We start from the raw sequence: 576716 nt of genomic DNA on the forward strand, positions 1-576716 counted from the left end.
ATTTGTAGTAATATTTATTGAATGTAGCACTATGCTATTCAGCGGTTGTTGATGACACTTATCCCGATATCGGGATTAAAGACATAACAAGTTTTAAATGCACAGAGATACATGGGGTTGAGATCCTGAGGCCCAATGCTGTGCTATTCATCCGCCACCATCACCTTGTGTTTCAGCATAATAATGCACGATCCCATGTCGCAAGGATCTATACATAATTCCTGGAAACTGAAAATGTCCCAGTTCTTCCAATACCTGCATAGTTACCAGACATGTCACCACCTATTGAGCATGCGTGTTCCAGTTCCCGCCAATATCCAGCAACTTCGCACAGCTGTTGAAGAGGAGTGGGACAACATTCCACAGGCCACTATCATCAGCCTGATCTACTCTACGTGAAGGAGATGTGTCGCGCTGCATGAGGCAAATGGTGGTCACACCAGATACTGACTGGTTTTCCGATCCACACCCCTGCCTTTTTAAAGATATCTGTGACCAACAGATATTGGTCTGTATTCTCATTCTTGTGAAATCCATAGATTAGGGCCTAAGGAATTTATTTAAATTGACTAACTCAATAAAATCTTTGAAATTGTTGCATGTTGCGTTCAAATTTTTATTGTGTGTAGAAGGTTGATGTGTTTTAGGGTACCGTGTACGACCAGGGATCTCTGGTCTGATGGATAGTATGTGTTTCATGGATTTTGGTGTTTCAGTTTCATGGATGGTGTGTGTGTGTGTCACTATGTGTGTAGTCTGTATCATGGATGGTGTGTGTGTGTCACTGTGTGTGTAGTCTGTATCATGGATGGTGTGTGTGTGTGTCACTGTGTGTGGAGTCTGTCTCATGGATGGGGTGTGTGTGTATGAGGCAGTCAGCCTCATGCATGGTGTGTGTAACCTATGTGTACCCCCCGGGGCTGAGCCGACTCCCTCCATTCCCTGCCCAGCAGAGATGTCAGTTAGCAGCAGGACATCCTTTCCAGGCAGGGGGAAGGACGGAGGGGAAGTGATCCTTTCATCCCCTCTCACCTCCCTCCTCACAGCTACAGTGCCTTGCGAAAGTATTCGGCCCCCTTGAACTTTGCGACCTTTTGCCACATTTCAGGCTTCAAACATAAAGATATAAAACTGTATTTTTTTGTGAAGAATCAACAACAAGTGGGACACAATCATGAAGTGGAACGACATTTATTGGATATTTCAAACTTTTTTAACAAATCAAAAACTGAAAAATTGGGCGTGCAAAATTATTCAGCCCCCTTAAGTTAATACTTTGTAGCGCCACCTTTTGCTGCGATTACAGCTGTAAGTCGCTTGGGGTATGTCTCTATCCGTTTTGCACATCGAGAGACTGACATTTTTTCCCATTCCTCCTTGCAAAACAGCTCGAGCTCAGTGAGGTTGGATGGAGAGCATTTGGGAACAGCAGTTTTCAGTTCTTTCCACAGATTCTCGATTGGATTCAGGTCTGGACTTTGACTTGGCCATTCTAACACCTGGATATGTTTATTTTTGAACCATTCCATTGTAGATTTTGCTTTATGTTCTGGATCATTGTCTTGTTGGAAGACAAATCTCCGTCCCAGTCTTAGGTCTTTTGCAGACTCCATCAGGTTTTCTTCCAGAATGGTCCTGTATTTGGCTCCATCCATCTTCCCATCAATTTAAACCATCTTCCCTGTCCCTGCTGAAGAAAAGCAGGCCCAAACCATGATGCTGCCACCACCATGTTTGACAGTGGGGATGGTGTGAACACACTGTGTTGCTTTTACGCCAAACATAACGTTTTGCATTGTTGCCAAAAAGTTCAATTTTGGTTTCATCTGACCAGAGCACCTTCTTCCACATGTTTGGTGTGTCTCCCAGGTGGCTTGTGGCAAACTTTAAACTACACTTTTTATGGATATCTTTAAGAAATGGCTTTCTTCTTGCCACTCTTCCATAAAGGCCAGATTTGTGCAATATACGACTGATTGTTGTCCTATGGACAGAGTCTCCCACCTCAGCTGTAGATCTCTGCAGTTCATCCAGAGTGATCATGGGCCTCTTGGCTGCATCTCTGATCAGTCTTCTCCTTGTATGAGCTGAAAGTTTAGAGGGACGGCCAGGTCTTGGTAGATTTGCAGTGGTCTGATACTCCTTCCATTTCAATATTTTCGCTTGCACAGTGCTCCTTGGGATGTTTAAAGCTTGGGAAATCTTTTTGTATCCAAATCCGGCTTTAAACTTCTTCACAACAGTATCTCGGACCTGCCTGGTGTGTTCCTTGTTCTTCATGATGCTCTCTGCGCTTTTGACGGACCTCTGAGACTATCACAGTGCAGGTGCATTTATACGGAGACTTGATTACACACAGGTGGATTGTATTTATCATCATTAGTCATTTAGGTCAACATTGGATCATTCAGAGATCCTCACTGAACTTCTGGAGAGAGTTTGCTGCACTGAAAGTAAAGGGGCTGAATAATTTTGCACGGCCAATTTTTCAGTTTTTGATTTGTTAAAAAAGTTTGAAATATCCAATAAATGTCGTTCCACTTCATGATTGTGTCCCACTTGTTGTTGATTCTTCACAAAAAAATACAGTTTTATATCTTTATGTTTGAAGCCTGAAATGTGGCAAAAGGTCGCAAAGTTCAAGGGGGCCGAATTCTTTCGCAAGGCACTGTATGTATAAATATATAAACCCAACATGGTTTCATGAGCTGAAATAAAAGATCAGAGAAATCTTCCATACACTCAATAATCTTATTTCTCTCAGATTTTGTTCACAAATTAGTTTACATCCCTGTTACTGAACATTTGTCCTGTTGCCAGAGAATGTAATGTAATGTTCATTTCTCTACCATAAGCCACCTCCAACATAGTTTTAGAGAATTTGGTAGTACGTCCAACCGGCCTCACAACCGCAGACCATGTGTAACCATGCCAGCCCAGGACCTCCAAATCCAGCTTCTTGAGTTTATTTTAATTTTTACAGGGACAGTGCACATTAATCAACATTTCAGTTAAAGTGCCGGTTTTAGCCAGCCGGCTAATTGATGACCGCAGTCCCTGGGCAGGTAATTAAAAACAATTACAACATAGACAATCATTGAGCAGTGAGCACACGCAGAGCAACATAGGACAAGCAAGATGTAGCATACATACAGAAAAAGCTACAAGACAAAATCCATAAAAGCAACAAAGTGTTTCCACACCTCACAAGCTATAGACAACAGACAACATGTAAAGCGACAATACACAGCTAGGGATTATGTTCACAAATCTGATTGACCCTTAGCCATGTCTTCAAGTTTTTTGTGAAGGTGCGATAGGTGGTGCAGTTGTGTGTCTGATGGAAGTGTGTTCCCGACATGGGAAGCTCTCACAGAGAAAGTGGATTTACTAAAGGTGCTTTTCCATACAGTCACCTCTCATGGCAGACCTTGTGGATCTGCTGCCATATGTTTGGGTTTTCTGTTTAACAAAAATACTGAGTGGAGGGGAGCCAGGCCATTTAGGATCTTGAATACAAGATATGCGTCAGTGTATTGCACAAGATTTTCCCAACTCAGGAGCTCAGTTTTGCTACTTCTGTAGTCAAACAATTTCCTATTAATCGGAAACTACCTAGGTTGAATTTGGTTATTTGAATTACCTTTTTCACATGCTTTTTAAAAGAGAGGTTGGAATCAAGTATGATGCCAAGGTACTTAAAATTAGATACCACCTGGAGATTCTCCCCTGACACATAGACATCTGGCTCAGTAGCATCTGTTGCCCTCTTTGTGAAAAACATGCAGACAGTTTTTTTCACATTGAGATGCAAACACGAGTCACTGAGCTACTTTGTAACCTGGACCATTACAGTAGTGAGTTCTTGTGCAGCTTGTTGTTTGCTCTTTGCATGCACATATATCACTGTATCATCTGCATACATTTGAACTTCAGACCCAGTAGAGACAAAAGGCAGATCATTAATGTACAGGCAGAACAGGAGGGGCCCCAGTATTGACCCTTGGGGCACACCCACATCATAGCTAAGAGTGGGCGACAGCTCATTGCTCACTCTGACACACTGAGTTCTGCCTTCAAGGTATGATTTCATCTATCTCAAGGCATCGGAGGAAAAGTTGAACTTGGACAATCTTCACGTGCGAGATCATCTGAGACCAGTTACCCGGACAGCTGATTAAACTGTGGGTTTGCACAACCAAACAATTTCTTCACAAACTGTCAAAAACCATCTCAGGGAAGCTCATCTGCCTACTTGTCGTCCTCACCAGAGTCTTAACCTGACTGCAGATTGGCGTCGTAACCGACTTCAGTGGGCAAATGTTCACCTTCGATGGCCACTGGCATGCTGGAGAAGTGTGCTCTTCCCGGATTAATCCAGGTTTCAACAATACTGGGCAGATGGTGTCGTGTGGGCGAGCGGTTTGCTGATATCAATGTTGTGAACAGAGTGCCCCATGGTGGCGTTGGGATTATGGTATGGGCAAGCATAAACCACGGACAGCAACCAATATTGCATTTTATCGATGGCAATTTAACTTTTTATGGCTGCAGGGGCAGTATTGAGTAGCTTGGATGAAAAGGTGCCCATTGTAAACGGCCAGCTCCTCAGTCTCAGTTGCTAATATATGCATATTATTATTAGTATTGGATAGAAAACACTCTAAAGTTTCCAAAACTGTCAAAATATTGTCTGTGAGTATAACAGAACTGATATTGTAGGCGAAACCCTGAGGAAAATCAAAACAGGAAGTGGCTTCTATTTTGAAAACTCCATGTTCCATAGCTTCCCTTTGCTGGATTTAAAGGGATATGAACCAGATTCCTTTTCCTATCGCTTCCTCAAGGTGTCAACAGTCTTCAGACATAGTTTCAGGCTTTTATTTTGAAAAATGAGCCAGAACGATAACATCGCGTCAAGTGGTCACATGAGTTTTGCTCGCGCAACAGAATTTGGACAGCCATTGTTTTCCCCTTTCCTACTGTGAAATACATTTGCGGTTGATATATTATCGATTATATATTTTAAAAACAATGTCCCCAGAAACATAATGACATGTTTCTGTGGACATTATGGAAACTATTTGGAATTTTCGTCTGCGCTGTCGTGACCGCTCTTTCCTGTGGATCTCTGAACATAACACGACAAACAAACGGAGGTATTTTGGATCTAAAAATAATCTTTATGGAACAAAAGGAACATTTGTTGTGTAACTGGGAGTCTCGTGAGTAAAAATATCCGAGATCATCAAAGGTAAATTATTAATTTGATTGCTTTTCTGATTTTCGTGACCGAGCTAACTGATGCTAAGTGTGACCCCTCCTGTCTCAGCCTCCAGTATTTATGCTGCAGTAGTTTATGTGTCGGGGGGCTAGGGTCAGTTTGTTATATCTGGAGTACTTCTCCTGTCTTATTCGGTGTCCTGTGTGAATTTAAGTGTGCTCTCTCTAATTCTCTCTTTCTCGGAGGACCTGAGCCCTAGGACCATGCCTCAGGACTACCTGACATGATGACTCCTTGCTGTCCCCAGTCCACCTGAACGTGCTGCTGCTCCAGTTTCAACTGTTCTGCCTTATTAGTATTGGACCATGCTGGTCATTTATGAACATTTGAACATCTTGGCCATGTTCTGTTATAATCTCCACCCGGCACAGCCAGAAGAGGACTGGCCACCCCACATAGCCTGGTTCCTCTCTAGGTTTCTTCCTAGGTTTTGGCCTTTCTAGGGAGTTTTTCCTAGCCACCGTGCTTCTACACCTGCATTGCTTGCTGTTTGGGGTTTTAGGCTGGGTTTCTGTACAGCACTTTTGAGATATCAGCTGATGTACGAAGGGCTATATAAATAAATTTGATTTGATTTACTTAATGTTTTATCGTGTGATTGATAAACTTACACAAATGCTTGGATTGCTTTTGCTGTAAAGCATAATTTCTAAATCTGACATGACAGGTGGATTAACAAAAGGCTAAACTGTGTTTTCCGATATTGCACTTGTGATTTCATTAATAAAAATATTTGTAGTAATATTTATTGAATGTAGCACTATGCTATTCAGCGGTTGTTGATGACACTTATCCCGATATCGGGATTAAAGACGTAACAAGTTTTAAATGCACAGAGATACATGGGGTTGAGATCCTGAGGCCCAATGTTGTGCTATTCATCCGCCACCATCACCTTGTGTTTCAGCATAATAATGCACGATCCCATGTCGCAAGGATCTATACATAATTCCTGGAAACTGAAAATGTCCCAGTTCTTCCAATACCTGCATAGTTACCAGACATGTCACCACCTATTGAGCATGCGTGTTCCAGTTCCCGCCAATATCCAGCAACTTCGCACAGCTGTTGAAGAGGAGTGGGACAACATTCCACAGGCCACTATCATCAGCCTGATCTACTCTACGTGAAGGAGATGTGTCGCGCTGCATGAGGCAAATGGTGGTCACACCAGATACTGACTGGTTTTCCGATCCACACCCCTGCCTTTTTAAAGATATCTGTGACCAACAGATATTGGTCTGTATTCTCATTCTTGTGAAATCCATAGATTAGGGCCTAAGGAATTTATTTAAATTGACTAACTCAATAAAATCTTTGAAATTGTTGCATGTTGCGTTCAAATTTTTATTGTGTGTAGAAGGTTGATGTGTTTTAGGGTACCGTGTACGACCAGGGATCTCTGGTCTGATGGATAGTATGTGTTTCATGGATTTTGGTGTTTCAGTTTCATGGATGGTGTGTGTGTGTGTCACTATGTGTGTAGTCTGTATCATGGATGGTGTGTGTGTGTCACTGTGTGTGTAGTCTGTATCATGGATGGTGTGTGTGTGTCACTGTGTGTGGAGTCTGGCTCATGGATGGGGTGTGTGTGTATGAGGCAGTCAGCCTCATGCATGGTGTGTGTAACCTATGTGTACCCCCCGGGGCTGAGCTGACTCCCTCCATCCCCTGCCCAGCAGAGATGTCAGTTAGCAGCAGGACATCCTTTCCAGGCAGGGGGAAGGACGGAGGGGAAGTGATCCTTTCATCCCCTCTCACCTCCCTCCTCACAACTATTTCACTGAATATGGGTCTCCATCACACACTCACCACAGGAGATTAGTGGCACCTTAATTAGGGAGGATGGGCTGGTGGTAATGGCTGGAGCGGAATGCCTGGAATGGTATCAAATACATGGTTTCTTTATGTTTGATTCCATTCCATTTACTCCATTCCAGACATTATTATGAGCCTTCCTCCCCTCAGCAGCCTCCACTGATACTCACACACTCAATCTATCAGATGAGTCACAACCCAAAAGTCTTATCCAACCTAGCTTAAGCTTGTGGAATGATTGGTAGTTATGTTTAGAGCTGTTATGGTGACCATATTACCTCCATATCGGCGGTCACGAGTCATGACTGCAGTCTAATTCCAAGTGACCGTTTAGTCACACTAACTAGGTTTTCCAAGCTCTGTTGCTGCTGATGGTCATTAGTAGCCTACCGAACTTGCTAACTGCCTGGTACTCAGCACTCTATTGTCCCTCTAATCACTCTGACATCAATGCAAATGTGATAAAAAATCTAATGAAACATGAGTCGAATCATGAGTTCATATTACGCAACATTTCTATAGGCTATGCAATTGCGCGAAACAACAGCATTTTGATGGCCTCTATTAAAAGAGGAGGATCCCATCGGCTTTCTATAGGCTAGACCTAGTATATTTATTTCTCAACTTTCCTAATATTAAGCACATTGCTTCGCTTTACAACAGGAGTATAGCCTACTTGGCTGGCATGAAATCGAACCACATGGAAAAGCGTCCTCCAATCATATTCAACTACATGATGACATGTATTTTTTCCCCCTGCCCCTGTTTCAAGACAGGTGCATGATAATGGTCCGTTCTAAATCAAAACTCATTTTACACATATATTATTTAGCATATGTAAAGACAAGATTCAATTAAGAATAGACTGATGGGTGACAATATTAGCCTTGTGAATGATGCCCATTCACTTGTGAATGATGCCCAGCATGTGCAATATAAGGCAAGAAACAGCTCGTGCCTTTTTGCAACTTTTTCAAATCATAGTCGCACACCTCATGTAGCCTAGCCCATAGGCCTCAAAGTTTTAATAAGGTCAGTATCACACCTCATGTAGCCTAGCCCATAGGCCTCTATGTTTTAATAAGGTCAGTATCACACCTCATGTAGCCTAGCCCATAGGCCTGCCTCTATGTTTTAATAAGGTCAGTATCACACCTCATGTAGCCTAGCCCATAGGCCTCTATGTTTTAATAAGGTCAGTATCACACCTCATGTAGCCTAGCCCATAGGCCTGCCTCTATGTTTTAATAAGGTCAGTATCACACCTCATGTAGCCTAGCCCATAGGCCTCTATGTTTTAATAAGGTCAGTATCACACCTCATGTAGCCTAGCCCATAGGCCTCTATGTTTTAATAAGGTCAGTATCACACCTCATGTAGCCTAGCCCATAGGCCTGCCTCTATGTTTTAATAAGTTTTGTATCACAGCTGAAGTGGCCAAATAACTTCTTAAATGTAAGCACATTAATTTGCTTTACATCATGTGTAGTGCTTAACTTAGCTGGCATACAGAGTTGGTGTGTGATTTTCAAGTTTGGGGAAGATCATTTTCACCATAAAAATGCACCTTCATAATAAAGCACATTTGTGGTCACTTTTGAGAGTGGTGTTTTCCCCCTATGATTGCATTTTGGTACATTTGCGTGTATAGCCTTCTGCTGTGTGCGCATTGCTGCGCTTATAATGTGAAGAAATAGCCTAATAGTTTATAAAAATTTGAAGCTAAACATTCTGATTTGTTGCATAAGCCTCATTGCTTTTAAATGTTTTTTGATGCAAGTGGTTGTATTCATTTGGGATCTATTGCATCCCACAACTGTCCCAGACTATGTTTGGAATCTTTATTTATTGCACAGGACAAATTGACCAATAGAATAGGTCAGCTTTTGTACTATGGGGGATAGGATATTGACATACTGTAGGCTAGTGCTTTAGCTGTTCGTTAGCTGCTTTAGCTGTTCGTTAGCTGCTTTAGCTGTTCGTTAGCTGCTTTAGCTGTTCGTTAGCTGCTTTAGCTGTTCGTTAGCTGCTTTAGCGGCTGTTTGAAAAGTCAACGTGGACAGTTCTTCTAACACGTTCAATATGTGCCTCGGAATTCAATAAGGACTTACACAGTTACATCCCTGGTGTGTCTGTCTTCATTTGCAGCCCACTTCGGAGCTGTGATGCCCGTGAGAAGGACCAGATCATGTCATGGTCATTAGTTAATAAGAATTGAGTTATGTGAGTGAGGTGCTTTGGAGCATGGTGATTGGCAGCCTGGAGAAGGGAGATATAATTATTATATTCAGCCCAAGGGCACAATGGCCACTTGGGCTGCAAAAGGCATGGATTTTTTTTAGGGGGCTTAACGGCCACACAAGGGGGATGCCGCCAGGAAATTCTAGGCCTGGTGAGAATATTATCAAGTGCTTGTCAAATTGTGAATGACAGATTGATGAAGTGTGTGCAAACTGCACAAGAAACAAAGCAGAGCTCATGCCTTTCATGCAACTTTTTTCAAATCATCATTAGAGTCGCATTATGCAGCCTTAGAATGTATTAAAAATCTAAACATATAGCGTCTGTAACACAACTAAAGTCGTATAAATAAAACACTAAATGAAGCATATCGGAGGACCCATTTCTTTAACCGCTCAACCCAGAATAGCCGCATGTGCACACGCCCTCGGAAATCGTTTGGAGAAAATATCCTTTCATATTTTATTCAGCTATGTTCAATTGTATTCTTCAGACTATAAAATTATATAAAATAATGCCACGGAATTCTAAGCAAATCTTGTCTGCTAAATGAACTAGAGTAGCACACAGCCATTTGGCATAGCCAGATCAGGACCTAGCATAAGAATCAATTTTCTTCATATCGTGTTTCTTTAAATCTGTCTAAAATAAATAATGAATTTATTGTGAAGGTTTAGGCTATATTACATGGATTTATTAGACTTTTTAAAATGTAGATGTTCCAAAGGTCTGCATCATTGGCTTGTAGGTTGTGTGGACGCCAGGGGATGCTAAATGTGTTTATGTTCATTAACGATCACTTACCGTGAGACCAGCAGTTATTTGCTTGACAGTCATGGCTGACTAAATGTAATGATCGCCACAGCACTGGTTATGTTGTTTCGTGCATTCTTACTTAGTTTCACGGTGTTGTTTATCTTATTAGCAGTTTGTCAAGTGCCGGAAGGTTTCAAGTGCTAGAAGGTGTCAGGTGCCAGAGGACAGTGTAATAGATAGAAGGTGTCAGAGGACAGTGTAATAGATAGAAAGTGTCAGGTGCCAGAGGACAGTGTAATAGATAGGTGTCAGGTGCCAGAGGACAGTGTAATAGATAGAAGGTGCCAGAGGACAGTGTAATAGATAGAAGGTGTCAGGTGCCAGAGGACAGTGTAATAGATAGAAGGTGTCAGGTGCCAGGTGCCAGAGGACAGTGTAATAGATAGAAGGTGTCAGGTGCCAGGTGCCAGAGGACAGTGTAATAGATAGAAGGTGTCAGGTGCCAGAGGACAGTGTAATAGATAGAAGGTGTCAGGTGCCAGAGGACAGTGTAATAGATAGAAGGTGTCAGGTGCCAGAGGACAGTGTAATAGATAGAAGGTGTCAGGTGCCAGGTGCCAGAGGACAGTGTAATAGATAGAAGGTGTCAGGTGCCAGAGGACAGTGTAATAGATAGAAGGTGTCAGGTGCCAGAGGACAGTGTAATAGATAGAAGGTGTCAGGTGCCAGAGGACAGTGTAATAGATAGAAGGTGTCAGGTGCCAGAGGACAGTGTAATAGATAGAAGGTGTCAGGTGCCAGAGGACAGTGTAATAGATAGAAGGTTAATTATGAGTGACAATAAGAATCAGAAGGCCCCAAGTTGTAGTCATGAAAACTGTGGCTTTTAATGTAAACACTACATTCGATTGGTATTCCAGCACAAACATCCCACATGAAAGAACAACCATTCCCCAAAGAGGAGGGAGAAAAAGCAGCACGGAAAAGCATTTACTGGGATAAAAAATGGAGGAAAAAGGAGGGGATCAAAAGAAAAAGAATGCCAAACTGGTATATGTAATAATACACAGTATTCTTTAAAAACATTTAAATCAAGAAGGCAGATAGGGAGGAGAGATACATCTTTCCAAATCTATGTGTGAAGTGAGAGCTGTGCTTTTCTATGCAGACCTGGAAGGTGTTTGAGTACAATTCCCCCAAATTAAAAGAAAGCGCATGAATCTGTACAGCCGCGTACACACCCTGCCCTTAACAGCAACGGGGCAGGATGTGCTCCAAAGTGGTTCTTCCAAAATAAAAAAAATAGATATTATATATATATATATATATATATATATATATAAGTCAGGCTAAGTAAAGACACTGTAATGCAGGGAGAACAGGCAGAAAGAATCAGTACAGTTCATAAACATCAGTAAGTCAGTAAAAACGGTTCAAGTGTGGATCACGGGAACCCTTGTCAAACATTTTCTTTAAAAGGGGGAAAGAAAAAAATGTTCTGTAGCTACAAAGCACAAGAAATATACTTCAATAATATTACAGAATCATCATTATCATTGATATTGTAATTATAATCATCATCATTTGCTGCATTGTTATTATTGTCATAATCATACTTTTTTGTTAATTTTTTCTTCATTAGTTCCACATTGTAAAGATTTTAGAACCCAAGGATCTACAGCTTTCTACCAAGACACAGTCCAATGACCCTTGACCTCAAATCTCCACATTACTGGTTACACCCAGTCCATACACCCAGTCCATATGATGGTTGTTTCTATGTCGCTGTTGTCTTTTTTCTTTCGTTTTTTTTCTTTCGTTTTTCCATTTCTTTTACCTTTTTTGTGGATTTTGTAGGATTTTTTTCTCAACGTTTTCTATGTGACGCGTTTAACTCCCTCTTTTTATTTGTATTATTATTTTTATACAAAGGCTGAAGGGTTGCTCATGCTATTTGTGTCAGGAGGCGTGACGGGAGACACCACTACCCAGCTAATGGCCAACCCAAAACAATTAAACGAGAGGTGAGAGAGGTGGGTGCTAGAAAAATAAAAAGATGAGTGGAGGAATAAAGTACAAGGTGTGTGGTGAGTGCAGAGGTGGTGTGTGGGACAGACGATAAATAAATAAATTAATTAATAAATGATCATAAAAAAGTATAAGTTCCTTACATGATCATGTTAATAGGTATTCATTACAGTAACAAAGTGTTCCTAGGACTATCTCCAAACCTGTCATTCTCCTGGGGTTGGCACTGATATGACACTTTTCAGATATCTGGTTCAGAGGCTTTGGGTCACACGCTGTGACTCCCCGCTCCAAAATCCACACAGCCAATGGCAAAGGCCCACCGGAGTGACAGGAAGGGATGGGTGGAAAAAGGGTGCATCAATCCTGGGTGTTTCCTTTTAACTAAATGATCAAATAGCTGAACAGAACTTCCAGGATTACCATGAAAACCCAGTCTGGTACAAAAGAAAGAAACTGATATTGACTGTCGTACTCATGACCATCATACCTATCATAGCCATTGTTAGAGCTAGAACAGTTTTCAGCATAATTACAACAGTAATATACTCAGGCAAATGTGTACAGGTCACCCATGGACTGATATTCATGTAATAAATATAGACATGATAAACATAAAAAAATACAAAAACATTATGAAAAACAAGGTTGTTTTGTTAAAAACAAAAAGACAGTCGGGAAGGGGAAAAAAACAAACATTAAACGAGTTCTCAACTTTGTTCTAAAATTTTAAAGGCTGGGTTTCTATAAGAAATCAGTTCTGTTGGCAGCTCTTCGAAGACAAACTAAAAACAATGGGGCCATACTTGCGAACATTAAAACATGTACATTTAAATCCACACCAGTCAAATAAAATCATTGATGTAGTTGCACGTGATAGAACGCTACTTGTTAGCTTTTCCCATTAGATAACCTGGCATATTTAGCCATATGCTAACATCACCAGCTGGACATGATTATTTTCTGTAACAAATTCTGTATCAGCCAATTACCAATGTTGACATAGTTGGACGTGACCAAACACTTTTTCATGAGAGCATCCTTAACAGAAGTCACACGTTGATCTGCTAATCAAAGTTACTAAAACACACACAAAAGTTCAATTGGACAGATAGCTCACTGTTGTGATCTTGTGAGCTTCTGGTAATTTTCGTTGTTTGCAGCAAGTTCGAATTCCAGGTGAGGTATAGTTTTTTTCCTTTGAAATGTAGAATTATATTTATTGTGATGTAAGGGTGCAGCCAAAACCTTGTAAATGACAAATATATTTAATGAGAAGCTTCTTGGAGTCCCTTTTGCAGACTGACACACTGTTATACAGGAGTGTAGATCTGCTGGAGCACACCTGAGCCACGCTTCGCCACTTCTTAGAATGGTGCATGTTTAATAAAGTTTAGGTCAAAGCTGAATCAATGTCTAGCAATTTGTCGCCAGACCCACTGGCTCCAAGTCATCTATAAGTCTTTGCTAGGTAAAGCTCTGCCTTATCTCAGCTCACTAGTCACCATAACAACACCCACCCGTAGCACACGCTTCAGCAGGTACATCTCACTGGTCATGTCCAAAGCCAACACCTAATTTGGCCGCCTTTTCTTCCAGTTCACTACTGCCAATGACTGGAACGAATTGCAAAAATCGCCGAAGTTGGAGACCTATATCTCCCTCACTAACTTTAAACATCAGCTATCTGAGCAGCTTACCGATCGCTCATCCCCATATTGTTTTTATTTACTTTTTTTGCTCTTTTGCACACCTGTATTTCTACTTGCACATCATCATCAGCACATCTATCACTCCAGTGTTTATTTGCTAAATTGTAATTACTTTGCTACTATTGGCCTATTTATTGCCTTACCTCCTTACTCCATTTGCACACACTGTATATAGATTTTGTTTTATTGTTATTGACTGTACGTTTGTTTATGTGTAACTCTGTGATGTTGTTTTTGTCGCACTGCTTTGCTTCATCTTGGCCAGGTCGCAGTTGTAAATGAGAACTTGTCACTGGCCTACCTGGTTAAATGAAGGTGAAATTAAATGTGAAAAAATAAACAACTTAATGATTAATTAGTGTTGTACATAGGCCTAACATACCATACCAAATAGGTTTAAAATATCCCTCTGCTGGCCAGGGTTAACCTATTTCAAGAAATGCCGTGGTGGATAAAAAGTCTTTGTGGAGTTTGTTATACAGAATAATCCCCGACAGCTGGTGAGGTTAGGATAGGGCTAAAATGTGCCAGGCTATTTGATGGGACAATGATACTAATCAATGATATTAATTGGCTGATGCACATTTTGAGACAGAGAAACAGTTTAAAGGCAAACTGTTTCTAATGTTTGCAAGTATGGCCCCATTATACACAGTACCAGTCAAACGTTTGGACACACCTACTCATTCAAGGGTTTTTCTTTTTTTGTACTAGTTGAGAGAAGGCCAAGAGTGTGCAAAGCTGTCATCAAGGCAAAGGGTGGCTACTTTGAATAATCTAAAATCTATTTTGATTTGTTTAACACTTTTTTGGTTTCTACATGATTCCATATGTGTTATTTCATAGTTTGATTTCTTCAATATTATTCTACAATTCTAGAAAATAGTAAAAATAAAGAAAAACCCTTGAATGAGTAGGTGTGTCCAAACGTTTGACTGGTACTGTATATATATTTATATATACGTATGCCTATTTTTAAAATGTCATTATTTACCAAGTTGCATTTTCAATTAGAATAATTTCCAGAGGTGAGAGGATCAGGGCTTAGTACAAACCACACCCTCGCAGGTTGTTGGCGATGATGATGTCAGTAACAGCGTCAAACACCACCTGGATGTTCCCTGTATCCGTGGCACATGTCAGGTGACAGTAGATCTCCTTATTAGGCGAGCGGTTCTTGCTCTCAAATTGTGCTTGGATGTAGGCAGCTGCATCGTCATAGGTGTTAGAACCTGTAATGGAGGTAATGGAGAGAGTAAAAGAGAGGAAAGGAAGAGGGAGAAAGGAGGAAAGACAGAACAGAGAGAAAGGTAACAGTGAAAGAGTAAGAACTAAGCTGAAGAGAGCTTTTAGGGTCTGAATTCATTCCATTCAATATGTTTTTACATTCTGCTACATACATATATTAACATAACAAGCACAACTATGCAGATAGGTTATTAGTTTGAGCCAGTTTGCTACAGAAGGAAAATAATCCTGCAGCAACAGGAAATGTGAATTATGTGGATTATAATTAATGGACGTCCAAGTCTGAAATTTCGTACTTCAGAAGCCTTTTTAAACCTCGTTTTTATTTATTTCCTGCAACAGGGTGATCAAATTAAGATCTTACATCTGTAGTTAGCTCTATTGCAAAAATCACAATACTCTATTGAGAGAACCCATGTGACTTTAGTTACCATGAGAATACAACGGTCCCATTGGCTTAGCTTTGTGTCAGATGTGGAAGGCTGCAGAATAACGGTCACTTCTGCAGTGTTTATTTATTTATTATTTATTGCACTGCATTTCCCAGTCGTCACTGGCCAGGCCGTCATTGTAAATAAGAATTTGTTCCTTAAATTGACTCTCCTGGATAAATAAGGGCCAAATAAAATATATAAATGTGTCCCCTGCGGCTCTCTAAGCAGGGAAAGGAAAGGGTATGGTGTCTGTCTGTCTGTGCCTGAGCAGACAGGGACGGAGACAGCCCTCACTGGCCATCCCTTCTCCATGACTGCTCAAGCGTGGCTCTGCTTTTATTCTCTCTTAGGCTATGGTTGACCATCTCACCTTGTCAGACAGGGGAGAGAGAGGGGGCAAGGGGGGGTTAGAGAAACTACATATTTGTATTCCCCTCTGGTTGAATATACCACAATGTCAACTCCTTTTAAGATCACATAGTCAAGACCTAGGTGGATTTTTGCTGACTCAACTGCAGGGTTTCAGCTAGCAGATACGATTTGGCAATTCTTACATTTACAAAATATACAAAAAAGTGTCCATTAAGTTACAAATCTTACCGGTATACTCAGGGAAACAGATACTCAAGGCAGATTTCTTGATCTTTTCGGCAAACAGATCTTTCTTGTTGAGGAAGAGAATGATGGAAGTGTCAATGAAGAATTTGTTGTTACAGATGGAATCGAACAGCATAAGAGACTCGTGCATGCGATTCTGCAGTGGAGAGAAAAGGAGGAAGAGAGAAAGGAGGACAGAAGCAGAGGGAGGAAGAGAGAAAGAGGAGGAAGAGAGGTAGGGAGGGAGAGAGAAAGGAGGACAGAAGCAGAGGGAGGAAGAAAGAGAGAGGAGGAAGAGAGGTAGGGAGGGAGAGAGAAACAGATCACGTGGAAAGGTTAGCATCAGAGCAATAAAAACCAAGCTGCACTAGTTGAACCAAGCTTCATGACTTGAGGACAGTAGAGAGAGAGAGAGCCTCCCAAAGCACTCGGACAGGACAGACTGCTAAGTAGGAGAAGAAAGGGTTGCGAATGAAACTTTGTTGAACCAATCCGAACAATTGAGCTCTGCGATAAAGACCATTGAATGGCTAGAATCAGACATAATGAGATGTTTCTAGGAGACAGCTAGCAGCTGCTGTGCTCAGTGTCCATGTGTCTGACAATGACTCAGGTGATAAACAGGGGGCAGAGGAGAGAGAGAGACAGGACCAGTCCAATCATCCCTTCACAGTTCTCATCAACATGCAGAGAGATCGAGAAAGAGGATGGAGACATAGTGAAATATTGTGTGTCTGTAAGAGTGTGTGTTGTGGTACTGAGAGAGGTGTTGTGTGTTAGTGTAAAGTTTGTGTGAGTGTGCTGTGCAACGGGCAGTAGTTTGTTTCTCATAGTCCCCTGGGCTCTGTACTGCAGGCGACACGCTCATAATTAGTTCAGTAGCATCCCATTGGGCAAGGGAGGAGTAGAGAGTAGAGAGAGAGTAGAGAGTAGAGAGTAGAGAGTAGAGAGTAGAGAGTAGAGAGTAGAGAGTAGAGAGAGAGAGAGAGAGAGAGAGAGAGAGAGAGAGAGAGAGAGAGAGAGAGAGAGAGAGAGCAAAGCACAGCACTCACTGCACGGCGGATACACAAACTTGATCATCATCCAACTTGAATCAAGCCCATGACCTCTATTTAAATAATTCCCTTTTCCAGGGTAAACATGACGCAGAGAGAGTGCCATGAGTCATAAAGAAGCAGGCACTTGGCCTGGGAGAGAGCGACAGAGGGAGAGAGAGAGGAAGGGTCAGACAGAGTTTCATGTGGTCCTTTATTATTTCCTTCATATAAATACACCCTTCAATAAATAATCATAACAGTGAAAGAGACGAATGAGCAAACAATAATTACATCAGTGAGACACAAACAACACCTACTAGAGAACAGGCACTAAATCATACCATGACGTACTGTACTGTCAGCATCCTAGTGCTGCTTGTGGGTTGGTACGGTGTGGTATGGTTTGGACGGACACTGCATTTTCAAATGAACAACAATTTCATTTCCTCATAGGGGTTGTGGTAAGCTCCAGAGAATAGCCTCCAATGTATTCCTCCCATGCAGATGCAGAGGCAGTCTTGGTGTCACATAGGGTAAAATGCATTCAGGGAGGGAAAGAATTCTCCTTTTCAAAAGTTATATTGTTGTGCCGATTGTTTTATTATTTATGGCTGCAGTTGAAATATTGGTATGTTGCCTGCTGTGATTGGAAGTACCTTGGTGTGTGTATGTGTTTTGTATGTGTGTGCTTGACAGGGACTGACACACTGGGTGCTGGGAGAGCCTGACAGCTAATCAACTGTATTATAGCTCCAGACAGCTTCTGTATATCATGTGAACCATCTCCACCTTCACCAAGGCAAAGTGCAGACGTGGTAAACTAATCTCTATTACATCAGAGGACCACACTACTGTATTTTCTCTCTCTCTCTCTCTCTCTCTCTCTCTCTCTCTCTCTCTCTCTCTCTCTCTCTCTCTCTCTCTCTCTCTCTCTCTCTCTCTCTCTCTCTCTCTCTCTCTCTCTCTCTCTCTCTCTCTCTCTCTCTCTCTCTCTCTCTCTCTCTCTCTCTCTCTCTCTCTCTCTCTCTCTCTCTCTCTCTCTCTCTCTCTCTCTCTCTCTCTCTCTCTCTCTCTCTCTCTCTCTCTCTCTCTCTCTCTCTCTCTCTCTCTCTCTCTCTCTCTCTCTCTCTCTCTCTCTCTCTCTAGTTTACTCAGGGCCACATATTGTACCTCCCATAGTTTCTCTCCAGCAGATACACTTACCAATCTGTCTCTTTACCTTAGCCCTAAGACTCCATTATCCATCAGCCTCACTGCTGTGCACATAAACTCTATTACCAGCGTTCTCTCTGCCTGCCGTTCCCTGATCTTATTACCCTTCATTCCCTGGACCAAGGACACAGGCTTTATAGGCCATCAGTCAGATGTAAGGCCAAGCTATACAATGAGCAGAGAGACCATCTGGTTGGGTGCTCTGGGACACACACACATGCCCTGCTAGACTTCTGAAGGCTTCCATCTTAGTTTAGCCTCTGGTATAGAAAACTCCAGCTGTGACTCTGCCTCCCGACACCGCAGCACGGACAAGCTTTTTATTCATCATAAAATGTGGCACACCAACACCGTCTCAACAGATTTGGCACAGAATGAGATTTCTTCTGCCCATGAGAACTCAGAGACCATGTCCTGTTGTGGAGCTGGCACAGCCTTTGCTTCCTGCAGCGCACCTACCCGAAGCAACACAGTAAATTACTGCAATGGTGTTGTAGTGTACTGCAGTACAGTCAACAAATCTTTCACAGAGCCCAGAGAATCAACGCAGTGGCTGTCAGAGTCACCTGACACACAAGAGGCTGCACCTGCCAGCTAAGGCAGGCGTGGTGCTGAGAACGATCGTCATGGAAACATCTGCCCTACCCCCACTCACCCGGCACCTGCATGGGTGTGACAAATTAGTGATTTCGAAGAGAGCTTCCTACAGCCATGACAAGAGCACAGCTAAAAGAGGAGGACGGAATCAAACCTCAGGGAGCAGGGTTTTATTTGGCAAGAAACCAACAGGTTTTTCCTCTTCTTAGAGTGGTTTGGCATTATCTGGCAAATGACAGGGAGGGTGTTGTGACATTTGGTGTCCTTCCTGAGGTTCTGTGTAATGAGGAACGGAACAGCTGTTTCCTGGATAACCTCATCCTACACACGCTCTCTCTTACAGTATACTACAAACAGATACTAACTTATTTGACCTCACACACACACACATTAAACACCCCCTGCTTATCCGATTGGCGCTCCCATTAAGAATATAGCATTGGCACCGGTAAGGCAAATTAGTTACTGACATAGCCAGGCCAATCACCATCAATGTAAGTCAAACAACTCCCAGTGCTTGATTGAGACTGCTGAGGCACCTAAACCTCAACAAGAAAATCTGGACTAAATATGACGGGTGAATATTTCTACAGCTCTAACTCAACAGGCAGTGACTTTTATGAAGATTACCACTGCTACCAATTTCCATTATAAATGGGTTACAATTAGTTACGCAAATACACTGTTTGGGTAAATGTACCCTTCAGTGAGACCAGTGCAGTGTAAAGGGCTCAAAACATCTTTGGCTGTACTTTCAAATCTTACACATTTCACACCGAATCATTGAATCGTACAAATATTAGACAATAGCCCAAAAAAGCCATCCAATACAAAAATCTTAGAACACACACGACATATAAGCGGAACAAATAATATTTCAACAAAAGAATCCTGAAATTCACATTATTTACACGGTAACATCTTCCACTAGCCACAAACACATCTCCAACTCTTCAACTCCAATTCCCACTTCAAAGTGTTTCACAAAACTGTCCAGGCACAAATTCCTCTCATATCAGATGACTACTACTCAATAAGCAAAAGAGATACTTTGTTGGTAAAGATGAGCAGTTTTCCTTGTAAACTGTATATTATTGTTTATGGTGGTGACCCAATTCCAGTTAGGCAATTATTACTGTTGTGTAACATTGTTTTACTAAAACACTTGCACAATGCAGCATATTGCCAAACATACAGAAATAATCTACCACTAAAATGACTTTTGTATCAAATTGTCAAAATGTATATTCTTTATCAAACTAAAACGAATTGTTCCATTCAAGAGTCCTCTCTTTTTCCTGACTTCATCTCTCCTTGTGATTTGCAAAGTCTGAGGCCTAAAATACAGCTGTCTCTTTCTACAACTGATTTAAAATGTTTTATTATATAAACAAATCTAAAACCATAAAAGACTGAGGGAAAAATGGAGGAGAAGGGTCTATCCAGGGACACACTGGGTCTATCCTCTGGGTTAATACAGGCCACAACCACGCAGGTTTTTGGCGATGATGACATCGGTGACAGCGTCAAACACAAACTGGATGTTGTTGGTGTCGGTGGCACAGGTGATGTGGGCATACACTTCCTTCTGGAGGGACTTGTTCCTGCTCTCGTACTGAGACTGTATGTGGCCCACCGCCTCCATGAAGGTGTCCGTGCCTGCAGAAAGGTGTGAAAAAGCAGGAGAAAAAGGAAATGGAGAAAATATATGGTCCAAGACAGGATGTGGAAAGGTCGGTTAATAAAAGAAAGAAGAAGTAGAAACATGAAAATAAAAGGGGAAGATAAGCAGACAAAAAAGAAAAAGATATAAGGACAAGAACGGACGCAAAACTATGTTTTTCTATATTACACACCCAATGTAAAACCTAGTGTTTGTCTAAGTGGCTTGATTATCCTGTAACTGCGTAGGGAGGCCTTGGTTTACACAGCGAGTACAGCAGGCTAGCCAGACTCCTGGGCTGCTCTGCACTATAAGCCCTACGATGATAACATGGAGTCATGCCAGGTAAGGGGTGAGTAAATGAGAAGAGAATAATAAGACCGAATCCTCTTCTCCAGTTCTGATTCCGAAAGCTAATCATCCCTCTTCAAGCCTTTCTACACATGATCCCTCATTGCCACACTATCCCTTCTTCTAGTTGTCCTTCCTGTTGCTACTCCATCCCTCTGTTCTCCTAGCCCAATAGCCTCCACTCTTCATCAATTACCTGTGTACTCCGGGAAGCAGATACTAAGGGGAGATTTCTTAATTTTCTGCTCGAATATGTCCTTCTTGTTGAGAAATAGAATGATGGAGGTGTCTGTGAACCATTTGTTGTTACAGATGCTGTCGAACAGCTTCATAGACTCATGCATGCGGTTCTGTGGGTATAGAGAAAACAACGTCAGTCAGTCTGCTGTGTGGCTCTCTTTCTAACTATGTCACACAAAATAAGAGAAACAAGTGAAGAAAGGAAACTACAAAGCAGAACAGAAACAAAACTTGAAATGCCCCTTCCAGGAGTTAAAGCGTTAACTGTATATGAGCCACTTCCCCCGAGATCCAAGAACATTCTAAAATAAAGTGTCTACAGTGTTTCATTATCATGATCCTGTTTGCCACAGTGTCATGGTAATATGTTAAGTATGACAAGTATGCAGCATCCTGGGAGGGTAGCCGTGTTCATGCACAATGTTATTAGGTACGTAGCCTTGGTCTAGGACAAACCCTGTGTGCTTCTCTCTAGAACAGGGATGGGAGGGCATGCAAATACATTTCTAGACAATTGATACGTCATTTCACCAGGGTGTTTGTAGAGTTGGAAGCAGACACTCGATCTGGTGTGAGTGAATTGTTGCCTTGTTCTCAATAACAGTGGAAAAGACACAAAGAAGAAAGTCACGACTGCTCCTTTACAGCCAATCACATTCCACTTAGAGCAGCAGAGAGGGCTCGCACAACCCAATCAGATTAAATAGAGCAGAGAAAAAAGCCAATCATAATCTGTTGATAGAACAAGATGAGTCACAGAGACTGTTCTTGTAGTGTTAGTAATTCTTAGAAAATGTAAGAGAGAGAAAGAGAAGAGATAGGAAAACTAATGACCATAGTTTAGCATTTCTCTCATCAGTTGATTGAGCCTCTGACAAGTAACTCTGAGAACAAGGCAACGCATACTACAGTACAGACAGTGTCATATCATCCTCACAGTGCAAGTCACAGGCACTCACAGGTAAATACACACAGTTACATAGAGTACATACATACTATGTACACATAGAATCACATCACAGCCAGAAGGAGTGCTGCTTTTAACTCTTTCCAGATGATTTTGGACTCTTTGTCCTTGTTTAAGGTTTCATACCTGTACACATGTTTGTTGGGAGGGCCCTCTGTGGAACCAGGTGGGTTTTTAGCATTTGGCGATTGGTTAGAGAGGACAGCCGGTGGCGAGAGATGACAGGAGAGGAGCTGAGACGAGAAGACGTTGAAGGAGAGACGAGAGCTGCTGGGGGGGCTCAGTGGAGCAGAGATGGACATGCACAAGGGCCCAACTCATCTCCCCTCTTAAACACACACACGTGCACGCTCGCAGAAGCAGAAACGCACCCACAGTCATGTGCTAGTACGCACACACACACTCCCCCCAACAATAAAAGGAGAAAACTGTAGAGCAGGCAGGAAGGACCAAAACCAAACCTTGCAGTTACATTTATTGAACAGGATTGCTGTAGAAACATTTTTTCGATGCCCTGCTGTGCACGTCTTTGAGTGGGTGCTAATACTTGCATGAAGGGGAAAAACAGGGAAAGGAAGCCAGATAGAGAGAGCAAGAAATTAATGCGTTTGTGTGTGTGTGTGTGTATGTGCTGATACACACGTGCGGGCATGTGTATAGGAGTCCAGGAGTAAACAAATATGACTTTGATTTAGGAGCCCGTCAACCTGTTAGAAGAATAGTTCAATAGAGCCATTGTTCCTTCCTTGTTTGGTTTATCATGTCTGTTAATCAGTCTGTACTGAATTAAGGGAATTGCCTTCTATTCTCAAACATGTTGTTGTATTTTCAAGTAGGATTATCCTGAACTATAGAAATAGTTCTAAAATAAACCCAGCTGCTTTTGGAAATGGCAGCAGAATAAATGTAATGAGGCTTTTAAACAGGCCTGGGAGAGATTATACTGGATGTTAGAGTTGTATATCGCACATATAGGCCTCAAAAACACTGTTCACGCACTGCCATTGGTCATGGGGGTGCTCAGGGATGCTCACTAACTAAGCAACTGTATGGAAATCAACTAATTTGCCTGGGCATTAACACCAGCTGATACAACCAGAGGTTATGGTAGAGAACTGGGTGGAACCAGATGGGAAGTGTGACTGCTGTGTTTGCATAGAGAGAAATACAGTAACTACGTGGTCTAATCTAATGCTGTGTTATGTAAAGCTCCTCACATATTTTTGCTTATCAAAAAACGAATCCAAAATGAATCTGCACTTGCATGTGAACGGTCATATCAATGTAAGCTACTGTACATTAGCAATGTGTTTCAGAGCAGAGATAAACCTGAAGATCCATAGATAAAAGGGTTGGTAATGGTAATTGTGAACCCTTCATTTCAACATGAGTAGCAGGAAACCAGGGATGTGGTACACTGGCGTACCACACCTCCCCGCAGCCCTGGCAATGCCCTTTTAGTGTAACAGCTGTTTAAAAAAATTGACTGAAATTTCAGCCTGTTTTAGTGGGATGGAGTGATGACGTCACCAGGCAGTAAATTAGTAGACCAATAAGAAAGAGAGTTCCAAACCTCTATGCTAATAACAGCTAGTTTTCAGTTTTCCCCTTCCCACTCAGACCAGTCCCTGCTAAATGTGTAGAATAGCAAGAAGTTAGCCGTTTTCATTACTCGGACCTCGCGAAACGGCGTTACGCCATTGGATGTGTACTGTACGCACAGCGCCTTGCAAAAGTATTCATCCCCCTTGGCGTTTTCCTATTTTGTTGCATTACAACCTGTAATTTAAATGGATTTTTATTTCTTGTAATGGACATACAGAAAGTAGTCCAAATTGGTGAAGTGAAATGAAAACAATTACCTAAAAAAAAAAAAAAAGAAAAGTGGTGTGTACATATGTATTCACCCCCTCTGCCATGAAGCCCCTAAATAAGATCTGGTGCAACCAATTACCTTCAGAAGTCACATAATTAGCTAAATTAAGTCCACCTGTGTGCAATCTAAGTGTCACATGATCTGTCAAATTATCTGAGTATATATACACCTGTTCTGAAAGGCCTCAGAGTCTGTAACACCACTAAGCAAACGGCACTATGAAGACCAAGGAGTTCTCCAAACAGATCAGGGACAAAGTTGTGGAGAAGTACAGATCAGGGTTGGGTTATAAAAAAAGAAAGAAACTTTGAACATCCCACGGAGCAACATTAAATCCATTATTCAAAAATGGAAAGAATATTGCACCACAACAAACCTGCCAAGAGAGGGCTGCCCACCAAAACTCACAGACCAGGCAAGGAGGGCATTAATCAGAGAGGCAACAAAGAGACCAAAGATAACCCTGAACGAGATGCAAAGCTCCACAGCGGAGATTGGAGTATCTGTCCATAGGACCACTTTAAGCCGTACACTCCACAGAGCTGGGTTTTACGGAAGAGTGGCCAGAAAAAAAGCCATTGCTTAAAGAAAAAAATAAGCAAACAAGTTTGGTGTTCGCCAGAAGGCTTGTGGGTGACTCCCCAAACATATGGAAGAAGGTACTCTGGTTAGATGAGACTAAAATTGAGTTTTATGGCCATCAAGGAAAATGCTATGTCTGGCGCTAACCCAACACCTCATCAACCAGAGAACACCATCCCTACAGTGAAGCATGGTGGTGGCAGCATCATGCTGTGGAGATGTTTTTCATCGGCAGGGACTGGGAAACTGGTCCAAATTGAGGGAATGATGGATGGCGCTAAATACAGGGACATTTTTGAGGGAAACCTGTTTCAGTCTTCCAGAGACTTGAGACTGGAAAGGAGGTTCACCTTTCAGCAGGACAATGACCCTAAGCATACTGCTAAAACAACACTTGAGTGGTTTAAGGGAAAACATTTAAATGTCTTGGAATTGCATAGTCAAAGCCCAGACCTCAATCCAGTTGAGAATCTGTGGTATGACTTAAAGATTGCTGTACACCAGCGGAACCCATCCTACTTGAAGGAGCTGGACCAGTTTTGCCTTGAAGAATGGGCAAAAATCCCAGTGGCTAGATGTGCCAAGCGTATAGAGACATGCCCCAAGAGACTTGCAGCTGTAATTGCGGCAAAAGGTGGCTCTACAAAGTATTGACTTTGGGGTGAATAGTTCTGCACAAGTGTTTTGTCTTATTTCTTGTTTGTTTCACTAGAAAAAAAAAATAAAATAGGAAAAATGCCAAGGGGGCGAATACTTTCGCAAGGCACTGTAGCCCCGGTGTAGGAAACTGTTGTTCATTATGTTGATGTATTCAACTAAGGAAACGTACATGACACATATTAAAAGGAAATTACTGTGCTGCATTGTAGAGTGTTTTATGGAGATATTGACACAATTAATTAAGTGTGTGTGTGTGTGAGTGAAACTCACCGTGGTTTCGTCTTCATGCAGCACCTGGTCGTACCCACTCAGTGCCACACAGAAGATAATGGCTGTCACGTCCTCAAAGCAGTGTATCCATTTCTTCCTCTCCGACCTCTGACCTCCCACATCAAACAGCCTATGGAACACACACCATCCATTACACGTGCACAGAAAAACCAAAAGCAACCATTCAGAGGATCACATACTGTAGTATAAAGTATACAGTGTCAGTACAATATCTACCACATACAGTCAGTCTGACAAAGCAAAAACACATTGGTATGGCATATCTCTATTCATTTTGAAATTGTTTATAGTTTGAGTAACATAGCTACTGTAATTTTCCCATTGAGGTTAGGCTCATGCACAGATTTCCAACCCCTCCCTACATCTGAAGAACAATGGATTTCAAAGGGTTTGCTGCCACAGGCCAGCAAACAGAAGGCTGTAGAGGTCTCTGTACTGTAGATACAGCATTTCAGGTCAGGGGCAGGGCACACCCACAACTGCTGGGGTTACTGGAACTGGTCTGGGAAAGGACAACAGTCCAGTACCACGAGACTAGAACATTCTTCAGTACCGGAACACTATATTAGCCCTCGCAAAAAGCCTGTCAGAGAGCAAGTTTTAGGATCAGGAATTAATGGAACATCAAAGCCTGACAGTCCTGCACTGTTTTATACACATTATATTAAAGGCCCAGTGCAGTCAAAAACGTGATTTCCCTGTGTTTTCTATATATTTACACACTGAGGTTGGAAAAATACTGTGAAATTGTGAAAATTATTATAATGCCGTTTTAGTGTAAGAGCTGTTTGAAAAGACGGCCTGAAATTTCAGCCTATTTTGGCATGATAGATATTTTGCCCTGCCTGTTGACATCACCACGCAGTAAATTAGTTAATAGACCAATAAGAGAGCTCCAAACCTCTCTGCCAATAACAGCTAGTTTTCAGTTTTCAGTTTAGACCACTCCTAGAAATCCAATCAAAATTATTGCTTGAGAAATTTAAAACAATCACAGTAAGGTACTTAATTGTTACCCAGAAATGATTTAATAGAGATAAAAATGGCTGAATTGGACCTTTAACACATTATTTTCATAATGTATTTTTTGTTCTCAATCAGCTGACTGAGTCAGAGAAGGAGATGAACAAAGAGCTGCTTTGTGCTAGCAGGCCCTTCAGGCAGGCAGGCAGGCAGGCAGGAAGGCCGCTGTGTGAGGAGCAGAGGAAAAATACAAGCCCTCTGTTTTGTGATAGAAAAACAACTGACATGATCATGTTAAACCAAGCTAAATGGAAAGGAAAGGGGAATACCTAGTTAGTTGTGCAACTGATTGCATTCAACTGAAAGGTGTCTTCTGCATTTAACCCAACACCTCTGAATCAGAGAGCTGCGAGGGGCTGCCTTAATAGACAATCACGTCTTCGGCGCCCGGGAAAGGGTGGGTTAACTGCCTTGCTCAGGGGCAGAACAACAGATTTTTACCTTGTCAAAAAACAAGCTGAATTGGGGATTTTAATTGCACATCCCGCTTTTTCAATGTACATCCCACGTTAAAAAAGAATGAGTAATATAATGAATTGGTAGCACTAGATTTTACAGTGCATTTTAAATACCACAAAATATCCAGGTAATACTTAATGATTTAAACTTAAATAGTATGTCTTCAGGTTTGGCAGTTCTAGAATAATTAACTAGAGATTATAATTGAAATGTAGATTCAGTCACAGCTCCTTTTTTTCCCAGCGCTCTGTGCTGATCCCAGTGCTCATTCATTTTAAAAAAGAAAATGTTAATTGCCATGGTACAATAATGAAAAAAAAAATGAATCTAGGGTACAATCCATGTATGACACATCATAATCACCATTTAACCACACATACTTTAGCTACAGAAGAATACCGTTTACACAACCAGGTCTCAGAGCATTTCGTATGATTCTGTATGTAAATCCGAGACACTAAGTATGATATGTTATGTTTCGTATGGTATGTATTCATTTGGGGATGTCCATCACCCATTTTGTATGATATATTGTGAATTACAATTCATATTATTTGTTTCCGAATTTGCAAAATATGTTTCCGAATTTGCAAAATGTACAATGTTATGAATTTGCAAAACATATGATATGTTGTGAATTCTAGCTAAGTGGCTAATGTTTGCAAGCTGGCTAACGTTAGGCTAGGTTTAAGGTTAAATTTAGGAGTTATGTTAAAGGGTTAAGGTCAGGGTTAAGGGAAGGGTTAGCTAACATGCTAAGTAGTTGCAAAGTAGCTAAAAAGTAGTAAGTAGTTGAAAAGTTGCTAATTAGCTTACAAAAGTTTCCCGTGATGAGATTCAAGTTGCTAGACATTCGTGTTATACGCCCACCCAACCACCCTACTTTTGTCTTTGCCTTAAGTGACCATCTGTCTTGTGCAACCATACCAAACGTAACCTATCATACTAATTAGTGTCCCAGATGTACATTTACTATGTTACGTCTAGTCTTTGAGACTATGGTTCATAGACTTTCATGGTTCCATGAAAAGGTCAACGTAAATGCAGCATAACCAGTTGGAATATATATTAAAAAATAATCATTAAGTAGTTAGAGTAGAGAGATATTTGAGGAGGAAGAGGAGCACTGAGCCAATGTCTTACCTGAAGTGCAGGTTCTTGAAGACGAAGTGAGTTTCTACAATGCCAGTGGTCTTGACTCGGGTTCTGAGGATGTCCTGCTCTGTGGGCTGGTAGTCAGGTGCACCGATCCGGTCTAAACTGTCTAGGTAGCTGAGGAAAGACAGAGGCCAGTTAGGATCAATCCATTGGACTAAACTGTAAGGACTGAAACAGGGCCTCTGTGTAATTCTGGGTCAAGTACACACTGGTTTTCATTGCACCACAGAACTAAATTAAGTGATTCAAAACAGTGATTGGAGAGATAGTAGTCTGGCCTAAAACCCAGAGGACTAGACAACATTGGAATTTGAAGGGCTGGAACAGTGCACTCCAGTTACGAGGCCAATAATGGACATTTTAGACAGGAAATATCAAAGACTGGTCTATTGCTCAAAATATAGCACAACATCAGCTAGAGCAGCTGGGATTGCTTAGGACTGGGTGCAAATCTACTGCTCCACATGCAGGAGTGGTGACGATCAATATAAGGGGAAATAGACAAGGATGACAACCAGGAAAAACAAGCTGTAACTCTCTCCGTGTGGAGAGGATCATTCATCACACCCAAGACTAACCAACAGTCAGCACCCAGTAATGTGGTAGAGATTCATCACACCCAAGACTAACCAACAGTCAGCACCCAGTAATGTGGTAGAGAGGATCATCACACCCAAGACTAACCAACAGTCAGCACCCAGTAATGTGGTAGAGGATCATCACACCCAAGACTAACCAACAGTCAGCACCCAGTAATGTGGTAGAGAGGTTCATCACACCCAAGACTAACCAACAGTCAGCACCCAGTAATGTGGTAGAGGATCATCACACCCAAGACTAACCAACAGTCAGCACCCAGTAATGTGGTAGAGGATCATCACACCCAAGACTAACCAACAGTCAGCACCCAGTAATGTGGTAGAGGATCATCACACCCAAGACTAACCAACAGTCAGCACCCAGTAATGTGGTAGAGAGGATCATCACACCCAAGACTAACCAACCGTCAGCACCCAGTAATGTGGTAGAGAGGATCATCACACCCAAGACTAACCAACAGTCAGCACCCAGTAATGTGATAGAGGTTCATCACACCCAAGACTAACCAACAGTCAGCACCCAGTAATGTGGTAGAGAGGTTCATCACACCCAAGACTAACCAACAGTCAGCACCCAGTAATGTGGTAGAGGTTCATCACACCCAAGACTAACCCACAGTCAGCACCCAGTAATGTGGTAGAGGATCATCACACCCAAGACTAACCAACAGTCAGCACCCAGTAATGTGGTAGAGGTTCATCACACCCAAGACTAACCAACAGTCAGCACCCAGTAATGTGGTAGAGGATCATCACACCCAACACTAACCAACAGTCAGCACCCAGTAATGTGGTAGAGGATCATCACACCCAACACTAACCAACAGTCAGCACCCAGTAATGTGGTAGAGGATCATCACACCCAAGACTAACCAACAGTCAGCACCCAGTAATGTGGTAGAGGTTCATCACACCCAAGACTAACCAACAGTCAGCACCCAGTAATGTGGTAGAGAGGATCATCACACCCAAGACTAACCAACAGTCAGCACCCAGTAATATGGTAGAGGTTCATCACACCCAAGACTAACCAACAGTCAGCACCCAGTAATGTGGTAGAGAGGACACTTAAACTGACACACACATATATTACATCCAAACATCTTCTCTCCCTTCATCTGTGTTTTATGTGTAATGGTGTCATTCACTGATCTGTGTCCAGTTGATCTTCATCTGTGAGACTTCGCTTGGAAGCTGCAATATTTGGCAGCAGTGTGTTAACATTCCACCCTGGCCACTGGCCTGGTGACACGACCCAATGAGGGGGGCACTTCCACTGCACAACACAACCCTACACTGCATGGAGCCGCAGTACGGTATGTTGCTGAATGCTTTTAAATGTGTGTACACGTGAAATGTTTGATAAATGACTAACACAAGCCGATGTTCAGTGGTAAATGTGCTGCATCCGTTGCCAAGCTCTCTGTTTGAGTGGCAGGCTGCCCAGCACTAATGCAGCTCATTAACAGTAGTGCCTATGGCTGTGTCCATAGTACTGCTTCCCTGTTCATAATATAAGGAGAGGGGCAGAGAAAATAACACAGGGAGAAAGAAAGAAAGAGAGGATGGAGGCAGGCCAGGGAGATAGAGGAAGAGCAGTGGGGGAGACCTATTATGCAACTGCTGGAAGTGGAATGAGATGTCATATCTCTACAAAGTGTGTCCAAAGCTAACACTGACATGGCCATTTAAATTCAGATGAAACTTCTCCATAGAGCGGATTCACCCTGCCCTGCCATAACAGGCCAGCCCACCTGCACAGAGAGATGAAGTAAACCTCACTGCATCCAGGGGGCGACATCAACACAACAGGGAACACAGTCATTACTGTCAATTAATGTTTGATTCATGCACATCTTATTCATACCACAATATCAGTTCTTACAACATATCAACCAGCCCTAACAAAAAGCACATTTCCCCTCTATAAGTTATTCTTCTAAACCAAAAGAGCATAAACAAGATATAATGAGAATATAGGTTACAGCTCCTCCTTACTGTTTAAATATTACAAGGTAGCACACTCTCCTCTGCCACCCTCTCTGTCTCTCCCCTCTTTGTCCATCACTGATTTGTTCTCTCTCTCTCTCCTTTCTACCTTCCATTCCTCCTATCTGTGTTTGCCTCTCTCCCCATTATGATGTATTGTTTATCCTCAAATAAAAACTGCCAATGCAAATTTCAGCTGGCTATATAAGAGGGATTTCCATGAAGGACTGTGAGTGGTAACTTGTACAGTCTAGTCTCATACAATAGTGTCATAGTTTCATTGCCGTCTACTTTGGAACAGAAAGAGCACAGTCAAATGAGGAGTAAACAGCAGAACGTGTCTACGTGTGTTTACTCCTCTGCCATAACACAATTAAAATTTCTATCCAACTGGATATCATCGTGGTCTGAATTAAATATGATTTCTGACTTATCTTCCAGCCAAACCTCACTTGAAATATTTACTGGAGTTCATTAAACTAACATCCATATTGTCCACCAATAACTAACACGATGAATACAATCCCAAGGGATTTGAGGTCTGGTATCTGATGTAATATAGCAGTTCTGTGGCTCTGAGACCCAGTGGTGCTGTAAGCGTCATGCTTTCCCTACCAATATGAATAGTGATGAGGTTCTATCTATGCTGGGAGGATAAGACTGGGTCATCTGGGGTCTGTTGAAATGGTGTAGAGGTGGGGTGCGTAGGAGGGGGCTCTCTTTTGTATGGGGGACTCATCTGTCCCTTACTACTGGCTCCCTGCCAGTAACTCCCCCCCAAACACACCCTCCACCCTTCTCTCTCTCCCCCTTTCCCCTCCTCCTCATTGTCCAGCTTGAGTGCTCTGCATGGCAAAACCTCTCAGCACCATGCCTGCTGTCGGCTGCTTCCAATCACTCCACAGGCTGGTGTTGGAGAGGGAGGAGAGAAGGAGGAAAGGAGAGAGGGAGGGGAGCAGGGATGGTTGATGTGGCGGGAAAGAAAGGAGTTGGTGAGATCAATGGGAGGGAAATAGCAAGGAAAGAGGTGGCGCTAAAGAGAGCGATTCACAGAAAAAAAGAGAGTTCAGAAAGTAGAGGGCCGAAAGAGGAGAACAGAGAAAACAGAGAAAACTAAGTGTCCTGTGGTATACCTGGGGTTGTAAAATTATGGAAGCTTTCAATAAATTCTCTGGTTTCCCCAAAATTCCAGTTGGAAGATTCTTGGCATAGGCGAAATTGCCACGAGGGATGGGGGGGGGACATGTCAGAACAGGTTGATTCGTCTCCCCAAGTAATTTCTTTAAAATAAATGAGTAACTCTTCATATTAGAATTAATGACAATATGAGTGAAATATTATTAATACATTTTTTGGTTTGAGGCCCCCCAGATAGCATATGAACACGTGATAAGGAATGGTAAAATGTGTAGAATTGCAGGAGATCGGTAAGAAATGTGGAGATCGGTAAGAAATGACACTACTGTAGCCAAATATCTTATTCAGAATTTTTTTTAAGCATGAAATGATCTGGCATGATGATGCGTTGATCAGTTATACATTTTTAAAGCCTTTATTTTGCGTTTTTTGCCCAAAGTCGACCTTTAAAGTAACTGTCCCGTTTATCCAGATTCCTATGAAATATGATCTATAACTAATTACAATATGAGTGAAATAATTTTCCTTCTAAAAAATTATAATGAAGTATGTTATAAAGCAGCTTTTCTGTGTTGGAATGGTGTGGGCATACCCCAACAACAGAATGGTGTGGGCATACCCCAACAACAGAATGGTGTGGGCATACCCCAACAACAGAATGGTGTGGGCATACCCCAACAACAGAATGGTGTGGGCATACCCCAACAACAGAATGGTGTGGGCATACCCCAACAACAGAATGGTGTGGGCATACCCCAACAATAGAATGGTGTGGGCATACCCCAACAACAGAATGGTGTGGGCATACCCCAACAACAGAATAGTGTGGGCATACCCCAATAACAGAATGGTGTGGGCATACCCCAATAGCAGAATGGTGTGGGCATACCCCAATAACAGAAAGGTGTGGGCATACCCCAATAACAGAAAGGTGTGGGCATACCCCAATAACAGAAAGGTGTGGGCATACCCCAACAACAGAATGGTGTGGGCACACCCCAATAACAGAATGGTGTGGGCATACCCCAATAACAGAATGGTGTGGGCATACCCCAATAACAGAAAGGTGTGGGCATACCCCAACAACAGAATGGTGTGGGCACACCCCAATAACAGAATGGTGTGGGCATACCCCAATAGCAGAATGGTGTGGGCATACCCCAATAACAGAAAGGTGTGGGCATACCCCAATAACAGAAAGGTGTGGGCATACCCCAACAACAGAATGGTGTGGGCATACCCCAATAACAGAAAGGTGTGGGCATACCCCAACAACAGAATGGTGTGGGCACACCCCAATAACAGAATGGTGTGGGCATACCCCAATAACAGAATGGTGTGGGCATACCCCAATAACAGAATGGTGTGGGCATACCCCAACGACAGAATGGTGTGGGCATACCCCAACAACAGAATGGTGTGGGCATACCCCAACAACAGAATGGTGTGGGCATATAACGATGATTAAAAAGATGAATACAAGTAGACCGATCATTAAAAAGATTAATGCGAGTAAACCGATCATTAAAAAGATTCATGCGAGTAGAAAGATGATTAAAAAGATTAATGCGAGTAGACCGATCATTAAAAAGATTAATACGAGTAGACCCATGATTGCTCAGCTCATCCTCCTCAGCATTTTTTTAACGGTCTGTTTGAGATTCAAGTTTGAGGTGGGGGTTTTTGAAGTGTTTTCCCATTTATAGTTTGGCCACAAATACGAGTGGAGGATGAGTCAACAACATTATTTAGGTATGAGTTAACAGAATTAACTTTTAAAAGTACGATTTTCACTGGACAGTTACTTTAAAACTAACAGTTTCTCTTAGCCTCAAAGCAAAATGTTTAGAGTAGCAGGAAATTCTCATGGCAAAAAAACAAAAAATTGCATAACAATCTATAAAACAACACGTTTCTCTCTGCCACATGGAACATTGTGCATAATTGCAGGAAGTCTGTTTTCCCCTCCTACCCCTCATGTTTGTTGGGGTTGGGGGGCCTTCCACATAGGGAGGGAGTGGGGATGAGCCACACATGGTAACAACTTATCTGATGGGCCTCTGGCAAAGTTTGTGGTAAATCACAGCACTGCTTCTGCGATGCTGATGGGTGGTGAGCTCTGTAGCACAAAATGGCTGAAATGTATGATCCAGTTGGGAGCTATGATATACGCTTTTTAAATTGTATTTTTTATTCTTTATATAGCAACATATTATTTCAATTGATGAGAAGAACAATGTGTACTTTGACTACAAATCTTAAAATGGTGCTTTTGGTAAACATACTCCTCACAAGAGCACTGTCTGAGAACACACTTTACCAGTGTCATAAATGTGCACATTGAAACTAAATGGGTCACAAATGAAGAGCACCCACACACTGATAATATATCACTGAGGTCATATCCAGGGCCACTGAGAGAGAGAGGGGAGAGAGAGAGAGAGAGACTGCTCTGAGTACCATGACTCTTAACTCTACATATCATGTGGGCTGCTTTCATATGTCAAAAGACATTGATAGACATATCCATCCTTATCACCTCAAAGTGTTATGCAACGTTTCTATAACGCTGATCCGGACAAAACTGAATTCGTCTTGAATGAAATCCTGGACTACCAGTAATCAAACATCATTCCTAAATGCTATGACATTTACAACACAATTAATTGTGTTCTATGTAAATGTGAAATAAATGTGTTTCGTGACCTTTCGCAGGACACACTAATATAAATGAATTTTCTCAGGAATGCAATACTATGGGCTTAAGCCACCTCAGAGAAGCTGAGCAACTCGCTACTGGCTATGTCCTTTAATCATTCTCTCTCTATCCTGCTCCAGTCTACAGTGTCACAGTGTATCACTGCTGCTCTACACTCTGTTGTTCTCCACACTAGTCCTCAGGGTTGGGTAGGTTACTTTCTAAAAGTATTCGTTTACAGTTCTGTCCAAAATTGTAATCAATAACATAACTTTTGGATTACCCAAACTCAGTAATGTAATCGGATTACTTTCAGTTACTTTCAGATTACTTTCCAGCAACTTAGATTTTTTAACCAGCCCAATTGTTTTGCGATTGTTGCTAAAATCACACCAACAAAACACAAAATAACAGATGAGCATGCTTTGTAATGTTTCTAAAAACAATACATCTATTACTAGTAAGAAGTAATGTGGTACATTGTTTAATTTAATATTTTTTTAATATTATTTAATTTGAATTATTTAATATAATTTAATATTTTTTTAACCAAAATATCACAGATGAGACAAAAATGTTCACCTACTCTTTTAATGGTTACCGTGGTAATGTGACTCAAGTCATGTTTGTGCCTGTGAGATTGAGAGCATGACTGCATTCCAAACATGTTATTTTTATCCCCTCAGCCCTCACAATAGCCACTTTTCCTCTGGGGAATCCCCATCGAAACCGGATGCAATTTGTTTGCCATCTTAAGTGGAGGTCCAATTCACAAACCTTGCCCCCTCGGCCCTCAATTTAGCTTGACGGAGCGAGTGAAAAACTTTGATCACTTGTGGGGTTGATATGACCAACAATTCATGATGCTAGCTTGCTAAAAAAATATATATAAAAATGACATCGATTTTAGCATTGGCAAATTGGTTTAGTCTCGTAGTGAGACTATAAAACGTAGTTAGCTTCATAAACATGTTTTTGGGAATTCTGAAATGTATTGGAATAAATGACCAAACTATAAAACTAGCTTGCCAGCTATGGGTAGCTAACTGACAGAATTGTTAGCTAGCTAGGTACATTAATAGCTATAGGTTGATTGTCTTTAAGCACAACTTCAAGATTTCCACCAAGGACGTTGCCTCTCCAAACATCTCTCCCTCTCCAAACACTCAGATGTAAAACGTCATTCAAAGGATGAGGGTTTAGGGCCAAGGGCTGTCTACTTTGAGTTTGGACTGCAGCCCCTGACTAGTAGCCGCATTGTCTTCTCTTCCCTAGCGGTTGAAACTCAAACTTAGAAAAAATCTAGCTTGTGAACAAAACAATGTAAATAGCCAAGAAACACAAGGACAAAGTCTCACTTCAGTAGACATTCATTTCAAGCCAAATAGACTGACTTTTATGCCTGTGCGCAGCACTCTTAAAAATGAATCCTTCACTTAGTTGTTCATGTGCGCACAGTCCCCAGCCAGGCAGTGTTGAAGCTCGAGGTGGGATAGGCTATAGGAACAAAATGGCAGAAATACTTTGAAAACAGCTGCTGCAGCATTTATTTAGCTATAACTGTAATCATACTTGACCATTTTTCTTCACAAATGCGAGGGAAATGCTCACACTGTAGAGCCCTGTCCAACAGCCAAAATGGCTGGTGAAATAGACATCTTACCCACCAATGCCAAAATCTACCCGCATTGTCATTTGGTGAGGGCCGGTTATTAATTTTAGGCCCTGATCATACATACACTACAGGTCAAAAGTTTTAGAACACCTACTCATTCAAGGGTTTCTCTTTATTTTTTTTAAAACTATTTTCTAAATACTAGAATGATAGTGAAGACATCACAACTATGAAATAACACATATGGAATAATGTAGTAACCAAAAATGTGTTAAACAATTCAAAATATACTTTATATTTGAGACTCTTAAAATAGCCATCCTTTGCATTGATGACAGCTTTGTACACTCTTGGCATTCTCTCAACCAGCTTCACCTGGTTGAGAGAATGCTTTTCCAACAGCCTTGAATGAGTTCAAACATATGCTGAGCACTTGTTGGCTGCTTTTCCTTCACTCGGAGGTCCGACTCATCCCAAACCCTCTCAATTTGGTGGAGGCCAGGTCATCTGATGCAGCACTCCATCACTTTCCTTCTTGGTAAAATAGCCCTTACACAACCTGGAGGTGTGTTGGGTCATTGTCCTGTTGAAAAATAAATGATAGTGGGACTAAGTCCAAACCAGATGGGATGGTGTATCGCTGCAAAATGCTGTGGTAGCCATGCTGGTTAAGTGTGCCGATTAATTCTAAATATTTCAGAGTGACACCAGCAAAGCACCCCCACACCATAACACCTCCTCCTCCATGCTTGACGGTGGGAAATACACATGCAGAGATCATCTTTTCTCCCACACCGTGTCTCACAAAGACAGCGGTTGGAATAAGAAATCACAAATTTGGACTCCAAATTTCCACCAGTCTAATGTCCATTGCTCGCAAGTCTCTTCTTATTATTGGTGTCCTTTAGTAGTGGTTTCTTTGCAGCAATTCAAAAAGGCACTCGCACATCAGAGTAATAGTTTTTGCAGGTGCAGCAATTCGACCATGAAGGCCTGATTCACATAATCTCCTCTGAACAGTTGATGTTGAGATGTGTCTGCTAATTGAACTCTGTGGGATGCAATTTTGGAGGCTGGTAACTCTAAAGAACTTCTGAACATTCCTGTGGCTGTCCTCATGAGAGCCAGTTTCATCATAGCGCTTGATGGTTTTTGCGACTGCACTTGAAGAAACTTTCAATGTTCTTGACATTTTTCCTATTGACTGACCTTCATGTCTTAAAGTAATGATGGACTGTCATTTCTCTTTGCTTATTTGAGCTGTTCTTGCCATAATATGGACTCTGTCTTTTACCAAATAGGGCTATCTTCTGTATAGCCCCCTACCTTGTCACAACACAACTGATTGGCTCAAACACATTAAGGAGGAAATACATTCCACAAATGAACTTTTAAGAAAGTACACCTGTTCATTGAAATGCATTCCAGGTGACGACCTCATGATTCTGGTTGAGAGAATGCCAAGAGTGTGCAAAGCTTGTGCAAAGCTGTCATCAAGGCAAAAGGTGGCTATTTGAAGAATCTCAAATATAAAATGTATTTTTATTTGTTTAACACTTTTTTGGTAACTACATGATTCCATGTGTTATTTCATAGTTTTGATATATTCACTATGATTCTACAATGTAGAAATTAGTAAAAAATAAAGAAAAACCCTAAAATGAGTAAGTGTTCTAAAACTTTTGATCGGTAGTGTGTGTTTGATACCAATTGATTTACAACCTAGCACAGGAATTTACCAATTCACTTTGGGCCTCAAACTACTTTGTCTACAAAACACAAAATAGTTGCTTCATATTTGTTGTATATGACTAATGTCACATGGACATCAATTAATGTAGTAAGTGGATGACATTTATGTATGTGTGATCCATAAACACTTTCATCGATTGGAGCAGAGTAATGAGAGTTGTATTGATCCTGCAGCACTAGGTCCTCCTTTGGGGGGGCAGTAGAGGTAAAGTAGTACTCACTATTGGGCAGAGTCATTGAGCTGGTATTCTCGGGCGCGGCTGAAGCACTCCTGGATGCCGGAGTCAGACCACAGGCGGATCATAGCCCCCAGTAGCTCAGGAGAGTAGGGCTCAGTGTCCTCCATACGACTCACCACGTCACACACCATCTTAGCATCAGCCTGAGGAGGGAGAGGAACAACAGGTACATTATACATAGCATCTTTAATACAGTACATTTCCCAACACTCTTAACCACTAGGCTACCTGCCACCCAATACACACAAGCCTGTAGAGAGGAAAACATCAGCCTGTAGAAAGGAACAGATATAGCACTCACATTAAGTATCCATATCACAATACAATCAGAGAGGTATTTATTGTGCAAAGATAATACTTCTAAAATTATAGCGTAATTAGAAAATACCCGTACGAAAAACAATTGCAGTTAGAGTGCAGTATAACTGTAGAACACTGCAAATATTGCGTCCAAAATATTTTTTTTTTACTGCAGTAATTGTGCAGTGTAACTGCAGTTACAGTGCACTAAAATTGCAGTTTCACTGCAGTACACTGCAGTTATTCTGCAATTACTGAGTCCAAAACACCACAGCCGACTGCAGTTACTGCAGTTACAAAACTGCAATATTTTTTTGTAAGGGTAGAGATATCTAAATCTAAATAACTGTTTTTCATTCCACTAGTGTCTACAAATGCAAAGGTTACAGGAGAGGCGCATCCTGGAAGGAGTGATCCTGCCTTCCCCGCATAACCCCAAAAACTAGTCACGAATCACAATGTCCCGAACTGAGCACTGGGTCTGGGAAAGTGTTTCATCCCTTATTACCGACTCCCCACTGCCTGGCCAGAAAGTTATGCAACAGTGACTCAATTACAGGCTGGGCGTCCTGTGTGTGTGTGTGTGTTTATGGACCACTACTCTGCCTCTCATCTCTGCAGCTGCTAATCCCACCCACATCCTGTGGGCTCCGCTCCTAGTCCATATTGAAATGGAACAACCACCCACCAACCCACCCTGAGTATTGGAGCGTGATAACATAGTAGTGTAGGGAGTCATTGACCCATGTGCCCTCTCTGAATGACCATGTGCAGTTGACACCCACCAGAGTTTGATTGACAGGCTCTAGTATGTGCTGGGACATGCTACAGCTTTGACACAGCAGCTGCTGCCTGTTTGTCACTCACAGCACCAATCAGGTCCCTAGTTACCAACAGAGTAAAGGTCATGGGCGTCACTAAGAAGGGGAAAAAAAACTCCTCAGCCTCTATGTTTCACCAGCTGCTGCTGCTGCTCTGAAGCTGATCAATACCCAGAATCATTGATAATGATCTACACACCGGATACACATTGGTCTGCTCACACACACACCTACAGTGGGGCAAAAAAAAGTATTTAGTCAGCCACCAATTGTGCAAGTTCTCCCACTTAAAAAGATGAGAGGCCTGTAATTTTCATCATAGGTACACTTCAACTATGACAGATAAAATGAGAAGAAAAAAAATCCAGAAAAGCACATTGGAGGATTTTTAATTAATTTATTTGTAAATTATGGTGGAAAATAAGTATTTGGTCACCTACAAACAAGCAAGATTTCTGGCTCTCACAGACCTGTAACTTCTTCTTTAAGAGGCTCCTCTGTCCTCCACTCGTTACCTGTATTAATGGCACCTGTTTGAACTTGTTATCAGTATAAAAGACACCTGTCCACAACCTCAAACAGTCACACTCCAAACTCCACTATGGCCAAGACCAAAGAGCTGTCAAAGGACACCAGAAACCAAATTGTAGACCTGCACCAGGCTGGGAAGACTGAATCTGCAATAGGTAAGCAGCTTGGTTTGAAGAAATCAACTGTGGGAGAAATTATTAGGATATGTAAGACATACAAGACCATTGATAATCTCCCTCGATCTGGGGCTCCACGCAAGATCTCACCCCGTGGGGTCAAAATGATCACAAGTACGGTGAGCAAAAATCCCAGAACCATACGAGGGGAGGGTATGGGCCAAAATACCAGCAACAGTGTGTGAAAACCTTGTGAAGACTTACAGAAAACGTTTGACCTCTGTCATTGCCAACAAAGGGTATATAACAAAGTATTGAGATAAACTTTTGTTATTGACCAAATACTTATTTTCCACCATAATTTGCAAATAAATTCATTAAAAATCCTACAATGTGATTTTCTGGATTTTTTTTCTCTAATTTTGTCTGTCATAGTTGAAGTGTACCTATGATGAAAATTACAGGACTCTCTCATATTTTTAAGTGGGAGAACTTGCACAATTGGTGACTGACTAAATACTTTTTTGCCCCACTGTACCTGCAATCTCCTCTATAATGGTGGACAGGATGAGGCATGCAAAAAAATAAAACAGTGCTTTCTCCCTTCCTCTAATCTCCTCACTTGCTCAACACTTCCCTTCCTTACATAATTGCCCTGATGTCATTCTCACTTCTTTATGTAGCATTGGTCCAAAGTTACACTAACACAAAGCCATGCAGTGTCTGCAGCCAAGGTCCTGAAAAGAGCGTTTTGTTCCTTTTAGCAGGAGAGCTGGGCAGCTTAGCTGTGACAAAGCCCAGCATTTTAGGTCAGACTCACTCTGCAGTCCTAACCTGGGGAAAGAGGCTAGACCAGCCAACTGAGCAAGGAGAGGGAGGAACACTTCAACCCAAATCAGCACAAAAACAAGCGTGAGAAATAGAGAATAGCTTTGATAAGGGGAGAGAGAGAAAATGAGAATCAGGTTGGAATTGCCAATTTGGTATCTCAGGAGATTCTCTCCAGCCATACAGTATTTTCCCTGGTGGGAGAGAGAGAGACTGCTGTGTTCACATCAACACGAAAAGCCTGGGGACATCTGGAACCCAGCACAGGAGAAGTGACAGAAACTGCTATCACCATTAAGGTCTGACACACTAAAATACATCTCAGTGGGAGATAAACTGAGATAAGGAAACCAAGAAGCTCCAGCTGTAATATTACCACCTGTATTTCCATACTAGGGAAGAGTGTGGTAAGTTGAGTCAAATGGTTAGTTGAGCCACCCCATGTTTCTAGGAAACCATATACAAAAGTAACCATGTGACCAATTATTTATGAAGATGTCATATTTTCATGGAGTCTGTGAAGAAACCACATGGAAAAAGTGGTAAGCAAGTTAGGTCCAAAACACTGATTTTTACCAAGTCAAATGAATGTATTGTGTTACAGGTTTCATGATGCTCGTATCTAAACCAAAGTAGATACATCATTTGGGGTCTCTATAAGCGCCAAAGAGGTCCTAAATCTTAGAAAAAAGGGCTCCAAAAGGAGAACCCTTTCTGTGGGTTATATGGGTTCTTTTGCGGTGCCCATAGGAAAACCCTTTCTGGTTCCAGGTAGAACTCGTTTATGTTTCATGTAGAACTCTTTGTGTAAAGGGTTCCACATGGAACTCAAAATGGTTCTACCTGGAACCAAAAGGGTTCTACCTGGAACCAAACAAGGTTCTTCAAAGGGTTCTACCTGGAACCAAAAAGGTTCTTCAAAGGGTTATCCTATAGGAAAGACGAAAAACTTTTTAAAGTTCTAGATAGTACCTTTTTTTCTAAGAGTGTAGCAGGAAAGTGCATCCTTGTAGCTGTGTGGACAAAAGTAGTCAACATGTTTGCCATGCGGTAAGTTGAGCCAATGTCTACCATGCCTCATACAAATGACTACATTTAGTCAGTTCTATGCATAATACACATCGTAGTGCATTTGTATTGTTACAGGCAGACATCATGTCCAGTGTATACAGACGTAAAACAAGCCGGGGCTAACCCCCCTTCAGGTTACCCCCCTTCAGGTTCTTGCGAGAACAGCCAAGGAAGTAAGAAAAGAGAGATGTCCATTTGAGCAGCAGCAAGGGCTAAATAAAATAGACTGAATGACACTGAAGAGGTACATTGACAAAAAAGAAAAACATGTAGCTGTGTGAAACGAGGCTATGACAGAGCAGGAACATAAGGTCTTATCTGATGACATGGAGTCTGAGCTTGATAAACATATCAAGAATCACAGGACCATTTTCAACCCCCTAGGTTGCCTCAAATGTAGAGAAATTGGCACATCGAAACAACATCCCTTACCCATACAACTGGTCAAGAAATGGAAGGGTAAGTGATATTGAACAGCAAGATCTATATTTGAATGTAGGCATACATTTAAGATATACAATATACCACACCCCCATTCCATGAATTAAACTTTGACCTACCAGCACCATCACCCACTGTCACAGGACACTATCACCCGCTTATCCCAATGCAGCTCAACTGACCTTGTCCCGATGCTCAAATTACCCCATTCCCGGGTTAAGTTGTACCAAGAGACAACTTTTTTCGACAAGCTATGTTTTCAAAACAGTTATGTTTACAAGAAATCTGATTGTTTCCAGGAATACACAACATCTTAAAACATATACGTCTTTGTTAGAAAGAATACTATATTTCCCTTGACGTAGTGACGCTGAATGTAAAAAAGGCTCTCTGTCTCCTAGTAAGCCTAACCTTTAAGTACAGGCCCTGTGAACTCAGTTGGATGGAGCCCTGTAGGCCACACCTCCTCCACTATAGACGGTTTCAACAGTCAAAACAAAAACAAATCCACGCACGGCCTGATAGGAACGATCTCCACTGACCCCTGACTGATATAAACTCAAAAGGGCATTTATCTCCAACTGACACCCACTGCCTCTGACTCAGATTGCCTCCACACTCCACATCCATTCAACTGTTCAAAAGGCAGCTTAGGGCCACATCCCTGTGTCATCTCTCACTACTGGCCCTTAGAGAAGGCCACACATTTTATCAGGCCTTTATTGTCCAGCAGTCAAGCATAATATGGCGGTTGAACACTAGAAAACTGTTTTGTGCGACTCAAATGTTCTCATGATATTGGACGGCTAACCATCTTACAATAAAAATGGACACATACTGTTTATGTGCTGTAGGCCCACAGGCAGTAACTTGTCCAGAACATTTTGAATGGAATGGCCAATGCAAGGTGGAAGTTTTCAATATAGTGAAGACATCAACACTATGAAATAACACATTTTGAATCATGTAGTAATCAAAAAAGTGTTATATTTTAGATTATTCAAAGTAGCCTCCCTTTGCCTTGATGACAGCTTTGCAAACTCTTGGCATTCTCTCAACCAGCTTCAAGGGGAATGCTTTTCCAACAGTCTTGAAGGAGTTCCTACATATGCTGAACACTTGTTGGCTGCTTTTCCTTCATTCTACGGTCCAACTCATCCCAAACCATCTCAATTGGGTTGAGGTCAGGTGATTGCTGAGGCCAGGTCGTCTGATGCACCACTCCAGCACCCTCCTTCTTTGTCAAATAGCCCTTACACAGCCTGGAGGTGTGATTTGGGTCATTGTCCTGTTGAAAAACAAATTATAAATGGGACTAAGCGCAAACCAGATGGGATGGCGTATCGCTGCAGAATGATGTGGTAGTCATACTGGTCAATTGTGCCTTGAATTCTAAATGAATCCATGATAGTGTCACGAGCAAAGCACCCCCACAGCATCACACCTCCTCCTCCATGCTTCACGGTGGAAACCACACATGCAGAGATCATTTGTTCACCTACTCCTTTTCTCACAAAGACACAGCATTTGGAACCAAAAATCTCAAATTTGGACTCATCAGACCAAAGGATAGATTTCCACCGGTCTAATGTCCATTGCTCGTGTTTCTTGGCCCAAGCAAGTCTCTTCTTCTTATTGGTGTCCTTTAGTAGTGGTTTCTTTGCAGCAATTCGACCATGAATGCTTGATTTACGTCGTCTCCTCTGAACAGGGGGGGGGGGGGGGGTCCTGAGTGGCGCAGCGGTCTAAGGCACTGCATCTCAGTGCTAGAGGCATCACTACAGACCCTGCCTCGATTCCAGGCTGTATCGGCCGAGACTGGGAGTCCCATAGGGCAGTGCACAATTGTCCCAGTGTCATCAGGGTTAGGGTTTGGCTGGGGTAGGCTGTCAATGTAAATATGAATTTGTTCTTAACTGGCTTGCCTAGTTAAATAAAGGTTCAATAAAAAAAATACTAATAAAAACAGTTGAACTCTGTGCAGCATTTATTTGGGCTGCAATTTCTGAGTCTGGTAACTCTAATGACCTTATCCTCTGCAACAGAGATACAGTTGAAGTCAGAAGTTTACATACAAAGGTTGGAGTCATTAAAACTTGTTTTACAACCACTCCACAAATTCCTTGTTAACAAACTATAGTTTTGGCAAGTCGGTTAGGACATCTGCTCCAACAATTGTTTACAGACAGATTATTTAACTTATAATTCACTGTATCACAATTTCATTGGGTCAGAAGTTTACATACACTAAGTTGACTGTGCCTTTAATGTGTTTAAGCCAATCAGTTGTGTTGTGACAAGGTAGGGGGTGGTATACAGAAGATAGCCCTATTTGGTCCATATTATGACAAGAACAGCTCAAATAAGCAAAGAGAAATTACAGTCCATCATTACTTTAAGTCATGAAGGTCAGTCAATCTGGAACATTTCACGAGATTTGAAAGTTTCTTCAAGTGCAGTCGCAAAAACCATCAAGCGCTATGATGAAACTGTCTCTCATGAGGACAGCCACAGGAAAGGATGACCCAGAGTTACAGTTGAAGTCATAAGTTTACATACACCTTAGCCAATACATTTAAACTCAGTTTTTTACAATTCCTGACTTTTAATCAGAGCAAAAATTAGAATCACCAGTTAGCATCACCACTTTATTTTAAGAATGTTAAATGTCAGAATAATAGTAGAGAGAATTATTTCTTTCAGCCTTTATTTCTTTCATCACATTCCCAGTGGGTCAGAAGTTTACATACAGTCAATTAGTATTTGGTAGCGTTGCCTTAAAATTGTTTAACTTTGGTCAAATGTTTTGGGTAACCTTCCACAAGCTTCCCACAATAAGTTGGGTGAATTTTGCCCCATTCCTCCTGACAGAGCTTGTGTAACTGAGTCGGGTTTGTAGGCCTCCTTGCTCACACACGCTTTATCAGTTTTGCCCACACATTTTCTGTGGGATTGAGGTCAGGGCTTTGTGATGGCCACTCCAATACCTTGACTTTGTTGTCCTCAAGACATTTTGCCACAACTTTGGAAGTATGCTTGGGGTCATTGTCCATTTGGAAGACCCATTTGCGAACAAGCTTTACCTTCCTGACTGATGTCTTGAGATGTTGCTTCAATATATCCACATAATTTCCCCCCTCATGATGCCATCTGTTTTGTGAAGTGCACCAGCCCCTCCTGCAGCAAAGCAACCCCACAACATGATGCAGCCACCCTCGTGCTTCACGGTTGGGATGGTGTTCTTCAGCTTGCAAGCCTCCCCCCTTTTCCTCTAAACATAACAATGGTCAAACAGTTTTATTTTTGTTTCATCAGACAAGAGGACATTTCTCCAAAAAATACGATATTTGTCCCCATGTGCAGTTGCAAACCGTAGTCTGGCTTTTTTTTATGGCTGTTTTGGAGCAGTGGCTTCTTCCTTGCTGAGTGGCCTTTCAGGTTATGTCGATATAGGACTCGTTTTACTGTGCATATAGAAACTTTTGTACCTGTTTCCTCCAGCATCTTCACAAGGTCCTTTGCTGTTGTTCTGGGATTGATTTGCACTTTTTGCACCAAAGTACGTTTATCTCTAGGAGACAGAACGCATCTCCTTCCTCAGCGGTATGACTGCTGCATCGTTCCATGGTGTTTATACTTGTGTACTATTGTTTGTACAGATGAACGTGGTACCTTCAGGCGTTTGGAAATTGCTCCCAAGGATGAACCAGACTTGTGGTCTACAATTTTTTTTCTGAGTTCTTGGCTGATTTCTTTCGATTTTCCCATGATGTCAAGCAAAGAGGCACTGAGTTTGAAGGTAGGCCTTGAAATACATCCACAGGTACAACTCCAATTGACTCAAATGATGTCAATTAGCCTGTCAGAAACTTCTAAAGCCATGACATCATTTTCTGAAATTGTCTAAGCTGTTTAATAACCTCTTGGAACTCTGGGGGCGGTATTTCATTTTTGGATAAAAAACGTTCCCGTTTTAAACGGGATATTTTGTCACGACAAGATGCTCGACTATGCATATAATTGACAGCTTTGGATAGAAAACACTCTAACGTTTCCAAAACTGCAAAGATATTGTCTGTGAGTGCAACAGAACTGATGTTATAGGCGAAACCCAGATAAAAATCCAATCAGGAAGTGCCCCATATTTTGAAAGCGCTGTATGCCAATGACTCCTTATACAGTGCCTTGCGAAAGTATTCGGCCCCCTTGAACTTTGCAACCTTTTGCCACATTTCAGGCTTCAAACATAAAGATATAAAACTGTATTTTTTTGTGAAGAATCAACAACAAGTGGGACACAATCATGAAGTGGAACGACATTTATTGGATATTTCAAACTTTTTTAACAAATCAAAAACTGAAAAATTGGGCGTGCAAAATTATTCAGCCCCTTTACTTTCAGTGCAGCAAACTCTCTCCAGAAGTTCAGTGAGGATCTCTGAATGATCCAATGTTGACCTAAATGACTAATGATGATAAATACAATCCACCTGTGTGTAACCAAGTCTCCGTATAAATGCACCTGCACTGTGATAGTCTCAGAGGTCCGTTAAAAGCTCAGAGAGCATCATGAAGAACAAGGAACACACCAGGCAGGTCTGAGATACTGTTGTGAAGAAGTTTAAAGCCGGATTTGGATACAAAAAGATTTCCCAAGCTTTAGACATCCCAAGGAGCACTGTGCAAGCGATAATATTGAAATGGAAGGAGTATCAGACCACTGCAAATCTACCAAGACCTGGCCGTCCCTCTAAACTTTCAGCTCATACAAGGAGAAGACTGATCAGAGATGCAGCCAAGAGGCCCATGATCACTCTGGATGAACTGCAGAGATCTACAGCTGAGGTGGGAGACTCTGTCCATAGGACAACAATCAGTCGTATATTGCACAAATCTGGCCTTTATGGAAGAGTGGCAAGAAAAAAGCAATTTCTTAAAGATATCCATAAAAAGTGTCGTTTAAAGTTTGCCACAAGCCACCTGGGAGACACACCAAACATGTGGAAGAAGGTGCTCTGGTTAGATGAAACTTTTTGGCAACAATGCAAAATGTTATGTTTGGCGTAAAAGCAACACAGCCCTTCACCCTGAACACACCATCCCCACTGTCAAACATGGTGGTGGCAGCATCATGGTTTGGGCCTGCTTTTCTTCAGCAGGGACAGGGAAGATGGTTCAAATTGATGGGAAGATGGATGGAGCCAAATACAGGACCATTCTGGAAGAAAACCTGATGGAGTCTGCAAAAGACCTGAGACTGGCACAGAGATTTGTCTTCCAACAAGACAATGATCCAATACATAAAGCAAAATCTACAATGGAATGGTTAAAAAATAAACATATCCAGGTGTTAGAATGGCCAAGTCAAAGTCCAGACCTGAATCCAATCGAGAATCTGTGGAAAGAACTGAAAACTGCTGTTCACAAATGCTCTCCATCCAACCTCACTGAGCTCGAGCTGTTTTGCAAGGAGGAATGGGAAAAAATGTCAGTCTCTCGATGTGCAAAACTGATAGAGACATACCCCAAGCGACTTACAGCTGTAATCGCAGCAAAAGGTGGCGCTACAAAGTATTAACTTAAGGGGGCTGAATAATTTTGCACACCCAATTTTTCAGTTTTTGATTTGTTAAAAAAGTTTGAAATATCCAATAAATGTCGTTCCACTTCATGATTGTGTCCCACTTGTTGTTGATTCTTCACAAAAAAATACAGTTTTATATCTTTATGTTTGAAGCCTGAAATCTGGCAAAAGGTCGCAAAGTTCAAGGGGGCCGAATACTTTCGCAAGGCACTGTATGGTTGTGAAGGGGCTACGAATGAGCTTATGCTTTCTACGTATTCCCCAAGGTGTCTACAGCATTGTGACGTCTTTTTACGCATTTATGTTGAAGAATAGCCGTAAGGGACCACATTGAGCAAGTGGTCACATGATGGCTCCCGCAGAAAATCTTGCGTAAAGTACCAATTGTCCCGGTGGATATATTATCGAATAGATATGTGAAACACACCTTGAGGATTGATTCTAAACCACGTTTGCCATGTTTCTGTCGATATTATGGAGCTAATTTGGAAAAAAAGTTTCAACGTTGTAGTGACCGCATTTTCCGGTCGATTTCTCAGCCAAACGTGAAGAACAAACGGAGCTATTTCGCCTACAAAAATAATATTTTTGGAAAAAAGGAACATTTGCTATCTAACTGGGAGTCTCCTGAGTGAAAACATCTGAAGTTCTTCAAAGGTAAATGATTTTATTTGATTGCTTTTCTGATTTCCGTGACAAGGTTGCCTGCTGCTAGCAGGGCATAATGCTATGCTAGGCTATGATAAACTTACACAAATGCTTGTCTAGCATTGGCTGTAAAGCATATTTTGAAAATCTGAGATGACAGTGTGATTAACAAATGGCTAAGCTGTGTCTCAATATATTTCATTTGTGATTTTCATGAATAGGAAGATTTTCTAGGAAGATTTACGTCCGTTGCGTTATGCTAATTAGTGTCAGATGATGATAACGGGCCCGTTCACGGGCTGGGAGTCACTACAGGTTAAGAAGGAAAGAAATTCCACAAATGAACTTTTAACAAGGCACACCCGTTAATTGAAATGCATTCCAAGAAAACCCTGGAATGAGTAGGTGTGTCCAAACTTTTGACTGGTACTGTATACACTATGGTTCAAAAGTTTGGGGTCACTTAGAAATGTCCTTGTTTTTTAAATAAAAGCACATTTTTGTCCCTTAAAACAATATCAAATTGATCAGAAATGCAGCATAGACATTGATCAGAAATACAGTGTAGACATTGTTAATGTTGTAAATTACATTTGTAGCTAGAAAAGGCAGATTTTTATGGAATATCTACATAGGCGTACATAAGCCCATTCATTACCTGCAACCATCACTCCTCTGTCCAATGGCACGTTGTGTTAGCTAATCCAAGTTTATCATTTTAAAAGGCTAATTGATCATTAGAAAACCCCTTTCAAATATGCTAGCACAGCTGAAAACTGTTATCCTGATTAAATAAGCAATACAACTGGCCTTCTTTAGACTACTTAAGTATCTGGAGCATCAGCATTTGTGGGTTCGATTACAGGCTCAAAATGGCCAGAAACAAAGAACTTTCTTCTGAAACTTGTCAGTCTATTCTTGTTCTGAGAAATGAAGGCTATTCCATGCAAGAAATTGCCAATAAACTGAAGATCTTGTACAACGCTGTGTACTACTCCCTTCACAGAACAAAGCAAACTGTCTCTAACCAGAATAGAAAGAGGAGTGGGAGGCCCCAGTGCACAACTGAGCAAGAGGACAAGTACATTAGATTGTCTAGTTTGAGAAATAGATGCCTCAAGTTCTCAACTGGCAGATTCATTAACTTCTTGGTGACAGGGGGTAGTATTTTCACATCCGGATGAAATGCATGCCCAAATTCAACTGCCTCCTACTCATCCCCAGAAGATAAGATATGCATATTATTAGTAGATTTGAATAGAAAACACTCTGAAGTTTCTAAAACTGTCTTTGAGTATAACAGAACTTATGTAGCATGCGATACCCCAAGGACAAACCATTCAGATTTTTTTTTTTTGAGGTCACTCTTTTCAATGGGATTTCATTGGGTATCCTGATTTCTAAGGGACCGTCTTGCAGTTCCTACCGCTTCCACTGGATGTCACCAGTCGTTAGAAATTGGTTGAGGTTTTTCCTTTGTGTAATGAAGAAGTAACCGTGTTCAAAACGAGGGTCACTTCAAGTGTACTGTTAGATAGATGTGCGTGACCAGAAAGGTAGAGTCAGTTTGTTTTCTTCCTGTATTGAACACAGATCATCCCGTCTTCAATTTTATCGATTATTTACTAAAAAAAAATACCTAAAGTTGTATTACAAAAGTAGTTTGAAATGTTTTGGCAAAGTTTACAGGTAACTTTTGAGATATTTTGTAATCACATTGCGCAAGTTGGAACCTGTGTTTTTCTGGATCAAACCCGTCAAATAAATGGACATTTTAGATATATATCGACGGAATTAATCGAACAAAAGGACAATTTGTATGAATTTATGAATTTATGGGACATATTGGAGTGCCAACAAAAGAAGCTCGTCAAAGGTAAGGCATGATTTATATTTTTATTTCTGCGTTTTATGTTGCGCCTGCAGGGTTGAAATATGTTTTCTCTTTTTGTTTACGGAGGTGCTACCCTCAGATAATAGCATTGTTTGCTTTTGCCGAAAACCCTTTTTGAAATCTGACATGTTGGCTGGATTCACAACGTGTAGCTTTAATTGTATCTTACATGTGTGATTTCATGAAAGTTAGATTTTTATAGTAATTTATTTGAATTTGGCGCTCTGCATTTTCACTGGCTTTTGGACAGGTGGGACGCTAGCGTCACATATCCCAGAGAGGTTAAATAGTACCCACAAAACACCAGTCTTAACATCAACAGTGAAGAAGGGACTCCGGGATGCTGGCCTTCTAGGCAGAGTTGCAAAGAAAAAGCCATATCTCAGACTGGCCAATAAAAATAAAAGATTAAGATGGGCAAAAGAATACAGACACTGGACAGAGGAACTAGCCTAGAAGACCAGCATCCCAGAGTTGCCTCTTCACTGTTGTGTTGCGGGTACTATTTAATGAAGCTGCCAGTTGAGGACTTGTGAGGCGTCTGTTTCTCAAACTAGACAATCTAATGTACTTGTTCTCTTGCTCAGTTGTGCACCGGTGCCTCCCACTGCTCTTTCTATTCTGGTTAGAGCCAGTTTGCGCTGTTCTGTGAAGGGAGTACTTTGAGTCAAAGTATCAAGATAATACCGTCCCAAATAATATTACGATATGTAACTGTACTGATTTTTTCCCCCATCACTCTCTCATTTTTATTTTGCTTCATAGAATGACGCACACATGGATAATGGGGACTGTGATTGCCTATTGAATTTAAATCAGTTTCAAACAAACACATCATAGCGATTCATTATCACCCCTGTGCCAGGCTGGGGAGAATAGAGCAATCTTCATCAGCATTCATTCATTAGAGTAAGCAGGCTCCCTTTAAATGGATGCTGAGGGATTTGAATAATGTATATCTCCCTCTCTCGCTCCATGAAAAAGAGACGGTACACATTCCTTACTCCCCCTGAATCCCAAATTGACATTTTCCAAAGTGAAAAGAAGAAAAGCCGTTCGGCCAATACAGGGAAAGCCTGATAGCACCTTAATGCATAAACCTCATCCCACCTTTGTAGTGAGGAAACCTACGAACCATGAAATGTAAAATTATTAGTGTGAACTATGGTGCATTTTAAACTCCATGGGCCAGTCTAGTCAAGGTGGCCTCCATTTGTTTAGTGCCAACGCAGCGACAGAGGTGACCTTTCCTTCCTAATTAGAGCAGGGCCATCAGAGGCGATCTACTTCCTGCTGAGATATAAGGTCCCTGGTCCCTCCCTGAGCCTGGCTGCACCCTGCCTGCTCCCTGCTCCTGTGTGGGTCCACATCAAACAGGTAACTTCCTGCCTGCCCTTCTCACCCAGCCCTGTGAGATCCAGTACCAGCACCACTACTCCCCAGCACCAGCACAGATTAGGATTAAAAGCCCACAAAGTGCCTGTTTATTGGTATTATAATATACCCTTCTCATACTGCATCACCACAACACCCCATGTTCTAATCTACTCCCATTCTTAGCCACTGTTATCTTATCTTCAAAAATACACATTTTGATCACAGCTCAAAATGGAGGATTAGGATAGTGATGGGGATAAAGGGGTGCAGGTTAAATGTAATGTAGGACATTTTTAGGTTTCATGCAGTACTATACTATTCTGGTCCCAGATCTGTTATGTTTGGCATAACCAATGACCATACAGTAGGACTTGGCTATACAGCACAAACAGATCTGGGACTAGGCTAATAGGCTTGCACTTTTCCCCCGGGTTACACAACTTCCTGTTCCACTGTAACCGTCTGTGTGGTGGGTGAGCTGAACAGCACTCCACTCCACTGATGATCCTGAGAGACTGCACAGTAATTATGAACAGTCAGGTGCTGGACATTATGCACAGATGGCTATCCATCACTGAGGGTTAATTATCCCAATGTGTGTGTGTGTGTGTGTGTGGTCATGATCACTTGGCTGGCTCTGTCAGCAGCTGCTGCTCAGGCCTCATGGTCCACTACTCAAGGTACTGTACAGGGAGCCTCTGTGGCAGACGCCTGCTCTGAGTTCTTCAGATGGAGAGATGCTACTCTGATTACAGCAGAACCACAGCAGAGGCTGTTTAACCACCCCCGGAGCCTCCACTACGGGTCTAGAACAGATAAGGATACAGAAAATATTGATCACTTCCGTTTATGGCTCTCCCTTTACTGCATGTTGTGTACTGTACAGTAACTATACAGAGGGATGAGGGCTCTGTGGACAAACCGTCATGTCACATTACAATTAAACAGTGGGCTGCTTCCTCTTCCTCTCCCAGGAGAGACCGGTGGTCTGATCCAATTTCCTGAGACCAAGCGCTGATATTACATGAACAGTTATTTTCATAAACAATTACTGTATAGGGCCCTATAAAATATGTTTTTCTCTCCCAACATGCATTTTTTCCCCATTTAGTTTTTCCAGGTTTCAGTTTTTTCAGAGTTTTGCTCTATAAACACTTTTTTAATAAAACAAAAAACAAAATTGGATGTTCTAAGTTTACAACAATCCTTAAACGACATCAGGAGACCACAAAATCTAAATAAACTAAATGTAGATTTTTGGGTGTAGTTACTCTGTAATTCAAGTGTGCACCAGCCAGACACCGTTGTTTGGTTAGCAATGCTTCTGTAGTGCTAATGTGACTGCAAAGTTTGCAAAACAAATGGCCACTGGATTGATGCAAACAATCATGATATCATTCTGCCAGGTAGGCACTAGCTACTTTGTAGTTACCATTTAATTGAGAAGTTTTTTGGGAAAGTTTTTCCACCTACCAGAAGACGGTTGTCATGACATTAGCATCATCGCTAAGTGGTAGACAAACGTGCACACACATACAGGGGCATTCTTGTGCCATTGAACCTCTCAGAAAGTTGAAGGAAAATACGAATCACCGATGCATTTTGTTCATGTCCTATGATAATCTTGGGCAAATTAATTACTTTTCTAATAAATTCAATACATTTAGTTGATTCCCTACAAAGTTAAACCCATTGTTTAATGTATGGTTTCTGTGATACCGTCCGCGTTCTCTGCAATGCCGATTTTACAGAGCCCTATATACTGCCGTTGTCTCTCTTCTATTCTCTGTGTTTGTGAATAGGGCCTCCAGATGAAGAAAGAGACCAGTGAGTGGATGTCTTTCTGTGAGCAGCACCCCCAGTTGAATTAGCAATGAAGGGAAAGGTCAAAGATCAATGTTCAGCAGCATTAGCTGTCCTGGGGCACAACATGGACGTTCTTCAGGAAGGTCACTGCAGCCGTCACCGCGGAGCTCCATGTGAAAACCAAATGGCCTCCGGTATCGACATCTATGATAATCCCCTGGCCACACCTGTAGAGCATAATCCAGCAGAGAAGAATGTAGCTGAAGGTAAACCCAGAACGCAGCTAGAAAAAGTCCACTGTGATCAATAGCTCTGCGTGGGAATTCTATAGCCATCATCATGACAGCATTGCCTCTTATTTAATATATTCAATAGAAAAGAACATAGTACATTAGAATACAGTATCTACAGTTCTACTCAAAGCACAAGTTATGCCATCCATGTCAAAGGGGAGGTGTGTCCTTCTCTGTATGTATGCATGTATGGTGTCCTTGACATCATCATAGTACTGTCCACAAACATGGTTTCCTTCACCTTTCTCCCTCTATCTCAACCCCTCATGTCCTTCGCTACCTCTCCCTCTATCTCAACCACTCATGTCCTTCACTACCCCTCCCTCAACTCCTCATGTCCTTCGCTACCCCTCCCTCAACTCCTCATGTCCTTCGCTACCTCTCCCTTCTCCTTTCTCAACTCCTCATGTCCTTCGCTACATCTCTATCTCAACTCATGTCCTTCGCTACCTCTCCCTCCATTGCAACTCCTCATGTCCTTCTCTACCTCTCCCTCAACTCCTCATGTCCTTCACTACCTCTCCCTTCTCCTTTCTCAACTCCCTTGTCCTTTCTCAACTCCTCATGTCCTTCGCTACCTCTCCCTTCTCCTTCTCTCAACCCCTCATGTCCTTCGCTACCTCTCCCTCAACTCCTCATGTCCTTCGCTACCTCTCCCTTCTCCTTTCTCAACTCCTCATGTCCTTCGCTACATCTCTATCTCAACTCATGTCCTTCGCTACCTCTCCCTCTATCGCAACTCCTCATGTCCTTCTCTACCTCTCCCTCAACTCCTCATGTCCTTCACTACCTCTCCCTTCTCCTTTCTCAACTCCTCATGTCCTTCGCTACCTCTCCCTTCTCCTTCTCTCAACCCCTCATGTCCTTCGCTACCTCTCCCTTCTCCTTCAATCTCAACCCCTCATGTCCTTCGCTACCTCTCCCTTCTCCTTTCTCCCTCAATCTCAACTCCTCATGTCCTTCTCTACCTCTACCTTCTCCCTCTATGTCCTTCGCTACATCTCTATCTCAACTCATGTCCTTCGCTACCTCTCCCTTCTCCTTCAATCTCAACCCCTCATGTCCTTCGCTACCTCTCCCTTCTCCTTCAATCTCAACCCCTCATGTCCTTTGCTACCTCTCCCTTCTCCCTCTATGTCCTTCGCTACAGCTCTATCTCAACTCCTCATGTCCTTCGCTACCTCTCCCTTCATCTCAACTTCTCATGTCCTTCACTACCTCTCCCTCTATCTCAACTCCTCATGTCCTTCTCTACCTCTCCCTCTACCTCAACTCCTCATGTCCTTCACTACCTCTCCCTTCTCCTTTCTCAACTCCTCATGTCCTTCGCTACCTCTCCCTTCTCCTTTCTCCCTCTCTCAACTTCTCATGTCCTTCGCTACCTCTCCCTTCTCCTTCTCTCAACCCCTCATGTCCTTCGCTACCTCTCCCTTCTCCTTCTCTCAACCCCTCATGTCCTTCGCTACCTCTCCCTTCTCCTTCCATATCAACCCCTCATGTCCTTCGCTACCTCTCCCTTCTCCTTTCTCCCTCAATCTCAACTGCTCATGTCCTTCGCTACCTCTCCCTTTTCCTTTCTCCCTCTCTCAACTCTCTCTCAACTCCTCATGTCCTTCGCTACCTCTCCTTTCTCCCTCTCTCAACTCCTCATGTCATTTGCTACCTCTCCCTTCTTCTTTCTCACTCTCTCAACTCCTCATGTCCTTTGCTACCTCTCCCTTCTCCCTCTCTCAACTCCTCATGTCCTTCGCTACCTCTCCCTCTATCTCAACCCCTCATGTCCTTCGCTACCTCTCCCTTCTCCTTCTCTCAACCCCTCATGTCCTTCGCTACCTCTCCCTTCTCCTTCTCTCAAATCCTCATGACCTTTGCTACCTCTCCCTTCTATCTCAACCCATCATGTCCTTCACTACCTCTCCCTTCTCCTTCTCTCAACCCCTCATGTGCTTCCTACTTCTCCCATCTCAACCCCTAATGTCCTTCGCTACCTGTCCCTTCTTCACCACTCCCTTTCCATGTGTGTTTTTTTTCAATCCACTCTTAAACCTCTCCCACCCTCTCTCACCACTTCTGAACATACTAGATTGTTATGTCATTACTCTCCACGGGACGCTTCTGATTTACAGATAGACATAGTGCCTTTTCTAGATGGACACTGAATTGAAACAACACACAACTCAGATACAGTGGGGAGAACAAGTATTTGATACACTGACGATTTTGCAGGTTTTCCTACTTACAAAGCATGTAGAGGTCAAAAATCCAGAAAATCACATTGTATGATTTTTATGTAATTAAATTGCATTTTATTGCATGACATAAGTATTTGATCACCTACCAACCAGTAAGAATTCCGGCTCTCACAGACCTGTTCGTTTTTCTTTAAAGAAGCCCTCCTGTTCTCCACTCATTACCTGTATTAACTGCACCTGTTTGAACTCGTTACCTGCATAAAAGACACCTGTCCACACACTCAATCAAACAGACTCCAACCTCTCCACAAAGGCCAAGACTAGAAGGCTGTGTAAGGACATCAGGGATACAATTGTAGACCTGCACAAGGCTGGGATGGGCTACAGGACAATAGGCAAGCAGCTTGGTGAGAAGGTAACGACTGTTGGCGCAATTCAAGAAGTTCAAGATGACGGTCAATCACCCTCCGTCTGGGTCTCCATGCAAGATCTCACCTCGTGGGGCATCAATGATCACGAGGAAGGTGAATGATCAGCCCAGAACTACACGGCAGGACCTGGTCAATGACCTGAAGAGAGCTGGGACCACAGTCTCAAAGAAAACCATCAGTAACACACTACGCCGTCATGGATTAAAATCCTGCAGTGCACGCAAGGTCCCCTGCTCAAGCCAGCGCATGTCCAGGCCCGTCTGAAGTTTGCCAATGACCATCTGGATGATCCAGAGGAGGAATGGGAGAAGGTCATGTGGTCTGATAAGACAAAAATAGAGCCTTTTGGTCTAAACTCCACTCGCCGTGTTTAGAGGAAGAAGAAGGATGAGTACAACCCCAAGAACACCATCCCAACCGTGAAGCATGGAGGTGGAAACATCATTCTTTGGGGATGCTTTTCTGCAAAGGGGACAGGACGACTGCACCGTATTGAGGGAAGGATGGATGGGGCCATGTATCGCGGGATCTTGGCCAACAACCTCCTTCCCTCAGTAAGAGCATTGAAGATGGGTCGTGGCTGGGTCTTCCAGCATGACAACGACCAAACACACACAGCCAGGGCAACTAAGGAGTGGCTCCGTAAGAAGCATCTCAAGGTCCTGGAGTGGTCTAGCCAGTCTCCAGACCTGAACCCAATAGAAAATCTTTGGAGGGAGCTGAAAGTCCGTATTGCCCAGCGACAGCCCCGAAACCTGAAGGATCTGGAGGTCTGTATGGAGGAGTGGGCCAAAATCCCTGCTGCAGTGTTGTGCAAACCTGGTCAAGAACTACAGGAAACGTATGATCTCTGTAATTGCAAACAAAGGTTTCTTAACCAAATATTAAGTTTTGCTTTTCTAATGTATCAAATACTTATGTCATGCAATAAAATGCAAATTAATTACTTAAAAATCATACAATGTGATTTTCTGGATTTTTGTTTTAAATTCCGTCTCTTGCAGTTGAAGTATACCTATGATAAAAATTACAGATATTACAAATATGCTTTGTAAGTAGGAAAACCTGCAAAATTGGCAGTGTATCAAAAACTTGTTCTCCTCACTGTATGTACTACACCCCTCACTGCTGCCAGCCCTCCACTTCATTATAGTCTAACTTTCTCTGTCGCTTGCTCACTAGTCCCCCCCCCCCTTCACTACTCTGCATCATGACATTCAGCTCCAGTTACCATGGTTATCAGGCCCTTCCTGGGGAATGTCATCTTGGGTCTGATGCTCACTCTACCTCTCTCCCTTGCTCCCGCTACCTCTCTCCCTTCCTCCCTCACTACTTTGCTCTCACCTTTCTCCTATCTCTGTGCCTCCCACGGCAGCAGCTGAATTATTGACCTGATAAAATATTTAACTGTTATTCTGCTTTCCTGCAGTTGTGGCCTAATGGTTGTCAGCCTTAAAGGCCATACAGTAGGCTACTATGCGTTGTGGCAGTGTATCTATTGCCACGCTGAGTGGAGAGGAGACCAGGGGCCACGCCCTACCTGCCCCAAGCCACAACATTAACCTCCTGCCTGCCCTGAGCCACACCATTAACCTCCTGCCCGCCCCGAGCCACACCATTAACCTCCTGCCCGCCCCGAACCACACCATTAACCTCCTGCCCGCCCCGAGCCACACCATTAACTTCCTGCCCAGCCTGAGCCACAACATTAACCTCCTGCCCACCCCGAGCCACAACATTAACCTCCTGCCCGCCCCGAGCCACACAATTAATCTCCTGCCTGCCCCGAGCCACACCATTAACCTCCTGCCTGCCACGAGCCACACCATTAACCTCCTGCCTGCCACGAGCCACACAATTAATCTCCTGCCTGCCCCGAGCCACACCATTAACCTCCTGCCTGCCTCGAGCCACACCATTAACCTCCTGCCTGCCCCGAGCCACACCATTAACCTCCTGCCTGCCCCGAGCCACACCATTAAACTCCTGCCTCCCGCTGCTATGTCATCAGGGCCTAAAATTAATGTAAAAATAATGATCTTATCTGTGATCTTTTGGTTAAAAGAGTCCCTCCTGCAGCAAAGCTTTGGCTTCTTCCTTCTTCCTTGCTGAGCGGCCTTTCAAGTTATGTCGATATAGGACTTGTTTTACTGTTGATATAGATACTTTTGTACCTGTTTCCTCCAGCATCTTCACAAGGTCCTTTGCTGTTGTTCTGGGATTAATTTACACTTTTCGCACCAAAGTACGTTCATCTCTAGGAGACAGAACGCGTATCCTTCCTGAGTGGTATGACGGCTGCGTGGTCCCATTGTGTTTATGCTTGCGTACTATTGTTTGTACAGATGAACGTGGTACCTTCAAGCGTTTGGAAATTGCTCCCAAGGATGAACCAGACTTGTGGAGGTCTACAATTATTTTTTTGTATAATTATTTGGCTGATTTCTTATGCTTTTCCCATGATGTCAAGCAAAGAGGCACTGAGTTTGAAGGTAGGCCTTGAAATACATCCACAGGTACACCTCCAATTGACTCAAATTAAGTCAATTAGCCTATCAGAAACTTCTAAAGCCATTACATTTTCTGGAATTTTCCAAGCTTTATAAAGGCACAGTCAACTTAGTGTATGTAAACTTCTGACCCACTGGAATTGTGATACAGTGAATTATAAGTGACATAATCTGTCTGTAAACAATTGTTGGAAAAATGCCTTGTGTCATGCACAAAGTAGATGTCCTAACCAACTTGCTAAAACTATAGTTTGTTAACAAGACATTTGTGGAGTGGTTGAAAAACGAGTTTCAATGACTCCAACCTAAGTGTATGTAAACTTCCAACTTCAACTGTATTTAGTACGTAGCTATCTCTCTCTCAATCTAGTAGCTAACTATCTATCTAGTAGCTATCTATTTCGTAGCTATCTATCTATCTCGTAGCTATCTTTTTAGCATCTATCTCGTAGCTATCTAGTCTCTCTCCCCTCTCATAGCTATTAGCTACAGCAAGGTGTGAGTTTGTGTGAGTGTGGTGTACAGACTGACGATGGATTTGGCAGTGGGTGTGGTGCTGTCTGTCTGTAGGCCTGCGGGTTGCTGCTGTGTCAGCTGAGGCCTGGCATTTATTAAAGAGCAATCTACTCTCCACTGTCAGCTCCAACAGCAGCAGAATTAACCTTGGCCTGCTCCTCTCCTCTCTGCTCCTCTCTGCCTCAACAGACTTAACAGACTTAACAGACACTTATTTTTCAGAAGCAGCACAAAGCTGCCACCCCCACCCCTGCTGGATGCACTATGAATGTTACCAGAGAATCTCAGCAATCTCACTCCTCAGCCTCTGTCTGGGCGCAGGTCCACAGAAGTTACAGCATGCAGTAAAAACACTCCATCCTTTCTGTCAACACATTATTGTTTAGGAGTGCACCCCCATATGGGACTATCCCCAACCCTTAACCCCACCCCTCTCAGGCGTCCCAGAGTAGTTCGCAGGGCACTCAGGGGAGCCAGTGAGAGGAGGAAATCAAATTAAGTGGCAGCCTGCGAATAACAAACAACATGGGCGTCAGGGCGTTGTCTCTGTGCTGTGGCAGGCTGGCAGGCCAGTAATTACGCTGGCCTGTGTGCCCAGCCAGGTGGAAATGACATGCCCACAGGTGGAGGTTGCACACAGTGGCACCCGTCTGGCAAGACCCCTGGGACACCACACAGGGAGGAGGAGTAATTAGACAGTGTGCAACAGGATCCATATCTTCTCCTGTCTTAATGTCACTGCTTTGTCATCATCCTGAACTATACTTTTTCATTTCATACTCAGGTTGTAGTAGTAGTAGTAGTGGTCCATTAGTGCAGTAGTGGGTGAGAGGTGAGTGCAATGATGGAAAATGGATCTGGTACCATATTCTCTGTATCTAATGTATCGTAGTATTGACAACTCATAAAAATGTAATTCCACCCCTTAAACCACTCCTAATAACATCGATAGGAAGTCATAGTATCATCCCACCAAAGACAGAGATAATGTGTTATATAGGGAGGGTGGGAAAATGTAAAAGAAAGAAAGCCTGGGCCCTATTCAGAGCCATCCCAACCAATGAAATGCTGAGATCACTTAGATGCAGTGTTCCTATTCTTCTTTAAGTCTCCGATGAGCTATGTCTCTGTGGCAACCGCCTGTTTCCAAGCAGCACAGCTCCGATTATGGAAAAATTAATGAAAATCCACCCTGAGAGAGCGGGAAAGAAAGAGAGCAGACTGGACGGAAAACCAGATGTCCACAGAGTTACCGACAACCCAGGAAAAACAAGCTGGAACTCCCTCCGTGTGGAGAGAGGATCATACATCACACCCAAGACTAACCAACAGTCAGCACCCAGTAATGTGGTAGAGAGGTTCATCACACCCAAGACTAACCAACAGTCAGCACCCAGTAATGTGGTAGAGGTTCATCACACCCAAGACTAACCAACAGTCAGCACACAGTAATGTGATAGAGAGGTTCATCACACCCAAGACTAACCAACAGTCAGCACCCAGTAATATGGTAGAGGTTCATCACACCCAAGACTAACCAACAGTCAGCACCCAGTAATGTGGTAGAGAGGATCATCACACCCAAGACTAACCAACAGTCAGCACACAGTAATGTGGGAGAGGTTCATCACACCCAAGACGAACCAACAGTTAGCACACAGTAATGTGGTAGAGAGGTTCATCACACCCAAGACTAACCAACAGTCAGCACCCAGTAATGTGGTAGAGAGGATCATCACACCCAAGACTAACCAACAGTCAACACACAGTAGTGTGGTAGAGAGGTTCATCACACCCAAGACTAACCAACAGTCAGCACCCAGTAATGTGGTAGAGAGGATCATCACACCCAAGACTAACCAACAGTCAGCACCCAGTAATGTGGTAGAGGATCATCACACCCAAGACTAACCAACAGTCAGCACCCAGTAATGTGGTAGAGAGGTTCATCACACCCAAGACTAACCAACAGTCAGCACACAGTAATGTGGTAGAGAGGTTCATCACACCCAAGACGAACCAACAGTCAGCACACAGTAATGTGGTAGAGAGGATACTGGACACACACTACATTTAAACTGGGACACACACTACATTTAAACTGGGACACACACACACACACACACACACACACATGAGTGCTGCTTATCAGCTGAAGAGGAGCACCTTGTTTCATGGACGTAAATATATATGTAGCCCCTGAATGCATTAGTTTGATAGTGATAACTGTAATGAAGAGCTATTGAATTAGATTATCTTATTTTCTCAGTTTGTCAGATGAAAAAATACACACAGTACCCTTCTAAATTAGCTATAAATAACATTGATGAATACGCTGATTCGGTGAGCGAGTTTATTAGCAAGTGCATCGGTGATGTCGCACCCCCAGCAACTATTAAAACATTCCCAAACCAGAAACCGTGGATTGATGGCATCATTCGCGCGAAACTGAAAGCGCAAACCACTGCTTTTAACCAGGGCAAGGTGACCGGAAACATGACCGAATACAAACAGTGTAGCTATTCCCTCCGCAAGGCAAACAAACAAGCTAAGCGTCAGTATAGAGACAGAGTCGTAGAGTCGCAATTCAACAGCTCAGACACAAGAGGTATGTGGCAGGATTTACAGTCAATCACAGACTACAAAAAGAAAACTAGCCCCGTCGCAGACCAGGATGACTTGCTCCCAGACAGACTAAACAACTTCTTTGCTCGCTTTGAGGACAATACAGTGCCACTGACATGGACCGCTACCAAAACCTGCAGACTCTCCTTCACTGCAGCCGACGTGAGTAAAACATTTAAACGTGTTAACCCTCGCAAGGCTGCAGGCCCAGACGGCATCCCCAGGCGCGTCACTCAGCATGCGCAGACCAGCTGGCTGGTGTGCTTACGGACATATTCAATCAATCCTTATCCCAGTCTGCTGTTCCCACATTCAAGAGGGCCACCATTGTTCCTGTTCCCAAGAAAGCTAAGGTAACTGAGCTAAACGACTACCACCCCGTAGCATTCACTTACGTCATCATGAAGTGCTTTGAGAGAATAGTCAAGGACCATATCACCTCCACCCTACCTGACACCCTAGACCCACTCCAATTTGCTTACCGCCCCAATAGGTCCACAGACGACGCAATCGCAACCACACTGCACTAACCCATCTGGACAAGAAGAATACCTATGTGAGAATGCTGTTCATCGACTACAGCTCAGCATTTAACACCATAGTACCCTCCAAACTCGTCATCAAGCTCGAGACCCTGGGTCTCTTCCCCGCCCTGTGCAACTGGGTACTGGACTTCCTGACAGGCCGCCCCCGGGTGGTGATCCTCAATACTGGGGCCGCACAAGGGTGCCCTCTCCTGTACTCCCTGTTCACCCACGACTGCCTCCAACTCAATCATCAAGTTTGCAGACGACACTACAGTGGTAGGCTTGATTACCAACAAAGACGAGACGGCCGACAGGGAGGAGGTGAGGACCCTCGGAGTGTGGTGTCAGGAAAATAACCTCACACTCAACGTCAACAAAACAAAGGAGATTTTTGTGGACTTCAGGAAACAGCAGAGGGAGCACCCGCCTATCCACATCGACGGGACAGTAGTGGAGAGGGTAGTAAGTTTTAAGTTCCTCGGCGTACACATCACGGACAAACTGAATTGGTCCACCCACACAGACAGCATCGTGAAGAAGGCACAGCAGCGCCTCTTCAACCTCAGGAGGCTGAAGAAATTTGGCTTGTCACCAAAAGCACTCAAACTTTTCATATGCACAATCGAGAGCATCCTGTCGGGCTGTATCACCACCTGGTACGGCAACTGCTCCGCCCACAACCGTAAGGATCTCCAGAGGGTAGTGAGGTCTGCAGGACACCTACACCGCCCGATGTCACAGGAAGGCCATAAAGATCATCAAGGACAACCACCTGAGCCACTGCCTGTTCACCCCGCTATCATCCAGAAGGCGAGGTCAGTACAGGCGCATCAAAGCTGAGACCGAGTGACTGAAAAACAGCTTCTATCTCAAGGCCATCAGACTATTAAACAGCCAGCACTAACATTGAGTGGCTGCTGCCAACATACTGACTCAACTCCAGCCACTTTAATATTGGAAAAATGTATGTAAAAAATGTATCACTAGACACTTTAAACAATGCCACTTAATATAATGTTTACATACCCTACATTACTCATCTCATATGTATATACTGTACTCTATATAATCTACTGCATTTTGCCATCTTTATGTAATACATGTATCACTAGACACTTTAAACAATGCCACTTAATATAATGTTTACATACCCTACATTACTCATCTCATATGTATATACTGTACTCGATACCATCTACTGCATCTTGCCTATGCCGTTCTGTACCATCACTCATTCATATATCTTTATGTACATATTCTTCATCCCTTTACACTTGTGTGTCACGCCCTGGCCATAGGCTTTTATTCTCTATTTTGGTTAGGCCAGGGTGTGACTAGGGTGGGAATTCTATGTTCCTTTTTCTATGTTTTTGTATTTCTTTGTTTTTGGCCGGGTATGGTTTTCAATCAGGGACAGCTGTCTATCGTTGTCTCTGATTGAGAACCATACTTAGGTAGCTCTTGCCCACATGGGTTTTGTTTTCTGTGTTTTACCATACAGAACTGTATCGGTTTTATTTTATTTCTCTTGGTCTTTTGTTTTCAGTGTTCAGGTTAATAAATATATTATGGACACTTACCACGCTGCGCATTGGTCTGATATTTCATACTCATCAGAAGAGGAGAAGAACCGCTACATTGTGTGTATAAGGTAGTTGTTGTGAAATTGTTAGGTTAGATTTCTCGTTGGTTATTACGGCATTGTCGGAACTAGAAGCACAATCATTTTGCTACACTCGCATTAACATCTGCTAACCATGTGTATGTGACAAATAAAATTCGATTTAGTGCACTGAAACTTCGGTACTTTTTCGATACTAGAAAATGAAAAACGATTCGGTACAATAATTTGTTACTTTCGGTACTTCTGTCAAATGTGTCTAACGTCATATGGATTGAGAGGATCGAGTCTGTCTAGTAATTTGTCTGAATCTTCTCATGGGGCAGTAGCTAGTCAGGCAACTTGTGCTTGGGCATGCAGGTGACACAGGTGCTTAGTCCCAGGGTCCTTAGCTTAGTGATGAGCTTTGAGGGCACTATGATGTTGAACGCTGAGCTGTAGTCAATGAATAGCATTCTCACATAGGTGTTCCTTTTGTTCAGGTGTGGAAGGGCAGTGTGGAGTACATCTGTGGATCTGTTGGGAGCGGTATGCAAATTGGAGTTGGTCTAGGGTTTCTGGAATAATGGTGTTGATGTGAGCCATGACCAGCCTTTCAAAGCATTTCATGGCTACAGACGTGAGTGCTACGGGTCGGTAGTAATTTAGGCAGGTTACCTTAGTGTTCTTGGGCACCACGACTATGGTGGTCTGCTTGAAACATGGTGGTATTACAGACTCAGACAGGGAGAGGTTGAAAATATCAGTGAAGACTTTTGCCAGTTGGTTAGCGCAATGCTCGGAGGACATGTCCTTGTAATCCGTCTGGCCCTTCGGCTTGTGAATGTTGATCTGTTTAAAGGTCTTACTCACATTGGCTGCTGAGTGTGTGATCACACAGTCATCTGGAACAGCTGATGCTCTCACCCATTTTTCAGTGTTACTTTCCTCAAAGCGAGCATAGAAGTTATTTAGCTCGTCTGGTAGGCACGTGTCACTGAGCAGCTCTCGGCTGTGCTTCCCTTTGTAGTCTGTAATAGTTTGCAAGCCCTGCCACATCCGACGAGCGTCGTAGCCGATCTTAGTCCTATATTAACGCTTTGCCTGTTTGATGGTTCGTCGGAGGGCATAGCTGGATTTCTAATAGGCTTCCGGTTTAGAGTTCCGCTCCTTGAAAGCGGCAGCTCTAACCTTTAACTCAGTGTGAATGTTGCCTGTAATCCATGGCTTCAGGTTGGGGTATGTACGTACAGTCACTGTGGGGACGATGTCATTGATGCACTTATTGATGAAGCCAGTGACTGATGTGGTGTACCCCTCAATGCCATCGGAAGAATCCCGGCACATATTCCAGTCTGTGCTAACAAAACAGTCCTGTAGTTTAGCATCTGCTTCATCTGACTTTTTTATAGACCGAGTCACTGGTGCTTCCTGCTTTCATTTTTGCTTGTAAGCAGGAATCAGGAGGATAGAATTATGGTCAGATTGCTTTGTATGCCTACCTGTGTGTGGAGTAAAGGTGTTCTAGAGTTTTTTTCCCTCTTGTTGCACATTTAACATGCTGATAGAAATGAGGTCAAACTGATTTAAGTTTCCCTGCATTAAAGTCCTCGGCCACTAGGAGTGCCGCCTCTGAATTAGCATTTTCCTGTTTGTTTATGGCGGTATACGTCTCATTGAGTGCGGTTTTAGTGCCAGCATTGGTCTGTGGTGGTATGTAGATAGCTATGAAAAATACAGATGAAAACTCACTAGATAGATAGTGTGGTCTACAGCTTATCATGAGATGCTCTACCTCAGGCGAGCAAAACCTTGAGACTTCCTTAGATATCGTGCACCAGCTGTTGTTAACAAATATGCATAGGTCCCCGCCCTCGTGTCTTACCAGAGGCTGCTGTTCTATCCTGCCGATAAGTGTATAACCCTCCAGCTGTATGTTATTAATGTCGTTGGTGAAACGACTCTGTGAAACATAAGATATTACAGTTTTTAATGTCCCGTTGGTAGAATATACGTGCTTTCAGTTTGTCCCATTTATTTTCCATTGAACGTTAGCTAACAGTACTGATGGCAAAGGCAGATTAGCCACTCGTCGCCTGATCCTCAAGTCACCCCGATCTCTTTCCGCGAAATCTCAGCTTCTTTCTCCAGCGAATGACGGGGATGAGGGCCTGTTTGGAGTATATCCTTGCCGTCTGACTCATTAAAGAATAATTATTTTTCCGGTAGCAGCAACATTATGTACAAAATAAGTTACAAACAATGCAAAAAAACATAATAGCACAGTTGGTTAAGAGCCAATAAAACAGCAGCCATCCGTTCCGGTGCCATCTTGCATTACAAATTAACCCTGATATTTATGAAATTACATTTTAAAACAGTTTAGATATATTTGTAAAATTATTTAGTATTCTCTGAGTCTCATATGGTTCTGCATGAGGAAACTTAAGATATTCTTCTGATATTTAAAATTGTTTTATTTTTTGTAAGAAATTTAATATAGAATATAATTTGTTATTTTAGTTCTACCAGTTCTACATATTGTTCAATGTAAAAATAAATAAAGCCCAGTGGTTATTCTGTGTAATACGCTTTCTTTTTTTTATTGCCGTGGTATCATTCCGGTTTCGAGTATCATTCCGGTATTGAGTGTCATGATACCATGATACTAAACCTGGTATTGAAGTCAAATCTGGTATTGTGACAACACTACTGCCCCCACCAATACTACAACTACTACCACCACCACTACTACTACTGTCTAATTGAAAGCCTACTGAATCTGACACCTGTCCTTTCATCGTGGGCATTCCCATCCATATGTCAATCAAATCAAAATGATTTTTAGCTAAGAATTGTGTTCTTATGCTTATTAATCTGCAAACTATTTCAATTACACAAAGGCCAGATTATTTGGGATGTCAAATTCAATTCAAGCTGTATGAGCGCAGGGTTCGGGTATGATATTAAGCTATTTAGACTTAGCCAGTGCATTTCATTTGAGTGATTTGTATTAATTGCCGATGATGGCTTCTTTCCTCATCTGCCCATTGAGAAGTAGGGTGCAGTAGAGCTGACCTGGTGATGCCTTAGATATTCTATCTAATGCTTCCATTTCATTTTGCATATAGAACATTACTCAAAATGACATTATTTGGAATGCTGACAGAAAACGACTTACGCTAAAGAATTAAAGTCATATTGTGGGTAGAATAACATCTACTGTGGCTGCCAACACATATAATTCATTATTCAACGGGTTGGTCAAAACAAGCAGTGATTGGTTGAGATGTGTTCTAAGCCATTCTAAAAAACCCGTTTAGCATGGTTAAGCCTATGACGCAAAAATGGGCATCTTGTTTTCCGTTCCATCTGAGAAATCCCTGCACATCCACTGTCCCATCAGCCCAGCCAGCCAATCCATTAACTTCATCTCCACTGTAAAAAAAGCATCGAGACATTATTTATCCTTGCTTCTAGCCTAACATATGGTATGCAACAACGGGAGTTTGCAAAAATGTCTGTCCCGATATTTGCAACATTGTTTCAATATTGAAATTCGATCTCCACTGTTTTAATTAATAAATAAACAACACAATAAACATGAAACACAAACAACCCACCAACATGAAACAGAGTCAATAACACCTGAGGAAAGAACCAAGGGGAGTGACAGATATAGGGGAGGTAATCAAGGAGGTGATGGAGTCCAGGTGAGTGTCATGAGGAGCAGGTGCGCTTGACGATGGTGACAGGTGTGAGGGGTAATCAGCAGCCTGATAACCTAGAGGCCGGAGAGGGAGTACACGTGACAAATTGAGAAGTAACGTGTCAGGACGAGACAGACATCTTTTTTCAGCCAGTCGAAATCATGAATCAGTATAATTTTGATGGATATATACAAAGAAATGTCAATTAAAAAACAGGTCAAACTAAATTAACGGCAGCTACTTTGCTGTTGTTCTGGGATTGATTTACACTTTTCACACCAAAGTACGTTCATCTCTAGGAGAGAGAATGTGTCTTCTTCCTGAGTGGTATGACGGCTGCATGGTCCCATGGTGTTTATACTTGCGTACTATTGTTTGTACAGATAAACGTGATACCTTCAGGCGTTTGGAAATTGCATGAAAGGATGAACCAGACTTGTGGAGGTCTACAATCTTGTTTCTGAGGTCCTGGCTGATTTATTTTGATTTTCCCATAATGTCAAGCAAAGAGACACTGAGTTTGAAGATAGGTCTTGAAATACATCCATAGGTACACCTCCAATTGACTCAGGCTAATTGACATCATTTATCAGAAGCTTCTAAAGCCATAACATCATTTTCTGGAATTGTCCAAGCTGTTTAAAGGCACAGTCAACATAGTGTATGTAAACTTCTGACCCATTGGAATTGTGATAGTGAATTTTAAAGTGAGTTAATCTGTCTGTAAACAATTGTTGGAAAAATTCCTTGTGTCATGCACAAAGTAGATGTCCTAACTGACTTGCCAAAACTATAGTTTGTTAACAAGAAATTTGTGGAGTGGTTGAAAAACAAGTTTTAATGACTCCATCCGTAGTGTATGTAAACTTCTGACTTCAACTGTATGTGTGTGGTTTGTGATCATGCATGTGGTTGTGTTGAACTCCGGAAGACAGCACATGGCCTCAGCTCTCTGCAACAGACCGTTAGAAAGCAGCAGCTCTGCACCAGCTGACCAGAAGACTGGGCTCTTTGAGATGACATCTACCACCCCCTAACACATTTCACATCTTCCATGCTTTTCTGTCCTTTCTCTTCCTCTCCTCTCCACCCCACTCTCCAATCCATTACCGGCATTCAATCTGGCTCTATTAAGCCTTCACACTAGCTACCCACTCTGCTTGCCAGTCTGCTCTCAGCTGGGCCTTGCATGGATGGAGCACCGCTGTCAGGGGCTAAATTGAGAAGAGAAAAGTGTTCTACATTAACCCACATCAACCGGCAGGCACTGTTCACACACATACACGAGCTACACACGGCAGAGCCATAAAAACGTATGCATGGCAAACAGGAGCATGCCTGCCAATAAGGAATCCAATGCTGTTGTTCTATTTACGGGATGTGAGCCCAAATAAAGGCCAAAGATAATATTCAAATATCAGTTGAATAATAGAAAGAGATGATACTGTAAAGTTCCTGAGGTTTTCACCAGTGGTTGAAGAGTAATGGGTATTTTAAAAATGTATTTCACTTTTATTTAACTAGGCAAGTCAGTTAAGAACAAATTCTTATTTACAATGACGGCCTACCCTAGCCAAACCCTAACCCGGATGATGCTGGGACAATTGTGCGCCACCCTATAGGACTCCCAATCACGGCTGGAATCGAACCAGGGTCTGTAGTGACGCCTCTACCACTTAGATGCAGTACCTTTGGCCGCTGTGATGGCTGAGGTGATGTTAAGTCTGCTCTGCTCTTCTAGCAGTTTTAAGTACAGCTTGTACAATGCACTTATCCTGATGTCTAGTCAAAGAGATGGCAGAACAGATACATACTTACATAAATATTGTTGCTCTTTGGCTTGCAGTGAAACATTAAACCAAGGCTGACAGTATTGATGGCCCACTGAACGACGACTAGATATGTTCAGTGCATTCGCAAAGTATTCAGATTTTTTTTCTCATCAATCTACACACAATAACTCATAACAACAAAGCAAAAACATGTTTAAAAGATAAATAAATTAAAAATCACATTTACATAATTATTCAGCACCTTTACTCAGTACTTTGTTGAAGCACCTTTGACAATGATTACAGCCTTGAGTCTCTTGGGTATGGCGCTACAAGCTTGGCACACCTGTATTTGGGGAGTTTCACCCATTCTTCTCTGCAGATCCTCTCAAGCTATGTCAGGTTGGATGGAAAACATCGATGCACAGATATTTTCAGGTCTCTCCTGAAATATTTGATCGGGTTCTGGCTGGGCCACTCAAGGACATTCTGAGACTTGTCCCAAAGTCAGTCCTGCATTGTCTTGGCTGTGTGCTTAGGGTCGTTGAACCTTCGCCCCAGGTCCCAGGCGCTCTGGAGCAGGTTTTCATCAAGGATCTCTGTACTTTGCTCCGTTCTTCTTCCCCTCGATCCTGACTAGTCTCCCAGTCCCTGCCGCTGAAAAACATTCCCACAGCATGATGCTGCCACCACCATGCTTCTCCGTAGGGTACCAGGTTTCCTCCAGACATGACACCTGGCATTCAATCTTGTTTTCATCAGACCAGAGAATCTTGTTTCTCATGGTCTGAGAGTCCTTTAGATGCCTTTTGGCAAACTCCAAACGGGCTGTCATGTACCTGTTACTGAGGAGTGGCTTCTGTCTGGCCACTCTACCATAAAGACCTGATTGGTGGAGTGCTGCAGAGATGGGAGAACCTTACAGAAGGACAACCATCTTCACAGAGGAACTCTGGAGCTCTGTCAGAATGACCAAGGCCGTTCTCCTCCGATTACTCTGCTTGCCAGTCATGGAAGCTAGCTCTAGGAAGAGTCTTGGTGGTTCCAAACTTCTTCCATTTAAGAATGATGGAGGCCACTGTGTTCTTCTGGAGCTTCAAGGCAGAAGACATTTTTTGGAACCCTTCTCCAGATCTGTGCCACGACACAATCCTGCTTTGGAGCTCTACGGACAATTCCTTTAATCCCATGGCTTTGTTTTTGCTCTGACGTGCACTGTCAACTGTGGGGCCTAATATAGACAGGTGTGTGCCTTTTCAATTGATTGGACATGATTAGGATTTACCACATCCTCTAGTCAAGGATGATCAATGGAAACAGGATGCACCTGAGCTCAATTTTGAGTCTCATAGCAAAGGGTCTGAATACTTATATAAATACGGTATGTTTTTTTTATTTTGAATACATTTGCAAACATTTCTAAAAACCTGTTTTTGCTTTGTCATTATGGGGTATTGTGTGTAGCTTGATGATTTTTTTAAATGTAATACATTTTAGAATAAGGCTGTAGTGTATCAAAATGTGGAAAAGGTCAGGGGTCTGAATACTTTTCAGATGCACTGTCACTGTACTGATGGATGGCTCGTAGGGTTTACCAAGATCTTTCCATGAGTTTCAAATGGTGCCCATGGGTGGCAACACCACTATAGAGTTGGATTATTTTCAGATGCATATTTTTCTCGATCCATTTCAGATTGGGCAGACGTTGTAAACCGTTTCAGGGAGACTGCTATTTGACTGTTTGATCTTCAATAATTCAAACAACATCTAAATAAGTAAACAAGTGGGATTGTCTAGCATCTGAAATTCGTGAAAGGCATTTCCACTAGGAGGGCTAGGAGCAGGTCCAGCTGCCTGGCATCAAGTGTCCAGAAGGCTCTGTCTAACATCAGGGAGAGAGGGGGAGGGAGAGAGAGAAACAGAGAGAGAGAGAAACAAAGAGCGACAGAGAGAGAGAAACAGAGAGAGAGAGAAGCAGAGAGAGAAAACAAGAATGAGAAACAGAAAGAGCAACAGACAGAGAGAGAGAGAAGCAGAGAAAGACAGAGGGAGAGGAGAAGAGAGAGAGAGGACGGGTGGAGAGAGAAAGAGGGAGAGGAGAAGAGTGAGAGAGGACGGGTGGAGAGAGAAAGAGGGAGAGGAGAAGAGTGAGAGAGAGGACGGGTGGGGAGAGGAGAAGAGTGAGAGAGAGGACGGGTGGAGAGAGAAAGAGGGAGAGGAGAAGAGTGAGAGAGGACGGGTGGAGAGAGAAAGAGGGAGAGGAGAAGAGAGAGAGGACGGGTGGAGAGAGAAAGAGGGAGAGGAGAAGAGTGAGAGAGAGGATGGGTAGAGAGAAAGAGGGAGAGGAGAAGAGTGAGAGAGAGGACAGGTGGAGAGAGAAAGAGGGAGAGAACGGGAACGGGAAGCAAGAGTGAAAGAAAGAGACTTGTGGAAGTGCACTCCACGAGTCCAGACACATTGGGGCCGTCTTTTTCTCATGTCATCTCACACTCCCCTTCACCCCCTCTTCAGTTTCTTCTCTTCCTCCAGCAGCCCAACACAACACTCCCATTTAATCAATCGTGGAGCACTTTAAACTGCAACACAAAGAGCATTAAAACCAGGGAGAGACCTAGTTGCTCATTGCACTCATAATGGAGGGGTTTGGTAGGGAGGGATAGCTGTAGAGACGTAGTATAGTCCACAATGAATACTGAATGACGCTCCCACAGCTATTAACGCTTATCCCTAAGTGAAAGGTCCATGATGATCCAGACAGATACCAACATTGCCTATGATAGTGTAAGGGCTGCAGATGCATCATGGTTATACTGGATCCTGTTTGTGTTATTGTGTTCTGTCGGTTACTGTCTAGACTGTGAAATTATACTGACTACATACAGAGGTAGTGTGTGAATCAGCAGTGAATCAGTAGAACCTGCAGGTTTCCAATGATGAACCGCTCCACAGTTACACAGCAATGATATGATCTCAAACCACAACATTCAATAGCCTACTATTTATCATTCTGCTCTATGGCAATGTCAGATAATAGGTTATCTACTTAGTTCACTGGTTTAGATAAGGTCATTTATCTCAAACAGTAGGTTCCTTATATTAGCTTCAACGTCATTTATGTTTGTCAGTCAGTTGGCTGATCACACGGTAATGGGAATTATCGGTCTTTGAATTATTCTTGAAAATGAGTCAGACATTGAGCACAGATCTCTCTTGGTGTGGAGCTGTGGACTGGTGGTGAGAGCAGAGCACCTCTTTGAGAAGAACATTACCAGGACGCTCTAGCAATCTCACTGGGCTCAGGTATTGAGCGTGGAAGGCTGTAACATCCAGCCCTGTCTGCTCTGATCGTACCACTACCACTAGATCTCCCTGCCTGGCTGGTAGTACGGATGGGGATCCAGTATATGGGCTGGCTGATACACCTGCTAGTCCCTGCTCTCCTCTCCCTGACCCTCCCTACTTCCTCTCCAGTGGAACACCCATTTCAACAGTCAATAATTCATCTACAGACAGATGCAGCTTTTTATTGAGTTCATAATTTAAAGCTATTTCCCCCAATGTAGATCTGTGCAGCATCCCTCTATCCAGCCTCTTACTGGTGGGCCCTGCTCAGTGCAGCATCCCTTTATCCTATCCTCTTCCTGGTGGGCCATGTTCAGTGCAGCATCCCTTCATCCTATCCTCTTCCTGGTGGGCCCTGTTCAGTGCAGAATCCCTTTATCCTATCCTCTTCCTGGTGGGCCCTGTTCAGTGCAGCATCCCTCTATCCTATCCTCTTCCTGGTGGGGCCCTGCTCAGTGCAGCATCCCTCTATCCTATCCTCTTCCTGGTGGGCCCTGCTCAGTGCAGCATCCCTCTATCCTATCCTCTTCCTGGTGGGCCCTGCTCAGTGCAGCATCCCTCTATCCTATCCTCTTCCTGGTGGGCCCTGCTCAGTGCAGCATCCCTCTATCCTATCCTCTTCCTGGTGGGCCCTGCTCAGTGCAGCATCCCTCTATCCAGCCTCTTCCTGGTGGGCCCTGCTCAGTGCAGCATCCCTCTATCCAGCCTCTTCCTGGTGGGCCCTGCTCAGTGCAGCATCCCTCTATCCAGCCTCTTCCTGGTGGGCCCTGCTCAGTGCAGCATCCCTCTATCCAGCCTCTTCCTGGTGGGCCCTGCTCAGTGCAGCATCCCTCTATCCTCTTCCTGGTGGGCCCTGCTCAGTGCAGCATCCCTCTATCCAACCTCTTCCTGGTGGGCCCTGCTCAGTGCAGCATCCCTCTATCCAGCCTCTTCCTGGTGGGCCCTGCTCAGTGCAGCATCCCTCTATCCTATCCTCTTCCTGGTGGGCCCTGCTCAGTGCAGCATCCCTCTATCCAGCCTCTTCCTGGTGGGCCATGCTCAGTGCAGAATCCCTCTATCCTATCCTCTTCCTGGTGGGTCCTGCTCAGTGCATCATCCCTCTATCCTATCCTCTTCCTGGTGGGCCCTGCTCAGTGCAGCATCCCTCTATCCTATCCTCTTCATGGTGGGCCCTGCTCAGTGCAGCATCCCTCTATCCAGCCTCTTCCTGGGAGGCCCTGCTCAGTGCAGCATCCCTCTATCCAGCCTCTTCCTGGGGGGCCCTGCTCAGTGCAGCATCCCTCTATCCTATTCCTGGTGGGCCCTGCTCAGTGCAGCATCCCTCTATCCAGCCTCTTCCTGGTGGGCCCTGCTCAGTGCAGCATCCCTCTATCCAGCCTCTTCCTGGTGGGCCCTGCTCAGTGCAGTATCCCTCTATCCTATCCTCTTCCTGGTGGGTCCTGCTCAGTGCATCATCCCTCTATCCTATCCTCTTCCTGGTGGGCCCTGCTCAGTGCAGCATCCCTCTATCCTATTCCTGGTGGGCCCTGCTCAGTGCAGCATCCCTCTATCCAGCCTCTTCCTGGTGGGCCCTGCTCAGTGCAGCATCCCTCTATCCAGCCTCTTCCTGGTGGGCCCTGCTCAGTGCAGTATCCCTCTATCCTATCCTCTTCCTGGTGGGTCCTGCTCAGTGCATCATCCCTCTATCCTATCCTCTTCCTGGTGGGCCCTGCTCAGTGCAGCATCCCTCTATCCAGCCTCTTCCTGGTGGGCCCTGCTCAGTGCAGCATCCCTCTATCCAGCCTCTTCCTGGTGGGCCCTGCTCAGTGCAGCATCCCTCTATCCAGCCTCTTCCTGGTGGGCCCTGCTCAGTGCAGCATCCCTCTATCCAGCCTCTTCCTGGTGGGCCCTGCTCAGTGCAGCATCCCTCTATCCTATCCTCTTCCTGGTGGGCCCTGCTCAGTGCAGCATCCCTCTATCCAGCCTCTTCCTGGTGGGCCATGCTCAGTGCAGAATCCCTCTATCCTATCCTCTTCCTGGTGGGTCCTGCTCAGTGCATCATCCCTCTATCCTATCCTCTTCCTGGTGGGCCCTGCTCAGTGCAGCATCCTTCTATCCTATCCTCTTCCTGGTGGGCTCTGCTCAGTGCAGCATCCCTCTATCCAACCTCTTCCTGGTGGGCCCTGCTCAGTGCAGCATCCCTCTATCCAGCCTCTTCCTGGTGGGCCCTGCTCAGTGCAGCATCCCTCTATCCTATCCTCTTCCTGGTGGGCCCTGCTCAGTGCAGCATCCCTCTATCCAGCCTCTTCCTGGTGGGCCCTGCTCAGTGCAGCATCCCTCTATCCAGCCTCTTCCTGGTGGGCCCTGCTCAGTGCAGCATCCCTCTATCCAGCCTCTTCCTGGTGGGCCATGCTCAGTGCAGAATCCCTCTATCCTATCCTCTTCCTGGTGGGTCCTGCTCAGTGCATCATCCCTCTATCCTATCCTCTTCCTGGTGGGCCCTGCTCAGTGCAGCATCCCTCTATCCTATCCTCTTCCTGGTGGGCCCAACTGCTCAGTGCAGCATCCCTCTATCCTATCCTCTTCCTGGTGGGCCCTGCTCAATGCAGCATCCCTCTATCCTATCCTCTTCCTGGTGGGCCCTGCTCAGTGCAGCATCCCTCTATCCAGCCTCTTCCTGGTGGGCCCTGCTCAGTGCAGCATCCCTCTATCCTATCCTCTTCCATGTGGGCCCTGCTCAGTGCAGCATCTATCTATCCAGCCTCTTCCTGGTGGGCCCTGCTCAGTGCAGCATCCCTCTATCCTATCCTCTTCCTGGTGGGCCCTGCTCAGTGCAGCATCCCTCTATCCAGCCTCTTCCTGGTGGGCACTGCTCAGTGCAGCATCCCTCTATCCAGCCTCTTCCTGGTGGGCCCTGCTCAGTGCAGCATCCCTCTATCCAGCCTCTTCCTGGTGGGCCCTGCTCAGTGCAGCATCCCTCTATCCAGCCTCTTCCTGGTGGGCCCTGCTCAGTGCAGCATCCCTTTATCCTATCCTCTTCCTGGTGGGCCCTGCTCAGTGCAGCATCCCTCTATCCTATCCTCTTCCTGGTGGGCCCTGCTCAGTGCAGCATCCTTCTATCCTATCCTCTTCCTGGTGGGCTCTGCTCAGTGCAGCATCCCTCTATCCAACCTCTTCCTGGTGGGCCCTGCTCAGTGCAGCATCCCTCTATCCAGCCTCTTCCTGGTGGGCCCTGCTCAGTGCAGCATCCCTCTATCCTATCCTCTTCCTGGTGGGCCCTGCTCAGTGCAGCATCCCTCTATCCAGCCTCTTCCTGGTGGGCCCTGCTCAGTGCAGCATCCCTCTATCCAGCCTCTTCCTGGTGGGCCCTGCTCAGTGCATCATCCCTCTATCCTATCCTCTTCCTGGTGGGCCCTGCTCAGTGCAGCATCCCTCTATCCTATCCTCTTCCTGGTGGGCCCAACTGCTCAGTGCAGCATCCCTCTATCCTATCCTCTTCCTGGTGGGCCCTGCTCAATGCAGCATCCCTCTATCCTATCCTCTTCCTGGTGGGCCCTGCTCAGTGCAGCATCCCTCTATCCAGCCTCTTCCTGGTGGGCCCTGCTCAGTGCAGCATCCCTCTATCCTATCCTCTTCCATGTGGGCCCTGCTCAGTGCAGCATCTATCTATCCAGCCTCTTCCTGGTGGGCCCTGCTCAGTGCAGCATCCCTCTATCCTATCCTCTTCCTGGTGGGCCCTGCTCAGTGCAGCATCCCTCTATCCAGCCTCTTCCTGGTGGGCACTGCTCAGTGCAGCATCCCTCTATCCAGCCTCTTCCTGGTGGGCCCTGCTCAGTGCAGCATCCCTCTATCCAGCCTCTTCCTGGTGGGCCCTGCTCAGTGCAGCATCCCTCTATCCAGCCTCTTCCTGGTGGGCCCTGCTCAGTGCAGCATCCCTTTATCCTATCCTCTTCCTGGTGGGCCCTGCTCAGTGCAGCATCCCTCTATCCTATCCTCTTCCTGGTGGGCCCTGCTCAGTGCAGCATCCTTCTATCCTATCCTCTTCCTGGTGGGCTCTGCTCAGTGCAGCATCCCTCTATCCAACCTCTTCCTGGTGGGCCCTGCTCAGTGCAGCATCCCTCTATCCAGCCTCTTCCTGGTGGGCCCTGCTCAGTGCAGCATCCCTCTATCCTATCCTCTTCCTGGTGGGCCCTGCTCAGTGCAGCATCCCTCTATCCAGCCTCTTCCTGGTGGGCCCTGCTCAGTGCAGCATCCCTCTATCCAGCCTCTTCCTGGTGGGCCCTGCTCAGTGCAGCATCCCTCTATCCAGCCTCTTCCTGGTGGGCCATGCTCAGTGCAGAATCCCTCTATCCTATCCTCTTCCTGGTGGGTCCTGCTCAGTGCATCATCCCTCTATCCTATCCTCTTCCTGGTGGGCCCTGCTCAGTGCAGCATCCCTCTATCCTATCCTCTTCCTGGTGGGCCCAACTGCTCAGTGCAGCATCCCTCTATCCTATCCTCTTCCTGGTGGGCCCTGCTCAATGCAGCATCCCTCTATCCTATCCTCTTCCTGGTGGGCCCTGCTCAGTGCAGCATCCCTCTATCCAGCCTCTTCCTGGTGGGCCCTGCTCAGTGCAGCATCCCTCTATCCTATCCTCTTCCATGTGGGCCCTGCTCAGTGCAGCATCTATCTATCCAGCCTCTTCCTGGTGGGCCCTGCTCAGTGCAGCATCCCTCTATCCTATCCTCTTCCTGGTGGGCCCTGCTCAGTGCAGCATCCCTCTATCCAGCCTCTTCCTGGTGGGCACTGCTCAGTGCAGCATCCCTCTATCCAGCCTCTTCCTGGTGGGCCCTGCTCAGTGCAGCATCCCTCTATCCAGCCTCTTCCTGGTGGGCCCTGCTCAGTGCAGCATCCCTCTATCCAGTCTCTTCCTGGTGGGCCCTGCTCAGTGCAGCATCCCTTTATCCTATCCTCTTCCTGGTGGGCCCTGCTCAGTGCAGCATCCCTCTATCCTATCCTCTTCCTGGTGGGCCCTGCTCAGTGCAGCATCCCTCTATCCAGCCTCTTCCTGGTGGGCCATGCTCAGTGCAGCATCCCTCTATCCAGCCTCTTCCTGGTGGGCCCTGCTCAGTGCAGCTTCCCTCTATCCAGCCTCTTCCTGGTGGGCCCTGCTCAGTGCAGCATCCCTCTATCCTCTTCCTGGTGGGCCCTGCTCAGTGCAGCATCCCTCTATCCTATCCTCTTCCTGGTGGGTCCTGCTCAGTGCAGCATCCCTCTATCCTATCCTCTTCCTGGTGGGCCCTGCTCAGTGCAGCATCCCTCTATCCAGCCTCTTCCTGGTGGGCCCTGCTCAGTGCAGCATCCCTCTATCCTATCCTCTTCCTGGTGGGCACTGCTCAGTGCAGCATCCCTCTATCCTATCCTCTTCCTGGTGGGCCCTGGTCAGTGCAGCATCCCTCTATCCAGCCTCTTCCTGGTGGGCCCTGCTCAGTGCAGCATCCCTCTATCCTATCCTCTTCCTGGTGGGCCCTGCTCAGTGCAGCATCCTTCTATCCTATCCTCTTCCTGGTGGGCCCTGCTCAGTGCAGCATCCTTCTATCCTATCCTCTTCCTGGTGGGCCATGCTCAGTGCAGCATCCCTCTATCCAGCCTCTTCCTGGTGGGCCCTGCTCAGTGCAGCATCCCTCTATCCAGCCTCTTCCTGGTGGGCCCTGCTCAGTGCAGCATCCATCTATCCTATCCTCTTCCTGGTGGGTCCTGCTCAGTGCAGCATCCCTCTATCCTATCCTCTTCCTGGTGGGCCCTGCTCAGTGCAGCATCCCTCTATCCAGCCTCTTCCTGGTGGGCCCTGCTCAGTGCAGCATCCCTCTATCCTATCCTCTTCCTGGTGGGCCCTGCTCAGTGCAGCATCCCTCTATCCAGCCTCTTCCTGGTGGGCCCTGCTCAGTGCAGCATCCCTCTATCCAGCCTCTTCCTGGTGGGCCCTGCTCAGTGCAGCATCCCTCTATCCAGCCTCTTCCTGGTGGGCCCTGCTCAGTGCAGCATCCCTCTATCCAGCCTCTTCCTGGTGGGCCCTGCTCAGTGCAGCATCCCTCTATCCAGCCTCTTCCTGGTGGGCCCTGCTCAGTGCAGCATCCCTCTATCCAGCCTCTTCCTGGTGGGCCCTGCTCAGTGCAGCATCCCTCTATCCAGCCTCTTCCTGGTGGGCCCTGCTCAGTGCAGCATCCCTCTATCCAGCCTCTTCCTGGTGGGCCCTGCTCAGTGCAGCATCCCTCTATCCTATCCTCTTCCTGGTGGGCCCTGCTCAGTGCAGAATCCCTCTATCCAGCCTCTTCCTGGTGGGCCCTGCTCAGTGCAGCATCCCTCTATCCAGCCTCTTCCTGGTGGGCCCTGCTCAGTGCAGCATCCCTCTATCCAGCCTCTTCCTGGTGGGCCCTGCTCAGTGCAGCATCCCTCTATCCAGCCTCTTCCTGGTGGGCCCTGCTCAGTGCAGCATCCCTCTATCCAGCCTCTTCCTGGTGGGCCCTGCTCAGTGCAGCATCCCTCTATCCAGCCTCTTCCTGGTGGGCCCTGCTCAGTGCAGCATCCCTCTATCCATCCTCTTCCTGGTGGGCCCTGCTCAGTGCAGCATCCCTCTATCCAGCCTCTTCCTGGTGGGCCCTGCTCAGTGCAGCTTCCCTCTATCCAGCCTCTTCCTGGTGGGCCCTGCTCAGTGCAGCATCCCTCTATCCAGCCTCTTCCTGGTGGGCCCTGCTCAGTGCAGCATCCCTCTATCCTATCCTCTTCCTGGTGGGCCCTGCTCAGTGCAGCATCCCTCTATCCAGCCTCTTCCTGGTGGGCCCTGCTCAGTGCAGCATCCCTCTATCCAGCCTCTTCCTGGTGGGCCCTGCTCAGTGCAGCATCCCTCTATCCAGCCTCTTCCTGGTGGGCCCTGCTCAGTGCAGCATCCCTCTATCCAGCCTCTTCCTGGTGGGCCCTGCTCAGTGCAGCATCCCTCTATCCAGCCTCTTCCTGGTGGGCCCTGCTCAGTGCAGCATCCCTCTATCCAGCCTCTTCCTGGTGGGCCCTGCTCAGTGCAGCATCCCTCTATCCATCCTCTTCCTGGTGGGCCCTGCTCAGTGCAGCATCCCTCTATCCAGCCTCTTCCTGGTGGGCCCTGCTCAGTGCAGCTTCCCTCTATCCAGCCTCTTCCTGGTGGGCCCTGCTCAGTGCAGCATCCCTCTATCCAGCCTCTTCCTGGTGGGCCCTGCTCAGTGCAGCATCCCTCTATCCAATCCTCTTCCTGGTGGGCCCTGCTCAGTGCAGCATCCCTCTATCCTCTTCCTGGTGGGCCCTGCTCAGTGCAGCATCCCTCTATCCTATCCTCTTCCTGGTGGGCCCTGCTCAGTGCAGCATCCCTCTATCCAGCCTCTTCCTGGTGGGCCCTGCTCAGTGCAGCATCCCTCTATCCAGCCTCTTCCTGGTGGGCCCTGCTCAGTGCAGCATCCCTCTATCCAGCCTCTTCCTGGTGGGCCCTGCTCAGTGCAGCATCCCTCTATCCTATCCTCTTCCTGGTGGGTCCTTCTCAGTGCAGCATCCCTCTATCCTATCCTCTTCCTGGTGGGCCCTGCTCAGTGCAGCATCCCTCTATCCTATCCTCTTCCTGGTGGGCCCTGCTCAGTGCAGCATCCCTCTATCCAGCCTCTTCCTGGTGGGCCCTGCTTAGTGCAGCATCCCTCTATCCTATCCTCTTCCTGGTGGGCCCTGCTCAGTGCAGCATCTCGCTATCCAGCCTCTTCCTGGTGGGCCCTGCTCAGTGCAGCATCCCTCTATCCTATCCTCTTCCTGGTGGGCCCTGCTCAGTGCAGCATCCCTCTATCCAGCCTCTTCCTGGTGGGCCCTGCTCAGTGCAGCATCCCTCTATCCAGCCTCTTCCTGGTGGGCCCTGCTCAGTGCAGCATCCCTCTATCCTATCCTCTTCCTGGTGGGCCCTGCTCAGTGCAGCATCCCTCTATCCTATCCTCTTCCTGGTGGGTCCTGCTCAGTGCAGCATCCCTCTATCCTATCCTCTTCCTGGTGGGCCCTGCTCAGTGCAGCATCCCTCTATCCAACCTCTTCCTGGTGGGCCCTGGTCAGTGCAGCATCCCTCTATCCAGCCTCTTCCTGGTGGGCCCTGCTCAGTGCAGCATCCCTCTATCCAGCCTCTTCCTGGTGGGCCCTGCTCAGTGCAGCATCCCTCTATCCTATCCTCTTCCTGGTGGGCCCTGCTCAGTGCAGCATCCCTCTATCCTATCCTCTTCCTGGTGGGCCCAACTGCTCAGTGCAGCATCCCTCTATCCAGCCTCTTCCTGGTGGGCCCTGCTCAGTGCAGCATCCCTCTATCCTATCCTCTTCCTGGTGGGCCCTGCTCAGTGCAGCATCCCTCTATCCTATCCTCTTCCTGGTGGGCCCTGCTCAGTGCAGCATCCCTCTATCCTATCCTCTTCCTGGTGGGCCCTGCTCAGTGCAGCATCCCTCTATCCAGCCTCTTCCTGGTGGGCCCTGCTCAGTGCAGCATCCCTCTATCCTATCCTCTTCCTGGTGGGCCCTGCTCAGTGCAGCATCCCTCTATCCTATCCTCTTCCTGGTGGGCCCTGCTCAGTGCAGCATCCCTCCATCCTATCCTCTTCCTGGTGGGTCCTGCTCAGTGCATCATCCCTCTATCCTATCCTCTTCCTGGTGGGCCCTGCTCAGTGCAGCATCCCTCTATCCTATCCTCTTCCTGGTGGGCCCTGCTCAGTGCAGCATCCCTCTATCCTATCCTCTTCCTGGTGGGCCCTGCTCAGTGCAGCATCCCTCTATCCAGCCTCTTCCTGGTGGGCCCTGCTCAGTGCAGCATCCCTCTATCCAGCCTCTTCCTGGTGGGCCCTGCTCAGTGCAGCATCCCTCTATCCTATCCTCTTCCTGGTGGGCCCTGCTCAGTGCAGCATCCCTCTATCCAGCCTCTTCCTGGTGGGCCCTGCACAGTGCAGCATCCCTCTATCCTATCCTCTTCCTGGTGGGCCCTGCTCAGTGCAGCATCTCTCTATCCAGCCTCTTCCTGGTGGGCCCTGCTCAGTGCAGCATCCCTCTATCCTATCCTCTTCCTGGTGGGTCCTGCTCAGTGCATCATCCCTCTATCCTATCCTCTTCCTGGTGGGCCCTGCTCAGTGCAGCATCCCTCTATCCTATCCTCTTCCTGGTGGGCCCTCCTCAGTGCAGCATCCCTCTATCCAACCTCTTCCTGGTGGGCCCTGCTCAGTGCAGCATCCCTCTATCCAGCCTCTTCCTGGTGGGCCCTGCTCAGTGCAGCATCCCTCTATCCAGCCTCTTCCTGGTGGGCCCTGCTCAGTGCAGCATCCCTCTATCCTATCCTCTTCCTGGTGGGCCCTGCTCAGTGCAGCATCCCTCTATCCTATCCTCTTCCTGGTGGGCCCTGCTCAGTGCAGCATCCCTCTATCCAGCCTCTTCCTGGTGGGCCCTGCTCAGTGCAGCATCCCTCTATCCTATCCTCTTCCTGGTGGGCCCTGCTCAGTGCAGCATCTCTCTATCCAGCCTCTTCCTGGTGGGCCCTGCTCAGTGCAGCATCCCTCTATCCTATCCTCTTCCTGGTGGGCCCTGCTCAGTGCAGCATCCCTCTATCCAGCCTCTTCCTGGTGGGCCCTGCTCAGTGCAGCATCCCTCTATCCAGCCTCTTCCTGGTGGGCCCTGCTCAGTGCAGCATCCCTCTATCCTATCCTCTTCCTGGTGGGCCCTGCTCAGTGCAGCATCCCTCTATCCTATCCTCTTCCTGGTGGGCCCTGCTCAGTGCAGCATCCCTCTATCCTATCCTCTTCCTGGTGGGCCCTGCTCAGTGCAGCAATCCCCCTATCCAGCCTCTTCCTGGTGGGCCCTGCTCAGTGCAGCATCCCTCTATCCAGCCTCTTCCTGGTGGGCCCTGCTCAGTGCAGCATCCCTCTATCCTATCCTCTTCCTGGTGGGCCCTGCTCAGTGCAGCATCCCTCTATCCAGCCTCTTCCTGGTGGGCCCTGCTCAGTGCAGCATCCCTCTATCCTATCCTCTTCCTGGTGGGCCCTGCTCAGTGCAGCATCTCTCTATCCAGCCTCTTCCTGGTGGGCCCTGCTCAGTGCAGCATCCCTCTATCCTATCCTCTTCCTGGTGGGCCCTGCTCAGTGCAGCATCCCTCTATCCTATCCTCTTCCTGGTGGGCCCTCCTCAGTGCAGCATCCCTCTATCCAACCTCTTCCTGGTGGGCCCTGCTCAGTGCAGCATCCCTCTATCCAGCCTCTTCCTGGTGGGCCCTGCTCAGTGCAGCATCCCTCTATCCTATCCTCTTCCTGGTGGGCCCTGCTCAGTGCAGCATCCCTCTATCCTATCCTCTTCCTGGTGGGCCCTGCTCAGTGCAGCATCCCTCTATCCAGCCTCTTCCTGGTGGGCCCTGCTCAGTGCAGCATCCCTCTATCCTATCCTCTTCCTGGTGGGCCCTGCTCAGTGCAGCATCTCTCTATCCAGCCTCTTCCTGGTGGGCCCTGCTCAGTGCAGCATCCCTCTATCCTATCCTCTTCCTGGTGGGCCCTGCTCAGTGCAGCATCCCTCTATCCAGCCTCTTCCAGGTGGGCCCTGCTCAGTGCAGCATCCCTCTATCCAGCCTCTTCCTGGTGGGCCCTGCTCAGTGCAGCATCCCTCTATCCAGCCTCTTCCTGGTGGGCCCTGCTCAGTGCAGCATCCCTCTATCCTATCCTCTTCCTGGTGGGCCCTGCTCAGTGCAGCATCCCTCTATCCTATCCTCTTCCTGGTGGGCCCTGCTCAGTGCAGCATCCCTCTATCCTATCCTCTTCCTGGTGGGCCCTAGTCAGTGCAGCATCCCTCTATCCAGCCTCTTCCTGGTGGGCCCTGCTCAGTGCAGCATCCCTCTATCCAGCCTCTTCCTGGTGGGCCCTGCTCAGTGCAGCATCCCTCTATCCTATCCTCTTCCTGGTGGGCCCTGCTCAGTGCAGCATCCCTCTATCCAGCCTCTTCCTGGTGGGCCCTGCTCAGTGCAGCATCCCTCTATCCAGCCTCTTCCTGGTGGGCCCTGCTCAGTGCAGCATCCCTCTATCCTATCCTCTTCCTGGTGGGCCCTGCTCAGTGCAGCATCCCTCTATCCTATCCTCTTCCTGGTGGGCCCTCCTCAGTGCAGCATCCCTCTATCCAACCTCTTCCTGGTGGGCCCTGCTCAGTGCAGCATCCCTCTATCCAGCCTCTTCCTGGTGGGCCCTGCTCAGTGCAGCATCCCTCTATCCAGCCTCTTCCTGGTGGGCCCTGCTCAGTGCAGCATCCCTCTATCCTATCCTCTTCCTGGTGGGCCCTGCTCAGTGCAGCATCCCTCTATCCAGCCTCTTCCTGGTGGGCCCTGCTCAGTGCAGCATCCCTCTATCCAGCCTCTTCCTGGTGGGCCCTGCTCAGTGCAGCATCCCTCTATCCAGCCTCTTCCTGGTGGGCCCTGCTCAGTGCAGCATCCCTCTATCCTATCCTCTTCCTGGTGGGCCCTGCTCAGTGCAGCATCCCTCTATCCTATCCTCTTCCTGGTGGGCCCTGCTCAGTGCAGCATCCCTCCATCCTATCCTCTTCCTGGTGGGTCCTGCTCAGTGCATCATCCCTCTATCCTATCCTCTTCCTGGTGGGCCCTGCTCAGTGCAGCATCCCTCTATCCTATCCTCTTCCTGGTGGGCCCTGCTCAGTGCAGCATCCCTCTATCCTATCCTCTTCCTGGTGGGCCCTGCTCAGTGCAGCATCCCTCTATCCAGCCTCTTCCTGGTGGGCCCTGCTCAGTGCAGCATCCCTCTATCCAGCCTCTTCCTGGTGGGCCCTGCTCAGTGCAGCATCCCTCTATCCTATCCTCTTCCTGGTGGGCCCTGCTCAGTGCAGCATCCCTCTATCCAGCCTCTTCCTGGTGGGCCCTGCTCAGTGCAGCATCCCTCTATCCTATCCTCTTCCTGGTGGGCCCTGCTCAGTGCAGCATCTCTCTATCCAGCCTCTTCCTGGTGGGCCCTGCTCAGTGCAGCATCCCTCTATCCTATCCTCTTCCTGGTGGGTCCTGCTCAGTGCATCATCCCTCTATCCTATCCTCTTCCTGGTGGGCCCTGCTCAGTGCAGCATCCCTCTATCCTATCCTCTTCCTGGTGGGCCCTGCTCAGTGCAGCATCCCTCTATCCAGCCTCTTCCTGGTGGGCCCTGCTCAGTGCAGCATCCCTCTATCCTATCCTCTTCCTGGTGGGCCCTGCTCAGTGCAGCATCTCTCTATCCAGCCTCTTCCTGGTGGGCCCTGCTCAGTGCAGCATCCCTCTATCCTATCCTCTTCCTGGTGGGCCCTGCTCAGTGCAGCATCCCTCTATCCAGCCTCTTCCTGGTGGGCCCTGCTCAGTGCAGCATCCCTCTATCCAGCCTCTTCCTGGTGGGCCCTGCTCAGTGCAGCATCCCTCTATCCAGCCTCTTCCTGGTGGGCCCTGCTCAGTGCAGCATCCCTCTATCCAGCCTCTTCCTGGTGGGCCCTGCTCAGTGCAGCATCCCTCTATCCTATCCTCTTCCTGGTGGGCCCTGCTCAGTGCAGCATCCCTCTATCCTATCCTCTTCCTGGTGGGCCCTGCTCAGTGCAGCATCCCTCTATCCTATCCTCTTCCTGGTGGGTCCTGCTCAGTGCAGCATCCCTCTATCCTATCCTCTTCCTGGTGGGTCCTGCTCAGTGCAGCATCCCTCTATCCTATCCTCTTCCTGGTGGGTCCTGCTCAGTACGAGAGGGAATGGAGGCCTATTGTACCTCACAACTCATAACTCAAAATGGTGCCCCTCCCTGGATCCCGTTTCTATTCCCCTTTTCATTTCACTGGCTGCACATAATGAACTAGAGGCTCCTCCGTCTTTATTGCACTGTGTTTCCCCTCATTTACTTGCTTATGCAAAGACGTCTAACTGTGGCTCGTTATTAGACCAGAAAACACACACACACACACACACACACACACACACACACACACACACACACAAATACAGAAACAAGCATAACACACAACACAGCTACGATTCTGGGGTGTGTCTGTTGAGTTGACCAGCTAGTCAGATGGATGGGGGTGTCGCACACTGAAAGCTATGCATGAACCCAAATCTCAAGAGCAACCGCAGTCATTAACCAAACCCAATAATACAACACTTTAAAAGGTGTTATTTGCAACGGCCAATTCCATTCCATGATAATGCACTCTTGTTCAATGTGTGAGTGGGAGAGTGAGAGAGTGTTGACTCTGGTAGGGAGAGAGGAGTGTGTGGGAGGGAAAGGGATGGATGGTAAAGACAACACAAATAAACAACAAATGATGATCACCAACAACATGGATAAAAGAAACACGATTTATCCCTGGACACACACATACCATGAAACTTCAATTAAAAGCAGTCTCTCAAATAGCCGCCTGTCCCTTTTAATAGCCGTTACGGGGTTGTTTACGAGGTTACAATGGGCAAGGCTCTGATATTCCCATGGTCATGTGCATTAAAAACATTGTATTTGTATTCTGTCATTGTTGCTAGCCGTGTCATCGTTGCTAGCCGTGTCATCGTTGCTAGCCATGGCGTCACCAAAAAACATCAAATTCAAGCTAGAAGTGGTACCACTCCCCACGGTGCTGAAGCGTCAAATCGTGGGTGTATGATAGGCAGCCTATTCTTTGCGAGTCTGATCTGCGATGGATGTGTTATTATGATGTTTATACTGGTCACAATAAACATTGTGGTAGTCTTTTCAACATTTTATTGCGCAAAAGCTGTGTGCATTAAGGAAATGGACACCTGGCTTAAAAAGAAGCCTGTCTCTAATAAGCACCGGTTGTGTTCAGGGATTGAAGCAAATAAACAACGGGTGGTTCATTCATTGAAGTTCTACGGTACTGTGCTCTGTCTCTTCAAAGAGGAACCGCTTGATCCACTTCAACACCAGTGATTTATTCTGCCTTCAGCACCACATACCTGGAATCATGTTAACAGTAGGTTTACAGATTAGCCACACATTGTTCTAAGTTTTGTGCCCTAACTCTTAGTCACACAAAGGCAAGGCCATCACATTGTTCTAAGTTTTGTGCCCTAACGCTTAGTCACACAAAGGCAAGGCCAGACAGGTCCTTTCAACTGCACTCTCTCTTTTCCTCTATTTGTGTGTGTTAACATTTCACCCTCTGTCTCCCCTGTCTATTTCTCTTCCTCTCCCCTCCCATTCCTCTAATCTGAGTCCCCCTCCAGAAGTGGAGGGCGAGAGAATACCACCAGACATCAGAATGAATCACCAATCACCTGCAGCAGGGTTTCCCCCCGTTCCTCTGCTGCTGCTGACACCGTGCAGCATCACGGTCCTATCACAGCCAGCAATCATCATTCTCTGTGTTCTGCCCATTCAGCAGAGAATTGACAGCTCAAATTCATTTGTAAACCTCTGGCTCATGTGCCCAGAGGTGCTGAAGATCCCCAGAAATAAATGGCTAGGTAGCCTTTGTATTGATTTCAAACAGGACGTAAAAGGGCAGAGAGATGAGTAAGAGCGTGAGGTAGGGAGAGGCTGTGGCTGGTGATGTTCTGCTCTATTCCACAGTGAGCACCGGCTCATGCTGCTGTTCTCTCTTAACCTTCAATTAGCAGCACCAGGCAGCGCAGGGGATTGATTAGGTGCTAAATGCCAGCGGGCGCCCGCACACCAGCTCTATACTCAGCCACACAGTCAGGGTATTCCTTAGACCCTACATTATTGAAGACTAGCCACTAATTGCATTGCCAGCGTGGACAGAGATACGCGTGCACAAGCACACACACACACACACAAATACAAACAACAATACCAATACTAACATGCTCAAACATGCTCCTCCGCACATCATACATTGAAAAGAACACATAAAATCACATCCAATCACAATACATCAACAAGCTGTCTACTAGACTAGTAGATTCTAGTTTCTTTCCTGTGTACTTTATGCCCAGTTCAATCAGGAGAAAGGACCGGGATTATCCAGTCGCTGTACATTTTAATGAGCTGAAACATGACATCTCTACCTTTTAGATTTTGTGGCATAGAGAAAGTCAAGATATCAGACTGGGGAGGTGATATAAATAATACTGAGCAAGAGAGAATGTTTTGGGATGTTCACCCTCCAGACATTATTTCCTAAGGGTCTAAATTATGAAATGCCTATGTTTGTTATGTTGTGAATGTGAACATGAATTAATGCCACCACTTCAGATGACTGACGTTTTTCTTGCGCTATACCCAATGATTTATGAAAACGTACTTGATGGGTGGATGTCTTTATTGTGGTTTTACAGATGTGTTTAATACACACTTTATCATTAAGCTGCCGGTGCTGAATCAACTATACACACGCGCACGGTTGCATGCACAATCGCACACACACACAGAAGAGAATCAATGACAAGTAACAATATCTTCGGGAAAAAAAACTCTTGCAAAATACACCTTGATAACAACCGGTACATCAGAGTCTGTCTCATAAGACAGGCCCAACGACTACAGAACCTGTGTTTTTACATTCACTGAAGGCATCCGAGAGATGAATTATTCTGACAATGGAAAAAGCCAGCTGAAGTCAAGGTCACATTAATAAAGCTGAATCGGGAGTCAGGGTAGGCTGTTCTGCTCAGAGGAAGTGCTCTCACCTCTGCCCTGTGGAAAGCTGGGAACATGAATGTTTTCTTATCAGGACGGGGGTTTAACAAACGGTCACATGTTTAGTTCTCTTTTCCCCCACAGAAGATGCTAAAGATAATCCCTCTTATAGTCCCAAACCAGATGTAGATGTTTCCATCGGTCCAATCTACAAAGAGAGGAATGTGCCTTACTTCACCTACCTCCTACCCAGTGCAGTCAGACTGTTGAATATGCAGAACACTGTGTGTGGTTACTATGTGTCAGGATAATAAGGCACACAGCTTGGAGATGATCTCCATTGATGTAGAGTATCTGACACCCAAAGAGCTGGGAACTGTCGTTGCACCCCTGCTGAGGTGGTATAGTCCACTGAGCTAGATAGCAAGCTGATTGACAAGATGAAACAGGGGACTACACCAACTCCATGTAACAGGGTAGTTCTCAGGAGACTGGGAATGGCTTTGAATCCAAATAAAATACTAAAGAAAGAGCTATAAGCAAAGAAATCAGTAATGTCAGAACAGTTGAGTGACATGTTGTGGAAAGGGGTGCAAAGTGACATATCACCGGTACTGAGGTTCAATAACACTGTCTGGGGCTGAAAGTCATCCTGCAAGATGGATCGGTTTGTCTTTGTCAAGGACACAGATCTGTCAATCAATCTGGGAGTGGGACAACGTTCCTTAACACAGAGGAACATACACATACTCACTGGTCCATACACTACCTCACATACTGTACTGTTGAGGGAAAATGTAGGGTACGGCAACTCATCTTTCATCCTGTGAGTAACCCCCATCCAGCAGTCACCCCCTCTACACACACACATTATTCTACAGGCCTGTCATGGCACGGGAGGCGGCAGCCAATTGTAATTTGCGAAGGACATGTCATAGCACCGTTTGTTGTCTCGTAGACAATCCAAGGTTCTCTGGGATAGGCTGGAGTGGAGAGCTACACTACCTCACATACAGTACAAATACACTGTACTCAATTGTTCATACATGCACAAAACCACATGGCCCAAAGTCCCTTCTGTGTAGTGCATATTGCGCCCAAAACAATCTTAGCCGACATAAGCACTCAGTCTGTCACCGGGACAGGGAGCCAACCTCCGGGACAGGGAGCCAACCTCCGGGACAGGGAGCCAACCTCCGGGACAGGGAGCCAACCTCCGGGACAGGGAGCCAACCTCCGGGACAGAAACTGACTGGGCACAGACCCACATGGCTTTAACATTTTTACCTCTTAGTCTCCTATTCTGGTCCAAACAACACCTCTAATCCTGCTTCCAAGCTGCCAAATGTATCAGCCAGTTATAAATAAGATTAAATAATTAAATAGAAATTCATAGACTGTATTATTGAGTGCTACAAGCAAAATCATTGTTCATAAGCAGCTCAGAGTCGGGACATGAACTGAAGACAGGGAGAAAGGAGGGATGGAGGTGGGATGGGGGGGATAGAAAAGTCACAAAGTCAAAAACTAGGGAAACAGAGCAAGCATGGCCAAAAAGGCCCTCCGCTCAGCGTGCTCACTCCCGGTCCCCGTTTCCACCAGCTCCGACTTGGGGTTTATTAGGCCCAGTCAGTGGACCAGGGGAGGGAGGAGAGAGAGATTACCCCCCTCTCTAAACCCCTCCACCCCCCAGTCCTAGCCCCAGTCTGTGGACCAGGGGAGGGAGGAGAGAGAGATTACCCCCCTCTCTAAACCCCTCCACCCCCCAGTCCTAGCCCCAGTCTGTGGACCAGGGGAGGGAGGAGAGAGAGATTACCCCCCTCTCTAAACCCCCCCACCCCCCAGTCCTAGCCCCAGTCTGTGGACCAGGGGAGGGAGGAGAGAGAGATTACCCCCCCTCTCTAAACCCCCCCACCCCCCAGTCCTAGCCCCAGTCTGTGGACCAGGGGAGGGAGGAGAGAGAGATTACCCCCCTCTCTAAACCCCCCCACCCCCCAGTCCTAGCCCCAGTCTGTGGACCAGGGGAGGGAGGAGAGAGAGATTACCCCCCCTCTCTAAACCCCCCCACCCCCCAGTCCTAGCCCCAGTCTGTGGACCAGGGGAGGGAGGAGAGAGATTACCCCCCTCTCTAAACCCCTCCACCCCCCAGTCCTAGCCCCAGTCTGTGACGGGGAATGGCTCTCTCCACTCCTCTTTTATATGACGGGCCCAGCGGCCTTTCTCATTCCTCCCCACCTGCTCCTCTCTGATGTCTCAGCCTTCTCAGACTCCTCAGAGCTCTGGCCAACACCCCCTTCCTGCCTCGCCCCGCTACCCCTCTCCTCAGCTTCCACAACACCATGATGTTTACAATCCTAACAGTTAGCAGGAATCCAGTTAGAGAGGATTTATATCTTAATTATATTCCTTAATTAACGGCAGGCATTCAGATTCATTACCGACACACTGGCCTTACATTCAGACCGTGCTGCTGGCTGAGGGCTGATGCATTATTAAAGACAGATGTTTCTGCTGCTGAATTGAGCTCACAGAAATACAGAAATATACAGAGAACATACAACTCACATACTGTAAACAGCAGCACACATCACAGAACACGCACACGCACAACAAACAAATCAACAGACAACCAAAAACGCACTGAAGCACATAGTAAAAGAACACTGGGTTCTCTACTTGATCACAATGTTCCATCTCTTTTTCACTCCTGCATTGTATTTATAGACGGCCTTTTCCTCTGTCCTCTCCCCGTCTCTCCCATCCCCCATCTTTCCCTTCACTGTCTTACTCTTCTCTCTCTCATTTCAATTTCTTGGCATGGCAAACATATGTTAACATTGACAAAGCAAGTGAAGTAGATAATAAACAAAAGTGAAATAAACAGTACAAATTAACAGTAAACATTACACTCACAAAAGTTCCAAAAGAATAAAGACACAAAAGGGAAAATAAATCAACACAAATATGGGTTGTATTTACAATGGTGTTTGTTCTTCACTAGTTGCCCTTTTCTTGTGGCAACAGGTCACAAATCTTGATGCTGTGATGGCACACTGTGGTATTTAACCCAAAAGATATGGGAGTTATTCAAAATTGCTTGAGAGCTAGGTCTGCCTACGGCGGCCTTTCTCAATAACATGGCTATGATCACCGAGTCTGTACATAATCAAAGCTTTCCTTAAGTTTGGGTCAGTCACAGTGGTCAGATGTTCTGCCACTGTGTACTCTCTGTTTATGGCCAAATAGCATTCTATTTTGCTCTGGGTTTTTTTGTTAATTCTTTCCAATGTGTCAAGTAATTATCTTTTTGGTTTCTCATGATTTGATTGGGTCTAATTGTGTTGCTGTCCTGGGGCTCTGTGAGGTCTGTTTGTGTTTGTGAACAGAGCCCCAGGACCAGCTTGCTTAGGGGACTCTTCTCCAGGATAATCTCTCTGTAGGTGATGGCTTTGTTATGGAAGGTTTGGGAATCGCTTCCTTTTAGGTGGTTGTAGAATTTAACGGCTCTTTTCTAGATTTTGATAATTAGCGGGTATCGGCCTAATTCTGCTTTGCTTCCATTATTTGGGGATATTTTTGCAGAATTCTGCATGCAGAGTCTCAATTTGGTGTTTGTCCCATTTTGTGAATTCTGGGTTGGTGAGTAGACCCCAGACCTCACAACCATGAAGGGCAAAGGGTTCTATAACTAATTAAAGTATTTTTAGCCATATCCTAATTGGTATGTTGAATGTTAGGTTCCTTTTGATGGCATAGAAGGCCCTTCTCAGCTCGTTCACAGCTTTGTGGAAGTTACCTGTGGCGCTCATGTTTAGGCCGAGGTATGTATCGTTTTTTGTGTGCTCTAGGGCAACGTTGTCTAGGTGGAATTTTCTATTTGTGGTCCTGGCAACTGGACCTTTTTTGGAACACCATAATTTTGGTCTTACTGAGATTTACTGTCAGGTTCCAGGTCTGACAGAATCTGTGCAGAAGATCTAGGTGCTGCTGTCGGCCCTCCTTGGTTGGTGACAGAAGCACCAGATCATCAGCAAACAGTAGACATTTGACTTCAGATTCTAGTAGGGTGAGGCCGGGTGCTGCAGACTCTTCTAGTGCCCTCGCAAATTAGTTGATAAATATGTTGAAGAGGGTGGGGCTTAAGCTGCCTCTCTGTCTTACGGCCCTGTGGAAAGAAATTAGTTTTTTTGCCAATTTTAACCGCACCCTTGTTGTTTGTGTACATGGATTTTATAATGTTGTATGTTTATCCCCCATTTCTTTCACCCCCCCTCCTCTGTCCCTCTCTTTAATAACTCTCCTCTCTGTGTGTCTCATGACTTCTTATGGCTGGGGCTGAGGGAAACAGAAGCAGGGCCTTGTGGTCGCCAGTGTGTGGCGCCGAGCATGTAGATCCATTGAGAGAACACTGTGGCCCTCTTGTCCTTTCAGCTCTGGTTAACAGTGGGAGCCATGGAGGTTCAGCTGTTTTCTAGAGAGATTAATCCAGTTCAGCAGACAGCTCTGTTTCCCCCTGACCTCCTTGATATGACAGAGCCAGTCGGCAGCATGGGGCGGAGCAGAGTTGTGGGATGAGAAACTGTTCCTTGAAGCACACTTAATGCTGGGATGCATGTCGGAGCCCATCTCTGCAGAGGAATGAACTGGGTTCTGGGCTTGAGGTCTCATGGGAAAGAGCGATGTTCATTTCTCTGACTGTCGGCATCTGTGACCATCCCCGATGGCATGTTATTCCCCATCGGTATCTGACCTGACATACACTGGCGTCAAGCCCCCACCATCATCTGAAACACACACCAGATACACTGTGTGTATAAGCCTTCTATGAATGACCACAATACTAGACTTGACCACATCTGATTTGTTACATTGACTGTTCAGAGCCAGAGACAATTAATAAATACTAAGGGTATCATGTTCTGTATAGATCTGGACAAACCTCAAAGCGAGGCCACTACAATAAAACTCCTTACTACCTAGTGGGTGGGCACCAGCAGTACTTTCATAACTCAATACAATGTGGATCATTTGGAAAATCCTTCGAGTTTCCAGTCTCATGACTGGTGATGGAATGAGTGCCAGGCAGTGTCTCGTCCTCCTCATCAACCAGGACCAGAGATGTGGTGATGTGCTGACATAAAGACCCCACCATGCTGACGGTAGAGCGGAAGACATCTCAGCTATCTGCCTGGCTGCAGGGGAGCTGAGGTGTACAGCCTCAGAGCCAACCCTCTCTGACTGGGTCCTCTAATGGTGATGATAAATCTTGCCTAATGGTTTGACTGAGCTGTGAGCCTGCCGAGCCATAGGAAAGTTCCCCAGACAGAGTCGCAGCACTGCCTCAAACAAACCCACAGCTACTGAGTAAACAAGGAAATAAAAAACAGCCAACACTGGGACAACAGACGGTGTCTGACAGTCAGCCCACTCCCCCGCTCTGCTCTGCCAACCCCTCACCTCCCCTCTCTCATCCCCTTGGCTTGCAGTGCATTAGAATGCAGCGCTCCAGCTCACTGAGGGCCTGTCAACATGACTGATAGATGGCACGCAATAAACACAAAGGGGCTCAGACACCATGAACACAGGGAACTGATCACTGAGGCAGGAAGGCAAAGGTGACCAATGAATGGAACCCATCACCTGGGGGAGGGGCATGTCATCCTCAGGAGTGTCACAAAAAGATATGGAGAAATCTGAGATAAGGGAAAAGGACCCAGATGAACTGAATACTAACACAGTCACAACAAACATCTGTGAGATACTAAACAAGATTAAGCCTGATTCAGCAGTGGCATTTCTCTAGCTGCTTCTCATCGGTGAATGGACCTCTAAATCACAAATGGCACATTTCCAAACTCTCTGCTGAGATACATTGAGAATACACACTCGCCAAAATGAGGAGCTTTCTTGGCAGCCAATTTCAGATGTGAATTTTTGTACGACATTTCCAGCACCATGCAACTGTAGCCGATATGAGCCGGTCATGGTCATGTGATGAGTAGCCCCGCCTGCGAACTTCAAAACCATTGTCAGCCCTGAGGCCCACTCTTGGTCCGAAGGTCTAAGACGTTAGTTTCTCACGTGGGAGACCCCGGTTCATAATCCGACGAGCATCATAGTACTACCCAAATAGAGCATCTACTGCAAGTACAATACTGTGCCTCACCTTGCTGAAAGCAGTGGTGGAAAAAGTCTTGATTTACAGTGGGCTCATAGTTACTGTACTGAGGGGGGTTTGGAGCTTTGCAGACCCCTCCTTATAAGGACAACTTCGTGGACCATCACTTCCTCTGTGGAGAGTGGCTTTGGCTCACATAAACATGAAGAGTGATGCAGAGCATCCACCATCTGTTGAGCTAACCCACCTCCAGAGCCTCATCTCCCTAACGGCACCACACTCCAACAGAGAGAGCAACCAAGAGCAGCCTGATATCCGGCTATATAACATTGTTATGACATAGAAAAACAATGACAAATAGAAGCACCCGCCAATTTTGTATTATTATTTTTTAAAGACAACCCACACAATCCGGTACATGGCCGAATGTTAACGTGAACGTAAAAAGACCAGAGAAACTGAAAACCATATAATTACATATGGGACAATTGAAGGATCTCTATGCTCTCTAAGCACAATTGTGGACACCCCCCCAAAAAATAAAAAGCAATGATGTTGAATTATTACAATAACTGTCTTAAATGTGAAGTTCAACCTAGCAGTGGCTAGGAGTCAACAGTAATTCTAGGGAGGGAGTAAGTGACCTTTATCATAATGGACTGATGATGTGTTTTTGGGGCTATTTTCAATCTTCCATAGAATCGTCAATGCCATCTCTACCCAGAGGAAATCAAGTCCAATCTCAACCTGGCCATTATTACAATGGAGAATAAAAAATCCTCTTGTGACGATGTGGATTTATACCCACTCGTCAGGAACACTGTCTAATCTGCCATTAGGCCCTGTTTTATGTCTCTTGTGAATTTTGCCATTTATTTCTAGAAGCATTATACTCCACACGGCTAGATTATTCTTTAGCTCATTTGTTAGCAGTAAGTTACTGTTTATAGTTCATGCTCAGTTCGGTTGGGAAATGTTTATAGAAAGGTATTTCCGTAGAATCGGTTCCACACATAAACGCTGTTATTTTCCTGTCTCTAACCTACCAGAGTGAAGGGATGTTTCGGTGCACAGAATCCTCGTAACACTCACCAGCTAGAAACTGGTTTCATTTTGTTCATACTTCGGAACAACTGAATGTTAACATCTTAGAAGTAGTTTTCACATACAAATGTTATATGTCCGTACTTTATATGTAGGGTTATTTTGATTGGTGATTTTCTGCATTTATCAGAGTGGCATCAGGTAGCCTGATTTCAAACGTGTCCATGTAAACAGGATTATTAGGGAAATCGTTCTTCTTGCTAAGCATGTAAATGGTTTAATCAAACTATTATATTAATTGCATTATTGTGTGCATGTAACGGCACTCACTGTGACAGCTCTGTTTTAAATGCCAGCGCCGAACCATGGAAGTGCAGTCTGCTTTGTGTGATACCCAAATAGAACAATACACTAATTTTACCACCTTGTGATGGTGTCTGACAAACAAGGGGAGACAAACAAAGCATCATGGGCCCATTTTTAGCAGGAATGCCCACCTTGAATGGGCTGTGCTTTTTGAGCAGATCATATGATGTGAGGGATCGGTCCTGGCAACAAAGACAAAGATGTCTCTCAGGCAGCTCCAAATAATAATCCTAAATAACAAGTCAGAGTAAATTCTACTCAAGCTGGTGTCCAGTAGGAGAGGGGGCTGTACTTACAGGATGAGTGCCCAGCAATTGTGGCGGCTGAACCCACCACAATCCAACACTTCAAACCAGTCATGACGCAGACACACAGCAGCAGCATTATGCCTCAGACTATCCATGGACCTCAGCTACACCCGAGTTAATAACACCACAACCATTGCCAAGGTGCTGCTGTCTGATAAAGGTAACAAATCACTGTTCGTTTCTGCCTTGCATGGTATCTGTGGATACAAGGTGCTGAATCCTGCGATCCGTGAAAAGGCAGTATATAAACTACCCTCTCTTGTCCAAGGAGCTTCCACCCTATTCTGTCTGCCTTCCCACTCCCTCATCAGTGAATGACAGAACAGTGGGTGTTCACACGACCGGTGAAGAAGGTCTTGGTGAAGAGAAATTCTCTCCTGTCATTAAAGCACTAAAAGGGTAATAAGTTCACGCCTACAACTATCGACTTCCTATTACCAGCAATTTTTTCTAATTTGTGTCATTCTGCTATTGAAGCTGGGCCAGCTCTTGCCCACGCTCAAGGGCCCTTTAAATGAATGCAGATAGTTTGTTAGCCTGGGGGAGTAGTGAAGAGAGACCCTGTAGGGCTGGGAATTGCCAGGGGCCTTACGATACGACATTATCATGATACTTACGTGCCGAAACTATATGTATTTAGATTAGATCCTGTGATTTTATTGCGATTTGATGTTCTCCTGCAGAGAGACAAAGAGCATGAGAATTGTTTTTTTGATCAGTCATGGAAATAAAAGTGAAAAGAAGACTGAGAACTATAGCTATAGGATGAAAAGGACTGTAGTTCTGGCGCAGGTACAGCCGACTACCGCTAGCTAATGCTACCTAGTAAAAAAAATATATATATATATATATATATATATATATATATATATATATATATACACCATTCAAAAGTTTGGGGTCACTTAGAAATGTCCTTGTTTTTGAAAGAAAAGCACATTTGTTGTCCATTAAAATAACATCAAATTGATCAGAAATACAGTGTAGGCATTGTTAATGTTGTAAATGACTGTTGTAGCTGGAAAATATCTACATAGGCGTACAGAGGCCCATTATCAGCAACCATCACTCCTGTGTTCCAATGGCACGTTGTGTTAGCTAAATCCAAGTTTATCCTTTTAAAAGGCTAATTGATCATTAGAAAACCCTTTTGCAATTATATTAGCATAGCTGAAAACTGTTGTTCTGATTAAAGAAGCAATTAAACTGGCCTTAGACTAGTTGAGTATCTGGAGCATCAGCATTTGTGGGTTCGATTACAGGCTCAAAATGGCCAGAAACAAAGAACTTTCTTCTGAAACTCATCAGTCTATTCTTGTTCTGAGAAATTTAAGGCTATTCCATGCGAGAAATTACCAAGAAATGAAAGATCTCGTACAATGCTGTGCACTACTCCCTTCACAGAACAAAGCAAACTGGCTCTAACCAGAATAGAAAGAGCAGTGGGAGGCCCCGGTGCACTACTGAGCAAGAGGACAAGTACATTAGTGTCTAGTTTGAGAAACAAACAAGTCCTCAACTGGCAGCTTCATTAAATAGTGCCCGCAAAACACCAGTCTCAATATCAACAGTGAAGAGGCGACTCCAGGATGCTGGCCTTCTAGGCAGAGTTCTTCTGTCCAGTGTCTGTGTTCTTTTGCCCATCTTAATCTTTTATTTTTTATTGGCCAGTCTGAGATATGGCTTTTTCTTTGCAACTCTGCATAGAAGGCCAGCATCCCGGAGTCGTTGTTACAGCCTTATTCTAAAATGGATTAAATAGATTTTTTCCCCCTATTCAATCTACACACAATACCCATAATGACAAATCAAAAACTGCACTGTAACAGCACTGCAAATAGCCGTATTAGACTAAAATATATAAGGTAATTTGGTCAAACTTGTGAGTCTCTCCATGCTCATTAGTTGCTCATTCAACATATTTTCTGCTACTTCACTCAATCCCGTTAAACAAATCTCCCTACCTAACGGTTTTACATTCCCCGAGACAAACTAGAAATGTTTACTTGGTCAAATATTTCCAGATTTTCATAAAACAGCCACATGTGGTCTCTCATTTCTGCATTATTTGTGAACAAAAGAGTAGGCTGGGTGTTTGGGGCAGCGGACTGCAGGGGTGTAGTGCTGCCTGCTGGAGCGCACCAGAGCATTGCTCCGCCACTTCTCACAATGGAGTTGATTTAGTAAAGTTAGATCAAAGCTGAATCTTGGAAGATCATATAATAATTCATTACTATTCTACATAACAGAACCAAATATAATTGCGTAGTATAACTTTACTGTTACACCAAAAACACCACCTCATTTCATTTTAGGATGGGTAACTAAATAGTAAATCAAATGTATCATGTGGCCACTAAGCAGAATGTGCTTTGATTGAAACAGCATACAGCAAGGCTATATAGTTTAACACAGTCTGCTCTAATTCACTCACCAAACAGTCATTGTAGAAGATCTAATGCATGTTCCCATGAAACTGATTGAGATCGATTGGCATGAAGACGCAGTTTGGACATTTCACCGGTAAAATGTGAAGAATGATCATTCACGATTGACAGTGATGATGGCCTATTTTGAAATTAGGTATGCCTAACTTGGTGTTTGAGGGTGTTAAAAATATAAAATATTATTGAGACAAATTGTGGGGGGGGGGGGGTATTCATGTGGTCACGCTAGAAGATAACCTGGGATGGTGGTTGCCTGATGAAGCTATAGTCTTTGTGAAGATGAGGGGAGGCCAACAGGGAATATTTGAACAGCTGCAGAAGTAAGTTATGTAGGTTCTTTCTTTAAAGCCACCTGTGTGCTGCTCTCTTTCTCTCTCTCTCTCTCTCTGTCGGGATAAGAGAGAAAACTCTTCCTAAACAAAGCAAAACCACACCCGCCATTTCTTAGACTGGTTTCTACAGTGGTACCATGACAAATGCACACACACACACACACACAGTATTTGTGCTCTAATGAGAGGTGTCTGATGGGTGTGAGTGGGGGCTAGCTCGTCACCACTCCAAAGATCATCTGGATGAGGTACCGCTTGTTGTTCAAACCGTATAATGTGTTCAACTCCATTGCAGGGGCATCATCACTGGCAGAGAAGCCATGAAAAGGAACATGACACCATGACATAAAGCTTAGACTACTGGAATGTGTGAAGTCTATGATTGGTAGGCACAGAGCAAATCATTGTGATTGGTTAAGCCCGAGCTAAAATGAGTGCAGTGTCAATATATTGATTGAGTGACAGAACATTTATCGTGAAGGCTATTGACAGGGTGGAACCAGACGACCCAACACCAGTCATCCTCCAGAGGAATATCACTAGTCTCAGTCAGAAGGTCTGTGCAGCAATGGCTTAGCTAGCTGAGCTTCATTCATTTACAGACTGAAATGAATTAGTCTTATCCAAATTGGATGAGATCATTCTGAATATTAAAGGATCTGTGGATTTCCCTCCCAACCCTCAGCCCTGTAATGAGGTTCAATGATTTGTATCAATTCAATTGTATAAATGAACACAGACATAATCCTCTCAGTGAGACATTCTCTCCCTACTCTGATCTGCCAGGGGAAGAAGTCTGCTAATACTTCTCGGGGGGATTCATTCTCAGAATCTATAAATGACCACATTACTCCTAGTATGAAGCCCATGGAACTGACCATATAGCCATCAGAGCTGCTCATTACCGAAGATTACTGAAGTTCAGTAAAGAAATAGCTGATATCAGTGGAAATCTTAGAGAGGTTTGCATTGATACGGAGTATGGGTTTAGATTGTTTAGTGTGATAATGATGCTACTGCATTGGAACTGTTATCCCTTTCTGACACAGGAAAATACACAAGTGCTTTATCAATAACCTAAAGTAATTGATTTATGTCTAAATACAAACCTTGGCTAAGCCAAAAGCAGCTCATAGATCATGTGAAAGTAGCCACTCATGCCCAGCACATCTGAAATGATGTCCCATTAATGGGAGTTGCATGTGTAGTGTAATCATCACTAATACGCTATGTCTACAGTGTGTTAGGGGTTATTCAGCAAACACATTTAGAATATTAAACATATACAACTCCCACATATATTTTCCTGGGCTATCAATATGAATCACATCGACCAAACAGTATGATAATATTGTTTACTTGAGGTAACAAAATTGGACAAAAATGCAACAATGATGCAGGAATATATTTTTCAGGTATTCCTCAAAGTTATAGTTGCTAAGATACTGTTAATTTTTCTGCTAAGATACATTTAGTTTCTCAGCTAATAAGCCAACAGCCAGGTAACCCAGAGTTTTAATGACATCTTCTGGGATGTGCAGTATTAATGATATAACTTCGGCAGGGTAGCCTAGTGGTTAGACTAGTAACCGGAAGGTTGTGAGTTCAAACCCCCGAGCTGACAAGGTACAAATCTGTCGTTCTGCCCCTGAACAGGCAGTTAACCCACTGTTCCCAGGCCGTCATTGAAAATAAGAATTTGTTCTTAACTGACTTGCCTGGTTAAATAAAGGTAAAATAAAATAAATAAAATTAAACTGGCTGTCTAGCAATGTCACCAACATGGAGATCACCAGTGGGAGGCAGGAACCTGCTCTAAACATCAGAGGTGATTGATTGATTATCAACTGATTGTTTAAAAGTCTAATGAATCAATCCTTTCGGGACTGTTTGTGTGCTACTGTGGATATTTGGAACCTTCTCTGGCAGAGAGCTGGGGGATCAGAGGAGGGAACAGGGGATCAGAGGACGGTAGGGTGGAGGGGAAGGAGAGGACAGATGAAAGGTGCCCACCTCTGCTGGACTACAGCCAGCTGCTCAGATGAGAGAAGAGAGAGACCATACACTTCAAAAAAATGTTGATCTGTTCTCCCCAGCTCTGAGTCGATGAGCTCCCTCTAAATGTGGAAGGCTTTTTCTTTAAAAAAAACTACCTTCATAACCTGGTTAGAGTTCATACTGCTTTCACCCCCACAGGGGGACCTTCAAAGCACCACACACACTCATCAAACGCCTCTCATGTCTGTCACTTGCACAGGCACACCAGAAGTGCATTTTTACAGAGAACATTTGGCTGATAATTCAACGCATACAGAGCAAATGGCATGAAGCATGGGTTTCCAGTCGGAGGCAGGATATCAACAGAACAGTGATGTATTAACCCCATAAACACATTACAGATCATAGCACAGGAAACAAATATGTTCGCAAAACAGAAGGATACGGAGGCTATTCTTCAGGTTGAGAAGCCAGTTGCTCTCAATATGATGACTGGGTTGCGTCACTCTGACAGAGGGGTGAATTGTGTGTGTGTGCATGTGTTTTTACCTGACCCTTTGTCTCTTTGTCTCTGTGGATGTTTCCTCTAATGAGGAGTGGGAGTTTAATCAGCGCCATGGCGTCACTGTGACATTGAGGAATAGACAGGCGCCCGCCCTCCTCTCAGCCTCAGAACAAGAGGGCAAAGCGGGAGCCAGGTGGACTTTACCATCACAACACTTCCCCTTCCAGACCTCCACCCCAGGGCTTAAGACCCACACCAGACTCCCTCAACAGACCCCAGACTTCCAGGCTGGCTGAGGCACTGTGGACATCTGCCACCTTCTCTCCTCACTGTAGGCCCTCCCTCCTCCCACAAGGAGCCCTTGCCCCTCCTTTCCTCCGCCTGTTGTTCTGTTGTGTTCTCTCACTAACCCAGCACTGACAGCACTACCTCTTTAAGGGGGCAATCAGCAGTTGCTAAATCCAATTTTGGACTTAAATTAATGATATGTACCTATTGATTCTTGAAGAATATAAACTTATAAATGACTTTTGAGCTTAGTTCAACTGTCATACCCCATCACAACCAAGAATATAAACATGTTTTACTCCAATGTTTGTCAACAAAGGAAATGCAAACAAACGCTATATCCGCTCAAAACATGTTTAAAACTACAATGTTGATATCATAGATGGTCAGTCCTTGCATCCATAGCACTGTCTATGAATTTGAGGGGAGGCCACATGGGTGCCTTTGGATGGCCAGCAGTCGTGTTCAGTGCCAGGCCAGAGACTGGCTTTTTGAGTGGGTTATCATGGCACGACACGAGGCCTCTACCACCAACCATGCAAACCACACCCATATGATCCAGGAACACAGAGATCACAGTGAAAGTAGAGTGGTTTTCCTTACCTTAACCTTGCCGTATTGGATCAGTCCAATGCTCCACTATGGCTGCTTTAGTGAGCATAGCCGTAGCAGAGATGAAATGAATGTCAGAGAGTCACTGGGCTGGACAGAGGGAGGGAGCCAGGGAGGAAATGGATGCTGGCTCATTGGGGTTTTATCATGTGTGGTGAGCACAGGGAAATGGATCATAAAGAGTGAAAAGCTTCGGAAGCTGAAACAATGGAAATAGTTCTGCCAGCTATGGGACTGGAGTCATCCACACTCTCCAATGAGCAGGGAGATGATAACACTGGCAGGGCTCAGAGTCAGAACATCATTAAACCATATTGATAGAAACACATCAAGTAGGCCTATATATGGCTGCATACAGAGTGGGTGTGGCATAAATGCTAGAGTAGATTGATGCTTGGTCACAGAGCAGCGAGTGGACTGCATGGACTGCCTCTCCAAAGTTGTAGGGCTGATGTGTTTTCTCCCTTCATGTAAGTGACATTGCCCTTGGACACAGACTTGTGGAATGTGTTGAGAGAAAGGAAAAACACAGGGTAGCAATGGCAACAGGATTGTACTGAGAGAAAGAAAAGGTTGAGAGACACCGAGAGAAGGAAGTAGAGGAGGGAGACAATCAGATGACTAGTGAGAGGAAAGGAGAGAGAGAAGGGATCAGGACGAGGACACGTTTGAAAGATGGCAAGAGCGAGAAGAAGGAGAGGAGAGAGAGGAAAAGGGAGAGAGTTAGAGAGAAAGACAGAAGGAGTGAGTGCGGTTGCTTGACTGTTGAGAGAGCAGCTCCAATAAAAGCTTCACACTTCAGATTAAAGAGGTGTGAGCCAGCTGGCCAGCCCAGCAGGGGGGAGGGGAGGGGGGGGGAGAACTCCGTTCCATGCTGCCACACCCCTGTCTGCACATTAGAGGTTGACACAGGAAAAGGTATGAAGTTAGAGTCAAGTTCGGGACAGGACAGGATCGACAGTCCACAGGAATGGGCAGTACAGGAATAGTTAGAAACAGAGTTGTTTGGGGGGAGGGGGATTAGAAATACAGTGCCTTGCGAAAGTATTCGGCCCCCTTGAACTTTGCGACCTTTTGCCACATTTCAGGCTTCAAACATAAAGATATAAAACTGTATTTTTTTGTGAAGAATTAACAACAAGTGGGACACAATCATGAAGTGGAACGACATTTATTGGATATTTCAAACTTTTTTAACAAATCAAAAACTGAAAAATTGGGCGTGCAAAATTATTCAGCCCCCTTAAGTTAATACTTTGTAGCGCCACCTTTTGCTGCGATTACAGCTGTAAGTCGCTTGGGGTATGTCTCTATCAGTTTTGCACATCGAGAGACTGCATTTTTTTCCCCATTCCTCCTTGCAAAACAGCTCGAGCTCAGTGAGGTTGGATGGAGAGCATTTGTGAACAGCAGTTTTCAGTTCTTTCCACAGATTCTCGATTGGATTCAGGTCTGGACTTTGACTTGGCCATTCTAACACCTGGATATGTTTATTTTTGAACCATTCCATTGTAGATTTTGCTTTATGTTTTGGATCATTGTCTTGTTGGAAGACAAATCTCCGTCCCAGTCTCAGGTCTTTTGCAGACTCCATCAGGTTTTCTTCCAGAATGGTCCTGTATTTGGCTCCATCCATCTTCCCATCAATTTTAACCATCTTCCCTGTCCCTGCTGAAGAAAAGCAGGCCTAAACCATGATGCTGCCACCACCATGTTTGACAGTGGGGATGGTGTGTTCAGCTGTGTTGCTTTTACGCCAAACATAACGTTTTGCATTGTTGCCAAAAAGTTCAATTTTGGTTTCATCTGACCAGAGCACCTTCTTCCACATGTTTGGTGTGTCTCCCAGGTGGCTTGTGGCAAACTTTAAACAACCCTTTTTATGGATATCTTTAAGAAATGGCTTTCTTCTTGCCACTCTTCCATAAAGGCCAGATTTGTGCAATATACGACTGATTGTTGTCCTATGGACAGAGTCTCCCACCTCAGCTGTAGATCTCTGCAGTTCATCCAGAGTGATCATGGGCCTCTTGGCTGCATCTCTGATCAGTCTTCTCCTTGTATGAGCTGAAAGTTTAGAGGGACGGCCAGGTCTTGGTAGATTTGCAGTGGTCTGATACTCCTTCCATTTCAATATTATCGCTTGCACAGTGCTCCTTGGGATGTTTAAAGCTTGGGAAATATTTTTGTATCCAAATCCGGCTTTAAACTTCTTCACAACAGTATCTCGGACCTGCCTGGTGTCTTCCTTGTTCTTCATGATGCTCTCTGCGCTTTTAACAGACCTCTGAGACTATCACAGTGCAGGTGCATTTATACGGAGACTTGATTACACACAGGTGGATTGTATTTATCATCATTAGTCATTTAGGTCAACATTGGATCATTCAGAGATCCTCACTGAACTTCTGGAGAGAGTTTGCTGCACTGAAAGTAAAGGGGCTGAATAATTTTGCACGCCCAATTTTTCCGTTTTTGATTTGTTAAAAAAGTTTGAAATATCCAATAAATGTCATTCCACTTCATGATTGTGTCCCACTTGTTGTTGATTCTTCACAAAAAAATACAGTTTTATATCTTTATGAAATTTGGCAAAAGGTCGCAAAGTTCAAGGGGGCAGAATACTTTCGCAAGGCACTGTATGTGATCGACCGCCTCGATTCGGTCTTGATGTAGCAGAATTTTAAATGGTGTTTTTTTTTTACATTGGATACAAGTAGAGACTCCGTGCTAGAAAATGGTGTATCATACACTACAGTTGAGGAACAAGGGAAAGTAATTCTGGTTTGAAAGTTGATTAACTTGTAACCTCACTTTTGATAAAAAATGACCCTTGAATGTTTTGGTACACCTACTGGAGGGCTCTCTGCCTACACCCATTCAGTATCGTTCACACCCTCTTAAGCTTTAGCCCCACCCATCTCTTTAAGGATTCACATATGAGGCTATGTACTAAACAGCCAACGATTTCAAAACTAAAGGCTGGTTTATACTACAGGTGTGTTTGTAAATTTAATCTGGAGTGCCAGAGTGTGCTCTGGGCGTTCATAAACTCAGAGCGTTGCCAGATTGTTCGTACGTAAATTCAGAGCGTTTCGCTCAATGATCATTCAGAGTGCACACTGGACGCTCTGGCCGAGGAGTAGGGTTGATCCGATCGTTCTGACCAAACAATAGCAGTCAAGCACGCAAGCTAACTGGTTAATGTTAAATTAAATGCTTGCTAGCTACTTCCAGACACAAATGAGAGAACAGTTCACTCTGACCATTTTACTGGTCCTAGCAGAGCTGGTTAGGCTGTTTTTATGTTATCCAGAGCGTTGATGACAGCAAATGTGCTGCTGGCAACAATTTAATTACGCTTTTTTGCCAACGTTTACTGACACAGGCAATATTCAATGGGTGTTGAGCGTTCATAAATTCATCAGTTATTCTGCTCTCTGGCACACTCAGAAGAGAGAGCTCTGAAATCGGAGTAGAGAGCGAATTTACCAACCATGTCTATCGACATTTGTCGCAGTGACATCATGAACATTCTATTGAAATGGTTACTTGCATAGTGGAGTCTTTTGTTCAGACATGTAGCTAGCTAGCTAAACAATGAACCATAATCCCAACTCATAATGGGACTACCCTGCATGAATCTGCAGGTTGCTAACATACCAGGTTCAATGTTAGCAAGCTAACATTAGGCTATAACTAGAAATGCAAATGTCTCTGAGATACAAATAATATTACTACACAGGTCACGTGACAAGTGACGTTAGCCTACGAGCCAGCCAGCTAAAGTTAGCTAGCTAACAGTACATTTTAACTTTAACAAAATTAGAAATGTGTGATATCTGAAAATGTAGCTAGGTAGACTCTCTCACCCGTATACATGGATGGACACTTCTCCCTCCCTTGCATATTTGCAATCAAATGCCTGAATTTTCTCCATTTCCTTGGCTACCATACTCCAATTCTACCGGGCATTCCACTGATTTCAAAACCCGGTCCTCCAGAAAGTAGAGAGCAACACCTTTGCAGTTCTACTACGCGATATATCTTTTAAAAAGCAGCGTTAGAAAGGGTTACCGACACATACTGACCAGCTCATGTCATAGACTGAAGTGTGGCTAAACCAACTAGGCTCGTAATTTAACAATTGTATTTGCTTTTACAGATGGCATACAAGTTTGTTATTAAGGCACATGAAAGTTCACATGATCCAGAAGGCATTTCTGACAAAAACAATGCATGTAAACATTGCAACATTACAACCAAATATGTTTGATGCCTTTTCGAAATAATTTGCTCATTCAACATATTAAAGATTAAATGGCTATGATAGGCTACACAACTTTTTATTCACCTATGGTCATATTTAGCTACCTTAGAAGTGTTTACTTTGCAGGCTGACTAGCATCATTGAGTTACAATACTCCATACATTGGATCCCCAAATCAACTGGAAGTATCCACAAAACAAGTTTTGTATAATCATAATCCAAAAGTAATCAAAAGTATATTTTGTTTTCCTTAAATGAATATTCACGATTTGCAAATTATTAATTTGATTCACATGATTCGATGCGATTGAACCGATTCAAATAATACAATGATGAAGTGAATCATTAGTTTCATCAAAAATATCTGTTTTAATGAATCATATGAATCGTTCAAAAAAGTAAATCATCGTTGTATGGCATTATTCGCGAGTGTCGGTGGAACGTTTTTTGGGACATTGATGACATGACAAAAACATTTATAGCTTAACAGGGGGTACAAGATATGATTTTAATTGTCTACCTACCTAGTTAGTCTCTTCTCTATCATACTGTATTTTATAGGCTAGGCCTACCTGATGCTGCATTGTCCGACTGCCTCACTCTCCTTGACCAACGGCCCACACTTCTCGCACACAAGCAGGTGATGCGTGCAAACACAGACGAGCTAAAGTGTGGAACGAGCCTGGCTGATTTTTATTTGATTGTTAAAATATTTTAAAACTGTGCCTGAATAAATTAAATACATTTCCATAACTTTTTCAAAACTTTTCAGATTTGAACATTTTCCAAAACTTTTCCAGGCCTGGAAGACACCATTTTAAAATTCCACAACTTTTCCACGATTTTCAAGACTAACCCTGTCCATTCAAGTATAGAGAAACTACTCAAAACAGTCAAAACAGGTCAAATGACCATCGCGGTGAGCAGCTATGGAAGGAAGTTATTTCTGATTTCTGCCGTGTAAAAATGAACATGGGAGGGGACAGAAGTTTTTGGGACCGGACCACTGGAAAGGACAGGAAAGTTCCGGGGTTATATAGGGATCAGGACAGTACGGGGAAAAAGATAGGACAGGAATTAATTTTCACTCCTGTGTCAACCTCTACTGCACATATAGGCTATATGGAGAAACACTCACACATTAACACAACCATACAAGTCTAAACAGGGGTCCTCAACAGGACACACCTTTCAGGGACTCACCTACCCTTCATTCCCTATTCTCCCTCTCACATTCATTCTCTCCTCTAATTCTCCCCGCCCGTCTCTCTGAGGCAGCCAATCATCTCTCTTTCTGTGGCAGTACCTCGTTCTCTCTCTCCATTAGGGAGAGAAAGAGATTCTCCACCTGGGGACAGTGAACTCCGACCGATTTCACAAATTGCTTTTGGGGAGTTTACTTTTGGGTCATACACACACACACACACACACGAACACAAACTCACGCAGGACGCACACACACACTCACACTCACGCTCACACACACTCGAAATTACTTAACTGAGAATGGCAAAAGCACAGAGAATAGTATTTCTAAGGACACAACCCCTGTGGCCTGTCATCTCCTGGCTCAGGTTCTAGCAGCAGAAAGAGATAATATCACAATCAATAGCAGCTGGGTATTTCAGAGGCCTTGTCCCAAGGTATGGATAGCATTGGTTTGATTAAAATATAAAGGACTTCCTGGAAAGGTCAGAGTCAGTGGTGTCCCTCCTGTTTTAGAGAGGGAACAGAGCACGGCAGGGGAATGGATACAACACAACACATGAGAGGAGGCATTAGGAGTGCAGCTCAGATATCCTACTGTACACCTTCCTTCACCCTGTCTTGTCCTCTTAATAAGGCCATTCTGAGGTCATGTACTGACACAGCTATGGACCCTTGACCCCATTACCCTCCAGCTCACACTGCAATCCTGCTATCAGCAGTTTAACATTGTGAATAGAACCAATACCCAATCCAAAACCATTCCCACCATCTTCGTCATTCATCATCGTCATTGTTGGCATCACCGTAATTTAACAATGCTGCTATAAACGAATCATGGCACAGTACAAGTGACATATCATTTTATCTCATGTTCTTCCTGACTGTTTATTCATCATGGTCTGAATACAGTATTACAATTTGAAATGTCTGCTTACCTCCTTGGTGCTGGGTAATAATAGTAGTAATATTAAAGACAGATAGTGTGTTGTGTGAATCTACATTTTCTCCTGCACTCCTCCTCTCAGTAAGAGATTTATAGAAGCAGAGACCAATGTGCTCTGTTCCATATCCTGTCAGAGCCTTGTGGCCAATTATCTGCTACAACATTGAGGTTATGGATTTTCACAGATGGATAAGGATGAATGGGTGTTTTGACTGGTTTCAGTTGTTAAAATCCTGTGGGTGAATATATTGGTGTCCGTCAGTGTTTGACACTTTGTGTATTTGTTGATATAAATGTGTTTGGGAGGCCTTCACTACAGTATATAGTGGTAACAGCACACAATACTCTGCTTACTAATGTGCATGACAGTGGGTATGCGTGTGTGTGTGTGTGTGTGTCTGCGTGTCTCTCTGTCTAGTTGTAGTCCATTCCCTCAGTGCTACAGTGTACAGATAGAGCAGTAGAGACACTCACTTTTCTCTCCTTGTCTCCGTACTCCAGGCCAAGGGTGTCCATGGCACGGACGATGGCAGCCAGAGACTGGATTGTGTTGCTGTAGACCACAGGCTTGTACTGCTTCACATCATCTCCAGAGAAGCCATCCTCGTGGATAATCCTGCAAACATGAATGTGATTCATACAGGTCAGGTGGGCATTTACCTAAACAGGGACGTCATGTCCACGGCACACATACTGGTGGCAGACACGCAGAGGCACACATACTGGTGGCAGACACGCAGAGGCACACATACTGGTGGCAGTCACGCAGAGGCACACATACTGGTGGCAGTCACGCAGAGGCACACATACTGGTGGCAGACACGCAGAGGCACACATACTGGTGGTGGCAGACACGCAGAGGCACACATACTGGTGGTGGCAGACACGCAGAGGCACACATACTGGTGGTGGCAGACACGCAGAGGCACACATACTGGTGGTGGCAGACACGCAGGGGCACACATAATGGTGGTGGCAGACACGCAGAGGCACACATACTGGTGGTGGCAGACACGCAGAGGCACACATACTGGTGGTGGCAGACACGCAGAGGCACACATACTGGTGGCAGACACGCAGAGGCACACATACTGGTGGTGGCAGACACGCAGAGGCACACATACTGGTGGCAGACACGCAGAGGCACACATACTGGTGGCAGACACGCAGAGGCACACATACTGGTGGTGGCAGACACGCAGAGGCACACATACTGGTGGTGGCAGACACGCAGAGGCACACATACTGGTGGTGGCAGACACGCAGAGGCACACATACTGGTGGCAGACACGCAGAGGCACACATACTGGTGGTGGCAGACACGCAGAGGCACACATACTGGTGGTGGCAGACACGCAGGGGCACACATAATGGTGGTGGCAGACACGCAGAGGCACACATACTGGTGGTGGCAGACACGCAGAGGCACACATACTGGTGGTGGCAGACACGCAGAGGCACACATACTGGTGGCAGACACGCAGAGGCACACATACTGGTGGTGGCAGACACGCAGAGGCACACATACTGGTGGCAGACACGCAGAGGCACACATACTGGTGGCAGACACGCAGAGGCACACATACTGGTGGTGGCAGACACGCAGAGGCACACATACTGGTGGTGGCAGACACGCAGAGGCACACATACTGGTGGTGGCAGACACGCAGAGGCACACATACTGGTGGCAGACACGCAGAGGCACACATACTGGTGGTGGCAGACACGCAGAGGCACACATACTGGTGGTGGCAGACACGCAGAGGCACACATACTGGTGGCAGTCACGCAGAGGCACACATACTGGTGGCAGACACGCAGAGGCACACATACTGGTGGTGGCAGACACGCAGAGGCACACATACTGGTGGTGGCAGACACGCAGAGGCACACATACTGGTGGTGGCAGACACGCAGAGGCACACATACTGGTGGTGGCAGACACGCAGAGGCACACATACTGGTGGTGGCAGACACGCAGAGGCACACATACTGGTGGCAGTCACGCAGAGGCACACATACTGGTGGTGGCAGACACGCAGAGGCACACATACTGGTGGTGGCAGACACGCAGAGGCACACATACTGGTGGTGGCAGACACGCAGAGGCACACATACTGGTGGTGGCAGACACGCAGAGGCACACATACTGGTGGTGGCAGACACGCAGAGGCACACATACTGGTGGTGGCAGACACGCAGAGGCACACATACTGGTGGTGGCAGACACGCAGAGGCACACATACTGGTGGTGGCAGACACGCAGAGGCACACATACTGGTGGTGGCAGACACGCAGAGGCACACATACTGGTGGCAGACACGCAGAGGCACACATACTGGTGGCAGTCACGCAGAGGCACACATACTGGTGGTGGCAGACACGCAGAGGCACACATACTGGTGGTGGCAGACACGCAGAGGCACACATACTGGTGGTGGCAGACACGCAGAGGCACACATACTGGTGGTGGCAGACACGCAGAGGCACACATACTGGTGGTGGCAGACACGCAGAGGCACACATACTGGTGGCAGACACGCAGAGGCACACATACTGGTGGCAGACACGCAGAGGCACACATACTTTATCACACACACACAGTCACGCGCACACAGAAACACAGAGGCTTGGGAAGCCCTGAGCTCCTCTCTCTTCCTCAGCCTGGCTCCATCTTAATTCTATTTTCCTTTCATTTGCTCCGTTGCCGCTGTAGATGGCCGTTGAAGAAAGGGGAAGAGGGGGAGATCTGAGAGTTTCTCAGAGCCAGAGCTAGTCTAGGACCAGATGTGGAGAGTGTGCCCCATTAGGCAGATACACATGGAGACACATTGACCCCAGGTCTGAGATCTCCTCTTCACGACACAAACACCACAGCAGAGAGAGGCTCAGACTATTTACCCCCTACAGGCACCATTAACACCTCACCGCCCAGCCCCACACCCTCACTGGTCATGATATCCAGTCCCCAGTCCTTTTAATGGACCAGATGGAGCATGAGCTCCTACCAACAAAGAGTACAGGCTGAGCTTTGTGTTTGTGAAAGTGAGTGTGTGTGTGCCCTTTGAAGTAGGCCAAGCATATAAAAAGAAAGGCAGAGATGTCAGTGCCCTAAGCCCTGACTTACTGCGCAAGAGAGAGGCAGAGTGTCCCAGCCCAAGAAGCCTGCGGCTGTAACACACAGATACAGTTTGTGATCCTCCAACAGCAATATGCCTCCTCTCCAGTAGCATGCCTTTCATAAGACTCTGTCTGTCTCGACTCATATCACAACTCTCTCAATACACTGACAAGCCTGAACTTGCCCTGATGTGTGTGTGCGTGTGTGTGTGTGTGTGTGTGTGTGTGTGTGTGTGTGTGTGTGTGTACTTGCTTTCCTACATTAACAGCAGTGGTGTAAAGTACATAAGTAAAAATACTTTAAAGGTACTACCTAAGTAGTTTTTTGGGGTATCTGTATTTTACTATACTATTTATACTTTGACTATTTTTACTTCACTACATTCCTTAAGAAAATATTATACTTTTTACTCCATACATTTTCCTTGACACCCAAAAGTACTCGATACATTTTGAATGCTTAGAAAGACAGGAAAATGGTCGATTTCACACACTTATCAACCGAACATCTCTGGTCATCCCTACTGCCTCTGATCTGGAGGACTCTCTAAACACACATGCTTCGTTTGTAAATTATGTCTGAATGTTGGAGTGTGACCCTGGCTTTCAGTAAATAAAGAAAAGAAATGGAGCCGTCTGGTTGGTTTATTATAAGGAATTAGAAATTATTCATACTTTGACTTTTGATACTTAAGTATATTTTAAACCAAATACTTTTATACTTTTACTCAAGTAGAATTTTACTGGGTGACTTTTAATTCAGTCATTTTCTATTAAGGTATCTTTACCTTTACCCAAGTATGATAGTTGGGTACTTTTTCCACCACTGATTATCAGGAGCCCAATGTCCTAACATTTCACCCGAATGTCCTGAAAAGGTAGGAAAATAACTTTTTAGAGGTCCTGAATTTGTTCAAATGCTATTTTAAGCTTAATAGTTAGGGTTAGGTTCTGGGGTTAAGGTTAGGGTTAGGTTTTGGGGTTAAGGTTAGGGTTAGGTTTAAGGTTAGGGTTAGGTTTTTGGGGGTTAAGGTTATATTTGGGGGTAGGGGTGTTGTTAGGGTTAGGGAAAATATAATTTTTAATGATCAATATTTTTATACTCCAAAAAGTCCTGAAATTTCACAAAAACAAAGCTGTGTGTGTGTGGCAGGCTGACGTTTATTGTCATGAGTCTTGTCCTGGAGGCAGAACTGAGAGTTTTCCCCTTAAACAGCTGCAAAGTCTAAATTGGCTATATTGTAAACATTCATGAAAACAAAAATTCACTTTTTGGTCTTTTATTTAAGGTTAGGGTTAGGCATTAGGGTTAGCAGTGTGGTTAAGGTAAGGTTTGATGATTTTATGACTTTGTGGCTGTGACAGCTAGTGACCACTGCGGAGCTGCCTCCAGAACAAGATTTATGATGAAATAGCTCATTTACATGTGTGTGTGTGTGTGTGTGTGTGTGTGTGTGTGTGTGTGTGTGTGTGTGTGTGTGTGTGTGTGACAGTGACTTACCTACAGCTCAGCAGTAATGCTGCTGTGACACAGACATGTGCGTGTCAACGACAAGGGAATATTGCCTCTTTATCTCCCCTTTGCTCTCCCTGTCTTCTCTCTCTCTCTCCCTCCCTCTTTCAACAATAATCTTCCTATGACGAATGCTTTATCTGTGGGTGTAATAAACAGCACGGGGGACACACTGGTTCTGCACTACTGATACCTGGGCTGGTGGGCGGAGGGTTCCAGAGGAGAGGGGGGAAGGTTCCTACTCTCCCCAGCACAGAGCATATGTGGAAGGGTTGAGGAATATACAGAAGGGAGGGGAGCTTTGCATTATATAGCCTACTGTAAACTGTGTGTAGTTGTGTGAGTCACCTTACTTTGAGGAGTCCCATAATCCTGTGGTCAATGACTCTGGTATCGATTGTCCGAGCTTAGCTCCTCTCTAGGGAAATGAAAGCTCTTTCAGACACTGTTTTCCTTCCTCTTTAACAGACTTGTTTTAACAGCTGGCATTGTGACTGGCAGACCAGGTGTGCCTTGGCAGAGATAGGCATGTGCCAGCCAGGACCCATGAGTTAGACCCGAGGAATCCAAAGGAATGGTCAAAAGACACCCATGGATCCCCTACACCAATCTCACCCTAACAAAAAATATTATACAGTATCAGTTCTCTATGTCTGGCAAGTAGTATGGTGCTGAGGCTTGGAGTATTGTCATGATGGTGATGCCCCCCCCCACCCCTGATCAGATAAATGAGTCCATGCCGTCCCTAGGAGGGGTGCATCACTTGAGTGGGTTGAGTCACTGATGTGGTCTTCCTGTCAACCCCCTTGGGTTGTGCCGTGGCGGAGATTTTTGTGGGCTATATTCGGCCTGGTCTCTGGATGGTAAGTTGGTGGTTGAAAATATCCCTCTAGTGGTGTGGGTGCCGTGCTTTGACAAAGTGGGTGGGGTTATACCCTGTCCGGGGGAGTCATCGGATGGGGCCACAGTGTCTCCTGACCCCTCCCGTCTCAGCCTCCAGTATTTATGCTGCAGTATTTTATGTGTCGGGGGGCTAGGGTCAGTCTGTTATATCTGGAGTATTTCTCCTGTCTTGTCCAGTGTCTTGTGTGAATTTAAGTATGCTCTCTCTAATTCTCTCTTTCTTTCGGAGGACCTGAGCTCTAGGACCATGCCTCAAGACTACCTGGCATGATGACTCCTTGCTGTCCCCAGTCCACCTGGCCGTGCTGCTGCTCCAGTTTCAACTGTTCTGCCTGTTCACCGGACGTGCTGCCTGTCCCAGACCTGCTGTTTTCAACTCTGAGACAGCAGGAGCGGTAGAGATACTCTCAATGATCGGCTATGAAAAGCCAACTGACATTTACTCCTGAGGTGCTGACCTGTTGCACCCTCGACAACTACTGTGATTATTATTATTATTTGACCATGCTGGTCATTTATGAAAATGTGAATATCTTGGTCACGTTCTGTTATAATCTCCACCCGGCATAGCCAGAAGAGGACTGGCACCCCTTGTAGCCTGGCTCCTCTCTAGGTTTCTTCCTAGGTTTTGGCCTTTCTAGGGAGTTTTTCCTAGCCACCATGCTTCTACACCTGCATTGCTTGCTGTTTGGGGTTTTAGGCTGGGTTTCTGTACAGCACTTTGAGATATCAGCTGATGTAAGAAGGGCTATATAAATACATTTGATTTGATTGAAGTTGTTAGGTTTATGTCCTATCCTACATCCCAATTTGACCAGGTTCTGACCACTAGCTGGTGCTGTCCCTGCTAGTAGGTGATTTCTTTTAAAGGCATAGTTCACCCAAATGATAAAATTACGTATATGTTTCCCTGTAGGCAGTGTATGGACAAGGGATAAAAGAAACCCATGCTTAGTTTTGTTTAGCTGGCCACTGTTTCAAATGCTAACTTTTTAAAACCAAAGCATTGAATTCTATCTTGTCCATAGACTGCTTACATGGTAGGGAAGGGCCTCATCCACCTGAGCCACGGTCTGTTTACCCCGCTCCCATCTAAAAGAAGGAGACAGTAAAAAGCTGAGACCGAGAGACTGATAAACAGCTTCTATCTCCAGGCCATCAGACTGTTAAACAGTCACCGCTAGCTGGCCTCCGCCCAGTACCCTTCCCTGAAACTTAGTCACTGTTACTAGCCGGCTACCACCCGGTACTCTACCCAGCACCTTAAGAGACTTCTTTGGCCTATGTACATAAAGTCGTTGAACAATGGTCACCTTGATCATTTTTACATACTCCTTTACCAACTTCATATGTATATACTGTATTCTAGTCATGGCACATCCTATAGAACTACTGCTGTACACACCATTATATAGAGTTCCTTCAGAACGTAGTCACACCACTTGACTTTTTCCACATTTTGTTGTTTTACAGCCTGAATTTAAAATTGATTAAATTTGGATTTTGTGTCACATACCCCATAATGTCCAAGTGGAATTATGTTTGCCTTTTTTATTTTATTATTTATTTATTTTTACAAATGAATTATAATATGAAAAGCTGAAATGTCTTGAGTCAATATGTTTTAAACCCCTTTGTTATGGCAAGTCTAAATAAGTTCAGGAGTAAACATTTGCTTAACATGTCACATTTTTGAATGACTACCTCATCTCTATACCCCACAGATACAATTATCTATAAGGTCAAGCAATAAAACCAGGGAGGTTTTCCAATGCCTCACAAAGAAGGGAACTTATTGGTAAATAAAAAATCAGAAGTTGAATATCCTTTTGAGAATGGTGAAGTAATTCATTACACTCAGGATGGTGTATCAATATACCCAGTCACTACTAAGATACAGGTGTCCTTACTAACTCAGTTGCCAGAGAGGAAGGAAAAAGCTCAAGGAGTTCACCACGAGGCCAATGGTGACTTTAAAACAGTTAGAGTTGATAGCTGTGACCGGAGAACACTGCGGATGGATCAACAACATTTTAGTTACTCCACAATACTAACCTAAATGACAGAGTGAAAAAAAGGAATCATGTACAGAATGGAAATATTCCAAAACATACATCCTGTTTGCAATAAGGCAGTAAATTAATGCGTTATGTTTGGGGCAAATCCAACACGTCACTGAGTACCACTCTTCATATTGTCAAGCATCTGAGGCAGGATTGTGTCGAGGCACAGATCTGGGGAAGGGTACCAAAACATTTCTGAAAATGGCCTGCATACTCACCAGTCATGTCACCCATTGAGCATGTTTGGGATGCTCTGCATCGACATGTACAACAGTGTGTTCCAGTTCCCGCCAATATCCATCAACTTGGCACAGCCATTGAAGAGGAGAGGAACAACATTCCACAGGCCACAGTCAACAGCCTGATCAACTTTATGTGAAGGAGATGTGTCACATATCTGTATTCCCAGTCATGTGAAATCCATAGATTAGGGCCTAATTTATTTATTTAAATTGACTGATTTCCTTATATGAACTGTAAAACTGTAAAATGAACTCAGGAAATCTTGGAAATTGTTTCCTAATTCCATTATTTTACATTTAGATGTGTGTGTATTGTTGTGAATTGTTTTTAGATACTACTGCACTGTTGGAGCTAGGAACACAAGCATTTTGAATATGCTAAATATGTATGTGACCAATAAAATTTGATTTGATATACTGTATATACACTGAACAAAAATTAATGCAACCAGTCAGTATCCATTTGCCTCATGTAGCACAACACATCTCCTTCGCATGCAGGCAAAGGAAGAACAGGGACATTTGCAGCTTCCAGGAATTGTGTACAGATCCTTGCGACATGGGGCAGTGCATGATCATGCGGAAACATGAGATGATGGCGGTGGATGAATGGCACGACAATGGGCCTCAGGACAATATTTCGAGCCGCAGCTCCATACTGAACTGATACTATATACTCATTGTTGTGTTGGGATTGGAGTGGGACCTGGGGTGTCTGTGGGTGTCTTTTGACCAGTTCTTTGGATTCCTCATGTCTAACTCATTGTTTGGTCCAAATCAGATGTTGGGTACCATAGTTATTGAATATTATATGAATCCTATAAATTAAAATGGCCAATTTGGGTGCAATCAATTCTTAAATTCTCAGAGATAAAATTATATTTCAACAAAATAATGATGCAGGAATGCAAATCCAGAAACAACAAACAATTTTGGAACAATCTGAGATGGAGGGTGTTTGAAATCCTTTTTCTTTTGTGCTTTTTTATGTGGAACGACCCACCTGGCAAAGACCTGCCAACATGCCCTGCACTGCTCTGTACTAGAGGTCGACCGATTAATCGGAATGGCCGATTAATTAGGGCCGATTTCAAGTTTTCATAACAATCAGAAATCTGTATTTTCGGGTTCCGATTTTGCAGATTTTTTTATTTATTTATATATTTTATACCTTTATTTAACTAAGCAAGTCAGATAATTAAGAACATTCTTATTTTCAATGATGACCTAAGAACGGTGGGTTAACTGCCTTGTTCAGGGGCAGAACGACAGATTTTCACCTTGTCAGCTCGGGGGATCCAATCTTGCAACCTTACAGTTAACTTGTCCAACGCTCTAACCACCTCTCATTGCACTCCACGAGGAGCCTGCTTGTTACGCGAATGCAGTAGAAGCCAAAGTAAGTTACTAGCTAGCATTAAACTTATCTTATAAAAAACAATCAATCAATCATAATCACTAGTTATGGTTGATGATATTACTAGTTTATCTAGCGTGTCCTGCGTTGCATATAATCGATGCAACGCAGGGGAATGATTTAAAAAAGCGGAAAAAGCACAATCGTTGGACAACTGCACCTAACCATAAACACCAATGCCTTTCTTAAAATCAATACACAGAAGTATATATTTTTAAACCTGCATATTTAGCTAAAATAAATCCAGGTTAGCAGGCAATATTAACCAGGTGAAATTCTGTCATTTCTCTTGTGTTCATTGCACGCAGAGTCAGGGTATATGCAACAGTTTGGGCAGCCTGGCTCATTGCGAACTAATTTGCCAGAATTTTACGTAATTATGACATAACATTGAAGGTTGTGCAATGTAACAAGAATATTTAGACTAAGGGATGCCACTCGTTAGATAAAATACAGAACGGTTCCGTATTTCACTGAAATAATAAACGTTTTGTTTTCGAAATGATAGATGACCATATTAATGTATTTCTGTGTGTTATGTTATAATTAAGTATATGATTTGATAGAGCAGTCTGACTGAGCGATGGTAAGCAGCAGCAGGCTCGTAAGCATTCATTCAAACAGCACTTTCGTGCATTTTGCCAGCAGCTCTTCGCAAGCACAGCGCTGTTTATGACTTCAAACCTATCAGCCTAATGGCTGGTGTAACCGATGTGAAATGGCTAGCTAGTTAGCTGGGTGTGCGCTAATAGCGTTTCAAACGTCACTCGCTCTGAGACTTGGAGTAGTTATTCCCCTTCCTCTGCAAGGGCCGGGGCTTTTGTGGAGCGATGGGTAACGCTGCTTCGAGTGTGGCTGTTGTTGATGTGTTCCTGGTTCGAGCCCAGGTAGGGGCAAGGAGAGGGACGGAAGCTATACTGTTACACTGGCAAAACTATAGTGCCTTTAAGAACATCCAATAGTCAAAAGGTATACGAAATAGAAATGGTATAGAGAGAAATAGTCCTATAAATACTACATTAACTACAACCTAAAACCTCTTACCTTGGAATATTGAAGACTCATGTTAAAAGGAGCCACCAACTTTCATACAGTGCCTTGCGAAAGTATTCGGCCCCCTTGAACTTTGCGACCTTTTGCCACATTTCAGGCTTCAAACATAAAGATATAAAACTCTATTTTTTTGTGAAGAATCAACAACAAGTGGGACACAATCATGAAGTAGAACGACATTTATTGGATATTTCAAACTTTTTTAACAAATCAAAAACTGAAAAATTGGGCGTGCAAAATTATTCAGCCCCCTTAAGTTAATACTTTGTAGTGCCACCTTTTGCTGCGATTACAGCTGTAAGTCGCTTGGGGTATGTCTATCAGTTTTGCACATCGAGAGACTGACATTTTTTCCCATTCCTCCTTGCAAAACAGCTCAAGCTCAGTGAGGTTGGATGGAGAGCATTTGTGAACAGCAGTTTTCAGTTCTTTCCACAGATTCTCGATTGGATTCAGGTCTGGACTTTGACTTGGCCATTCTAACACCTGGATATGTTTATTTTTGAACCATTCCATTGTAGATTTTGCTTTATGTTTTGGATCATTGTCTTGTTGGAAGACAAATCTCCGTCCCAGTCTCAGGTCTTTTGCAGACTCCATCAGGTTTTCTTCCAGAATGGTCCTGTATTTGGCTCCATCCATCTTCCCATCAATTTTAACCATTTTCCCTGTCCCTGCTGAAGAAAAGCAGGCCCAAACCATGATGCTGCCACCACCATGTTTGACAGTGGGGATGGTGTGTTCAGGGTGATGAGCTGTGTTGCTTTTACGCCAAACATAACGTTTTGCATTGTTGCCAAAAAGCTCAATTTTGGTTTCATCTGACCAGAGCACCTTCTTCCACATGTTTGGTGTGTCTCCCAGGTGGCTTGTGGCAAACTTTAAACTACACTTTTTATGGATACCTTTAAGAAATGGCTTTCTTCTTGCCACTCTTCCATAAAGGCCAGATTTGTGCAATATACGACTGATTGTTGTCCTATGGACAGAGTCTCCCACCTCAGCTGTAGATTCATCCAGAGTGATCATGGGCCTCTTGGCTGCATCTCTGATCAGTCTTCTCCTTGTATGAGCTGAAAGTTTAGAGGGACGGCCAGGTCTTGGTAGATTTGCAGTGGTCTGATACTCCTTCCATTTCAATATTATCGCTTGCACAGTGCTTAGGAAATCTTTTTGTATCCAAATCCGGCTTTAAACTTCTTCACAACAGTATCTCGGACCTGCCTGGTGTGTTCCTTGTTCTTCATGATGCTCTCTGCGCTTTTAACGGACCTCTGAGACTATCACAGTGCAGGTGCAATTATACGGAGACTTGATTACACACAGGTGGATTGTATTTATCATCATTAGTCATTTAGGTCAACATTGGATCATTCAGAGATCCTCACTGAACTTCTGGAGAGAGTTTGCTGCACTGAAAGTAAAGGGGCTGAATAATTTTGCACGCCCAATTTTTCAGTTTTTGATTTGTTAAAAAAGTTTGAAATATCCAATAAATGTCATCCCACTTGTTGTTGATTCTTCACAAAAAAATACAGTTTTATATCTTTATGTTTGAAGCCTGAAATGTGGCAAAAGGTCGCAAAGTTCAAGGGGGCCGAATACTTTCGCAAGGCACTGTATGTTCTGAGCAAGGAACTCAAACGTTAGCTTTTTTACATGGCACATATTGCACTTTTACTTCCAACACTTTGTTTTTGTATTATTTAAACCAAATTGAACATGTTTCATTATTTATTTGAGGCTAAATAGATTTTTATTGATGTATTATATTAAGTTAAAATAAGTGTTCATTCAGTATTGTCGTTATATAAAAATGTAATTTAATCGGCATTGGCTTTTTTGGTCCTCCAATATCGGCGTTAAAAAAATCATAATCTGTCGACCTCTCCTCTGTACATGTTCCACGGGACCAACACCACACTAGACATTACATTTACTAAACAAACACTGCTGCTCAATGTCTTAACCACAGACCCAACAGAAAGCAGAACATCCGTCTCCACATCTCTCCACACTGACCACTGCCCCATTGGGATGACCCATAGTGACCACAGCTCTACTCTGACACAACCACAGATCTCTAAATCGCCATTAAAACAACACTCTACACCTGCAACCTTGCAAAAGTTTTGTAAATATGTCGAGCCAATATCACCCAGCACCGCTGCCAGCTGTGCCTCTGTTTTCCTCTGTGCTGAAACGCCAGTGAGCGCACCGTCTCAGGTGACTGATTAATAATCCAGGGGTTAAAAACAACACGTCTATAGGCAATTTCTAAATCACAATAAAGCTAAGGGCATGTCCCTGGTGTTTTCTTATGTCCCTGGGGTTTCTGATGTCCCTGGGGTTTCTGATGTCCCTGGGGTTTCTGATGTCCCAGGGGTTTCTGATGTCCCAGGGGTCGAATGATTCATTGTTCTGTTTCTAATAGGAGACACTGAAAGTACAGCAAGTCCTTATACCAGGCCACCTGTCAGAAAGAGCAGGTCCAGGCCCACACCACTGGTCAGCTAGCTACAACACACAGTACAGTCTGCAGAGTGCAAGTCAGGAGCTGATACAAGAGTGATTACAAGTCACTCTACAAGGGTGATTAAAGTCTTGTCTTTCCCCCTGTGTCCCATTGCAGAGCAGTGGAGGGAGAGAGCTCTGATAAGAGACTGCAGGATTTACCATACCACACTGGGCAGTGTAACCTGCTGTCTGCTACAGCATATGGTAAAACCAGCCTTCCCAGTAAGAAGGGTCAAAAGGCTTCTGCTTTACCCTTGAGTGTAAGGACATGAAAAGTACAGTTTTTTTTTAATCGTTATGGCTTTCATTAGTGTGTTGCATTTTCCAAGTCATCTTCCCTTGGTTTCCATTCCTCTCTGCAAAGCCTCATCAGGCAGTGTGTGTGGGTGGAACACCACAGGAGAGCTCAGATCATTATTACTGCCTTCCCTTCCCACCAAGTTTATAAAGGGACCCTCATTAAGTAACAGATAGAGAGAGGGGGGAGAGAGAGAGGGGGGGGGGGAGAAATAAAGAAAATAGGTACAGAGTAACGGAGCAGCACAATTGGAGGATCATTTTAATGTTCGAAGGGTCTGTGCTTTTCACGCTTGAGGACTTTTCTCATTTGGGTCTCTCCAGGCCGTCTGTCAGCTGGGAGGAGAGGAGAGGAGGGAGGGGAGGGCGACAGGTAGCCGCTGGGGAGGGCAGAACAGAGAGCACATTAGGCCCTCCTTGGTGTCTGACACGTGGAGATCTGTGAACTGGAACCTCTACCACCACTGCCTCTCACACAGAGGGGCTTCTAAGAAGTGATGGAGTGGTAATTTTGCATTCTAGCCATGTACTGTACTGACTGACTAAATGCAACGTACTTGTTTTGTTGAGAGAAGTACGAGGGGATGAATGGGATTTTTAAGCCAGTAATTTTGAGTTTGCAAATCGTCATGCCACACAAATGATCCTTTGTGCTCCCGGCACGCTCCAGTGCTGTTGCTGTCATCGGCCCCGGGACACAGCTACTTTGATTCCCTACCAGCGTTGGGGGCACTATTTATAACCTCTGCAATCAGAGGAGCGCTGCCTCCCAAGCATCAGATGCTCCAGCCTTTAGCACCAATCTGTCCCCCACACCCCGAGGTTGACTCACAGACACACACAGACTGCTACCTAAATGGCACCCCCTTTCCTTTTTAGTGCCCATAGACCCCATTGGACTCTGATAAAAAAAAGTGCACTATATTGGGAATAGGATGTAATTTGGCATGCACGGACACCGCCAGGGTTACGGCAGCACCACACCTCAGCTAGTCCTAGATTGGAACAGGCACACAATCACTCCCTCACCACTCCCTCACTGCATTCAACTTCCATCTCACATTAGCTTTATGATATCAAACCGCAATGTCTATATTCATACAAAAACACAATCACACAACAGTAATTATAGGGTGTATCTAAGGACCCACTGTATTTTACCCTCCCCCTCTCTTTCCACCTCTCTCTTGCTAAAACACTGCATCTTCCTGACTCTTATCTGCTGATCCCTCCTCTCACCCTCCCAGACCCCGCTCAGAGCTAAATTCTGCCAGAGATTATGAAGTGTCCTCTATCAATTGGGACTTGCCAGCTGGTTGCTGGGAGAGGGTGACAGTAATTTTGGGTTTGCTTCACACACAGCCTTGATCAGTCACAAACGCTGAATAATTACAGCGATAGATCTGCATAACTACAGCTGTCATTAAATCCCAGCCTGATCCCTCCCTAAACAGCAGCCATTGTCCCCTCATTCACACAGTCCTCTGCTTCCACCCCTCTTCCTCCCCTCCCCCTCCTGGTCGTTTGTCACCCTGTAATTATATCTGCCATTGTCATCTCCCCTGGAACCCAAGGAGGAGAAGGAGCAGGGGATGAATATAAGAGGTGTATTGCTGAGGCAGCAGAATATCACCTTTGAGCACTGCAGGGTTTTGGGCTCTAGCCTGTTCTGATCACAGCTATATTTAACCAGTTTGGAGGATACAGGGTGGCATGGTAGCCTAGTGGTTAGAGCGTTGGACTAGTAACCGAAAGGTTGCAAGTTCGAATCCCTGAGCTGACAAGGTACAAATCTGTCGTTCTGCCCCTGAACAGCCACTAGGCCGTCATTGAAAATAACAATTTGTTCTTAACTGACTTGCCTAGTAAAAAAAATAAAAAATCTCAGCCATGCATAAACTAGTGGTATACCGAAACATCTGTACTTTTCAGTACTAAAACATGAAAAACGGTTCCGTACTTTTTGTTACTAGCTCTAGCCTGTCCCAGGAGTCTGGGCTAAATCATGTTTGCTCCCCTCTCATGCTGCACAGAAGTTAATACACTTAAATAATGGAACACGGCATGTAGAAATGTTTCAACTTAATTCATGTTCACAAAACAATGTCCATACAGGCTAGCCTAGAACACACTAGCTACAATGTGAGATGATACCATCAGCTTCCGGCTTTGTAGGCTTACAGTACTTTCCTTGCACGTTTACAGCTAAAGATAACATCAATTCACTACCCTAGTAATTTGTTTGTGATAATATGCAAACCATAATGCAAAATATGCTGATTTCAAAGCTGATTTCACTTAATCGTCTCTCCTTCACGTCTCCCCCTTGAACTGACTGTGGGCTCTATTTAACAAACCTAACGTAATGGTACATCTTAGTGCTAGCGGTAGCGACATAGGTCCAGGGGTGTGTCAGAAATATGTTTGCTATTTTCACTGCGGGAATTATGAGCACAAGAGCTGGAGGTAGCCAGTCGTAAATAAATTCGTTTTAGGTGTGTCGAGGCTTGACTCCTCACTGGCTTATCAGAATGTGCTCCATAGATAGATATTTGTTTGCTTCAAGTTGTGTATTTACGTTTATTTACGCATTGCGTTGTCCGTCACCAATTCGAATGTTAAATAGCCTACAGAAACAAAATAACTAAATGTAGGCCTATCCCATCCTTGTTAAATATGTTGAATGTTTGCAGTCCACATTGTTCTAAGTAATTGCATGGCTTCAGTATGGAAATGTAACATGGCATTTGCACTGATATCGGGGCAAGATCTGCTGTAAATTGCATTATGCATATGTCTCAGCCATGGGCACGCCAAACTTTGTCAATTTACTATTGATAAGGCCCTAAAAAGATTGTGAATAATTGTAATGAAATTCGAATGAATACTCAACTTGTTTTAAATAAACAGGCACCGCAATTACTCCCAATGGGCATTTAATATTAAGACGTTTTCACAGAACCTGGACAAAGATCCAATATGAAGAGAAAGGGGGAATGTCGACTCACCGTTATACAGCTCCCAAATGTTTAATAAACATAATGGAACCACCTTACAGATCGCACTCACACATCTCCAGAAATAGCAGAAGGCTCCTAAATTGCATTGCATGCGAGCAATGGACATTCTCACCATAAAGTCAGGATGGTGAATCATTCTATTAACTTTGGGTTTTAATCAAATTAAAACAAAAAACAAACAATCCATTTTTTTTCTCAAACAACATTATTTCTAAATAGGTTGGGGTCGGAAGCACGATATCATAAAATCGGCAGGATGAAAAAGACATGAACCTTTGTTATAGTAGCCCAGCGGTAAGGGTAGCCTATGGAGGCCGTTGTTATAGTAGCCCAGCGGTAAGGGTAGCCTATGGAGGCCGTTGTTATAGTAGCCCAGCGGTAAGGGTAGCCTATGGAGGCCGTTGTTATAGTAGCCCAGCGGTAAGGGTAGCCTATGGAGGCCGTTGTTATAGTAGCCCAGCGGTAAGGGTAGCCTATGGAGGCCGTTGTTATAGTAGCCCAGCGGTAAGGGTAGCCTATGGAGGCCGTTGTTATAGTAGCCCAGCGGTAAGGTAGCCTATGGAGGCCGTTGTTATAGTAGCCCAGCGGTAAGGGTAGCCTATGGAGGCCGTTGTTATAGTAGCCCAGCGGTAAGGGTAGCCTATGAAGGCCGTTGTTATAGTAGCCCAGCGGTAAGGGTAGCCTATGGAGGCCGTTGTTATAGTAGCCCAGCGGTAAGGGTAGCCTATGAGGCCGTTGTTATAGTAGCCCAGCGGTAAGGGTAGCCTATGGAGGCCGTTTTTTAACCATATGAAATGGAAAACAGGCAATTGTTACAGGAAAATAACTTCTAAATACGTGGGTCACTAGCATCATGCCATCTCTCATTCCATTATGGGAATACAGTGGGGCAAAAAAGTATTTAGTCAGCCACCAATTGTGCAAGTTCTCCCACTTAAAAAGATGAGAGAGGCCTGTAATTTTCATCATAGGTACACTTCAACTATGACAGACAAAATGAGAAAAAAATCCAGAAAATTACATTGTAGGATTTTTAATGAATTTATTTGCAAATTATGGTGGAAAATAAGTATTTGGTCACCTACAAACAAGCAAGATTTCTGGCTCTCACAGACTTGTAACTTCCTCTTTAAGAGGCTCCTCTGTCCTCCACTCGTTACCTGTATTAATGGCACCTGTTTGAACTTGTTATCAGTATAAAAGACACCTGTCCACAACCTCAAAAAGTCACACTCCAAACTACACTATGGCCAAGACCAAAGAGCTGTCAAAGGACACCAGGATCAAAATTGTAGACCTGCACCAGGCTGGGAAGACTGAATCTGCAATAGGTAAGCAGCTTGGTTTGAAGAAATCAACTTATTTTCCACCATAATTTGCAAATCAATTCATTAAAAAGTCCTACAATGTGATTTTCTGGATTTTTTTCTCTCATTTTGTCTGTCATAGTTGAAGTGTACCTATGATAAAATTACAGGCCTCTCTCATCTTTTTAAGTGGGAAAACTTGCACAATTGATGGCTGGCTAAATACTTTTTTGCCTCACTGTATGTACAGGATGTAGGGGTACAGGGTAACTCCGGTAGATAGATATGTATAGTATGTAAGGGGTACAGGGTAACTCCGGTAGATAGATATGTACAGTATGTAGGGGTACAGGGTAACTCCGGTAGATAGATATGTACAGTATGTAGGGGTACAGGGTAACTCCGGTAGATAGATGTGTACAGTATGTAGGGGTACGGGGTAACTCCGGTAGATATATATGTACAGTATGTAGGGGTACGGGGTAACTCCGGTAGATAGATATGTACAGTATGTAGGGGTACAGGGAAACTCCGGTAGATAGATATGTACAGTATGTAGGGGTACAGGGTAACTCCGGTAGATAGATATGTACAGTATGTAGGGGTACGGGGTAACTCCGGTAGATAGATATGTACAGTATGTAGGGGTACGGGGTAACTCCGGTAGATAGATATGTACAGTATGTAGGGGTACAGGGTAACTCCGGTAGATAGATATGTACAGTATGTAGGGGTACAGGGTAACTCCGGTAGATAGATATGTACAGTATGTAGGGGTACGGGGTAACTCCGGTAGATAGATATGTACAGTATGTAGGGGTACGGGGTAACTCCGGTAGATAGATATGTACAGTATGTAGGGGTACAGGGTAACTCCGGTAGATAGATATGTACAGTATGTAGGGGTACAGGGTAACTCCGGTAGATAGATATGTACAGTATGTAGGGGTACAGGGTAACTCCGGTAGATATATATGTACAGTATGTAGGGGTACGGGGTAACTCCGGTAGATATATATGTACAGTATGTAGGGATACAGGGTAACTCCGGTAGATAGATATGTACAGTATGTAGGGGTACGGGGAAACTCCGGTAGATAGATATGTACAGTATGTAGGGGTACGGGGTAACTCCGGTAGATAGATATGTACAGTATGTAGGGGTACGGGGTAACTCCGGTAGATATATATGTACAGTATGTAGGGGTACGGGGTAACTCCGGTAGATAGATATGTACAGTATGTAGGGGTACGGGGTAACTCCGGTAGATAGATATGTACAGTATGTAGGGGTACGGGGTAACTCCGGTAGATAGATATGTACAGTATGTAGGGGTACGGGGTAACTCCGGTAGATAGATATGTACAGTATGTAGGGGTACAGGGTAACTCCGGTAGATATATATGTACAGTATGTAGGGGTACAGGGTAACTCCGGTAGATATATATGTACAGTATGTAGGGGTACAGGGTAACTCCGGTAGATATATATGTACAGTATGTAGGGGTACGGGGTAACTCCGGTAGATAGATATGTAAAGTATGTAGGGGTACGGGGTAACTCCGGTAGATAGATATGTACAGTATGTAGGGGTACAGGGTAACTCCGGTAGATAGATATGTACAGTATGTAGGGGTACGGGGTAACTCCGGTAGATAGATATGTACAGTATGTAGGGGTACGGGGTAACTCCGGTAGATATATATGTACAGTATGTAGGGGTACGGGGTAACTCCGGTAGATAGATATGTACAGTATGTAGGGGTACAGGGTAACTCCGGTAGATAGATATGTACAGTATGTAGGGGTACAGGGTAACTCCAGTAGATATATGTACAGGATGTAGGGGTACGGGGTAACTCCGGTAGATAGATATGTACAGTATGTAGGGGTACGGGGTAACTCCGGTAGATAGATATGTACAGTATGTAGGGGTACAGGGTAACTCCGGTAGATAGATATGTACAGTATGTAGGGGTACGGGGTAACTCCGGTAGATAGATATGTACAGTATGTAGGGGTACGGGGTAACTCCGGTAGATAGATATGTACAGTATGTAGGGGTACAGGGTAACTCCGGTAGATATATATGTACAGTATGTAGGGGTACGGGGTAACTCCGGTAGATAGATATGTACAGTATGTAGGGGTACAGGGTAACTCCGGTAGATAGATATGTACAGTATGTAGGGGTACGGGGTAACTCCGGTAGATCGATATGTACAGTATGTAGGGGTACAGGGTAACTCCGGTAGATAGATATGTACAGTATGTAGGGGTACGGGGTAACTCCGGTAGATAGATATGTACAGTATGTAGGGGTACGGGGTAACTCCGGTAGATAGATATGTACAGTATGTAGGGGTACAGGGTAACTCCGGTAGATATATGTACAGTATGTAGAGGTACAGCGTAACTCCGGTAGATATATATGTACAGTATGTAGGGGTACGGGGTAACTCCGGTAGATAGATATGTACAGTATGTAGGGGTACGGGGTAACTCCGGTAGATATATATGTACAGTATGTAGGGGTACGGGGTAACTCCGGTAGATAGATATGTACAGTATGTAGGGGTAGAGGGTAACTCCGGTAGATAGATATGTACAGTATGTAGGGGTACAGGGTAACTCCAGTAGATATATATGTACAGGATGTAGGGGTACGGGGTAACTCCGGTAGATAGATATGTACAGTATGTAGGGGTACGGGGTAACTCCGGTAGATAGATATGTACAGTATGTAGGGGTACAGGGTAACTCCGGTAGATAGATATGTACAGTATGTAGGGGTACGGGGTAACTCCGGTAGATAGATATGTACAGTATGTAGGGGTACAGGGTAACTCCGGTAGATAGATATGTACAGTATGTAGGGGTACAGGGTAACTCCGGTAGATATATATGTACAGTATGTAGGGGTACGGGGTAACTCCGGTAGATAGATATGTACAGTATGTAGGGGTACAGGGTAACTCCGGTAGATAGATATGTACAGTATGTAGGGGTACGGGGTAACTCCGGTAGATAGATATGTACAGTATGTAGGGATACAGGGTAACTCCGGTAGATAGATATGTACAGTATGTAGGGGTACGGGGTAACTCCGGTAGATAGATATGTACAGTATGTAGGGGTACGGGGTAACTCCGGTAGATAGATATGTACAGTATGTAGGGGTACGGGGTAACTCCGGTAGATAGATATGTACAGTATGTAGGGGTACAGGGTAACTCCGGTAGATATATATGTACAGTATGTAGGGGTACGGGGTAACTCCGGTAGATATATATGTACAGTATGTAGGGATACAGGGTAACTCCGGTAGATAGATATGTACAGTATGTAGGGGTACGGGGTAACTCCGGTAGATAGATATGTACAGTATGTAGGGGTACAGGGTAACTCCGGTAGATAGATATGTACAGTATGTAGGGGTACGGGGTAACTCCGGTAGATAGATATGTACAGTATGTAGGGGTACGGGGTAACTCCGGTAGATAGATATGTACAGTATGTAGGGGTACAGGGTAACTCCGGTAGATAGATATGTACAGTATGTAGGGGTACAGGGTAACTCCGGTAGATAGATATGTACAGTATGTAGGGGTACGGGGTAACTCCGGTAGATAGATATGTACAGTATGTAGGGGTACGGGGTAACTCCGGTAGATAGATATGTACAGTATGTAGGGGTACAGGGTAACTCCGGTAGATAGATATGTACAGTATGTAGGGGTACAGGGTAACTCCGGTAGATAGATATGTACAGTATGTAGGGGTACAGGGTAACTCCGGTAGATATATATGTACAGTATGTAGGGGTACAGGGTAACTCCGGTAGATATATATGTACAGTATGTAGGGGTACAGGGTAACTCCGGTAGATATATATGTACAGTATGTAGGGGTACGGGGTAACTCCGGTAGATAGATATGTAAAGTATGTAGGGGTACGGGGTAACTCCGGTAGATAGATATGTACAGTATGTAGGGGTACAGGGTAACTCCGGTAGATAGATATGTACAGTATGTAGGGGTACAGGGTAACTCCGGTAGATATATGTACAGTATGTAGGGGTACAGCGTAACTCCGGTAGATATATATGTACAGTATGTAGGGGTACGGGGTAACTCCGGTAGATAGATATGTACAGTATGTAGGGGTACGGGGTAACTCCGGTAGATATATATGTACAGTATGTAGGGGTACGGGGTAACTCCGGTAGATAGATATGTACAGTATGTAGGGGTACAGGGTAACTCCGGTAGATAGATATGTACAGTATGTAGGGGTACAGGGTAACTCCAGTAGATATATATGTACAGGATGTAGGGGTACGGGGTAACTCCGGTAGATAGATATGTAAAGTATGTAGGGGTACGGGGTAACTCCGGTAGATAGATATGTACAGTATGTAGGGGTACAGGGTAACTCCGGTAGATAGATATGTACAGTATGTAGGGGTACAGGGTAACTCCGGTAGATATATGTACAGTATGTAGGGGTACAGCGTAACTCCGGTAGATATATATGTACAGCATGTAGGGGTACGGGGTAACTCCGGTAGATAGATATGTACAGTATGTAGGGGTACGGGGTCACTCCGGTAGATATATATGTACAGTATGTAGGGGTACGGGGTAACTCCGGTAGATAGATATGTACAGTATGTAGGGGTACAGGGTAACTCCGGTAGATAGATATGTACAGTATGTAGGGGTACAGGGTAACTCCAGTAGATATATATGTACAGGATGTAGGGGTACGGGGTAACTCCGGTAGATAGATATGTACAGTATGTAGGGGTACGGGGTAACTCCGGTAGATAGATATGTAAAGTATGTAGGGGTACGGGGTAACTCCGGTAGATAGATATGTACAGTATGTAGGGGTACAGGGTAACTCCGGTAGATAGATATGTACAGTATGTAGGGGTACAGGGTAACTCCGGTAGATATATGTACAGTATGTAGGGGTACAGCGTAACTCCGGTAGATATATATGTACAGCATGTAGGGGTACGGGGTAACTCCGGTAGATAGATATGTACAGTATGTAGGGGTACGGGGTAACTCCGGTAGATATATATGTACAGTATGTAGGGGTACGGGGTAACTCCGGTAGATAGATATGTACAGTATGTAGGGGTACAGGGTAACTCCGGTAGATAGATATGTACAGTATGTAGGGGTACAGGGTAACTCCAGTAGATATATATGTACAGGATGTAGGGGTACGGGGTAACTCCGGTAGATAGATATGTACAGTATGTAGGGGTACGGGGTAACTCCGGTAGATAGATATGTACAGTATGTAGGGGTACAGGGTAACTCCGGTAGATAGATATGTACAGTATGTAGGGGTACGGGGTAACTCCGGTAGATAGATATGTACAGTATGTAGGGGTACAGGGTAACTCCGGTAGATAGATATGTACAGTATGTAGGGGTACAGGGTAACTCCGGTAGATATACATGTACAGTATGTAGGGGTACGGGGTAACTCCGGTAGATAGATATGTACAGTATGTAGGGGTACAGGGTAACTCCGGTAGATAGATATGTACAGTATGTAGGGGTACGGGGTAACTCCGGTAGATAGATATGTACAGTATGTAGGGGTACAGGGTAACTCCGGTAGATAGATATGTACAGTATGTAGGGGTACGGGGTAACTCCGGTAGATAGATATGTACAGTATGTAGGGGTACGGGGTAACTCCGGTAGATAGATATGTACAGTATGTAGGGGTACAGGGTAACTCCGGTAGATAGATATGTACAGTATGTAGGGGTACAGGGTAACTCCGGTAGATATATGTACAGTATGTAGGGGTACAGCGTAACTCCGGTAGATATATATGTACAGTATGTAGGGGTACGGGGTAACTCCGGTAGATAGATATGTACAGTATGTAGGGGTACGGGGTAACTCCGGTAGATATATATGTACAGTATGTAGGGGTACAGGGTAACTCCGGTAGATAGATATGTACAGTATGTAGGGGTACAGGGTAACTCCGGTAGATATATATGTACAGGATGTAGGGGTACGGGGTAACTCCGGTAGATAGATATGTACAGTATGTAGGGGTACGGGGTAACTCCGGTAGATAGATATGTACAGTATGTAGGGGTACAGGGTAACTCCGGTAGATAGATATGTACAGTATGTAGGGGTACGGGGTAACTCCGGTAGATAGATATGTACAGTATGTAGGGGTACAGGGTAACTCCGGTAGATAGATATGTACAGTATGTAGGGGTACAGGGTAACTCCGGTAGATATATATGTACAGTATGTAGGGGTACGGGGTAACTCCGGTAGATAGATATGTACAGTATGTAGGGGTACAGGGTAACTCCGGTAGATAGATATGTACAGTATGTAGGGGTACGGGGTAACTCCGGTAGATAGATATGTACAGTATGTAGGGGTACGGGGTAACTCCGGTAGATAGATATGTACAGTATGTAGGGGTACGGGGTAACTCCGGTAGATAGATATGTACAGTATGTAGGGGTAAAGTGACTAGGAAACAGGATAGATAATAAGCAGCAGCGTATGTGATGAGTCAAAAGAGTTGGTGCTAATGGGGGGTCAAATCAGATAGTCCAGGTAGCAATTTGGTTAACTATTTAGCAGTCTTATGGCTTTGCGGTAGAAGCTATTCCGGGTCCTGTTAGTTCCACACTTGCTGCATCGGTACCACTTTCCGTGCAGTAGCAGAGAGAACAGTCTATGACTTGGGTGACATAGGTCCTGGATGGCAGGGAGTTTGACCCCAGTGATGTACTGGGCCTCACTACCCTGTGTAGCGCCTTGCAGTCAGATGCCAAGCTGTTGCCATACCAAGCGGCGATGCAGCCAGTCAAGATGCTCTCAATGGTGCAGCTGTAGAACGTTTTGAGGCTCTGAGGAACCATGCTAAATCTTTTCAGCCTCCTGGTGTGGAAGAGGCACTGTCATGCCTTCTTCACAACTGTGTTGGTGTGTGTAGACCATGCTAATTTCTTAAGAGATGTGAACAGAGAGGAACTTAAAGTTCTCGACCCTCTCCACTACAGCCATGTCAATGTGGATGGGGATGTGCTCGGGAAGGGTTTATCACCTGTAGCTCCATGAAATCAGCCAAAACCAGCTCAATAACTGAATGCAAGCACACACTTCTATCAAATATGCATTTCCCTGTATTGTGGATAGGCCTAAGCTGGGTCTTGAGATCAATAGATTTACCATTCATATAAATGATTACCATTATGTTGTTATGTAGTTAGATTGGTAAAAACAAAGTCAAATTGATTGTATGATTCTATAATTGATTCATTAATGCATTCATGGCTGTCTGAAAAATGGACATACAAATATTCTAATGCAATGACATTGAATTCAAAAGATGCCCAATGATTGAACAGAGCAGTAGCAGAGTGTATCTGTCTGGATCAAGTGCCATTTTGGGACTAGCTATTACACCTTCTTCTTTGCTGTGGAGAGCTGTTCCTACTTGTCTGATGACAATGAACAGTGACACACCAGGCCTGAGGTGTAGATGTGCTGGTAGAGGGCAAAGCACTGTGACTTCACGTAGAATTGACTGCCTCTGCATTTACTGCTTCTGCCACCCACCCCGCCCCGCACTGTCCTCCTCTCCACGCTGTTCCACCTGCATCTGTAATTAACATTAAAAGCAGCTAGAGCTAATTTACAGCCTCCTCCTCCTCGTCCCCCTGGAGGCTATCCGCCGGTGGGAAGGCATTGCTTGCCACACAGGCCAATTTAGCTACCCCACACCTATCTGTCAAAGGTTATTCTGACACAACCCAGTAAAACACTGTCACAACCTCCTCCAATTAACACTGCTCACAGCAACACAAACCAGAACAACTACGTCACTGACTATTACTCAGAGTAGCTAAAGAAGCCGGTCAACACATGGTTACACCATTCTGATTAGACCACACCTGGACTGTCATTTTATCCATGGCAAAGTATGCAATTAGATTTTTCAATTCACACAATGATATAAGAGCTCCGTGTTGTAATGTACGTGCATACCATATAATTAGACTGTGCATGGTCACAGTAGTTAGGTATTGGCTAAATTCAGACATACAGTATCTCAGATGTGCTCTGGATCACCTGACCTCAGATCAGCTGAGGGGCCCAACACAAACAGCCTTTCCAACAAGGCCCCTTTGTCTGGTCTGTACAGGACCTGACCGGGGATCTGCTGCCCGACACAAACACCTCCCAGACCACAGACAAAGACCCTTTGTTCCACTTTATGGACCTGACCAGCACATGTACTCACTGACTGGCTGGTTGGTCAGCTCTGGCTCTGCAATCGACGAGTGCATCTGGACCACAGTGAAAAAGGGAGGGAGGGTGGTAGAGAGGGAGAGAGAGTCATAAAGAAAGCAAGGGAGGGTCCAGATGGGAGAGCGAAAGAATCTGAGAAATAGAGAAAGGTTAGAGGCAGAAAGAGCATAAGTGAAGTAGCAGGCTGTCCCAGTGCATTAGCAGTACTGCCATCATTCCCCTCACATTCCCCTCAGTGCACAGACAGAGAGGAGGAGATATGGGGAATTTGCCACATTCTTCTTTTCCAGAAACTAATCATGTCCTCCAGGCAGCCCTCCCGGCAGTAGCAACAGCAGAGCCAACCAGAGCTTAGTCCCTCTGCCCAGCCCAGCCTTCATCAACCTGTCCTACTCCATCCTGGTACAAGGGCCTTGATTCACACACTGACACATTAACTGTGATACACTAGTGTAGTTGAGTACAGTGGAGAGAAAAAGAGGACCTCACATTAGCAAAACCCTCACAAGTAGTGCATCTCCTCATTCCATTTATTCTGTAGATGAGTGAGAGCATATAAAGAAATTGCGTATGTATACAGTGCATTCGGAAAGTATTCAAACCCGTTAACTTTATCAATCCTTATCAATCTACACACAATACCCCATTATGACCAAGCAAAAACAGGTTCTTAGACATTTTAGCAAATAAAAAAAAACTGAAATATCACATTTACATAAGTATTCAGACCCTTTACTCAGTACTTTGTTGAAGCACCTTTGCCAGAGATTACAGCCTCGAGTCTTCTTGGGTATGACGCTTTCTCCCATTCCTCTGCAGATCCTCTCAGGCTTTGTCAGGTTGGATGGGGAACGTCGCTGCACAGCTATTTTCAGGTCTCTCCAGAAATTCGATCAGGTTCAAGTCCGGGCTCTGGCTGGGCCACTCAGGGACATTCAGAGACTTATCCCAAAGCCACTCCTGTGTTGTCTTGGACGTGTGCTTTGGGTCATTGTCCTGTTGGAAGGTGAAACTTCGCCCCAATCTGAAGTCCTGAGCGCTCTGGAGCATATTTTCAACAAGGATCTCTGTACTTCTCTCCGTTCATCTTTGCCTCGATCCTGACTATTCTCCCAGTCCATTCCGGCAAAACAAATCCCCACAGCATGATGCTGCCACCACCACGCTTCACCGTAGGGATGATGCCAGGTTTCCTCCAGACGTGATGCTTGGCATTCAGGCCAAAGAGTTCGATCTTGGTTTCATCAGACCAGAGAATCTTGCTTCTCAGTCAGTCTTTAGGTGTCTTTTGGCAAACTCCAAGCGGGCTGTCATGAGTCATTTACTGAGGAGTGACTTCCATGTGGCCACTCTATCATAAAGGCCTGATTGGGGGAGTACTGCAGAGATGATTGGCCATCTGGAAGTTTCTGCCATCTCCACAGAGGAACTACAGAGCTCTGTCAGAGAGACCATCGGGTTCTTGGTCAACTCACTGACCAAGGCCCTTCTCCCCGATTGCTCAGTTTGGCCAGCTCTAAGATGAGTCTTGGTGGTTCCAAACTTCTTCCATTTAAGAATGATGGAGGCCCTTCCCCAGATCTGTGCCTCGACACAATCTTGTCTCGGAGCTCTACGGACAGTTCATTCAACCTCATTGCTTGGTTTTTGCTCTGACATGCACTGTCAACTGTGCGACCTTATATAGACAGGTATGTGCCTTACCAAATCATGTCCAATCAATTGAATTTACAACAGGTGGACTCCAATCAAGTTGTAGAAACATCTCAAGGATGATTAATGGAAACAGGATTCACCAGGGCTCAATTTCGAGTCTCGTAGTAAAGGGTCTGAATACTTATTTATATAAGCATTACTGTTTTTATTTTTTTTAATGTGCAAAACATTTCTACAAACCTGTTTTCGCTTTGTCATTATGGGGTGTAGTGTAGATTAATTTAATCAATTTTAGAATAAGGCTGTAATGTAACAAAATGTGGAAAACGTCAAGGGGTCTGAATACTTTCCGAATACACTGTATGCCTAAGTTGTACTAGAGCTCCTGGCTACACATCTCACGTGACCTGCAGTTACTCAGGCAAGCACAAGAAAAACATTTCCACATAATGAATGCTGATGATTATCATGCGTTATAATGCAGTGCAGATAGACGCAAGGGAACACTCTTCAAGTGAACACAGATTAATATCTCGCTGAAATCCAGTGAGACCATGAATGGCTCAACAGTTTAAGATTCCTTTGAAGCAGGGCTTCTCCACCTTCTTCCATCTCAGACCTAATGACATTCCACCAAAAGCCAGGGACCCCACGACAGACCAAATTTTAACAGCAGCGCTAATTTGATAAATGCTGTAAACTGCTAGAGCTAGCTGAATTCATTGTTGGCCTGAAATGTGAACAAAGACTGTAACTGTGATCTTCCCTGACCCATTGAAAACCCACCTCTTAGGCCTCTTAGGGAAAAGGTTAAGAGGACGCAGGTGGCTGGAAAAATCCCATCCTGAACTCTCTCTAGGTCTGGACGTCTGATGTGATGATGTGCGGTCCGATGTGATGTCAAATGTGTGTCTACACTGTGCTTAAGCAGTTCAAGCATGGCTAAAATTAGACCACACGGTCTTTGCCCTGTGTTTTGCATGTCTCTCTCTATGCCGGTAGCTAATGCAAAGTGGATGCAAACCGGGCATGATATGGCAACACAAGGACAGCTATCTAGAGATAGTGTATGTTACCATGAGCTTCAGTGTTCTGCAGCGCTCGGTGTCTGTCATTGAACCAGTAAACAAACCCATAAGAGAGCTCAGCCAATGTATGGCAGAGCATGGGACTGTTAGATGGCGACTGCGGGTGTGAGACAAACACGTAGGCTACATTCAATTTGACTTTACGTTATTTGTAATTTGTTCTGGAGGAAAGACAGACCTACGTGCCAGAGCAGATCAGCATCCTCCAACCCCCTACCCCCATCACGCCGAGCCTCACGGTGGGAAAATTACAGTAAGGGTCTGGGAATGGTGCAGCCGGGCTGGCTGGCCCTGGTTTGTTCTTGCTCAGGTCAGTCAACTCCAATCACGTCATCAGAGGTGGCTAGACTGGCCCTCTTAACGTGATTAGCATCCCCACGCCAAGTGTGGAAGCAGCACCGAATGAGGAACAGAGAGACTACAGAGATACAGGGCCCAGAGAGCAGCCATAGAGAAAGAGAGAAACAGGAGAAAACAGAGAGAGGGAACAGAGAGCGAGAGAGCAGCCATAGAGAAGGAGAGAAACAGGAGAAAACAGAGAGAGAGGGAATAATGAGTGTAATGAGTGTCTAGGAGAAAAGAGAGATTTTCAAGAGATGAGAAAGGACATAGTTCAGTATAGACCAGACTGAGCGTACAGAACAGTGCTTCACAACCCAGCAGTGTGCCACGCTGCACCTTTTCTTTTCTATGTCAGCTCAGCTTAGCCAGAGATACCATATATAATGACAAGATGGTCTCGTCTCTGCTCTAACAATGGGAGTCATTGTCCCAAAGGCGGGAAGGCAGGCGGTCTGCGTATTAAGCAGAATCGGTGTGTTCACGCGTGGACAGATTATGACGGGAGTGGACCCTCTCGTTTAGCCTCTTCCTCTCTGGCTTAGCTCAGTGAGTCAGTTTCCTCTGAAGGCAGATACAGGGAGTGTCCCTTTCCTAGGCCATCAGGATGAGAACACACACAATACAATTTTATGGTCTTCATTTGTATTGTCCCTCACACATTTCCCTATAGAAATAAGTCATTGAAGCAAATCAGCTCCTACTAAAGCATGCTGGTTGCACACTCCCACGTCTTCACACACAGTCTGCTCTCGACACTGTTCCAAAGCTTGTCATTTTGGCACTACATTGTAGCTCGATTTCAATTCACATTTGGGACTGTCCTGGGGACATTCTATAGAACATTCCACAGTTACATTATTTATACCCAAGAAAAGGGAACCATCTCCATTGTGTTCAATAAACTGATTATTTAGCTAGACTTTCTATTAGGAAATAGGCAAACTAAGGTTCATATTATTACGTGACCAAAGTACAGATATGAATGTAGCTGTTATTCAGGCTCACAAATAGATGTAAAACACAACGACGGCTGTAGAACAAAACCTTAAAAGTCTGCATATTCAATGAGATCTACAGTGAGTGTTTGTGTCAATACAGCCCAGTTCTATTGATTATTCTGACAGCAGTAATTCAGTGGAGGCTCTGTGTCTTTGTTGTTCTCCTTTTATCACTGCCTCTGCATCAGAAAGCGCTAACAACAAAACACTGGCCTCTTCAGGTTACACCGGGAGGGAAGCTAGGGGTTGTTTAACCTACAACATGAACACAATCGCTTTTTCTGCTATGAAGAGGAGACAGCTGGTTTAGAGGAAGAAGGTTTAAGTTATGATGCGTGTTCTATACTAAGATGATGGGCACTATGGTATACCACTGTTCATTTTGGCACTCTGTTTTAGATTTAGTCTTAGTCATTTTGACTAAAATATCACTGTCTTAGTCCCATTTTTGTCATTTTAGTAGTTATTTAGTCTAGTTATTGTCAAATGATGAAAACAGTGGGCCATTTCAGTCAACTAAATAAAATGGTATTTTTAGTCATATTTTTGTTACATCACATTTGCATTGCCTCATTAACCTATAGTAAACATAAATCACTGACTTCCATGTGCACCAACATACATTGGCTGGTTCTATCAACATATTTTCCTGCATAACATCTGATCGCATAATTTATCTCCCAACAACCAACTACAGATTAAAAATCACACCCCTTAGCAGGGCTTCAGCTTAACATTTCACCAGTGCCACCAACTTTTTCAGTGGCACCAGACCATGACTTGGTAGCACCCCCAAAAAAGATTTGCGGCGTCACGCAATAGAAAAACTGCTTTCTCATTCACCTTTTAAAGTATTTCACAGTGCTTTAGACTGTAATAGACTGAGATATTTTGGGGAGCAACCTAATCCAGTGATTGTCATGAATTGTGAGTTAACAATAGGGTATTGTTGTTATATTTTACTGTTAAAAATAGGACTCCCGAAATGTCAGATCCTTTTTTGTTCAAAAGAGATGAATTTGCCTACATCTTTAAATAGATCGATATCATAGGCTAATTTTGGGGCTTATTCAACATGAGGAAGTGAAACCTCAAAACACATTAGCTAGCTCACTGACACAAAATATAATACCCACTGCTAGTAGCCATGTATTAATCCAACAGCAAATATAATGTCCCTTTTTATTTTGAAGTTGTAGCCCTATGCACACGCAATGGCCGATGTGCAATTGCGCATTTTGCGCGCTTCAGATCTGAAAGCTATATAAAATATCTCGGTTGTAAAAAATAGTTGCTATTGAGCTCAAATGAACAGTATACCCACAGAAAGCTGAGAACAACAGTAGCTGTTTCCAAAGCTAGGTACAGTGCCTTCGGAAAGTATTTAGAACCCTTGACTTTCTCCACATCTTTATGTTACAGCCTTATTCTAAAATTGATTAAATATTATTTTTTCCTCAGCAATCTACACACAATACCCCATAAGGAAAGTCAAAACAGGTTTTTGGAAATCTTTGCAAATCTATTAAAAACCTAAAACCAAAATACCTTATTTACATAAGTATTCATACCCTTTGCTATGAGACTCGAAATTGAGCGCAAGTGGATAATGTTTCCATTCATCATCCTTGAGATGTTTCTGCAACTGGATTAGAATCCACTTGTGGTAAATTCAATAGATTGGACATGATTTGGAAAGGCACAGACTTGTCTATATGAGGTCTAAGAAATTGTCCGTAGAGCTCCGATTGTGTCAAGGCACAGATCTGGGGAAGGGTACCAAAAAATATCTGCAGCATTGAAAGTCCTCAAGAACACAGTGGCCTCCATCACTCTTAAATATAAGAAGTTTGGAACCACCAAGACTCTTCCTATAGCTGGCCGCCCAGCCAAACTGAGCAATCGGGGGAGAAGGGCCTTGGTCTTGGTAGGTGACCAAGAAGAACTTTAGTGCTCTGTCAGTGACCATCGGGTTCTTCTGTGGAGAGGGGGGAACCTTCCAGAAGGACAACCATCTCTGCAGCACTCCACCAATCAGGCCTTTATGGTAGAGAGGCCGGATGGAAGCCACTCCTCAGTAAAAAACACATGACAGCCCGTTTGGAGTTTGCCAAAAGACACCTAAAGACTCTCCGACCTGAATGCCAAGCATCACGTCTGGAGAAAACCTGGCACCATCCCTACAGTGAAGCATGGTGGTGGCAGCATCAAGCTGTGGGGATTCTTTCAGCGGCAGGGACTGGGAGACTAGCCAGGATCGAGGAAAAGATGAATGGAGCAAAGTACAGAGAGATCCTTGATGAAAACCTGCTCCAGAGTCCTCAGGCAGAAATCGCTGCCAACGGTGTTTCAGCAAAGTACTAAGTAAAAGGTCTGAATACTTATGTAAATGTCGTATTTAAGTTTTTTTATTTTTCAAAATGTGCAAAAATGTATAAAAAAACTGTTTTTGCTTTGTTATTATGGGGTACTGTGTGTAGATTGACGAGGGGAAAAAAACAATTGAATCCATTTTAGAATAAGGCTGTAATGTAACAAAATTTTGAAAAAGTCCAGGGGTCTGAATACTTTCCGAATGCACTGTATTTCCCGCAATTTGACTTTTTTCAATTGTATACAATCAGAAGCCTTTTTTCTCTCTCCCGGAGGGCACATACAGTGGCTCGCTCATCACAGCAGCAGGTCCCAGCAGAACAGACCCCAGCAAACAGGCCCAGGGGGTGGGCAGACTTTAATTACAGGAATCATGAGGTTTTTATAATGCACTTTACTGTTTGACCAAATCATGGTTGTAGCCGACCAAAAAATAGGACATTTTAAAACTTTTGAGTGAGGTGACCTTGTAATGAATGTTCAGCTCGCACACAATCAATTACAAATTTAACTCACACAGCCAAGTCAAAGGGTCACAAAATGCCAGAAAATGGTTGCAGTCTGGAGCTCTGCTCCTTTGCATGCTGTAACTATATTGTAATCAAAGTAGTGGAATGATAGGTTGCAGAAAACAACTAACTAGCAGTAACTAGCAACTAACTAGCAGTAACTAGCAATCTGTTAGCCTACCAACACTTATATTTTGGGATGATGCTCTTTCAGATGTCTCGAGGTAGGTAGTATTTTTCTCCGTCAACTAGTGGGTGCCAACACTGTCTTCTCTTGTGCTAATGTTGCATTCGGTCTTTGTTGAATCTACACGATAAGTAAAATGTCTCCAAACATTGCACCTTTTTCTAACGGGAGATTTTACCACCGGGAGAGTAGCCATGGCATGTCCCTTATTGGCATCAATGATTTGTTGCCGCCAGATTGCAAATAACATCTCAATCTATCCAAAAACTCTTGTCCAGTCCATTTACTAGTCAGATTTTAGTCACAGAGATGATTTAGTCTTGACTCGTTTTCATTAACCCTAATGAAAAATTATGTTTATTTACACGGAATAAAAACATAAATGCAGCATGTAAAGTGTTGGTCCCATGTTTCATGAACTGAAAAAAAAAGATCCCAAAAATGTTCCATACCCACAAACAAATGATTTCTCTCAAATTCCCTGTTAGTGAGCATTTCTCCTTTGCCGAGATAATCCATCCACCTGACAGGTGTGGCATATCAAAAAGCTGATTAAACAGCATGATCATTACACAGATGCACCTTGTGCTGGGGACAATAAAAGGTCACTCTAAAATGTGCAGTTTTGTCACACAACAATGTCCAATTGGCATGCTGACTGCAGGAATGTCCACCAGAGCTGTTTCTAGAGAATGTAATAATAATTTCTCTACCATAAGCCGCTTGAGGCTCATTGTTGTGCCATTCATCTCCCGCCATCACCTCATGTCTCACAATGATAATGCACAGACCCATGTCACAAGGATCTGTACACAATTCCTGGAAGCTGTAAATGTCCCAGTTCTTCAATGGCCTGCATACTCACCAGACATGTCACCCAATGAGCATGTTTGGGATGCTCTGAATCTACGTGTACGACAGTGTGTTCCAGTTCCTGCCAATATCCAGCAACTTCGCACAACCATTGAAGAGGAGTGGAATAACATTCCACAGGCAACAATCAACAGCTTAATCAACTCTATGCGAAGGAGATGTGTCACATTGCATGAGGCAAATGGTGGTCACACCAGATATTGACTGGGTTTCTGATCCACGCCCCTATCTTTTTTTAAAGGCATCTGTGACAAACAGATGCATATCTGTATTCCCAGTCGTGAAATCCATAGATTAGGGCCTAATTTATTTATTTAAGTTGACTGATTTCTTTACATTAACTGTAACTCATAAAAATCTTTGAAATTATTGCATGTTGCGTTTATGTTTTTGTTCAGTGTAGTCATAGTTTTTTCTGGGTCTATTTAGTCAGTTATCGTCTCCTCAATTGCCACTGAAAAATATTTTTCACTATTTTAACACTGTGGTATACTGTGGATGTTCTAGGATGACAAAACATTGTCAGAGTCGAGATTATTTCACAGAAAACAATAATGTTTTATGAGTTTTGTCAGAGTTTAGAGCGATGAAAAGTAGCTAGCTAACAGCTATTTCACATCTCGTCATTAAGCAAGTTAACAAAAGTGGAGCCGTTGCTATGGATACTCACACACACACACACACACGGAACGGAGGGGGCTGTGCGGGGGACAGATAGAGACTAGCAATTAATGGGTATACTAACTACGCGGGCCTTAAATTTGGCAGATTCAATTTGGGCCCCGGTATGGTAGGGCCTGAACATCACAGGCATGGGTAGGGCTTGGCCTAAATTTCATGCCCGTGCAGGGCTTTAGTGTATGTGTGTGTGAGAGAGGCTGGACCACAGACGGGGGTAAAGAGAATAATTGGGACAGCCTCACACAACAGAGACTGCTAATGAGCAGAACAGAGACCAGAGAACCATGGAGACTAATGCAGACAGAAAGGCTGAGGAAATACTTGACAAACATCTAAAACCTCTCCTACTGTTTTCACTATCAAACTCAGTCATATTTTGAAAGGAGAATAGCGGGGATGAACATCACAGTCCAATCAAAGAGGAGGACACATAGTTCATGTGACCAATATAAGCAGAGTCATCAGACTGCTCTACCCTTAGAACTTCAACAATCATGTCAGTTATCCAGGTCTAATACCAACTTCGATTCCTTTCCTTTTCCTTTATCCAATCATTTAATAAACTGCTAATACATCCAAACTTGATTTACAAAGCCCCTTACAGCGCCTTGCAAAAGTATTCACCCCCTTGGTATTTTTCCTATTTTGTCACGTTACAACCTGTTATTTAAATTGATTTTTATTTGGATTTCATGTAATGGACATACACAAAATAGTCCAAATTGGTGAAGGGAAATGAAAACAAAAATACTTGTTTCAAAAAATTCTAAAAAATAAAAAACTGAAAAGTGGTGTGTGCATATGTATTCACCCCCTCTGCCATGAAGCCCCTAAATAAGATCTGGTGCAACCAATTACCTTCAGAAGTCACATAATTAGTTAAATAAAGTCCACCTGTGTGCAATCTAAGTGTCACATGATCTGTCACATGGTCTCAGTATATATACACCTGTTCTGAAAGGCCCCAGAGTCTGCAAAGCGCCACAGCGGAGATTGGAGTATCTGTCCATAGGACCACTTTAAGCCATACACTCCATAGAGCTGGGCTTTACAGAAGAGTGGCCAGAAGAAAATAAGCAAACATGTTTGGTATTCGCCAAACGGCATGTGGGAGACTCCCCAAACATATGGAAGAAGGCACTCTGGTCAGATGAGACTAAAATGTAGCTTTTTGGCCATCAAGGAAAATGCTATGTCTGGTGCAAACCTAACACCTCTCATCCCCCCCCACCCGAGAACACCATCCCCACAGTGAAGCATGGTGGTGGCAGCATGCTGTGGGGATGTTTTTCCATCGGCAGGGACTGGGAAACTGGTCAGAATTTAAGGAATGATGGATAACGCTAAATACAGGGAAATTCTTGAGGGAAAACCTGTTTCATTCTTCCACAGCTTTGAGACCGGGATGAAGGTCCATCTTCCAGCAGGACAATGGCCCTAAGCATACTGCTGAAGCAACACTCGAGTGATTTAAGGGAAACATTTAAATGTCTTGGAATGGCCTAGTCAAAGCACCGACCTCAATCCAATTGAGAATCTGTGGTGTGACTTAAAGATTGCTGTACACCAGCGGAACCCATCCAACTTGAAAGAGCTGGAGCAGTTTTGCCTTGAAGAACGGGCAAAAACCCCAGTGGCTAGATGTGCCAAGCTTATAGAGACATACCCCAAGAGACTTGCAGCTGTAATTGCTGCAAACGGTGTCCCTACAAAGTATTGACTTGGGGGGGGGGGGGGGGGGGTGAATAGTTAGGCACGCTCAAGTTTCCTGTTTTTTTGTCTTATTTGTTTGTTTCACAAAAAATATTTTGCATCTTCAAAGTGGTAGGCATGTTGTGTAAATCAAATGATACAACCTGGAATTAAAATTGATTTTTTGGGGGGGTTGTAAGGCAACAAAATAGGAAAAATGCCAAGGGGGTGAATACTTTCACAAGCCACTGTATGTGCAAGTGATGAATCACGAAAAAAATCGAACCACACACATGCATGCAGTGTGGCACACAAATCATCATGGCATGCTTACAAATACAAAACGCCACAGAGAGCCCTCGGCAGGGTTGGGGAGTAGCTGATTACACCAGGTTTCCATTCAACCATTTCATGCGGATTGGACAGGTAACTAACTAGTAACTGTAACGGATTACATTTACCCAACCCTGGCCCTAGTGGTCAGTTTACCACCTGGACCAACTCTGGGCCCACTCTTCCCATACACATACAATACACCATCTTTATAAACAGATGGTCCAAACATTCCTCTCAGAGAGAACGAGGAGAAAGAGATGGAAGAGATAGAGATGCCTGTTCACACATGGCCTACATCTCATCGACACACACACACACCCAACCCCCCAATGTATTCCTCTGACTGTTCCTTGATAGTAAAGTGTGGCCTAAGCATCAGGGAAAAGAGTCCAGTCCAGTTGGAGTTAGTGTGACATGAGTTTAGTCACTTCCTCCTCACACTGCTAATGATGAGGCAGATGGGTATTGCTGCCTGGACAAAGGTCCAGTTAAGTAGCATAATCACATATCCTGAAAAACCTTTACTGCATGCACTCTGCTTGGCAAATATTAGCACCCACCCCCACCCTCGCTCTGGCCCTCTCGATCTCTGTTCACGTCTCTCTCTGACACACAGAAAACAAACAAACACAAAGAGAGACATGGTTTCACACCTTTTCGTGAATAGCGTGGTGTGAAAATCAAGCCCATGAACACTTAACACACTAGACGTTGTTCCTCTCAGGTCAGACAAACACACCGATTTATTCTCACACACGCCAACATTCCAGACATGCTTCCATTGCACCTGCAGCAACATATTATTCTGTATTGTAATCACTGCTGGCTAGCGATTTCACAGTCTTGCATTCTCATCCAATTAAATCCCTCATTAGCTGGGCTTTAAAACTAATGCTCCCCATTCCCCATTCATCTACGCTTCACTAACAAAAAAAGCTCAGGGTAGCTGTTCTGAAGGTCCATGCCATCTCACCAATTCCCTAATTACCCTCTGGACACGCCCCCTCTGCTGCCAACTCACCAAACCTGAACTCACTCTGATAATCATCATTCCTCTCCCTTCCTCAGCTATAAATGCAGTTTATCTCCATTTCCAGGTGTTCAGTGTTTTTGGTGGCCTACGTGCCCGAGTGTAAGTAAGGAGCTGTCCATGTGTTAATAAGATTGCATAATGCTGACTTCCTTGCCTGTATATATAGTGAACTCTGAAAGTACTGGGACAGTGACATGTGTTGTTGTTTTGGCTCTGTACTCCAGCACTTTGGACTTGAAATGATACTTTGAGGATAACATGGAGACTGTCAGCTTTAATTTGAGGATATTTCCATCCATATTGGGTGAACCATTTAGAAATTACAGCACTTTTTGTACAAAAGTATTAGGTCATTCACTTGTGTATTCAAGTAGTAAAAAGTATTTGGTCCCATATTCCTGGCACGCAATGACTATGTCATGCTTGTTTGACTACAAATTTGTTGGATGCATTTGCTTTCTGTTTTGGTGGTTTCAGATTATTTTGTGCCCAATAGAAATGAATAGTAAGTAATGTAGTGTCTGTTTTCTTGTAAATAAGAATAGAACATGTGTCTAAACACTTCTACATTAATGTGGATGCTACCATGATTACAGATCGTCCTGAAAGAATTGTGAATGACTGAGAAAGTTAGATGCACATATCATCACCCCCCCCCCCCAAAAAAAAAAGATGAATCCCTGTTATTGTGAGAGGTTGGGTCATTTGTGCATCTGTCTTTCTCACTCATTATTCATGATTCATTCAGGTCTATCCGTAATCATGGTAGCATCCACATTCATGTAGACGTGCTTAGAAACATATTCTATTCTTACCCTCAAATTAAAGCAGACAGTGAACTTTAACCTCCTAGTCATTGTATCACTTCAAATCCAAAGTGCTGGAGTGCTGGAGTACAGAGCCAACAACACAACAAATGTCACTGTCCCAATACTTTGAGCTCACTGGAAATGTACATTGCCAATTAGACCACTTATATGCCTTAGAATACTTCCTTTGTCTGAATGTATATGTACAAAACACCTCCCTAGTGTTGAATTGTACCCTCTTTCCCCTCAGAACAGCCTCAATTAATCGGGGCATGGACACTACCATACCACGTTCAAAGCCACTTAAATATTTTGGCTTGCCCATTCACCCTCAATGGCACACATGCACAATCCATGTCTCAAGGCTTACAAATCCTTCTTAAACCTGTCTCCTCCGCTTCAACTACACTGACGTGGATTTAACAAGTGACATCAATAAGGGATCATAGCTTTCACCTGGTAAGTCTGTCATGGAAAGAGCAGGTGTTCCTAATGTTTTGTACACTCTGTGTGTGGAGACATCCTTTGTTCCTGTTATACACTAACATTATCCTATTAGTTATGGCACTTTGTTTTGAATAGCCTAATATGTTGTATCCCCCAGAACCACTACCTCATATCATAACTTGTATCACAAACTTACCTACTGGCCTTTACAAGCCATCAAATCTTCCTCCTTGCACCTCTGTGTCCTTGTACTGTGCCTTGTTAATAAATACCCTGAAGGTAAGGCACTTGTCTGTCGGCCCTGCATTAAAGACCAAAAATGGCTAAAGAAAATCGTGATAAATAAAGTATACCAGTTTCATTTAAGGACCAAAACATTGACAGCTGTACCATACAGGTTGCAAAATAGTGCGGAGGAAAATTTCTATGTACTGATTTCATGGCATATGCTTTATGAACTGATACACAAAACAATGCCGAATTCAAAACTTGAGTTTTATTTATTGTTATACAAAATTGTTGAAATCTATAGAATATGTTTGTGTGTGTGTATATCACACACAAGTATGTGGACACCCCTTCAAATCAGTGGATATTTCAGCCACACCCGTTGCTGACACACCGCCATGCAATCTCCATAGACAAACATTGGCAGTATAATGGCTTTAGTGAAGAGCTCAGTTACTTTCAACGTGGCAACATTATAGGATACCACCTTTCCAACAAGTCAGTTTGTTAAATTTCTGCCCCGCTAGAGCTGTCCCGGTCAACTGTAAGTGCCGTTATTGTGAAGTCAATGTATAGAAGCAACAACCGGCTCAGCCGTGAAGTGGTAGGTCACACAAGCTCACATGACGGGACCGCCAAGTACTGAAGCGTGTAGCATGTGAAAATTCTGTCCTCTGTTGCAACACTCACTACCGCGTTCAAAACTGCCTCTGGAAGCAACGTCAGGAGAACACTAGGAGAACACTACCTGCCCCAATGCATAGTGCCAACTGTAAAGTTTGGTGAAGGAAGAATAATGGTCTGGGGCTGTTTTTCCATGGTTCGGGCTAGGCCCCTTAATTCCAGTGAAGGGAAATCTTAACACTACAGCATACAATGACATTCTAGACAATTCTGTGCTTCCAACTTTATGGCAAAGGTTTGGGGAAGGCCCTTCCCTGTTTCACCATGACAATACCCCCGTGCATAAAGTGAGGTCCATACAGAAATGGTTTGTCGCGATCAGAACTGTTGCCAGAGAATTTAATGTTAATTTCTCTACCATAAGCCGCCTCAGACATCGTTTTAGAGAATTTGGTAGTATGTCCAACCGGCGTCACAACCGTAGACCACGTGTAACCATGCCAGCCCAGGACCTCCACATCCGGCTTTTTCGCCTGCAGGATCTTCTGAGATAAGCCAACTGGACAGCTGATGAAATTGAGGAGTATTTATTTCTGTAATAAAGCACTTTGTGCGAAATAAGTTATTCTGATTGGCTGCGCCACTGCATAGTCTGTGAAATCCATAGATTAGGACCTAATGAATTTATTTAAATTGACCTATTTCCTTATGAACTGTAACTCAGAAATAGTTGAAATTATTGCGTGTGTGGATATCTATCATCTATATCTCTCTCATTACAAAAGTATGTGAACACCTGCTTGTATAACATCTCATTCCAAAATCATGGGCATTAATATGGAGTTGGTCCCCCCCTTTGCTGCTATAACAGCCTCGACTCTTAAACCCCCTCTACGCTCCGTTCTATTGATGAACAACATACAATCACTGGAGAACAAACTGAACAAGCTCCGTTCAAGACTATCCTATCAACGAGACCTGGAGAACTGTAATATTCTACATTTCTAGGAGTCGTGGCCAAACAAGGACATGGATTTTTTTTATGTACCGGCAGGATCGAACGGCAGCCTCGTCGGGTAAGCTCAAGGGGGTGGTGTCTTTGTTAACAGCTGGTGCACAATCCCTAATATTAAGACAGGCGAGCAGAACCTCAAGACTAACTTAGAATAAGCTGTAGACTATATTATTTACAAAGAGTTTCCATCTAGATTTTTTGTAGCTTTACCACCACAAACCGATGCTCTAAGACCACACTCAATGAGCTGTATAACAGAGGAGGTTGATGATCTAAGACCACAATCAATGAGCTGTATAGGAGAGGAGGTTGGTGGCTCTAAGACCATACTCAATGAGCTGTATAACAGAGGAGGTTGATGATCTAAGACCACAATCAATGAGCTGTATAGGAGAGGAGGTTGGTGGCTCTAAGACCACACTCAATGAGCTGTATAGCAGAGGAGGTTGATGATCTAAGACCACACTCAATGAGCTGTATAGCAGAGGAGGTTGATGATCTTAGACCACAATTAATGAGCTGTATAGCAGAGGAGGTTGGTGGCACTAAGACCACACTCAATGAGCTGTATAGCAGAGGAGGTTGGTGGCACTAAGACCACACTCAATGAGCTGTATAGCAGAGGAGGTTGGTGGTACTAAGACCACACTCAATGAGCTGTATGGCAGAGCAGGTTGGTGGCTCTAAGACCACACTCAATGAGCTGTATAGCAGAGGAGGTTGGTGGCACCTTAATTGGGGAGGACAGACTCGTGGTAATAGCTGGAGCGGAATCAATGGAATGGTATCAAATACATTAATCACATGGTTTCCATGTGTTTGAAGCCATTCCATTAGCACCTTCCAGGCTTTATTATGAGCCGTCCTGCCCTCAGAAGCCTCCATTGCTGTACAGGGCCATAAGCAAACAAGAAAATGATCATCGAGAGCCGGTGCTTCTAGTGACCGGGGATTTTAATGCAGAAAAAATGAAATTGGTCTTACCTCAATTCTACCAGCATGTCACCTGTACAATTAGAGGTGACAAAACTGTAGATCACCTTAACACCACACAAAAACACATACAAAGCTCTCCCTCGCCCTCCATTTGACCATATCCTCCTGATTCCTGCTTACAAGCAAAAACTCAAAACAGGAAGTACCAGCGATGCGCTCAATACAGAAGTGGTCCAATGAAGGGGATGCTAAGCTACAGGACTGTTTCACTAGCACAGATTGGAATATGTTCCTGGGATTCATCCGATGGCATTGAGGAGTTTACCACATCAGTCACCGGCTTCATTAATAAGTGCATCAATGATGTCTAACCAGAATACATGGATTACAGGCAACCTCAGCACTGAGTTTAAGGCTAGAGCTACCGCTTTCAAGGAGCGGGAAACTAATCCGGACGCTTATAAGAAATCCTGCTAAGACATCTGACGAGCCATCAAACAGGCAAGGTGTCAATACAGGACTAAGATCGAATCCTACTACGCTGGTTCTACCACTCGTCCGATTTGGCAGGGCTTGCAAACTATCACGGATTACAAAGGGAAACCCAGTCGTGAGCCTACCAGACAAGCTAAATGTCTTCTATGCTCGCTTCGAGACAAACAGCACAACCATGGATGAGAACCAGCTGTTCTGGACGACTGTGTGATCACGCTCTCCGTAGCCAATGTGTGCAAGACCTTTAAACAGGTTAACATTCAGACTTCTACTCGGAGCATGAGCCAACCAGCTGACAAGCGTCTTCACTGACATTTTCAACCTCTCCCTGACCCAGTCTGTAATACCTACGTTTCAAGTAGACCACCCTAATCCCTGTGCCCAATAACACCAAGGTTACCTGTCTAAATGACTATTTCCCCTTAGCATCTGTTGCCATTAAATGCTTTGGAAGGCTGGTCATGGCTCACATCTACACTACACAATTATCCCAGACACCCTGGACGCACTCCATTTCACATACCGCCCTAATTTATTTTTACACATCTACCAATAGGTACTCACTTATGTTATCATGAAGTGCTTTGGGAGACTAGTCAAGGATCATATCACCTCTACCTTACCTGACACCCTAGACCCACTATAATTTGCATACCGCCCCAATAGATCCACAGATGATGCAATCTCTATTGCCTTACACACTGTCCTCTCCCACCTGGACAAGAGGAACACCTATATGAGAATGCTGTTCATTGACTACAGCTCAGTGTTCAACACCATAGTAACCTCCAAGCTATGGACCTTGGGACTGATCACCTCCCTTTACAACTGGATCCTGGGCTTCTTGACAGGCCGCCCCCAGGTGGTGAGAGCAGGCAACAACATAGCCGCCACACTGACTCTCAACACAGGGGACCCCTCCTGCACTCCCTGTTCACCCACGACTGCGTGGCCGCGCACAATTTCCTTACCCATCATTAAGTTTGCTGACGAGACGACGTTGGTAGGCCTGATCATCGACGACAATGAGACAGCCTATAGAGAGAAGGTCAGAGACCTGGCAGATTGAGACCAGCTGATCGTGGACCACAGAAAACATCAACATGGCTGTACACTCCTAGGAAAAAATGGTTTCAAACGGGTTATTTGGCTGTCCCCATAGGAGCACCATTTTGGGTCCCATGTAGCACCCTCTGTTGAAAGGGTTCTACATGGAACCCAAAGGTTCTACCTGGAACCAAAAGGGTTCTTCAAAATGTTATCCTATGGGGACAGCTGAAGAACCCTGCAGCTGCACCATTTGAGAGCATTTGACTGGCTGCATCACTGCTTGGAATGGAAACTGCTCGGCATCTGACTGCAAGGCACTACAGAGTGTAGTGAGGCCCAGTACATAACTGGGGTTGTGCTCCCTGCCATCCAGGACCTAGATACCAGATGGTGTCAGAAGGTCCTAAAAATTGAGACTACAGCCACCCAAGTCATAAACTGTTCTGTCTGCTACTGCATGGCAAGTGGTACCGATGCACCAAGTCTGGAACCAACAGGACCCTGAACAGCTTCTACTCCCAAGTCATAAGAGTGATAAATAGTTAGTCCGGGTTGCTATTTGGTTAACTATTTCACTATCTGCATTGACCCTTTTTGCACAAATCTTTTTGGCTCATCACATACGCTGCTGCTACTGTTTTATCTATCCTGTTGCCTAGTCACTTTATTCCTCGACCTCGTACCCCTGCACATGTTATCGTTACTCAATGTTGGAAAGGGCCCGTAAGTAACCGTTTCACTGTTAGTCTACACCTGTTCTTTTACGAAGCATGTGACAAATATAATTGCATTTGGTTAGAGTAGTTACTAAATTGCTTTTAAAACCTTCCCTTATCATTTTTCACTCACTTTCGCATCAAATGCAATTTGGTTTCTTCTTCATAATGAAATGATGTTGCACATGCCACCAATGTACCTATTTACAAAAAAACACAATCTCAATTGAATCTGCCAAGGTGACAGCTCTCTTAGCAACACAATGGTGATGCGTGGGTCAGCTGTTTGTTCACCCGCACCCGCCTCTAATTGCTAATAACCCATCGGCAACCGCCCGACTATGTAATGAAGTGAGAATCTGAGGCCCGCACCCGACCCTAACCTGCAAATATAGAAAATACACTGTACGGTCAGATGGTGGAACCATTTTTTGACTAAGTTTCTTCTTATTTTTGACGGTTTGTTTGTCAACTTGACTAGAATTAGATACATGCAGCTTTTCTTCTGTCATTACTTGTTGCTCTAGAAGACTAAATAATCCCTTGCTCACCAGAATGTCATCGATAGAATGAATGCTTCATCTAGTTGACGTCGGTAAAGTTTTTCTCTTTCATCTCTGCTTCTCTGTAGTCGTTTAGGAACCAGGGAGAAAATTAAATAACTCAACAAAAATAAATGGGAAAAAATGTTCAGGTAAAATTTCCAATTTGACTGGTTTTAAGAAAATTATGAGCTGTTAAAATGACCCAACATGTTTTTGATAAGACTTCAGTTCGGCTTGGATCAATATTTTGTGTGATTTTAAAAAATACTATCAGCTTTCAAGACGCTGAAAGAAAGAAAGAATATTTCTCCACTCCTGTTCCCGAGTCAATTTACATTTGGTCTATAATTTTACTGCAAGACATGCTTAGATCTGCAGGAGTTAATATTATATTAAGCTATTGTAGAGGTTATAGACCTACAGTCAGTGTCCAGACTTCAGTTGGGCTGCTATTCCATTGAACCCATCTGAACAGTACAGTTCCCATGATGTCCCCGTCTTGTGACTGTCGAATTTGTATAGCGCCTCACAATCATTACACATAACATAGCTGGCACCGCCATCATCCTCTTTTACCACTTAAATATTTCCCAAAAATTAGACTACTGTTCTGGCCCTCCCTTCTATTTATTCTCATCTCTCCATATTACAGCTTTTCTCTAATACTTTTTCTGCCAACATTCCCAAAAGCATTTGGCAATTGGTGTGTATTTGGCATGCAACAGTTAGGCCCTAAAGCTTGGGCTTAGGCTACGCACTAACAGCAGATACAAATAATGAAAGAAAAACCTAAATGTAGCCTACAGATATGAATTCAACAAGAATTATACATTTTATGGATTTTTAAAATCAATGCTTTCTCTTTATTCAACCAGCCCACCACCCACCCACCCTTCATCCACACGATATTGCATTACCCTAAACCTACCCTAAATCACTACAACACGTCATTGAACATCCAGAGATTACCAAAGGTGTGAAATGCCACTCCGGGTTTCCCACCCTTGTTCAGAGAACTTGATCCCAATAACGGAAAGAGTCGGGAATGTCCGAAGGGAAACCATTGAGCACAGGCTGAGGGGTGCTGTCCATCACCGAAACCGGCTGAAATTATTCTGCAATAAGTACTTTGATTCATGTGGTAAAAAAGTTGAAACTGAAAAGGTTGTGGTAGCTATTAGATGTTATTTAATCACAGACAGCAATTACTCAGGTGTCTGAAAATGTCAGTAGCCCTGCAATCAATTGAAAATGTGCGGCGTTTCTTTATCAAATATCTGACAACCAGTCGCATTCCTGTCCCTTTCTTTATTATAGGTTGCGTAAACCATAATCAAAACTACGAATGTGCCAATGCCAGTGTAGGCATACACCAGCCTATTCTAGACAAGATTAATATACAAGTGCATCCCCACAGCAAACTGAGACCAAGACGCACACTATGCTGGTATACAGTTGAAATAATGACAGCCATTAAAACATTAATCTGGCTTCTTAATTAGATGAATGTCTGAAATTGCGTAACGATTGGTTTGATTGATTAAAGGCATGTAATTCGGCAAAGAAAGGGTGTTGGCTTAGAGGCAGGCAAATAAAAATGGCCGTGATAAGTTCCCACCCAATTATTCGACCAGATATCCTACATGTGTGTAGGCTATTTAAGAACAATTGAATATCTTCATCAACTATATCGCTTGGGGTTACCTCACAGAATCAACTAATTTGGCATTGACACCAACCAAACGTTCAAACCAGCAAATATAGCCCACAAAAGGTGTCCAGTTTTAAGGCTGTATTCTATACCCCGGTTACATATAGTACCTATTACACGCGTATTTCTCTACACTTGATAAAGCAGCCCGCACACCGCGAGATCAAATAATGAGGGCCAGGGGGCATAAATGTGCGATTAAACATGCCACAAATATGAATTGAGAGAGGGATTCTCGAAACTGGTCAGTGCACGGTTTATTGTAGACAGACAAGCTCTCAGTGAAAGCCAAAGTGCATTAGCTGTAGGCAAAACAGGTTCCGATTTCAGCACCATTTTTGTGAACAGCTCATCGATATGTTCCCGTAACCGCAACGCTGTTGGTTTAAGCCAATAAATTACACCGCCAGTAAAGGTAATAATTACTTTAAAATATGGCGGACCAAATAAGCTTCTGTAGCCTATACTCTTCAATCACAAGCTATAGCCACTGTGTGTGTGTAGCCTCATGCGAAGCCTATCCATCACACACATTCAATGCAAAGAATTGCTAGACCGTGGCACTTACTTCATCTGTTTCACGATGGTACTTTTTCCTGACTCCCCAGCCCCTGGAGGGATGAAAAGAGACAAGGGGCTGTAAAGTACATACATGCTGTAGTTTTCATTTATATTCCTATTCATAGTCAGATTAGCGTCTGGCTATGGAACCAGAAAGCGGGTGTGTGATTTTGACACTTCAGATTATGGACAAGAAGCCGAGGGCCACCCCTCCTCCTGAAGCATCTTACCAAGCAGGAGTAGTTTTACGTCTTTCGCGGCAGTGACTCCATCTTCTTTTAGGTTTTTCTCGATAGCCTTGCTCCTGTCCAAAGCCGCTCTCTCCTCGGCGCTCAGTGTACATCCCATGACTACACAACCTCTGATCTTCTTGATATCCAAAGTAACGGTTGGCGAGGACCAAAATATACCAGCAATTACTTTCCCTCTTTCTTCCTTATCCCTCTCTAGGCTGGCTGACTCGCTCTCGTTCCACTCTCTCGCGCTCTGTCGGCGACTAGTTAAAGCATTTAAAAAAATCCCAAACGATAACGTTTGACACTTGTTTGAAAAAAGCACTGGTCTTCGTATATTGCCCTCACACGGTCTATTTCTTTCGGTGTTGTTGTGCTTGGTCCGCGGGCTGGGAAACTCTACTGGGCGGCGGCGACGGCTGCGAGCGCTCGCATCGTTTAGCTTGCTCAATGTAGAGGGGAGCGCGCTTGGCTCCGCACTCAGACAATTTTGCTGACGTCAGGACCAATCAGCGCAGGAGACATGCTCGAGCCACGGTCCTGGTGGCAGAGTACCGTTTTGCACTGCCTATTTGACGGCTCAAGTCCTTTTTATTTTATTTATTCTTCAGGGGTTAACTTTTCGGACAGGGATTTCTGTAACAGAGCAGGTAGCTTTCCAGTTGTGTCAGATTTCCTCTGATATGCAAAGGAAGCAAAACAGATTGTCTGTCGGGGTTAGGTGTGATCTTATTAAATCATAATTGGCTTGTAATTAACTTATTATGCAAATAGCACACAGTTCATCTAATTATGGGTCGGCAGGTAGCCTAACGGTTCAGAGTATGTGGCCAGTAGCCAAAAAGTCACTGGTTCGAATCCCCTAGGCAAAAAGTCAATGTGCCCTTGCACAAGGCACTTAACTCTAATTGCTCATGTTAGTAGCCCTGGATAAGAGCGAGCATCTGTTAAATGAGTACATGTAAATGGCTGGAGTACATCATTAGCATCTGATGAAACCCATATTTAGTTTTGAAACACCAGCAGGTATTTTTCATAGATTTTGAATTCATTCATGATTTATTTGTTGTGACAATTAAGTTATTTTACAAGACCATTGAATGTAGGTCAAATGAAATGTATTATTCAATACAATAGATTTAAATTCATTATTCAGCAGTGCACATGAGGCCAGTTACCTGGCTGTGCCGTGTGCCATAACCAGCCTCTGAACACATACATTTGATTTGGTGACTTGTAACTTGCTATTTGGACAGTCAGTATTCCAAAACGGATTTGAAAAACAAAACTGATTTGAACATTGAGGCCTGCAGTGTGAACAAGGCTTAAGAGCTTTGGGCACCTGGATTGTACAATATTTGCCCATTTATTCTTAAAATTCTTCAAGCTCAGTCAAGTTGATAATTTTCAAGCCTGCCATAGATTTTCACGCCGATTTAAGTCAAAACTGTAAATAGGCACTCAGGAACGTTCAATGTAATCTTGGTAAGCAACTGCAGTGAATATTTGGCCTTGTATTTAAGGTAATTGTCCTGCTGAAAGGTGAATTTGTCTCCTAGTGTTTGTTGGAAAGCAGACTGAACCAAGTTTTCCTCTAGTTTGTCACCTGTGCTTAGCTATATTCCATGTATTTTATCCTTAAAAAAACTCCCTAATCCCTGCCGATGACAAGCATACCCATAACATGATGCAGCCACCACTATGCTTGAAAATACAGTGCCTTCAGAAAGTATTCAGACCCCTTCACTTTTTCCACATTTTGTTGCGTTACAGCCTTATTGTAAAATTGATTAAATACAAATATCCTCAGCAATCTACACACAATACCCCACAATGACAAAGCTAACAAAAACAGTTTTTTAGAAACTTTAGCAAATGTATTACAATTTTTAAAAAGATACCTTATTTACATACGTATTCAGACCCTTTGCTATGAGACCTGAAATTGAGCTCAGGAGCATCCTGTTTCCATTGATCATCCTTGAGATGTTTCTACAACTTGATTGGAGTCCACCTGTGGTAAATTCAATTGATTGGACATGATTTGGAAAGGCACACAACCCTATAAGGACCCAAAGTTGAATGTGCATGTCAGAGAAAAAGTCAAGCCATAAGGTCAAAGGAATTGTCCGTAGAGCTCAGAGACAGGATTGTGTCGAAAAATGTCTGCATCATTGAAGTTACCCAAGAACACAGTGGCCTCCGTCATTCTTAAATGGAAGAAGTTTAGAACCACCAAGACTCTTCCTAGAGCTGGCCGCCCAGCCAAACTGAGCAACCGGGGGAGAAGGGCCTTGGTCAGGAAGCTGACCAAGAACCCGATGGTCACTCTGACAGAGCTCCAGAGTTCCTCTGTGGAGATGGGAGAACCTTCCAGATGGACAATCTGCAGCACTCCACCAATCAGGCCTTTATTGTAAAGTAGCCAGACAGAAGCCACTCCTCAATAAAAGGGACATGACAGCCCGCTTGGAGTTTGTCAAAAGGCACAAAATGACTCTCAAACCATGAGAACAAGATTCTCTGGTCTGATGAAACCAAGATTGAACTCTTTGGCCTGAATGCCAAGCGTTACTTCTGTAGGAAACCTGGTACCATCCCTACGGTGAAGCATGATGATGGCAGAATCATGTTGTGGGGATGCTTTTCAGCGGCAGGGACTGGGAGACTGGTCAGGATGAGGTAAAGATGAACGGAGCAAGGTACAGAGAGATCCTGTGGAAACCTGCTCCAGAGCTCTCAGCACCTCTGACTGGGGCGAAGGTTCACCTTCCAACCGGACTTTGACCCAAAGCACACAGCCAAGGAAATGCAGGAGTGGCTTCGGGACAAGTCTCTGAATGGCCTTGAGTGGCCCAGCCAGAGCCCGGAATTGAACCCGATCAAATATCTCTGGAGAGACATGAACATAGCTGTGCAGCAACGCTCCCCATCCAACCTGACAGAGCTTAAGAGGATCTGCAGAGAAGAATGAGTGAAACTCCGCAAATACAGGTGTGCCAACCTTGTAGCGTCATACCTAAGAAGACTCGAGGCTGTAGTCACTGCCAAAGGTGCTGCAACAAAGTACTGAGTAAAGTGTCTGAATACTTATGTAAATGTGACATTTCCGTATTTTTCAATGTATAATAATTTTGCAAACATTTTTAAAAACCTGTTTTTGCTTTGTCATTATGGGGTATTGTGTGTAGATTGCTGGATTTTTTTGTTTCAATATTACTTAAACTCTGTAACTGGCCTCATGGTGAAATCCTTGAGCGGTTTCCTTCCTCACCGGCAACTGTTATCAAGGGTGCCTGTATCGTTGTAGTGACTGAGTGTATTGATACACAATGTAAATAATAACTGCACCATGCTCAAAGAGATTTTTTTTTTACCAATAGGTGCCCTTCTTTGCGTACCATTGAAAAACGTCCTTGGTCATTGTGGTTGAATCTGTGTTTGAAATTCACTGCTCGACTGAGGGACCTTACATATAATTGTGTGTGTGTGTTTCAGAGTGTAGTCATTTAAAAATCATGTTAAACACTATTATCCATACAACATATTATGTGACTTGTTAAGTACATTTTTACTCTCCTGAACTTATTTAGGCTTGCCAATACAAAAGTGTTGAATACTTATTGACTCAAGACATTTCAGTTTTTCATTTTTAATTAATTTGTAACAATTCTAAAAACATAATTCCACCTTGACAGTATGGGGTATTGTGTGTAGACTAGTGACACAATATAGATTGAATCCATTTTAAATTCATGCTGTAACACGAAATATGGAAAAAGTCAAGGGGTGTGAATCATTTCTGAAGGCAATGTATTACAATTATGATAGTTATCATATGGTGACTTTAGCATAGATTTCTGGTCAATGTTCTCCATTGTGACAGTGAGTGTTCCTTTCAGAATAGAATAGAGAGAATTGAAACAACACATAAGTGTCTGTGTGATGATTGAACTTGGTAGTGGATATCTGCCCACACACCATTACATAGTAGTCAGCCAGGGCTTGTCTTCTGTCAGCCTATGCAGATTACAATGCATTCAATCATATCGGTGCAGCCCCTAAATACACACGCAGAAACAGTCACACAAGGATTCTTAATCATAAACATTTCAGGTTCTCTTTTATGCTCTCACTCTCTTTCTGAAACAGAGGGACATAATATATGCAATGATTTTCCTCATCTTTCTTTTCCCTTTCCTATTACTTTCTATTTAACTTTTATTTAACCCTTATTATACCAGGTAAGTTTACTGAGAACACAATCTCATTTACAGCAATGATCTGGGGAATAGTTACAGGGGGGAGGAGGGGAGATGAATGTGCCAATTAGAAGCTGGGGATGATTCGATGGCCATGATGGTACGAGGGCCAGGTAGGGAATTTAGGCAGGACACCGGGGTTAACACCCCTACTCTTACGATCAGTAAGACACCCATTTTTTGGACACCCATTTAACATCCTGTCCAAAAGACTGCACCCTACACAGGGTAATGTCCCCAATCTTGTCATTTAATTGAATACTATATATTGTGGGAATCTCACCTGCTACATCATGGTGATCTCAACAATAGTCTGACCTGGGACTTGCTCTTGAGTCCTGTAAAGAACAAATTAGCAGGTGACAGGTCCATGCGAGAGGAAAGAAAGCTGATTTAATGACGAAGAGGTATTTTCTCATGCACTATTAGTCCCCATGAAACACCTCAATATTTCTATAGAACACCATTTCATCTTTGTGTGGATATTGGAGATATGCTGCTGACAGCGTCTTCCTAAAATCAATTAATAGATGCTATCAAGATTACTCTCTGAAAGTGTAAAGCTCCTTTTCATTCTCTCTAAGTGATCTGGGCCAACTTACTGCCTGTGGATAGAAATTGTATGTGATTTATCAATATGAAAATACATAATGTACAAAATAATCAGTATCCTTTTGATTTATTGCCCACACATTATCACTTATTTAACAACACTGTGAGGCTGATATAAACAACAGGCAAGAGAGCGAAGGAATAACAGTTGAAGGAAGGAGACAGGAGTATTATGCTCTCTGCATTACATTAGCCAGAAGTGCAATCTAATCTCCTACTCAGGAATCAATTGTGTGAGAGGGTAGGCTGCCACATGATAGCTGGAATAGACCATTTTAGTGATGATGAGTTGAAGAGGTATGATTACAAAAAAATCATCTTGACTGTGAGTGAATAACTATAACTATCTTCATCTATGCTCATACAGAACAATTGGTTCTTATGAAAAATCCCCTAATTTAAGTATCAAGCTTAGGGGAAAAATCCCCAAATCTAAGTAACAAGCTTTGATAATATATTTGATCCTGTTGCACAATGAATACATCTGATATGATGCAAGGTTTCCAGGAACCATGCAAGAGGCAGCCACGGGCAGACAAAAGGTAGCTAAACAACACTTGATGAAACCGATTCAGTTCGTTAGATGAAAATTATCCTTTATTCTGATATAACATGTATTTTTCCATAAGTAATCAAATATCAATGCTATATTTGATTTTTTATTGGTGGAAAGATTATTATTATTGTGTGTGTGTGTGTGTGTGTGTGTGTGTGTGTGTGTGTGTGTGTGTGTGTGTGTGTGTGTGTGTGTGTGTGTGTGAGTGAGTGTGTGTGTGTGTGTGCGTTCGTGTGCAACCGATGTGAAATGGCTAGCTAGTTAGCAGAGGTGCGCGCTAATAGCGTTTCAATCGGTGACGGCTGTTGTCGATGTGTGTAGAGGGTCCCTAGTTTGAGCCCAGGTAGGGGCGAGGAGATGGACAGAAGCAATACTGTTGTGTGTGCGTGTGGCATGGAAGGATATTAGTTAACAGTCAGAACTAATCAACTTAATGTATCATTGTAACCACACATTCTATCCTTTTGGTAATACAGTGTCCTCAATACAGATTTATTCAAAATAATTCACTCTATGGAGTTCATCACATACTGTTCTGAGCAGCCCAATCCAAAATAATGACACCCTAACAGTTATTAATTTGACCTATTCACTGTGAAAGTGCCAGAGGTCAGACTTAATCACATACTGTATCTCCATCTCTATATTCACACTGGATGCAAGTGCTAATTTACAACAATTGACTTTTTCAACATCCTGCGTAGACCTTCAATCTTTGGAAATTAAATCAGGCCAGAGGATTGTTACTTTAGCGTCAGTGTCTGAAGGAGCTCTGTAAAAGATCTCTGAGAGCATGAGGAGCAACATTCAGCCTTTGCCAGATGAGCAGCAGTGTCCCTGAGAGTGGGATGGTCATGGAGTGACAATCTCCCTGCGGTAATGTAGCAGGCAATATAATTACCTCCAGACCGTTGAGGCTTCTCCCAGAGAAGCGTTTGAATGAAATGTCAGAAAGGTCCAGTCTGAAAATTCATAATTGTTGTCCTTTCCTAAATTCTTCAACCTCATCTGTAAACCTTTATTTTCTCGTCCAACCACATTCCGTAGCCTACAGGTCAATTTAAAGCAGTCTGAGTATACGGCTGGGCTGGCCCCTTTCAGAATTAACATGATAAGTATTTATATAATTTAGTACAGCGATAGATTTTAGCTCTGCAACAGATCTGTCTGAAAAGAGTTAGTGGTAATACAGAAGCCGAGTGCGAAGCAAAGATACTATACAATTTTGGTGGTTTTTAAAGAACTTAATTCACACTCATCTGCAGCATTCTCAAGGGGTCACTGTTGCAGTGCATTTGGAAAATATTCAGACCCCTTGAATTTTTCCACATTTTGTTACGTTACAGCCTTATTCTAAAATGGATTCAATTGTTATTTTCCTTCAATCTACACACACTCCCCTTAGTGACAAAGCAAAAAAAAAAATGTATTGCAAAAGTATTAAAAATATAAAACTGAAATCACATTTACATAAGTACTCAGACCCTTTACTCAGTACTGTGTTGAAGCACCTTTGTCAGCAATTATAGCCTTGAGTCTTCTTGGGTATGACACTACAAGCATGGAAAACCTGTATTTGGGGAGTTTATCCCATTTCTCTGCTGATCCTCTCAGCTCTGTCAGGTTGGATTGGGAATGTTGCTGCACAGCTATTTTCAGGTCTCTCCAGAGATGTTAGATTTGGTCAAGTTCAAGCTCTGGCTGGGCCACTCAAGGATATTCAGAGACTTGTCCCGAAGCCACTCCTGCGTTGTCTTGGCTGTGTGCTTAGGGTTGTTGTCCTGTTGGAATCGGAACTTTCTCTCCAGTCTGAGGTCCTGAACGCTCTGGAGCACGTTTTCATCAAGGATCTTTCAGTATTTTGCTCTGTTCATCTTTGCCTTGATCCTGACTAGTCTCCCAGTCCCTGCCGCTGAAAAACATCCCCACAGCATGATACTGCCACCACCATGCTTCACGGTAGGGATGGTACCAGGTTTGATCCAGACGTGATGCTTGGCATTCAGGCCAAAGAGTTCAATCATCAGACCAGGGATTTTGTTTCTCTTGGTCTGAGAGTTCTTTAGCTGACTTTTGGCAAACTCTAAGCGGGCAGCCATGTACCTTTTACTGAGGAGTGGCTTCCGTCTGGCCACTCTACCATAAAGGCCTGATTGGTGGAGTGCTGCAGAGATGGTTGTCCTTGTGGAAGGTTCTCCCATCTCCACAGAGGAAGTCTAGAGCTCTGTCAGAGTGACAATGAGGTTCTTGGTCACATCCCTGACCAAGGCCCTTCTCCCCCGATTGCTCAGTTTGGCTGGGCGGCCAGCTCTATGAAGAGTCTTGGTGGTTCCAAACTTCTTCCATTTAAGAATGATTGAGGCAACTGTGTTCTTGGGGACCTTCAATGCTGCAGAAATGTTTTGGTACTAACCTGTCTCGGAGCTCTACGGACAATTCCTTCGACTTCATCACTTGGTATTTCTCTGACATGCACAGTCAACTGTGGGACCTTATGTAGATAGGTGTGTGCATTTCCAAAAGATGTCCAATCAATTGAATTTACCGCAGGTGGACTCCAATCAAGATGTATAAACATCTCAAGGATGATCAATAGAAACAGGATGCAGGTCAATTTCGACTCTCATAGCAAAGGGTTTGAATACTTACAGTATGTAAATAAGGAATTTCTGTTTTTGTTTTTTTAGACGTTTGCAAACATTTCCAAGGAGCCAAGGAAAACTGAGCAGCTACAGAGAGAATGGAGCTATACAGAAGAGTAACTTCATTACTATATCTATAGGCAGACAGAGAGCGAGAGAGTGGAGCTGTACAGAAGAGTAACTTCATTACTTTATCTAGAGGCAGACAGAGAGCGAGAGAGTGGAGCTGTACAGAAGAGTAACTTCATTACTTTATCTAGAGGCAGACAGAGAGCGAGAGAGTGGAGCTGTACAGAAGAGTAACTTCATTACTATATCTATAGGCAGACAGAGAGCGAGAGAGTGGAGCTGTACAGAAGAGTAACTTCATTACTTTATCTAGAGGCAGACAGAGAGCAAGAGAGTGGAGCTGTACAGAAGAGTAACTTCATTACTTTATCTAGAGGCAGACAGAGAGCGAGAGAATGGAGCTGTACAGAAGAGTAACTTCAGTACTTTATCTAGAGGCAGACAGAGAGCGAGAGAGTGGAGCTGTACAGAAGAGTAACTTCATTACTTTATCTAGAGGCAGACAGAGAGCGAGAGAATGGAGCTGTACAGAAGAGTAACTTCATTACTTTATCTAGAGGCAGACAGAGAGTGAGAGAATGGAGCTGTACAGAAGAGTAACTTCAAGCTACTCTTCCTGGGGTTTATTATGGATCCCCATTAGCTGCTGCCAAGGCAGAAGCTACTCTTCCTGGGGTTTATTATGGATCCCCATTAGCTGCTGCCAAGGCAGAAGCTACTCTTCCTGGGGTTTATTATGGATCCCCATTAGCTGCTGCCAAGGCAGAAGCTACTCTTCCTGGGGTTTATTATGGATCCCCATTAGCTGCTGCCAAGGCAGAAGCTACTCTTCCTGGGGTTTATTATGGATCCCCATTAGCTGCTGCCAAGGCAGAAGCTACTCTTCCTGGGGTTTATTATGGATCCCCATTAGCTGCTGCCAAGGCAGAAGCTAATCTTCCTGGGGTTTATTATGGATCCCCATTAGCTGCTGCCAAGGCAGAAGCTACTCTTCCTGGGGTTTATTATGGATCCCCATTAGCTGCTGCCAAGGCAGAAGCTACTCTTCCTGGGGTTTATTATGGATCCCCATTAGCTGCTGCCAAGGCAGAAGCTACTCTTCCTGGGGTTTATTATGGATCCCCATTAGCTGCTGCCAAGGCAGAAGCTACTCTTCCTGGGGTTTATTATGGATCCCCATTAGCTGCTGCCAATGCAGCAGCTACTCTTCCTGGGGTCCAGCAAAATTAAGGCCGTTTATACAATTTTAAAACATTACAATACATTCACATATTTCACAACACACTGTGTGCCCTCAGGCCCCTACTCCACCACTACCTCATATCTACAGTACTAAATCCATGTGTAAGTGTGTGTATAGTGCGTATGGTATCGCGTGTGTGTACAGTATGCATGTGTCTGTGCCTATGTTTGTGTTGCTTCACAGTCCCTGCTGTTCCATAAGGTGTTTTTTTAATCTGCTTTTTAAATAAAATTTTACTGCTTGCATCAGTTACTTGATGTGGAATAGAGTTCCATGTAGTCATGGCTCTATGTAGTACTCTGTGCCTCCCATAGTCTGTTCTGGACTTGGGGTCTGTGAAGAGACCTCTTGTGGCATGTCTTGTGGGGTATGCATGGGTGTCTGAGCTGTGTGCCAGTAGTTTAGACAGACAGCTCGGGGCATTCAACACCTCTCATAAATAAAAGTAGTGATGAAGTCAATCTCTCCTCCACTTTCAGCCAGGAGAGATTGACATGCATATTATTAATATTAGCTCTCTGTGTACATCCAAGGGCCAGCCGTGCTGCCCTGTTCTGAGCCAATTGCAATTTTCCTAAGTCCTTTTTTGTGGCACCTGACCACACGACTGAACAGTAGTCAAGGTGCGACAAAACTAGGGCTTGTAAGACCTGCCTTGTTGATAGTATTGTTAAGAAGGCAGAGCATCACTTTATTAGACTTCTCCCCATCTTAGCTACTATTGCATCAATATGTTTTGACCATGACAGTTTACAATCTAGTGTTACTCCAAGCAGTTTAGTCATCTCAACTTGCTCAATTTCCACATTATTTATTACAAGTTTTAGTTCAGGTTTAGAGTTTAGTGAGTGTTATCTTCCAAATACATTGCTTTTAGTTTTAGAATTATTTAGAGCTATCTTATTCCTTGCCGCCCACTCTGAAACTAACTGCAGCTCTTTGTTGAGTGTTGCGGTCATTTCAGTCGCTGTAGTAGCTGATGTGTATAGTGTTGAGTCATCCGCATACATAGAAACTCTGGCTTTACTCAAAGTCAGAGGCATATTGTTAGTAAAAAATGTCAAAAGCAAGGGGCCTAAACAGCTACCCTGGGGAATTCCTGATTCTAACTGGATTACATTTGATAAGCTTCCAATAAAGAACACCCTCTGTGTTCTGTTAGACAGGTAACTCTTTATCCACATTATAGCAGGGGGTGTAAAGCCATAACACATACGTTTTTCCAGCAGTAGACTATGATCAATAATGTCAAACGCTGCACTGAAGTCTAACAAGACAGCCCCCACAATAATTTTATCAGCAATTTCTCTCAGCCAATCATCAGTAATTTGTGTAATTGCTGTGCTTGTTGAGTGTCCTTCGCTATAAGCATGCTGAAATTCTGTTGTCAATTTATTTACTGTAAAATAGCATTGTATCTGGTCAAACACCATTTTTTCCAGAAGTTTACTAAGGGTTGATAACAGGCTGATTGGTCGCCTATTTAAGCCAATAAAGGGGGCTTTACTATTCTTGGGTAGCGGAATGACTTTAGTTTCCCTCCAGACCTAAGGGCACATGCTCTCTAGTAGGCTTAAATTGTGGCAAATAGGAGTGGCAATATCATCTGCTATTATCATCAGTCATTTTCCATCTAGATTGTCAGACCCTGGTGGCTTGTCATTGTTGATAGACAACCATCATTTTTTCACCTCTTCCACACTGACTTTACGGAATTCCAAAGTTGTCACGCCCTGACCTTAGTTCCTTTGTTATGTCTCTATTTTGGTTTGGTCGAGGCGTGAGTTGGGGTGGGCATTCTATGATGTTTTTCTATGTTTTATTTTCTGTGTTTGGCCTGGTATGGTTCCCAATTAGAGGCAGCTGTCTATCTCTGATTGAAAACCACACTTAGGTAGCCTTTTCCCACCTGGTGTTTGTGGGTAGTTGTTTCCTGTTTTGTGTTGTGTCACCTTTCAGGACTCTTTCGATTTTCGTTGTTTCACTTTGTTATTTTGTATTTCGTGTTCAGTGATATTAAATTAACATGGACACTTATCACGCTGCGTTTTGGTCCTATCTTTCCTGTTCCTCAGATGAAGAAAATCATTACAAAAGTACAATTCTTGTCTTTCATAATTTGGTCTGATATACTTGGATGTGTAGTGTCGGCGTTTGTTGCCGGCATGTCATCCCATAGTTTGCTTATCTTGCCAATTAAAAGTAATTAAAGTAGTTTGCAATATCAGTGGGCTTTGTGATGAATGAGCCATCTGAATCAATAAATGAAGGAGCCGAGTTTGCTTTTTTCCCAAAATTTCATTTAAGGTGCCCCAAACCTTTTTACTATCAATCTTTATATAATTTATCTTTGTTTCATAGAGTAGTTTATTTTTATTTTTATTTAGTTTAGTCACATGATTTCTTAATTTGAAGTACGTTTGCCAATCAGTTGGGCTGCCAGACTTAATTGCCATACCTTTTGCCTCATCCCTCTCAACCATACAATTTTTCAATTACTCATCAATCCAAGGGGATTTAACCATTTTTACAGTCATTTTCTTAATGGGTGCGTGCTTATTAGTAACTGGAATAAGTAGCTTCATAAATGTGTCAAGTGCAGCGTCTGGTTGCTCCTCATTACACACCACAGACCAGCAAATATTATTTACATCATCAACATATGAATCATATAACAAGTTGCTTGGACTCACTCTATGTGCAATAATAGTGTTTAACATGAATTTGAATGACTACCTCATCTCATTACCCCACACATACAATTATCTGCAAGGTCCCTCAGTTGAGCAGTGAACTACAAACTCAGCTTCAACCACAAAAACCAGGGAGGTTTTCCAATGCCTCGCAAAGGATACCTAAAAACAATTGAATCTAATTTGATTTATCACATACACATGTTTAGCAGAAGTCATTGTGGATGTAGTGAAATGCTTTTTTTCTACCGCCGACAGTGCAGTAATACCTAGTAACGTTTAACAATTTCACAACAATACAAACAATACACACAAATCTAAATTAATGGAATGGAATTAAGAATATATAAATATTTGGATGAGCAATGTCAGAGCAGCATAGACTAAGAAACAGTAGAATAGGATATAACCTGTTTTCGCTTTGTCATTATCGGGTATTGTGTGTAGATTGAGGATTTGTATTTATTTATTCCATTTTAGAATAAGGCTGCAATGTAGCAAAATGTGGAAAAAGTCAAGGGGTCTGAATACTTTCCGAATGCACTGTATATTAACAGCTTTTCTTACCTTCTCGCATCCCAGTTGTGGCGAGGCAGGAGGAGAAAGAGCCAAGGAAAACTGAGCAGCTACAGAGAGAATGGAGCTGTACAGAAGAGTAACTTCATTACTTTATCTAGAGGCAGACAGAGAGCGAGAGAGTGGAGCTGTACAGAAGAGTAACTTCATTACTTTATCTAGAGGCAGACAGAGCGAGAGAGTGGAGCTGTACAGAAGAGTAACTTCATTACTTTATCTAGAGGCAGACAGAGAGCGAGAGAGTGGAGCTGTACAGAAGAGTAACTTCATTACTTTATCTAGAGGCAGACAGAGCGAGAGAATGGAGCTGTACAGAAGAGTAACTTCATTACTTTATCTAGAGGCAGACAGAGCGAGAGAGGTGTGAGAAATCAAGAGACAAACAGAATGACAGTTTGCAAAGTCATTGAGTTACTTTTCAGAGCATCTGATAAAATTACGTTATTGAATATCGAAGTCATTTGCCCTCCTTACAACTCAGCCAAAGCATCAAACCACATAATGGAACTGTAACCTAGAATTCAGTGAGGCCTTCACTGAGGCCTTCTCCTAGACAGATATAGCTGAAGACCACGGTCCGTTCTAAGGGCAGAATTACTGTACAGGGCATCTCTGCTCTTCATCACAATAAAGTTCATTTAATTTACAGTAGCTTCCTATAAATGCTTGCATTCTCAGTGAGTATTAAAGCTAGAATCCGCAGTTGAAAAAAGCTGAGGGATGGGCCTGGAGAAATGTAAGAGCTATGGATTCAAGAACTGCCCATCTACGATATCAAGTATAGTTGTAACCATGTTTTCAGGATATACAGTATAGTGTTTGTTTACATGTACGTTGTTTACCAACATTGTGAGTAAAAAAAACGTATATTTTGGGTTCTGATGGGGTTCGACAGTTGAACTAAGCTCATGAGGCATTTATAAGTTATAGTCTTCAGGAATCAATGGGTGTGTGTATAATGAATGTATAAGTCAGTGATGTAGGTAGCAAGTAAGGATTCTAGCTTTAAAAACGAAGCCCTGTACTTGACAATATATCAAAGATAATTTAATAAAATGTCTGAAAGGAATGCAAAGCACTAACCTGATTTGACAGCACAATGTAAAAAAAAAAATGTAATCCATCCAGCACAGCTCTTCATGGGCATGCTGCTTGGGAGTTGATGGTTGAATATGAACAAGGGGTGACTGGAGAAGGGGGGAGGAACAGAAACAAGCTACTTATATTTTTTGTTAATGTGTCACAGATCTTTTCATCATAAAATATAACCATGGGATAATTCAAAGTCACTTTCATCACTTGCGAAATGAAATGCAGTGATTATAGGGGAAATCAAATTTGGTTGCTATTAGAGTGCCTTCAAAAACTATTCACACCCCTTGACTTTTTCCACAAATTGTTGTGTTAGTCTGAATTTGAAATATATACATTTTAAAATGTTTTTTTCCCCACCCTGTTGCATAGAACTACAACAACAAAAATACATACATCTTTATGTTACATAATCCTATGCTTGTTTTTATGATAGAAATGTCAAATCACATAGCTTGACAGTAATACAATAAGCAATGTATTTCGAGTTTACTACTGAGAAGGGGCTATAATAAGAGTTTGGTGGGTGCTTATATTGGTCCTATTTCACACATATACTGTACAAGTGTGTGTTAACACACATAACTAAAATCATGCATAAGTCTGTCACTGGGGTCATTACAACAATCAACTTGATCTTATTGATTCATAGTCATGTCTCCCACTGGCTAATCTTTTCTTTTAAATCGACTCGTTAGCCAATATCGTTGTTGACTAAAAATTAAACTACAGTATATATATACAGTACCAGTCAAAAGTCTGGACACACCTACTCATTCAAGGTTTTTTCTTTATTTTACTATTTTCTACATTGTAGAATAATAGTGAAGAAATCAAAACTATGAAATAACACATACCATATGGAATCATGTAGTAAACTAACTGCCTGTAGCTCAGCCCCAGAGGCAAGGATATGCATATTCTTGGTATCATTTGAATGGAAACATTCTGAAGTTTGTGGAAATGTTAATTGAATGTAGGAGAATATAACACAGTAGATCTGGTGGAAGAAAAGAGAAAGAAAGAGCATACGTTTTCTGTTTTTTATTGTTGTAGTATCATCTTTCACATGTACTAGAATCGCCACACAGTCAGATAGGATGCTGGAGATCATTTTGATGGATAACACAAGAGGGCAACTGTAGGTGTGCAAAGTTTCAGACTGATAACTTCAGGAATGGGTGAGCTACATGACATTTAGCATGAAGTCACCCAGGTGTCCCACACAAGTTGCCCAAATGTACCCAAGTGGCCGAATTGGTGAAATGACCTAAAACTATATACAGCAGTGCAAATAACTATATACAACACATAAAAAAGCAATTCTAACACACACACACACACACACACAAAAAAAAATGTTTAAAAAAATATTAGAAAATAAATATAAAAAAAAAAACTGTACACCCCTTGGAAATCCTCGTCACAGTATTTTGCTGCCTGTGCCCTGTCCCATAGCAGTCTCTTTCTGATGTAAAGCAGAGGCAAACTGAACAAGTGGTGCATTTCATGCGACACAGAACACAACGACGCCTCCATGCTGTGCCCTTTTGGCCCTGAGGCACAGTCATGCCTGCAGTAATGAACTGTGGCATATGAACACCACTGGGGGCAGAGGTAGAGCGGGCAGCTTGGCACCGGGCGCTCCCAGTCGGAGTCGCTATCACTGTGAAAGAAAACAATAAAAAAATATTTGTATTGTATGAGCCTTTTATCATCACATAAAATAAACAGATATGTATTGATTGTATAGAGCAGAGGGAACAGTCACTAAGGTGTTCCATTCAACTCCGGCCATTGTTATATACTATAACTATGTGTATATATATATATATATATATATATATATATATATATATACACACACACCCAAACAAACCAACACACACACACACAAAAACAAACTACACATTTCATTGCATTTTTAATTTTTTTTAAAATGTATTTATATATAACATATATATTTTTATATTTCATAAAACGGCATTAGCACTTACCCGTCCAGAAGTATGTCCTGTCCTTGCAGAAACAGCTCCTCAGTTCGTTTGAATCATAACACTCCAAGATTCCTCAAACAAAAAATCTGTCTCACTTTCACTTTTACTTTAGAGTTTGACTTCGCTTTACATGATGTATTCGCCAGGATATCTTCAATGAAATCGTTGAAACTACAACTTTCCGAAATACAGCTGCTGTAAAAAGCCTTACAGCAACTGCTCTGATCGTCAAGGCGAAAATGGAGTTCCCTGCGCGTGCGATTACAACCAAGTAATTGTGGTCCAACCCCAAACCATTACATACTGGAGTTTACCTCAGCTCATTGGACATCTACCCAGCTAGATTTCAAGACGATCAGTGGTCATTGGGCAGAAATATAGTCAATCAATGAAGCTTCGCTAAAATTATTGGTGCGTCAGGTAGTCATTTATCGTTGTCTTCAAATCAGCTCACTTCAGTCAATTCTCCCCGCATAAAAACAATGATGTTTGACTGTGTTGCAAACATCCAGAGGAATGCACTGAAACCCACCATGACTATATAAACGATTGTTTACAGGGACGAATCACGCCGAATGCTCCGTCAAAAATTGATAGAGATGGAATTCACGGCACAAATAGTTTACAAAATGTTTAGATTTAGGCTATAAAAATGGATTTTATCAAAGAAAACGGCACTTCATTTGATCAATGAGATACTCAGGAAGAGAAATAAGAGCAACATATCAGAATGTAAGTCAGAATTTTACCTTCAGATGTGAATGTGTAAAAACTGTCATGGCAGAAAATGTTTCTGTTCTTGATTGCTCTTCTCAAACAAAAGCATGGGATTTGTTCTCTGTAATAGCTATTTTAAATTGGAAAACGTAGTTTGATTACCAAGATTCTAATCTTTTGAAGGGTGTAAGACACTTGCATTTTCAAGAATGTTTAATGTTACGAAATTGTATTTTTAGTTGTCACTCTGAAATTTCCCCTGATGTTGGTCCCTGTACGGGGATCGCTGCCATAACAAGATACAGTACCAGTCAAAAGTCTGGACACACCTACTCATTCAAGGTTTTTTCTTTATTTTACTATTTTCTACATTGTAGAATGTAAGAAATGTGAAGAAATCAAAATTATGAAATAACAATGGAATCATGTAGTAACCAAAAAAGTGTTAAACAAATCAATTTATATTTGAGATTTGAGATTCTTCAACGTAGCCACATTCTATATGATGACAGATTTGCACACTCTTAGCATTCTCTCAACCAGCTTCATGAGGTAGAAACCTGGAATGCATTTCAATTAATAGGTGTGCCTTGTTAAAAGTTCATGTGTGCGATTTCTTTCCTTCTTAATGTGTTTGTGACAAGGTAGGGGTGGTATATAGAATATAGCCCTATTTGGTAAAAGACCAAGTCCATATTATGGCAAGAACAGCTCAAATAAGCAAAGATAAATGACAGTCCATCATTACTTTAAGACATGAAGATCAGCCAATACAGAACATTTCAAGAACTTTGAAAGTTTCTTCAAGTGCACTCGCAAAATACATCAAACGCTATGATGAAACTGGCTCTCATGAGGACCGACACAGGAAATGAAGACCCAGAGTTACCTCTGCTGCAGAGAATAAGTTCATTAGAGTGAACTGAACCTCAGATTGCAGCCCAAATAAATGCTTCACCGAGTTCAAGTAACAGACACATCTCAACATCAACTGTTCAGAGGAGACCGCGTGAATCAGGCCTGCATAGTCGAATTGTTCCAAATAAACCACTATTAAAGGAAACCAATAAGAACAAGAGACTTGCTTGGGCCAAGAAACATGAGCAATGGACATTAGACCAGTGGAAATCTATCCTTTGGTCTGATGAGTGAAAATGTGAGATGTTTGGTTCGAACTGCCGTGTCTTTGTGAGACGCAGTGTAGGTGAACCGATGATCTCTGCGTGTGTGGTTCCCACCGTGAAGCATGAAAGAGGAGGTGTGATGGTGTGGGGGTGCTTTGCTGATGACACTGGTGATTTATTTAGAATTCAAGGCACACGTAACCAGCATGGCTACCACAGCATTCTGCAGCGATACACCATCCCATCTGGTCTGCGCTTTAAAAAATATATATATAATAAAAATATCTTTTTTTACCTTTATTTAACTAGGCAAGTCAGTTAAGAACACATTTTTATTTTCAATGACGGCCTAGGAACAGTGGGTTAACTGCCTGTTCAGGGGCAGAACGACAGATTTGTACCTTGTCAGCTCGGGGGTTTGAACTTGCAACCTTCCGGTTACTAGTCCAACGGTCTAACCACTAGGCTTACTGTGACTATCATTTGTTTTTCAACAGGACAATGACCCAAAACATACAGTACCTCCAGGCTGTGCAAGGTCTATTTGACCAAGAAGGAGAGTGATGGAGTGCTGCATCAGATGACCTGGCCTCCACAATCACATGACCTCAACCCAATTGAGATGGTTTGGGATGAGTTGGACCATTGAGTGAAGGAAAAGCAGCAAACAAGTGCACAGCATATGTGGGAACTCCTTCAAGACTGTTGGAAAAGCATGGGCTATACTCGGCCTTGTCTCAGGGTGGTAAGTTGGTGGTTGAAGAAATCCCTCTAGTGGTGTGGGGGCTGTGCTTTGGCAAAGTGGGTGGGGTTATATCCTGCCTGTTGGCCCTGCCCCCCCCCCCCCCCCCCCCCCCCGGGTATCATCGGATGGGGCCACAATGTCTCCTGACCTTTCCTGTCTCAGCCTCCAGTATTTATGCTGCAATAGTTTATGTGTCGGGGGGCTAGGGTCAGTCTGTTATATCTGGAGTATTTCTCCTGTCTTATCCAGTGTCCTGTGTGAATTTAAGTATGCGCTCTCTAATTCTCTCTTTCTTTCTTTCTCTCTCTCGGAGTTGCTGAGCCCTAGGACCATGCCTCAGGACTACCTGGCATGATGACTCCTTGCTGTCCCCAGTCCACCTGGCCGTGCAGCTGCTCCAGTTTCAACTGTTCTGCCCGCGCTATGGAACCCTGACCTGTTCACCGGACGTGCTACCTGTCCCAGACCTGCTGTTTTCAACTCTCTAGAGACAGCAGGAGCAGTAGAGAACTCTCAATGATCAGCTATGAAAAGCCAACTGACATTTACTCCTGCACCCTCGACAACTACTGTGATTATTATTATTTGACCATGCTGGTCATTTATGAACATTTGAACATCTTGGCCATGTTCTGTTATAATCTCCACCCGGCACAGCCAGAAGAGGACTGGCTACGCCCCATAGCCTGGTTTCTCTCTTGCTTCCTAGGATTTGGCCTTTCTAAGGAGTTTTTCCTAGCCACCGTGCTTCTACACCTACATTGCTTGCTGTTTAGGGTTTTAGGCTGGGGTTCTGTACAGCACTTTGAGGTATCAGCTGATCTAAGAAGGGCTATATAAATAAATTTGATTTGATTCCTCATGAGGCTGGTTGCGAGAATCCAAGAGTGTGCAAAGCTAGCATCAAGGCAAGGGGTGGCTACTTTTAAGAATTTCAAATATAAAATGTTGATTTGTTTGACACTTTTTAGTTACTACCTGATTCCATATATGTATTTCATAGATTTGATTTCCTCAATATTATTCTACAATGTAGAATGTAGTGAAAATAAAGAAACCCTTGAATGACTAGGTGTGTCCAAACTTTTGACTGGTACTGTCACATTCTGACCTTAGTTCTGTTGTTATGTCTTTGTTTTAGTATGGTCAGGGCGTGAGTTGGGTGGGTTGTCTATGTTCTTTTTTCTATGATTTGGGATGTCTGTGTTTGGCCTGGCATGGTTCTCAATTAGAGGCAGCTGTCTATCGTTGTCCCTGATTGAGAACCATACTTAAGTAGCCTGGTTTCACTTTTGAGTTGTGGGTGATTATTTCCTCTTTAGTGTTTTTGTCTTTCACCTTACGGGACTGTTCATTTGTTATTTATTGTTTTGTTCAGTGTTCTAGTACATCATTAAAAGCTATGAACACTTACCACGCTGCGCATTGGTCCGATCTCTCCTACTCCTCCTCCTCAGAAGAGGACGATCGTTACAGGTACTGTATATATATATATATATATATATATATATATACAGTACCTGAGTGTATGACTGTCATCTGGTCCCACTTTACAGTATATCATGCATCGCTAAATCTATGGCTTTACATGGTACTTTTATGTCCAGGTACAGTGAAAGCCCTATGTAACAATGAGCTGGGTTTAGACCGTCGTGAGACAGGTTAGTTTTACCCTACTGATGATGTGTTGTTGCAATAGCAGTCCAGTTGCGTTGTACGTAGCTATTTAAATAGTTTTAGTGAAGCTTGGTGTTAAGTGGCAGGACAAGCAATGTGTTATGACAATGCTGCATATTTTCATGAAATCATTTTCAATTTAAACCACTTTCACAATGTCCAGTGTCTGTTGTTCTGCATCTGTTGCATTATGTGCTACTGCTTCTTATGTGATCTCGGAGGACACCATGATGTGTTTCCAGCCTCCGGTATTTGAGGGAGAGTGTGTAGGGATGGGCGGCCCTGATGCAGTGAGAGGTTCCTGGAGGGGAGCTCCTTGAGCAGCTCTGTGGAGGAAAGGAAAGGCACTTTGGGGCCCTCACTCTTAACAGCTTGGTCTCTGAATAATGTAGAGAGCTGGGAGAAAGAGAGGAGGAGAAGGGAAGTAAATGGAAAGGAGAGGATAGGAATGCCTCTGCCAGCTTTTTAAAAAAGGAAACCTCTCAGACCAATATCTGGATAAAAGGGTTTAAATCTAATTCAAATGCCAAAGATCGAATCCCAGCTACATAAAGGTAGTAATGGATGAAAGTATTTCACTAAATGAAAAAATATAGTCAGGAGAATGTCTGTCTCACTGTAAACAGGAGCAGTCCTCTTCACACACCTGGACCTTAGTCTACAGTAGATAAGCAAACATGAACATTTCTGGCCAGTGATTTTAAAGCAGGGAAACTTTAATCCATTTTACCTCATTTTTACCAGTATGTCACCTGTGCAACTAGATGTGACAAGACTCTAAATCACCTTTATTCCACACACAGACATGCTAATATTAATACTATGCATGCCAGTCTCTCTTCACTAAGAGTTGAGATCTTGCATGGAGCCCCAGGCCGAGGGAGATTGACAGTTATTTTGTGTTTCTTCCATTTGCGAATAATCACACCAACTGTTGTCACCTTCTCACCAAGCTGCTTGGCAATAGTCTTGTAGCCCATTCCAGCCTTGTGTAGGTCTACAATCTTGTCCCTGACATCCTTGGAGAGCTCTTTGGTCTTGGCCATGGTGGAATGTTTGGAATCTGATTGATTGATTGCTTCTGTGGACAGGTGTCTTTTATACAGGTAACAAGCTGAGATCAGGAGCACTCCCTTTAAGAGTGTGCTCCTAATCTCAGTTCGTTACCTGTATAAAAGACACCTGGGAGCCAGAAATCTTTCTGATTGAGAGGGGGTCAAATACTTATTTCCCTCAATAAAATGCAAATCAATTTAAAACATTTTTGACATGCGTTTCTCTGTATTTTTTGTTGTTATTCTGTCTCTCACTTTTCAAATAAACCTACCATTAAAATTAGACTGATCATTTCTTTGTCAGTGGGCAAATGTACAAAATCAGCAGGGGATCAAATACTTTTTTCCCTCACTGTAGCTGTCGCCATTGGTGTTGGCTAATGGGAATCCTAATAAATAAAATCTAAATACAAGGCCCTCCCTCGCTATCCTGATAGCCTAGTGGTTAGAGCGTTGGACTAGTAACCGCAAAGGTTGCAAGATCAAATCCTGAGCCGTTGTTCTGCCCCTGAACAAGGCAGTTAACCCATTGTTCCTAGGCTGTCATTGAAAATAAGAATTTGTTCTTAACTGACTTGCCTAGTTAAATAAAGTTAAAAATAAAATAAAAATCCCTTTGGCAAATCAGACAATTACTCTATCCTCCTGCTTACAAGAAAAACTCAAACAGGAAGTACCAGTGACAGGCTCAATATGGAAGTGGTCCAATGAAAGGGATGCTAAGGTACAGGACTGTGTCACTAGCACATATTGGAATATGTTCCGGGATTCATCCTATAACATTGAGGAGTTTACCACATCAGTCACCGGCTTTATTAATAAGTACATCCACGATGTCGTCACCGTACATACCTCCCCCAACCAGAAGCCAAGGGTTACAGGACACAGCCGCACTGAGCTAACGTTCTGCCGCTTTCAAGGAGCGGGAAGCTTATAAGAAATCCTGCCAGCGACCTCCGACAAACAGGAAACATTTCAATACAGGTCTAAGATCGAATCCTATTATGCTGGCCTCTGGATGTGGCAGTGCTTGCAAACTATCACAGATCACAAATGGAAACTAGAGGTCGACCGATTAATCGGAATGGCCGATTAATGAAGGCCGATTTCAAGTTTTCATAACAATCAGAAATCTGTATTTTTGGACTCCGATTTGGACATTTTTTTTTTTTTACACCTTTATTTAACTAGACAGTTAAGTCATTTAAGAACACATTCTTATTTTCAATGACGGCCTAGGAACGGTGGGTTAACTGCCTTGTTCAGGGGCAGAACGACAGATTTTTACCTTGTCAGCTCCGGGATTCAATCTTGCAACCTTACAGTTAACTAGTCCAACGCGTTAACCACCTGCCTCTCATTGGACTCCACGAGGAGCCTGCCTGTTACGCGAATGCAGTAGAAGCCAAGGTAAGTTGCTAGCTATCATTAAACTTATCTTATAAAAAGCAATCAATCAATTAGAATCAATAGTTAACTACACATGGTTGATGATATTACTAGTTTATCTAGCGTGTCCTGCGTTGCATATAATCGATGCAACGCAGGGGAATGATTTAAAAAAAGCACATTTGCGAAAAAAGCACAATCGTTGGACAACTGCACCTAACCATAAACACCAATGCCTTTCTTAAAATCAATACACAGAAGTATATATTGAAGTATATATTTTTAAACCTACATATTTAGCTAAAAGAAATCCAGGTTAGCAGGCAATATTAACCAGGTGAAATTGTGTAACTTCTCTTGCGTTCATTGCACGCAGAGTCAGGGTATATGCAACAGTTTGGGCAGCCTGGCTCATTGCGAACTAATTTGCCAGAATTTTACGTAATTATGACATAACATTGAAGGTTGTACAATGTTACAGCCACCCGTTAGATAAAATACGGAACGGTTCCGTATTTCACTGAAAGAATAAACGTTTTGCTTTCGAAATGATAGTTTCCTGGATATGACCATATTAATGACCAAAGGCTCATATTTCTGTGTGTTATTATGTTATCATTAAGTCTATGATTTGATATTTGATGGAGCAGTCTGACTAAGCGATGGTAGGCAGCAACAGGCTCGTAAGCATTCATTCAAACAGCACTTTCGTGTGTTTTGCCAGCAGCTCTTCGCAATGCTTCAAGCATTGAGCTGTTTATGACTTCAAGCCCATCAACTCCCGAGATTAGGCTGGTGTAACCGATGTGAAATGGCTAGCTAGTTAGCGGGGTGCGCGCTAATAGCGTTTCAAACGTCACTCGCTTTGAGACTTGGAGTAGTTGTCCCCCTTGCTCTGTATGGGTAATGCTGCTTCGAGGGTGGCTGTTGTCGATGTGTTCCTGGTTCGAGCCCAGGTAGGGGCGAGGAGAGGGACGGAAGCTATACTGTTACACTGGCAACACTAAAGTGCCTATAAGAACATCCAATAGTCAAAGGTATATGAAATACAAATCGTATAGAGAGAAGTAGTCCTATAAATACTATATTAACTACAACCTAAAACCTCTTACCTGGGAATATTGAAGACTCATGTTATTTAAAAGGAACCACCAACTTTCATATGTTCTCATGTTCTGAGCAAGGAACTTAAATGTTAGCTTCTTTTTTTTTACATGGTACATATTGCACTTTTACTTTGTTCTCCAACACTTTGTTTTTGCATTATTTAAACCAAATTGAACATGTTTCATTATTTATTTGAGGCTAAATAGATTTTTCTTGAAGTATTATATTAAGTTAAAATAAGTGTTCATTCAGTTTTGTTGTAATTGTCATTATTACAAATACATTTTTAAAATCGGCCGATTAATCGGTATTGGCTTTTTTTTGGTCCTCCAATAACCGGTATCGGTGTTGAAAAATCATAATCGGTCGACCTCTAATGGAAACCCAGCCACAAGCTGCACAGCGATGCGACCTACCAGATGAGCTAAATGCCTTCTATTTTCGCTTCGAGGAAAGAAACACTGAACCATGCATGAGAGCACCAGCTGTTCTGGATGATTGTGTGATCTCGCTCTTCGTAGCCGATGTGAGTTAGACCTTTAAACAGGTGAACATTCGCAGATGGAATACCAGGACGCATATTCAGAGCATGCGCTGACCAGCTGGCAAGTGTCTTCACTGGCATTTTCAACCTATCCCTGACCCGGTCAGTAATATCAACTTGTTTCAAGCAGACCACCTTAGTCCCTGTGCCCCAAAAAGCCAAGGTAACCTGCCTAAATGACTATCGTCCTGTAGCACTCACATCTATAGCGATGAAATGCTTTGAAAGCCTAATCATGGCTCAGATCGACACCATTAATTCCACTCCAATTCGCATACCGTCCCAACAGATCCACAGATGACGCAATCTCTATTGCACTCCACACTGCCCTCAACCACCTGGACAAAATTAATAACTATGTAAGAATGCTGTTCATTGACTACAACTCAGCATTAGTCCCCTCCAAGCTCATCACCAAGCTCAGGACCTTGGGACTGAACAACTTCCTCTGCAACTGAATCCTGGACTTCCTGACGGGCCACCCCCAGGCAGTGAGGGTAGGCAACAACACATCCCCCCCCCCCCCCCCCCAGAAGTGTGCTTAGTCCTTTCCTGTACTCCCTGTTCACCCATGACTGCCTGGCCAACATCCTCAAGTTTTCTGACAACACAATGTTGGTAGAATTGATCAACGACGACGATGAGGCAGCCTATAGGGAGGACGTCAGAGACATGTCAACGTGATGTTAGGACAACAACCTCTCCTTCAAAGTCAACAAAACAAAGAAGCTGATCGTGGACTACAGGAAACGGAGGGCCGAGCACACCCCCAACCACATCGATGGGGATGTTGTGGAACAGGCTGAGAGATTGAAGTTCCTCTGTGTCCACATCACTAAGGTTAACATGTTCCACACACACTCACACAATTGTGAAGAGGGCATGACAGTGCCTCTTACCCTTCAGAAGGCTGAAAAGATTTGGCCAAACCCTCCCAAACCCTGACGACGCTTGGCCAATTGTGCGTCGCCCCACGGACCTCCCGGTCACGGAGCCTGGGCGCAAACCCAGTCTCTGGTGGTACAGCGCCCTTAACCGCTGCGCCACCCGGGAGGCCAGGGAAGGCTTTCTACTAGATGGACCAGGCTTGCAGTATACGTTCCAATTCAGAACAAAGGTGTTCAATGGGGTTGAGGTCAGGGCTTTGTGCAGGCCAGTCAAGTTCTTCCACACCGATCTCGACAAACCACTTCTGTATGGACCTCGATTTTTTCACGTGGGCATTGTCATCCTGAAAAAGGAAAGAGCCTTCTCCAAACTGTTGCCACAAAATTGGAATGTCATTGTATGCTGTCATGCTATCAGCACTTCACCCACCACTTTACAATGTGAGCTGGAGGCAGTAAGCATTTTGAAAACATACTTACTTTTTTTAAAATCTGAATGTTTTATTTCATATTATGAGGCATGTCTTACCTTGCTTCAAAGTAGTCTATTGGCAAAATCTGACCATGAAAGCTTGGAGGCAATTTTTTAATCAATCAATCAATCAATCAATCAAATGTATTTATAAAGCCCTTTTTACATCAGCCGATGTCACAAAGTGTTATACAGAAACCCAGCCTAAATCCCCAAACAGCAAGCAATGCAGATGTAGAAGCATGGTGGCTAGGAACAACTCCCTAGAAAGGCATGAACCTAAAAAGAAACCTAGAGAGGTACCAGGCTCTGAGGGGTGGCCAGTCCTCTTCTGGTTGTTCCGGGTGGAGATTATAACAGTACATGGCCAAGATGTTCAAACATTCATAGATGACCAGCATGGTCAAATAATAATAATCACAGTGGTTGTAGAGGGTGCAACAGGTCAGCACCTCAGGAGTAAATGTCAGTTGGCTTTTCATAGCCGATCATTCAGAGTTAGAGACAACAGGTGTGATAGAGAGAGAGAGTTGAAAACAGCAGGTCCGGGAAAAGGTAGCACGTCCAGTGAACGGGTCAGGGTTCAATAGCCACAGGCAGAAAAGTTGAAACTGGAGCAGCAGCACGACTAGGTGAACTAGGGACAGCAAGGAGTCATCAGGCCAGGTAGTCCTGAGGCATGGTCCTAGGGCTCAGGTCCTCCGAGAGAAGAGAGAAAGGTAGAAAGAGAGAGAGAGAAAGAGAGAGAAAATTAGAGAGAACATACTTAAATTCACACAGGACACCAGACAAGACAGGAGAAATACTCCAGATATAACAGACTGACCCTAGCCTCCCAACACATAAACTATTGCTGTATAAATACTGGAGGCTGACACAGGAGGGGTCGGGTGACACTGTGGTCCCGTCCGATGATACGCCCGGACAGGGCCAACCAGGCAGGATATAACGCCAAAGCACAGCCCCCACACCAGTGGAAGGATATCTTCAACCACCAACTTACTACCCTGAGACAAGGCCGAGTATAGCCCACGAAGATCTCCCCTCGGCACGAACCCGAGGGGGGCACCAAACCTGGACAGGAAGATCACGTCAGTGACTCAACCCACTCAAGTGACGCACCCCTCCTAGGGACGGGATGTAAGAGCACCAGTAAGCCAGTGGCTCGGACCCCGTAATAGGGTTAGAAGCAGAGAATCCCGGTGGAGAGAGGGGAACTGGCCAGGCAGAGACAGCAAGGGTGGTTCATCGCTCCAGTGCCTTCTGTTCACCTTCACACCCCTGGGCCAGACTACACTCAATCATGGGACCTGCTGAAGAGATTAGTTTTCAATAAAGACTTAAAGGTCGAGACGGAGTCTGCGTCTATCACATGGATAGGCAGATCAATCCATACAAATTGAGCTCTATAGGAGAAAGCCCTGCCTCCAGCTGTTTGCTTATAAATTCTAGGGATATTAAGGAGGCCTGCGTCTTGTGATCGTAGTGTACGTGTAGGTATGTACGGCACGACCAAATGGGAGAGATAGGTACGAGCAAGCCCACGTAATGCTTTGTGGGTTAGCAGTAAAGCCTTGAAATCAGCCCTAGCCTTAACAGGAAGCTAGTGTAGAGAGTAATATGATCAAATTTTTTGGTTCTAGTCAAGGTTCTAGCAGCCGTGTTTAGCAATAACTGAAGTTTATTTAGTGCTTTATCCGGGTAGCAGAAAAGTAGATTATTGCAGTAGTCTAATCTAGAAGTGACAAAAGCATGGATTCATTTTTCTGCATAATATTTGGACCGAAAGTTTCAGATTTTTGCAATGTTATGAAGAAGAAGAAGAAAAAATAAGAAAAAAGCTGTCCTTGAAATAGTCTTAATATGTTTGTCAAAAGAGAGATCAGGGTCCAGAGTAATGCCGAGGTCCTTCACAGTTTTATTTGAGACGACTGTACAACCATCAAGATTAAGATTACAGATTACATTGACCCTCCCTCCCTTTTGTACACTGCTGCTACTCGCTGTTTGTTTGTTACCTATGCATAGTCACTTTGCCCTCACCTACATGTACAGATTACCTCAACTAGCCTGTACCCCAGCACACTGACTCGGTACCGGTTCCCACTGTATATAGCCTCGTTATTGTTACTCTTATTGTGTTACTGTTATTGGCACTGTTGGTTAAGGGCTTGTAAGTAAGCATTTCACGGTAAAGTCTACACTTGTTGTATTCGCCACATTTGGCAAATAAAGTTTGATTTGATTTTGATTTGAATTGAAGATCTCTTTGTTTCTTGGGACCTAGAACTAGCATCTCTGTTTTGCCCGAGTTTAAAAGTAAAGAATTTGCCGCCATCCACTTCCTTATGTCTGAAACACAGGCTTCCAGGGAGGGCAATTTTGGGGCTTCACCAGGTTTCATTGAAATGTACAGCTGTGTATCATCTGCATAGCAGTGAAAGTTAACATTATGTTTCCAAATTACATCACCAAGATGTCAAATATATAGTAAAAACAATAGTGGTCCTAAAACGGAACCTTGAGGAACACTGAAATTTACAGTTGATTTGTCAGAGGACAAACCATCCACAGAGACAAACTGATATCTTTCCGACAGATAAGATCTAAACCAGGCCAGAACTTGTCCGTGTAGACCAATTTGGGTTTCCAATTTCTCCAAAAGAATGTGGTGATTGATGGTGTCAAAAGCAGTACTAAGGTCTAGGAACACGAGGACAGATGCAGAACCTTGGTCTGACACCATTAAAATATAATTTACCACCTTCATGAGTGCAGTCTCAGTGCTAAAATGGGGTCTAGAACCAGATTGAAACATTTCGTATACATTGTTTATCTTCAGGGAGGCAGTGAGTTGCTGTGCAACAGCTTTTTCAACATTTTTTTTGAGGAATGGGAGAGTCGATATACTGTAGGCCAATAGTTTTTTATATTTTCTGGGTCAAGGTTCGGCTTTTTCAAGAGAGGCTTTATTACTTCCACTTTTAGTGAGTTTGGTACACATCCGGTGGATAGGAAGCCATTTATTATGTTCTACATAGGAGGGCCAAGAACAGGAAGCAGCTCTTTCAATAGTTTAGTTGGAATAGGGTCCAGTATGCAGCTTGAAGGTTTAGAGGCCATTACTATTTTCATGAATGTGTCAAGAGATATTGGATTAAAAAACTTGAGTGTCTCCCTTGATTATAGCATGGGCATAATGCTGTGTAAATGGTGATGCACTTCACTGGGTAGTGTTGCTGGGGGACACCATGTTAGCAGCTTACATGCGGCTTTTAACTTGATTAATTACTAGATCATGACCCTGAGGCTGCACTGGTAACCACAGATGAGTGTTTTAAGTGCTTCATCTTATTTTAATATTTCCTGGCGGCTGACAAGTCCAGGATTGCATAACCCATGGTAAGTGAGACTGCCTGCCATAGATTTAGGGAACATCACAGAAAGATGCATATCATTGGATCCAATTAGGTGGAACAGATATGTCTGATATAACAGTGTAATATAACAGAAACATGACAGGTGTAAATCCAAACTGTACAGAGCAAACAGGATTTGGCTTTGCAAGTCAGCTTATCAAACATCCTGTAATGCCCCCACTAGACTTGACCATGGTGTGACCTTCAACCTTCCCCTGGTGTAAAGAAGTACTTACTGTGTGTATTTAGGGAGTAATGAGATAAGAGAAATCCAAACAAATCCTCCACCTGGGAAAAAATAAGACATCGGAACGCATGTTAATGCATTGGCCTCATTCATTATGGTTAGATTTATACTGGACCTTCTCTGCTGGATTCTACTGTTCTGTCAACAAACTGTAGGTACAACATCTATTATAGCCCTTCAGTTCTAGCATGCCCATGATATACATGACTAGGCCAAGAGAATAAACATCAAGGCAATGCATTTTTTACTCTGCATAGGTATTTCATGCTACAGCACAATAAACATAAAGTTCAAATGCAGAGACTCATTGAGTGCTTTTTGAAGCTGTGCTGTACAAAAAAATGCTGGGTTGTTTGGGTGACCAATCTGCTGGGTTGCAGGCATTGGGTCATTTAGTTGGGTTATTTTCTTTAAAAAGTGCAAGGTTGGGTTTTTAATGCTGGGTTATTGAGATATGACCCAGTGGGTGGGTTAATTCTCCCACCAAATCCAGAAGATCAAATTGATCCGGGAAGCTTGTGAATGAGGACTGTTGCAGCAAGTCTACTAGACAGTGGAGCCAGCGCTGAGGGGAGTTACTGTCCAACGGACAAATAGGTATTACTTTTCAACAGACAACTGGGCAAGGTACTGTGGCTGACCAAAAACGGTGAGTAAAAAGCTAGCTAACATTACTAATTATCCATTCAGGTTAAATAGACCTAGCTATCGGCTCATTCAGCCGACAGAAACTTTCAACCGGTTTTCCCCATTAAGCAGCGAGTCGGAGTCAGAGGCCGAGTCTTCTCTGGTCTCTACTCCTCCCGTTACGGGGTCTGAGACGCCGAAGCTTCCCACCATTAGCTCTGACAAATTGAAAACTCTAGTCATTGGCGACTCCATTACCCGCAGTATTAGACTTAAAACAAATCATCCAGCGCTCATACACTGTTTACCAGGGGGCAGGGCTACCGACGTTAAGGCTAATCTGAAGATGGTGCTGGCTAAAGCTAAAACTGGCGAGTGTAGAGAGTATAGAGATATTGTTATCCATGTCGGCACCAACGATGTTAGGATGAAACAGTCAGAGATCACCAAGCGCAACATAGCTTCTGCGTGTAAATCAGCTAGAAAGATGTGTCGGCATCGAGTAATTGTCTCTGGCCCCCTCCCAGTTAGGGGGAGTGATGAGTCTCACAACTCAATCGCTGGTTGAAAACTGTTTTCTGCCCCTCCCAAAAGATAGAATTTGTAGATAATTGGCCCTCTTTCTGGGACTCACCCACAAACAGGACCAAGCCTGACCTGCTGAGGAGTGACGGACTCCATCCTAGCTGGAGGGGTGCTCTCATCTTATCTATCAACATAGACAGGGCTCTAACTCCTCTAGCTCTACAATGAAATAGGGTGCAGGCCAGGAAGCAGGCTGTTAGCCAGCCTGCCAGCATAGTGGAGTCTGCCACTAGCACAGTCAGTGTAGTCAGCTCAGCTATCACCATTGAGACCGTGTCTGTGCCTCGACCTAGGTTGGGCAAAACTAAACATGGCGGTGTTCGCCTTAGCAATCTCACAAGGATAAAGACCACCTCCATTCCTGTCATTATTGAAAGAGATCATGATACCTCACATCTCAAAATAGGGCTACTTAATGTTAGATCCCTTACTTCAAAGGCAATTATAGTCAATGAACTAATCACTGATCATAATCTTGATGTGATTGGCCTGACTGAAACATGGCTTAAGCCTGATGAATTTACTGTGTTAAATGAGGCCTCACCTCCTGGCTACACTAGTGACCATATCCCCCGTGCATCCCGCAAAGGCGGAGGTGTTGCTTACATTTACGATAGCAAATTTCAATTTACAAAAAACAAAATGATGTTTTCGTCTTTTGAGCTTCTAGTCATGAAATTTATGCAGCCTACTCAATCACTTTTTTTTAACTTTTTATTCCTCATTGAGTTCCCTGAATTCCAATCGGACCTTGTAGTCATAGCAGATAATATTCTAATATTTGGTGACTTTAATATTCACATGGAAAAGTCCACAGACCCACTCCAAAAGGCTTTCGGAGCCATCATCGACTCAGTGGGTTTTGTCCAACATTTCTCTGGACCCACTCACTGTCACAGTCATACTCTGGACCTAGTTTTGCCCCATGGAATAAATGTTGTGGATCTTAATGTTTTTCCTCATAATCCTGGACTATCGGACCACCATTTTATTACGTTTGCAATTGCAACAAATAATCTGCTCAGACCCCAACCAAGGAACATCCAAAGTTGTGCTATAAATTCTCAGACAACACAAAGATTCCTTGATGTCCTTCCAGATTCCCTCTGTCTACCCAAGGACGCCAGAGGACAAAAATCAGTTAACCACCTAACTCAATTTAACCTTGCGCAATACCCTAGATGCAGTTGCACCCCTAAAAACTAAAAACATTTCTCATAAGAAACTAGCTCCCTGGTACACAGAAAATACCCGAGCTCTGAAGCAACACCAAAATGGCGCCACACCAAACTGGAAGTCTTCCGACTAGCTTGGAAAGACAGTACCGTGCAGTACCGAAGAGCCCTTACTGCTGCTCGATCATCCTATTTTTCTAACTTAATTGAGGAAAATAAGAACAATACGAAATTCCTTTTTGATACTGTCGCAAAGCTAACTAAAAAGCAGCATTCCCCAAGAGAGGATGGCTTTCACTTTAGCAGTGATAAATTCATGAACTTCTTTGAGGAAAAGATTATGATTATTAGAAAGCAAATTACGGACTCCTCTTTAAATCTGTGTATTCCTTCAAAGCTCAGTTGTTCTGAGTCTGCACAACTCTGCCAGGACCTAGGATCAAGAGAGACGCTCAAGTGTTTTAGGACTATATCTCTTGACACAATGATGAAAATAATCATGGCCTCTAAACCTTCAAGCTGCATACTGGACCCTATTCCAACTAAACTACTGAAAGAGCTGCTTCCTGTGCTTGGCCCTCCTATGTTGAACATAATAAACGGCTCTCTATCCACCGGATGTGTACCAAACTCACTAAAAGTGGCAGTAATAAAGCCTCTCTTGAAAAAGCCAAACCTTGACCCAGAAAAGAAAAAAAACTATCGGCCTATATCGAATCTTCCATTCCTCTCAAACATTTTAGAAAAGGCTGTTGCGCAGCAACTCACTGCCTCCCTGAAGACAAACAATGTATACGAAATGCTTCAGTCTGGTTTTAGACCCCATCATAGCACTGAGACTGCACTTGTGAAGGTGGTAAATTACATTTTAATGGCATCGGACCGAGGCTCTGCATCTGTCCTCGTGCTCCTAGACCTTAGTGCTGCTTTTGATACCATCGATCACCACATTCTTTTGGAGAGATTGGAAACCCAAATTGGTCTACATGGACAAGTTCTGGCCTGGTTTAGATCTTATCTGTCGGAAAGATATCAGTTTGTCTCTGTGAATGGTTTGTCCTCTGACAAATCAACTGTAAATTTCGGTGTTCCTCAAGGTTCCGTTTTAGGACCACTATTGTTTTCACTATATATTCTACCTCTTGGGGATGTCATTCGAAAACATAATGTTAACTTTCACTGCTATGCAGATGACACACAGCTGTACATTACAATGAAACATGGTGAAGCCCCAAAATTGCCCTTGCTAGAAGCATGTGTTTCAGACATAAGGAAGTGGATGGCTGCAAACTTTCTACTTTTAAATTCGGACAAAACAGAGATGCTTGTTCTAGGTCCCAAGAAACAAAGAGATCTTCTGTTGAATCTGACAATTAATCTTAATGGTTGTACAGTTGTCTCAAATAAAACTGTGAAGGACCTCGGCGTTACTCTGGACCCTGATCTCTCTTTTGAAGAACATATCAAGACCATTTCAAGGACAGCTTTTTTCCATCTACGTAACATTGCAAAAATCAGAAACTTTCTGTCCAAAAATGATGCAGAAAAATGTATCCATGCTTTTGTCACTTCTAGGTTAGACTACTGCAATGCTCTACTTTCCGGCTACCCGGATAAAGCACTAAATACATTTCAGTTAGTGCTAAATACGGCTGCTAGAATCCTGACTAGAACCAAAAAATTTGATCATATTACTCCAGTGCTAGCCTCCCTACAATGGCTTCCTGTCAAAGCAAGGGCTGATTTCAAGGTTTTACTGCTAACCTACAAAGCATTACATGGGCTTGCTCCTACCTATCTCTCTGATTTGGTCCTGCCGTACATACCTACACGTACGCTACGGTCACAAGACGCAGGCCTCCTAATTGTCCCTAGAATTTCTAAGCAAACAGCTGGAGGCAGGGCTTTCTCCTATAGAGCTCAATTTTTATGGAACGGTCTGCCTACCCATGTCAGAGACGCAAAGTCTTTACTGAAGACTTATCTCTTCAGTGGGTGATATGATTGAGTGTAGTCTGGCCCAGGAGTGGGAAGGTGAACGGAAAGGCTCTGCAACGAACCGCCCTTGCTGTCTCTGTCTGGCCGGTTCCCCTCTTTCCACTGGGATTCTCTGCCTCTAACCCTATTACAGGGGCTGAGTCACTGGCTTACTGGGGCTCTCTCATGCCGTCCCTGGAAGGGGTGCGTCACCTGAGTGGGTTGATTCACTGATGTGGTCATCCTGTCTGGGTTGGCGTCCCCCCTTGGGTTGTGCCATGGCGGAGATCTTTGTGGGCTATACTCAGCCTTGTCTCAGGATGGTAAGTTGGTGGTTGAAGATATCCCTCTAGTGGTGTGGGGGCTGTGCTTTGGCAAAGTGGGGTTATATCCTTCCTGCTTGGCCCTGTCCGGGGGTGTCCTCGGATGGGGCCACAGTGTCTCCTGACCCCTCCTGTCTCAGCCTCCAGTATTTATGCTGCAGTAGTTTATGTGTCGGGGGGCTAGGGTCAGTTTGTTATATCTGGAGTACTTCTCCTGTCCTATTCGGTGTCCTGTGTGAATTTAAGTGTGCTTTCTCTAATTCTCTCTTTCTGTCTTTCTTTCTCTCTCTCGGAGGACCTGAGCCCTAGGACCATGCCCCAGGACTACCTGACATGATGACTCCTTGCTGTCCCCAGTCCACCTGCCTTATTATTATTCGACCATGCTGGTCATTTATGAACATTTGAACATCTTGGCCATGTTCTGTTATAATCTCCACCCGGCACAGCCAGAAGAGGACTGGCCACCCCACATAGCCTGGTTCCTCTCTAGGTTTCTTCCTAGGTTTTGGCCTTTCTAGGGAGTTTTTCCTAGCCACCGTGCTTCTACACCTGTATGGCTTGCTGTTTGGGGTTTTAGGCTGGGTTTCTGTACAGCACTTTGAGATTTCAGCTGATGTACGAAGGGCTGTATAAATACATTTGATTTGATTTGATCATAATTACATATTATCTCAGTCATTGACAATTTTAGATCATGTTAGCTAGCAAGCTAGCTAGTAAAACACTCCAGCAGTTAGTTAGCTAGCTAATTAACTACTTACCTAACGTTTGCTAACTTAGCTGGCTAGCTAAGTATTTTTTTCGTCAGTAATTTTACCAGGCAGGTGACCCGTGATACAAGTCAATATTCGACATTCATCCATATCTGAGGACGTCAGGAGATGGCGTGGAAACCGGCCACTAGGGGCAACAGTGAGAGCTATTACCTTCAAGTAGGTTTCGGTTTTGCTAGGGCATTGTGGACAGGGATGGCGGATGGGCGTAACCTCTGGTTCCGTGTTCAAATCCAGCGATAGAAAGTCATTTTTAATTAAAAAAATTCAGCCTATCCCAAACCTTAACCCTTACCTTAACTATTCAGAGTGAATGCATAACTTTAAGAATTCTGAGTAAATGCCTAAACTTAACCTTAAACCCTTTGAAATATTACTTTGGAACGACTTAGAGATTCGATTTTTTGAGAAACATGAATGAACGTCTAATTCTGACTTGCGACCAGTGGCGATTTTAGCATGTCAATCATGTTCGGTTTTGGGGGGATGCATGCCAGCAAAGCCACTACACAACACAACACTAAACAATACATTAACTGCACTATAACTGTGACAAATGGTACCCACAAACTGTTAGGGCCTAAATAAAGCTGTCCCAACAACAGTCCCAAAACATTACCACTGCTACACCTGGCTATCAGTGGAGCCTTGTCTGGCAGCGAAACAGTTAATTCAGCCTCATTTACTGCCTTTTTAAAAAACATAGCTAATATGGCTGACTTGCTTAAACAAATGTGGTTTCTACTGACAATTGAGATATACAAACTATGGCATAAGGGGACTCAGAACTGGAAAATCTGACTTCAGTTGAGTTCAAGACAACTGGGAACTCAGGAAAAAATTAGCTCCGACTGGGAAAATAGGTTTTGAAAGGTCATCCAACTCGGAATTGTAAGTCGGGAATTTGGGCCTCTTTCTAGAGCTACGACCTGAAGATCACTGACGTCATCATGATTCAACCTTTTTTGGAGTTCCCAGTTGTCTTGAAAGCACCATAAATCCAGAGAATGCCAGACTTTGATGGGAAATGTTTGATGACAATATTTGTGACAACAAGGTGAGTCCATAAATGTATTGTATGCTGCTGCATAAATGATGTAATATTCCAGTGAGATATGTATACTGTAGCTAAGAAAGTAATACTAAGTGTATGTTGTGTAGTAAGCTGTTAGTAACCCATGTGTCGCCCTCACCCTAATAATGTGGTCCCTTTTCCCCTCTTTAGCCTACTGTTCTGACTTGGTGGTGCACATGTAGCCTATAGCCTGTTTTAGAGAAACGTCATCATTGAATATTGTAAGAGCTTTCATTGTCTGCTTATATGCCCCTTTTATTTATCCTACAGTTCTGACTTGGTGTGTAGGGAGAATACTGTAAGAATGATCCATGTTCTGAATTTTGTTGCTGTACATTTCAAAAGAGCTGAACAAATAGTTATATTGTCTACATCCGTCCTAGCTCGCTCATTAATGTCTTAATCGAAATTACAGATGGCCTCTTATCCACTCGTTGTCCCCTTATGCCATAGTTTGTACATCTCAATTGTCAGTAGAAACCACATTTGTTTTAGCAAGTCAGCCATATCAGCTATGTTTTCTTAAAAGGCAGTAAATGAGGCTGAATGAGCTGTTTCGCTGCCAGACAAGGCTCTGCTGATAGCCAGGTGTAACAATGGTAAGGTGTTGACTCTTCTGATGGGAATGCCTTATCTACATGTACATATCTACATGTACATACTACCTCAATCAGGCCAACTAACCGGTGCCTGTATGTAGCCTCGCTAGTTATAGCCTCGCTACTGTATATAGCCTCGCTACTGTATATAGCCTCGCTACTGTTATTTTTCACTGTCTTTTTACTGTTGTTTTTATTTCTTTACTTACCTATTGTTCACCTTATACCTTTTTTGCACTGTTGGTTAGACTGTAAGTAAGCATTTCACTGTAAGGTTTCACTGTACACCTGTTGTATTCGCAGCACGTGACAAATAAACTTTGATTGGATTTATGTAGGCCCTAACAGTTTGTGGGCACCGTTTGTCACTGTTATAGTCAAATTCATGTATTGTTTAGTGTTGTGTAGTGGCTTTGCTGGCATGCATCCCACATTTTTTGGGGAGTTTACCCCACCAAGATTTACATTCTAAAATCACCACTGCACAGGAGGTTGGTGACACCTTATTTGGGGAGGATGGGCTCATGGTAGTGGCTGGAGCAGAATAGATGGAATGGTATCAAATACATCAAACACATGGTTGCCATGTGTTTAATGCCATTACATTTGCTCCAGTTCAGCCTTTACTATGAGCCATTCTCCCCTCAGCAGCCTCCACTGAATATATATGCAAAGTTTTGACTTAAAAATGTCAGCATTTAAAAGAAAAAATCCTCTCATCAGGCAAAACCTGTCTTAACCAATAAAGCACAGGTGGGGTCTACCAGGCTCAGCCTCCCCTTGTGTTACCCCAAACTTCACTAAATACAACATCCCCAAATGGGCACTTATATACATTTGGCCACACATATTTTTGATGCACAGGGCAGGTATATCTATGTATGTTAAAGTACAGCCTTCACACAACATTAAACATGACGGAAAAAACGGACACATGCTCTCCAAACAAAGACAACTAAGAAATTGACAGTAAACTGGTAAATACAATTAAATGAACCAAAAGTTATTTATCAGAAGTGTTGCGCAGCTTGTGAGCGCTCCAAACAACATTTCCACTTGGAGAATGGTATGAATGTATAGGCTATTATATTTAATGAATTATCAAAATGTCAATAACCAATAGTTGAGAGAGATGTGCCTATAGCGCATCTTCGCCACACACCCCTCGCCTTATTCTGGTCTCTAAAATTTAAATTAGGCTTCTTGAAACACATTCCTCAAACATAGGCAGTAATCTCAAACATTGTCAGGACATAGCCGTGGTCATTTTCCCTTCAACTGAAATCATTATAGTTCAGAACTTCTAACCACCCTCATTAAACACACACACTACCCAAACTAATGGATATGTGACAGCAAGGCAGAATGGCATAATCCAAACGAGCACTGGGTGCATAATAAATACTGACCAACATGGTATGTCCATTTGGTGAATGTAGATTGGCGGCGCAAATAAAGGAACATCATAGCACTTGCCCCAAAGCTGATGAACACTTTGCCCAGGCCCTAAACACTGTCCACTATCAATTTGGCAATTCGGGGGCACTAACTTCCCAGCATGGGCCTTTGTTGAAGCAGGTAACAATGCACAGTGGACACTGGTGGATCCGGGGACAGGTATTACAGCCATATCTCTCCCAGGCACATGCAGGGTAAAATGCATCTAAATGCAAATGCAAGTGATTTCCTGCTTCACATTTAGACAAAATTACAATTTGTTGCAGCTTTGTAGTCTCTCTCAGCCCAAATGTCTTATCTTGGAGAAAGAAAGTATCAGGATGAGAAGGGCTATCTCAACTATTCTCAGATTTTCAGAAATCTTAAGAGAAATGCTGGTTTGAGATATTAAACTTACTGTATCTTTTAAATTAGCTAGCAGTGCTGTATGTTTCTCTAGTGGACCAGCGCTGCTGATGTTTTATGCTTCCAGGGCAGAAAGGGCATTTTTGGCCTGCCTGCATGAAGCCTCTGAACCTGGCTAGCTGTTGGAGACATCCTGTTGGTCCACCTGAAAGACATCGTGAAGCTCATATTCAAATGAAAGAAGACACCTTGTTATTACAGTGTTCTATGTGCAGTGACCATAAACTGGCCATCCGTAGTATATGATTTTCTGGCAACAGATGGCGCCAGAAGTACATTATTTTTAACATTGTAGGCCAGAACAAAGTTACATTTCCGTTTTGAAGTGGTGGGAAAAGTACCCAATTGTCATACTTGAGTAAAAGTAAAGATACCTTAATAGAAAATGACTCAAGTGAAAGTGAAAGTCAACCAGTAAAATACTACTTGAGTAAAAGTCTAAAAGTATTGGGTTTGAAATATACTTAAGTATGAAGAGTAAATGTAATTTCAAAAATATGTTTAAGTCTCAAAAGTAAAAGTATAAATCATCTCAAATTCATTATATTGGGCAAACCAGACAGCACAATTGTATCGTTAAATTTTTTTTTAACGAATAGTCAGGGGCACACCTGTTCTGCTAAGCATTCAAAATGTACTTTTGGGTGTCAGGGAAAATGTAAGGAGTAGAAAGTACATTATTTTCTTTAGGAATCTAGTAAGTAAAAGTTGTCAAAATATAAATAGTAAGGTACAGATACCAAAGCAAACTACTTAGTAGTACTTGAAAGTATTTTTACTTAAGTACTTTAACCACTGCCCTTATTTGAGATGGAAAAAGAGTGCTGGGTGAGTGATTATTGAAGGGCTCATTGTGGGCAAGTGTTGTACAAAGGTTGCTGCAAGTTTGAAAGGTAGCCTATATGCCAGCCTTAAATATAAGTCAAACATTTACATGTTACTATTTTCCATTCATGTATATGTGTATGGACCAAAATAATTTGATTTGATGTTTTGCACTTTGGTGTTTCTTTTTGTAATTGCCTTCAGTTTTGTTTAATCATGTCACATGTTTTCCCAATTATAGGCTTGATTTAATTTATATTTCATAATTTGTTTTTATGTTTAAAAAATTGTTTACCTAAAACTTAACTACACTGAACAAAAATATAAATTAAACAATTTCAAAGATTTTACTGAGTTACTGTAACAAAGATGCTGAGAGTCGAGAAGCAGGTGAAACATTTAATAATACAACAAACGAGACACCATAACAGCAGCATCTACGCATAAACACAGGAACAATAGTGACTGAGGAAAGAACCAAAGGAAGTGACAGATATAGGGGAGGTAATCAGGAAGGTGATGGAGTCCAGGTGAGTATCATGATGACGTGCAGGTGTGTGTAATGATTGATGCCAGGTGTGCGTAATGATGAATCCCAGGACCGGTGGTTAGTATGCCGGCAAAGTCGAATGCTGGAGGGGAGGAGTGGGAGTAGACGTGACAGTTCCAGTTCATATAAGGTAATAGGAACTGGAACACGCTGTCGTACATGTCAATCCAGAGCATCCCAAACATGCTCAATAGATGACATGTCTGGTGAGTATGCAGGCCATCGAAGAACTTGGACATTGTCAACTTCCAGGAATTCTGTATAGATCCTTGCGTCATGGGATTGTGCATTATCATGCTGAAACATGGTTATTGCGGGATCAGGATAAGGATCTCGTCATGGTATCTTTGTGCTTTAAAATTGTCATCGATAAAATGCAATTGTGTTCATTGTCCGTAGCTTATGCCTGCCCATAGCATAAACCCATTGCCACCATGGGGCTCTGTTCACAACGTTGACATCAGCAAACCACTCGACCACACGATGCCATACCGTGATTCATTGAAGGTGAGCATTTGCCCACTGAAGTTGGTTATGATGCCGAACTGCAGTCAGGTCAAGACCCTGGTGAGGATGACGAGTGTGCAGATGAGCTTTCCTGAGACAGTTTGTACAGAAATTATTTGGTTGTGCAAATCCACGGTTTCATCAGCTGTCCAGGTGGCTGGTCTCCGACGATCTGGCAGGTGAAGAAGCCAAATGTGGAGGTCCTGGGCTGGTGTGGTTACATGTGGTCTGCGGTTGTTGTGCTGGTTGGATGCACTGCCAATTTCTCTAAAATGAAGTTGGAGGCGGCTAATGGTTGAACAAGGAACATAAAATTCTCTGGCAAAAGCTCCGGTGGACATTCCTGCAGTCAGCGTGCCAATTGCACGCTCCCTCAAAACATGAGACATCTGTGGCATTGTGTTGTGGGACACAAATTCCCATTTTAGAGTGGACTATTGTCACCAGCACAAGGTGCACCTGTGTAATGATTATGCTGTTTAATCAGCTTCTTGATATGCCACATCTATCAGGTGGATGAAATTATCACCAATAGGGATGTTAACAAATTTGTGCACAACATTTGAGAGAAATAAGCTTTCTGGGATCTTTTATTTCAGTTCTTGAAGCATGGGACCAACACTTCACATGTTGGATTTATATTTTTGTTCAGTGTATTTGTCATGTGACTAACCACAGATCAAGATACATAAAATGTGCATTCTCCGGGGATGCAAATAAGAATTCAAATGGCATGGTCACAAATAGGAACTAATTTATTTCTGACCAGGATTTTAAATTTATTTTATCAGATTTTTCAATGACACAAACAACCTCGCAAACAAATTTCTCGAAAAATTGTGACACAAAACCAGTGGTTGTTGATACAAAAATCTTACAAACCACATACTGTACAATGTACTCTTTCTAAGGGTTATATGATATTTGTGTTTGTCCTTGAGCTATGATGAGTCTGAGTGTAGATGAGTCTGTGAGTGTAGGTTGGTGTAATCATGGCCTTTATGAGTTGTGATGAATGTGAGGTCTTTGAGACAACGACTCCTCTTGGAACTGGTCCTGAAAAGTTGTTCTTATAGGAGTGTTTATATCTGGACACACACACGTACTCACCAGCGCTCCTGTGCTGGTGCTCCTATTGTTTGGCATGACAGTGTGGTATTATTTTAGGCTTTGTGATGGCCTGTATTGCTCCCCAGTGGGGTCTTTTGTGTTGGAGGGCTATGGTGACGCTGCAGGGGCAGGTTTGTGCTGACGCTGGCCTGTGGGGATGACAGGGCCTGATATGGCCGAATGAGTAGTCCAGAGAGAGTCAGCAGCAAAGCAGCTCAGAAATGGAGTAGGACCTGGGCACGTACACACTCTCTCATACACATTCTTAATAACAGTTTGTTCATCCAACTGAAGCACAGCCATGCAGGAATCTCCTGGCTCTATTGGTGTGGATGGGGGTTATGCCAGTAATGTGCCTGCCTTCCTAACCAAACTGTGGACCCTGGTCGAGGACCCGGACACCAACCATCTCATCTGCTGGAGTGCTGTGAGTACCTGAAGGACTTACACTTCTGGTTGGTTAAAGAGAGTTAGCGGTCTTTCATACAGTGGAATATATTTCATGTGTTTGATAGAAATGACAAGATAGAGAAGTCTATTTTAGTGAAGATTCTACTTGTCTATTACTCAAGGATAGATCTATGTTTGAACATCAAATCAATTGGTGACCATTTATACCCGGGTTAACAAAACAAGATATCTGTTTAAACCTTTGGTTAACTCGACACTTCATCAGTGAAATTAGAAAATGCCTTTGTCTCGTTCCCTTTATAAAAGTATGGAAAATGTCATAAAAATAATGACTAGTATGTCAGCATTGTGTCTATGAAGGAGTGGTGAGACCACACACTAAGCACCCCTCGACATCTTTATTTTTGTACCTGATACTGTTATGCCGAAGACTCCACAATCTCGTTTACAGAGTCCTCAAAATGTCAGTGAGTAGCTATCTTTGAGAAAATTAAGAATGATTTCATCATGATCATTAGCTGATTTTGTGTGCTGGACTCGTATTGGGACAGATATAGTAACATAATTTGGCCAACCTATTTTTAACACTAAAATAATGTGACACTGCAGGGCTCTTCAACCTTTTTCTTGCACAGTGACCGAAAAGCACAGAATGAAACAAAGTTGAGCACGTGAAGGCAGGATAGCTTCACCGCTACATGGCAAAAAAGTAATGTCTAAAACACTACCAAGATTTGAATTTAGTTCAACTACCACCAAGTAGTTGAACTACACGTAGTTCACTAGGCTACTCCCCAACACTGAGCTAGAAAGGTAACACATTTTCACTTATAGCAGCTGTTTCGCTTGTTAAACAAAGATTAGCCATAGGTTGGCATTTTCTTTTATATCCAAGTCAAGAAATAAAGTTGTCATCATTAGAAAGAAGACATGCTGCTCTTTTCTACTGAAAATGTATTCATTCTGTTGTTGCTAGCAATATTCATAAAGACATTGGGGGGGAATTTTCAAAAAAATAGTTTCGCTGACCCTAGGTTGATTACCCCTGTGCTACTGGACTTTGACTAAGTGACAAAAGTGCATAATCTTGTCATTGATTCACTGTGAAATAGGTTGTGTACAGCTTACTGATAAATGTTTTTTCCCTCAACTTTCATTTCAGCATGCTTAAATTCTAAGAAATTAAAAAGGGAAGTGGCTAAGATTCCCCTGTCTGCTCGACTCCAGATAGTCTTTTCAAAAAGAACTAGGAAATGCAAAGTAAAGATTTTAATATGGACTTCTTGTTGTAAAGCAAATAAGACTTCCTATTTGAGCAACCTTGACATGATTTATAGGACTGAGCCTATTATGGTTTTGACACTAACGTCCTGGACTAAAAAGCATTGATCTGTGTCTGGGAAACTGGTTCTGAATGTTGAATTGAGGTAGTCAATGGCCAATCAGTGGTCCATAGAACTTAAACACAAACCCCTATTCTGGTTCTGTCCCTCAGACTGGAACCAGCTTCCATGTTTTTGACCAGGGAAGGTTTGCCAAGGAGGTGCTGCCAAAATACTTCAAACATAACAACATGGCCAGCTTTGTCCGTCAGCTCAACATGTGTGAGTACCTCTCCTCATCACTAAAGAATAAAGACCCTCTCGGATATTTAGCAGTATTTAGAAGTGAATAGTGTAGGAATGACTTGTGTATTGTGTAGTTACTGTAGCATAGGCATTCCTTTGAGTGTTTGTGCCTCTGGAGGTGTGTGTTGTGTGCCGCTAACTGTGGACTGGTGTGCAGATGGCTTCAGGAAGGTGGTGAACATAGAGCAGAGTGGCCTGGTGAAGCCAGAGCGAGACGACACAGAGTTCCAGCACCTCTACTTCCTGCAAGGCCACGAACACCTGCTGGAGCACATCAAGAGGAAGGTGAGACAGAAACCTAGGAAATAAAACACACACCCACACACACATGGTAAGACCTCTGTGTGTGTGTTTAGGTCTCCATCGTGAAGAGTGAAGAGACTAAAGTACGACAGGAGGACTTGAGTAAGCTGCTGTATGAGGTGCAGGTGCTGCGCAGTCAACAAGAGAACATGGAGTGTCAGATGCAAGACATGAAACAGTAAGTAGGAAGAACAGTGTGCTGATACAACGCATCAATCATAACTATATCCACAATGTATGACACATGCTAAATCAATACAGTACTGTAGCTGGTTTAATGACATTTAGTTTGAGGCACTGAACTGGGACAAAACATATTACGAATCATAGTAAGCCATATGCAACAGAGTCAAAGCAACTCATAGTCCATCCTCAGTAGTCCATGCATTGTCCCTAGCCTCATTGTATGTTTCAATGGTTTGGTCTATTGTCTCCATTGGTTGAAGAGAACATTCAGCCGCTCACCTGACCGTTGCGCCCTATAGTAGTGTCCGGTGTGCTGGTCAGGTGCAGTACAGGTGATCTTGTCACATGTCTCTGTCTGATCTGGAATAGGTGGATGACATTTGGCTGAGCGCTCAGATATGACACATCAGGGTGAACAGGCTGAAATCAGATCATTGCCTAGTCACACCATTTAATCACACATAGATCACACACATGCGGGGTGGTGAGTGAGGGGGTTGATAATGAAGTGGTGAATGTCACAGTGGTTTGTCTTACTCCTCCAGGCAGAATGAGGTGCTGTGGAGAGAGGTGGTCTCACTGAGACAGAACCACACCCAGCAGCAGAAAGTAATGAACAAGGTGAGAACCTCTGAACAAACATGACAATTGTGTGTGTGTGTGTGTGTGTGTGTGTGTTAGAGAGCGAGCGACAGGGGAGGAGTCAGTGTGTTACTTTGGTGCTAGTGCTAGTCTCAGAAACCCAGACCGCGGTACATTGTAAGAGGCAACCCGTCTGTCTAGAGAGACTTTGTGCTGCATCATTCTGTTTTTTGCTCCTTTATAGCTGATTCAGTTCCTATTCAGCCAGATGCAATCAAACGCACCCAGCACTGTAGGAATGAAGAGAAAGCTGTGAGTATACTGCTTCTCTTTGTAGTGTACACACACACACGCACACGCACACGCACACGCACACGTACACACACAAAGGCTAAGATTAACAATACATGCACTCAAAAACACACACAAACACACCTGTATGTACATACACTCAACACACTATACTAACAAATCGACAATAGTAACACAAACACTGCAGTGGGAACGGCCAGCTCAGCGGGATGTGGTCAGCTGACGAGCTGCACAATCACAGTTGAGATGAATGGAGCTGAATGCTGAATCAGACCTACTGAGCTCTAAGCCCCTCACACACACACACACACACACACACACACACACAATCACTCACCCCCCCTCCCATCCTCTCACACCCACACCACCCCACTTAACCAGGGCGCATGACCCTCTATCCTCTAAGAGAAATGCACTGTCAGCTTGTGTGACCCGTGTGAACAAATCAGTCGAAGGACAAGGCACAGTCACATACAACGCTCATATGTTCGCAGGTAGCCTAGTGGTTAGAGCATTGGGCCAGTAACCAAAAGGTTGCTGGATCAAATCCCAGAGCCGACAAGGTAAAAATCTGTCGTTCTGCCCCTGAGCAAGGCCATTAGAAGACGTGGATGTCGATTATGGCAGCTCCTCTCTGATTCAGAGGCGTTTGGTTAAATGCGGAAGACACATTTCAGTTGATTCAGTTGTACGACTGAATTACAACTGTCATGTCTCCATAACACCTAAAGATTTACAATCACAACTGACTACATTAACTGGACATTGTTCACGTTCATCACTGTGGCATAGCTGTGTTCTACAATACAATTCATGTTGTCATTGTGCCCTGCTGTTTGAGCTTAGTATTGGTTGCAGTAAATTAAACTTATAGAGATTGTGTACACAGCCTTGGCAAAATAGAAACAGTAGTGGCTGGTATAAGATAAATGAAAGAAAATATCACAAAAGTCAATTACATAGTGTAATTACTAACATACATTATTAACTTTTCTCAGTGTTTGAAAAGCAAGTGGGTTATTCAGTGTTTTAAGGTCTACGTGTTCTACACAAGCCAAGCTAGTTTCTCAAAACTACCACTGCTTTCTTAGTCACCCTTGCAGTTACTTCCCCTTATCCTTGGCTCTCATCCAGTAAAGACGAGCAGACACGACTCTCTATGGCTTTGTCAGTTCCATGGCATGTCATTGCACAAGAGTATTTCCATTGACTCGCATTGTTTTCTCAATATTCCCCCTCATGGTGATGCATGGCCACCCCAGTCCCCTCATGTTGGATGTTGGCTCCACCACACCTCCAGCCTCTAAGTTCAGCCATAGCCACCAAATGGAGTCCCTGCATGAGCCCTTCTATATCCAGTCGGTGAGAACCCACTCTACCTTTTTGCTAGTTGTACTGCATTTATAGTTTCCATTTAACATTGGGACATTATGATTATCATAAAATAAAGCCCTTTATATTTTGAACTGCACAGTGATTGTCAGGCTGTGAGCTTCACAAACCTTTAATCAAACTCTCTTACTGCTCCTTCTCTACAGCCATCTACAGAAACGGCCTCTTGCTCCAATAGTGCAATGACAGGAGGACCAATCATATCAGACGTTACGGAAATGTCACAGCCCACTAACATGGCCATTCAAATGCAAACAGAGGAGACAAGGTGAGGATCAAAGGTCAAAGTCACCTTTTATCCTGTAGTGATTTCCAAAGTAAAAAAATCCAGTATCTAGCCTTATTCAGCAGGGCTGATATAAACCGATAAGAATGCTGTGTATCTGTCCCCACACAGGGATAAGTGTATGATGCTTATCAAAGAGGAACCAGTGAGCCCAGGGGTGCGAGGCAGGGGGGATGGTGTTCCACTGGGCTCCTGCGAGGTGTGTTCTGAACCCCCTGTCCTCCATGTTGCCATGGTACAGTCCGTCCTGGAGGGCAGAGGGTCTGGAGCAGAGAGGAGGAGCAAGAGACCTGCTCTGGAAAGGTACACCCCCCCCCCCCCCCCCCCCCACACACACACACACAGATAAACAGCTCTATATTGTTTTATTTTATTACATATTAATGTATTGTTTTCAAGTGAAGTAGTGTGATATGGTGTGTGTGTTGTAGACCAGAAGTACCTGATGCTGTAGAGAATGTGGACATGAGTCTAGAGGACTTGCAGCTTCTCCTGAGGACCCACCAGCAAAGCGTGGAGCCCACCGCTGCTGTCATAGATGTGAGTAGGACACTCTGAAGCTTGGGGGAAACAACGTTACTGCAGAAACAGGCATAATGGCTCCCATGTGAAGTTTCTCTTCACTAGATAAGAGCTCATACTGACATGACGCTGTTCTGTCTTTACAGCCATTCAATTTCAACCTGCCCTTGAGTGAGTGGAACTTTAATGATATGGAGTCCAACCTAAAATCAGTGAGTAGAATATGTTTATGGTGTTTGAATTAGCTCTGCCCAGATATTATATCTTGAAGTTTAGTTATATATATATATATATTCAGTGAAATCAACCAGTCAGTAAAGTCAACACAAGTTATGAGTTACTGTGATTTTCCACTAGTTGCCACAGCCACAAATTTGAAATGGTATTTATCGTAAAATTCTGTCTTCATATAAGGTTAGCAGCGTGGTTTAGGTTAGAGTTAAGATTAGGTTTCAAATCAGATTTTAAGAAGATAAATTGTAGAAATCGGCTGGGTTTGACTTTGTCTGTGGTAACTAGTGACGACCATTACTGTGTCAGCCATAAATGACTGGCTTTAGACAGACAAAGGCAGGTAATGGTAAAACCAACTTGTCAACATTTGACCTCACTTCTTGGGACTATGAATCAGTGTGTGCTGTGCATGTAGCCTCTCTGCAGTTGGTTTATAGTACTGGTCAGTGTTATCTGTAGTAGTATCCAATCCCCCCATGAATCATGTGTTCCAGTACATGTTTCAGAGCCAGGAGGCAGAGGCTTACCCCAACGCTGGATGTGACGAACAGTAACAGCTTGACAGATCAGCTGACACAGGCTAGTCCTGACAAAGACAGGTACAGTGAGTCGTTTTTTGGGGGGTATCTGTACTTTACTATTTCTATTTGACAACTTTTACTCCACTACATTCCTAAGAAAATATGTACTTTTTACTCTCATACATTTTCCCTGATACCCAAAAGAAGTCGCTACATTTGGAATGCTTAGCAGAACAGGAAAATGGCCCAATTCACACACTTATCAAGCGAACACGTGGTCATCCCTTCTGCCTCTGATCTAGCAGACTCGATCAACACAAATGCGTTGTTTGGAAAATGATGCCACTGTTGGAGGGTGCCCCTCGCTATCCGGACATTTTTAAACAAGAAAACCATGCTGTCTGGTTTGCTTAATATAAGGAGTTGAAGTGATTTATAGCATTTACTTTTGATACTGAAGTATATTTCAAATCAAATACTTTTACTCAATTATTCTACTGGGTGACTTTCACTTTTACTTGAGTCATTTTCTATTAAGACATCTTTACTTTTACTCAAGTATGATAGTTGGGTGCATTTTGAACCACAGGCCATTTGTAGAACTGGATCTTTGTGCGTAGTTGAATGATCATATGGGCAGCAGTGGCGTGTATTCGTGGATGCCAAGGGAAGCCAGGCTTCCCCCCCCAAAAAAATGACCAAGAAAAAAACATACAAATAATTTATTTTGTCTCTGTGTTTCATAAATTTCCTTAAATTCGCACGAGGCTGAACATATCTTACTGGAGGAAGCATCCAAGTTAACGAAACAGCGCCCCTCTGTCTCTGTATGTGTAGCCCATCTATGCTGTCTGATCAAAAAGAGTATGACGTTGTTGCCGTCTGTAGCATTGAATGCAAGGGAAGGCAGCGAGCATTTGGCCTCCCTTGATCATTATTTAAATAAAATAATAACCAATCCACGTTGCGCTAAACTGAGTGAGTTCAGCTGTGAATGGTCCTGGCGCACCAAAAAACAGCGTCAAGGGAAGCCAGTTTGTACCTATCACATATGAAGCCAAACAACATCGACATAACTTGAATTGTTATAACTCATTGTGTCATTGTCCTCCGGTAGCTAGCTAGCTAAAATTGTCCCTTTCCTAAATTAGCCATGGATGGAGATAGGGATTTGGGCTTGTGGTTTTACTTAAATCTCTGTATTGGCCAATGATTATAAAGGTGATTCTGATCAAACCATAAATGCATACATTGAGCCCCTGGCCTGAGAGGATGGAAGTTCAACATGTCGCTAGCTAATGTATATGTAGTTAACTAGCTGGCCTGGCACATTGTTGCTCATGAAAGAAAGTTAGGCTAGCGAGCAAGCATTTTAGTAACCTAGGACAACAAAAACTAAAAGTGTGTATAGACCGTTTAGGCAACATGAAAGAGGATGGCATTGGCATTTTTCAACAGGTAGGGTGAGTCAACATGTTTTTTCCACTTACAGACAGACCGACAGCAAGCAGGACCGTGTACAGCCACATCAGATTTAGCTTTCGTTGATTGGACTAAATCGTTTTTGGTATCTTTTAGTTGTCAATGTATTAGACTTAGGTGATTAGATGATGAAATGGTGCTGGAATAGTGGAGGCAGTGCCTGTTTTCTTTGACACTTGCGGTAACCAATAGTTGTTTAGTAGTCCGAAAATGTCAAACATTAACTTGCTAGGTCATGTAACTGTTTGTTACATGCAATATGTTTTGTGGACATATGTTGTTCTCCGGTTTTGTGATGAAACAAAAGTTTATTGTCTCGGCCTTAGTTCATATGCCTTCACACTGAAATATAGACCTAACAGGTTATAGAGCAAACAACACAATAGGTTGTAATATGGGATTTTTTTTTTTCCTGGCTTGGCTTCCCCAATGATGTTACCCACACACCACTACTGATGGACAGCTCAGTTTGTACTGAGAATAGAAAATATTTACCTTTCTTTTGTGTTTCTGCTTTTGGCCAGAAAACAAGACATTCCTCAAGGCTCTCAGATGTGTTCCATCCGCAGTCGTCACATCTTAGATCCAGCGCACCTGACCCAATGTGAGCAGAGCAGGAGGGATTCCTGTCACTCAGAGCTCTGTGGGCCCACCTTCCATCCACCAGACTGTCAGCCCTGGGGAGTTTTTTTCAGAAGCACTATATGGCTTTTCAGAGAACCAGAGGTTAATCTATTTGGAATTATTCAGACTTCCTTCACTGAAGTTCAACAGTTTTATTGGTGGAGACCCTGGCAGTTTTCACTTCAAAAGTTGATCCGCAGGACATCCTGACATAAGCAATGGCTTCTCTCTCTAAAACTGGACTGAGCTACATTTAGAGTGCCTGACTGAGGGACTTCAACTCATGAAAGACCAACCGACCAGTTGATATTTCAAGGATAAATTCCTAGCACAGAATTGGAGTACAACCAGCAAGTTCTACTATTCTCTGCCATCATTCCAGTGGTAGTATGCAAAGTTGCATCATACCAAAGTGGCCCAAGTTTGTAAGCACTTTAGTCTGTGTGGGAGAGTTTCTGCTTGTGGCGCTGATTTATTTCCCAAATAGCCCATTTGGTATGAAAATTATATTCTTGTGCAAATACTATATTTGTATTTCAAAATGATATTCATAAAATTACAGAAACAGTGTTATCTTCTGTATGTTTTAATGTGAGAGGTCTAGGAAATATTTATGATAGACTTCCCATTTGAAAAAACAATGAAGACACCATACATTGCTGTTTTGCACAATTTGTATCACAATTTATTCTTAATCACAATCCATATATTTCCCTTGAAACAGTGCATTTGGGCACTCCTGTGCACAAGAGTAACTTAGACAAATTGTTAAATACTGTGCATTAGTCAAATGTAGAAGAAGAGCTAGATGACCCAACTTCAGCTGAAGTTTAGATAAGATCAATGTGTAGACTCACTAAACAGAGAGGAAAGAGAGATGTACTAGTGTCACTAAACCTGTGTCTGTCTATTTGTCTTTTCTCTTCCATCCATATAACTTTCTAGCTACCACATCTCTCTTTTTTTTCTGATTAGTTTAACCTGATTTATTATAGATAAACATTATGACCTTCCATTGATTTTAGTGGTGGATAGAGGCAAAGTAACGTTTGATTTCAAGACAGATGAAGAGCCTCCCTAGAGCATTTGGACTCTACAATGCCTCCATTTGTTTCAGAGACAGGCCAAATCCCATATTTGGATTATACACAATATACAAACAAAAGTATGTGGACACCCCTTCAAATTAGTGTATTCAGCTATTTCAGCCAGACCCGTTGCTGACACGTGTATATAATAGAGGACACAGCCATGCAGTCTCAATAGATGAACATTGGCAATAGACTGGCCTTACTGAAGAGCTCAGTGACTTTCAATGTGGCACCGTCATAGGATGCCACCTTTCAAACAATCAGTTCGTCAAATTTCTGCCCTTCCAGAGCTGCCCCGGTCAACTGTACGCACTGTAATTGTCTAGGAACAACAACGGCTTAGCCGCGAAGTGGTAGGCCACAAGCTTACAGAACAGGACCGCCGAGTGCTGAAGTGCACAGCACGTAAAAATCATCTGTCCTCGGGTTGCAACTCACACTACCAAATTCCGAACTGCCTCTGGAAGCAACATCAGCACAAGAACTGTTCGGGAGCTTCATAAATAGGTTTCCATGGCAAAGCAGACGCACACAAGCCTAGGATCACAATGTGGAATACCAAGCGTTGGCTGGAGTGGTGTAAAGCTCGCCGCCATTGGACTCTGGATCAGTGGAAATGCGTTCTCTGGAGTGATGAATCACGCTTCACCATCTGGCAGTCCAACGGACAAATCTGAGTTTGGAAGATGTCAGGAGAACACTACCTGCCCCAATGCATAGTGCCAACTGTAAAGTTTGGTGAAGGAGGAATAATGGTCTGGGGCTGTTCATGGTTCGGGCCCCTTAGTTCCAGTGAAGGAAAATCTTAATGCTACAGCATACAATTACATTCTAGATGATTCTGTGCTTCCAACTTTGTGGCAACAGTTTGGGGAAGGCCCCCTGTTTCAGCATGACAATGCCCCAGTGCACAAAGCAAGGCCCATACAGAAATGGTTTATGGAGATCGGTGTGGGAGATCTTGACTTGACTGGCCTGAGCACAGCTCTGACCTCAACCCCATCGAAAACTTTTGGGATTAATTGGAACGCAGACTGTGAGCCAGGCCTAATCGTCCAACATCAGTGCCCAACCTCACTGATGGCTGAATGGAAGGAAGTCCCTGCAGCAATGTTCCAACATCTAGTGGAAAGCCTTCCCAGAAGAGTGGAAGCTGTTATAGCAGCAAATAGGGGACGCACTCCATATTAATGCCCATGATTTTGGAATGAGATGTTCGACGAGCAGGTGTCCACATACTTTTGGTCATGTAGTGTGTCTTTCTTATACAAACTCCAGAAGGTATGGATGTGGACTGATGATGTAGGAGGGGGGTGCAATACCCCCCCCCCCCCCCCCCCACCCTCTTTCTCAATGATCTGAGCAGGCTCATATGATTTTGATAGACATCCTATATTCCTCAGATAATTTGGAATTTCTGGAAAACCATCAGAATCTGAAGAAACACCAGTGCACTTCTTTTGACTGTGGAGGACACATCTACATGGAAAACAGCCCAGGTCTTGACAATCTTCCCTTTGAACTGATAATACTATACTGTGCAATATTTCAGAGTTGTGAGAATTCACAAGGTTGCAATACATCAATGACCCTTGGAATGTATAAAGTAACTGTATCAGAGGCTGCATCATAAGTAACACCTGTAGACTATAATCTTAGAAGAGGGAAATGTAAGGTGGCGTATAATTGAAATTGCACTAAGAATTATCATTGTATTAGATTTAGCAGTGTTCATTTAGACTTAGTATTTATCAGTGTTTTCTTTATTACTGAAATATGAGTGTTTCTCTGATTTGCTAGGAGTGATACTTTACATTCAATTGGCATTGTATTTATTTTTTATTCATTTGCACTGATCGGATGTTGATGATCGGATGTTGATGATCGGATGTTGATGATCGGATGTTGATGATCGGATGTTGATGATCGGATGTTTTTAAATATATAGAATGCTTGTCAAGATTGCAGACTCATCAAAGTATTTCCATTTTTTGGATGAATTATCTTCTGTAACAAAATAAATCCATCGTTATAATGCACCATTGTCTATGGCTTTGCAAGGACAGTGTTGTACATGGGCAGAACTGGACTAAAGTCACAATGAAACAAAACATGTATGCAATGACACTAAAAGTAGTTAAAAATAAAAGTGAGCATTTCACAAGTGCTCTCGTTTGTGTGTGGGGAGGGGAAGAGGGAGGGGTGGATTATTTTACCAAAAAGAGACCTATCATGAAATTATAGTATTTTACCAAAAAGAGACCTGTCATGAAATTATAGTATTTTACCAAAAAGAGACCTGTCATGAAATTATAGTATTTTACCAAAAAGAGACCTGTCATGAAATTATAGTATTTTACCAAAAAGAGACCTATCATGAAATTATAGTATTTTACCAAAAAGAGACCTATCATGAAATTTTAGTATTTTACCAAAAAGAGACCTATCATGAAATTATAGTATTTTACCAAAAAGAGACCTGTCATGAAATTATAGTATTTTACCAAAAAGAGACCTATCATGAAATTATAGTATTTTACCAAAAAGAGACCTATCATGAAATTATAGTATTTTACCAAAAAGAGACCTGTCATGAAATTATAGTATTTTACCAAAAAGAGACCTATCATGAAATTATAGTATTTTACCAAAAAGAGACCTGTCATGAAATTATAGTATTTTACCAAAAAGAGACCTGTCATGAAATTATAGTATTTTACCAAAAAGAGACCTGTCATGAAATTATAGTATTTTACCAAAAAGAGACCTATCATGAAATTATAGTATTTTACCAAAAAGAGACCTGTCATGAAATTATAGTATTTTACCAAAAAGAGACCTGTCATGAAATTATAGTATTTTACCAAAAAGAGACCTGTCATGAAATTATAGTATTTTACCAAAAAGAGACCTATCATGAAATTATAGTATTTTACCAAAAAGAGACCTATCATGAAATTATAGTATTTTACCAAAAAGAGACCTGTCATGAAATTATAGTATTTTACCAAAAAGAGACCTGTCATGAAATTATAGTATTTTACCAAAAAGAGACCTGTCATGAAATTATAGTATTTTACCAAAAAGAGACCTATCATGAAATTATAGTATTTTACCAAAAAGAGACCTGTCATGAAATTATAGTATTTTACCAAAAAGAGACCTGTCATGAAATTATAGTATTTTACCAAAAAGAGACCTGTCATGAAATTATAGTATTTTACCAAAAAGAGACCTATCATGAAATTATAGTATTTTACCAAAAAGAGACCTGTCATGAAATTATAGTATTTTACCAAAAAGAGACCTGTCATGAAATTATAGTATTTTACCAAAAAGAGACCTGTCATGAAATTATAGTATTTTACCAAAAAGAGACCTATCATGAAATTATAGTATTTTACCAAAAAGAGACCTATCATGAAATTATAGTATTTTACCAAAAAGAGACCTGTCATGAAATTATAGTATTTTACCAAAAAGAGACCTGTCATGAAATTATAGTATTTTACCAAAAAGAGACCTGTCATGAAATTATAGTATTTTACCAAAAAGAGACCTATCATGAAATTATAGTATTTTACCAAAAAGAGACCTGTCATGAAATTATAGTATTTTACCAAAAAGAGACCTGTCATGAAATTATAGTATTTTACCAAAAAGAGACCTATCATGAAATTATAGTATTTTACCAAAAAGAGACCTGTCATGAAATTATAGTATTTTACCAAAAAGAGACCTATCATGAAATTATAGTATTTTACCAAAAAGAGACCTGTCATGAAATTATAGTATTTTACCAAAAAGAGACCTATCATGAAATTATAGTATTTTACCAAAAAGAGACCTATCATGAAATTATAGTATTTTACCAAAAAGAGACCTATCATGAAATTATAGTATTTTACCAAAAAGAGACCTATCATGAAATTATAGTATTTTACCAAAAAGAGACCTATCATGAAATTATAGTATTTTACCAAAAAGAGACCTATCATGAAATTATAGCATTTTACCAAAAAGAGACCTGTCATGAAATTATAGTATTTTACCAAAAAGAGGCCTATCATGAAATTATAGTATTTTATCATGTATATGTGATCAGTTAAACATTTTCTAAGCAGCATCATTATTTTACATGATTTCTGTTAGAACTATATGATAGCTGTTAACTCATCAAAAATGTAAGGAAAACTCATCTTCGGGGGTGGGAGTAGAGGGTGGCACTGAGGGTAGAGGTTAACAAGCAGTACAGATTCTAAGTATTTTTGCTCCTTCGATACTTTCATCCAGTGGGATATGATCCTGCTTACAAGACTCTGGGAAACCTGCAAGATCTTCTTGGATTAGGTTGAATTTCTGCCTGATCAGGGTCATCAGTATTAGATCCATGATGTCCAGTTTGAAGTTGGTGCTGTTGAAATGTGTAAGGAAAGAAATGGGCAAAGAATGCTAGAAAAGGTAGGCCAGTGTAAATTGTTGAGCAGGTTCGTTCTTGAGATGGTTTTTGGTTAATAGTTCCTCAACTTTGTGACATTGGATTTGTTTATGACAGGTTGATTTGTTTGGAGGCCATTTTGTCATGTAGCTGAATCTTCCCACTTGATTTGAATTCCGCAGTTTGCATCTGGTCATCCTCATATCTAGCTTTGCGGTAAACTGTCACCATAACGATCATCTGTACAAAATGTAAGAATGTTAACTACTTATTTTTTGCAAACTTGATCAATGCCACATACACGTCATGTTGGGAACTTGTAAATACGACCTTCCTACTGGGAAAATACACATGAACGCCCCTCCAACTTGTAATTACGACTGGAAACTCGGGTATGATTTTTGGGCCCTGATCTCTCCCACATGCTGAACTCGGATGTCCAGCGATTTCGGCTGTCAATGGTGAGAAGGTTTCTTGCTTTCCTTCCAAGCTCTGAGCACTTAAATGCCCAGTCGTTCCTCCGATCACTCCGACATGACACAACACTCAAACATAAAAAAACAAGTTAGCTAAATACAATGTGTCTCAAATCAATTAGGTTACGTTAGCTAGCTACATTTTCTAACCTGAATGCATGTTCTCATATCTACACAGACTAGCAACTTGTTGTTGGCAAAGAAAGTAAACAGGTAGGCGTGACTAACATTAATTGTAGCTGACCTACTAGTATGGTCAATGTGTTCAGAGTTGGATCGTGTTTACATAGCTAGAGCAGCTATGTAAGTATATTATTTTATTACACTTGGCTAGCTGTAACATTACGTGTTTGAATTGATGACGTCCTGAACAGTAGTTGCCTTCGCTTCTTTTATGGGCATCATAGCCAATATACTTTTCTGGAATAGGGTGGTGCTCTGGAGGTTTCCTGTCCACAAAGTGAAAAGAGCAATTGAGGGTAGTTTCGGGGATTTATTAAAATGTGTGGCGTTGAGCCAAATCTGAATGGATGCCTCGTCTTTGAGGTGGGTGCAGATCGCATAGCAGTCCAGGGCGAACAAATGTCCCAGATTGTGCGGGACAGTTCTGCATTTTGGCTCTTTGTACCGTGTCCTGCAACCAAACAATCATGTCTCGCATTTAATCAACGAATTAAAACACCTCAAATTTAGCAAAAAATAATGTAGATTTGCCCCATATTCTAGTCAGACATTCCAAACTGTCTCTTGCATCGTGTTGCATTTATGAAAATATATACAGTTGAAGTCGGAAGTTTACATACACTTAGGTTGGAGTCATTAAAACTTGTTTTTCAATCACTATAACAAACTATAGTTTTGTCAAGTCGGTTAGGACATCTACTTGGTGCATGACACAAGTAATTTTTCCAACTAATGTTTATAGATAGATTATTTCATTTATAATTCACTGTATCACAATTCCAGTGGGTCAGAAGTTTACATACTCTAAGTTGACTGTGCCTTTAAACAGCTTGGAAAATTCATGTTGTGGGGGTGCTTTGCTGCAAGCGGGACTGGTGCACTTCACAAAACAGATGGGAGGAAAATTGTGAATATATTGAAGTACCATCTCAAGACATCAGTAAGGAAGATCAAGCTTGGTCGCAAATGGGTCTTCCAAATGGACAATGACCCCAAGCATACTTCCAAAGTTGTGGAAAAATGGTTTAAGGACAACAAAGTCAAGGTATTGGAGTGGCCATCACAAAACCCTGACCTCAATCCTATAGAAAATTTGTGGGCAGAACTGAAAAAGTGTGTGCGAGCAAGGAGGCCTACAAACCTGACTCAGTTACACCAGCTCTGTCAGGAGGAATGGGCCAAAATTCACCCACTTTATTGTGGGAAGCTTGTGGAAGGCTACCTGAAATGTTTGACCCAAGTTAAACAATGTATAGGCAATGCTACCACATACTAATTGAGTGTATGCATACTTCTGAACCCACTGTGAATGTGATGAAAGAAATAAAAGCTGAAATAAATCATTCTCTCTATTATTCTGACATTTCACATTCTTAAAATAAAGTTGTGATCCTAACTGACCTAAAACAAAGAATTTTTACTGGGATTAAATGTCAGGAATTGTGAAAAACTGAGTTTAAATGTATTTGGCTAAGGTGTATGTACGTTTCCGACTTCAACAGTAAATAGTAAGGATGTAGTACTGGTGATGTTAAACAATTCTCCAATCGTTGTTGAGATCTGATATTCTGCGCAGCGCAAGACAAGACGTAGGCCAATGTCATAGGTCTATCGTCAACCAATAACATTCCTCAAATATTTTGGGCTTAATTCCAGCTAAACTTGGAGTGGTGGTTACCCAGCCTGAGCTTAATTTAAGTCAAGACTAGGCTAATTCTACTTAATTTCATCCAGATTTTAAAAAATGACTTGCTGAGATATTGCTTAACTTCAGATAAATTATCTCTAGACTAGGAAGTTCCAGACTAAGGTAAATAAGGACTAACCAGTTCATCTTTGTGATCCTAATTAGAGCTGACCTGAGGATGCTTCAGAAATCAGGGATTGGACCTCAACCAAAAAAGGTTGATGATCAAAAAACATTGTTTAAAAAAATCTCTCAGTTTTCCCCATTTACACTTATTATGATAGGTGTATACTGATGATATTATAGTAGTCATCGTCAAACAGAGTCAAGTATACTGAACAAAATTATAAACGCAACATGCAATAATTTCTACGATTTTAATGAGTTACAGTTCATATAAGGAAATCAGTCAATTGAAATAAAATCATTAGGCCCTAATCTATGGATTTCACATGACTGGGCAGGTGTACAGCCATGGTTGGGCCTGGAAGGGCATAGGCCTACCCACTGGGGAGACAGGCCCAGCCAATCAGAATGAGTTTTTTCCCCACAAAATTCCCTTGTTACAGAGAGAAATCCCCCACCCCCTTCAGATGATCCTGCAGGTGAAGAAGCTGGATGTGGACGTCCAGGGAAGGCGTGGTATATGATTATGATGCCGGTTGGACTCACTGACAAATTCTCTAAAACACTATTGGAGGCAGTTTATGGGAGAGAAATTAACATTCAATTCTCTGGCAACAGCTCTGGTGGACATTTTTGCAGTCAGCATGCCAATTGCACGCTCCATCAAAACTTGAGACATCTTTGGCATGTGTTGTGTGGCAAAACAGCACATTTTAAAGTGACCTTTTATTGTCCCCAGCACAACGTGTACCTGTGTAATGATCATACTGTTTAATCAGCTTCTTGATACACCACACCTGTTAGGTGGATGGATTATGTTGGCAAAGGAGAAATGCTCACTAAAAGCAGTGTAAACAAATTTGTTTACACAACATTGTTGTTTGCACAACATTCGAGAGAAATAAGCTTTTTGTGCATATGGAACATTTCTGGGATTTGTATTTCAGCTCATGAAACATGGGCCCAACACTTTACATGTTGTGTTTAACATTTTTGTTCAATATAGCTTGCTAGCAGTGCGACGTGCCAACTGGATGTGCAAACACAAAGTAAATAAAGATGCCTTCTTCTTCATGTGGCTTTTTGGCAGACTAGACGCTGTGTTGTTGTATTGCTGTCTTTCGCAGAGTGGATTGCACATTTTGGTCACAAAAAAAAAAGGGGTATTGGGAAAAACACACACGTTCGAATCCTTGGCACCTAAAGCACCGAAGCGGGTTTGGAACATAGCCCTCACATAATAGCAAATATAACCTAATGTAGAAACTCTGTCAAAGCTCAACAAGACAGACGGTATTCTGTCACGCCATTGCCACCGGGTCTACGTCTCACCAAACGGTGGGTGTCACAAACACTAGGAATATACCTTTCCATTTGATCCACTACTACATTCAAGGCTACCCCACTGATCATTCCTTTTAGCGGTGCCCTGCTCCAGAGAGCAAAGCACACCACAGGTTGAGCACTGAGCTGCATGACGCAAAGCTCCCACTTCTCCTCAGAGGCGGATACACAAAAAAATCTAAACAATTTCACTTCTCGAAAATCTCACAGATGTAACCATTCCCAGTTTGTCCTTTACCCAGCTTGACACAATGTATGGGGTTGGCCAAAAAGCAGGAATCCATTATTTCAAAAAATCGCACTCATACCAGTCCAAAATTGACTCTGGTAGGACTCTCAGGGCAAATGTTGGAAGACACTTGTCATCACAGATAGGCACGCTACATCCTGGACTGGCTCAACTTCAGAGCGCTCACCTCTGCCGACTGACTCCATTTCGAGATCATCAAGGTTCTCGAGAGTACGAAGACATATAAGTCAGATTACTTGGTTTGTAATCAGGAGAAGTAGGCATGTACAGTCGTGGCCAAAAGTTTTGAGAATAACACAAATATATGTATGATGGCAATTTGCATATACTCCAGAATGTTATGAAGAGTGATCAGATGAATTGCAACTAATTGCAAAGTCCCTCTTTGCCATGCACATTAACTGAATCCCCCAAAAAACATTTCCACGGCATTTCAGCCCTGCCTCAAAAGGACCAGCTGACATCATGTCAGTGATTCTCTCGTTAACACAGGTGTGAGTGTTGACGAGGACAAGGCTGGAGATCACTCTGTCATGCTGATTGAGTTCGAATAACAGACTGGAAGCTTCAAAAGGAGGGTAGTGCTTGGAATCATTGTTCTTCCTCTGTCAACCATGGTTACCTGCAAGGAAACACGTGCCATCATCATTGCTTTGCACAAAAAGGGCTTCACAGGCAAGGATATTGCTGCCAGTAAGATTGCACCTAAATCAACCATTTATCGGATCATCAAGAACTTCAAGGAGAGAGGTTCAATTGTTGTGAAGAAGGCTTCACGGCGCCCAAGAAAGTCCAGCAAGCGCCAGGACCGTCTCCTAAAGTTAATTCAGCTGCGGGATCGGGGCACCACCAGTACAGAGCTTGCTCAGGAATGGCAGCAGGCAGGTGTGAGTGCATCTGCACGCACAGTGAGGCGAAGACTTTTGGAGGATGGCCTGGTGTCAAGAAGGGCAGCAAACTTCTCTCCAGGAAAAACCAGACTGATATTCTGCAAAAGGTACAGGGATTGGACTGCTGAGGACTGGGGTAAAGTCATTGTCTTTGATGAATCCCCTTTCGGATGGCTTGGGGCATTCGGAAAAAGCTTGTCCGGAGAAGACAAGGTGAGCACTACCATCAGTCCTCTGTCATGCCAACAGTAAAGCATCCTGAGACCATTCATGTGTGGGGTTGCTTCTCAGCCAAGGGAGTGGGATCACTCACAATTCTGCCTAAGAACACAGCCATGAATAAAGAACCAACACATCCTCTGAGAGCAACTTCTCCCAACTATCCAGGAACAGTTTGGTGATGATCAATGCCTTTTCCAGTATGATGGAGCACCTTGCCGTAAGGCAAAAGTGATAACTAAGTGGCTCGGGGAACAAAACATTGATATTTTGGGTCCGTGGCCAGGAAACTCCGCAGACCTTAATCCCATTGAGAACTTGTGGTCAATCCTCAAGAGGAGGGTGGACAAACAAAAACCCACAACCACCCTTTGCCTTGATGACAGCTTTCCACACTCTTAGCATTCTCTCAACCTGATTCCTAAGGCATGTAGTCACCTGGAATGCATTTCTATTAATAGGTGTGCCTTGTTACAAGTTAATTGGTGGAATTTCTTTCCTTAATGTGTTTGAGCCAATCAGTTTTTACAATTTACAAAATAGAAAATAGTAAAATTAAAGAAACCCTTGAATGAGTAGGTGTGTCCAAACTTTTGACAGGTACTGTAAACTTGAAGTCATGTTGTGTGGTCCTTCCACTATGGCCCAGGAAAACATGTGGTTTATTAGACTATAGACAGTGCTGTAAAGTACTTCAGTAAAAATACTTTAAAGGGCCTCCCAGGTGGCGCTGTGGTTAAGGGCGCTGTACTGTACTGTAATTTTATGTGAACTGCATCATCACGCACAGGCTTTTATCCACAAAAAAAGTAAGTTTGATGGAAACACTGACTGGTGGGAAAATGCGCATATTATTTTATGCAGATTTTTTAATATTCGCATGAAAATCGGTCGCAATTTGGATGGAAACCAAGCTATTGGCAACAATGGACAATAAAATCAATTTGCCATCACGTTCTAGGTAAAAGGGTTACACTTTGAGCCATTCTGAATGGTAACACATTGACAAGAAATGGTCATTTTCCCATCACAGAGTAAAACCACAAGAGTGATGCATTCCAGGGAAGGAGGAGTTGATTATTTCAGTTTCATTTTAGATGGTTAACCAAATGACTAGACAGCTTTTGCCTGTCTTCTGGAGAATTCTGTGGTGGCAAACAAGCATGCGTAGTCGTAGAGACCGACACTTGGTTAACTTTGGTTAACCATCTAAAATGAAACTGAAATAATCAACTACAGTGGTAGGCTTAATTACCAACAACGACGAGACGGCCTACAGGGAGGAGGTGAGGGCCCTCGGAGTGTGGTGCCAGGAAAATAACCTCACACTCAACATCAACAAAACAAAGGAGATGATCGTGGACTTCAGGAATCAGCAGAGGGAACACCCCCCTATCCACATCGACGGGACAGTAGTGGAGAGGGTAGTACGTTTTAAGTTCCTCGGCGTACACATCACGGACAAACTGAATTGGTCCACCCACACAGACAGTCAGGAGGCTGAAGAAATTCGGCTTGTCACCATAAGCACTCACAAACTTCTACAGATGCACAATCGAGAGCATCCTGCCGGGCTGTATCACCGCCTAGTACGGCAACTGCTCCGCCCATAACCGTAAGGCTCTCCAGAGGGTAGTGAGGTCTGCACAACACATCACCGGGGGCAAACTACCTGCCCTCCAGGACACCTACACCACCCGATGTCACAGGAAGGCCATAAAGATTATCAAGGACAACAACCACTCGAGCCACTGCCTGTTCACCCCGCTATCATCCAGAAGGCGAGGTCAGTACAGGTGCATCAAAGCAGGGACCGAGAGACTGAAAAACAGCTTCTATCTCAAGGCCATCAGACTGTTAAACAGCCACCACTAACATTGAGTGGCTGCTGCCAACATACTGACTCAACTCCAGCTCACTTTAATAATGGAAATGGATGGAAATTGATGTAGAGAATGTATCACTAGCCACTTTAAACAATGCCACTTAATATAATGTTTACATACCCTACATTACACATCTCATATGTATATACTGTACTCAATACCATCTACTGCATCTTGCCTATGCTGTTCTGTACCATCACTCATTCATATATCTTTATGTACATATTCTTTATCCCTTTACACTTGTGTGTATAAGGTAGAAGTTGTGGAATTGTTAGGTTAGATTACTCGTTGGTTATTACTGCATTATCAGAACTAGAAGCGCAAGCATTTCGCTACACTGGCATTAACATCTGCTAACCATGTGTATGTGACAAATAAAATTAGATTTGGATTTGATTTGATCGTATGCCTCAATCACACCGACAGCATCATTGCAGTTTAGTACACCTGAAGTATACTGAACGAAAATATGAAAGCAACATGTCATGTGTTGGTCTCATGTTTCATGAGCGGAAATTAAAGATCCCAGGCATGTTCCGTATGCAAAAAAAAGCGTATTTCTCTCATTTTGTGCACAAATCTGGGACAGAGAGACTGAAAAACAGCTTCTATCTCAAGGGCATCAGACTGTTAAACAGCCATCACTAACATAGAGAGGCTGCTGCCTACATACAGACCTGAAATCATTGGCCACTTTAATAAATGGATCACTAGTCCCTTTAATAATGCCACTTTAATAATGTTTGTCATCCCTTTCTCCATCCTGGCCACATGTTACTTTTGTTTCCAGAAGAGGACCAAGCCAAAGGATACAGAAGAGGAATGCTCAATGCATCGAAAGGCTGTCTCAAGGCATCAGAGAATAAAAAATCTAGTGACCAGCATTTTAGTAACCTTCTTTATATTCTGGATGCCTGTAAATATCATCAATACGGTAGATATTGCAGCTACTTTAGTCAGAACGGCTCATCCGGGAGACTACAACAACATTAAATATTTTAAATATTTTAGGAGGATGGTTAATCAACAGCTGTTTGAACCCCTTCTAAAACCCCACCTGTTTCGGTTGTTTTCAGTGACTCTTTGTTACTTCCCCTTTCTGTTCGAGCGAAATGTTTGTTTTTTTTGCTGGGGAATGTAAAATATGTTATAAATGAATGTTTTTATTACTAACCAATAATTATTTTATGATTAGAATAATATAAGAATACATTTTGTAGTATCTTTTTAGATACTTCAGTACATCATTGTGTTTTACACAAGCCAGAATCCAAATGAATCAGAGTTGAATAGTGGATGATCCATTTTGTCTTCTTCCTGTGTTCAAAGCATGTTTGATATGTCTATATTTATTTGATGGGTAGTATTTTGTGATCGCTTGTCAAATGTGGGCCAGTGTGGTTTGTCTCTGACATGTATCGCTCTCTGCCTCTCAAAAGCTTGAGCTTCACAGTTTCCAGTGAAACACCAAAACACTTGGTGGATAAAAAATAATCAGAGCAAAACTATACAATTCTGTGTGGTATAAAACATGCCTCCTGAATATTTCACAATCTTTTCATTAAAACTCATTGGTTTGCTGAATTAAATGTTTGACGCTAAATTGGTATCAGGTACCTGATTATGAATTGACCAAATAACTATTCTATATGAAGAAGAAAAACCACATCAAGGCTTTGAATAAAGTGCATATTATAATAGTGTATCATCTGTTCCTTCTGTGTAGAGAAACATCCTGATAACATCGTTGTTTTATGTTTTAATTAATGATGAATGTAATTATCACTGAATGCTGCTGCATTGTGCAGTTATTTTATGTATTCTATGGTGAAAAGAATTGATAATAAATCATTGCCTGTGGTGGCTTGATGTACTGTACATGTAGAAGAAGTAAACAGCTATTTGTTTGTTATACATTTGCCTTTTGTGGTATAGCCTTTGTTTTAACTGATGTTTCATTTGCATACAAAGTGTGTGTGTGTGTGTGTGTGTGTGTGTGTGTGTGTATGAAATTATCCCCACCTTCCTTTGCACTAGCTGTGGTTATACTCCATAATCCCGCTAATACAGTAACATTGACAAAGTCAGTGTGTTAGGAATAATCAGGCAGGGTCACCGCTGTGTATTAAAAGACTGACCTTGCAATCATTGCTGAAATTCACAAGGCCACATGAAGATAAAACACAACTTAACATTGTGATCAAGTGTCTTCATTATAGGATTCATGCTTAATATTACTGCATTGGTATAGACCAGGGGCCTTTTCTTTCCCAGGGACCCCCTCCCAGACAAACTGGCGAACCAGGGACCCCCATCATACGTTAGCAAAAACATGTCTCTGCAACGGCAGATCTCCTCCTCTTCGTCTGAAGAGGTGTAGCAAGGATCGGACCAATACGCAGCGTGGTAAGTGTCCATGTTTTAATAGAAAAAACTGAACATGAACACAAATACAAAATAACAACGTGAAATGGAAACGAAACAGTCCCATGTGGCACAAACACTGACACAGGAAACAAACACCCACAAAACACCAGTGAAAACTAGGCTACCTAAATATGGTTCTCAATCAGGGACAACGATAAACAGCTGCCTCTGACTAAGAACCATACTAGGCCGAAACAGAAACCAAAACATAGAAACACAAAACATAGACTGCCCACCCCAACTCACGCTCTGACCATACTAAATAAAGACAAAACAAAGGAAATAAAGGTCAGAACGTGACAGTCTCCACATCTTGTCTTATCATCAGGTGAATGATAATGGCAAGGAGACATTTTAACATGAATACATTTGGTAGATTGTTTTTGATTATTTTGACCTCCCCACATTATAATTGTAAAAGGTGTAAACTCTAACATAGCCTATTAGCTAGAAAGGTAACTCCAAACATACAGTTGAAGTTGGAAGTTTACATACACCTTAGCCAAACACATTTAAACTCAGTTTTTCACAATTCCTGACACTTAATCCTAGTAAAAATTCCCTGTCTTAGGTCAGTTAGGGTCACCACTTTATTTTAAGAATGTGAAATGTCAGAATAATAGTAGAGAGAATGATTTATTTCAGCTTTTATTTATTTCATCACATTCCCAATGGGTCAGAAGTTTACATACACTCAATTAGTATTTGGTAGCATTGCCTTTAAATGGTTTAACTTGGATCGAATGTGTTGGGTAGTCTTCCACAAGCTTCCCACAATAAGTTGGGTGACTTTTGGCCCATTCCTCCTGACAGAGCTGGTGTAACTCAAATCAGATCAAATCAAATGTATTTATATAGCCCTTCTTACATCAGCTGATATCTCAAAGTGCTGTACAGAAACCCAGTCTAAAACCCCAAACAGCAAGCAATACAGGTGTAGAAGCACGGTGGATAGGAAAAACTCCATAGAAAGGCCAAAACCTAGCAAGAAACCTAGAGAGGAACCAGGCTATGAGGGGTGGACAGTCCTCTTCTGGCTGTGCCGGGTGGATATTATAACAGAACATGGCCAAGATGTTCAAATGTTCATAAATGACCAGCATGGTTAAATAATAATAATCACAGTAGTTGTCGAGGGTGCAACAGGTCAGCACCTCAGGAGTAAATGTCAGTTGGCTTTTCATAGCCGATCATTAAGAGTATCTCTACCGCTACTGCTGTCTCTAGAGAGTTGAAAACAGCAGGTCTGGGACAGGTAGCATGTCTGGTGAACAGGTCAGGGTTCCATAGCCGCAGGCAGAACAGCTGAAACTGGAGCAGCAGCACGGCCAGGTGGACTGGGGACAGCAAGGAGTCATCATGCCAGGTAGTCTTGAGGCATGGTCCTAGAGCTCAGGTCCTCCAAGAGAGAAAAAGAAAGAAAGAGAAAAAGAGAGAATTCAAGAGAGCATACTTAAATTCACACTGTAACTGAGTTAGGTTTGTAGACCTCCTTGCTCGCACACACTTTTTCAGTTCTGCCCACAAATTTTCTATAGGATTGAGGTCAGGGCTTTGTGATGGCCACTCCAATACCTTGACTTTGTTGTCCTTAAGCCATTTTGCCACAACTTTGTAAGTATGCTTGGGGTCATTGTCCATTTGGAAGACCCATTTGCGACCAAGCTTTAACTTCCTGACTGATGTATTGAGATGTTGCTTCAATTATCCTTCTCATGATGCCATCTATTTTGTGAAGTGCACCAGTCCCTCCTGCAGAAAAGCACCCACCCAACACGGTTGGGATGGTGTTCTTCGGCTTGCAGGTCTCCCCCTTTTTCCTCCAAACATAACGAAGGTCATTATGGCCAAACAGTTCCATTTTTGTTTCATCAGACCAGAGGACATTTCTCCAAAAAGTATGACCTTTGTCCCCATGTGCAGTTGCAAACCGTAGCCCGGCTTTGGTATGGCGGTTTTGGAGCAGTGGCTTCTTCCTTGCTAAGCGGTCTTTCAGGTTATGTCAATATAGGATTAGTTTTACTGTGGATATAGATACTTTTGTACCTGTTTCCTCCAGCATCTTCACAAGGTCCTTTGCTGTTGTTCTGGGATTCATTTGCACTTTTCGCACCAAAGTACATTCATTTCTAGGAGACAGAACGCGTCTCCTTCCTGAGCGGTATGACGGCTCAGGAAATTTGGAAATTGCTCCCAAGGATGAACCAGACTTGTGGAGGTCTACAATTATTTTTCTGAGGTCTTGCCTGATTTCTTTCAGACCTGAAATCATTGGCCACTTTAATAAATGGATCACTAGTCCCTTTAATAATGCCACTTTAATAATGTTTACATATCTTGCATTACTCATCTCATATGTTTATACTGTATTTTATACCATCTATTGCATCTTGCCTCTCTCGTTGCTCATCCATATATGTATATGTATATATTATTATTCCATTCCTTTACTTAGATTTGTGTGAATTAGGTAGTTGTGGAATTGTTAGATATTGCTGCACTGTCCGAACTAGAAGCACAAGCCTTTTGCTACACTAACATCTGCTATCCATGTGTATGTGACCAATACAATTTGATTTGAGTTGGGTGTGCTGTCCTTCCTGTCATCTTACTCAAATGGTGACCTGTCCCCGGTCTCTTGGTTTCCATAGCCTTTCACACCTATGCTGACCTTTTTGAATTTGAATATATAAAAATCCATGTCATGAGAATCTGTGAAGTATGTGTTTTTCTGTTTTCTCTACAGTGCCCCTACATCCCAGCACACATGACCAAACCCAAGGAGCACAATAATCTCTTCCTTTTTCACTTGCAGGAAAAATGTAATGTTTGACTGTAACATAGTTCATATCGATTGATTGATGCTGGTGGCTGTGGTTGCAACCATGATGGAGTAGTTAAGCAGATGATCACATGTTGGTGTGTAGTTATTATGTTGATCTACTCTGCAGTGAGCAGATGTGGATATTGACGTCTCCCACATGCCTCCCAGCACTTTGCAGTGCCCAATAACTATAACCTGGTGACTGCCCCTCTGTTTGAGCTGTATGACAATGCACCAGGCCACGAGCCAATCATATCCCGTCTCCCACAGCTTGTGAGCAGGTAAGGTACTCCTGTATATTCACCATAATATGAAATACTGTAATTCATAAGACACAATTCAATGAATTCAGCTTGAAGATGGACAGATGTGCATTGTTTTTAGATTAGTTTGTATATTCACAATACAACCTTTTATTTTTGTTGCAGGTTCAACTTCATTTACAATTAAATCCCAACAACCTGTGTGTGGCGACCAAGGACTGTCTCTGTGAGTTCAGTCTGGGCAGAGGAAAAGTGGCAAGCAGGATTTCACTGCACCTACCTTTAAACAGAGTGCCCAGTGGTACTAAACATTTGAATATTGATCTGTATAGAAAATAAAGATAATGTTATTCATCTTTTTCTGTCAACTTTTTTATTCTTACAGATTTATAACGTTGTGACATGAAACCTTTTGTATTCACACAAAAGTATAATTTTTATGTTGGTGTAGATGTTAACGAAATAAAACAGTGTGCTTTTGTGTTTTTAATCATTGTAACATACTTCATTGTCTTTCGTAACTCGTTGGTAATTCATTAAAAAGTCATATTTTATTTTCAATTAAAGATGGCTTTAAAACATTAAGCTTAGAAACCGTTTTCTTTAATATACTGACCAGCTTGTCATATAGCTGTTTCAATACTAGTGATAGCTTAGTTACGAAAGTTAGTCTATTCCAACTGATCACCATAAGGCTATTCTACATCAATAGTGGTGTATAGAATGTTGTTCATTCGTCAATTAAGCATATTGTTCATATGATGACAATATGACAACTTCCATCTTAGTGGCCATTAGTGACAGCATACCTGGACTGATATCGAAAGCAAGACTTGTGCTGCCAGTGTGTCTTTTGAGCCAACAACTTACACAACAGTTGTGGTCATTGGTTTTAACATCTCCAAAGTGTTGTCATAACCTCAATTCATGATACTGGTCATGTGTCATATGCTGATAAAGAATGTTACAAGATAGCTTTGTAAAAAGTGAATAGTCAAGACAAGGATCAAACGGAACTAGCTATAAATGTCCAGTATATTCAGAGCATTGGGAATGGAGAATAGCAGAGCTTCTAACCTCCAGGATCACAGCTTTGTCAGGCAACTACTTACCATAACATCTATAATCAAGAAAAATGGATAGACAATGTCCACAGATTGTTTATTTTCTTCAAATGATTTTTAGTATGAGGACAGTTTATTTTCCTGTAATCTGCTATCTACCACTGTTGCCCTCAAATATCCATCTTCTTAATAAATGCAAAATGATGTAAAATGCTTCCGGTGATACACAATGTATAGAATATTTTTGAAAAGGTGCCAAGTAGGCTAACATTTGATTGGTGAACCAAGTGTGTGTGGGGGGGGGAGGAGTAGATGTTGTCATGCTCATTTAAAACATGAACCAAGTTATTTTCCTGAGCTTCTAGTTTCTCTTCACTCTGCTGTGGAGTACTAACACAAAGCCATTTCAACATGCAGCCGACCAACTTTTCTACCTCCCTCAACTTTGATGGGAACCTTACTTCTAACGGTACCACCATCTTGGACAGCAACCTCACCTCCAACAATACATCCAGGGACGTTAATGTTCTAGCCCCTTGCTTGGTTCTGGGGCTGTGCTTTCTAGTGGGACTGCCTTGCAATATAGCAGTGATCGTCACCATTGCTAAAAAAATCAAGCACATGACGTTGAAGGAGAACGAGAGCTTCTCTCTGAAGTTGATCCTGAGCCTAGCTGTCTCAGACACTTTGTCCCTCAGCACCATCCCTCTGGTCATCTACGTACTGACCTATGAATGGACCCTTGGTACTTGGATGTGTGGCCTCTCCACCTATGGCCTGTACTGCTTTTTGTATGGCAGTGTTCTGAATGTCACCTTGATAGGTGTGCACCGGCACTGCATTGCGAAGAATGAGACTAGAAACACAATGAGCAACAACCCTTCCAAGGAGCGACACCTCAAGGAGCGACATAATAAGATTCTGGTGGGCCTCTGGGTACTGGTGTGTGTCCTCGCCTTCCCCATTGTCTTCACTCGAGGGGTTGAGACCAAGAGGGGACGGCTGAGGTGCCAAAGGAGTACAAAGTTGGAATGGGAGAAAGTGTCAATTCTTCTGATGGAGACTATTTTTGGGTTTGTCATCCCTTTCTCCATCCTGGCCACATGTTACTTTTGTTTCCAGAAGAGGACCAAGCCAAAGGATACAGAAGAGGAATGCTCAATGCATCGAAAGGCTGTCTCAAGGCATCAGAGAATGAAAAATCTAGTGACCAGCATTTTAGTAACCTTCTTTATATTCTGGATGCCTGTAAATATCATCAATACGGTAGATATTGCAGCTACTTTAGTCAGAACGGCTCATCCGGGAGACTACCCAAACATTAAACATTTTAGGAGGATGGTTGGGGATAATGCCAAGGCTCTGATCTTAATCAACAGCTGTTTGAACCCCTTCTTGTATGCCTTTGTGTATGAAAGACAAAAGAGAATTAAGCCACAGAATCAGAATCAAACCAACCCCATGAATGCAACTTCTGTCTGATTATTGTGATTACTGCAGTAGCTTCGTGTGGGGCCAACACAGTGGTGTAGTGCAATCAGGCAGGTGATCAAACAAGTTCTTTGGCAGAATACGTGTTTGCATTTTGGTTGTAACATTTACATGACTTTGAACTTTCAGTGGACAAACCCACGAGTGTCTTTCAGAACCCCTTCTAAAACCCCACCTGTTTCAGTTGTTTTCAGTGACTCTTTGTTACCTCCCCTTTCTGTTCGAGCGAAATGTTTCAGTTTTTTGCTGGGGAACGTAAAATATGTTATAAATGAATGTTTTTATTACTAACCAATAATTATTTTTTGATTAGAATAATATAAGGATACATTTTGTGGTATCTTTTTAGATACTTCAGTACATCATTGTGTTTTACACAAGCCAGAATCCAAATGAATCAGAGTTGAATAGTGGATGATCCGAATCTCTCTGCAAGTCCTCTCATTTTGTCTTCTTCCTGTGTTCAAAGCATGTTTGATTTGTCTATATTTATTTGATGGGTAGTATTTTGTGATCGCTTGTCAAATGTGGGCCAGTGTGGTTTGTCTCTGACATGTATAGCTCACTGTCTCTCAAAAGCTTGAGCTTCACAGTTTCCAGTGAAACACCAAAACACTTGGTGGATAAAAAATAATCAGAGCAAAACTATACAATTCTGTGTGGTATAAAACATGCCTCCTGAATATTTCACAATCTTTTCATTAAAACTCATTGATTTGCTGAATTAAATGTTTGACGCTAAATTGGTATCAGGTACCTGATTATGAATTGACCAAATAACTATTTTATATGAAGAAGAAAAACCACATGAAGGCTTTGAATAAAGTGCATATTATAATAGTGTATCATCTGTTCCTTCTGTGTAGAGAAACATCCTGATAACATCGTTGTTTTATGTTTTAATTCATGATGAATGTAATTATCACTGAATGCTGCTGCATTGTGCAGTTATTTTATGTATTCTATGGTGAAAAGAATTGATAATAAATCATTGCCTGTGGTGGCTTGATGTACTGTACATGTAGAAGAAGTAAACCGCTATTTGTTTGTTATACATTTGCCTTTTGTGGTATAGCCTTTGTTTTAACTGATGTTTCATTTGCATACAAAGTGTGTGTGTGTGTGTGTGTGTGTGTGTGTATGAAATTATCCCCACCTTCCTTTGCACTAGCTGTGGTTATACTCCATAATCCCGCTAATACAGTAACATTGACAAAGTCAGTGTGTTAGGAATAATCAGGCAGGGTCACCGCTGTGTATTAAAAGACTGACCTTGCAATCATTGCTGAAATTCACAAGGCCACATGAAGATAAAACACAACTTAACATTGTGATCAAGTGTCTTCATTATAGGATTCATGCTTAATATTACTGCATTGGTATAGACCAGGGGCCTTTTCTTTCCCAGGGACCCCCTCCCAGACAAACTGGCGAACCAGGGACCCCCATCATACGTTAGCAAAAACATGTCTCTGCAACGGCAGATCTCCTCCTCTTCGTCTGAAGAGGTGTAGCAAGGATCGGACCAATACGCAGCGTGGTAAGTGTCCATGTTTTAATAGAAAAAACTGAACATGAACACAAATACAAAATAACAACGTGAAATGGAAACGAAACAGTCCCATGTGGCACAAACACTGACACAGGAAACAAACACCCACAAAACACCAGTGAAAACTAGGCTACCTAAATATGGTTCTCAATCAGGGACAACGATAAACAGCTGCCTCTGACTAAGAACCATACTAGGCCGAAACAGAAACCAAAACATAGAAACACAAAACATAGACTGCCCACCCCAACTCACGCTCTGACCATACTAAATAAAGACAAAACAAAGGAAATAAAGGTCAGAACGTGACAGTCTCCACATCTTGTCTTATCATCAGGTGAATGATAATGGCAAGGAGACATTTTAACATGAATAGATTTGGTAGATTGTTTTTGATTATTTTGACCTCCCCACATTATAATTGTAAAAGGTGTAAACTCTAACATAGCCTATTAGCTAGAAAGGTAACTCCAAACATACAGTTGAAGTTGGAAGTTTACATACACCTTAGCCAAACACATTTAAACTCAGTTTTTCACAATTCCTGACACTTAATCCTAGTAAAAATTCCCTGTCTTAGGTCAGTTAGGGTCACCACTTTATTTTAAGAATGTGAAATGTCAGAATAATAGTAGAGAGAATGATTTATTTCAGCTTTTATTTCTTTCATCACATTCCCAGTGGGTCAGAAGTTTACATACACTCAATTAGTATTTGGTAGCATTGCCTTTAAATTGTTTAACTTGGATCAAATGTTTTGGGTAGTCTTCCACAAGTTTCCCACAATAAGTTGGGTGACTTTTGGCCCATTCCTCCTGACAGAGCTGGTGTAACTCAAATCAGATCAAATCAAATGTATTTATATAGCCCTTCTTACATCAGCTGATATCTCAAAGTGCTGTACAGAAACCCAGTTTAAAACCCCAAACAGCAAGCAATGCAGGTGTAGAAGCACGGTGGATAGGAAAAACTCCATAGAAAGGCCAAAACCTAGCAAGAAACCTAGAGAGGAACCAGGCTATGAGGGGTGGACAGTCCTCTACTGGCTGTACCGGGTGGATATTATAACAGAACATGGCCAAGATGTTCAAATGTTCATAAATGACCAGCATGGTTAAATAATAATAATCACAGTAGTTGTCGAGGGTGCAACAGGTCAGCACCTCAGGAGTAAATGTCAGTTGGCTTTTCATAGCCGATCATTAAGAGTATCTCTACCGCTACTGCTGTCTCTAGAGAGTTGAAAACAGCAGGTCTGGGACAGGTAGCATGTCTGGTGAACAGGTCAGGGTTCCATAGCCGCAGGCAGAACAGCTGAAACTGGAGCAGCAGCACGGCCAGGTGGACTGGGGACAGCAAGGAGTCATCATGCCAGGTAGTCTTGAGGCATGGTCCTAGAGCTCAGGTCCTCCAAGAGAGAAAAATAAAGAAAGAGAAAAAGAGAGAATTCAAGAGAGCATACTTAAATTCACACTGTAACTGAGTTAGGTTTGTAGGCCTCCTTGCTCGCACACACTTTTTCAGTTCTGCCCACAAATTTTCTATAGGATTGAGGTCAGGGCTTTGTGATGGCCACTCCAATACCTTGACTTTGTTGTCCTTAAGCCATTTTGCCACAACTTTGTAAGTATGCTTGGGGTCATTGTCCATTTGGAAGACCCATTTGCGACCAAGCTTTAACTTCCTGACTGATGTATTGAGATGTTGCTTCAATTATCCTTCTCATGATGCCATCTATTTTGTGAAGTGCACCAGTCCCTCCTGCAGAAAAGCACCCACACAACATAATGCTGCCACCCCCCGTGCTTCAAGGTTGGGATGGTGTTCTTCGGCTTGCAGGTCTCCCCCTTTTTCCTCCAAACATAACGAAGGTCATTATGGCCAAACAGTTCCATTTTTGTTTCATCAGACCAGAGGACATTTCTCCAAAAAGTATGACCTTTGTCCCCATGTGCAGTTGCAAACCGTAGCCCGGCTTTTGTATGGCGGTTTTGGAGCAGTGGCTTCTTCCTTGCTAAGCGGTCTTTCAGGTTATGTCAATATAGGACTCGTTTTACTGTGGATATAGATACTTTTGTACCTGAATCCTCCAGCATCTTCACAAGGTCCTTTGCTGTTGTTCTGGGATTAATTTGCACTTTTCGCACCAAAGTACATTCATCTCTAGGAGACAGAACGCGTCTCCTTCCTGAGCGCTATGACGGCTCAGGAAATTTGGAAATTGCTCCCAAGGATGAACCAGACTTGTGGAGGTCTACAATTATTTTTCTGAGGTCTTGCCTGATTTCTTTTGATTTTCGCATGATGTCAAGGGAAGAGGCACTGAGTTTGAAGGTAGGCCTTGAAATACATCCACGGGTACACCTCCAATTGACTCAAATAATGTCAATTAGCCTATCAGAAGCTTCTAAAGCCATGACATAATTTTCTGGATTTTCCAAGCTGTTTAAAAGCACAGTCAACTTAGAGTATGTACACTTCTGACCCACTGGAATTGTGAAACAGTGAATTATAAGTGAAATAATCTGTCTGTAAACAATTGTTGGAAAAATTACTTGTGTCATGCACAAAGTAGATGTCCTAACCGACTTGCCAAAACTATAGTTGGTTAACAAGAAATGTGTGGAGTGGTTGAAAAACGAGTTTTAATGACTCCAATATAAGTGTATATAAACTTCCGACTTTCAACTGTATGTCCAAGTCAAGAAAGCTTACCAGCAGCCTGCAACACTTGCTTCACTGGTAGCCTGTTCACCGGTGCTTTTTCAAAGCCTATGTCAGATACTCCAGTGAATGTAGTTAACTCCAATGAGTGTAATTTTCTATTTTCTACCGTAGTAGGTATATATTCTCTTGTTGCTTGCAATAATCATAAAAACGTTGAGAAAAAAAATACAAATCCCCCTAGGGGACCCCAGACTTCCGGTTGAATACCATAGACCCATCATATCCCTAAATCCCTTTTTTTAAGCGTTAAGTGCTGGACTGTATCTATGTCAAGCCATAAGCATGAGTTATGATCCTTATACGAGTAGCAGAGATTCAGTTCCATTAGAGCAGCGTTTTTTTTACTATTTTCATTGTATGTTAAAAATAATACACTTTGGCTGTGAAGACAATTATACTTTGACCATTGTCTCCCATTTTATTTTATTGTGATGTTAATTGCATTTGTTTTTTATTATAATTATTTGGTGCACGTCGCTAGATACAGTATAGCCTAGCTTTTAGCTAGTTAGCTGCTCTATACCTTAACTTGCTAGAAAGTTGAGTTGAGTAATAAGTTGAGTAATAAGTAATTAAATGTAATGTTTTATTATCAACTAAAAACAATATGTTTATCCTGTCGAATGAAAAGGTCATATTTTGCCATTTCCCCAAATAATGCGATCTCTGACGTGAGACTATGCTCTCCTCCACCTTGTCTTGAGTTGTTAAACCCTATCCTATACTCTCCGTCCAGTAGCGGAATGAGATTGTATGAAGTTGAAGCACGACATAATGAAATACATCACGATGTAAATGGGGCATCACACTGGATCTGGTTGAATCTAGGCCTTAGTTACACATTAAGATATTAACAATTTAGTTTCTATAGTTTCACAGAAGCCTCGTTTATACCTGCCGCTAACATGCGTCCTTTGTACTAATCTTGTCCACATTCTGATTGTGCCCACATTTTCAGAAATATGTGTCTCATAGTCCACTGTGTCTGTACTATGACCAGATTTCTAGGTCCTTCCCTGTATGCAAATTATTTGACACATATTCATTCAAAATAATATGTATGTGAATGTGAACAAGATCATGACAAAGGACGTATGTTAGAATCAGGTATAAACGGAGCCAGAATCACTGCGGCCCGGGGCCTTGTGAGTGATGAAGCGGTCTAAGGCGCTTAAGGCGTCACTACAGACCCAGGATTTGATCCCAACCAACCGTGACTGGGAGTCCCATAGGGCGGCGCACAATTGGCCCAGTGTCGACCGGGTTAGGGGAAGGTTTGGCCGGTGGGGCTTAACTTGGCTCATTGTGCTCTAGCGACTCCTTGTGGCATTCTAGGCGCCTGAAATTGTGGAGAAAAAGGGGGTAAAATACAAAAAAATATGTATATACAGTCGTGGCCAAAAGTTTTGAGAATGACACAAATATTAATTTCCACAAAATTTGCTGCTTCAGTGTCTTTAGATGTTTTTGTCAGATGTTACTATGGAATACTGAAGTATAATTACAAGCATTTCATAAGTGTCAAGGCTTTTACTGACAATTACATGAAGTTGATGCAAAGAGTCAATATTTGCAGTGTTGACCCTTCTTTTTCAAGACCTCTGCAATCCGCCCTGGCATGCTGTCAATTAACTTCTGGGCCAGATCCTAACTGATGGCAGCCCATTCTTGCATAACCAATGCTTGGAGTTTGTCAGAATTTGTGGGTTTTTGTTTGTCCACCCGCCTCTTGAAGTTCTCAATGGGATTAAGGTCTGCAGAGTTTCCTGGCAATGGACCCAAAATATAATTTTTTTGTTCCCCGAGCCACTTAGTTATCACTTTTGCCTTATGGCAAGGTGCTCCCTCATGCTGGAAAAGGCATTGTTCATAACCAAACTGTTCCTGGATGGTTGGGAGAAGTTGCTCTCAGAGGATGTGTTTGTGAGTGAGCCCACTCCCTTGGTTGAGAAGCAACCCCACACATGAATGGTCTCAGGATGCTTTACTGTTGGCATGACACAGGACTGATGGTAGTGCTCACCTTGTCTTCTCCGGACAAGCTTTTTCCGAATGCCCCAAACCATCCGAAAGGGGATTCATCAAAGACTATGACTTTACCCCAGTCCTCAGCAGTCCAATCCCTGTACCTTTTGCAGAATATCAGTCTGTCCCCGATGTTTTTCCTGGAGAGAACTGGCTTCTTTGCTGCCCTTATTGACACCAGGCCATCCTCCAAAAGTCTTCGCCTCACTGTGCGTGCTGATGCACTCACACCTGCCTGCTGCCATTCCTGAGCAAGCTCTGTACTGGTGGTGCCCTGATCCCGCAGCTGAATCAACTTTAGGAGACGGTCCTGGCGCTTGCTGGACTTTCTTGGGCTCTCTGAAGCTTTCTTCACAACAATTGAACCTCTCTCCTTGAAGTTCTTGATGATCCGATAAATGGTTGATTTCAGTGCAATCTTACTGGCAGCAATATCCTTGCCTGTGAAGCCCTTTTTGTGCAAAGCAATGATGATGGCACGTGTTTCCTTGCAGGTAACCATGGTTGACAGAGGAAGAACAATGACTCCAAGCACCACCCTCCTTTTGAAGCTTCCAGTCTGTTATTCGAACTCAATCAGCATGACAGAGTGATCTCCAGCCTTGTCCTCGTCAACACTCACACCTGTGTTAACGAGAGAATCACTGACATGATGTCAGCTGGTCCTTTTGAGGCAGGGCTGAAATGCCGTGGAAATGTTTTTTGGGGATTCAGTTAATTTGCATGGCAAAGAGGGACTTTGCAATTAGTTGCAATTCATCTGATCACTCTTCATAACATTCTGGAGTATATGCAAATTACCATCATACAAACTGAGGCAGCAGACTTTGTGAAAATGTATATTTGTGTCATTCTCAAAACTTTTGGCAGTCTCAAAACCTTTACCAGTCAAATGTTTGGACACACCTACTCATTCAATTGTTTTTCGTTCTTTGACTATTTTCTACATTGTCGAATAATAGTGAAAACATCAAAACTATGAAATAACACATATGGAATCATGTAGTAACCAAAAAAAGTGTTAAACAAATCTAATTATATTTTATAGTTTAGATTCTTCAAAGTAGCCACCGCTTGCCTTGATGACAGCTTTGCACACTCTTGGCATTCTCTCAACCAGCTTCACATGGAATGATTTTCCAACAATCGAAGAAATTCCCACATACGCTGAGCACTTGTTGACTGCTTTTCCTTCACATTGCAGTCCAATTCATCGCAAACCATCTTAGTTGGGTTGAGGTAGGGTGATTGTGGAGACCAGGTCATCTGATGCAGCACTCCATCACTCTCCTTATTGGTCAAATACTCCTTACGCAGCCTGGAGGTGTGGTGGGTCATTGTCCTGTTGAAAAACAAATGATAGTCCCTCTAAGCGCAAACCAGATAGGATGGCAGAATGCTGTGGTAGCCATGCTGGTTAAATGTGCCTTGAATTCTAAATAAATTACAGACAGTTATCACCAGCAAAGCACCCCACACCATCACACCTCCTCCTCCATGCTTCACGGTGGGAACCACACATGCAGAGATCATCCGTTCACCTACTCTGCATCTCACAAAAACCCGGTGTTTGGAATCAAAAATCTCAAATTTGGACTCATCAGACCAAAGGACAGATTTCCACCGGTCTAATGTCCATTGCACATGTTTCTTGGCCCAAGCAAGTCTCTTCTTCTTATTGGTGTCCTTCAGTAGTGGTTTCTTTGCAGCAATCCGACCATAAAGGCCTGATTCACACAGTCTCCTCTGAACAGTTGTTGTTGAGATGTGTCTGATACTTGAACTCTGTGAAGCATTTATTTGAGCTGCAATTTCTGAGGCTGGTAATGAACTTTGCCAAGAGTTAGTGTGTATATATATATATATATATATATATATATATATATATATATATATATATATATATATATATAATCATGGCGGTCCAGCATACAAAGCCCCGGGGTAAGTAGAGACACACTTGACAAGGAGATCAGATATCTCTCAGGAGTTGGTGTTAGTGCTGAAGTTACTGGGGTACAATTATCTTACAATTAACTAAGCATTTCTAGTATATGCAATTTCACTCACAGCACATAGCTTCTTAAAGAGAGAGTAGGTTTGAAGTTTATTTTTTAATGAAAATATATTAAGCATATATTTTCCAGTTATGCAATGTCCTTAACATATATATTTCAAATCTTAAAACACAGATTTGAGACCATAATAACATCACCACAAATACCAGTCTGCTTTGTTTTCAAGGTATTATTTTTACTTGATAGGGGTTTCAACTATATCCACAACAACATGTTGCAGCGCTTTATAGTACAATATGTAATCTGATACTTGGAATACAGCCAATCAGGTTTTAGAAAACTGGACAATGGAAACTGGAGCGGCACCAGATTCCTCTGCTTCATGTGGAGATGTCTCCAGGACTCAAGAACTAGTAAAACACACCCACTGGCCAAGCTAACTCACATACCTCTGGTACAGCTATTGGAAGTGGGGATATGATACAGTTGCTGCAAAGTCATTTGAAGTGTCAAGAATGGTTACTGTTATGCAAACAGACATTACCTTCAATATTATGTGTGTGTGTGTGTGTGTGTGTGTGTGTGTGTGTGTGTGTGTGTGTGTACACATACATTTGGTAAAATGCAGAGATGTGGCTCACAAACAACCACTCCCTAATTTGCTCATCAATTTACAAGGGTGTTGAGTGTATGCTAATGATTCAAATGCACTTCTCACACCTTTACCCCCATAGCGGGTTTCCCTGGCCTGCAGGGTGCAGTGGTGCTGTCCAGGAAGTGCTAGGGGGAGGGAAAGCAGAGTTATTCCTGTATGAGGTGAGCAGAGAGCCTGGTCTGGAACACAGGCGACTTCTAGAACAGTGGAGCCACAGAGGAGTCCAAACCAACCCTTTTTAGATCACAGAGAGCATGCAGGACTATGAGAGTCTGGGAGAGTGTGGGTGATTACAACAAGCACTCTAGGAGCAGCAGACAGACGGATAAAGCTTTGTGCTTTTGAAGAACAAGGGAAGTTGTAATGCAGAAAAAAATACGTAAATTCATATTTCCTTTAACCTCCGATTTTTTACCTCCAAATCAGGTTTGTTCTTTTCATTCTGACTTCTATCTCAAAGGTATTATAAGACAGTCTTCTAATTGGGGCATTTTAATTAGCATGTAGAACTACTAAAATTAATCCTGTCCCATGAGAGCAGTATATCTGAGAATGTTATTAACTGTCAGGGAAACCTCTCCCTCCCAGCCCCTACCCAGAATGCCTTACACTCACAACATGATCCCCAGCCTCCTTTGACAGCTCCAAGGAAAGCTATTCATTTTCTGTCAACATATCCTACAGCTCACCTGACAAGTACATTACTTTAACAAAATCCACCATATTTGATCATCTGGGATGAAAAACAGCATTACGTAATACATACAATGTGTTTGAAATGTAAACATCCTTAATCAACGCATTATAACAATAATGATAACAATTATAATAAGCAGAGCAATAATTACAGTATAGCAACAATAATAATAATGGGCATTGTCTAAAAACTACATCATGTTTTCCAGGTCTCAAAAACATATATATATATATATATATAGTGGAAGTTCATTTTCTTTGACTTTTTTTTCTGGCTAATAGTAACTTAAAATATTTACAATGATTCATTTACAACCAATGGCCCAGCCCAGTCAGATAGTTGTCCTTTTTTGAAATAAAAAGCACAAGAGGAGGTTGAAGGGTCCATGTGTCTGTGACAGTGACCCACTGGGTGTGTGGGTGCTGTGTGTCCCAGTGTGGACTCCCCATGTCAGTGTCTCAGGACCGGAGGTTCACATGGCCACCAGCTGACCCAGAGCCATGCGGAACTGCTGTGTGCAGCCGGCCAGCTCCCTCACCCTCTCCGTCATGTCTCGCGCCGCACCGGGGGACGGGTACTGCAGCGCTGCAGTCTTGGTGCTCACTACGATGTCCTTGAGTTTGTCACACAGCGTGTTACTGTGCTGGGACACATGCGCCCGCACCTCTGAGGATTTGGCCTGTCGCGAGAGCGTGTCCCCGATGAACACCAGCTTGTGTGCGCTGAGGATGACAAACTTGCTGTGAGCCACAAAGATCTTGGGCGGCTGGTTGTTGTTGATGGAGGAGTAGAAGGCGTCGATGGCGTTGGTGAGGGTGGTGATGTTGGCCTCACACTGCTCCGAGTAGAAGAGCAGCAGCTGCCGGTCACCCATGCTCAGCTTGCTCCGCTGGGCCGTTGGGTAGTGGGGAGGCGGAGTCCAGCCTGAGATATCGTTGTTGATTGGCCGGCTGACTTCCTGCTCCAGTCGCTCAAACTGTTTCAGCTGCAGTAGATGGGAACACAGAGAGTAAATAAATATCTGCCTGATCTGTAAACTTCCCATATGAACTGACTGAAAGCTCAGCCTCTGAGACACCAATGTAACACTACAGTCACATATAATGTCCTTCCAAACACTCCCTTATTATTGACAAAGGCTGCGTTTAGAGAAGCAGCCCAATTCTGATCTTTTTTTCACCGATTGATCATTTGACCAATCAGACCTAAAAGCATTTTAAGGCTAAGTTCATCGTTAGAACCATTAGTTCCTATTGTTCTAAGATGAACTTAGCCTAAAACTTGTTGAGTGTAGGGGGCAGTATTTTGATGTTTGGATGAAAAACGTACCCAACTGAAACTGCCTATTTCTCAGGCCCAGAATCTAGAATATGCATATAATTGTCAGATTAAGATAGAAAACACTCTAAAGTTTCCAAAATGGTCAAAATATTGTCTGTGAGTATAACAGAACTAATATTGCAGGTGAAAACCTGAGGAAAATCCAAAAGGATTTTCTTTCTTCCAACAAGGCCTAAAAGAAACGAATCTCCCTGTTCCATTGAAATATTATTGATTATTTATTGTAAAAACAACCTGAGGGTTGATTATAAAAAAAGTTTGAAATGTTTCTACGAACTTTACGGATACTATTTGGAATTTCCGTCTGCCCCGTCCCGTCGTGACCGCCCGAGCCTGTGGATTTCTGAACAAAACGCGCCAACCAAATGGAGGTATTTTGGATATAAAAATAATCTTTATGGAACAAAAGGAACATTTATTGTGTAACTGGGAGTCTCGTGAGTGTAGACATCCAAAGATCATCAAAGGTAAGCGATTCATTTTATTGCTTTTCTGACTTTCGTTACCAATCTACTTTGCTGCTAGCTGTTTGTAATGTTTTGTCTGCTGAGAGAGATGTCCTAACATAAACGCTTGGATAGCTTTTGCTGTAAAGCTTTTTTGAAATCGGACACGCCAGGTGGATTAACAACAAGCAAAGCTGTGTTTTGCTATATTGCACTTGTGATTTCATGAAAATTACATATTTTTAGCAATTTAATTTGAATTTGGCGCTCTGCAATTCAGCGGATGTTGACGAAAATGATCCCGCTAACGGGATGGGTGCGCCAAGAAGTTAAGATACTTTTGGGAAACCGGGCACAACCGGGCACAAAAAAGACCAATTAGTAAAACAAATATCAGAATTGGGCTGCCTGTCATTTACACATTCACTCGCTCACTGACAGACCCACAGATCCTCACCTGCTGCTGTTCCAGTGTGGTTTTGTTGTGTCTGGTCCCTTTCTCTAATAATTGCCTCTGATTCTTCTCAAACTCCTCCTTACCCTGGAAACCAAAGGACGGAAAGAAGAGTAAACTTACTTACTGCTCCAAGCACATAGACACAAACACGCTCAGACAATGCTGGGATGGGATTTTAATTCTACTGGATCAAGGAAGGATCACCCATATAAAATGATCCGTCTGACTCAACGTGTGATAATTCTCCTAATCAGCAGAGGGCAGTATGAGCTCATATCAGACCAGACCACACACAGCAGCTCTGCCACTAACCTGAGGGTAGCTGACACATGAATTCAGGGTTTGTATGTTAGTGTGCTACACACACATAAAGCACTGAAACAGTGAATTTATAAATGTCTCTTAGATAATAATAATTTGGTGGGTGCTTATATTTTTCCTATTTCACACATGAACAAGTGTGTATTAATATGTATGAGTGAATTGGAAATGTGTTTTTTTGCATATCCCAAGATATCAGAGAGTGGGGTCACGGCCAGGCTCTGCCATTATCAACTGCAACCATGGAGAATTAGGGTTAAGTGCCTTGCTCAAGGGAACACCGACAGACGTTTCCCCTTGTCGGCTTCGAACTAGCAACATTTTGGTTACTGGCTCAATACTCTTACCGCAAGGCTACCTGTCACCCACAATGATATCATATTGCCTTAAAATCATCTGTTCCTCTTGCATTTTCACAACCACAATACTGCTGCACGTGAGGGCAACAACAGCAGCAATGGACAGAGATAGTGATGATGTATGATGGGTATGTAGAGAAACACGCCTGTACATGTGGTAATGATGATTGATGATGACACCTGAAGCAGTGCACCGAGGGAGTATGTGTCGCCCACATGGGGAAGCCTTGTATGGGGCATTGATCTGCTGGCTGTGGTGTGGAAATGGAGATACACCGGGAGTCTATCCTCTCTCTCATCTCACACACTGGCGTATCATTGAACACAGACAGACACCATGGCTCGACATGCTTAACATAATCCATGGGCTAATGTAGAGTGCTGCTGATTGTTCCGAACCACCGTACCGCTATGAGGAAGTACTGGTGCTGTTGATTCAGAGTACCAATACACACCAAACTAATTCTCTACTGATAAATGAGGACATAAATGTGTGATGATTCATAAGAGGGGGTTTTACCTGTAAATGCACATAGTCATAGTCCTCCATCCAGCCCTCCTCTGTGGTCTCGTATGGCCGGTCACGGGTCTCCTCCTCGGCTGTGAGCTTGGGCGGGGACGGCAGGGGGCGGGACTGAATGTTGGCTCTCCCGTCTCCCATCTGATAGGCTGAGATGTTGTTGTTGGTCATCTGACCCATGAGGTCAGCGGCATGGGGGACGGGGGGCAGAGGAAGCTGCTGCTGCTTGTTTGTCCTTTTGAAGAGCAGCGAGGCGTTGCCATGGAGAAAGGAGGCCAGCTGTTTGGTGTCATCAGGCACACCCCGGGCACACATGACCAGCCGGTCCAGGTCATCCCCACTGCTGCCTGCTGAGGGCGTCATCAGGGCAGAAGGGGCCCAGGCCACAGCATCCAGAGCCTGGCTGTACTTGACAAGGCCCTGGAAGGCCTCCTCCATCTTCTGCACCTGCTTGCCCAGCTTGGCCTGTAACGTGCGGTCAGTGGCCTGGGCAGAGTTGGCCACAGCCCCCCTGGCAAACTCCAGCAGGTCCCTGACAGCTACCCTCATCCTGTCCACCGCCTGCCTGATGGCTGGCAGGTTGGCCTCCATCTGGGTGGGGCTGCGCCAGTTCCCACTGATGAAGGACATGAGGAGGGAGACAGAGCCCTCCACCCCCTGCTGCAGACGGGAGAGGCGCTCCATGGCCTGATCTAGATCCAGGATCAACAGTTTCCCTGGGCCGGCCTGGCTGGGCACCGCCGACTCCCTGACTGGCACCATGTCCAGAGAGGAGGTGGACAGGTTGCTGCGGGTGCTGCCCGTGCTGGAGGCAGACAGGCGTTTGAAGCTGACCGTCAGCTCCTCTGTGGCGCCCGCATCTCGCACCACCTGAGGGGGGATGTCATAGATGGAGTCTTCGCCTGCAGGCCGCTCGCGGGGGAAATCGTACACATCCTGGGGGTCATGGAGTCCACCCTTCCTCAGACTGGCGGGGATGTCGTAGATCTCCTGACCCAGGTGGGCGTCTGGGTGGTGCTTTCCGGTGAGGGGAGGGGGAGGGATATCGTACACATCTTCAGGGATGGGGGACTCAGGCCCCCCGGGGATAAGATAGCCCTGGTTCTGGCTCTCCAGACTCTTCAGCTTGGCAAAGTGGGGGGGCACGTCGTAGGTCTCCTCCCTGATAGGAGCGTCTGTAACATCCTTGCTGACGGAGGGTGGGAAGTCGTACACCTGGGAGGGAGACAGGGGCAACGTCAAACACACACTGTACTTAACCTCACTGCCATAGGACATCATAATGATGTCAAACACACATTCTGATAAGGAGAAGACACCACCTATCAAGTACAGATGGTAAAGCCCACTGTGACTGATGAGTCCCTCCTCTACGACAACAACAGACAGAGAGGATGTGTTAGTGGTGCAGTAGCTGCAGCCTCACCGTTTGCTGAGAGAGCAGTTGGCTCTTGTCCACACTGGGGGGTGTGTCATAGATGTCTTGACCACTGGGGGGGCCTTTCACCGCCATTGGGGGTGTGTCATACACCTGGATGGGGGGGGACGACACAATGCACAGAGAGATAAAACACACACACCCCGCAATAAAGAACAATATACATTAACACACATCAGATATACACACACACACACATACACACACACACACACACACACACACACACACACACACACACACACACACACACACACACGTTCATACTTGCACACATACAGACATACACATAAATATACAATCAGCAATAAGAGCTCAGTTACAGCTGCAGCAGACTCAATTTATGAGCATATTAAAAAGGGAGGAACAAATGAAATCAAGCTTCTGAGGGCGTGCTGGATTAATGTGGAGGAGGTGAGGAGGGCGGGAGGGACCCAGACACTCTGCCCACTTTGTCCTCTAATCTCGTCTCTCCCTGGGGCCCCTCTTTTCTCCACTGCCTTCCCTACAAGGGGGGAGGGAGGGAGGGAGGCATTATTGAGGCTGCAGGCTGAGAGGGGGTCAGTGAGGGCACTGGCACACATAACATGAGGACCATCTCTCCCACTCCTACACAGAGGACACACATCCTGTCTGGGACTGCCCTGACACGCACACAGGGAGCTGGACGGACTGGAGCATGACCAAAGTTGTAAACAACTGAAGAAAATCTCTTATACAGCAGAGACCTTAACCTCAGTGCTAACTCTGTTCTGACTAAACCTCTGTGACACTGGTCAGTTGTGCCTTGCCTGACGACTCCCCATTAATTTATTTCCGCTGCTCTAGCGATCGCTACATTCATTCTGAAACTGACATCCTAAAGTCGTTGTTTAACTTCAAAATGAGGGGCACCGTACAAAACAAATTCATCAGCGATTGGATGGTCTCCAACAAATCTAACCAATCAGAGTATCATGTAAGCCGGCTCTGGCCCAACCCATCAGTTTCTGTGACCAATCAGAACAGTCAGAATGTGTTTACATTCTAGAAATCATGTGGGAGGGAGGCAAATCCAGACTCATCGTGAGTTGGCCCGGAGCAATGTGGATATGTAGGCAGGCAAAGTTGTACATGCATTCTCCATGGTAGGACATGTATGAAAACTATAAGGATATGTGTGTGATGCCCACAAAATGCAACATTCAAAATAATGTGGAGATATTTCTGCAACAATGCTGCAGAATGTGTGTTGAGAGGATGCCTATTGCAAAAACACTCTTTTCTAAGGCACTGTTAAAGTCAATACAATCCCATAATGCACTTCAGCCTGGAGCAGCGGCAAGGGAATTAACTTTGCCGTCAGTCTTGTATGAGTAAACTTCTGGAACACACTGCCCTGCAGCAGCCACAGTCCTCTCTCTCTCTCTCTCTCTCTCTCCAGCCCATGAAACCTCTGTTGTTTTGCACACTACTTTTACAGCTTTGATTAGTAGAGTATTTCACAACTACACTGAACAAAAATATGCAACAATTTCAAAGATTTGACTGAGTTACAGTTCATATGAGGAAATCAGTTAATTAAATTAATTCATTAGGCCCTAATCTATGGATTTCACATGATTGGAATACAGATATGCATCTGTTGGTCACAGATACCTTTTTAAAAAAGTAAGGGCTTGGATCAGAAAACAAGTCAGTGGCTGCGGTCCAAACACTTAAAAGACACACCCTAAAACCCTTTAGAACTACCTTAATGAGCAGCTTGGTGACCTAGAGGCCGCAGAGGGAGCACACGTGACACAGCATGCCAATTGCACGCTCTCTCAAAACTTGATACATCTGTGGCATTGTGTTGTGTGACAAAACAGCACATTTTAGAGTGGCCTTTTATTGTTCCCAGCACAAGGTGCACCTGTGCAATGAAGATGCAGTTTAATCAGCTTCTTGATGTGCCACACCTGTCAGGTGGATGGATTATATTGACAAAGGATAAATGCTCACTAACAGGGATGTAAATACATTTCTGCACATAAGTTTAGAGAAATAAAATGTTTCTGTTTATGGAATATTTCTGGGATATTGTATTTCAGCTCATGAAACATGGGACCAACACTTTACATGTTGCGTTTATATTTTTGTTCAGTATATATAGGTGATGATGGAAGTCACCAAGTCAATGAGATTGGTAATGAGTTTTAGTGGGCAGTTTAAAGCTACAGCTTTTAGGTTATTGGCTGTATTAAAAAGATATTTGTTGATAATAAACATCAGATTGATACACCATGTGTGACACACACGTACATTCACAAACACACAACCCAATCTACTTCCAGGGTCTGACAAGAGACACTCTCTAAAGTTTATGATGCTGAGGCAGGATTATCTGCTAGCTGGTTGTCAATGAGCGTTGCACCCGAGGAGGAACAGAGTAAGTGGTATCTAAGATTCAACTTCATCCTCGTTTCTCTATGACCTGACGGCAAACAGCAGCAGACAGACAAGCCAACTCCTCCATCCAATCCTGAACCCCTAATAACACACAGAAAATTGCACTCCCATCTCTCGCCATGTGACTGTCCCCAAACAAACAGATTAGCAATTATAATTCTGCACAAACAATGTGATACAATCTGTTCCCCGGGCCTTTGGGGAATTAGAGTGACAGAGGGAGGAGGCAAGAGGGACTACAGTATGAATAACAAATCCACCTCCACAACCATTGGGCACCTTGCCAAAACACTTTGTCAGAATCTTGAATTCATGCGATGTTGTTTGGAGTTGGTATTCAGTGGGTACACTGATCTGATCGCAGACAGTTTGGAGTGAAAATGAGATGGTTGTGTTACTCCTTTCAGCAGAAAACCAAAGCCAGGGCCCATTGGATTGTCCACTGAACCCACTGACTGATCTTAGGCCTGCTATCTGAACTTGAATGCAATGATATTCCTCCAGTCCCAGCACTATACTCTTTCTGACGCCGTCAAACAGCTTTTCCTCTCTTTCCCTCATTCTCTCCTCCCTCCAGCTGGTTCTCTTTCCCTCACTCTCTCCTCCCTCCAGCTGGTTCTCTTTCCCTCATTCTCTCCTCCCTCCAGCTGGTTCTCTTTCCCTCATTCTCCTCCCTCCAGCTGGTTCTCTTTCCCTCATTCTCTCCTCCGTCCAGCTGGTTCTCTTTCCCTCATTCTCTCCTCTCTCCAACTGGTTCTCTTTCCCTCATTCTCTCCTCCCTCCAGCTGGTTCTCTTTCCCTCATTCTCTCCTCCCTCCAGCTGGTTCTCTTTCCCTCATTCTCTCCTCCCTCCAGCTGGTTGTCTTTCCCTCATTCTCTCCTCCCTCCAGCTGGTTCTCTTTCCCTCATTCTCTCCTCTCTCCAACTGGTTCTCTTTCCCTCATTCTCTCCTCCCTCCAACTGGTTCTCTTTCCTTCATTCTCTCCTCCCTCCAACTGGTTCTCTTTCCTTCATTCTCTCCTCCCTCCAGCTGGTTATCTTTCCCTCATTCTCTCCTCCCTCCAGCTGGATCTCTTTCCCTCATTCTCTCCTCCCTCCAGCTGGTTCTCTTTCCCTCATTCTCTCCTCCCTCCAACTGGTTCTCTTTCCCTCATTCTCTCCTCCCTCCAGCTGGTTCTCTTTCCCTCATTCTCTAATCCCTACAGCTGGTTCTCTTTCCCTCATTCTCCTCCCTCCAGCCAGTTTTCTTTCCTTCATTCTCTCCTCCCTCCAAGTGGTTCTCTTTCCCTCATTCTCTCCTCCCTCCAGCTGGTTCTCTTTCCCTCATTCTCTCCTCCCTCCAGCTGGATCTCTTTCCCTCATTCTCTCCTCCCTCCAGCTGGTTCTCTTTCCCTCATTTTCTCCTCCCTCCAGCTGGTTCTCTTTCCCTCATTCTCTCCTCCCTCCAACTGGTTCTCTTTCCCTCATTCTCTCCTCCCTCCAGCTGATTCTATTGCCCTCATTCTCTCCTCCCTCCAACTGGTTCTCTTTCCCTCATTCTCTCCTCCCTCCAGCTGGTTCTCTTTCCCTCATTCTCTCCTCCCTCCAGCTGGTTCTCTTTCCTTCATTTTCTCCTCCCTCCAGCTGGATCTCTTTCCCTCATTCTCTCCTCTCTCCAACTGGTTCTCTTTCCCTCATTCTCTCCTCCTTCCAGCTGGTTCTCTTTCCCTCTCTTTTACCATGTCTTGCAGCCATTTGTCCTGATATGTTGTGCTTGAATGCATGTGACTTGTTTTGGGAATAGATGATGTCAGTAGAGAGAATGGCTGTGTGTTTCTCTATCTGCTTCAGGAGCCTGTGTGTGTGCCTGTGCCTGTGTGCCTGTGTGCCTGTGTGTCTGTCTGTCTGTCTGTCTGTCTGTCTGTCTGTCTGTCTGTCTGTCTGTCTGTCTGTCTGTCTGTCTGTCTGTCTGTCTCTGTGTGTGTGTGTGTGTGTGTGTGTGTGTGTGTGTGTGTGTGAGAGTGAGGATGGATGACACAGGAAGTGGGTTCACCTTCCGATCCAGAGCGCATGCAGCTCAGGACACGCTGCTCACTGTGCTTTGTGGAAAAATACAACCTTTTTCTAACGCCTCCAGACAATGAAATATCTACTTCCCCTGCTAGTAATGTATGACCTCCTCTAAAAATAAATGTGGAATCCCAGAGCTGCCGTGGGTTTAAACACACAAAGAGAGTGAGAGAGAGAGACAGAGAGAGAGGGAGAGAGAGGGGAGAGAGGGACAGAGAGAGAGACAGAGAGAGAGGGAGAGAGAGAGGGAGAGAGAGAGGGAGAGAGAGACAGAGAGAGAGGGACAGAGAGAGATACAGAGAGAGAGACAGAGAGAGAGACAGAGAGAGAGACAGAGAGAGAGGGAGAGAGGGACAGAGAGAGAGACAGAGAGAGAGAGAGAGACAGAGAGAGAGGGAGAGAAAGAGAGAGAGAGACAGACAGACAGACAGACAGAGAGAGAGGAAGAGAGAGAGGGAGAGAGGGACAGAGAGAGAAACAGAGAGGGGGAGAGAGGGACAGAGAGAGATACAGAGAGAGACAGAGAGAGAGACAGAGAGGGACAGAGAGAGAGAGAGAGAGGGAGAGAGGGAGAGAGACAGAGCAACAGAGAGAGGTTTAATATTCCCAATACATCAGATAATAATGAGAGGTTAATGAGACACTTCGTAGAAAGACGACCAATCGAGTCAGGAAGTGTGTCTAAGCCAGCAGAGAGGAAAAATAGCCATCAATCTTGTGGAGGGGACGAAATTACTTCAGTGACATCAGAGACAATAAGTGGCGAGGCAGGACAGTGAGAGGACATGAATACCACACCCCCTCTCATACACAGGACACCACCATCACTGGGGTGGTCAAGGGTAAGAGGTCAAAACTAGTGTGGCTCAATTGCTGATGATATGGAAGATGAGAAATTGTATCTTCAATGATTTGTGTCTGTATGTGGGTGTATTACTGTATACTAGAGAAGCGAGAGAGTGCAGCATTTGAACATAAATACAGGTGAGAGAGAGAGAGAGAGATAGAGAGAGAGAGAGAGAGATGAGGCAGTGAATGAACTGAGAGAGAAAGCATACAGGACATTCTACGCCATTAAAAAACTAATTCAAATTAGTCCAAAACAAATTGAATATGTCATTGAACCAATTGCAGCGAGGTGTGGGGTCCACTTGCAAACACCCCATTGAAACCCTGCATGCAGAGTTCTGTAAGATTCTCCTACATGTCCAGAGGAAAACTACAAACAATGCATGCAGGGCAGAATTAGGCCAATATCCACTAATAATAAAAACTCAAAAAAGAGCAATTCAGTTTTGGAAACATATAAAATACAGTGACCCCCTCTCATATTATTACCAAGCCCTGCAATGCCAAGAGCTGAGCAAAGAATAGAGTCCCCTCATCCAGCTGGTCCTGGGGCTGAGTTCACAAACCTGTTCTACTAACACACTGAAGCCTCAGGACCAGAACATCCAATCAATCAGAATTAAACAAATTACAACACAATCAATTATTGGGAAACACAAGCAGAAAGCAAAATGCAGTGCTATCTGGCCCTAAATCGACAGTACACTATGGCAAACAATTTGACCATGGTTACTGATCAGAACCTGAGAAAAACCTTGACAAAGTATAGGCTCAGTGAGCACAGACTTGCCATTGAGAAGGGTAGACACAGGAAAACTTGGCTCCCTGTAGAGGAAAGGCTGTGCAACCACTGCACAACAGCAGAACATGAGATGGAGCTGCATTTTTGACAAAATGCCAAAAATATAAAACAATTAGAGACTGTCATTTCCCCAAATTTGAAACCCTTATTCAAGGTTTCAAAGACCTCTGAGAGTAGGCTACCCTTCCTGTTGGGGGAGGACGCAGAGAGCTGTGGGTTGGCAGCGCACAACATTGCTGCCTGCCGTAAGGGACATGATACCATGAGGGACAGTATCTGACAGACCAATCAACCTGCACAGACCAATCAACCTGCACATATCCTCTACTGTATGCTTATACTGTAGGCAATATGTACATTGTTACGTCATGCCAATAAAGCAAATTGAATTGAAATTGAGAGGGAGATGGGGAGAGAGAGAGAGAGAGAGAGAGAGACAGAGAGAGAGAGAGACAGAGAGAGAGAGAGAGAGACAGAGACAGAGAGACAGAGAGAGAGAGAGAGAGAGAGAGAGACAGAGAGAGAGAGAGAGATGGGGAGAGAGAGAGACAGAGAGACAGAGAGACAGAGAGAGAGAGAGAGCGAGAGAGAGGGAGGGAGATGGGGAGAGAGAGAGAGAGCGAGAGAGAGAGGGAGATGGGGAGAGAGAGAGAGCGAGAGAGAGACAGAGAGAGCGAGAGAGACAGAGAGAGAGAGAGAGAGAGAGAGAGAGAGAGAGGGAGGGAGATGGGGAGAGAGAGAGCGAGGGAGATGGGGAGAGAGAGAGCGAGAGAGATGGGGAGAGAGAGAGAGAGAGAGAGATGGGGGGAGAGAGAGAGAGAGAGAGAGAGAGAGAGAGAGACAGAGAGAGAGAGAGAGAGATGGGAGAGAGAGAGAGCGAGAGACAGAGAGAGAGAGACAGAGAGAGTGAGAGAGACAGAGAGAGGGAGGGAGATGGGGAGAGAGAGAGAGCGAGAGAGAGAGGGAGATGGGGAGAGAGAGAGAGAGAGAGAGAGACAGAGACAGAGAGAGAGAGAGAGAGAGAGAGAGAGAGAGAGAGAGATAGGGAGAGAGAGAGAGCAAGAGAGAGACAGAGAGAGAGACAAGCTGACTCCTCACCTGTTGGCTGTACTGGGCGCGGGTTGGGGGAACGTCATAAATATCCTGTGACTGCTGGGAGGGAGGCATGTGTCTGGGGGGGACGTCATACTCCTCCTGCTCCGACATTCCCGTGTCATACACATACACCTGGCCCACCCGCGTCGGCACCACCACCTGACGGAGAGAGAGAGCGAGAGAGGCATGAGGTTAGTGGAATGGTCCGTTATAAGATTTTAGCAAATTGATGCATCTTTAAGTCTTATGTACAGTTGAAGTCAGAAGTTTACATACACCTTAGCCTAATACATTTAAACTCAGTTTTTCACAATTCCTGGCATTCAATCCTAGTAAAAATGCCCTGTCTTAGGTCAGTTAGGATCACCACTTTATTTTAAGAATGTGAAACGTCAGAATAATAGTAGAGAGAATGATTTATTTCAGCTTTTATGTGTTTCATCACATTCCCAGTGGGTCAGTAGTTTACATACACTCAATTAGTATTTGGTAGCGTTGCCTTCAAATTGTTTTACTTGGGTCAAACATTTCGGGTAGCCTTCCACAAGCTTCCCACAATAAATTGGGTGAATTTTGTTCCATTCCTCCAAGTTAGGTTTGTAGGCCTCCTTGCTCACACACGCTTTTTCAGTTCTGCCCACACATTTTCTATAGGATTGAGGTCAGGGCTTTGTGATGGCCACTCCAATACCTTGACTTTGTTGTCCTTGAGCCATTTTGCCACAACTTTGGAAGTATGCTTGGGGTCACTGTCCATTTGGAAGACCCATTTGCGACCAAGCTTTAACTTCTTGACTGATGTATTGAGATATTGCTTCAATATATCCATGTAATTTTCCTCCCTCGTGATGCCATCCATTTTGTGAAGTGCACCAGTCCCTCCTGCAGCAAATCAGTCTTAGTGTATGTAAACTTCTGACCCACTGGAATTGTGATACAGTGTTGTTGTGATACAATTATAAGTGAAATAATCTGTCTGTAAACAATTGTTGGAAAAATGACTTGTGTCATGCACAAAGTAGATGTCCTAAACAACTTGCTAAAACTATAACAAGAAATTAACAAGAAATTTGTGGTTGAAAACCGTGTTTTAATGACTCCAACCTAAGTGTATGTAAACTTCCCACTTCAACTGTACTTTATAAAAGAGTGTAAAAACACCAGCAAATCAGCTCCAAGTGATTTCAATGTTCTTCTGTTCCAAAGTATTCCCATACATAACAGAGAGATATACGCTGACTGTACAGAACAGCCTTCAGAACAGCCTCAATTCATCTGGGTATGGACTCTACAAGCTGTTGAAAGTGTTGAAAGTGTTCTTGATACACATGGGAATCTGTTGAATGTGAAAAACCCAGCAATGTTGCAGTTCTTGACACACTCAAACCATTGTGCCTGGCACCTAAATCTTTTGTCCTGCCTATTTACCCTCTGAATGGCACACATGCACAATCAATGTCTCAATTGTCTCAAGGCTTAAAAATCCTTCTTTAACCTGATTTAACAAATGGATCATAGCTTTCACCTGGATTCACCTGGTCAGTCTATGTCATGGAAAGAGCAGGTGTTCCAATTGCAATGAACATTCAGTGTACATGATCATGTACAAATGTAAGCAAGGTTTGAAATGATAATGTTTTAGTGAAATATTACATCTGTTTGGGCTTATTGCAGTCAATTTGCAGTTTACTACTAATTGGTAATTATGTTCCGGTCCCCTGACCTTCCACTCAAGAAAAAATTGTCCCACGGCTGAATCTAGTTGATGATCCCAGCCGTAGATGATAACAGTAGAGAACACATTATATTCACTCAAGACTCAATCTTAATGAAATTCCCCTGACCCACAGTGAGGAGCCAAAACAGCCTGTAACAGAGTCAAGGTCTGGAGTAACCCAAGAGGCAGTAAAAACAGAATGGAGGTCTTGGCAGGTCAGTGTGGGAACAACGCCTGTCCTATTGTCTGCCTATTTACCCACAGTATTATAGTCTCAGTGTTATGTCAACTGTCTGGGCCTGGGAAATGAAAACAGACTGACTGATAACAGCATACTGGCTGCTCTCAATACAGAGACAGTAACTGGAACATAAGCATCCATCCAAACTAGTACTCAGATTTAGTATTCAATACATCACAGGATATTGAAAATCAAATCATTAGCACTTCCTATCAGGACCATATCATGTCATGTCACCACCACATAATGTCCTGCATCAGTGCTCCTTGGAAGTCTATCTGAGCACCTCTGGCTGTGTGTGTGTGTGTGTGTGTCTTTCTCCTCTCCTCTCACTTCCTTTAATCTGGCCCTGCTATCGATCCCCTGCAGGCAAGGGCTATGGAATCACACAGATAAGGAATGTTGTTATCTCTCTCCCAATCAGGGCACTGGGGAAATCTCTGATTATCTACTCCCAGCTACAGATACACTGCTGCTGCTGCCTTCACTACTGATGGGAGAGGAAACTAGCAGTCCAATCACACACACATGCCTGCACACACACCAGTGGTAATAAACCGTTTGCAACCTCCCAACTACAGTACCAGTCAAAAGTTTGGACACACCTACTCATGGGTTTTTCTTTATTTTGACTATTTTCTACATTGTAGAATAATAGTTAAGCCATCAAAACTATGAAATAACACATGGAACCATGTAGTAACCAAGAAAGTGTTAAACAAATCAAAATATATGTTACATTTAAAATTCTTCAAAGTAGCCACCCTTTGCCTTGATGACAGCTTTTCACACTCTTGGCATTCTCTCAACCAGCTTCATGAGGTAGTCACGTGGAATGCATTTCAATTAACAGGTGTGCCTTGTTAAAAGTTCATATGTGGAATTCCTTTCCTTCTTAATGTGTTTGAGCCAATCAATTGTGTTGTGACAAGGTAGGGGTGGTATACAGAAGATAACACGATTTGGTAAAAGACCAAGTCCACATTATGGTAAGAACAACTCAAATAAACAAAGAGAAATGACCGTCCATCATTACTTTAAGACATGAAGGTCAGTCAATCCGGCACATTTCAAGAACTTTGAAAGTTTCTTCAAGTGCAGTTGCAAAAACCATCAATCTGATGAAACTGGCTCTCATGAGGTCCGCCACAGGAAATAAAGACCCAGAGTTACCTCTTCTGCAGAGGATAGGTTCATTAGAGTTACCAGTCTCAGAAATTGCAGCCCAAATAAATGCTTCACAGAGTTCAAGTAACAGACGCGTATCTCAACATCCCTGTTCAGAGGAGCCTGCATGAATCAGGCCTTCATGGTCGAATTGCTGCAAAGAAACAGCTATTAAAGGACACCAATAAGAAGAAGAAACTTAATTGGGCCAAGAAACATGAGCAATAGACATTAGACCGGTGGAAATCTGTCCTTTGGTCTGATGAGTCCAAATTTGAGATTTTTGGTTCCAACCGCCGTGTCTTTGTGAGAGGCAGAGTAGGTGAACATGTGTGGTTCCCACCATGAAGCATTGAGGAGGCAGTGTGATGTGGGGGGTGCTATGCTGGTGACAATGTCGGTTATTTATTTAGAATTCAAGGCACACTTAACCAGCACGGCTACCACAGCATTCTGCTGCGATATGCCCATCCCATCTGGTTCGCGCTTAGTGGGACTATCATTTGTTTTTCAACAGGACAATGACTCAACACCTCCAGGCTGTGTAAGGGCTATTTGACCAAAAAGGAGAGTGATGGAGTGCTGCATCAGATGACCTGGCCTCCACAATCACCTGACCTCAACCCAATTGAGATGGTTTGGGATGAGTTGGACTGCAGAGTGAAGGAAAAGCAGCCAACAAGTGCTCAGCATATGTGGGAACTCCTTCAAGACTGTTGGAAAAGCATTCCAGGTGATGATGGTTGAGAGAATGCCAAGAGTGTGCAAAGCTGTCATCATGGTAGAGGGTGGCTACTTTGAAGAATCTAAACTATAAAATATATTTTCATTTGTTTAACAGTTGTGATGTCTTCACAATTATTCTACAATGTAGAACGTTCAAAAAAATTAAGAAAAACCCTTGCATGAGTAGGTGTGTCCAAACTTTTGACTAGTACTGTATATGTGATAAATATAGAAAATGCACTGTACTGTTCTCTGTTTAGTGTCATTTTTGCCTCAGTGGATATAATATTTGGTGATTGGTGTGTATTTGGCACACGTACAGCTAGGCTTACGCACTAATGGCAGAAAAAAAAGATGACAGAAAAACCTCAATGTAGCCTATATATATGAATTGCACAAAAATTATGCATGTATGGATTTTTTCATGCATTGTTTTCTCTTAATTCAACCTGCCCGCCACCCACCCACACACCCGCCCTTCATCCACACAATATTTCATGACCCTAATCCCGCCCACCCAGCGGATATAACCGCGGGATTTGGGGTTATGAGTAAAAACACACACGAGCGCAGTCAATCCCATTTCCAAAAAAACTGAAAGGATCCCTGGTCCTTTCCTCTGGAGCCTAGGCTACAGTAAGGGTGTGTGGTTCTGGTCGTGTCTGCTAGCCTGTCTCTTCTCAGTGCCAGACAAGGGCAAAACTAAACATGAAGAAGCAAGCTGAGGAGATCTCTAGACGTCACTGAAGCAGCCATGCCTAGCTCACTATGGGTTTCAGAGGCGATAACTTCACAGAGTTCTGACAGGTTCCCCTGGTCCCATCCCCCCTTCTCTCTAGTTGATCCCCTCACTGCCAGACACCCCACATCCCCTCTGGACACCCCAGTGAGGAACGAGGGGAGGGACTGCTCCCTATAGGCCGTCAATATCTCAGCCTGGCCGACAAAGGAAGCATTGGAGCCCATGCAGATGCATGTTAGTGTTCAGCTGATGAGGACCAGGATCAAAGGGTCGTGATTAGCATGACACAGTGACAGAGGAAGTGGATTTCTCCAGTCTGACTGATAGACACTGGATTAGATATAGCCAAGCCACAATCCATACAAAATAATGTAATGACATAGGGCATGGGCAAAGAAGCCCTAAAAAACACTATACTATACAATACAAAAACCTCACTGATACTAACTATACAGACTTGGATAAACTTGGATTAGCTAACACAATGTGACATTGGAACACAGGAGTGATGGTTGCTGATAATGGGCCTATGTACGCCTATGTAGATATTCCATTAAAAATCTGCCGTTTCCAGCTACAATAGTCATTTACAACATTAACAATGTCTACACTGTATTTCTGATAAATTTTATGTTATTTTAATGGACAACAAAATGTGCTTTTCTTTCAAAAACAAGGCCAAACTTTTGAATGGTAGTGTATATTTGTAGCAACTTGTGCAATATGTTATGAGAAAAAGAAAATCACATTCTTCATTACACCTGCCATATAATTTTTCATTATGAAGCTTAACATTAGTCCCCAGTCACTCTAAAATCAAATTGTATTTTTCACATGTGCCGAATACACACAATTGTAGACCTTACCATGAAACGCTTACTACGGAGAGCGTTATCACACGTCCAGAACAGCTGATGCTCTCATGCATGCTTCAGTGTTGCTTGCCTCGAAGAGAGCATAAAAAGCATTTAGCTCATCTGGTAGGCTCGCGTCACTGGGCAGCTCGCGGTTGGATTTCCCTTTGTAGTCCGTAATAGTTTGCAAGCCCTGCCACATCCAACGAGCGTCGAGCCGGTGTAGTAGGATTCAATCTTAGTCCTGTATTGACGGTTTGCCTGTTTGATGGTTCGTCTGAGGGCATAGCAAGATTTCTTATAAGCGTCCGGATTAGTGTCCCACTCCTTGAAAGCTGCAGCTCTAGCTTTTATCTCGGTGCGGATGTTGCCTGTAATCCATGGCTTCTGGTTGGGATATGTACGTAAAGTCACTGTGGGGACAATGTCGTCGATGTACTTATTGATGACGCCTGTGACTGAGGTGATATATTCCTCAATGCCATTGGATGAATCCTGGAACATATTCCAGTCTGTGCTAGAAAAAACTGTCCTGTAGTGTAGCATCCGCGTCATCTGACCACTTCCCTACTGAGCGAGTCACTGGTAGTTTGTCACACAACACAATATGTCTCAAGTTGAGGGAGAGTGCAATTGGCACACTGACTGCAGGAATGTCCACTTGGGCTGTTGCAGGAGAATTTCAATGTTAATTTGTCTACCATAAGCAACCTCCAACGTTGTTTTAGAGAATTTGGCAGTACGTTCAACAGGCCTCACCCCGCAGACCAATTGTAACCACGCCAGCCCAGGACCTGCACATCCGGCTTCTTCACCTGTGGGATCGTCTGAGACCAGCCATTCAAGCAGCTGATGAAACAGAGTATTTCTGTCTGTAATAAAGCCCTTTTGTGGGGAAAAACTCGTTCTGATTGGCTGGGCCTGGCTCCTCAATGGGGATACCCTCCCAGAACCACCCATGGCTGCGCCCCTGCCCAGTCATGTGAAATCCATAGATTAGGGAATTATTTATTTATTTCAATTGACTGATTTCCTTATATGAACTGTAACTCAGTAAAATCGTTGAAATTCTAGATGTTTCATTTATATTTTTGTTCAGTATAGTTACAGTATGGATTTCAAAACTATATGTTTGCCAGTTAGATATCTTATAACTATTAAGTAAACTGTCTAAAATGTTCCAAAATGCTCTGCAGTTGTGCATTTGGTTTGCTAATTTTGTAGTTAGTTAGCTATCTAGCTAAGTGGTTAGCTTCTTCCAAAATGAAGCTTCACTTGGTAACCTAACAGCAGAGAATCCCCTCCTGGATCAAGAGCCTTGCTGTCTAATATTTGTTTTGTGTGTGCAGCAAACTGTGAGTAGCATTTTTGAGTTACGTGTAAAATTGTATAAGCTGGGATGTCTGTCCTGCAAATAGTTTTGGTCAGAGACTGTATAAGATGTTCACAATACATTTTTAGCATTTAGTTAGCATTCCATATGGAATTTTACATGCACTTGTTAGCATTGCTAACCTTTGGTTTACAGATGCTAAGTGGGGTCTGAAAATAGTGGCCTTTGTGTTCAGTGCCGGTATTACCAAATATCCCTGTGTGGCACAAGGCCAGTATGAAGGTATGACAATCTGGATACCGCCCAAGCATATAATGCAGCAATAGTTATTGATATTTGAATTCACATTCACTAAAATAAATCCATTGTCCATTTTAGATGGTCAGATGAACAAATACACATATACAGTTGAAGTCGGAAGTTTACATACATTTAGGTTGGAGTCATTAAAACTCGTTTTTCAACCACTCCACAAATTTCTTGCTAACAAACTATAGTTTTGGCAAGTCAGTTAGGACATCTACTTTGTGAATGACACAAGTAATTTTTCGAACAATTGTTTACAGACAGATTATTTCATTTATAATTCACTGTATCACAATTCCAGTGGGTCAGAAGTTTACATACACTAAGTTGACTGTGCCTTTAAACAGCTTCTGATAGGCTAATTGACATCATTTGAGTCAATTGGAGGTCTACCTGTGGATGTATTTCAAGACCTACCTTCAAACTCAGTGCCTCTTTGCTTGACAACATTGGAAAATCAAAAGAAATCAGCCAAGACTTTAGAAAAACAATGTAGACCTCCACAAGTCTGGTTCATCCTTGGGAGCAGTTTCCAAATGCCTGAAGGTACCACGTTCATCTGTACAAACAATAGTACGCAAGGATAAACACCATGGGACCACGCAGCCGTCATACCGCTCAGGAAGGAGATGCGTTCTGTCTCCTAGAGATGAACGTACTTTGGTGCGAAAAGTGCAAATCAATCACAGAACAACAGCAAAGGACTTTGTGAAGATGCTGGAGGAAACAGGTACAAAAGTATCTATATCCACAGTAAAACGAGTTCTATATCAACATAACCTAAAAGGCCACTCAACAAGGAAGAAGCCACTGCTCCCAAACCGCCATAAAAAAGCCAGACTATAGTTTGCAGCTGCACATGGGGACAAAGATCGTACTTTTTGGAGAAATGTCCTCTGGTCTAAAATAGAACTGTTTGGCCATAATGACAATCGTTATGTTTGGAGGAAAAAGGTGGAGGCTTGCAAGCCAAAGAACACCATCCCATGAAACACAGGGGTAGCAGCATGACGGAGGAAAATTATGTGGATATATTGAAGCAACATCTCAAGACATCAGTCAGGAAGTTAAAGCTTGGTCGCAAATGGGTCTTCCAAATGGACAATGACCGCAAGCATACTTCCAAAGTTGTGGCAAATGGCTTAAGGACAACAAAGTAAAGGTATTGTAGTGGCCATCACAAAGCACTGACCTCAATCCTATAGAAAATATGTGGGCAGAACTGAAAAAGCGTGTGCGAGCAAGGAGGCCTACAAACCTGACTCAGTTACACCAGCTTTGTCAGGAGGAATGGGCCATAATTCACCCAACTTATTGTGGGACGCTTGTGGAAGGCTACCTGAAACATTTGACCCAAGTTAAACAATGTAAAGGCAATTCTACCAAATACTAATTGAGTGTATGTAAACTTCTGACCCACTGGGAATAAATCTAAAATCTAATAAAGCTGAAATAAATAATTCACTCTGCTATTATTCTGACATTTCACATTTCTAAGACAGGGAATTTTTACTAGGATTAAATGTCAGGAAAAAAAAATGAGTTTAAATGATTTTGGCTAAGGTATATGTAAACTTCAGACTTCAACTGTAAACACTTGCATACACAAATTGCACGCACCCTCATGCACCTGCCTTTGCTGTTGATTCTGCTCCCCTTCTCTGGCTCTACTTTGTGGAGGTTACCTCAGTAGCCTGCTGGACTTGGATTTAAGAAACCAATCACATTATTTGCTAATGAAACGTCACAACTCTCCCGGATATTCTAATAATATTTGCTCTCCCAGTCAGGCTGCCTGCCACTTGAAAGGTGACAGCCCAGCTAAACGGGTAATTAAGCCATTGCCCATTAAATAAATCTGACAATCTGCCTCTGTTAATATGTCTCATCCCTGTATCCTTCCTCCATCTCCTCCCCTACAGCTTCCCTTAGTTCCCCATTCATTCAGAACCAGTGTCTAAAGAAATTGAGTAGATGTCCTTAACTGACAGCCTATAAACTGAAATAGGACCAAGGAAAAACCCCAGAACAAATTAAATCAACTGAATCAAAGTCATATTTGAATCTCTCCATACAGCAAACTCCCTCCCTCCCTCCCTCTCCCTCCTCCTCCCCCCTTTTCTTTCTCTTCCTTTCCCTGCCTTCAATTCCTAGTCTCTCCAGACAACCCATTCTCCGCAGAGCTAGCCAGCTTCACACACGTTTAAAAAACACAGCAGGTGTTTCATCTAACACATCCTAGGACAATATCGCACAGCCTCCTCTGCAGCCTTCTCTACCACAAAACACTCATTCTCCTCTCATACTGAGATATAGATCAGATCATAACATGTACTGTATGCTCCACTTGAGTTAAAGAACACCTACCTTTTACAACAACATAGTAACAACATCCCTGTTCCTTTGTGCTAGACGGGTGACGGGATGGAATATGCAAGCACTACTGACAACATGTCATTCTGAGTTTATTCATAATTATTATTCTTGACTTGTGTATTGTCTGGCATGTTTTTCTGGTTCACATGAATGTAAACAGACTACAGAAATATGGATCACACACACCATCATGTTCCTGGGCGCATCACACTACTATTGACAGCAGTAAGTGAGAGTCAGATATCTATCACTTAACCTGGCTCTTATCGACAGATCCTCCATAAGCTATTAAAGAGATTAGAGGGCAACATTATTGGTTTTTGGTAATTGATCACATGGTAACGAGCCAGCCCTATCAATGCCCTCCTTAGCTGGCCCTTAACCTCATCTACGTTAATGGAGGATCCCTCTGAGGCCATGAACTGCATAACTAATGGTGATCAATAGTGTGAATTATCAATGAGGAAGGTGTTGGAGAGGGGAGGGCACGGGGGCACATATGGGCTTTGGCTCTTAGCCAAGCCCTCATCAATAGTGTTGAAAGGCTTCTGTCAATGGGAGTGGGGGGGGGGGGGCGGGGGGGACAACACCCAGCAGCCAGCTGTCACAACATTCTATCAGGTCATAATAATGATGTCACTAAAAGACGAGGAGACATTGAGGTTGTGGAACAATGGGGAGCGGTGCCGCTCTGACCTGAGCCCTCACTGCTTTACTGGGCTGGCAGCTGGCCATAAGGTCTGTCTGTTGGAACAGAGGTCACCCCGAGGAGAGGAACAGATTGTAGACCCCCCCACCACCCACAGTCCACTGACCCCTAACCCAGCTGACACCATGTCTGTCTGTTCAGATCGTTTCAGAACACAAGGGTTTTTTCCAGTCCACCTGCAATAGGAAAGACAAATAAAACTTCTGCTGAGCCTTGTGAAGTGGTCTTTCAAGTGAACAGAGGTCAGAGTACGGAGATTAATATTCCACGTTGGATGTCACATGTTTTAAAATGAAACTGTTCACATGTTTTAAAATGAAACTGTTCACGTGTTTTAAAATGAAACTGCTCACATGTTTTAAAATGAAACTGCTCACATGTTTTAAAATGAAACTGCTCACATGTTTTAAAATGAAACTGTTCACGTTTTAAAATGAAACTGTTCACATGTTTTAAAATGAAACTGCTCACATGTTTTAAAATGAAACTGTTCACATGTTTTAAAATGAAACTGTTCACGTTTTAAAATGAAACTGTTCACATGTTTTAAAATGAAACTGCTCACATGTTTTAAAATGAAACTGTTCACATGTTTTAAAATGAAACTGCTCACATGTTTTAAAATGAAACTGTTCACGTTTTAAAATGAAACTGTTCACATGTTTTAAAATGAAACTGCTCACATGTTTTAAAATGAAACTGTTCACATGTTTTAAAATGAAACTGCTCACATGTTTTAAAATGAAAATGCTCACATGTTTTAAAATGAAACTGTTCACATGTTTTAAAATGAAACTGTTCACATGTTTTAAAATGAAACTGCTCACATGTTTTAAAATGAAACTGTTCACATGTTTTAAAATGAAACTGCTCACATGTTTTAAAATGAAACTGTTCACATGTTTTAAAATGAAACTGTTCACATGTTTTAAAATGAAACTGTTCACATGTTTTAAAATGAAACTGTTCACATGTTTTAAAATGAAACTGTTCACATGTTTTAAAATGAAACTGTTCACATGTTTTAAAATGAAACTGTTCACATGTTTTAAAATGAAACTGCTCACATGTTTTAAAATGAAACTGCTCACATGTTTTAAAATGAAACTGTTCACATGTTTTAAAATGAAACTGTTCACATGTTTTAAAATGAAACTGTTCACATGTTTTAAAATGAAACTGCTCACATGTTTTAAAATGAAACTGCTCACATGTTTTAAAATGAAAATGCTCACATGTTTTAAAATGAAAATGCTCACGTTTTAAAATGAAACTGCTCACATGTTTTAAAATGAAACTGCTCACATGTTTTAAAATGAAACTGCTCACATGTTTTAAAATGAAACTGTTCACATGTTTTAAAATGAAACTGCTCACATGTTTTAAAATGAAAATGCTCACATGTTTTAAAATGAAAATGCTCACGTTTTAAAATGAAACTGCTCACATGTTTTAAAATGAAACTGCTCACATGTTTTAAAATGAAACTGCTCACATGTTTTAAAATGAAACTGTTCACATGTTTTAAAATGAAACTGCTCACATGTTTTAAAATGAAACTGTTCACATGTTTTAAAATGAAACTGCTCACATGTTTTAAAATGAAACTGTTCACATGTTTTAAAATGAAACTGCTCACATGTTTTAAAATGAAACTGCTCACATGTTTTAAAATGAAACTGCTCACGTTTGAACATTTAACTCAGATTTTTATGGCTTCTTTAATACCCATACCATAAGAACTTTTTGATGCTTATAAACACCATTTAGCAGACACTTTTTTCCAAAGTGACTTACTGCGTGCATACATTTTACATATGGGTGGTACCGGGACTCAAACTCACGACCCTGAAGTTACAAGCACCATGCTCTACCAACAGAGGTACAAATGACCACATTTAAACACCTACAGTAGATTCAAACACCTTAGATAAGGTGTTACCAATAACCTAATAATCATAATTTCATACCTATGATTAGGAGAATTCAATGAGATTTAGGTTTTGGTAGAAACTGCAGTCTGAATCTACTGATGTGTGTTTCTGTTACTCCCAGAGGAAGCCCATTTCAGTTCACATGCAGCGTGAGAGTGTTGTAAAGTTAACACAGTGCCCTGACTAGACCATGAATAACAAAGCTCTGAGTGCTATTGCACAAGAAGGGTCAAAGTCCAAATGCTGAGGGGAGTTGAAGTAACTTAATCTTTTTATCTTCATGAGGATTAGGTGGCCGACCTCGCAGGAAAATTCCTCCACATACACCCCCCCCCCACCATCTCCCCCATCTCAGCCTGATGGGAGGCCATCTGTGGCACAAGCTGTGAACATTCCTTTTTTTGTACAGGGGGATAGAGGGATGTGTAGGGGGGACGGGGGGCACTCTGTGTCCTGCTGGCATGGAGGAATCATTCAGTTGTTCAGCAGATGATGACATTCCCTCCAAGCCTCTCTTTTCAATGTTATTTTCCTCATCTTTTCCCGTACATGGCTGAGGGACTGGGGAGTGTTGCCCCTGCCTCGCAGCTGCACAGGTTACAGGCATGATCAGCTGTGATGTCAGCTCCCGTCCCAGCGCAGCACAGGGCATGGCAGGCTGCAGCTGCGTCATGGCAACCCAGCTCCCGGGTCCTCAGCTGGAGTGTGATGTGGCTGCCAGAGAAGAGAGAACTCATCTGCACCGCCGCCCAATCCAAGATGGCGGAGAGAGCGAGAGAGGGAGGCAATGTGGCTGGACACAGTACAGGTTAGACACAGAGCACAGATTACAGGACAGAGGAAAGGTCAAATAAGGGTCAATCGAAGCTGTCCAAAAAGTAGTAATTTTATCCTATATGTACACGGTAAACTGCACATTTATAAATGTATGTGACAAGGTTCCAACAGACCACGTCAGCTATATTTAGTAGTGGCATCGGGTTTCAATTTCCGAGCATGCTCTTAAATAAGGTTTTAATCCTCCCTCAGACATACGGTTGTTTAACCTAACATTTTCAAAGCAGCTGGTGTGTGACCCAGATGAGAGCTGGTATCCCTCCCAGCAGCAGCAGCAGTAAATGGGAGCAGAGAAGCCTGGCTGTAGCAGAGTCAGTGTTGGGGGTTGAGACGCTGACGCAGGGTGGTAGATTTACAGCCCCATATCCCTGGTTCCCTGGTCCAGGCTGCAGGATTAATCAGAGCCTAATTAACTCCACATTTGTGTCGGAGCTCTCCGGCATGTGGCATGCCCCGGGCCAGTGTGGTTCAGCCTGGTGAGCCTGGCAGGACTGGGGTACAGTACTCCTGGAGACAGGGAGCCCCCAACCACTAATCCGCAAAGACCCCCTCAACAGCCCCACAGGCCTGGGATGCATGCCACACATAGCTGCCATGACTGGGCAGGGCGTGAGTGGCTGGGAGCACCACTCTCTACTCCTCTCTCTGCGTGTTTATCTACAGTCCCCACATAAAACGCCACAATCTTTCTTCAGCATCTCCTGGCAACACAACACTTAGGTCTGTCTCTGCTCTCTCCAACCTATTCATTCGAATGGACGTGACTGCGTTACCGTGGAAACGCAGTGAGAGCGGTATCCAGGCAGTGACAGGGTATCTGTCACAGGACAGGTCAGAAGAGAACAGGAAAAGCTATTCATCTCTACTTTCTATGATTACATAGAGCGATAGTCAAGTGGGAATAGAAATGCTTGTATGTTGTTTGCATCTACTGTATGTTGTTAGCCTAACAATGAGCAGTTGTAAGCATTTCACTGTTAGTCTACACCTGTTTACGAAGCACGTGACAAATAAGATGTGTTTTTAAACATGAATGACAGTAGAACATAGCCCAAAGTAGCATTTGGTCCCCATTATTTCAAGCTTCATGTATTTCCTGTCTCCTTAATGAAGGTTAGTCCATTTTATCCCTGACCCTACTGAGAGGACCGTGAAAACATCAAAGACCCCCTACTGAAGCCGAGACCACTGGGTTTACTACTCACTAATAGGTCCAACCTCACACACCACACACACACACTCACAAACAAACCCATACATGGACACAATCACACACACATCCTCACACTAATGACCCTTCTCAGAAGTCAGGAGTGTGTGCTGAGTTGACAGAGGAGATGCAGTGTGTGTGTGTGTGTGTGTGTGTGTGTGTGTGAGGACACGCTGAACCCTGTGTCCCTTCACTCTGACCTGGCCTCTCTCTCTCTCCAGTTTGACTCTCCCAGCCCAGAACAAAGAGTCTTTCTGGTTCCTGTGATATCCCATCCCTTTGATGAGGGCCACTGGATAACACAGAGGCTTGTGAGGACCTGTTGTTTATGCTGAGGGCAGATCCATGTCCCCGTGTCCCTCATTACCCTCCTATCGACTCCCCCCAGTCCCTCCCCTCTATCTGATGCAGGCTTTGTGGGGAGGTGATAACAGGACCAGGGCTGGAATTGTACATGAGAGCCCAAAAAGGCCCCACCCGCGCTCCACTGCTCAGGGCACTGTGTCCCCTCTAATTCCCTCTGCACTCTCTCACTCTACCCTTCCCTCCTTCTCCCTCTTTCCCATACTCCCTTTCTCTACACTATCAGAGCAGAAAATGAGTCCACAGCAGGTAATGGAGGAGAGACCCGGCAGGCAAGAAACAAGGCTTTTAAAAACACACACACACACACACACACACACACACACACACACACACACACACACACACACTGAATCACATCTACAGAGGCAGTGTGTGTGACTCACATATAGATTCACCTGGGTCCGTAGTGAGAGGCTATACAGTAGAGATCCCTCAGTGCTACTGACCAATGAGCCCACAGTCAGTGGTGGAAAAAGTACTCAATTATGTCATACTTGAGTAAAAATAAAGATACCTTAAAAGAAAATGACTCAAGAAAAAGTGAGTCACCCAGTAAAATACTATTTGAGTAAAAGTGTAAAAGTATTTGGTTTTAAATATACTTAAGTATCAAATGTAAATGTATAAATAATTTCAACTTCCTTATATTAAGCAAACCAGACGGCACACTCCAACACTCATTTACAAACTAAGCATTTGTGTTTAGTGAGTCCGCCAGATCAGAGGCAGTAGGGAGGACCAGGGATGTTCTCTTGATAAGTGTATGTGGACCATTTTCCTGTCAAAATGTAATGAGTACTTTTGGGTGTCAGGAAAATGTATGGAGTAAAAAGTACATTCTTTTCTTTAGGAATGTAGTAAAGAAAAAGTTAAAGTTACCAAAAATATAAAAAGTAAAGTACAGCTACACCAAAAAACGACTTAAGTAATACTTGAAAGTATTTTTACTTTGAACCACTGCCCACAGTAAGAACCACTGTGCCAGATGGGCATCCTCTATCTCCTTCGTCCCTGGGTACCGGCATGTACCCACAGCTCACCAGTCCTCAACTCACCCTCATGCACCAACACCCTTCACAGAGAAATGCCTGAGCAGCCACCATCCAAGAGGTTACCACATACCCACACAGTTCCCTTTGGTGATGCCTTGGACTAGAAGAGTGAACTCTGTTCCTATAAAGACTAACCTAACCACTTCAGTACTATGCTGTCCCAAACCAAACACACTTCAAGTTGGGCTTCTAAAGCTTGGGCCCAATTGAAGGCCATAACTGAGGACAGGCAGAGCCATTAAAGCTGCATCCCAGCATTGAGTCATTACTATCCTAGCACTACTGTTACTGCTGGAGCATGGGCTCAGGCTGAGCAGGACTGTCTGGAGCTCCAACCACAGCTACCTGACCCTCCCAGTGTTCTCTTCCCAGAGCACAGCCCAGAACAGCTGGGCAGGGACGCTCACATCTGGAGGCTCTATTTATACACTGTCACAGTCACACAGACCCAGTGCCACAACATTCTGAATGTATTCTGAATGCATGGTGGAGCACCGTGCAGAGATGCTTATCCAGTCACTCAGCTCCAGCTCTACATTACATTGCAGTGGAAAGGCCCGGGGAGCAAGGAGTCGAACGACTGTCACTGTCGTTCTGCCCCTGAAGAAGGGGCAGATAACAAATAAATAAAGGTCAAATTAAAAAATAAAAAATAAAAATTGAGCAGCGTGGGGCAAGGCCTCCCTCTCTCTCTCCCCCCTCCCTCCCTCTGTCTGCTCGGGCATGTGCAGTGATGTGGGCCGAATCAAAGAGCCCCTTTTAGAAGGGCACTCAATGCTCAACAATTAGGCCCAGAGATACCCTTTTAATCTATGGAGACATTAACCCCAGAGTGCCGCAGAGCACTGCCTACATTCACACAATCAGACAGGAACGCTTTCGTGGTCAGGAGGATGTCTCCGCTTACATAGACAGAGGAAGTGAGGGAGGGTATGGGAGGAGGAGAGATATAGAACAGGAGGGAAGAAAGAAAAGAGACTCCTAAAAAGAATTGGGACTGTGATAGAGTGTGTGGCAGAGAAGAGAAGAGCTCCTCTGGCACCCAGGCTGAGACGAAGCGAAGCTACAGAGGCTGTGTGGGAGTGAGGTACAGAGAGGCCGTGTGGGAGTGAGGTACAGAGAGAGGCCGTGTGGGAGTGAGGTACAGAGATGCCGTGTGGGAGTGAGGTACAGAGAGAGGCCGTGTGGGAGTGAGGTACAGAGAGGCCGTGTGGGAGTGAGGTACAGAGAGAGGCCGTGTGGGAGTGAGGTACAGAGAGAGGCAGTGTGGGAGTGAGGTACAGAGAGAGGCAGTGTGGGAGTGAGGTACAGAGAGAGGCAGTGTGGGAGTGAGGTACAGAGAGAGGCAGTGTGGGAGTGAGACACAGAGAGAGGCCGTGTGGGAGTGAGACACAGAGAGAGGCCGTGTGGGAGTGAGACACAGAGAGAGGCAGGGCACATAGAAACGTGTGGGTTACAGCTAAAGAAGGCCACAAAATTACAAGCCCATGAGGCAATAACGGGAATACAAAGCACCCATCTCATCTCTATGGATGAGCACACTTCCAAACCCCGGACTGACAGCTGCACTGCTTTTAGACGGATGCTCCAGTCTGCGGAAGAGTGCCTCCTCGCCGTGAACACCCATCTACAGTATCTCTCTCTTTTCCCTCCTCACATTCACTCTCTCTTTCAATTCAATTCTCTTTCTCCCTCTCACACAGACACACATACGTGCCTGCACGTTCACATATATGTGGGTGCTCACACGTACACGTAAGGTGCTACCATATTTGGAGCTACCATATTTAGTATATTTATGTGCTAGATGGGTGAAGAGATAATGTCCCAGTGCTCAGTGAGAGCTATACCTACAGGCAGCAGATACACCTACAGGCAGCAGATACATCTACAGGCAGCAGATACACCTACAGGCAGCAGTTACATCTACAGGCAGCAGATACACCTACAGGCACCAGATATACCTACAGGCAGCAGTTACACCTACAGGCAGCAGATACACCTACAGGCAGCAGTTACACCTACAGGCAGCAGTTACACCTACAGGCAGCAGATACACCTACAGGCAGCAGTTACACCTACAGGCAGCAGATACACCTACAGGCAGCAGATACACCTACAGGCAGCAGTTACATCTACAGGCAGCAGATACACCTACAGGCACCAGATATACCTACAGGCAGCAGTTACACCTACAGGCAGCAGATACACCTACAGGCAGCAGTTACACCTACAGGCAGCAGATACACCTACAGGCAGCAGATACACCTACAGGCAGCAGTTACATCTACAGGCAGCAGATACACCTACAGGCAGCAGATACACCTACAGGCAGCAGTTACACCTACAGGCAGCAGATACACCTACAGGCAGCAGATACACCTACAGGCAGCAGATACACCTACAGGTAGCAGATACACCTACAGGCAGCAGATACACCTACAGGTAGCAGTTACACCTACAGGCAGCAGATACACCTACAGGCAGCAGATACACCTACAGGCAGCAGATACACCTACAGGTAGCAGATACACCTACAGGCAGCAGATACACCTACAGGTAGCAGTTACACCTACAGGCAGCAGATACACCTACAGGCAGCAGATACACCTACAGGCAGCAGATACACCTACAGGCAGCAGATACACCTACAGGCAGCAGTTACACCTACAGGCAGCAGTTACATCTACAGGCAGCAGATACACCTACAGGCAGCAGATACACCTACAGGCAGCAGATACACCTACAGGCAGCAGATACACCTACAGGCAGCAGATACACCTACAGGCAGCAGTTACACCTACAGGCAGCAGATACACCTACAGGCAGCAGATACACCTACAGGCAGCAGATACACCTACAGGCAGCAGATACACCTACAGGCAGCAGTTACACCTACAGGCAGCAGATACACCTACAGGCAGCAGTTACACCTACAGGCAGCAGTTACACCTACAGGCAGCAGTTACATCTACAGGCAGCAGATACACCTACAGGCAGCAGATACACCTACAGGCAGCAGATACACATACAGGCAGCAACTATACCTACAGGCAGCAGTTACATCTACAGGCAGCAGATACACCTACAGGCAGCAGTTACATCTACAGGCAGCAGATACACCTACAGGCAGCAGATACACCTACAGGCAGCAGTTACATCTACAGGCAGCAGATACACCTACAGGCAGCAGATACACCTACAGGCAGCAGTTACATCTACAGGCAGCAGATACACCTACAGGCAGCAGTTACATCTACAGGCAGCAGATACACCTACAGGCAGCAGTTACATCTACAGGCAGCAGTTACATCTACAGGCAGCAGATACACCTACAGGCAGCAGATACACCTACAGGCAGCAGATACACCTACAGGCAGCAGATACACCTACAGGCACCAGATATACCTACAGGCAGCAGATACACCTACAGGCACCAGATACACCTACAGGCAGCAGATACACCTACAGGCACCAGATATACCTACAGGCAGCATATACACCTACAGGCAGCAGATACACCTACAGGCACCAGATACACCTACAGGCAGCAGATACACCTACAGGCAGCAGTTACACCTACAGGCAGCAGTTACATCTACAGGCAGCAGATACACCTACAGGCAGCAGATACACCTACAGGCAGCAGTTACACCTACAGGCAGCAGATACACCTACAGGCAGCAGTTACACCTACAGGCAGCAGATACACCTACAGGCAGCAGATACACCTACAGGCAGCAGTTACATCTACAGGCAGCAGATACACCTACAGGCAGCAGATACACCTACAGGCAGCAGTTACACCTACAGGCAGCAGTTACATCTACAGGCAGCAGTTACACCTACAGGCAGCAGATACACCTACAGGCAGCAGTTACACCTACAGGCAGCAGTTACACCTACAGGCAGCAGTTACACCTACAGGCAGCAGCTATACCTACAGGCAGCAGATACACCTACAGGCAGCAGTTACACCTACAGGCAGCAGATACACCTACAGGCAGCAGATACACCTACAGGCAGCAGTTACATCTACAGGCAGCAGATACACCTACAGGCAGCAGATACACCTACAGGCAGCAGATACACCTACAGGCAGCAGTTACACCTACAGGCAGCAGATACACCTACAGGCAGCAGATACACCTACAGGCAGCAGATACACCTACAGGCAGCAGATACACCTACAGGCAGCAGATACACCTACAGGCAGCAGATACACCTACAGGCAGCAGATACACCTACAGGCAGCAGCATGCAGTCATTTCTTCAGCAGCAGATCACACACACCTTCATTTTCTCTCCCCTCACGTCTCACTCTCTTCCCTCACTCCACAATGACCCCTCCCCCAAAATGTCTGCCTGCTCCCCCATCTCCTCCTCCCTACATTTCAGGTGAGCGCCCACCAGGTCTTTTTAAACACTCCTGAGATTACACATTTACTTTCAGAGCAGGGAGTCCACAAAACCACCAGCAGAATCTCAATCCACAGAGCAGAGCAGAGGAGAGGAGATGAGCTTGTGCTGTTAGCCCTGGGCAGCCTGCTCCTTATCACAGCGTCTCTCACCTGCAAACAGGCCAGGGTCATTAGAGGCTGCAGGTGATAAGAAGGCTTGATCTACCTACCTCGGCCTAATCAAAGGAACCCAGGTTCAAACAGGCCGTCCTGCCTCCACCTCTCCCCTAACCATCTGCTTCACACAAAGCAATGAGCTCGGCCATGAACGTGTCATACAGTCACAGACACACATTGTACTTTGAATACTTTCTAGACAGTTGCAGGAGAGTGAGGTTGTAAAGATCAGGTAGTAGCTCCAGTCCTCACTCAGAGTGGTGTCTGTCATTCCTCCCTTCAGTCAAAGCCTGAGTGGTACAACTCTCAAGCCCCTATCAGCTTAGCAGTTATCACGAGTAGATCAGTGGATTCTCCTACAGACATACAAGAGCAAGTTCATGACCTCTAATAGCAACACTGCTAAAGGCACTGAGGGCGATAGCTAAGAGTCTTCATAACTGTGATCAAAGAAATACTTTCTGATGAACTGGGTTGCAGAGACACAGAGTGCAGTGGCGTTTTCAGCTCCAACGCAGCTGGGTGTTTACTGAGGCCACTCAGGTTCTGTGTCGGTCCTCTCAGAAGGGAAGAGGACGCAGGGACAGCGGTGAATTGTTTACTTGTTCCTTTCTCCGGCTGGGCTAAGCTGTTGCCATGGTTTGAAGAGGAGGTGGGGGTTGTTTTTTGGGGCGGCTGGGTGGCATACCAATGCAGCATAAATGTATTAGGTAGAAAACTGAAAAACACAGTCGGATGGAGAGTGGGGACTGAGCGAAAGGAGAGGGGGGGGGGGGGGGCTGAGGAATTCCAGCCTCTTGGAGGAGTGTGTCAGGGTTTTGAAGGGCGCGTGCCGCAACGCCCCTCCTCAGACGTTCTGTTTGATGTAAAGCCTGCTAACCAATCACAGTTGTTCCAGCTGCTGCTTGGCCTTCTGCCACCCTCTCCCACCTCCTGCCCCAGTCCCCCAGACCCGGACAAGGCCTGGCTGGCACAACTGACTGGGATCAGGGCGCCCCCCCTACTCCCCTTCAAACACGAAAGTCTGTGGGAAGCTCCTTGTACAGGGGCATTACTACCACTCTCCTTACCCCTCCACCCATCACCCCTCCGTGAACAGCTTCTACCCCCAAGCCATAAGACTGCTAAATAGTTAGTTAAATAGTTAGTTAAATAGTTAGTTAAATAGTTAGTTAAATAGTTAGTTAAATAGTTAGTTAAATAGTTAACTAAATTGTTAGTTAAATAGTTAGTTAAATAGTTAGTTAAATAGTTAGTTAAATAGTTAACTAAATAGTTAGTTAAATAGTTAGTTAAATAGTTAACTAAATAGTTAGTTAAATAGTTAGTTAAATAGTTAGTTAAATAGTTAGTTAAATAGTTAACTAAATAGTTAGTTAAATAGTTAGTTAAATAGTTAGTTAAATAGTTAACTAAATAGTTAGTTAAATAGTTAGTTAAATAGTTAGTTAAATAGTTAACTAAATAGTTAGTTAAATAGTTAGTTAAATAGTTAGTTAAATAGTTAACTAAATAGTTAGTTAAATAGTTAGTTAAATAGTTAACTAAATAGTTAGTTAAATAGTTAACTAAATAGTTAGTTAAATAGTTAGTTAAATAGTTAACTAAATAGTTCGTTAAATAGTTCGTTAAATAGTTAGTTAAATAGTTAACTAAATAGTTAGTTAAATAGTTAACTAAATAGTTAGTTAAATACTTAGTTAAATACTTAACTAAATAGTTAGTTAAATAGTTAGTTAAATAGTTAGTTAAATAGTTAACTAAATAGTTAGTTAAATAGTTAGTTAAATAGCTACCTGGACTTCCTTAACTGTCACTTTATTCCTAGTTATATGTACATACCTACCTCAATGACCTCATAGCCCTGCACATCGAATCAGGTACTGGTACCCCGTGTATATAGTATGGCCAAGTCATCGTTACTCATTTTGTATTTATTAATACTTTTATTATTACCTGTTTTACTTTTCTATTATTTCTCTATGTTCCTTCTCTCTGCATTGTTGGGAAGGGCCCGTCAGTAAGCATTTCATTGTTAGTCCACACCTGTTGTTTACCAAGCATGTAATGAATAAAATGTGATGCCAGTCCATCTGAGGAAAAGGCTGAGGGGGTCGGGCCTGCCTCCACAACATACCCCGATTAAAAGACAAAACCAAGCTAGCAGCATAACAACATCACACTGTGGAGATGGGGTTAGAGTGAGATTCTGAGTGTGTGTTAAGCTTCCTGCTTTTCAGATGCTTTGCCAAGTGTTCTGTGTAGCTGTAACCTTGTATTTGTACTAGTTTCTACCTCCTCCGGCAGCAAAGGATGATGAGACAATGCCTGGGTTTTTCATCACTCCCTAATTAGTGTTCATCCCAGTTTGTATGTGAGAGCTTTGTGTGTGTGTGTGTATGTGTTGGCTCGATGTCTGTCATCTCTTCTCTCAGCAGGAACTCCTTATCTTGTATTGAGAAACTGGTGTTGGTGGAGTAGGGGGGTGGGGTGAAGTGGTTCAGTACGGGCACAAGGACAAGTGATAACAATTAAGGGCATTCACAAGGTAAATGCGTGCATAAAGAACCTGCACACCACAGCGTTAAGAGCTAAATTAGCTCATGCGTCAGTGAAGAATTACCTTGATAAAAATCTCTACCACTTCACCACCATCTTAGGCAATTCAGATCCTGCCAGTGCCACTAACTTGAGGCTGTGGTGAGATAAAACCATAGGGGATTTTCACCTGTACTACTCCCTACTGGTGCTGTTTCTCCTCCCTGTACTGCCTGGTGCTGCTTCTCCTCCCTCCTCCCTGTACTGCCTGGTGCTGCTTCTCCTCCCTCCTCCCTGTACTGCCTGGTGCTGCTTCTCCTCCCTCCTCCCTGTACTGCCTGGTGCTGCTTCTCCTCCCTCCTCCCTGTACTGCCTGGTACTGCTTCTCCTCCCTCCTCCCTGTACTGCCTGGTGCTGCTTCTCCTCCCTCCTCCCTGTACTGCCTGGTGCTGCTTCTCCTCCCTCCTCCCTGTACTGCCTGGTGCTGCTTCTCCTCCCTCCTCCCTGTACTGCCTGGTGCTGCTTCTCCTCCCTCCTCCCTGTACTGCCTGGTGCTGCTTCTCCTCCCTCCTCCCTGTACTGCCTGGTGCTGCTTCTCCTCCCTCCTCCCTGTACTGCCTGGTGCTGCTTCTCCTCCCTCCTCCCTGTACTTCCTGGTGCTGCTTCTCCTCTCTCCTCCCTGTACTGCCTGGTGCGGCTTCTCCTCCCTCCTCCCTGTACTGCCTGGTGCTGCTTCTCCTCCCTCCTCCCTGTACTGCCTGGTGCTGCTTCTCCTCCCTCCTCCCTGTACTGCCTGGTGCTGCTTCTCCTCCCTCCTCCCTATACTGCCTGGTGTTGCTTCTCCTCCCTCCTCCCTGTACTGCCTGCTGATGACATACAGTACATGACGCTAAGAGCATTCCAAAAGACTGAGGCATCACTCTACAATCATCCAATGGAACATTTGGAAACACCCTGCTCTGGGCTGGAGTGTGAACTCTGTTGAAGTCCTCTGATCGTCTTATCACCAGGCAGGAGCTGTCATGGAAATTATGTTGCTCCTCATAGATCCTTTCCGCTGTGACTCTGTGAGCCCTGGCCTGAGTGGAGCAGTTGTCTAAGTCACTGCATCTCAGTGCTAGAGGCGACACTACATACCCTGGTTCGATCCCGGGCTGTATCACAACCGGCGGTGATGGGAGTCCCATAGGGCGGCGAACAATTGGCCCAGTGTTGTCAGGGTTAGGGGAGGTTTGGCCGGGGTAGCCCGTCATTGTAAAATAAGAATTTGTTCTTAACTGACTTGCCTAGTTAAATAAAATCTTTGATTCACTGATGCCTTTCTCTGATGTCGCTCATGTCACCTCAAACAGAGGTTGTCTCAGCCTATGAGCCATTCACTCTCTTTTTCTACAGCTGTTATTCTCCTCTCGTTTTCAGGTTGTTTTCTGGTTGCACCCATTAATCATTGGTGACAGGTCAAAGGTTCAACACACAGCAGGGGGACACAAAGGTTCAACACACAGCAGGGGGACACAAAGGTTCAACACACAGCAGGGGGACACAAAGGTTCAACACACGGCAGGGGGACACAAAGGTTCAACACACAGCAGGGGGACACAAAGGTTCAACACACAGCAGGGGACACAAAGGTTCAACACACAGCAGGGGGACACAAAGGTTCAACACACAGCAGGGGACACAAAGGTTCAACACACAGCAGGGGGACACAAAGGTTCAACACACAGCAGGGGGACACAAAGGTTCAACACACAGCAGGGGGACACAAAGGTTCAACACACAGCAGGGGGACACAAAGGTTCAACACACAGCAGGGGGACACAAAGGTTCAACACACAGCAGGGGGACACAAAGGTTTGTCACACAGCAGGGGGACACAAAGGTTCAACACACAGCAGGGGGACACAAAGGTTCAACACACAGCAGGGGGACACAAAGGTTCAACACACAGCAGGGGGACACAAAGGTTCAACACACAGCAGGGGACACAAAGGTTCAACACACAGCAGGGGGACACAAAGGTTCAACACACAGCAGGGGGACACAAAGGTTCATCACACAGCAGGGGGACACAAAGGTTCAACACACAGCAGGGGACACAAAGGTTCAACACACAGCAGGGGGACACAAAGGTTCAACACACAGCAGGGGGACACAAAGGTTCAACACACAGCAGGGGGACACAAAGGAAGGTTCAACACACAGCAGGGGGACACAAAGGTTCAACACACAGCAGGGGGACACAAAGGAAGGTTCAACACACAGCAGGGGACATAAAGGTTCAACACACAGCAGGGGGACACAAAGGTTCAACACACAGCAGGGGACACAAAGGCAATGTATGCTTTGCTTTGTCAGTCACTCACTATTGTACATTTCACTCTCTTTTCCTTCTGTGTGATTCAGTATTTCCGAGTCATCTCAGGACTTATTGAGAGGCAGATTTTCAACATGGCAAGGCCCATCTCCCGCTCCCCTCTGTGAGGGACAAATCCCTGTGGTCATGCCTCTCAGAGACCCCTGCTAGGGGTTAGGGTGGGTGGGGGGGGGGCTATAGGATTAGATATACTATACTGTATATATTATATAATCCCTTTTCTATGGCAGCAGCAGCCTCATTTAAGACGGTGAGCTGTCTCATGTGCGACGCCCCCTCCTGCAGGGACCAGGTGCACCTTGTCGCTGCCTCCACATCACTCTCCCATCATCATCATCACACTTCACTTCCCAGCGCTGCTCTCACACATGGCTGAGTGCACTAAGGCAGGCCTGGGGGGCACTCCCTGCAGAACACCAGTCACAACACACTGCACTGTTACCACACTGCCTGGCTGGTACAGGTACCCCCTCCCCTTCCAGCCTGCTGCCTAACAGATCAAAACGCTTACTCACCCAACTTCAGGAGATAGATACCTGAATTATTAAACACCCCATTATTTATTCCAATGTCTGTCCCCCTCTCCTCCCCCCATCCCCCCTCTCTCTCTTTTGGGTTTTCTTTTATCATTCTATCCTGTTTTCTTTCCTGTCATCCCTGTGGCTTTGAAAATGACAGGGAACCTTGAGCTGTTGTTTAGAGTGAGAACAGACAGAGACTGGAGGACATGAGGGAAAAACAATAACAGGAAGATGCTCAGATCCCAACCAGGATGAGGTCAGATGACAATGAGAGCTTAAACCAGCTATTTTGGACCTGAATGCCTAACGAGACCGTCTGTATTTATGGTTTTAGAGGAATGTGTTTGTTGTGTTATGTGAATAAGTGTCTCAAAACGTTTTTCTTACCTTTCCTAGAGGTTTAGAGTCCCAGCTCCTCTTTTCTATGGAGGGGGGGATCTGAGTCTGGTTCAGTGAGGGGGGAACCTGGTAGATATCCTGCCCAGGAACAGGCCCTCTTGCTGAAGGGGGCACCTGGTAGATGTCCTGGACAGGAGCTGGCCCCATGGAGGGAGGCACCTGGTAGATGTCCTGAACAGGGGCGTGGTACTGCTTCTGGGCGAGCATGGGGGCCTTGGGTGGGGCTTGGGGGCCCGTGGGTATCTGGTACAGGCTTGAAGGGGAGGGCTTGCCATGGTTGGGGGGCATCATGTAGATGCTGTCGGGTAGGGCGGGGACAGGACCAGGGTTGGAGAAGGCAGGGTGCATGGCTGTGTACTGGGAGGAGGGGGAGGACTTAGTGTAGGCACTCTGCGGGGTGAAGGCCAGCTGGCTCAGGCTCTGGGTCTGGGCAGAGCCAGCCTGGGAGGCCTGGAGGAGTGGAGGCTGCTGCTGCTGGCCCGCCTTGTCATACATGCCCACCAGGATCTTGAGTCGGTTGCCGGGGACGATGCCCTGGCGTCCATGCAGAGAGCAGAGCCACCAGCCGTCCAGACCCTGGGTGTCCCGCTCCAATACCGTCATGATATCACCCTTCCGGAAGGACAGCTCGTCTGGGGACTCGGCCACATTGTCGTACAGGGCCTTGGCCAACACGTTCTGCAGAAGACAGGAAAGAGAGGGTTAGTTCATTATTGCTTAACATTTACAGAAAAGATGTGTCTTTTTCAGTGAGAAAGAACTCTTGCTTCCATAATGTTGGACTGTCACATGCCCTAGTGCTGGTGCAGGCTGACTCCCCAGACTTAAGGCCTTCCAGGACAGTGAAATAACTATAATTTACAGCTGACACCTAGCAGGACACAACACAGGCTCCATCTGTCTGCCCAGAGCAAACAGCCACCCACTCACTTTGGGACGCTTTGAAACTAAACTAATATTTGGAGTGCAACCCTGACCAGTACCTCCTCCTCTCCCTTCCCTGGCACTAGTACAGAGTGGTACGACAAGCCTGGCATGGGGCCAGATCACTCACACACACACACACACACACACACACACACACACACACACACACACACACACACACACACACACGGCCCCTTCAAGTGGCCCCCTTCACTAGACCTCAGGTCACACACAGTCCTCCATCAATGTCCCCAAGCTAAATTAACTAAGTCTGATTAGTTAATTGTGAGGAGCCTCCACTTCCTGATTTATTGCCTGGCTTCCCGTTGTCCAACTTAGTGTCTTTGTGTTTAATAAGAGAGGAAGAGAGAGTGAGAGTCAATACTGCCGTATTAATCAGAGGGGCCTCTCATTCCTTGCTCCTATTCATCTGTCTATTCAGCACCCAGGCCTCTACCGAGGAGCAATGCCACACAGGACACAGGGCTGATCCTTTACGTGTCCAGAGAGCTTCCGCTCTGTCTCCCGCCCGCTTGCACATGGCTCGCTCCCTCCCCAGCCCAGATTGACTATCACTGGGATAAGGATGTTTGTGCCGAGCCTGACTGGGTGTGGGGAGCGGGGTTCAAGGCAGGAGATAGTGTGCCTCTGCTCACAGTGTAGTTATTTATATGGTGTCGTCTTGTCAGGAAGGTTCCCCCGTCTAAAACCCATTATAACACACCCTGACCTGACAACCCCCCCTCTCTCGGTCATTCTCTCTGATACAGATACACACACACACACACGTACACGTGCAGGCACGCACACACATAGGTGCTCAATACCAGTAATAAAATGTCCCACATTCTTTGTGCTGCCTGAATCCCAGTCAGGTAAGAAATGTACCATCCCCCATCCTGGCTCCTTCAGTCTCATGATGAGATATCAAACACCCCTGTTCCACTGCCAGATAGAGACAATTACAACAGACCCTGGGTTGCCTACTCTCTGTGTGCCAGATATTGTCAATTATAAACATGTGTGATTATTGTGCTATAACATTACCCTGACGGTAATGGCAATGTTAATGTACGTTCAGATGTTCCCTATATGTAGTCAACGTAAGGAATCAGAATTGTCCCCGTGCTGAGTGAGGGTTGCTGTGATGTGATGCATCGCTGTCTGCGTCATGTGTATTCAGGGATTGACTCAGAGCATATTGGGATGGTGATGAATGCAGGGCTGTGTGCTGGTCTATTGGAGGGACAGTCAGGGCCTATCTCCCGGTCACAGTCTGATGAATGGCCTTCTTGTAATGGGAGAGGGACAGCTGCTCTGAGTCCACGACCCATCACGCCTGAGGAGGTTCTGGACGGGCAGATCCACACACACAGCGCCCTACTATAGCCTCTGAGTGGTTCTCTTGTGGCCAGAAGCTGTCTGCGATGTCACCATGCAGGCCGAACACACACTGACCAGGCAGAGACACATAAACACACACACTGACACACACACACTGATTGTGAAATAATGAGAGGTCCTCAGACTAGTAGAAAGAGCTCATTATACTATGAGTTTTACTCACAGCAACATCTTGACTGCAGCAGAGCTTACGTCTTCAGACTCACTGAGTTTTCCCAGGACTCCAGAGTGATTCTCCCACCAGGGATGTATCAAATCAGCTGGTGTTAATGGATAAATGGATTCTACTCAACGTGGACAGATAAATGGTTTAAAGTAATCCCTACCTTCAAAAAGGCCACGTGAAATGTGAAAGGTTTTAGAGAGGATGTTAACAGAGAGGTTTGAATAGAATGAAAGTCAGAAGTATAAATTCTTCTATATGCTTAAGTGGCAATGAGGTAATGGTAGCATGGTGGCTCATATTGCCAAGTCTTCCATTTTATCTTTACTCTCCCTTTCCAGCTTGTCCTCTTTATCTATTCCATCCATCTCTCCCTTCAGACAAAAAAAAAGAGATTCCTTTGACGGCCATGCTTTGTCTGCTGCTCTCTGTCATAAGTTCATTTCCTGTTGAAGCGAGGGAGTGGACAGAGAGGACTGATGACATCACAAGATTTGAACTTTGCCTTTATTAGCCGAAGGCCTGCCTGCCAAATCTCAGTATAACTCACCCACAAATCTCTCCCTGTTTTTCTCACTCTGGCCACAGAAACAGGAAGTGCTTAGAGAATGATTCATGTGCCGTTCTGATTGGGTATGAGTAAATAACTAGATGACTACTAGTCTTCCTCCCTACTATAAATTGCATATACGATGTACACACCGCCCCAGACACAGCTGAGGGTGAGGAGACATCGCCATGACTAGAAAACTCAACTCTGACGGGTCACAATTTGTTTCTATTCTGCCAACCTCCAACTCTAGTCAAAACAGCAAGGGATCATTTGAATCTGTTGTTCCAACAACAATGTTGTTCAGGTGGCCATACTAACCCAGTGGCTCTGTCTGTGCAGTGCTCCATTTCCTTTGTTTGGGGTAGAAACCTGACAATGGCAACAGTGAGTCACGGGGGTCCAGCAGTTTTCTAGCTGTGTATAGCTAAGTCACTATGCTAACACATCACCGTGGAGGTCCCTGTGGTAATAGCAGGTCAAAGCCTGCCCCCATCACCCTCGAGCCGGGAGCAGCCAAAGTCTGACGGCAAACGTTATCACTCCACGAAAGAAAGAGTGGAGAAGAAAGAGGTGAAGAGAGAGAGAGTCCAGAGGCCTAAAAGTTCATTGATTTGCATTTAGAAGGGTCATGGAATGGGGATCTTACACATTTACACTTAACAGCAAGCTGAAGAAGCTAGGGTAAGAACTAGGGAAAGAGTGATGGTAGAAATGAAGGAAAGGGAGAGAGATCCACAGGAAGAGAGGGAGAGGAAAAAGAGGTGCAGTGGGTCTGGGAGAGGGAAGGAAACGGCTGCAGTGTCCATTCAGACAGCCACTGAGCAGGAAGTAATGTGGCAGCTGGTTGAGCACGCTCAGTGCAGAAAGGTCAGTGAAGGGGAAGGCAGCAAGTGCGTGTGTGTGTGTGTGTGTATGTGTGTGTGTGTGTGTGTGCGTGCGTGAACGTGAGAGGGGAGGGCAGGGTGGTCTTTGTATTTTGCCTCTACGTGACCCCGTGGGACACACACTAGTTAACTCACAAGAGGGTGTATGTGTGTTTTGTACACGACTGTATATTTGTCCCACGGAGACAGGACCTTGGGCACAGACATTTTGTGAAAGCCCCTCTCTCCTCGACTTACAAAGCATCACAGCAAGTCATGTCTTTCGCAAACAATACTCTGCCCTTTCTCCTTTGTGCTGTTTCTGTCTCTCTGTTCTCCCCATCCAGCCCCCACCCTATTAAACAAACGCCCCCTCAGTCATCGAAAGTTTTTATTCGTTTAAAACAGATAGACGCCGCAGACAAAACAAGGCTGTCTCTGCTGCTTAAATCACATTAGCCACCTGAGCCTGGCCAAACAATGCCACTGGGTTACAAAAAGTCAACTTTTCATTTTTTGGTTTGGGGGTAGACTTCTGAGAAGTCACTGGCTTTCTCTGGGGCTAAGTAGCATGCAAGTACATAGCCTTTGACTCTTCAGATGCTCACAGCAGCATAGCAGCAGTACACAGACTGCAATTACAGCAAAGCCTGGGCTAGGCCTGTGTGTAAGCCAGTGGTATATGACATACTCACAGACCAGGAGCAGACTCAGTATCAGATGGAGGGATCAGACACACTGTCTGTCTGTCTGTCTGTCTGTCTGTCTGTCTGTCTGTCTGTCTGTCTGTCTGTCTGTCTGTCTAACTCTCGTCGTTATAAGGATGGTCGGACCAAGATGCAGCGTGGGGTAGGTAAATTATTTTTTATTAATGATAACCAGCAACAAAACAAGAAAGCATAACCAATGAAACATACAGTCTTATAGGGCTCAAAAGCAACAATACAAAAACAAGATCCCACAAACAACAGGTGGGAAAAGGCTGCCTAAATATGATCCCCAATCAGAGACAACGATAGACAGTTGCCTCTGATTGGGAACCATACCAGGCCAACAAAGAAATAGAAAACATAGATTGCCCACCGTAGTCACACCCTGACCTACCAAATAGAGATTTAAAAGGCTCTCTAAGGTCAGGGCGTGACAGTCTGTCTGTCTGTCTGCCTGCCAAGCAGAAAAACAGGGCCAGAGTGAGGGAATGGAGAGATGTGACTCAGTCAGTCCAATGGGGATTTTGTTTTGGTCTTTATCAGCTGAGACAGACACTGCTGTGACACACACAGACACAATGTGCTGCTGCTGTGGAGGCATTGGCGTCTTCCCACAAGGTAGCAAGCAACAATTTGGGTCTACCTCATAAAAAGACCAGCGAGAAGCCCATATGGGACCATTTGTAGGCAAACAATGTGAACAATAAACTACAGTAGTCAAACAGGGTCTAGCCGTAGGAAAATAATCCTGCAGGACAAGACTTAACACAAATAACCTATAAGAGACAATAGCATAAGGTAGCGTAGAGGTTAAAGAGGCACACCACTCTCCTAGTTGAAAATAGGCTATATCAGTAAATTCCATTTATTATGTCTATTTTTTAGAATTGATGTTGTTATTCCAGTGAATGTGTGTATGTATTGGTGTGTTACACCTTGATCTCTCTCCATGTCCTTGGTGTTCTCCGGACGAGCCCAGACCCGTCTCCCACGAGCTCCAGCTCTCAGCGGACCCCTCATCGGAACATTCCACAACCTCTACATACACCTCTCCTGTTACCTCACAATCCAAAGGTGTCACAACACCCCTTCTACAACACGCTACACAAAATACAAACACAGACATTCATACTAGCTCGAAAGACTCGTTCATAAGGTGGTAATCAACATAGCATACTTTCAAATCTTATCAGTCACACCTACAATATATAGGCCAAGTCAAATAAAGGATTTCACACAAATAGACATTCACACTAAAGCATGCTAAAATGTATGCCACTATTATGAATCATCTCTTCTCAAGGTGGAAAAAAAGAGACAAATAACACACAAGGAGCATCAACCCCCTCCTCCCTGTCAAGTTTCAACAACGGTAAGAAAAGATCTCTGATTCTTGTAGCTACAGGCTACAACAAAGTGCTTGAGCTCTGCCCATTGCACAAGACTGAGTGACAGGCTAACCGGTGAGTGTGTGGTGGAACTCCACCCTGTACGCTACACAAAGCTGACAGAAGTTCCACTGTTGTAATCACAGAGCGAGAGAGGAAGGACAATGACACCCAGTTCTGATTTCTCCTATCTACATACCAAAACAATTTCTCCTCTCATCTATAAACACAGGCAGTCGCAATGGCAAAAACATGTACAGAACTCTCAATGCCCGACAATAAATCCTAAAATTACAGCCTTGAGTGGGGATACAGTGGAGAGATACAATGATTTTCCAGAGCGTGAAACGTCATTGTGACCTCAGCCAAACATTCCAGTGGTTAGGTGTGAGAGACAAGGCTAGGAATTCAGGGAGCACTCTGATACATTTCAGGGGAAGGGAAATACAAAGACAAGATAAGGATAGGCCTACTGCTTAGGATGGAATGGGAAGGTTCAACCAAGCAGAAGGGCCACAGCTCCACAGGTTTTTAGGGCATCTGCATGTGCCTCACAGAACTACCTCAGTCAATCTGTTTAGATGAAATATCAGTGGATATGTGTTCTGTTAGCTTTGACAACAGCATTCCCTGGCTCATTCAACTGCCCTGAGGGCATCAAACCAACCTGGCTGTGTGAGGAGAAAGCCAAGCGCTATTGTAACTAGATCAGACAGCTGAAAACCCAGCGCTTTGAGCACAATCCATTTTGCCTGGTGTAGGCCTAGCTAGCTGTTCTGCTCTGCAACGGGTTTCTTATCTGAACTCCCTCCGTCTCTGCCTCTATTCCTCCAGTAAAGCCCAATTATCCCCCACATAAAGCAGGTGCCCTGGGGAGAGTGCAGTTTGACTACAGCAGAAAACATGTGCCCCCAGGCCCTGTTGTTGGCTGCTGAACTGGGAAAAGAGAGATACTGTCAGTGCTATCTGCGGAAGAGACTGGGTGAACTGTGTTTAAGAGATTAGGCCAGCCACAAACCAAGGTCTGTTTCAAACCTGTAGTTTTCTTCAACGTAAAGCTCTTTGAAAAACACCATGAAATTATGATGTTTAGCATCTACATGATGACACCTTCATGACAAAGAACCTAAATGAACAAATTCAACATAATTATTTGAGTGATAGCACACTGTACTGTATGCATTCGGAAAGTATTCTTCCTTGACTTTACCCATATTTTGTTACATTACAGCCTAATTCTAAAATGGATTAAATCATTTTTTTCCCCCTCATCAATCTACACACAATACCCAGTAATGACAAAGCAAAAACAGGTTTGTATAAATTTTGCAAATGTATTAAAACTTTAAAACTGAATTATCACATTTACAGCCTCGAGTCTTCTTGGGTATGACGATACACACTTGGCACACCTGTATGTGAGGAGTTTCTCCCATTCTTCTCTGCAGATCCTCTCATCCTCTGTCAGGTTGGATGGGAAGCGTCGTTACACAGCTATTTTCAGGTCTCTCCAGAGATGTTCGATCAGGTTCAAGTCCGGGCTCGGGCTGGGCCACTCAAGGACATTCAGAGACTTATCCCAAAGCCACTCCTGTGTTGTCTTGGCTGTGTGCTTAGGGTCTTTGTTCTGTTGGAAGGTGAACCTTCGCCCCAGTCTGAGGTCCTGAGCGCTCCGTATTTTTTATCAAGGATCTCTGTCCTTTGCTCTGTTCATCTTTCCCTTGAGCCTGACTAGTCTCCGAGTCCCACCCTCTGAAAAACATCCACCACAGCATGATGCTGCCACCACCATGCTTTACCGTAGGGATGGTGCCAGGTTTCCTCCAGACGTGCCACTTGGCATTCAGGCCAAAGAGTTCAATCTTGGTTTCATCAGACCAGAGAATCTTATTTCTCATGGTTTGAGAGTCCTTTAGGTGCCTTTTTCCAAACTCCAAGAGAGCTGTCATGTGCTTTTTACTGTATAGTGGCTACCGTCTGGCCACTCTACCATAAAGGCCTGATTGCTGCAGAGATGGTTGTCCTTCTGGAAGGTTCTCCCATCTCCACAAAGGAACTCTGGAGCTCTGTCAGAGTGACCATTGGGTTCTTGGTCAGCTCCCTGACCCGCGAATACCCGCGATTACTCAGTTCGTCCAGGCGGAAAGCTCTAGGAAGAGTCTTGGTGGTTCCAAACTTCTTTCATTTCAGAATGATGGAGGCCACTGTGTTCTTGTAGACCTTAAATGCTGCAGACATGTTTTGGAATCCATCCCCAAATCTGTACCTCGACACAATCCAATCTCTGAGCTCTACGGACAATGCCTTCGACCTCATGGCTTGCTTTTTGCTCTGACATGCACTGTCAACTGTGGGACCTTATATAGACAGGTGTGTGCCTTTCCAAATCGTGTCCAATCAATTCAATTGACCACAGGTAGATTACAATCAAGTTGTAGAAACATCTCAAGGATGAGCAATGGAAACAGGATGCACCTGAGCTCAATTTTGAGTCTCATAGCAAAGGGCCTGAATACTTATGTAAATAAGGTAATTCTGTTTTTTAATTTTAATACATTTGCAAAAATGTCTAAAAACCTGTTTTCGCTTTGTCATTATGGGGTATTTTGTGTAGATTGATGAGGGGAAAAAAAGTATTTTATACATTTTAGAATAAGGCTGTAAATTAACACAATGTGGAAAAGTCAAGTGGTCTGAATACTTTCCGAATGCACTGTATTTGAGTCACTAACATCTTCATATGTTCATGTTTGGTATATATTTTACATGTCTGTGTGTACCAATAATCTGTTTATAACCTATACCTGAAACCCTGTGACTCATGGTTGGTTGTGCAGACACGTCAGAGCTGACAGTTTCACCAGTGTGGAGTGACCCTCCTTGTATCAACCTTCCTGCTACACCTGGGCTGAGTCACAGCCTGGCGCTTGGTGTTCCAGTGGGTATTACTACGCTCTGTGACTGTGTGGCACCTATAATCTCTCTGAGGGAAGGGACTGACTGGGTGAGAGGTTTCACTGTCAGACTTCCCAGGGAATGACAGGGGGAATTCCATCCCAGCACCCAGGCAGGCAGGGGGCTGTGAGTCAGTTAGAAATTAGTCAGGCCTAGGAGACAGGGGCGAGAGGCAAGGGCCTTTGAGTTACTCAGTTGAGCTCTCTGTAGGCCTGAGAGCCACTCTTCCTTTGACCCCCACAGACACCCCCACTTACTCACTCGGTCACTACTGCATGGTGGGAATCCACTTAATCTATTTATACCAGAGTTTCCCAAACTAGGGGTCGCCTGATTTGAAAATGGGGTCATGAGAGAAAATGTGTGTTTGGTTCATAGAACCAGGGTTAAGTCAGTAACCTCTGGTAGCAGCTAGATGCAGATGTAATAAAAATAATGGTTTCTGTTTTCTTCCTACAAATGTGGCTCTATCTTTTGAATAGTTTAAGCTACAAAATATTAGGACAACACTGAAAGATAACTCTCAGGAACACATACATACTGTAGGTTGTCATATTAATAAAAATGTTTTAAAGTTAACATTGGCTGTTGATTACATAACTTGTTTTACATGGTGGGTCACAAATTGTTTTTTTATATCAAAATGGGGTCGCTGGCCAAAAAAGTTTGGGAACCCCTGATTTATAAACTAGCATCACACATGGCTTCATTAACCCCTCCTTCTGAAATAGCAAGCCGATAGCTAGCTAGCAACATTACAAGGCTTCTCTCAAAATGGCATCCATGATTATCAAGGCCAACCTGGGAAATAAACATCTCTTAGACATGAACGCTAAACCTTCCATCTACATAACCTCATCACCAATCAGTCATTGTTAATTAAAGACAACTAGGAAAAGTCTAAAAGACATATGGTAATGCCAGTGGTGTTTGTTGATTTTGTAATTACATGTGTTCTAATGTGTGTGTGAAACCCCAGACCAAGGGATAAACAAGGGGAGTATCCAAGGCCTCTCCAGGGGGTCGGCCCCAGTGCTGCTAAAGAGCATAAACCTCTCAGACGGAAATGCAGTATGGTCCTGTCAACCAAATACCAAACCCCTGTGTAATTACAGCACTACAAGCTGACAGAATGCCAACACTTTCAAACAATAGCAAGGAACGGACGGTACTGCCAAAGACTTCAGAAGCAGGCCAATGCACTCTTTTCTCTCCCCTCTACTCTCTCTATAAAACCTTAATCTTTCAACTTTCTCCTGAGTCAGCAGAGGCAGCCCAGGGCAGCGGAGCTCCAAGTCTCTCCCTCCTGTCTGGCTGTTCCAAAGCCCTTTCTTCTAACAGCGTCTTAAGTCCTCCAACGCTCCCCCTTTCAGAGAAGCGGGGCCTTTACAAACCATACAGGACAGCAGAAAATAACACTAAACTTTGTTCAGGAACTAGTATGAAAAAGTCCAAGGAGAGTTTACTTGTGTTCTATTCTTCTCCTTTCGTGTGTAGAATTTTAACTTAACATTTCTATCTACCTAAAATACACAACACAATACACATTCTGAGACGCATAGCACAGCAAACAAAGTAAGTTGTGCTGATAACTAAGAAAAGGTAAGATACACAGAAAACATGTTAACTCAAGTTCCTCCCACTCGAGTCCTTTTCTTCCCTCAGTGTGCTGTCCTCCCTCTCTTTTTTCCACATCTCTACTCTTTCCCATTTGGGGCATTTAGTATTTAGTATGTCCTGACAAAAGTGTTCACACAGCAATGGGAACAGCAAACACAAACATTACACACTCACCAGATAGTTCATTTTCAGCCCTCTTGTGTGAGTCCGTCCGACAGACTCCAGACAGGAGTAACAGGGCAGCGATTTGGTCCTGGAAACAGCCCCTGTCTAGCCACCAGTTAAAGTTCCCTGTTGTCTCTTTCCAAGGGAGAAGTACTTGGGAAGATCCTAACACATTCTCTGGCACTGTGATCTCAGAGTGCAAGAATGAGACTGTCCCATTTACATCTCTCTCTCTCTGTGTCTGTCCTTCGCTGCTTCTCCCGACTCCCTCTTGCTCTCTGTCTCTGGCCAGGGGAGGGAGGGAAGAATGCGCAGTAATCCGACACCCCCCAGTTCCCACTCCCGGGCTGTGATTGGTCGAAGGACCTCTTCTTATGTTAATGAATCTTGCCCTCTCTCTCCCCCTGGCTGTGTGGAATGTTTAGTGCCTGTGCTCAGACCTTGGAGGGACACAGACACTGAGTTTTTCAAAAAAATGAATTACCCCAGCAGAACACACATACCTCCCCCAGCCACCTCGGCTCACTCTTTTCCTCCTCACCAATCTCATCTCTATTTGTATTATCTACCCGCTGGCTATAGACTCAATTGGCATTTCCCTCCTCACTAAAACTATTCTTATTTCTCTTTTGTCTCATCAGTCTCCCATTGTTGCTCAGATACATGAACACATTATACACACATTATACACTCCGTATTTTATTTGATTTAACCTTAACAAATCTACCCTGGCCAAACCCAGACGATGCTGGGCCAATTGTGCGCCCCCCTATGGGACTCCCAATCACGGCCGGTTGTGATACCGTTACATGTTAGTCAATCTAATAATGCATGTCTAAACACTATTACGGGCAGTGTGTTGTACTACAGCACACGCATTCAAATCCAAGACAAGAAAATCTATCCATCTGACAGGTGTGGTACATCACGAAGCTGATTAAACACCATGGTTATTACACAGGTGCACCTTGTGCTGGGGACAATAGAAGGCCACTCTAAAATGTGCAGTTTTGTCACACAACACAATGCCACAAATGTCTCAACTGTTGAGGGAGCGTGCAATTGGCATGCTGACTGCAGGAATGTCCACCAGAGCTGTTGCCAGAGAATTGAATGTACATCTTTCTACCATAAGCCGCTTCCAACGTTGTTTTAGAGAATGTGGCAGTACGGCCAACCGGCCTCACAACCGCAGACCACATGTATGGTGTCGTGTGGCTGAGCGGTTTGCTGATAACTTTGTGAACAGCCCCATGGTGGCTGTGAGGTTATGGTATGGGCAGGTATAAACTATGGACAATGAACACAGTGTAACGGTTTTCTTCCTGGGAAGGAGAGGAGGACCAAAATGCAGCATGGTTATTTATAAACATCTTTAATGAAAGATGAAAACGTGAACACTATTCAAAATAAGAAAACGTGGAAAAACCGAAACAGTCATAACTGGTGCAAAACACAGAGACAGGAACAATCACCCACAAGATACCTAAAGAATATGGCTGCCTAAATATGGTTCCCAATCAGAGACAACGATAAACACCTGCCTCTGATTGAGAACCACTCCAGGCAACCATAGACTTACCTTGAACACTCAACTGAACACAACCCCATAGACTACAAAACCCCTAGACAAAACAAGACACATAAATCACCCATGTCACACCCTGGCCTAACCAACATAATAAAGAGAACACAGAATACTAAGACCAGGGCGTGACACACAGTTGCATTTTATAGATGTCAATTTGAATTCAGAGAGATACCGTGACGAGATCCCGAGGCCCACTGTTGTGCCATTTATCCACCTCCATCACCTCATGTTTCAGCATGGTAATGCACGGTCCCATGTCGCAAGGATCTGTACACAATTCCTGGAAGCTGAAAATGTTCCACAGGCCACAATCAACAGCATGATCAACTCTATGCGAAATATCTGTCGCGCTGCATGAGGCAAATGGTGGTCACACCAGATACTGACTGGTTTTCTGATCCATGCCCCTACTTTCTTTAAGGTATCTGTGAACAGATGCATATCTGTATTCCCAGTCAAGTGAAATCCATAGCTTAAGGCCTAATGAATTAATGATTTCCTTCTATGAACTGTAACTCAGTAAAATCTTTGTAATTGTTGCATGTTGCATTTATATTTGTGTTCAGTATAATATCAACTGGGTAGAATATCTCAGTGTCGGTCATGCAGCCCCTACCCAACAACCACACCACAAAATAAATTAGTAAATCATTTTTTTAATATCATACAAGGGGTGTCCTTTGAGAAATGAACTTGGTAAATCAGAGTATAACACAATCACTGTATAAGTGTCACACCCTGATCTGTTTCACCTGTCTTGGTGATTGTCTCCACCCACCTCCATGTGTCTCCTGTTTTCCCCATTAGTCCCCGGTGTATTTATCTGTGTTCCTTCTCTCTCTGTGCCAGTTTGTCTTGTTTTGCCAGGTCAACCAGCGGTTCTCCTAGCTCCTATTTTTCCCAGTCTGTTTTTTCCTAGCCCTCCTGGTTTTTACCCTTGCCTGTCCTGACCGCCGAATCCGCCTGCCTGACCACTCTGGCTGTTCTGACCTCGAGTCTGTCTATCCCCTGGTACTGTTTGGACTTGGACCTGTTCACTGAACCCCTGCCTGTCCTGACCTCGAGTCTGTCTATCCCCTGGTACTGTTTGGACTCTGACCTGGTTTATGAACTCTCGCCTGTCCCCGACCTGCCTTTTGCCTACCCCTTTTGGTGTAATAAATATCGGAGCTCAACCATCTGCCTCCTGTGTCTGCATTTGGGTCTTGCCCTGTGCCCTTATAATAAGTGTATATAACATAAGTAGTTCCACAAGGGAAATCTCACAAGACTGTTAAAATGCCATTAAAGTACTCCGAAAAATCTGAAGGTTGTTGAAGAAAGCTTTAAGTCCGTATCTAAGGTAGAGTTCACGGCTCAGGGAAAACAAACAATGGTATGACATCCAACTGGGATGACATCCAACTCCTAGTCATCCATCTAAACCAGATTAAGCAGGTCAGGAGGTCAAATACAGGCCAACTTCTCAATCAATATTCCAGAACTAACTCAACACCAATGGCTTCCAATGGAACCATTCAGTCTCCATGCAGATATGTCTAACACCCAAACATGACTAACCTCCATGTGGCATACTACAGTATACTGATTAAATCAATCGTGGCTAGACTTTGTTATGAGACAGAAAGGTGAGCAGGATATGGTATAGTTATATGAATGAGGTATGTGAAGGTGAGAGTGAGAAAGAGAGAGACTTCCTAACCTCCTGCCAAATGTATGACCATATTAGAGACACATATTTTCTTCAGATTACACGGACACACAAAGAATTCAAAAACAAATCCAATTCTGATAAACTCCCATATCTATTGGGTGAAATACCACAATGTGCCATCACAGCAGCAAGATTTGTGACCTGTTGCCACAAGAAAAGGGCAACTAGTGAAGAACAAATACCATTGTAAATACAACCTATATTCATGTTTATTTATTTTCCCTTTTGTACTTTAACCATTTGCACATCGTTACAACACTGTATATAGACACAATATGACATTTGAAATGTGTCTATTCCTTTGGAACTTTTGCTTTGGCAATGTAAACATATGTTTCCCATGACAACAAAGCCCTTTGAATTGAATTGAGAAAAAGATAGATAGTGTTATCATGGAGGTGGGGGCTGTGTGGTGTGAAAAAGGGCGGGGACACATGTTCCTTACAGAATGAGGGCTAAGGGTAGACCACTACATAGCCTACATAGACTACAGTCAAAGAGGTGTAATGCATGGAGGGCAACAGCACCTACTACAATCATAGACTATGGAGAAAAAAAACACCACACAAAGCACTAGAAATGTCAGCAGGCTGTGGGAGAATAGAGGTGACAGTCTAGCAGGACTCACACTGTCCCATGGGCCGAACCACTGAGGTAGCAGGCACTACTGTCAAGCCTCAGAACTAATGTCGTCACGAAACCAGAATTTTGACTTTGAAACGGATACCAGGTTAAGCATCACGATATTCAATACCAAAATTATATTCAAAACCAAAACGATACTTGATACCGAAAGGATACCACAGCAAAAAAAGAAAGCATATCAGCTAGTCACAGAATAACCACTGGGTTGTATTTATTTAAACATTGAACAATATGATGAACTGGTAGAACTAAAATAACAAATAGAATATATTGTATTCTATATTCATTAAAAAAAAAATTAAACAACAGAAGAACATCTTAAATGTTCCTTATGAAAAACCATATCTGAGACTAATTTGACAATAACATCTAAACTGTTTTCAAATGTAAATTGATACATATCAGGTTTCATTTGCTCATGTACAGTATGGCCATAATATTGGTTCAAATGACATTCATTAGACCAGGGGTTCTCAAACCTCTCCTCGGGAACCCCCAGTTGTTGCATGTATTTGAACTATTCCACAGCCAGCGCACACCTGATTCAAAAAGTCAACTAATCATCGAGCCCTTTACTAGATTAATCAGGTGACTTAGTTCAGGGCTACAACAGAACTGTGAAATGTCTGGGGGTCCCAGAGGAGATGTTTGAGAACCACTGCATTTGACCTATGTGTCAGCGATTGGGTGCAGAGATGTAGCGGAGTCAGGCACAGGTCACAGGTTTTGAGCAACACAACTGAGTTGTGTCAAGTAAAATTCCAAATAGGAACATACATACACACTAGCACAATCAACAACCACTAAAGACACCAACAATCACGGATAGAACAGAAATGTATGCCAGAGGGTTAAATAAGGAACATGATATGGGAATTGAAACCAGGTGTGTGTAATACAGACAAAACTAAACTGAAACATGGATCGATGGTGACTAGAAAGCCGGTGACGTTGACCACCGAACACCACCCGAACAAGGAGAAGGGCCGACTTTGGCGGAAGTCGTGACACTATGATTCATTATTCATTACACGAAAATAACTGAATGTATTAAATGAATAGTTTAGTTCCAAAACGACAAGCTAATTTCTGAAGCTTCTATATTGCAATAGTCTACACACCATAAAATTAAATCAAATTGTTATTGTCACATACTTCATAAACAACATGTGTGGACTAACAGTGAAATGTTTACTTATGGGCCCTTCCCAACAATGCAAAATACTTTTTATTGTATTTTTTTATAATAGAAAATAAAAAATAGTAACAGAAATAAATACACAATGAGCTATATACAGTGGGGCAAAAAGTATTTAGTCAGCCACCAATTGTGCAAGTTCTCCCACTTAAAAAGATGAGAGAGGCCTGTAATTTTCATCATAGGTACACTTCAACTATGACAGACAAAAAATGAGGAAAAAAAATCCAGAAAATCACATTGTAGGATTTTTAATGAATTTATTAGCAAATTATGGTGGAAAATAAGTATTTGGTCAGCTACAAACAAGCAAGATTTCTGGCTCTCACAGACCTGTAACTTCTTCTTTAAGAGGCTCCTCTGTCCTCCACTCGTTACCTGTATTAATGGCACCTGTTTGAACTTGTTATCAGTATAAAAGACACCTGTCCACAACCTCAAACAGTCACACTCCACTATGGCCAAGACCAAAGAGCTGTCAAAGGACACCAGAAACAAAATTGTAGACCTGCACCAGGCTGGGAAGACTGAATCTGCAATAGGTAAGCAGCTTGGTTTGAAGAAATCAACTGTGGGAGCAATTATTAGGAAATGGAAGACATACAAGATCACTGATAATCTCCCTCAATCTGGGGCTCCACACAAGATCTCACCCCGTGGGGTCAAAATGATCACAAGAACCACACGGGGGGACCTAGTGAATGACCTGCAGAGAGCTGGGACCAAAGTAACAAAGCCTACCATCAGTAACACACTACGCTGCCAGGGACTCAAATCCTGCAGTGCCAGACGTGTCCCCCTGCTTAAGCCAGTACATGTCCAGGCCCGTCTGAAGTTTGCTAGAGAGCATTTGGATGATCCAGAAGAAGATTGGGAGAATGTCATATGGTCAGATGAAACCAAAATAGAAGTTTTTGGTAAAAACTCAACTCGTCATGTTTGGAGGACAAAGAATGCTGAGTTGCATCCAAAGAACACCATACCTACTGTGAAGCATGGAGGTGGAAACATCATGCTATGGGGCTGTTTTTCTGCAAAGGGACCAAGACGACTGATCCGTGTAAAGGAAAGAATGAATGGGGCCATGTATCGTGAGATTTTGAGTGAAAACCTCCTTCCATCAGCAAGGGCATTGAAGATGAAACGTGGCTGGGTCTTTCAGCATGACAATGATCCCAAACACACCGCCCGGGCAACGAAGGAGTGGCTTCGTAAGAAGCATTTCAAGGTCCAGATCTCAACCCCATAGAAAATCTTTGGAGGGAGTTGAAAGTCCATGTTGCCCAGCAACAGCCCCAAAACTTCACTGCTCTAGAGGAGATCTGCATGGAGGAATGGGCCAAAATAGCAACAACAGTGTGTGAAAACCTTGTGAAGACTTACAGAAAACGTTTGACATCTGTCATTGCCAACAAAGGGTATATAAGTATTGAGATAAACTTTTGTTATTGACCAAATACTTATTTTCCACCATAATTTGCAAATAAATTCATTAAAAATCCTACGTGATTTTCTGGATTTTTTTTTCAAATTTTGTCTGTCATAGTTGAAGTGTACCTATGATGAAAATTACAGGCCTCTCTCATCTTTTTAAGTAGGAGGGCTTGCATCATTGGTGGCTGACTAAATACTTTTTTGCCCCACTGTACATGGGGTACCAGTACCGACTCGATGTGCAATAGTAAGAGGATATTGAGGTAGATATGCACATATAGGTAGGGGTAAAGTGACTAAGCAACAGGATAGATAATAGACAGTAGCACTGACACCATAGAAATACAATGGATTTTACACAGAATACTACCAAAGACTACAGTATGAAGATAGGCAGAAACTGCTTCTCCAATAATAATCCACTTTCACACTCGTAGGTGATGTCATGGCGACGTTGGCTAGCTAAGCACATGCGTAGAAACACGTCATTGGGTCTAACGGTTGTCTCGCGCCGAACCGCGCATGTGCTGGCCGTCAAATCAAAGGCACTTCTTCAATATAAAGTTGTTTTTTAAGAAAATGAAAACATGTCACTTCCACGAGGTTGGAGTTAAAACATGTTCAATTACTTAAGAGAGTGGCTGGAATCGAGGTTGTGCCTTTAGATTTAGAGAAAATGAACCACTAAAGAATAATTTTTCACTTTTCTCAAATCTCAATTTGACTTCTCAAATCCCAAACCCCGTTCTGGTCTGTTTGGTCTGTTTCGCAGTGTTCCCGAAGGTCTCACGATATTGTGCCTCATATCAAATCAAATGAAATTTTATTTGTCACATACACATGGTTAGCAGATGTTAATGCTAGTGTAGAGAAATGCTTGTGCTTCTAGTTCCGACCATGCAGGAATATCTAACAAGTAATCTAACAATTTCACAACAACTACCTTATACACATAGGTGTAAAGGAATGAATAAGAATATGTACATAAAAATATATGAATGAGCGATGGCCAAACGGCATAGGCAAGATGCAGGAGATGGTATAGAGTACAGTATATACATATGAGATGAGTAATGTAGGGTATGTAAACATTATATAAAGTGGCATTGTTTAAAGTGACTAGTGATACATTTATTACATCCAATTTTTAATTATTAAAGTGGCTAGAGATTTGAGTCAGTATGTTGGCAGCAGCCACTCAATGTTAGTGGTGGCTGTTTAACAGTCTGATGGCCTTGAGATAGAAGCTGTTTTTCAGTCTCTTGTTCCCAGCTTTGATGCACCTGTACTGACCTCGCCTTCTGGATGATAGCGGGGTGAACAGGCAGTGGCTCAGGTGGTTGTTGTCCTTGATAATCTTTATGGCCTTCCTGTGACATTGGGTGGTGTAGGTGTTCTGGAGGGCAGGTAGTTTGCACCCGGTGATGCGTTGTGCAGACCTCACTACCCTCTGGAGAGGCTTACGGTTGTGGGCTGTGCAGTTGCCGTACCAGGCGGTGATACAGCCCAACAGGATGCTCTCGATTGTGCATCTGTAAAAGTTAGTGAGTGTTTGGTGTTTTGAAGGCAAATTTCTTCAGCTTCCTGAGGTTGAAGAGGAGCTGCTGTGCCTACTTCACCACGCTGTCTGTGTGGGTGGACCATTTCAGTTTGTCCATGATGCACCTCTGGGTTTAGAAACTGTGATACTACGATTCCAAGAGTGCATTTCAACTCCCAGGGTGTAATGCACCACCCAGGTCTGCTGGCTGGCTAGTGGCTACTGCTAGCAAACCCAGACAAATGCAAAGTAGTTAAGAAGATGACGCATTAAGAAGGAAAGAAAGAAGCCAAAGGTCCTGAGTCGTATCAATCACCATGGTGATTGAGCTGTTTCACTGAAGTAGACTCACTTCTGGTGCTCAATACACACATACACAGCACAAATTCACACACACACGTGTGAAGTTCAGAGTTTTACATGGTCTCATGGGACTGTTGTCTCATGGGACCCGTACAACAGTCCCAGTCTCTCTCGTCAGACCCTCGGTGAGATCACAGCTATCAATTAAACAGAGAGCCAGTTCAGACACAGAGATTAGACCATCACATCAGAGTCAGACATTACTTCAATTAGACTCCCTCCCCTCCTCCCCTCTCACTACTTAGCTAATGAGCCACCCCCCACCCGGGCCCACTAATCAATACCCCTGGCCCAGGAGAGAAGACCTGAGCCCAGAGTAACAGGCTTAACTACCTGTCAAAATACCACATGGCATAAAGAAAGACATTCAATAAATGGTACACACATAGACCTGTAAACCTGACCAGAGAATATTGCGGTGGTGGCTAAATATCTCAGAAGAAGAAGATATAACAGTGGACTACAAGTCATTAACTGCAGGCACATACAGTTGTACCCGCAGCACATAATTCAGACACATCTCTCAGCTAGACCTTGTGGGTCTGCATGGCTTGCATCTAGGGTCTGTTGGTTCTGTCATTGCTGTGCAGCAGAACACTGGGTCCATTGTGCTGGTGTTGTCCAGACCATAGCTGTCCAACTGCCCATGCATTCCTCACACCTACACACTGAGTGCCTCTCCTGGCCCAGCCTCACCCGCCACAGCCCGGGTCCCTGGCCCCTATGGCCCCCTGCTCCAGCCAGCACGCAGCCTTTGTCACTCACACATTGTACAAATGCCTGAAAACACTGGTTCCCCTTCGCCATGCTCAGACAGAACAGACTTATCATTAAGGAGGACAAGAGATGTAGTTCACCAAATGTGAATAAGGAAATATGGAAATTCTGTTTCCTAGTGAATTGAGGTTATGTTTCTGTCTCTCTGTGAATTCACAGGGAGTACAGAGGTCCTACTGGGACTGTTGCTGGGCAGGACCACAGTCTCTCCAGCTCTCCCTCCACCATCTCCCCAAAACCAGCTCACAATGGTGAATCACGTGGATCACTAATTACTTAATTAACCCCTTAAAAATGACTTATTCAGTAATGTGTGTGATGTTTAGCATTAAATGAGCCTATTCTACAGTGAGATGTTATGAATTTTAGTATAAGCCTATGACAATGTGGATTTTAGTATTCCATAATTGAAATGGATATTTAATCATTATTAGGGTTTGACTAAACCTCAAGCTGTCATTTGTACTGATTAACCCTACTACTGTAAGCCTCTGACTAGTAAGCCGTTATAATTGAAAGGCATTTCTTTTGATTCCAAACAGTTGTATCATGGACACACTCGTATCCAAACTATGCATAATAACAAAGAGTGTCCTGTGGGGAATGGGACCGTGCTGCAAAACTGTGACATCATTCATAGTGGCTGAGAGTGAAACAATGCACATCCTTGTGTTTGACATCCACCCCCCCCCCCCCCCCCCCCCCCCCCCCCGGTCAACAGGAATATTCCTGCAGCTTCGAAGCGCAAAAATAAAAATACTGATTATGTTGTTGTGACTGTGTCAGTCCTGCTGTGCAGTCTGTAACATAAGGCTTTTCAAAGGCTTAAGATGGAAGAGTGGGGAAATCCTCCAAAAACACAGTAATACACTCATCCACAACGAAACACAACCAAGCTTGCTCGCACACGTTGGATGGACAGTGACACACACACACACGCACACGCACACACACACACAGGACAAAGTCTGTCCTCTTACAGGATACAGCGTCAAAGATTCTGAAAGTGTGATCTGACATTTTGGATCTTCGCTCCAGACTGGCAGTTTGAGGGAGGAGACTCTGCTATCTGGGATGCACAGGAAAAAACAAGCTATAGGCTACCATGATAAATTAACAATATTCACTGTAAGTGTTTACAAATCCCCTTCCCCCGAGTAATAGGATTGATCTGAACAGCTTCAACATTCATTTCCATAGATAATTGCATTTGTTTATTCTCTGATTTTATATTTCATTTGTTTTCTTATCAGGAAAGCTTGTTAATACTCTGAGATGATTAAAAACCACAAAGTGAGTATTTCTTTCATCAAAGCTCGCTCCACAAAGCTGCCTGTTCCTCAGTATAAGCGCTCTGAAGCACAGGGGTAATTTCCCTCTCTCTGTTTCGCTGCAATAAAAAGATTAGCATTAATGCGTCAGGAAGCAAATGGCATTATCTCTGTGTGTGGAGAATGGGAGGCTGATTGTATTTCCAGGCTAAACGAGAGAAGATGATCCCTGGAGGGAGTCATTGTTTAGGGAAAAACGTCTTCCTCACTGAGATGCTTAGGCGTTCTGTATGCAGAGGAGAGGAGGTCCAATAGGACCTCAGACTCTCTCAAAATACGCTTTTCCACTGCCAAGTTAATTACATTCTCCTGATCTGCTTTTTCATTTTAATCTCTATTATAGTTGGGTGTCGTTGTGCTGCCATTAGTTCGGCAGCACTTCCACTGAAGAGTAATCAGCTAAAATCTTGTGAAATCTGCTGCCTGGCTCCGGGCTCCGGAGCCAAACACATATACTGAGTTCAGTTAAATCCACCAGAAGAGACAGAACAAATACTACAAGAAATATTATGGTTAAACTCAAATTTACTAATTGATTAAAAAAAGTATAATCTTTGTAAATTATATCATAAATAGGACTGGTGGAGTTATGTCACACATGCAGTTAACAAAAATATCTACATTAGTACATTAGAGTGTCTAGTTTGAGAAACAAATGCCTCACAATTCCTCAACTGGCAGCTTCATTACATAGTACCCGCAAAACACCCGTCTCAAAGTCAACAGTGAAGAGGCGACTCCGGGATACTGGCCTTCTAGGCAGAGTTGCAAAGAAAAAGCCATTTCTCAGACTGGCCAATAAAAATAAAATATTAAGATGGGCAAAGGAACACAGACACTGGACAGAGAAACACTGCCTAGAAGGCCAGCATTCCGGAGTCTCCTCTTCCCTGTTGATATTGAGATGGGTGTTCTGCAGGTACTATTTAATGAAGCTGCCAGTTGAGGACTTGTGAGGCGTCTGTTTCTCAAACTAGACACTCTAATGTACTTGTCCTCTTGCTCAGTTGTGCACCGGGGCCTCCCACTCCTGATTCTATTCTGGTTTGCATTGTTCTATGAAGGGAGTAGTACACTGTGTTGTACCAGATCTTCAGTTTCTTGGCAATTTTTCGCTTGGAATAGCCTTAATTTCTCAGAACAATAATAGACTGACGAGTTTCAGAAGAAGGTTCTTAGTTTCTGGCCATTTTGAGCCTGTAATCGAACCCACAAATGCTGATTCTCCAGATACTCAACTAGTCTAAAGAAGGCCAGTTTTATTGCTTCTTTAATCAGAACAACAGTTTTCAGCTGTGCTAACATAATTGCAAAATAGTTTTCTAATGATCAATTAGCCTTTTAAAATGATAAACTTGGATTAGCTAACACAACGTGCCATTGGAACACAGGTTGGTGGTTGCTGATAATGGGCCTCTGTACGCGTATGTAGATATTCCATAAAAAATCTGCCTTTTCCAGCTACAATAGTTATTTACAACATTAACTATGCCTACACTGTATTTCTGATCAATTTGATGTTATTTTAATGGACAAAAAATTTGCTTTTGACCCCAAACCTTTGAACGGTAGTGTACGGTATACACAAACACACACACAAATACACTCTCACTCACAACATATACACACACACACACAGACAGGAACACACAGTTACACACACAAAAGACACACACAGACATAATTACTAGACACAAGACACACAGACAAAGAAAAACAAACACAGTGTCCCTTCAGTCAGGTTGGAATGTAGGAATGTGGCTCCAACTCTACAATCCACCTAGGGTTACAAAATTCTGTGAATTTTCAATAAATTCCCTGGTTTTCCAGAAATCCTGGTTTGAGGACTATGGATTTCCTACTTATTCCCTACTGATTCAAGGAAACCTCCAACCGGGTCTTCGGGAAATCCGGGGAATTTATTAAACGTTTTATTTTTGCAACCCTAACTCTACCATAACTTCGGACATTCCAACCATCATTTCCAGGAAGGGGACCTTTTCCTATGGGCACAGTGGCAGGACTGAGTCACTACAAAACAATGCAGCTAGGTGGTCACCATCACTAAGCATGTCAAAATAGGCATGACACAATTACTTGTAATATACCTGTAATATTGATGTTTATCACTATAATCTATAGCTTGAACAACACAGCCAAACCATTCTCTGGAGCAGTTGTCTGGAGAATTGGAGATATGTGAAGGATTTCCGCTATGTTCCTTCAAATAACTGCAATAATCCCTTTAGTCATAGGCAGAGTTATATCTCTGAAGATGCCTTTCCCTCTCTCCATCTGCCTGATGTGTGTTTGCATTACTGACTCTGCTCTGTGGTCTTGTATCTGAGGTGTTGGGTGTGAACCGGAGCCCAGCCGTAGCCCTGTATAGATGAAATAACAGGTAGCCCTAGAGAGGTGTTGAGGTGAAAGCACCGGCGCCAGCCATGACAGGCCATCAGTAACTGCCATCTAACGTAATATCATTACAATTCTCACTGAAGTGTGACTACGGTCTAATTTAATTTGATTAGTCAGCTCAGCCATTTGTAACTGTCAACTAGGCTACTGTAATATTACCGCCATACAGCCAAAGCCTCCCTTGTGGATGGGGATCATGGACCAGGCAAGCTTCTTGAGTGAAATATGAGCTATAAATACATGTGTTCAAACGGTAAAGTTTGAATAAAAAAATATGTGTTAATTTCAACACAGGTACACTACCTAACCGTGTTCAAGTGCCACACGGATGTTCCTAGCCCTGTGAAACGATGACAACAGATGACAGCTAATGAGGAATAAGTGAACAGTGTGGGTCAGGGTTCACAGAGCTATAATGAGTTCTGTAGCTATGCACTGTATTCTAATCAGCTTTCTTCGTCATTTAAAAGAGCTCTCGTCTAGTGGAACCATAAAAATAAAAAAGAGACAAAAAACTATTAATTGGAGGAAAATAACATACAGGTCAGAGCTGTTAAAACCTCTCTGGGATATGTGGGACTGTAGCGTCCCACCTCGCCAACAGCCAGTGAAAGTGCAGGGCGCCAAATTCAAAACAACAAAAATCTCATAATTAAAATTCCTCAAGCATACAAGTATTTTACACCATTTTAAAGATAACATTCTCATTAATCCAGCCACAGTGTCTGATTTCAAAAATGCTTTACAGCGAATGCACCACAAACGATTATGTTAGGTCACCACCAAGTCACAGAAAAACACAGCCATTTTTACAGCCAAAGAGAGGAGTCACAAAAAGCACAAATAGAGGTAAAATTAATTACTAACCTTTGATGATCTTCATCAGATGACACTCATCGGACTTCATGTTACACGTATGTATGTTTTGTATGTATGTTTTGTTCGATAAAGTGCATATTTATATCAAACGATCTCATTTTATATTGGCGTGTTACGTTCAGTAGTTCTAAAACATCTGGTGATTGTGCAGAGAGCCACATCTATTTACAGAAATACTCATTATAAATGTTGATGAAAATACAACTGTTATACATGGAATTAGAGATATACTTCTCCTTAATGCAACCGCTGTGTCAGATTTCAAAATAACTTTACGGAAAAAGCAAACCATGCAATAATCTGAGTACAGCTTTCAGACAACAAAGCAGCCAAAAAGATATCCGCCATATTGGGTAGTCAACATTAGTCATTAATAGCATTATAAATATTCACTTACCTTTGATGATCTTCATCAGAATGCACTCCCAGGAATCGCAGTTCCACAATAAATGTTTGTTTTGTTTGATGATGTCCATCATTTATGTCCAAATAGCTTCTTTTGTTAGGGCATTTGGTAAACAAATCCAAAAGCGCGTTCAGGTCCCGCCGAACGTCGGACGAAAAGTTCAAAAAGTTCCGTTACAGCCCGTAGAAACTTGTCAAACTAAGTATAAAATCAATCTTTAGGATGTTTTTATCATAAATGTTCAATAATGTTCCAACCGGAGAATTCCATTGTCTGTAGAAAAGCAATGGAACGAGAGCGAACTCTCTCGTGACCGCGCCTCAGAGCCTGTGGCAATCTGCCAGACACCTGACTCATTCCTCTCTCATCCGGCCCCCTTCACAGTAGAATCCTCAAACAAAGTTCAAAAGACTGTTGACATCTAGTGGAAGCCTTAGGAAGTGCAACATAACCAATAGCCCACTGTATCTACAGGCTGAGTTTAAAAAAACTACAAGCCTCAGATTTCCCACTTCCTGGTTGGATTTTTCTCAGGTTTTCGCCTGCCATATGAGTTCTGTTATACTCACAGACATTATTCAAACAGTTTTAGAAACTTCAGAGTGTTTTCTATCCAATACTACTAATAATATGCATATTAGCATCTTTGACAGAGTAGCAGGCAGTTTACTCTGGGCACCTTATTCATCCAAGCTACTCAATACTGCCCCCCGGTCACCAAGAAGTTAACTAACTATTCAACAGATATCAGGGCTGAGCAAAGAGAAATGTATACAGAGATACATAGGTACTGTATACTGTATATGGCTCTGGGGATGAGAGCGCACTACTGCCCCCTTGGAGATTACACAAATCAAGGTAACCATGGAATCAGTGGCCACCATAACGTTTGTATTTGTTTATACCGCAAACATAAGACAAGCATCACATAATCACATCCAAATGTCCTTGCAGTATAACCAAAGAGATCTATGTAATTGGACAGCCTTCGACCAAATTAGCACATGGTGCCAACCAGTCGTTGATTTTCCAGGACACTACTGGCCCCTCTTAGGTATGTTAGTGATCTGGTGAAGTGACAGGAGTGAAACGTGGTCAATGTCTCTGTCCTGTGTTTGTCCTACAAGGCCAAAGTGGTGTAAGGTCAGGCATGTTCACCTTGCGGCTATCACCCTGAGGGCCATCCATTACCCCTGTGAGGTCCACAACCTCTAAGGTTCGCTGGCTCCACTACAGCCCAGTGAAACATGACACTCATTCATCAGGGCCTGGAATGTGTGTTAGTGAGAAACAAGAGGTGGAGGGACCACTGTTTTAACAAGAAGATTTAAGACCAGGTAGGCTGGCGGCTGTAGTGGGGACAAATCATCTGACGACCCACCCCACTGACTATCCCTCTCTGTCTATGACACGGACGAGGTCAGGGGTCAGTCAGATCCGGCGTTGTGATCGGTGCGTTCCACTGAGCTTTGTGAAAGAGGAGGCGGTGTGTGTCAGAGCTGCATGGGGAATAACGCTGTCTAATGAGCAGATCAGTATCAGCACAGCTCTCTGATGCCTGCTGTGTCGCTAACACCACCGAGACACTTAAACACCAGCTCCCTGCTTCACACACTAACTCACACACTCAGCCTGCCTGCCTGCTTGTGGGATTATTAGGTGAATAGGCGCTTGTGCCAGTCAAACTGAAAGACAGGCCGGGCTAATAAACTAATTAGTGGCTTGGATAGCATGGAGGTGAAAGGGCTCTTAGACCTCACATAGATGAATTGTAAGGAAACAGACACACTATTCACAGTGCTGGTGAACACATACAGTAGGCATACTGTAGTGGCCACACTGCCAACGGCACCACTTCACTGGAACCAACTATTCGTCCATGCCTTGATGTCACCCTCTAGACAAAGCCACCATGCACATTCATCTCCTTGTCTTGTCTCTCACCCCCTGGAATAGGAATGACATCATACACAATACATTTGGAATGGCAAATGAGATTGCTAGGCTGTGTTCCACTTCCAAGAGGCAAAAACACTGGGGGGGCACTGGAATTCATTGGACAATTTGGAGGCTCCACTTTCAGACAGCAGGAGGTGCTTCGACAGTCAATCCCAACCCCAGAGCCAAGGCAGCAAGAGCACTGTCTACAACCACAGTAGGAGCACATCCTGGTGTCATTATCTCTGGGTGGTGGGGTCAGAACCAACGCAGCCTGGGAAATTGCTATAAAACCTGTGAACGCCTCTAACAGACTGTAGTGTAGAGAATACAGATTGTGGTATTACAGCCCATCACCATGGAGTTCAGTGAATATGAAGAGAGTTATAATCAAAATGATGACAGGGACAAGAAGGACTGATGGACAGGGACCTTACAGGCTGATAGTGGACCATGAAGCAACCCCTGTGCAGTGTCACTGTTGTGTTGTACCCTTCCTCTGCTAATGTTGTAGTACCCTCCCTCTACTAACGCTGTAGTACCCTCCCTCTACTAACGCTGTAGTACCCTCCCTCTACTAACGCTGTAGTACCCTCCCTCTACTAATGCTGTAGTACCCTCCCTCTACTAATGCTGTTCTACCCTCCCTCTACTAATGTTGTAGTACCCTCCCTCTACTAATGTTGTAGTACCCTCCCTCTCCTAATGCTGTTGTACCCTCCCTCTACTAATGCTGTAGTACCCTCCCTCTCCTAATGCTGTAGTACCCTCCCTCTGCTAATGCTGTTGTACCCTCCCTCTGCTAATGCTGTAGAACCCTCCCTCTACTAATGCTGTAGTACCCTCCCTCTACTAATGCTGAAGTACCCTCCCTCTGCTAATGATGTTGTACCCTCCCTCTGCTAATGCTGTTGTACCCTCGCTCTACTAATGCTGTAGTACCCTCCCTCTGCTAATGCTGTTGTACCCTCCCTCTGCTAATGCTGTAGTACCCTCGCTCTACTAATGCTGTAGTACCCTCCCTCTACTAATGCTGTAGTACCCTCCCTCTGCTAATGCTGTTGTACCCTCCCTCTGCTAATGCTGTAGTACCCTCCCTCTACTAATGCTGTAGTACCCTCCCTCTGCTAATGCTGTTGTACCCTCCCTCTGCTAATGCTGTTGTACCCTCCCTCTGCTAATGTTGTAGTACCCTCCCTCTACTAATTCTGTAGTACCCTCCCTCTACTAATGCTGTAGTACCCTCCCTCTACTAATGCTGTTGTACCCTCCCTCTGCTAATGTTGTAGTACCCTCCCTCTACTAACGCTGTAGTACCCTCCCTCTACTAATGCTGTAGTACCCTCCCTCTCCTAATGCTGTAGTACCCTCCCTCTACTAATGCTGTAGTACCCTCCCTCTACTAACGCTGTAGTACCCTCCCTCTACTAATGCTGTAGTACCCTCCCTCTCCTAATGTTGTAGTACCCTCCCTCTACTAATGTTGTAGTACCCTCCCTCTGCTAATGCTGTAGTACCCTCCCTCTACTAATGCTGTAGTACCCTCCCTCAGCTAATGCTGTAGTACCCTCCCTCTCCTAATGCTGTAGTACCCTCCCTATACTAATGCTGTAGTACCCTCCCTCTCCTAATACTGTAGTACCCTCCCTCTCCTAATGCTGTAGTACCCTCCCTCTCCTAATGCTGTTGTACCCTCCATCTACTAATGCTGTTGTACCCTCCCTCTCCTAATGCTGTTGTGTTGTACCCTCCCTCTCCTAAAGCTGTTGTGTTGTACCCTCCCTCTCCTAATACTGTTGTGTTGTACCCTCCCTCTCCTAAAGCTGTTGTGTTGTACCCTCCTTCTCCTAATGCTGTTGTGTTGTACCCTCCCTCTCCTAATGCTGTTGTGTTGTACCCTCCCTCTCCTAATGCTGTTGTGTTTTACCCTCCCTCTCTTAATGCTGTTGTGTTTTACCCTCCCTCTCTTAATGCTGTTGTGTTGTACCCTCCCTCTCCTAATGCTGTTGTGTTGTACCCTCCCTCTCCTAATGCTGTTGTGTTGTACCCTCCCTCTCCTAATGCTGTTGTGTTGTACCCTCCCTCTCCTAATGCTGTTGTGTTGTACCCTCCCTCTCCTAATGCTGTTGTGTTGTACCTTCCCTCTCCTAATAGTGTTGTGTTGTACCCTCCCTCTCCTAATGCAATGCTGTTTTACCCTCCCTCTCCTAATGCTGTTGTACCCTCCCTCTCCTAATACTGTTGTGTTGTACCCTCCCTCTCCTCATAGTGTTGTGTTGTACCCTCCCTCTCCTAATGCTGTTGTACCCTCCCTCTCCTAAAGCTGTTGTGTTGTACCCTCCCTCTCCTAATGCTGTTGTGTTGTACCCTCCCTCTCCTAATGCTGTTGTACCCTCCCTCTCCTAATGCTGTTGTGTTGTACCCTTCCTCTCCTAATGTTGTTGTGTTGTACCCTCCCTCTTTTAATGCTGTTGTGTTGTGCCCTCCCTCTCCTAATGCTGTTGTGTTGTACCCTCCCTCTCCTAATGCTGTTGTGTTGTACCCTCCCTCTCCAAAATCTGTTGTGTTGTACCCCCCCTCTCCTCATAGTGTTGTGTTGTACCCTCCCTCTCCTAATGCTGTTGTACCCTCCCTCTCCTAATGCTGTTGTGTTGTACCCTCCCACTCCTAATGCTTTTGTGTTGTACCCTCCCTCTCCAAAAGCTGTTGTGTTGTACCCTCCCTCTCCTAATGCTGTTGTGTTGTACCCTCCCTCTCCTAATGCTGTTGTGTTGTACCCTCCCTCTCCTAATGCTGTTGAGTTGTACCCTCCCTCTTCTAATGCTGTTGAGTTGTACCCTCTCTCTTCTAATGCTGTTGTGTTGTACCCTCCCTCTCCTAATGCTGATGTGTGGTACCCTCCCTCTTCTAACGCTGTTGTGTTGTACCCTCCCTCTCCTAATGCTGTTGTGTTGTACCCTCCCTCTCCTAATGCTGTTGTGTTGTACCCTCCCTCTTCTAATGCTGTTGTGTTGTACCCTCCCTCTTCTAATGCTGTTGTGTTGTACCCTCCCTCTCCTAATGCTGTTGAGTTGTACCCTCCCTCTTCTAATGCTGTTGTGTTGTACCCTCCCTCTCCTAATGCTGTTGTGTTGTACCCTCCCTCTCCTAATGCTGTTGAGTTGTACCCTCTCTCTTCTAATGCTGTTGTGTTGTACCCTCCCTCTCCTAATGCTGATGTGTGGTACCCTCCCTCTTCTAACGCTGTTGTGTTGTACCCTCCCTCTCCTAATGCTGTTGTGTTGTACCCTCCCTCTCCTAATGCTGTTGTGTTGTACCCTCCCTCTCCTAATGCTGATGTGTTGTACCCTCCCTCTTCTAATGCTGTTGTGTTGTACCCTCCCTCTCCTAATGCTGTTGTGTTGTACCCTCCCTCTCCTAATGCTGTTGTGTTGTACCCTCCCTCTCCTAATGCTGTTGTACCCTCCCTCTCCTAAGGCTGTTTTAATCCCATCACATTGTTATTTGCACAGCCGCTTGGAGACAGCGTGGGAAGAAATTAGCAGTGTTTAATCAGCCCTAGATCAGATCTGCTTAAGGAATGAAGAACGCCTTGGCTGATGAGCTGGCAATTGGAGCTTCATTTAGAGGCCATGGCTGAAATAGAGCCCTGCACAGTGGGAGCCGCCATTAGAGAGCTGACGGGGCGCACAGCACTGCCACACAACCAAGTATAGCTCCGAGAGAAAAAGAGAGAGAAAGAGAAAAGAGGAGAGTGGGAAGAGGAAGGATAAGAACAAGGAAAGTTGAAATGAGTAGTGACTAGAGTGTAGGGGAGATTGATTAAAAGATAGAGGGAGCGATAGGATGGATGGAAGGGATGGAGATGAGAGCAAAAGGGAAGCCACACAGAAAAGAATAGCAGCCTCTACACAGTTTCAGCTCGAGAAGAGGCACCAGCCCAGCTAACAACAAATGTTCCCCCAACTTTAGAGAACGTTCCCTTAAGAGTCTCATTAGGTCATTAAATAACATTTTTAGAGGAATGTTCCTGTGATGTACAAGGATGTCTCCAAGAGACCATCCCCTTAATGTCAAATACATCTTACCCAGAACTTTAAGATCGTATGTTCTGAGAACATGGCAACCATGTTCTGTGTATGTTTGGTGGGATGTTGATGAAATATTCTCTTAACCCATAGAAAACTGGACACATGTATGTTCTTGCAGCATCCCATGAAACGTGTCTAGAACATTAATATGGGATATTCTGAGAACATGGTAAGCACGTTCTGGGTATGTTTTGTTTGAAATGAAGGGAAAACGCCAAAACATGCTAAAAAGGTTCTCAGAAGATTTTTGCTAGCATAGATATAATGTTCCCATAACTAACGGAAAACTGGACACTCAACCATTACAGGAACATTACGGGTAACATTACAAAATCGTTCTTTCTCCCTAGAATTGCTAGTTGGGAGGTCAGTGGATGTCTGGAGGCAGTGGTACACTTAGCAATTAATCATCACTGTAAACACGCAGTAGAGAACCCACATTCATGCACAGTGCACACATCATTGACGTTTAGCTAGAACACCAATCAAACTGGTTAACCAAACTGCTCCACGCTCCAAAAAGTCATCTCTCTGGTTAGTCCTGTGTTACATCTGGCCCTGGCTCATTTCTATAACAGGTTCAAGGTTCAGTTGTATATTCATCAACCCGTCAATAGTCAGTACTGATCACACCATGCAGTACTGTACCTACCTCTGATGATGCCCCCTGCAGGCAGTCAAACATTCTACAGAACACCTGGGAAGGAGGAAGTGATGAGATGACAATAATAAGTCAGGGAAGCGAGCGACACAAACATGCCCATCTTCATTTCATGCTAATTCTGTTTGGGAAAGCAGTGAAGCACCAACATCCCAGTGTCTGCGAGCATAAGCGTGAGTGTGAGCGTGTGTCAGGACCTAACTTCCTAACCTGTCAAGTCCTGTTCATATTTCATCGTTATGAATCTTGTTCTGGTGGCAGCTCTGCAGAGTGGTCACTAGCTGTCGCAGCCACAAAGTCATCAAATCTGATTTTAAACCTAACCCTAACCTTATATCTAACCTTAACCACACTGCTAACCCTATTGCCTAACCTTAAATGAAGACTGAAAAGCACATTTTAGTTGTCATGAATTTTTACAATATAGCAAATTTTGACTTTGCAGCTGGTTTGTCTAAGGTAAAATCTCTCAGTTCTGCCTCCAAGACAAGACTCAAGACAATAAACGTCAACATGCAAATGTGCCAGGAAATATTCCACCCTGTAGTAACATGCTATCATTGAGTGTGTAAAATGTATTGTTAACCTCTCCCAAACAGTCTCTAAGGTCTTCCTGTGGCTGCGGTGATAAGGTGTTGGGGAGGGGAAGCCCCTGGTGACTCTTGCTGAGAGAGGTAACAGTACAGTAGAGTGCTGGGAGATAAGGGCTGATGAAACAACCTGCTGTTGACACAGCTGGCCTAGCCACCTCTGATCTGCTCTGTTTTATCTCTTTGTCTTTCATTACTCCAAAGCAACAAGGCCCTTTGAACCAACACAGACACAACCTGGCCTAAATACCTTTTCCAGGTTTAGAGAACAACTGCCAAAAAGTGTTAGTGTCACTGTTAGAAAGCTTTGGCTAATGTAGCATAGTGAACTAGACAGGTGAGAAGGTATTTAAGTGTGCATTATGGGAACAAACTAATAGATATCTGGTAATGTTTCAGGTGTCCATGCGTCAAGCAAACAGCACAAAAGACTGTTTGAACTGTCTGAGGAACAATAGCAGTCAGTGCTCCACCTCGGCACCCTATTATTACGCCCCCACACACAGCCAGCCCATCTCCCATGGCACTCCTAGGGACAGGCACCTCAAAGAGACCACAGCCTATATCAGCTTATCACATGACCCAGGTAACTGACCCCCCCCCCTTGCTGAGCCCCACAGTCCTGTTGGTGTCTTTATGGGCCCTGGGAAGCCATTACTCATCACCATGTGTCACCCTGTATGCATCCTCTGTGTCAGGAAAGAGGGCAGGTAATGTCACCCGAGGACTGGAGGGGGAGAGGTAGCGGACAGGAGGGGAAAGCAGAGAAGGGGGAGAGGTAGCGGACAGGAGGGGAAAGCAGGAGGGGAGAGGGAGGGGACAGGAGGGAGGGGACAGGGAGGGGACAGGAGGGAGGGGACAGGAGGGGAAAGCAGGAGGGGAGAGGGAGGGGACAGGAGGGAGGGGACAGGAGGGGAAAGCAGGAGGGGAGAGGGAGGGGACAGGGAGGGGACAGGGAGGGGGCAGGAGGGGAAAGCAGGAGGGGAGAGAGAAGGGGGAGAGGGAGGGAGAATCATCTCCTGTGGAAAGGCATAACACCAAACACTAACATGACTACCGGAGAACCACAGGTTCTAAACACCATACTATTACATTTTACACTCTGTGTAATTGTCTCCAAGTGTAAAGCAGTCAATGCCAGGCTGCCTAGTGCCTACCCCATGTTCATCAAATCTCTTCTGCTATAATATGTAGCACACATGAGTGCATACACACACTTGCATTACGTTTCTGCACCCACACAGTGATGTTCCTTAGAGGAGGAAGGGGAGGACCATCCTCCATAAAAATAAAAATAGTGAAACATTAAAAAAGTTATCCTTTTTTGATGAAACTTTACTAAATATATTCACATTGGTTAGAGCCTGTAAGTAAGCATTTCACTGTAAGGTTGTATTTATTGTATTTATTTATTATTCTTAGTTTACCTTTCAATTACTTAGCTAGCTAATGTAGCCTACTCAACAACCTGACTCAGAGAGGAAGGCTATTTATGTTAACTAGCTGGGTAAGGCTATCCAACACCGCAACTCTTCCAAGTCAAGGTAAGCTTTATTAAATGTTTTTCCACCGGGGCCCAGCAGTGTATCCTCTAAACTGCTTGCTGTACACTGTACTGGTTGATTGTACACATGGATTGGATTGTGGGTTTACTAACGCATTAGTTCTAGTAGCTATGTTGACTATGACATTAGCTAATATGATGACAACGATATAGGCTGTGTAGCAGTTAGTGGTTATGGTATAAAGGTTTGGCTTGGAGAGTTTTTTTTGTCTGCCACAGACAGCTGTTGTGCTGTGCACTGAAGTCTACAAGTGAATGGAAAAGGTGAGAGGAGGAAAATGCGTAGATGCTAGAAGGAGTTATACAACGAGCAAAGTGATGATGCTGTATACGGCTGCTATGAAAGTGAACTGTGTGTGCGGGTGATCAGTCTGCGATTCTGTTGCAAAATGTTTCTTAACCTTTTACTGCAGTAGGCTAAATCAGGGTCACACAGAGTGATTATTGGTCGTCTTGAACAAATCTACTGTGAAACAAAAGCATACACCTCATACACGTGGTTATGGGCTTAAAAAACAGAAGACACCTGTACCATCTCAGGTATAGAGTTGAAATGTATTACATTTTGAGTTTGTATCCCAATATTACACTTTATATACATCACAGAAGACTGAATTATAACAAAACGAAACGGGGATGGACCTACCCTATTTTGTACATTCAGTTTTGCAGATGTTTGAATTAATCATTACACCCCAGATCAGCTAGATGCAGGCAAAAGTGTGCAAGGCAGTATTGAATGTGTCACTGTCTGTCACGTTGAGTACTCTCGACCTGGGCAAATTCAAGTATTATGTAGTAAACTAAACCTATCGATGTTACATTGAGCTGGGTGAATGGAATATGAATTACAGTCATCCAATATGCTGTAATTGAAATAAGGCCATACTCATTAAAAAAATGGTGCTCCCTAATAGTAAACAGCACCGACCACCACTGACTGACACACACACACTAAACAGAGAGAGAGACTAGCACATTGCTGCTTCTGCTGACACAGGCCTCGGGGTCAGAGAGAGAGGTTACTATGACTACCAGCCCTGAAGGACCCTTTGAGACAGACCGGTCTGTCCAGTTCTGCTGATAAGACAATCGATGTGGCGCTCCGCATTCTTCTGTGGCGATCCATCAGCACAGGTCACACGCAACACGCCACAATGATTATACATGGGCTATGTCCTCTAACCCACTGCTCATTCTTCATCCTCTCTACACAACACATAGCACAGGTTGTCTCACTGGACCCAACAGAGCTGCCTCAGAACACCTACAGCTAGCTCCACTAATCACACTGCCGTCAGAGCATAAAGTATGCCTGAAAACACCTACTGCTGTTGTGGGACTCTGTAGGTTTTAACAGAGTAAAATATAGTTAAATGTAGCAGTGTTTTCTCTCTGGTAAAACAAACAGTGACGACGGTCAGCCAGAAAGCAGGTCAAGTAAACACGTCCAATCAGCACTTTAGGGAGCGCAGGCCCTCTGATAATGCATCTCAGCCTCCTCCAATTAGCACTGCTCTGGGGCGGAGGGAGGGAGGGATGAGAAGGGAGGGAGGCAAGAAGGGATGGAGGTGAGGAAGGAGGGGGAGAGGAGGGTGGGAGATGCAGCACATTATGGTATAACGATGTTGTAGCATCACTGTTTACAAAAAAATATCTAGTCACTATGTTCCATATTAATAACCGTTTCTAGCATTTGGGTTGTACAATTATTTGAATACATTTAAAGGACGCATTAAAGCAGTCTGCAGATTCTGATTTTAAGCCTCAGACACACCAACTTTCTGTTGATCACATAGCGCAGATCGTATGTCGATCAGCCTCTTTAAAAATACTCCACACCACAAGGTGGCAGTTGCTTTTTTAAAGCAATGTTTGGCTTGTGACTGCTGTTGATAGCTAATTTTAGCTAACTAGCAAGCTGCGCCAATGTCACAGATAGAACCAGGGGAGCAACTTTGGTTTGGTTTTAGAAGTGGGGGGGACAAAGCCAACTCCTACTTTGGCCGCCTTTCCTTCCAGTTCTCTGCTGCTAATGACTGGAACGAATTGCAAAAATCACTGACGTTAGAGACTTATATCTCCCTCTCTAACTTTAAACATCAGCTGTCAGAGCAGCTTACCGATCTCTGCAGAGCAGCCTACAGCGGAAAATGGCCATGGCTATTGTCAAACTTGTCATTTTTGTTGAAAAATATTTTGAGCTTGTAATGTATCATAATGCATCTTTGAAAATTAGCAACAACATACCTAATGAATACAACACAGTGTTGGTGACAACCCCGTCTCAAAAACTAACGTATTTTGACATTATGCGATTATTGTGCCCAGCCCTACATCACAGGGCAATGTGGATAGAGAGGGAGAAAAAAGAAGGCAGGTTGAGCAGAGCTAGAACGCTGCATCCCTGAGAGCACATGAGCAAGAGGCGCAGAGAGAGCTTTTTATACCTCCTCATAAGTGGAGTAGGCTAATTGGAAAATTAGTCCTACTTTAAATCAAAATAATAACAATAGCATTTCCTGGCCCTGCTTATTCAGAGATGGAAACTTTTCAAAAGGCTATGTCAGCCCACGCAGGGGAAACGCTTTTACATATTCACCTCTAGGAAGGAGGGGCCTAAATACTGGGAGGACACTGACTGGGGAGCATACTGACAAAGACATTTCATTTCTGGTTCTTCAGTGAATGTTTGTTGTCCAGCAGCAGCATCCCGTCAGGATTTAAAGGGGGAGCAGTGGGATGGGGTTTGTGCGGAGGAGGAGATGGAATGAGGGCTGGCTGGAATGAGATTTGTGTTAACGCTGATTTAGAGTCCCTCAGACCAACGTCAATCAATTGTCAGGGCCAGAGCCTGTAAGAAGCCTGAGAGGACTGGGGGGGGATTAAGGCTGTGAGTTCACAGATGGCACCAAGGTCATCTATTCTCAGGAGAGCACTGCAAAAAGTGAAATAAAGCAAGCCTAAATATCTTATATTGAGTGATAATTCACTTTAAATTTGTTTTTGTTTTCTTGTTTTTTTTTTGTACCAAGCTAAATTATCTAACATCAGGTAACCTAAAAAAGTCTTAATACAAATAATTTATCTTATTTTTTTAATTTCGGGAATCTGTTCCAAAGTATTCCCACGCATAATAGATATATATACAGTGCCTTGCAAAAGTATTCGGCCCCCTTGAACTTTGCGACCTTTTGCCACATTTCAGGCTTCAAACATAAAGATATAAAACTGTATTTTTTTGTGAAGAATCAACAACAAGTGGGACACAATCATGAAGTGGAACGACATTTATTGGATATTTCAAACTTTTTTAACAAATCAAAAACTGAAAAATTGGGCGTGCAAAATTATTCAGCCCCCTTAAATTAATACTTTGTAGCGCCACCTTTTGCTGCGATTACAGCTGTAAGTCGCTTGGGGTATGTCTCTATCAGTTTTGCACATCGAGAGACTGAATTTTTTTCCCATTCCTCCTTGCAAAACAGCTCGAGCTCAGTGAGGTTGGATGGAGAGCATTTATGAACAGCAGTTTTCAGTTCTTTCCACAGATTCTCGATTGGATTCAGGTCTGGACTTTGACTTGGCCATTCTAACACCTGGATATGTTTATTTTTGAACCATTCCATTGTAGATTTTGCTTTATGTTTTGGATCATTGTCTTGTTGGAAGACAAATCTCCGTCCCAGTCTCAGGTCTTTTGCAGACTCCATCAGGTTTTCTTCCAGAATGGTCCTGTATTTGGCTCCATCCATCTTCCCATCAATTTTAACCATCTTCCCTGTCCCTGCTGAAGAAAAGCAGGCCCAAACCATGATGCTGCCACCACCATGTTTGACAGTGGGGATGGTGTGTTCAGCTGTGTTGCTTTTACGCCAAACATAACGTTTTGCATTGTTGCCAAAAAGTTCAATTTTGGTTTCATCTGACCAGAGCACCTTCTTCCACATGTTTGGTGTGTCTCCCAGGTGGCTTGTGGCAAACCTTAAGACACTTGTTATGGATATCTTTAAGAAATGGCTTTCTTCTTGCCACTCTTCCATAAAGGCCAGATTTGTGCAATATACAACTGATTGTTGTCCTATGGACAGAGTCTCCCACCTCAGCTGTAGATCTCTGTAGTTCATCCAGAGTGATCATGGGCCTCTTGGCTGCATCTCTGATCAGTCTTCTCCTTGTATGAGCTGAAAGTTTAGAGGGACGGCCAGGTCTTGGTAGATTTGCAGTGGTCTGATACTCCTTCCATTTCAATATTATCGCTTGCACAGTGCTCCTTGGGATGTTTAAAGCTTGGGAAATGTTTTTGTATCTAAATCCGGCTTTAAACTTCTTCACAACAGTATCTCGGACCTGCCTGGTGTGTTCCTTGTTCTTCATGATGCTCTCTGCGCTTTTAACGGACCTCTGAGACTATCACAGTGCAGGTGCATTTATACGGAGACTTGATTACACACAGGTGGATTGTATTTATCATCATTAGTCATTTAGGTCAACATTGGATCATTCAGAGATCCTCACTGAACTTCTGGAGAGAGTTTGTTGCACTGAAAGTAAAGGGGCTGAATAATTTTGCACATCCACTTTTTCAGTTTTTGATTTGTTAAAAAAGTTTGAAATATCCAATAAATGTTGTTCCACTTCATGATTGTGTCCCACTTGTTGTTGATTCTTCACAAAAAAATACAGTTTTATATCTTTATGTTTGAAGCCTGAAATGTGGCAATCATCTCTGATGGGTGGTCAAATGTTCATGGGCAAGGAATAATTAACTACATCATCTCCACCCCTCAACTAGTATTCTACAGGAGCACAGACACAAGAGACAGACACACCGGTCTCTACATTGCAGATGAGCTGAAGGCAGTCATCAATGACCTTGGACCACAGAAGGTATTTGCACCGGTGACAGACAATGCTGTGAACATGAAGGCTACTTGGTCTAAAAGTGGAGGAGTCCTACCCTGACATCACACCTATTGGCTGTGCTGCTCATGCATTGAATCTGCTCCTCAATGACATCATGGCACTGAAAACAATGGATACACTCTACAAGAGAGCCAAGGAAATGGTTAGGTATGTGAAGGGTCATATAGTGGCAATCTACCTCGTCAAGCAAAGTGAGAAGAATAAGAGCACCACATTGAAGCTACCCAGCAATACCCATTGGGGTGGTGTTGGCATCATGTTTGACATTCTCCTGGAGGGGAAGGAGTCTCTCAAAGAAATGTCCATATCACAGTCTACCGATATGGACAGCCCCATCAAGAGGATCCTCCTGGATTATTTAATTCCTGAAACCTATAGCAGTAGCCATTGCACAGATTGAGGGAGACAATGCCATCCTGTCGGATGTTCAGATTCTGCTTCAGATGTAAGAGTACAAAACCGTACCGCCCTGCCCTGCCCACTTCACTGTTGCTCCAAGCACTGGAAACTGCAGTTCTGAAATTAAGACTCCTGTCTGAAGCCCATACACGCCTCAGCATACATGTTGGACCCTAAGTTTGCTGGCACCTGTCTGGTGCAGAGATCAAGAAGGCCTATAGTATCATCACTACTGTGTCTCACCACCTTGGCCTGGATGAGGGCAAGGTTCTTGGCAGTCTGGCAAAGTACACTTCCAAGCAAGGGCTTTGGGATGGAGATGCAATATGGCAGTTGTGCCAACATATCTCATCAGCCACCTGGTGGAAGGGACTTTGCGGATCTGAGGCTCTTTCCCCTGTTGCCTCCATCATCCTCCAAATCCCACCAACATCAGCTGCCTCAGAGCGCAACTGGTCCTTGTTTGGGAAGACACACACCAAAACACGCAACAGGCTGACCAATACAAGGGTTGAAAAATCGGTGGCCATCCGGTCAAATTTGAGGCTTTTTGAGCCTGACAACGAGCCATCATCAACGAGGTTGGAAAGTGACATTGAAGATGAGGCCTCAGAGTCTGATGTTCAAGAGGTGGACATTGAGGAGGTCCAGGGAGAAGACATGGAAGCCTGAGAGGAAGACAACCAAAGCTTTAGTATCTAGACTATCATTAGTTGAAAATGTTTTAGGGAGATGCGATGGAATCATTGTGGATCATTCAATATTCCCTTTTTTTTTGTTGTTCAGTGAAATCATCAAATGTGAAGAGTCAACTCATTTAATTAAAGTTAAATTCGTAACTAAATTGTTTTTTAACATTTCTATTGGAAGAATTTAATAATTTGCAATTATGTCTGCTTATGATTTATGTTTCTGTCTCCATATGAGATGGTAAATATATCCATTACAAAAAAAGAAAAAAACTCCATCCAATGCAAAAATATACATTTAAATGGTATTAATATTAATTTGCATATATTTCCATTCATTCCCATATATTCCCGTTATTTCCCATGGAAAGTTTCACGTCTGAATATTCCACAAAATTTACCAACATAACTAATAAAACGTTAAACTTGAAACGTTGGAGGAGGAGCTGAAAAATAATACTGCTGCAAAAGCTCTGTTGAAGCTCAGTGCACACATGGCTGCATGCACACTCTACAGCGTTGCAGCGGGGGCCAGCCATCTCTCTCACACACACACACACACACACACACACACACACACACACACACACACACACACAAACACACACACACTGGTTGTAGCTAGCTAAAGCCTGTGTAGCAGAATGAGAGATATGACAGGCTGAGGCCAAGGGCAGGTAGTGCCAGTAGGGTGACTTTGCGGGACATTTGTCGGACAGTGTAGCCTACATGTACCTACACACCCCTGCCACGCCTTACTCTGCTTATCTTAATTGGCGTAAGGTCAAAATCGAAGTAAGCATACACCGATTAAAACACCTGTTTTTCTGAGCAATCTTTCAAATTATAAAAACATGTAAACACCTTAATCGGCGTTCCAGCGGTGTATTTGATCCGCACATGTGCTAGCACCAGCCGAGCGAGCCTCCATCTTTAGCATGTGTGAAGTCAGTTCAAATTAACATATACGTCTTAGAAGTAGTTTTCACATACATACTTTATACGTCCAAACTCCAAATCAAATGATTCCCAAAGGTAACATGTTTGCTGTGCTGATTTCAGATGTGTCCATGTAAACAGGATTATTAGGGAAATCGTTCTTCTTGCAAAGCAAGTAAATGTTTTAATCAAACTATTTAATTAGTCTGACTATCCAAAGTAATCGCATTTTTGTGTGCATGTAACTGCACTCACTACTGTCAATCGAAAGATAATTCTTCACAATGAATTGATCTCAATCAGTTTCATGTGAATATGCAATTAGATTTTCTTGAATTAAATTAAATTAAATGTATTGATAAAGCCCTTGTTACATCAGCATATGTCACAAAGTGCTGTACAGAAACCCAGCCTTAAACCCCAAACAGCAAGCAATGCAGATGTAGAAGCACGGTGGCTAGGAAAAACTCCCTACAAAGGCAGGAACCTAGGAAGAAACTTAGAGAGGAACCAGGCTCTGAGGGGTGGCCAGTCCTCTTCTGGCTGTGCCGGGTGGAGATTATAAGAATACATGGCCATTAAGGCCAGATCGTTCTTCAATGATGAATGGTGGAAAAATGTGAGCAAATTAGAGCAGATGTTTCGTGAGCAAATTAGAGCAGATGTTTCGTGTGCAAATTAGAGCAGATGTTTCGTGTGCAAATTAGAGCAGATGTTTCGTGTGCAAATTAGAGCAGATGTTTCGTGAGCAAATTAGAGCAGATGTTTCGTGAGCAAATTAGAGCAGATGTATTGTGAGCAAATTAGAGCAGATGTTTCGTGAGCAAATTAGAGCAGATGTTTCGTGTGCAAATTAGAGCAGATGTTTCGTGAGCAAATTAAGAGCAGATGTTTCGTGAGCAAATTAGAGCAGATGTTTCGTGAGCAAATTAGAGCAGATGTATTGTGAGCAAATTAGAGCAGATGTATTGTGAGCAAATTAGAGCAGATGTTTCGTGAGCAAATTAGAGCAGATGTTTCGTGAGCAAATTAGAGCAGATGTTTCGTGTGCACATTAGGACAGATGTTTCATGTGCACATTAGGACAGATGTTTCGTGTGCACATTAGGACAGATGTTTCGTGTGCACATTAGGACAGATGGTGTTAACAAAGTACGTAGCCTTCCTGTATTTAGTTTTAACCCAAGCACATTCTGCCTAGTAGCGCACGGTTGAGTTTTGGCAGCATCATACTTTTTTTATGACTATTCAGCTAACCATCCTAAAATCTCATTAGAAATGAGGTGGTGTTTTGGTGTAACAGTAAAGTTATACTACGCTAGTATATTTGGTTCTGTTATGTAGACTACTAATGAATGATTATGTGATCTTCCAAGATTCAGCTTTGATCTAACTTTACTAAATCAACACCATTGTGAGAAGTGGCGGCTCCGGCAGCGCTATACCCCTGCTCCTGCTGTACCGAACAAAACATAGGCTATAAGAAGTACCACAGTATGAATCATAATATCCATAAAGTGGTCAAACAAGGAAATGATTCCAATCGTTTTTTCAGCATTCATTTTTCCCATAGGGGATTTTACAAACACTTAAAATAAGGGCTGTGTTTTGTGTAAGCTTACCCTGGTGTGACATTTTGCTAACCATGTAAATCTCTTGAGGACAAGGTGACTTTTATCAATATATTTGTCTGTATTTACCCTCCAAAATTGATACGCTAATTAGCTAATAATGTGGCTGTCATAAAGAACTACAAATGCCATGATGATCTGGACAAGACTGCCAAATCGAGGTAAGAATCTCGGGATTAACTTTTGAATATTAGTGAAATGTAGTAATGAATAAATTGGCTACATTTCTTTAAATGTACAATTCTATGAGCTGTCTTGTGCAAGTTTTAAATTGACACCATACCTGTTAGCAAAGGTGTCAGCTAGAGATGACATGCAGAAGCTTGCAGGGATTTGAAGTCTTGCATGATGTCTACTTTGATGCTAAAAATCATTTTAGAATCTGAGAGTAAATAGAGCTGAATATATTGATAAAAGTCACCTTGTCCGATAAAGATTTACATGGTTATCAAAACCTCAAGCCAGGGTAAGCCTACAGGAAGCACAGTCCGTATTTTACTGTAAGTGTTTCTAAAAATTCCCTATGGGAAAAATGAGTGGTGGAAAAACGATTGGAACCATTTCCCTGTTTGACCGCTTGGTTTTATGGGTATTATGACACCTACACTGTGCGATTCTAGTGCCTACTCTTTTGCCTTGAGCAAAATTTGGTGATGCAGAAATGAGAGACCACGTGTGGCTGTTTTACGAAAATCTGGGAAACATTTCTGGTTGGTCTCAGGGAATGTAAAACAGTTAGGAAGGGAGACTTTTAAAACAGGATTTAGTGAAATAGCATCACATACAGTGCCTTGCGAAAGTATTCGGCCCCCTTGAACTTTGCGACCTTTTGCCACATTTCAGGCTTCAAACATAAAGATATAAAACTGTATTTTTTTGTGAAGAATCAACAACAAGTGGGACACAATCATGAAGTGGAACAACATTTTTTGGATATTTCAAACTTTTTTAACAAATCAAAAACTGAAAAATTGGGCGTGCAAAATTATTCAACCCCTTTACTTTCAGTGCAGCAAACTCTCTCCAGAAGTTCAGTGAGGATCTCTGAATGATCCAATGTTGACCTAAATGACTAATGATGATAAATACAATCCACCTGTGTGTAATCAAGTCTCCGTATAAATGCACCTGCACTGTGATAGTCTCAGAGGTCCGTTAAAAGCGCAGAGAGCATCATGAAGAACAAGGAACACACCAGGCAGGTCCGAGATACTGTTGTGAAGAAGTTTAAAGCCGGATTTGGATACAAAAAGATTTCCCAAGCTTTAAACATCCCAAGGAGCACTGTGCAAGCGATAATATTGAAATGGTAGGAGTATCAGACCACTGCAAATCTACCAAGACCTGGCCGTCCCTCTAAACTTTCAGCTCATACAAGGAGAAGACTGATCAGAAATGCAGCCAAGAGGCCCATGATCACTCTGGATGAACTGCAGAGATCTACAGCTGAGGTGGGAGACTCTGTCCATAGGCCCAACAATCAGTCGTATGTTGCACAAATCTGGCCTTTATGGAAGAGTGGCAAGAAGAAAGCCATTTCTTAAAGATATCCATAAAAAGTGTCGTTTAAAGTTTGCCACAAGCCACCTGGGAGACACACCAAACATGTGGAAGAAGGTGCTCTGGTCAGATGAAACTAAAATTGAACTTTTTGGCAACAATGCAAAACGTTATGTTTGGCGTAAAAGCAACACAGCTCATCACCCTGAACACACCATCCCCACTGTCAAACATGGTGGTGGCAGCATCATGGTTTGGGCCTGCTTTTCTTCAGCAGGGACAGGGAAGATGGTTAAAATTGATGGGAAGATGGATGGAGCCAAATACAGGACCATTCTGGAAGAAAACCTGATGGAGTCTGCAAAAGACCTGAGACTGGGACGGAGATTTGTCTTCCAACAAGACAATGATCCAAAACATAAAGCAAAATCTACAATGGAATGGTTCAAAAATAAATATATCCAGGTGTTAGAATGGCCAAGTCAAAGTCCAGACCTGAATCCAATCGAGAATCTGTGGAAAGAACTGAAAACTGCTGTTCACAAATGCTCTCCATCCAACCTCACTGAGCTCGAGCTGTTTTGCAAGGAGGAATGGGAAAAAATGTCAGTCTCTCGATGTGCAAAACTGATAGAGACATACCCCAAGCGACTTACAGCTGTAATCGCAGCAAAAGGTGGCGCTACAAAGTATTAACTTAAGGGGGCTGAATAATTTTGCACACCCAATTTTTCAGTTTTTGATTTGTTAAAAAAGTTTGAAATATCCAATAAATGTCGTTCCACTTCATGATTGTGTCCCACTTGTTGTTGATTCTTCACAAAAAATGTTTGAAGCCTGAAATGTGGCAAAAGGTCGCAAAGTTCAAGGGGGCCGAATACTTTCGCAAGGCACTGTATGTTGAATGGGCAACTAATAAACATAGAGAGCCTCACAAATTTGATGAAATGACCTTATATCTTTTAGTCTAATACGGCTATTTACTTACTTGTGTAGCTCTTCATCAGAAGTACACATTTAGTTAGTAGTTCATCCTAACTGCCCTCTCCAAGTTTATCTAGAATATTGCACGAAAGTATTTGAGAAATATGATTGGTTGATGATAGGCCTATTACATCGGCCTTTCGCTTTGTCTTGCGCTGCACAAAATATCAGATCTCAACAACGATTGGAGAAGTGTTAAACATCACCAGTACCACATCATTATGATGTATATATTTTTACAAGTGCAATGTTACTACAAGACACAGGCTGGAAAGTCTAACTGAAAAATGTGGTGTTTGAATTTGTTGATAAAATGCGGTACACGATTATTTGGTTGCAGGACGCGAGACAAAGGGACAAAATGCAGGACTGTCCCGCACAATCCGGGATATGTGGTCATCCTAAGAGACAGATTATTTCCTCAGGGCTAATAGTCCTGTCAGGGCTAATAATCCCCCAGAACATGCTGCTGAACTAAAGGCCATAGCCCTAAACGAGTTCTCAGCGCTCATTCATAAACACATTAACAATATTCAGACCTACTGTACAGACACACCACCTACCATCACACTAAGCAATAACAACACAGGGGGTAGATACACAAACCCTGCCATGACCTGACAGACAAACCTTACAGGCTAAGAACACAATAACAATGGCACATCCCAAGACCTCAATTATCTTACAATATTAACTCTAATGCAATAGCTGTGGCTAGACTCCTCTCTGCTACCTCCTCTTTCTACAAAACAGTATATTTCGATATATACAGAGCCTTCAGAAAGTATTCATACCACTTGACTTATTACACATTTTATTGTTTTACAGCCTGAATTCAAAATGTATTAAATATATATTTTTATCACCCATCTACACACCATACCCCATAATGACAAAGTGGAAACATGTTGTTAGAAATGTTTGCACATTTATTGAAAATTAAATACAGAAAGATCTTATTTACATAAGTATTCACACCCCATAGCCAATACATTGTAGAAGCACATTTGGCAGCGATTACAGCTGTGAGTGTTTCTGGGTAAGTCTCTAAGAGCTTTCCACACCTGGGTTATGCAACATTTGCACATTATTATTTTCAAAATTCTTCAAGCTTTGTCAAATTGGTTGGTAATCATTTCTAAATAACTATTTTCAGTTTGCCATATGGGACTCAAAGACTACAAGGTGAAGACTCATATTTCCCATCCTTTATATCCCAGGACAGGAGCACAGCAGCAGCAATGGTTCCATGTGTGGGTTTCATCTAGGCAGCTAAACTCCAAAGACTTTGTTCTGCTCCACTGAACCGTGTTATATTGATATTCACATACCATTAAAATATGCTTTAATGCATAGTGTGTTGGTGTGTGTGTTGGTGTGTGTGTTGGTGTGTGTGATCGCGTGTGTGTGTGTGTGTGTGTGCGTGTGTGTGTGTGTGATCGCGCGCGCGTGTGTGTGTGTGTGTGTGTGTGTAATGTTACTGGGTTCTATAGCATGTCCAGGGGCCATGGTGATATGTAGATCAGGGAATGTGTGTGATGGACAGCAGAGGAGAGAGCCTCCATCCAGCCAGGGTAACACATTTTTCTCTAAAGCCTACACATACTCTATATGCTGTACACGCAACCAACCCCTATACTTCTCATGGCACACCATGATGTATGTAATGATGACAGCAAAAATAACCTTAAGGTTGGTAACCCAGTACCACTACCGATGGTCACACTTTTCCATTCCATGTAAGCAGAGATCTCACATGCAAACACACAGGAAAACTCAAACACTCTAAGCTATGTACACTATGGAGAAAGGTGCACATAGAGGTGCAGAAAATCAGATAGTTAAAGAGCTGCAGAAAATTCCTTTTAACTGCCCTGTGCTTCCCTACCCTGCAGTAGCCTCTTCTCTCCTCAGAGACACCACTACAATACACACAGACATGATGATGAGGAAAACGAGAAATGACTTCATTACAGAGAAATAAAATTATAAGTTACTGGTAAATCAAAGCCTAATCATCTGAAAACCAATTAGAACTCTGAGCTACTGAGGCGGGTATCTTCCCTTAATCTACAATAATGATGTGAGACTACAGAGCCACAGAAAATGAGGAAAGTCATCTCTCTGCATGGAAATAGCACAGCCCCGTTTTCCCATTAGAGTTAAGCCCTTAGTTTGATGTCTATCAATGCATGACATGAACAGAGGAAGGGCTATAGATAGCCAGCTACAGCTAGCTCATGTGGACTGCATGGGGACTGGGCATAGCCTCCTACTACTATGTGGAGTGTAGAGGCCTGGGCATGAGACATGTCATTGCACATGAGACAACTCCTAACAGAGGCGACCTACATTCATATTATGGATTTCAGTGAGTTTCTGTGTTAGAGAGAGCCTCGTGTAGTCTACATAGAACATCCACATTCTCAGAAAGTTTGTTTCTCCAAGTTAACTGCTTCGTTAGAGAAGATAAACTGTTTAAAGGTTTGTTACCATGGAAATAAAATGTTCTTTCCAAGGGCAGATTCTTTGGGATCTTAAGATTCCAGAATGGGAGGAGGAAATGGAATAGTGGTTGGAGAGTTGAACTACAGCAATAAATCCGAAAGGGTCTGTTATAGGCCATGGTAACATTCATTGTCAGCTTTTATGTAGATTTGAATGAGGGTGCATGCTGAGAACTGACATATAAATCAACAACTAAAATCAACACCATCGAGTTCATCCGCCACTCAATTTGCTGTGACATGTAATAACGACAATGCTGCCACGTTGCATAAGGTCAGTGATTAGTCTCTGTTATATACGTCAACTAGGCACTAATAGCCAGCCACTATGACTCCATTGTTTCCACAACATTGAGCCCTGCCAGCTCTTTACTCCCTGTCACCATATTTAGAGTAGCCAGCCACTGTGGAACCTGCTGCATTACACACTGACCTGCTGATGGTAGTTTGGTATTAAAGCTGTATTAAAGCTGTTATGCAGCCCCCATTCACAAGTATGTCTGTCTGCCTCTTACGTGCCTGTGATTACCTCCAAGCCAATCCTCCTAAGACCTTGATACTAAAAGCTTTGAGTGTGAATGCAAAAACATACACACATAGGCTAATGTTGAAACACACACTAATGTGAGACCTTGTCAATACTGCCCTGTACCAAGCCAGCCAAGTTTCCAGGCACCCAGTGTGGACAAATGAATGCTCCATTTGTTGACCTGAGTGTACTGGGCATGCCCAGTGCGGTCGCAGCGTATCCCAAAGGGGCCTCTGGGAGATGCTGGGAACGTGATAAGGAAGTACAAATCACACGTCTCCTACTACTGTACTGTGACAACTGTAACAACGTAATAAGGGTCGGCTGTTAGCTCTCCTTTCTGTCATAGACATTCTGTACTACCATGTAGCTAACAACAATGTCATTATTGTTAGGGAAATACAGTAACATGAAAATACTGACAATGGAAGTAATGTAGTTAATTATTCATATACTGTACATCTCACCACTTTATCCACCCCTAGTAAATGGAACCACTCCGTCTACAGAACAGACTTGTAGTAAAGGAAGAGTAAGGATGAGAGTTGGTTCTGACTGCTGAAGGCAGTGCACTGTGTCTGTCCACTCATGCCCATGAGGGATGAAGGGAGGCTTGCGTGGCTGGGAGACCACTGAGTGAGATTTCCCTGAGGGCCAGCCAAGGAAATTGCAGATCTGCAAAGCTGTCTTGGGCCCTGCTTGATTCCCCTCCAGAAATCCTAGATAAGACTGTCCAATTCTAAACTCCCCCCTTTGACCAGGGGAGGAGGATTTTCAGTAAGCCTGATGCACATTTTCACAAGTCAGACTGCTCTGCCTCATCTGCAGCTATCTCAGTGACAATCACTGGCAGCGCAATAACACACATACACACAGACACCTGATCAATGCAGATGTCAAGTCTCTCTGTCTCTCTCTCTCCGTCTCTCTCTAGACTAATAGCCAGGCAGTGATGAGAACGTGTTAGCTAGCTCAGCATGAAGGAACAGGAAGCTTGTAGCAGCCCAGAACAATGCTTCTCCCAGCTGGACTCTCTACCGGTGGCCATTGTGTTGATGGCCAGAGGATGTGCAGCTCTTGCCCCTGGCCTAGCACACACCAGCTAACACCGTCACTGACACACACATCACTCATACACACACAACATACCCTCAAACACATCTTTCCATCCTCACGCGCATGAACACACACCAGTCAGTCATCAAACACGCATTCATCAACACATTAATCTGCCATCGAAGCACATCGATTACATAATTCAACAAAGTTAACAGGCCAGAGGTTAATTTTCATAAATCAAATCCCATTTTATTTGTCACATGTGCCAGATACAACAGGTGTAGACGTTACTGTGAAATGCTTACTTACAAGCCCTTAACCAACAACGCATAGTTTTTTAAAAAGTAAGTAAGAAAATATTTGCAAAAAAAAAGAATAAACGTTTGAATACACTAAAGTAAAAAAAAGTTACACATTAAAATAACAATAACGAGGCTATATACAGGGGGTACTGGTACTGAGTCAATGTGTGGGGGTACAGGTTAGTTCAGGTAATTGAGGTAATATGTACATGTAGGTAGGGGTAAAGTGACATAGATAATAAACAGTGAGTAGCAGCAGCCTTAAAAAGGTGGTCAATGCAAATAGTCCGGGTAGCCATTTGATTAACTGTTTAGCAGTCTTATTGCAGTGTCAGAGGCCTTCCTTTGACACCGCCTGGTATAAAAGTCCTGGATGGCAGGAAGCTTGGCCCCAGTGATGTACCGGGCCATACACATAACCCTCTGTCGCGCCTTGCGGTCGGATGCCGACCAGTTGACGCAACCAGTGCTCTCGATGGTGCAGCTGTCCTATAAATGGCCTAAATTGTACAATGGAGTTTGAAAAAAAATAAAAAGTGTCAAAGTAACCTTAAATAAAAGGTACAGTAAACTCATGGTCCAGAATTGTGACATATAGCTTTGGTTAGGTGGGAAATCCATTATGGGAGCCAACAGGACAAGGTCTTCCGCCCTCCAGCACGGAGTGATTTCTGTCCATTTCCTGCAATTCCCTTCAATCTCCTCAGAGGGGGATTCTGCTGGGAAGCTGACACCATTACTTTTTACTGTGGGAAAGTACAGCTAGCTACTGTACATCAGCACATCAACCGTTCACTAATATCGGTTAACCCAGAACTAAAATGTAATTTGGTCAGATGTTTACATAGTCTGTCCACAAGAGATGAATTGTTCACTATCGCCATGCTTTTCCATGGGCAAGAACATTAAAGGTTCAAATGGGTGATACAGTGTTCTAACGATGCACTAGAGTAGAGGAATTTGATATTATCCTTTAACATTCACCATACCCAGCTAAAAAGGAGGTTTTAAACATACTTAGAGGAGATACATACATTACAGGGGCTTGAAAATACCGTATTGAATCCAGAAGAACAGAAGGACACCGTGACTTCATTGAGAGACTCAAGGCTGTCTATGGGGTCATGTGACGGGGCTGCATGCCTTGAGTAAAAATACCCCAGCGTCCATCCGTTCCTCCACTCCGCTGGAAATACTGCATAGGGATATTTCAGGAGCTGCTGCTACCCAGAGACAGACTGACTCTCCCTGGACCTGGAGCCGTCCCAAGACCACAGCTGAGGCGGGTGGCATGGATTCAAAGAGCTTTAGACATAGCCTTTGCGAAGAGCTGACTGGGCTCTAAAATACAATCTAGAACACATCAGAACAAACTTACTGTATCTTCCACCATGTCAGCAATATGTTCAACATTCTGCTGTTTATTTAGGGGCTATTTCTAGGCTATAACATGCATTCTCATGTAACTGGTGTCAAATGGGTAGCTAGTTAGCGGTGTGCGTCACTCGCTCTGACACCTTGAAGTAGTTGTTTCCCTTGCGCTGCAAAGGCAGCGGCTTTTGTAGAGCGAAAGGTAACGATGCTTCGTGGGAGGCTGTTGCTGATGTGTTCAGAGGGTCCCTGGTTCAAGTCCAGGTTGGGGCAAAGGGAGGGAGGGAAGCAACACTCACAGAACATCCTCACATAACATCCTCACAGAACTTGTGTCATCATAAGAGTTATCATAACGGTTGTTATCATATCTTGGGTGTTATCTGTAGTAGTACATTAACACCGCTGTACGCTACCCGTGTGCATACAGTTCCTCTGCCAATTAAACTGTCTACAGATCCTAATTTGTCTCAGATAATGACCTAGATCCATGGAACCAGGGCATGCATATTCATCTGCACATCTGATTTGAACAGCTCACTCTTGAACTTAATGTTCACAGGAAATAAATGGTATTTGAGTTATTCTGGGGCTAAAATAGACTCCTGGAAAAGGAGGAGGTGCAGGCTGGGATGATGTGAGCAGAGCATGGCTGTGTGGTGGTGATGATGACAGGACATCAGGCTGGAGCTGGCCCAGTTTGGCTCAACGACACTTTCCAGCTCCTGCTGCTCCTGCTGTCTGTCTGTTGGACCTCGCCTGGGCTCAGCTCAGCTCTCAGCCTCTGGGCCCAGACTCTGGAGTGATCCCACATTCCAGCATGGCGGTCCAGGAGTCTGCCCAACAGCTTTCAAACCCGTAGCTGAGACAAATAACCTATTCAGGCCATTCCAGAAACGCTGAGGCAACACTGTTAGGATAGTGTTTTTTTCTCAGTTTGTTTTGGTAGATACATTGGCTGCCAGGGCTCCTGTGAGGATCATATTTCCTGTGCTTCTGAAGCTGCTAGTCCGACTGTACAAATGTGTTTACGTCTTTGCATACAAATTTTGAAAATAAGATCCATTTATGTGACTTGAAAGAGGACTAAAAGCATACAGGAGTCTGTCTCTACATCACTCAAGCTCATCATCTCTGTGCTTGAATTTCTCTTTCCATCACTCCATCCAAATAGTGGTATTATTCCCCTTTCCCCCTATTTTCTCTACTTCAATCCCTCTCTCATTTCCTTTCTCACTTTCACCTCTCTCTATGGCCTCCACATCTTTCACCAAAGCCCTCGTTTCCCTCCTCTATTCTATATTCCATCTCTATCTCGCTCCCTCTCTCCCGGATCGGCCCCTTCCTCACTTCTCTGGGTTCTGCGAAGTGGAATGGTCTCTGAATGTGGAGTAAATTGCTTGCCCTCTCGGTTCAAAACCAATTCAGCTGTGGCTCTGAGGATGGCAGCTGAGCAGATGACGTTACTGGCCAACTGGGCGACGGGGGCGCAAGATGTGACGGACGGGTCAGCCCACACACTCCAAACAAGCAGCACTGCACGTGTCCGTCAGCTCACGGCAAATACCCAGAGATAAACAACATCACAGGCCACAAGAGGACTGAGAATCATCAGTCAGGTGGGATATGGGGACTGACAAGCATCAGTCAGGTGGGGATATGGGGGACTGAGAAGCATCAGACAGGTGGGGATATGCAGATTGAGAAGCATCAGACAGGTGGGGATATGGGGGACTGAGAAGCATCAGACAGGTGGGGATATGTGGACTGAGAAGCATCAGTCAGGTGGGGGATATGGGGACTGAGAAGCATCAGTCAGGTGGGGATATGGGGGACTGAGAAGCATCAGACAGGTGGGGATATGTGGACTGAGAAGCATCAGACAGGTGGGGATATGCGGACTGAGAAGCATCAGTCAGGTGGGGCTATGGGGGACTGAGAAGCATCAGACAGGTGGGGATATGGGGACTGAGAAGCATCAGTCAGGTGGGGACATGGGGACTGAGAAGCATCAGTCAGGTGGGGACATGGGGACTGAGAAGCATCAGTCAGGTGGGGATATGACTGTCACGACTTCCGCCGAAGTTGGCTCCCCTGCCTGTTCGGGTGGTGCTCGGCGGTCGTCGTCGCCATCCTACTAGCCGCTACCGATCCTTTTTTCGTTTGTCTGTTGTTTTTGTCTTATTAGTTTCACCTGTGTGTATTTTGGTTTAATTAGCTTCCCTATATGTAGTAGTTTGACCCGCCCTTGTTTTGTGCAGGATTGTCTTTTGTTACGTGTGTACATATTAGGTCGTGGTGTATTTTGTTTTCTATACTGGACACCCTGTGGTTTTGGGTTGTCTGGTATAGTGTCCTGCGCCCTGTATTTTATTGGGCTTATCAGTTTGGTGTGCAATAGTAAAGCACTTTACTCCGTTACTCTCTCTCTGCGTCTGATTCCTGCACACACACCTAGTCCCGCGTGACAGGGACACGGTGTGTTAGGGGAGTCTTCGTCATTTGATTCTGATTTCATCTTCAATCTACTCTACAATCTATACCCCAATGTTGCTGAAATCCAACCCATCCCTTCTCCCTGGTATCCTATGGCTCAGGACCAAAAGCCATTTAGCCCTGGTTCCCACCACCTCCACAGACCAATGACTTCAGAGCCATCTTCCCTTTAACCCCCCTGAGAGAAACCTGAAGCTCCAATGCCTGCAAGCCCTGATGTTTGCAGCCTTCACTGTAGCCATTTCCCAGCTAAGGCCTAAGGCCCTGCCAACCCTGTCATAACAACCTTACCAAACCTTATTGACTAAGATTGAACAGGGCCGTCTTACACTGTTCTGGAACACCTATCTAACCCCAGGAAGACCAGGTAACAGCTGTACCCTTTGACCTCTGACTTCAGTGATCAGTACACCTTCTGTTTGAGGACATGTAGCAGAGCATCTGTGTAGGAAGAGGCACCAGCGACCATATGCCACCTGCTTATCAGAGATCCTAGTGGGAATGAGGAGTGGTGGAGGTATCCCATATGTCCCTTCTACCAGCTGGAGCCAAATAGAGAGCTGAAATACCACATCAGCAGTCTATAAGGACATCTCATTTCAAAATCCTAGCTTTAGCCAAAACATTAGATTCTGCATTAATTTAACGCATAGTTTTTACGAGTTAAAGTGGATTTTAAAACTATACCCGCTGACTGAACTGAAATCTAAAATCCTGTGTGTATAAAAAGGGCTTGGTGTTACGCTCTGAGCATAAGTATGGATATAAAAGGCAGCTGAGGAACATTAATGTTTACTGATGAGCATACTGAGCTCCCAGGAGCCCAACCAAAACGCTGGCCCGGTGCTTATAAAATATAACTAAACCGTGTGGTGCTCTGTAAGTCTCTCCAAGTGGAAAGATGCTCCAAGAACAAAAACCTGCCATACACACGGCATTACAGATAGCCTCCTACTGTCTTGAGTGTGTTGTTGTTATTGTGTATGTGTGTGTGAGTGTGTGTGTGTGTGTGTGTGTGTGTGTGTGTGTGTGTGTGTGTGTGTGTGTGTGTGTGTGTGTGTGTGTGTGTGTGTGTGTATGGGTGTGAGTGTGTGTAATGTGTGTGGTTGATGTGTATGGGTGTGAGTGTGTATAATGTGGGTGGTTGGTGTGTGTGTTTGTGAGTGTGAGTGTGTATAATGTGGGTGGTTGGTGTGTATGGGTGTGAGTGTGTGTAATGTGGGTGGTTGGTGTGTATGGGTGTGAGTGTGTATAATGTGGGTGGTTGGTGTATATGGGTGTGAGTGTGTGTAATGTGGGTGTGCGTGTGAGCACTGAGTATGTGTGTAATGTGTGTGGAAGGGCTGTGGTCATAGGGGCAGCAATAATCTCCCTTCACTCACAATCACACAAAAAGAAGACAAATAATTGCCTTCACTCAAGCCTGTGAAGCGTGATTTTGTGCGAGAAATCAAAAACCATCTTCAAAATCATAAATGACCTTCTATCTCCCCCCAAAGCCGCAGTAATAACGGGTGGAGTCCTTTCATTATCCTTCACAAGCCAGGCTTAATCCCGGGAACTGGCAATAAAGAGGCGCGTTAGGCACACAAAGGTCGCTCCACGAGCGGAAAATGGGAGCCGCAACATTCGGTTAACACTATGGTGCTGCTGATGCAATGGTAATCCGGCAGCTGCATTGATGAGGGATAGGGGCAACAACAAGTGTCTAAATGACATAGAGTCAGCGTCATGAAATCCTTTCCCTCTGTCTAGCTCTATATCTCTCTATCTAGCTCTATATCCCTCTGTCTAGCTCTATATCTCTCTGTCTAGCTCTATATCTCTCTGTCTAGCTCTATATATCTCTGTCTAGCTCTATATCTCTCTGTCAAGCTCTAGATCTCTCTGTCTAGCTCCATATTGCTCTGTCTAGCTCTATATCTCTCTGTCTAGCTCTAGATCCCTCTGTCTAGCTCTATATCTCTCTGTCTAGCTCCATATCGCTCTGTCTAGCTCTATATCTCTCTGTCTAGCTCTATATCTCTCTGTTTAGCTCTATATCTCTTTGTCTAGCTCTAGATCCCTCTGTCTAGCTCTATATATCTCTGTCTAGCTCTAAATCTCTCTGTCTAGCTCTATATATCTATGTCAAGCTCTATATATCTCTGTCTAGCTCCATATCGCTCTGTCTAGCTCTAAATCTCTCTGTCTAGCTCTATATCTCTCTGTCTAGCTCTATATCTCTTTGTCTAGCTCTATATGTCTCTGTCTAGCTCTAGATCCCTCTGTCTAGCTCTATATATCTCTGTCTAGCTCTAAATCTCTCTGTCTAGCTCTATATATCTCTGTCAAGCTCTATATATCTCTGTCTAGCTCCATATCCCTCTGTCTAGCTCTATATCTCTCTGTCTAGCTCTATATATCTCTGTCTAGCTCTAGATCCATCTGTCTAGCTCTATATCTCTCTGTCTAGCTCCATATTGCTCTGTCTAGCTCTATATCTCTCTGTCTAGCTCTAGATCCCTCTGTCTAGCTCTAGATCCATCTGTCTAGCTCTATATCTCTCTGTCTTTCTCCTCATCTTTTCCATCCTCTTTTCCGCTATCTTTTTGCTCTAAATCCCCAATCAGAAATGGCCTAACCTCCATCAGTAGATAAGTCAGAGCAGAGTGACAGGGCTGGCCCACAAGGAATGACACATTTCCACCAAGAGCAGGCTCAGGTCAGGGAGGGAACAGGGCAGAGAGAGAGCGACAGGGAGGGGAAAATCAAATGAAATCAATTAAATCAAGTCACGCGCCGAATACAACAGGTGTACAGTGAAATGCTTACTTACAAGCCCTTAACCAACAATGCAGTTTTAAGAAAAATAAGGGATAAGAACGTATTTACTAAAATAAACTGAAGTAAAAAATAAATACAATTAAAATTAATAAGAAGAAAATAGAAAAATAACAAATAATGAAAAAGCAACAATGAAATAACAGTAACGAGGCAAAATACAGGGGGTACCGTTACAGAGTCATTGTGAAGGGGCACAGGTTAGCTGAGGTAATTAAGGTAATATGTACATGTAGGTAAAGTGATAATAAACAGAGTAGCAGCAGCATAAAAATGGGGGGTCAATGCAAATAGTCCGGGTAGCCTTTTGATTAGATGTTCAGGAGTCTTATGGGTTGGGGTAGAAGCTGATAAGAAGCCTTTTGGTCCTAGACTTGGGGCTCCGGTACCGCTTGCTGTGCAGTAGCAGAGAGAACAGTCTATGACTAGGGTGACTGGAGTCTTTGGTCATTTTTAGGGCCTTCCTCTGAAACCGCCTGGTACAGATGTCCTGGATGGTAGGAAGCTTGGCCCTAGTGATGTACTGGGCCGTACGCACTACCCTCTGTAGGCGGTTATGCAACCACCGCCTGCCTACATGCTCTCGATGGTGCAGCTGTAGACCTTTTTGAGGATCTGAGGACCTATGCCAAATCTTTTCAGTCTCCTGAGGGGGAATAGGCGTTGTTGTGCCCTCTTCATGACAATGCCTATTGGGGAGGGAACAGGGCGGAGAGAGGGCGTCAGGGAGGGGAGAATGGTGACTGATGGGGTTGATGGAGGTCACAAAGAGAAAGAGAATGATCCCTCCCTCTCAAATGTACAGAACAATACTTAAAAGTCATCCACAGGTTAGTTTATCATCATAAAACCCATTATGCCATAATCAATTCTCATTTCCATTATAAATCAAAACCACACCAACAGATTTCCCTATATGTTGAATGGTACAGTAATAGCGTGCGAGAGCAGACGGCGCTAAATGTCTGAATTAAAGATGGAAACATAAACCTTAATTTATCTGTCGGAATCCATCAATCACCAGATTGGATCCGCTGAGCCTGTGCATACATTATTCATAATGCATCAGTGATTTGGGAAATGTAAATGCACAAAGCAACTGTAACCTTCACTCAGATTAGAGGTTCTTTACATTGCGTGGGCACGGATTAAAGGCTCTTCACACTGTTAGCTGCTCATAGATAATACATTACTAGCACAGGCTCACACACACACACACACACACACACACACACACACACACACACACACACACACACACATTATACACACACTACTACACAAGCACACACTATTCCATTCTATCTGAGCCGCCTGCTCTCTTCAGCCCAGCGGTCCTACTCTCCGGCCTGCTGTGTGGCGCAGTGGGCTAAGCTGATTACATCTGACTGTTGGTCTAGTGCTTCTCTCAGGTACCTCTTGAGAACTTGAGCATGCAAAAACACTGACTCAGCTGGGGCTCCAGTAATTAGTTTTTGCTTAGAAAATTAATCTAATGGAACAGCAGCCCTGCCGTGGAGTTGATCATCTCTAGTAAGAAAATTACACTATCCACCATAAGGCTCTAAGAGACGTACAGTACAGTAGCCTACTAACTCCCTGACCCACTGTAGGAGCCTATGTCTTAAATGGTAAGCAGAAACACATTAGTTCTGTGTTTCATGGAAATGCTGCTGCATGCTGAATGTCATGCTGTTGTGGAGTCATCAGGGAGTTTACTAGAGGTTTAGAAGACAGGAGATTAGGACTAAATGAGGGGGAGGTCTTACTGCTAGGAGCTACATAACATTATCTCTTTATAACACCATGTTTTGGCTGCAGAAGCAGCAGTGGGCATATTGATGTTGTACTACTCCTAGGGATGGACATATTGATGTTGTACTACTCCTAGGGATGGGCATATTGATGTTATACTACTCCTAGGGATGGACATATTGATGTTATACTACTCCTGGGGATGGGCATATTGATGCTGTACTACTCCTAGGGATGGGCATATTGATGTTGTACTACTCCTAGGGATGGGCATATTGATGTTATACTACTCCTAGGGATGGGCATATTGATGTTATACTACTCCTGGGGATGGGCATATTGATGTTGTACTACTCCTAGGGATGGGCATATTGATGTTGTACTACTCCTAGGGATGGGCATATTGATGTTATACTACTCCTAGGGATGGGCATATTGATGTTATACTACTCCTAGGGATGGACATATTGATGTTGTACTACTCCTAGGGATGGGCATATTGATGTTGTACTACTCCTGGGGATGGGCATATTGATGTTATACTACTCCTAGGGATGGGCATATTGATGTTGTACTACTCCTAGGGATGGGCATATTGATGTTGTACTACTCCTAGGGATGGGCATATTGATGTTGTACTACTCCTGGGGATGGACATATTGATGTTGTACTACTCCTAGGGATGGGCATATTGATGTTGTACTACTCCTAGGGATGGGCATATTGATGTTATACTACTCCTAAGGATGGGCATATTGATGTTATACTACTCCTAGGGATGGGCATATTGATGTTGTACTACTCCTGGGGATGGGCATATTGATGTTGTACTACTCCTAGGGATGGACATATTGATGTTGTACTACTCCTAGGGATGGACATATTGATGTTATACTACTCCTAGGGATGGACATATTGATGTTATACTACTCCTAGGGATGGGCATATTGATGTTGTACTACTCCTAGGGATGGACATATTGATGTTGTACTACTCCTAGGGATGGGCATATTGATGTTGTACTACTCCTAGGGATGGACATATTGATGTTGTACTACTCCTGGGGATGGGCATATTGATGTTGTACTACTCCTAGGGATGGACATATTGATGTTGTACTACTCCTAGGGATGGGCATATTGATGTTATACTACTCCTAGGGATGGGCATATTGATGTTATACTACTCCTAGGGATGGACATATTGATGTTGTACTACTCCTGGGGATGGACATATTGATGTTGTACTACTCCTGGGGATGGGCATATTGATGTTATACTACTCCTAGGGATGGGCATATTGATGTTATACTACTCCTAGGGATGGACATATTGATGTTGTACTACTCCTAGGGATGGACATATTGATGTTGTACTACTCCTAGGGATGGACATATTGATGTTGTACTACTCCTAGGGATGGACATATTGATGTTGTACTACTCCTAGGGATGGGCATATTGATGTTGTACTACTCCTAGGGATGGGCATATTGATGTTGTACTACTCCTAGGGATGGGCATATTGATGTTGTACTACTCCTAGGGATGGGCATATTGATGTTGTACTACTCCTGGGGATGGGCATATTGATGTTGTACTACTCCTAGGGATGGGCATATTGATGTTGTACTACTCCTAGGGATGGGCATATTGATGTTGTACTACTGCATTTATCTATATGTCAACAGTGTACAACAATGCCTTATTTATTTTAAGATTAGCAAAACACATGATGTAATATAACAGAATCAAATCTAACAGAATATTTTTGTAAATGTAAAAGTTGCCAGTGCGGAGTGATCTGGAACAGATACTCTGAAAGAGAGATCATTTGAAACAGGGCTTTTAGTTTCACACGTTGAAAGGCCATTTTTTTCAGGGTTACAAACCAAAATGTGTCTTCTTTTCGATATAGGCCAACAGATATTCCATTTAGTTTACTCTGCCTGTTTTGAATTTTCTAAATGGATAAACAATTCTACATTGAGCACTGCATGGGGATGAATTATGGACATCTGTTTGGTGAGTAGGCTTAATGATTCTGATATAAATACGCTGTCTTTCTCAAACAAATGTTTTTGCATATTTTAAGTGTGGAAAATTGTCTATGTTTAGGGGGGTTATATCCTAAGTTCACCAATTCATAATGGTAACAGCAGTTTGCAAAGTAACCTAAGCAGAAAATAGACAAGATCCAATTATTCCAAAACTCTACCTCATTTTTGGAACACATATTTCCTTACTTCAATCAACCAGTCCATTTTACATTTGTGATAAAACTGTCGGCAAGGAATGTAGCTCGTTAGTCCCATCAGTTAGAGACATTTATTTATGTAGTCCTAATGGAAGCTTGTGTCCCATCAGTTAGAGACATTTATTTCTGTAGGCCTAATGGGAGCTTGAGTCCCATCAGTTAGAGACATTTATTTCTGTAGGCCTAATGGGAGCTTGAGTCCCATCAGTTAGAGACATGTATTTCTGTAGGCCTAATGGGAGCTTGAGTCCCATCAGTTAGAGACATGTATTAATGTAGGCCTAATGGGAGCTTGTGTCCCATCAGTTAGAGACATTTATTAATGTAGGCCTAATGGGAGCTTGTGTCCCAGCAGTTAGAGACATTTATTTCTGTAGGCCTAATGGGAGCTTGTGTCCCATCAGTTAGAGACATTTATTAATGTAGGCCTAATGGGAGCTTGAGTCCCATCAGTTAGAGACATGTATTAATGTAGGCCTAATGGGAGCTTGTGTCCCAGCAGTTAGAGACATTTATTTCTGTAGGCCTAATGGGAGCTTGTGTCCCATCAGTTAGAGACATTTATTAATGTAGGCCTAATGGGAGCTTGTGTCCCATCAGTTAGATACATTTATTTCTGTAGGCCTAATGGGAGCTTGAGTCCCATCAGATACATTTATTTCTGTAGGCCTAATGGGAGCTTGAGTCCCATCAGTTAGAGACATGTATTAATGTAGGCCTAATGGGAGCTTGAGTCCCATCAGTTAGAGACATGTATTAATGTAGGCCTAATGGGAGCTTGAGTCCCATCAGTTAGAGACATGTATTAATGTAGGCCTAATGGGAGCTTGTGTCCCAGCAGTTAGAGACATTTATTTCTGTAGGCCTAATGGGAGCTTGTGTCCCATCAGTTAGAGACATTTATTAATGTAGGCCTAATGGGAGCTTGTGTCCCATCAGTTAGATACATTTATTTCTGTAGGCCTAATGGGAGCTTGAGTCCCATCAGATACATTTATTTCTGTAGGCCTAATGGGAGCTTGTGTTCCATCAGTTAGAGACATTTATTTCTGTAGGCCTAATGGGAGCTTGTGTCCCATAGAGACATTTATTTCTGTAGGCCTAATGGGAGCTTGTGTCCCATCAGTTAGATACATTTATTTATGTAGGCCTAATGTGAGCTTGTGTCCCATCAGTTAGATACATTTATTTCTGTAGGCCTAATGGGAGCTTGTGTGTGAACTCGGCACATGTGTGTAGAGGGAGCGGTCGGAATGAAATTGAGTGAGTGAGACATGGAGGGGAAAGGGAATTATGGAACTGTGCAATTAATGCCTACCTTGGTTTCTTTGATGTTGTGCCCCACAAATGCACATGTACAAATGGAACACTAGAGTCATAGCAAATGAACATCTTCCAGACAGAATTTCAAAGCACATTCCACCAAATAGCTGTATAGAATTAGAAAAAAATTGTATCTCTGATTAAAGATCGAGTTTTGAGGTCCGTTCGAGTACTCGATTACACATGCCCTTAACTACTCCCCTCTCCTACCTACACCCTCTCTCCATCCTCCTCTCTTTCCCCATCCCCATCCTCCTCTCTCTCTCTCTCCTTCCCAATCCCCATCCTCCTCTCTCTCTCCTTCCCCATCCCCATCCTCCTCTCTCTCTCTTTCCCCATCCCCATCCCCCTCTCTCTCTCCTTCCCCATCCCCATCCTCCTCTCTCTCTCCTTCCCCATCCCCCTCTCTCTCTCCTTCCCCATCCACATCCTCCTCTCTCTCTCCTTCCCCATCCCCATCCCCCTCTCTCCATGCTCCTCTCTCTCTCCTTCCCCATCCCCATCCCCCTCTCTCCATCCTCCTCTCTCTCTCCTTCCCCATCCCCATCCCCCTCTCTCTCTCCTTCCCCATCCCCATCCTCCTCTCTCTCTCCTTCCCCATCCCCATCCCCCTCTCTCTCTCCTTCCCCATCCCCATCCTCCTCTCTCTCTCCTTCCCCATCCCCATCCTTCTCTCTCTCTCCTTCCCCATCCCCATCCTCCTCTCTCCATCCTCCTCTCTCTCTCCTTCCCCATCCTCCTCTCTCTCCTTCCCATCTCCATCCTCCTCTCTCTCTCCTTCCCCATCCCCCTCTCTCCATGCTCCTCTCTCCTTCCCCATCCCCCTCTCTCCATGCTCCTCTCTCTCTCCTTCCCCATCCCCATCCTCCTCTCTCTCTCCTTCCCCATCCCTATCCCCCTCTCTCTCTCCTTCCCCATCCCCATCCCCCTCTCTCTCTCCTTCCCCATCCCCCTCTCTCTCTCCTTCCCCATCCCCATCCCCATCCCCCTCTCTCTCTCCTTCCCCATCCCCATCTCTCTCTCCTTCCCCATCCCCATCCCCCTCTCTCTCTCCTTCCCCATCCCCCTCTCTCTCTCCTTCCCCATCCTCCTCTCTCTCTCCTTCCCCATCCCCATCCCCCTCTCTCTCTCCTTCCCCATCCCCATCCCCCTCTCTCTCTCCTTCCCCATCCCCCTCCTCCAGCTCATGCTCTTCAGTTGACCCTTTCACTTGCACACTCGTTTATGCTGCCAACAGCTTTGCATTTCAAATGATGATCAATTCTCTGGACCGGCTCTGTCCTTCTCTGCCAAATTGACTGGCCAATTTCCAGCGAAATAAGTCGCTAAGCCTGCACCTAACCACAACGGCGATAATGCACACGTGAGCGTGATCGATGGGCGGCCATTAACAGCGCCACTACGCAGATCAGCCAGGAGATTTACGAATCCAGGGACGGGATGCTTTGGCAGAAGGAACAGACACAATACACACACACTCTTGCCGTCTGTCTGTCTCACAGCTGCTCAATTTGACCCTCACTTACCTCACACATATAGCATCGAGCAAAGAAATTGTGCACCAACATACTGCTCATGACACCCGCATATGCACATCACACTGACACAAACATACCACTCTCTCCCACTGTCATGAAGACAAGTATGCACGGCTAATGAGAAGCACATAATGAGATGATGTGATTTAGAGAGCAGTGAAACAACACGGAGGGGTTATTATGCTCTGACAGTCTAACCAGAAGGCACTGAGAAACCCTGGGTTTCATTATGGCTCTTATAAAGGCCACAGAGGAATATCAATTCAATTCAATTCAAGGGGCTTTATTGGCATGGGAAACATATGTTAACATTGCCAAAGCAAGTGAAGAGATAATATACAAAAGTGAAATAAACAATACAAATGAACAGTAAACATTACACTCACAGAAGTTCCAAACAAATAAAGACATTTCAAATGTCATATTGTGTCTATATACAGTGTTGTAACGATGTGCAAATGGTTAAAGTACAAAAGGGAAAATAAATCAACATAAATTTGGGTTGTATTTACAATGGTGTTTGTTCTTCACTAGTTGCCCTTTTCTTGTGGCAACAGGTCACAAATCTTGCTGCTGTGATGGCACACTGTGGTATTTCACCCAATAGATATGGGAGTTTATCAAAATTGGATTTGTTTTCGAATTCTTGGTGGATCTGTGTAATCTGAGGGATATGTGTCTCTAATATGGTCATACATTTGGCAGTAGGTTAGGAGTCTCTCTCTCTCTCTCTCTCTCATCAGGAGGTCACAACTCTGCGGGAAGCCATCTCTGCCTCAGCGTGGCCCACATTCTCACAGGCTCATATCAAACAGGACAATATAAAAGCATAAGTAAGGACTTCTCCTCAGCGAGGTGAGTGCGGGATTGTGTTTTGTGATGGTGATTTTCCCTGGGAGGGAAGGCATAATACTTCTGACCACAGGGCTGAAATCCAGTGCTGTCTGTCTAGGCCAGATCACTGGGGACAAACCAGGAGACAGTGTGAGGAAAATGACACCAGGCTTTGAAATGAGAAGATAACTGCTTGGGTCTCACACTGAGTTGTATAAGGGTGACAGGTAGCCTGGCGGGTAGGAGCGTTAGGCCAGTGAAAGGTTGCTGGATCAAATCCCAGAGCTGACAAGGCAAAAATCTATCATTCTGCTCCTGAGCAAGGCAGTTAACCCACTGTTCCCCGGGCGTCGTTGACCTGGATGTCGATTAAGGCAGCCCCCCCGCACCGCTCCGATTCAGAGGGGTTGGGTTAAATGCGGAAGACACATTTCAGTTTAATGGATTCAGTTGTACAACTGACTAGGTATCCCCCTTTCCCTTTCCCGCACTGACCAATACACTGCATACTGTACAGCCCATCACATACCAAGACAAAGGCTGTACTGCCCATCATTAACCAAGACAAAGGTTGTACTGCCCATCATATACCAAGACAAACGCTGTACTGCCCATCATTAACCAAGACAAAGGTTGTACTGCCCATCATTAACCAAGACAAACGCTGTACTGCCCATCATTAACCAAGACAAACGCTGTACTGCCCATCCTATACCAAGACAAAGGCTGTACTGCCCATCACATACCAAGACAAAGGTTGTACTGCCCATCACATACCAAGACAAAGGCTGTACTGCCCATCCTATACCAAGACAAAGGCTGTACTGCCCATCACATACCAAGACAAAGGTTGTACTGCCCATCACATACCAAGACAAAGGTTGTACTGCCCATCACATACCAAGACAAAGGCTGTACTGCCCATCATATACCAAGACAAAGGCTGTACTGCCCATCATATACCAAGACTAAGGCTGTACTGCCCATCATATACCAAGACAAAGGCTGTACTGCCCATCATTAACCAAGACAAAGGCTGTACTGCCCATCATTAACCAAGACAAAGGCTGTACAGCCCATCATTAACCAAGACAAAGGCTGTACTGCCCATCATTAACCAAGACAAAGGCTGTACAGCCCATCATTAACCAAGACAAAGGCTGTACAGCCCATCATTAACCAAGACAAAGGCTGTACTGCCCATCATTAACCAAGACAAAGGCTGTACAGCCCATCATTAACCAAGACAAAGGCTGTACAGCCCATCATTAACCAAGACAAAGGCTGTACTGTCCATCATTAACCAAGACAAAGGCTGTACAGCCCATCATTAACCAAGACAAAGGCTGTACAGCCCATCATATACCAAGACAAAGGCTGTACAGCCCATCATATACCAAGACAAAGGTTGTACTGCCCATCATTAACCAAGACAAAGGCTGTACAGCCCATCATTAACCAAGACAAAGGCTGTACTGCCCATCATTAACCAAGACAAAGGCTGTACTGCCCATCATTAACCAAGACAAAGGCTGTACAGCCCATCATATACCAAGAAAAAACTGGAATAAGAAGATGATGGGATAAACATGGAAAGAACACCATATGGGGAGGAGAGAAGGAAGGAGGGTGGGAGGGGGAGAGAAGGAGGGAGGAAGAAAGGAGAGAAGGTGGGAGGAGGAGAGAGGGTGGGAGGAGGAAAGAAGGAGAGAGGGTAGGAGAGAGGACGAGACGAGGGAGGAGAAGAAAGGGTGGGAGAAGGAGAGGAGGAGAGAAGAAGAGAGGAGGAGAGAGGGTAGGAGGAGGAGATGAGGGAGGAGAAGATGAGGGAGGAGAAGAGAAAGAGGGAGGAGGAGACGAGGGAGGAGAGAAGGAGGGAGGACGAGAGAGGAGGAGAGGAGGAGAAAGGGTGGGAGGAGGAGACGAGGGAGGAGAAGAAAGGGTGGGAGGAGGAGAGAAGGAGGGAGGAGGTCGACGAGGGAGCAGATGGGTGGGAGGAGGAGAGAGGGTGAGAAGCGGAGAGAAGGAGGAGAAAAGGAAGGAGAGAGGGTAGGAGGAGGAGAGAAGGAGGGAGGAGGAGATGAGGGAGGAGAGAAGGAGGGAGGAGGAGAGGAGGAGGGAGATGGCTAGAATGATGGATAGGGATGAAGAGAACAGAGAAGAACAGAAAAAGAAAGATATTGAGGGAGAGATGCCAAATAGTGGCATTTGATCCTAGAAATAGCCAAGATAATAAATAACAGCAATAGCTAGAGTCCTGGCTGAGAGATACATGACTGCTGCTGCTGCCAGTCCATCGCCACATAGACTAACAGAGAACCACACTGCTGAGCATTCACACACTTTCTCAGACAGAGGGTTTAACACATATAAGGATGTACACGCACAGAACGGAATTTCAGCACACAGTGCTATTCATTACTGAGCATTCCCACACTGACTCAGAAGGTTTCACACACAAGCGCAAGTACTTGCAATGCCTTATGTAAGGAAGCATGTCGTTTTACTTCACACACACATCCCTCTGTTTGCTTGCTGTTGTATTTGTGCTGTTGCCAGTAGCTTCGATCTGTATTGTCAGTTTTGTCTTCCATTGTTTTTTGTTGTTGTGCTTTTTTAAACCCAGCCACCGTCCCACTGGAGGCCTTTTGCCTCTTGCCAGTCCATCATTGTAAACAATAATTTGTTCTTAATTGACTAGCCTGTTTTTTTTTTTTAATTAAACATGCACAAACGACGCACACATATACATAAGTATGCACACAGTCCTCCCACAAGATACCAGATGATCACACACATACTGCATTGTGACAAGGATTGATGGAGGACAGTAGAAGAATGTAAGATCACATACATAGGGTAACTCTCCCACACACACTCATTCAATGTCCCACACATATCTACACACCCCTTTACACACACTGTCCTCTAAAACGCACATACATGTAGGTACGAACCAATACTTCTTGCAGAATCTCTCTCTCTCTCTTTCTCTCTTGCACATCCGCCCGCCCGCCCGCACGCTCACACGCACGCACACACGCACACACGCACACACGCACACACGCACACACACACACACACACACACACACACACACACACACACACACACACACACACACACACACACACACACACACACAGTCTCTCTTCAGTGAGTGAGCAGAGTGAGAAAAGTGAATTCCCCAGGGACCGTTGGAGCAGGAATGTTCTGGCATGCAGCAGTGGCTCTGCTCCTCCATTGTGTGTCTGACTGTTTGAGCGTGAGTGAGGACAGACTCCACACAGCCCCAGTCCCACCACACACACTGCTCTGCTCTATTGCTCTCCTCTTAGCCACGGGGGCTAGCTTTTCAGAAAGGCTGATGCTACCTTTTCTCCCTGAAATACTGGCAGTTCAACGATGGAAGGAGAAAAGTCAAGCAAGACGTATTAGCTGTAGATCAGATAAAACCAACCAGTCACAAGACATGGCCTTTAGTGGAGATTCATATGACAGGCTGACTGTGGATGGGCCCTTGGTATTAGTAGGTCAGCTGTGGCTGACTGATGATAGACACGCAATAGTCAATACCATTACTGAAATCTATAAGACCCTGGATAGGATGACTAGATAGCATCAGAACACCATTTCAGTGTACAGTGCTATTGGAATAGAAAATAACTGAATGATGAACAGTTGCTATGTGTGGTACATTGACACCTGATGATGGTATATTTAGGGAAAAAGAGACATGCGGCAGTTTACATATGTATGCTTAAATGTTTATTCATATTTCTACCTGCAGCTGTTTATAGCATAAATATGATAATATCTCCTGAGCTGTCAGTTGTAAACAAATTGATGTGTCAGCTGACTGCTGGATTAAGATGCTTCCTCAGTCAGTGTGTGTGTGTGTGTGTGTGTGTGTGTGTGTGTGTGTGTGTGTGTGTGTGTGTGTGTGTGTGTGTGTGTGTGTTACAAATAGGCTACATCAACTGGTTGATGGTAGCTGGTTGCACTGTTGTAGTACATTGTATTCTATGCATTTTGGATGACTTATAAGCAACCTCACCTCCTGTGTAATAATGCATTTGCTGTGAGTTATGTGTACCTATCTAGTAGAATAGAGATTTACATGTGATAGACACAAAGAAGGAAGGGAGGCTGATGGCTAAATGTTGCCCATACAAATAGCCAGAGCCTGATAGGGGTTATGGAAATGCACCAATTATGAATATGTATGTGGAGCATCATCTATGACAAGCGTCAAATGTCAGGCTTCTGAGAGGGAGATATGAGGGCTGTCGATAGAGCCCCGGCAGACGTCCCATTTAACCCCCTTGTGTCCTACATTGCATGGCTGCTGGCAAGGAGGGAGGGAGGGAGGGAGAGTGAGGGGCGAGAGAGACTGCAGCTGAGCGGAGATGTGCCCTTGGGGAAACTGAGCTCATATTAAAGATAAGAATACTCTGTACTCTGGTAGAGGTGCTACATTCTCAATAGGCCACATCAATTCATGGCATGTTATGAATGCTTGTAAATACGGCTGCATGCATTCATGTATATAAGTTTGCTGACGACACAACAGTGGTAGGTCTGATCACCGACAACGACGAGACAGCCTATAGCGAGGAGGTCAGAGACCTGGCCGGGTGGTGCCAGAATAACAACCTATCCCTCAATGTAACCAAGACTAAGGAGATGATTGTGGACTACAGGAAAAGGAGGGCCGAGCACGTCCCCATTCTCATCGACGGGGCTGTAGTGGAGCAGGTTGAGAGCTTCAAATTCCTTGGTGTCCACATCAACAACAAACTAGATTGGTCCAAACACACCAAGACATGAAGAGGGCATGACAAAGCCTATTCCCCCTCAGGAAACTAAAAAGATTTGGCATGGGCCCTGAGATCCTCAAAAGGTTCTACAGCTGCAACATCGAGAGCATCACTGCCTGGTACGGCAATTGCTCGGCCTCCGACCGCAAGGGACTTCAGAGGGTAGTGCGTACGGCCCAGTACATCACTGGGGCAAAGCTGACTGCCAACCAGGACCTCTACACCAGGCGGTGTCAGAGGAAGGCCCTAAAAATTGTCAAAGACCCCAGCCACCCCATCATAAACTGTTCTCTCTACTACCGCATGGCAAGCGGTACCGGAGTGCCAAGTCTAGGACAAAAAGGCTTCTCAACAGTTTTTACCCCCAAGCCATAAGACTCCTGAACAGGTAACCAGATGGTTACCCAGACTATTTGCGTTGTGTTCCCCCCCGAACCCCTCTTTTTACATTTCTGCTACTCTCTGTTCATCATATATGCACAGTCACTTTAACAATACCTACATGTACATACTACCTCAGTAAGCCTGACTAACAGGTGTCTGTATATAGCCTTGCTACTCTTTTTTCAAATGTCTTTCTACTGTTGTTTTATTTCTTTACTTACCTACACACACACACACACACACACACACACACACACACACACACACACACACACACACACACCTTTTTTTTTGGCACCATTGGTTAGAGCCTGTAAGTAAGCATTTCACTGTAAGGTTTACACCTGTTGTATTCGGCGCACGTGACAAATACACTTTGATTTGATTTTATATCTGTCCATATGTCCCATTGTACTGTATTCAGGACATGCATATTGCCAAAATGTTTGCATTTGCAAAAGCATGCTACACTGTAAACTATAATAGCAACCTATATACAGTACATGTAGCATGGAAATAAAACACTGGGAAAACAATGCAATTGATGCTATTATATTCTACGTATAGTAAATCAGTGGATTACAACCTGCAAATGTTCAATTCATAATATCAAAGGAGGGATGACTAAAAAGCCACAGATGTGAATGGTGAATGACAGGGTGTTTAGCATCTAAGCCTTGCAGCGTTGGAACATTGGGACCCCTGCTACTAGCCAACTGGGACTTCATGTTCACCTAAGCATGCTTAACTCTATGGGCTGATCCCATCCAAACATCAGTTTAATTTCCCTCATAATATGGTTGACTGGAGGAATTAACCCATCAAATTCAGCAGGAGGATACTCTCCACGGGGACTCCCAGTCTATTAGAATTCTGGCAGGCCATCGAGGGAATACACCCATCACCCCAGCAACAACATCGGATGCGTTGAAAAATCTGCATTCCCAATAAGAAGATACAGACTAAAGTGTAGCCTATAGCAGATGTTATATTGACGGCTATAACGTTGTAATAACAATGTTACTACACTATTACCGCAATAATAGTAGTGTACAAATGGATATGAGCTGTTATACACCAGCCATCTTACAAAACACCCCCATATCTAACTTGATTTCTATGGGAAATCTTAAATGATATCTACGCAATGGAAAAGTGTGCAAGAATGATTTGTCCACTGGGTTAGGTGGACAGTCATACCATGGCCCTGTCTGTTTGTCTTTGATTTCCCAGTGACATGTGTGGCAGCCAGGTGAAGGGGCTCAGACTAGTTGGCATGGAGATGAGGGAGTCATTACGGTGCTGGTTTTACCGATGGTGTTTAGGAGACTCGTCATCCTGTCTGCACAGAGAACAGCAGCTGTTGCCATCAAACCCGGGCCGCAAGGCATGTGATTTGCAATCTGGACTGTGTTTGTTGAATACAGCGCAGAGTAGCTACAGTAGCTGAGGGTAAAAACATATGTACAAACCAAACACAGTCCTACTCAAGAGTATAATACATACACTCTTAGGAAAAAGGGATCTTCATCTGTCCCCAAAGGAGAACCCTTTTAGTTCAAGGTAGAACCCTTTTTGGTTGCAGGTAGAGCCCTTTTGGGTTCCATGTAGAACCCTGTGTGGAACGGGTTCTACCTGGAACCCAAAGTGCTCTACCTGGAACCAAAAATAGTTATTCAAAGGGTTCTCCTATGAGGACAGCTGAAGAACCCTTTTAGGTTCTGGATAGCACCGTTTTTTCTAAAAGTGTAGCCTAATACAGTTAGTGATTCATAATGTGCTCAAACACTTAGCAAAGCAAACAAGAAAATAACGCTTGTTCATTACACATTTACATCGCTGCAATTGAATGAGGCTATAAGCATGGGTGATTTAAGCACGAAGGGGTGTGGTACGTGGCCAATATACCACGGCTAAGGGCTGTTCTTATGCCAGACGTAACACGGAGTGCCTGGATACAGCCCTTAGCCGTGGTATATTGGCAATATACCACAAACCCCCAAGGTGCCTTATTGCTATTATAAACTGGTCACCAACATAATTAGAGCAGCAAAAATAAATGTTTGTCATACCCGTGGTATTAGGTCTGTTATACCATGGCTTTTAGCCAATCAGCATGGCTCGAACCACCCAGTTCATAAAATGGTATATATCATGTATCCAGATGATCTACAGGCAAAGATGCCTCCATATATCTCAGTGTTTAGGAGACAACCCTGTAATCAGCACATTTTACTCCCTAAGCCTGACAGGGAAAACAATGAGTTCTGAATTTCAAGCAGCAAGATACACAAACTTGGAATCTCTTCACAAACTGCTAGGGTTGAGATGTGTATTGACGAAGGAATCCTCACACAGGTTAGAGCACGCTGTTTTATCTGTGTGCATAACAACACATGCCAAGCTAGATAGAACAGTGCTTAGCCAAGGGGAACAGTCATATCCTGAATATCTACACACACCTACAGTACACAACCCAAATAAACATCAAAGGATGGAACTGGTACCTTTTGATATGATTAGGGGTACACAATTGGGCTATTTACTGATTTGCAGGCTGTTGGATTAATGGTGCAAGGCAACAGGAAACACAACAGAAAAAGACAACAGAAAGCAAAAATGGTCTCCAGCAAAACTGCATATGCCTGATCCTATTCACATAACTGCATAATCACTACAAACATGTTGAAGTGTCCAAGTCCAATACGTTTGGCCTTAGACTCAAACTATACAGGTGGTTACATAATTGCAGTAAAGTTTCAACTCAACACTATGTAACTCACAAAACTCAGGCTGCAACGTTGGCACTCCTACAAGTCAAATTTGACAGTTTGCCAACAGCCTGACAGCTAGCAGTGTGCGTTGGACCTTGCACTCCTAGTGTGGACATTTTTACAAATTAGAGAAACATTGAAAATACACATCTCATATCATTATAACAGTGGTATTACAATTATACTACAAAAGTAATACACGAGACGTAGCATACTCATCACTGACACATAGCCTAGTGCATTTCAAATGCCAGAGCAGCAAAGGAAATTACACTTGGCCACATTGTATCGCTGACTATCTGTAGTCAACAAAAGTTCATGCCAAATGTAAAATCTAACCTTTAAATAAGACTTACCGGAACAGACATCTTGTGATGAGTTGAAAGAGTAGGCTATGCCTCTCCTAGGCTACTTAATAATGAATAGGTTATTTAAAATAAGCAGTGGACTACTTTTCACCAGAAAAAAAACTACTTTTCTTCAGGACTCCTTCGATGTCAGGCTTTATTCCATGCTTTTCCTTTAAAATGTATCTACGTCGGTGACAGTTCACCGTACAGGTCGAGTTTGGAATGAATGTCAGGGATATGTGGTGGGATTTTCCAAGCTAGGAGCAGCCCACCAAATGCGGCGAAGTCCACCTCATGAACGTCCAGAGTACCCGTGTCTCCAATACCGTAAACACGTTCTCCTATTGTTCTTCTATGTCACACGTTTCGTTTATCCTCCCAAGAATCCAATGTATAAAACAAATATAATAATGTTTTAAATCGCACCAGTGTCATACAGAAGGGGAAAAAATGTTGCTCAACAATCTTGCTGCGGCCAGGTTGGGCGGCTGAGTGTATCACTGCTGCTGCTGCTGCTGCCGTTCTAATGGAATCATCAAGTTTTATTTAAAGGGATGGTCTCCTTTTTTCCACCATCAAAAAGAAGATGCAGCAATAAGCTCGTTTTAAAAAATCGTGATACGGCTATAGCTTGCCCTAATTGATCCTGTTAAACTCATGTGCTTTTGCATTAGATTTTTTTTTAAAACTCTATTGAATTCTATGCATTTACATCAGAATAATTTCTGAGTTCCCCAAGGTTGCCCCTTAAAGGGAATGTCTACATTGTTGTCGGCTGCTGCAGTGAATTGTCCAATAGGCTACATTTATGGAAATGTACCACATCTGAAAGAGAGGTTGTTGTCAAATGTATTGCAATAATTAATGTGAAGTTTAATCAATTAAACATTTAGTTATACAATAACGTGGCCTAACCTAGGCTACATGCCTAGGTGGAAGTGCAGGTGTCTTTTGAAGTGATTTTGAGACATCACAAATCACCTTATGCACTGCTCTTATGATCACCCTCTTCAAATACATAAGCACTATGGACCCTAATAAGCACGTTCATGGTAGGAATAACAGACAGTTTGATCCATTGGGAGACACATTTATAAGCCTTTTTATAAGACATTGTAAAGGCTCAAAATGCTTATAACAAGTTCTAAGGAATTATACCTGGATGAAGTGTTACCAAAGCCTTTAGGAGCTTCCAGTGGTTGGATAGCAGGGAGGGAAGGCATGCTGACTATTTGCTCCTGCTGTTATTTGAGATTCTTGTGCCAGTGATTGTTTATAATTATCCTCCCAAAGGTGTTGGCTATTTTAAAATCAGCTTCCCCGTTTGAAAACGAAGCCCTTGGTGAGAGACAGCTACACATGCTTGGAGGTGAAGTGTGTGCCAGATACCTTACATGACCAAAAGTATGTGGACACCTGCTTGTCGAACATCTCAGTCCAAAATAATAGGCATTAATATGGAATCGGTCCTCCCTTTGCTGCTAAAACCGCCTCCACTCTTCTGGGAAAGCTTTAGACTAGATGTTGGAACATTGCTGCAGGGACTTGCTTCCATTCAGCCACAAGAGCATTAGTGAGTTCGGGCACTGATGTTGGGCAATTAGGCCTGGCTCACTGTCGGCATTCCAATTCATGCCAAAGGTGTTCGATGGGGATGAGGTCAGGGCTCTGTGCGGGCCAGTCAAGTTCTTCCACACTGATCTCGACAAACCATTTCTGTATGGACCTCACTTTGTGCACAGGGGCACTGTCATGCTGAAACAGGAAAGGGCCTTCCCCAAACTGTTGCTACAAAGTTGGAAGCTCAGAATCGTCTAGAACGTAAGTTTATGCTGTAGCGTTTAGATTTCCCTTCACTGTAACTAAGGGGCCTAGCCCGAACCATGAAAAACAGCCCCAGACCATTGTTCCTCCTCCACCAAACGTGTTTTTACTGCTCCAGAGTCCAATGCCTTTGAGCTGTACACCACTCCAGCCAACGCTTGGCAATGCACATGGTGATCTTAGGCTTGTGTGTGGCTGCTCAGCCATGGAAACCCATTTCATTTCGGGTTTAAATTGAGATTTTGTAGGTGTTTAAGTCAGGGTCAGTGTGTGGGTAAAGATTTGTGTTTGAGGATTAAAGGTTACAGTAGGTTCTTCACACTAATAAGACTCCTTTCCATTGACAACAGCAGCAACGATCTACATAAATGTTGCTTCTCAGCCATCTCTCTCTTCCACATTCCCTTGGCCTTTAATCTGATCTTCATGTCTTCCTTATCCATCCTCTTCCTTCAATCTGTTGTTTTGTCACGAGGCAAGGCTCATAGTAAATACTAAGTCAATTAGATTAAGTTTGATAAGCTTTATTGTTCTACTGGAAGAAGATATTTTGGCATCATCGTCAAGCACAGGTTGCACACAAGTATTTCAAGTTCACCTTTGTACATGATAGCAAGTTAGATGAGGTGAAGAGCGGTAAAATTAAACTGAGCAAAATAAACGGTGACAAAGTTGAGAGTTTAAAATGCATTTGAAGGGTAACAGCAAGGTGGAAGTGAGCAGTCAGCGAAGGAAGGAGACAAGCTGGGAAAATTACTTGGGGCTCACAAAGTCACTTAACCATCCAAGAGAAGTAACAGAAAACATGAGAGAAGGTGTATTTGAATAAGTATGAGAATGTCTTGCTCTCCACAGCTCTGGAGAGTGTACTGGCCTCTCTAGGAGTGTGTGTGTGTGAGGGGGGGAATTGAATAAAGATGAGGATGACTGCTCCTCTCCTGACTCCGTGTAAGACGGCGAGAGACAGAGAGGAGAGAGAGAGTGAGGTGGTGTGTGTGTGTGTGTGTAACAGCAGTATAGAATGGATCATGCAGGCCTCTGCAGACCTAGTTTCTGCTTTGGTGTGTGCTGGTGTTGAGGCAGCTTGTAAAGAGATGTGCCAGTGATGAAGAGGAAATGTAATGTAGGAGGCACACACACCTCCACCGGGGAACCTGCTGCCTGCCTCCTACACAGGCCCACACTGAGTATACCAAACATTAGGAACACCTTCCTAATATTGAGTTACACCCCTCCCCTTTCCCCCTCAGAACAGCCTCAGTTCATGGGGGGATGGACTCCCACAGTTGTGTCAAGTTGGCTGGATGTCCTTTGGGTGGTGGACCATTCTTGATACACACAGGAAACTGTTGAGTGTGAAAAGCCCAGCGGTGTTGCAGTTCTTGACACAAACCGATGAGCCTGTCACCTACTACCATACCCTGTTCAAAGGCACTTAAATATTTTGTCTTGCCCATTCACCCTTTGAATGGCACACATACACAATCCATGTCTCAATTGTCTCAAGGCTTAAAAATCCTTCTTTAACCTGTCTCCTACACTTCATCTACACTGATTGAAGTGGATTTAACAAGTGACGTCAATAAGGGATCATAGCTTTCACCTGGATTCACCTGGTCAGTCTGTCATGAAAAGAGTAGGTGTTCTTAATGTTTTGTATACTTAGTGTATATAGCCTATAGAATAATCTCCATCAATTTGTTAAAAAAGTATACTCGGCCATCACAAACTTTATATGGGCAAATAAAACTCATAGAATAAAAAGGGAAGTTTTACATCTCCCAAAGTGTGAGGGTGGTTTTAACCTCCCAGATATGGAATTGTATCAACTCACCACCCAGGGCATTTACTTGAGACATATAGTTTAGTGCACTAAAGAGGAACATTGGGTACTTATTGAAGATGTACATGCTCATCCCCAGAATCTTTTCACATGTCTGTTTTCAAAGGATAAAGCTAAGAACATTAACAACTTCATAGTTAAGAACACTATAACAATATGGAGGAAAATTAAAAGGATCCCACAAGAACCAATATCACTCCCTAAAAACACAACCATATGGAACAGTCCTTGGATAGCTTTTCAGAATGCACCGATAAAATTGGTCCACATGGAAACCTAAAAGGTATGGAAACCGTAAATTACTTGGTAATAGGAAATACATTTATTTACATCACAGAATTAAAAAGCAATGTTGCACTGATCAATGAAAATACTTTAAAATATAGTGCCTTAAGAAAGTATTCTACTTTACTTTTTCCACATTTCATTGTGTTACAGCCTGTATTTAAACTGATATTTTCTGTTCCTGTCCTACACACAATACCCCATAATAACAAAGTGGATTATTTTTGTATATTTTTTAACTCATTTATAAAAAATGTAATGCTGAAATATGGAGAATCAATAAGTGTACAACCCCTTTGTTAGTAGAAATTTGCTTAAAAAAGTCACATAATAGGTGTGCAATAATAGTTTTTCCACATGATCTTTGAATGACTAACTTATTTCTGTACACCACATATAGAATTATCTTTAAGGTTTGAGACAACAACCTCAGTGGAGGATTAAAGGTTACAGTAGGTTCTTCACACTAATAAGACTCCTTTCCATTGACAACAGCAGCAACGGTCTACAATCTATATAAATGTTGCTTCTCAGCCATCTCTCTCTTCCACATTCCCTTGGCCTTTAAGGAGACAAGCTGGGAAAATTACTTGGGGCTCACAAAGTCACTTAACCATCCAAGAGAAGTAACAGAAAACATGAGAGAAGGTGTATTTGAATAAGTATGAGGATGTCTTGTTCTCCACAGCTCTGGAGAGTGTACTGGCCTCTCTAGGAGTGTGTATGCATGTACAGTACCAGTCAAAAGTTTGGACACACCTACTCATTCAAGGGTTTTTCTTTATTATTTTCGACATTGTAGAATAATAGTGAAGACATCAAAACTATGAAATAACAAAACAAAAAATTGTTAAACAAAATCTAAATATATTTTATATTTAAGATTCTTCAAAGTAGCCACCCTTTGCCTTGACAGTTTTGCTCACTCTTGGCATTCTCTCAATCAGCTTCATGAGGTAGTCACCTGGAATGCATTTAAATTAACAGGTGTGCCTTGTTAAAAGTTATTTTGTGGAATTTCTTTCCTTCTTAATGCCAATCAGTTGTGTTTTGACAAGGTAGGGGTGGAATACAGAAGATAGCCCTATCTGTGTCACGTTCTGACCATCGTTCGTGTGTGTTTTCCTTGTTTTAGTGTTGGTCAGGACGTGAGCTGGGTGGGCATTCTATGTTGTGTGTCTGGTTTGTCTATTTCTATGTTTGGCATGATAGGGTTCTCAATCAGAGGCAGGTGTTAGTCATTGTCTCTGATTGGGAACCATATTTAGGTAGCCTGTTTTGTGTTGGGTTTTGTGGGTAATTGTTCCTGTCTTTGTGGCACCAGATAGGACTGTTTTGGTTTTTCACGGTTCTTGTTTTGTAGATTGTTGTACTTTCATCTTTATTAAAGATGTACAAAACTAACCACGCTGCATTTTGGTCCGCCTCTCTTTCCCCAGAAGAAAACCGTTACAATCTGGTAAAAGACGAAGTCCATATTATGGCAAGAACAGCTCAAATAAGCAAAGAGAAATGACAGTCCATTTCTTTAAGACACGAAGGTCAGTCAATACTGAACATTAACAACTTTGAAAGTTTCTTCAAGTGCAGTCGCAAAAACCATCAAGTGCTATGATGAAACTGGCTCTCATGAGGGCCACCACAGGAAAGGAAGACCCAGAGTTACCTCTGCTGCAGAGGATAAGTTCAGAAGAGTTACCAGCCTCAGAATTTGCAGCCCAAATAAATATTTCAAGTAGGTCAAGTAACAGACACATGTCAACATCAACTGTTCAGAGGAGACTGCGTGAATCAGGCCTTCATGGTCGAATTGCTGCAAAGAAACCACTACCAATAAGAAGTGACTTGCTTTGGCCAAGAAACACAGCAATGGACATTAGACCGATGGAAATCTATCCTTTGGTCTGATGAGTCCAAATTTGAGATGTTTGGTTCCAACCGCCGTGTCTTTGTGAGACGCAGAGTAGGTGAATGGATCTCTGCATGTGTGGTTCCCACCGGGAAGCATGGAGGTGGTGTGATGATGCTTTGCTGTTGACACTGTCAGCACACTGTGAGCAATAATAGTGTTTAATTTTTGAATGAGTACCTCATGTCTGTACCCCACACCCTACAAATGGTCCCTCAGTCGAGCAGTGCATTTCAAACACAGATTCAACCACAAATAGCAGGGAGGTTTTCCAATAAAGAAAATGTAAAAACAGGCATTGAATATCCCTTTGAGCATGGTGAAGTTATTTATTACAATTTGGGTTGTGTATCAATACACAGTCACAACAAATATACAGGTATCCTTCCAAACTCAGTTGCCGGAGAACAAGGAAACCGCTCAGGGATTTCACCATGAGGCCAATGGTGACTTTAAAGTAGTTAGAGTTTAATGGCTGTGTTAGTTTTCTCCTGAGGATGGATCAACAACATTGCAGTTACTTCACAATACTAACCTAATTGACAGGCATCCTGTTTGCATCAAGGTATTAACGTTATACTGCAGAAAATGTGGAAAAGCAATTTACTTTTTGTCCTGACTACAAAGAGTTATGGGGCAAATCCAATAGAACACGTCACTGAGTACAACTCTCCACATTTTCATGCATAGTGTTGGCTGCATCATGTTGTGGGTATGCTTGTAATCGTTAAGGACTGGGGAGTTTTTCAGGATAAAAAAAGAAATGGAATGGAGCTAAATCCTAGAGGAAAACCTGGTTCAGTCTGCTTTCCACCAGATACTGGGAGATGAATTCCCCTTTCAGCAGAACAATAACCTAAAACAAGGCCAAATCTACACTTACTAAGAAGACAGTGAATATTCCTGAGTTTCCGATTTGCAGTTTTGACTTAAATCTACTTCAAAATCTGTGGCGAGACCTGAAAATAGTTCAACAACCAATTTGACAGAGCTTGAATACATTTAGAGACTTACCCAGAAAGACTCACAGCTGTAATGGCTGCCAAAGGTGCTTCTACAAAGTATTGACTCAGGGGTGTGAATACTTATGTAAATAGAATATTTCTGTATTTAATTTTCAATACATTTCCAAAAATGTCTAAAAACATGTTTTCACTTTGTCATTATGGGGTATGGTGTGTAGATGGGTGAGAAGAAAAAAATATATATTTTGCATTCAGGCTGTAACAACAAAATGTGGAATAAGTCAAGTGGTATATATACTTTCTGAAGGCACTGTACATGCAACTTAAAAGTTTCCTATCACAAATTTAGATTTTAAATATTTTGGACATCAGAGCAAATCTTGAGGGAAACCTATTTGAGTCAGAAAAGGATATTCATATGATAGGTAAGAACCAATACTTTAAAAAATAATTGTTATTGGCACAAGATGGAAGGAATGTTGAAACATACCTAACAAAATTACAGGTAACGAAAATGTACGCTTAAACCAATGTATAGTTTTTTACAAATTAAATACAATTTAAAAAATTCTACAGCACAACAAGAGTCATGTAAAACTAACAATGACACAATAACCCATTCCTTCTGGGAGTGCCATGAAGTCCAAAAGTTATCAGAAGTATTACAAATGTAATTTTACTTCAAATCCATCTGTCGGCATCTTTCAAGACATGTCATATGAGGGGGCAGTGAGTTAGTTACCTGATGGACTGGAGGATACTCTTCTCGTCAATTGTCTTGAGAAAAACGTATACTTAAACTGGAAATCAACCAATCACCCATAGTTAAGACCATTAAAAAAATCATATGCTTCATTATCTGAATATTGAAAGAGCGTAGGCAATGGAGAGGAACAAAATGGTGCAATTTTAGGACACATGGGGGAGAGTAGTGCAGGCACTGGAGATAGGGGTGAGAGCAGCTGGGTCTGGGCAGGAGTGAGATTGTTGATGTTTGTGTATGTCTGTATGTTTCATTTTGTATGTTTCATTTCGTACTGTTAGCTAAAAAGTAAATAATAATAATCTCCATCCAATACGCAACTGTTTGTGTGAGCTTGTTTATGAATAATATGCATGTCTCAAATCAAATATTATTTGTCATATGCGTCGAAAACTACAGCTGTATACTAACAGTGAAATGCTTACCTTTCCCAACAATGCAGAGTTAAAGTTAAGGATGATTATTTTTGAAATAGTCTCTGCAGTCTTTCCATGTGTGAGAGTATCCCTGCTGAAGAGAGAGTACAGTACACGGGATCTCTATCTAAATCTGCTTATATATAACATAGAGTAAGTTTCATCTGGTAACATGAAGCACAATTAGAAGAAACAAACAAATGTAGAGTTTGCACCCATGGGGATGGAGGGTGGATCCCTATGTAACGTAAACAAGTCAATTACCCTCTATGAAGGATGCACAGGCGTCTCCTCCTTTCCCTTCCAAACACTCAGGCAGGAAACACAGAAGCAGTGGAGGGGGCCTGGATACAGAGGAAATGAGGTTGAAAGATACTGTGTGACTGGAGTCTTCTGACCTTATTTAGGACAGAGCAGAGTGGGTAAGATGGCAGGCACCCGTCCAAGGCCTGTGAGGGATAGGAGGGAGGTGGGTTGGGGGTGTAGGACCTGGGGGGTGAGGGAGATAGAAACAGTTGCATTTGGGGAAGAGGGGGGCAGGGAAGGACTGGCAAGGTTATGATGAAATGGTAGTGTGTCTGTAGACAGTTGTCTGGAGAGATTGGAAGAGCCTTGGTAGCGGGAAGAGGAAGGGTGGAATATAAGGCCTTAGGGAGGTGAGGGGTACAAACGAGCAAAACAAGACCATCAGTACTAAAACTACTTCAAACCAAATGACAAGCTTTATTCCATGTTACAAAGTACAACAACAGGATGACAACACAAAACAAGTCCAAATTCACCTGTGATTATTCAGACACACTTGAATTCAGACACATTCATTTAACAACCAGTAACTAAAACTAAAGTCCCTGAATTCACCTGTCCGTCTGTGTGTGAGAGTGAGTGCCTACTACTGAACAGCCATACAATTACCTTGTAATAGGAGCTGTGTCATTACGTTGAGAAAACAGTTGAGGAACGTTTAGCAATCCTCTCCCCTCTTAGCTCAGGTTTAACAAGCAGCTAAGGTGACCTGTTGATAAATCTTTTATCATGTCAGAATCTCTGATTGTTGTTGGTATAAATAAGGTACATAATAGTGAGACCATTTTTTATCTTCAGATTAGTTGGAACAACTCCAGAGAATCACAGTGTGCACAACAAGGAGGTGAAATGCAATCAACTTGAACTCTTCCAATGAACAGCGCACCAAACTGAATCACTGCAGGAGGTGGAGAGGGATGGCACAAATATCGGAGCTGTGTGGATTCTTCCTCTCTTTCAAGTCAATGTCATAAAGTCTGATTCAGAGTTCAGGGTGTGCTACTCATTCTCCTCTTTTCCCTTTTTTTTTTTATTATGGCAAATGTACAGAAACGCCCGGCCACACAGCCATGTGCTGAGGCAAGCAAGTTAGCAGTGCAGCCACACCTCTAAATCGGGAAGAGGCAGGAAGCCACTGAGGCAGACAGTCAGGGGTCTGAGTCCAGGTGACTCAGGTCACACACAGGTCCAGGAACAGATGGCGGTTTAATGAGAGTGCTGAGTGTAAACTGGGTATGTGAGGTCTGATAGGTCAAGGAGCAGCCGGCAGCAGGAACAGTCAGTAGGCCATCCAGAGACATGGACAGTCCAGTGGCAAAGTATTGGGCTGAGAAACCTTGGGAGGAACTGGGCAGGCATGTACAGTTTGTGTGTGTCACAAATGTAAGTGTGAGTGTATCTGTAACATTATTCCTTGTCATCGTTTCATGATGTTGCCGAGACGCACTTTCTTTTCCTGCTCAAACTGCCGGTGGTCAACTCTCTCCAGAAAATTCTTTCTTTCCACATACCTAAAAACAAACACAGAAAAAATAATTACTAAATCAAACAAACATCTAGCAGGAGATATTAAGAAGCACCCCTGTGTGCGCGGACAGAGACACACACACACTCACTGGACTTTATGCAAACTGGAAACAATATATCCTGAGGCTGCATTTATTGTACCTGGGGATTTTAACAAAGCAAATTTGAGAACATGGCTACCTAAACCCTATCAGCATATTGATTGTAGTACTCGCGCTGGCAAAACTCTGGATCACTGCTACTCTAATTTGCGCGATGCATGCATCCCGCCCTCCCTTCGGCAAACCTGACCACGACTCCATTTTGCACCTCCCTTCATTTAGGCAGAAATTCAAACAGGACGTAATCGTGACAAGGACTATTCAACGCTGGTCTGACCAATCGGCATCCACTCTTCAAGATTGTTTTGATCACGCGGAATGGGACATGTTCCGGGTAACCTCAGAATAATATTGATTGATACGCTGATTCGGTGAGCGAGTTAATAAGTGAACCACCACATTTAACCATGGAAATTTGACTGGGAGTATGGCCGAATACAAACAGTGTAGTTACTCTCGCCGCAAAGCATTCAAACAAGCAAAATGTCAGTATAGAAACAAAGTGGAGTCGCAATTCAATGTCTCAATCACGAGACGTATGTGGCAGGGTCTACAGACAATCACAGACTACAAAAAGAAAACCAGTCACGTCATGGACACTGACGTCTTGCTTCCAGACCAACTAAACACCTGCTTTACCCGCTTTGAGTATAATACAGTGCCACCGACATGGCCCGCTACCAAGGACTGTGGGCTCTCCTTCTCCGTGGCCGATGTGAGTAAGACATTTAAACGTGTTAACCCTTGCAAGGCTGCCGGCCTTGACGGCATCCCTAGCCGCATCCTCAGAGCATGCGCAGACCAGCTGGCTGGAGTGTTTACGGACATATTCAATCTCTCCCTATCCCAGTCTGCTGTCCCCACATGCTTCAAGATGGCCACCATTGTTCCTGTACCCAAGAAGGCACTCCTGTCCCATTCACATCAACGGGACAGGAGTGGAGAAGGTGGAAAGTTTTAGGTTCCTTGGCGTAAGATCCTCCGAAATGGTCCACCCACACAGACAGAGTGGTGAAGTGCTATGATGAAACTGTCTCTCATGAGGACCGCCACAGGGATGGAAGACCCAGAGTTACCTCTGGTGCAGAGGAAAAGTTCATTAGAGTTACCAGCCTCAGAAATTGCAGTCCAAATAAATGCTTCACAGAGTTCAAGTAACAGACACATCAACATCACCTGTTCGGAGGAAACTGTGTGGATAAGGCCTTCATGGTTGAATTGCTGCAAAGAAACCACTACTAAAGGACACCAATAAGAAGAAGAGACTTGCTTGGACCAAAGAAACACAAGCAATGGACATTAAACCGGTGGAAATATGTCCTTTGGTCTGGAGTCCAAATTGGAGATGTTTGGTTCCAACCGTCATGTCTTTGTGAGACACGGAGTGGGTGAACGGATGATCTCCACATGTGTATTTCCCTGCATAAAGCATGAAGGAGGTGTTATGGTGTGGAGGCGCTTTGCTGGTGACACTGTGTGTGATTTATTTAGTATTCAAGGCACACTTAGTCAGCATGGCTACCACAGCATTCTGAAGCAATACCCATACCACCTGGTTTGGGCTTAGTGGGACTATCATTTGTTTTTCAACAGGACAATGACCCAACACACCTCCAGGCTGTGTAAGGGCTAGTTTACCAAGAAGGAGAGTGATGGAGTGCTGCATCAGATGACCTGGCCTCCACAATCACCCGACCTCAACGCAATTGAGATGTTTTGGGATGAGTCGGACCGCAGAGTGAAGAAAAAGCAGCCAACGAGTGCTCAGCATATGTGGGAACTCCTTCAAGACTGTTGGAAAACCATTCCTCATGAAGCTGGTTGAGAAAATGCCAAGAGTGTGTAAAGCTGTCATCAAGGCAAAGGGTGGCTACTTTGAAGAATCTAAAAACTAAAATATTTTGATTTGTTCAACACTTTTTTGGTTACTACATGATTCCATGTTACAAGACTTGTGGAGGTCTACAATTTTTTTTCTGAGATCTTGGCTGATTTCTTTAGATTTTTCGATGATGTCAAGCAGAGGCACTGAGTTTGAAGGTAGGCCTTAAAATACATCCAGAGGTACACCTCCAATTGACTCAAATGATGTCAATTGGCCTAACAGAAGCTTCTAAAGTTATGACATCATTTTCTGGAATTTTCCGAGCTGTTTAAAGGCACAGCTCGGCAAACGTCTGACCCACTGGAACTGTGATACAGTGAATTATAAGTGAAATAATCTGTCTGTAAATAATTGTTGGAAAAATGACTTGTGTCATTGCACAACCGACTATAGTCCTAACCGACTATAGTTTGTTAACAAGAAATTTGTGGAGTGGTTGAAAATCTAGTTTTATTTTGTTTTGTTTTTTTGTTGTTGAATTTTACCCCTTTTTCTCCCCAATTTCGTGGTATCCAATTGTTAGTAGCTACTATCTTGTCTCATCGCTACAACTTCCGCTCGGGAGAGACGAAGGTTGAAAGTCATGCGTCCTCCGATACACAACCCAACCAAGCCGCACTGCTTCTTAACACAGCGCGCATCCAACCCGGAAGCCAGCCGCACCAATGTGTCGGAGGAAACACCGTGCACCTGGCAACCTTGGTTAGCGTGCACTGCGCCTGGCCCGCCACAGGAGTCGCTGGTGCTCGATGAGACAAGGATATCCCTACCGGCCAACCCCTCCCTAACCCGGACGACGCTAGGCCAATTGTGCGTCGCCCCACGGACCTCCCGGTCGCGGCCTGTTACGACAGAGCCTGGGCGCGAACCCAGAGTCTCTGGTGGCACAGCTGGCGATGCAGTACAGCGCCCTTAACCACTGCGCCACCCGGGAGGCCGAAAATCTAGTTTTAATGACTCCAACCTAAGTGTATGTAAACTTATGACTTCAACCGTATATACTATATTCTATTTTACTGTATTTTAGTCAATTCCACGGCGACATTGCTCCTCAATCTAACATTTATATATTCCATTATTTTAGAATTGTGTTTTGTTAGATATTACTGCACTGTTGGAGCTAGGAACACAAGCATTTCGCTACATCCGCAACAACATCTGCTAAATATGTGTATGTGACCAATAAAATGTTATTTGATTTCCATCTCCTATTCCTTCTCCTAGCATGGCCTATCATGGCCTATGCACACCACATAGAGCTAGAAAGATACCACTGTACCCAAAGTTCCTCCCCAAAGCCATTACCAGCTGCCTCACGGCTCACGCCCACCACTGGTTGTTGTCTGGCCCTGGATCAGAGGGAGGGAGGCCTCCTCACTGGCCCCCCAGCCTGTGTGTGACCCCCCGTGGGAGAGCAGTCCCAGGGCATACCCCTACCATGGGGCTGTCTGGAGCTCCAAGAACAGCTATGTGGTCTCCCAGTGTGGCCTAGTGGACCGCCCTCAGCCCACTGCTACCTCTCTCTCAGGACCCTGGCCTCGGCAACCACATCCCTCCCAAAGAGACAACACAAGAAAACACTGAGAAAAGGGAGGAACTGGGAGAAAGCAGCCATTTAGCGTGTCGGATAGGCTGTATTTCTGAACTCTCCAACTACAGTCTTTAATTTAATGTATATTTACTTCATCTCACCACAATCTAGATTGGCTGAACATACAGTAAGACTCTTCTCTCTCATCTCCTATACTGAAGCACAGACAGACATAGCCAAAACCAGGGTAAGTGGTGGTAGTGTGACATCTCTGCCTGCATGGTTGAAAGGCTCTTCTACTCTCAACAGGCAGTGACAGAGTTAATCATCGCAATGTCTCCAAGGCTGCTCCAATGATGTCATGCTAGATTAGCATCCCCCCTGGTGGAGACCAAATCATCCCAAAGCAGTGGGACTGGAGAAATGAGAGAGCTAGCTCACACAGAGGAGTGCTGGGGTGCTGGGTAGCCATGGAGACAGGTGCAGGCTGGGTTATGATGATTACGGGAAGAGATAATACAGAGACCTCAACCAGTGGCAGCAGGTATGTCATCCCCAGCCCCAGAGCAGGCTGGGTAATCACAGGTGAGCAGATGTCTGACTCCTTTTATTGGGTTCAAGAGACAAATGAACCCTTAAAAGGCCCAGTGCAGTCAAAATTATGTTTTTTTTAATGTTTTGTATCATATTGTACAACATCTAATGAAACAATATCAAAAATGTTATTTCCTGATAGTTGCTGGTTGAAAATAAAATGTACACAGGACATTCTAAATCAGCAGGTTTTGCATGAGTGGAGTTTTTGCTTGCCTGGTGATATCAGAAGGCAGTATAAGTTAATAGACCAATAACAGAGATTTCCAAACCTCTCTGCCAATAACATCTAGTTTTCAGGTTACATATCCCTCTATGTCCCTCACTAAAACCACTCCCAGACAGTCCTAGAATTTTTTTTATTGCTAAAAGGCTATTTTTGTTTATTTTTTTTACCATTTTAATAGAAAAGTATTACAGTAAGGTATTTTATTGTCACCAAGACATTTTTTCATTGAGATAAAAACAGCTACATTGGGCCTTTAAATCAGAGGACTAGAAAAAGGTACCTGTGGAAAGCAACCCACCTTACAGAACTTGGCTATATCACCTGACACCTGACTTTCAGTGTCACCCAGGGATGAGCAAAAATGACAAAATACAATGACAAAAAAAGAGAGATCAATGTATCAAAATAAACGACAAAATAATTGTATTTTATAATGAATTTAATTCAAATACATGTATTTTGTATTTTAAAATACAGAAATACATTTGCAAGTAGCCGGGCCGAACTGCAATAAACATTCTCAGTAACAGTTACAGAACATTTTACTTGCTATGACTGTGATTGGTTATTGTTTCTAGTTGAATGCACTGACTGTAAGTCACACTGGATTTGTAAAATGTACATATGAAAATGAACATACAAAAAAACAAAACAATGTGGGGTCATGTCTAGATGGGATACAGTTTAACCTAATTCTACTAATCTGCAGTGTAAATTCTCCGAAACCTGCCTAGAAAAGTCCATTTTGACAAAACCTTGTTTCAGGGCAGAGCTCATTAGAATAATACTCAGCATTCTTTGCAATTGTAATTTTTTTCATACACATTTATATTTAGTTAATTTAGCAGATGGTCTTATCACACCATAGTACCATCAGACTTCTGATACCAATGCAAGGTGAAAGGGGGCCATGAAAAATGGCGAACCTCTATAAAATATGGTATAGAAAAGTATTTTGAAAATAAACTACAGCTCTCGAAAGTATCTTGTAACAAAATTTGAGTGTAGTTCAGCCCAGTGTAAAAAATCCGTAATTAAAATGCATATTTCAAATACACGTAACAGAAATACTGCCCATCTCTGTTGTCACCACTCAGTTGATAGAGATCCTCGGCCCTCCTGACAAAATTGGGTCATCTGCACACATTTTTCACCCAATCCACATCACTGTGTTATTTTGACATCATTAATTTCTCTGTCATTTCATAATGTGCCCCACAAAGCAGGTCACCTCCCTGTGAGTGAACACTTGAACTAGACTAAGTGATAAGCATCGAGGTGACAGCCTTTTAGTGGTTGAGGAGATAGGAATATAGCGTGCTAGGTAGTTTGTTGTCTACACAGATTACTTTTATCCCTTAGCTCTCACTGTGAGCTACACACACCATAAGACTGGCCTACATCTCTTCAACATTCATTATTCATGATCAAAAGCAAAGAGATGTTCAGAAGAAAGTTGGTTACATAGTTAATTTAGACCAGGGGATGCGCAACTTTAATGTGGGTGGGAGCCACACTAAAAAAATCGGAACTGATGAGGGGCCGCAGTGGCTCGCAGGTCTGCGTACACACATCCATACCCACATGCAGTCAGAGTCAACCCTTGCCTTTTGGGGGCCCTAAGCAACATTTTGTTGCGAGCAAAAAAATATAGCGGCTCTTAACAGTGAAGAGAAACAATTGAAGTTTTAGATTTAATTTCCTACAATTCCACACATTTTGCCATAGGGTTGAGACAAATGTTTGCAGTTTTCAATATGATATCTGATGATCAATGGGGCCCCACCCGGTCAGTAATTCGACCTTGCTTACTACAAGTTTAAATAGCTGGCCACTAAACTAACTTACCAATCTAACAATGTTTAGCTGACATGGGCTTATTGAGTGACTGTCAGTAACTGACATAATAGAACACATCCTGATGCACAAGCACATTTTGAAATTGCACCCTGTGAATTCTATTATTCTAACTTTTAATAGTAAGTTGAGACCAGGAAATTAATCCGCAGGCCTACAAAAAGGAGGTGGCCCGTGGGCCGCCATTTGCCGATTTAGAGTGAACTCTCACTCTCATTTCACGGCCTGACTATCTCCTATGTGGTTTGTGTGTGTGACAGAAATAGGCATATGTATGATGCACACATATCTATTAATATCCACAGAACATAGGGGGAGGGGGAAGTGGGCAGTGTATATGCACCACTTTAGTGTAGGTGTCTTTTCACACTCCTGTGGTTGGCTGCTCTGAAACACTCACTGCATACAACAGGCACATAGGACAAGTGCTTTGTGTATTTGTGGGGTTTCAAAAATGTACTCAGAAAAGAGCAGGTTAAAAATGCATATGAATACACACGCGATCTCACTTAACCACACACCTATACACTGCAGCAAAGGGCAAGCTATAGTAGTGCATTCATCAGCATCAAGGAGTGAAAGGCCTTATCTGCAGAGCTCCTGGGTAAATGGATGTGGACTGCTATTGCTATGTATAGAGCAGGTGCTGCTCTGCACCCGACTCCCTGCCCCCCTCTAACCTCATATATAACCTGTTCTCGACTGTGTTTTCTTAGCTCTGCTCCGTACATTTCCTTTTCTGTGACGCAGGAACAGCGACCAGCAGCCAGGCTGCATAGCTCATCAGTCAGAGACACAGAGGAGGATGGAGAAGAGGAGAGAAAGTTGGTGGGGGGTGGGGGGGGGCTGTTCAATTATTCATCTGTTCAACAGTAACCTTTAGGAAAGAATAATGCCACTGCAGGGCCTCTCTGACAGCAGAGAGAAAATCCTGTTCTGGGAGAGGAGGCAGGCAGGAAGGGAGATGAGCGCCACTGAAAGCCCTGGATGTCAGATGATGCTGGTATTCTGAGAAGGCATGCAGATGGACAGATGCTCCACAGCTACAGGTCAAGCAGGGGGATTATAGGCATTGATTGAAACTCAGTGTTAAATTCAAATCGTCCATCCATCATATCTAAACCAATATCCCAACAATTTCAATGAAAATAATAAAATCAACTCGGTTGGTGGTACACAACACACTCCCCGCCTCTCGCCATGAGCCATCCACCCGTTGCCGAGAACCACATACCGGATTTCTTAATTAACAGGGTTGTTAAAATTGATTTTTAAGAGTATTACTTGCGCCTACCTAGCTCAAATTCTAGATGTCGTATTAAAACTACACTATAGCATCCATTTTTATTTATTTCACCTTTATTTAACCAGGTAGGCTAGTTGAGAACAAGTTCTCATTTGCAACTGCGACCTGGCCAAGATAAAGCATAGCAGTATGAGCAGACAACACAAGAGTTACACATGGAGTAAACAATTAACAAGTCAATAACACAGTAGAAAACAAAGGGGGAGTCTATATACAATGTGTGCAAAAGGCATGAGGAGGTAGGCGAATAATTACAATTTTGCAGATTAACACTGGAGTGATAAATGATCAGATGGTCATGTACAGGTAGAGATATTGGTGTGCTAAAGAGCAGAAAAGTAAATAAATAAAAACAGTATGGGGATGAGGTAGGTGAAAATGGGTGGGCTATTTACCAATAGACTATGTACAGCTGCAGCGATCGGTTAGCTGCTCAGATAGCTGATGTTTGAAGTTGGTGAGGGAGATAAAAGTCTCCAACTTCAGCGATTTTTGCAATTCGTTCCAGTCAGGCAGCAGAGTACTGGAACGAAAGGCGGCCAAATGAGGTGTTGGCTTTAGGGATGATCAGTGAGATACACCTGCTGGAGCGCGTGCTACGGATGGGTGTTGCCATCGTGACCAGTGAGCTGAGATAAGGCGGAGCTTTACCTAGCATGGACTTGTAGATGACCTGGAGCCAGTGGGTCTGGCGACGAATATGTAGCGAGGGCCAGCCGACTAGAGCATACAAGTCGCAGTGGTGGGTGGTATAAGGTGCTTTAGTGACAAAACGGATGGCACTGTGATAGACTGCATCCAGTTTGCTGAGTAGAGTGTTGGAAGCCATTTTGTAGATGACATCGCCGAAGTCGAGGATCGGTAGGATAGTCAGTTTTACTAGGGTAAGCTTGGCGGCGTGAGTGAAGGAGGCTTTGTTGCGGAATAGAAAGCCGACTCTTGATTTGATTTTCGATTGGAGATGTTTGATATGAGTCTGGAAGGAGAGTTTGCAGTCTAGCCAGACACCTAGGTACTTATAGATGTCCACATATTCTAGGTCGGAACCATCCAGGGTGGTGATGCTAGGCGGGCATGCGGGTGCAGGCAGCGATCGGTTGAAAAGCATGCATTTGGTTTTACTAGCGTTTAAGAGCAGTCGGAGGCCACGGAAGGAGTGTTGTATGGCATTGAAGCTTGTTTGGAGGTTAGATAGCACAGTGTCCAATGACGGGCCGAAAGTATATAGAATGGTGTCGTCTGCGTAGAGGTGGATCAGGGAATCGCCCGCAGCAAGAGCAACATCATTGATGTATACAGAGAAAAGAGTCGGCCCGAGAATTGAACCCTGTGGCACCCCCATAGAGACTGCCAGAGGACCGGACAGCATGCCCTCCGATTTGACACACTGAACTCTGTCTGCAAAGTAATTGGTGAACCAGGCAAGGCAGTCATCCGAAAAACCGAGGCTACTGAGTCTGCCGATAAGAATATGGTGATTGACAGAGTCGAAAGCCTTGGCAAGGTCGATGAAGACGACAGCACAGTACTGTCTTTTATCGATGGCGGTTATGATATCGTTTAGTACCTTGAGTGTGGCTGAGGTGCACCCGTGACCGGCTCGGAAACCAGATTGCACAGCGGAGAAGGTACAGTGGGATTCGAGATGGTCAGTGACCTGTTTGTTGACTTGGCTTTCGAAGACCTTAGATAGGCAGGGCAGGATGGATATAGGTCTGTAACAGTTTGGGTCCAGGGTGTCTCCCCCTTTGAAGAGGGGGATGACTGCGGCAGCTTTCCAATCCTTGGGGATCTCAGACGATATGAAAGAGAGGTTGAACAGGCTGGTAATAGGGGTTGCGACAATGGTGGCGGATAGTTTTAGAAATAGAGGGTCCAGATTGTCAAGCCCAGCTGATTTGTACGGGTCCAGGTTTTGCAGCTCTTTCAGAACATCTGCTATCTGGATTTGGGTAAAGGAGAACCTGGAGAGGCTTGGGCGAGGAGCAGCGGGGGGGGGGGGGCGGGGCTGTTGGCCGAGGTTGAAGTAGCCAGGCGGAAGGCATGGCCAGCCGTTGAGAAATGCTTATTGAAGTTTTCGATAATCATGGATTTATCGGTGGTGACCGTGTTACCTAGCCTCAGTGCAGTGGGCAGCTGGGAGGAGGTGCTCTTGTTCTCCATTGACTTCACAGTGTCCCAGAACTTTTTGGAGTTGGAGCTACAGGATGCAAACTTCTGCCTGAAGAAGCTGGCCTTAGCTTTCCTGACTGACTGCGTGTATTGGTTCCGGACTTCCCTGAACAGTTGCATATCACGGGGACTATTCGATGCTATTGCAGTCCACCACAGGATGTTTTTGTGCTGGTCGAGGGCAGTCAGGTCTGGGGTGAACCAAGGGCTGTATCTGTTCTTAGTTCTGCATTTTTTGAACGGAGCATGCTTATCTAAAATGGTGAGGAAGTTACTTTTAAAGAATGACCAGGCATCCTCAACTGACGGGATGAGGTCAATGTCCTTCCAGGATACCCGGGCCAGGTCGATTAGAAAGGCCTGCTCACAGAAGTGTTTTAGGGAGCGTTTGACAGTGATGAGGGGTGGTCGTTTGACTGCGGCTCCATAGCGGATACAGGCAATGAGGCAGTGATCGCTGAGATCCTGGTTGAAGACAGCGGAGGTGTATTTGGAGGGCCAGTTGGTCAGGATGACGTCTATGAGGGTGCCCTTGTTTACAGAGTTAGTGTTGTACCTGGTGGGTTCCTTGATGATTTGTGTGAGATTGAGGGCATCTAGCTTAGATTGTAGGACTGCCGGGGTGTTAAGCATATCCCAGTTTAGGTCACCTAACAGAACAAACTCTGAAGCTAGATGGGGGGCGATCAATTCACAAATGGTGTCCAGGGCACAGCTGGGAGCTGAGGGAGGTCGGTAGCAGGCGGCAACAGTGAGAGACTTATTTCTGGAGAGAGTAATTTTCAAAATTAGTAGTTCGAACTGTTTGGGTATGGACCTGGAAAGTATGACATTACTTTGCAGGCTATCTCTGCAGTAGACTGCAACTCTGCATCCATAAAGTGAGCACTGGACATAAAAACATGCTGGAATGACAAAATTTGTAGGTGCAACAGTTTTTATTAAATGTATAACTTATCACTCTCCCGTGCACATTTCTTATTAAGAAACAACGACGTGCTACCTTCTTGTAGCATCTCTGACAATATGCTACCATCTCTTATTGGCCGAATCTCAGAGTTCTAACACCAGGTTGGTTGCTCGGCAACAACGCAGCTGCCAATCAGGAAGTGTATGCGAACAAACCTAGGTTACTGTATGTAGCTAGCTGGTATATTCAAGCTGAAGTTAATCAATACATGCAAACAGATATTTAGATTAGCTAGGTAGCTAAAGTTACATAGCTAATGTTAGCTTGCGTGTACAAAGTTCAGCAGCTAGCCTCTGTAGCTAGCTAACACCAGTCAGCTGAAAGCTGGCTAGCTAACGAACAGCCAAATAAAAGGTAGCTAGCAAATTAATGTGGTTTTGTTTTGATGAGCTAGGTATCTAAATAACGTAACGTTATACCAGTCAGATGAGAGTTACCGTTGGCTAGGTAGCTAGCAAGCGAGGGAAGCTAGCTAACTATATTTACCCAAATAAGGTTTTTCACATAAGGCTGAAGTCATCATGTGTAAACTGCTGATCTCGTGTAATCGGAGCACAAACAAATATGCACAAATAAACTTGCGAACATCCTTGGCTGCTATGATAGCAACCTTAGCTAGCATTACAATCTTACGTTGACTAACGTGTATGGCCAGTTCATGCACCGAAATAGAGCATACTTTCTTACACAAGACATAACTAGTTAGTTACGTTAACTTTAAAATCACAGACCTTTGGGAAACAGCCATCCTACTTCACATTAATTTGCATTGCACAGACCAAGTTGTGGTAAGATGAAGTATCACAAAGAGACAGAAACAGAAACCGTTTACCTCATCATAAGTAGACATAAGTGCATGTGATTAAATACTTCCAATAGAAGAAAAAAATGTAGTTACGAATTGAACTTCAATTAAATGAGTTGACTCTTCACATGGGATGATTTCACTGAACAACAAAGGGAATATTGAATGATTTCCTCTGCTTGGAGCAACAGGATTGGGGGGGGGGGCAGTACGGATTTATTTTCTTACATCTGCAAGCAGAGCCTGAACATCAGACAGGATGGCATTGTCTCCCTCAATCTGTGCAATGGCTACTGCTATTGGTTTCAAGAGTTTCAGGATGCTTACCACTCTCTCCCAAAATACATAATCCAGAAGGATCCTCTTGATGGGGCTGTCCATATCGGCAGACTGTGATATGGCCATTTCCTGGAGAGACTCCTTCCCCTCCAGGAGACTGTCAAACATGATGACAACACCACTCTGCTCTTATTCTTCTCACTTTGCTTGGTGAGGTAGATTGCTGCTATAACTTGATGACCCTGCCTAACCATTTCCTTGGCTCTCTTGTAGAGTGTATCCATTTTCTTTCAGTGCAATGACATCCTTGAGGAGGAGATTCTGCATCCAGCAAATGAGTAGATAAAGCATGTCTGGTTGGAGGGGTGTATGCTGGGCGAAGAACATTCAGAAATCTTTTCCAATACACATTGCCTGTGAGCATCAGAGGTGAACCAGTTGCATTCACAGCTCGAGCAAGACATTCATCAGCATTTCTCTGACTACGTTCCTCCATTGAGTCAAAAAAACTTTGATTCCAGGAGGACCATGAGCTGTTGCTATCGATAAGGTGTCCGATTCATCATTTTCACCTCGAATAGAAGTATAGGGACTTTTGTCAGAGGTTGCTTGTTGTGAGCGCTGAGGGAACTTTATGCACTTGGCCAGATGATTCGGCATCTTTGTTGCATTGTTCACATATGATTTGGCACAGTATTTGCAAATGTACACAGCTTTTCCTTCTACATTAGCTGCAGTGAAATGTCTCCACATATCAGATAGCGCCGGTGGCATTTTCCTGTAAAGATTAGAAAAAAATGACAAAAAAAAAATCAAATTCCAGATAAATAGTTAAGCAGTTAGATTAAACAACTCCTTTGTAAGATAAATGTTTTAAAATTATATGTATGGAAACAGGTGTATTAACACTCCTCAGTTAGCAGGCTCAAGCAAGCTAAAATCCACATGGTAGCAAAAACTAACTACAAAAATTGTTAACAAGTTAGAAATGATTTAAACACACTTTTCTGTAGGCTACAATTTACTAGTTAAGAAAAATATAATCTACATCATATAAAATATATTCACCCCACCCAGTATTGTAATCAAAACTTGTAGTCCTTGGCTCAGAGTGTAGTAGTGTGGGCTCAATAGCATCTCATAGTGTGCAATATCTTGAGAAACAGCTGTACATGTGATGGAAGAGTGCACTGCACATGTGATGGAAGAATGCACTGAGGGTTGCAATTCCATTGAATTGTGGATAGTTTAACCAAAATATGCCACAAGACCTAGAATTGCCTTATGATTTTAAGCAAAATTCCCCAAATTCCAGGGCTTAACTTCCTATGGAAAATTTCTGGAAATTTCCTGGAATATTTCCGACCCTTTGCAACCCTACTCAGACTCACTGCTTGCCGAACATTCTGTGTGCCATCCTGGTCTCATGCAAAGCCGGGACACTGAAATTAGTATGATATGTTACGTTTGGTATGGTTACATAAGATAGTAGGTTACTTAAAACCTCTTAAGGATCCGCCCCTTTTCCCCCCAATTTTCACCTAAAAAGACATACCCAAATCTCAGGACCTGAAACAAGGATATGCATATTCCTAATACCATTTGAAAGGAAACACTTTGAAGTTTGTGGAAATGTGAAATTAATGTAGGAGAATATAACACATTAGATATGGAAAAAGATATTACAAAGAAATGCAAGAGTAAGGCCATAATGTATTATTCCAATCCAGGCACCATTTAGATTTTGGCCACTAGATGGCTGCAGTGTATGTGCAAAGTTTTAGACTGATCCAATGAACCATATGTTCAAAATATTGCACCAAGACTGTCCAAATGTGCCTAATGGGTTTATTAATACATTTTCAAGTTCATAATTGTGCACTCTCCTCAAACAATAGCATGGTATTATTTCACTGTAATAGCTACTGTAAATTGGACAGGGCAGTTAGATTAACAAGAATTGAAGCTTTATGCCCATATCAGACATGTCTATGTCATGGGAAATTTGCATGTTACTTACAACCTCAAGCTAATCACATTTGGTTAACCATCCCGTGGGGGACACACCAATCCTGTAGAGGTTTTAGACCACTTCACTGCAGCCAAATGACCAAATCACCCACTAGTGGCCTCATGAGGTGAAATGAAATTCATATTTTTCAAAATTAAAAAACATTATTTCAAAACACTTGCCGAAAATCTGGTGTTTGTATGTCAAACGGTTTTGTTATATTTCAGTCTCCTGTAATGTATACTGTGCATTCGGAAAGTATTCAGACCCCTTCCCTCATTCCACATTTTGTTACGTTACAGCCTTATCTAAAATGGATTAAATCCACATTTTTTCCTCATTAATTTACACACAATACCCCATAATGACAAAACTAAAATAGGTTAGTAGACATTTTGGCTAATTTATTTAAAAATATATATATATATATATTATTTACATAAGCATTCAGACCCATTGCTATGAGACGAAAATCAGCTCAGGTGCATCCTGTTTCCATTGATCGTCCTTGAGATGTTTCTACAAATTGATTGGAGTCCACCTGCGGTCAATTCAATTGATTGGACATGATTTAGAAAGGCACACACCTGTCTATATAAGGTCCCAGAGTTGACAGTACCAAAACATTTCTGCAGCATTGAAGGTACCCAAAGAACACAGTGTCCTCCAACATTCTTAAATGGAAGAAGTTTGGAACCACCAAGACTCTTCTAGAGCTGGCCACCCAGCCAAACTGAGCAATCGGGGGAGAAGGGCCTTGGTCAGGGAGGTGACCAAGAACCCGATGGTCACTCTGAAAGAGATCCAGAGATCCTCTGTGGAGATGGGAGAACCTTCCAGAGAGACAACCATCTCTGCAGCACTCCACCAATCAGGCCTTTATAGTAGAGTGGCCAGACGGAAGCCACTCCTCAGTAAAAGGCAAATGACAGCCCGCTTAGAGTTTGCCAAAAGGCACCTGAAGGATTTCTAAATCATGAGAAACAAGATTCTCTGGTCTGATGAAACCAAGCTTGAGCTTGACCTTTTTGCCCTGAAACCTGACACCATCCCTACGGTGAAGCATGGTGGTGGCAGCATCATGCTGTGGAGTTGTTTTTCAGCGGCAGGGACTGGGAGACTAGTCACGATTATGGGAAAGATGAACAGAGCAAAGTACAGAGAGATCTTTGATGAAAACTTTCTCCAGAGCGGTCAGGATCTCAGACTGGGGCAAAGGTTCACCTTCCAACTAGACAACGACCCCTAAGCACACAGCCAAGACAACGCAGGAGTGGCTTCGGGACAAGTCTCTGAATGTCCTTGAGTGGCCCAGCCAGAACCCGGAATTGAATCCGACATAACATCTCTGCAGAGACCTGAAAATAGCTGTGCAGACACACCCCCCATCCAACCTGACAGAGCTTGAGAGGATCTGCAGAGAAGAATGGGAGAAACTTCCCAAATACAGGTGTGCCAAGCTTGTAGCGTCATACCCAAGAAGACTCAAGTCTGTAATCGTTGCCAAAGATGCTTCAACAAAGTACTGCATAAAGGGTCTGATATTTCAGTTTTTTTATTTTATACATTTGCGTGTAGATTGATGAGGGGGAAGAAAACTACGTCAAAAAAGTGAAGGAGTCGAAATACTTTACGAATGCACTGTATAAGGTGTCATATTGGGATGCAAACTCAAAATTGAATACTATATCTGACATGGTACATGTCTTATCTTTTTTTGAAGCACATAATCATGTGTGTGAGGTGTACACGTTTGTTTCAAAGTAGATTTGTTTAAGAGAAACTCTGTGTGACCCTGATTTAGCCCACTGCAGTAAAAGGTTTTACGACAAAAATGAGGGTGGTTGGTCGGAGTGGAAGGATGGGCGTATAACGCGAATGTCTAGCAACCCAAAGGTTCAGTGTTCCAATCTCATCCCAGTCAACTTTAGCATTTTAGCTAATTCCCAACTTTGCAACTACTTACTACTGTTTAGCTACTTATAAACTACTTAGCATGTTAGCTAACCATTCCCATAACCTAACCCTTTAACATAACTCCTAACCATAACCTTAACCCCTAGCCTAGGTAAATCTAGCCACCTAGCTAACATTAACGTTAGCCTCCTAGCTTACCTTAGTGACAACAAATTGGAATTCGTAATATATCATACGTAATGGAAATTCATAACGTATCGTACGAATTGAAATTCGTAACATATACAAATTCCAATTCGTAACATATAATGTGAAATGGATGATGGCCATCCACAAATTAATACACACCATACGAAACATAACATATACTATACTGAAGGACAACATAAACGCAACATGTAAAGTGTTGGTCCCATGTGTCTCAAGTTGAGGGAGCCTGCAAATGGCACGCTGACTGCAGGAATGTCCACCAGAGCTGCTGCCAGAAAACTGAATGTTAATTTCTCTGGCTTCCCGAGTGGCGCAGCGGTTTAAGGCACTGCATCGCATCACTACAGGCCTGGGTTCGACCTCAGGCTGTTTCACAACCGGCCTTGACCGGGAATCCCATAGGGCGGCGCACAATTGGCCCAGCGTCGTCCAGGTTAGGCGGGGGGGGGGTCTTTACTTGGCTCATCACGCTCTAGCGACTCCTTGTGGCGGGCTGGGTGACTTCGGTTGTCAGTTGAACAGGGTGTGGCTGGCTTCCGGGTTAAGCATGCAGGTGTTAACTTGTTATGGCTGCAATCCCGATATCGGGACAAGTGTCATCAACAACCGCTGAATAGCATAGCGCTACATTCAATAAATATTACTACAAATATTTATATTAATGAAATCACAAGTGCAATATAGGAAAACACAGCTTAGTCTTTTGTTAATCCACCTGTCGTGTCAGATTTTGAAATTGTGCTTTTCAGCGAAAGCAATCCAAGCGTTTGTGTAAGTTTATCGATCGCACGACAAAACATTAAGTACACTTAGCATCAGGAAGCTTGGTCACGAAAATCAGAAAAGCAATCAAATTAATTGTTTACCTTTGATGATCTTCGGATGTTTTCACTCACGAGACTCCCAGTTACACAACAAATGTTCCGTTTGTTCCATAAAGATTATTTTTATATCCAAAATACCTCCATTTGTTTGTCGCGTTATGTTCAGAAATCCACAGGAAAGAGCGGTCACGACAACGCAGACGAAAATTCCAAATAGTTTCCATAATGTCCACAGAAACATGTTAAACGTTTTTTATAATCAATCCTCAGGTTGTTTTAAAAATATATAATCGATAATATATCAACCACAAATGTCTTTCACAGTAGGAGAGGGGAAAACAATGGCTGTCCAAACTCATGTGACCACTTGACGCGATGTTATCGTTCTGGCTCATTTTTCAAAATAAAAGCCTGAAACTATGTCTGAAGACTGTTGACACCTTGAGGAAGCGATAGGAAAAGGAATCTGGTTCATATCCCTTTAAATCCAGCAAAGGGAAGCTATGAAACATGGAGTTTTCAAAATAGAAGCCACTTCCTGTTTTGATTTTCCTCAGGGTTTCGCCTGCAATATCAGTTCTGTTATACTCACAGACAATATTTTGACAGTTTTGGAAACTTTAGTGTTTTCTATCCAATACTAACACTAATATGCATATGTTAGCGACTGAGGAGCTGGCCGTTTACAATGGGCACCCTTTCATCCAAGCTACTCAATACTGCCCCTGCAGCCATAAAAAGTTAACGAGCGCGGTTTGGCGGGTCATGTTTCAGAGGACACGACTCGACCTTCACCTCTCCCAAGCCTGTTGGGGAGTTGCAACGATGAGACAAGATCGAAATTGGGGAGAAAAGGAGGTAAAATACAAAAGTATATATAAAATTAAAACTGAGGTGTATTTCTGTCTGTAATAAAGCCCTTTTGTGGTGAAAAATGTATTCTGATTGGCTGGGCCAGGCTACCAAGTGGGTGGGCCCATGGCTGCACTCCTGCACAATCATGTGAAACATGTGAACAGCATAGATTAGGGCCTAATGAATTTATTTCAATTGACTTCTATGAACTGTAACTCAGTAAAATCTTTGAAATTGTTGCATGTTGTATTTATATTGTTGTTCAGTATAAATGGAATGTCACGGATTTACATACAGAATAATACGAAATGCTATACGATCAGGTCAACGTGAGGTCAAAAGAAAACCAAGTTAGCAAGCATTTTGTTAACTACTTGATTAATTTTAACCAAGCAAGATAAATAAATGTGGAATCACTACTGAGTGAATTAACAAAATAATTTTGGAATGAACGCTTCCAAAAAATTTGAATGGTCTGTCGAAGTCAAGGTGTTTAGTTCCTAGTGTAATGGTTAGAGTTCCCAGCTGTGGGTCATAACATTGCGGGTTCATCTCCTGGAGGAGATATTTTGACCATTCTTTTGTTAAACCTCTTAGATGTAAAGTCCCCTGTTTAGGGGACCTGCGTGGTTCTGGTACAGATTCCGAACGTCATTTTCGTTTATATCGATCTGTGGACACTGTAGATCAAAATGTCTTGAATTGAGCGATAGCCCTGGTTCCCACGGATACAGGGGCTGCACTAAACAGCCCTTGAATGACGTTTTACATTGTCATATCGGAGAGCCAATGTCCTTGGTTGAAATCTTGAAATTGAGCTCAAAAACAACCAACCTAAAGCTATGAATGTACCTAGCAAAATAATGTAGTTAGCTAGCACTTCTGTCAGTTAGCTAGCTAGCTAGCTAGCTACAGTTACCCATAGCTGGCTAACTAGTTTTATAGTTTGGTCATTTATTCCAATATGTTTATGAAGCTAGCTACATTTTATAGGGTCCTCACTACAAGACTAAGCCACTTTGCCAATGCTAAAATCAATGTCATCTATACATTTGTTTTAGTAAGCTAGCTTACAAAATTCATAATTTTGTCTGACATGCCGAAAATGCAGCCGTGTTGATTAAATTTGACACTTTCCGGCCACCGGAGTATGACACGTGACCACAGTTTGCATTGAATTGTGGGTCATATCAACCCCACAAGTTGATATGTGGACCTCCACTTAACTTCTTCGATATAGGGGGCGCTCTTTTAATTTATGGATGAAAAACGTTCCCGTTTTAAACCAGATATTTTGTCACAAAAAGATGCTCGACTATGCATATAATTGACAGCTTTGGAAAGAAAACACTGACGTTTCCAAAACTGCAAAGATATTGTCTGTGAGTGCCACAGAACTGATGCTACAGGCGAAACCAAGATGAAATTTCAAACAGGAAGTGCCCCAGATTTTGAAGGCGCTGTGTTCCGATGTCTCCTTATATGGCTGTGAATGGAACAGGAATGAGCTTACACTTTCTGTCGTTTCCCCAAGGTGTCTGCAGCATTGTGACGTATTTGTAGGCATATCATTGGGAGATTGACCATTTTACACTACATCTACCAGGTGCTCGCTTGGTGTCCTCCCGTCGCAATTATTGCGTAATCTCCAGCTGCGTGTATTTTTCCGTTTGCTTCCAAGGAGAAACCCAACTGCCACGAATTATTTATCATCGAATAGATATGTGAAAAACACCTTGAGGATTGATTCTAAACAAAGTTTGCCATGTTTCTGTCGATATTATGGAGTTAATTTGGAAAAAAGTTTGGCGTTGTAATGACTGAATTTTGGGGTTTTTTTCTTAGCCAAACGTGATGAACAAAACGGAGTGATTTCTCCTACACAAATAATCTTTTTGGAAAAAATGAACATTTGCTATCTAACTGAGAGTCTCCTCATTGAAAACATCCGAAGTTCTTCAAAGATAAATGATTTTATTTGAATGCTTTTCTTGTTTTTGTGAAAATGTTGCCTGCTGAATGCTAGGCTTAATGCTATGCTAGCAATCAATACTCTTACACAAATGCTTGTGTAGCTATGGTTGAAAAGCATATTTAGAAAATCTGAGATGACAGTGTTGTTAACAAAAGGCTAAGCTTGTGAGTGAATATATTTATTTCATTTCATTTGCGATTTTCATGAATAGTTAACGTTGCGTTATGGTAATGAGCTTGAGGCTATGATTACGCTCCCGGATAAGGGATTGCTCGACGCAAGAAGTTAAGACAAACTGCATCTAGTTTCGACAAGGATTCCCGCAAGGCAAAGAGGCTAGCGCGAGTGCGGAGGGCGTAAAAATAACGTTTTTGGACTGCAACCACATTATATTTTCTGAGCCTGTGTGATGTAGGATGTGAAATCTGAAACCACTTGAAGCTGGGATGTCCTTCCTACCATTTAATTCGCTCTTCCGACTGTCCATTAAATCTTGGCATCCCTGCAATTGTTACATCGTAGAGGAGCAGGAGAGTGATTTCAACAAGGTAGCAAATTCAGAGATTGATTTATAGACATTAATATAAAATAGTAGAACGTTTTTGATTAAAATCTATGTGTTTGTCATAGACAGACAATATTAATATGAGATTAAAGTAAATCACAGTATAATGGTTTAAAAGCAGGATTTTTATAATATTACCGTTAAACAACTTTATATCACTTAGGCACAGCAGGCATCAAGTTACTTGCTGATAAATTTGCATAAAAAAGGTCTATCAAATTTACCAAACACAATTAAATGCTTACAATTGCCAACTTATAGGCATGACTCATTTAGGCATCTTAATAAAGCTGGACTGCTGCAGAGCTCAGCAAGGTACAAGCTGTCGATCACAAAGCTCTTGTCTATAGGGGATTCTCTCCATGACTATCCACAGTCCAACCTGCTGATGACTACTGTAGATAGTGTGAGGATTTAGCCGGAAGAAGACGACGCGACAGCACCCTCCTCAGGGGATTGGTACTCAGTGTAAAGCCAATTAGTACATACCTGGGCCCACTGATTGGCTAGGTGTCTCCCTCTATATAGGTGTGCCAGGAGATGAGCTCGAGGTGGATTGGGAGCAGACACCGGGACCTGTGAGGACGTTGGACTTTCCTACCTCAGAGAAAGCTTCTTCATCTGATGCACCTCGGCTCTATGTTAAACAAGGCAGGCTATTGATAGAGGGAAGCGTTCGCCCTGTAAATATGATGTGTAGATGATAGTCTAAAGACAAGGGGAGCCGTTTGTTGTTTCGTGTTCCATTTTTGGCCATGGCCTTTTGGTCAACTGGTTAGTTTATGTGTATTATTTTTACGCTGTTGGACGCTACCTTGTACTGGAATTATTTTGTCTGGCGAAAAGAAAACCCGTTTAGTGACAATACAAAAGAAAAGGAACCACAACCACTGCCTCAGGTCTGTTCATTTCATGCCTGTGTTAGGGTGTTTCAGACTAGCTGATCCATCACAACAGATAAAGGCCACTGGTATCAGACACAGATGTGTTCTGTAGCTCAGGATTAGTATTGGACAGTAGATATTATATAGGACCAGTCCATCAGGATAAGGCTGGTGGGTAGAGGCAAAATACTTTTTAACTGATCTATCAGTTTACCAGCCTGTTGAACTGGTGGAATGGTGTTGCAGTACACTGAATGGCATCGCTGGTCTGACTCACCCCTCTTTGCCGCGGTTGTGGATGGCCAGCTCGTCCCCGATGCCTTCCTCGTCTTTGAAGGCGTTCCAGTCCATCTTAGACTTCTCTAACGTGCTCATCTTCTGTTTCTTCCCCCCGAGGCGGTTCAGGATGCTACCCATCCCTACAGGCCTCTTCACACTGAGGGGGACACATATAAACGTTACACAATAAAAGAGAACACAGAGGAGGGGAGGTGCTTGTGACACAGGGCTGATGAAGTTGGATATTTTTGCAAGCCTCATCTTCAGAAAACAGCAGAGCGAAATTATGAAATTTTCAAGGGAGAGCAATAAATGAAATTGGAGCCCGACTGTTATTGTCAGCCGATATTGGCCTTTTACCGCTATATTGGTATCTGCCTATAATTCCACTAATAAATAGGATGAAAAATGGGAATCTCATGCTTATCTGAACGCTTGATGTGATTCATTTCACAATGTAAAAAAAATCTAAATTTCAAACATATTTGTTGGACAATTGCTGTTTTGGATGGCAATTTATAAGAATTCAGTGTGGAATAATTACACTTGAATTTCCCCTGCGTAAAACAGTTTATCGGCAGATATATCGTAAAGTTTTGTCCCCCCAAAAATCTGAATCGGTATCGGGCTCTAAATGAAATAGTCACAAGCTCTAATGCTCACAATGAAGAAAATTGAATAATGGGGGAAGAGAGTGAATGAGGGAAGAGTGGAGAGAAAAGAGACAGGACAGAGGAAATATACAGATTTCAGATTATAAAACCAAACAAAACAGGCTTCCGAATTGAAATGATTCTTCTAGCAGTTTATTTCAGAGCATCACCTCGTTTCTTTGTGCAGCTGTGTGAACAAAGATGTCAGTCCATTTTGATACAGAAGAAAGTCATCCTGACACTGAGGTTTCTCTTGGCTGCAGCGATGAAATGCTAAACAATATGTGCTGAGAAATAGCTGAAGACATCACACTGGCACGCCTCCCAGAGTGCTGGCGGAGTGGTTGGGGCACCATCAGACCTTGGAGGTACTGGACGGTGTCAGGGTCCAAGGACGAGCACTTTCATGCTCAATTGAGTCATATTGCAGGTCCCTTCTAGAAGAACAGACTCAAAATGTGTTTACACTAATGCTTTCCTCTCTTTGTTTGCATCTGTGTGTGTCAGCAGACAGTAAAGACAGGGTGTGTTTAACAAGGGCGTCTCCTATATCAAGGTTTTTGTGGATAACCAGGAAATGGAAGTGACACTGAAACAGAGGTCAACAAAAGAAGACATGGCAGCATACACCCTTACACACGCGTGTGTTACCCGCACGTGCAAACCCAAACACACCCATGTATCCCACTCTAACCATGTTGATAACAAGCCTGTTTATAGAGTTCCAGCTCATTGGAAGTGTGTTACAACAAGCAGCTCATAATCTAAAATGGATGTAACAGGCTGGCTATAAAATGAAACGGCAAGGAGAGGACAAACACACACTGGCAAACATATACTAATCAATCCAGCTGGAGGTAGGGCCAACGACAAGCCTGAATCAGTAACACATTGTCAGTCATACAGTGCTACTACAGTATATTGCTACTAAAAGTACTGAAGTGAATTAACACAGAGAGAAAGAGAGGAATAGGAGAAAGACCCCTGGTCCACACAAGGCAGATATTGTTCTCATTCCACAGAGAGGATAAGGGTGCTTTGAAGAGAAACAAGGGTAAAGTCTGCCTGACAGAATGCATCTGCCATCTGTACCGGGGCTGTCTGCATCGCTCAGGAGAGAAGAGGATGGCGGGCAACAGAAATGCAAGGGGGAACCTTTCTTCTTTTCTTCTGCATTGTTTTGTTTGTGGGTCTTTCTGTGATGCACTTCAGGAACAGATCAATTTCCTGCAGAATGGCAGAATGCTCACACACACAGACACGTCTTATCCTACCAACACACAACCAAACTCCCCCTCAATAACACACTCCCTTAGTAATGTACACACACACACACCACACTGACTGAACATGTCACATAAGCCCATGCTTACACACAGCTTTCTGCCAGCTGTGCCCACTGAGCACTGTTCCCACGACAGCCTGACATGGGCCAGACTAAACATCCAAATAGCTTAGCACATGCACATACACACCATCGTTCTGCACCTACAAAAACAATAATATCCACTTAGAACACAGTGTGTGGTGAACAGAACTACATGGAGTAGTGATACATGAAAAATTAATTAAGGTCATATCTAATATTGTTTTTCTTTTCCCTGATCTAATCCTGGAGAAGCTCGCAAGACAAGTGCTGCAAATGTCCCAATCACTGTACTGCATCATCAGCCTCTCCAAAACACTGGGCTGCTGCTGCTCAGTCATGTGCAAGCAGCAAGCCTTAATGCAGCAATGTGAGCCTCAGCCTCCCCCAACACAGGCTACAGCGCACAGATCTATAGAGGACAGTTACACAACTCCCGTGTTAATATTTCAACATGTGTGTGACTGTGTAAAGGTTTGTGAGTCTCATATTGTGTCACAACTTCTCTATTACAAGCAATGGCTGCACATTAATGGACAAAGCCATCGATCACATGACACCATTCAACCCTATCTGAAGACTCAATAGCACATTGAAGTGAAATGAAGACGGTTAAAGGAAAATGCCACCCCAAAAAAACAAAATTCCACCCTTTATGTATTGGTTTCATTAGTCCATTGTTGATATGGTCCCAAAATGTTTTTCATGTATGACGCATTTTGCATCAAACCAGCGGTATTTCGGTATTTTGAAAGTATCAAAGTATATTTTAGATTATTCAAAGTAGCCACCCGTTGCCTTGACAGGTTTGCACACTCTTGGCATTCTCTCAACCAGCTTCATGAGCTAGTCACCTAGAATGCATTTCAATTAACAGGTGTGCCTTGTTTAAAGTTCATTTGTGGAATTTCTTTCCTTCTTAATGCATTTGAGCCAATCAGTTGAGTTGTGACAAGGTAGGGGTGGTATACAGAAGATAACCTTATTTGGTAAAAGACCAAGTCCATATTATGGCAAGAACAGCTCAAACAAGCAAAGAGAAAATAAAGTCCATAATTATTTTAAGATATAAAGGTCAGTCAATACGGCACATTTCAAGAACTTTCAAAATTTCTTCAAGGGAAGACGCAAAAACCATCAAGCGCTGTGATGAAACTGGCTCTCATGAGGACTGCCACAGGAAAGGAAGACCCAGAGTTACCTCTGCTGCAGAGGATAAATACATTAGAGTTACCAGCCTCAGAAATTGCAGCCCAAATAAATGCTTCACATCTCAACATCAGCTGTTCAGAGGAAACTGTGTGAATCAGGCCTTCATGGTCGATTAACCTGCAAAGAAACCCCTACTAAAGGACACCAATAAGAAGAAGAGACTTGCGTGGGCCAAGAAACACGAGCAATGGACATTCGACCGGTGGAAATCTGTCCTTTGGTATGATGAGTCCAAATTTGAGATTTTTGGTTCCAACCGCCGTGTCTTTGTGAGACGCAGAGTAGGTGAACGGATGATCTCTGCATGTGTGGTTCCCACCGTGAAGCTTGGAGGAGGTGGTGTGATGGTTTGGGATGTATTTAGAATTCTAAGGAACACTTAACCAGCATGGCTACCACAACATTCTGCAGCAATGAGTTGGACCACAGAGTGAAGGAAAAGCAGCCAACAACTTCTCAGCATATGTGGGAACTCCTTCAAGACCGTTGGAAAAGCATTCCAGGTGACGCTGGTTGAGCGAATGCCAAGAGTGTGCAAAGCTGTCAAAGGCATACTACATGATTCCATATGTGTTATTTCATAGTTTTGAAGTCTTCACTATTATTCTACAATGTACAAAATAGTAAAAAGAAAAGAAAAACCCTTGAACGAGTAGGTGTGTCAAAACTTTTGACTGCTACTGTATTTTGAAAACTTGATTGCTGACATGCTGCAGGAGGGACTGGTGCATATTGGTACTATATCAACGACGGACTAATGAAAGAAATACCAAAAGATATCAAATCAAAATCAAATTTGATTGATGACAGACATGTTTAGCAAATGTTATTGCTGGTGTAGCAAAATGCTTGTGTTCCTAGCTCCAACAGTGGAATTATAAAATATATAAATATTAGATCAAGCAATGTCAGTGGCATTGTTTTTGGGTGCAGTTTACTTATACTTTTTGCATCTCAAGGAGACATAACATGCTTTATTTCTATTTATTACGATTAAAAGAAATAAACATAGGACATTTGGAGACATAACATGAGCAGTTTGAGCTTCCTCAATGAAGTTCCCTCTCATTGAGTAACTCAAGTTGAAGGCTAACTGGGGTACTACAGGCTGCATTAAATCAAAGTTTATTTGTCACGTCGCCAAATACAACAGGTGAACACCTTACAGTGAAATGCTTACTAACCAACAGTGCAATTTCTAAAAATAAATATTTAAAAAAATAAATATATTAGGTGAACAATAGGTAAGTAAAGAAATAAATAAAATAAAAACAACAGTAGCGAAGCTACAGTTGAAGTCGGAGGTTTACATACACCTTAGGCAAATACATTTAAACACAATTCCTGACATTTAATCCTAGGAAAAATGCTCCGTCTTAGGTCAGTTAGAATGACCACTTTATTTTAAGAATGTGAAATGTCAGAATAATAGTAGAGAGAATGATTTATTTCAGCTTTTATTTCTTTCATCACATTCCCAGTGGGTCAGAAGTTTACATACACTCAATTAGTATGCATTGTTAACTTGGGTCAAATGTGTCGGGTAACCTTCCACAAGCGTCCCACAATAAGTTGGGTGAATTTTGGCCCATTCCTCCTGACAGAGCTGCTGTAACTGAGTCAGGTTCGTAGGCCTCATTGCTCGCACACACTTTTTCAGTTCTGCCCACAAATGTTCTATATGATTGAGGTCAGGGCTTTGTGATGGCCCCTCCAACACCTTGACTTTGTTGTCCTTAAGCCATTTTGCCACAACTTTGGAAGTATGCTTGGGGTCATTGTCCATTTGGAAGACCCATTTGAGACCAAGCTTTATCTTCCTGACTGATGTCTTGAGATGTTGCTTCAATATAGCCACATCATTTTCCATCCTCATTATGCCATTCATTTTGTGAAGTGCACCAGTCCCTCTTGCAGCAATGCACCCCCACAACATGACGTTGCCACTCCTATGCTTCACGGTTGGGATGGTGTTCTTTGGCTTGCAAGCCTCGCCCTTTTTCCTCCAAACATAAAGATGGACATTATGGCCAAACAGTTCTATTTTTGTTTCATCAGACCAGAGGACATTTCTCCAAAAAGTACGATCTTTGTCCCCATGTGCAGTTGCAAACCGTAGTCCGGCTTTTTTATGGCAGTTTTGAAGCAGTGGCTTCTTCCTTGCTGAGCGGCCTTTCAGGTTATGTCAATATAGGATTAGTTTTACTGTGGATATAGATACTTTGGTACCCGTTTCCTCCAGCATCTTCACAAGGTCCTTTGCTGTTGTTCTGTGATTGCGTGGTCCCATGGTAATTATACTTGCGTACTATTGTTTGTACAGATGAGCGTGGTACCTTCAGGCGTTTGGAAATTGCTCCCAAGGATGAACAAGACTTGTGGAGGTCTACAATTTTTTGGTCTGAGGTCTTGGCTGATTTCTATTGATTTTCCCATGATGTCAAGCAAAGAGGCATTGAGTTTGAAGGTAGACCTTGAAATACATCCACAGGTACACCTACAATTAACTCAAATGATGTCAATTAGCCTAACAGAAGCTTCTAAAGCCAAGACATAATTTTCTGGAATTTTCCAAGCTGTTTAAAGGCACAGTCAACTTAGTGCATGTAAACTTCTGACCCACTGGAATTGTGATACAGTGAATTATAAGTTAAATAATCTGCCTGTAAACAATTGCTGGAAAAATGACTTGTGTCATGTACGAAGTAGATGTCCTAACCAACTTGCCAAAACTATAGTTTGTTAACAAGACATTTGTGGCGTGGTTGAAAAACGAGTTTTAATGAATCCAACCTAAATGTATGTAAACTTCCGACTTCAACTGCATATACAGTAGCGAGGCTATAACAGTAGCGAGGCTAAATACAGGCACCGATTAGTCGGGTTGATTGAGGTAGTATGTACATGTAGATATGGTTAAAGTGACTATGCATATATGATAAACAGAGAGTAGCAGTAGCGTAAAAGACTGTTAGCGGGTGGCGGGGGGGTCTTTTTGTCCTAGACTTGGCACTCCTGGACCGCTTGCCATGTGGTAGTAGAGAGAACAATCTATGACTGGGGTGGCTGGAATCTTTGACCATTTTTAGGGCCTTCCTCTGACACCGCCTGGTATAGAGGTCCTGGATGGCAGGCAGCTTTGCCCCAGTGATGTACTGGGCTGTACGGACAACCCTCTGTAGAGCCTTGCGGTCGGAGGCCGAGCTGTTGCCGTACCAGGCAGTGGTGCAACCGGTCAGGATGCTCTCGACATTGCAGCTGTAGAACCTTTTGAGGATCTGAGGACCCATGCCAAACCTTTTTAATTCCTGAGGGGGAATATGCTTTGTCGTGTCCTCTTCACGACTGTCTTGGTGTGTTTGGACCATTCTAGTTTGTTGATGATGTGGACACCAAGGAACTTGAAGCTCCCAACCTGCTCCACTACATCCCCGTCGATGAGAATGGGGGCGTGCTCGGTCCTCCTTTTCCTGTAGTCCACAATCATCTTCTTAGTCTTGGTTACATTGAGGGATAGGTTGTTATTCTGGCACCACCCGGCCAGGTCTCTGACCTCCTCCCTATAGGCTGTCTCGTTGTTGTCAGTGATCAGGCCTACTTTTGTGTCGTCTGCAAACTTAATGATGGTGTTGGGAGTCGTGCCTGGCCATGCAGTCGTGGGTGAACAGGGAGTACAGGAGGGGACTGAGCACGCACCCCTGAGGGGCTCCAGTGTTGAGGATCAGCGTGGCATATGTGTTGCTACCTACCCTCACCACCTGGGGGCGCCCATCAGGAAGTCCAGGATCCAGTTGCAGAGGGAGGTGTTTAGTCCCAGGATCCTTAGCTAAGTGATGAGCTTTGAGGGTACTATGGTGAATGTTTCAAATAGCAACTTCTTATGTGTCCGATTTTAAAATAAACTGATTCAAGGACATATATCTGGTGTATTTTGAAGCAATTATTGGTACCGTGACTGTCTTTGAAACATTTTACTGACACGAAGATTGCCATTTTTCCATTTACTATAATGGGGGATGGATCCAGTTTTCTGCTAACAATAACTGAAGTACCGTGGTCGGCCTTAAACCTCTGTGGCTTCAATGAGAGGGGGCAGTCGTTCTCCCCTGAATAAAGGACCAATGAGGGATGGAGTGAGAGGGATGAAGGAGAAACTAGAAAGCGACACAAAGCAGTTCCTTAGAGAACAGGCACGATAAACAGTGCAGCTATAGACACATACAGTACATGCTCACACAACGCCACTGTAATCCAGGCTCCAAACTGCTGTGACAGGGGATCAATAGACCATCAGGGCTCAACTGATACTCTATCCAGCCTGTCCCCGTCCCTGTGTGGTGGGCTGGGGAAGGTCTGGGCAGTGTGCCAGGCTGCAGCACTCCTCTCTCGGTGTCTTTGTGTCTGTCTGGGGAGAATGTTAAACATACTGCCCAGGCTACAGGGGAGAATGTTAAACGTACTGCCCAGGCTACAGGGGAGAATGTTAACATACTGCCCAGGCTGCAGGGGAGAATGTTAAACATACTGCCCCGGCTGCAGGGGAGAATGTTAAACGTACTGCCCAGGCTGCAGGGGAGAATGTTAAACGTACTGCCGAGGCTACAGGGGAGAATGTTAAACGTACTGCCCAGGCTGCAGGGGAGAATGTTAAACGTACTGCCCAGGCTACAGGGGAGAATGTTAAACGTACTGCCCAGGCTACAGGGGAGAATGTTAAACGTACTGCCCTGGCTACAGGGGAGAATGTTAAACGTACTGCCCAGGCTACAGGGGAGAATGTTAAACGTACTGCCCTGGCTACAGGGGAGAATGTTAAACGTACTGCCCTGGCTACAGGGGAGAATGTTAAACGTACTGCCCGGGCTACAGGGGAGAATGTTAAACGTACTGCCCGGGCTGCAGGGGAGAATGTTAAACGTACTGCCCAGGCTGCAGGGGAGAATGTTAAACGTACTGCCGAGGCTACAGGGGAGAATGTTAAACGTACTGCCCAGGCTACAGGGGAGAATGTTAAACGTACTGCCCAGGCTACAGGGGAGAATGTTAAAAGTACTGCCCAGGCTACAGGGAAGAATGTTAAACGTACTGCCCTGGCTACAGGGGAGAATGTTAAACGTACTGCCCAGGCTACAGGGGAGAATGTTAAACGTACTGCCCGGGCTGCAGGGGAGAATGTTAAACGTACTGGCAAAATGGCGGACGGAAGACAGGGTGGTGCGGCAGGTGCCGCTTCTCATTCGAATGCTGTAATTTTATCTAAACCATCAGGTGTACGCCGATCCCAGCTAAGTAACTCATGCAAAGAGTTAAAGCGCAATTATGTGTTTTATCTCCAGTACTCTGCCATGATTGTCAGTTATGTAGCTGCTCTACTGATAATCTCAGTGCGTCCTTGCTGGGATGACACAATCAGTCTACTACCGGAGAATATCAACACCAAACACATTGGCTCACCGTTCCACGGGAGCGGACAGTACACAGCATACCATAATGTTCTGAATAATGGCCAAGTCTACCTCTCTCCTTATTCTACTGAACCGCTTAGGCGTAACAAACACAAGTCCAACATTTATCGGAAACTGTTAAACTACCTGTTCACTACCCTCCTGCTCTCCGGGGATGTACAACTCAATCCTGGGCCCAATATCACCGAGCCAGTGATACGCACCGGAGTGGAGAGCGGTGGATGGCCTCGTCCACTGGTCGTCGCCGCTGTGGAGGTGGGTGAGTGCTATGGTCCTATGGTTTCTCTCGACTCACCCGGCTCCAGGATAGATTTTGTCTCTTCAAACATACCAGAGTTGCTATATGCGATCCCTGACTCTGTTTCTGGTACGCAAGATATTTTAATTAGTTCCCCGCATCCAGTGCAGGCGGGAGGGATTGTTAATTGCGCTACCGAACTGCCCCTAATCAAAACTAAACAAAACGGCCTAAACCCAGCCGTCAGAAAACACAGAAAATTTAACTCTTTTCAATGTGTCAATCACTCTCGAGTCATCTGGGACCCACGAACTAAGCCCAAGGGACTACTAGGGGGGCACTTGAACATTCGTAGTGTCATTCCAAAAAGTGATCAAATTCAACATCTACTCACAGACTCCAACCTTGACTTTCTCTGCCTCTCAGAGACATGGCTCCATAAACACTCTCCATGTGCTGCTTTGATTGTGCCTGCTACAATGTTTTCAGGAGAGACCGGATTGAAGGAAGAGGAGGGGGTGTGATGATTTACATTAAAGAACATATCCGATGTAAACAAATTGAGTGGTCATGTGATAATGAACTAGAATGTATCGGCCTGAACGTTACACTGTCTCCCCAAATGTCTTTTACCCTCATTGGAATGTATAGGCCACCTTCCACCAAAAGTGTGTTTTTTGATCAGTTTAATACCATGCTTAGGGAATGTGATTTTGGGAAAGAGGTCATCTTAATGGGAGATTTTAACATTAATTATGAAGACAAGTGTTGTAGGAAAACCCTCAAACAGATCACTAATACCGTTGACCTTACACAGCTAGTTAAAGGGCCAACCAGGGTGACTTGTTGCTCTAAAACACAGATTGATTTGGTGTTCAGTAATAAACCAGAGAGAGTGACTAAATCATTCAATATGGTTACTGGGCTATCTGATCATATTCTGACACTTGAAAATTGGCCAGCTGGCTAAAACCGGCACTTTTACTGAAACGTTGATTAATGTGCACTGTCCCTGTAAAAATAAAAAATAAACAAAAAAAAAAACTGCCCAGGCTACAGGGGAGAATGTTAAACGTACTGCCCAGGCTACAGGGGAGAATGTTAAACATACTGCCCAGGCTGCAGGGGAGAATGTTAAACGTACTGCCCAGGCTACAGGGGAGAATGTTAAACATACTGCCCTGGCTACAGGGGAGAATGTTAAACGTACTGCCCAGGCTACAGGGGAGAATGTTAAACATACTGCCCAGGCTGCAGGGGAGAATGTTAAACGTACTGCCCAGGCTACAGGGGAGAATGTTAAACATACTGCCCTGGCTACAGGGGAGAATGTTAAACATACTGCCCAGGCTGCAGGGGAGAATGTTAAACGTACTGCCCAGGCTACAGGGGAGAATGTTAAACATACTGCCCTGGCTACAGGGGAGAATGTTAAACATACTGCCCAGGCTGCAGGGGAGAATGTTAAACGTACTGCCCAGGCTACAGGGGAGAATGTTAAACATACTGCCCAGGCTGCAGGGGAGAATGTTAAACGTACTGCCCAGGCTGCAGGGGAGAATGTTAAACGTACTGCCCAGGCTACAGGGGAGAATGTTAAACATACTGCCCAGGCTGCAGGGGAGAATGTTAAACGTACTGCCCAGGCTACAGGGGAGAATGTTAAACGTACTGCCCTGGCTACAGGGGAGAATGTTAAACATACTGCCCAGGCTGCAGGGGAGAATGTTAAACGTACTGCCCAGGCTGCAGGGGAGAATGTTAAACGTACTGCCCAGGCTGCAGGGGAGAATGTTAAACGTACTGCCCAGGCTGCAGGGGAGAATGTTAAACGTACTGCCCTGGCTACAGGGGAGAATGTTAAACGTACTGCCCTGGCTACAGGGGAGAATGTTAAACGTACTGCCCTGGCTACAGGGGAGAATGTTAAACGTACTGCCCAGGCTACAGGGGAGAATGTTAAACATACTGCCCAGGCTGCAGGGGAGAATGTTAAACGTACTGCCCAGGCTACAGGGGAGAATGTTAAACGTACTGCCCAGGCTACAGGGGAGAATGTTAAACATACTGCCCAGGCTACAGGGGAGAATGTTAAACGTACTGCCCAGGCTACAGGGGAGAATGTTAACATACTGCCCAGGCTGCAGGGGAGAATGTTAAACGTACTGCCCCGGCTGCAGGGGAGAATGTTAAACGTACTGCCCGGGCTGCAGGGGAGAATGTTAAACGTACTGCCCACGCTACAGGGGAGAATGTTAAACGTACTGCCCAGGCTACAGGGGAGAATGTTAAACGTACTGCCCAGGCTGCAGGGGAGAATGTTAAACGTACTGCCGAGGCTACAGGGGAGAATGTTAAACGTACTGCCCGGGCTGCAGGGGAGAATGTTAAACGTACTGCCCAGGCTGCAGGGGAGAATGTTAAACGTACTGCCCAGGCTGCAGGGCCTGTTTGGGGAAACACACAGGGTCTGGCTGATAGGAGGCTGGCAGTAATCACAATCCATTTTATTTGAAGATTGAGGTCTCCCATGACCAGAGCCTCTCTCTATAGCTGTCTCAAATAGGGAGACTGATAACACACAGAGCATGAAGACACACACTTACTGTACACAGTACACACACAATAAATACACACAACAAAATGGGAATGATGACACACACACGCAGTTCTGCAACTTTGGCACAAGGAAGGAGAGGAGCAGAAAAGGCGAAGCGAGGTGAGGAGAGGTGGGGCTAAGAGCCTCCTCCACCCCCTGCAGACAGACAGGACTGTGACATGGTGGTCTCTCTGGCAGGATGCCAACCGCATTCCATTGTGCTCCAGAAGAAATGCGTCCCCTTCTCAGAGTGGGACTGACCCCAGTATTCACCCATAACAAACAAATGGACCACTAGAATAGAAAGGAGTGGGTGCTGATGGTTAGTTAGGAATAACGACTACTATGCTCTGTTATACTACAGACCAGAACACCATGGTCAAATCCTCTTCGTTGTGGACCTAAAACTTCCCCTGTCTGTCCCCTGTCTGTCTTACCTGTGCTGAGAGGTCTGTCTGGGCAATGGGCAGGGAGATGCTTGAATGACCCAGATATCAGGGAAAAAATGTGTAGGAATGCTCCTGGAGCAGTGGCCAGGTAGGACAGAGAGGACCTTAACATCAGCCAGGGAGTGGGAGCAGTATCCAGAGAAAAGAGGAGTTATGCATCACAATGGTCCAATACAACCCAATCACAATCCTTTCATTACAAGCGCAAACTTCTAGCCAGTGGACAGTCAGTGATAGGCTATGCATGATTATGAGTGTGTTTTGGATACCAGAATAGGGACAGTAGAGTAGGTTTAATCGTATTTGCTAAAGGCTTTATTCCACTGCAGCCTTGACAGTTTGAATAGAGACCTTTGAAAGACTCATTTTTAAAACAAGCCCATAATATCAAACTAAATGAGCCAACAACAGCCGTACCAGAGGCCCGAGCCCCACTCTGTCCTCCAACTGGCCTACAGTACAGACTCTCTCTCTGGTGCAAGACTCAGGTGACTGAAGTGATGCCAAAATGGACTAAACCGTATTTTGTGCGTGTGTGTGTATTCTGACATACCCATTTGAACTTTCCTCAGAAGATTAAATCCCTCCCTTCCTCTCTCTTTCCATCTCTCTCGCCATCCCTCCCATCTTCAAAGCCTGGTCCAGTCAGGAATGTGTTTCCGGGGTGCTGGTATCTCATGCCCTGCCCTGGGTGAGTAAGTGAGTCAGTGAGTGAGTGACAGCTCTAGGTTAGGGTGAACAATAGGGAACACCTGCTGTGGAGGAGCTCTTTTATACAGCTGCCACCTGTTCCCAGGTCAGCTGGCCAACCACCCTCTGGCTACTGGGACACCGCCACAGGTCCCTTCTGGCACTCTGTGACATACACAGACCCTTCTGTCCCCTAACAGGTCTAGCCACACTGTACCTGCAGCAGTAGCTCATTACTCTGCGCTGCTCTGTCTGGCTGTGATGTGTCGTAAGTGAATAACGAAACAGCACTTTGGTTAATATCTCCTCTCCCCTGCTGGGCCTCTCAACGGGGGCCTCGCTCCACACTTACACACACTCACCAGCCCTAGCTCGCTCTCACACAGGCTATTCATACAGTACTCCTCCCCATGAGTCCCACTCAATATTTCCCCTCTCAGTTTCTCTCCATCTGACTTTCTGTAAAAATCCAGATGGTTTAAACAAATCAGGGATAAAGTGCAGACTAGCCCAGAACTCTCCAGAGGACTGACAACTATGTGATTCAGAAATACATCTCAGGCCAATTTAATCTGGAGAAATGACATAAAAGCAGACACACATAGAGCACCAGAGGTCAGGCTGGACCACAGCTAAAAAGAGAAGGGAACGTCAGAGCAGTGGGCCCCAGTGTGCTGTTTCATCAGGGGCCTCTCCTCTTTCATCAGGCCCTCTAACACAGACTAGGCCCGAACCAGAGGGTGGGGTATGGGGGGGGGGGGTCTCAGGGCACCTCCAACAGTTTAAACTTTTTCTCCCAGAGGATCCCCCCAGCACACATGTTCCTCTGCTGCTGTGGTTGCCAGGGAAACTGTCAAACATACCAGCTCAAAAGGAAAGAGGGAGGTCTGGGGAAATGTGGCTCAGGGTTTGGGTGTCTCAGGTAGGTAGGTTTGTGTGTGTGTGTGTGTGTGTGTGTGTGTGTGTGTGTGTGTGTGTGTGTGTGTGTGTGGACATTGTTTGGACAAACAGGAAATAAACATTTGGGATTACAGGATTGTGCATTAGTGGGTTGATGCAGACACACTCATACTGACATATCCACTGACACGTCAACATCATTGCAACATGTCTTCTGTAACCTACTGAGACATCTACGTGGTGAGTGTAACCTACTGAAACATCTACATGGTGAGAGTAACCTACTGAGACATCTACGTGGTGAGAGTAACCTACTGAGACATCTACGTGGTGAGTGTAACCTACTGAGACATCTACGTGGTAAGAGTAACCTGCTGAGACATCTACATGGTGAGAGTAACCTACTGAGACATCTACGTGGGGAGTGTAACCTACTGAGACATCTACATGGTGAGAGTAACCTACTGAGACATCTACGTGGTGAGAGTAACCTACTGAGACATCTACGTGGTGAGTGTAACCTACTGAGACATCTACGTGGTAAGAGTAACCTACTGAAACATCTACATGGTGAGAGTAACCTACTGAGACATCTACGTGGTGAGAGTAACCTACTGAGACATCTACGTGGTGAGTGTAACCTACTGAGACATCTACGTGGTAAGAGTAACCTGCTGAGACATCTACATGGTGAGAGTAACCTACTGAGACATCTACGTGGGGAGTGTAACCTACTGAGACATCTACATGGTGAGAGTAACCTACTGAGACATCTACATGGTGAGTGTAACCTACTGAGACATCTACATGGTGAGAGTAACCTACTGAGACATCTACATGGTGAGAGTAACCTACTGAGACATCTACATGGTGAGTGTAACCTACTGAGACATCTACATGGTGAGAGTAACCTACTGAGACATCTACATGGTGAGAGTAACCTACTGAGACATCTACATGGTGAGAGTAGCCTACTGAGACATCTGCATGGTGAGAGTAACCTACTGAGACATCTACATGGTGAGAGTAGCCTACTGAGACATCTACATTGTGAGAGTAGCCTACTGAGACATCTACATGGTGAGAGTAACCTACTGAGACATCTACATGGTGAGAGTAACCTACTGAGACATCACCACCACAGCCCTAGCTTAACCTCACTCAGGCTCAGCCTGTCACCACCACAGCCCTAGCTTAACCTCACCCAGGCTCAGCCTGTCACCACCACAGCCCTAGCTTAACCTCACTCAGGCTCAGCCTGTCACCACCACAGCCCTAGCTTAACCTCACTCAGGCTCAGCCTGTCACCACCACAGCCCTAGCTTAACCTCACTCAGGCTCAGCCTGTCACCACCACAGCCCTAGCAGCCCTTGCTTAACCCCACTTAACATACTAACACAAGTGGATGGATACACCCCCCACAAACACAACCCAGTTTTAAGTGCTTAGCTGCAATTAAATGTTTAGTGCCTTCAGAAAGTATTCACACCCCTTGACTTGTTCCACATTTTGTTGTGTTACAGCCTGAATTTAAAATGTATCACATTTAGATATGTTTTTGTGACTGGCCTACTACTACACACAATATACCATAATGGCAAAGTGGTATAATGTTTTTACAAATAAAAAATGAAAAACGGAAATGTTTTGAGTCAATAAGTATTCAACCCCTTTGTTATGGCAAGCCTAAATCCGTTCAGGAGTAAAAATGTGCTTCACAAGTCACATAAGTTGCATGGACTCATTCGATGTGCAACAATAATGTTTAACATGATTTTTTAATGACTGCCTCATCTCTGTACCCCACACATACAATTATCTGTAAGGTCCCTCATTTGAGCAGTGAATTTCAAACACAGATTCAGGCCAGGGAGATTTTCAATGATAAATCACAATTCTGAAAGAAGATGAGGATTAAAGAAAGGGTTGATATAAGGTGGTGTAACCATGTAAGGTGAGGTTAAAAGCTATACAATGGACATTTCATCCCACCGGTCACCTGACCGGGCAGTGTGTACACACAACAAACACACAGATGCTTCTCTACGGGTGACTACGTCAATCTCCTCAACAGTTATCATGACACCACAAAACTCTACCTAAACATAGAAACCTCAACATAAGATACGACACACAGCTCGTGCATTCTAGATGGTGCATGTACAGCAGGTTTCTATAGAGAGGTCTCACTGGTATGTGAGGATGCTCTTTGCTCTGCAGCTGAATGAGGCTCCTCCACTTAAGGTAGTATCTTTTAGCACCCTCTCATTACAAAGATAGCAACGTGTAACACTCAGACATAATAACCTATGGTGGTGAGGCACATCTGATAGCCCTGCTGAAACATAACACCATGACTGGTCCTTCACTTCTGTGCATTGACACTAGTGCTGAGCGATTCATCAAAATGTTGGTTATTTTTAGTTTTTTAAAACAACTTAATTGACCGACATCAGGTTCAATTATTTTAATTACATTTCCTTCTGTTTTTTTCTGTGAGCTCAATGCACACATTGCACAGTTTTTCTAGAAATAAATCAGGTCCAGCCTGAACTGTGGAATTTAATAGGGAGTTGTTGTTTCCAACAGGCCAATATCCTAAATACACTACATGACCAAAAGTATGTGGACACCTGCTGGTCAAATATCTCATACCAAACTCATAGGCATTAATATGGAGTTAGTCCTCCCTTTGTTGCTAATTCAGCCTCCACTCTTCTGGAAAGGTTTTCAATTAGATGTTGGAACATTGTTGCTGGGACTTGTTCCCATTTAGTCACAAGAGCATTAGTGAGGTCGGCACTGATGTTGGGCAATTAGGCCTGGCTCCCAGTCTGCATTCCAATTCATCCAAAAGGTGTTCGATGGGGTTGAGGTCAGGGCTCTGTGCAGGCCAGTCAAGTTCTTCCACACCGATCTCAACAAACCATTTCAAAACCATTGTCATACTGAAACAGGAAAGGGCCTTTCCCAAACTGTTGCCATAAAGTTGGAAGCACAGAATTGTCTAGAATGTCATTGTATGCTGTAGCGTTAAGATTTCCCTTCACAGGAACTAAGGGGCCTGAACCATGAAAAACAACCCCAGATCATTATTCCTCCTCCACCAAACGTTACAGTTGGCACTATGCATTGGGGCAGGTAGCATTCTCCTGGCATCCACCAAACCCAGATTCATCCTTCAGACTGCCAAATGGTGATGCGTGATTCATCACTCCAGAGAACGCAAACAGTTCTTGTGTTGACGTTGCTTCCCGATAGCCAAATCCACTTATTTAAATGGGTGTCCACCTACTTTTGTATATACAGTGTAATTTAAAGCATAAAACATGGTAATTAACTACAATGACCATAATCCATTTCGCATCTACTTGTCCGGTCTGTGTTTTCTTTTACACCTGCTACGGAAGAGACAAAAGAATGCATGAGCATGAGGTGATATAAAGAGCAGCTTTAACTTCGCGAGTTCTCTACCTGAAAATACATGATCTAAGTGATTGATAGTTGGTATTCAGCAGTCATTAAAGTATGCCTTTGAAGAACTACCAAATAGTGATTTTGTCAGCAGCAGCAGTTCTATAGAGATGAGATGATGACCTGGAATGAAATAATACATTCATCAAATAAAATACACAACATCTCAAATATTGTATTAAAGTAAAGTCATGTCAATAAATGATGGTTAATAAGTGATAATCAGTAATGACAGTCACTACCATCATGGCTTGTACGAATTGTTTTATTTTGTGTTTTTAGAGTATTCAACCCACATAACGCATAGCGCATTTAATGGAAAATAAATATCGAAACTGAAATCCGTGATTTAAAAACTAATCGAAACCGACCTCAAAAAGCACTAATCGCTCAGCAATAGAGGACACACACATCTATGATGAAGGAAAATAGTTTATGTTCCTAAATCTGGGGAGCACTCATCGTCTGTCACACCTCTCTCTTCACTGACAGCGCCGCAGATTCCTCATCTCTACTCTATTACCCGTCATTAATTCCCTCAGTCACACTGCTGCTGGCTCTGACCCCACTTATCCCGTGACCCCTCACCTCTGGAGAGCAACCTGCTCTCAGAGCTCTCAGTGAGATGGGAAACATGAGTGTGCTACAGAGCTCCAGAGGATGGTCCACAAGCCATAGAGTCCAATGATGAGAAAACTACTACTGTTGTCGCTGCAGCATACCTCACTGGTAGTCTCTCATCACCCTCTCTACTGTTCTAGATGTAGGCCTTCCTTTCCCCGATTGATTCAGTTAAGATCAGAGTTGAGCAGAGACCCTTGAAAATAATACTGCAGAACTTTGTAGAATTCATGAGAATGTTCTGATCTGGGAGCAAAATGTTCTGATCTGGGAGCAAAATGTTCCAGTCAGGCTCGAACTCACACACACTTACATACACACACACACGCAAAAACGTGTACACACACACATACGCACTCAGTCACACACTAAATTGAGAAGTGAGTGCACAAAAATACAGACAGACATGCCTCTAATGTAGAACTTGGGTGTAGAGTCAGGCCAGACATAATGTATGATAGCTTTCCTCTCCATCTTTGTAAAAACAAAGAAAATGTTTATTTTTAGGCCCCTGAGATGTCCTTCTAGAATTAGAAAAGCAGCCCTCTAAGCTGAGAACATATGGAAATCATTAGCCTTTGGAGACATACTTACTCTCTCACGAAGCATGAGCGTGCGCACACACAAATACATTCACACACACTCACACCGAACATATGTCATACACACAAAAATACAGGAAAATATCAACCAATGCAACTGCCCTGTTAACATTGAAATACTCACACACCATAACACAGGCTTATTTTATAGAGAGCCAGCTACAGTCAGGAACAAAGAGTGGGAAGTTAACAATTACATTAATGAAGAAGGGCAATTCCACGGTAACAGAATAATGCTGAGACCGGGGGGTCAAACAAAAACCAATGACTGCAAAGTTAAACAAACCTTACAACTATGCACAAGGACTACTTGTAACAATTTCCACAGAAATTTGTACAAAAACACATTTACTTGAAGAACAGATGCAAAGTTTGGTAACAGAATGATGGTTTGTGCTGCTGTGCCATCATTGTGTTGCCAAACTCTGCATCTGCACTGTTCTTCATATGTTTGATCCTGTCCCAAGATCGTTGTGTTTTGGACAAGTGTTTTTGCAACATGTCTGTAGTTTTTGGAGTCAATGTAGAATTGTGCCCTCTGTTGGCCCTTTTTGGTCTACCACCTACTGCTTTAATGGTGTGCAGGATGCATTTGCTTTTGCTACTATCTTTGCCAAGAAATGTAAAGTCCTGGAGTGGAAAAACGCTCACCCACCATCGCATAGTCAATGGCAGCAGGACCTGATTCACTTTTTAAAACTAGAAAAAAAATGTTACATTTTAAAAAGGGAAAAATTATGTATTTCCTCCCTCCTCCAGAGGCAAGACTTTCCAGGTAATTTACTTGACTGACTGTCGCTGATTTTGTAATTATTATTTATTTTCCAAATATCTGACGTGCCTCCATTCTGTTGAACTGAACTGCTGAGATCTGCTACCATACCCGTCCATGTACCTTTGAGCTGTGCTTCTTGGCCCTGGGGACCCATTCAGCCTCTAATTGTTGTTGGGTGCATGCGGGTGCGGCTGGGAATGTGCACCCATTTGGGTCCCCAGGATCAGAATTAAGAAGCACATCCTCTGAACAATGTAAAAAAAATGGCTGTGACCTTGTCTGAAGTTGTCTGAAATTCTAAATCATTAAATATGTAATAACTTGAAAGGTGAAATGAGAAAAACAGGAATAAATATATTTATCAACAACCAAATGTGTGTGTGTGTGTGTGTGTGTACACAAGACTACAGTAACATTAGGAAGTCTAGAGAAGACAGTCTTACTGTTGTGTCACAGTGGCGATGATGTGCGTGCATGTGTACGTGAGTGTGTGCCCGCCTACGTTCTGAATCAATGTCACCCGGTGTTGAGTAGTGAGGTAGCACCATAGAGACAGAGAGCAATCAATCAACCAATCACTAGAGTTCCCAACAAGCGGCTCTGAATCTCAGCGGTATGCTAATCGATAGCACTTAGCCTGAACCGCCAGTATTTCACAATGCCACTGTGGACCACTGTTCTGGCAGATTATAGCCAAGCCACCCCCCCCCCCCCCCCCACACACACACACACACAGAGCATGACAGCAGGTCAATCAAATCTATGAACACAACTGCTCTCAATTAGATGGGGGATGGAGGATTGATGAAATGTTGGCTGGTGTTTTTGTTGAGAGCTAGGCTTGGGCGGTATACCGTATACTGGGTTATTTGGAAATAGCCACAAGATGGTTTTTCAATACCGTTTAAACTATTTTTTAGATTTTTATTTTATAAATCAAAATATTTGTAGGTAACTTAAGTAAATACCAGCAGTCAACTTGTGCAATGTCGTTCTTCATTACACCTGCCACATAATTTTTCATTATGAAGCTTACCAGTAGTCCCCAGTCATGTGGTGTTCGTTTACAAGCACACAACGACGAGAGACCGCCTTGTGAGCAGCAAGCACCAGGGGATCTAGTTACAGTATGAAATTCACAATTATATGTTTGCCAGCTAGACATCTTATAACTATTATAAGTGAACTGTCTAAAATGTTCTAAACGCTCTGCAGTTGTGCATTTGGTTTGCTAATTTATTGTCTAGTTAGCTATCTAGCTAAGTGGCTAGCTTCTTCCAAAATCAAGCTGAGGTAGTCTAACAGCAGGTAGTGGCAGTCGGGGTCGTTTAAGATGAGCATGACCTTATTTCTATTACAGCATATCGGATGACTGTCTCCATATTCCATTCAACCAGCTCAATGTAACATTGATAGGATTAGGCTACTACTTGATACTAAAATTGTCCCTATACCCATCATAAGGTTGCTACAACAGGTCGAGAGAACATTTTTAGTAATCAAGGTGACAGACAGTGACACATTAAATACCGCCTTGCACAGTCTTGCCTGCATCTAGCTGATTTAGGGCGTAATCATTAGTCCAACAGTTGCAAACAAGAGTTTCTATTGGACAAATTCAGGTATGTTTATCCCTGTTTCATTCCATTTGCTTCCGTTTAAGATTTTTTTTCCAACAGAATTGGTGGAACGCCCCTGATCACCCGCAAAAACAGTTCACCTTCATAGCAGCGACAAACAAACAGCATGATCACTTTGCTTGTTGTACAACTCGTTCTCGCATCTATGAGCCCTCCTCCTCTCACCTTTTCCCTTCATTTGTGGACTTCAGGGCACAACACAACAGCTGTCTGTGACCAGGCAAAAAAAACAAGCCAAACCTTCATACCATAACCGCTACACACAGCCTACAACGTTGTCACCATATTGGCTAACGTCATAGTCAACATAGCTACTAGAACTAACGCGTTAGTAAACCCGCTACAATAATGCAGTACAGAATACAGAAAGTAGTTTAGCAGTTACACCAGCTGGCCCCGGTGGCAATAAATGAATAAAACCAAAAGTTTACCTTGACTTGGAAGAGTTCCAGTGTTGAATAACCATAGCCAGCTAGCTAACATAGCCTCTGTCTGTTTGAGCCGGGTGTTTGAGTGGGCTAAACTAGCTAGCTGCATTCGCTAGCTAAGCAAGTGGGGGGGAAAAAAATATATATATATATATAGCGCGCTCTCTCGCTGAGTCAACTACTCACAACATTTTATGCACTGCGGTGCTAGCTAGCTGTAGATTATGCGTTCAGTACTAGATTCATTCTCTGATCCTTTGATTGCATGGACAACATGTCAGTTCATGCTGCAAGAGCACTGATAGGTTGAAGGACTTCCTCCGGAAGTTGTCATGATTACTGTGTAAGTCTATGGAAGGGGGTGAGAACTATGAGCCTCCTAGGTTTTGCATTGAAGTCAATGTACCCAGAGGAGGACAGAAACTAGCTGTCCGGTGGCTACACAATGGTGCAACCCCAGACTGTGCTGTTGAAGCTTCTGTAATTGTAATCAATTATTTGGTGACGTGAATATATTTAGTATAGTTTTATCTAGAAAGGCTAACTTTCTTAATGTTTCACTATGTAAAAAAATATATAAAATTCACTGAGGATGGCCCTCCCCTTCCTCCTCTGAGGAGCCTCCAATGCCTCCTGGATCAAGAGCCTTGCTGCCCAATATTTGTTGTGTGTGTGCAGCAAAATGTGAGTTGCATTTTTTTTGTTACTTGTAAAACTTTATGAGCTGTCCTGCAAATAGTTTAGGTAAGAGACTGTATACAATGTTTGTAATCCGCTCGTTAGTATTTAGTTAGCACTTTCTCTGGGATTTTACATGTACTTGTTAGCATTGCTAACCATCGGATTACAGAGGCTAAGGTGGGTTTGAAAATAGCACCCCTTGTGTTCAGTGCTGACATTACCAAATATCCTGGTAAGGCACAAGGTCGATATGAAGGTATTACAATTTGGATACCGCCAAAGCTGAGTACACCACTATGATGCCTTATGCAACGACAGGCACCACAGAGCTCTGTTTTTAGCCATCTTTCCTTTATTGTGTTTATTTCATGTCTCAATACAGTTATCTTGATAGTGCCTCCCTGGAACAGATCTATAAAGGAAGAATTATATAAAATGTAGATAGAGAAAGACAGAGAGGGAGGGAAGGTGTGGGGATAGTAAGAGAGAAAATAGATTGAGATGAGGTTGAGAGAGGGGAGAAAGGAGGGGGACAGAAAGTGAATGGAAAAGCAGACAAGAGAGCAGTTTTTTGTGCGCAGTAATGGCAGTCAGAAGGCCAGGGCCACATTACAGCGCAGTAGGAGCTCAGACAGACAGAGCTGAACAGTACGGCAGGGAGGCACGTGTTCATTTAAGAGAGGCTGAACTCAATGGAGATCACATGTCTGGGGCCTGTCCTGCTGACTCAGGCCTTCCACTACCATGCTCACCTCAAATCATACGAGAGAGAGAGGGGCTTAACTCCAATCACACAGGACTCAGGAGACAGAGAGAGAGAGATAAGAGGTGGTGAGATGGGGTGTAGACAGGACAGGAGAGCCGAAGATGGAGAAAATAATGGAGGGACAAAGGGTGGAAAAATGCAGTCAACACTTTTCTGCCTCTTGTTTAAGGCGGGAAACTAGTGGGTGTAACATGGGAAAGAGAGAGCACCATGAGATCTCCGTAACAGCACAACGTTTGCCACCCTTACGTAACTGCAACGTTATCTCAACGTCCAGAGAGCCTTAGGAGCTGATAAGAACAAAATTAAACAACATTTGCCCTGTCCATGCAGCAGGTTGTGATGTGGTTTTAAGGCGAGGTAATTAACTTAATGGGTCTGGTCTACAGGAATGACGAGGGAGGGCTGTTGACTGACTGACGGCTACTTCCTGTTGTCGTACTGTAGGTAAGCCCATCCTCTAAAACAGGAAATGGTTCTGGACACACTGTACATCCTGTAAGGAAAATATCACTTCCTGTCTGGACACAAGCCACAGCCTCAGAGGAAAGATGCGCTCGGCAAATTAAACACCATGGCAACAGAGGGAAGTATTGACATGCAGGGGAGCGGGAGAGTAGAGCAGCTGGAGCTGTCATAGATAGACAATGATACACACACATACACAAAATAATATGCACAAACAGAACATACACACAACACACGCACAGACACTATCCAAGCAGCCAAAAAGTACACGATGCACCAATGCATGATGCACCGCCTGCTGCTACAACACACACACACATCCACTTCAAACTCACAGCTCCTTCCCCTGACATCCAGTGCAAAGTGCAACTACTCCAAAATACTGTGGTCAAACATGCAAGCTTGAACGGAACATGAATTCACAACTTCACATACACTAAAACGCAGTGTTGACAATTGCCAGGGATCCTCACGATAATATCAGGATACTATATGCATTGCGATTTTCACAATATTATACGTTTTGCGATTCGATACTGTGGTTATATGGCGATTTGATGTTCAAACATATTGCTCACTATATATGTCTGCTGCAGAGAGACAAGAGAGCATGAGAAAATGAGTTTTCACCAGTCATGGAAAGGAAAGTGCTGAAAATATGTTGGCTCACTATTTAAAAAGAAGATGCAGTCCAAGCTATAAGACGAACAATACCAGAGTTTTGGCGCAGGTACAGCCGACTAGGGCTTTCTAACTATACCATTAAAAAAAAGGTACCTACAGCATGTTCTCCACCTTGGAGTCAAAGTATTGATATAATATCGTCCAAAATAATATTGCGATATGTAACTATATCGATCCCCCCCCCCATCACTACTAAAATGCACTCTAACACTCACCCTCTCACTCACACACAACCGGTTGTATCAGCGTAGTGTGAAAGGCGAGCAATAATCCCCTTCCCTGGTGTCTCGGTAGCAGAGAGAGCGGAATGACAGGATCAAAGGCTTTCTGGAAGAGCTGTCAGAAATCAATGGAGTGAAACCGGCAAGGATTATACCCTCATGTCCTAGACACATACACACGCCTTTCACAAGACTATTCAAACATGGCTGTGGAAACACAATTGACACCACATTATACAGTTAGCATTACTGTAACTTAAAGATGGAATCTGCAGTAGGGAGAAACAGCGCCACTGGCCACCCCACCACCGTTACTATTATTTTTGTTGCCGAGCAGAGAGAGAAGAAATGGCAATACATATTGTGCTCTTCTATCGCGCGCAATGAAGTCCGAGAGGGTAAACAATGTTTGTTATTTGCAGTAACTTCTTCATTGTTGTAATATCGCAACCAGACGTGGTTGTTTCACCATTAAGGGTTCCAGCTTTAAGCAGTGGAAATACCTCTGTTCCTATACAAATGAAAGTGCTAATTAAGGAAATACAGTGATATTTAACTGCTCTACAAGTCAAATATTAAGAGACAGAGGTGGGTGTCTGGGTGATGTAGTGACTAGGTGGGGATGTACCTCAGTCCAGGGGCAAGGGAGGGGGGCTCAAATCTTCTGGGTACAGTCTGTACATATGGTGTCTCCTCCTTGGCCTTCAGAAAGCTCTTGGCCTCCTTGGAGTCAGCATCAACCTCTTTGGATACCCTGGAGACGGAAAAAGACAGACAGATACTTAAACCCGGGACTGTATTAGTGGCAGTCTAACGAACATCAGTAAATATCATCAATTACGTAAGTCTGTACATTTCTCAAGAAAAGGACACACAGACAAGAAGCCATGGGTTGGCTGGCATTGAAACAAATTCCCACTCTCTCTATAATTCTCTCACACACACACATAAAAACATCAGTTTTTCCCAAAAAACGGCACGGCTGATGTTTCATAAACCCCTTAGGCTGGTCACTGTTTACAAGCCAATGCTTTTGGTTGAGTCCCTCGCTGGTAGTACAAGAATCCCCTCCCACACAAACACGAATCAACATTCTGTAATATCTGACAATACTTTCCCTCCATCTCCTGCCAAGTGGTAATTTTTTATTCAAGGCTATGCCTCTGCCTCTCACTCTTCTGTTTCTTCTCCCTTTCCTCCTTAAACCCTGCACTCGCTTCTAGCACCCCATCTACACAACCATGTGGTCACTTAGGGCCCCTGGTCCAAAATATATATATATATATATATATATATATATATATATATATATTATGTCGGGCTTCTTACTATTGTGAGTCAGAATAGTAAAACACACCAGGTGCAGGGGGTGAGAACGTTGTGGTGATTTCCATTTGGAGTGGAGAAATAACAACAAGTAGGGCACTGACAGCTCTCAGTGTAGTTAGCTCGCATGCTAATGTTATCTAGCTAGCTAATGTTATCTGTTGTTGCTACACCGTATTCAAAATATTAGCCAGCTGGCTATGCAATTGCAGGTTATTGAGCTGGATTTGTCATAAGCATTTAGGGAAAACTCTGCCACAGATGGATAGGGGAAACCAGTATCTTTGAATTTGCCATCTATTGTTATCTCAAGTTTTGCCATGTTCCATAAATTGCGGCCGCGAGTCCGCCATAGAAATAACAATAATAAAGATGAAGCACCGGTAATATGGATAGCCTGACCAATGAACGATTTGGACTACAGATACATTTTTCTACATTGTAATGACAGGGTGCAAAATTTGGTAGGCTGCTTGCAGGCTATTTTGATGCGCTACAGCAATGCCAAATAAGTCCATGCTCATGCCATTGTTCTCATAGCTAGAAAAAGTGAAATGGCAAAGACTTTGCTCATGATGCATGTCGCAAATTATATGTAACACCATCAGTGCATCGGACACGAAACAAAACACCAAAACAAATGTAAAATCACAAAATAGATAAACAAGTTTGTGAAATTTTATTTTGCGGGTACCTTTTCATTAAAAAACAGGCACTTGTGATTTCTAACTACACTAATCAAAGCAGTAGAGAGAGCATGGTCAAAACCATTCATCTTTGGGGAACAGGGGGAGCGGGCTTCCAAAATGCAATCACATGACAAGCTATTTTACCATTTATGAAATGGTCATATTGTTTAGATACAGACCAGTTTACCCAATGGATTATGATAATTTGCTGGTAAAAAAGTGGATGTGCAAAAACACAAGTTTCCACCCTGTATTTTAGAATTGCAGTAAATGTACTGCAATACTGCACATTATATCTCTCTGCCCAATGACAAAATTATAGAATTGAATTAAATGTGTTGTAAAAAATAGCTAAATTCTCTCTCCACCCATTGCAAAATGTGTAGAATTAAAGGAAAGTTGCTCTGCGTCAAGAGAGGGGCCACAAATGTTTTGCCTCGAGGTGGGGGGACCCCCAACCAAATCTCGCTTAGTGCCCCCAAAAGGCTAATGCCGACCCTGAGTGTAGTGGATGATACAGCATCTGAATCCCTCAACAGACACTGCACTCCATCAGATATAATAGACCTAACTCTTCTCAAATAGAACATAATGACTGGGATAAGATGTGTCAATACACCACTGTGTAGGAGAACAGTCCAATACTAAGGTCAACCAGTACATCCCTCTGGGGATTGCATCCATTAGGGTCTGGGTTATAGCTGCCTGTGTGCAATGGTAATCATATGTTGCAATAATTAGGGCTTTCAGAGAAAATAAACAAAGTCCTTTAATGTGCTTCATATTATATAGATAATACTACTGGTGAGACCCCGACTAAGTAAAAACACTTTCCCAGCACATTATTTGGCCTGTAAACTGACATTTGGTGTTGTAACTCATAAATCAAAATGCTACAGTATGCTGTGGAATTCAGACACTTTCTCAGGAACAATGTGAAGGTTTCAACTGTTAGGTTGCACTGCCATCAGGTGGTCAGAGTGTACATCTACCAGTATATGCATAGACCCTTCCTGTCTCAGCCTCCACTATTTATGCTGCAATATTTTATGTCTTGGAGGGCTAGGGTCAGTCTGTTATATCTGGAGTATTTCTCCTGTTTTATCCGGTGTCCTGTGTGAATTTAAGTATGCTCTCTCTCTCTCCCCGCTCTCCCTCCCTCCTCTCGGAGGACCTGAGCCCTAGGACCATGCCTCAGGACTTCCTGGCTTGATGACTCCTTGCTGTCCCCAGTCCACCTGGTCGTGCTGCTGCTCCAGTTTCAACTGTTCTGCCTGCGGCTATGGAACCCTGACCTGTTCACCGGATGTGCTACTTTGTCCCAGACCTGCTGTTTTCAACTCTCTAGAGACAGCAGGTGCGGTAGAGATACTCTGAATGATCGGCTATGAAAAGCCAACTGACATTTACTCCTGAAGTGCTGACCTGTTGCACCCTCTACAACCACTGTGATTATTATTATTTGACCCTGCTGGTCATCTATGAAGATTTGAACATCTTGTCCATGTTCTGTTATAATCTCCACCCGGCACAGCCAGAAGAGGACTGGCCACCCCACATAGCCTGGTTCCTCTCTAGGTTTCTTCCTAGGTTATGGCCTTTCTAGGGAGTTTTTCCTAGCCACCGTGCTTCTACACCTGCATTGCTTGCCATTTAGGGTTTTAGGCTGGGTTTCTGTACAGCACTTTGTGACATCAGCTGATGTAAGAAGGGCTTTATAAATCAATTTAATTGATTGTCCACCAGTGGTCTAAACTTACCGGACCTCTTCCCCAGCAAAGTCAAACACCTTAGTGATGGTGACTTTAGAGGGCTCTTTAGGCTCTGGTAGTTGAGGTTCTGATGGAGCCGAAATGGGCTTCTTCGGACTGTCTGTGGGTGCAGCCTGGTGGAGATAATAAAACAAAACAGGTGTTAAACATCAGAGTAGTGTTCCAAAAACTGAAAACTTGATTCCAATGCAAAAAACATGCACAACCACCAAACTGTAACAGGAACCCAGGTCCAACTATCATATGCCTGGTGTATCTCTACAGGCCAGGGAATTGTTATATTTGGTGCAATACCTGCTGTTTAGTAGTAGCCTGCGGCACTGGGGTAGGTGGCTTGGATTTGTGACCAACATCACTCAGAAAACTGGCCCACAAATCATCTGCCTTCTTCTTCTTTTTCTCTTCATCCTCCTCCTTCTTGGGCCTGGGAGTAGAAAACTCTCTCTCCTCCCCCTGCTCTACTTTCTGATCCTCCACACTGCATTCATGCAGTGTCTCCTCTAACTTCAGTCCTCCTTTCTTTCTTTTCCTATGAGGATTGACAAGTGCAGTAGGAAAATAATGTACAAATATAGTAGTACATTCTCATCCACCAATTCCAGCAGACTAACAACATGGACTTTACAAGAAAAACTGAGTAAAACAAAGCAATCACTGCACACCAATGGTCTAAAAACTAAACCAAACACAAATCATGTTGAATCACTCACCTCATGCCAATGTGTTGGCCTTTCTTCTTTTTCTTCTTGGTGACATTATCAGACTGTTGGCCATGCTGGTCATCCCCTTCCAGACCATCCTCTTTCACACATTCATTCATGTCATCTTCACTAAGGTTGTCATCTGTCATTCAATCACACAACAACCATGATTAGAATACTTGAATTGAATGACAAATACAGTAGCTTTCATCAAGCATACATTAAGAATATGACACCTACAGTGCATAACTACTGTATAGAGTGGTTATGATGTTCTGTCACGTGTAATAAAATATATTGTCAACTCTAGCATTGCATGTCTATCTGCTTGTGGAAGTAACCTTACCAGATGGGACATAGTCTTGATCTGCATTTGAAGAATAGCCATCGGAATCATAATCTGAGTAATTCATAATTTCCCCTCCAGAAAGAGCCTACACGTTCTACCAATAGTAAACACAGCGGGGAATGTATGGATAGTTGGCTAGATAGCTGTCTCCAGTAACGTCAGCAAGTTACAAAGGCAAAGCACCGGTTGTCTGACAAACCCTGGCTGTAGCTAGTATCACGCGGTTACAAAATAATTGAGAAATCTATCAACTGTTTCTAGCTGTATAGCTTATTATACCTACAACTAAATTAACGAACAAATACTAAACAAGTTTCTACACTACGAAAACGTGTGGCTTTGGTGACTAGGTACAGGGAGGAGCTCAATGAGTAATTATCTGGTAGCTGTTGACTTCCTGTTCTACTACGGCAAGTCCACAGGATCAACAAATCGTTAAGAACGACGGGTTTATAGCAAATTTGTTGTTGGAAATTAAATACCGGTTTCTTTATTGATTGCATTGTTATATTTGTACATGTCAATACTCTTTGTAAATTATGTTCAACAAGCTAGCTAGCGTATTGCGATTGTTAAATCGTTTTTGTAGCCCTTTGAGTATGTTAACGGCGTGACGTCAAACCAAGTCGTGTTGACATCAAGCTACATGAGCTAACAGATATATTCAGGAAGATCAACCAACCCAACCCTTGTGGACTTGCTTGATCCAACTTTAATGTTCTCATGGTGTTATTCGGATATTCGTGGTCTCATGTGCATAAGACATGCATAACGGATATAACGAGATTGGATTTGTTCAGCAAATTCTTAGCTTGAATTTGGTCCCAAGGAAAAATGGCACCAATCGAGGCAACGACACATCGCTTAGCGACTTCTCAGGTGAGATTCAATCTCGCTTCGCTCTGTTGTATCCAGCCGAACAGTTTTCGCTGTAAACCTAAAGTGAATGTTTCGTTAACCGATTTAACGTAGCTAACTAGTAAGCAATCTAAGTTAACATAGCTAACGTTAGCTTATGTGAACGTACACTGAGTAGCTAATCTTGTGTTAGCTGGCAATAACAACAATATTAAGCGGACAGCTTTAAATTGCCCCTAACGTTAATCCATATATTAGTCACCAATGCAGTGGTCTTTTTTAGAGAAAGTGCCATGTGTTTGTGAGAAATATTATTATCCAGACTACTGATGTGTATATAATGTGTAATCTTTAGCAGTTTATATTATTTCGCTGCGTTATGTAGGGGTCAGTTTTACATTGTGAATGTGAAACATGGGTACTGGGTAGGTAGTATTGAATTCAGAACACGTGTCAGAGACAACAGGCATGTGTGTAATGTCTGTGTAACCCAGCATTTCCCAAACTCGGTGAACGTTTTTAGTTTTTGCCCTAACACTGAGTTTGAGTTGATTTATTCTTGCTTACAGATAAAACTTAAGAAATGCATCATTTACATTACTAATAATTGCAAAACACATAATACGTGACATCAATCTCAGCTCTTACTTTCTTAAAACCGCATTGTTGGTTAAGGGCTTCTAAGTAAGCATTTCACTGTAAGGTCTACTACACCTGTTGTATTCGGCGCATGTGATAAATAGAATATTGAACAATTGAAAACATTACAGGAAATGTTTCATGATGGACATTTTAAATATTAAAATGTGATTTTTTTTTTTTTATTTGTTTTTTTAAAATTTGTTTGATACAATTTTTGGGAGAACCATTTTAAGAGCTAGAGTTATTATACAGTCTGATAGCAACTGATTCAAAAGATCAAAGCTTGGTGAATAGTTTATTATTTGAATCAGCTGTGTAGTGCTAGGGCAAAAACAGAACACGTGCACCGAGTTTGGGAAGCCCTGGTGTAACCTCTGGGCAATTCCTTGGTAACAGAATGACGCTGAGACTCCGAAGGTTCACTTTAAAATGCCCGCCAGCCCGCCAAACAAAAACGATACAACTCAATGCACAAGGACTAGCTAGATTACTTTTAACAGTTAACACAGGAAATAAAATAACACATTTAGGCTACTTGAAGAACAGTGCAGATGCAAAATGTAGTAACAGAATGATGATAAAATCTCTTTATGTGACCATGTTTCCCAAAAACTGTTAAGTCTACTCTGAATTAAGATTCAAAATTCTGCAGAAATAATTAATGGGGTGTCAGCCATGACACCTTGAGCTGAAAAACAACAACAGAATGACATCATGGATACCTGATCAGTACTAAAGAAATGCATAATTATGGATATGAATGTCATTCTCTTCACGTTGATGTATCCTGAATAGGTACACAAAGGTAGAAATATGCAATATCATGCATATTTGGGTATTATTCTACAAACTGGTTATTTTAATGAGCTCTGCCCCCGAACAAGACCACATTAGGTCTGGACTGGACCAAATCTGTATCAATCATAGACTTCTGAGTTTCACAAGTTTGGACATCATCAGTACAGGGGAAAGGGGGATACCTAGTCAGTTGGACAACTGAATGTATTCAATTGAAATGTGTCTTCCGCATTTAACCCATCCCCTCTGAATCAGAGCACAGTATAGTTTAGTTGAGTATAGTTCAGTACTGTAGAGTATTATACTGTACTCTAGTTTGCTCTACTGTACTGAACTCTACTCCACTGTAGTACTGAACTCTACTCCACTGTAGTACTGAACTCTACTCCACTGTAGTACTGAACTCTACTCCACTGTAGTACTGAACTCTACTCCACTGTAGTACTGAACTATACTCCACTTTTCTTTACTGTACTGAACTGTGCTGTCCAAACTTCTGAAACTAGGCGTCTATGATTGGTTCAGATTTAGTCCGAAGTCAAGGCCATTCCGAACCTGACCAAAAATCAACGTTGAAATCAAGGCCAGGGCGGACTGACCAAATTGAAATTACTTTTCAATGTCCAGGGACGTCTTGTATTGGTTGGTGGTCAGTGGGTGAGGATGCTAGTTACAGTAAATGGAAAGAGAGTGGTGAATTTAACTGGAGAGAGAGAGGGGAAGGGGTTGCCCAGGCTGTTTTCACACTCTTGCTTTTACCACAACACAACAGAAAAAAGCGGTATACTAGTGGAAGGGAAGACCGTAACAGGTGACCCAACTGTGGTTTGTGACTACTATGATTTCCCATTGTAGACAATTCTATTGCAGTAATTCTGTTATATATTTTTCCTTCATTCTGTTACTGATTGGGTAACAGAATGATGCATTTTAATTAGGCCCACTTAATAATTAATTAACAAAATTGAATTGTCATCAGTAGAAACACGATAACTAATTGGTAGCTCTACTATTACTTTTACTATCCTCCCTCCTCATGAGGGAGAGAAATTTGAAAATATCTTAGATACAGTTCTGTGAAAGTATTTGCCCCCTTTATAATTTTGTCTACTTTGGTGTATTTTTTTTATACTGAATTATCAGATCTTCAACCAAAACCTTATATTAGATAAAGGAAACCTGAGTTTATAAATAACAAAACAAATACCAACGGTCAAGCATGGTGTGATGGTTTGGGGATGCTTTGCAGCCTCAGGACCTGTACTACTTGCCTTAATAGAAGGAACCATGAATTGTGATCTGTATCAGAGAATTGTACAGGAGAATGTCAGGCCCTCTGTCTGTGAGCTGAAGCACAGATGGGTCATAAAGCACGACAATGATCCAAAACACACAATCCAAGTCTACATGAAAATGGTTATACAGTTTTTGTTATTTGTAAACTCAGGTTCCTTTTATCCAATATTAGGTTTTGGTTGAAGATCTGATAATATTCATAATAAAAAATTGAGAGAATCAGAAAGGGGGCGAAAATGTTTTCGCAGCACTGTATGTGGGTTTTTTGGTAACAGAATTACAGTACAGTAGGCAATATTTTTTTGAACTTAAAGGCAATTAATTTCTCCAAAACTAAATATAAATGTTGATGTTAGGCAGGGGTCTTTACTTCAACATTGTGTTTCGATGTATTTCTAATATCTTTTAAGACTTTTTCTGGTTGATGTTTTTTAAGACCTCTTTTCCATTTGTTTGACCAGAAATCAAAGCATTTGCTTATTCCTAACTTTAGGATAGAAATTGGTTGGAGAAATGTGTATACATACCCTAATAAAAAAACTGACTCTTGGCTTTCCTTTGACATGCTCCTATGAACTTCGCCTGTTGGTGCTCATGGGTCCATTTACATGGAATAGCTCTATTATATCATCATGCGCTTGCAGTTTTTAAATTTTAGTCATTTAGCAGACGCTCATATCCAGAGCAACTTACAGCGGTAGTTAGGGTTAAGTGCCTTGCTCAAGGGCACATCGCCAGATTTCCCCCCCCCCCCCCTAGCCGGGCTTGGATTCAAACCAACGCCCTTAACCTGCCTACACTTACTTCCTTCAGTTGCTTAACTCCCTCTGCTCTTTCGCTCAGAGATGTGGTATGGAGTCTTCTTGTGGGCTGCTGTCTCTTCACTGGTGTTCCACCTCCCCGCTGCTCTCCTGGCCCTCGCCACCCTGCGACAACACAAGATGGCCCGCTTCATGCCCATCGCCATCCTACTGATGGGCATCGTGGGCCTTGTGTGTGGTGGAGTCCTTACCAGTGAGTTACTCACCTCATCTTCTGATAAGCTATAAACATGATCCATTATAGTACACAAACATCACTACTCATCAACTCAGTGCTCAAAGCCATGATGTTCAAATTATTTTATACATTGCTCTAAACAAAACAAAAATATTTGTGCTTGTAGGTGCTGCCATAGCTGGGGTTTACAAAGCAGCAGGGAAGAGGATGATCTCCTTGGAGGCCTTGGTGTTTGGAGTGGGCCAGTCCTTCTGTGTTCTCATTATATCCTTCCTCAGAGTCCTAGCTACACTCTAGCACAAGGACACAGGGATTCAAGAACGGAGTGCGAGGGGTAAGAACATGCAATCAGCAGGACGGCATATGCAAGAGACAGCTGTTCCTTCAGAGGCCTTATTTTCTATAACTGTTACCGGATGACTCTTGGTTTGATACATGATTCTTTTCCAAAGTGGTATATTTCAGGGCTAACCAGAGGCTCTGTCTTCTTCGTTCAGATTGTTGTGTGTGGCTGTGGTACTATACTCTGAACTAGCCTTCTCATTTTGGGAGTTATATGTGTATCATACACATGGCTGGGAATGAAACATTCCAGAAAAATTGCACTCTACAATTTGGTTGAGTAAACTCTTAAGTTTTACTGTTCAACGGCCTATACATGTCTGAGCCTGCATGCCTTTAGAGAAACTCTAAAGGAGAACATTCTCTGCTCCTCCCCAAGTCATTCAGCTTAATACAATGTCTTGACTGTGAGGTGTAATATCTTTACAATGAGGCACAGTGCTCGATGATATGACATTGGTATTGACATTTTAAATATTTTAAGTCAGACATAGCTACAACTTTAAGCTTTGTTATTTCCACGTGTTTTATAGCATTAGAGATTGTCTATACTTTAACGTTCCTACTTGGGGTTTGTACATAATATTTAAGCCCATTCCAGTTTATTCTGTAAGCATAGAGGCATTCTGTATATTGCTGAGAACCATGGGGCCCTAAACTCAACTCTCGACCTCGAAGCTAGTTCCGCAGTGGTTTTTTTCATTGTTCCCTTCTAATCAAGGACTGATTCAGACCTGGGACATCAGGAGGCTGCAATTAATTGTCAAGTAGAACAGAACACCATCAGGCTCTGGACTTCAATGCCATAAGGAATAGAGTTGATCCATCGATTTTATTCTCTTAAATATTTTTCTATGTTAGGGGTATTTTCAGATTTTTTTATTTATTTTACCTTTATTTAACTAGGCAAGTCAGTTAAGAACAACTTCTTATTTTCAATGACAGCCTAGGAACAGTGGGTTAACTGCCTTGTTCAGGGGCAGAACGACAGATTTGTACCTTGTCAGCTCGGGGATTTGAACTTGCAACCTTCCGGTTACTAGTCCAACGCTCTAACCACTCGGCTACCCTGCCAGATGGTTGATCAGCGGGTGACGTCCAGTGTGTATGCAACATACTTCTTTCTGAGTGAAATCTTAACATAAAACAGTAGCAGACTGGCATCAACACGCTTATAGAATTGTACATCTATTTCAAGAACCTTTGCAGCATTGCTCAGTTTTTGTTAATTTTATATTGGCCTTGGTGTTAATGGTGAACAGTATATAGGAATAGTGTAATATATTGTTACTTTGGCATTGATTATGCTAAAGGAAGAGGCAACCTCACTCTAAACCATGAATGTGAATCTAATTTCCTTAAAATCCCTTGTGGAATTTCTTAAACTTTTACCAAAGAGAACCGATTTAGTTTGAACTGAAAGCCCCCATGTCCCAAAATCCTACTTTAAGGATTTTGACAGTGTATCTTGAGTATAAATCTGGAGTCGTGTGTAAGGACAAGGGTAAAGTCAAATTTAGCAAGAAAAAAAAATCACATACCATCATAGGAAAGCACAACTTTGCAGAGATCTCTATTACATGCCAAGAGTAGCAAAGACTAGCGAAATCAAGCATTAATTACAGTTAAACTCAAATGTTTTTTAGTATTCAGCACCGCTGCATGCAGATTGTCCAAAACTACCAGCAGATTAGTGACCTCAGTGTAGTGGTCATTATAAGTGCAGTAATAATACAAGGGGTGGATTGAGAGCAGACAGGTTATAGGAATAAATTAGGATATTGAGGTTGGCTTGGCGATAACACTACTGGGTTATGAATCATTATTGTAATGTAGACATTTGTGGTGATTAAAGTTAACAGCAGGCCAGAGCTGGTCTACATCCTGGCAGTGACATGTTGAAAGCCATGCTCTGCTTATCTAAGCCATGGACACCTCAATTCCACAGAGTTGATTTTTTTCTAAAGTTCTTTAACTTTCCTCATTGTAGCATGACTGCACACTGTTTGTTATAGATGGTTGGTTTGTCTCAATTTCCATTAAGTTAATGCTCTTTATTTACCATGTGATTTGAATCCATGGATTGATTTTGTTTTTTACAAGGTTGATTTTATTACAGTAAATTAAGTGCCAATTGTTTAATATTTTCATGTATTAAAAAATGTTTACATTAATGGTTTGAGTAGTGTATTGATTTACACCAGACTGATTTCAACTCATTTTGACAATACTGCATAACACCAGAGTAAATACTGATTATTTATCTCCTGCCTCTCCATACACACAGATGGCACTCCTGTGCCTTTACTGCCTCCACTAGCCAACTCCCAGCAGCAGCATGGCTCAGTGGCGGACGGAGGGAGTAATGTGGCGTTACCAAGGAGAAACTACACACAGATGACTCATCATGAGGGGGCCACTATCCAGGCTGCACTCCATGAGACAGCCTGGCGCTTTATATGATCATCACTGAGATAATGTTTCCTTGGCCGTTTCATGTTTTCCATGCACTTCAGGCAAAACATTTGATAAATGAATGAACCAAGGCTTTGTAGCTTTGTGCATCAAATTAAAGCAGTGAGGAAAGTGCACTTAATGACACTTCAAAATCAACTTTTTAATAATTAACAAGTATATGTATGGATTTACTCTTTTTAAAACATTTTGTTTATAATTATTTTTTTTCCATAATCTGGCGTGCAAGGCAAAGGTAGACATGATAGAAAATAGACTATGCGCAGGTCAATCCATGTGTGTCTCTGGTAAGGGGGGTTCAGTTCTTTGGTCTGATGTTTCTGCCTGTGCTGTGTGCTGCTGTGAGACAGTCTCTCCCCTCTTCTCTACTGTGCTCTCTCCCTGACTGGTCCCCACTGGGCTTGGCCCTGGCTTGTCCTCTGTTATTGGCCAGCTGTCCATCCCCTCGCCAGTCCTCTCCTCCACTGCTGTTTGGATTATTAATAAAACACAGCAGAGATTAGATTTTCAATCTCAAGGACAACAGAGAACAAGACAACCTGACTTTTTTTACAGGCAGAAAGATAAACCTAACAAAATTGAACAGAGAAAATAAAAAAGTTTCTTGATTAGATTTATCATTCAATAAGTAATTTTTGTTTAAACCAAAACAAGGTTATTCTAGATGTTAATAGCTGCACTCTATAGCATGCTGTAAGGTAGATATTTACTGAGGGTTGTGGGCATAATGATGAAGCATCGCTTTAATAAATCTGTCACATTAAGGACCTGATATTCAGAATGCAAACAAGTATTTGAGAAATAATAGGATGGTAATTGCACTACAGTGTATGTGGTGCTGAGGGCCTGATGGGTGAGTTATTATTATAGAACAAAGCAGAAAGAAGGGGAGGAAGTGAGCATATGCCCATTAGTCCAAGGCTTATAGGTCCCAAACCAAACATTTGTACATTTGGCACAATGCCTCAAAAAGACCATCCATTTTACAGCCATACACATCTTAAAATCTCTCTTTCAAACCATTTTCACTTAGTAACTTATTATCCCCCCATGTGTAAAAACACTCAGTATAAAATGTAATTGTCAAGATTTCTTCCTCTGAGGATTTTACTCACCATCCTTCCCCTCAGGCTGGTCCTCACTACAGGTAGGGAGCTCCCCGGGGTTGGCACGTTTCTGGGCTGGTGACCTCTGCAATCGTGGCAATGTTGCCTTCAGCTCTGAGAAGGAGAGGAAAGAAACAACCTGCCTCAGGAATTTTCCTCATATCCAAAGTGCAGCAGGACATCTATGAACACAGCTAGTATTTTCAATGTATTTGACACACACCTGTGTCAATCAATACATTAGAATCAGCGATTCCACTGAGTCTTTCTGGGTAAGTCTCTAAGAGCTTGAACACCTGGATTTTACAATATTTGCACATTATTCCTTAAGGAATTCTTCAAGCGCTGTCAAGTTGGCTGTTGAATCTTGCTAGACAGACATTTTCAAGTCTAGCCATAGGTTTTCAAGCCGATTGAAGTCAAAACTGTAACTCAGGAACATTCAATGTCATCTTGGTAAGCAACTACAGTGTATATTTGGACCTGTGTTTTAGGTTTTTGTCCTGCTGAAAGGTGAATTTGTCTCCCAGTGTCTGTTAGAAAGTGGACTGAACAAGGTTTTCCTCTAGGATGTTGCCTGTGTTTATTTTTATTATAAAAATTCCCTAGTCCTTGCTGATGACAAGCATACCCATAACATGATGCAGCCACCACCATGCTTGAAAATATGAAGAGTGGTACTCCGTGATGTATTTTGTTGGATTGTATTTGTATTCTGTACAGGCTTCCCTCTTTTCACTCTGTCATTTAGGTTAGTATTGTGGAGTAACTATAATGTTGTTGATCCACCTTCAGTTTTCTCCTATCACAGCCATTAAACTGTTTTAAAGTCACTATTGGCCTCATGGTGAAATCCCTGAGCGGTTTCTTTCCTCTCCGGCAACTGAGTTAGGAACAATGCCTGTATCTTTGTAGTAACTGAGCGTATTGCGAGGCATTGGAAAACCTCCCTGGTCTTTGTGGTCGAATCTGTTTAAAATTCACTGCTCGACTGAGGGACCTTACAGATAATTGTATGTGTGGGGTACAGAGATGAGGTAGTCACTCAAAAATCATGCTAAACACTATTATTGCACACAGAGTGAATCCATGCTACTTGTTAAGCAAATATTTACTCCTGAACTTGTTTAGGCTTGCCATAACAAAGGGGTTGAATACTTATTGACTCAAGACATTTCAGCTTTTAATTTTTTATGAATTTGTAAAAATGTCTAAAAACAATGTTTTTCCACTTTGACACTATGGCGTATTGTGTGTAGGCCAGTGACACAAGCTACATTTAATACATTTTAAATTCAGACTAACACAACAAAATGTTAAAAAGGTCAAGGAGTGTGAATAGTTTTTAAAGGCACTGTATACACACAGTATAGGCTTTATATGGCTCTGATCCTCTGCAGTAGCCTGTGGTGTCCAGCAGGAAGTGCTCTCTCTCTGCTGCTGAGCTCACCTTCATAGTCCAGCAGAGCAGCATGTTCTCGGAGGAGAGAGTCGTCGTAGACAGACACAGCTCTCCGCTGGGGAGAGGGCTTCATGCGGGGCCGGGGTTTAGGAAGGCTCTCTAGGGGACGACCAAGACACACAGGACTCAGATACACAATCACACACAACATAACTGGAGGTGGGTTTAGGCACTTGACACTTGAGTCACAATGACATTCATGTTCAAAAAAAGACCAGACCAGGCATTGCACTACCCAACACATGTTTGGCTCACATGTTTGGGATGCCATCCTCTGCCATAATCTGAACCCAAATAACATCAGATGAGTGGGTGCTAAATATTGGTGGTGGTAATTCAGTCATTCGAATTAGGCATTGCTGAGTCAAAACCAATACAGTCCAACTCCTGGCAAATGGACTCCCAAGATTGATCTCAGCTCTGTTCGATTGTGTAAAACAATCTTTCCAATACAGACAAGTGCATTAGGAGCTGCCATCCACAAAATATTACAGTATATGAAAACAGAGAGACACTGAAGTAATTATGCTCTGAGCATTCACTGTTCTTGCATTATTTAATATTAAGCTCATAATGGACGACAAATAATCAAAGAGAGTTGGAGAGAAAGAGAAGAGACAAATACAAGCTAGCTTGGTCTTTTTCTGCTCAGACAGAAAAACACCAAAGCTGCTCATATGTTTTGTCACCAAGGAGAAGTGAGGACTGTATATAAGTGTACCTTCAGTAACTGATTGTGCTCTCTCAGAGCGCTCCCTGCTCTCCAGGGCAGAGGGTCCCCTGCGTGGCGATGGGGCAGGAGGAGTCTCCTTGCGGGGGGAGGGGCAGGGGGGCTCCCTCTGCTGGGTCTGGCTCTGGGAGGGCTCTGGTTCCATTGGCTGGGTCTCTGGGCCTGTGGCTTTGCTTGGCTGCCGGGGGAACCCCGGGGACGTCCTAGCTGCAGCAGGGGGCTGCTGGGGGGCAGGGAGAGGGGGTTTGGCTGCCACTGTGGGCTTGGGAGGGAGGGGGCCGATGGGTCGTCCTGGGAGGAGGGGCTTATCTGTTCGGGGAGCCTCCAGAGGAGTTAGGCCTGCTCTGATTGGCCACCTGGTGTCTGAGGAGAGAAGGGCGGTAGCACTGAAGTCATTACTGCAACATAACATTTACATATTGGTTTGGAGTATGGGTGGATTTATAACATGGACATCCATTCACCAGCTTTAAGTGTCAGAATTACCTGAAGCTGATGTGGACATAGTGCGAGGCTTCATCAACGTGGTTGGAGGTTCAGGTTTTTTGTCAAGAATTGCACCTGAGAAAGAGAAGAAGATTATAGCAAACGGGGAAGTTCACCTACACATACGATGAGCCCCTCCATAATTGAAGCAGCCTGACACGGAAAAAAACGAACAAATACACACTAAAAAGACATCAAAGGGAGCTGTCACTGTCACCTTTAGAGCACAAGCCATTGGCTGATAGTGCCGAGTTCCCCTCTGAGTGGATGTGTGAACTGACCCCTGACCTCCAGCACTGAGTGACAGATGGACGAAATTACTCCCAGGCTGGCCTGTCTGTGTAGCTCTGACCTCCCGTGAGCCTCTCTGACCTGCTCTAAATTTCGGTCAACTCCAGGTATCACTTTTATTTATAGATGTAGGATTGATTTCTCTGTTAACCTTTACCTCTCTGGTCTTCTCACTGGCCTTCACCATCTGAAGGTGAATTTGACAGAAATAAGCACAGTTTTTACATTTCTATCAAATCAAAATTCAGAAGAATATTATCTATAGGTTCCTTTGTATTTTCAAGGGTTACTCAAGAAGCACAACAACTGCAGTTGACATTATACTAGCATCTACTGTCAAATCACATCACTAGTGTCACAGCAACACTTTTACTTGACAGTCTACAATTCAACAACTATAAGATGAGACATTGACATCTAGCGCAACCAGCCAACTCTAAGTTGACTTAGTCTCCACGTCTACAGCAAACCTGAGATGCTGCCACATTCCTATCAGCAGGAAAGGATCTGTAGAGGAGACCGGGGGTTGGATGTCACACAGTATGTGTGTGTGTGTGGGGGGGGCTGTGTAATAATTTCAAGATACAAATGTGTGTCCTCTATAGGAGAGATCATCCATCTGGTCAATTCAGGTCAGGATAACAAAACACTGAGGTGAGAGGAATAACTGCATTTTTCATCTGTGAAATTAAATATTAATATGCTTGTTATTTCTTTAATAAATAGTTGTATGATGGGAGTATATTTTTTTGAAAATAGGAAAGGGAGAGCTTTATTTCAAGCCTATTTGTGAGTTCCTAGATCAAGCCATGTGGTAACTAGCATCTTAATTAGCATGCTAATTAAGATTGGGAATGGTTGTCACATTGATGTTTAGGTTGCTTGTCACATTCTGACAACCATCTCCATTGTAACAATGTGCCCAGTAAGCTAAATTACATTAAGATGCATAGAATACTTGTTTTCTGGATGTTGAAAAGACAAGTAGAGTACCGTACAGTTGAGTTTAATTCAGTAGAGTACAGTACAGTTGAGATAGAATACAGTATAGTATAATGTATTGTATTCTACTGAACTATACTCTACTGAATACACTACTTTTCTTGACTGTACTCTACTGTATACTGTGCTGTCAAAACTTGGGAAACATGGATGTCTATGATTGGTTCTGTTTTGGTCCGTTCCGAACCTGCTTCTCCAACAGAGTCAGCAACATTCACAAACACGCACACCTCTTCCTGTTTGAAAAACCATTCCTTGTTTTCAACAAAACATTGAGTTAACACAAATGTTTACAGCTTTACTTTTTTCACTTATGAATATACTACACGTGACAAGTATAGGGACAGCATGGAGGAGCAATTCAACAGGTCGGATATGAGGCGTATGTGGCAGGGGCTTCTAACGATAAAGGATTACAAAAATAAAGCCTGTCATGTCTCGGACACCAATGCAAAACGACCGAGCTGCCGAGGAGAGCCTCTGAGGAGAACTTGAGTTACAGTGGGGCAAAAAAGTATTTAGTCAGCCACCAATTGTGCAAGTTCTCCCACTTAAAAAGATGAGGCCTGTAATTTTCATCATAGGTACACTTCAACTATGACAGACAAAATGAGAAAAAAAAAATCCAGAAAATCACATTGTAGGATTTTTTATGAATTTATTTGCAAATTATGGTGGAAAATAAGTATTTGGTCAATAACAAAAGTTTATCTCAATACTTTGTTATATACCCTTTGTTGGCAATGACAGAGGTCAAACGTTTTCTGTAAGTCTTCACAAGGTTTTCACACACTGATGCTGGTATTTTGGCCCATTCCTCCATGCAGATCTCCTCTAGAGCAGTGATGTTTTGGGGCTGTTGCTGGGCAACACGGACTTTCAACTCCCTCCAAAGATTTTCTATGGGGTTGAGATCTGGAGACTGGCTAGGCCACTCCAGGACCTTGAAATGCTTCTTACGAAGCCACTCCTTCATTGCCCGGGCGGTGTGTTTTGGATCATTGTCATGCTGAAGGATCATCCAAATGCTCTCTAGCAAACTTCAGACGGGCCTGGACATGAACTGGCTTAAGCAGGGGGACACGTCTGGCACTGCAGGATTTGAGTCCCTGGCAGCGTAGTGTGTTACTGATGGTAGGCTTTGTTACGTTGGTCTCAGCTCTCTGCAGGTCATTCACTAGGTCCCCCCATGTGGTTCTGGGATTTTTGCTCACCGTTCTTGTGATCATTTTGACCCCACGGGGTGAGATCTTGCATGGAGCCCCAGATCGAGGGAGATTATCAGTGGTCTTGTATGTCTTCCATTTCCTAATAATTGCTCCCACAGTTGATTACTTCAAACCAAGCTGCTTACCTATTGCAGATTCAGTCTTCCCAGCCTGGTGCAGGTCTACAATTTTGTTTCTGGTGTCCTTTGACAGCTCTTTGGTCTTGGCCATAGTGGAGTTTGGAGTGTGACTGTTTGAGGTTGTGGATAGGTGTCTTTTATACTGATAACAAGTTCAAACAGGTGCCATTAATACAGGTAATGAGTGGAGGACAGAGGAGCCTCTTAAAGAAGAAGTTACAGGTCTGTGAGAGCCAGAAATCTTGCTTGTTTGTAGGTGACCAAATACTCATTTGCAAATAAATTCATTAAAAATCCTACAATGTGATTTTCTGGATTTTTTTCCCTCATTTTGTCTGTCATAGTTGAAGTGTACCTATGATGAAAATTACAGGCCTCTCTCATCTTCTTAAGTGGGAGAACTTGCACAATTGGTGGCTGACAATGCGTTTTTGCCCCACTGTATGTGCTTACGGTCTCCACGGTGGACATATTTATGTCATTCAAACCTGTTAACCCTTGCGAGGCTGCCGGCCTAGACGGCATCCCTAGACGCACCCTCAGATAATGTGCAGACCAGGTAGCTGTTGTGTTTTTGGACATTTTCAATCTGTCTCTAGCTCAGGCCTGCTTCAAGATGTCCACTATCATCCGGTGCCCAAGAAAGTGAAAATAACTGAACGACTACCAACCCGTTACACTCACTTTCGTCATCATGAAGTTCTTCGAGAGGCTAGTAAATACTACTACCCAAACCGACCCTCTGCTCCCTCTATGTACATTTGTACAGGGTAAAAGGGATCTTGAAGAAGGAAGGCTATCACTCCATTTTGCAACACTATGCCATACCCTGTGGACGGCGCTTAATTGGAGCCACTTTCGGCCTACAACAGGGCAATGACCCAAAGCACAGCTCCAAACTATGCAAGAACTGTTTAGAGAAGAAGCAGTCAGCTGGTATTCTGTCTATAATGGAGAGGTCAACACAGTCACCGGATCTCAACCCTATTGAGATGTTGTGGGGGCAGCTTGACCATATGGTACGTAACTAGTGCCCATCAAGCCAATCCAACTTGTGGGAGGTGCTTCAGGAAGCATGGGATGAAATCTCTTCAGATTACCTCAACAAATTGACAACTAGAATGCCAAAGGTTTGCAAGGCTGTAATTGCTGCAAAATTATTATTTCAATTAAAAATGATTATTTATAACCTTGTCAATGTCTTGACTATATTTCCTATTCATTTTGCAACTCATTTCATGTATGTTTTCATGGAAAACAAGGACATTTCGAAGTGACCCCAAACTTTTGAATGGTAGTGTGTACATGTTATTTTATTGGGGTTATTGTTTCATTCACACTGTTAGCACTTTAATCTAAAATAATTATAATGCTTGATATATTTTTGTCATTATGGCTAATAATGATATATATATGTATATTATAATATATCCCAACACATATGATCATTTTACTGTTATATCTTATTATGAAAAAGGTATCTTCAATATATTTCATTTCCGTAAGGAGTCGCAAGCTGGCACAGCCACAAAGTCATTCAATCGGATTTTAAACCTGACCTTAACACTAACCTTAACCACACAGCTAACTCTAATGCCTAACCTTAAATTAAGACCAAAAAGCTAATTTGTTTTCATGAATTTTTACAACATAGCCAATTTTGACTTTGCAGCTGGCCTATCTAAGGGGAAATCGCTCAGTTCTGCCTCCAGGGCAAGATTTGTGACAATAAACTTGAACCTGAGAGGAAAACACTAACCAGTAAGTGTGACAACCAACCCCAGTCTCTCCTACATACAGTGTGAAGAGGAGCTAGGAACAGGAAGTCCCAGATCCCAGACACATAGCTGAGGAGGAGTGGGGAGAGTCTTACCCTCTGAGTTGGCTTTTCTCAGCTCCTCTTCTTTGTTCTACAAGGGGATATAAGACAATGTTATTCTTGAGTTATCCTCCTATGTGCTCCTACCTGGACTTAAAATGCAGGCTGCAGTGGATAAGCCCTATTAAATCATTTACAATACAGAGGCTAACACACCCTCACCATCAGGTACTATACTGAGACATTCAAGGCCATGCCACATTAATGTCACAAAGGTACTGTAATCCTTAATGAATCCCACTACAGCTGTGTGCTCAGAACAGAAAGGAAATAGTCAAGTAGAGAACAGGGAGGGTGGTCCACAACCATTCATATCACACATTAACACACACACCTGGCTGGTCTTTGTGTCTGCAGGAGGTGTCTTGGTCACCCCCATGCGGTGGAGCATGACGTGGAGACGCTGCTCAAGGCTGGATGTGCTCTCAGATGCGTGTTTCTGGAAGAGGATGACCAAAGGCATATCTAAATTATGTGCATTTTGTTTATCACAGATTGGTTCTATGTGCTTTCTGACCAGTGCAGAGTGGTACCTACCTTTCCATGTGTGGCAGTGCCATCCTCCAGGCCTGTCAGCAGGATGAGGGACTGGGACTTCCCATCCCTGAGGGAGCGCCGTGTGGCCTTCAGCCTCCTCTCTCCATCTGGGGTCCTGCTCTTCTCCAGAGTCCGGCTCTTCTCCCTCTCCACCAAGAACCCCCCAGTAGGGCTGATGACGGGGCTGGGGGTCAGAGCGCTGGGGGACATGGAGGTCCCCTTCTCCTGGGCATAGGCACTGGTGGGCAGGGAGGCGGAGGTAGTGGCGACGTCAGAGGGAGTGGCGGGGGCCATGGTGTTGTCCTCTGCTGCTCTTACTGTTGTGGTGGCATCAGAATCATTAACACTGGTGGCCTTAGCACCCCTCTCCTCTTCCAATTTCCCCTTTTTGTCTCGCTCCCTCTCTTTTTCCTTCTCTTTTGCCTCCCTGAGTGGTCTGATTAGATCTGCAATGGAGGTCTTTTTGACCTTGCCCTCTGGGCAAACCTCGCCCTTCGACCCCCGGCTGGCACGGCCTTTCTTGAAGGCGAAGAAGTCCCCAAACTTCTTCTTGATGTTTTTGGAGGGGGCGGAGGAAAGGGTGGTTGTTTCAGTCGCGGAGGAGGAAGAGGTGCTAGAGGAGGTGGTGGTGGAGGGGGGCAGGGCCGGGGCAGACGTGCTGGGAGGGGCAGGGGTGGTGGAAGTCGACTCTGTGGGTTGTGCTTTGTCAAGGATCTCCTCCCTCTGCGCTTTTCTGCAATTGAGGTGAAGCACAAAACAGCAACAACACTTCTGAGTCTCCATTCAGTGGTGGTGCTTGTTCAGTGTTCACACTATCTAGTGATGGGATGTTGTGGCTTTTGGGATGGGATCAGTGGGATGCTGTGTATTTGGGATACATCATTTTCAACCACAGTAGACAAACATTCTGTTATCTTTCTGTTTGTACAGTATGTATGCATGGTGTGTATTGCCATATCTGTCAGTCTTCGTGGAGAGTGTGGGAACATGCATGTGCAGAGAGCCAGTGTTAGTTGGTTTGTTTAGTGTGGGTGCAGAGAGCCAGTGTTAGTTGGTTTGTTTAGTGTGGGTGCAGAGAGCCAGTGTTAGTTGGTTTGTTTAGTGTGGGTGCAGAGAGCCAGTGTTAGTTGGTTTGTTTAGTGTGGGTGCAGAGAGCCAGTGTTAGTTGGTTTGTTTAGTGTGGGTGCAGAGAGCCAGTGTTAGTTGGTTTGTTTAGTGTGGGTGCAGAGAGCCAGTGTTAGTTGGTTTGTTTAGTGTGGGTGCAGAGAGCCAGTGTTAGTTGGTTTGTTTAGTGTGGGTGCAGAGAGCCAGTGTTAGTTGGTTTGTTTAGTGTGGGTGCAGAGAGCCAGTGTTAGTTGGTTTGTTTAGTGTGTGTGCATGCAGTAAATCCATGCCGTATCTGTGTTAGTATGGAAAGGTGTATTCACTTGGAGGTTTACTATATGAATACTTACAGAGAGTCATCATGGATGATCTTCTTAGTGAAGAACTCCTCTACTCCCTCATCCACCCTGCCAATGGTCTCATTGGCTCCATTCTCTTCACTCTCAGCTGCCTGCTCCTGCACACACACGACAGAGAGGCTTGGCGGATGCTTATGGTAATACCATTGTGTGACTGAATAGTGTAGGCTGAGTACACTCGCACAGTATACATACTGATTATGATGCTTGCCAACAGATATGCAATAGAGAAAAATATATGTTTAAGATCACACACACACACACACACACGATCATCCTCTCTATTCTATAGACCATTAGTGTGTGTGTCTGCAGCAGGCACATCTGTGCTTCAGGTCCCAGCAGAGAACACAACCCCTCAGTCCCATCCTCTCCCTGATCCTCCACAATATGATTATATCTCTCAGACACCCCCTTCACCACCACCACTCTCTCCTCTGTTCCAGTCTGAAGAGTAGCTCTTTAGTTTGGATCATACTGTGATGATTTAAAATATTCATTATTCACTGTTATTTAGCAGGCTGGTGGGAAGAGCAATCTCTTAATGGTTGTCTGTCGCTTACTCAAATACAAACAGGCAGTGCACGATATTTTGACATTTAGTATTGGCTGACAATTTTCAGGGGTGGAAAGAGAGTGAAGGCGAGGACTGTTTTCTCAGTGTCTGAGACGATGTTCTGTATTTAGCCAGTCTATGAGTGCAGCTGCTGCTGAACAGACTGTGAGGGAGGAGAGAGGCCTTTAGGCACTGTGGTTACAGAGAGCAGGAGAACCAACCCACTGCAGAACAGCTATAACAAACGTATGCAAATGGTGTGCCACGCCGCATGAGAAATGGATTATAAATCATTTAGTACCTCCCAGCCAATCAGAGAGCAACGATCCCCATCACTCCACTCTATCTTCAGGAAGAGAAAAATACTTGCCATAAAGCACAAGGATGGTGTTTCCATTGATGACGACACACTAACACTTTCATATATATATATACCCTATCTAGCATAGCAACAGTTACTGATAGACTGTGTGGTAGGGGTGTGTCCATTGGTTTCGTCATAATGTAGAAGGGGGTGGGACTCTATTGTCTTTGCAGTGTATTTTCTATTATGGTAAATAGGACATCAATAGGTGGCCTTTTCCCACATACAGTACATGTCAATGTAGGTAGAGGGCTCTGCTCATTCAATGATATTTCAATCTAATTCTATAAGTCAATTAACCGTGAGCATCAAATCTAAGGGAAATCACTGACATATGTTTGATAATATGATATCTTGGATTTCAAAGGAATGGTCTCACCCACATTCCCAGAGCATCATTCAGTAGGAGTTCCCACCATTTGCAGAATTCAACTGCTAGGCTGTCTGTGAAATTCCTCATATAGCACTGGACTGGCTGTGCTTTGGCTTCAACATTGCACTAAGTGATGGCAAGTGAATGGTTTATGAGCAAACCTCATGACAACAAGAAGCTCTCTCTCTGCAACATTAACGCAAGACATTTTCTGGGGAGGAATGCTGTTACATAAAAACCCAAAGCAGATTGTTTTACATTTTTCTACAGCAGGAATAATATACAGTCAATAGTCATGTGAGCATATTCAAAGTGGGCCAGGCAGCTGGCACACCCAGATGAAGGAGCAGTCCCACCACCACCACCAACCACAGTGAGTGTTACAGCAGAATGACAGTAGACCCTGCCCTTTCCTTTTCCACAGTCAACACAGCCAGCAAGCAGCCCTCCAAGCTACAATCACCACCTGGCCCCTTATTTCACCAGGCCAACTAGCTACATTATCAACATGCACATTAGACAAACCTACTTGTGATACACATGCATGTTTTATGTTCATAAAAACCTATAGATCCAGGCACAAAAAAAAACTAGAAATTCTGCTACATAACACTTAGCTTCAAGTATATGTGAACTTCTGCCTTTTCCATAGCAGGGTAAAGCGGTTCTATCTGCCTCTCATCTCTGTGGTAACTGAGGAGTAGAGTCGTCCTCTCCAGAAAATCTCTGATCTGAGCTGGCCTCCCGTCCTTCCTGACTGCATAGTGACCCCAGAGGCTCAGATAACCACACAGGGATGAACTGCATGAACAATCACTATACAGAAGCACAGGTAACCATGGACAATAGCAATGAATAAACTGTTTCAATCATATTACAGGCACACAGGTCCCAGGACTGTTTCAATCACTATTCAGGAAAACAGGTGGCCACAGACATCAGCACTGGAAATACTGTTTCAATCGTATTACAGACACACAGGTCCCAGGACTGTTTCAATCGTATTACAGACACACAGGACCCAGGACTGTTTCAATCGTATTACAGACACACAGGACCCAGGACTGTTTCAATCGTATTACAGACACACAGGACCCAGGACTGTTTCAATTGTATTACAGACACACAGGACCCAGGACTGTTTCAATCGTATTACAGACACACGGGTAACCAGCGACAGCACTGGAAATACAGAAGTACAGAATACAGGCACAAGGGGCACCTTGAATACAGTCTAAATAACAAAGTGTAAACACTGTGTTCCAGTAATGACAACACAGGGGGTACAGACACCCAGTTAATGTGGTATTGGTAAACATTCCATTGCACAGTGTTACCTGCAATAAGAACAACAATTCCCTTGTTACTACACCAACAATGAATCACACTACAACACCAATGTAGCAGCACAAACAACAACAGACACACAAAACGCAGACGCACACAAAAACACACACACACACACAGATGATGTTACACAGAAAACCATTTATTTTAAACAAGTGCTGCTTATAAGATGGCTGCAGCATTGTTTTTCACACATAACAGAGAGCTGTCTTTGATCAGTTGGCAAAACAGATCGTGTCAGAGGAAAATACACACACACACACACACAGACAGACCACCATCAATCATCACCAAGCCCCAGCTGAACATTGAGACATTCTAATCAAACACGACGATGAATATATACATGCAAACACATACCCACAGGCACACACCCACACAACCAGTTCCCATTGACAATCCTTAACAATATTACACTGTAAAAGAGGGATTCTCCTAAGGGCATTGACAGGAGAGCGATAGTGAAAGAGAGGGAGCACTCCTTGATGTGAAAACATGAATAATTAAAATGCTACAGCAGTCACACAGAGCAGAGCCATCCAGAATCAGAGTGGGGAGAGCGCCCTGTTCTGACAGCCCCCAGTCCACCACTGAGAACCACAGGACCGCCGTTAATGCAGGGGAAATATGGAGAAAACACACAGAAATGGCTCCTCAACACATCAACAGCTACAGCAGCAGCACTGACAAGACGATGACATAGAATCAGATCGACAGAGAGAGGGAAGGAGGGAGATGTAGAGAGAATGCCCAGAGCTGCAAGCCACTGACACTGCCTCTGCTGCTGTGGCTGCAATAACCTGAATACCGCCATCACAACTCTTCTTCCCTCCCCCTCTATCACCATCCTCTCTGCTCTCCCCTGATTTTTCTCTTCCCTCATCTCTCTTTCTCGCCATCCCTTCTCATCCAGCCTTCTGTCAGAAAGCAACTCTGTCACTACAATTGATTAGCCTCTCCCTGCATCCCACCCGCTCTCTCTTCTTCTGTCTGTGCCTCCCTTTCTTCCCTCCATCCCCATCCTCCATGGTGCTCGTCGTGTTGCCTCTTACCTGGGTCTTGCTGGGCGGCTTGCTGTTCCGGCGGTTGGGTCTGGGCCTGGAGCGGGTGTAGTGCCTCAGTGTGTGGCAGTCGATGGGCAGGTCCATAGGGGCCTGAGGAGGTGCGGGCTCAGGGCGCCGGGGCTCACTGTTGCTAAGAGCCGCAGCAGCTGCAGGAGCAGGAGCAGCATCCGCCTCTCTCCCTGTGTGGGAGGGGCCTTCGGATTTCAGCTGGCCTCCCACTGTGACTGACAGTGTCGTCGTTGACGACAGTGCCTGCACCTTCCCTCCTACCCATGCTCCTTCCTGCTGATAATGCATGCTCTCTCTTGCCTGCTGCTCCGAGTCCACATCCAGGAGACCTGCAGAGAGAGAAACACGAGAGAGAGAGACAGAGAGAGGGGGACAGAGAGAGAGAGAGAGAGAGCGGGGGACAGAGAGAGAGAGGACAGAGAGAGAGAGGGAATGGTACCAACACACAAAGGCACAGGACGTATGATAGGATGCATGTAAAAATAGGGTAACTATGTATAACGGAGATAAACTGGGAGGGGATGTAAGATATAATGGGGGAGAGGGAGAGAGAGAGAGAGAGAGAGAGAGAGAGAGAGAGAGAGAGAGAGAGAGAGAGAGAGAGAGAGAGAGAGAGAGAGAGAGAGAGAGAGGGGGAGGACGAGCTGAAAATAGTGATTGAGAGACCATTGACGAAGAAAGGGGGAGGAGAGAACAAATAAAAAAAATCAGAGCTACAAACAGAAAATATGGATGGAAGAGGAGTCCGACGGATGACAATATATATTGGCTCAACAGCACAGAGAAGAGAGGAGACTAATCAGACAGATTTACAACACTGAATCTAAATGACGGAAGAGAGAGGGAGAGAGCAAAAAAGAGATGGTGCAAGAGAGAAAGAGAGATGGGGAGAGAGACAGATTGCAGGTAGCGGCAGAGCAGGATGGCTGGAGAGAGTGGCAAAGGAGGGGGAGGTGTTGTACAATGGTTGTAAGCCGGTGCCCCCCTCTCCCTCCCTCCCTCCCCTGTCCCCCCAAGTGAGGTTCAGTGGTCTGAAAGTAACCCGGCCATGCTCCAGTTAGCCACAGCCCTTTTTATTGGACAGGCAGCTGATTATCTTTTGTTGAGGCTAGAGTATTAACCCCCCCCCTACCACCTCCATCACTGCCCCCCAGAATATCCCCTCCGATATGGGACCTTAACCCTACAGCACCATGACACAGCACTATCACAAGGAGGGGGAACTCCCAAGACGCATTGGGGGACAGCCCCTCAAGTGTTCCGGGCTGCATGAATGACACACATAAGCAATAACCCCTTCACGTTCAGTAAAACACATGGGCTTAAAGGTGCCTCTTTTGACAGAGTTTTCCACAGACAAGGAGCTAAAAAAGTGCAGTGTTATTTCTACTCACAGGAGGAGTGTAACACACTGAAACATTTTGACTGGTTTTAAATCTGATTTGGGATGTACTTAAGAGCACATTGCACTAAAGGAATTTACACAGAACAATCCAGAAACATATTGCTCTAGTGGAATCTCCCTCTTTGTTGTGACTGCTCCATTATTTTCATGTTACTGCCCTTCTGACCCTCTTTTGTTAGAGCTCACTCCTAACTGGATAATTAAATGCTTTAGACACGACCCCTGACCTTTTCAACTGTGAATTCTGGTTGAAACCTTTTTCTAAGCCAATCACAGTGGCGGTTGATTGCAGCCGCTGACATCACAGGTCAAGGGCATTTTGCTGTAGCAGACTGCAGCCAATAACTAAACCTGATTAACACTGTAATCAATCTGCCTAGTTTCATCCCAGACTCCAAGCTTTCCTACTAAAAAGTCTGTATAATAAATCAGAATTAGACTGATGACAAGCCTGGTTCTTACTTTTCACTGAGGGTGCTGGACGGATACTCTTGGAGTGGATGCTGCTCCTCCAAATGACAGGAACATACTGAGAAAGAGAGAGAAATTCCGATAGTTGTATTAAACAAGAACTAATGCAGGTCATGTAGATACTTGTGTAGACTGGTACAATGGTATGACATATATTGTTTAGTATGGTGGGTTGTGTGTGTTTTAGGAAGGGGCTATGTTAGAGCTCTTACATCATCCATGGGGAAGTCATGGTCTACCACTCGTAGATGAGGGACGTTGGTTTTGAGTCCAGAGGTGGTCTGCTCCCTCATATGACGGTCCTGAGGTGAGGGAGGGTGGTGATCAGTTATACTAATCGGACACACCCAACACAACGAGTGTTGCGGAGTAGGGAAATACATAGTTCAACTAGTAATTTAACTACATTATGGAGTAGTTTGGTGGTAGTTGAACTCAGTGTTTTCAGTAGTTAATAACTTGTTTTTTCCATGTATAGGTGTAGCTATCTATTGGAACCTCACACTACTTTTTTGCTAAAACAAAATAAAATATGACCCATCATCAGACCTGTCTAGTTCTTACATGAAACCGTTTTTCTGTTTAATAGGCTAAATGACGCATTCTGTTAACATCCAACTCCAGAGTGATCTGTTCTTCCAATTTGTTGTCTAAGACATTTCAAATTTAGATATGATCATTTATCACAAAGTAGTTTGGATGTAGGGAACAACTTTTGTGAAGTAAACTGTTTCTTAAGGGTAGATGTAGTGTAGCTTAACTTAACTTCTCCCAGTGTGTGCTTGGCACACACAGACACACACACACACACACACACACACACACTCTCACCAATTTCTGCTGAGCCACAGACAAGTCCAGCAGAACCTCATCAATGATACTTTCCACCAAGGAGACACTAACTGACAGTTTGAGTTCACTGAAAAATAAATGAAAAACAAAGAAATATTGGAAGGGGAGAAGTAAATCCTAAGCAACACCAGTGAGCTTAATGAGAGATGTGGGAGGCACTGGGTGGAACAATTCCATGAGCATGACACAAAACAACAAGGATTATGTACGATGTAACTGTTTGTGTTCTACATGAGCTGTGTTTTTGTTTCAGGGTGGATGTGCGTGTATTCAGCTGTTTACCTTAGTTTGTTACTGATGAGTTCTCCTATGTGCTGCATGAAGGTGTCCTGGATGAACAGAGCTGTCTGTCTGGACTTCTTAGCCACACAGTCAGCCAGCTGCTCACAGACACTTGACCTGTGGGTGACCCTAGGACAGAGGGTCTGGGCTGACTGCAACAAGGCCTGAGCCAGCTCCTGGAACACACATGGCATATCAGTCACCTGGATGACCTCTCCTGAGACTTTCCCTACCACATGTTGCAGGTTTAGACATATCTCTTCAATTTGTCTGAATGTTGATCGTCATCAGTGGTTGGTAACTGACATTGATACCATGTGCCTCATATACATTGTTCACACACATGATGCGGAAACAAAAATGGCAGTATTACCTGAATCTCCTCTGTTATTTCGTTGGTGACTGTTTTGGCCGTGTCATTCAGTATGTGTTGCAGCATTGCACCACTAGAGGGTGTCTTCACCAGATCATAAAGTGAAGGCAATAGCTAGAGATTGAACAAACTTATTAGTGACATTTCACCATTCTCAAAATCCTTCATTATTAGGCATTAGATGTTTATGTTGAATCTAGACCTCTCAAAAACATAGATGAACATTTAGTATCAGTGGGACTCAAAGATACCTTACCATAATGGAGGTTTTAGTATTATGAAGCACTTCCTCTGCAGCCAATATGTCTGACTGCACTTCCTGTATATTGCAGGGGGCTAAAGGTCGGACACTCTCCTGTAACCTCTGACACAGACCTTGAACCAGCTGAGATGTGGGATGAAGACAGACAGATACAGGGTGAGAATGGCAAATGTGCCAGAAATGTAGGACTATGGGAAAGGAACAGACCCTCATACATACAGACACTAATATACTGACTGCACAAAAAAAATTAGGAACACCTTCCTAATATTGAGTTGCACCCTCTTTTGCCCTCATAACAGCCTCAATTCATCAAGGGGCATGGAATCTACAAGTTGTCGAAAGCATTCCACAAGGATGCTGGCACATGTTGACTCCAATGCTTCCTACAGTTGTATCATGTTGGCTAGATGTCATTTGGGTGGTGGACCATTAATACACACAGGAAAAACCCAGCAGCATTGCAGTTCTTGACACTCAAACCGGTGCGCCTGGCACCTACTACCATACCCTGTTCAAAAGGCACTTAAATCTCTTGTCCACTCACCCTCTGAATGGCACACATACACAATCCATGTCTCAATTGGCTTAAAAATCATTCTTTAATCTGTTTCCTTCCCTTCATCTACACGGATTGAAGTGGAATTAACAGGTGACATCTATAAGGGATCAAAGCTTTTACCTGGATACACCTGGTCAGTCTGTCATGGAAAGAGCAGGTGTTCCTAATGTTTTGTACACTCAGTGTATATTTCTGTTGCCTCCAAGAACAAGGACTGACCCACCTGTTCAGAGCGTACGGTCTTCAGGCCCTGTTGGAGGTTTAGTATCTGGTCTGGGCTTGCAGACTTTCTCTGGCTGTTCCTGATCAGACACGACTGGATCTGGACACAACAGGTGTTTTATACCAGGGTGACTCAGACATCAATTTTTATCATGCACCCCGTGGACAACCCAATCTCACCTTCTGCAGAGCCTCCTCTGTCTTCTCAGGACCGTTACGATACCCGTGTGTGACATCATTCATGGGGATGGATATGTGCTGCAGTGTGAAGTTCCTGTGTTTATGTATACACACAGAGAGAAAAGAATAAGGAATTAATCAACCATTCAAAGGCAGGAAAAGAGGGGTAACGTTATCTTTTAGGCAATATTCCTGTTTGATGGACTGAGACTCTTCCTCTCTATGACTTACCTCTCTAGAGCATTGGCCACATCCAGAAATCCCCTGGCTGTCACATTGTTCCTGTCCCAGACCAGAGTCCTGTGTAGAGATATACACTGGGCAGGTCAGGTGTTGGTTAGTTCACGGTTTTATAATTCCAGATTGCGGCTAGGGCAGGCAAGGTTGGGGCAGGTCAGTTTATGGTTAGGTTGGGTTATAGCTAGGTTACCTGAGTTTAGTGTTGATGAGTAAGGCCTTGGCCAGCATCTTGGCTCCAGTGTCTCCGATGCAGTTGCCACTGATGTCTATCTTAGTGAGGCTGGCATTGCAACCCAGGCTGTTGATGAGGATGGTGGTGCCTGTCTTCAGCTTGGAGTCGCACACTGACAGAGACTCCAGGGGCTGTGGGCATGGCACACACACATGCACACACACATACACCACTGATCTGATCCGTCCAATCAGAGCCCAGAGTCTGGGGCTCTGGGCCTGAGAAAACTTCAGTTGGATTACATGACCTTCAGCCTGACATCTGGCTCTTTGATACTCAGAGAAAATGTCTGCCTGATTTCAATGAGCCTTGTATACTGTACGAGTCTCAGCTGCTCAATGTGTAATTACTGAGGCGGGCCTCGTCTCGCTGGAGAAGGATTTGGGGTAATTAAAATACTTTATTTCACTCAAGGGGAGGTCCCAGAGGACTATGCATCCACAGAGACTCCATCATTACAAAGCTCTCCTAGCAGGGAACAGGAGAATACTACAACCCAGAAGGCGAGGTCAGTACAGGTGCATCAAAGCTGGGACCGAGAGACTGAAAAACAGCTTCTATCTCAAGGCCATCAGACTGTTAAATAGCAATCACAGCTGGTCTCCACCCAGTACCCTGCTCTGAACTTAGCCACTAGCCATCTACCACCAGGTTACTCATCCTCTAACTTCGAGGCTTCTGCCCTATGTACAGTGCATTCAGAAGGTATTCATACCCCTGGACTTTTTCCACATTTTGTTATGCCTTATTCTAAAACTGATTAAATTGTTTATTTTCCTCATCATTTTACAAACAATGCCCCATAATGACAAAGGAAAAACAGGTTAAAAATGTTTTACTAATGTATATAAAAAAAAGCTGAAATATGCCATTTACATAAGTATTCAGACCCTTTACTCAGTACTTTGTTGAAGCACATTTGGCTGCGATTACAGCCTCGAGTCTTCTTGGGTATGATGCTACAAGCTTGGCACACCTGTATTTGGGGAGTTTCTCCCATTCCTCTGCAGATCCTCTCAAGCTCTGTCAGGTTGGATGGGGAGCGTCGCTGCCCAGCTATTTTCAGGTCTCTCCAGATATGTTCGATCAGATTCAAGTCCGGCATCTGGCTGGGCCACTCAAGGACATTCAGAGACTCCTGAATCTACTCCTGCGTTGTCTTGGCTGTGTGCTTAGTATCATTGTCCTGATGGAAGGTGAACCTTCGCCCCAGTCTGAGGTTCTGAGAACTGTGGACCAGGTTTTCATCAAGGATCTCTCTGTACTTTGCTCCATTCACCTTTCCTTCGATTCTGACTAGTCTCCCAGTCACTGCTGCTAAAAAACACCCCCACAGCATGATGCTGCCTCCACCGTGCTTCACCGTAGAGATGGTGCCAGGTTTCCTCCAGATGCTTGGCATTCAGGCCAAAGAGTTCAATCTTGGTTTTATCAGACCAGAGAATCTTGTTTCTCATGGTCAGAGTCTTTAGGAGTCTTTTGGAAAACTCAAATCAGGCTGTCATGTGCCTTTTACTGAATAGTGGCTTCCGTCTGGCCACTCTACCATAAAGGCCTGATTGGTGAAGTGCTACAGAGATGGCTGTCCTTGTGGAAGGTTCTCCCATCTCCACAGAGGAACTCTGGAGCTCTTTCAGAGTGACCATCGGGTTCTTGGTCACCTCCCTGACCAAGGCCCTTCTCCCCCTATTGCTCAGTTTGGCCGGGCGGCCAGCTCTAGGAAGAGTGGATCTAAACTTCTTCCATTTAAGAATGATGGAGGCCAGTGTGTTGTTGGGGACCTTCAATGCTGCAGACATTTTTTGGTCCCATTCCCCAGATCTGTGCCTCGACACAATCCTGTCTCAGAGCTCTACAGAGCTCTACATGCACTGTCAACTATGGGACCTTATATAGACAGGTGTGTGCCTTTCCAAATCATGTCCAATCAATTGAATTTACCATAATCAAGTTGTAGAAACATCCCAATGATGATCAACGGAAACAGGATGCACCTGAGCTCAATTTAAAGTCTCATAGCAAAGTGTCTGAATACTTATGTAAATAAGGTATCGGTTTTTGTCATTTTTATAAATTAGTAAAAATGTCTAAAAACCTGTTTTTCGCTTTGTCATTAATGGGTATTGTGTGTAGATTGATGAGGACATTTTTTATTCAATCAATTTTAGAATAAGGCTGTAACATAACAAAATATGGAAAAAGTCAAGGGGTCGGAATACTTTCTGAATGCACCTTAAGAAATCAAGCACTCACACACTCCTCCTCCTGAATGAGCTGGACGATACGCTGTAGGACATCTGTTAGAGCTCTGTGGGGAGAGATAGAGAGAGACAGAGAGAGAGAGAGAGAGAGAGAGTGAAGAGACAGCTGACAGGTAGATGAATAGAAAACAGTGGTTCTGACAGATTAAATTACTCACCTGGACTTCATGGCAAAGTTGCGTCCCAAAGCCAGATGGCGAATGGAGTGACTACGACCGATGGACAGCACCAAGGTGACCATGTCACTCTCAAAACCTGAGAGGAGAGAGATGTATATCAGTAACTCACTGTGGAAGAGTAGACATTCTGCATGCTGTATATCTGTATGCTTTGAGGAAGCCATCTCATGTCAGCTCAATTTATGTTGAGCCTACTCAGTCATAAATACACCATTTAGGATTCCCAGGAGCCTTTTGAAAGGTGCATTCTCCATGAAAACGAATGGTCTCTATATCTGAGCCACTGGCTAGTGTAGGAGATTGTACCACATCATCATAGTCTTGGTCAGTGTGAAGTCGGTGTGATCCCCAGAAGTGCTCATGCTACATGGTTACAGTAATACACCATAGTATCCTCTCTTCATTATAAATTGTTGTCCAAGCTCTGTCTGTACCGGATGAATATGAATGAGGAAATTGGTTGGGAGACAGGCAGGTGCAGGAGCCTCAGTGTCCCAGCAGTACTGTGTCTATTCTGACTGACACTGATGTGTCTGCCCTTGGTCACTCCTCAGTGCTGCATGGAGGTTTGTCTGTGGGAGGCTGGGAGCCCTGCCTGCCTGATCTTATCTGCCTGTTCCAGAAATAACATGGCCTGATTTGAGCTATTCTCAGCGGTCCAGCTTTTGACTGTGTTTCCAGAACCAGGTTTAAATTACAGTGCCTGCAAAACTATTCATCCCCCTTGGTGTTTTCCCTATTTTGTTGCATTACAACCTCTAATTTAAATTGATTTTTATTTGCATTTCATGTAATGGACATACACAAAATAGTCTAAATTGGTGAAGTGAAATTTTAAAAATAACTTTTCAAAAACTTGTGCATATGGATTCACCCCCTTTGCTATGAAGCCCATAAATAGGATCTGGTGCAACCAATTACCTTCAGAAGTCACATAATTAGTTAAATAAAGTCCACCTGTGTGCAATCTAAGTGTCACATGATCTGTCACATGATCTGAGTATATATACACCTGTTCTGAAAGGCCTCAGAGTCTGTAACACCACTAAGCAAATGGCACCATGAAGACCAAGGAGCCCTCCAAACAGGTCAGGGACAAAGTTGTGGAGAAGCACAGATCATGGTTGGGTTATAAAAAAATATCAGAAACTTTGAACATCCCACGGAGCACCATTAAATCCATTATAAAAAATGGAAAGAATATGGCACCACAACAAACCTGCCAAGAGAGGGCTGCCCACCAAAACTCACAGAAATGGCAAGGAGGGCATTAAATCAGAGAGGCAACAAAAAGACCAAATATAACCCTGAAGGAGCTGCAAAGCTCCACAGCGGAGATTGGAGTGTCTGTCCATAGGACCACTTTAAGCCGTACACTCCACAGAGCTGGGTTTTACGGAAGAGTGGCCAGAAAAAAAGCCATTGCTTAAAGAAAAAAATAAGCAAACAAGTTTGGTGTTCGCCAAAAGGTATGTGGGAGACTCCCCAAACATATGGAATAAGGTATTTTGGTCAGATGAGACTAAAATGTAGCTTTTTGGCCATCAAGGAAAATGCTATGTCTGGCACAAACCCAACACTTCACATCACCATGAGAACAACATCCCCACAGTGAATCATGGGGGTGGCAGCATTATGCTGTGGGGATGTTTTTCCATCGGCAGGGACTGGGAAACTGGTCAGAATTGAAGGAATGATGGTGCTAAATACAGGGAAATTCTTGAGGGAAACCTGTTTCAGTCTTCCACAGATTTGAGACTGGGACGGTGGTTCACCTTCCAGCATGACAATGACCCTAAGCATACTGCTAAAGCAACACTCGAGTGAGTGGTTGGGAAACATTTGGGAAATTTTTAAATGTCTTGGAATGGCCTAGTCAAAGCCCAGACCTCAATCCAATTGAGAATCTGTGGTATGACTTAAAGATTGCTGTACACCAGCGGAACCCATCCTGCTTGAAGGAGCTGGACCAGTTTTGCCTTGAAGAAAATCATAATGGCTTGATATGCCAAGCTTATAGAGACATACCCCAAGAGACTTGCAGCTGTAATTGCTGCAAAAGATGGCTCTACATAGTATTGACTTTGGGGAGGTGAATAGTTATGCACGCTCAAGTTCTGTTTTTTTTGTCTTATTTCTTGTTTGTTTCACAATAACACATATTTTGCATCTTTAAAGTGGTAGGCCTGTTGTGTAAATCAAATGATACAAACGCCCCCAAAAAATTATTTAAATTCCAGGTTGTAAGGCAATAAAATAGGAAAAATGCCAAAGGGGGATGAATACCTTCACAAGCCACTGTAGATCATAGTAAGAGAAGAGAATGGTATTTTCTCATTTCTATTGGTAGTTCCAAAAGTATGCCTAGTTATAATAATAACGCAGAAAAAACAGGTACTTCGCATTTCATATTATTTATGGAAAACCAAATGTTTTCTTTGGCCTTGAATATAAATTGCCTGCAGCATTCGGTTGCCCTCTGAGATTCCTGCTCAGAAATGTATACAGAATACTCTACTCTAGTGAAGGGGTTTGATCGTAATGATGCCCACACACTGGTTCCCCTGAGTCCCCCTGAACAGTTCCCAGAACAGCCCTTCAGCCCCCTCCACTCCCCCTTGGTGAGGCTGGGCTGGTCCTGGCCTCTCCTCATTGTGCTATAGAGCAGGGGATCATCCCATGAGACACACACACACTGAGAATAATATATGTTATATTATCTGAATTGTGTGTGATTTATCACCTGCTGGCACCACCTAACACACACACACCTCCCTGTACTCTCTCCAGGTAGGAAGAAAATGAGAGCATCCGATTCAGAGAGCGATAGAGAGAAGGCAAGAGAGAGAGAAGGTGAGAAGGAGAGAGAGTGAGAGAGAAAATGGGGAGGTGAGGAATCATACCATTGTCAGAGAGGTCCAGACTGCTGATGGCCTTGGCTTCAAAGATGTGCTCCTGAATCACCTGGGCCCCAGCAGACCTCAGCTGCACATATAATACACATGATTATCAGCCAGACAAAACCTAGCTCAGCTACCTGGTTAGTGATGATAAAAAAAAGTGAACGGTGTGTGTGTGTGTGTGTGTACAGTACATTGTGATAGAAAAATGTGTAAAGGTTAGGTTACTCGGGGGGGTCGACCAGCCTCATTATTGCAATAATTAATCAATATTAAATCATGATTATTTGAAGAAATGACCAAATCTCTCTCAGTACTGAATTTCCACGACAACATGCGTGTGTGTGTGTGTGTGTGTTTATATATATATATATATATATATATATATATATGTACCTCACAGCCACTCAGGTCTAGCTCCAGTCCACACAGATGAGTATTTGTGGCAAGACCCTGCAACAACAATCTGCATACAAGACCGATTGGGTTCATTTCACCACAAAAATATGCGTATCAAACAGCAGTATACACAAATATGTCAATCAAAATGCAAACACATAATTATAAGTAGGCATCACATTATGTTTGGCAAGCACTGGTTTAACATTCCATCAGTGCTCACCTGAGAGCCTCTGGGGGTAGTTTGGTTCCTGCCAATCCCACGTATCTGAGCTCATTGCACTTACTGAAGAATTCCTTTACAGTCCTCGTCACTTCCCTCACCTTCCTGGGGACAGAGACAGGTCAGTGGACAGGTTGGGCAACACTAGTCAGAGATGACAGCTGGCAGGGAGCTCACCTGTGGGAGAAGGGGTTTCTGGACAGGTTGAGGTGGGCCAGGTTGGGGCAGCAGCCTGCTGACAGAGATACAAACAGCTAGGGAGAGAAGGAAGTTGGGGATGTAAAGGTTCTTGGTTCACATTGGCACAAACATGTGACATCGAAAAGCAGATCAGGTTGTGTATTTTAAGTTGATGAATATGACAGAAACTGGCTGGAGGTGAAAGGGCAAAGGCCACTTACAGTGTCCACAGGGCAGTCTGTGCCACTCAGGTCCAGGTAAGATACAGCATTGGTCCCAGACAGGAACTTAAACAGGTTCTGACAGGTAAAGATGTAAAGCTATTCAGTGCTATGGTCCTGTAGACTAGAGCCAAACCCAACTACAGGGCAACTCAATTCAATACTGTACAGTGGAGTATTACATTTACTCTGAGATTCCTCCTGTATCATTAAGTCATATCAGTATCAAGTAGCATGCATATCCTGTCACATATCAGTATCAAGTAGCATGCATATCCTGTCACATATCGATATCAAGTAGCATGCATATCCTGTCACATATCAGTATCAAGTAGCATGCATATCCTGTCACATATCAGTATCAAGTAGCATGCATATCCTGTCACATATCAGTATCAAGTAGCATGCATATCCTGTCACATATCAGTATCAAGTAGCATGCATATCCTGTCACATATCAGTATCAAGTAGCATGCATATCCTGTCACTTGAGACTGTACTGGCAAAACAAACTCCCTTTGTCAAATAACCACAGAGTTAATGTTCCATAGCATACACCCTATACATTACAAAATGCATTTAGCTGAGATTAGCAGTGCCTACAGTATGGAGCTTTCCTCAAGTGTAATAGTGTATGGAGCGAGCGAGACTGAATTCTAAGAAGTGAACTGAAAACAAGTGCTGCCCCCGCACTCACCACAGCTTCCTCTGTAGCCAGAATGCCTGTATTCCCTGACAGGTCCAGGTGACACAGAGAGCTGGAGAAGGCCTTGTTCTGCCGTAACGCCTGAGTCAGATTTCCTAGACCTGGATAGATGGAAGGGAGGGAAAGGAATCAGAGAGAGAAAAGAAGCTGCACGGTTCTCTACTTATTCACAGTATGTAGCACTAACAAAAGCAACCCAAGTAGTCAAAAGCATGCTTTCAATAGAATATGTAAAAGACATTACATTCACATCTTTGTGGAAGATGGACATGTCAAAAGGGTGCAGCAGACAGAAGAGTTGGAATGTACCTTTGTGAGAGACACTAATCCTGGAGAGGGACAGCTGAGTGAGACCATTGGGCAGATTCTCCAGTTCCTGACTGAGAGCTATCACACCTGATGACAGATATCACAACGTTACACACATGAGCAGATGAGTAGTCACTAGCCATTCCAGGGAACACTAGCAATGGACATTGACAAACCTAAAAAGTTTTCAATGGTAACTAAATGCTTGCCTTTGTCCTCTATGTGATTGGCTGACAGGTTGATGGTGTGGATGGCGGAGCAGGTGTGATCTCGCAGGGCACAGGCCATCTTCACTGCAAAATCCCTACAAGAGGAAGGGCAAGGAGAGAGAAAGAGGAATGGAAAATAGTTATTCCTGTGAACTAAAATGAATAATAAAGTGTCAACCAATCACATAAATCAAATGTCATCCAAAGATTTCCCACGTCCTCTGTGCTTCTGGCACCAGGTAGACTGTTTTGGGAGAGAAGGAGGGAGGTAGAGAGGGAGGGAGTAAGGGATTTTTTAATGAGGTGAAGGTGTATCAGGTAGTAGACTACTCACAGTTTGAGCCCACATCCCTCTAGACACACCTCCTCCAAGGTGGAGGATCTGTTGATCATGAAGAGAACCTGCTCTTGGACCTCTGAGCTCTGCGGATAGATACAGAGGGGGATTATTATTCCTCTGATTTCTATTGAATCATTAGCCATCCCGCCTCCATACACTGACAGGAAATCTAATCTCAATGAGAATCTCCATATGATCTCCATCTTCAGTGTCAGCCCTTTTCTCTGGTCGCAAACCACCTTAAATACATTTTCCTGTAAAATATAACTACATCTGTGCAGTTCCAGACAGCTTCTCTCCCTTATCATGAAGGTCATTTCACCTGAACTCCATCATAGCCATGTGATTGCCTAAAGGCACTCCAGTATCACTAACACAAAAGTAGCTAGATTATGAAGTCATTATCGTGCCCTGCCTCCAGGGAATAACAGTCTGTGTGTACATGTGATGACTGTTGATAAGCCCTGCTAGCCCCTGCAGCCTAGACCAGGCTGCCAGTTCGGTCAGCCACAGGATCCCATCATCAGCTCACACTGCCAACACGTACAGACAGTCATGACAGGCCCAGAGAGAGCAGTACTCAGGGATAGAGAGTGATAACATGAGACAGTGAGCTCTCCAACTGGACCTGGAGAAACAGACCAAGATGTGGCTAAAATGTTTACCAGTTTGAGGTCTTTGCTGGAGATCTTGGTGAACCATTGGTTGAAGGAAAGTGCGGCCACTGATAAGGCCAAATCTCTGTTTTCCAGATGACTGAAATCCAGGAGGTTGAATTCTCGACAATTCTGGACATAGTAAATGTTGTCCACATCCTGAAAGAATATAAATCATAAACACCTTTACTAATATTCTTGATGTATGACTACATCCGTTGATATTAATAGTAGATTTTTTTAAAATTTTAAATCAGAAACATTGAATGTTGTGTCGTCATAGGGGGATGTAACCTACTGACCCATTGGACCTCCTCTCTGCAAGGTAATTCATTGAAGTCACATAGAGCAGCATACGTCTCTGAGAAGCCTCCTGTAGTGTAGAGAACCAAGGAATGGCAGAGCGGTCAAATACTGTACAAATCCACGTCCACACACCTACACAATGTCAACATAGTACGATACACACAAGTGAGGGGACAATGCTGCAGTGCTCGGATTGATTCTACTGACCACATGGTCCCAGTGTTCCAGTCAGGTGCTCCTCCACCCGGGTTGCCAGGTTCCACAGCCGCTCCTGCAGGTCAGGAGGGATCTTCTTCAGGATCTTCCTGAGGGCAGGAAATAGACACACATACATGTCACACATTTGAATCCTCTTAAAATGACAGATATTTACATTAGGTATCCACTTTATCATCGGCATTGGATTGAAATATGATTCAGAAGTGACCTCTCTGAGTAAAAAAAGCTCCATTCCTTGGATAGAAGAGGAGCCCTAATCAGTTGGTTAATGGGTTTCACCTCAGGGGTTTCTGCTATAAGTATATAACAAGCAACTCTCACCATGTTTGAGGGAGGAAAATATCCATCTGCATTGCCACGACACTCACCCTGGAGATGAATCAGGGAAGATCTTCTTCAGAGAAGCCGTCACATGACTGACCATAGCCTCGAGGTCCTCAACAGACGTCAGACTGAGAGAGTAGGTCTGTCTGTCCGTCTCAATCACCACCTGAATGGTCAACACACACAGTACAAAGGAGACTTTCTATCGGTCTGTCAACACCATTACATACAACCACCATGCAGAGACACAGATACACATTCTGACAGAAAGATTGTCTAAATGGTATAGTGGTTAGTGGACACATGAACTCGGAAACACATTAACACAGTCTCTTTAAAAAAAAAAAAATTTTTTACCTTTATTTAACTAGGCAAGTCAGTTAAGAACAAATTCTTATTTTCAATAACGGCCTAGGACTAGGACTGCATTGTTCAGGGGCAGAAGGACATATTTGTACCTTGTCAGCTCGGGGATTCGATCTTGCAACCTTTCGGTTACTAGTCCAACGCTCTAACCACTAGGCTACGCTGCCACCCCACCGTCTCTGCTTGTTCATTTGGTGTAACTAAATACCTGTAGAGGGGTCGACTAGCTCGCAGTCCCGGTGGGTTTGGGGTCATTAACTATTGTGTGGATGGATGTGTGGTTGTGAGGTGCTATACATATTCGACAGTCACAAGATGGGACTTACAATAGGTTTATGGTACGTCAAGGGAACTGCAGCCTACTGTTCAGATGGGTTAAATGGAAACTGAAATCTGGACTGTAGGTCTATAACCTCTCACATAACCTTAATATTAATGTAGGCAAAATGTTGACTAGGGAACAGGAGTGGAGAAACATGACTTATTTCTTTCAGCATCTTGAGAGAATGTGAATGCCCAGTTAGATACTGTCTGAGGTGCTCTTTATCAGCATCGGAAATTTTAGGAAACATTTAAACCTGGCAAAAAATACTGCACCCCCTGTCAAAATAAACATTCCACCATCTTTGACTGTAGCTACAGTGTATTTCCTATATAGCGGTTTAGGCTCAGGTGCAGGTTTTCACTTTATCACATATAGTCAGGCAGTTCTGGGTGAACAAACAACTGACCAGCGCCCCACTACTGTAGACATTGTGGTGAGTGGTGACATTGGCGCCTGACTTTGTCTCAAAGTGGGGGGTGCAAAGAAAATGAAAACAAGAACGCAAATGTATCATTCTCCACATTTCATCTCAGCAAGGGAGTTCCATCATTAACATTTCAAATTTCCACTCGCATAGCCCTCGAGACACAAGAACTGAGCATGTGTAAAAAGCCTTTGCTTACGGAAAAGCATATCAAGCGAAGTCGACATTAAAATGCAGTTTAACCCTATTAGGCTCATTCATTCCCATTGGAAACGACAGGCTGTGATCTATCTTGGGTTAGTTCTAAAACATATTTGGTGTCACTGAACTGAGCAACAGTCAGAGAAAGAATGACAGTGTCTGCACATGTTTACCCCCCCTCGAGTACCTGAATCAGTGGTGGTGACTAATGTTTCCTACCAACAGGACGTAGAGTGTTAACCTCTGCAGCGCTACAGAAGACAAACCACCACAATCTCAGAGCCCTGACTGAAGTGTGGTGACCTTTGACTGCATCCTGTGTATATGGAATGGGACCAGAGGTGCGTAAGGAGGGGATTCTTCAGATGAGTGGATGGAAATCTGAAGTTTACGCCATTTCTTACTGGTATAATTCCATCTTCATATGTGGTAGGTCAAATACTGTAAACATATGGTGATGAGTTGAGGACATCAACAGCAGCAGGTAGCCTAGCGGTTAAGAACATTGGGCCAATAACCAAAAGGTCACTGGTTTGATATCTCCAAGTTGACTAGGTGAACAACCTGTTGATTTGCCCTTGAGCAAGGCACCCAAATTGCTCCTGTATGTCTGCTAAATTACAAAGAAATGACATCTGGAATATTTTACTGTTCACATTTAACAGCATTGAGTTGGATAATTTGCTATGTGCTTCTGATCCCGGTTTCTCTTATTCAGCACAAAGCATGTTTTTACAGCAAATAATTTACATGACCAGCAGTGATCAGAGCTAGCTTATTGTCCATCAGGGCTGCTATTTTTCCAACAGACATTAAAACCTCTTAACACCCAGGCAGTGGTAACCATGGGTCACAGTGGACAGGCAGTGGTAACCATGGGTCACAGTGGACAGGCAGTGGTAACCATGGGTCACAGTGGACAGGCAGCCATATCCCATTGTTTCCGCTCCCTTTATATACACAGTACAGGTACTGTATGTGCAACACATTTTTGCATCCTGGTTCAGGCACTGAGTACTTAGAAACATACGTCATTCAAGCTGAACAGAACAGACAAGTTAGAAGTGACACACACCACAATACAAAACATGTCACTTAAACACATATACAAGGACATTATTTGGTTTACCTGATTAAGACTCTCAATGCTGATGGCATAAATCTCTAAATAGCTGAAGGAGCTTTCCACCTGCAGGAAGAGACCAGACTGTGGACAACAGTGAAGCACTGATACAAACACAGAAAATGTATACTGACTCACACAGGTTAGTACATGAAAGGGAAGGTGACGGGAAGAGAGAGAAAGAGAGGGGGGGGGGGGTGAGTGGGGGAGACTGAGGTCCTGGTTGGGGGGGGTCTGGGAGCTACGGCTCCAATGAGAGTCAAAGTAAGATAAGAGCTCTCATTACTATGTCAGCTAACAGGGGGGAGTGGGGGAGGGAGGTCATTACGACTAAAACTTAAACAAAACATTTGCCTTCATGGGCCTCCAACCATGGTCACGGTACCTATAGCAAAGTACACAACTGACATATGCATAAGTAAAGTCATGTCCACTTTCAGTCACATGAGATGACATTTTATTTGTGTTACTTCCCTTTTTCCATGTGAGGCATTTCTGCTTTATAAGTATACAAACAACACAAACTGAGGCCAGCATAACTTGTTTCTACACTGTATAACAATTATTAGAATGTACTAATACAGGTCCCATCCTCTCTCTAATGCCTTGAGTCGCTCCATTTAACTCTCCCTCTCTATCTAGCGTGCCATGCTCCCTTCCTCCACTCTCCATCTAGCGTGTCATGCTCCCTTCCTCCACTCTCCATCTAGCGTGCCATGCTCCCTTCCTCCACTCTCCATCTAGCGTGCCATGCTCCCTTCCTCCACTCTCCATCTAGCGTGCCATGCTCCCTTCCTCCACCTAGCGTGCCATGCTCCCTTCCTCCACTCTCCATCTAGCGTGCCATGCTCCCTTCCTCCCCTCTCTATCTAGCGTGCCATGCTCCCTTCCTCCACTCTCTATCTATCATGCCATGCTCCCTTCCTCCCCCTTTACCTAGCGTGCCATGCTCCCTTCCTCCACTCTCCCTCTCTATCTAGCGTGCCATGCTCCATTCCTCCAGTCTCCCTCTCCATCTAGCGTGTTATGCTCCCTTCCTCCAGTCTCCCTCTCCATCTAGCGTGTCATGCTCCCTTCCCCCCCTTTATCTAGCGTGCCATGCTCCCTTCCTCCACTCTCCCTCTCTATCTAGCGTGCCATGCTCCCTTCCTCCAGTCTCCCTCTCCATCTAGCGTGTCATGCTCCCTTCCCCCCCCTTTATCTAGCGTGTCATGCTCCCCCCCCCCCCCTTTATCTAGCGTGTCATGCTCCCTTCCTCCACTCTCCCTCTCCATCTAGCGTGCCATGCTCCCTTCCTCCACTCTCCCTCTCTAGCTAGCGTGCCATGCTCCCTTCCTCCACTCTCCCTCTCTATCTAGCGTGCCATGCTCCCTTCCTCCACTCTCCCTCGCTATCTAGCGTGTCATGCTCCCTTCCTCCAGTCTCCCTCTCTATCTAGCGTGTCATGCTCCCTTCCTCCACTCTCCCTCTCTATCTAGCGTGTCATGCTCCCTTCCTCCACTCTCCCTCTCTATCTAGCGTGTCATGCTCCCTTCCTCCACTCTCCCTCTATCTAGCGTGCCATGCTCCCTTCCTCCACTCTCCCTCTCTATCTAGCGTGCCATGCTCCCTTCCTCCAGTCTCCCTCTCCATCTAGCGTGTCATGCTCCCTTCCCCCCCCTTTATCTAGCGTGTCATGCTCCCTCCCCCCCCCTTTATCTAGCGTGTCATGCTCCCTTCCTCTACTCTCCCTCTCCATCTAGCGTGCCATGCTCCCTTCCTCAAGTCTCCCTCTCCATCTAGCGTGCCATGCTCCCTTCCTCCACTCTCCCTCTCTATCTAGCGTGCCATGCTCCCTTCCTCCACTCTCCCTCTCTATCTAGCGTGTCATGCTCCCTTCCTCCACTCTCCCTCTCTATCTAGCGTGTCATGCTCCCTTCCTCCACTCTCTATCTAGCGTGCCATGCTCCCTTCTTCCAGTCATCCTCTCTATCTAGCGTGCCATGCTCCCTTCCTCCACTCTCCCTCTCTATCTAGCGTGCCATGCTCCCTTCTTCCAGTCATCCTCTCTATCTAGCGTGCCATGCTCCCTTCCTCCACTCTCCCTCTCTATCTAGCGTGTCATGCTCCCTTCCTCCAGTCTCCCTCTCTATCTAGCGTGCCATGCTCCCTTCCTCCACTCTCCCTAGCGTGCCATGCTCCCTTCCTCCAGTCTCCCTCTCTATCTAGCGTGTCATGCTCCCTTCCTCCAGTCTCCCTAGCGTGCCATACTCCCTTCCTCCAGTCTCCCTCTCTATCTAGCGTGCCATGCTCCCTTCCTCCACTCTCCCTCTCTATCTAGCGTGTCATGCTCCCTTCCTCCACTCTCCCTAGCGTGCCATGCTCCCTTCCTCCAGTCTCCCTCTCTATCTAGCGTGTCATGCTCCCTTCCTCCAGTCTCCCTAGCGTGCCATACTCCCTTCCTCCAGTCTCCCTCTCTATCTAGCGTGCCATGCTCCCTTCCTCCACTCTCCCTCTCTATCTAGCGTGTCATGCTCCCTTCCTCCACTCTCCCTAGCGTGCCATGCTCCCTTCCTCCAGTCTCCCTCTCTATCTAGCGTGTCATGCTCCCTTCCTCCACTCTCCCTAGCGTGCCATACTCCCTTCCTCCACTCTCCCTCTCTATCTAGCGTTTCATGCTTCCTTCCTCTGCTCGGTAAGTTAATACTCAACTTGACCTGCAGGTCTTCACTGTTATTTCAGGTGTGTGCTGGGACTCAGTTGGCACTGGCTGGGTATTTCTTCTAAAGGGAGATACATACCTGACTTCCAGTAACCAAAGTCTATTTTTACAATCATTTCCTCATTCTTCTGTAAGCTCATTTCAGACTGTAAATGAGTCCTGACTGACCATAACCAGACTCAAGCAATGGTGTTAACATGTAGTTGATTTACAGTTGGAGCAACTGTGTTCAAGACAAACACACAAACACTTACCCTGGCAGGTTGCTTACTGTGGACAACATAAGCTCTCCATAGAGTCATCACCTGGTTGCAAAGTGTAAACAAAAACAAACATGTCAGTAACCACTACAAGATCAATGACTGTCTGTCTAGTGTGTGTGAGTGAGAATGGACTACATTGTATGTAGCTAACTGTATTGGAGGTTTATTCAAATTCTCCCCCATTCACATTGCAGTGTAGACTGTCAGCTGTCAGCTTAATAGCTCCACTTGCAGGTGGAACCTGGTAACTTCAGCCACATTATGAACAGATACACTGTATTTCTCTAGGGGTGAACCTTCCTCCTGGAGACCCTCCGGTAGCATTTTGTTCCAGCCCAACATGCAAACACACCAGATAATCGGCTGCTGCTCTTTTGCACATTTAAACACACACAGCTAATATAGTTTAACCCTCTGTGGTCAACATAAACAAATGCCAACAGCGCCAAATAAGCCCCAGCCGATGCCAAGAAGCAGGGTTTTCTTAACCAGAACAGGTTAAAAACCACCCACCACAGTGATTTGTTGGACCCAGGGACCACGAGGTCCCTACTCACCAGAGCCCTGCTCTCAGCCTTCCCCTTGGGTTGGTTTAGCTGCACCTGCCGCATGAGACAAATCTTCTGGGGCTTCAGCAGCTGAGTGATGTGCTCTTCTCAGGAGAGAATAGAGAAGAATGACAATAACATGGACAGCGAGCCATTCATACAATAAATAAAATATTTCAGATTCAGCCCGGCATTCAGACAGATCTTTGGCAAGAGGACACAGGCACCGCCGTAACACAAATATATATTTGGGGTGGGTGGGCGGGGGGAGACAGGAGAAAAAAAAGAGGCCATCTCAATCTTAAATGAGCAGACAAACAGGAATACATTGAGAAAGATAAGTGGCAGGAAAAACAGTGGAGCTCCATACCTTGCAAGCTGTAAGAGATGTCAGTATTGCCAGCCATGATGTTGGGCCCAGCTCTTGTCAGTAGGGGTAAGAGAGAGCGTGGGAGTAGCAGCAGCAGAGGCAGCTCAGGCAGGTCTGGGAGGTACACACACACACATCCTGCTGCTGTCTACCACACTCAGAGTGAAACCATAGCAAGCTAGGAGCCCTGAGACAGGAAATGACAACCCTTTCAGTATCACCTTTGCTAAAGATCCTTACATGATCTTCTGCAATAACATAGTAACGTCAAACGCACTTCAACAAAAAATACAAAGGAAAAAAACAGGAGTAGGCCAATATCTTTTTATTAGCTGTACAGTAAGACATTCCGCATACCAACATGCCCTCTCAACCCAACAATACATGTATTTATGTTGGTTTTCAGATCATTGTAAAATTCACACAGTACAGCCAGGTACAAAAATGCATCAACCTATAATTTTTAAGAGCTTGACAAAAGCAATTTAAATGCAATTACATATAGAAGGAAGCTTCATGTTGTATCAGCGTCAAATGGTCTACGAAAGAAAGAACATTGTTCTCTGAAACGACTAACAACCTTTATACAAAATATCTTTCCCTTATAGTTCTCTTCTCCCCTTTTTGAGCCTCCTAATCAGAATTCCACAAGGCCCTCTGACCGCGTCTGTATACATCCCACAACACAACTGCACCATTAGGACAAAATGGTTTGAGAAATGAACAGTGAACTGGGAGAAAGGTTCTGCTTCACAAGATTACCAAAGCCTTAATAATCTTTCCTTTACAGTTAAGACCTGAAGCTAGTTCAAGTGGACACCTCCCTCCTTTACAGTTTAACACACAACTAGATTCTAGCTTTCCAGAACATGGGCGCAATTTACATCCCAATCTCTCTACCTTATCTTGAAAAGCAAAACAAGACGTACATGGTCATCTTTCAAAACCTCTAACATTAGTCCATGCGGTCGAGATGTTCGGTAGGTTAAGAGTGAGTAAAGCTTCCAACCTCTGTACCTCCAAAAAGAACAGTAGATATTCAGGCTAAAAAACTCAAAACTGGAAAGATCATATCTCCAACATGATTTACAGGGTGGGCAAAGCCTCCCATGTAAGAGATTAGAAATCTCCATACTGCCTGTGTTCCAAACAGCTATGGTTAATAGTTCCTTTCTCCCAGCATTAAAGTTTTTTAGATCACTAGAAAAAGATTCAAATATGTTTGTAATAAAACTAAAAAAGTATTTACAGGCAAAACCAGCCGATGACCGTTTGTACAACATAACTGCAGTCTTAAAAACTTTGTGGGCCGATGCATGTCACTGTCCCCGATTATAGTAGTTAATGTAAAAGCCTCTACAAACTCCATAATGTGACAAGTATAACAGTAAGTAAAATGTAATATGCAGTGAATAAAGTGTTAAAAAATGGAAGGACTTCCTTTGACAGTGAAAGTAATAGTTTTAGTCTACCGCAGAGGTCCTAGATAACAAGGCTGAAATTACTGGCACTCACTGTTGCCATGTCAAGCTCACAAACAGGTTAAGAAAATAGTTTATTAGTTGGAGGGAAAAAAGAGAAAATGTCCACGTGTCAAACCTCAGCTACCATCCCTCCATGAAGGGATTCATTATTACACGTTTCTACAACATTCCTCCCACAAAAAAAGATCTACATTTCTACAGACCAAGCAGCTAGAACTTAAACTGTTACAGTGAATGCATGGAAGGAAGTGGGTTTGAGAGTGATAAGAAAACACACCGATTAGTTTAAGACAAAAACCAAAAGTGTAAAGCAGAGTGGTTTGTAAGATGGCAGATCGTATGAAGAGGGTAGACTTGTTGAAGGGAAAGGTTGAGACAAGGGGATGTCTTTGAGCAGTCTGTGTGGGGTAGATCACCGGTCCATCATGCTGAGGATCATCTCAGGGGTGAGGTCTCCGTTGGGGGCAGGGTCTGCTACAGGCAGCTCCACCGTCTCCACCCCTGCCTCCTCTGGTTGCTCCACCACCACCTCTGGGGCAGCCTGCTCAGCCTCTTGCTCCTTCTTCACTATGATGTTCTCTATGGCGCCGGTATTCTCATCCTCCACCTGGATGACGGCTGCAGCTGAGGAGACAGATAACACCCGGTATTATAACTCAACATTAAAATGGTCAGTAAAGCATAAACTGGGCATAGATTTAGACCAGGGATGGGCAACTGGCAGCCCGTCCCCTTTTTGTAGAACCGCAGATCAATTTACCCAGAATGTTAAAAAAAATACTAAGTGCAGGCACTTTTGCCCTCAAAACAGCCTCAATTCATCATGGCATGGACTCTACAAAGTGTTGAAAGCGTTCCAAAGAGATACTGGCCCAGGTGGACTACAATGCTTTCCCACAGTTGTGTCATGTTGACTGGATGTCCTTTGGGTGGTGGCCTATTCTTGATACACATGGGAAACTTGAGAATCGCAGATTCGTTGCCATCCTTGATTTAAACATTGCATGATATTGGATCAGGGAGATTTAACTCACCTGCAGCAGCCTTGCTTTTGGGGGCAGCCTTGCTGGCTTTGGCGGGAGGGGAGGGTTTGGGAATATTCTTGGGAGGTCTGCCGCGTTTCCTCTTGACAGGTGGCTCTACAGGGGCAGGAATAGGTTTGGTGGGTGGAGCCTGCTCCAACTCCATCATCTCCTCCTCCTCTTCCTCCAGCAGTGCTTCCTCAGCCTCCTCATCCTCTTCATCAATGTCATCCAGCTCAGGATCAGCATTGTCCTCTGGAGGTGTGAAGTTAAGAGTCTTAACACTGATCTCATTACATCCAAAGAGCAATAGTTTATAGGACACTACCATTAGATATGTTTCAGTATTAGAAAGGGCCTCACCACTGTCGTCATCGTCATCATCATCGTCTTCGTCCTTCCTTGAGCGCATCTTCCTCTTCCTCCCACCTCGTCCCCTCTTGGGTGGGGATCCGTTCTCTCCTTCACTAGGATCCCCGTTACAGTTCTCTGCATGTCTGGCCATGGTGTTCTGAGGAGAGTTTAACAAAAGGATCAAATGAAGGGCTATACCAAAAACAATGGATGTATTCTTCCACTCAATAAATATGTGTTTGAGTAAGTGTCCATACCCTGCGGGTGAAGGCCTTGCCACACTTGGTGCACACAAAGGCGGTGGGCACAAAGTTGGGGTCATGGTAACGCCGGAAGTGCATGTCCAGGAGCTGCTTCTGACGGAAGGTCTTCTCACACTGGCTACAGGCGTAAGGCTTCTCTCCTGTGTGGGTGCGCCTGTGCATCAGCATGTGGCGCTCCTAGTCAATGCAAGGACAGCAAGAAAAACACAAGGACAGAAAACTTTTACCAACTCCATCTCAAAACTATGCTGATTGTCCAGTATCCATAATGAGTGAACATTTTTATATTGAGGGACACCTGGAGGTAATTGCAATGAAATTAAAATGGATGGTCCCCCTGAGGAAAATATATATTTTCACCTGGCCCTTCCAGAGCGCTTGAAACTTGACTGTCTGTTTTTAACCTTCCCCCTCCAAAATGATCATTAAAACAAAATAGCAGGGAATATTGAATCCCTTTTTACTAGGTGATCAATGTTGCAGTCGTGATTTCTATCAAATCAATCCCTGGTTGAGAACCACTACTGTATTCATACCATATTCATATTATCCGCTAGAGGGCAGCATTTACCACTTTAAGTGTTAAGGGACATCCGTTAAAGGATGATAACTATAAATTACACATGACTTTAACTGTTAGTGAGCATCCACACTAGAGGAAAGTTTGTTCTACAGTAGCCTACAACGGTCAATCAACTGATCAAAGCATCCTACTGCTGTATATCCTACTGCACGCTGTATATCCTACTGCACGCCTATTATTAAGGAGGTAAAACAGACCACCCAGTGCGTGTTCATGGTCATAAACTAGGTTTCCATCCTTCTGGCAACAGATTTTCATGTGAATATTCTAAAATCTGCATAAAAACAATATGCGCATTTTCCCAGAAGAGATGAGTTTCCATCAAAATGAATTGTTGCAGATAAAAGGCTGTGTGAGACAACGTAGTGCAGATAAAAACAAATTCCCATGTACCGAATAAAAAATACAAGTTAAATGAGTTTCCATTGCATTTTCAACTCTGATGGTTCTCACAAAAACAAATCCGCTATATAGTGATTGTGCCCACTCTGGTATTTTCACTTGCGTTCTAGCAAACAGTGTGCAGAAACAGTACTGTATTCACACACTGTTGGCTAGAGCACACCTATAGCCTACATGAGATTATTATGGATAAGAGCGATATTATTTGTATTTGTCAAACGGCAGCCAAGCATCGATGATCATGTCACCAGAATAAGACCCTGGATATTTATTGAAAAAGAGCAACAAGCTCATCACCTTGAACCTTCACCACCCTGTGAAGTTCATCATAACTTTACATTTAATTTGTAGCCCAATAAACAACATGTGCAGGAATAGAGGCTAGAGTTGTGTAGACGATTAGCTAAATATTAGGGCTACAAATATTTACCTGTCAAAGTGCAAGAAAAAAAAAAGTATGAAATGGTAGATACAGTTGGAGTCATACATTTACATACATCTTAGCCAAATACATTTAAACTCAGTTTCACAATTCCTGACATTTAATCCTAGAGAAAATTCACTGTCTTAGGTCAGTTAGGATCACCACTTTATGTTAATGTCAGAATAATAGTAGAGAATGATTTATTTCAGCTTGTATTTCTTTCATCACATTCCCAGTGGGTCAGAAGTTTACATACACTCAATTAGTATTTGGTAGCATTGCCTTTAGACTGTTTAACTTGGATCAAATGTGTCGGGTAGCCTTCAACAAGCGTCCCACAATAAATTGGGTGAATTTTGGCCAATTCCTCCTAACAAAGCTGGTGCAACTGAGTCAGGTTTGTAGGCCTCCTTGCTCACCCACACCTTTTCAGTTCTGTCCACAAATCTTCTATAGGATTGAGGTCAGAGCTTTGTGATGGCCACTCCAATACCTTGACAAAATGTCCTTAAGCCATTTTGCACCAACTTTGGAAGTGTGCTTGGGGTCATTGTCCATTTGGAAGACCCATTTGAGAACAAGCTTTCACTTCCTGACTGATGTCTTGAGATATTGCTTCAATATATCCACATAATGTCCTTCCTCATGATGCCATATATTTTGTGAAGTGCACCAGTCCCTCCTGAAGCAAAGCAACCCCACAACATGATGCTGCCACCCCTATGCTTCACGGTTGGGATGGTGTTCTTCGGCTTTCAAGCCTCCCCCTTTTTCCTCCTCACAGTTCTATTTTTGTTTCATCAGACTAGAGGACATTTTAAAACAAGTTTTAATGACTCCAACCTAAGTGTATGTAAACTTCCGATTTCAACTGTATGTGCATTCCTCCAGGCTGCGCTCGGCAGCAGTCAGGGACGCAAAGCTCCACTATTGATTAGGCCTACGTTATTAGGCAATAACATTGTTCTACCTAGGCTACAACAATGCAATGAGGAAAATTATTATTGTTATCAAATGAGTACACAATTATTGTCTCAGACTAAACTGCAGTGATGTAGGCCAATTCGATTGTTTTTTAGGAGGGGGGGGGGGGGGGTGGTATTTTATTACGATCCCATTTGTTGTGGTGATTGCAGCAGCTACTCTTCCTGGGTCCACATAAATCATTACATAATACAGAACATTAAAAGAAAAGAACAAACTACATACATTTCAGACGTCACACATAGCTAGTGTGGTAAATGCGGTGTCAGTTGACTGTGCAAACAATTTGACATTTTAAACATGAATGCTTTTAATAATAAAACTAAAAAAATATGCAGTCAGTCTCCTTACGGAGACTTAGAGACCGACATGCATAGTATCGATATTAGCCCTCCGATTACAGTGAAGAGCAAGACAACCACTCAAATGTCCCGTTTTGAATGCTTCATGATGAAATAACAGCCTAAACTCAAATTAGATTTGCCAAATGCAGCAAATACAAGAGTTGTAGACTTCACTGTGAAATGCTTGATTTACAAACCATTCTCAACGACGCAGAGTTAAATAACAGATAAAAATAATAAGACGAGGAATAACATATATACACGGAGTACCATAAAGCCTAGGCCTGATTATCCAACCATTTAGATCAGTTATGGGTCTATTGTCAACAGTTTACTCATATGGTGCATTTTGATCGCACCATCGCACACGCCCTCTCTCAGCCAGGGGTGTATTCATTATGAAACCATTTATAAACTAAGAGCAAAACGAGAGTTTTTAAAATTTGACAAATTCAGGTTAGCCTATACCTGTTTCGTTTGTTTCTGTTTAACAGCTAGGTCCTGGACGATCATTATGTTGTCATCCATAGTCACATTTTATTCATTTCCCAAGCTATAGCACACTATTTTACATAAAGCATGTTTTTAAAGGACCAAAGAGTTGTCTGCTTCGTGTTTTCATGGTTGACATGGAACAATTATCACGATACTGGTTCAGTCAAAGCCCAATTCACAGCATTAGAAAGCCAAAATTCTTCCCCCTTTTTACCAATATATACCCTCATTTGGCATGTTGCTTTCTTTTGCCCTATGTTTGATTTGTGAGCTTAAACTTAGTGGGCAGGCTTTTGTTAAACATGAAACAAAGTAGGCCCAGAGACTAATGAATACACTATTTGCCTTCATCAAAACAATGTTTTTGTTGCCTATTTCAGTCCAGAACCTGCCAGGGTTTAGGGGGGGGGGTTGTAACCTATTCGAAACAGAACACTATAGCAGTTCGCAAAAAAAGATGCCTAAAATAGACAAAACACATATATTTTTCCAGAACTGCAGTTCAGGGTTGGAACACGTATTTCTCTACTTTAAATCAATCAGTCCATTTTGAAATTGTGAAAAAAATGTCATGATTTGGCAAGGAATGTTGCTGGTCTACAGCTTTGTTAGTGTATCCCGTCAGTTAGATATGTTTTTGTAGGCAGTCATTTTCGTAGGCTTAATGTGAGCTTGGGCGCGCAACACACGTGTGTGTGTGTGTGTGTAGAGGGAGCGATCAGATCAAAACTGTGAGAGAGACAGGTAGGCCTAATGCAGGGAAAAGAGAATGCAGGGAGAAGAAGTGTGATCACTTGGCTAGAGTAGCTAATGCACATAACAAATGGAAGGAACACGAGTCAATGTGAATTAACAGCGGTCGTCAGGACAAAATCTCACCTGGCTTTTCAGGCAGCCACAAAGCAGATTCCAGATGCCTTAGCCTACTTTATGACTGCGGTAGAACTTCACTGCCCCTAGTGGTTATACAGCACAATAGGATTTCACATGGAATGTTATTACACTTTCTTATTGTTTTAATGAAAAACTGATTTAAAAAAAGGCAGTTTAAACATGAAAAAAAAACATCCATTTGTCACATCCCTAGTTAATGTAGGATGCTGGCCTATGAATTCAGTCCTCCTTTGTCACTGAATATCCAATCAAGGTCATTGGCAGGAAGGTAAGGGTTTAGGGTCCGATCTAAATTCACACAACGACATCAGCGCAAAAAATATTCCTAGCTTAACCGTTAGCCTACAATTGGCGCCCCCCGCGGAAATCTAATTAACGTAAATTAATAAAAATCCATCTGTTTAAGCTGCGTCTCAATCCCCCGCATTTGCAGATATCGCCTTTCCGCATCTGCGGTGAAAGGTGGCAGAGCTAGAGCGATGTTTATCAGACCAGGAGACATCCCATCTGCGGTGAAAGGTGGCAGAGCTAGAGCGGTGTTTATCAGACCAGGAGACATCCCATCTGCGGTGAAAGGTGGCAGAGCTAGAGCGGTGTTTGTCAGACCATGAGACATCCCATCTGCGGTGAAAGGTGGCAGAGCTAGAGCGGTCAGACCATGAGACACCCCATCTGCGGTGAAAGGTGGCAGAGCTTTCTATTGAAAGATGACTCTCACAAACACAATGGTGTTCTCAGCTTTGCTCTTATGATCATCGCCATCATCATTATTATGACCCCTCTATGGAAAGATGACTCACGAATATGATGATGTTCTCTTGCTCTATGACCCCCACAAGCGTCTTGGGACTCGTCTAAAATCTGTACAGCCGATTTGCCAACTTCTGTCTGTAGCGTCCGAACAGTTTGGGTTACACACTAACACACTAATATGAGACTTTCACGAACATGTCAGTTGTTTTGCTCTAGGAGACAAGTTTGAAGGTCCCGGGTACCAGTTGAAAATAATTAATGGAAGTAAATATGGAGACTGTTTAGAGCCAAAAGTAAGGGGTTAAATACATGGCTTTTTTTTTTTTTTTTTATCCCTCTCAGATATAGGACAGACACTTCAGAACAAACTTCCCATCTGTTGTTCCATGTAGTGAATCTGTTATTCAAACTAATAGCAGTGATGCCCAAAATAATTGTTTATCATATATATATATATATATATATATATATATATATATATATATATATATATATATATATATATATATATATATATATATATATATATATATATATATATATATATATATATATATATATATATATATATATATATATATAAAATACTTCAAGGGGTCTTAAAATTCTAAATCAATAGCTAAATCGTCCTTGGTATGACCTTCATAAACAATTCCATATAGCTTAGTGCAATTTGAAGCGCTGCTTCTTAACGCCTGCTCGCTAAACCCGGAAGCCAGACCCACCAATGTGTCAGAGGAAACACCGTTCAACTGACGACTGCAGTCAGGTTGCAGGCACCAGGCCAGCTACAAGGAGTCGCTAGAGCATGATGAGCTAAGGAAAGACCCCCGGCCAAACCCTTGCCTAACCGCAGGACAATTTTCTATGCCACACAGCCAGGTCAATCAAGGTGTGGATGTAGGACCACCAGATCAAGACCCTGTCATGGCCAGTCCAATCTCTAAACCTGAACCCCATTGAAAACCTCTGGAATGTGATCAAGAGGAAGATGGATGGTCACAACCCATCAAACAAAGCCAAGCTGCTTGAAGTTTTGCTGCCAGGAGTGGCATAAAGTCCCCCAACATCAATGTGAAAGTCTGGTGGAGAGCATGTTGGTGGTGGAGAGCAATATTGATTTGTGAACTCTTCCTAAGTTAAAACCTTAGTATTGTGTTGTTTAAAAATGAATATCAACTTATTTTCTTTGCATTATTTGAGGTTTGACAACACTGCATCTTTGTTATTTTGACCAGTTGTCATTTCTGCAAATAAATGCTCTAAATGACAATATTTTTAATAGGAATTTGGGAGAAATGTCAGTAGTTTATAGAATAAAAAATATTATTCTCATTTTACCCTATAAATAGTACAACCAAAGAAAATGATCATTTTGCAGTGGTCTCCATGTTTTTCCAGAGCTGTATATGGAGCATACAACAATCACAGCTCTGTAGATTTTGCCACGAAGAGACAGAATCAATAGATTATTTATTCTGGAATTGCCCCTATATAGCTCGTTTCTGGTCACAGGTTCAGGAATGGCAACAAAAAAAAAATGTCGAAAAATAATAATTAATTAATTAATCACAACATGCACTTAAAATGTACCTTACAAATAACAGTTTTGGGTGATTTGGATAGCCGTAGTTAGTCAACAAACAATATAATAATACCCGTAGGAAAGGTATTCATCTTTAGCTCACAATATGTGGATAATATAACGATTACATTTTGTAAAACATCATAGCACAATTTAAATATATATGGCACATGGAAACCAAACAAGGGTGGTCTATAGTGAAAGAAGGGACGAGCTGAGAGTGGTGATTAAAGAGCTTATGTTTGGTAATGTATTACTGTTATGTGACTGCTTTAAATAAAAGTACCATGTATATGTAGCAAAAAAGCTGTAAAAAAACGAAGATATTTGTCCTCTGAAAAGGGGGGTGGGGGAGGGGTTAATAAAAATAAAATAACCCCCCTCCCTTTAAAAAAAAAAAAAAGGACTGACGCCTCAACACTGCGATGCAGTGCCTTAGACTGCTGCGTCACTTGGGAGGCCCTACATGCATTACAATGCTGTAACAAACCGGGTTAGGCAGGCCTTGTGTTCATTTTTTAAACTTTATGATGATCAGGACCTGTTAACGGCACTGTGATTTTAATTTTGTTGTTTTCTTAATATTAACAATTACATTTTTTTTTTTACATTTTTTTTTAACAAAAAGTTTAAATCAGGGGTTGGGTCCAAAACTATTTTCCAATCGTTTTGTTCTAAAACAGAACCACTGTTTTTTGTTTCACTGTTCTGACCAGTAAAACTGGTTAGAACAAAAAAGTACAGTTTTTTATCATTTCTTTCTGTTCCTTTTTAAACCTCTGGGGGGGGATAAAGGGTGGAGGCAGCGTGGCTTAAAGCGCTGGGCATCTGGTGATGACATGCATTATCTGAATTAGGCCCAGAGAATTATACCAATGGAGGGGCGGCTTAAACGGAGGAACTTTTAATGTCTGAACTTCAGAGTTGGCTTAACGTTGGACCCGAGAAGCTAGCTAACGAGCTTGTTTTTGCAGTGCGGCAGCAGAATTTTAAAAAGTAGTTGTGAAATGTGATAACTATAGTATCCTAAACTAGCATTAAAAAGGTGAATCCATTCTTCTCCAATTAAACATGTCTCTCACAATCATATGAATTGCTGTTTTAACGTCCATAGGCTAGGCTACAGCGTCTGCGGGGGGAGGGAAAGGAAGCCTACATGCGCACACACAGGCAAATATTTTCAGATGGCAGGCAGACACTGGAAGAAGTTTCTGATTGAAAGGAGGGTTTTGCATAGGTGCTTTGTAGCATTTTTTTTGTGGGACTGGAAAAACATGTCCGCAAAGCAAAAGGTTATTAACCGGATCTAATGAGTTTAAAATAATGGTTCTATACAGGAAAAGTATTGATCACTTCCATTCCAGTTTTCGAGTTCTGTTCCCTGAACCGGTTCCGACCCCTGGTTTAATCGTTCATACCCCTAATATTTACTCCAGCCTAGATTCTCTATCATCCCAGGTTAGAGACAACAGGACCTCACCTGTCTGCAGCAGTAATCACACTGGTCACACTTGAAGCGTTTCTCGTTCTTGTGGGACTTCTGGTGCTGGATGAGTGCATAGCGCTCGTGGAACACAGCATCACAGTAACGACATTTCCTGCCCTGCTCAATGAACGAGTGCTGTTTTCGCAGGTGGACACCTGAAGGGGAGGAGAAGGGGGCAAAAAAAAGCTTATTGCGAGAGATGTCATCAATATAAACAAGTTCAGTCACAATTATGGCTGTGGCGATCACGAAATTGTCAGCCGGTGAATGTCAAGCAAATAACTGTCGGTCTCCCTGTAATTTACCGTTAATTAACAAACACATTTAGCATCTCCTGGCTTCCACACACAGCCTACAAGCCAATGATGCAGACAATTGGAACATTTACATTTTAAAAAGTCCAATAAATCCATGTAATATAGCCTACACCGTCACAATAAATCCATGTAATATAGCCTACACCGTCACAATAAATCCATGTAATATAGCCTACACCGTCACAATAAATCCATGTAATATAGCCTACACCGTCACAAATCCATGTAATATAGCCTACACCGTCACAATAAATCCATGTAATATAGCCTACACCGTCACAATAAATCCATGTAATATAGCCTACACCGTCACAATAAATCCATGTAATATAGCCTACACCGTCACAATAAATCCATGTAATATAGCCTACACCGTCACAATAAATCCATGTAATATAGCATACACAGTCACAATAAATCCATGTAATATAGCATACAGTCACAATAAATCCATGTAATATAGCATACACAGTCACAATAAATTCATGTAATATAGCCTACACCGTCACAATAAATCCATGTAATATAGCCTACACCGTCACAATAAATCCATGTAATATAGCATACACCACAATAAATCCATGTAATATAGCCTACACCGTCACAATAAATCCATGTAATATAGCCTACACCGTCACAAGAAATCCATGTAATATAGCCTACACCGTCACAAGAAATCCATGTAATATAGCCTACACCGTCACAATAAATCCATGTAATATAGCATACAGTCACAATAAATCCATGTAATATAGCCTACACCGTCACAATAAATCCATGTAATATAGCCTACACCGTCACAATAAATCCATGTAATATAGCCTACACCGTCACAATAAATCCATGTAATATAGCATACACCACAATAAATCCATGTAATATAGCCTACACCGTCACAATAAATCCATGTAATATAGCATACACAGTCACAATAAATCCATGTAATATAGCCTACACCGTCACAATAAATCCATGTAATATAGCCTACACCGTCACAATAAATCCATGTAATATAGCATACACAGTCACAATAAATCCATGTAATATAGCCTACACCGTCACAATAAATCCATGTAATATAGCATACACCGTCACAATAAATCCATGTAATATAGCCTACACCGTCACAATAAATCCATGTAATATAGCCTACACCGTCACAATAAATCCATGTAATATAGCATACACAGTCACAATAAATCCATGTAATATAGCCTACACCATCACAATAAATCCATGTAATATAGCATACACAGTCACAATAAATCCATGTAATATAGCCTACACCGTCACAATAAATCCATGTAATATAGCATACACAGTCACAATAAATCCATGTAATATAGCCTACACCGTCACAATAAATCCATGTAATATAGCATACACGTCACAATAAATCCATGTAATATAGCCTACACCGTCACAATAAATCCATGTAATATAGCCTACACCGTCACAATAAATCCATGTAATATAGCCTACACCGTCACAATAAATCCATGTAATATAGCCTACACCACAATAAATCCATGTAATATAGCCTACACCTTAACAATAAATCCATCATTTATTTTAGACAGGTCTGAAGAAACATGATATGAAGAAAATGTAGTCTATTTCAGAAGAACAGAATACTCTGTCCTTATGTTAGGTACTAGTTCATTTAGCAGACGAGATTTGCTTAATATTCTGTGGCATTATTTAAATTGTAGGGTTGCAAACTTTCCAGGAAATTTTTGCTTAAATTCATCAAAACAGTTAGCTTATAACAGTGAACCTTTTTTGTGGGATACACAAGGCAATTCTAGGTCCTGTGGCATATTTTGGTTAAACGATCCACAATTCAATGGAATTGCAACCCTCTGCATGCACAGTGCATTCTTCCATCGCAGGTATGTTCAAGTGCACTCTTCATCACATGTACAGCTGATTCTCAAGATATTGCACACTAATGAGATGCTATTGAGCCCACACTACTACACTGTCTGAGCCAAGGACTACATGATTTCTGGTAAGTTTTGATTGCAATACTGGGTGGGGCGAATATATTTTTTTAGGACATACAGGATTTTTTGTTAACTAGTAAATAGTATCCTACAGCAAATTGTATTCAAATCATTTCTAACTTGTTAATTTCTGCTAGTTAGTTTTTGCTACCATGTGGGTTTTAGCTTCATTGAGCCTGCTAACTGAGGAGTGTTAATTCACCTGTTTCCATACATGTTTAATTTTAAATATTAATCTTACAAAGGAGTTGTTTAATCTAACTGTTTAACCACTTATCTGTACATGGAATTGTATTTGGGGTTTTGTACAATTTTTCCCCCTAATCTTTATAGGAAAATGCCACGGGCACTATCTGATGCGTGGAGACATTTCACTGCAGCTAATGTAGAAGGAAAAGCTGTCCATTTGCAAATGCTGTGACAAATCATATCTGAAGAATGCAACAAAGATGCAGAATCATCTGATCAAGTGCATAAAGTTCCCTCAGCGCTCAAAACAAGCAACCTCTGACAAAAGTCCCTATACTTCTATTTGAGTAAAAATGATGAATCAGACACCTTATCTACAGCAACAGCTCATGACCCAATGGAGGAAAGTAGTCAGAGAAATGCTGATGAATGTCTTGTTCGAGCTGTGTACGCAACTGGTTCACCTCTGATGCTCACAGGCAATGTGTATTGGAAGAGATTTCTGAATGTTATTTGCCAGCATACACCCCTCCAACCAGACATGCTTTATCTACTAATTTACTGGATGCAGCGTTCAAGTGAAGGTCAAGCAAATCATAGAGAAAGCAGACTGTCTCAACCATCTCTGATGGGTGGTCGAATGTTCGTGGGCAAGGAATAATTAACTACATCATCTCCACCCCTCAACCAGTATTCTACAAGAGCACATACACAAGGGACAACAGACACTACATTACCGATGAGCTAAAGGCAGTCAATGACCTTGGACCACAGAAGATATTTGCAATGGTGACAGACAATGCTGCGAACATGAAGGCTGCTTGGTCTAAAGTGGAGGAGTCCTACCCTCACATCACACCCATTGGCTGTGCTGCTCATGCTTGGAATCTACTTCTCCAGAACACCGTGCCACTGAAAACAATGGATACACTCCACAGAGAGCCAAGGAAATGATTAGCTATGTAAAGCGTCATCAAGTTATAGCAGCAATCTACCTCACCAAGCAAAGTGAGAAGAATAAAAGCACCACATTGAAGCTGCCCAGCAACACCCGTTGGGGTGGTGTTGGCATCATGTTTGATAGTCTCCTAAAAATGAAGGAGTCTCTCCAAGAAATGGCCATATCACAGTCTGCCGATATGGACAGCCCCATCAAGAGGATCCTCCTGGATTATGTATTTTGGGAGAGTGGTAAGCAGCTTGAAACATATAGCAGTAGCCATTGCACGGATTGAGGGAGACAATGCCATCCTGTCTGATGTTCAGACTCTGCTTGCAGATGTAAGAGAAGAAATCTGTACTGCCCTGCCCTCTTCACTGTTACTCCAAGCAGAGGAAACTGCAGTTCTGAAATACTTTAAAAAGCGAAGACCTCTGCCTGAAGCCCATACACGCCGCAGTGTACATGTTAGACGCCAAGTATGCTGGCAAGAGCATCCTATCTGGTACAGAGATCAACAAGGCCTATGGTGTCATCACTACTGTGTCTCGCCACAGTGGCCTGGATGAGGGCAAGGTTCCTTGCAGTCTGGCAAAGTACACTTCCAAGCAAGGGCTTTGGGATAGAGATGCAATATGACAATCGTGCCAACATATCTCATCAGCCACCGGGTGGAAGGGACTTTGTAGATCTGAGGTTCTTTTCACCCGTTGCCTCCATCATCCTCCAAATCCCACCAACTTCAGACGACTCAGAGGGCAACTGGTCCTTGTTAGGGAAGACACACACACACCAAAGCACGCAACAGGCTGACTAATGGGGTGGCAGGTAGCCTAGTGGTTAGAGCATTGGACTTGTAACCGAAAGGTTGCAAGATCGAATTCCCGAGCTGACAAGGTAAAAATCTGTCATTATGCCCTTGAACAAGGCAGTTAACCCAGTGTTCCTAGGCCGTCATTGAAAATAAGAATTTGGTCTTAACTGACTTGCCTAGTTAAATAAAGGTAAAATGTAAAAAATATTTTTTAAATGCAAGGGTTGAAAAATTGGTGGCCATTGAGGCTTTTTGAGCCTGACAACGAGCCGTCCTCAACAGGGTTGGAAAGTGACCGTGAAGATGAGGCCTCAGAGTCTGATGTTCAAGAGGTGGACATTGAGGAGGTCCTTGGAGAAGACATGGAAGCCTGAGGAAGACAACCAACGCTTTAGTTTTTAGACTATCATTTTTTGGGAGATGAGATGGATCAGTGGGGATCATTCAATATTCCCTTTTATTGTTCAGTGAAATCATCCCATTTGAAGAGTCAACTCATTTAATTAAAGGTCAATTCGTGACTAAATTGTTTTATTTATTTTTGGGGGGAGGATTTAATCATGTGCAATTATGTCTACTTATGATAAGGTAAAAGGTTTATATTTCTGTCTCCATATGATATGGTAAATATATCCAATGCAAAAAACATCACATTTAAAATGGCATTAAAATGTATTTGCATTTATTTCCATTAATTCTCATATATTCCCACAAAGTTTCCACCTCTGAATATTCCCCAAAATGTGCAACCCTATTTAATAGTATGAAGAATACAATTGAACAAAGCTGAATAAAATAGAAAGGATATTTTCTCCCAACGATTTGAGGGAGTGCGCTCATGCGGCTATTCTGTGTTGAGCGGTTAACATAAAAATAGGTACTTCTATATGCTTAATTTAGAGTTATTAATGTAACTTGTTCTACAAACGTTGGGCTATATGTTCACCCTGACTATACCGCTCACGGCGCAAGCGTTGCAAAATACATTTAGAAATCTAAATTATTCAATTATTGCGCCCAAAGAGACAAACTGTTTTGTCGGTCGTCGTGGTAATACTATGAAAGTTTAGATGCCAATCACCATCTAAGTTTAAAGAAGAAAAATAATGGAAGGAAAAGATGACTAAAAATGATTCGGTTGACCGTTTTATCTGTGGATTAATTGTCGGAGTTGAGGACCTTGTGCATTTCAGGTAAAATAACAGCTCAATGTTTATATCCCAGGACAAATTAGCCTGCTAGCTAAATAGGACAAATTAGCTAGCAAGTGCAAGCCAGCCTAGCTAAATTGCCATAAATGTTTAATGCTTTCCACCTGTCCCCAAATGAACGTAATTGGTTCCGTTTGTTTTGATATTTTAACCTGCGCGTTGTGATCGTGTTTGGTGTGGGGGGACAAAACACGTGTATGCACGATGGCGCACACGCACAGCCAGTTTGGGTTCCATGTAAGGCTGCATGATGCAACTAATGATGATTAGAAAAAAGTTGCTTGAAAGACTGAGCTCTGCTTTGATTTTGAGCAGGTTGAAAATACTTCATTAACCTCTCATTCACACAAGCACTTGATAATGCCTCAAATTTTACGACGGCACCCCCTTTGTGGCCATAATACACCCTAAAAAAAATCCAGGCCTTTTGCGGCCAGTGGCTGTTGTGCCCTTGGCCCGGTGTGCTGTGCCCTTCACCCTGAGCTAAGCACCTCTCATTCACACGGCTCCCCATCATGTGATCAGGTCTTTCTCACAGGCTAAAGTGAAGACAGACACATCCTTATCCAATTCCGAGGTGCATATTGAAAATATTGGAAGAAATGTCCACATTTACTGTCAGCCAACAAGATGAGTAGACTTAACGAACAGCTAAAGCACTAGCCTATGTCAATCTACTATCCCCCATAGTACAAAAGTCAACCTATTCTATTCTGTGCGACAAATAAATATTCTAAACGTAGTCTGGGACAGCTGCGGGATGGAATAGATCCCAAATTAATACAACCACTAGCACCAAAAAAACAACAATAATTCACAAGTGATCGGCTAATACGGTCACCCATCAGACTATTCTTGATTTATCTTAACTTTACATGTACTAAATAATATACGTGGGAAATTTGTTTCGATTTAGAATGAAACAAAACAGGTGCAGCATGAAAAAAATACATGTCATCTGTGCATTTAAATAGCAAATAGGGGACGCTTTCCCCATGGTTCATTGTCATGCCAGCCAGGTAGGCTATACCCCTGTTGTAAATATAAGCAATGTGCTGAATATTAGGAAAGTTGAGAAATAAATATAGTTAGGCCTAGCCTATAGAAAGCTGATGGGGTCCTCCTCTTTTTTTGTAGAGGCCATCACTCTGTTTTCTTGCGCAATTGCATAGCCTATAGGAATGTTGCGCAACATGAGCTCCTGAAGTATTTGATTAGATTTCCAATTACATTTGCATTGATGTCAGAGTAATTAGAGGGACAATAGAGTGCCGAGTACCAGGCAGTTAGCAAGTTCGGTAGGCTACTAATGACCATCAGCAGCAGAGCTTGGAGAAGCCTAATTACCGTGACTAAACAGTCATGTGGAATTTTACTTCCTTCATGACTCGTGACCGCCAATACGGTCACCGCAACAGCCCTAGTCACAATTAAGTTTACGGTGGAGATTTACAAATTATGCTGTCAACATATTGGGATAATCAGGCCAAAAGTCAATGACTAGCTATCTAACCCAGGTCACTCTTTCGGGCGATGACTGTGTCACAGTGGGGGCAGTGGAACTTAGCCACGTTCTCTGTGTGCTTCTGCAGGATGTGCATCTTCATGGTTCCACTCTGGGTGAAACGGGCGTGGCAAATATAGCACTCGTACGGCTTCTCTCCTGGAAAACAAAGCAGGAAAACATGAGTGTACAAGTTCAACAAATCAGGCCAGTCACTAATTGTGTTAACACAGTATCCCTGCAGCTGTGCCTCACCCGAGTGTGTCCTCATGTGTCTCTTCAGCTTGTAGGTGTCTCTGCTGGCGTAGCTGCACAGACTGCACTGGAACGGACGCTCCCCAGTGTGGGAACGGATGTGCCGCTTTAGCTTGCTCACCTCTACACTGGCATAGTCACACATGGAGCACTTGAAGGGTTTCTCATGAGTGTGCTTGTAGCGACGATGTCGGACCAGCTCTCCACTGGTCACGAAGGCCATGTCACAATCTTGACACTTGTGTGGTCTGGTACCTGTAAACAGAAATAAAGTTATAATAGTATCTAACATGGTAATATGGACAGGAATATAGAATTGTCTGTCAATGTGCCTATGATGTCACCATACCTGTGTGTGTGTTGAGGTGGTTCCTTAGCAGGGTAACAGTCCTGAAGGCCCTTCCACACAGATGGCACTTGTGGGGCCTCTCATCTGTGTGACTTTTCATGTGTCGGTCCAAGTTGGAGCGGCGGGGACAGGTGTAGCTACACAGCTCACACTGGAATGTTTTCTTCACACCTGGAGCATACAAAGTCAGCACTTGCAGAGGCATTTAGCACCACAACTTGAGTTACAAAATACCTCATAAACAAAGGACACAGAAAGAAGGGGTAATCTTACCCTTCTTCTTAATTTTGGTGGGTTTGGGGGGTTTCATGTTGCCCACCACCTTCTCTGCATTGACCTCAGAGAGCATCCCTTCCTGCTGCTCCTCCTCAAAATCATACACAGACACGTCCATGTTGTCTTTATCCCCCTCTGTGTTGTAGCGCAGCGTGCTCTTTTTTGCCTTCTTGATGGTCTTCTTGGCAGGGGGCTGGTAGTCGGGGTCCTTGGACCATTGTGGTTCTTCAGGCTGGGGCTCACACTGCAGCTCCTCCTCCTCCTCCTCCTCCTCCTCCTCAGGCTGGACCTGCTGTTCCTCTTGGTGCTGGAGCTCATCCTGCTCCACTGTTTCCACCTCACCATTCGCACCCACCTTCACCACCTGAAGAAGCAGTAGTGTTTTTAATTTCTCTACGACTAGTACATTTAGATAGGCACGTGTGGTAGAAAACATTGTTGTACACCCATAGTGAAATATGCTCCCATTAGTTCTGAATTAATGTAATATTTAGTCATGAAGTGCAGTCTCTCTTACCTGGAATCCCTCTGGCAGGGGCAGGGTGTGGCAGATAACAGGGTTTCCATCTTTGGGCATGGCCGTGGTGTCCACGAAGGTGCCCTGTAGCGCCTCTACAGTGGCCTGGGTGACAGGGACAGCAGAGACAGGGACCTGGACCAGCTGTAGCTCCCCGAGGCCCCCCAGCTGCTGCTCATCCATGTTGACAACCTGCAGAGTGATTATCTGGGTCTCATCCACCGTGGTGACCGTGGCCTCGTGGGCTGTAGCCACAGGGGCATCCATCACCTCAGTCTTCAACTGCAGCAGGGCCGGGTCCAGGGAGTCCATTACCATCATCTCCACATTGACTCCCTCCACCAGCTGCTGGGTATCCAGACCAGCAACTCCCTCTGGCTGCTGGTCCATCACCCCTTCTGCTGCTTGCTGGAGCAGGTCTGCCACCACCTCCTCCCCCTCATAGGTGAAGTCCTTGGCCTCAACCACAACATCTGTTGGCGCTCCGTCCATCGGTAACACCTGAGAGAATCACCCCAAAACCAATCAGCACACATTCTAAAAATGTAACCTTAACGCATAACCATTTATTAATAAATGTTGAAAGTGTACCAGGACGTATGATCAATCTAGCAAGGCCTAACAGACTGAAAATGGCAGTTCAGTTCAGGCAAGATCTCAAACATAATGCAACTTCCCCAGCTTTCTAAATTGTTACCTGCACTAGAAAGGAATACTTCATCTTTCTAGATCTGCTTGGCTTGCTCAATTTCTCACTCAACTCTCCTGACTGTTACCTGACACTCAACCTGTGGGGAAGACAAACAAGTTGAACGTCTACATAAACCTACTGCATGTATTGAATGCAGACACATCCGTAGCTAGTTAAGCCAGTCTAGCAAATGTGGCTGACCTGGTATTATTAAAAACAACCTACAAGTATGATGTGACATTCATTCACAGTGAACATGGCCAGCGTTTTGATAGTGGACATGAAGTCACATAGGGAGTCATGTTTTTGTACCGCTACCAGCCGGGTTGTAGAGGGAGCTCTACCCTGTTTTTGTCCATTCTAGCTCGCTTACGTTAGTGCCGTTGTAGCTCAAAGTAGGCTTTGAATCAGACAGCGGACACTGGATGGAAGACGAACTGCAGCAGAGACATCTAGATCTTTTTTTTTTTTAGATAAGTCGCATTCATTTGAGGCCGGAGGAAGACGTTGTACTAGTGGAAACGCTCGCATTAATGACTACCGGAGACATTTACGTTATGCATCTTCCTTGTTTGAATTCGTTCTGCACAACAAGCCAAGCCAGCTAACTTTTATATTGCTAGAAAAATAGCGTCTGCTAAATTGTGAAGTCTTTGCATCTAGGACCTTAGCATTTTAAAACGCTCGTCAGCTAACGCTAGAAGTTATAGTTAATGTGGTCATATTAAAATAGTGAACGTTAACTAGCTAATTAGAAAGTTATTTAACGTTAGTTTGATCAACGGAAGGGGTTACTAACGTTAGCTTTTGCGAAGGCCGTTATCAAGGTGGGGCAATATTGACAGTAAACCGATCTTGTAAATTATAGCTAATTTCGATTGATGGCTTTACTAGCTAACAAAACTAACGTTGTGTAGATAGGGGTCTAACTAGTTAGATTATGATTGTGAGATTTAGTAAATTCCGTGTACTGAGCTACAATCTGTCGCTCGCTGACTTCATAAGCAGCCGCGAGTTTCTATCTTGGCACAAAGAAGAAAAATAAAATGGACGCCTGGCCTAAACACTAAACCAACACGTTGAAGTATTTAATGATCGAGCCATACCAAAGTGCAAACTAATATAGCTCTAAAAATACTCCTTAATGAGACATTTCGTTGAACTTCTGGATTATAATGTATTTTTTGCTGAATGTTCGATAACGATAGAGGGAGACAAACACCCCCGTCTACCGCCTGGACCGGGAGCCCCATCGTGACACCTAGAGGCCGATTAAAGCTCCTGCAAAACTGCCCCCTTTCCTGGAAAGTACTGTTACTTTACCTGCTCTTCGTCGTTTAATTCCTCACTGAATTCGACAGAAAGCCCAGAGTATGTTCTTCAATCAGATCGAGATGGCTGAGAATTGCGCCCTTCTTCTCCTGCGGTTTTAATCCTCTCCCGCTTTTGCAGAGTGGGCTCCGCACAAAATGGCGGCCTTGTGAAAGTTAGTGCGCCTGTGCATTGAAGGGGGGCGGTGGCGAGAGGGTGGGTGTAAACGGTTCTAAACATTGAATTATGGGGATTGGCCATGTGGGGCGCTACTTTTGAAATACAGTACACCGTAATGAATAAATCATTTATGAGGTTATTTGTCATAAATCTGATTGAATTTCCAACTTCATACGAATGTCAATGTCTGTTTTATGATCTTCACAGGCAGTTAAAAGCGGTTGTCACAGGCTGTATTCTATATTTATTCAACAGGCCTATAATAAATACTCCAAATGTGTAGTTGTACCAAAATTATTAAAAACATATACATTTCATTGAGCCATTCAATTTTGTCATCAATAATTTCCAGATTTTTCTATCAGTTTGAACAATCATTTAAGTATGTATACCCGTGCCAAACACCAAGGCTACAATATATAGTTTGTATCACATTTGATGCCAGACATGAAATTTGCCAGACAATATAACAAATATATATATTTTAAAGCTGCAGTCAAAGGTAAATACATATACTTTGTTTCTATTAGCACTGTATCTATTAATTCTTACAGTATTTCATCTCAAGTCTAATTAAACCTCGCTCCACTGTAACTTGAGCCACTTATACATTGAAGAAGCCACTGAAGTCCATTGTTATTTTGAAGTGCTATATAATAAAACCGATCAATCTGAAAACGTAATAATGTACAGGGAATGCCCGTTCTCATCACACCCTGATTCTACTCTATATGGCCAGCAGGTGGCCAGTACAAGCAGTTTGGTTGTCTGTTTCAGTGAGAAGTTTTCTGCTCCAAAAAGGCAAGTCCATCACAGTTTTAAATTTTCAATAATAATGATAATAAAAAGGAACTCCACCACCCATACAGCTGAAATTATCTTCAGTTATATCACCTAGTGGCAAGTCTCAGGAAGTGAATGGTGACTTATTGAGGTATCAGCACTCAAACCAAATATTAATTTACTTAGAATGTTTCAACAATGCCAACTGAATTACAATTCAACTACATAATGTGTACACTTCCAGTGGAATATATATTCCCATGAAACATAGAATGATAGTATGGAATGATGGCACTGTAATAAATGTTTTTCCAGATGACTTCTTCCTGGCCGGCATGGCAACAAGCTCCTCATCAGACTGTGGTCCTAGAGTGTGGAACTGCACCACCATCATCTCCCGAGGAACAACCAAATCCCTTCCACCCCCATGATTTACTTCATTACTCCTTCCACACGCTGACATTCTCCACACAGACCATCAGAAAACCAGCTTCATTACAAATACAGCAGATCAAAAGTGCATTTAAGTGAGGGGGCCCCCGCAGGAGGATGGCTCCCTTCACCACCTCTGGGGAAATTATTTGATTTGTATAACTCAGATTTTTAACAATTCAGAAAACGGTGCATGAAAATAATGAAGTATATACAGTACCAGTCAAAAGTTTGGACACACCTACTCATTCAAGGGTTTTTCTTTATTTGAAAACTATGAAATAACACATGGAACCATGTAGTAACCAAAAAAAGTGTTAAACAAATCAAAATATATTTTACATTTGAGGTTCTTCAAAGTAGCCACCCTTGTCTTAATGACAGCTTTACACGCTCTTGACATTCTCTCAACCAGCTTCATGAGGTAGTCACCTGGAATGCATTTCCATTAACAGGTATTCCTTGTTAAAGGTAATTTGTGGAATTTCTTTCCTTAATGTGTTGGAGACAAAAAGTTGTGTTGTGACAAAGTAGGGGTGGTATACAGATGATGGCCTTGGTAAAATACCAAGTACATACTATGGCAAGAACAGCTCAAACAAGCAAAGACAAATGACAGGACATCATTACTTTAAGACATGAAGGTCAGTCAATCCGGAACATTTCAAGAACTTTGAAAGTTTCATCAAGTACAGTCGCAAAAACCACCAAGCGCTATGACAAAACTGGCTCTCATGAGGACCGCTACAGGAAAGGAAGACCCAGAGTTAGCTCTACTGCAGAGGATAAGTTCATTAGAGTTACCAGCCTTAGAAATTGCAGCCCAAATAAATGCTTCACAGAGTTCAAGTAACAGACACATCTCAACATCAGCTGTTCAGGGGAGACTACGTAAATCAGGCCATCATGGTCAAATTGCCGCAAAGAAACCACTACTAAAGAACACCAATAAGAAAAAGAGACTTGCTTGGGCCAAGAAACACGAGCAATGGACATTAGACCAGTGGAAAAATGTCCTTTGGTCTGATGAGTTCAAATATGAGATTTTTGTTTCCAACCGCTGTGTCTTGGTGTGGGGGTGCTTTGCTGGTGGCACTGTCAGTGATTTATTTAGAATTCAAGCCACACTTAACCAGCATGGCTACCACATCATTCTGCAGCGATACGCCATCCCATCTGGTTTGCACTTAGTGGGACTATCATTTGTTTTTCAACAGGACAATGACCCAACACACCTCCAGGCTGTGTAAGGGCTATTTGACCAAGAAGGAGAGTGATGGAGTGCTGCATCAGATGACCTGGCCTCCACAATCACCCTACTTCAACCCAATTGAGATGGTTTGGGATAGATCGCAGAGTGAAGGAAAAGCAGCCAACAAGTGCTCCGCACATGTGGGAACTCCTTCAAGACTGTTGGAAAAGCATTTCAGGTTATGCTGGTTGAGAGAATGCCAAGAGTGTGCAATGCTGTTATCAAGGCTACTTTGAATCATCTTTATTTAACACTTTTTTGGTTACTAAATGACTCCATATGTGTTATTTCATAGTTTTGATGTCTTCACTATTATTCTACAATGTAGAAAATAGTAAAAAATAAAGTAAAACTGAATGAGTAGGTGTGTCCAAACCTTTGACTGGTACTGTAAACATTGAGTGTACAAAACATTAGGAACACCATCCTAATATTGAGTTGCACCCCCTTTTGCCCTCAGAACAGTCTCAATTTGTCAGGGCATGGACTCTACAAGGTGTCAAAAGCATTCCGTGTTGATTCCAATGCTTCCCACAGTTGTTTCAAGTTTGCTGGATGTCCTTTGGGTGGTTGACCATTCTTTATACATACGGTAAAATGTTGAAAATGAAAAACGTATGCTTATCTCGCTAAACATATTACATTTTTTACTAATACTCCAGGTTTGACTACTTCTACTGTATGCAGACTTGGGAGAAATCCAGGCAACTTTTTTTGATAAGATTGCTCTCCCCTCACTCTTTCAGAAACATAGAGAATCTCTATGCCAACCAATCTCTGAGGCTGAGGTCTTAGAGGTAGTCAGCTCGCTGCAAAGCAGGAAAGCATGGTTATGGGCCCGATATCTTAGGTGCTGGTCCCCTTACTCGTATGTACAGTCGTGGCCAAAAGTTTTGAGAATGACACAAATATAAATTTTCATAGTCTGCTGCTTCAGTTTGTATGATGGCAATTTGCATATACTCCAGAATGTTATGAAGAGTGATCAGATGAATTGCAACTAATTGCAAATTAACTGAATCCCCAAAATACATTTCCACAGCATTTCAGCCCTGCCACAAAAGGACCAGCTGACATCATGTCAGTGATTCTCTCGTTAACACAGGTGTGAGTGTTGACAAGGACAAGGCAGGAGATCACTCTGTCATGCTGATTGAGTTCGAATAACAGACTGGAAGCTTCAAAAGGAGGGTGGTGCTTGGAATCATTGTTCTTCCTCTGTCTACCATGGTTACTTGCAAGGAAACACGTGCTGTCATCATTGCTTTGCACAAAAAGGGCTTCACAGGCAAGGATATTGCTGCCAGTAAGATTGCACCTAAATCAATCATTTAACGGATTATCAAGAACATCAAGGAGAGCGGTTCAATTGTTATGAAGAAGGCTTCAGGGCGCCCAAGAAAGTCCAGCAAGCGCCAGGACCGTCTCCTAAAGTTGATTCAGTTGCGGGATCGGGGCACCACCAGTACAGAGCTTGCTCAGGAATGGCAGCAGGCAGGTGTGAGTGCATCTGCGCGCACAGTGAGGCGAAGACATTTGGAGGATGGCCTGGTGTCAAGAAGGGCAGCAAATAAGCCAATTCTCTCCAAGAAAAACATCAGGGACAGACTGATATTCTGCAACAGGTACAGGGATTGGACTGGCTGAGGACTGGGGTAAAGTCATTTTCTCTGATGAATCCCCTTTCCGATTGTGTGGGGCATCCGGAAAAAAGCTTGTCCGGAGAAGGTGCTACCATCAGTCCTTGTGTCATGCCAACAGTAAAACATTCTGAGACCATTCATGTGTGGGGTTGCTTTTCAGCCAAAGGCGTTGGCTCACTCATAATTTTGCCTAAGAACACAGCCATGGAGAAATAATGGTACCAACACATCCTCCGAGAGCAACTTCTCCCAACCATCCAGGAACAGTTTGGTGACGAACAATGCCTTTTCCAGCATGATGGAGCACCTTGCCATAAGGCAAAAGTGATAACTAAGTGGCTCGGGGAACAAAACAGCGATATTTTGGGTCCATGGCCAGGAAACTCCCCAGACCTTAATCCCATTGAGAACTTGTGGTCAATCCTCAAGAGGTGGGTGGACAAACAAAAACCCACATAGTCTGACAAATCAAATCAAATCAAATGACCTTTTAATGGCATCAGACCGAGGCTCTGCATCTGTCCTCGTGCTCCTAGACCTTAGTGCTGCTTTTGATACCATCGATCACCACATTCTTTTGGAGAGATTGGAAACCCAAATTGGTCTACACGGACAAGTTCTGGCCTGGTTTAGATCTTATCTGTCGGAAAGATATCAGTTTGTCTCTGTGAATGGTTTGTCCTCTGACAAATCAACTGTAAATTTCGGTGTTCCTCAAGGTTCCGTTTTAGGACCACTATTGTTTTCACTATATATTTTACCTCTTGGGGATGTCATTCGAAAACATAATGTTAACTTTCACTGCTATGCGGATGACACACAGCTGTACATTTCAATGAAACATGGTGAAGCCCCAAAATTGCCCTCGCTAGAAGCATGTGTTTCAGACATAAGGAAGTGGATGGCTGCAAACTTTCTACTTTTAAACTCGGACAAAACAGAGATGCTTATTCTAGGTCCCAAGAAACAAAGAGATCTTCTGTTGAATCTGACAATTAATCTTAATGGTTGTACAGTCGTCTCAAATAAAACTGTGAAGGACCTCGGCGTTACTCTGGACCCTGATCTCTCTTTTGAAGAACATATCAAGACCATTTCAAGGACAGCTTTTTTCCATCTACGTAACATTGCAAAAATCAGAAACTTTCTGTCCAAAAATGATGCAGAAAAATGTATCCATGCTTTTGTCACTTCTAGGTTAGACTACTGCAATGCTCGACTTTCCGGCTACCTGGATAAAGCACTAAATAAACTTCAGTTAGTGCTAAATACGGCTGCTAGAATCCTGACTAGAACCAAAAAATGTGATCATATTACTCCAGTGCTAGACTCCCTACACTGGCTTCCTGTCAAGGCAAGGGCTGATTTCAAGGTTTTACTGCTAACCTACAAAGCATTACATGGGCTTGCTCCTACCTATCTCTCTGATTTGGTCCTTCCGTACATACCTACACGTACGCTACGGTCACAAGACGCAGGCCTCCTAATTGTTCCTAGAATTTCTAAGCAAACAGCTGGAAGCAGGGCTTTCTCCTATAGAGCTCAATTTTTATGGAATGGTCTGCCTACCCATGTAAGAGACGCAAACTCTGTCTCAACCTTTAAGTCTTTACTGAAGAATCATCTCTTCAGTGGGTCATATGATTGAGTGTAGTCTGGCCCAGGAGTGGGAAGGTGAACGGAAAGGCTCTGGAGCAACGAACCGCCCTTGCTGTCTCTGCCTGGCCGGTTCCCCTCTTTCCACTGGGATTCTCTGCCTCTAACCCTATTACAGGGGCTGAGTCACTGGCTTACTGGGGCTCTTTCATACCGTCCCTAGGAGGGGTGCGTCACTTGATTGGGTTGAGTCACTGATGTGATCTTCCTGTCTGGGTTGGAGATCTTTGTGGGCTATACTCAGCCTTGTCTCAGGATGGTAAGTTGGTGGTTGAAGATATCCCTCTAGTGGTGTGGGGGCTGTGCTTTGGCAAAGTGGGTGGGGTTATATCCTTCCTGTTTGGCCCTGTCCGGGGGTGTCCTCGGATGGGGCCACAGTGTCTCCTGACCCCTCCTGTCTCAGCCTCCAGTATTTATGCTGCTGTAGTTTATGTGTCGGGGGGCTAGGGTACTTCTCCTGTCCTATTCGGTGTCCTGTGTGAATTTAAGTGTGCTCTCTCTAATTCTCTCTTTCTCTCTTTCTCTCTCTCTCTCTCTCTCGGAGGACCTGAGCCCTAGGACCATGCCTCAGGAATACCTGACATGATGACTCCTTGCTGTCCCCAGGCCACCTGGCCGTGCTGCTGCTCCAGTTTCAACTGTTCTGCCATATTGTTATTGGACCATGCTGGTCACTTATGAACATTTGAACATCTTGGCCATGTTCTGTTATAATCTCCACCCGGCACAGCCAGAAGAGGACTGGCCACCCCACATAGCCTGGTTCCTCTCTAGGTTTCTTCCTAGGTTTTGACCTTCATAGGGAGTTTTTCCTAGCCACCATGCTTCTGCACCTGCATTGCTTGCTGTTTGGGGTTTTAGGCTGGGTTTCTGTACAGCACTTTGAGATATCAGCTGATGTACGAAGGGCTATATAAATACATTTGATTTGATTTGATTAATTGTCAATAAAAGCCTTTGACACTTATGAAATGTTTGTAATTATACTTCAGTATTCCATAGTAACATCTGACAAAATTATCTAAAGACACTGAAGCAGCAAACTTTGTGGAAATTAATATTTGTGTCATTCTCAAAACTTTTGGCCATGACTGTACACTGAACAAAAATATAAAACTTAGCATAAAACAATTTCTGAGATTTTACTAAATTCCAGTTCAAATAAGGAAATCAGTCAATTGAAATAAATTCATGAGGCCCTAATCTATGGATTTCACATGACTGGAAATAGAGATATGCATCTGTTGGTCACAGAGACCTTGACAAAAAAAGTAAGGGCGTGGATAAAAAAAAACTGTCATTATCTGGTGTGACCACAATTTGCCAAATGCAGCGTTACACATCTCCTTTGCATAGAGTTGATCAAGGCTGTTGATTATGGCCTGTGGAATGTTGTCCCACTCCAATGGCTATGCGAAGTTGCTGGATATTGGCGGGAACTGGAACACGCTGTCTGTCGGACATGTCGATCCAGAGCACCCCAAACATGTTCAATGGGTGACATGTCTGGTGAGTATGCAAGCCTTCGAAGTACTGGGACATTTTGAGCTTCCAGGAATTATGTACAGATCCTTGCAACATGGGGTCATGCACTACCATTTGCAACATGGGGTCCTGCATTATCATGCTGAAACATGAAGTGATGATGGCAGATGAATGGCACAACAATGGGCCTGAGAATCTCATCACGGTATCTCTGTGCTTTCAAATTGCCATAGATAAAATGCAAAGGTGTTCATTGTCCATAGCTTATGCCTGCCCATTGTCGTGCCCATTACAACACCAAACTGCAGTAAGGTCAAGACACTGGTGAGGATGATGAGCAGGCAGATGAGCTTCCCAGTTTCTGAACGTTTGTGCAGATATTCTTAGGTTGTGCAAACCCATAGTTTCATCAGCTTCACATTCTAAATTGGCATTTTATTGTCCCCAGCACAAGGTGCACCTGTGTAGTGATCATGCTGTTTAATCAGATTTTTGATGTGTCACACCTGTCAGGTGGATGGATTATCTTGGAAAAGGAGAAATGCTCAATAACCGGGATGTAAACAAATTAGATAAATAAGCTTTTTGTGCATACGGAAAATTTAAGCTCATGAAACATGGGACCAACACTTTACATGTTGCATTTATACTTTTGTTCAGTGTACATCCTGACCCATCTGGGTTGGATATGATCGAACAACAACTTTTAGAAAAGCTGCTTTTGTTGGCAAGGAAATGTATTCTTTGTAAATGGGTTGACAACACACCACCTACTGTAACAATGTGGTACAGAGAAATATTTAGGATTCTCCCTTTGGAGATGCTGTTGGCAGTCCTACACTGTAATGAAAATAGTGTTATTAAAATGTGGAAGCCATTTTCCAGGGGAGCTTGGCAATATCCTGTCCAGGGGTTTCAATAGCAGGTAGGCCTATTACACTGGAACGGTGTCTCCCAGTCCTTGTCCTGGGGGCCTGTGCATTTTTGTTTCTGCCTTAGCACTGACACTTTAGTCAGCCAATTAAAGGTTGGATAAGTTAGTTCGTTGGTGGAGACTGGGTGTTTTCGTGCTGGGGCAAGGATGGGGATGCTGTATTGGACAGATGCAATCCTCATATGTAATATGAGTGTGAGCGGGTCAAATACTCTATTTTGTTTTTCTGGGTGCATCTCCGACGGCCTGTACTGGTCTGAAACGATGCACCCATTTTATTTTACTACAATACACAGTTCTTCATGAGTAGCTCTTATTTATTTACACACAGGTTAGTAATATGCAAGTATATTTTGGTCTGTGTGTGTGTGGGGGATGTTAATGGCTCTGTGACAGTGTGTTGACATTAGCATGACAATCTCAGTATTCTGTTGTAGTGACATTAGAAGGTCGTGCTGCCAGGGGAGAAGAGGTGTGGCACTTCCTCCTCAACCGGTCTGTGGGCTAACTTCCCCTCCTCACCTGGATGGAACACAGAGAACGTCAATCACACACACGTGTCTCCTTCCTCTCACACATCTTACCCCATTATTCCCTCATTTACTTTTTCCCTCATACAGAAATCCCACTCTCTATGCCCCTGTATTCCTTGATCTCACTCAGTCCCCTATCAAACATGTACTTCTTATCCTTCTACTCACCAAGAGCCAGCAAAACTTGTTTGCCAGTGTCTCTAAATTAATCCCTACCCATCCTACAAATAGAATATCAAACTAAGTTCAGAGTGTGATGTCAACATCCCTCACATCCTTGTCAGATCAACAGAGATAGGCCAGCTGGTCGATGCTCTCTTTGGTCTGCAGAACATAAAAAACATAGATTGGATTGAACAGTCTGACTCCAGACACTAGCAGGGATGCACACTGGTAAGGGCCAAAAAAGGTAAAAAAATGTTTTTACGCAGAAACACTTACATTGATTAGGCATATGCATCCTACCTTTTAAGTAGGCTATCTATCCCTTTTACGTTTTTCCTGTGCCATTCAAATTTGTGCATAGCCAAGGTAGAGTACCACGTTGTTAGCAAGCTAGCCAGTGAACCAGAATCTGGGTTCCAGTTTTTCCATGGCCTGCATACTCACCAGACATGTCACCCATTGAGCATGTTTGAGAAGCTCTGGATCGATGTGTACAACAGTGTGTTCCAGTTCCTGCCAATATCCAGCAACTTCACACAGACATTGAATAGGAGTGGGACAACATTCCACAGGCCACAATCAACAGCCTGATCAACTATGCTGTGATGTGTCGCGCTGCATTAGGCAAAGGGTGGTCACACCAGATACTGACTGGTTTTCTGATCCACACTCATACAGTTTTTTTAAAGATATGTGACCAACAGATGCATATCTGTATTCCCAGTCATGTGAAATCCATAGATTAGGGCCTAATTTATTTATTTATATTGACTGATTTCCTCATATGAACTAACTTCTTTAGGAAAGAGCCATAATGTTGCAAACAAACATCATTATCTTGTCATCCAGTCACATTTGTTTATTTTCCAAGCTATAGCACACAATATTTTACATACAGTAAGTTTTTAAAGGACCAAAGAGTTTGTTCTGCTTCGTATTTTCTTTTTTGCCATGGAAAAAATATTGCGATACTGGTATCATCACAGCACTAGCATTAATGTGACTCCTGTTCATAGCAAACCAGTGCTCACCTCGGTAACACTTCCCACACGTCAGCTAGATAAATAACAGTTAGATAAATAGTACAGTATGAATGATCTTAATAATTTAATTGACTTTGCATTTGTGCTCAGATGAGATTTGTCAAACTGAATGAATATGCTTCTGGTGTTTGTACTGTAGCACTACCTATCCATCCACCATTTCCCAACATTTCCCAACCAGCACGTTTTTGCCACAACATTGGGAAAGTAATGGGGGGGGGGGGAATGGGACAGATACGTGTTCTTGAGGATTTGAATATTTTGAATATTTATTTTGAATATTTTTTTCACCCCTGGACAGTTTTTCCCATAAATCTGAAATGCTATCGCTTAGTAACATCAACACAATGTTTACAGAATGCTGTTTTATGGTTTCTTTGAGACTTCGGTTGCCCAATTATAAATGTGCACCACAAGAGGTGCTGCTGTGTAGCTGGAATGAAATATTTGTAAACCCTGGGGCAATATACATAGATGCATTTACAGATCTAACGGCACTAGAAAATAAAACATCTTCAACTACAGTTTGGCTTAACATGTCAACCTTTCTATATATACTATAATGTTCTAGCTTAAAAATCCAAGTTGGCCGTACTTGAAATTTGAGGGAAAAAAGTTGAGTTTACATGGAATGCTCCACCAACCCAATAACTTTTGTTCAAATTGAGCTGAAATTTAAATAATTGTTGTGTTAACTTCAGAATTGCAACTCAAATAGCTGAGTTGATCACACAAAAAGTTAAGTTTGCTAGGGCTGCAAATTAATATACTATGTTGAAAATACATTTTTCCCAGTGTGTCTTTCTGCAAATTGTATTTCACTTATGTTATTCCATTTAATTGTCAGGGACTAGTTTACAATTAAAACAGAGACTGAAATATGATGCTTTAAAGCAGGGGTGTCAAGGAGAGCCTAATGTCTGCAGGTTTTTGTTTTTTCCTTTCAATTAAGCCCTAGACAACCAGGTGTGGGGAGTTCCTTACTAATTGGTGACCTTAATTCATCAATCAAGTACAAGGGAGGCCGAAAACCTGCAGACACTCTACCCTTTGTGAACTGAGTTTGACACCTGTGCTGTAAGGAGTAGGAAGCATTACTTTTTGCTCACCAATGTAACAACACAGTGTGGTCAAATACTTAGTAACTTAGTTGTAGTCATGATAAGTACATAGTTATGTTTAGGGGTTATTACATATTTATTACCTTATTTCCGGATAGCTTCTAAACTACCCACAATGCACAATTTCTCAACGTCATATGGAGGATCTACTCTGTACTACCGAGTTTGTATGCTAGCTGGGTAGCTAGCACAAGCTGGCTAATTTTAGCCACTAACCATGCTAGCATGTAATTACATTCCAGATCAAGTGTTGGTGGTCGTGAGCTACAATCGACCAATCACAGGAAGTATGAAGGAGGAGCTTGTGCGGCCATGCAGCATGCTCTTCACATAATTTGTAGCTGTGTTATCTAGTTGGAACCGCTTAGCATGACAGGCTCTGCTGCCTTCTTAATGTGGGCTCAAAACTAAAGAGAAAATCATACCTACTTGCTCTGATTATGTAGGACCTCGTCTGTTCTCAGTTTTGTTTTTTTACAACTTTTCGGTATGTTCTCTGCGAAGTAGGCTATGGGAGTTTTGTAACTTCTTCCACCTTGACTTACAGTAATGCAAGTGCGCTAGCTGACGGGCATCTTGAATCTATCTATTTTGGATTATCCTGACTCTCCATCGGCTGGTGAAGTGCCTGTCTCCCCCTGGCTTTGGTAGCGAACTAAGCTTTAAGTTTTACCATGGGATGTGCCCTAGACATCAATCTGTAAGTCTCTGCTCTCTCGATGCTTTGATCTGTGGTTATGTTTTAGTTGTGTCTACAGTGGTTGGGCTCTAGCTTGCTGAGTAGGCTAATAGCTAGTTAGCTAAATAGAAAACGTTAGCTGACTGGCTAACATAACTGCATATAGCTAGCATTATTTGATAACTGGTTATGCATTCCCAAAACTTGGTTTACTTTAATGTATCTGTAAGCTAGGTGTTGATAGCAACTTGCTGACTCGTGTAGAGCTAATGTAACATTAGGAGGCTGGTAGGGCTAACATTAGCAGGCTAATAGGGCTATCGTTAGCAGGTTAATAGGGTTAGCAACCTTGCAAGTTGATATGGAACATTACATTCATAAAGTGTTTGCTTGTAAGTTGCCTGACATTTTTATTGAAACCAGTAGATGCGAGTGCAAACAACTTTAAGTTATACATTTGAAGTTATTTCTGTTCAAGTTTACATTATTGGGAATAGGCTGGCATGCCGGGGCCTCCATAGTACATGAATCTCCGGAAAAAACATTTTCCAACATGACTTTCTTCGGAATTCTGATCGGATTTATGTAATAACTCGGAAAAAAATACAAGCGAGGTGTAACATTACTTTGAGGCTTTTGATGTGTATACTAATGCAAATCCATACATGACATTTATGCTACCTACCCTTTAAACCAGATATAGCAAAAAAGTATGAGGAGTTGTTCTCACCATTAGGGATATTGTTGAACATGTTCATATGGTTTGTGGTTAGTCAAGACAGATTTAACCAGACTATTAATTGGATCATAATTGAAAGTAGAAAAGAGTCGAAAGGGACTTTACTTGTCTTAAGGAGAAGTGAGCTTTTTTTTACAATCTTTATTATTTTCTCTATGTAACCAGCGATTCACTTCCTCATCCTTGTTGGCTCTGAAAAAACATGAACAAATGCTCCCAAAACACCTAAATACATCCTTTAAAAACTGAAATGCTCAGTATAGCGATGCTGGTCTTTAGATGTAATACACATGAAATTATGTAATTCAGATCATTATATTCCATTTTGTGCAGCTCGAGCTGTTCCCCTATCCAGCTGTTCCATTCTCCATGTAGCCTGCTGCTAGAATGGACAGAGAGGTAACGCTCAAGTAGCAACACAGTGGAATATAACATTGCGGATGAAGTTCAGATTTTAAATTGTGGTTGTAAAAAAACAGACATTGATTATCCCTTTGAGCATTGTGAAGTTATTAATTAGACTTTGGATGGTGTATCAATACACCCAGTCAATACAAAGATACACACATCTGTCTTAACTCAGTTACCGGAGAGGAAGGAAACCACTCAAGAATTCCACTATGAAGCCAATGGTGACTTTAAACAGTTGCAGAGTTAAATGGCTGTGATAGACAACTGAGGATGGATCAACAACATTGTAGTTACTCCACAATATTAACCTAAGTGTGAAAAGAAGGACGTCTGTACAGAATAAAAATATTACAAAACATGCATGTTTGAAACAAGTAACTTTTTGTCCTGAACACAAAGTGTTATGTTTGGTGCAAATCCAATACATCACATTACTGAGTACCACTCTCCATATAGTCAAGCTTAGTGGTAGCTGCATCATGTTATGGGTATGCTTGTAATCATTAAGGACTGGGGAGTTGTTCAGGATAAAAAAAAACTAAGCACAGGCAAAATCCCAGAGGAAAACCTGGTTCAGTCTGCTTTCAACAAAACACAGAGATGAATTCACCTTTCAGCAGGACCATTACCCAAAACACAAGGCCAAATGTAGACTGATGTCGCTTACCAAGAAGAGAGTGAATGTTCCTTAGTGGCCGAGTTTGAAGAGCTTGAAGAATTTAAAAAATACTAAATGTGCAGATATTGTACAATCCTGGTGTGCAAAGCTCTTGGTGACTTACCCAGAAGGACTCACAGCTGTTATCGCTGCCAAATGTGATTCTAACATATATTGACTCAGGGGTGTGAATACTTATGCGAATAAGATACTTACAAACCCTTAACCAACAATGCTGTTCAATAAATTGTGCAACAAAAATATTTACTAAATAAAATTAAGTAAAAAATAAAACAAAGTAACAAAATAAAATAACAATAACGAGGCAAAATACAGCAGGTACCTTAACGTCTGATCCCTTGAACGCAGCTCACTTTCCAGCTCACACTCTCAAACATGTAGATCCCCCTCAACGCAGCTCAACCTCCAGATCCCAATCACGTGAATTCTAATCACCTGTTCAACCACCTGTATGTCATTATCACACACTGTTTAGTTCAGTTCTTTGCACCCCATCACTGGGAGGTATTGTTTGTTTTGTGACACATGGTTTTCAGAGTGACGTGGTTCCTGTGATTTACTCCTCCCATGTATGATTGTTGTTGCCCATTCCCTGCCTGTACTTTAACCTATCGGATTTCCTGTTATCTACCTATACACACTTTTTTTTACATTCAAATTTCAATAGCTCATTGGTCATTTGACCTACTAGACGCAAACAATGTCCAGAATGTCCACTGACTACCCTTCTATATTGCACACCCTTTAGTTTGTCCATTTTCATCTCACATGATTTTACATGAATTTTTTTAAATTTAGAATTTCAATAGCTCCTTGGTCATGTGACCTACTGACCTCAAACAAGGTTCAGAATGTCCACTGACTATACCTTCATATCTCACACTCTGTTGGTCTACTTTCATATCATGCTATTAGACTTCAATCTGTAAGCTTTGCAGTCCTTCATTTCACATGGGTGTTCAAATTTTTTTTTGAAGATAACAAATGTTGCAGCCTCGCAATAACCGTCTTTCACATGGACACTGAAAAAATCCGCAAATGGCTGTATATGATATGGATCAAGGACAGGAAAGGTGTTCGAACAGAGATGCTTAAAGGAAGGCGCACAGGTAGGCCTCATGAAAAACAATGTTTCGTGTGCTCTTTTTAATCATAGTAATAAGCAGTGATTTGTCAGTCAGAGTGAGCTTGATAAGGTGAAAGAATCATTTTCATAGCATCACTTTCATATACTGTACATTAAGACAAATCCTTCTATGTTGAGTATTAGAATGCAGTTTACATAACCTGATAATGACTTGATATTTGAGTGCATTCACAACAAGCCACCTGCAGACAACCTACAAATTGCAATAGTCAAATCAAATCAAATTTTATTTGTCACATACACATGGTTAGCAGATGTTAATGCGAGTGTAGCGAAATGCTTGTGCTTCTAGTTCCGACAATGCAGTAATAACAAGTAATCTAACTAACAATTCCAAAACTACTGTCTTGTACACAGTGTAAGGGGATAAAGAATATGTACATAAGGATATATGAATGAGTGATGGTACAGAGCAGCATAGGCAAGATACAGTAGATGGTATCGAGTACAGTATGTACAAATGAGATGAGTATGTAAACAAAGTGGCATAGTTTAAAGTGGCTAGTGATACATGTATTACATAAGGATACAGTCGATGATATAGAGTACAGTATATACGTATGCATATGAGATGAAAAATGTAGGGTAAGTAACATTATATAAGGTAGCTGTAACGGTTTTCTTGGTGAGAAGGAGAGTCGGACCAAAATGCGGCGTGTCTATTGCAATCCATGTTTAATGAAGTAACACACTAAACACACACACTATCAAACAATAAACTTAACGAAAACCGAAACAGCCTATACTTGTGTAACCTAACACAGAACAATGACATCAGGACACTAAGGACAATCACCCACGACAAACTCAAAGAATATGGCTGCCTAAATATGGTTCCCAATCAGAGACAACGATAAACACCTGCCTCTGATTGAGAACCACTTCAGACAGCCATAGACTTAGCTAGAACACCCCACTAGCTACAATCCCCATAAATACACACCACATACAAAAACCCATGCCACACCCTGGCCTGACCAAATAAATAAAGATAAACACAAAATACTTTGACCAGGGTGTGACAGAACCCCCCCCCCCTAAGGTGCGGACTCCCGAACGCACCTCAAAACAATAGGGAGGGTCCGGGTGGGCGTCTGTCCATGGTGGCGGCTCCGGCGCGGGACGTGGACCCCACTCAATCAATGTCTTAGTCCCCTCTCCTCGCGTCCCTGGATAGTCCACCCTCGCCGCCGACCATGGCCTAGTAGTCCTCACCCAGAACCCCACTGGACTGAGGAGCAGATCGGGACTGAGGGGCAGCTCAGGACTGAGGCAGCTCGGGACTGAGGGGAAGCTCAGGAGTGAGAGGAAGCTCAGGAGTGAGAGGAAGCTCAGGAGTGAGAGGAAGCTCAGGCAGGTTGATGAATCTACCAGATCCAGGCTGGCTGGTGGTTTCGGCAGATCCTGGCTGACTGGCAGATCCTGGCTGACTGGCAGATCCTGGCTGACTGGCAGATCTGGAAGAGTCTGGTCGACTGGCAGATCTGGAAGAGTCTGGTCGACTGGCAGATCTGGAAGAGTCTGGTCGACTGGCAGATCTGGAAGAGTCTGGTCGACTGGCAGATCTGGAAGAGTCTGGTCGACTGGCAGATCTGGAAGAGTCTGGTCGACTGGCAGATCTGGAAGAGTCTGGTCGACTGGCAGATCTGGAAGAGTCTGGTCGACTGGCAGATCTGGAAGTGTCTGGTCGACTGGCAGATCTGGAAGAGTCTGGTCGACTGGCAGATCTGGAAGAGTCTGGTCGACTGGCAGATCTGGAAGAGTCTGGTCGACTGGCAGATCTGGAAGAGTCTGGTCGACTGGCAGATCTGGAAGAGTCTGGTCGACTGGCAGATCTGGAAGAGTCTGGTCGACTGGCAGATCTGGAAGTGTCTGGTCGACTGGCAGATCTGGAAGAGTCTGGTCGACTGGCAGATCTGGAAGAGTCTGGTCGACTGGCAGATCTGGAAGCTCCATGCTGACTGGCTGCTCCATGATGACTGGCAGCTCTGGCTGCTCCATGCTGACTGGCTGCTCCATGCTGACTGGCAGCTCTGGCTGCTCCATGCTGACTGGCTGCTCCATGCTGACTGGCAGCTCTGGCTGCTCCATGCTGACTGGCTGCTCTGGCTGCTCCATGCTGACTGGCTGCTCCATGCTGACTGGCTGCTCCATGCTGACTGGCGGCCCTGGCTGCTCCATGCTGACTGGCGGCCCTGGCTGCTCCACACTGACTGGCGGCCCTGGCTGCTCCATGCAGACTGGCAGCTCTGGCGGCTCCTTGCAGACTGGCAGCTCTGGCGGCTCCTTGCAGACTGGCAGCTCTGGCGGCTCCTTGCAGACTGGCAGCTCTGGCGGCATCCTGCAGACAGGCAGCTCTGGCGGCTCCTTGCAGACTGGCAGCTCCTTGCAGACTGGCAGCTCTATGCAGACTGGCAGCTCCTTGCAGACTGGCAGCTCCTTGCAGACTGGCAGCTCCTTGCAGACTGGCAGCTCCTTGCTAACTGGCAGCTCTATGCTAACTGGCAGCTCTATGCTAACTGGCAGTTCTGAACAGGCGGGAGACTCCAGCAGCGCTGTAGAGAAGGAAGGCTCTAACAGCGCTAAACAGGCGGGAGACTCCGACAGCGCCGGAGAGGAGGAGGGCTCCGACAGCGCTGGACAGGCGAGGCGCACTGTAGGCCTGATGCGTGGTGCTGGCACTGGTGGTACTGGGCCGAGGACACGCACAGGAAGCCTGGTGCGGGGAGCTGCTACCGGAGGGCTGGGGTGTGGAGGTGGCACAGGATGAGTTAGACCGTGAAGGCGTACTGGAGATCTTGAGAGCGGTGCTGGCACAGGACGTGCAAGGCTAGGGAGGTGCACAGGAGGCCTGGTACGTGAGACTGGCACCATCTTCGCCAGCCGACTAACACGCACCTCAGGACGAGTATGGAGCGCTGACCCAGGTGCCATCAAATCCCCGACACGCTCCGTCGGGCAAATTCCATGTTTAAAACACCAACACAGCAACTCCCTCATTTCTCTCTCCTCCAATTTCCCCATTAACTCCTTCACAGTCTCTGTTTCGCTCACCTCCAACACCGGCTCTGGTTCTGGTCTCCTCCTTGGCTCCTCACGATAAACAGGGAGAGTTGGCTCAGGTCTGGCTCCTGACTCTGCCACACTCTCCCTGAGCCCCCCCCCCAAGAAATTTTTGGGGCTGACTATGGGGCCTCCGTCCGCGCCGCCTTGCTTGCTTCGCAAACTCCATTCTCCTATATCCTTCCGCGCACTGCTCCATCGAATCCCAGGCGGGCTCCGGCACTCTCCCTGGGTCGACCGCCCACCTGTCTATCTCCTCCCAAGAAGTATAGTCCATACTGTACTCCACTTTGGGCTGTTCCTGCCTGTTGACACGCTGCTTGGTCCCTTTGTGGTGGGTGATTCTGTAACGGTTTTCTTGGTGAGAAGGAGAGTCGGACCAAAATGCGGCGTGTCTATTGCAATCCATGTTTAATGAAGTAACACACTAAACACACACACTATCAAAACAATAAACTTAACGAAAACCGAAACAGCCTATACTTGTGTAACCTAACACAGAACAATGACATCAGGACACTAAGGACAATCACCCACGACAAACTCAAAGAATATGGCTGCCTAAATATGGTTCCCAATCAGAGACAACGATAAACACCTGCCTCTGATTGAGAACCACTTCAGACAGCCATAGACTTAGCTAGAACACCCCACTAGCTACAATCCCCATAAATACACACCACATACAAAAACCCATGCCACACCCTGGCCTGACCAAATAAATAAAGATAAACACAAAATACTTTGACCAGGGTGTGACAGTAGCATTGTTTAAAGTGGCTAGTGATATATTTACATCATTTCCCATCAATTCCCATTATTAAAGTGGCTGGAGTTGAGTCAGTGTCAGTGTGTTGGCGACAGCCACTCAGTGTTAGTGGTGGCTGTTTAACAGTCTGATGGCCTTGAGATAGAAGCTGTTTTTCAGTCTCTCGGTCCCAGCTTTGATGCACCTGTACTGACCTCGCCTTCTGGATGATAGCGGGGTGAACAGGCAGTGGCTCGGGTGGTTGATGTCCTTGATGATCTTTATGGCCTTCCTGTGACATCGGGTGGTGTAGGTGTCCTGGAGGGCAGGTAGTTTGCCCCCGGTGATGCGTTGTGCAGACCTCACTACCCTCTGGAGAGCCTTACGGTTGAGGGCGGTGCAGTTGCCATACCAGGCGGTGATACAGCCCGCCAGGATGCTCTCGATTGTGCATCTGTAGAAGTTTGTGAGTGCTTTTGGTGACAAGCCAAATTTCTTCAGCCTCCTGAGGTTGAAGAAGCGCTGCTGCGCCTTCTTCACAATGCTGTCTGTGTGAGTGGACCAATTCAGTTTGTCTGTGATGTGTATGCCGAGGAACTTAAAACTTGCTACCCTCTCCACTACTGTTCCATCGATGTGGATAGGGGGGTGTTCCCTCTGCTGTTTCCTGAAGTCCACAATAATCTCCTTAGTTTTGTTGACGTTGAGTGTGAGGTTATTTTCCTGACACCACACTCCGAGGGCCCTCACCTCCTCCCTGTAGGCCGTCTCGTCGTTGTTGGTAATCAAGCCTACCACTGTTGTGTCGTCCGCAAACTTGATGATTGAGTTGGAGGCGTGCGTGGCCACGCAGTCGTGGGTGAACAGGGAGTACAGGAGAGGGTTCAGAACGCACCCTTGTGGGGCCCCAGTGTTGAGGATCAGCGGGGAGGAGATGTTGTTGCCTACCCTCACCACCTGGGGGCGGCCCGTCAGGAAGTCCAGTACCCAGTTGCACAGGGCGGGGTCGAGACCCAGGGTCTCGAGCTTGATGACGAGCTTGGAGGGTACTATGGTGTTGAATGCCGAGCTGTAGTCGATGAACAGCATTCTCACATAGGTATTCCTCTTGTCCAGATGGGTTAGGGCAGTGTGCAGTGTGGTTGAGATTGCATCGTCTGTGGACCTATTTGGGCGGTAAGCAAATTGGAGTGGGTCTAGGGTGTCAGGTAGGGTGGAGGTGATATGGTCCTTGACTAGTCTCTCAAAGCACTTCATGATGACGGATGTGAGTGCTACGGGGCGGTAGTCGTTTAGCTCAGTTACCTTTGCTTTCTTGGGAACAGGAACAATGGTGGCCCTCTTGAAGCATGTGGGAACAGCAGACTGGTATAGGGATTGATTGAATATGTCCGTAAACACACCGGCCAGCTGGTCTGCGCATGCTCTGAGGGCGCGGCTGGGGATGCCGTCTGGGCCTGCAGCCTTGCGAGGGTTAACACGTTTAAATGTCTTACTCACCTGCATTTGAGGGTTGGTTTTTCTGATGAAAATAATTATTTGATGCATGGCCTACTATTTCTAACTGGGGAAATAAATTCCTACGTCTTTTGTGAGTAAAATCCTTTTTCCAAAATTGATTTAGGTAAATCTTTGTGATGGTGTATGAGGGTTGTGATATGGGTAATTTAATAGTAAAATAATTTAAGGGATCAATACATTTCTATATTGCTTCCCCAGTATCTGCATGAACCATCAGGCCAAGTGTTTTTGGTTGACCCTGCTGGACAGAAGGAGAAGGAGGAATCTGAAACACGCTGCAATCAAATTCAGGTCTTAGTTATTCCATTGTACTGGATCTAATACATACTAGCATTTTACATACATTCATAAGTGTAATTATTTTTCATGACATACTGTGAAAAACTCTTGACTCTGTCACTTTCAGACATGCGCAGAGCAGACTGAAAGGGGAAGGGTAATGCTTGACTTGAACCACAGGGGTTCTCTGTAAAGAGAGAGTAATCCAAAAGGCACAGACACACACATTGACTTTCAATTGGCACCGTTTGTATTCTCTCCTGATTGGCTCTGTGGTGCAAAATCTGGCAGTCTGACTAAAGTGTCAGAGGTATGAGGATAGACATCCCCTTTGTATTTATGGGAACAAATATTTCCTAACACTTTGGATCCTATTCTTGGACAGTTAGAAGACGCAATGCATCAATGCAAAAAATAAATAAATGACTAATTACTGTCCATGAGTAACCTCAACCTTGTGGGTCTGTAGGTGTTTTGGCCAATAAAGTGCCAACTCAATTCTATCAGTGACGAGTCTCTCATGCCCATATGAACGGGGACACAGGTCAATAGTTTTTAATCTAAACCAGCCCTTTTTTACTGGACTACACTAACCCCTAATTGGGGCTCTTTTCTGTACACACAGTAGCAGTTTACCAGATAAGAAGTCAAGGAGATCAAAAAGTAGATTGTTGTAAGGGTGTATTACGTCCTGTGCTGGCCACATTGTCATATCCATTCTGGATTCTGAGTGGTAAAGTCATAGCTGAAAAATGCCTCTATGTACTGTATGTGTATACATTTTCCGCCAAGACAGAACTGCCAAAGGGGGTGGAGTTGCAATCTACTGCAGAGCTCTGTCATGCTATCCAGGTCTGTGCTCAAACAGTTTGAGCTTCTACTTTTTTTTTCAATTTAAAGTTTTATTAAGTTTTCTTGTTTTTCAATCAACCAACAAAACAAAACATTCACAGACGTGAATGTGGACCCACAAGGTTGAGCACAGAAGTGCTTTCCTCGCCATCTTAAATAAGCATGCCCCGTTCAAAAATGTTTGAACCAGGAACAGATATAGCCCTTGGTTCACTCCAGACCTGACTGCCCTTGACCAGCACAAAAACATCCTGTGGTGTACTGCATTAGCACCGAAAAGCCCCCGCGATATGCAACTTTTCAGGGAAATTAGGAACTTATCGGCAGACTCAACACCCTTGGATTCTCAAAAGACTGCCTCTCCTGGTTCACCAACTACTTCTCAGATAGAGTTCAGTGTGTCAAATCGGAGGGCCTGTTGTCCGGACCTCTGGCAGTCTCTATGGGGGTGCCACAGGGTTAAATTCTCGGGTCGACTCTTTTCTCTGCATAGATCAATGATGTCGCTCTTGCGGCTGATGGTTCTCTGATCCACTTCTACGCAGACAACACCATTCTGTATACTTCTGGCCCTTCTTTGGACACTGTGTTAACTAACCATACAACTCTCCTTCTGTGGCCTCCAACTGCAAGTAAAACTAAATGCATGCTCTTCAACTGATAGCTGCCCGCACCTGCCCGCACGCCTAGCATCACTACTCTGGAAGGTTCTGACTTTGAATATGTGGACAACCTCAAATACCTAGGTGTCTGGTTAGACTGTAAACTCTCCTTCCAGACTCATATTAAGCATCTCCAATCCAAAATTAAATCTATAATCGGCTTCCTATATCGCAACAAAGCATCCTTCACTAATGCTGCCAAACATACCCTCGTAAAACTGACTATCCTACCGATCCTTGACTTTGGGATTGTCATTTACAAAATAGCCTACAACACTCTACTCAGCAAATTGGATGCAGTCTATCACAGTGCCATCCATTTTGACACCAAAGCCCCATATATTACCCACCACTGAGACCTGTATGCTCTCGTTGGCTGGCCCTCGCTTCATATTCATTGCCAAACCCACTGGCTCCAGGTCATCTATAAGTCTTTGCTAAGTAAAGCCCCGCATTATCTCAGCTCACTGGTCACCATAGCAGCACCCACCCGTAGCACTCGCTCCAGCAGGTATATTTCACTGGTCACCCCCAAAACCAATTCCTCTTTTGGCCGCCTTTCCTTCCAGTTCTCTGCTGCCAATGACTGGAACGAATTGCAAAAATCATTGAAGCTGGAGACTCATATCTCCCTCACTGTCTTTAAGCATCAGCTATCAGAGCAGCTTACAGATCATTCCACCTGTACATAGCCCATCTGTAAATAGTCCATCCAACTACCTCATCCCCATATTGTTATTTATTTTATTTATATGTTTTATTTGTTTTGCTCCTTTGCACCCCAGTATCTCTACTTGCACATTCATCTTCTGCACATCTATCAATCCAGTGTTTATTTGTGAAATTGTAATTATTTCGCCACTACGGCCTGTTTATTGGCTTACCTCCCTAATCTTACTTCATTTGCACACACTGTATATAGACTTTTCTATTGTGTTATTGACTGTACGTTTGTTTATTCCATGTGTAACTCTGTGTTATTGTTTGTGCCACACTGCTTTGCTTTATCTTGGCCAGGTCGCAGTTGTAAATGAGAACTTGTTTTCAACTGGCTTACCTGGTTGAATAAAGGTGAAATAAAAAATGTAAGAAATTTAAAAAATACTGTATGTGGGAAAGTCTTATGTCCTTCCTACATGTAGTGTTGGTACATGGAATATTCCTCAACTGCATATATCATAAATTGCTATTGCAAATAGAAGTATTATGTTCAACAACTGACATTTTCAGATATTATTTTGACAAACACACTTTGGTGCTTACAATTCATTCTCTATTGTCATAGATTTGGTTGGCACTGTCATCTGTGATCTTTGTGATATGACTTTCTTTAAGCACGTACTGATGAACCTGTCACTTAATATGTTTTTCTTAAAGTCTATAAACGCTCTACATTCATTCACTCTGTGATAGGGTTGGATCCTACTTTTATCATTGTCCCGTAAATGGTTCAGTGACTATAATTTAGGCTGTGTGTGTAGAATGGGGCATTAAGGAAATTACCTACTACTAAATTACTACTAGATTATAGTGATAAGGAAAACAGCATACACATTTGGCTTGTGTATTCATTTGCCTATAACTAATCAGAATTCCATTATGTTTACATAAAAAAGAGAATAGTTCAAAATGAGAAGATCCTGCCATGGAAAAGACGACTCCGTGGACATAAAGTGGAAAGGAGGGGAAATAACTCCCACCATGCAGCAGGACACCTTCAGCTGCGGGGTCTTTGTAATGCAGGTTTTATAGTTATATTTTCAATAATGAATGTTATGTGTTATGTTGTTGTTGTTGTTATGCTGTTATGTGAAAATTAGGTCAAAAATTATATTTTATTCTTTGGTGTAGATGGCCAAGAAGTTGCACAGAACTTCCCCAACATCCCCTCCCAAATTGATATGGAACCTCAAAAACACATGGAGCAACTGCGAAAAGAAATGGCTGAGGATATGCTAAAAATGTCTGGTATGAAATGACATTAAATTCAAAGCAAATGTCAATTCTTTATTTTTATGTAGTTGTGTCGGATATGTTTAGATCATGCCTATGATTTCAGAATTCAACAAAGCCAACAACTGCTTCAGGTGTGCCACTGATAAAGAACCTGGATGTGGCCCAAAGACTGACTGGGTTAGTAACTTAATTTAACATGTTTATAATCTTTTGACAATTTATGATATAACACAATCGATGGCTAATTCGTCATTCGTCATACTACATTGATATTTGATATGACTTATAACGTGTTACGCTTTGTTTGTTTTAGATTGAATGTTTTGCATGCCAACGGTGGTTCCATGTGCTGTAACTAGGAATGAAGAGGCTCTGAAATGTACATCAACCAGGGATAAAGAGGAAGTTAACACTGTGAAATGTTTCATACTTATTTGAAGTTAAGTGTCTGTTGACATGTTGGAAAATATTAAAGGTGTACAATTTCTGTTTAATTTGTCAATATTACATTTTTATTCATTGATTTACTGGCCACCATTACTGTGGTTACATGTTCAGTATATGTATTGACCAGCAAACCCACTGCAGCCTACCTCACCAGCTCACTCTCCATCCCTGCTTTGGATAATTAATAGCATGACTCTCGTACTTTGCCCTTTTCCTTTATGGTTGTTATTAACGACGAAAGGAGATATTATCTGTCTCTCTCCTATTGTGCACCACTGTTAAATACTGTAGAAAAATAAAAACCTGGGAAAATAAGTCATTATTATGGATAAATATTAAAGAAAAGGGTAAACACAACACTGGACTGAACCCCCTAATTGTCAAAATAATGTTAATGTACAACAATATAGAAGAGACATAACTAGAGGTTGTGCAATATGAGTGTATATCCACTGCACGCTTCTTAAGTGTGTAATTGACATGACCAAAGTGATTTTACAGTACACAAGCAAGAGTGTGCGATATAGAAGGGTACATTCTGCACCATGTTTGAAGTCAGTAGGTCACATGACCAAGGAGCTTTTGGAATTTTACATTTGGAAAAATTCATGTAAAATCTTGTGAGATGAAAATGGACAAACTAAAGGGTGTGCAATATAGAAGGGTAGTCAGTGGACATTCTGAACATTGTTTGAGTCCAGTAGGTCATATGACCAATAAGCTATTGAAATAAAAAATGTAAATAAATGATTTAAAATAGTGCAAGGTGTAAATTGACAAAAAATAAATGTGTGCAATGTGTGTCTATGCCATCGGGTTAGCTAGAACCAGTTTTGAAAGTTTTAGGAGTAGTGGTTAAATAGCTATTGAAATTTGAAAATTTTGATTTGTCACTATGTTGACGGTCCCTAACTGCTGTTGGTGGACGTAAGGAAAACTACAGGCGAATATCCAATCTGAAACTGTCTTTACCTCGGTTACAATCTGCTAGCTTAAACCATATGTTGGTTCCCACCAAATAACACAGCCACGAAGCTACACAAATTAGCTTTTTGGTATTAATTTAAGGTTGAGGTTAGGCATAAGGTGAGCAGTGTGGTTAAGGTTAGGTTTACAATCAATTGTAGAAATGGGCGGGGTTTAGCCAGATATTTGTGGCTGTGTTAACTAGTGATCACCTATGTTTGTGTGGCTAAAATGTGATATACAAACTTATTTCAACGTGGTTAGAAATAGGCTATATTATGTTGTGATGTGATTTCCATGGCAAAGTGATTTGAATCCATTCCAGGGTCAACCACACTTACACACACAGGGCAGGGCACGTCATTGTTGATAAATGATTCTGAAAACCCATTTGTTATTGTTGCAGCATCCTCTATGCTGATTTACTTTTGCCCGTGGCTACTTGCGCTTTTGAACATCGCTTCGGAGGCTGCTAGCCCATCTGCAGTAGCAGCTACATGTATGTAGAGGAGCGATGATGATGCAGGACCTATGAAATGACTAGGCTACTGTCTTTAAATCAAGAATGGTGTTAACCTTTTGATCACCAAATAGATAGGATGCTGGATCTTATTCGGTTTGATATCAGTGCATTGCTTGATGATCTGTTTGTGTAGGCTACATCAGGAGCGTTTGTAAAATATACCATCTCTATAGCCTATATTTGACAGGCAGGTGCTTGTTTGCTGCGATGGTTCGGATGATGGAGTCTCAGTGCGAGTATTTCATGTATTTCCCCGCGGTGCCAATCTCCGACCTTTCGGACCCTGCCCGTTACAGAACCTTACCCCGGCGCAGTCACCTCTACCTCGGCGAGACGGTCCGCTTCCTCCTGGTGCTTCGGTGCAGGGACGCGTCCAGCGGAGAGACACCGACAGGGCCGGAGATTGGGATAGTGGGAGGCGGGGAAGGTGTTGCTGGGTTCGGCTCGGAGACCCCAAGTGTCCGGGCATGGAGGGAGCTGGCCGGTTCTTTGTGCGCCGTGGCCAGCGTCAGCCCCGGAGAGAGCAGGCACCGGTCGCATCATCTCCACCACGATTACCAGAGCAGCGGGGACGAGGGCACGGAGGAGGCCGAGGATGAGTACGGGGCTCCGGCTTTGACAGGCAGGGTGGATGCGAGATGCCGGGGCTTCAGGGACTGCAGGCCGCTTCTCATCCACAACAGCACGGGGAGTGGGGTTCGGGAGTTCCGCAGGGCGCCGTTGCAGGTATGGTGATCATTATGGGTTATGGGGATCGTTATGGGTTATTTGGTATTGTGTGTGTTTGTTGTGTAACTTTGGTGTCCTAGATTCTGGTATGAACATTTTTGATAGGAATCTAATTATGTCTTTCTTTCTATATGCCCTTCTAAGGGAATTCATCTCTGTATCTGCCCCTATCGGTCTGTTCTGCACTAACCCCTTACCTTAGCTATATTTACTCTGACCTGCTCTCACAAGTCACCTCAGAATGCAAACTGACAAGGTTTTTTGTTTTTAACGGATGGCCTCTCATCTCTATTCTGTAATCTGCATCATAACATCAACACCCAGCAGCACCCGCACTGTATATTGGCTGACATACTGGGAACTTTCTTATAAGCCTCATATTAGTGTCAGTATAGAAATTATTTCTGATTCCTACTTCTATGATAGAAACTGACATGACATCATAAGGGGTTGGTTGGTTGGTTGTTTGGTTGGTCAGTCCAGAGTCTTTCCTACTGGCCTGTGGAGATGTGTGATTTATATGGGCTAGGTAAAGTCCCTTCGTTTGAATGAGTATCATAGAGTTGTAGCTAGCTAGTAAAGTATCAGCAGCAACATCACAGATCACACTAACTAAATCCACTACTGTACTGTTGTCTCATAGGCATAGAGATCAGAAAACATCTACAGTATTTGTGTCTGCCGCTGTCTTTTGTTGACCCCGTGACAATAGTGTGTGTGTGTGTGTGTGTGTGTGTGTGAGGAGAACAATAGGGACTCCCTGTGTTGTCTCTTAATGACTGACTGAAGATGGAGAGGCATTTTGTGTAACAATGACCTCTCTCTGTGACTGCAGTAAATAGAGCATGGGTAATGTTCACCCTCTGTCTCTTTCTCTGCCTCTTGTCTTCTTCCATCTCTCCTTTTTTTCTTTCTTCTGCTCCTTTTTTGTCTTCCCTTTCCCCTCTTACTTCCTCCCTACCTCTCACTCTGCTGTCTGTCTGTCTGTCCCTCTCCCTCCCCCTTTCTCCCCCTCACTCCCCCTTCTTTCTCCTCTAGTCTCCATTGGACGAGCCTGTTGTGTTGACTGATGAAGTCATCTTCCCCCTGACCGTGTCATTAGACAAACTTCCCGTCGACACCCTCAAAGTCAAGGTGAGAGGTCAGACTAATTCAGGGTGTGTCCCAAATGGCACCCTTTTCCCTATGTAGTGCACTACTTTTTATTGCACTATATAGGGAATATTCCTTTTGGGATGCAGCCTCAGTGTTCCATTAAAGCTTTACATTTTGCGTAAAGAAATTGCATTCATACAGTAGTACCCTTGGAAGGCTTGGTTTTAGATCAAGTGTGAAAAGTGAACAATGTCAGCTTTTAAGGGGCTCATTATCTGCATATTGTTTGTGTGTGTGTGTGTGTCCAGGTGATGGTGACAGTGTGGAAGAGAGAGGCAGAGAAAGCGGAGGTTCAGGAACATGGCTACCTTAGCATCCTACAGCAGCGAATCCCCACACACACCTTCAGACAAGACCTTAACACCTTCAAAGCACAGGGTACAGAAAAACACACACACACACTTGTCAACACTGCATCACTGACAAAGCCATCCTACCATCTCTTTGACCATATCAGATATGGATATGAATCCGTTATCTACGTTTATTGACTTAATAAAGCATATCAGATTTAACTAAGCAACCCCTCTCTCCTCTCTCCTCAGTGAGCACCACTCTGACAGTGCTACCACCCCCTACTGTTCGCTGTAAGCAGATGACTGTCTCTGGGAAGCATCTCACTGTGCTCAAAGGTATGAGGGCCAGATGGCCAGTACTGACAACTCATTTGAGAGTCAATACTAGTTCCACTGACACAATAATTGGATTAGATAGATGGATCAGATTGATGTTACTTAAACTACTGCCTCCTGCCCTTATTTCTCTTCTCTCAGTCTCCTATTCCCATTTCAACCCTTTCTTTCCGCCTCTCTTCTCTCCCCACTTTCCAGTATTAAATGAGTGTTCTCAGGAGGAGGTGACTGTGAGGGACATCAGGATTCTGCCAAACTTCAATGCCTCCTACCTGCCCATGATGCCAGATGGATCTGTGATGCTTGTCGACAACGTGTGGTACGACTGTGTGTGTGAGAGGGAAAGGGGGGCGGGGGTCTGTGTATACGTGTAACTGTGTTATTTGTGCATTGTGTTGACTGGACAATGTTAGTACCCTACATTGTAAGTTGGTGTCCACACATAGTGTATTTACTGGTACATTAAATTATTGTCTTCCTCACATCCGTGTTGTTATATTTTGTCTATCCTTCCAGCCACCAGTCAGGAGAGGTTGCCATGGAGTCGTTCTGCAGGATGGAGAGTGTAGCCTGTCGACTACCCAGCATGCTCAGCGCCCTGGAGGAATACGACTTCCTGTTCCAGCTGCAGCTCAGCGACATGCCCCAGGATGACTCCAAAGAGGTGTGTGAGTGAGTGAGAAGCCCGTCTTCCGCAATTAAGGTGCCACCACCCGGCTGTGGTGTGTATATGAATATGTTTTTTTTCCTGAGTTAAGTTAAAAACACTATGCAGAAAGACATTTCTGGTTGCTGAAATTCAAATAGTTTGCCTAATTTGAGTTTATGTGACAAAGCAAGTATAGTGTAGAGAATCATTGTACCATCTAAACCGCTGTGAAATATCTTTTCCATAACCAAATATATTGTATTTTCAGCTGTCTGAATCTGGTGTACAAAATCTAAAGTAAAATACGCAAAAAAATGAAACTTAAGAAATAGCGCACATAGAACAGATTGACCACTTCTTATAATTGCTTTCAATGAGAATTACAGAACTATAACTCACATTTCTATCTGAATTTGGTTGGTTCCCCAAAAAGTAACTTTTGTCACTTCAGAGTGTGATGTGTCACTATGTGTTTATTCAGGGTCTTGAAGTTCCTCTAGTAGCAGTGCTTCAGTGGTCAACTCCCAAGATGCCCTTCACCAACTGCATCTACACACACTACAGGTGCCACTGAATTGCATGTTTGTTGCATGTGCACAATGTCACTTCACTACTCATCTCTGTCTGGCCTACAACTGTTTATGATGTTGCTACCATCCACCCAGAAACTTCAGTTTTCTTAGATTAGTTTATTAACTCTCCTCTCCTACCCTTCCCTTTTCTCTCCTCCATCCATCCCACTTTCCCTCCAGACTGCCCAGTATCCGGTTGGACCGTCCCAGGTTTGTGATGACTGCCAGTAGCCCCAGCACTGTGCAGACCAAGGACCACTTTAGGGTCAGATACACTCTGCTGAACAACCTGCAAGACTTCCTGGCTGTACGTCTGGTCTGGACACCCGAGGGTGAGGAGTGTGTGTGTGGAGGCTCTGGACAGCCGAGAAAGGAAGATTCCTTGACAAATGTACAATCATTGTGACCAATTAGTTTATTAAGTTGTTTTTGCCAATGGTGACGGGTGTCTTATTTCTGTGAAGAACAGTTTTCAAGCACCTTTCCATTTTCTCAGTTTCTTCTCTCCTTTCTACCCCCTTTCTCCTCCTTCACCTCCCCTTCCAGGTCGTGGGCAGAGTGAGGATGCAGCGTTGGGGGCTGTAGTGTGTCACTCCCCCCTCAGTAACCTGGGCCACTGTCGGAAAGGCTGCACTCTCTCCTTCACTGTCGCCTTCCAGATACTCAAGGCAGGACTCTACGAGGTACAATACACACGGGATGGGGATACACTGTGTGTGTGTATTCGCCTATTCTGGTGTGTCTGATGATAAAAAACATTGTATACTGAACAAATATGTGAAGTCAACATGTTAAGTGTTGGCCTCATGTGTTATGAGCTGAAATTAAAGATCCCCAAAATTTGACCTATGCACAAAAAGCTTATTTTCAAAATTCTAACTAACAGGTATGTAAACAAATTTGTGCACAAAATAAGCTTTTTGTGCATATGGAACATTTCTCTGATCTTTTATTTCAGCTCATGAAACATGGGATCAACACTTTACATGTTGTGTTTTTAGAAATTTTGTTCAGTGTAGTAATAATCATTATTATTATGTTATCCTTTCTCCTCTCTCTCTTTCTCTCTCTATAGCTGAGTCAACATATGAAGCTGAAGCTGCAGTTCACAGCATCTGTCTCCAACCCACCCCCCGACGCCCGCCCTCTCTCCCGTAAGAACCTAGAGAATCTACAGAGTCTATAGAATGGCATGAAGGACAATAGGCTATGATACATTAATGCGTCATTTTTGGAGACCCCTTTGAATATGCATATTGATAATGTTCATCAGAAATTGTGAAAACTAGATTTTTCTGTTCTATTTTTGCTTGTTATGTTGCCATGCATGTTGCTAGACTACTATTGCTATTGTACCTGCATGATTCTAAATGTACAGTGCCTTCGGAAAATATTCCGACCCCTTGACTTTTTCCAAATTTTGTTACAGCCTTATTCTAAAATGATTAAATAAAAAAAATCTCAGCAATCTACACACAATACCCTATAATGACAAAGTGAGATTTTTTTGGGAAATGTTTGCAAATACTTATGTAAATGTGATGTTTCTATTTAAAAAAAAAAAAAAAAATATTGAGAAAAAAATGACGAAAAACCTGTTTTTGCTTTGTCATAATGGGGTATTGTGTGTAGATTGATGAGGGGGGAAAAAACAATTTAATCAATTTTTAGAATAAGGCTGTAACCTAATAACATTTGGAAAAAAGGGGTCTGAATTCTTTCCAAAGGCACTGTTGTTTTTATTGTATGTTTAATTTTTTTCCTCAGTAGAGCTCCGAGATAACTTTAATGAAAGCGTTTTTCAAATTAAGCACATTTTTTACTATTATTAGTAAATGACAAATCCTTTTTTAACATGAACTGAAGGAAAACAAAGAGCAACTGTATCTGTGTTTCTAGGTAAGAACAGTCCATCCAGCCCTGCTGTAAGAGACCTACTGGATAGACACCAGGCCAGTCTGGGACGATCACAGAGTTTCTCTCATCAACAACCGTCACGCTCTCACATCATGAGGTTAGCAGGGAGGATACACACACACACACACAGTCATTATGTGTCCTCTGTACACTGATTTATTGTATCGCATGCATCTTTAAGCTCATACTGGTGTGTCTGTGTTTCAGGACTGGCAGTGCGATGGAAAGGCGAGCCATCACCCCCCCGGTGGGCTCTCCTGTAGGTCGGCCCCTCTACCTGCCCCCCCAGGAGAAAGCTGTGCTGTCATTGGACAAGATCGCTAAGAGGGAGTGCAAAGTCCTGGTGCTGGACCACATCAGCTAGGAGAGGGAGGGAGGGAGATGAGAGGTGAAGAGGGAAGGGAAGATACAAGATGTGGGGTGAGGGAGGATGGGGGGGAGAGAGGATAGGGTAGAGAGAGAATAAGAGCTAGATAAGATGGAGGGAGAAGAATGTTGACAATGATAGATGAGCAAAAGATGCAGATAGAGAGAAATGAGTGTGAAGATGAGGGCCTAAGATCTAAACTGAGGATGAGGCAGAAGACACAGTATTATCTAAATGTAACTGATTTGATCTCTAACACTCATGCTGCTACTGATGTGTGAACTATAGAAGTAGTTTATTCTATTTCTATGGTCAGAACAACAAACCTGTTGGAGTGTGACGAGAACCCATGTGAAACCATGTCGCCTTCTGTGAGGTCACAGTGGTTGGTTTGATGACATTAGAACAGACTCCTCTTTTGGTCGAATGAAAAACAATATGAGAATATTTGTCATTTAGCCTTTCTTTATGGTCAGTTCTATCTGGGACCTTTGGGATGTCCCTACCCTAACCATAACCCCCACCCTTACTGTAAACATAACCCTTACCTAACTCTAATCTTAACTCTCGCCTTAACTGTTAAATTTAAACTTCAATGGGGTGACGTCAGAATTGTGATGTCCTAAGGATCCCGTTTAGACTTTTCCCTTGATTAATATCTTATTTAGATAGAACTATCCCTTTTAAGGAGAAATACTACTGTACAGTTCTCAAATACTGTATGTTATACTTTGCTAAATGCTGCCAGTTATGCAAGATATACAGAACATTATTGCACTGTACAAACTTCACTGTCCATGATGCCTTTTACAGTGTTCAGCTCTATTTATTATTCTGATCTCTTACTCTCTCCCCCCCTTTCTTGGCTCAGTGTCAGTATAGTAATATCAGCAATGCCATACTTTTAAGCTGCTGCTTGTGAAAGCATGTTTTGATTGTTTTTAAAGACTTTTGTTAATATTGACAGTTTAAAATGCTCAGGCACTTTAATTGAAGTCGCTTTACAGTGAATCAATGCTGCTCCCTGTTGTTGAAACTCTGTGGGATGCATCTCAATAGTCTTAGGGGGTGTGCACTCATCTCTTTTCCTCCATCTAAGTACACTGACATTAAGAAACTGGAAAGGTGGAAGCTAAGTCCTAGTCTGCCTCTCGCGCAGCAAAGATGGAGGAGAAAAGGACAGGATAATAGGAGAGGAGGCCACTATAGACTATTGAGATGCAGCTGGTATTCTTTTCTGCTATTGTTGATTCCTGGTTTACATGAGGAGAGAACTACCTGATCTCTGTATCGCTGCATCTCATCAAGAACATTAAATCCCATCAGCAGCACTACACTGTGTCATTTTAAACTGAGGTGAGTATGTAGTGCCTTCAAACTCAACTCTGGACCTCGAAGCCAGTTCCACTGCCTTTTTTCATCGTTCCCCTCTAATCAGAGACTGATTTTGACCTGGAACACCAGGTGTGTGCAATTAATTATCAGGTAGAACCAAAACAACAGGCTCCGGACCCATAAGGTAAGAGTTGAATACCCCTGGTGTAGTGTATAGGCCAGGGGTGTCAAACTCACACCTAGTGTCTACTGGTTTTTCTTTTTTCCTTTCAATTAAGCCCTAGACAACCAGCAGAGGGGAGTTCCTTACTAATTAGTGACCTTAATTCATCAATCAAGTATAAGTGAAAACCCGCGGCCCTCCGTGGAATGAGTTTGACACGTGGTATAGGCTATACAATAGTGCAGGGGTACTGAACTCTTACTCTACGAGGTCCAGAGCCTGCTGGTTTTCTGTTCTACCTAATTGCACACACCTGGTGTCCCAGTTGTAAATCAGTCCCTGATTTAAAGGGTAACAATTAAAAAACTGGCTTCGAGGTCAATAGTGTAATGAGAACTAGAGTGCAGTCTTAATGACTATGTAAAAAGACAACACCATCAAAGCAGTTACGTTTCAGTGTTTAAAAATATTTTTGTAATCATGATTATTATAAACTGAACAAACATTGTGGTTGATAAAGTAAAATCATTATGCTAGTGTGTGCATGTGGCTGGAAGTGTGTGTCTGTCGGTCTGGAAGTGTGTGTGTCTGTCTACGTGAGTGTGTAATCACAGCAGCTCAGATGGCCACACTGTTCTCGATGCGGTCGGGGGACATGTAGTCGTAGGGCAGCTCCAGCTTCTTGTTCCTGTCTGTGATCTCATCAGAAATGGCCCTGAGCTCGGCCTGCACCTTCTCCACCAGCCTGCGGGGAGCGCCACTGCTGAACACAGGCTCACGATACTGACACAGAGGCACCTAGGAGATGGAAGAAGAGATGGAGGTAAAAGACAAGATTTTAGTGGATAAGAGACTAGATGTGTGGATTGTACATAGTCGGCATCAGGCTGGAACATTAGTCATCAGAAACTGTGTGTGTCTTACGTAGTCTGCTGTGGGCTGGGACAGTAGGAACAGAGTGATGAGGAGGTTGCAGGTGGAGTTGATGTCTGGGAAGATGGAGAGAATCTCATCTTCGGTCAACATGACTTTGGATTGGGGAGGGGGGAGTGTCATGGAGGCTGGGCAGTTAGGCATCCACAGGTCAATATCTACCTGGAGGGAACAAGCTCACTACCTTCATAGCTCACTACTTTTCACCAGAGCCCATATGTGTCTCAACTAAGTGAAGATTTGGCCATAAGTACTGTATTGATTGATACAGTTTATTGGTTAATCATGTTGATGGATTGATTACCTAAGTGAAGTTGATGGCTGAGCAGCTGTATATCACCATGGTAACAAACTGACAAGAGTTCTGGTTTGGTTTGGAATTACTGTGGGCAACCTGAAGGAACTGAGAGGGCTAAAAAGGTATTCAGTCATATACTGAACAAAATTATAAACACAACAGGTAAAGTGTTGGTCCCATGTTCCATGAGCTGAAATAAAAGATCTGAGAAATTTTCCAAAATCCACAGAATGCTCATTTCTCTTAAATTGTGTGCACAAATTGGTTTACATCCCTGTTAGTGAGCATTTCTCGTTTGCCAAGATAATATCCATCCACCTGACAGGTGTGGCATATCAAGAAGCTGATTAAACAGCATGGTCATTACAAAGGTGCACCTTGCACTGGGAACAATAAAAGGCCACTCTAAAATGTGTAGTTTTGCCATACAACACAATTCCACAGGATCTCCACATTTGGCTTCTTTATCTGCAGGGTCGTCTGAGACCAGTCACCCGAACAGCTGATGAAACTGTGGGTTTGGACAACCAAATAGTTTCCGACAGTTTGTGCAAAAATTGTCTCAGGGAAGCTCATCTGTGTGCTTGTTGTCCTCAGGAGGGTCATGACCTGACTGCAGTTCGGTACTGTGCAGATAGCATGTATGGCGTCATGCGGGCGAGTGGTTTGGTAATATCAATGTTGTGAACAGCGTGCCCCACAGTTGCGGTGGGGTTATGGTACGGGCAGGCATAAACTACGGACAACAAACACAATTGCATTTTGATGGCAATTTGAATGCCCAGAGATACCATGAGGAGATCCTGAGGCCCTTTGTAGTGTCAGTCATCATCTGCCATCACCTCATGTTTCAGCATGATAATGCAAAAATATGTACACAATTCCTGGGAGATGAAAATGTCCCAGTTATTCCATGGCCTGCATACTCAGACATATCACCCATTGAGCATGTTTGAGAAGCTCTGTATAGACGTGTACAGCAGCGTGTTCCAGTTCCCGCCAATATTAAGCAACTTCACACAGACATTGAAGTGAAGTGGAGTGGAGTGAAACACCCTCTCATCACTCATAATTATGTAGGGAGATTTGAACAACACCCCAGAGTGTATAGCGGTGAAGTTTCCTGTTAAGCTATGAATATCAGCTACGTCCAACTTTATCTGCCTATTTGGAATGAGAATCAATGTGTTTACACAGCGGGAAATGCAGAAGTCTTTTTCTTTTTCGCTATGATCAGCTCATCAAAAATGTATGGATACAAACTTGAAGCCTCTGATCACGACAATTTAGCCCACGGTTGAAACTCCTGAACAGCAGTTGTGAGTAGCCTGATTGTCCTGTCAGCCCGTTTTTGAATTTGATTGGGCGCCATTTAGGTTAGGCTATTTGATCTGAGAAAACTTGCACGATGTAAAATGTGTAATTTTATCTCCAGCCTGTGGGCTACAGAAAAGGCTACATTGTCTTTCTACCATAGGCTAGATCTGCTACATGATTAGTTAGATAATTTTGGAGCGCCGTAGCAATTAGTTTTTCCAACAGCACCCTGGAGAGGCGCGCTGGGAATTGGCAATATTTTGCGCCCCTGCCTTTGACAAAGTGGGCACTGCTTCTCACAGGGTGGCTTCAGCACTCACATAAAAAGCCCATATGCCACTGGTTGAGAGAAATTGTTAGTGTTTTAGGGCAGAATTAGTCTGTGAGGTTTTATGTGTTGTTGGAGGTGAGTCTTGGTCAGCCGCCCGCATCAATCTGCCTAATGGGTGGGGCCAGACGTGGATACAATATAGCTTAAAAAATTATATCCCAATATTTAACTATACATTTTATTCCCCATCACTACAATATAACGTTGCGGATAAAGTTTGGAAGGACAAATAGAGATTTTGTTGTAAAAAATATATTCTCCTTTAACAAAACAATTTTACGACATATCAATATCAAAATAATTTCCATATGAACACATTTTTTATAATTCATTCTAAGTAAAATGAACTTCCCCCCCAACTTCCCTCATTGAGTCAGAACAAAGTTTTGGCCAACTCAAAATGTGAATTTCATGCGACAAGGCTTGGAACTAATTACTATTTTTTTTGTTTTACAGTGTATATTGGAGATATAAAACTGTGCCAATTATCATTCACAGTGCTGCCACTACTACATTGCAAATCATGAATCCAAATACAGCACAGTGGATGACAAACTCCATAACAACAACAAAGGAAAGAGGAGAATTGAAACCAGGTCTACCACGGCCAGACAGAGATACTGACCACTATACGAACACGGATTGGCCCCTCGCAATGAAATAACTAAAAATGATTGTGACACCATTCAGTCAGAGGCAGAACCAATGGGAATTACAATTTATAATAGAAAGTCTGACATCACTTATCTCCCCACCTGAATTCGGAAGAGTTCTTCTAAGAGTTCTTATTCCATACATTTTATATATGTATTTTTTAAAACTTCAATGTAAGTACACTAAAGACGGTAAATACACTGCTCCAAAAAATAAAGGGAACACTAAAATAACACATCCTAGATCTGAATGAATGAAGTATTCTTATTAAATACTTTTTTCTTTACATAGTTGATTGTGCTGACAACAAAATCACACACAAATTATCAATGGAAATCAAATGTATCAACCCATGGAGGTCTGGATTTGGAGTGACACTCAAAATTAAAGTGGAAAACCACACTACAGGCTGATCCAACTTTTATGTAATGTCCTTAAAACAAGTCAAAATGAGGCTCGGTAGTGTGTGTGGCCTCCACGTGCCTGTATGACCTCCCTACAACGCCTGGGCATGCTCCTGATGAGGTGGCGGATGGTCTCCTGAGGGATCTCCTCCCAGACCTGGACTAAAGCATCCGCCAACTCCTGGACAGTCTGTGGTGCAATGTGGCGTTGGTGGATGGAGGGAGACATGATGTCCCAGATGTGCTCAATTGGATTCAGGTCCATAGCATCTATGCCTTCCTCTTGCAGGAACTGCTGACACACTCCAGCTACATGAGGTCTAGCATTGTCTTGCATTAGGAGGAACCCAGGGCCAACTGCACCAGCATATGGTCTCACAAGGTGTCTGAGGATCTCATCTCGGTACCTAATGGCAGTCAGGCTACCTCTGGCAAGCACATGGAGGGCTGTGCGGCCCCCCAAAGAAATGCCACCCCACACCATGACTGACCCACCGCCAAACCGGTCATGCTGGAGGATGTTGCGGGCAGCAGAACGTTCCCCACGGCGTCTCCAGACTCTGTCACATCTGTCACGTGCTCAGTGTGAACCTGCTTTCATCTGTGAAGAGCACAGGGTGCCAGTGGCGAATTTGCCAATCTTGGTGTTCTCTGGCAAATGCCAAACGTCCTGCACGGTGTTGGGCTGTAAGCACAACCCCCACCTGTGGACGTCGGGCCCTCATTACCACCCTCATAGAGTCTGTTTCTGACTTGTTGTTGTTGTTGTTGTTGTTGTAGTTGTAGTAGTAGTAGTAGTAGTAGTAGTAGTAGTAGTAGTAGTAGTAGTAGTAGTAGTAGTAGTAGTAGTAGTAGTAGTAGTAGTAGTAGTAAAAAAAAACAAATCTAATCCTGTAGTTGCAGGGAATTTATTCCAGCACTAGATGGCGATGCTCAATATCATAATTTTCATTAAAGGAATGACATTACTTTTTTTTAAAGAAGACATTTCATTGTGATGAAGTACTAAGAAGAAAAGGTAATTGGTTGAAAGTGATAAGGGTCTGGCAAACTGCATAAGGGGACAACTTGTGGGTAAAATGAAAAAATATAACCTCCCCGTCGGGGAATTGAACCCCGGTCTCCCGCGTGACAGGCGGGGATACTGACCACTATACTAACGAGGAGCTACCTGTCTGCGATTAGATCAGTTTACTTTTTAAATGTGCATAACGTAAAAGGCGTTTAGTATGTAAATTATTTACATTTGTCATTTTCCAAATAAAACCACTATATATGGGGAAAGTAATGACACAGGAATGGGATATAAAAATGCTGGTCAGTGAGGCGACAAAGCACGTAAATGTACAACGATGACGCATAAGACAGTGTGTGGCCATAATAAAGTTCACCAGTTTCCGTAGTGTAGTGGTTATCACGTTCGCCTCACACGCGAAAGGTCCCCGGTTCGAAACCGGGCGGAAACAACTTTGTTGACCAGTCGAATTATATCTATTACATTTTCAACAAAATCATTAGTGAAGTGACCAGCTAGAAATGGCAGCTTTCACCGATGCGACCAATTAAAAATGTAACTCGCAATGTCAAAGGGTCACAAAATGCGACTAGATGCTCACGTGAGCAGTTATATATATATATAACTATAATTGACAAGTATGAGTGGTTTAGGTTCATTTCCCCATCCTTTGTGGGCCCAGTCAAGCAGCAGAAGGGCGCATTTTCCGATGTACTTTTAGCTGATGTTTACCCTGCAAGCTACTGGCAGAAAATTGTACAGCTGACTAAACATAGTAATAAGTAGACCTAATGTACTTTTTTTTCTCTAACCCAACGTAGGCCTACCTAACAAAGTTAGAAAACATTATCCTTTTTTCAACATTGTTTGTAATAGTGTTTAATCGCAGTGACAGACATGATAGGATACATTGATTGATGAACCATGTCAAATTGTCTAGCTAATAACAGATCACATCACATATATGTACTGAGCGATGGTCCCGTCAGCCAATACAGAAACACGGAGAACATGTACCAACTCAGCACTCTGCGGGCGGGATATTTCCAGATTCAAACAAATCACCTGGAACTTTTCTGAAAAGTCCAGAAGGGGGCACCGAATGGCGTGGGTGGGGCTGTGAAACGTTGTGCAGACAAACACATTCAACGGGGGGAGGATGTGCAGACTCCCAAGGAACTCTTCGAACTACTCAAGAAGAGTGGATCAAGTATTAAATTATTTTGGATTACTGATGTCACTAATTGCGGTGAAGCTGTGCCAAACAACTTCGCTGGAGTTAAAGGAACCATGAAACGTGTTTTATAAATACGCTTGATTGCTTTATTGATTGATTGAGGTCACCTCCACAGTGACAGGGAAAATAAAACACAGTGAAGTGTCTTGCTTGAAGTGACCAAGCAACCCCTGTTTCAGTGCTGTAGAAGTGAACTTCAATGAAGAACAACATAAGGAGAAAACCATCACTGATGAACAGCAAGATGAAGCTGCAGCCGTGGCCAAGTCAACCCTGAAAGTCTAGGCAGTTTTGTCATTGTCAGCTATGAAGACCGCCCCTTTGTAGGCCAGGTGCTGAAGGTGATTGGGAGGAAGTGCAAATCACTTGCATGCAGGAGCATGGAGTGAGGAATGTTTTTGTCTGGCCCCCTGTGCCAGACATTACCTTTTACTATGAAGGAGATGTGAATTCAATGATCAGTGAGCCCGAGCCCTTCAGCTCAAGAGCATCTCGGCTGTCTGACACAGACTGGGCTACTTTCATGTCACACTAGTGAAACAACATCAAACACACTGTTTTAAGAATCCAAGTTTTATTATTTTCAACTTCAATGAGTTTGTGTTACAACTTTTTCTACAAAGTTATAATTTCTTTGTCTTTAATATTTGAATCTCATGAATTGTTTACACAATTAAACTTTTTAAATTCTCATTTTTAATCTTGCACTGTTCTGCACAAACTTAATCACATATGTTTATGTTTTAATATTAGAAATATAAAAACTTTATTGTCCACGCAATGTGGAGATGAATGTTTTTAGAAGATATTGCACAAACATTTTACTTTTTCTTAAAATTGTAATGTAGAATAACACTTTTTTATGCATTTTATATTTTAATGTTTGAATATTAAATGTCTGTATTTCAGTATCTTTAATATTCATTTATTACAATGATTCTTAACACTATTTTTAACATTGTTTGAAGAATTCATCATAATGCACAATTTTAATCCTGTTTTTAGAAGTTCATTGTCATGTTCATGATGAAATGTTTCTGTGTGATACTCATTTGAGTCACTTTTGTGGTATTTCACGAAGCATTAAAGGCATTGTTGTTGTTGAATAAGAAACCATGTTAACCTGCAATGTGTGTGTGTTTGATTAAGAGGGAAATAGAGAGAGATCTGTCTAAAACATTACACCATAACAAAATACTCATGCGGTGTGACCGGCAATGATAATTTGGTACAACCAGTGTTATTAATGTTTAAAAAAACAATTTTAATATGTTATTGTTTTAAAAATGCAGAAAGAAGCTCAGTCTATAAGAGAAAACCATAACATTTTTCACACTTTTTCTCATTTATTTAACAAAAATTGTAGTTGACAGTCATTCAAAATGAGGGGTGGTCCAGTGAAAAGTGAAAAAACAAAGATGCAGTATAATTTATATATATTTTTATTTCATGGTGGCACTGAATTACTTTTTAGGAGGTCAATTTAACAATAGCATAAAAAATGTGTTTTGCGACAAGCTCTGAAAGTGCATAGGTAACACTCAAGGGTACATTAAAGTGTCTCAAATTAAACAGTTTTCCCTTTTCACATTTTTTTCACTTTTGAAAATCTTATACGTCATTAACCCAAATACATTATTGATGTTTATTGATCATGAAAAGCATGCAGTTACTTGCTGTATAACTCTGATAAAGCTAAATGCAGTATATAAAGTCAGAAAATCTGCTGTCTTGGCCACTGCCTGTCACCTAGGGAGTACCCCAAGGCTCTATCCTAGGCCCCACCCTCTTTTCAATTTACATTAACAACATAGCTCAGGCAGTAGGAAGCGCTCTCATCCATTTATATGCAGGTGATACAGTCTTATACTCAGCTGGCCTCTCCCCAGATGTTGTGTTAAATGCTTTACAACAGAGCTTTCTTAGTGTCCAACAAACTTTCTCTACCCTTAACCTTGTTCTGAACACCTCCAAAACAAAGGTCATGTGGTTTGGTAAGAAGAATTCCCCTCTTCCCACAGGTGTTATTACTACCTCTACCTCTGAGGGTTTAGAGCTTGAGGTAGTCACCGCATACAAGTACTTGGGAGAAGAGCACTGTCCTTCTCCCAGAACATATCAAAGCTACAGGCTAAAGTTAAATCTAGACTTGGTTTCCTCTATTGTAATCACTCCTCTTTCACCCCAGCTGCCAAACTAACCCTGATTCAGATGACCATCCTACCCATGCTAGATTACGGAGACATCATTTATAGATCGGCAGGTAAGGGTGATCTCTAGCGGCTAGATGTTTTTTACCATTCGGCCATCAAATTTGCCACCAATGCTCCACTGTACTCTATAATCTTCTGTAAACTGGTCATCTCTGTATACCCATTGCAAGACCCACTGGTTGATGCTTATTTATAAAACCCTCTTAGGCCTCACTCCCCCCTATCTGAGATATCTACTGCAGCCCTCATTCTCCACATACAACACCCGTTCTGCCAGTCACATTCTATTAAAGGTCCCCAAAGCACACACATCCCTGGGTTGCTCCTCTTTTCAGTTCGCTGCAGCTAGACTGGAATGATCTGCAACAAACACTCAAACTGGACAGTTTTATCTCAATCTCTTCATTCAAAGACTCAGGCATGGACACTCTTACTGACAGTTGTGGCTGCTTTGTATGATGTATTGTTGTCTTTACCTTCTTGATCTTTGTGCTGTTGACTTTGCCCAATAGTGTTTGTACCATGTTTTTGTGCTGCTACCATGTTGTGTTGCTAACATGTTGTTATTATGTTGTGTTGTCATGTGTTGCTGCCTTGTCAAGTTGTTGTCTTAGGTCTCTCTTTATGTAGTGTTGTATGTCTCTCTTGTTGTGATGTGTGTTTTGTCCCTTATATATATTGTATTAATTTTTTTAATCCCAGGGCCCTTCCCGCAGGAGGCCTTTTGCCTTTTGGTAGGCAGTCATTGTAAATAATAATTTGTTCTTAACTGACTTGCATAGTTAAATAAATACAAAAAATAAAATAATAAAAACGTGGAAACAGCATGTGGACCGCAATGTGACGTTTTAATTGATAACCACCTAATGGTATGAAAAAGTGTTTCCGCCCGGTCTCGAACCGGGGACCTTTCGCGTGTTAGGCGAACGTGATAACCACTACACTACGGAAACTGGTTTAAGTAGCGACAAATAATGATTGTGACCACAACCCCACTACCCTTAATAGCCAGGTGAGATACTAAACCCTATAGAAATAGAACATATTGTAAGTATGACCAAATCATTTTTTATAAATAAAATGGTTAAATGTACAATGATGACGCATAAGACAGTGTGTGGCCATGATAAAGTTCACCAGTTTCCGTAGTGTAGTGGTTATCACGTTCGCCTCACACGCGAAAGGTCCCCGGTTCGAAACCGGGCGGAAACAACTTTGTTGACCAGTCGAATTATATCTATTACATTTTCAACAAAATCATTAGTGAAGTGACCAGCTAGAAATGGCAGCTTTCACCGATGCGACCAATTAAAAATGTAACTCGCAATGTCAAAGGGTCACAAAATGCGACTAGATGCTCACGTGAGGGTAGTGATATCTCTCAATATTGGCCACCATAAATGTTATATTTCTGTGATATATATATATATATATATATAACTATAATTGACAAGTATGAGTGGTTTAGGTTCATTTCCCCATCCTTTGTGGGCCCAGTCAAGCAGCAGAAGGGCGCATTTTCCGATGTACTTTTAGCTGATGTTTACCCTGCGAGCTACTGGCAGAAAATTGTACAGCTGACTAAACATAGTAATAAGTAGACCTAATGTACTTTTTTTTCTCTAACCCAACGTAGGCCTACCTAACAAAGTTAGAAAACATTATCCTTTTTTCAACATTGTTTGTAATAGTGTTTAATCGCAGTGACAGACATGATAGGATACATTGATTGATGAACCATGTCAAATTGTCTAGCTAATAACAGATCACATCACATATATGTACTGAGCGATGGTCCCGTCAGCCAATACAGAAACACGGAGAACATGTACCAACTCAGCACTCTGCGGGCGGGATATTTCCAGATTCAAACAAATCACCTGGAACTTTTCTGAAAAGTCCAGAAGGGGGCACCAAATGGCGTGGGTGGGGCTGTGAAACGTTGTGCAGACAAACACATTCAACGGGGGGAGGATGTGCAGACTCCCAAGGAACTCTTCGAACTACTCAAGAAGAGTGGATCAAGTATTAAATTATTTTGGATTACTGATGTCACTAATTGCGGTGAAGCTGTGCCAAACAACTTCGCTGGAGTTAAAGGAACCATGAAACGTGTTTTATAAATACGCTTGATTGCTTTATTGATTGATTGAGGTCACCTCCACAGTGACAGGGAAAATAAAACACAGTGAAGTGTCTTGCTTGAAGTGACCAAGCAACCCCTGTTTCAGTGCTGTAGAAGTGAACTTCAATGAAGAACAACATAAGGAGAAAACCATCACTGATGAACAGCAAGATGAAGCTGCAGCCGTGGCCAAGTCAACCCTGAAAGTCTAGGCAGTTTTGTCATTGTCAGCTATGAAGACCGCCCCTTTGTAGGCCAGGTGCTGAAGGTGATTGGGAGGAAGTGCAAATCACTTGCATGCAGGAGCATGGAGTGAGGAATGTTTTTGTCTGGCCCCCTGTGCCAGACATTACCTTTTACTATGAAGGAGATGTGAATTCAATGATCAGTGAGCCCGAGCCCTTCAGCTCAAGAGCATCTCGGCTGTCTGACACAGACTGGGCTACTTTCATGTCACACTAGTGAAACAACATCAAACACACTGTTTTAAGAATCCAAGTTTTATTATTTTCAACTTCAATGAGTTTGTGTTACAACTTTTTCTACAAAGTTATAATTTCTTTGTCTTTAATATTTGAATCTCATGAATTGTTTACACAATTAAACTTTTTAAATTCTCATTTTTAATCTTGCACTGTTCTGCACAAACTTAATCACATATGTTTATGTTTTAATATTAGAAATATAAAAACTTTATTGTCCACGCAATGTGGAGATGAATGTTTTTAGAAGATATTGCACAAACATTTTACTTTTTCTTAAAATTGTAATGTAGAATAACACTTTTTTATGCATTTTATATTTTAATGTTTGAATATTAAATGTCTGTATTTCAGTATCTTTAATATTCATTTATTACAATGATTCTTAACACTATTTTTAACATTGTTTGAAGAATTCATCATAATGCACAATTTTAATCCTGTTTTTAGAAGTTCATTGTCATGTTCATGATGAAATGTTTCTGTGTGATACTCATTTGAGTCACTTTTGTGGTATTTCACGAAGCATTAAAGGCATTGTTGTTGTTGAATAAGAAACCATGTTAACCTGCAATGTGTGTGTGTTTGATTAAGAGGGAAATAGAGAGAGATCTGTCTAAAACATTACACCATAACAAAATACTCATGCGGTGTGACCGGCAATGATAATTTGGTACAACCAGTGTTATTAATGTTTAAAAAAACAATTTGAATATGTTATTGTTTTAAAAATGCAGAAAGAAGCTCAGTCTATAAGAGAAAACCATAACATTTTTCACACTTTTTCTCATTTATTTAACAAAAATTGTAGTTGACAGTCATTCAAAATGAGGGGTGGTCCAGTGAAAAGTGAAAAAACAAAGATGCAGTATAATTTATATATATTTTTATTTCATGGTGGCACTGAATTACTTTTTAGGAGGTCAATTTAACAATAGCATAAAAAATGTGTTTTGCGACAAGCTCTGAAAGTGCATAGGTAACACTCAAGGGTACATTAAAGTGTCTCAAATTAAACAGTTTTCCCTTTTCACATTTTTTTCACTTTTGAAAATCTTATACGTCATTAACCCAAATACATTATTGATGTTTATTGATCATGAAAAGCATGCAGTTACTTGCTGTATAACTCTGATAAAGCTAAATGCAGTATATAAAGTCAGAAAATCTGCTGTCTTGGCCACTGCCTGTCACCTAGGGAGTACCCCAAGGCTCTATCCTAGGCCCCACCCTCTTTTCAATTTACATTAACAACATAGCTCAGGCAGTAGGAAGCTCTCTCATCCATTTATATGCAGGTGATACAGTCTTATACTCAGCTGGCCTCTCCCCAGATGTTGTGTTAAATGCTTTACAACAGAGCTTTCTTAGTGTCCAACAAACTTTCTCTACCCTTAACCTTGTTCTGAACACCTCCAAAACAAAGGTCATGTGGTTTGGTAAGAAGAATTCCCCTCTTCCCACAGGTGTTATTACTACCTCTACCTCTGAGGGTTTAGAGCTTGAGGTAGTCACCGCATACAAGTACTTGGGAGAAGAGCACTGTCCTTCTCCCAGAACATATCAAAGCTACAGGCTAAAGTTAAATCTAGACTTGGTTTCCTCTATTGTAATCACTCCTCTTTCACCCCAGCTGCCAAACTAACCCTGATTCAGATGACCATCCTACCCATGCTAGATTACGGAGACATCATTTATAGATCGGCAGGTAAGGGTGATCTCTAGCGGCTAGATGTTTTTTACCATTCGGCCATCAAATTTGCCACCAATGCTCCACTGTACTCTATAATCTTCTGTAAACTGGTCATCTCTGTATACCCATTGCAAGACCCACTGGTTGATGCTTATTTATAAAACCCTCTTAGGCCTCACTCCCCCCTATCTGAGATATCTACTGCAGCCCTCATTCTCCACATACAACACCCGTTCTGCCAGTCACATTCTATTAAAGGTCCCCAAAGCACACACATCCCTGGGTTGCTCCTCTTTTCAGTTCGCTGCAGCTAGACTGGAATGATCTGCAACAAACACTCAAACTGGACAGTTTTATCTCAATCTCTTCATTCAAAGACTCAGGCATGGACACTCTTACTGACAGTTGTGGCTGCTTTGTATGATGTATTGTTGTCTTTACCTTCTTGATCTTTGTGCTGTTGACTTTGCCCAATAGTGTTTGTACCATGTTTTTGTGCTGCTACCATGTTGTGTTGCTAACATGTTGTTATTATGTTGTGTTGTCATGTGTTGCTGCCTTGTCAAGTTGTTGTCTTAGGTCTCTCTTTATGTAGTGTTGTATGTCTCTCTTGTTGTGATGTGTGTTTTGTCCCTTATATATATTGTATTAATTTTTTTAATCCCAGGGCCCTTCCCGCAGGAGGCCTTTTGCCTTTTGGTAGGCAGTCATTGTAAATAATAATTTGTTCTTAACTGACTTGCATAGTTAAATAAATACAAAAAATAAAATAATAAAAACGTGGAAACAGCATGTGGACCGCAATGTGACGTTTTAATTGATAACCACCTAATGGTATGAAAAAGTGTTTCCGCCCGGTCTCGAACCGGGGACCTTTCGCGTGTTAGGCGAACGTGATAACCACTACACTACGGAAACTGGTTTAAGTAGCGACAAATAATGATTGTGACCACAACCCCACTACCCTTAATAGCCAGGTGAGATACTAAACCCTATAGAAATAGAACATATTGTAAGTATGACCAAATCATTTTTTATAAATAAAATGGTTAAATGTACAATGATGACGCATAAGACAGTGTGTGGCCATGATAAAGTTCACCAGTTTCCGTAGTGTAGTGGTTATCACGTTCGCCTCACACGCGAAAGGTCCCCGGTTCGAAACCGGGCGGAAACAACTTTGTTGACCAGTCGAATTATATCTATTACATTTTCAACAAAATCATTAGTGAAGTGACCAGCTAGAAATGGCAGCTTTCACCGATGCGACCAATTAAAAATGTAACTCGCAATGTCAAAGGGTCACAAAATGCGACTAGATGCTCACGTGAGGGTAGTGATATCTCTCAATATTGGCCACCATAAATGTTATATTTCTGTGATATATATATATATATATATATAACTATAATTGACAAGTATGAGTGGTTTAGGTTCATTTCCCCATCCTTTGTGGGCCCAGTCAAGCAGCAGAAGGGCGCATTTTCCGATGTACTTTTAGCTGATGTTTACCCTGCGAGCTACTGGCAGAAAATTGTACAGCTGACTAAACATAGTAATAAGTAGACCTAATGTACTTTTTTTTCTCTAACCCAACGTAGGCCTACCTAACAAAGTTAGAAAACATTATCCTTTTTTCAACATTGTTTGTAATAGTGTTTAATCGCAGTGACAGACATGATAGGATACATTGATTGATGAACCATGTCAAATTGTCTAGCTAATAACAGATCACATCACATATATGTACTGAGCGATGGTCCCGTCAGCCAATACAGAAACACGGAGAACATGTACCAACTCAGCACTCTGCGGGCGGGATATTTCCAGATTCAAACAAATCACCTGGAACTTTTCTGAAAAGTCCAGAAGGGGGCACCAAATGGCGTGGGTGGGGCTGTGAAACGTTGTGCAGACAAACACATTCAACGGGGGGAGGATGTGCAGACTCCCAAGGAACTCTTCGAACTACTCAAGAAGAGTGGATCAAGTATTAAATTATTTTGGATTACTGATGTCACTAATTGCGGTGAAGCTGTGCCAAACAACTTCGCTGGAGTTAAAGGAACCATGAAACGTGTTTTATAAATACGCTTGATTGCTTTATTGATTGATTGAGGTCACCTCCACAGTGACAGGGAAAATAAAACACAGTGAAGTGTCTTGCTTGAAGTGACCAAGCAACCCCTGTTTCAGTGCTGTAGAAGTGAACTTCAATGAAGAACAACATAAGGAGAAAACCATCACTGATGAACAGCAAGATGAAGCTGCAGCCGTGGCCAAGTCAACCCTGAAAGTCTAGGCAGTTTTGTCATTGTCAGCTATGAAGACCGCCCCTTTGTAGGCCAGGTGCTGAAGGTGATTGGGAGGAAGTGCAAATCACTTGCATGCAGGAGCATGGAGTGAGGAATGTTTTTGTCTGGCCCCCTGTGCCAGACATTACCTTTTACTATGAAGGAGATGTGAATTCAATGATCAGTGAGCCCGAGCCCTTCAGCTCAAGAGCATCTCGGCTGTCTGACACAGACTGGGCTACTTTCATGTCACACTAGTGAAACAACATCAAACACACTGTTTTAAGAATCCAAGTTTTATTATTTTCAACTTCAATGAGTTTGTGTTACAACTTTTTCTACAAAGTTATAATTTCTTTGTCTTTAATATTTGAATCTCATGAATTGTTTACACAATTAAACTTTTTAAATTCTCATTTTTAATCTTGCACTGTTCTGCACAAACTTAATCACATATGTTTATGTTTTAATATTAGAAATATAAAAACTTTATTGTCCACGCAATGTGGAGATGAATGTTTTTAGAAGATATTGCACAAACATTTTACTTTTTCTTAAAATTGTAATGTAGAATAACACTTTTTTATGCATTTTATATTTTAATGTTTGAATATTAAATGTCTGTATTTCAGTATCTTTAATATTCATTTATTACAATGATTCTTAACACTATTTTTAACATTGTTTGAAGAATTCATCATAATGCACAATTTTAATCCTGTTTTTAGAAGTTCATTGTCATGTTCATGATGAAATGTTTCTGTGTGATACTCATTTGAGTCACTTTTGTGGTATTTCACGAAGCATTAAAGGCATTGTTGTTGTTGAATAAGAAACCATGTTAACCTGCAATGTGTGTGTGTTTGATTAAGAGGGAAATAGAGAGAGATCTGTCTAAAACATTACACCATAACAAAATACTCATGCGGTGTGACCGGCAATGATAATTTGGTACAACCAGTGTTATTAATGTTTAAAAAAACAATTTGAATATGTTATTGTTTTAAAAATGCAGAAAGAAGCTCAGTCTATAAGAGAAAACCATAACATTTTTCACACTTTTTCTCATTTATTTAACAAAAATTGTAGTTGACAGTCATTCAAAATGAGGGGTGGTCCAGTGAAAAGTGAAAAAACAAAGATGCAGTATAATTTATATATATTTTTATTTCATGGTGGCACTGAATTACTTTTTAGGAGGTCAATTTAACAATAGCATAAAAAATGTGTTTTGCGACAAGCTCTGAAAGTGCATAGGTAACACTCAAGGGTACATTAAAGTGTCTCAAATTAAACAGTTTTCCCTTTTCACATTTTTTTCACTTTTGAAAATCTTATACGTCATTAACCCAAATACATTATTGATGTTTATTGATCATGAAAAGCATGCAGTTACTTGCTGTATAACTCTGATAAAGCTAAATGCAGTATATAAAGTCAGAAAATCTGCTGTCTTGGCCACTGCCTGTCACCTAGGGAGTACCCCAAGGCTCTATCCTAGGCCCCACCCTCTTTTCAATTTACATTAACAACATAGCTCAGGCAGTAGGAAGCTCTCTCATCCATTTATATGCAGGTGATACAGTCTTATACTCAGCTGGCCTCTCCCCAGATGTTGTGTTAAATGCTTTACAACAGAGCTTTCTTAGTGTCCAACAAACTTTCTCTACCCTTAACCTTGTTCTGAACACCTCCAAAACAAAGGTCATGTGGTTTGGTAAGAAGAATTCCCCTCTTCCCACAGGTGTTATTACTACCTCTACCTCTGAGGGTTTAGAGCTTGAGGTAGTCACCGCATACAAGTACTTGGGAGAAGAGCACTGTCCTTCTCCCAGAACATATCAAAGCTACAGGCTAAAGTTAAATCTAGACTTGGTTTCCTCTATTGTAATCACTCCTCTTTCACCCCAGCTGCCAAACTAACCCTGATTCAGATGACCATCCTACCCATGCTAGATTACGGAGACATCATTTATAGATCGGCAGGTAAGGGTGATCTCTAGCGGCTAGATGTTTTTTACCATTCGGCCATCAAATTTGCCACCAATGCTCCACTGTACTCTATAATCTTCTGTAAACTGGTCATCTCTGTATACCCATTGCAAGACCCACTGGTTGATGCTTATTTATAAAACCCTCTTAGGCCTCACTCCCCCCTATCTGAGATATCTACTGCAGCCCTCATTCTCCACATACAACACCCGTTCTGCCAGTCACATTCTATTAAAGGTCCCCAAAGCACACACATCCCTGGGTTGCTCCTCTTTTCAGTTCGCTGCAGCTAGACTGGAATGATCTGCAACAAACACTCAAACTGGACAGTTTTATCTCAATCTCTTCATTCAAAGACTCAGGCATGGACACTCTTACTGACAGTTGTGGCTGCTTTGTATGATGTATTGTTGTCTTTACCTTCTTGATCTTTGTGCTGTTGACTTTGCCCAATAGTGTTTGTACCATGTTTTTGTGCTGCTACCATGTTGTGTTGCTAACATGTTGTTATTATGTTGTGTTGTCATGTGTTGCTGCCTTGTCAAGTTGTTGTCTTAGGTCTCTCTTTATGTAGTGTTGTATGTCTCTCTTGTTGTGATGTGTGTTTTGTCCCTTATATATATTGTATTAATTTTTTTAATCCCAGGGCCCTTCCCGCAGGAGGCCTTTTGCCTTTTGGTAGGCAGTCATTGTAAATAATAATTTGTTCTTAACTGACTTGCATAGTTAAATAAATACAAAAAATAAAATAATAAAAACGTGGAAACAGCATGTGGACCGCAATGTGACGTTTTAATTGATAACCACCTAATGGTATGAAAAAGTGTTTCCGCCCGGTCTCGAACCGGGGACCTTTCGCGTGTTAGGCGAACGTGATAACCACTACACTACGGAAACTGGTTTAAGTAGCGACAAATAATGATTGTGACCACAACCCCACTACCCTTAATAGCCAGGTGAGATACTAAACCCTATAGAAATAGAACATATTGTAAGTATGACCAAATCATTTTTTATAAATAAAATGGTTAAATGTACAATGATGACGCATAAGACAGTGTGTGGCCATGATAAAGTTCACCAGTTTCCGTAGTGTAGTGGTTATCACGTTCGCCTCACACGCGAAAGGTCCCCGGTTCGAAACCGGGCGGAAACAACTTTGTTGACCAGTCGAATTATATCTATTACATTTTCAACAAAATCATTAGTGAAGTGACCAGCTAGAAATGGCAGCTTTCACCGATGCGACCAATTAAAAATGTAACTCGCAATGTCAAAGGGTCACAAAATGCGACTAGATGCTCACGTGAGGGTAGTGATATCTCTCAATATTGGCCACCATAAATGTTATATTTCTGTGATATATATATATATATATATATAACTATAATTGACAAGTATGAGTGGTTTAGGTTCATTTCCCCATCCTTTGTGGGCCCAGTCAAGCAGCAGAAGGGCGCATTTTCCGATGTACTTTTAGCTGATGTTTACCCTGCGAGCTACTGGCAGAAAATTGTACAGCTGACTAAACATAGTAATAAGTAGACCTAATGTACTTTTTTTTCTCTAACCCAACGTAGGCCTACCTAACAAAGTTAGAAAACATTATCCTTTTTTCAACATTGTTTGTAATAGTGTTTAATCGCAGTGACAGACATGATAGGATACATTGATTGATGAACCATGTCAAATTGTCTAGCTAATAACAGATCACATCACATATATGTACTGAGCGATGGTCCCGTCAGCCAATACAGAAACACGGAGAACATGTACCAACTCAGCACTCTGCGGGCGGGATATTTCCAGATTCAAACAAATCACCTGGAACTTTTCTGAAAAGTCCAGAAGGGGGCACCAAATGGCGTGGGTGGGGCTGTGAAACGTTGTGCAGACAAACACATTCAACGGGGGGAGGATGTGCAGACTCCCAAGGAACTCTTCGAACTACTCAAGAAGAGTGGATCAAGTATTAAATTATTTTGGATTACTGATGTCACTAATTGCGGTGAAGCTGTGCCAAACAACTTCGCTGGAGTTAAAGGAACCATGAAACGTGTTTTATAAATACGCTTGATTGCTTTATTGATTGATTGAGGTCACCTCCACAGTGACAGGGAAAATAAAACACAGTGAAGTGTCTTGCTTGAAGTGACCAAGCAACCCCTGTTTCAGTGCTGTAGAAGTGAACTTCAATGAAGAACAACATAAGGAGAAAACCATCACTGATGAACAGCAAGATGAAGCTGCAGCCGTGGCCAAGTCAACCCTGAAAGTCTAGGCAGTTTTGTCATTGTCAGCTATGAAGACCGCCCCTTTGTAGGCCAGGTGCTGAAGGTGATTGGGAGGAAGTGCAAATCACTTGCATGCAGGAGCATGGAGTGAGGAATGTTTTTGTCTGGCCCCCTGTGCCAGACATTACCTTTTACTATGAAGGAGATGTGAATTCAATGATCAGTGAGCCCGAGCCCTTCAGCTCAAGAGCATCTCGGCTGTCTGACACAGACTGGGCTACTTTCATGTCACACTAGTGAAACAACATCAAACACACTGTTTTAAGAATCCAAGTTTTATTATTTTCAACTTCAATGAGTTTGTGTTACAACTTTTTCTACAAAGTTATAATTTCTTTGTCTTTAATATTTGAATCTCATGAATTGTTTACACAATTAAACTTTTTAAATTCTCATTTTTAATCTTGCACTGTTCTGCACAAACTTAATCACATATGTTTATGTTTTAATATTAGAAATATAAAAACTTTATTGTCCACGCAATGTGGAGATGAATGTTTTTAGAAGATATTGCACAAACATTTTACTTTTTCTTAAAATTGTAATGTAGAATAACACTTTTTTATGCATTTTATATTTTAATGTTTGAATATTAAATGTCTGTATTTCAGTATCTTTAATATTCATTTATTACAATGATTCTTAACACTATTTTTAACATTGTTTGAAGAATTCATCATAATGCACAATTTTAATCCTGTTTTTAGAAGTTCATTGTCATGTTCATGATGAAATGTTTCTGTGTGATACTCATTTGAGTCACTTTTGTGGTATTTCACGAAGCATTAAAGGCATTGTTGTTGTTGAATAAGAAACCATGTTAACCTGCAATGTGTGTGTGTTTGATTAAGAGGGAAATAGAGAGAGATCTGTCTAAAACATTACACCATAACAAAATACTCATGCGGTGTGACCGGCAATGATAATTTGGTACAACCAGTGTTATTAATGTTTAAAAAAACAATTTGAATATGTTATTGTTTTAAAAATGCAGAAAGAAGCTCAGTCTATAAGAGAAAACCATAACATTTTTCACACTTTTTCTCATTTATTTAACAAAAATTGTAGTTGACAGTCATTCAAAATGAGGGGTGGTCCAGTGAAAAGTGAAAAAACAAAGATGCAGTATAATTTATATATATTTTTATTTCATGGTGGCACTGAATTACTTTTTAGGAGGTCAATTTAACAATAGCATAAAAAATGTGTTTTGCGACAAGCTCTGAAAGTGCATAGGTAACACTCAAGGGTACATTAAAGTGTCTCAAATTAAACAGTTTTCCCTTTTCACATTTTTTTCACTTTTGAAAATCTTATACGTCATTAACCCAAATACATTATTGATGTTTATTGATCATGAAAAGCATGCAGTTACTTGCTGTATAACTCTGATAAAGCTAAATGCAGTATATAAAGTCAGAAAATCTGCTGTCTTGGCCACTGCCTGTCACCTAGGGAGTACCCCAAGGCTCTATCCTAGGCCCCACCCTCTTTTCAATTTACATTAACAACATAGCTCAGGCAGTAGGAAGCTCTCTCATCCATTTATATGCAGGTGATACAGTCTTATACTCAGCTGGCCTCTCCCCAGATGTTGTGTTAAATGCTTTACAACAGAGCTTTCTTAGTGTCCAACAAACTTTCTCTACCCTTAACCTTGTTCTGAACACCTCCAAAACAAAGGTCATGTGGTTTGGTAAGAAGAATTCCCCTCTTCCCACAGGTGTTATTACTACCTCTACCTCTGAGGGTTTAGAGCTTGAGGTAGTCACCGCATACAAGTACTTGGGAGAAGAGCACTGTCCTTCTCCCAGAACATATCAAAGCTACAGGCTAAAGTTAAATCTAGACTTGGTTTCCTCTATTGTAATCACTCCTCTTTCACCCCAGCTGCCAAACTAACCCTGATTCAGATGACCATCCTACCCATGCTAGATTACGGAGACATCATTTATAGATCGGCAGGTAAGGGTGATCTCTAGCGGCTAGATGTTTTTTACCATTCGGCCATCAAATTTGCCACCAATGCTCCACTGTACTCTATAATCTTCTGTAAACTGGTCATCTCTGTATACCCATTGCAAGACCCACTGGTTGATGCTTATTTATAAAACCCTCTTAGGCCTCACTCCCCCCTATCTGAGATATCTACTGCAGCCCTCATTCTCCACATACAACACCCGTTCTGCCAGTCACATTCTATTAAAGGTCCCCAAAGCACACACATCCCTGGGTTGCTCCTCTTTTCAGTTCGCTGCAGCTAGACTGGAATGATCTGCAACAAACACTCAAACTGGACAGTTTTATCTCAATCTCTTCATTCAAAGACTCAGGCATGGACACTCTTACTGACAGTTGTGGCTGCTTTGTATGATGTATTGTTGTCTTTACCTTCTTGATCTTTGTGCTGTTGACTTTGCCCAATAGTGTTTGTACCATGTTTTTGTGCTGCTACCATGTTGTGTTGCTAACATGTTGTTATTATGTTGTGTTGTCATGTGTTGCTGCCTTGTCAAGTTGTTGTCTTAGGTCTCTCTTTATGTAGTGTTGTATGTCTCTCTTGTTGTGATGTGTGTTTTGTCCCTTATATATATTGTATTAATTTTTTTAATCCCAGGGCCCTTCCCGCAGGAGGCCTTTTGCCTTTTGGTAGGCAGTCATTGTAAATAATAATTTGTTCTTAACTGACTTGCATAGTTAAATAAATACAAAAAATAAAATAATAAAAACGTGGAAACAGCATGTGGACCGCAATGTGACGTTTTAATTGATAACCACCTAATGGTATGAAAAAGTGTTTCCGCCCGGTCTCGAACCGGGGACCTTTCGCGTGTTAGGCGAACGTGATAACCACTACACTACGGAAACTGGTTTAAGTAGCGACAAATAATGATTGTGACCACAACCCCACTACCCTTAATAGCCAGGTGAGATACTAAACCCTATAGAAATAGAACATATTGTAAGTATGACCAAATCATTTTTTATAAATAAAATGGTTAAATGTACAATGATGACGCATAAGACAGTGTGTGGCCATGATAAAGTTCACCAGTTTCCGTAGTGTAGTGGTTATCACGTTCGCCTCACACGCGAAAGGTCCCCGGTTCGAAACCGGGCGGAAACAACTTTGTTGACCAGTCGAATTATATCTATTACATTTTCAACAAAATCATTAGTGAAGTGACCAGCTAGAAATGGCAGCTTTCACCGATGCGACCAATTAAAAATGTAACTCGCAATGTCAAAGGGTCACAAAATGCGACTAGATGCTCACGTGAGGGTAGTGATATCTCTCAATATTGGCCACCATAAATGTTATATTTCTGTGATATATATATATATATATATATATAACTATAATTGACAAGTATGAGTGGTTTAGGTTCATTTCCCCATCCTTTGTGGGCCCAGTCAAGCAGCAGAAGGGCGCATTTTCCGATGTACTTTTAGCTGATGTTTACCCTGCGAGCTACTGGCAGAAAATTGTACAGCTGACTAAACATAGTAATAAGTAGACCTAATGTACTTTTTTTTCTCTAACCCAACGTAGGCCTACCTAACAAAGTTAGAAAACATTATCCTTTTTTCAACATTGTTTGTAATAGTGTTTAATCGCAGTGACAGACATGATAGGATACATTGATTGATGAACCATGTCAAATTGTCTAGCTAATAACAGATCACATCACATATATGTACTGAGCGATGGTCCCGTCAGCCAATACAGAAACACGGAGAACATGTACCAACTCAGCACTCTGCGGGCGGGATATTTCCAGATTCAAACAAATCACCTGGAACTTTTCTGAAAAGTCCAGAAGGGGGCACCAAATGGCGTGGGTGGGGCTGTGAAACGTTGTGCAGACAAACACATTCAACGGGGGGAGGATGTGCAGACTCCCAAGGAACTCTTCGAACTACTCAAGAAGAGTGGATCAAGTATTAAATTATTTTGGATTACTGATGTCACTAATTGCGGTGAAGCTGTGCCAAACAACTTCGCTGGAGTTAAAGGAACCATGAAACGTGTTTTATAAATACGCTTGATTGCTTTATTGATTGATTGAGGTCACCTCCACAGTGACAGGGAAAATAAAACACAGTGAAGTGTCTTGCTTGAAGTGACCAAGCAACCCCTGTTTCAGTGCTGTAGAAGTGAACTTCAATGAAGAACAACATAAGGAGAAAACCATCACTGATGAACAGCAAGATGAAGCTGCAGCCGTGGCCAAGTCAACCCTGAAAGTCTAGGCAGTTTTGTCATTGTCAGCTATGAAGACCGCCCCTTTGTAGGCCAGGTGCTGAAGGTGATTGGGAGGAAGTGCAAATCACTTGCATGCAGGAGCATGGAGTGAGGAATGTTTTTGTCTGGCCCCCTGTGCCAGACATTACCTTTTACTATGAAGGAGATGTGAATTCAATGATCAGTGAGCCCGAGCCCTTCAGCTCAAGAGCATCTCGGCTGTCTGACACAGACTGGGCTACTTTCATGTCACACTAGTGAAACAACATCAAACACACTGTTTTAAGAATCCAAGTTTTATTATTTTCAACTTCAATGAGTTTGTGTTACAACTTTTTCTACAAAGTTATAATTTCTTTGTCTTTAATATTTGAATCTCATGAATTGTTTACACAATTAAACTTTTTAAATTCTCATTTTTAATCTTGCACTGTTCTGCACAAACTTAATCACATATGTTTATGTTTTAATATTAGAAATATAAAAACTTTATTGTCCACGCAATGTGGAGATGAATGTTTTTAGAAGATATTGCACAAACATTTTACTTTTTCTTAAAATTGTAATGTAGAATAACACTTTTTTATGCATTTTATATTTTAATGTTTGAATATTAAATGTCTGTATTTCAGTATCTTTAATATTCATTTATTACAATGATTCTTAACACTATTTTTAACATTGTTTGAAGAATTCATCATAATGCACAATTTTAATCCTGTTTTTAGAAGTTCATTGTCATGTTCATGATGAAATGTTTCTGTGTGATACTCATTTGAGTCACTTTTGTGGTATTTCACGAAGCATTAAAGGCATTGTTGTTGTTGAATAAGAAACCATGTTAACCTGCAATGTGTGTGTGTTTGATTAAGAGGGAAATAGAGAGAGATCTGTCTAAAACATTACACCATAACAAAATACTCATGCGGTGTGACCGGCAATGATAATTTGGTACAACCAGTGTTATTAATGTTTAAAAAAACAATTTGAATATGTTATTGTTTTAAAAATGCAGAAAGAAGCTCAGTCTATAAGAGAAAACCATAACATTTTTCACACTTTTTCTCATTTATTTAACAAAAATTGTAGTTGACAGTCATTCAAAATGAGGGGTGGTCCAGTGAAAAGTGAAAAAACAAAGATGCAGTATAATTTATATATATTTTTATTTCATGGTGGCACTGAATTACTTTTTAGGAGGTCAATTTAACAATAGCATAAAAAATGTGTTTTGCGACAAGCTCTGAAAGTGCATAGGTAACACTCAAGGGTACATTAAAGTGTCTCAAATTAAACAGTTTTCCCTTTTCACATTTTTTTCACTTTTGAAAATCTTATACGTCATTAACCCAAATACATTATTGATGTTTATTGATCATGAAAAGCATGCAGTTACTTGCTGTATAACTCTGATAAAGCTAAATGCAGTATATAAAGTCAGAAAATCTGCTGTCTTGGCCACTGCCTGTCACCTAGGGAGTACCCCAAGGCTCTATCCTAGGCCCCACCCTCTTTTCAATTTACATTAACAACATAGCTCAGGCAGTAGGAAGCTCTCTCATCCATTTATATGCAGGTGATACAGTCTTATACTCAGCTGGCCTCTCCCCAGATGTTGTGTTAAATGCTTTACAACAGAGCTTTCTTAGTGTCCAACAAACTTTCTCTACCCTTAACCTTGTTCTGAACACCTCCAAAACAAAGGTCATGTGGTTTGGTAAGAAGAATTCCCCTCTTCCCACAGGTGTTATTACTACCTCTACCTCTGAGGGTTTAGAGCTTGAGGTAGTCACCGCATACAAGTACTTGGGAGAAGAGCACTGTCCTTCTCCCAGAACATATCAAAGCTACAGGCTAAAGTTAAATCTAGACTTGGTTTCCTCTATTGTAATCACTCCTCTTTCACCCCAGCTGCCAAACTAACCCTGATTCAGATGACCATCCTACCCATGCTAGATTACGGAGACATCATTTATAGATTGGCAGGTAAGGGTGATCTCTAGCGGCTAGATGTTTTTTACCATTCGGCCATCAAATTTGCCACCAATGCTCCACTGTACTCTATAATCTTCTGTAAACTGGTCATCTCTGTATACCCATTGCAAGACCCACTGGTTGATGCTTATTTATAAAACCCTCTTAGGCCTCACTCCCCCCTATCTGAGATATCTACTGCAGCCCTCATTCTCCACATACAACACCCGTTCTGCCAGTCACATTCTATTAAAGGTCCCCAAAGCACACACATCCCTGGGTTGCTCCTCTTTTCAGTTCGCTGCAGCTAGACTGGAATGATCTGCAACAAACACTCAAACTGGACAGTTTTATCTCAATCTCTTCATTCAAAGACTCAGGCATGGACACTCTTACTGACAGTTGTGGCTGCTTTGTATGATGTATTGTTGTCTTTACCTTCTTGATCTTTGTGCTGTTGACTTTGCCCAATAGTGTTTGTACCATGTTTTTGTGCTGCTACCATGTTGTGTTGCTAACATGTTGTTATTATGTTGTGTTGTCATGTGTTGCTGCCTTGTCAAGTTGTTGTCTTAGGTCTCTCTTTATGTAGTGTTGTATGTCTCTCTTGTTGTGATGTGTGTTTTGTCCCTTATATATATTGTATTAATTTTTTTAATCCCAGGGCCCTTCCCGCAGGAGGCCTTTTGCCTTTTGGTAGGCAGTCATTGTAAATAATAATTTGTTCTTAACTGACTTGCATAGTTAAATAAATACAAAAAATAAAATAATAAAAACGTGGAAACAGCATGTGGACCGCAATGTGACGTTTTAATTGATAACCACCTAATGGTATGAAAAAGTGTTTCCGCCCGGTCTTGAACCGGGGACCTTTCGCGTGTTAGGCGAACGTGATAACCACTACACTACGGAAACTGGTTTAAGTAGCGACAAATAATGATTGTGACCACAACCCCACTACCCTTAATAGCCAGGTGAGATACTAAACCCTATAGAAATAGAACATATTGTAAGTATGACCAAATCATTTTTTATAAATAAAATGGTTAAATGTACAATGATGACGCATAAGACAGTGTGTGGCCATGATAAAGTTCACCAGTTTCCGTAGTGTAGTGGTTATCACGTTCGCCTCACACGCGAAAGGTCCCCGGTTCGAAACCGGGCGGAAACAACTTTGTTGACCAGTCGAATTATATCTATTACATTTTCAACAAAATCATTAGTGAAGTGACCAGCTAGAAATGGCAGCTTTCACCGATGCGACCAATTAAAAATGTAACTCGCAATGTCAAAGGGTCACAAAATGCGACTAGATGCTCACGTGAGGGTAGTGATATCTCTCAATATTGGCCACCATAAATGTTATATTTCTGTGATATATATATATATATATATATAACTATAATTGACAAGTATGAGTGGTTTAGGTTCATTTCCCCATCCTTTGTGGGCCCAGTCAAGCAGCAGAAGGGCGCATTTTCCGATGTACTTTTAGCTGATGTTTACCCTGCGAGCTACTGGCAGAAAATTGTACAGCTGACTAAACATAGTAATAAGTAGACCTAATGTACTTTTTTTTCTCTAACCCAACGTAGGCCTACCTAACAAAGTTAGAAAACATTATCCTTTTTTCAACATTGTTTGTAATAGTGTTTAATCGCAGTGACAGACATGATAGGATACATTGATTGATGAACCATGTCAAATTGTCTAGCTAATAACAGATCACATCACATATATGTACTGAGCGATGGTCCCGTCAGCCAATACAGAAACACGGAGAACATGTACCAACTCAGCACTCTGCGGGCGGGATATTTCCAGATTCAAACAAATCACCTGGAACTTTTCTGAAAAGTCCAGAAGGGGGCACCAAATGGCGTGGGTGGGGCTGTGAAACGTTGTGCAGACAAACACATTCAACGGGGGGAGGATGTGCAGACTCCCAAGGAACTCTTCGAACTACTCAAGAAGAGTGGATCAAGTATTAAATTATTTTGGATTACTGATGTCACTAATTGCGGTGAAGCTGTGCCAAACAACTTCGCTGGAGTTAAAGGAACCATGAAACGTGTTTTATAAATACGCTTGATTGCTTTATTGATTGATTGAGGTCACCTCCACAGTGACAGGGAAAATAAAACACAGTGAAGTGTCTTGCTTGAAGTGACCAAGCAACCCCTGTTTCAGTGCTGTAGAAGTGAACTTCAATGAAGAACAACATAAGGAGAAAGCCATCACTGATGAACAGCAAGATGAAGCTGCAGCCGTGGCCAAGTCAACCCTGAAAGTCTAGGCAGTTTTGTCATTGTCAGCTATGAAGACCGCCCCTTTGTAGGCCAGGTGCTGAAGGTGATTGGGAGGAAGTGCAAATCACTTGCATGCAGGAGCATGGAGTGAGGAATGTTTTTGTCTGGCCCCCTGTGCCAGACATTACCTTCTACTATGAAGGAGATGTGAATTCAATGATCAGTGAGCCCGAGCCCTTCAGCTCAAGAGCATCTCGGCTGTCTGACACAGACTGGGCTACTTTCATGTCACACTAGTGAAACAACATCAAACACACTGTTTTAAGAATCCAAGTTTTATTATTTTCAACTTCAATGAGTTTGTGTTACAACTTTTTCTACAAAGTTATAATTTCTTTGTCTTTAATATTTGAATCTCATGAATTGTTTACACAATTAAACTTTTTAAATTCTAATTTTTAATCTTGCACTGTTCTGCACAAACTTAATCACATATGTTTATGTTTTAATATTAGAAATATAAAAACTTTATTGTCCACGCAATGTGGAGATGAATGTTTTTAGAAGATATTGCACAAACATTTTACTTTTTCTTAAAATTGTAATGTAGAATAACACTTTTTTATGCATTTTATATTTTAATGTTTGAATATTAAATGTCTGTATTTCAGTATCTTTAATATTCATTTATTACAATGATTCTTAACACTATTTTTAACATTGTTTGAAGAATTCATCATAATGCACAATTTTAATCCTGTTTTTAGAAGTTCATTGTCATGTTCATGATGAAATGTTTCTGTGTGATACTCATTTGAGTCACTTTTGTGGTATTTCACGAAGCATTAAAGGCATTGTTGTTGTTGAATAAGAAACCATGTTAACCTGCAATGTGTGTGTGTTTGATTAAGAGGGAAATAGAGAGAGATCTGTCTAAAACATTACACCATAACAAAATACTCATGCGGTGTGACCGGCAATGATAATTTGGTACAACCAGTGTTATTAATGTTTAAAAAAACAATTTGAATATGTTATTGTTTTAAAAATGCAGAAAGAAGCTCAGTCTATAAGAGAAAACCATAACATTTTTCACACTTTTTCTCATTTATTTAACAAAAATTGTAGTTGACAGTCATTCAAAATGAGGGGTGGTCCAGTGAAAAGTGAAAAAACAAAGATGCAGTATAATTTGTATATATATTTTTATTTCATGGTGGCACTGAATTACTTTTTAGGAGGTCAATTTAACAATAGCATAAAAAATGTGTTTTGCGACAAGCTCTGAAAGTGCATAGGTAACACTCAAGGGTACATTAAAGTGTCTCAAATTAAACAGTTTTCCCTTTTCACATTTTTTTCACTTTTGAAAATCTTATACGTCATTAACCCAAATACATTATTGATGTTTATTGATCATGAAAAGCATGCAGTTACTTGCTGTATAACTCTGATAAAGCTAAATGCAGTATATAAAGTCAGAAAATCTGCTGTCTTGGCCACTGCCTGTCACCTAGGGAGTACCCCAAGGCTCTATCCTAGGCCCCACCCTCTTTTCAATTTACATTAACAACATAGCTCAGGCAGTAGGAAGCTCTCTCATCCATTTATATGCAGGTGATACAGTCTTATACTCAGCTGGCCTCTCCCCAGATGTTGTGTTAAATGCTTTACAACAGAGCTTTCTTAGTGTCCAACAAACTTTCTCTACCCTTAACCTTGTTCTGAACACCTCCAAAACAAAGGTCATGTGGTTTGGTAAGAAGAATTCCCCTCTTCCCACAGGTGTTATTACTACCTCTACCTCTGAGGGTTTAGAGCTTGAGGTAGTCACCGCATACAAGTACTTGGGAGAAGAGCACTGTCCTTCTCCCAGAACATATCAAAGCTACAGGCTAAAGTTAAATCTAGACTTGGTTTCCTCTATTGTAATCACTCCTCTTTCACCCCAGCTGCCAAACTAACCCTGATTCAGATGACCATCCTACCCATGCTAGATTACGGAGACATCATTTATAGATCGGCAGGTAAGGGTGATCTCTAGCGGCTAGATGTTTTTTACCATTCGGCCATCAAATTTGCCACCAATGCTCCACTGTACTCTATAATCTTCTGTAAACTGGTCATCTCTGTATACCCATTGCAAGACCCACTGGTTGATGCTTATTTATAAAACCCTCTTAGGCCTCACTCCCCCCTATCTGAGATATCTACTGCAGCCCTCATTCTCCACATACAACACCCGTTCTGCCAGTCACATTCTATTAAAGGTCCCCAAAGCACACACATCCCTGGGTTGCTCCTCTTTTCAGTTCGCTGCAGCTAGACTGGAATGATCTGCAACAAACACTCAAACTGGACAGTTTTATCTCAATCTCTTCATTCAAAGACTCAGGCATGGACACTCTTACTGACAGTTGTGGCTGCTTTGTATGATGTATTGTTGTCTTTACCTTCTTGATCTTTGTGCTGTTGACTTTGCCCAATAGTGTTTGTACCATGTTTTTGTGCTGCTACCATGTTGTGTTGCTAACATGTTGTTATTATGTTGTGTTGTCATGTGTTGCTGCCTTGTCAAGTTGTTGTCTTAGGTCTCTCTTTATGTAGTGTTGTATGTCTCTCTTGTTGTGATGTGTGTTTTGTCCCTTATATATATTGTATTAATTTTTTTAATCCCAGTGCCCTTCCCGCAGGAGGCCTTTTGCCTTTTGGTAGGCAGTCATTGTAAATAATAATTTGTTCTTAACTGACTTGCATAGTTAAATAAATACAAAAAATAAAATAATAAAAACGTGGAAACAGCATGTGGACCGCAATGTGACGTTTTAATTGATAACCACCTAATGGTATGAAAAAGTGTTTCCGCCCGGTCTCGAACCGGGGACCTTTCGCGTGTTAGGCGAACGTGATAACCACTACACTACGGAAACTGGTTTAAGTAGCGACAAATAATGATTGTGACCACAACCCCACTACCCTTAATAGCCAGGTGAGATACTAAACCCTATAGAAATAGAACATATTGTAAGTATGACCAAATCATTTTTTATAAATAAAATGGTTAAATGTACAATGATGACGCATAAGACAGTGTGTGGCCATGATAAAGTTCACCAGTTTCCGTAGTGTAGTGGTTATCACGTTCGCCTCACACGCGAAAGGTCCCCGGTTCGAAACCGGGCGGAAACAACTTTGTTGACCAGTCGAATTATATCTATTACATTTTCAACAAAATCATTAGTGAAGTGACCAGCTAGAAATGGCAGCTTTCACCGATGCGACCAATTAAAAATGTAACTCGCAATGTCAAAGGGTCACAAAATGCGACTAGATGCTCACGTGAGGGTAGTGATATCTCTCAATATTGGCCACCATAAATGTTATATTTCTGTGATATATATATATATATATATATATAACTATAATTGACAAGTATGAGTGGTTTAGGTTCATTTCCCCATCCTTTGTGGGCCCAGTCAAGCAGCAGAAGGGCGCATTTTCCGATGTACTTTTAGCTGATGTTTACCCTGCGAGCTACTGGCAGAAAATTGTACAGCTGACTAAACATAGTAATAAGTAGACCTAATGTACTTTTTTTTCTCTAACCCAACGTAGGCCTACCTAACAAAGTTAGAAAACATTATCCTTTTTTCAACATTGTTTGTAATAGTGTTTAATCGCAGTGACAGACATGATAGGATACATTGATTGATGAACCATGTCAAATTGTCTAGCTAATAACAGATCACATCACATATATGTACTGAGCGATGGTCCCGTCAGCCAATACAGAAACACGGAGAACATGTACCAACTCAGCACTCTGCGGGCGGGATATTTCCAGATTCAAACAAATCACCTGGAACTTTTCTGAAAAGTCCAGAAGGGGGCACCAAATGGCGTGGGTGGGGCTGTGAAACGTTGTGCAGACAAACACATTCAACGGGGGGAGGATGTGCAGACTCCCAAGGAACTCTTCGAACTACTCAAGAAGAGTGGATCAAGTATTAAATTATTTTGGATTACTGATGTCACTAATTGCGGTGAAGCTGTGCCAAACAACTTCGCTGGAGTTAAAGGAACCATGAAACGTGTTTTATAAATACGCTTGATTGCTTTATTGATTGATTGAGGTCACCTCCACAGTGACAGGGAAAATAAAACACAGTGAAGTGTCTTGCTTGAAGTGACCAAGCAACCCCTGTTTCAGTGCTGTAGAAGTGAACTTCAATGAAGAACAACATAAGGAGAAAACCATCACTGATGAACAGCAAGATGAAGCTGCAGCCGTGGCCAAGTCAACCCTGAAAGTCTAGGCAGTTTTGTCATTGTCAGCTATGAAGACCGCCCCTTTGTAGGCCAGGTGCTGAAGGTGATTGGGAGGAAGTGCAAATCACTTGCATGCAGGAGCATGGAGTGAGGAATGTTTTTGTCTGGCCCCCTGTGCCAGACATTACCTTCTACTATGAAGGAGATGTGAATTCAATGATCAGTGAGCCCGAGCCCTTCAGCTCAAGAGCATCTCGGCTGTCTGACACAGACTGGGCTACTTTCATGTCACACTAGTGAAACAACATCAAACACACTGTTTTAAGAATCCAAGTTTTATTATTTTCAACTTCAATGAGTTTGTGTTACAACTTTTTCTACAAAGTTATAATTTCTTTGTCTTTAATATTTGAATCTCATGAATTGTTTACACAATTAAACTTTTTAAATTCTCATTTTTAATCTTGCACTGTTCTGCACAAACTTAATCACATCTGTTTATGTTTTAATATTAGAAATATAAAAACTTTATTGTCCACGCAATGTGGAGATGAATGTTTTTAGAAGATATTGCACAAACATTTGACTTTTTCTTAAAATTGTAATGTAGAATAACACTTTTTTATGCATTTTATATTTTAATGTTTGAATATTAAATGTCTGTATTTCAGTATCTTTAATATTCATTTATTACAATGATTCTTAACACTATTTTTAACATTGTTTGAAGAATTCATCATAATGCACAATTTTAATCCTGTTTTTAGAAGTTCATTGTCATGTTCATGATGAAATGTTTCTGTGTGATACTCATTTGAGTCACTTTTGTGGTATTTCACGAAGCATTAAAGGCATTGTTGTTGTTGAATAAGAAACCATGTTAACCTGCAATGTGTGTGTGTTTGATTAAGAGGGAAATAGAGAGAGATCTGTCTAAAACATTACACCATAACAAAATACTCATGCGGTGTGACCGGCAATGATAATTTGGTACAACCAGTGTTATTAATGTTTAAAAAAACAATTTGAATATGTTATTGTTTTAAAAATGCAGAAAGAAGCTCAGTCTATAAGAGAAAACCATAACATTTTTCACACTTTTTCTCATTTATTTAACAAAAATTGTAGTTGACAGTCATTCAAAATGAGGGGTGGTCCAGTGAAAAGTGAAAAAACAAAGATGCAGTATAATTTGTATATATATTTTTATTTCATGGTGGCACTGAATTACTTTTTAGGAGGTCAATTTAACAATAGCATAAAAAATGTGTTTTGCGACAAGCTCTGAAAGTGCATAGGTAACACTCAAGGGTACATTAAAGTGTCTCAAATTAAACAGTTTTCCCTTTTCACATTTTTTTCACTTTTGAAAATCTTATACGTCATTAACCCAAATACATTATTGATGTTTATTGATCATGAAAAGCATGCAGTTACTTGCTGTATAACTCTGATAAAGCTAAATGCAGTATATAAAGTCAGAAAATCTGCTGTCTTGGCCACTGCCTGTCACCTAGGGAGTACCCCAAGGCTCTATCCTAGGCCCCACCCTCTTTTCAATTTACATTAACAACATAGCTCAGGCAGTAGGAAGCTCTCTCATCCATTTATATGCAGGTGATACAGTCTTATACTCAGCTGGCCTCTCCCCAGATGTTGTGTTAAATGCTTTACAACAGAGCTTTCTTAGTGTCCAACAAACTTTCTCTACCCTTAACCTTGTTCTGAACACCTCCAAAACAAAGGTCATGTGGTTTGGTAAGAAGAATTCCCCTCTTCCCACAGGTGTTATTACTACCTCTACCTCTGAGGGTTTAGAGCTTGAGGTAGTCACCGCATACAAGTACTTGGGAGAAGAGCACTGTCCTTCTCCCAGAACATATCAAAGCTACAGGCTAAAGTTAAATCTAGACTTGGTTTCCTCTATTGTAATCACTCCTCTTTCACCCCAGCTGCCAAACTAACCCTGATTCAGATGACCATCCTACCCATGCTAGATTACGGAGACATCATTTATAGATCGGCAGGTAAGGGTGATCTCTAGCGGCTAGATGTTTTTTACCATTCGGCCATCAAATTTGCCACCAATGCTCCACTGTACTCTATAATCTTCTGTAAACTGGTCATCTCTGTATACCCATTGCAAGACCCACTGGTTGATGCTTATTTATAAAACCCTCTTAGGCCTCACTCCCCCCTATCTGAGATATCTACTGCAGCCCTCATTCTCCACATACAACACCCGTTCTGCCAGTCACATTCTATTAAAGGTCCCCAAAGCACACACATCCCTGGGTTGCTCCTCTTTTCAGTTCGCTGCAGCTAGACTGGAATGATCTGCAACAAACACTCAAACTGGACAGTTTTATCGCAATCTCTTCATTCAAAGACTCAGGCATGGACACTCTTACTGACAGTTGTGGCTGCTTTGTATGATGTATTGTTGTCTTTACCTTCTTGATCTTTGTGCTGTTGACTTTGCCCAATAGTGTTTGTACCATGTTTTTGTGCTGCTACCATGTTGTGTTGCTAACATGTTGTTATTATGTTGTGTTGTCATGTGTTGCTGCCTTGTCAAGTTGTTGTCTTAGGTCTCTCTTTATGTAGTGTTGTATGTCTCTCTTGTTGTGATGTGTGTTTTGTCCCTTATATATATTGTATTAATTTTTTTAATCCCAGGGCCCTTCCCGCAGGAGGCCTTTTGCCTTTTGGTAGGCAGTCATTGTAAATAATAATTTGTTCTTAACTGACTTGCATAGTTAAATAAATACAAAAAATAAAATAATAAAAACGTGGAAACAGCATGTGGACCGCAATGTGACGTTTTAATTGATAACCACCTAATGGTATGAAAAAGTGTTTCCGCCCGGTCTCGAACCGGGGACCTTTCGCGTGTTAGGCGAACGTGATAACCACTACACTACGGAAACTGGTTTAAGTAGCGACAAATAATGATTGTGACCACAACCCCACTACCCTTAATAGCCAGGTGAGATACTAAACCCTATAGAAATAGAACATATTGTAAGTATGACCAAATCATTTTTTATAAATAAAATGGTTAAATGTACAATGATGACGCATAAGACAGTGTGTGGCCATGATAAAGTTCACCAGTTTCCGTAGTGTAGTGGTTATCACGTTCGCCTCACACGCGAAAGGTCCCCGGTTCGAAACCGGGCGGAAACAACTTTGTTGACCAGTCGAATTATATCTATTACATTTTCAACAAAATCATTAGTGAAGTGACCAGCTAGAAATGGCAGCTTTCACCGATGCGACCAATTAAAAATGTAACTCGCAATGTCAAAGGGTCACAAAATGCGACTAGATGCTCACGTGAGGGTAGTGATATCTCTCAATATTGGCCACCATAAATGTTATATTTCTGTGATATATATATATATATATATATATATATATATATATATATATATATATAACTATAATTGACAAGTATGAGTGGTTTAGGTTCATTTCCCCATCCTTTGTGGGCCCAGTCAAGCAGCAGAAGGGCGCATTTTCCGATGTACTTTTAGCTGATGTTTACCCTGCAAGCCACTGGCAGAAAATTGTACAGCTGACTAAACATAGTAATAAGTAGACCTAATGTACTTTTTTTTCTCTAACCCAACGTAGGCCTACCTAACAAAGTTAGAAAACATTATCCTTTTTTCAACATTGTTTGTAATAGTGTTTAATCGCAGTGACAGACATGATAGGATACATTGATTGATGAACCATGTCAAATTGTCTAGCTAATAACAGATCACATCACATATATGTACTGAGCGATGGTCCCGTCAGCCAATACAGAAACACGGAGAACATGTACCAACTCAGCACTCTGCGGGCGGGATATTTCCAGATTCAAACAAATCACCTGGAACTTTTCTGAAAAGTCCAGAAGGGGGCACCAAATGGCGTGGGTGGGGCTGTGAAACGTTGTGCAGACAAACACATTCAACGGGGGGAGGATGTGCAGACTCCCAAGGAACTCTTCGAACTACTCAAGAAGAGTGGATCAAGTATTAAATTATTTTGGATTACTGATGTCACTAATTGCGGTGAAGCTGTGCCAAACAACTTCGCTGGAGTTAAAGGAACCATGAAACGTGTTTTATAAATACGTTTGATTGCTTTATTGATTGATTGAGGTCACCTCCACAGTGACAGGGAAAATAAAACACAGTGAAGTGTCTTGCTTGAAGTGACCAAGCAACCCCTGTTTCAGTGCTGTAGAAGTGAACTTCAATGAAGAACAACATAAGGAGAAAACCATCACTGATGAACAGCAAGATGAAGCTGCAGCCGTGGCCAAGTCAACCCTGAAAGTCTAGGCAGTTTTGTCATTGTCAGCTATGAAGACCGCCCCTTTGTAGGCCAGGTGCTGAAGGTGATTGGGAGGAAGTGCAAATCACTTGCATGCAGGAGCATGGAGTGAGGAATGTTTTTGTCTGGCCCCCTGTGCCAGACATTACCTTCTACTATGAAGGAGATGTGAATTCAATGATCAGTGAGCCCGAGCCCTTCAGCTCAAGAGCATCTCGGCTGTCTGACACAGACTGGGCTACTTTCATGTCACACTAGTGAAACAACATCAAACACACTGTTTTAAGAATCCAAGTTTTATTATTTTCAACTTCAATGAGTTTGTGTTACAACTTTTTCTACAAAGTTATAATTTCTTTGTCTTTAATATTTGAATCTCATGAATTGTTTACACAATTAAACTTTTTAAATTCTCATTTTTAATCTTGCACTGTTCTGCACAAACTTAATCACATCTGTTTATGTTTTAATATTAGAAATATAAAAACTTTATTGTCCACGCAATGTGGAGATGAATGTTTTTAGAAGATATTGCACAAACATTTGACTTTTTCTTAAAATTGTAATGTAGAATAACACTTTTTTATGCATTTTATATTTTAATGTTCGAATATTAAATGTCTGTATTTCAGTATCTTGCATAGTTAAATAAATACAAAAAATAAAATAATAAAAACGTGGAAACAACATGTGGACCGCAATGTGACGTTTTAATTGATAACCACCTAATGGTATGAAAAAGTGTTTCCGCCCGGTCTCGAACCGGGGACCTTTCGCGTGTTAGGCGAACGTGATAACCACTACACTACGGAAACTGGTTTAAGCAGCGACAAATAATGATTGTGACCACAACCCCACTACCCTTAATAGCCAGGTGAGATACTAAACCCTATAGAAATAGAACATATTGTAAGTATGACCAAATCATTTTTTATAAATAAAATGGTTAAATGTACAATGATGACGCATAAGACAGTGTGTGGCCATGATAAAGTTCACCAGTTTCCGTAGTGTAGTGGTTATCACGTTCGCCTCACACGCGAAAGGTCCCCGGTTCGAAACCGGGCGGAAACAACTTTGTTGACCAGTCGAATTATATCTATTACATTTTCAACAAAATCATTAGTGAAGTGACCAGCTAGAAATGGCAGCTTTCACCGATGCGACCAATTAAAAATGTAACTCGCAATGTCAAAGGGTCACAAAATGCGACTAGATGCTCACGTGAGGGTAGTGATATCTCTCAATATTGGCCACCATAAATGTTATATTTCTGTGATATATATATATATATATATATAACTATAATTGACAAGTATGAGTGGTTTAGGTTCATTTCCCCATCCTTTGTGGGCCCAGTCAAGCAGCAGAAGGGCGCATTTTCCGATGTACTTTTAGCTGATGTTTACCCTGCGAGCTACTGGCAGAAAATTGTACAGCTGACTAAACATAGTAATAAGTAGACCTAATGTACTTTTTTTTCTCTAACCCAACGTAGGCCTACCTAACAAAGTTAGAAAACATTATCCTTTTTTCAACATTGTTTGTAATAGTGTTTAATCGCAGTGACAGACATGATAGGATACATTGATTGATGAACCATGTCAAATTGTCTAGCTAATAACAGATCACATCACATATATGTACTGAGCGATGGTCCCGTCAGCCAATACAGAAACACGGAGAACATGTACCAACTCAGCACTCTGCGGGCGGGATATTTCCAGATTCAAACAAATCACCTGGAACTTTTCTGAAAAGTCCAGAAGGGGGCACCAAATGGCGTGGGTGGGGCTGTGAAACGTTGTGCAGACAAACACATTCAACGGGGGGAGGATGTGCAGACTCCCAAGGAACTCTTCGAACTACTCAAGAAGAGTGGATCAAGTATTAAATTATTTTGGATTACTGATGTCACTAATTGCGGTGAAGCTGTGCCAAACAACTTCGCTGGAGTTAAAGGAACCATGAAACGTGTTTTATAAATACGTTTGATTGCTTTATTGATTGATTGAGGTCACCTCCACAGTGACAGGGAAAATAAAACACAGTGAAGTGTCTTGCTTGAAGTGACCAAGCAACCCCTGTTTCAGTGCTGTAGAAGTGAACTTCAATGAAGAACAACATAAGGAGAAAACCATCACTGATGAACAGCAAGATGAAGCTGCAGCCGTGGCCAAGTCAACCCTGAAAGTCTAGGCAGTTTTGTCATTGTCAGCTATGAAGACCGCCCCTTTGTAGGCCAGGTGCTGAAGGTGATTGGGAGGAAGTGCAAATCACTTGCATGCAGGAGCATGGAGTGAGGAATGTTTTTGTCTGGCCCCCTGTGCCAGACATTACCTTCTACTATGAAGGAGATGTGAATTCAATGATCAGTGAGCCCGAGCCCTTCAGCTCAAGAGCATCTCGGCTGTCTGACACAGACTGGGCTACTTTCATGTCACACTAGTGAAACAACATCAAACACACTGTTTTAAGAATCCAAGTTTTATTATTTTCAACTTCAATGAGTTTGTGTTACAACTTTTTCTACAAAGTTATAATTTCTTTGTCTTTAATATTTGAATCTCATGAATTGTTTACACAATTAAACTTTTTAAATTCTCATTTTTAATCTTGCACTGTTCTGCACAAACTTAATCACATCTGTTTATGTTTTAATATTAGAAATATAAAAACTTTATTGTCCACGCAATGTGGAGATGAATGTTTTTAGAAGATATTGCACAAACATTTGACTTTTTCTTAAAATTGTAATGTAGAATAACACTTTTTTATGCATTTTATATTTTAATGTTCGAATATTAAATGTCTGTATTTCAGTATCTTGCATAGTTAAATAAATACAAAAAATAAAATAATAAAAACGTGGAAACAACATGTGGACCGCAATGTGACGTTTTAATTGATAACCACCTAATGGTATGAAAAAGTGTTTCCGCCCGGTCTCGAACCGGGGACCTTTCGCGTGTTAGGCGAACGTGATAACCACTACACTACGGAAACTGGTTTAAGCAGCGACAAATAATGATTGTGACCACAACCCCACTACCCTTAATAGCCAGGTGAGATACTAAACCCTATAGAAATAGAACATATTGTAAGTATGACCAAATCATTTTTTATAAATAAAATGGTTAAATGTACAATGATGACGCATAAGACAGTGTGTGGCCATGATAAAGTTCACCAGTTTCCGTAGTGTAGTGGTTATCACGTTCGCCTCACACGCGAAAGGTCCCCGGTTCGAAACCGGGCGGAAACAACTTTGTTGACCAGTCGAATTATATCTATTACATTTTCAACAAAATCATTAGTGAAGTGACCAGCTAGAAATGGCAGCTTTCACCGATGCGACCAATTAAAAATGTAACTCGCAATGTCAAAGGGTCACAAAATGCGACTAGATGCTCACGTGAGGGTAGTGATATCTCTCAATATTGGCCACCATAAATGTTATATTTCTGTGATATATATATATATATATATATATATATATATATATATATATATATATATATATATAACTATAATTGACAAGTATGAGTGGTTTAGGTTCATTTCCCCATCCTTTGTGGGCCCAGTCAAGCAGCAGAAGGGCGCATTTTCCGATCTTGCACTGTTCTGCACAAACTTAATCACATCTGTTTATGTTTTAATATTAGAAATATAAAAACTTTATTGTCCACGCAATGTGGAGATGAATGTTTTTAGAAGATATTGCACAAACATTTGACTTTTTCTTAAAATTGTAATGTAGAATAACACTTTTTTATGCATTTTATATTTTAATGTTCAAATATTAAATGTCTGTATTTCAGTATCTTTAATATTCATTTATTACAATGATTCTTAACACTATTTTTAACATTATTTGAAGAATTCATCATAATGCACAATTTTAATCCTGTTTTTAGAAGTTCATTGTCATGTTCATGATGAAATGTTTCTGTGTGATACTCATTTGAGTCACTTTTGTGGTATTTCACGAAGCATTAAAGGCATTGTTGTTGTTGAATAAGAAACCATGTTAACCTGCAATGTGTGTGTGTTTGATTAAGAGGGAAATAGAGAGAGATCTGTCTAAAACATTACACCATAACAAAATACTCATGCGGTGTGACCGGCAATGATAATTTGGTACAACCAGTGTTATTAATGTTTAAAAAAACAATTTGAATATGTTATTGTTTTAAAAATGCAGAAAGAAGCTCAGTCTATAAGAGAAAACCATAACATTTTTCACACTTTTTCTCATTTATTTAACAAAAATTGTAGTTGACAGTCATTCAAAATGAGGGGTGGTCCAGTGAAAAGTGAAAAAACAAAGATGCAGTATAATTTGTATATATATTTTTATTTCATGGTGGCACTGAATTACTTTTTAGGAGGTCAATTTAACAATAGCATAAAAAATGTGTTTTGCGACAAGCTCTGAAAGTGCATAGGTAACACTCAAGGGTACATTAAAGTGTCTCAAATTAAACAGTTTTCCCTTTTCACATTTTTTTCACTTTTGAAAATCTTATACGTCATTAACCCAAATACATTATTGATGTTTATTGATCATGAAAAGCATGCAGTTACTTGCTGTATAACTCTGATAAAGCTAAATGCAGTATATAAAGTCAGAAAATCTGCTGTCTTGGCCACTGCCTGTCACCTAGGGAGTACCCCAAGGCTCTATCATAGGCCCCACCCTCTTTTCAATTTACATTAACAACATAGCTCAGGCAGTAGGAAGCTCTCTCATCCATTTATATGCAGGTGATACAGTCTTATACTCAGCTGGCCTCTCCCCAGATGTTGTGTTAAATGCTTTACAACAGAGCTTTCTTAGTGTCCAACAAACTTTCTCTACCCTTAACCTTGTTCTGAACACCTCCAAAACAAAGGTCATGTGGTTTGGTAAGAAGAATTCCCCTCTTCCCACAGGTGTTATTACTACCTCTACCTCTGAGGGTTTAGAGCTTGAGGTAGTCACCGCATACAAGTACTTGGGAGAAGAGCACTGTCCTTCTCCCAGAACATATCAAAGCTACAGGCTAAAGTTAAATCTAGACTTGGTTTCCTTTATTGTAATCACTCCTCTTTCACCCCAGCTGCCAAACTAACCCTGATTCAGATGACCATCCTACCCATGCTAGATTACGGAGACATAATTTATAGATCGGCAGGTAAGGGTGATCTCTAGCGGCTAGATGTTTTTTACCATTCGGCCATCAAATTTGCCACCAATGCTCCACTGTACTCTATAATCTTCTGTAAATTGGTCATCTCTGTATACCCATTGCGAGACCCACTGGTTGATGCTTATTTATAAAACCCTCTTAGGCCTCACTCCCCCCTATCTGAGATATCTACTGCAGCCCTCATTCTCCACATACAACACCCGTTCTGCCAGTCACATTCTATTAAAGGTCCCCAAAGCACACACATCCCTGGGTTGCTCCTCTTTTCAGTTCGCTGCAGCTAGACTGGAATGATCTGCAACAAACACTCAAACTGGACAGTTTTATCTCAATCTCTTCATTCAAAGACTCAGGCATGGACACTCTTACTGACAGTTGTGGCTGCTTGTATGATGTATTGTTGTCTTTACCTTCTTGATCTTTGTGCTGTTGACTTTGCCCAATAGTGTTTGTACCATGTTTTTGTGCTGCTACCATGTTGTGTTGCTAACATGTTGTTATTATGTTGTGTTGTCATGTGTTGCTGCCTTGTCAAGTTGTTGTCTTAGGTCTCTCTTTATGTAGTGTTGTATGTCTCTCTTGTTGTGATGTGTGTTTTGTCCCTTATATATATTGTATTAATTTTTTTAATCCCAGGGCCCTTCCCGCAGGAGGCCTTTTGCCTTTTGGTAGGCAGTCATTGTAAATAATAATTTGTTCTTAACTGACTTGCATAGTTAAATAAATACAAAAAATAAAATAATAAAAACGTGGAAACAGCATGTGGACCGCAATGTGACGTTTTAATTGATAACCACCTAATGGTATGAAAAAGTGTTTCCGCCCGGTCTCGAACCGGGGACCTTTCGCGTGTTAGGCGAACATGATAACCACTACACTACGGAAACTGGTTTAAGTAGCGACAAATAATGATTGTGACCACAACCCCACTACCCTTAATAGCCAGGTGAGATACTAAACCCTATAGAAATAGAACATATTGTAAGTATGACCAAATCATTTTTTATAAATAAAATGGTTAAATGTACAATGATGACGCATAAGACAGTGTGTGGCCATGATAAAGTTCACCAGTTTCCGTAGTGTAGTGGTTATCACGTTCGCCTCACACGCGAAAGGTCCCCGGTTCGAAACCGGGCGGAAACAACTTTGTTGACCAGTCGAATTATATCTATTACATTTTCAACAAAATCATTAGTGAAGTGACCAGCTAGAAATGGCAGCTTTCACCGATGCGACCAATTAAAAATGTAACTCGCAATGTCAAAGGGTCACAAAATGCGACTAGATGCTCACGTGAGGGTAGTGATATCTCTCAATATTGGCCACCATAAATGTTATATTTCTGTGATATATATATATATATATATATATATATATATATATATATATATATATATATATAACTATAATTGACAAGTATGAGTGGTTTAGGTTCATTTCCCCATCCTTTGTGGGCCCAGTCAAGCAGCAGAAGGGCGCATTTTCCGATCTTGCACTGTTCTGCACAAACTTAATCACATCTGTTTATGTTTTAATATTAGAAATATAAAAACTTTATTGTCCACGCAATGTGGAGATGAATGTTTTTAGAAGATATTGCACAAACATTTGACTTTTTCTTAAAATTGTAATGTAGAATAACACTTTTTTATGCATTTTATATTTTAATGTTCAAATATTAAATGTCTGTATTTCAGTATCTTTAATATTCATTTATTACAATGATTCTTAACACTATTTTTAACATTATTTGAAGAATTCATCATAATGCACAATTTTAATCCTGTTTTTAGAAGTTCATTGTCATGTTCATGATGAAATGTTTCTGTGTGATACTCATTTGAGTCACTTTTGTGGTATTTCACGAAGCATTAAAGGCATTGTTGTTGTTGAATAAGAAACCATGTTAACCTGCAATGTGTGTGTGTTTGATTAAGAGGGAAATAGAGAGAGATCTGTCTAAAACATTACACCATAACAAAATACTCATGCGGTGTGACCGGCAATGATAATTTGGTACAACCAGTGTTATTAATGTTTAAAAAAACAATTTGAATATGTTATTGTTTTAAAAATGCAGAAAGAAGCTCAGTCTATAAGAGAAAACCATAACATTTTTCACACTTTTTCTCATTTATTTAACAAAAATTGTAGTTGACAGTCATTCAAAATGAGGGGTGGTCCAGTGAAAAGTGAAAAAACAAAGATGCAGTATAATTTGTATATATATTTTTATTTCATGGTGGCACTGAATTACTTTTTAGGAGGTCAATTTAACAATAGCATAAAAAATGTGTTTTGCGACAAGCTCTGAAAGTGCATAGGTAACACTCAAGGGTACATTAAAGTGTCTCAAATTAAACAGTTTTCCCTTTTCACATTTTTTTCACTTTTGAAAATCTTATACGTCATTAACCCAAATACATTATTGATGTTTATTGATCATGAAAAGCATGCAGTTACTTGCTGTATAACTCTGATAAAGCTAAATGCAGTATATAAAGTCAGAAAATCTGCTGTCTTGGCCACTGCCTGTCACCTAGGGAGTACCCCAAGGCTCTATCATAGGCCCCACCCTCTTTTCAATTTACATTAACAACATAGCTCAGGCAGTAGGAAGCTCTCTCATCCATTTATATGCAGGTGATACAGTCTTATACTCAGCTGGCCTCTCCCCAGATGTTGTGTTAAATGCTTTACAACAGAGCTTTCTTAGTGTCCAACAAACTTTCTCTACCCTTAACCTTGTTCTGAACACCTCCAAAACAAAGGTCATGTGGTTTGGTAAGAAGAATTCCCCTCTTCCCACAGGTGTTATTACTACCTCTACCTCTGAGGGTTTAGAGCTTGAGGTAGTCACCGCATACAAGTACTTGGGAGAAGAGCACTGTCCTTCTCCCAGAACATATCAAAGCTACAGGCTAAAGTTAAATCTAGACTTGGTTTCCTTTATTGTAATCACTCCTCTTTCACCCCAGCTGCCAAACTAACCCTGATTCAGATGACCATCCTACCCATGCTAGATTACGGAGACATAATTTATAGATCGGCAGGTAAGGGTGATCTCTAGCGGCTAGATGTTTTTTACCATTCGGCCATCAAATTTGCCACCAATGCTCCACTGTACTCTATAATCTTCTGTAAATTGGTCATCTCTGTATACCCATTGCGAGACCCACTGGTTGATGCTTATTTATAAAACCCTCTTAGGCCTCACTCCCCCCTATCTGAGATATCTACTGCAGCCCTCATTCTCCACATACAACACCCGTTCTGCCAGTCACATTCTATTAAAGGTCCCCAAAGCACACACATCCCTGGGTTGCTCCTCTTTTCAGTTCGCTGCAGCTAGACTGGAATGATCTGCAACAAACACTCAAACTGGACAGTTTTATCTCAATCTCTTCATTCAAAGACTCAGGCATGGACACTCTTACTGACAGTTGTGGCTGCTTGTATGATGTATTGTTGTCTTTACCTTCTTGATCTTTGTGCTGTTGACTTTGCCCAATAGTGTTTGTACCATGTTTTTGTGCTGCTACCATGTTGTGTTGCTAACATGTTGTTATTATGTTGTGTTGTCATGTGTTGCTGCCTTGTCAAGTTGTTGTCTTAGGTCTCTCTTTATGTAGTGTTGTATGTCTCTCTTGTTGTGATGTGTGTTTTGTCCCTTATATATATTGTATTAATTTTTTTAATCCCAGGGCCCTTCCCGCAGGAGGCCTTTTGCCTTTTGGTAGGCAGTCATTGTAAATAATAATTTGTTCTTAACTGACTTGCATAGTTAAATAAATACAAAAAATAAAATAATAAAAACGTGGAAACAGCATGTGGACCGCAATGTGACGTTTTAATTGATAACCACCTAATGGTATGAAAAAGTGTTTCCGCCCGGTCTCGAACCGGGGACCTTTCGCGTGTTAGGCGAACGTGATAACCACTACACTACGGAAACTGATTTAAGTAGCTTCAAATAATGATTCTGACCACTACCCTTAATAGCCAGGTGAGATACTAAACCCTATAGAAATATAACATATTGTAAGTATGACCAACACATTTTTTTATAAATAAAATGGTTAAACGCTAGTAAGGAAGGGCAAATGTCTGGCCTCTCCGTCGGGGAATTGAACACCAGTGTGACAGGCATGGATACAAACAAGGTTTAGTGGACTGGCATTAAATCGGCCAGTTCCGAAGCCTTTCAGGTTACTTTGATATTGAGGTGTAACCTACAAACAAAACCACAACTGAATATGATTACAATTGTGGCTACTATTGCAGGTTCGGTGTCCTTCAACAACTTTGATGACGTTCATCTGGGTCATATACGCTGGGAACAAAACAAGTCGAAACTGGGAGGGACAACCTGAAGATTGCCCAATAAGAAACACATGCAAAACATTTTAAAATGTTTTATGTTATGTACCCTGAACATGACCATGATATGCTTAATGATTTTTCTGAAAGACCCCGAGACACTCGCCACTACACTTGGCCACAGCATTGCCTACTTAACTCGCTACTTAATATTGGCCACCATAAATGTTATATTTCTGTGATATATATATATATATAACTATAATTGACAAGTATGAGTGGTTTAGGTTCATTTCCCCATCCTTTGTGGGCCCAGTCAAGCAGCAGAAGGGCGCATTTTCCGATCTTGCACTGTTCTGCACAAACTTAATCACATCTGTTTATGTTTTAATATTAGAAATATAAAAACTTTATTGTCCACGCAATGTGGAGATGAATGTTTTTAGAAGATATTGCACAAACATTTGACTTTTTCTTAAAATTGTAATGTAGAATAACACTTTTTTATGCATTTTATATTTTAATGTTCAAATATTAAATGTCTGTATTTCAGTATCTTTAATATTCATTTATTACAATGATTCTTAACACTATTTTTAACATTGTTTGAAGAATTCATCATAATGCACAATTTTAATCCTGTTTTTAGAAGTTCATTGTCATGTTCATGATGAAATGTTTCTGTGTGATACTCATTTGAGTCACTTTTGTGGTATTTCACGAAGCATTAAAGGCATTGTTGTTGTTGAATAAGAAACCATGTTAACCTGCAATGTGTGTGTGTTTGATTAAGAGGGAAATAGAGAGAGATCTGTCTAAAACATTACACCATAACAAAATACTCATGCGGTGTGACCGGCAATGATAATTTGGTACAACCAGTGTTATTAATGTTTAAAAAAACAATTTGAATATGTTATTGTTTTAAAAATGCAGAAAGAAGCTCAGTCTATAAGAGAAAACCATAACATTTTTCACACTTTTTCTCATTTATTTAACAAAAATTGTAGTTGACAGTCATTCAAAATGAGGGGTGGTCCAGTGAAAAGTGAAAAAACAAAGATGCAGTATAATTTGTATATATATTTTTATTTCATGGTGGCACTGAATTACTTTTTAGGAGGTCAATTTAACAATAGCATAAAAAATGTGTTTTGCGACAAGCTCTGAAAGTGCATAGGTAACACTCAAGGGTACATTAAAGTGTCTCAAATTAAACAGTTTTCCCTTTTCACATTTTTTTCACTTTTGAAAATCTTATACGTCATTAACCCAAATACATTATTGATGTTTATTGATCATGAAAAGCATGCAGTTACTTGCTGTATAACTCTGATAAAGCTAAATGCAGTATATAAAGTCAGAAAATCTGCTGTCTTGGCCACTGCCTGTCACCTAGGGAGTACCCCAAGGCTCTATCCTAGGCCCCACCCTCTTTTCAATTTACATTAACAACATAGCTCAGGCAGTAGGAAGCTCTCTCATCCATTTATATGCAGGTGATACAGTCTTATACTCAGCTGGCCTCTCCCCAGATGTTGTGTTAAATGCTTTACAACAGAGCTTTCTTAGTGTCCAACAAACTTTCTCTACCCTTAACCTTGTTCTGAACACCTCCAAAACAAAGGTCATGTGGTTTGGTAAGAAGAATTCCCCTCTTCCCACAGGTGTTATTACTACCTCTACCTCTGAGGGTTTAGAGCTTGAGGTAGTCACCGCATACAAGTACTTGGGAGAAGAGCACTGTCCTTCTCCCAGAACATATCAAAGCTACAGGCTAAAGTTAAATCTAGACTTGGTTTCCTCTATTGTAATCACTCCTCTTTCACCCCAGCTGCCAAACTAACCCTGATTCAGATGACCATCCTACCCATGCTAGATTACGGAGACATAATTTATAGATCGGCAGGTAAGGGTGATCTCTAGCGGCTAGATGTTTTTTACCATTCGGCCATCAAATTTGCCACCAATGCTCCACTGTACTCTATAATCTTCTGTAAATTGGTCATCTCTGTATACCCATTGCGAGACCCACTGGTTGATGCTTATTTATAAAACCCTCTTAGGCCTCACTCCCCCCTATCTGAGATATCTACTGCAGCCCTCATTCTCCACATACAACACCCGTTCTGCCAGTCACATTCTATTAAAGGTCCCCAAAGCACACACATCCCTGGGTTGCTCCTCTTTTCAGTTCGCTGCAGCTAGACTGGAATGATCTGCAACAAACACTCAAACTGGACAGTTTTATCTCAATCTCTTCATTCAAAGACTCAGGCATGGACACTCTTACTGACAGTTGTGTCTGCTTGTATGATGTATTGTTGTCTTTACCTTCTTGATCTTTGTGCTGTTGACTTTGCCCAATAGTGTTTGTACCATGTTTTTGTGCTGCTACCATGTTGTGTTGCTAACATGTTGTTATTATGTTGTGTTGTCATGTGTTGCTGCCTTGTCAAGTTGTTGTCTTAGGTCTCTCTTTATGTAGTGTTGTATGTCTCTCTTGTTGTGATGTGTGTTTTGTCCCTTATATATATTGTATTTATTTTTTTAATCCCAGGGCCCTTCCCGCAGGAGGCCTTTTGCCTTTTGGTAGGCAGTCATTGTAAATAATAATTTGTTCTTAACTGACTTGCATAGTTAAATAAATACAAAAAATAAAATAATAAAAACGTGGAAACAGCATGTGGACCGCAATGTGACGTTTTAATTGATAACCACCTAATGGTATGAAAAAGTGTTTCCGCCCGGTCTCGAACCGGGGACCTTTCGCGTGTTAGGTGAACGTGATAACCACTACACTACGGAAACTGATTTAAGTAGCTTCAAATAATGATTCTGACCACTACCCTTAATAGCCAGGTGAGATACTAAACCCTATAGAAATAGAACATATTGTAAGTATGACCAACACATTTTTTTATAAATAAAATGGTTAAACGCTAGTAAGGAAGGGCAAATGTCTGGCCTCTCCGTCGGGGAATTGAACACCAGTGTGACAGGCATGGATACAGACAAGGTTTAGTGGACTGGCATTAAATCGGCCAGTTCCGAAGCCTTTCAGGTTACTTTGATATTGAGGTGTAACCTACAAACAAAACCACAACTGAATATGATTACAATTTTGGCTACTATTGCAGGTTCGGTGTCCTTCAACAACTTTGATGACGTTCATCTGGGTCATATACGCTGGGAACAAAACAAGTCGAAACTGGGAGGGACAACCTGAAGATTGCCCAATAAGAAACACATGCAAAACATTTTAAAATGTTTTATGTTATGTACCCTGAACATGACCATGATATGCCTAATGATTTTTCTGAAAGACCCCGAGACACTCGCCACTACACTTGGCCACAGCATTGCCTACTTAACTCGCTCAATAGGTACGAAAATATTTATACTAACAAGCGATTATACAATGGGTCCGTGACTACGCGGATCATTTAGACAATCCTCACAATTGTTTATAAGCAGTGCTCTTCTGACGAAGGGATTGTGTTATCATGTGAGCTACACAGCTAGCTAGATGAACTAGACTTTTTCTGGGCAAGATGGCGAACCGTCAGTACAGCTCTGTTTGTTTAGTACCAAAATGTAAAAATAAAGTTTTAATTTGTTACATTTTACATAACTTTTCCTTATTCACCTGGGAAGTGTGAATTTTTTTTTTTACACCGCTTACTTTCTGAAAACAGTCAAATCGCGAATGATATCCATGGAAGGGCAAAAGTCTGGTTTCAGTCAGGGAATTGAACCCCAGTGTGACAGGCATGGATACAGACTGACCACGATACTAAGGTTGAGGGGACTGGCATTGCATGGGTTATTCGTGTTGTGTGTTGGTTGTGGAACTTTGGTGTCCTAGGAATGTATTTATCTGTGTCTTTCTTTTTTATATGTCCAGGGCCGAATGTATGCACAGGCTTACCAGGGCTGAAACCCCTGAACCCAGGCCTGTGGGGAGCCCCAATACTAAGCAAATGTAACAAATGTTTTAACAAAAAGGAAATATATACTGTATATATTATATGTAGTATATATTCTTTTTTTTTTTTTTACTGCAACTGCCAACCACAGGAGGACTCAGGAGCCCACTCTCAATGAGTTTTATTTAGCCTGCTGCTGTCTAATGCAGCTCTGCTAATCATCAGATGGGGTAGGAGAGGAGATAGGGGGCCCACATGGGTAACTGGGGGGCTCTGCCTTGATTAATACATGTTTGTAAAATAAACTGCATAATAAATAAATGTAAATAAATGTGACTTGTCAATTGTGTGAGTTAGGGGCTGGGCAAAACTTCAGTCTTGTGAACAAGGTCTTCACATTTTTCATAGAGATCAGCGATTCATAGAGTACCCTTGGAAGGTTTTAAATGAAGTGTGAAGAATGACATCTTTGAGGGGCTCATTATCTGCATATTGTGTGTGTTTGTCCAGGTGATGGTGAGGGTGTGGAAGAGAGAGGCGGTGGTTCAGGAACATGGCTACCGTAGCATCCTACAGCAGTGAGTGTCCCCCCCCCCCCCACCCCTCCACACACACCTCAACACTTTCAAAGCACAGGGTACACACACACACACTTGTCAACACCACATCATTGCCAAAGCCTTGCTACACTCTCTTTGGCCATATTAGATATGGATTTGAATCAGTTATCTATGTTTATTAACTTAAAGCATCTCAGACTTAACTCAGCAGCACCCCCCCCCCCCCCTCCTCATCAGTGAGCACCGCTCTGACAGTGCTACCACCCAAAATGTTTTTTTAACTGTGCAAGTCTGTTAAGAACAAATTCTTATTTACAATGACTGCCTACCCCAGCCAAACCCTAACCCAGACGTTGCTGGGCCAATTGTGCGCCGCCCTATGGGACTCCCAATCACGGCCAGTTGTGATGCAGCCTGGAATCGATCCAGGGTCTGTAGTGATGCCTCTAGCAGTGAGATGCAGGGCCCTAGACTGCTGCACCATCATGGAGACCCTGTTTGCTGTAAGCAGATGACTGTCTTTGGGAAGCACCTCACCGTGCTCAAAGGTATGAGGGCCAGATGGCCACTACTGACAACTCATTTGAGAGCCAATACTAGTTCCACTGACACAATAATTGTATTAGATAGATGGATTAGATTAATGTTACTTAAACTGCTGCCTCTTGACCTTATTTCTCTTCTCTCTCGCCTTCTCTTCCTTTTCCCATTTCAACTCTTTTCTTTCCCCCCCTCTTCTCTCTCCACGTTTCCAGTATTAAATGAGTGTTCTCTGGAGGAGGTGACTGTGAAGGATGTGAGGATTCTGCCAAACATCGACTCCTCCTACCTGCCCATGATGGGGCTGTATACGGAAGTTTACATATACCTTAGCCAAATTCATTTAAACTCAGTTTTTCACAATTCCTGACATTTAATCCGAGTAAACATTCTCTGTTTTAGGTCAGTTAGCATCACCACTTTATTTTAAGAATGTGAAATGTCAGAATAATAGTAGAGAGTGATTTATTTCAGCTTTCATTTCTTTCATCACATTCCCAGTAGGTCAGAAGTTTACATACACTCAATTAGTAGTTGGTATTATTGCCTTTAAATTGTTTAACTTGGGTCAAACGTTTCAGGTAGCCTTCCACAAGCTTCCCACAATAAGTTGGGTGAATTTTGGCCAATTCCTCCTGACAGAGCTGGTGTAACTGAGTCAGTTTGTAGGCCTCCTTTCTCACACACGCCTTTTCAGTTCTGCCCACAAATTTTCTATAGGATTGAGGTCAGGGCTTTGTGATGGCCACTCCAATACCTTGACTTTGTTGTCCTTTAGCCAATTTGCCACAACTTTGGAAGTATGCTTGGGGTCCTTGTCCATTTGGAAGACCCATTTGCGACCAAGCTTTACCTTCCTGACTGATGTCTTGAGATGTTGCTTCAATATATCCACATAATTTTCTTTCCTCATGATGCCATCTATTTTGTGAAGTGCACCAGGCCCTCCTGCAGCAAAGCACCCCCACAACATGATGCTGCCATCCCCGTGCTTCACGGTTGGGATGGTGGTCTTCGGCTTGCAAGCCTCCCCATTTTTCCTCCAAACATAACAATGGTCATTATGGCCAAACAGTTATATTTTTGTTTCATCAGACCAGAAGACATTTCTCCAAAAAGTACGATCTTTGTCCCCATGTGCAGTTGCAAACCATAGTCTGGCTTTTTTATAGTGGTTTTGGAGCAGTGGCTTCTTCCTTGCTGAGCGGCCTTTCAGGTTATGTCGATATCGGACTGCTTTTTCCTGTGGATATAGATACTTTTGTACCTGGTTCCTCCAGCATCTTCACAACATCCTTTGCTGTTGTTCTGGGATTGATTTGCACTTTTCACACCAAAGTACGTTCATCTCTAGGAGACAGAATGCGTCTCCTTCCTGAGCGGTATGATGGCTGCGTTGTCCCATGGTGTTTATACTTGCGTACTATTGTTTGTACAGATGAACGTGGTACCTTTAGGCTTTTGGAAATTGCTGCCAAGGATGAACCAGACTTGTGGAGGTCTACAAAAATGTATTTTAGGTCTTTGCTGACTTTTGATTTTCCCATGATGTCAAGAAAGAGGCACTGAGTTTGAAGGTAGGCCTTGAAATACATTTACAGGTACACCTACAATTGACACAAATTATGTCAATTAGCCTATCAGAAGCTTCTAAAGTCATGACATAATTTTCTGGAATTTTCCAAGCTGTTTAAAGGCACAGTCAACTTAGTGTATGTAAACTTCTGACCCACTGGAATTGTGATACTGTGAATTATAAGTGAAATAACCTGTCTGTAAAAAATTGCAATGATTACTTGTGTCATGCACAAACTAGATGTTCTAACCGACTTGCCAAAACTATAGTTTGTTATAAAGAAATGTGTGGAGTGGTTGAAAAACTAGTTTTAATGACTCCAACCTAACTGTATGTAAACTTCCAACTTCAACTGTATGTGTGTAACTGTTTTATTTGTGCATTGTGTTGACTGGACAATGTTAGTACCCTACATTAGAAGTTGGTGTCCAGTCATAAGGCACGAGTACCTCACAATCCTTTTGACTGTGATCCTGCTTAGTTGACATGCCGGTAAGTGAAGTCAAACAGCTGATTGAAATGTCATGTGAGCAAATGTTGCAGACAATACATTCAAGGGTCACTATGTAGAAGTTGTTTCCTGACTCAAAAGGAATACCCTGCTGTCTCCCTCTGAGCATTAATGGTGACAGGCAGCCCTTTCTTATTTCTGGGAAGAACAGTTTTCAAACCCCTTTCCATTTTCTCTACCCTCCTGCCCATCCCTTTCCACTTCTTCACCTCCCCCTCCTCCAGGTCGTGGGCAGAGTGAGGATGCAGTGTTAGGGGCTGTAGTGTGTCACTCCCCCTCTGTAACCTGGGCCACTGTCGGAAAGGTTGAACTCTCTCCTTCACTGTCACCTTCCAGATATTCAAGGTAGGAGGACTCTATGAGATACGGTACACACAGGATGGGGAAACGCTGTGTGTGCGCGCGAGTGTATTTGGGTGTGTCTGGTGATACATTTTTTGTAATAATAATCATTATTATTGTCATCCTTTCTCTCTCTTTATAGCTTGGTAAACATATGAAGCTGCAGTTTACAGCAGAGAGAATAGGAGATAGATAAGGTGAATGGAGGGAGAGGAGTTTTGACAATTGGAGAGGAGAAAAAGAGGGCGAAAGATGCAGATAGAGAGAAATGAGTGTGAAGATGAGGGCCTAAGATCTAAACTGAGGATGAGGCAGAAGCCACAGTATTATCTAAATGTAACTGATTTGATCTCTAACACTCATGCTGCTACTGATGTGTGAACTATAGAAGTAGTTTATTCTATTTATATGGTCAGAACAACAAACCTGTTGGAGTGTGAAGAGAACCCATGTGAAACCATGTGGCCTTCTGTGAGGTGATTATTCTACAATGTAGAAAATAGTACAAATAAAGAACCCTAGAATGAGTAGGTGTTTCTAAACTTTTGACTGGTACTGTATGTATGTTTATATATGTATATGTATATATATTACCGTTCAAAAGTTTGGGGTCACTTAAATGTCCTTGCTTTTGAAAGAAAAGCACATTATTTTGGGGTCACAAGTCCTCAACTGGCAGCTTCATTAAATAGTACCCGCAAAACACCAGTCTCAACACCAACAGTGAAGAGGCAACTCCAGGATGCTGGCCTTCTAGGCAGAGTTGCAAAGAAAAAGCCATATCTCAGACTGGTCAATAAAACAAGATTAAAATGGGCAAAAGAACACAGACACTGGACAGAGGAACACTGCCTAGAAGGCCAGCATCACGGAGTCGCCTCTTCCCTGTTGATATTGAGATGGGTGTTCTGCAGGTACTATTTAATGAAGCTGCCAGTTGAGGACTTGTGAGGCGTCTATTTCTCAAACTAGACACTATACACATATACACACACACATATACATATACAGTGGGGCAAAAAAAGTATTTAGTCAGCCACCAATTGTGCAAGTTCTCCCACTTAAAAAGATGAGAGGCCTGTAATTTTCATCATAGGTACACTTCAACTATGACAGACAAAATGAGATTTTTTTTCCCAGAAAATCACATTGTAGGATTTTTATGAATTTATTTGCCAATTATGGTGGAAAACAAGTATTTGGTCACCTACAAACAAGCAAGATTTCTAGATCTCATAGACCTGTAACTTCTTCTTTAAGAGGCTCCTTTGTCCTCCACTCGTTACCTGTATTAATGGCACCTGTTTGAACTTGTTATCAGTATAAAAGACACCTGTCCACAACCTCAAACAGTCACACTCCAAACTCCACTATGGCCAAGACCAAAGAGCTGTCAAAGGACACCAGAAACTAAATTGTAGACCTGCACCAGGCTGGGAAGACTGAATCTGCAATAGGTAAGCAGCTTGGTTTGAAGAAATCAACTGTGGGAGCAATTATTAGGAAATGGAAGACATACAAGACCACTGATAATCTCCCTCGATCTGGGGCTCCACGCAAGATCTCACCCCGTGGGGTCAAAATGATCACAAGAACGGTGAGCAAAAATCCCAGAACCACACGGGGTGACCTAGTGAATGACCTGCAGAGAGCTGGGACCAAAGTAACAAAGCCTACCATCAGTAACACACTACGCCGCCAGCGACTCAAATCCTGCAGTGCCAGACGTGTCCCCCTGCGTAAGCCAGTACATGTCCAGGCCCGTCTGAAGTTTGCTAGAGAGCATTTGGATGATCCAGAAGAAGATTGGGAGAAAGTCATATGGGAGAATGTCATATGGTCAGATGAAACCAAAATAGAAGTTTTGGTAAAAACTAAACTCGTCGTGTTTGGAGGACAAAGAATGCTGAGTTGCATCCAAAGAACACCATACCTACTGTGAAGCATGGGGGTGGAAACATCATGCTTTTGGGCTGTTTTTCTGCAAAGGGACCAGGACGACTGATCCGTGTAAAGGAAAGAATGAATGGGGCCATGTATCGTGAGATCTTCCATCAGCAAGGGCATTGAAGATGAAACGTGGCTGGGTCTTTCAGCATGACAATGATTCCAAACACACCGCCCGGGCAACGAAGGAGTGGCTTCGTAAGAAGCATTTCAATGTCCTGGAGTGGCCTAGCCAATCTCCAGATCTCAACCCCATAGAAAATCTTTGGAGGGAGTTGAAAGTCCGTGTTACCCAGCAACAGCCCCAAAACATCACTGCTCTAGAGGAGATCTGCATGGAGGAATGGGCCAAAATAACAGCAACAGTGTGTGAAAACCTTGTGAAGACTTACAGAAAACGTTTGACCTCTGTCATTGCCAACAAAGGGTATATAACAAAGTATTGAGATAAACTTTTGTTATTGACCAAATACTTATTTTCCACCATAATTTGCAAATAAATTCATAAAAAAATCCTACAATGTGATTTATTATTTTTTTTTCTCATTTTCTTTGTCATATTTGAAGTGTACCTATGATAAATTACAGGCCTCATCTTTTTAAGTGGGAGAACTTGCACAATTGGTGGCTGACTAAATACTTTTTTGCCCCACTGTGTGTGTGTGTTTTGTACTGTGTACAAAACATTAGGAACACCGGCTCTTTCCATGACAGACTGACCAGGTTAATCCAGGTGAAAACTCATCTTTTATTGATATCACTTGTTAAATTCACTTCAATCAGTGTAGATGAAGGGGATGAGACATGTTAAAGAAATCATTTTAAACAAGACAGGTGGAAGCTGTCCTAGTCAACCTCTTGCTCAGCAAGGATGGAGGAGAAAAGGACAGGATAATAGGAGAGGAGGCCACTATATACTATTGAGATGCAGCCGGTATTATTGCCAGCTGTTGTTGATTCCTGGTTTATATTAGGAGAGGAGTGTGAACTACCTGATCGCTGTGTTTAGCTGCTTTTCATCAAAACCATTAAACCCCTGCAGCACTAACACCTTCAAAGCGTGATTCATAGAAACTGCGTGATTCAAAGCGTGATTCATAGAAACGGAAGAAACATTGTGGTTAATATAGTTAAATCATTATAGAGCAGGTTTTAACACTTTTCTTAACCTTAAGCTGTCGTTTATGTTTGTGCATGTGGCTGGAAGTGTCTGTGTGTGCGCACACCTTGGGGTCTGTGTGTCTACTTGTCTGTGTGTGCATGCATGTGTGGATTGGTTGGTACTTCTATCCTTGTGGGGACCTAAAATCACGAGGATAAAGGCTATTTTAAGTTGAGGGTTAGGGAAAATAGGACTTCGAATGGAAATTAATTTTAGGTCCCTACGAGGATAGAACATAACGTGTGTGCATGCGTGTCTGTGTGGGTGTATTCACAGCAGCTCAGATGGCCACACTGTTCTCGATGCGGTCGGGGGACATGTAGTCATAGGGCAGCTCCAACTTCTTGTTCCTGTCTGTGATCTCACCAGAAATGGCCCTGAGCTCGGCCTGCACCTTCTCCACCAGCCTGCGGGGAGCGCCACTGCTGAACACAGGCTCACGATACTGACACAGAGGCACCTAGGAGATGGAAGAAGAGATGGAGGTAAAATACAAGATTTTAGCGGATAAGAGACACAAGATTATGCAATCGCAACAAATAATCTGCTCTCAAATTAGTTGTCAGTACTTCAAATGCAAAAGTCCACAGACCCACTTCAAAATACTTTGAGCCATCTACGACTCAGTTTATTTTGTCCAATGTGTCTGGGCCTACGCATTGCCACATTCATACCCTGTATCTAGTTTTGTCCCATGGAAAAAATATTGTGGATCTAAAATGTTTTTCCTCTTTATCCAGCACTATCGGACCACCATTTTATTACTTTTACAATCGCAACAAATAATCTGCTCAGACCCCAACCAAGTATTATCAAAAGCCATGCTATAAATTCTTGGACAACCCAAAGATTCCTAGATGCCCTTCCAGACTCCCTCCAACTACCCAAGGACGTTGGAGTGCATAAATCAGTAAACCATTTAACTGAGGACCCAAATTTAACCTTGTGTAATACCCTAGATGCAATAACACTTATAAAAAACAAAAACATTTGTCAAAGAAATGAGCTCCTTGGCAAATACCAGAGCCTGGAAGCAAGCTTCCAGAATATTGGAACTGAAAAGGTGCTCCACCAAACAAACTGGAAGTCTTCCAACTAGCTTGGAAAGACATTACCGTGCAGTATCTAAGAGCCCTCACTGCTGCTCGATCAGCCTACTTTTCCAACCGATTTGAGGAGAATAAAAATACAACATGTGTTTTGATTCTGTCGCAAAGCTAACTAAAAAGGAGCATTCCCCAAGGGAGTATGGCCTTCATTTCAGCAATGTTGAATTCATGAACTTTGACGAAAAGATCATGGTCATTAGAAAGCAAATTAGGGACTCCTTGAATCTGCATAATTTAGTTGGCCTGAGTCTTCACAGAACTGCCAGAACCTAGGATCAATGGAGACACTCAAGTTCTTTGACACATTCACACAAGTAGTCATCGCCTCTAAACTGTCCAGCTGCCTACTGAACCCTAATTCCAACTAAACTACTGAAAGAGCTACTTCCTGTGCTTGGCCCTCCTATGTTTGTCACACCCTGACCTTAGAGATCCTTTAAATGTTCTATTTGGTAGGTTAGGGTGTGACTAGGGTGGGAAATCTATGTTTATATTTCTTTGTTTGCCGAGTATGGTTCCCATTCAGAGGTAGCTGTCTATCGTTGTCTCTGATTGGGGACCATACGTAGGCAGCCCTTTTTCCCGCTTTCTGTTGTGGGATCTTGTCTTTGGTTGTTGCACGTGTTTGCACTCCTAACTTTACGTTCGTTGAGTTGTTTATTGTTTTTTGTGGAACATTTTATAATTAAAGGAAATGCACGCCTACCACGCTGCACCTTGGTCTTCATTTTTACGACGGACGTTACAGAAGATCCCACCACCAACGGACCAAGCAGCGTGGTCAGGAGGACTCTACCTGGGAGGAAATCCTGGAGGGAGCAGGACCCTGGACAAGGGCCGGGGAGTATCGGCGTCCGAAGGAGGAGATAAAGGTAGCGAGAGCGGAACGGCGACGATACGAGGAGTTAGCTCAACGAAGCAAGCACGAGAGGCAGCCCCCCAAACATTTTTGGGGGGGAAACACGGGGAGATTGGCGGCGTCGGGGTTCAGACCTGAGCCAACTTCATGTGCTTACCGTGGGGAGCGAGTGACAGGACAAGCACCGTGTTATCCGGTTCTGCGCACCATGCCTTCTGTGCACATCCACAGTCCGGTGCGCTCTGTGCAAGCTCCCCGCAGTTGCCGTGCTAGAGTGGGCATTCAGCCAGGACGGATTGTGCCAGCTCAGCGCTCCTGGCCTCCGGTGCGTCTCTTTGGCCCAGGATATCCTGCGCCAGCTCTACGCACTGTATCTCCAGTTCGCCAGCACAACCCAGTGCGGCCTGTGCCAGCGCTACAGGGGGGATTCAACCAGGACGCGTTGTGCCAGCTCTACGCTCCAGACCTCCAGTGCACCTCCACGGCCCAGCATATCCTGCGCCGGCTCTACGCACTATGCCTCCAGTGCGCCTTCATAGCCCAGTGCATCCCGTGCCAGCTCTCCACACTCACCGAGCTAAAGTGGGTATCCAGCCAGGAAGCGTTGTTGCAGCTCCACGCACCAGGCTTCCAGTATGTCTCCTCAGTCCGGTGAGACCTGTTTCGGCTCCACGTACGAATCCTCCAGTGATGATCCATGGCACGAAGCCTCCAGTGATGATCCATGGCACGAAGCCTCCAGTGATGATCCATGGCACAAAGCCTCCAGTGAAGATCCATGGCCCGGAGCCTCCAGTGACGATCCATGGCCCGGAGCCTCCAGCGACGGTCCCCGGTCCGGAGCCTCCAGCAACGGTCCCCGGTCCGGAGCTTCCAGCGGGGGTCCCCGGTCCGGAGCCTCCAGCGGGGGTCCGCGGTCCGGAGCCTCCAGCGGGGGTCCGCGGTCCGGAGCCTCCAGCGACGAGCTAGGAAGCGTTGTTGCAGCTCCACGCACCAGGCTTCCAGTATGTCTCCTCAGTCCGGTGAGACCTGTTTCGGCTCCACGTACGAATCCTCCAGTGATGATCCATGGCACGAAGCCTCCAGTGATGATCCATGGCACGAAGCCTCCAGTGATGATCCATGGCAGCGGGGGTCCGCGGTCCGGAGCCTCCAGCGGGGGTCCGCGGTCCGGAGCCTCCAGCGACGAGCTGCAGTCCAGAGCCTCCAGTGGGGGTTCACAGTATGGAGCCTTCGGCTTAAACTAATTACACACAATTATACGTTTGTCTTTATTGAACACAGTGTAAACATTCACAGTGCAGGGTGGAAAAAGTATGTGAACCTTTAGATTTAATAACTGGTTGACCCTCCTTTTGGCAGCAATAACCTCAACCAAACATTTTCTGTAGTTGCTGATCAGACCTGCACAACGGTCAGGAGGAGTTTTGGACCATTCCTCTTTAAAAAACTGTTTCAGTTCAGCAATATTCTTGGGATGTCTGGTGTGAACTGCTCTCGAGGTCATGCCACAGCATCTCAATCGGGTTGAGGTCAGGACTCTGACTGGGCCACTCCAGAAGACGCATTTTCTTCTGTTGAAGCCATTCTGTTGATAATTTACTTCTGTGTTTTGGGTCGTTGTCCTGTTGCATCACCCAACTTCTGAGCTTCAATTGTCGGACCGATAGCCTAACATTCCCCTGCAAAATGTCTTGATAAACTTGGGAATTCATTTTTCTGTTGATGATAGCAACCTGAGGTAGCAAAGCAACCCCGAACCACGATGCTCACGCCACCATACTTTACAGTTGGGATGGGCTTTTTTTCCTCCACACATAGTGTTATGTGTTCCGTTCCAAAACAACCCAACTGTAGTTTCATCTGTCCACAGAATATTTTGCCCATAGCGTTGTGGAACATCCAGGTGCACTTTTGCAAATTTCAGACATGCAGCAATGTTTTTTTAGGACAGCAGTGGACAGCACCATCTTCCGTGGTGTCCTCCCATGAACATCATTCTTGTTTAGTGTTTTACGTATCGTAGACTCTGATTTCTGTAAGTCTTCAGCTGACACTCTAGGATTCTTCTTAACCTCATTGAGCATTCTGTGTTGTGCTCTTGCAGTCATCTTTGCAGGACGGCCACTCCTAGTGAGTGTAGCAACAGTGCTGAACTTTCTCCATTTAGACAAGAAGACAAATGTATTACCATGGACTGATGAACATCAAGGCTTTTAGAGATATTTTTGTAACCCTTTCCAGCTTTATGCAAGTCAACAATTCTTAATCTTAGGTCTTCTGAGATCTCTCTTGTTCAAGGCATGGGTCACATCAGGCAATGCTTCTTGTGAATAGCAAACTCAAATTTTGTGAGTTTTTTATAGGGCAAGGCAGCTATAACCAACATCTCCAATCTCGTTTCATTGATTGGACTCCAGGTTAGCTGACTCCAATTAGCTTTTGGAGAAGTCATTAGCCTAGGGGTTCCATACATTTTTACAACCTACACTGTGAATGTTTAAATTCTGTATTCAATATAGACAAGAAAAATACAATTTGCGTGTTATTCGTTTAAGCAGACTGTTTGTCTACTGTTCTGACTTAGATGAAGATCAGATAAAAATTCGATGACCAATTTATACAGAAATCCAGGTAATTCCAAAGGGTTCACATACTTTTTCTTGCCACTGTATCCCATTCCTCTCAAAATGTTTTCAAAAAGCTGTTGTGCAGCACCATATGCCTTCCTGAAGACAAATAATGTATACGAAACACTCCTGTCTGGTTTTAGACCCCATCATAGTACTGAGACTGCACTCGTGAAGGTGGTAAATTACCTTTTAATGGCGTCAGACCAAGGCTCTGCATCTGTCCTCGTGCTCCGAGACCTTATACCCGCTTTTGACACCAACGATCACCACATTCTTTTGAAGATATTGTAAACCCTAATCTGAAACGTTTTTCTAAGCAAACAGCTGGAGGCAGGGCTTTCTCCTACAGAGCTCAATTTTTATGGAATGCTGTGCCTATCCATGTGAGAGACGCAGACTCTGTCTCAACCTTTTAAGTCTTTACTGAAGACTCATCTCTTCAGTAGGTCCTAGGATTGAGTGTAGTCTGGCCATGGGGTTCGAAGGTGAACGGAATGACACTGGAATGATGAACCGCCCTTGTTGTCTCTGCCTGGCCGGGTCCCCTCTCACCACTGGGATTCTCTGCTTCTGACTCGATTACGGAGGCTGAGTCACTGGCTTACTAGTGCTCTTCCATGTCGTCCCTTTGAGGGGTGTGTCATGTTGTGCCAGGCTTTTTTCCACTATACTCGACTTGGGTGGGTTGAGTCACTGATGCAATCTTCCTGTCCCGTCTTGCCTACCCTCAGGCACGTGTGGTGGAGAAGATCTTCGTGGGCTATACTCAGCCTTGTCTCATGGTAGTTAGTTTGTGGTTTGTTTATCTCTAGGTGTGTGTGGGGGCACGGGTTATATCCTACCCAAAGTGCACCCTCTACCCTCTGGTATTATTATTTCACCCTGCTGGCAATCTATGAACATTTGAACATCTTGAATAACCATCTGGCCTTAATGGCCACCCCCTCAGAGCCTGGTTCCTCTCTAGTTTTTTTTTCTAGGTTCCTGCCTTTCTAGGGAGTTGTACTTGGGGTTTTAGGCTGGGTTTCTGTATAAGCACTTTGTGACATCTGCTGATGTAAAAGGGCGTTATAAATAAATGAAATTGATGAAGATGTGTGTACATACAGCGCCTTCGGAAACTATTCAGACCATTTGACTTTTTCTACATTTTATTACGTTACAGCCTTATTCTGAAATGTACTAAATAATTATTTTTCTTCATCAATCTACACACAATAGCCCATCATGACAAAGCAAAAACAGATTTCTAGAAACTTTTGCTAATTTATTAAATATAAAAAACAGATACCTTATTTAAGTATTCAGTATAAGTATTCAGACCCTTTTGCTATGAGACTCAAAATTGAGCTCAGGACAATCCTGTTTCCATTGATCATCCTTGAAATGTTTCTACAACTTGATTGGAGTCCACTGCTCGTAAATTCAATTGATTGGACATGATTTGGAAAGGCACACACCTGTCTATATAAGGGTTCCTCAGTTGACGATGCATGTCAGATTAAAAACCAAGCCATGACGTCGAAGGAATTGTCTGTAGAGCTCCGAGACAGGTTTGTGTCGAGGCACAGATCTATACCAAAACATTTTTGCAGCATTGAAGGTCCCCAAGAACACAGTGGCCTCCATTATTCTTAAATTAAAGAAGTTTGGAACCACCAAGAATCTTCTTAGAGCTGGCTGCCTGGCCAAACTGCGCAAAATGGGAAGATAGGCCTTGGTCTGGGAGGTGACCAAGAACCCGATGATCACTCAGAGAGCTACAGAGTTCCTCTGTGGAGATGGGAGAACCTTCCAGAAGGACAACCATTTCTGCAGCACTCCACCAATCAGGCCTTTTATGGTAGAGTGGCCAGATGGAAGCCACTATTCAGTAAAAGGCACATGACAGCCCGTTTGGAGTTTGCCAAAAGGCACCTAAAAACTTTCAGACCATGGGAACCAAGATACAGAGCGATCCTTGATGAAAACCTGCTCCAGAACGTTCAGGACCTCTGACTTCCAACAGGACAATGACCCTAAGCACACAGCCAAGACAACGCAGGAGTGGCTTCAGGAGAAGTCTCTGAATGTCATTGAGTGGCCCAGCCAGAACCCGGACTTGGACCCGATCGAACATTGCCGGAGAGACCTGAAAATAGCTGTGCAGCGACTCATCCAACCTGACAGAACTTGAGAGGATCTGCAGAGAAAAATGGGAAAAACTCCCCAAATACAGGTGTGCCAAGCTTGTCGCATCATACCCAAGAAGACTTGAGGCTTAAATCGCTGCCAAAGGTGCTTCAACAAAGTACTGAATAATGGGTCTGAATACTTATGTAAATGTGATGTTTTTTATTTTTTTTTATACATTTGCAAAAATGTCTAAAAAAGTTTTTGTTTTGTCATTATGTGGTATTGTGTGTCTTACGTAGTCTGCAGCGGGCTGGGACAGTAGGAACAGAGTGATGAGGAGGTTGCAGGTGGAGTTGACGTCCGGGAGGATGGAGAGAATCTCGTCTTCCGTCAACATGCCTTTGGTCTGGGGAGGGGGGTGCGTCATGGAGGCTGGGCAGTTGGGCATCCACAGGTCAAAATCCACCTGGAGGGAACAAGAACGGGAATCGGTAACACGTTGTCACAAATTATACCATATTTCCTTTAGAGCACACTACTTTTGACCAGAGCCCATATGTGTCTTAAGTGAAGATTTGGACCTACGTACTGTATTGATTGATGGGTACAGTTTATTGGTTAATCATGTTGATGGGTTAATTACCTGAGAGAAGTTGACAGCAGCGTGCAGCGCAGAGCAGCAGTATATAACCATGGTAACAAACTGAGAGAGTTCTGGTTTGGTTTGGAATGACTGTGGGCAACCTGAGGGAACCAGGAGGGGGAACAGTGTAGTCAGTTTGTGTATAGTGAGATCATTTCAGTTGACAATCAAAAAATGCACAGCCATAGACTGAGAAACCACTTCTCATGTAGGCAGTTGGCGTTTCAATTAATCCCAAAGATGTTTGATGGGGTTGAGGTCAGGGCTCTGTGCCAGTCAAGTTATTCCACATTGATCTTGACAAACTATTTCTGTATGGACCCTGTTTTGTGCACAGGGGAATTGTCATGTTGAAACAGGAAAAGGCCTTCCCCAAACTGTTGCCACAAAGTTGGTAGCTCAGCATCGTCTTGAATGTTATTGTGTACTGTAGCGTTAAGATTTCCCTTCACTGGAACTAAAGGGCCTAGGCCGAACCATGAAAAACAGCCCCAGACCATTTTTCCTCCTTCACCAAACTTTACAGTTGGCACTATGGTAGCGTTCTCCTGGCATTCGCCAAACCCAGACTCGTCAATCAAATTGCCAGATGGTGAAGCGTGATTCATCATTCCACAGAACGCGTTTCCACTGCTCCAGAGTCCAATGGTGGTGAGCGTTTACACCACTCCAGCCGACGCTTGGCATTTCGCATTGTGATCTTAGGCTTGTGTGTGGCTGCCAATCCCATATCATGAAGTTCCTGACGAACAGTTCTTGTGCTGATGTTGCTTACAGAGGCAGTTTGGAACTCGGTAGTGAGTGTTGCAACCAAGGACAGACTTTTACGTGCTATACGCTTCATCACTCGGCCGTCCTGTTCTGTGAGCTTATGTGGCTTACCACTGTGGCTGAGCCGTTGTTGCGCCTGGATGTTTCCACTTCACAACAACAGCACTTACAGTTGACTGGGGCAGCTCTAACAGGGCAGATATGTGACTAACTGGCTTGTTGGAAAGGTTGCATCCTATGACGGTGCAATGTTGAAAGTCACTGAGCTTTTCAGTAAGGCCAGTCTACTGCCAATGTTTCCATATGGAGATTGCATGGTTGTGTGCTCAATTTTATACACTTGTCAGCAAGGGGTGTAGCTGAAATAGCCAAATCCCCTAATTTGAAGGGGTGTCCACATACTTACGTGTGTGTGTGTGTGTGTATATGTGTGTAATTTATTGAACAGAAAGTTTCACATAGGGTGTTATTGGTAGAACACACACACCGACCTGAGTGAGGGAGCTGTAGGAAGCCATGTGTGTAGATCTCAGTGATCCAGCTCTGCAGCTCAGAGTCCTGCTCCACATCCTGGTCTCCAAGGTAATACACATCCACCCAGCCACTCACAAATCTGCCACATGGTCACACAAAACACAACAGTAATGATGGTGCTTGTAAAAAAGGAAGTGTGTTGTATGTGTGTGTACCTGTGCAGTGTGTGCCAGATTCTGAGAATTGATATCACAGCTGTATGACTGTATTTCTGTGTGGGTCTGCATGTGAGTGCCGGTGTGTGTACCTGTGCAGTGCGTTCAACACTCGCAGTGCATCGTGTGCATAATAGCTGTGTGTACGTGCCTGCTTGAATATGTGTACCTGTGCAGTGCGGTCCACACTCGCAGTGCATCGTGTGCATAATAGCTGTGTGTACGTGCCTGCTTGAATATGTGTACCTGTGCAGTGCGGTCCACACTCGCAGTGCGTCATGTGCATAGTAGCAGTGTTTGAGTGTGTGTATCCCTCTGTCTGCCAGGTCGTCAGGGACACACAGAGAGCGGTAACGCAGACGCTCTGTGGCTCGAGACAACAGTACAGGCAACGCCTCCAGACCACAGCCTACGGCCTGACACACAACAGGAACATGCAATTTTGTGGTTAGAAACTAGCAAACATTTACAGGCATATGCACAAAGAAAATATGTGTACTAAAACATTGCAACTCACACAAACATTTCAAGACACACGATCATACCTTGTCAAACACTCCGTTGGCAGCCAGTAGAGAGGCCCTGGCTTGGATGTTGATCTGTAGTGTGGTTTTTATGTGAGGCATCAACAACTGCAACAATAATATTAATAATAACAACAAGTCAGATTCTAGCTCATGACAGCTCTATAAAATGCAATTCCAACTGCAAGGTACTAGAGAAACAGATGTGAGCTCACGAGACTTCCGGATGGTTCAGGAGGTTAACTAAACTTTCACCTATGCAGCCTGGTCTATACGTAACAAGTAAACGTAAATCCGGGACACTCAAATTAGTATGATATGTTACGTTTGGTTTATGTAGGATTGAAGGTTATTTAAGGCAAAACAAAAGGAGGTTGTTTGTTCGGGGTGGGCGTATAACACAAAAGTTGCATGTTTAAGTCTCATCATTTTTGTTAGGTAACTACTTAGTATGTCAACTAACCCTTCCCCTAACCTTAACCCAGGTAATGTTAGCCACCTAGCTAATGTTAGCGTTAGACACCCTGCTACCTAGCTAACTTTAGCCACAACTAATTGGAATTCATAATCAGTAGAGGCTGGTGGGAGGAGCTATAGGAGGACGGACTCATTGTAATGGCTGAAATGGAACGGAGTCAAACGTGGTTTCCATATGTTTTTCGTTCCATTAATTCCATTCCAGCCATTACAATGAGCCTGTCCTCCTATAACTCCACCCACCAGCCTCCACTGTTCGTAACATATCATACCTATTGCAAATTTGTAACATATTGTTGGAATTGCGATTCGTAACATTTCATACTAAATGGAGCGAGACATATTTACGTTTACTATGTTACATCTAAACATCCAGGTTGCATCACGATTCACAGATCTAATGAGTGGTGGTGTATTTATTAGAACTTTACCTACTATATTTACTATTTACCTGTTTATTACATACTATTTACCTGGTGTAGAGGGTGTACTTCTGGCAGCTGCCTGAGGGTGGCAGTGCAACACACCTCTCCCAGCAGGTGGGTTCTGAGGAAGTGAGAGGAAAGCTGGTGGCACTGGAAGTCTGAGCAGCGCACCCAGGTCTTAGCCAACAGCCAATCAGGGCCAGGGTCAGAGGGCAGGAACACTGGGTTCTGAGGACCAGGGGCCTGCTGCAGCTGTGGGTATAATTAGTGGTACAATAGTTTCAGAATTATACATTTTTGTAGTAGCAAAAACAGTAGTAGTAGCAGTACTAGTAGAATCAAACTAGTAATAGCATTCCCCTCTGGGTTAATAAAGTGGCTGTCTACCTGTCAGTATGTACATTACCCGTCAAAAGTTTAGACACAACTACTCATTCCAGAGTTCTTCTTTATTTTTACTATTTTCTACGATGCATAATAATAGTGAAGACCATAAAACTATGAAATAACACATGGAATCATGTAGTAACCAAAAAAGTGTTAAACAAATCAAAATATATTTTACGTTTTAGATTCTTCAAAGTAGCCACCCTTTTCCTTGATGACACCTTTGCACACTCTTGGCATTTTTTCAACCAGTTTCATGAAGCAGTCACCTGGAATGCGATATCTTAACCGCCATCGATAACAATACTGTACAGCTGTATTCATTGACCTGGCTAAGGCTTTCGACTCTGTCAATCACCACATCCTCATTGGCAGACTCGATAGCCTTGGTTTCTCAAATGATTGCCTCTCCTGGTTCACCAAGGACTTCTCTGATAGAGTTCAGTGTGTCAAATTGAAGGGCCTGTTGTCCGGGCCTCTGGCAGTCTCTATGGGGGTGCCACAGGGTTCAATTCTTGGACCGACTCTCTTCTCTGTATGTGCTGCTGGTGAGTCTCTGATCCACCTATACGCAGATGACACCATTCTGTATACTTCTGGCCCTTCTTTGGACACTGTGTTAACAATCCTCCAGACGGGCTTCAATGCCATACAACTCTCCTTCCGTGGCCTCCAATTGCTCTTAAATACAAGTAAAACTAAATGCATGCTCTTCAACCGATCGCAGCCTGCACCTGCCCGCCCGTCCAATATCACTACTCTGGACGGTTCTGACTTAGAATGTGTGGACAACTACAAATACCTAGGTGTCTGGTTAGACTGTAAACTCTCCTTCCAGACACATCAAACATCTCCAATCCAAAGTTAAATCTAGGATTGGCTTCCTAGTTCGCAACAAAGCATCCTTCACTCATGCTGCCAAACATACCCTTGTAAAACTGACCATCCTACCGATCCTCGACTTCGGCGATGTCATTTACAAAATAGCCTCCAATATCCTACTCAATAAATTGGATGCAGTCTATTACAGTGCCATCCATTTTGTCACCAAAGCCCCATATACTACCCACCACTGCGACCTGTACACTCTCGTTGGCTGGCCCTCGCTTCATACTCGTCGCCAAACCCACTGGCTCCAGGTCATCTACAAGACCCTGCTAGGTAAAGTCCCCCCTTATCTCAACTCGCTGGTCACCATAGCAGCACCCACCTGTAGCACGCGCTCCAGCAGGTATATCTCACTGGTCACCCCCAAAACCAATTCTTCCTTTGGCCGCCTCTCCTTACAGTTCTCTGCTGCCAATGACTGGAACGAACTACAAAATAACTATGAAATCTCCTTCACTAGCTTTAAGGACCAGCTGTCAGAGCAGCTCACAGATTACTGCACCTGTACATAGCCCATCTATAATTTAGCCCAAACAACTACCTCTCCCCCTACTGTATTTATTTATTTTGCTCCTTTGCACCCCATTATTTATCTCTACTTTGCACATTCTTCCACTGCAAATCTACCATTCCAGTGTTTTACTTGCTATATTGTATTTACTTCGCCACCATGGCCTTTTTTTGCCTTTACCTCCCTTATCTCACCTCATTTGCTCACATCGTATATAGACTTATTTTACTACTGTATGTTTTACTCCATGTGTAACTGCTGTATGTGTCGAACTGCTTCGCTTTATCTTGGCACGGTCGCAATTGTAAATGAGAACTTGTTCTCAACTTGCCTACCTGGTTAAATAAAGGTGAAATAAATTAATTTCAGTTGACAGGTGTGCCTTGTTAGAAGTTAATTTGTGGAATTTCTTTCCTTCTTAATGCGTTTGAGCCAGTTGTCAGTTGTGTCAGTTGTGTTGTGACAAGGTAGGGCTGGTATACAGAAGACAGCCCTATTTGGTAAAAGACCAAGTCCATATTATGGCAAGAACAGTTCAAATAAGCAAAGAGAAACAACAGTCCAGCCTTACATTAAGACATGAAGGTCAGTCAATCCCGAAAATTTCAAGAAAGTTTCTTCAAGTGCTGTCGCAAAAGCCATCAAGTGCTATGATGAATGGATGATCTCCGCATGTTCCCAACATGAAGCGTGGGGGTGCTTTGCTGGTGACACTCAGTGATTTATTTAGAATTCAAGGGACACTTAACCAGCATGGCTACCACAGCATTCTGCATGGATAAGCCATCCCATCTGATTTGCGCTTCGTGAGACCTTCATTTGTTTTTCAACAGGACAATGACCCAACACCTCCAGGCTGTGTAAGGGCTATTTGACCAAGAAAGAGAGTGATAGAGTGCTGCATCAGATGACCTGGTGTCCACAATCACCCTACCTCAACCCAATTGAGATGGTTTGGGAAGTGTTGGACCACAGAGTGAAGGAAAAGCATCCAACAAGTGCTCAGCATATGTGGGAACTCCTTCAAGGCGTTTGGAAAAGCATTCCAGGTGAAGCTGGTTGAGAGAATGCCAAGAGTGTGCAAAGGTGTCATCAGGCAAAGGGTAGCTACTTTGAAGAATCTAAAATACAAAAAATATTTTGATTTGTTTAACACTTTTTTGATTACTACATGATTCCATATGTGTTATATCATAGTTTTGTTGTCTTCACTATTATTCTACAATGTAGAAAATAGTAAAAATAAAGAAAAACTCTGGAATTAGTACGTCTGTCCAAACCTTTGACTGGTACTGTATGTATGTATGTATGTATGTATGCATGTATGCATGCATGCATGTATGCATGCATGTATGCATGCCAGCCAGCCAAAGATGACCGGACTCACTTGGATGGCGATGGGTTTGAGCTCCCCTTCCTGGTTGAGGTGCAGAAGGACTAGCGGGGCGGCGAGAAACTGCTGCTTCCCATTGATCACGTTGGCCGGGACACCTTCCAACATCTCGTAGTCCAGCAGGAAAATAGACCCTCTCTGCCGTGAACGCACAAAGGTGAAGTTTGAAGTTTCACACAGTGCAAATCTGACACACACCTGTGTGGTCCAGTGGTTGCTGCCGCTGACCCCGATACACGTATGCCAGAGTCAGCATGTGTTCAAATACTGCCCTTTGACTGTCGCGTTCCATCTTTCCAGAGCTTTGCAATCTCTTCAATAAAAGCTAAAAAAAAAAACACTCACCGGCAGACAGGCACACACACACACACCTCTAGCTCCTGTTCCAGTGAGGATCCGTCAGGCAGGAAGGGGCAGAGAATGTCAGAGTTGATTGACAGGTTGGGAGGGAGGAGGCGTGTCTGTCGCACCATGAGAGGGTTACAGCCGTTCAAACACTGGTAGCCAAAGAACCAGTCCTCAGCCCAATGGGCCTGCACATACTCTTCAAGGGAGGGAGAGAAAAGAGAAGGATATCAAGGGTTGGGGGGTTAAAGAGAGAGAAAGGACAGGCAGTGAGAATTGTCGTGCGTGTGTATGACATACTAGCGACAGTATTCTGGCTCCCATTGTGGCTGAACATGGTCTCCAGCTCAGTAAAGCTACTCCAGGATTCAGCTCTCTCAGCAAAACCCCTTAGATACTGCAGATTGATGCCTGGGCTGAGAGGATGAATACAATGTGAAGGGGAAGACCAAATGTTTAGGTGAGGACAAACAGAATGTGGAAGGCAAATAGAATGTGGAGGGCAGACAGAATGTGGTGGGCAAACAAAACATTGAGAGCAAAGGGCTGACCTTTGGCGTGTGTAGCTGAGGTTGGGTCCCAGTTCCTTCAGACTGGTCATGTCCACACAGTGAGGGACACCCTCAGCAAACGTACGCCACCTACAGGGCAGACCACCACATGACATCAAACTATTGGTACTAAAGGCAAACTCACTTGATTCGTGTAAGAGCAGCTTTGTGTGAATGAGCCTTAATGTTCTACCTTCACACCTCCTCCTCCTCCATAATGCTAACACTGATTTTAGAACTTTATTAACACTAAACCAAGTGAGCACCGACTGACGCAGAACTTCCATGGGTTTTGAAAAGTGGGGCGGCAGGTAGCCTAGTGCTTAGATCGTTGGGCCAGGTTGCTGGATCGAATCCCTGAGCTGACCAGGTAAAAATCTGTTGTCCTGCCCCTGAACAAGGCAGTTAACCTACTGTTCCCCAATAGGCCATCATTGTAAATAAGAATTTACTTAATTGACTTGCCTAGTTAAATAAAAATGTTAAAAATGTGGTTGATTTCAATGTTCACAGACGCTGATTTCTTGTCCAGTCCCCCCCAGCTTTGATTTGCCCCAAAAATAAACGTCTATGATTGGTTCAGATTTAGTCTGGTCCGGACCGGCCTTGATTTGGCCTAACTTGGTTCAGATGTGGTCTGGTCCAGACCAGCCTTGATTTGGCCCAAGCATAGACTTATCCCACCGAGCACATCACACGTAATTTCAACATGGAAATGTGGGTAATATTTGATTCACACACTCAAAAAGGACTACCAGAAGTTATGCACAACCAAATTCCAATGGAAAACTATGTCTGATCTTGTAACGGTTTTCTGTATGAGAAGGAGAGTCAGACCAAAATGCAGCGTGTAGATTGCGATCCATGTTTTAATGAACAAACGTAAAACACGAATCAATACAAACACTACAAAATAAAGAACGTGATGAACGTACCGAAAACCTAAACAGCCCTATCTGGTGAAAACACATAGACAGGAACAATCACCCACAAACACACAGTGAAACCCAGGCTACCTAAATATGGTTCCCAATCAGAGACAATGACGAACACCTGCCTCTGATTGAGAACCATATCAGGCCGAACATAGAACTAGACAAACTAGACATGTAACATAGAATGCCCACTCAGATCACACCCTGACCAACCACAACATAGAAATATACAAAGTAAACTATGGTCAGGGTGTGACAGATCTTTAGTTGAGTTGTCATCTGAATGTGTTATCATTGCGCTTTCAACCATTTAAAAGCACAACATACAATGTCAGATATTTTGTATTTATACAACAACTTAATTTGTTATCACTTGCAGTTGAAATTATATTAAACGTGCATGGTACAAGTGATCAATGCTGTTCGAGATTCTGTGTAGATTATTATAGCACTTGTGAATATTTCCACAGACCTGCGACCCTTGCACGCTATGGTGAACATGCACACTTTCTACAATTACATAAGAAAACATTTATAGTTAAAGTAACCTCAATGTACAGTGCATTCAGAATGTATTCAGACCTCCTAACTTTTTACATTACAGCCTTATTCTAAAATTGATTCAATCATTCCCCCCTGATCATTATTTATTTAAATAAAAAATACAATTGTACCCCTTTTTCTTGGTATCCAATTGTTTTTAGTAGCTACTATCTTGTCTCATCATACAACTCCCGTATGGGCTCGGGAGAGACGAAGGTTGAAAGTCATGCGTCCTCCGATGCACAACCCAACCTAACTGTTTCTTAACACAGTGTGCATCCAACCCGGAAGCCAGCCGCACCAATGTGTCGGAGGGTGCACTGTACCCGGCCCGCCACAGGAGTCGTGGTGCGCGATGAGACAAGGATATCCCTACCGGCCAAGCCCTCCCTAACCCGGACGACGCTAGGCCAATTGTGCGTCGCCCCACGCGAACCCAGGGTCTCTGGTGGCACAGCTGGCTCCCCCTGCTCATTCTACACAGAATACCCCATAATGACCAAGCGTAAACAGGTTTAGATTTTTAGCAAATTTATAAAAAATACAAAACAGAAATACCTTATTTACATAAGTATTCAGACCCTTTGCTATGACACTTGAAATTGAGCTCAGGGGCATCCGGTTTCCATTGATCATACTTGAGATGTTTCTACAATTTGATTGGAGTCCACCTTAGCTAAATTCAATTGATTGGACATCATTTGAAAAGGCACACACCTGTTTAGATAAGGTCCTACAGTTGACAGTGCAAAAACCAAGCCATAAGGTCGAAGGAATTGTCCGTAGAGGGCGAGACAGGATTGTGTCAGGGAGGTGACCAAGAACCAGATGGTCAATCTGACAGAGCTCCAGAGGTCCTCTGTGGAGATGGGAGAACCTTCCAAAAGGACAACCATCTGTGCAGCACTCTACCAATCAGGGCTTTATGAGTGGCAAGACGGAAGCCACTCCTCAGTAAAAGGCATATGACAGCCCGCTTGTAGTTTGCCAAAAGGCACCTCAATGACTTTCAGACCATGAGAAACATGATTCTCTGGTCTGATGAAACCAAGATTGAACTCTTTGGCCTGCCAAGCTTGTGCGTCATACGCAAGAAGACTCGAGGCTGTAATATCTGTCAAAGGTGTTTCAACAAAGTACTGAGTAAAGGGTCTGAATACTTTTCATTTTTAACAAATTTGGCAAAGATCAGCATGAACATTAAAATCTGATGCAATCTGAGCCTGATGAGCCATAAATTA

General features: G+C 43.1%; 10 protein-coding genes, 5 long non-coding RNA genes and 22 other non-coding genes across 47 annotated transcripts in view; 18 read left to right on the forward strand and 19 right to left on the reverse strand.

The window, feature by feature from the left end:
• Positions 1–10961: 10961 nt before the first annotated feature.
• gnao1a (guanine nucleotide binding protein (G protein), alpha activating activity polypeptide O, a) lies at positions 10962–156615 on the reverse strand. 3 transcript variants are annotated; one of them, XM_036954480.2, is made up of 8 exons: positions 156148–156615; positions 155925–155967; positions 109712–109853; positions 38246–38406; positions 28220–28348; positions 25574–25703; positions 16122–16275; positions 10962–15071 (listed from the first exon to the last, which is right to left on the reverse strand). In XM_036954480.2, exons 1-8 carry the CDS (start codon positions 156263–156265, stop codon positions 14884–14886), a joined length of 1065 nt encoding a protein of 354 aa, XP_036810375.1. In that variant the 5' UTR covers positions 156266–156615; the 3' UTR covers positions 10962–14883. The 3 variants fall into 3 exon arrangements, with proteins under 3 accessions (XP_036810375.1, XP_036810390.1, XP_036810379.1); XM_036954495.2 differs by lacking the exon at positions 16122–16275 and adding an exon at positions 21175–21328 and having other exon boundaries at positions 12239–15071; positions 156148–156614; XM_036954484.2 differs by lacking the exons at positions 10962–15071; positions 16122–16275 and adding exons at positions 17352–20623; positions 21175–21328 and having other exon boundaries at positions 156148–156614.
• On the reverse strand, positions 54574–54908 carry LOC149985197 (uncharacterized). The gene is made up of 2 exons (XR_016488050.1): positions 54847–54908; positions 54574–54695 (listed from the first exon to the last, which is right to left on the reverse strand). It is a non-coding gene; the product is annotated as an uncharacterized LOC149985197 (long non-coding RNA).
• A 14312-nt stretch (positions 156616–170927) lies between the features above and the next one.
• On the reverse strand, positions 170928–172168 carry LOC149985198 (uncharacterized). Its single transcript, XR_016488057.1, has 2 exons — positions 171893–172168; positions 170928–171561 (listed from the first exon to the last, which is right to left on the reverse strand). It is a non-coding gene; the product is annotated as an uncharacterized LOC149985198 (long non-coding RNA).
• Positions 172169–172370: 202 nt separating this feature from the next.
• Positions 172371–175546, forward strand: LOC149985199 (uncharacterized). The gene is made up of 3 exons (XR_016488054.1): positions 172371–172624; positions 174231–174478; positions 174792–175546. It is a non-coding gene; the product is annotated as an uncharacterized LOC149985199 (long non-coding RNA).
• A 21890-nt stretch (positions 175547–197436) lies between these two features.
• LOC110494892 (heat shock factor protein 4) lies at positions 197437–208880 on the forward strand. Its single transcript, XM_021570224.3, has 13 exons — positions 197437–197694; positions 199174–199282; positions 199464–199591; positions 199663–199787; positions 200341–200416; positions 200622–200689; positions 201952–202051; positions 202228–202349; positions 202479–202670; positions 202799–202907; positions 203036–203101; positions 203618–203722; positions 205651–208880. The coding sequence occupies exons 1-12, from the start codon at positions 197569–197571 to the stop codon at positions 203675–203677; spliced, it is 1281 nt and encodes a 426-aa protein (XP_021425899.1). The 5' UTR covers positions 197437–197568; the 3' UTR covers positions 203678–203722; positions 205651–208880.
• Positions 208881–225281: 16401 nt separating this feature from the next.
• On the forward strand, positions 225282–227466 carry LOC149985200 (leukotriene B4 receptor 1-like). The gene has a single exon (XM_090217157.1). The coding sequence runs from the start codon at positions 225333–225335 to the stop codon at positions 226401–226403; it is 1071 nt and encodes a 356-aa protein (XP_090073283.1). The 5' UTR covers positions 225282–225332; the 3' UTR covers positions 226404–227466.
• A 7345-nt stretch (positions 227467–234811) lies between these two features.
• LOC110494902 (breast cancer anti-estrogen resistance protein 1) lies at positions 234812–346788 on the reverse strand. Of its 3 annotated transcripts, XM_036954526.2 has the most exons (8): positions 346258–346785; positions 305901–305945; positions 274164–274853; positions 248197–248352; positions 240957–241061; positions 239531–240745; positions 238331–238414; positions 234812–237071 (listed from the first exon to the last, which is right to left on the reverse strand). In XM_036954526.2, exons 1-8 carry the CDS (start codon positions 346267–346269, stop codon positions 236559–236561), a joined length of 2820 nt encoding a protein of 939 aa, XP_036810421.2. In that variant the 5' UTR covers positions 346270–346785; the 3' UTR covers positions 234812–236558. The 3 variants fall into 3 exon arrangements, with proteins under 3 accessions (XP_036810421.2, XP_090073274.1, XP_090073268.1); XM_090217148.1 differs by lacking the exon at positions 305901–305945 and having other exon boundaries at positions 346258–346788; XM_090217142.1 differs by lacking the exons at positions 305901–305945; positions 346258–346785 and adding an exon at positions 284933–285236.
• An 8171-nt stretch (positions 346789–354959) lies between these two features.
• On the reverse strand, positions 354960–406974 carry LOC110494926 (heterochromatin-stabilizing protein CFDP1). 3 transcript variants are annotated; one of them, XM_021570267.3, is made up of 7 exons: positions 406106–406519; positions 405769–405901; positions 405353–405587; positions 405047–405171; positions 401900–402025; positions 377337–377495; positions 354960–356073 (listed from the first exon to the last, which is right to left on the reverse strand). In XM_021570267.3, the coding sequence occupies exons 1-7, from the start codon at positions 406170–406172 to the stop codon at positions 355980–355982; spliced, it is 939 nt and encodes a 312-aa protein (XP_021425942.3). In that variant the 5' UTR covers positions 406173–406519; the 3' UTR covers positions 354960–355979. The 3 variants fall into 3 exon arrangements, with proteins under 3 accessions (XP_021425942.3, XP_036810471.2, XP_090062358.1); XM_090206232.1 differs by lacking the exon at positions 354960–356073 and adding an exon at positions 366684–368596 and having other exon boundaries at positions 406106–406974; XM_036954576.2 differs by lacking the exon at positions 377337–377495 and having other exon boundaries at positions 406106–406974.
• Positions 406497–415457, forward strand: LOC110494936 (transmembrane protein 170A). The gene is made up of 4 exons (XM_021570282.3): positions 406497–406987; positions 410546–410716; positions 410868–411035; positions 413331–415457. The coding sequence occupies exons 1-3, from the start codon at positions 406873–406875 to the stop codon at positions 410996–410998; spliced, it is 417 nt and encodes a 138-aa protein (XP_021425957.1). The 5' UTR covers positions 406497–406872; the 3' UTR covers positions 410999–411035; positions 413331–415457.
• carmil2 (capping protein regulator and myosin 1 linker 2) lies at positions 413131–448567 on the reverse strand. Its single transcript, XM_036954544.2, has 39 exons — positions 448370–448567; positions 448009–448103; positions 447443–447493; positions 444494–444553; positions 442093–442214; positions 441713–441810; positions 441502–441572; positions 441209–441358; positions 440538–440626; positions 440204–440298; positions 439995–440081; positions 439677–439786; positions 438980–439057; positions 438756–438832; positions 438579–438683; positions 438353–438422; positions 437960–438041; positions 435036–435132; positions 434870–434924; positions 432575–432747; positions 432376–432444; positions 432145–432238; positions 431966–432064; positions 431175–431303; positions 430919–431032; positions 430546–430721; positions 430243–430330; positions 429624–429713; positions 429403–429469; positions 427515–427864; positions 423814–423920; positions 422360–423092; positions 422157–422261; positions 421817–421853; positions 417303–417377; positions 416808–417179; positions 416075–416185; positions 414634–414738; positions 413131–413985 (listed from the first exon to the last, which is right to left on the reverse strand). The coding sequence occupies exons 1-39, from the start codon at positions 448404–448406 to the stop codon at positions 413786–413788; spliced, it is 4923 nt and encodes a 1640-aa protein (XP_036810439.2). The 5' UTR covers positions 448407–448567; the 3' UTR covers positions 413131–413785.
• Positions 448568–448679: 112 nt separating this feature from the next.
• Positions 448680–470070, reverse strand: LOC110494911 (transcriptional repressor CTCF). Of its 2 annotated transcripts, none has more exons than XM_021570256.3 (11): positions 469835–470070; positions 467821–468321; positions 467301–467667; positions 467028–467198; positions 466679–466933; positions 466433–466582; positions 459437–459597; positions 451487–451669; positions 451239–451386; positions 450888–451130; positions 448680–450477 (listed from the first exon to the last, which is right to left on the reverse strand). In XM_021570256.3, exons 2-11 carry the CDS (start codon positions 468310–468312, stop codon positions 450266–450268), a joined length of 2382 nt encoding a protein of 793 aa, XP_021425931.3. In that variant the 5' UTR covers positions 468313–468321; positions 469835–470070; the 3' UTR covers positions 448680–450265. The 2 variants fall into 2 exon arrangements, with proteins under 2 accessions (XP_021425931.3, XP_021425923.3); XM_021570248.3 differs by lacking the exon at positions 469835–470070 and adding an exon at positions 468518–468610.
• Positions 470071–481575: 11505 nt separating this feature from the next.
• Positions 481576–503073, forward strand: LOC110494959 (trafficking protein particle complex subunit 14). Of its 2 annotated transcripts, XM_090206259.1 has the most exons (13): positions 481576–481749; positions 496018–496447; positions 497489–497584; positions 497854–497983; positions 498151–498237; positions 498436–498556; positions 498754–498901; positions 499368–499450; positions 499639–499790; positions 500005–500141; positions 500534–500612; positions 501358–501472; positions 501583–503073. In XM_090206259.1, exons 1-13 carry the CDS (start codon positions 481724–481726, stop codon positions 501737–501739), a joined length of 1761 nt encoding a protein of 586 aa, XP_090062385.1. In that variant the 5' UTR covers positions 481576–481723; the 3' UTR covers positions 501740–503073. The 2 variants fall into 2 exon arrangements, with proteins under 2 accessions (XP_090062385.1, XP_021425980.1); XM_021570305.3 differs by lacking the exon at positions 481576–481749 and having other exon boundaries at positions 495402–496447.
• LOC110533850 (uncharacterized) lies at positions 493446–494279 on the forward strand. The gene is made up of 4 exons (XR_002475053.3): positions 493446–493572; positions 493681–493797; positions 493889–493962; positions 494099–494279. It is a non-coding gene; the product is annotated as an uncharacterized LOC110533850 (long non-coding RNA).
• Positions 503074–508570: 5497 nt separating the features above from the next.
• trnav-cac (transfer RNA valine (anticodon CAC)) lies at positions 508571–508643 on the forward strand. The gene has a single exon. It is a non-coding gene; the product is annotated as a tRNA-Val (tRNA).
• Positions 508644–512522: 3879 nt separating this feature from the next.
• Positions 512523–512595, reverse strand: trnav-aac (transfer RNA valine (anticodon AAC)). Its single transcript has one exon. It is a non-coding gene; the product is annotated as a tRNA-Val (tRNA).
• A 186-nt stretch (positions 512596–512781) lies between these two features.
• trnav-cac (transfer RNA valine (anticodon CAC)) lies at positions 512782–512854 on the forward strand. The gene has a single exon. It is a non-coding gene; the product is annotated as a tRNA-Val (tRNA).
• A 3933-nt stretch (positions 512855–516787) lies between these two features.
• Positions 516788–516860, reverse strand: trnav-aac (transfer RNA valine (anticodon AAC)). The gene has a single exon. It is a non-coding gene; the product is annotated as a tRNA-Val (tRNA).
• Positions 516861–517046: 186 nt separating this feature from the next.
• On the forward strand, positions 517047–517119 carry trnav-cac (transfer RNA valine (anticodon CAC)). Its single transcript has one exon. It is a non-coding gene; the product is annotated as a tRNA-Val (tRNA).
• A 3933-nt stretch (positions 517120–521052) lies between these two features.
• trnav-aac (transfer RNA valine (anticodon AAC)) lies at positions 521053–521125 on the reverse strand. Its single transcript has one exon. It is a non-coding gene; the product is annotated as a tRNA-Val (tRNA).
• Positions 521126–521311: 186 nt separating this feature from the next.
• Positions 521312–521384, forward strand: trnav-cac (transfer RNA valine (anticodon CAC)). The gene has a single exon. It is a non-coding gene; the product is annotated as a tRNA-Val (tRNA).
• A 3933-nt stretch (positions 521385–525317) lies between these two features.
• trnav-aac (transfer RNA valine (anticodon AAC)) lies at positions 525318–525390 on the reverse strand. Its single transcript has one exon. It is a non-coding gene; the product is annotated as a tRNA-Val (tRNA).
• A 186-nt stretch (positions 525391–525576) lies between these two features.
• trnav-cac (transfer RNA valine (anticodon CAC)) lies at positions 525577–525649 on the forward strand. Its single transcript has one exon. It is a non-coding gene; the product is annotated as a tRNA-Val (tRNA).
• Positions 525650–529584: 3935 nt separating this feature from the next.
• Positions 529585–529657, reverse strand: trnav-aac (transfer RNA valine (anticodon AAC)). Its single transcript has one exon. It is a non-coding gene; the product is annotated as a tRNA-Val (tRNA).
• A 186-nt stretch (positions 529658–529843) lies between these two features.
• On the forward strand, positions 529844–529916 carry trnav-cac (transfer RNA valine (anticodon CAC)). Its single transcript has one exon. It is a non-coding gene; the product is annotated as a tRNA-Val (tRNA).
• Positions 529917–533851: 3935 nt separating this feature from the next.
• trnav-aac (transfer RNA valine (anticodon AAC)) lies at positions 533852–533924 on the reverse strand. Its single transcript has one exon. It is a non-coding gene; the product is annotated as a tRNA-Val (tRNA).
• A 186-nt stretch (positions 533925–534110) lies between these two features.
• trnav-cac (transfer RNA valine (anticodon CAC)) lies at positions 534111–534183 on the forward strand. The gene has a single exon. It is a non-coding gene; the product is annotated as a tRNA-Val (tRNA).
• A 3937-nt stretch (positions 534184–538120) lies between these two features.
• trnav-aac (transfer RNA valine (anticodon AAC)) lies at positions 538121–538193 on the reverse strand. Its single transcript has one exon. It is a non-coding gene; the product is annotated as a tRNA-Val (tRNA).
• A 186-nt stretch (positions 538194–538379) lies between these two features.
• Positions 538380–538452, forward strand: trnav-cac (transfer RNA valine (anticodon CAC)). Its single transcript has one exon. It is a non-coding gene; the product is annotated as a tRNA-Val (tRNA).
• Positions 538453–540337: 1885 nt separating this feature from the next.
• On the reverse strand, positions 540338–540410 carry trnav-aac (transfer RNA valine (anticodon AAC)). The gene has a single exon. It is a non-coding gene; the product is annotated as a tRNA-Val (tRNA).
• Positions 540411–540596: 186 nt separating this feature from the next.
• Positions 540597–540669, forward strand: trnav-cac (transfer RNA valine (anticodon CAC)). Its single transcript has one exon. It is a non-coding gene; the product is annotated as a tRNA-Val (tRNA).
• A 1859-nt stretch (positions 540670–542528) lies between these two features.
• Positions 542529–542601, reverse strand: trnav-aac (transfer RNA valine (anticodon AAC)). The gene has a single exon. It is a non-coding gene; the product is annotated as a tRNA-Val (tRNA).
• A 186-nt stretch (positions 542602–542787) lies between these two features.
• Positions 542788–542860, forward strand: trnav-cac (transfer RNA valine (anticodon CAC)). Its single transcript has one exon. It is a non-coding gene; the product is annotated as a tRNA-Val (tRNA).
• A 2741-nt stretch (positions 542861–545601) lies between these two features.
• trnav-aac (transfer RNA valine (anticodon AAC)) lies at positions 545602–545674 on the reverse strand. Its single transcript has one exon. It is a non-coding gene; the product is annotated as a tRNA-Val (tRNA).
• Positions 545675–545860: 186 nt separating this feature from the next.
• On the forward strand, positions 545861–545933 carry trnav-cac (transfer RNA valine (anticodon CAC)). Its single transcript has one exon. It is a non-coding gene; the product is annotated as a tRNA-Val (tRNA).
• A 2739-nt stretch (positions 545934–548672) lies between these two features.
• Positions 548673–548745, reverse strand: trnav-aac (transfer RNA valine (anticodon AAC)). The gene has a single exon. It is a non-coding gene; the product is annotated as a tRNA-Val (tRNA).
• A 3587-nt stretch (positions 548746–552332) lies between these two features.
• Positions 552333–556069, forward strand: LOC118941469 (uncharacterized). Its single transcript, XR_016488071.1, has 4 exons — positions 552333–552496; positions 553550–553617; positions 553934–554147; positions 554355–556069. It is a non-coding gene; the product is annotated as an uncharacterized LOC118941469 (long non-coding RNA).
• A 3174-nt stretch (positions 556070–559243) lies between these two features.
• zgc:152891 (polyunsaturated fatty acid lipoxygenase ALOX15B) overlaps positions 559244–576716 on the reverse strand; it is a 20628-nt gene continuing 3155 nt past the window's right edge. For 2 of the 3 annotated variants that reach the window (XM_021570292.3, XM_090206273.1), the window contains 11 exons: positions 573998–574087; positions 573747–573862; positions 573473–573645; positions 573096–573239; positions 569971–570174; positions 569042–569128; positions 568743–568912; positions 568299–568420; positions 567037–567137; positions 566689–566859; positions 559244–560137 (listed from right to left, as the gene is read on the reverse strand). In XM_021570292.3, coding sequence (XP_021425967.3) covers positions 559958–560137; positions 566689–566859; positions 567037–567137; positions 568299–568420; positions 568743–568912; positions 569042–569128; positions 569971–570174; positions 573096–573239; positions 573473–573645; positions 573747–573862; positions 573998–574087 — 1558 coding nt within the window. In that variant the 3' untranslated portion in view covers positions 559244–559957. Of the gene's footprint in view, positions 560138–566688; positions 566860–567036; positions 567138–568298; positions 568421–568665; positions 568913–569041; positions 569129–569970; positions 570175–573095; positions 573240–573472; positions 573646–573746; positions 573863–573997; positions 574088–576716 lie in introns of all 3 variants that reach the window. The other variant, XR_016488068.1, reaches the window with a different exon arrangement.

Source organism: Oncorhynchus mykiss, chromosome 2 (assembly GCF_057628025.1).
Source record: "Oncorhynchus mykiss isolate SJ-2025 chromosome 2, ASM5762802v1, whole genome shotgun sequence".
In the NCBI taxonomy this organism is placed as follows: Eukaryota; Metazoa; Chordata; class Actinopteri; order Salmoniformes; family Salmonidae; genus Oncorhynchus; species Oncorhynchus mykiss.

Bases quoted from the DNA above. Each gene is read 5' to 3' on its own strand.
- LOC110494902 (XM_036954526.2), bottom strand. The intron at 248,353-274,163 runs GTAAGAAAAACG...TCTCTCCGTCAG, and splicing joins ACTCTAAACCTCTAGGAAAG to GTGGTGGTGCCGACGCGGGT. The intron at 237,072-238,330 runs GTGAGGATCTGT...CATCTACTGCAG, and splicing joins CCACACTGGAACAGCAGCAG to CTGAAACAGTTTGAGCGACT.
- LOC110494959 (XM_021570305.3), top strand. From the start codon at position 495,929: ATGGTTCGGATGATGGAGTCTCAGTGCGAGTATTTCATGTATTTCCCC. The intron at 496,448-497,488 runs GTATGGTGATCA...TTTCTCCTCTAG, and splicing joins TCCGCAGGGCGCCGTTGCAG to TCTCCATTGGACGAGCCTGT. The intron at 498,902-499,367 runs GTGTGTGAGTGA...GTGTTTATTCAG, and splicing joins CCCAGGATGACTCCAAAGAG to GGTCTTGAAGTTCCTCTAGT.
- LOC110494936 (XM_021570282.3), top strand. From the start codon at position 406,873: ATGCATAACGGATATAACGAGATTGGATTTGTTCAGCAAATTCTTAGC. The intron at 406,988-410,545 runs GTGAGATTCAAT...TCTTTCGCTCAG, and splicing joins ATCGCTTAGCGACTTCTCAG to AGATGTGGTATGGAGTCTTC. The intron at 410,717-410,867 runs GTGAGTTACTCA...TTGTGCTTGTAG, and splicing joins GTGTGGTGGAGTCCTTACCA to GTGCTGCCATAGCTGGGGTT.
- LOC110494892 (XM_021570224.3), top strand. From the start codon at position 197,569: ATGCAGGAATCTCCTGGCTCTATTGGTGTGGATGGGGGTTATGCCAGT. The intron at 199,592-199,662 runs GTGAGACAGAAA...GTGTGTGTTTAG, and splicing joins TGGAGCACATCAAGAGGAAG to GTCTCCATCGTGAAGAGTGA. The intron at 200,417-200,621 runs GTGAGAACCTCT...GCTCCTTTATAG, and splicing joins AGCAGAAAGTAATGAACAAG to CTGATTCAGTTCCTATTCAG.
- LOC149985200 (XM_090217157.1), top strand. From the start codon at position 225,333: ATGCAGCCGACCAACTTTTCTACCTCCCTCAACTTTGATGGGAACCTT.
- carmil2 (XM_036954544.2), bottom strand. From the start codon at position 448,406: ATGGCTGGCAATACTGACATCTCTTACAGCTTGCAAG. The intron at 430,722-430,918 runs GTAATACTGCCA...TGTGTGTTCCAG, and splicing joins AAATAACAGAGGAGATTCAG to GAGCTGGCTCAGGCCTTGTT. The intron at 416,186-416,807 runs GTACACTTATAT...GTCGTCCCCTAG, and splicing joins AGCACAATCAGTTACTGAAG to AGAGCCTTCCTAAACCCCGG.
- LOC110494926 (XM_090206232.1), bottom strand. From the start codon at position 406,172: ATGAATTACTCAGATTATGATTCCGATGGCTATTCTTCAAATGCAGAT. The intron at 402,026-405,046 runs GTAAGTTTAGAC...TTCCGTCTCCAG, and splicing joins TTTGCTGGGGAAGAGGTCCG to GGTATCCAAAGAGGTTGATG. The intron at 377,496-401,899 runs GTACATCCCCAC...TGTCCCCCTCAG, and splicing joins TCCCTTGCCCCTGGACTGAG to TGTGAAGAGGCCTGTAGGGA.
- LOC110494911 (XM_021570248.3), bottom strand. From the start codon at position 468,541: ATGAAGTATTCCTTTCTAGTGCAG. The intron at 451,670-459,436 runs GTGAGGTCCTGT...TGCATTGACTAG, and splicing joins GTGATTACTGCTGCAGACAG to GAGCGCCACATGCTGATGCA. The intron at 450,478-450,887 runs GTGAGTTAAATC...CTGTCTCCTCAG, and splicing joins CAAAAGCAAGGCTGCTGCAG to CTGCAGCCGTCATCCAGGTG.
- gnao1a (XM_036954480.2), bottom strand. From the start codon at position 156,265: ATGGGATGTACACTGAGCGCCGAGGAGAGAGCGGCTTTGGACAGGAGC. The intron at 28,349-38,245 runs GTGAGTACTACT...GTCTTTCCTCAG, and splicing joins CTCAATGACTCTGCCCAATA to CTACCTAGACAGTTTAGACC. The intron at 15,072-16,121 runs GTAAGATTTGTA...CCTCCATTACAG, and splicing joins CTGTTTCCCTGAGTATACCG to GTTCTAACACCTATGACGAT.